We start from the raw sequence: 559,825 nt of genomic DNA, 5'->3' as shown, positions 1-559,825 counted from the left end.
TAGAGGGTAGTCTATAGTCATAATATAATCATAGTGCCTGCCCCAGAATACCTGAGGAGCCTGCTTGCACTACAAATCCCTGGGCCCACCCAAGCTCTGGAGAGTTCACGCCTCCAGGGTGGATCTGCATTTTTTTTTTTTTTTTTTTTTTTGAGACGGAGTCTCGCTTTGTCACCCAGGCTGGAGTGCAGTGGCGTGATCTCAGCTCACTGCAAGCTCCGCCTCCCGGGTTCACACCATTCTCCTGCCTCAGCCTCCCGAGTAGCTGGGACTACAGGCGCCTGCCACCACGCCCAGCTAATTGTTTTGTATTGCTTCAGTAGAGACGGGGTTTCACTGTGTTAGCCAGGATGGTCTCTATCTCCTGACCTCATGATCCGCCCACCTCGGCCTCCCAAAGTGCTGGGATTACAGGTGTGAGCCAACACGTCCGGCCCATTTTTAATAGACTCCTGCACGATGCACTATCTACATCCACACCAGTATTCCAAACACTCCTAAACGAGACAGACAGGCCACCCTGGAGCCTGGAGGTGGGGAGCCTGGCAGCATTCAAGGAAGGCTTCCTGTGGTTGCCATGCCCCCATGGCACCCTGGAACATCAAAGATGGTAAGTTAGGCAAAGAGAACTAAAGAAAAGGCCTTTGGGGTTGAGGGACAGGCGTGTCTCTCAGTCCAAACCCATGGAAGACCTTAGCTCCCTCAGGGTGCAGTACCAAGTAGTTGCATTTAGTCACAGAATGTTGCTGCTGGGTCTGGGGTTAGAGTTTTGACAACACACCAAGCTGGAGGGGTAAGAAGGGACTTATTTGTCAGATTTATATTTAACTATTTATACTTATTTGTCAAGCATAGGCTTATTCATATATGGTGATGAGAGCACCCAGATATGTCTATTATGGGGCCTACCAGCACAGTTCCCCTCAGCTAGCACTGCTCTGTCTAGAGGTTCCCCACAACCCTGGTTTTCCTTGATTCCTAAGTACCAATTAAATTGGTCAGGGATGACACTTGGCCCAGAGATTTCCATTCTGTAGGTAGGTTGGCCAGTGGGCGGAAGGATGACCCAACCAATCAGAAGCCTGCACCTGGGATTCTGAACCTGAAGTACTGGTGGGATCTGCACAATGGAGACCAGGTGAGGAACAGCGAGTTGGGCTCAGCATAAGGATGGTGTAAAGTACAAAGACCCAAACAGATGCCGTCGTGCCTCCTGTCTCTCTGGGTCCAGGCTGGTATAGCTATTGTTTTGAACGTCCATAGAATTCCATTTTCCGTCATCGTTTATTTGTTTTGGTTTGGTTTTGGTGGGGGGTTGGAAGGGGTAGGGACAGGGTCTGGCTCTGTCCCCTAGGCCAGACTGCAGTGGCGCAATCTCAGCTCACTGCAACCTCCACCTCCCAGGTTCAAGCAGTTCTCGTATCTCAGCCTCCCGAGTAGCTGGGATTATAGGCATGCGCCACTATGCCCAGCTAATTTTTTATATTTGTAGTACAGACAGGGTTTCACCATGTTGGTCAGGCTGGTCTTGAACTACCAACCTCAGGTGATCCACCTGCCTCGGCCTCCCAAAGTGCTGAGATTACAGGTGTGAGCCACCGCACCTGGCCCCATTTTCCTTATATTGTCTTAATATCAACTCTCCTTTTCTGAAGTTGCTTGGATCAAAATGTCTTTACAACCAGAACAGAGGCTCACAGAAGGATGTTTATTCAGGCTGATTACTTAGGTATAATTTGCTGACCAGAAAATTTATCATTTTTTAATGTACATTTTGTGGAGTTTGGAAAGGTATATAGTTATGGAACCAGTAAAGACATTAATACAAATAGTTTTCACCCTAAAAAGTTTTCTCATGCTCCTTGTCAGTCCCTCTCCCTACTCCAGGCAACTGATCCTCTTCCAGTTCTTAGGTTTTGCTTTTCTTTTCTTTTCTTTTTCTTTTTTTTTTTTTTTTTGGAAAGATGGGGATCCCCCTGTGTTACCAGGCTGGTCTTGAACTCTTGGCCTCAAAGCAATCCTCCCTCCTCAGCCTCCCAAAGTGCTGGGATTACAGGTGTGAGTCACCACGCCCAGCCATGTTGCTCTCAAGATTGTCGTCTGAATGGAATCACGCAGTAGGTAACTTGGCATAATGTCCTCGTGAATCATCCATGTTTAGTGACTGGATAGCATGATACTTTAATTAGGGTAGGTGTACATCCACTTGTTCAGCATTCTCTGGCTGGTGAAAATTTAGGCTAGTACCAGTTTTGGGCAATTATGAATAAAACTGCTATGAGTATTTGGGTAAAGGTTTTTCCGGAAATGTAAGTTTTCATTTCTCTTGGGTAAATAACCAAAAGAGAGACTGCTAGGTCATATCTCAGTATATGTTTACCAGGAACTGCCAAACTATTTTCAAAGTAAGTATATTATTTGTGTCTGCACCAAAAATGTGTAAGAGTTCCAATTGCTCTACATCTTGCCCAATACTTGCTGTTGTTTGTCTTTTTCATTTCTGCCATCCTGATATTGTGGGGGCAGCTTCTAATGTTGTGTAGTGGTATCTCATTCTGCTTTTAATTTGCATTTCCTTCATGGCTAATAATGTTGAGCACTTCTTCATGTGCTTATTTGCTGTGCATATACAGTGTTTTGTATAGTATCTATTCAAATCATGTGCCCGTCTTTTTGGTTTTTTTTCTTATCATTGAGTGCTGAGAGTTATTTATATTATCAATCCTTTAGTAGAGATGTGTTTTGCAAGTATTTTCTCCCATTCTTTTCATTTTTTAAATAGTACCTTTCAAACAGCAGAAGTTTTTTTATTTTGTAATTTTTTTCGAGACAGAGTCTCGCACTGTTGCCTAGGCTGGAGTGGCGCTATCTCGGCTCACTGCAAGCTCCGCCTCCCAGGTTCACACCATTCTCCTGCTTCAGCCTCCTGAGTAGCTGGGACTACAGGTGCCCGCCACCACACCTGGCTAGTTTTTTGTATTTTTAGTAGAGACGGGGTTTCACCGTGTTAGCCGGGATAGTCTCAATCTCCTGACCTCGTGATCCACCTGCCTTGGCCTCAGAAAGTGCTGCGATTACAGGCATGAGCCACCGCGCCCGGCCAGCAGAAGTTTTTTGTTTTGTAAGTTAAATTATCAATTTGTCCTTTCCTGGATTGTTTTTTGTATCCTATCGAAGAAATTCTTTCCTAGACCAATACTGCAGTGATTTTTTTTTATGTTTTCTTCCAGAAGTTGTATAGTTTTGGCTCTTACATTTAGAGATATAATTCAATTGTAACTGATTTTTGTAGACCGTGTGAAACAAGGGTGAAGTTTCTTTTTTGTGGCATATGGTTGTCTGCTTGTCCCACTGGGTGATTTGAAGTCATTAGGTGATCCCAGTTTTGTTTTAGAATGCTCGATCCAGCTACAGTGGAGCCAACAGACCAGTTGGGAGACTGGTAGGTGAGGATGATGTTGGGCTGTGACAGAGGGGAGGGACAATAATGAACAGATTGGGGTGAGTATAGGACATATGTATCACAACAAGTCTCTGCCCTTCTGGTGGCCCTGGGCTTAGATGAGACTGTGGCAGTGAGCACAGTGCCCGGCACAGAGGGAGGGAGGCACAGTGCAGGGAGAGCGCGTGGCCATGTTGCTGCCGGAAGATTCCATCATGGAGCAAGCTCAGCATCCTCCCCCAGGCACTCTTGCTGAGACGTCTCCCTCTTAGTTGAAACAACACTGCACCCATTAGGATGCTTTGGGCTGCAGGGAACAGAGCAGAGCTTACCAGCCTTGTCCAGGATTTCTGTCCTCGTCATCCTCAGGGCCGTGGCTTTGCCTAATGCTTGCCCCGGTAGTGTCAAGATCACAATGCAGATGCAGTTCCAGGCATCAGTTCCCCTGATAACTGTGTCCAAGGGCACAAAGGGGACATTCTCCTCCCTTGCCTCTTGCCAGAATCCACTAGGAGATTTCTTCTCACATTTCAGGATCTAGAACATTGTCTCAGGCCCGTGCCCTAGCGGGAAGGAAGGTGAGAATGTGCGCATCACGTATCTTTAACTTCTGTATTGTGGGGGCAGCTTCTACCAGCAAGAAAGAAGGATCAGGGATGGGAGTGGCTGGTAAATGGACCACCAAAAGGACATGGCCAATAGCAGATGACCTTTTTGGCAATGAAGAGCTGAGAGCCCCTCTAGTTTAGAAGGAGCTTCCTAAATAAATGCAGCCTGGGAATTAGGATCCTAGGGATGACATGCAATTCGAAATCCCTAGGCATCCAAACCTAGTTATATCTCTAAAACATGAGCTCCTTTCCAGCCACTTAAAAAAAAATCATTTCAGCACCTTAACCCCATTAGAAGTTAATTAACCATGAATGTAGCACAAACTTTACTTAATAAAATATATCTCCATCCCAATACACTTCATGATTTTAATAACCAAAGTTCCAGAGCTAGTAGGAGAATCCAAAATAAGAACAAAAATGTTTAATTGGTAAAAATTATTTAGAGCTACTGGGGATTTAGTATTAGCATAACCTGCACGGTGTGTGAGGGCAAGTGAATGTATGTTTTTGAGACAGCACCTTAAAGTTAATGTTTAAGATGTTAAAGCCAGAAGCTGCTTCAGTTAGTCAGCATACATTCTTTAAGAGGATTAATCTGCCTGCATGAGGTACGAGACTACACAGAAAATAGAACAGCTAATCCTGGAGATGAACCTGATAGATATCCCACAATGGGTACTTACAGCAGTGAGGAACCCTGTCCAGGTGGAGGGCGATCACGTGAGTGTTTGCATTCACTTTGGGCTTGCACTTCTGTTAGCCAAGCCTGGATGTTCAATTGCATAGGAGAGAATTATATTTTACAATAATTTGCAGAGAGTCCTTTTCATTCATTTATATGTAAGTGTAGCCCAGGGTCATTATTTTTTAGGACTCATCAGATTTAAAGATTGAGTGACTGTATGTGACAGATTTTTCCAGGAGAAACAGTATTTTTTCTTCTTCTTCCCTTAGTTATTATCTTCTCCTCCTCTTTCTTCTCCTCCCTCTTCATTCTCAAAACAAGCACCATCCTTAAGTGCCTGCTTCAGCATAAACAGGTGATACATGTTTAATGTGTACCTTACATTAGACACTGTACCAGGCACTTTATATACATATTTCAGTTAATCCTCATAATAAATTTGAGGCAAATATTGTTTTCTTAGTTTTATAGTCAAGGAAGCAGACTCAGGGAAGCTACATGGCTTCTCAAGGTCACTTAGCAAATCATTGGCAGGGCTGGCATTTGAAGCCCCCTTTGTCTGACTCTCACTCCCTTCTACCTTTTTCCCACTATTCCTGGCTGTCTGTACTGTCATTTCTTGTCATTTGATTATTTTCCATGTAACCAGTTATTTAAATGTATGACCTAATGGGATGTCTTTTGTGCAAAAATCTGCAATTAGATTTCAGTATCATAAAGTTCTCCCTCTTTAGGAAAGGTGTTCTCGTTTATTTTTGGATCCTAAAATGTGATCTCATTTCTATTTAAGCATGTGTCCCTGAATCCAAGGTGGAGGAAGGGGAGGGTCATGGGAGGAAGATATTAAAGTCTTTTATTTATTCAAGTTAGGGATTTTAATCTCACACTTACCCACCCTCCTTACCCTCCTACTGATAGGGAGTTTGACTTACTTGGCTCTGATGCTAGCTTGGGAGTTCTGACCTCCTGGAGACCAGAGACACCCACAGAGTGGGGATGGCACCATGACAGGCGGCTCCAGAAATGGGCGGTGGGAAGAGCCAACCCTAGAGTGGGTGGAGCTGGGTCAGTGACGACGCAGCCAGACAATATATCCAAAAAGTGCAAAAGAGGTAGATGTTCTGCAGATGAGTGACCCTCATGGTGATGAGACACCTGGTGGATAGAAGGAGCTAGCAAGGTCTGCTCACAGATGGAAGTCCAATGGCAGATATTCAGTCCCTGGGAAAGAACAAGATAGGGCTTCCATCCAGCAGGAAGTCAGTTAGGAGATCAAGATTGTTCACAGTAAAAGTTGGCGCCCCACTACAAAAACTAGGAAACAAGTCTGTAGAGGACCTGAGTCCCCAAGCACCCCTGTGACACTCCTTCAGTATTCCCTTAGGAGAGGAATGCCAGTGTCTGCAGGGAATCTTTGAGGGAGGAGAGGAGGAATAAGGGGGAAGGAATTAATGCAACTCAGAATGCTTGTACTAGGCCAGGTGCTGTGGCTCACGCCTGTAATCCCGGCATTTGAGGAGGCTGAGGTGGGTGGATCATTTGAGGTCAGGAGTTGCACACCACCAGGCCAACATGGCGAAACCCCATCTCTTCTAAAAATACAAAAATTAGCTGAGCATGGTGGCAAGCGCCTGTAATCCCAGCTACTCGGGAGGCTGAGACACAAGAATTGCTTGAACCCAGGAGGCAGAGGCTGCAGTGAGCCGAGATCGCACCACTGCACTCCAGCCTGGGCAACAGAGTGAGAGTCCCTGAAAAAGAAAAGGAAGAGGAGGGGAGGAGAGGGGAGGAGAGGGGAGGAGAGGGGAGGAGAGGGGAGGAGAGGGGAGGGGGGAAGGGAGGGGAGGGAAAGGGAAAGGGAAGGGGAAAGGGCAAGGGAAAGGGAAAGGGAAAGGGAAAGGGTAAGGGAAAGGGAAAGGGAAAGGGAAGGAAGGGAAAGGAAGGGAAGTCCTAAAGACCATCAGTGATAACTCATTCAGTTAACAGACACTGATTAAATGCTGACTACCTGCAGCATTGCAGGTAGGTGCAAAGCAGTCCAGAGGCAGTCAAGATGTTGGCATTGATGGCCTTACAAAGGCTTCTGCAACAGGACTCTGAGAAGCTGGGACAGACTCTTTGGGGGCCTGCACGATGACGAGAGCAGATGTATACCAGAAAGACTCTTCCCAGGGAGGGATGCACAGACTTTCCAAACTGCCCAGGGGCCCTAAGTGTCTGAGTCGACAAGAGTCCGGGGTTCCAGCTGGGGCTCTGAGAGACCAGTCGGTGAGGGCAGCAGTTAGCAGCTGCTCTGTCTCTCAGAGCCTCCATGTCTGCATGTCTGAAAAACTCCATGAGAACTTTTTGTATAGAGGCCATCACCCGTGGAGGAAGTTTGTCACAATGCCCTGGTAGAGCATTCGGTTGCGGGCTCCATATTCATTCAGTTCTAGTTAAGGACATATGTTTTGGAACCAGGAATTTGACCCGGGTTCAAATTCTAACTTTGCTTCTTTTTTTTTTTTTTTTTTTATTATACTTTAGGGTTTTAGGGTACATGCGCACAATGTGCAGGTTTGTTACATATGTATCCATGTGCCATGTTGATTTCCTGCACCCATTAACTCGTCATTTAGCATTAGGTGTATCTCCTAATGCTGTCCCTCCCCCCTCCCCCCACCCCACAACAGTCCCAGGAGCGTGATGTTCCCCTTCCTGTGTCCATGAGTTCTCATTGTTCAATTCCCACCTATGAGTGAGAACATGCGGTGTTTGGTTTTTTGTCCTTGCGATAGTTTACTGAGAATGATGTTTTCCAGTTTCATCCATGTCCCTACAAAGGACACGAACTCATCATTTTTTATGGCTGCATAGTATTCCATGGTGTATATGTGCCACATTTTCTTAATCCAGTCTATCGTTGTTGGACATTTGGGTTGGTTCCAACTCTTTGCTATTGTGAATAGTGCCGCAATAAACATACGTGTGCATGTGTCTTTATAGCAGCATGATTTATAGTCCTTTGGATATATACCCAGTAATGGGATGGCTCGGTCAAATGGTATTTCTAGTTCTAGATCCCTGAGGAATCGCCACACTGACTTCCACAATGGTTGAACTAATTTACAGTCCCACCAACAGTGTAAAAGTGTTCCTATTTCTCCACATCCTCTCCAGCACCTGTTGTTTCCTGATTTTTTAATGATGGCCATTCTAACTGGTGTGAGATGGTATCTCACTGTGGTTTTGATTTGCATTTCTCTGATGGCCAGTGATGAGGAGCATTTCTTCATGTGTTTTTTGGCTGCATAAATGTCTTCTTTTGAGAAGTGTCTGTTCATGTCCTCTGCCCACTTTTTGATGGGGTTGTTTGTTTTTTTCTTTGCTTCTTATTAGTTATGGGACTGTGGATAAATTACACAGACTCCCTAACTCAACTTCCTCAGCCGTGGAGTCAGGATGATAATTCTTACCTAATAGTGTTGTTTTAGTGGATTTTTATATCTTACTTTTGTCTGTAATGAGTTAAAATATAATGCAGCATAATAAACCACCCCAATAGAGTGGCATAAAACAAACATCATTTTATTTTGTTTGCCCAACTATGAGTCAGTAAGTCAGGCGTGGCACAGTGAGGACAGCCAGCTTGCCTCTTCTCTACCATGGCTGGCAATCAGAGTCATCCATCCCTGTGTCCCAGAGATATAGTGGTTGGCTTAGGAATGGGCCTGGGAATCAATCAGGCCAAAGAAGAGTGAGGGGGAGGAAGTTTACTGGGGGTGTCTAGAACAGGAGTTTCCGTTCCTTTCTTACATAGGACACGAGCTATGAATGAGAAAGTGTGGAACCTCAGGTGCACTGGCAGCCTCCCTGGCTCTAAGGATAGTCCACTGAGGAGGAAGCTGACCCTGTGGGCTTCAACGTAGGGGAGCAGAGGAAACATGGGCATCTGAGGTCATCACAGACCATCCCACCCTGGACTTCACATTCCGAGAGTCAATAAACATCCTTACTGTTTTTTGTTTTTTGTTTTGAGACAGGGTCTTGCTGTGTTGCCCCAGCTGTTCTTGAACTCCTAGGATCAAGCAATCCTCCTACCTCAGCCACCTGAATAACTGAGACTACAGACACATGCCCTGACACCTGGCTCATGGACTACTATTTTTACTTGCGGCTTAAAGCATCATGACTAATATGATTGTTCACTATGATAACATGGGGTAACCGCTGTATAAAGAGGAGCAGTATCATGGAGTTGCCTTTCTGCACAGAAGCCTCTGTTCCTTCTGCCATCACAGCATCAGGTATACCAATATTCATGAAAAAGGCAGGGCTGCTTGACTATTTAACCTACTCTTTTCTAGGGAGGAGGTGTCCCCAGCCAGGGAAGGTGCATCAGGAAGCCACAAACTCTGAGTGGGGGCTGGAAAAGGGTGCAAATCCTCCACTGAGACTGTGGACCATTCACCCTACCCTATAGTTCCCACCATTGACTCTGGCCTGAAACAGCATGGGTGTTTTGGAAGATACACTTACCATTCTGCTCTGCTCTATTTGTGTTGTTTTGGAAAAAAAAATCTCTACATAGTTAACACTTTGCTTTCTGAAGCATTTTAGGGACAGGGTCATCCTCATTCATTCCTAGCATCTTAATCAATTGTCTAAAGTCTTAAGCAGAACTCTCCAACACTTGATGCCAAAATGCCTTCATAGCCCCAAAAGAGACACTACTCAGGGACCCCCCACAACCCCGGAGTCAGAGCTATAACTGAATGTTCAAGTTAGGGTCTTTCGGGAATATGTCATGAAGCACAAACATCCTTCCAGAAGGGCTACTGAGAAATCCTATCACAGTAAAGAGGACAGATTTGGGGGTCAATACAGCCACACCCCTTACTTGCCATGGGTCATAGGCTGGCCACCCAATGACTGCAAGCTTCAGTATTCTCAGGTATCATGCAGGGATCATATACTATGGGCAAAATCAACTAGACCATGGGTCTGAAGCGCCTAGCAAGATAGAGGCTCATGGTAAGACTCAGTCAGCAGGGATTATACTTCCTCCATCACCTGGAGGAACTTAGTAATATCTGGAGTAGGTTCAGTTCCTGCTCGACCACTGGTGAGACCCCTATTCTGCCTCCTTTTCTCATCTGTAAGATGGGGAAATAACAGCACCTACTCCATAGGGTGGCTTCTTAGGAGTAAATTTGTATGTATGTAATGGAATGATCTGTGGTGCCACCAGCAATAAACTCTGGGGACCATCCCTCCAGGGAGCCATAAATACATGCTTGGGATCCTCCTGACTCCCAGGCCCATGGTTCGTCAGGCTCATCCTGCCAGGAGAATGGCCTGACTGGGGATGGCCCTCAGTTACTTTCTTCTCTGGGGAAGAAGAGACTCAGAATGACAGCCCGGTCAGTCGATGGCAGTGTCCAAGGAATGGACCACCTAGGTAGGTACTCTGTGCATGGGACAGGACATCCTGTGCCTGTTCCCACCCTGATGTGTTGACAGGTCCTTTGAAGGGCTGGGCAGGGCTGCCTGCAAGGTGAATTTTGAGCTGGGCACCCTAATCTCAGTTGACAGGGACTCACCACACACATCCTCTGGTCCACCATTCAGCCCTCGTGGCATCATCCAGCTAGAGCCACATGGGGGAACTCGACTTTGGTGGATGTACACCAAAGAAAGAGAAAGAGGAAGCAAGGCTGCCTGGCACTGAGCATCTCATTTTATAGCCATCTGTGAAAGAAGAGCTATCATTTAATTTAAATTTCCCTTATATTCACAACTTTACAGGAAGAGTTAAAAATACATGAAATGTCAACTATTTGGATAACCTTTTGCCACTTCCCAATAAATAATGATGTACATGTTTCCATCTCAACAGCCAGAAGTGAGTTTCGCATTCTGTTTTGGTTTCAGCTGCCTCCAGGCACCCCTTTCTATGAATCGACACCCTCCACATGCATGTCTGTGGGGCACTTGGCCCCTTTCCAGTTTTTCCGCTACTATGAATAGCACCACAAGAAATGCCCCTGGGCAAGCCATTTTTTTTTTTTTTTTTTTCAAATCCTTTACATATCTCACTAGAACATTGCTGTTTCCTTTTCTTCTTTTATTAGAGTGGAGGAAGAAAGGATTTATTCCAGCTACCTGAACAGAAAGGGCTCATTAAGGGGAATCTTTCTGGGAGGACGGGCAGCAGCTGTTCTAGGGGGGTCATTGTTGCTGGTGAGTGCAGGGAGGTCGCTGTTGCTGGTGGGTGCCACTACTCCTTGCCCCCTTCTTTCCTCCTGCATCCAGGTCTGCTGGCCGGCACCTGCTCCCTGTGGTCTGCCGCTCATCACTGGCTTTCATGAGGACGCTGTGGTTCCTGCGGCACTAACTGGCCGATTTCCTTGCAGTGTTGATTTCCACCTTCAGCAAGCTCAGTCTGTCAGATTCCATAGTCCATATTCTTCAACTGGCTGTCTCCTTAGTCTAAGTCTGATTTCACACAAGGCCAGGGCACAGGTAGGGCCTATGATGGGGCAGGAGGGCTATGTCATGAAAGGAACCAAATTTAGTTGACAGTCGACCCTTTGGCCACATGGGTTTGAACTGCGTGGGTCCACTTAGGCATGGGTTTTCATTCCCCTCTGCCACTCCTGAGGCCCCAAGAACAACCCCTCCTCTTCCTCCTCCTTAGCCTCAAGGTGAAGACGAAGCTGAAGACCTTTACGATGATCCACTTCCACTTATCGAAGAGTAAATACATTTTCTCTTGCTTATAAGTTTTATAATATTTTCTTTTCTCTAACTTTATTTTTTAATTTTTTAAAATTTTTATTCATTTACTTTTTTTGAGATGGAGTCTCGCTCTGTTGCCCAGGCTGGAGTGCAATAGCGTGATCTTGGTTCACTATAACCTCTGCCTCCCGGGTTCAAGCAATTTTCCCGTCTCAGTCTCTCAAGTAGCTGGGATGACAGGCGAGCGACACCATGCCCGGCTCATTTTTGTATTTTTAGTAGAGACAGTGTTTTGCCAAGTTGGCCAGGCTGGTCTCGAACTCCTGACCTCAGGTGATCCACCCAGCTCGGCCTCCCAAAGTGCTGGGAGTACAGGCATGAGCCACTGTGCCTGGCCTTTTTAATGTTATTCTTTTTCTCTCTAGCTTACTTTAGTGTTAGAATACAGAATATGACACATATAATGAAATATGTGTGAATCAACTGCTTATGTGGTCGGTAAGTCTTCTGGCCAACAGCTATTCGTAGTTAAGTTGGTGGGGAGTCAAAAGTTATATGTGAATTTTTGACTGCACAAGGGTCAGTGCTCCTAGCCCCAGTGTTCAAGGGTCAACTGAAACTTGACCTCCAAATGGGATTTTACAAACCACGCCCAAAACTTAGTGACTGAAAACCACCACCATCTAATTTGTTCACAATTTTCTAGACCAGTGATTTAGACTGGGCCTAACAGCGCGGTGCTTCTGCTGGCCTCCCCTGGGATCCTTCCTGCCCTGGGGCTGGGGCTGGGGCCGCCTGCCCAGGTGTGCAGGCCGGGGGTCCTGAGCCAGAACAGCCGCTGTGTTCCTCCGAGGGATTTCGTCCTGCACTTGCAGGACATTGTCTCAGGGAGGTGGAGAGGGCAAGTCCTGGTGGCCAGGGGCTCTCCGTGCTCCTGCTGCGTCTTATTTGCTAGGGTTATGTTGGCCAGTTTGGGAGAGTGATACCTGTGGGTGCAGACGTGTGACTTACTGTGCTTTGGGAGCTGTTGCCTTAACACCTTACAACACACGTGCATGAAACTTCATACGAAACCTGGAAAGTTTGAAAGAAGATACATGCTGCTTTACACTAAACATACTACTTTAAACAGACTACTTTAAACCAGGTCTCATTTCTGTATGTGGTCACTGTGAATGCATATCTTTTATTAAACCTTATAATTATCTCATGCATAGCAAGATCATGTTACATTTGTCTACTTTTTAAAGTTTTAACATATTTAATATAAACATTGAAAATGTACCACAAATTTTGTAATCCCGATATAGCGCTTTTTTTTTTTTTCATTTTTCTATACCAGGTGCCTGTAAAAATAGAAGTGAAATGGGCCTCTACTGGCCCCCCAAACCTCTGGTTATAAGTCTGGTTATAGGGTCGGCCCATAGATGGGCTGCTGTGAGGTGAGAGAAGCCAACTTAGAGGTGGAGATCAGTGCACAGGACAGTCACTGGAGGGTGTTTTGGGATCACCTGTGGGAGGGAGGGAACAAAGTAAGAGTTGAAGATGGTGTTGAATGGCAACACTGTCACAGAAGTCTCAGCTGACCCTGTGGGCAGCTCTGTGCTGGCATCTTCTAAATTGGGGCAAAGAGGTGGGGTTCTCATGATGACCACTCCCCTGTCAGTCAGCCATTCTATGCGGCTGCCCCCCAGCAAGGGCACCTGAGCGTAGGCACGCCTTGCAGAGGGACTCCACTGGGCACGGCTGGCCACCCACACTGGCAGCAGCTGGAAGAGTGAGCCCATTCGTCAAAGAAGGGGGGTTGGGCTGGGTGGCCTGGCATCCGCATGCCACCCCGGTCACATCGCCTTCCTTGCACCCTTGCAGTAGGGGTGAGACCATGAAAGAGCCACGCAACCACAGGGAAGCACAGCTGCCCGAGCAGCAGGTCTGTGGGCACGGCAGCTTCCCCTGGAAGGAGCGCGGCCCTGGCAGGCCTGCTGAGGCTTGTCCAGTCCAGTACTGCGAATGCTGGTGAGAACTAATCCACAGATGTCTGGGTACCCCGCCTCTATGACATATATATTGGGGTTTTCTGTCACAGGCATTTCTCTGCGAGCTTAACTGCTACACCCTGGATCAGCTGCAGTCTCATCAATGGGCAGCCTCCCCTAACAGCCTGAATTTAGGGGAGACCAATCACATTGACAGGTCATAAACCACCCTCTTTCTGGTCTAAGACTTCCTGTCATGGATCTTGCAGCAGTGACAAGAGCCTCAAGGCTTGCTCTCGAGCGGTGATCCCCACACGGCACCACCTACAAATGTGGTCTTCACTGACCCACCTGGAGTCTCTCCCATGCAGCGTCTTAGCCAGCTCAGGCTCCCATAAGAACATATCCTAGACTGAGGGACTTAAACAATGGACACTTATTTTCTCATGCTTCTGGAAGCCAAAGTCCGAGAAAAAAGCCTGCCCAAGGTGTGGGCAGGACTAGTTTCTCCCAAGCCCATGCACCTGTGTTCTCACAGGGTCTGCCCACTGAGTGTCCGTGTCCCAATCTCCTCTTATAAGGATACTAGTTAGGTTGGATTAGGACCTACTCATATGACCTCCTTTCACCTTAATTACCACCTTCTAGACCCTATCTTCAAATACAGTCACATTGGGGTTTGGGCTTCAACTTATGGATTTTAAGGGATACAGTTCAGTCCACAGCATCCCCAGCTCACTGCTCCATGCATGTCCTCTTGCAGTGGTGGCTTCCAACCCTGGCCACAGGTCACCTTTTGCTTTTTTTAGCTGCTTTTCAGAATTTCCTAGGCTTGAAGAGTAATGGGATTATTTACTTCCCCTCCACCTAAACCAAGACCTGTGGTCTAGTGTATATTGGCCTCCAGTGGTCATCCTTGATCAAAAGAGCCTTGAAGCATCCTCCTGGAAGAGGCCTCAGATTGAGTTCTTCAGCCACGTCAGAAGCTGGCCTCTTCCCTCTGCAGAAACAGGACTTGCATTCTGTCCAGCTGCATCCTCTGTCCCTCCTCCTCTTCCTCCCTGTTTCTCTAGGTTCTACCACTTACCTGCCCCCAGGTCCCCTCGTTCCATCCCAGCATTTTTACTGCCCAGGAACCAAGGCTGAGGAATTCTAGGCAGGGTGCCAGGGCTGGCCTGGAACCTCCAGGAGGGACACCTGCAGGGCCAGACCAGGCCACGAACTGAGGCAAGACTTACAAAAAGAACTTTCAGGAAGCAGGTGCCTGACAGGTCCCCACGATCTGGGTCCTGTCAGTGCTCCAGGGAATGCCATGAATGCGGAGTGCTGAAGACAAATGGCCAGGGTGTGTGTAGGGGAGGGAGGGGTTGACGATGAGAATGAGTCCTCCTTGTCGAACCCTGTAACTCTTCCTGAGTCATGCCAATTTCTTTCCACTGATGCACTGATGGCTGCAATTCAGCCTACTCCCTGAGCTCCAGACTCGCGTTTGCAACCACCTTCCAGACATTTTCCCCCCGGGCCCCCTGCACACACTTCAAGCATGGAATGTCCCACATGGAGCTTGTCATCCTGGACTCCTTTCTTCTTGCAGTCAGTGGTGCCACAACTGACTGCACCTGCACGCCTGAGCAGGAGGCAGAATAACCTGCCCCAGGCTACGCTGAGTAGAGCTGTTCCTCAGAGTGTTGTCCTCTGCCCAGCAGCATCCACGCCTTTTGCAAACTTAGTAGAAATGTGAATTCCTGGGCCCTACCCAGACCTGCAAAATCAGATCTTTGTGGGGGCGCTCCAGGGATCTGTGTCCTAACCAGTTCTGGCACGCTGGCCTTTGAGAACAACTGGTGTAGAAAGACCAAGACCCAGAAGTCATCCCAGACATAGCTGGGCTGTTTCATGTCCGTCTTCCCCATCTAACAGGGCTCTGGGGGCCCAGATTCAATCCCACTCTCCTTTTACACCAGCAATGACACCTGTCTGGCTTTAAGGAGGGGCTCAAATGCTTCAAAATGAACCGTAGTCATGATATTGGTTCAAAACGGTTACCTTCGTGCCAGAGATGTCCTGATGTGTGAAAAATTTGACCACTTCCCCAGGCCCGTGACTTTGTTGGGTTCTGTAGTTGCTTGTGAGGACAGGAGACAACAGTTGACACACATCTGCGACTTTCCAGGACAGCATCTCCCTGCAGCATTGCTGCCTCCTCAGTGCTCCAGGTAGATTTCCTGGTCCAGATTCCATTGATTAAGACTGCATTTGATATTTGCATAAACTACGTTTTCACTCCTAGACAAATAGTAGGTGTGCCGTGCAATTTTTCCCAGTCCCTGAGGAAATGGGTTTGTGTGACTGCAGCTATGGAGGACAGCTATGACCTTGGTCCCTTGTTCTGGACCTCGGGAGAGTCCCTGGCAGCCTTCCCCACACTGAGCTCTGCAGAAATAGCACAAAGCATGGTTGCATCCAGCAAATGGCTTAGTGGAAATAAGTATGCCTTCACTGTAATAGGGTATATGTGATATCTCAAAACATTTTTATTTCAAAGTCGAAATAATTCATTTAATGAGCAAACTTATTGCACTCTGCTGTGATTTACACAATGAGACCACCATAGCTAATTAGGCCATTGATAGTCACCAGAGCCAAGGTAGCCAATTCAGAGGCCAGTGAATGACCAGCGAGATGGCCAAGATTGGAAGAATCCCCCAATCTCTCTAATTCTTGCCTTAGAGCATCTATTTGGGAAATAGGGTGAGACTGACCTAGTTTACAGTGAGGGTATCAGACAACGCAATGTCATGAGATCACATGATAAGCGGTGGAAACCCAAAGAATAGAAGAAAATGGAGATTTGCCAAGGTACCACAAGGAAGAGCCTACAATGAGAGAGAGAGAGAATTGGTTGATGAAGCTCATTTGCTTTCTGCAACTTCTGAGATTTAGTCTGCATGTTTCTTGCTTTACCCAAGGTAAATTTGAGAGAGCCTCTGTTTTTTGAAACTAAAAGAAACTGTTCTTTAAAACTACAGGCCGCTGGACTGTGCCAGGATCTGGTATTTAAGCTTAATTATCACCAGTACTTTTGGAGTAGCAAGTATTTTTTTGTCATTTGTAATAAAGGCAACACCAGGGTATGAAGGTGGTCATGGACCTAGGAGCCAGACTTCCGGGGTTCAAATTGTTCTTATTTCCAACTGGTCAATCTCAGGCAAATTATCTAACTTCTCCAAACCAGTGTTTCCCCAGCGCCTGGAACAAAGCAGTGCTCAGTAAACATTAGCTATTCAAAACTCTCACCCTTCCCTCTATCTTATAGTATTCCCAGAATTGTTCACAACACTCCTGAAATCCAGTCCATTTTAACTTAATACTTTTTTAGTTACCTGGATTCAATGAGACAGTGTAACAGAATAGCAGGTTAGTTGCTTACCGCATGCAGAGTCTGGTATAAAGAAAGTGATTTATTTTGAAACTAGCTTAGGGAAGAGGCACAGGCATCCTGCCTTTAAATGTGCCACTTCACTTTTGGAGCAGAAAGCGACCACTTTTAAAAGGCAGGGGAGGAAGTGAACAAGGGCAGAGAGCTCTGCATGCCAGCTCCAGTGCCACCAGTGACTGCTGGCGCATTCGTGGGCAGGCTGTTATCCCTCAAGGCAACCTCCTGTAGGGTGAGAGCTCCCTAGTGGGGATACTTTGTTTTGTAAATCAACTGTTAACTCTCAGGAGTTCCACCTTGAAGCCCATAGTTAGATGAACTTGCCGCCTTAGGGAGAGTCTGGTGATGGAGGCGGGGAGCGGGGGTAAGAGCTATAGATTTGCATTTCGGAAAGGTGAGGAAGTGGGGAACCAGAAACAAGAAAAGAAGAAAAATATAATTAAATAATCTCTTAGAAAAACGGGGGTACTCAGTCACAGTAGAATGCATGAAAGGGCTTTATAAACTGTTAATCACTTCCTAGATCAGTTGTTTTCAAAGTGAGATTTTCCAACCAGCAGGATCAAGATTACTTGGGAACTCCTTGGAAAAGCAATTTCTCAGTGCAAGCCCCAGACCCAGACTACTGAATCAGAAACTCAAGCAGGCCATTTACCTGGGGCAATAGTTATAAGTAGATTTTTTATCCCTACCCTAAACTGTGGAATTTTCCCTACCTCCCCCACCCCTCCAGAGGCAAGGGAATCATAGCCAGGGTCCTGAGAAGATAACCCAAATGAAAATCCAGTCCCAAAGGGCCAACTTCCAGCAAGCTTACCAGACCCAGGTTGCCTGTCCATGCATCATGTAGCATGCAGTAATGGGAACTCCAAGGCCCGGACCCTGCCTACATTCCAGGAAACTCCCAGCCTTGGCCGGGAACCAAGATGACATCGGGTCCTGAGGCCTATACTGTTAGGTGACCAGAGGCCACTTGTTCATCCTCCAAAATGAGAAAAGAAGCAGCAACCTCCTGGAGCACAGGGTTCCCCTCCTGTCTTATGCTACAAAAAGAAATAGGCAGCCTTACATATCAACTGTAGCCTTGTAGAATTCACAAAGCCCGTGAAGTGAACTCAGCATCCTGCACAGAGAAGCCACTGCTGTCTCTGAGCTCAGGAGCTGCAGGGAGCTTCTGCTCTGCTCCCTCCAGGTGTAGGAAGGCCCTGCTCTGGCCATAGCCAAGGAATCTTCTCTTCCCCATGGTTAACACTACTTGTACTCCACCCTCCCTAATCCACAGCAGTTTCAAACTAAAGTAACTCACACTTAAGAATAAAACCAACAAAGAGTGCAGTTATTCTTATTATCAGCCAACTTGAGGAAACAAGGATGTAGTTGATTGAATCCTCATTTTATTAATGACTTTTATATCTGAAAGGCAAAACATTGGTAAATATTTCTGTTCCTTTAAAAAATTGGAGCAAAACAGACACCTTTTTTTTTTTTTTTTTTTTGAGTCACAGTTTCACTCTGTCGCCCAGGCTGGAGTGCAATGGCACGATCTCGGCTCACTGCAATCTCTGCCTCCCAAATTGAAGCCATTCTCCTGCCTCAGTCTCCAGAGTAGGTGGGATTACAGGCACCCACCACCATGCCTGTTTACATTTTTTGTGTGTTTTTAGCAGAGACAGGGTTTCACCATGATGGCCAGGCTGGTCTTGAACTCCTGACCTCATGTGATCCACCCACCTCGGCCTCCCAAAGTTCTGGGATTACAGTTGTGAGCCACCACGCCTGGCCCCCAGACTTTCTTAATAGCAATGAACATATTAATCCTGAGGCTTTATAATTTTCATTTTAAAACTGCCTATTATCTCAAGCTGAAAATAAAGTGAAAAATTCTTGCATATACAATCACAATGATAAATGAGAAATGCCCAGTTTCTATTTTCTTGGTTATTACAAAACATATTAATACAGTGTTTAGTTTTAAAAAGTGCCTGTTTATATACTGTGTCAACTGAGTCTTATTGCATTGATTCTCAATCTTTATGGTACTGTGAAAGGAAAGTAAATCTTGGGACCTCAAACTCACTCAGCAAAAGGGAAAAGTCAAGCTGGGAACTGGGTCATGCATACCTGCCTCCCATTTTGGTTCCCGAATAAGATGACTACAAAGAGGAAAGGCTACATACCTCCCTCACATTTTGCCACGAGGAAATTCCCTGCCGGCCCCAAGAGCTTTACCCTAAAGCGTATCTGTTAGAGTTCACCATGGCAACGTAAACTGTTAGCTTATCTTCACAGGTGCAGAGACATAGGACAGAACTCAAAGACATCCCTCTGCCCACCTGAGACAAATGCATATCTGATTGTTTCCTCTGCCCTATTGTTTCCATTATCTTATGTAAAAATGCAGATTCACTGAGCCAGACAAAGGCATGAATGACTATTTTCCCCTACTGACTTCTCACATGAAAATTGTGTATTTCTCAATATCCCAACCTTTCCCATTTAAATATTGGAGCTCTCAAAGCCATCTTTAGAGAAAGGCATAGACATGTCTTCCAGCACATCCTTAACTTTGACAAATAAACCTCCTAAAATGATTGAGACTTTCTTGGTCATTTTCCTTGATTGACAGTACCTATGAGTCATGTGGGAAACCTGTTAAAATGAAAATTCTGATTCAGTAGATTTGAGGTAGGGCCTGAGATGGAAATGTTTTATTTTATTTATTTATTTGAGACGGAGTTTCGCTCTTGTTGCCCAGGCCAGAGTGCAATGGCGTGATCTCGGCTCACTGCAACCTCCGCCTGCTGGGTTCAAATGATTCTCCTGCCTCAGCCTCCTGAGTAGCTGGGATTACGGGCATGTGCCACCACGCCTGGCTAATTTTTTTGTATTTTTAGTAGAGATGGAGTTTCTCCATGTTGGTCAGGCTGGTCTCGAACTCCCGACCTCAGGTGATCCGCCTGCCTCGGCCTCCCAAAGTGTTGGGATTACAGGCATAAGCCACCGCGCCAGGCCAATGGAAATGTTTTAAATGCTTCATGGACTATACATTAAGTATGATATGATTTGACTGTGTCCCCACTGAAATCGCATCTTGAACTGTAGCTCCCACAATTACTATATGTCATAGGGGGACCTAGTGGGAGGCAATTGAATCATAGGGGTGGGTCTTTCCCATGCTGTTCTTGTGATAGTGAATAAGTCTCACAGAATCTGATGATTTATAAAGTGGAGTTCCCCTGCACAAGCCCTCTCTTGCCTGCTGCCATGTAAGACCTCCCTTGCTCTTCCACCATGATTATGAGGCCTCCCCAGCCATGTGGAACTGTGAGTCTCAGGTATGTCTTTATTAGCAGCATGAGAACAGACTAATACAGAGTAGCCACGTCAAAAATTATTTTTATAGAAATTTAAAAAAATCCTGAAATTCATATGGAACTACAAAAAACCCCAAATACCAAGGCAATCATGAGCAAAAAGAACAAAGCTGAAGGTATCACACTACCTGATCTCAAGCTATACTACAAAGCTATAGTAATTAACACAGCATGGTACTGGCAAAAAATATATACATTGACCAGTGGAACAGAATAGCAAGTCCAGAAATGAACTCGTGCATATGTAGTCAATAGACTTTTGAAAAACTTTCCATGAAAATATGCAATAGGAAAAGGACAGCCTCTTTAATAAGTGGTGATGTTGTGAAAACTGGAATTCCACATGCAGAAGAACTCATTCATTCCATGAAAACTGGAATTCCACATGCAGAAGAATTCTCATTTTATTCAGATTTTTATATCTGAAAGTTATAACATTGGTAGAGATTTCTGTTGCTTTAAAAATTGGAGCAAAAGAGCCTTTTTTTTTTGAGACAGAGTCTCAAATTATTCTTCTGCATGTGGAATTCCAGTTTTCACGGAATCTCACCCCGTATACAAAAACCAGCTCAAAATGGACTAAAGACTTAAACATAAGACCAGAGACTAAAACTACTAGAAGACATAGGGGAAAAACTGTACAACACTGGTCTTTGAAATGAGTGTTTGGAGTTAACTCCCAAAGTATGGGCAACGTAAGCATAAATAAACAAATGGGTTTAGATCACACTAAAAAGCTTCTACACAGCAAAGGAAACAACAGTATACAGAGACAACCTACTGATTGGGAGAAAATATTTGCAAGCCATACTTCTGATAAGGAGTTAATATCCAATATATATATGGAGCTCAAGCAACTCAATAACAAGAAAATTAAAAAAAAAAGGCAAGGGACCTAAATAGACATTTCTCAAAAGAAGACATACAAATGGCCAACAGATAATGAAAAAATGCTCAACATGGCCAATCATTAGGGAAATGCATATTAAAACCACAATAAGATACAATCTCACACCTGTCAGAATGTCAAAAAGGTGAAAGATAATAATAAGTGTTGACAAGGACGTGGAGGAATGGACCCCTCCTACACTGTTGGTGGGAATGTAAATTAGTACAGCCATTATGGGAAACAGTATGGAGGTCCCTCAAATAACTAAAAATAGAATTGCTATATGATTTGGCAATCTCGCTTCTGGGTATTTACCTAAAAGATTTGAAGTCAGTTTGTGGAACAGATGTCTGCACCCCCATGTTTGCTACAGCACTGTTTGCAATAGACAAGTTATGGAATCAATCTAAGTGGCCATTAACAGATGAATAGATAAAGAAAATGTGGTACATATACACACAGTGGAATACTATTTAGCTTTAAAAAAGGGGTAAATTCTGTCATTTGTGACAATATAGATGGAATTGGAAAACATTGTGCTAAATGAAATAAGTCAGCCACAGAAAGACAAACATCACATGTTCTCACTTATATGTGGAATCTAAAACAACTGAACTTAAAGAAGCAGAGACTAGGATGGTGGTTATGGGGACTGGGGTGGGGAGAATGGGGAAAGATAATGATCAATGGGTACAAAATCTCAGATAAACAGGAAGAATATTTTTTCTCCTTTTTTGAGTTCTATTGCAGAGCATGGTGAATATATTAATAATAGAGTTTTGTACATTTCCAAATTACTGAAAGTAAATTTCAAATGTTCTTAGCACAAAAAAATGTTCAGTATTTGAGGTGATGGATATGTTAACTAGCTTTTTTTTTTTCTTCTTTTTTGTTTTGAGACTGAGTCTTGTTCTGTCACCCAGGCTGGAGTGCAGTGGTGTGATCTTGGCTTACTGCAATCTCCATCTCTGGGGTTCAAGCGATTCTCCTGCCTCAGCCTCCCGAGTAGCTGAGATTACAGGTGCCGGCCACCACGCCTGCCTACTTTGTTTGTATTTTTAGTAGAGACTGGGTTTCACCATGTTGGCCAGGCTGATCTCAAACTCCCGACCTCAGGTATCTGCCCGCTTTGGCATCCCAAAGTGCTGGGATTACAGGAGTGAGCCACCGCACCCAGCCACTAGCTTGATTTAATTATTCCACATTGTATTCATACATTATAACATCACTCTTTACCCCATCATTATATAGAATTATAAATTGTCAATTTACAATTTTAAAAAAGAAAAAAGCTGAGGCTCAGAGGATTTACCTGATTTTCCCACAGTCTCTCCACATTCCACAGGCAACCATGATTTCAGATGTTTCCTCAACTCCAAGTCCAGCATCTTTGCACAGTGTGGAGACACGTGACGTGATGTAATACTACACTGCTTCACACAGATGATCCAAACCTTACAGCATGGATGTTCTTCCTCTTGGCCTCTGGGCTGTAGTTGTCATACCTTTTACTCCATATTGTAGACCTCGTAAAACGTTTTTATTTGTTTTGGTTTAAATAGTCAATTATGTTTTAAAAATATTTTTTTAAATCATGAAAAAGTTATTTTATATTTGCCTACCTATCATTCCTGATGCTCTTTATTCCTTTGTATAAATACAGATTTCCATCTTTACTGTGATTCTGCTGGTGATGAATGGTTTGGAAGCTTTTTAGTGCCTGAAAATGTTTTTATTTGCCTTTATTTCTGAAAATAAATTATTAGATATGGACTTCTATGAAGAGTTTTTTTCTTTTTTAAAGATGTTGTTTCAATGTTTCTGGTTTGCATACTTCCGACAAGAAGTCTGCTGTTGTTCCATGGATCTTGTCTAGTTTTTAAACTGTTTCATATGGGAGGGTAAATCTGGTTCCTGTTATTCTATCTTGGCCAGAAGCTGAAATCCTTTTCCTCAATTTTGAGTCCTTATTAGTAGTGACCTTTATCGTGACCTCAGGCCTCTGTCGTTACAATAATACTTTTAGCATTTGAATATTATGTTACTCGGGTACCCGGGAACTTTTGAGTCACTTGTATGCACTACATAGATCACAGGTAGCCGAGAAAAATGCCATGAGCTCAGCTGTCTATACACCTTCTGCTGTTGTCTTTGTGGTGGCCGCATGCCAGGTTTCCTCCAAAGATTTGCAGCCTCTTGTGGCATACTTCCCCACTAGTCCATTCACTCACGCACACCAGTAGGACCAAAGATTGAATTATATTTGGTGGAGGATTCAGTCTCCATCGTACTCTCCTCCCAGCCATGATGCTGACATCTGGACTGAATTATGAAGCAGATAATTCACATCTTGAGTGTGTTAGGCTTAGAGAAGGTGATGGGTACCAAGGCACTTAGAAATCATAACATTCATTGAAATAGAATAAAATATTTTGTACTTAAATTTTATTTGGGTGTGTCTAATGGCCATAGGTTATACTTTAGAACACACAAATAAAACTCTTTATTGGATTTATGGGGAGCTAGAGATGCCTGGAATTTCTGCTCATGGACCCTTATCCAGTTCAGGGATTGGCACATCCCTTATACAATTACACCTCTACACCTTACACTCCTTAAACATCTCTTTCTCTACCCAATTCAGTAAACTATCTCAAATAATCTCTGTCTCAGACCTTGGCCAGAGAAGTAAAAAAAAAAAAAAAAAAAATACTGAAGTACACATCAGGGGACAAAAGCTGTGGCCCTTGGAAAAGAATATTGTCCCCAGGTGTGTACTGTTTGACTTACACTTTGCTTAACAAATGCCCACACAGTCTTTAGGCAGAGCTGTGTTCTTTAGTGATGGTCAACTGCTCCCTTGTCCTTTACATGTTTATCTACCTGACTTCTGAAGACATCTGACCCTGACTATTTAAGCAGAAGCCACTTTGTTGAGGGAAAGGGAATCTGTTTGTACTTAGGCAGGAGAGGAGTTTTTCCAAGAGCTGGTGTTTTCATGTTGTCAGTTAGCAGTTTGGAGTTTATTGCCTTCTCTCAGGCAATAGGTACAGTCCTTAAGCACTGCCTTTGATTGGAATACTCATCTTTCCAAGCTTACTCGCTCATTACTGTCCCACTCGGCCACTCTGGATTAGGACTTCCCCTGCCCTCCACCAGGCTCCCAATGCTTTTTTAAGCATCTCTCCTTGTTTCAGTCTTACATATGTTTTGCATCCTTATTTGATCTTTCACAGGTGAGAGAAATGAAGTCTCATACCTGATGTGTTTCTGTTTGTTCTCATAATGCGCCTATGGTAGTTACTTCATGGATTTTGATGCTGTTATTTTTTATTTTTATTTATTTATTTTTTTGAGATGGAGTCTCGCTCTGTTGCCCAGGCTGGAGTCCAGTGGCGCGATCTCGGCTCACTGCAAGCTCCACTTCCCAGGTTCAAGCCATTCTCCTGCCTCAGCCTCCAGAGTAGCTGGGACTACAGGCGCCCGCCACTACTCCTGGCTAATTTTTTTTTGTATTTTTAGTAGAGACGGGGTTTCACCATGTTAGCCAGGATGGTCTCAATCTCCTGACCTTGTGATCCACCCGCCTTGGCCTCCCAAAGTGCTGGGGTTACAGGCGTGAGCCACCACGCCCAGCCTGATGCTGTTATTAAGTGTGTACATATTTATCACAGTTAGATCTTAGTGCATGTTGTACCCTTTATCATTGAAACATGACCTTCTTGGTCTCATTTAATATTTCTTTGCAACTTTTCCGTATGTTTGAAACCTCTTGTTATAAAAGTAATTGTTGAAACTAGTTGAAGTTTATTTAGATATTCATTGTTCTATTCTTTCAATTTCTCCATAGGCTTGACGATTTTCTAATTGAAAAGCTGGAATGTGGGAGGATAACAACATGGAAGCTACTCAGAGTACATGTTCAACAACTGTGAATCCTCGTGGTTTTGGGAATATGTGGAAAGTGCATAACTTTGGCTCAAAAGACCTGCGTTCAAATCCTGGGTCTACTACTCACATAGGTACCTTCATTCCCTGAGCCCCAGTTCTTTGCCTGAAAAGAGAAGCAAGCAAACCCAGAGGGGTTGTTGCATTCCTTGAAGCAACATTTGTGAAATTGGTAGATACATAATAAGTACTCAGTAAAAGAGACTTTTAAATCTTATCGGGGCCATGCTATAATGAACATGCAATCAGTTTTTAGGCTCAAAAGGCCCAAATTCCAATCCCAGCTCTTACCACCTGCTCTGTCACCTCAGACAAACCATCTGACCTCTCGAATCTGGTTCTTCATCTTCAAAATGATATGCCTTGGAGAATGGTTATAAGGATTAGATGTAATAAAGTGCATGAAGTGGCTGCATGAGAGTAGGTATTTAATAAATAAAAGTCATTACTGTTGGCAAGATGTCACTGTAGGTATTTATCAAACACTTAATATAGCACTTACTAGGTGCCAGGCACTATTCTATATAATTTTAAAATATTAACTAAATTAGTTATCAATTAATGCATAGTCCTACAATGATCCCAGTTTTACTCATGAGGAAACAAGCACAAAGAGACAGTAACTTTGCCCAAAGTCACACAGCTGGTAAGTGGGAGAGACTGGATCCACATATAGGCAGTCTGGCTCTAGAATCTTTGCTTTTATTTGCTACTCTCCCTCAACATCAACATTAGAAAAGAAACATCCTCATATCTGGGGAATATCTCTCCATGATCAATGATTGATTAGTTGGTTGAGATCATTTTGATATAATCTAAGTGTGTGTTTTAGATTTTCCAGAAAAGTTCATCAGTAACCCTAGCTTCTCTAGCAATTCTGGCAAAACAAACAAATAAATAAAATCAAATAAATCTGGCTCCAAGCAAAATGAAACACAGAAACAAAAAAACAACAAAGCCTTCTGATGGACGAAAGTGTGGATGTAGGACAGCTGAAAAATATTCTTCCTAAAATTATCATTAGATGGAAAATCTCAGGTGGTAAGGTGCAGAGCTACTGGCTATTAAAGCCTATCTTTATCTGCAGATTCATCTGGCAACACATTAGAATGGGCCTCTTCGAAGCAGGAGAAGACACAGTGGGTGGGCCATGAGGAGAGTCACCCCAAGGAATCTTCTCTGTGAATCAGCTCCTTTGGGCTTCAGTAAACTGGTAAGGTCCAAAAATCACGTGGAAAGTGGTCACTCCTATGCGTGTGCTCCCTGAAGGAGAAGGAAGGAGACAACATACTGCCAGCCGTGTTGTTATGTGCATGCTGACAAACTGTGGTACGTGCTCCACGTGGAGAATGTGGAGGAGAGGAGATTGCCTGGAACGTCATCGTAGGGAAAGGTCCTTTCCGGCTGCAGAAGCTGAGTCATCTGGGGACAGAACCATCGTCTCACTTTCAGCCAGATGAGAACAACTCTCTTTGGTTGCTCACAGGGCACACTGTAGCTTTAGACAGTGACAAACTATTTGACCGGCCAACACCAAAAAAGTATTTTGAGCTTATGGAAAGTTAGTATGAGATCATGCACTGCTAAAATATAAAAGGGGAGCTCAGATAATGCCTGCAGTGACAGGCACACAAATGGCCGGTGTCATATATCGCCTTTATTTGCAGACAGGCTTTTCCTTCAGCCTGATCAGGCTGGTGTCTGATGTTAGCACTTGGGATCAGCTTTAGAAAAAGCTGGACTGGGGAGGAGATTCATTGGTCATAACTATTGAAAAGAAGACAAAAAGATTCAGAGTCTGTAATTTTCCCACCCACATTAAGTTATTTGGATAAAAGTCCGCCGTCATAACCAGACTGAATTCACTAAAAATAACGTACGTCTGGGAATATTTCCACAGGTTTGACCACTGGTTCCCTAAGAAAAAGAGCAGAGAATACAGTCCAGTACCAGAAAGTTTAGGATTTAGTTGAAATTTATTGCAGGAGATTTATCGACTCATGAGATAAATATTGACCAAGGCAAAGTCAAGGTTATTACTTATCTTCAAGAATAATAAATCTTGGTATTCTCGGTGACACAAAGTCAATATGTACGTTGCTACATAAATTCCAACGAAGAGTTTCATTGAAACATCTGTAAATCTCTCCATCATGACCACGAGAGTAGCTTTTAAAAATTTGCTATTAAAGGGAAATGGATACCAAGACCTGATGGGAACATCTACTGTTCACCCCTGTGAAACTAACCAGGTGGCCTTAATTTTCATTGCGATGGAATCCCTGATTAGTTCATTAAAACATAGTCCAGTCATTGTTAGTTGGTCTTTATCGTCACTGATTCCAAGTAAAAGAGTCAAAATTTTCTCATCCCAAGTAAGAGGCAGAATGAGCCCATATATTCTTGACAACCACTCTATTTCAGGATAAAATATAGTTACTTTTTAAATATGTGCAATAGATGAATTCTAGCAAGGTTGAAGGAGAACATGAAAGAGAAGGAAAATGGAGTCTTGGTGGCACGTGTAAGAGATCTGCTTCTAGGACTCGGTCCTCCACCTTTTCTCTTCAACCCATCCAGAAGCACTCAGCAGGCCTTTACTGGAGTATGCATGAGTGGGCAAGTATGCACGAGAGTAACTAGTGACTAAGTAGACTATGCACTTAACCCTCTGTAAAAATCGGTGGAGACGCAAAACAATGGAAAACCATGGCATCTGCCCCGAAGAAACTCTTCTCCCGGGAGCTTTGCGTATGTCAGGGCCAGTATTTGCAATTTCCTGCCTTAATCTGGGTTCTATAATTTTTGGTCCTCAAGAATGTAGGTGGATGCATCCGTGTGTGACTGCATCGTGCCTGGCAGCCTTTACAGAATTTTGGCTGTGCCATGGGAGCCCAGCTCCTGACAAGGGTTGCTGCCACTTCTGACCTGTGAGTTGACCCTGACCATCACCCCCTTCACCGCCTCTTTGATTCCATTCTCAGCACGACAGCCACAACACCTGTTATGGTTTGAGATCATGCCATTCTGTAAAGCCCTCTGGTGGCTTCCCATCTGTGTTAGTTTCTTAGGGCTCCCATTATGAGGTGCCACAAACTGAGAAGCTTAAAAAAACAGAACTTTATTCTCTCACGGTTTCAGAGGCTGGAAGTCCAAAATCAAGGTATCAGAAGGGCCATGCTCCCTCCAAAGGCTCCCGGGGAGAATCTACCCTGCCCTTCCATCCACTGTGCTCCTTGGCCTGTAGCTGCATCATTCAATCTCTGTCTCTGTCATTCTCCCTGTGTGTATCTGGTGTGTCCCCTCCTCTTCTTTTTTCTTTTGAGACAGAGTCTCGCTCTATCACCCAAACTGGGGTGCCATGGTGCAATATCAGCTCACTGCAACCTCCACCTCCTGGGTTCAAGCAATTCTCCTGCCTCAGCCTCCCAAGCAGCTGGGACTACAGGTGTGCACCACCACACCTGGCTAATTTTTGTATTTTTAGTAGAGACAGGGGTTTCACCATATTGGCCAGGCTGGTCTCGAACTCCTGACTTCGTGATCCACCTGCCTCGGCCTCCCAGTCCTCCCTCTTCTTATAAGAACACCCATTATTGGATTTAAGGCCCCTCTGTTTCCAGTATGACCTCATTTTATCTTGATTACATTCACAAAGACCCTATCTTCAAATAAGGTCACATTCACAGGCACCAGAGGTTAGGGCTTGAACCTATCTTTGGGGGACACAGTTCAACCCACCACACCATCTTACCCAGAATGAAAACTGACCTCTTTGTTCTTGCTTCCGAGGCCCACTTGTATGGCTTCTCCCTCGCTTCCCAACACCCTCTCAGGCACCCTCCCCATTGATACTACTCCATGTGTACTTCCTATTTCTTGAGTAGGCCTTACTCTTTCTCCCCTTGAGCCTTTCTCTTGCCTTCTCCCTCTGTCTGTAATGATCCTACCCTGGTCTCCAAACAGCTGACATCTTCTTCTTTAGGGCTGTGCCCAGACAGCCTTCCTGGGCCACTCAGCCTAAGTGCACCTGACACCTCATCTTTGTCCTATCACTCTGCTCACTTGCTTCATGGAGTCATTCCTGCCTGAAATGATGTCTTAAATTTTGTTTTCTTATTTATTCCCTTTCTCCTCCTCTAGAATGTAAGTTTCAGAAGAGCAGGGACCTTGCCTGTCTCAGTCTTGCCTTATGAGCAGCTGCTAGAACAGAGCAGACCCTTACCTAATATTTGTTGAATGAATGAGCAGTCAGTTTCCTCCACCATGGCCTTGAGGAGGGGACCTCCCGAATCCAGGAAACCTCTACTATCAAGACACTGGTCTGTAATTCATGGGCACATTTTGCTCGCTTTTCCAAGCCTTCTTTCATGCCTCTTACACACCTTGTCCTTGGGATACCACATGGAATATAAGTTCAGTCCTGGAGCATTAAGAATTCGAGGTCTTAAGGAAGTTTTGGCTATTCATGTGCATTTAGTTTGGCATTAAATTTGTGTTTTAACTATTGGAGGGAAAATATATTGAGACTTATTTGGTTGCTTTTCACTTATTTAAAAGAATTTAAGTTTTACTTCACTTTACAATTCTATCAGTTTATTGCCTTTCTGGAGTTTTTATTCTCCCAGTCATATTCCAAAATGACCCAGGATCTGGAAAAATTCAAACTGAGTGACTGTCCTCAACCTCATGTCTTGGGATGAGTCCTATTTACTCAGTGGGCGGGCTTTGCCAAGCTGTCTGGGTTTGAAGGATGCCTCACCACTTGCGGCCCCTGAAGATCAAAGCAGTCCGTGCTCACTGTAGAGTAACCCTCAGCACAGAAGGATACGATGCAAACGCCCAGCCTTCTCACCCACACCTCCTTCCCTGCCCGCCCCGTAATGAGCACCTATGCCCCAGGGCTCATCCAGACAACAGTTTCTTTTGCATCCTTATAGATGAGTTTTTTCAATTTCTCCAGGCCACAGTTTCTTTATCTATACCAGGTCTCAACTAATGTTTTCTGCAAGGGGCTAGATAGTAAATATTTCAGGCTTTGCAAGCCATATGGTCACACTCTCAGGTGTGAAAGCAGTCGTAGACAATATGTAAATAAATGGGCAAGGCTGTGTTTATAAAACTTCAGTTACAAACACTGAAGTTTGAATTCGGTCTAATTTTCATGTGCCACACAATAGTCTTCATAAATGTATTTTTCAACCATTTAGTCACATAACAACTGTTCTTAGCTCATGGGCCCTATGAAATCAGGTGGTGAATATGTTTGGGCTGAGACCCCTGCTCTACGGGGCCATAAAACGCACAATATTGTGAGAATTCAGGAGCACGAGCTTTAACTAACAGCACAAGGCATGTCACGTGAGAGCCATTCAGTGGCTGGTATTCACTGATCTCGATCAGAGCAGAAAACAGGTGCTTTTCGTGAGCGAAAGCAGGAGGCTGAAGGCCCACTGTACTTTTCTCGTGGGTGATTTGGGGTCTGTAACCGACACCTAAGGCGGCAAGCCATTTCTTCTCAATCCTTGAGTTACTCTGGTGAGGGAATCAAGTTTGCACTGCTTTTCATACTTTCCCCTACTAAATTTTATTTCCCTTTTGTTGGTTCTTTCTCTCTCAATTCTCTTTTCTAAGCTGCTTGCATTTCTTTTCTGGAAATTGCCAGTATTGTGGGGCCTGGGTATTAGGGATTAGGAACACTTGCAATCTGAAAGCCTGACGCTTAGAAAGGTGTATGCAAAGGCAATAAGTGGCGGGGAACTCCCTGTGAGCTGTGCAGACCAGAAGAGGTTTTTCTCCTAAGGTAAGGGTGTTCAGGAGGAAAAACAATGTGCAGATATTAACTCTTCCTTGGAAGTTTGTTATGTAGAGTTAAAGATTGCAGATTACAGGCTTTAGAACCAAACTGCCTAGGTGCTAATCACACACTCAGAACCACGTGACTACAGATAGTCGCTAAACCTCTCAGATTTGGTAGCCTCATCCATAAAATTAGCATGGTAATCATAATAGCAGATACCTCAATGTTATTGTTAAGATTTTTAAAAGTTAATATATGCATAGCCCTTAAATCAGTGCCTAGTATGGAATGGGTAATCACTGTTAATTTCTCAAGCTTTTTATTTTGGAATAATTTTAGATTTAGAGAAAAGCTGTAAAGATAATACAGGGAGTTTCCCTATACTCTCCATCCAGTTTCCTGTAATTGTTAACATCTTACATATCTGCGGCATGTTTGTCACAACTATGAAATTAACACTGGCACAATGCTACTAACTAAACTCCAGACTTTTTTTGTATTTCACCAGTTTTTTTCACTCATGCCTCTTTTCTGTTCCAAGATTCCACCCGGGATCCCACAGTACATTTAGGCTGTCTCCTTAATCTCCTCCCATCTATGCCTGTTTCTGGGACTTTATTTCTTTTTCAAGACCATCACCCTTTGGAGGAGTGCTGATCAGGCATTCTGGATGATGTGCATCGCTTTGAGTTCGGCTGATGTTTTCTGTGATCGATTGGGGTTATGTTTTGGGGGTGAGTGCCATGGGGTGAAGTGCCCTTCTCATTGCCTCGCCTCAGGGGCACATGACCTCACCGTGACTCATCTCTGGTGATGTTAACCTTGAGCTCTTGGTTGTGGTGGCATCTGCCAGATTACTCCATCGCGAAGTTGCTATTTTTCGCTTTCCATACCCTTCTAGAGGAAGTGAGTCACCAGGTCCAGTCCACACTCACTAGGAGAGCAATGAAGCCCCACCTCCTGGAGAAGTGGCTGCATCAGTGCTCCCCTGTATCACTTGTGGTGCTTCTGTGAGAAAGATTTGTCTCTTCTTCCCTATGTATTTGCTTATTCACACGTTTACTTATATTGGCACAGACTCATGGATTGTTCCAGCTTTGGCCATTGGGTGCTGTTTCAGGATGACTCCTATGTCCTTTTGATGTGTTGCTATTTTTTAAAGCATGTCCTCTGATGCTACAGGATGCTTCGGGCTGATCTGGAATTTCCCTTAATTCAGTTATTAATTCAGCCATAGGATTGTATGAGGATGCATGACACGGGGGACTTTCATTGTTTGGTCTGCCCAGGATCCCCCTTCCCTGGAAGAACTCATCTCCCCATTCCTTGTGGTCCTAGGATGTCCATCAGCACACCACCCCCAGTTGGCCACAGGAGGAAGGACTGATGCGAAGGGTGTGTCTTTCCACAGGTCCAGGAGGGCCTCCCTTGAGGTGGCTATGTGTACGTTGGGAAGGAGAGTTTCACTTTCCCTGTACTGCTAAACTGGGAAGCTGGTGGTGGCCATCTTTCCCACTTCATGGGAGAACTTGCCTTCAGAAGAAGCCAATACAACAGGAGGCAGAGCTGATCTTGAGAGAGAGCCCTGCCTGTATGACAGCACCTCCCATCCAGCTCTGCCTGACACTCTTCAATGTTCCACCTACCTGGACCAAGACACTCCAATTGCTTTTCAAGCTCATTGTGCATATGACTATATGAAGTACCTAGCATGAGGACCACATCTTTCTGCCAGTCCGGCCCTTCCTAGAATTTACACCCCACCTACTTCGATGGACACCAAAATATAATTCTCACACTTGACCTAGACACACCCATTACGCTGATTGAAACAAATCACACTTTAAAAGCACTTAGAAGACTACTTTTTAGAGTCTAGTAATCACCCTTGATTTATGCTTTATGCAAAATTACACAGATTTTTAATGAATTTTTGCACAAATCTAAGTATCAATACAGATGCTCCTCAACTTACAATGGAGCTACTTCCCAATAAACCCATGATAAGTTGAAAATATAGTGAGTTGAAAATGCATTTAATACACCTAACCTACTGAGCATCGTAGCTGAGACTAAAACATTCTCAGAACACTTACATTAGCCTATACCTGGGCAAAACCATCTAATCCAAAGCCTATTACAAAAAGTGGAGAATATCTTATGTGATTTATTGAGTACCGTACTGAAAGAGAAATTAAGAATGGCTATATAAGTACTCAAAGTACAGTTTCTACTACATGTGTATTACCTTTGCACCATTATAAAATTGAAAAACCTTAAGTTGAACCATCATAAGTTGGGGATTATCTGTATATCACTTTAATAAGGTGAAAACAATACTACAACCTAATGATCATAAAGATATAGTGGAATAGGTACATTTATATATTGCAAGTAATAGAGTAAAAGGTTATACAAATCAACATCCATAAAATTGTAGGATTTTTGATCTAATAATCTCACTTGTGGATGTAACCTAGGGAATTAAAAAAAGTTTTTTTAAAGACAGTTTCATAAGTTTTTTTGCAGTCTGATTATTTAATAGAGAAATATGGGAAACAATCTATGTGTTCCACAATGGGGTCTTTTTTTTTTTAAGTGAAACCTTAACTCTTTGAAATGTTATATGATTTTTAAAAATTATAAACATGAAGAAACTAAAGCAAGATAACGATGTTTATTATGGAGGCTGCATTACTCCGGACAGGTTATTATGCCTTAGAAGAAGGGCCCCCAGGAGTGTGTGGACAGAGGAAAGGGATGTGAGGACATAGTGAGAAGGCAGCCATCTATAAGCCAGGAAGACGGCCCTCACCAGAAATGACACTACCTGCATCTTGTTGATCTTGGACTTCCAGCCTCCAGAACTGTGAGGAAATACATTTCTGTTGTTTAAGGCACACACAGTCTGTGGTATTCTATTCTGGAAGCCAGAGCTGACTAATACAGGGGCAGAGAGGTACAAGCCTAGCATACCCCCGGAAGTGAAAAATACTGGAAATAATTGATGAACAGCAGTGACGTCTACTAAAGAGGATAAAATAAAAACAACAAAGAAACAGAATAACAGAATACATCCTTGATGATTTAATAGCTGTATAATACACTTTCATTTCTCCCTGGCCTTTAATACTGTATCTTGTAAGTGTTTTACTGAGATACAATTCACATACTATAAAATTCACCCTTATTGAGTGTACAATGCAGTTAATTTTTTAGTGTATTCACAAAGTTATGCAACCCTAACCACTGTCTAGGTCCACAACATTTTTATTACTCCAAAAAGAAATGCCATTAACAGTCGCTCCTCACTTGCCTCTCCTCCCAGCCCGTGGAACTAGTTGTCTATTTTCAGGCTCCATGGGTCTGCCTCTTCTGGACAGCTCACGTAAATGAAACCATACAACCTCTCCGCTCTGTCTCATCAAATTATGGAGTCTTCAGGCACGTGGGTTCCTCCCTCTGCACTGTTACCTGGAAGCTCTTTCAAGAGAGGGGCAATGTCAAGGCTTGCATGCTTTGCTTCCTGCCTCATGGTGATCACTGTCCTGCATCAGGTGGTGTCTAGTATCTTGAAAGCTGATGGTGTTTTTAACTTGTTTTATTATTGTTGTTATTATTTTCATCAAGAGGATAAATGTGATACCTTTTACTCTATGTTGGCCCAAAGTGGAACCCTACAGTGCATTTATATATTTTACATATTGTGCTTTCACATAAGACTCTGTTTGAATAGTGTGTTCTTCAGGTCGGCTACAAAGTTTGAACACTTTTTTTTTTTTTTGAGATGGAGTTTCACTCTTGTTGCCCAGGCTGGAGTGCAATGGCATCATCTTGGCTCACTGCAACCTCTGCCTCCCACGTTCAAGCAATTCTCCTGCCTCAGCCTTCTGAATAGCAAGGATTACAGGCATGTGCCACCTCACCCGGCTAACTGTATTTTTAGTAGAGACAGGGTTTCACCATGTTGGTCAGGCTGGTCTCAAACTTCTGACCTCAGGAGATCTGCCTTCCTTGGCTTCCCTAAGTGCTGGGATTACAGGCGTGAGCCACTGCACCTGGCCCAAAGTTTGAACACTTCTGATGTAGAGCTGTGATCACAGTAAAGAAAATAGAGGAGGAAAGAAATGGAGGAGGAAAGAAGAGACCTGGATTTTATTTTTATTTATTTATTTATTTTTGAGATAAAGTCTCGCTCTGTCGCCCAGGCTGGAATGCAGTGGCACGATCTCGGCTCACTGCAACCTCTACCTCCCAGGTTCAAGCAATTCTCTGCCTCAGGCTCTCGAGTAGCTGGGATTACAGGCGCCCACCACCACACCTGGCTAATTTTTGTAGTTTTAGTAGATATGGGGTTTCACCATCTTGGCCAGGATGGTCTTGAACTCCTGACCTCGTGATTCACCCGCCTCAGCCTCCCAAAGTGCTGGGATTACAGGCGTGAGCCACAGCACCTGGAAAGACCCGAATTTTATTGTATACAGGCCATACACAAAACTCGAGTGCAACTTAACAAACTCCAATTCATCTTCCAAACTTTCTCTTTCAGAAACACTTCCTATATGAGGTCTTCCTGCAAATGTCTGCACTGCCCTCAAACTAATCATTCCACCTTTGTATCATTTTGTCCAATTTCAATATCTTGTGCATATTTGTTATTGCTTGTATTATAATTATCTTTGGCCTCATTTTTCTCTTATTTGACTGCAAGTTCCACGAGGCTAGCAGAATGTGTTATATGTGTTTGGTCTGCAGACTTACCATGATGCCTGGCTCATGGTAATTGTTCTATAAATATTTTTTGCACTAAATTGTATACATATCTTTTATTTCACAAACTACATCCATTATGTAAGCAAGCTAGTTTTCCTTCTCTTTTAGTAGGAAGAGGGAAAAAAAGTGAAAACTATCAAATGTTTTGCCTAAGATGAATGATCAGGAAATGGGAGACAAGGATGGAAACCCAGCCAGGGCTCTAGGTCTTCCACATCATTTTCTTCTCATGAGCAGTACTGTCCAGCAGAAACTTCTGTGAAGATATAAATCTTCTATATCTGTGCTGTCCAGTATGGTAGCCACTAGTCACATGTGGCTACTGAGCACTTATCAGTGTGACTGGGGACTTCCATACTTAAATAAACTAATTTAAACCTAAACCTAAATAGCCACATGTGACCATTGGCTACCATATTGGAGAGCCCAGCTCCATAGTGTTAAAGACAGAGCTCTTCTTTTTTTCAACCCCTGAATTGCACATGCTCAACAGAAAAGAAGTTCTGAACCTGAGGGTTTTTTTTGTTGATTTCTGAACAAAGAAGAAATTCAACAAAAGTGTCCAACCAATAGTTTTGCCAAACAGAAAGAAAACTGTCTAAAATTAAAAAAAACCAAGATGAAATTTAGGAAAAGTAGATTAAAAGATCAACAATAAAAATTATCAAGCAAATAAGTATTCTTAAAAACAGCCATGAATTTCAAGCCTTGGCAAAGAGTAGTTTGACCTTGAGGTTCTCTGTTCCTAAGTGACTTCCATGGTATGCGTGGGTATGATCACACACACACACACACACACACACGAAATTGGAGAGGAGGAGGAGGAGGAGGAGGAGGATTGGAACCCAGCCAGGGCTCTAGAGCCCTCGTCTCATGACTTTCACATCATTTGCTTCTCATGAGCATTATTGTACAGCAGAACCTTCTGTGATGATGAAAATGTTCTGTATCTGTGCTGTCCAATATGGTAGCCACTAGTCACATTGGCTAATGAGCACTGTATAAATACAGATATAGGTATAGACATATGTACTCTTAAAATCTCTTCAATTGAATTGCCTCATACTCCACTTAAGGGGCCATCCATGTTAAAGGTAAGTCATGGCCTCAGCAATGATGGCCAAGCCATTCTGATCTCCTTCAATGTTGGGGAGATCTCCTTTGCTCCGCCCAGCTTGTCTGTCTCCTCTTTTTGAAGGGCAGCACGCTGCTCTTCAAACGGGGCTGCCATAACAAGCCATGTGGCTCAAACAAGAGAAATGTATTGTCTCGCAGTTCTGGAGGTGAGAAGTCGAAGATCCAGGTGTCAGGTTGGCAGGGTTGGTTCCTTCTACGGGTGCTGAGGGAGGTTTGTTCACATGGTGTGTGGAAAGGAAAGGATAGCAGGGGGTTGCCATCAGCGTTGAGGGTGTCTGTGAAGCCTACACTTTTTCCCATTGTGGGAATGGGCTCTGCGCATATGACATTTGCCTATCTTCTGTCCAACGTGGATTCCTGGGAGAAATTCTGGAACACATTTGCACTGGAAATTCAGAAACAGGGTGGAGAGAATCTGGTCAGTCTGAACGGAGGACTATGAACTGGAGGCTTCAGGGATGGTTGTATTTAACCAACGAGGGTGTGGAGAGACTGCAGGAAGCAAAAGCCAGCCCGACTTGCATTTCCTGCTCCCTGTTTCTGAATTTCACTTCTATCTGAAGTCTGCACGTGTGTCCTTTCTTTGGGTTTGTGGAGATCACCCAATATCCTGCCCAAAATTCCATTTTTCTCGCCCAAAGTCATGTCAGGTGGAATAGTCTTTTGCAACTGCAAGTCTTGGCTGAAACTCAGAGGGAGACAGGGCATGAAGCACAGGAATTGGGGGGTGGAGTATCCCGGCCAGTGAGCACCTGCTCAGAGCAGAGATTAAGTTTGAGAGGACTGCTCCTTTCCTCTCCACACCCCCAAGCAAGCAGTAGGTGCCTTCCCAAAGAACAGGTATTGCTCCGTGGTTTCCAGACCAGCTCCAGTGAGTAAGACGAAGCTCTGTTTATCATCACTTCTCCACCCAAACCACACTCAAATAAGCAGTAAAAACCTCTAGACCTTAGTCATCAGTTGAGGTAAATTATAAACTTCTAAGAGTGTGGCTTCTCAGAGATACCACATTTTCCTCATATAATGAGCCTGCAGTTTGTGGCAAAGAATGACTTAAGAACAAGTGAACTCACTGTCTAAAAGGAGAATTTTTATCACTATCAATTGCTCTATGACTGACAGGGCTGTTATTTCTTTTGGTAGGAGAAAGGGCTAAAGTACAGAGAGAAACCCTAGAAATAAACACGGCCTGCATAATGGCAAGGTTTTGTGTTGCCAAAGTCAAAAGAACACGTTCCTGGGTAAGAATTCTCACCCATCTTGCCCCATTCACAGTGATTCTGTAGCATCCAAGTCAGTTACAAAAGCAGCCATGGCTGTGTTGGGCTGGGAGGAAACAGTGGTTGAAATACTGTCCTTGTGATAAAGGAGCTCAGAGTGGAAGAAGAAGACACTGGTAAACAGAGCATGAGGATTCCCTGTGAGAAGTCCTCCAGATGGAGGAAGTCACGAATCACTTCGTGGACACGAGGACCAATGGATTCTTTCTGCACAGGTCACAGAAGGCTTCCCAGAGGAGCGGACATTTGAGGCAGATGTTACAGGATGCATAGGAATTGCCATGCACAGGGCGGGGAAAATGCTGTAGTCAGAGACTGCGTGGAGGCTGGAGAGGGCATGGTAGGCCCAGTTAGTCACTGGCAATGTGGGCTGGCTGGAAGGTGGGGTATGAGAGGGGGCTGGTGGGAGGGAAAGCCGAAGGACAGAATGGGACTGGGTCACAGTGTGTTCTGGCTGGCATGGCGGGACCACAGAGGCATCACCACATTTCTAAGTAGTGGTTGATATTCCAGATCTCAGATTTAGAAAATCATTCTGGCAGAAACATTAAAGATATATTTGGAGGGTGCTGGCTGCCAGGAGATCCAGTAGGGGGTTGCTGCAGAAACCCAGGCGAGGTATCCCAACATGACTTTGAGAGGTGTTCTGTACTTCTATCTGGTTTTGTAGAGCAAGGAGGAAGTTCAACAAGTTTCCATTTTTAAGTGTTTGCCCTGCTGTTAATTTTGTATTGTTACTAGTAAAATTCTTAGAGGCAGCAGCAGAAGGCACACTGCAGATGGCAGAGATATTTTTTCACAGCTTTTATGGTGGATAACAATATATGTGACATTTTCCTCATTAATGTGAGCTTTGCTGTATGATTAAACATGCTAGGCATCTGTGATCTAAAATTACAAATGTGAAGAGCAACAGCTCAAATGTTTCAGTCAATAAATATACAGGAGACAGTCAACATGAAACAACTCCCCCCTATGCTCTCTTCCAGGAGGAGCTGCACTGACGGTGACAGCATTTTTGGCAATGGCTTGGCCTTCATCCTAAGGAAAGCAAGGGAACTGAAGTCCCAGACTGTTAATTACACCCTGAGATTCCAACAGAAGAGAGTGGTTTCCATTAGGAAATCTCAATGCTAAGTGCCGACAGAGCTGGAGAAGGAATGGAGGCTTTACTGAGGAAATTAGGGAATTACTGAAGGCAGCCATGGAGGAGAAGAATTTCACTCAACCATCCAGACACAATGGAGAAGTGTGTAAGGTGAGTGGACACATCCAGTGACCAGTAGACAGGACGCCTACATCTTTTTGCTGAGGGAAGTCTCCCCATTGCATGTGAGTGTGTGAGTGTGCGCATGCACTTGTGTGTATGTGTTCTGCGCTCCCAGCTAAAGTAGAAGAAGATTCTTGAGTGCTTGCCCTCTTCCCACATACTGATCACAGAAGGTGAGAAGTTTTCCCTTTTCTTAACTATTCTAAGCTGTTGGCAGAGGCTGCCTCGAGTCACCATCGAGAACGATTTTCATGCCTGAATCAGCTTAATGGCTGGGGATGCCAGGTTGCTCAGTGATGTCTGGCATGGGTACAGAATCAGGAGTGGATCAGGGCTTCCATTCTGACCATATGGACACAGTCAGAAAACAGGGAAGTGCAGATTCCAATAGAGTAAAGAGGATTCAAATCAGTAATGATAGAGAGTGGAAAAAGAAGACCAGATAAAGATATTCTGCCAAAGCCATGGAATAAAAATGAGGCTTTTTCTTATGCTGGGTACATCTCCACATTCTGGAAAAAACATGGCATGGTTTGTGTAACGTCCAGTGATGGGGGACTGAGAGAACAATCTGGAGTTGCAGTGCTGGAGAGGACAGGAGTGTGACATGGTGGTTGAGAGGAGAAAACCAGGGCTGATAGGATTAAGCAGTAGAATCAAGACCATAGGAACAAAATTGGAGCAAAGATATTCACAACTCCATTCACTCACAAATACAACCCTATAGCTGAGTCATGTTGATATGAGATTTTATCTCTTTTGGGGCATTAGAGCCAGGCTGCTGCTCAGAAATCCAAATTCTCCAGCATTGGCATCAAGGTGCCTGGGTTTGTTTGCTCTGGTCACATAACAAAGCACCACAGCTGGGGGACTTCAACCACAGAAATGTATTGTCCTGTAGTCCTGGAGGCTGGAAATCCAAGATCAAGGTGCAGGCAGGATTGATTTCTCCTGAGGCCTCTCTCCTTGGCTTGCCTTCTCTCTGTGTCCTTGTATGGTCTTCCCTCTGAATGTGTCTGTGTCCCAACCTTTCTCTTTATGAGGACACCAGTCAGATTGGATTAAGGCCCACCCTAATGGCCTCATGCTACCATAATTCAATCACATTCTGAGGTCTTGGGGATTAGGACTCCAACATATGAATTTTGGGGGACACAATTTAGCCTTTAACAGTGACCTCAAGACCCTGTGGGTGAACTGATGCCCCACCTCCCAGTGCTTATTCAGAATGCTCACACTGTCATGATCCATGATCATTCTTCCCTGCGAGGGAGATCAGAGCCTAGAACTGAGATCTCTGATAACGTCTCTCCATTGCTGGAAGAGTTCATCGGGCTGTGACTGACCCTCCAGACCTCTAGGAATCAGCCAGCAGGTGACACATATTGTCCTGACCTTCAGTGAATGCTGCCTGAAGGATGGGGGGTAGGAACAATAGAAATCTCCCTTTCTCCCTCCACATACACTCAAAAATTGAGCATCTCAAAGAGAAGGGCCAGGCTATCCTAGACTGGATGGGAGTTTAAGCCATCACAGCCATGTTCCTCCAACCTGACCTCGCTCTCTCCCACTTCACCCCAAATAATCCAGCAAGAGGTGAATCTAGCTGCTTCTCCTTGTATCTGCTCATGCCTCCTAAGTAAGAGAAGAATGACAATGACATGCTGCCATGCTTTCGGGCACATTTTTAATGGGTTCAAGTTTCCACTCATCAGTGGCTCCATCTTTATCCTGTGGTCAGCTCCCTGAGGTAAGGCTTAGCTTAGCCTGTGACCAAATGGGTCATCTTGAGTCTATCAGCTCCTGAGGTCTAAGCTGAAAACTTATATGTGAAGTCCCATTGGCTTTCAAGGGAGGCCAAACTTCTACAATCAAGTTAATCATTCACTATGCCTTGTTTCAGACCAGTGAGACCCCAAGAGGACAAGACAGTCAAGAGGTGGAATTTGCATACCAAAATCCACCCTGAATCACCAACTGTTCTGTAGTGATTATTTTATAGGTTTTTGTGAAGATTAAATCAGATGGCATATGTCAGATGCCTGGAATGTGCTGAAGCTGGCATAAGGTACATGTTCAAATTCCCTCCATCCCATCTAAGGACATGTACCTGTGGTGCACCATAGACCCTGGTCACAGCTTTGTTTAGGGACAGGTCTGCCCAGCACCAGGACGTTCAAGATCAGAGAAAGAGAAGGGAGTTGCCCTAGAAATCCCAGCAGTGAGAGATTGACAGGAGAGACCCCCTGGTGGGTGGGACTCCATCACAGGTGCCAGTTTCCAGGTGTCTGTGGCAGAAGGCACAGAAGGAACCCACAGATGGGGTAAGAGTGCTGGCTCCCTCCCACCCTGGTTCATGTCTAGGCTGTTCTCTGCACAGCAACCTGAGTGGGCCTGTTACGTTGTAGCATGTCCCTTGTCCACTAAAAACTCTCTGATGATTTCCCTTTATCCTGAGTGGAAACCAAAGTCTTTACAATGACTCATAAGTCTCTCCTCGATCTTACACCCCTTGACCCCTCTGACTCCATCTCCTATCCCTCTCCGCATTGCTTTGCCTGCATATGCCAGGTAGGTGCCCACAACTTGGCCTCTAAATGTACTCTTTCCTCATCCTCTAACTTCCCACATGGATGATGGCATGGTCACCCCCTTCCTGCCCTGGTCTCCACTCAGATGCCACCTTCTCAGTAGCCCTCCCTCGCCATTTTCTGCTCTATTATTTTTTTTATCATGGCACTTATCCTCAGCTAACCCGGAATCATCAACTGTATAGAGCTAACACACTCTATATATTATTCATATATCTCTTGCTCATTTTGTTTTTGTGATTTCTTCTGCCTTGAAAACAAACTCCATGAGGGTAGGAATATTTGAACTTTTGTCTACTTTTAGTGCTGTATCCCCAGTAGTCCTGGCACATAGTCAGCAAACAAAAATCGAATGAATGAAATAAATGAATGTTCTGAGAAGAGAAAGGCTACCATCCCCGACCTGCCCTATTAGCCCGTCCAACCGCAGATGGAAAGACCTCAAGCCTAACTGCAGCCAAGCTCATTGCAACCAAGTAGGTGAAGGTTATACAAGCCCCATACCTGTGCTGAATGGTCTGTATGACAGCAGGAAGCAGATCCCAGGCAAAAGTAACAGGAGCTATTTACTGGAAAACTGTAAAAGTAATCATCATATGAATGAGGTATCAGGAAACTAACAATTCAATGTGCGCTCATGGACCAGGGTTGGGAATAAATGAAAGAAATAGAAGGCCTGCCAGAGATCCCTGAGCACACATTTAAAAGAAAGAAACTGCAAAATTGAATGTGGCGATATCATAGAAGTAAGACCATAAAAGACAATAAAAACATAATCTCACTGTGGGTTATAAGATTCTTGGACATCATTAAAAAGAACTATGAAAATGGAGCTACTTGGTAGGGATCCAGTTGGAATAAGAACTAAAGTGGTCTCCCTCTGCCTCGATGTCTGTGACCAGAGGCGGTCTCTCTGAATGGAGTGTGTGCAGCGGATGTGAGTGAGTGTGTGTGAAGGAAATTTCCTAACAGCTTGTTCAGTGCACGGGGAAGACAGCTTCATGAAGGCAAGGCCTGAGTGTCTCTTTTGACTGCTTTGTTCCCATTGTCGGCTCAAAGCCGGACGTGTCACTGACGCTTAGTCAATGTTTATAGATTGAGTTCATACTGAAAATCAGACTTCATTGCCATCGGTGCCTTCTTTCCTGAGCTGTTTCTCAAGGGCTCCAATATGGAGAATTCTTCCTGGCTCCTTTGACATTCTAAGAAGTACATGTGTGTGCCTGTGTGTCTGCACATGCAAGAGTCTGGAGTTCATTTTAGGGCCAAGAGCCTGGTGTCCAAGTATCTAGGTTGGTCTCTTGGCTGGTTGGTTGTATTTTGCCTCCACAGCCAGCTTTTGTCAGTGAGAGAAAAATGGCACAGGAGCCAAGAGTTAGGTTCAAATTTCAGTTCAGCAGGGTCCTCTCCGTGTGACCTCAGACAAGTTACTGCATTTCTCTGGGACTCCATTTCCTTACCCATAATGGAGAAGTGAGGGTTCTTCTCTCGTAGGGCTGAGCTTGGGATTGAGTGAGGCAATCCAGGTAAAGTACTTAGGCATGTGCTTGGCACTTGAGAAGTGCTCGCTAAGGGGTTCATTCTTATGTTCCCTGTGAAGAAGGCAAAGGAGAGGTTATATAAGATGAGTCCACCAGCTCCTCTGTGCAGGCAGAGCAGAGAAGGAAGAGATGAGGCTTGTCTTACAGGTGGAACTTGGAGTGGGTCAGGATTTGATGTCTTCTGGGAACAGGAAGACCGTATGAAGTTACTTCCAAACACATCAGACACTAAAGGAATGAGCCAAGACCAAGTCTATCACAGACAGCCCACTTTCAAATAGGGAAGGATGGATAAGTTGAAGGGGCCAGACATACACGCCAGGGTCTAGGTGATAAGAGTTCAGAATTCAGGTGGAAATAGAGACAAGAAGCAGCCAGTTTTAGAATGGAAGGGAGGTGGGTGGAGGGGCTGGGCCTGAGCTGTTGCCTCGAATGCCGTCACCTACTGGCTCCTGGCGGGCTTGTGCTTGAGTCAGAATCACTTAAAAGGTCAGGGACAGGGCACACAATAAAAGAAAACAGCAAGGCAGCCCAAGGAACTCTCTGGTAAGCTCAGATTTAAATAGCACATGAATAAAACGGAGAGAAATGGCATCCTATTCTCCGGGGAATAGGAGAGACATGTGAGTTTATGACAATAGCACTAGGAAGACTAAGGCCTGATGTGTACTGGGGTTACAGAAACTCCTAAGGCAACAAAAAGAGCTAGGAGAGAAGAACAAGAATGAAGCAGGCCTGTGGCTTGTGGCCTGTAGGGCAATCAGGACAGATGGCGAAAATGACACACACAAAAAAACCAGATGACAATAACAAAAAATAAGACAACTCTTTGGCCCTAAGTCAAGCAGGACATTCCAGCACCATGGTGTGGGGAAGATGAATCCCATGGAAGCACAAGCAGGTCGGGGAGAACCTTCCTCCAAAGCGGCTGCTCTCAGGATGCATCCCTGTGATGAGTTTTGTGGGACCTGCATGGAATTGCAAGTTTAAACTGGAAACCAAATATTTTAAAATCCACGTTTCTTCTTTCAGAACAAAACCAAAAAACCTTGGCATTTCTGGTGTTTCTTGCAAAGTTAGGCAATTTGGCAACGTTGGACACTTCTTCCTGGATGGCAAAATTGGATGGGTGCCACTAACTTTCAATGGGTGTCACCAGTTCCTCACTGTCTCCCTCCCACCCACCACCCCTGCTTGGCTCCTGTAGACATCTGAATTTGGGGTCCCTGATATAAGTGCTCTAAATCCATCCAAGTCTCCTGACATAATCCCCAGGGACTAAGAGACCTTGAAACTGACAACATCGAAATTCTGTGGGTGATCCGGAAGGAATCCTAGAGAACATAAGTGGTGCTATGAAACCGAAAATGAACAGTATCATTGCAATTCTCAAAAACAACAAAGAGAGAGAGATTCTATGGAGAAGTTGGAGAGATGCTCTGAGCAGAAATACGATCCGGTAGATTTTTAGGTTTCAGAACCAAAGGATAATCCTGGAATGAAGTTTCTAGGACTATGGCAAGGGCTATATCCCCAAATCTGACCTTCTTTTCACCTTTTCCCCCAATGATTTGGAGAAAGATAAGGAAGTTACAAATATCAAAAAACGTATGTAACACAAATCTGAAAAGAATCATTCAAAGTGAACAACTGTTATTGGGCTACAGGCCCCACCCCACTGTCCTTGTACAGGCTGGCGTGGGTGGGATTACAGAACAGAACATGAGCATAAAAATAGAGTTAGGGTTTAGATCACAGTAGGCAAGCAAGATTTAATCATGTGGTTGCCAAAATGGCCAATCTGATCCTCAGCTGCTTGATTAAAATTGTAATACCTAGAATGATGAAAAAATTTCCAGTCCACTGGGGACATATGTCAACCACAGCACAGGTGTTCATTTCAAACAGTTCCTTTCTGCTTTTTATCCCAACTTTTTATTATAACAAATTTCAAACATATCGAAAAGTTGAAATTATACTACAATGAACACTTGTATATTTACCACACAGAAACAACAATTTTTAACAATTTGCCATATTTTCTTTATTCATTCATATGTGTGTATATTAGAATATATGTATATATCTGTATATATTTGTGTATGTGTGCATGTGTGTAAGAATATGCAGGGTATATATATGTGTGTATATGTATATGTGTACTTTTTTTTCAGAGCAATTCAAAAGTAAATTGTAGATATCAAGGTACTCTATCCTTGAACACTTTAGCCTACATCTTCCAGGAAAAAGGGCACTTCCTATATTCACTATCCTACCACGATGAGAAAGAAGATTGACAATAATTCCTAAATATAATCGAACATTCGGTTCATATGAAAATTTTCCCAGTTGTCTCTAAAATGTCTTTTATAGCTATTTGAATCTGTTATTCAATAAGTGAACTAAATCTGCTTTCTGTTTTTTTTTTTCTTTCTTACTACTCACTCTGGCAATGAATTGAGTAAATCATGGTACAATTCACTGAGAATGGCAGTGTAGGATGAAGAGCAAGTTTTGAGAAGGAAAACAAGTTCTATCCTATGAATTTTGAACGTAGGTCTGGAGCTCAGCTGAGAAGTCAGGACTAATGGTACATATTTGGGAGCTGTCAGACCAGAGGCAGTAGCTACAATGTTAGGAGTGGGTGGGGTGTAGTGGCTCATGCCTGTAATCTCGGCACTTTGGGAGGCTGAGGTGGGTGGATCACCTGAAGTCAGGAGTTCAAGACCAGCCTGGCCAACATGGTGAAACCCCGTCTCTACTAAAAATACAAAAATTAGGTGGGCGTGGTGGCGTATGCCTGTAATCCCAGCTACTCCGGAGGCTGAGGCAGGAGAATCACTTTAATTCAGGAGGCAGAGGTTGCAGTGAACCGAGATGGCACCACTGCACTCCAGCCTGGATCACAGAGTGAGACTTTGTCTCAAAAATAAACAAAATAAAATAAAATGTCAGGAGTGCAGGAGATCGTCTAGGGACACTGTTGTCACCATCATCATCATTATCATCTATTGACTTCACAACCTTCCTGGCATTGTACTAAGCACTTATTATCACTAGTTCATTTTCTTACCACAATCTTCTGTGATGGGTATGATTACCTTCATTTTTGTGGGAAGGACGCAGTCTCAGAGTGGCTTCGTAACTTGCCCAAGTGATCATGGCTACTGCATCTGGGAGCTGATTCGCCCCTCTGTCTGGTTGCACAGTCCCTGCGTGTGCCACTGTCCAGCCTAGAAAGGAGACCCAGAGATGCTTGAGCGTGGGGAGGAGGGATTTACCACAGGATCCTGGGAAGAAAAGGCCAGAGAAAACCAGAAATAAAGGATATTGGGGAAACTGAGAGAAGAAGTCTCGAGAAAGAGGCTGTGGAGCATATTCACTCATTCCTGGATTCACTCAACAGATATTTTGGGATAGTTTCAGGCACTGTGACTGGCCCAGGAGTAGGGTGGTGAGTAAGACAGGCAGTCTTGCTGTGGAGAGGAGGGGCACGTGAGCTGTCCCCGAAAGGCCGGCGTGGGAATCCCAGGAGGACAATTCCTGTGGGGATGTGTGGAGGCTGCTGATGGCTCCTGACCAGCAGTTCCAGAGAAACAGTGGGCAGAGGAAAGGATAGGAGGCAAAGCCAGACCCTAAAGATGGGAACTTCTGGAGGTGTGGCTGAGAAGGGAAGGAGAGATACAGTTGGTAGATGGGGAATTGGGAATTAAAGGGTTGTTTTGTTTGTTTTCCAAAGAATGGGAGAGACTTCAGAGGGTTTCTCATTATAAAAAGGGAAGAGAGTAGGCAGGAAAATGTTAAATATAAAGACAAACCAAGGAAGAACAGAAGGACTGGGGGAGAGATGTATTGGGAAGGCAGGGCTGCAGGTGCCAACGGACAGGGCAGCGCACCTGTTTCTCTGAAACTGATGGGGAAGGGACAGAGGGAAGGGCCTGCATTAGACTGTGAAAACAGGGGCCAGGAGAAGGTCAGTGCCTTTGTTTTCTTGGTAAGCAGAATGCGCTTAGCGAAGTGGAATGAAGATAATCAAGTTGTGGTGAGAACAACTGTGATGGTTATCATCAGATTAACAATAATAGGCTGAACTCTTTGAACTTGCTGGGGTCTGAGTATGTGAGACCTATAAGAATGGTTTCTGGGGAGAAAGTTTGGAGGAGGCTAAGTGGCTGTCACAAACTCCTCCCGTCTCATCCTTCCCACCAGCAATGCCTTGGGAATCCCTTAGATATGGCCTCAAAGTACTGACCAGAGAGCCACCTAAGGCACTGCCTCTAACCCCTCTCCTGAGCCCACACACCCTGCCCTGCTCCTCATGTGACAGTCCCCATCTTCCCCAGGTCCTGCAGATATGCATACTTTTTTTTTTGATGAAAGTTCTCACAAATTTATTAATGAACCCATCTGACTAGTGCAGAACATATAAACAAAGAAAAAATATATTCCCAGTAAAACATGTCCAAGCGTCCAGATAGTGGTGACATTTTCAGCTTGACATGGTGATGATGACCTTGATGCAGCATAAATATGTGTGCGATCTCATGTGCAATTCCTTACAGACCCAGCTTGTCTGCTCTTGGAGTTGCACCTGACTTATCACCAGTTTTCATCTGAATCCATTGGGAAATGGGACAATTTTGCTTTTGTTTCTTGGCCAGGAATCGCTTGACCTTGAAAGTCTTGTGAGAAGAAATGGCTAGAAATGGAGTCACCCACCCATACCACGATGGTGGAGAAAGCCAGATCATGCATTTTTAAGACTCTCTGGGGCCTGACTCTGAACTCCAGTTAGCTGGGCATCCAGACAGCTTTGTGGAAAGGAGAATGTTCTCACTGGGCCTGCAGGGCTTTTCCCAGGTAGGACGCTGCAGTGTGAGGAACGATGTGAGCATGGTCAGGAGCAAGAAGGCAAGTGAAATCTGTTTGGGTGGTGAAAGCTAAGCAGTCTCCAATGACCTCGAATTTCAACAAAGAGGTGGAGGCTTTTTTCTGTGGGTACAGGATGCCTGGAAACTTTGGAGAACTTGAGAAACAGTGTGGGCTCATGAGAGCAGATCTCTCTAAGCCAGGGTGTCCGGGGAGGCTGGGGGAAATGCGGAAAGGAAGAGAAGACAGCCCTGGTTGTGAGTGCTTGGTAGAAGGGGGACAAAGTTCCCTGTTTTTCTTATCTGCTGCTTAATGGAATTCCAGAATTCTCTCTGCCCATTTGCTCTGGGGGAGCTCATGGCTCCCCTCCCCAGCCTGGGAGACAAGGTATCACTCACCCCATTGCTGAATTCTCACTGGACTTCTTCCCTCCAAACCAGCAGTGGCTTCTGCCAGGGCACATCTCGGAGGAAGGAAAGGACAGCTTTGCCTCCTCTCTGTCCCCACCTTTGGCCAAGCTTCTCTAGGACAATGGTCCTTCATATTTTTTACCCTCAAAATGAATTTTGAAAAACTATATATCTTTTGTGTGTGTTTTTAAGTCAACATCTAAAATTTTTGGTAAGTTTAAGCAGTGGCAAAGGGTGCCCTTTATGCTAATATGTGAACATGGACATTTTAAATAAAAATAATTATATTTCTCCTTTAAAATGTAACAGTGGTGATATGGTTTGGATATTTGTCTCAGCCAAATCTCATGTTGAGATGTAATCCTCAGTGTTGGAGATGGGGCCTGGTGGGAGGTGATTGGATCATGATGGTGGATTTCTCACAAATAGTATAGCGCCATCCCCTTGGTGCTCACCTCGTGATACTGATTTCTCACACGATTTGGTTGTTTAAAAGTGTGTGGCATCTTCCCCATCGTTCTCCCTTGCTCCCGCTCCTGCCATGTGAGATGCCTGCTCCCCCTTTACCTTCTGGCATGATTGGAAGCTTTCTGAAGCCTTCCCAGAAGCTGGGCAGATGCCCGTGCCATGCTTCCTGTATAGCCTGCAAAACCAGGAGCCAAATAAACCTTTTTTCTTTACAAATTACCCAACCTCTGGTATTTCTTTATAGCGATTCAAGAACAGCCTACAATGGCTGGGCACGGTGGCTCATGCCTGTAATCCCAGCCCTTGGGAGGCTGAGGCGGGCAGATCACCTGAGATCAGGTGTTGCGGGAAGTCAGGGACCCCAAACAGAGGGACCGACTGAAGCCATGGCAGAAGAACATGGATTGTGAAGATTTCATGGACATTTATTAGTTCCCCAAATTAATACTTGTATAATTTCTTATGCCTGTCTTTACTGCAATCTCTAAACATAAATTGTGAAGATTTCATGGACATTTATCACTTCCCCAATCAATACCCTTGTGCTTTCCCATGCCTGTCTTTACTTTAATCTCTTAATCCTGTCATCTCATAAGCCGAGGAGGATGTATATCGCCTCAGGACCCTGTGATAATTGCGTTAACTGCACAAATTGTAGAGCAAGTGTGTTTAAACAATATGAAATCTAGGCACCTTGGAAAAAGAACAGGATAACAGTAATGTTTAAGGAACAAGAGAGATAACCTTAAACTCTGACCGCTGGTGAGCCAGGTGGAACAGAACCATATTTCTCTTCTTTCAAAAGCAAATGGGAGAAATATCACTGAATTCTTTTTCTCAGCAAGGAACATCCCTGGGAAAGAGAATACGCGCCTGGGGGTGGGTCTATAGACATCCCCCTTGGGTGTGGTCGTCTTCTATGGTCGAGACTGTAGGGGTGAAATAAACCCTAGTCTCCCATAGTGCTCCCAGGCTTATTAGGAAGAGGAAATTCCTGCCTAATAAATTTTTGTCAGACTGGTTGCTCTCAAAACCCTGTCTCCTGATAAGATGTTATCAGTGACAGTGGTGCCTGAAACTTCATTAGCAATTTTAATTTTGCCCCGGTCCTGTGGTCCTGTGATCTCGCCCTGCCTCCACTTGCCTTGTGATATTCTATTACCTTGTGAAATACGTGATCTTTGTGACCCACACCCTATTCGTACACTCCCTCCCCTTTTGAAAATCCCTAATAAAAACTTGCTGGTTTTGCAGCTTGTGGGGCATCACGGAACCTGCCGACATGTGATGTCTCCCCTGGATGCCCAGCTTTAAAATTTCTCTCTTCTGTACTCTGTCCCTTTATTTCTCAAACCAGCCAACGCTTAGGGAAAATAGAAAAGAACCTACATGACTATCGGGGCAGGTTCCCTGACAGTCAGGAGTTCGGGACTAGCCTGACCGACATGGAGAAACCCTGTCTCTACTAAAAAAAATACAAAATTAGCTGCACGTGGTAGTGCGTAACTGTAATCCCAGCTACTTGGGAGGCTGAGGCAGGAGAATTGATTGAACCCAGTGGGTGGAGGTTGCAGTGAGCCGAGATCATGCCATTGCACTCCAGCCTGGGCAACAAGAGTGAAACTCTGTCTCAAAAAAAAAAAAAAAAAAAAGCCTACACACAAATGGAATACAAATACCCAAATAATTTGATACCCACCATTATCTATTACAAAAACAAACAAACATAGCAAGTTCATCTTTAATGTTGGGAATGTGTATAATAGAAATTTAAAAAAATTTTGGTGACCATAAATGTTTAAAAAATTTTTCTTTTGAATTGAGTTATCCATACAGTTAGTATTAGTACACAACTGGTCAAATCAATGGACATTTTAAATGTTGATCAATAGTTATTAGATACAAGGTTAACTTTTATCTCAAAGATAGCCCTTGTTTTGGGTGGATTCAAGGACTTTTGGTGTCTTGATCAAAGCAGGATTTCTGCCACCAGAATTCTGGATTGCCTCTTACTTGGTGTTCTGGGGGATTTGACACCTTGGGGTATGCAATTCTCAATTTTTAAGGTGGGAGAATGTCACTGTGAGAGGATGTGGGCAATGGATGTGGGCCAAGGGCTTTGACTTTAGACTCATTCTCAGGAAGATCGGTGTCAGGAAGGCTTCAGAATTTGTAGTCAATGCCCTTCAGTTGGTTGCCTAAGGGTCTTTGGAGAGTATTCCGTAGCCTCAGGTGCACTTAGCCAAAGAGAAGGGGAAGATGGACTGTGGGTGACAACAAAAACGATGATTATTTTGGGATTAATAAAAACAGGCTGACAAAGTTCAGTTAATGGATACAAAGTTACAGCTAGATAGGAGAAATCAGTTCTAGTGTTGTATAGCACTGCAGGATGACTGTGACTAACAGCAATTTATTGAATATTTCTAAGTAGCTAAAAGAGCAGATTTTCTGTTTTCAACACAAGGAAATGATAAGTGCTTGAGGTGTTGGATATTTTAGTTACCCTCATTTGATCATTATGCATTGTATACATGTGTCAAAATATCACACTGTAGAATGCAAATATGTACAATTATAATATGCTGATTACAAATAATAATAAAAGCAAAAAAAGAATTATGGATAGTGGAGTAGTGGTTTTGAAAGAGCCTGGGTCTCTGATGATATCAAAGAGCTGCTGAAAGAAAAGTTAAACTCTTTCTTCTTGTTGAAAAAAAAAATGGGCTGAGCTATTTGAACTCTCTGATGTTTGACATTAAATGTATAAAAATGATGACTTCATGTAGTCCAATCTAAAACCTCAGCAAGTTGTTACAGCAGTCTTATTATGGGCCAAGTAACAGTCTAAGAACTCAACAAAATGTCTTATCAAAAAGCACCTCAAAATGATCTCAAAGAAGTAGGTTTTTTTTCCATTTTCTAATGAGGAGACTGGGGCTTAGAGAAGTTAAATAATTTGTTCAAAGTGACCTACCTAGGAAGGTACAGAGCTCTAAATGAGTCTAAATGGATTGTAAATATGGTTACATTCATCTGGATGCATTTGTGGCACTGTTTCTAGAGAAAGCTCATCCAAATCAGAATATTCAGCCCTCATTCTATGAACTTGTGTTACAGGTTAAAAAAAAAGCAAACAACTTTTCCTGCTCTCCTTCCTCAAATGACTTTTATAGTAAACATAAGATAAACCAATATGCTGAAATTCAACTTGACATCAATTGAGATAATGTAAGAAAACGGAGCCATAAAGTAGGAGCTAAAACACTAACCATAAAAGAGACCACATTCTTTGGCCCAGCAATCATGCTGTGGAAAATAGACCTCAAAAATAACCCAAAATCTATTTGCACAGGAATCTTTATAATATAGTATTTACAAGCTGGAAATGACTCAAACACCCAACCATGAATAATAAACATATGCATAGCATTTTATGGTTTACAAAGAACATTCACACGTCTTTGTCAATTTGGGCTGCCATAACAAAAGGCCATAGACTGGGTGGCTTAAACAAGAAATGTATTTACTATAGTTTTGGAGGCTGGGAAATCCAAGATCAAGCTGCTGGTAGATCCAGTGTTTGGTGAGGGCTCTCATTGTAGATGGCCACCTTCTTGCTAGGTGCTTATATGGTGGGAGGAAAGAGTGAGAAAGAGAGAGAGAGAGAAAAAAAGTGTGCTTTGGACTCTTCTGCCTCTTATAAGGGTGCTGATCTCATCATAGGGGCTACACTCTCATGACCTCATCCAAAGACCCCATCTCTACATACCATCACATTGGGGTTAGGGCATCAGCATATTTTAGGGGGTGGAGGACAGAAACATTCAGTCCATAGCAACACATAATTATCTCCTTTAAGTCTCATCAGCCCTGCCAGGCGCAGGCCAAGAATGCATAAGTTCCCCATTGGGGCTTAGATGCGACGTGACTCTACAGGGAAGAAAATGGTGAAAGAGAAACTGGATGTGTGAGTTGTTCATCTTGTTCTCAACCCTGTTTTGGAACTCCCTGGGCCTTATATTATTAGGTGACCACTTCTCACCTTGGCATCCCAGATGCATCACTCGCCTCTCCACACATGAGCTGGTGAGGTCAAACTGATCGTCGAGTGGCATTTCAGGAATTTGGGTTTTTGCAGGCATTCTTCCCTTTGCCTGCAACCCTCTTCACCTGGTTAACACCTTCTGATACATTGAAGATACAGCACAGACAACGCCTCATCCCGAAAGCCTTCATCCTCCCCTCGAGGCTTGGGCTCCTGCAGAGACACTCCACTGCACAGCTCACCCCCTGGCTATTGTGACCCACCTGTGCTGGTAGAGAGCAGAACCTGGTGGTGCCAGAAGCATCTCATTGCCTGGGAGAACAGCACTCTGTGAAAGGATGGGGCCCTGCAGGAAAGAATGGCCCCATGCCATCTGGACTTAATATTTCCCTCTTTCCCTGAAGACATAATCAGGACCGATCCTCCAGCATCCCCATCCCTGTCTTCCTCAGCCACCTGCAGAAACACAAGCCCTGCAGGGTGTCCAACATCCTCCAGCCCTGCTCCCCATGCATGTCCTTGGCCTCCCACTGTACCCCTGGAATTCCAGGTCCAGCAGTGATGCCCCTCTGTCTTCAACCTGTTCTCTGCATATCCCCTCCCTGTCCTAACAGAAACTTCTCTGTCCCCCAAGGTCTCTGCTTTCTCTGAAGCCCACATGAGCAACGCCTTTTCTTTTCTCATACTCAACATAGCCTGCGCCTAGTGGTAGGGGCTGTGTCCTCCTTGCTCTACTTTCTGTCTCTCAACCACTTCTCCCCCTTTTCTCTAAAACCCCTAGCCCCTCATGCCTCCATGCTCCTTCTTGTTACCCACCCTCCTTCTTCCTCATCCTGAGGACTTCAGGGCCAGCTCCCTGTCTTCCTCTCGTCCTCTACCCCTGTCCCAGGCCTTGGTGATCACAGCCTCCATGTGGATAACCCACCCAGCGCCCTTCTCACTTCTTCATGTTCTGATTTTACTTGACCTCAGCCTCACATTCCCACAGTTGGTAGGTTTCAGTCTGGAGGCCCTCTCTCCTGTGTGGTTGCTGACTGTTGAAGTGACCCAGGATCCATGGAGCCCATTGCTCTTCTCTGGCCAACACAGCCTGCCCAGGAGACCTTCCGAGTTGCATGGCCATAGATGCCATCTCTGTGTCAAGGGGCCCTGTCTCCCCTCAGGCCATGACTGCTCCCAGTCCTTCCACATTCTCCTCCTCTCCTTCCCCTGCCAACTCCTACTCACCCTTCAAAGCCCAGGTCACAGTCTGTGGCAACTTCTGGAACTCCCCTGGGGAGATGTAGTTCCTCCCTTTCTGTGCTCCAGGGACACTTGTACCTCAACTAAGTTGGTCCACAGCACGCCATGTCTTTCTCTCACAAGCCCCTCAAAGCCTGGAACCATGGATTACTGATCTTTATACCAACAAGTATAGTGGAACATTGTAAAAGGACAAGTGGATATGAAGAAGATGAGTAAGAAGAGGTTATGGGGTGATGTAACCCACTGGGGATTTGGTTTTGAGGGGCTCTTGGTTGAGGTGGTCCCTTTCCCACAATAGTGTTTTGGTGAAGGGTATTGTATGGTAAATTTGCGAAGCAACTGACCCTTCAATATTGATGTGGGTAACACTTGTTAAAAATTGCAATACAACTTATTACATTTTTACCCAAAGTTGAAAAAAATATGGTAGGCAAGAAGGAAAAGAATAAGTGAAAAAATTAACACTGTTACATTCTTCCCAAGAAGAATTTAAATTACCAGGCATCTTCCTTGGTCATTTTGCTTCATGAATGGCTTCTCTATTTATAGTCAATGTCCCTGAGACCTGAAAGACAGCAAAACCCAAGAATATGTCACTTGAGAGTTCTGTTCCTGTGCCAGGCATTGTGGCTTATGCCTGTAATTCCAGCACTTTGGGAGGCCAAGAGGGGAGGATTGCTTGAGCCCAAGACATTAAGGCTGCTGTAAGCAATGATTGCATCTCTAGCCTGGGCGACAGAATGAAACTATGTCTCAAAAAATGAAAAAAGAATTTTGTTTCTAGAAATTATTTCAAAAAATTCTCATTTGTTCTGTTAAGCAAGTTAAGTCCAATTCTGTAGCAAAGAGAAGGTCACTGCTGGGCATCCTATACTGTGCAAGCATATAATTTTGTCTGAAAGTCTTTGAAACCGCCATGGGATGTAGAGAATGAAAGGAACTGTGCTCTCCCTGGCCATCCTGAGAAAAGTTATTTAACATCCCTGGGCCTTGGCTTCCTCAACTGTGGCCATTTATAAGGTTATTAAAATTAACTTACATAACATTTGCTAAAATTCCTAAGGTCTGGTCTGTTGTAAGCTAAAAAAATGTTCATTCCCTATTCTATTTTGATTTAACCAGAGGTTACTCTTAAAATCTGGCATTGCCTCTTTCAGGCTCTAAACTAGAGCCTCTGTTCATAGAGGAGGCATTTTCGTTACGAAGCTAGGAAATTTCATAGTGGAGTTTTTCCTGCCAACTCCTACGCACCCTTCAATGAGTAAGAGTTGTCTGGTGACGAAACACAGACACTCCTTATGGAAAACCGAAGGGAGGCTTCCCTTTCGGGCAGGGGGTGGGAAGCAGAGCAGAAGCAGGTTTCAATCAAGTGCTTGCCGCTTGCCACTTTCTGCTCTATATGTGTGGTTCCATCTGCCTCCACCCCAGCTTCCCACCCCAGAGAGCAGGTGGGGTGGAAAGTCTGGTCATGCGGGAGGCTTCCAGCCATGAACATCTCACCATGACTCCTTCCCAGGGCGTAACTTTCACCAACAACTCCAGCTATTAATAATTGACTGACATTAAAATCAACTGATTAAAATGTACAGGACTATGGAAGAAGCATCACCTGAAAAGTACCCACTTATCTATGTTTACCGAATGACGTACTATGTCTCTCTTGGGTGAGATGAATACAGTGAATTTTTCCTTCAGAGAGTGGTGGCCAAAGGTGGGTGGAAGAGTTTCATGAAGGCTGAGATTATGTGTTGTGATCTAATGGCGGTGCATCTGAAGTGTGTCCGTGCTGGCAGGGAGCCACTGACTGCTCTGCTAGCTGTGGCTGAGGGGAGTCTTGTGCAGGAGCTAATATTCCAGCTGGGTGTGGTAGGGAACTAGACCTTCTCCAGGTGGAAAGCAGGGCAAAGGAGGTTCTTGGGTGGGATTCCTGAAGTTGGGAAACAGGAGGACAAGGGAGACAGGCACTGGAGCCAGGAGGCCGGGGCTGAGGATTTCCAAGATCAGGGGCCAGGGAGGCAGCAGAGGCGTGCATGTGAGTGTGTTGGCCTGTGTGTCTGTGTGAGTGTGTGCATCCATGTGTGTCTGTATGTGTCTGTGTGTATGTGTCTATGTGTGTCTGTGTGTGTATGTGTCTGTGTCTGTGTGTGTAACTGTGTCTGTGTTCGTGTATATGTGTGTATGTCTGAGTCTGTATATCTGTGTGTGTGAGTGTGTGTATGGCTATGGGTGTGTGTGTCTTTAGTGTGTCTGTGAGTCTGTGTGTGTTTGTGTGTGTGTGTGTCTGTGTGCTGATTTGTATGTGTGAGTGTAAGTCTGTGTTACTTATGTATGTATCTCTGTGTGTCTGTGTATGTGTGTATGTGTTTATCTGTGTGTCTTTATGTATGAGTGTGTTTCTGTATGTCTGTGTGAGAGTCTGAGTGTATGTTTTTGTGTGTATGTGTGTCTCTTTATGTGTGTCTGTGTGTATATAAATGTGTGTGTTTATCTGTGTGTTTCTGTGTATGTCTTTATGTGTGACTGTGTGTGTCTCTGTTTGTGTCTGTGTGCATGTCTTTGCCTGTGTATATGTGAGTATATGTATGTCTGTGTGTGCATGTGTTTATGTGTGTCTCTGTGTTTGTGTCTGTGTGTGTGTCTCTGCCTGTGTATATGTGAGTATATGTATGTCTGTGTGTGTATGTATTTATGTGTGTCTCTGTGTGAGTGTGTCTCTATATTTGTGTCTGTGTGCATGTGTGTGTGGGTGCATGTGTGTGGCTCACTTAACTTCCACCCCTTAGGACCACCAGGCAGGAATTTCCGAAAGGAAAGTGGGTCCTCACTGGAGTCAGGCTCAGAGCTTCAGGCTGACTCATTTGTCTTCCCAATCCAATTCTCCTGCCAGTCCTTGCACCCTTGCAAACCCATCAGTGGGAGTGCTGGATGGGCCCTGGACACTTGGCCAGGCTGCAACAATGTTTCCTAGAATCTCTTGCCCTAGTAGGATAGTTTTGGGTAAGGGTGAACAAAAGAGGAACTTGTGAGATATTTGAGAGGCAGGAGTGAAGTGGCTGCCATGACTCTGAGAAGGCCATCTTGCTCAGACGTGGCGACAGACAGATGCAGGATGCTCCGTGTCTCCCACCCGCACACTATGCTCTGCACCCAGCTCTTCTTCCTGCCTTCAGCCACTGCTGGCCAAGAGTGCCCCAGGCTAACAACCAGATACCTATTCAGACCCAGAGGGGCAGCTGCCACCAGAGGCATCAGCTCCTCAGAAGCTTCTCCCTGAGCTCCCTGCTGCCGTCACTTTGCTGGCTGGACATGCTATTGGCCTCCTGGCTTTCCTGACGTGTTCCCATGTGGCTACTCACACCATGTCTAAGGCAGGCTGGTTGGTGGCTCCCCTTCCAGATCTTTACTCCCCAGCATGTGGGTAAGGCTTAACTCCAATAAGGCAAGCTGCATTTCCACCATGCTCACGGTGGTGGTGGCTCCACTCCCCAGGGCCCCTGGACTGATACCGTGGCTGTCCAGCCTGGGTTTGCATTTTACTCTCTGGGTTGAAGGACTGCTTCTCCTTCGGCCCACAGAGCCTGGTTCCATTGCAATCTCTAGTCCAGTCCTTCTACCCTATGGTAAGTCCTTCCGGTATTTGTAAAGCTGCCACACACTCCGAAGTTTTCAGAGGTATTGAAGCAGAGGGTCTGGGTAGGGCCAAGGAATCTGAATTTCTTTAACCAGGCTTCCTCCCCACCAGGAGATTCTTCTGTAATACACAGGTTGTGTTCTAGATTAGCCCAAGGCAGCCATGAACACTATACCACATCTCCTGGCTCTTTTGTCTATACTGTACTTTGTCTATTTCTTGTCAGTTTCATCTTCTGATTTTAGATCATGGCAGTTCATCTCCATATCCTCAGAGGACAGTTGCTGCTATATTACCTGTTGCTAAATAAATGTTTGAGAGAAGAAAAGGAAGATGGAGAGGTGGAAACAGTGAAGATGAAACAAAGGGCCAGTCCTGGGCAGAGGTCAGGCTCAGCGCGAGCCCTAGAGGTAGGGGATAGACAGGAAGAAAGGGCACCTGCAGGGCTGGGACATTTGTCTGCCCCCCAGCATAGGTCCAGGCAGGGCACACCTGCCTTCTCTGTCCACGGTCCAAGAGGCTTGACTTCAGGCAGGTGGGAAGCAGAGGCTTTCGAAGGTTGCCCCTGCTCTGACTGGCCCCAGGAGCTTGCAAGACAGCTAAGTGAGGACTGGGTGCACTCCACTGGCAGATAGAGGCAGTGTGGCCCAGGAGGACAGACACAGGCTCTGGGGCAGACAGACATGGGTTCATATCCTGGCTGCCTCTCGTTTTAGAGGATCTTCAGAACTGGGGTTCCTGTAGTACCTACGTCATCAGGGTATGGTGAGGATTTGCAGGAATGACAGAGTGCCAAGCACAATTCCTGCACACAGCAGGTTGCCAGCAGATGCCACGTCCCTCCATGTCACACACACTCCTCTCAGTCCCCTTCAGTCATGACAAAATACACCCCTCAGCTGCCTGGCACTGAGGCCAGGCATCTCCTTCTATCCCTATGGCTGTTTTCACCCCGGGAACTTAGCTAGTTTGCCACTTTGCATTTTGGGGTGTCTGGGTGCTCTTTTGTTTTCCCATACTGAGCAAAGAACTGGGAAATGGTGAGCCGTGGCTCAAGGATGATTCCAGGCCTGAAGGACTGATTGTTGGGTTATGGGGAAAACCTGTTCTGCCAGGTTTCCTTATATTTAGCAAACATCCTGGGGGTGATTTAGGAAAGGTTGCTGATATCCCGAGCCCAGCTATTTCTCTGAAGATTGTCGTCACCAGGTAAATGGCAGGGCCCAGAGAATAATGCTGTATCGTCTCGGCAGACAACCACCACCTCAGGTCCTCCTGTCTGTGATCCAGCCTCCTACAATGAGCAAATAAGGTTTGCACATTCTTGGGACACATCAGGAAGCCCAGCCTAGAAGTTTCTGAGTGTTCTGACACATGGCTGTCTGAGGGAGACAGTGATGGTCACAAGAAACAGAAGCCCCTCAAGCTCAATAAGGTGAGTATCTGATGAAGCCCAGGTGGGGGTCTCCAGGCCTTTCCCAGTGGCAGGAACTGGGAGTGGAAACCCATCAGGAGCCAGGAGCAGTGGTTTTCGCAGCTCTTGCACTGTCCTCAGGGCTACTTCCTCTAGTCTCTCTGCTCTGCGTGCTCGCTCTGTGATAGCCTCCAGCCTCACTCTGCAGCAGAGCTCTCCTCTTCCTCATCAGTGCACACAGCCCCAAAGGACTGAGAGCTTCCAGCTACTGCTAGCATCAAAAGCTGTCCTGAGCCCCCTTATACCTTAGTTCAAATTTTTCATAGAGAAAGAATCTGATTTGCCTACTGAGCATGCTCCTTTACCTCCCCCATCCTCAGCCTTTGAGGCAGGCTGGACAGCAGAATGGAGTCTTCTCCAGAGGCCGGGGCAGCTCATGATAGCACATAGAGCTGCGAACCACTGCAGGTCTGAGGCTGCCGCTCAGACGACAGGTGCAGCCCAAACTCGCTGAGTGGGTTTGCCAGAGGTAGGACTCCTCACAGCAAGCCTTTGAAAATGCTGGGCTCCAACTTACATTTAGGCATCCTTGTCTGTGCTGGGTGGTATCATGGCATGATGGGCTAGTGCATAGGCACAAGACTGCTCCGTTGCAGAGCTGAGTCCATAGCCTGACCTTCCACATAGAGGTCCAGTGTTCCACTCATGCAGCCGTGACCCACAGGACCAGGTTTGACCAGGCCATGAATGCAAATGCAGCCTGATAAGCCAGTGACTTTAGGTCCCCTTTCCAATATGGCAAGTTAGGTCCTTTACAAACCCTCTCCTTTCATTTTTGTATCTCTGGGGTGCTTAGAAAATGAATTCTAGTTAAACGATCCTGGCCAGGGCTGGAATGGAGCCAGGACTAAGCAGCCTTGGAGATCCTGTAGATCTGCGGAGGTACCTGTCTGAATTAGAACTTGGCTCCCATCTCTCTTTTTTGCCACCCCCTTTGTCTCCAGTGACAAAGCTGACAAAGTTGGCTGCCCTGGGAGCTGGTTCCTATGGACTCCTGCAGGCTCTGAGCAGGTCAGCCTGCATCTTCCAGGCAGTGCTAGCTTCTCCCAGGTGAGAGGCGCGACAGTCCTCCTCCATGGCACCCTCGAGCCCCAGAGCTCCAGTTGCCTTTTGCAGGCCATGCCATTGATGACACCTGCTGCCACCGCAGGTATCTTGAACACAGGGATGAGTTCCCAGTTCAGGCACCTCACACTCTGACTTCATCTTGACCACCTACAAGCACCCCAGGGATATCAGAAACAACTGGAGCTGGAGAGGGGCTTCTACAAGACCTGACTTGTTGCTGCAGAGAGAGGGGACCTTGGTCCTCTCTGGGGACCTCTGCTCCCTAGAGTGCCCTTCTCTGGCCATTCCCACTCAGGATCAGGATGCCACACTCCGAGAATCTGAGACACACAAAGGGGCCACAGGTAGGTGCTCTGGTCTCAGAGGATCGCCCCCTGCCCACCCGAACCTCAGCCATTCCAGCACAGGCTGTGGACAGTGAGTGAGGAAGCCACCTGGAAAGGAGCCCACAATTGCTCCATGCAAACCACCCCAAAGTCAGTGGCATAAGATAGTCACTTCCTTATGCTCAGGAATCCATGGGTCGGGAATCAGGGCCTGGGAAGGCCTTTCTCTGCTCCCTGGTGACTGGGGCTAGCTGGGAAGACCGGAATGCCTGGGACGAGGCAGACAGCCAGGGCTGCGGGCCCCTTTCCAGGTGGCTTCCTCACTCACTGTCCACAGCCTGTGCCAGAATGGCTGAGGTGGGGGGTGGGGGGCACTCCTCTGAGACCAGAGCACCTACCTGTGGCCCCTTTGTGTGGCTCAGATTCTCAGAGTGTGGTATTCTGGTCCTGAGTGGGAATGGGCAGAGAAGGGCAGTCCAGGGAGCAGGGGTCCCCAGAGAGCTGCACGAACTTCTCTGACCAAGCCTTGAAGGTCAGCTCATCACTTCTGTCTCATGCTATTGGTGGACACAGCAACAAGCATCCTCAGATGCAAGGGGCGGAGACACAGATGCACCCTCACTGCAAGGAGTGCCCAAGTCACTCACACAATAAGACAGCATTGAGGTGACAAATATTGTTACAGCCATCTTTGGGAAAGAAAGCCTACTGTGCCCCAAGCTAACAATTCTTTCTGAGCCTTATTTATGCTTTAGTGTTCAATACCCAGGGTGGCTCCAGCCAAGGGCAAACTGGTGGGGCAGTGTCTCCCCCGACTACTGGAGAGACAGGACACAGACACACAGCTGTCTCCACCAGCACGGAGGATAGCCTAACCAAGTCCCCATCTCTCCATTCCAATTTCTCCCTGACTGTAAGGAACCTGCTATGTCACCTTCCTGTGTAGGGAGACAGAAAGAGACTGAGCTTCAAAGGGTAGGTTTTTTTTGTTTGTTTTTTTGTTTTTCTTTTTTTGGAGATGGGATGATTTGTTGTTTCAAATTTTCAAAGATTTTGGAATAATTTTACTTAGGATTCAGGTCAAAGTCCCTCATGTCTCAATTCCCCCAGTTTGGCCAGCAGGTATGGGGGGTTGCTGAGGAATGGGAGCTCCGAGGTGAGATGCCGCACAGGCAGCACCTTCCATCTGCAGCAGCTGACAGCAATCCCCAGAGAGGTCAGATTCGTGCCCCCTTGGGTGCCTGCCAAGCTCAATGTGCCTTCCAGGAAGAGACTCTGGGAGCCATTACCAGCTGTCAAAGGGACCCTCTGTGAGTTTGGACACCTCAGCTTCTGGAAGGGAACAGGATGCATTGTGTTTAGGTCACAGTTGGATGTCCTCCTTAAGGAAATGTCAGTTTCAGGAGTGGCAGGAGTGTTTACTGTTTGAGCTAGATTTGTTTCTTTTATTGATACATAATGTTTTACATATTTATGGAGTATATGCGAGTGTTTTTTATACTCATAGAGTGTTCCATTTGCCCCCAAGATACACTCAGCTCTGTTTGTCCACTGCTCTGTGCTCCAGGAGGCTGGACAGTATGGGCCACATTAATAGACTATCCTTCCCCCGGAAATACACTTTGGTTCACACCTGCTAGAGATCAGAGGAGGAAGGAGCAGAAGTCGGTGATTTATTTCTTGGCTTCATCTCTGTGGCATTTTCCTAAACTGGCCAAGGTTGAAGGCAGGCTGGTGCCATGTGCTGCTGGTAGGTGAAATGGGTGACTGCCGCATTGCAGCCCTGACAGGGATGAAGGAAAGTCCTCCAGGTAGGCAGAACTCATTATTTGCTTCATACAGTAAGACAGAAGGCCTAAGGTACAGATATGCGTGGACTCCTGGGTCTTGGAAAAGAAATGAGTTGGACAGGACTGGGAAGGGATAAGACTGGAAGACTGGGGACAAGGAAAGCTGGGCAGGGGCTGTGTGATACAACTGTGGATCTGAACACACAGCATGCACATCTTTGTGCTGTGTGTTGATGCCACCAGAAGAGCTGCTGAACCACAGCTGGACAGGACTGTTCCTACTGCCATGCCAGCCAGTATCTCTCCTGGGCATGCTTGCTGCCCTATGGCTTCCCATGATGCGGATGCCATGATAGCAACGTGAGTTGCTTTGTGTGAGCTCAAAGGCATGAACTCTTCATCATAAAGTCTCAACCAGCTGCAGCTACAGCAGAACACCCAACTTGTCAGCAGCAAGGGCCAATGCGGGGCCTTCAATGGCACCATGCCTTGAGGAGACCAACTAGTCACTTGGCGAAAGGTCGATGGCATTGGACACCTTCCACCATGGAGGAGCACCCATCTATGTTCACCATACCCACTGTGGGTGTGAATCTGCCTTTCTAGTCCCTACTGTCTCTGCCAGCATCACCAGCTCAAGGTTGACTGAGTAATCCTTTACATGATCTTCCTTCCAGACCAAGTGTTTCAGGTTGAATTGTGCCCTCCCAAAAGACATGTTGAAGGCCTAACCCCTGGTATCTGTGAATGCGACCTTACTTGGAAATAGAACCTTCCTAAATATAATCAAGTAAAGGTGAGGTCATACTGGATGAGGGTGGGCCAGCTTAACTAGAACCCTCATAAGACAAGGGGAAGATGCACAGACACACACAGAGGGACACGACCATGGGAGGACAATGGCAGACTGGAGGGATGGGATTGCATGCCAAGAAATACCAGGCATTGCTGAAACCACCAGGGAGGAGACAGGCTTGGAACAATCTCCCTCGAAACCTACAAGGGGAACCAACTCCATGAAGAGGTGGATTTCAGGTTTTTAGCCCCAGGTTTGGGAAAAAATCCATTTTGGTTGTTACAAACCGTCCAATTTGTGAAACTTTGTTTGGGAAGGCCCAGGAAACGAATATACCAAGTGCTGCAGACTGAATCCCTGGGTTTCTCTGAAAATTTGCACATTGAAACCCTCATCCTAAGGTGATGTGGAGACAGGGAATTGGAGAGGTCATTAGGTCATGAGGGTAGAGCCTTCATAAATGGACTCAGTGGCCTTAGAAAGGAGACCCCAGAGAGCTCCCTTGTCCCTTCCATCATGTGGACACAGCAGGAAGACAGGCTGTGAACCAGGAAGCAGAGTCTCACCTGACAATGAAACTACCGGTGCCTTGGCCTTGAATATCCCAGCCACCAGACCTATGAGAAATAAATTTCCATTGTTTATAAGCCACCTAGTCAATGGTGTTTTGTTATAGCAACCCAAAGAGACGAAGACACCAATGAATCAATTTAATAGCAAAATACATGCAACAATAGGCACGTGACCGCAGGATCCACTGCTCTGACATGTACTTCATGTACTTTCCACACAGAAGCAACTGGCCTATGAGAACAGTGAATGGCCTGTGGAAAACTGAGCCAAGATCAGTCAATGGCCAACATATGGTGCCACATTCCCAACAGCTAGAGTAAGTGCGTCTGAGGAGTCAGGGGTGGAAGTGGGATTGATTCTTCTCCCCATCACTTCCAGGAACCCCTTTTGGAGTCTGTGCTTTCTGTCCCTGTCAACACAGGCTCTGCTTGGTTAAAAAGCCTGGTTCCAGGACAAAGTAAGGGCTCTGTGGAAATGAAAAGGTCAGCTCCCACCCGGCTCAAGTGAACTCACAAGGAAGGCAAGGACTTACTGCCCTTATGGATTACTGCTGCGAACTCGGGGTGCTGCCACACCACACACACAGGTGGAATGTGTCTGAAATATTAACTGCCACGTTAGGAACTTTGACTACCGGGGCTGGGAGTTGGCAGGTTAAATTCTTCTCTCTTCCTCTCTCCTGTCTACCCGCACTGACTCTCCTGAGACCAAGTGGTGCTTGGCCACTCTGAGGGCGGCCTGTGAGACTTAAAGGACGGCCCTTGATACTGAGTAGTGGCCAATGTGGGGATGCATCTCCTGTTTGTCCTCCCCCAATCGAACTTCCCTCCTATTCTCCCCAACTCCTGCCAGCCTGGGCTTGTCCTCCCTGATCAAGTGTCCCGTGTGCACATTGGCTTCAGCCTTTGCTTTCCCAGAAACCCAGGTCAAGCCAGCATAACATGGCGAGTAGGGCATGCAATCCTGCAGACAGAAGCCGTGTAAGCGTTCAGTGTTCTGCAGATGAGGACTTCAGCAGTTTATGCTAATGTAAAATCTTGCTTTCTTCCTACCCACAATGAACTCATATTTTAGGAGTGACATTTTGAAGGGATATTATGTTATCGGTGTGTTCATGTATCTTCCTCTAGATCTTGGCCACTCCTCATTCCCCTGTCCCCACCCAGGCTTCCAGGACACTGTTTCCAGCACAAACTTTGATGACAGCAAGTCCTCACTTACCTGGAAGTTGACATAATCTTCCTTCAATGAGAGGTGACCGAGGGATGCTGTATTGGAAATTGGGGAGGAAGGAGCTGTGGTGTCATACTGACAATGCCAGTCAGAGCCAAGGCAGCCCACTAACACCTCTCTGGGACCCACAGGGCAGCTGCAAACCAAAATTCAAAAAGGACAAGTTAGGCCATCAAGCCCCGGACAGCCAGGTATACCTCAAGCTAAAGCTTATGATCTTGTCTGTGGAAAGAATGTGGCTTTCTAGGTTAGAATTCCAACCCTTTTAGGTTAGAATCCAGCATCTGACCTTTATGAGCTGTGTGACCCTAGGCAAGCTCCTCAACCATTCTTATTTAGGCAACCTTTCTCACAGAGGTGATTTGAACTTTAATGAGATGATATATGGAAAGCACCCGGCACACACGAATAACTTAATAAATATAAATGCCCTCTTCAAACAGGAGTGGGGTTGAAACATCAAGGAGTATCATGGATTGTATCCAGAAACCAGAAATAAGGATGAGTTCTTAGATATTAGACCAGACGATCTCCGCCTCCCGCTGCTATCATGCAAACGAGCATATTATTCACAGAGCCCATTGCCTGACACTTGATAAGTAGATGCTCATTGCTATTATCCAATGGTGAATTCTCTCATAGTCCTGCATAAAAGTACACAATGAACAGGGAGCCCTGTGGCTTCCTGAGCTGGTGCAGATCAATAGGACAGGTTCGCGTCCTCCTCTTCCACTATGGCCATGATGCATTATAAAGAACCATTGGAAAAAGACTTGGAGGAAATTGTGTCAGCTCGAGCACACCCTTATCAAATCAGAACAGCGGAACAGACCCTGTGAAGTAGGAAGGTAGAGTCAGACCCTCTGGGACCAATCCTGGAGCCTCAGGTTTCTAGCTTTGTAAACTTGGGTAATTACTTAACCTTCCCCTTCAATTTCCTCATCTGTAAAATACACATGACTTCCACCTCATGGGTGGTTGTGAGGATTAAATACCAGAAACAGACATGAAGTTGCCGGAAGAGTGGAGGGTCCATGGCAGCCTTTTAGGAGGCAGATAGTGCAACTCTGTTAACGGAGAGAAGAATGAAGTTTTGTGGAATCTACTGGAAGGAAATGAAGATCCTTCCCAAATCCCCTAAAAATTTTCAAAATTGATGGTTGTGAGCTTCAGACATCCAAGTTTCCTCTCTGGTTCCTTAGCTGAAAGTTGTCTGAAATAATATGATCTCATAGCTCCTGAATGTAGTTGATGGGATCTGTTTTTCATGACACTGTGTACAGTTGCATCCTCCAAGATGTGAAAAAGCTTTTGGGAATATTCTCCCCTGCCAGTTTCCTGAAATGTAGATAGGCTCTGCCAGCAGGGGTGTGACGGACAGTAAGCCACACCAAGGACACTGGCCATCTGTATTAATCAGGCCCTTTTCTTTCTGAGATTTTTGATACTTTGATATCTGGGGTCTTGGTGACTCTGGAGGGACTGCCCTTCCCAGGGCTAGATGGAATGACTTCCTCCCTTGCATATGCAAACCAACCAGCCCAGAACCCTTATCTTCTTTATGGAGGCCTCCTTTATTGAGCTCTTACACTCTGGTCCACTATGTACCTGTCCTCATCCCCCAGGTCAGGTACCAGGCAATTAAGGGCAATTAAAAGTCTATGCCTCGGGGTGGATCACTTGAGGTCAGGAGTTCGAGACCAGCCTGGGCAACATGGTGAAACCTCATCTCTACTAAAAATACAAAACTTAGCCAGGTGTGGTGGCACATGCCTGTAGTCTCAGCTACTCAGGAGGCTGAGGCACGAGAATCACTTGAACCCAGGAGGCGGAGGCTGCAGTGAGCCGAGATTGCACCACTGCACTCCAGTTTGGGTGACAGAGCGAGACTCCATCTCAAAAAAAAAAAAAAAAAGATTCTATGCCTCAGAATCTGTTGAAAAATTTCAAAGTAGCCAATCCTAAGCCACTTGTTTTTCCACTTCCTTCCTGTGGAAACCACACCAAAGGCCCCTGCCCATACTTCCCCAGCTCCTTTGGCCTCCTGGCAGACCCTGGTTCTTCCCTGTGTGACCTGCACAGCGTGTCGTGCTTCCAGCTTCTAGGAAACTCTGAGTATCAATATCTTCCTTCATGACAGTCATTTCAATGTCTATGTGTCTTACCTGATTTACCCTTGTGACACATTAATTAGCTTCTCTGCCCTTTAGGGACAGAAGGGCACATATATAATTAAAGTGAAACTAAGAAAACCATACTTTGTGGAACAGCCAGACATTTCAATTACGTTCTGCTTCCAAGTGCCAAACATCACAGCTGAGACTCAGGTCTACAGAGACCCCTGCCTCTTTATCACCTTTCAATATCTTGTCTACACTGGCATGTGTTGACGGCTCCCTAAGCTGGCTCTCCCACTGGCTGCAAGCTTCTTGAGGATAAAGTTCCTAGTTTTATTTAATTTCTGTCTTCCTTATGTTGTAGAGAGCCCAATACTCAATATGCCCAGAATGCATGGTTATGAAATGAATGATTGGAAGACTATGGTTCCATTGCTCTAGTGTCAAGCCCACCCTAAGCCCTGATGGGTGTGTCACCATCATTACAGATAAGTCTATTAGTCTGCTCCGGCTGTGGGGTATAATCAAAAGTGTGTTTGGTCTCTGTCCCAGGTTCCTGTCCCAGAGCTCCTTGAACTCTGGGAATTGCCTGAGTGATGAGTGTCTCTTGTTATTCATAATGAGCCCCTTTGGCTAACACTCAGGTGTTAGCCAAAGGCATAATGCTCAGGCGGTGATTTGGGGTGGGGTCCCTATTTAGCCTCAGGCTGGGACCAGTCACTCAAAAGACCAAGTGATCAGAAAAATAAAGGGTTGGAACTTTTAGCCCCATCGACCAACTTCCAGAAAGTGGGGGGAGCTGGAGATTAAGGTCAATAAAAACTCTTGAACAATGATGTTTGAGGAGCTTCTGGATTAGAGAACGCATCCCTGTGCCGAGAGGATAGTGGACTCCAACTCCACGAGGACAAATGTTTCTGCACTCAGGACCCTTCCAGACCTTGCCCCATGTACCTCTTTATTCCAGCGGTTATCTTTATCCTTTATAATAAATCAGTAAACATGTTAAGTGTCTCTCTGAGTTCTGTGAGCCATCCTCCTAAATTATTGAAACCATGAGGGCAGTCATGGGAACCCTAATTTGTAGCATGTTGGTCAGAAGCACAAGTCACAGCCTGGGCCTTGTGATTGGCATCTGAAGCCGGGTTGGGGCGGGGGGGCAGCCTTGTGGGACTGAGTCCTTCTCCCATGGGATCTGATGCTGTCTCCAGGTAGATAGAATGGAATTGAATTGTAGGACATCCATTTGGTGTCCACTGGATAATTGCTTGGTGTGTAGGAGAAAACTCCACACACCTGGTCACAGAAGTGTTCTGTGTTGTGAGAGGATAGGAGCAAACAGTGCGTGTTCCTCAGAGGCTGCTGCAACAAAGTCCCCCTAAGTGGGCACACTTAAACAACAGACACTTACCTTCTCACAGTTCTGGAGGCTTAGAAGCCCACTGTCAAGGTGACAGAAAATTCTGTTTCTGGTGGGGCTCCTTTCCTTGTCTGTGATGCCCCCTTCTCACCACTGTGGCCTCCCACGGCCTTTCCTCTGAGTTCCTGCAGTGAGAGAGAGTGCTCTGTGTCTCTTCCTTTCTCACAAGGACTGCAGCGCTATTGAATTAGGGTCCCCCCTTGATGACCTCATTAACCTTAATTGCCTCCCTAAAGACCCTACTGCCAAATACACAGTATCCTCAGGGATTAGGGCTTCAACAGATGGATAGGGTTGGAGTGCAATTCAGTCCACAGCAATAAGGAATCAAGAAACAGTTTGCAATCCCAGAGCTGTAACATGCTGGTGGGTCGTGCTCATTTGTTAAGCGTGGCAAAGTTTGATGCTAGTAAAGCACCAAAGTTTGTGGATGATTTACTAACAAACAACTAGAATAGCCCCTCCATCACATCCCATCATTAACCTGCATCCCGTGATATACTCCTGAGTTACAGAAGCTGAATCTGGAATTGTGTATAACTTCATAAAACTTCATATTGCCCAAGGCAGGGGGTCCTGTAAGGAAGCGTCGTCACATGTCGTGGCGGATACAATATTGAGATCTCCAGGCTTAGGGGACCACGAGTGCTGCTTGCTTCGCGGTGGAAACAGGTGTGAACCTGAGATGGCAGTGATCACATGAGTGGGGGCCTGTTGATGCAAACGTTGAGTCAGCTACTTGGACACTGTTCGTTTTCAGCAGGGTATTCCTCACAGCATGCTAATTGTCATTATTATTCTTGTCAATGTTTTTTTTGGCTAAGGCAATAACAAGGAAGCAGATTCTGAAACTGGACACAGGATTGGTAAAAGTCTTGTGAACATTGGCAGATACAGCAATGGGACTTTCCAAATGCTCTTTCTACACATATTCTCTTGCCAGTTCAGCACTTTGAATAGGAAGTATCCTGAGGGAGTGTTTCCCAGATCCACAGGGAGTGGCCCTGGTACGTTCTAGTATATGGAGCTAGAGTGCTCCCTTTAAAACAATTGTTTTGAATTAGAAATAGCCTAACGTGCTAATGTGATACTAATACCTTTGATATCTCTGTTTCTTTTACTATTTTATTTCCAAAAACATAATTCAAACCTTTTACTTGTTTAGTTTTCCACTGCAATTTACTGATAAAGTATGCTGGCCAAATTACTTATGGTTTATGTTTTACAGTGACTAACTTTCTAGCTCCTAAAAGCTTTGGTCTTATTGCAGAAAAACCTATAGCACAAAGGGCCTGAGCTTCCATTGGGAATCTTGGGGTAGGTATCTTAACCTCTCAAGATTATGCTGACCTCATATGTATTGGATAAACAATTATTCATTTTCTCACTCAACTCACATATTTATTTATTAATGCAAGGAGTTTCTATTGTGTCTATCGATAACCCACTGTCATCTACTACCTTTGCCTTCATTCATTTTTATAAGGAAAACAGCCACAAGGGTTCTCAAATTCTTTGTAGTGAAAGATGAGTTTGATTTTTATTTTTGATTCATTGCAGATTAATCCTTTTATAAAGTAAAATAGAAATAAATTACTAAAAAAGATGCAAATGATAAATCTCAGCTTCTAATTATTAGGTTCAACATACATTCAATAGGCATAATTACCACAACTATGCCACAATTGCTCTGAAAGTTTCTGAACATTGTCAATATTCATCTCAATTGCAGCTTGGTAACTGATGGTTTGGATGTTCTTCCCTCTAAAACTCACATTGAGATGTAATCCCCTGTGTTGGAGCTGGGGCGTGGTGGGCGGTATTGGATCATGCAAGTGGACCCCTCACGAATGGCTTAGCACCATCCCCTTGGTGATGAGTGAGTTCACGTGAGAGCTGGTTGTTTAAAAGTGTGTCGCACCTCCTCTCTCTATCTCTTGCTCCCTTTTTTGCCATGGGATGTGCCTGCTTCCCCTTCACCTTCTGCCACGATTGTAAATTCCCTGAGACCCACACCAGAAACAGATACCAGCACCATGCTTCCTGTACAGCCTGCAGAACTGTGGGCCAATTAAACCTCTTTTTTAAATAAGTTACCCTGCTTCAGGTATTTCTTTACAGCAACCCAAGAAGGTGTAATACAGTAGCAAAGAGTTCCTGGACCAGCGTCCATTCTGCAGACCACACTCTGAGTAGCCCTGGAGAAGAGAGATCCTTCTATAGACTTCTCATCACAGCAAACAGCAATACTGAGCTCCAGCCAAAACCCATGGTGCCGTCCTGGGCAAATTTGGCTTTCTCAGGTTGGTCCTAAGTTGGACCTGGGGGCAAAAATTAAGGAGGCTGTCAGTTATTAATGAGGTCTCACTGTTTGGGACTGACTGTTGCACTGGCTATTATTCGGCTTTTTTGGCTTGTTGCTAGAGCCCTGGGGCTGGCTTCCCGGGCAGGTTGCTGGGGGATGTGGGTCAGATTCTATTTTTATAATGGTCTGGCCATTGTCATTTGTATATTCAGTCTCTCAGCAGGGATGAGGGTGGGGGCAGAGTCTACTATATGCTCTCCCCGACCCCAAGGTTTTGTCGTCCTTTAAGTTGTATCACACATGCCTGCATCAGCTGCATTACATAATGACAAAAGAAATAACATTATACAGCAGTCAGTGCTTCCAGATATGATAGCATAAGCCTCAAACTATTCATATATGTTTTAGTTTGTTTGGACTGTTATGAAAAATCTCTGTTGTTTACAAACAACAGAAACTTTTTTTTTTTGCCCTTCTGGAGGTTGCAAAGTCTGGGATTCGGTCAGGTGTCCGCTGAGGGCTGCTTCCAAGGGGCGCCTGTTGCTGCCCTTCCCTGGGGTGAGCCCCGTGTCCTCCATCCTGCGGCGGAAAGCAAAGGGGGCAAACTCTGTGTAGCCTCTTTTATAAGGGCTATGATCCCATTCAGGAGGGACTGTGAATCCCACCCATGACCTAGTCACCTCGTAGAGGCCCGTAAAGCTCATATAAAAGGCAGCACGGGTGCAGGAACACAGCTTCCAGGGGTGCAGGGGATGGCCTGGCTTCTATGAACTGACCGGCGAGATAAGGCTTTTTGGAAGAAAGATTCTAAGAAGATGTGCCTCTTTCTAAGAGCACGGTTGAGACTGAGATGCACAATACCTGAGTGGCTAAGTATGGCAGTGGGCTGGGGTGGCAGTTGTCGTCGGGCTTTAGGTCTTGACACGATGGGGAACCGCGGCAGCAGATGCAGTAAAGGCAGTGAGGCCAACCGAGTCTGTGGATCTGCAGCCGGGAACCTCGTGCCTTCTGGGGCGGCAGGTCTGTCTCCTTGGTGCTCGGAGCCTCCTCTATGAGATGGGGCTCCATAATGTGGCTCTACATTCCCTTTCTCCTCCAGTGTGGAAAAGAAAAATCCCTGTGCGACACACATTTTTTTTCCTTATTGGAAGAGAAAGGGAATGCAGACCCACACTGCCTGTGTGCCGCACACCATTTGCAAATTAATAATAACTGTGATATGCACCCATTTACTGAGGGTGCTTTGGACGTCTCTCCCACTCCCCATGAGTGGATGCTACGTTTTTCCAGAATCTAGTGGATCTGCCATTTCCGAGGGACTTGGCTTTTTCCCACGAAACAGAGTTGAGGCAATGGAAAAGCCAGCCCAGGTAGAAGAGGCAACAAAGGCAAGGGGTGGGGATCAGCATCATGATTTCAGGGAACAGCAAACGTTCTATGGGACTGGAGCCCTGAGTCTGTGAGGAGAAATGAACAAGTCTACCACAGCCGTCCAGAATGAGAGGTAAAATTATGTCACAAAAGGTGTGGGTGGGAAAATTGGGCCCAGCCGCAGATTATTCCAGGAAGGGATTGTGCCTTTGTATGTCTCTGCAATGCCAACCTCAATGCCAGTTCCTCAGAGTGTTACAGACATTTGCCATGCATCTCTTACTCAAGTGCCCTGCTCAGAGAGGGCCAGTCTTAAGCTCCCAGGAGCATCCTGTTGTGAATCGGTTCACACTTCTTTGAGATGGGCAAGAGGGAAATGTGATGTACGGGGAGAAGAGGGGTGGAGGAGAGTTTCATTCCCCCAGAGAAGCTGATGGAGACAACCCAAGCTTTAAATAAATCAACTCTGGTCCTTTAAACAAGAAAAGGGGATGTCATTACTATGTTGGTCAGCTGGAGACAGCCCTGGGGCAGAATATGTAACCTATTAAAGAAACAAAAGCTCTCGTAAATGCCCTTAAAGCCAACACAGTTCTGTTTAATTCAAATAAATTCTCTTTATCTCTCTAAAAGAGCTTTCTGAAAACTTTAATCTTATACTTTAATAAAGTCGAATCATTTATATGTAGAGAAATGCAACATTTCATTGCTATAGTACTTTCTCTACCTCAGCCTTTTCTTTAATTCAGCCTTTTAACGCAGACTTGCTGAATTCGAATCAACAGCAGAGAGCAGGAACTTTGGAGTCTTATTTACCTGGGGTTCCTCCCCATCTCTCATCTTGATGGCTGGTCAAGTTAGCCAGCCTCTTGAAGCCTGTAGTTTCCCCTTCTGTACACTGAGGACAATAGTAGGACTCATCCCAATGGGCTTGCGTGAGGGTCACATGAGGTGATGTGTATTATGCACTCAATGTGCCCAAGACATTCGTGCATGTATTATTATTAAGAACAAACCACAAAGTGGGGTTTACTTTTTGACGGCTTCTTAGTTCTGAGGTAAGTTTTTTATTTCCTTGCTAATATTCCTTTTATTACATATAAAAGAGGTGTGTCTAAATCTCACTGCATCATTATGAAAACATGGCTCACAGTCAAGTCATGTGGGTGGTAGCCAGACACTGTGTCTTTGTTTGGTCATTTAGTGATGAAATCCTTGAAAAATCCTCTCTCTGATAATTCTGTTGGGAACAGTTTCCAAGCCATTAAAATGTTATTCTTCCAAATCCTCCTGCATCGGCAACAGGGGAATAAAGACAAAATGCAGCGTCATTTGGGCTTTGCCTAAAATGAATTGAATCCTCCTCAGCAACAGATAGAGTGTGAAATTGATCATGAATTTTCTGAAGTCAGAGTCGTGACTTGCTGCTGATATGTGTCACGAATGCAGGTAGAGGGATATCTCCTTAGCATAATTTTCATGGGTTTGGAACTGGAGGTAATTTCTACAGGTGACTGGAGCAGGAATTTACACCTGCGGGTACCAAGGGAAAAGATTTTTTCAGCAAATGAGTGACTATTGATACTTCAGAAAAAACATTTACCTGAGAGAGTTAAGCATTTTGCAGATATTCATTTACATAGAGGTAGCTGGAAATTAATTACAAATAATCCTTATCTATTTTTAAAGCAGTTCTACTAGGGAGAAAACTTGAAAGTCTTGTACAAGGTTATTCTATGCACAGGATAGAACTTTGGAACCAGAAGAACAAATTAATCCATGCTCCTAATTTTGCAGATGGGAGAAGGCAGGAAATAGGAACCCTGCCTTGGATCATAGAAGTGGTGGTGACCAATGAGGGCCTAGAACAGGGACAGCAAACAGGCTTCTTCTCTGGCCCTGGCTTAGTGGATTGGAAGGGGTTTCATGGACCCCTGTTAGAAGGATATGCACCATGGACATGACAGCATAAGGGCAACCATGGGGGGCCATTTCTGGACCGCCGTCTAAATTACCTATGTTAACCAACCAGCATTTATTATACACCAACTGTATGCTTTATCTAATTTTTTTCAACCATGCATAGTCCCCCTATAGGTATGAATTCATAGTCCAGTATAATCATGGCATATCTTCCCAGAGCTTCAATTTTACTCAGTGGGTAGATAATTTACAATGAAAATTTTCTATGAAAGCAAATGGACTAGAAAGCCAAATTCATGTGAACAATAAAACATGCGAGTTAGGGACATGTTATGGTTGTAGTTTTAGACTCTGCTCCTGGGTTTCCCTGTGTAATCCACTCAGAGATATTTTGGCAGAAAAATTTGAGAAGTGGATCCAGATAAAATAGTGGAAGTTTATTCCTGGAGTCACACATCCTGGAAGGGGTGGCATGGAGGTCTGTGTAACTGAAGAACTGTTGTACTTCCTGTTACAGAGTCCAGAGTGAAGGGAGGAAGCCTTGAGTTTAAAATCAAGGGCACTGGAACCAGATCAGAGGGGAAGGCAATGTTATGCTCTGCCTACTGTGAGGCAGCCACAGCAGAGACTTGAGTATAAATTCAACACAACCACTTTCAACACATCTCTGAACATGGAGCCCCCTTAAGGTCACATGGCCTGCCCACCTTTATAAAGCCTACAAAACCCTGGATCTCCTAAGAATATAGGGTTTGTTTTGCTGGAGAACAGAAAAGACAGAAGTAGGGGGTGATGTTCAAGCATAGTTTTAAAAACATCATGGGAGACATCAAATGCCTGGCAGAGCCCAAGATATTCTAAGCAGTTCTTCAAATGTTTCTGTCTCCCCTTTTTGGCTGGCTTGGACATGCCAGGTTTCACTATATTTGGAGACAGCTAGTTGAGTTCTTCCAGGGTCCCTATGATAACTGGGTGGACAGCCACAGAACTCCAGATTCCTCTGTTGTAATGGAGGTACGGGAGGGCATCTCTCACTGTGAAATGCTAGGGCAAGAATTCCACAAAGAGAATTTGTCTATTATTGACGCTTTGTATGTCTCCATAGAGAGGTGTGTTGCTCGGGGAATGTGTCAGCCAAGAACCTAAGGTCACTCGGATAAGCAGCCAAAGAAATCAGAAGGATGTGGGTAGAAGAGAATAGTTAGTACCACCTGCGAACCCAGAATATCTGAGAGAAGTCTCAATCAACTTAGAAAGTTTATTTTGCCAAGGTTAAGGACATGCCCATGACACAGTCCCAGGAGTTTCTGACGACATGTGCCCAGGGTGTCTGGGGTACAGCTTGCTTGAATACATTTTAGAGAAACATGAAACATCAATCAATATGCGTAATATGTACATTGGTTCCATCTGGAAAGGTGGGACAGGGCCAGCTTAGTGCCAGGTCACATTCTTTTGAGTCCTTGATCAGCCTTTCACCGAATACACAGTTTAGTCTGGCTCGGTGAATCTGTATTTTTACATAAACAAAAGAGCAGAGGAAGCAATCAGATATGCATTTGTCTCAGGTGAGCAGAGGGATGACTTTCTGTCCTGCATCTGTGAAGATAAGCTATCAGTTTACATCGCCAGGGTGAAATTCAACAGGACTATTTTAGGGGTGAAGGTCTTGAGACCCACAAGACTTTGTGGGCAAATTGTGAGGGAGGTATGTAGATTTTTTTTTTTTTTAAATCTTTGTAGCTATCTTATTTAGGAATAAAATGGGAGGCATTTTATTGCCTGATGTAGTTTCCAGCTTGAGTTTCCTTTTGGTTTAGTGATTTTGGGGTCTAAGATTTATTTTCCTTTCACACAACTGTAAATGTTTGATTTAGAAAAGTGGTTCTTGAGCATAGGGGCTAAGATGGCCTACTAGAAACAGCTGCAGTCAGAGGCTCTCACTAAGAAGAATGGAAACAGGGAATGAATCCTGAACCAGCAACTGAGGCATACTGGTACTGACTATGCTGTTGGTGCAACCCATGGAGAGCGAGGAAAAGCGGGGTGGAGCCATGCCAACCTGGTAGTCATATGGGGCAAGGGGAGCCCCCACCCTCAGCCAAGGGAGGCATTGGGTGATTGTGCTACCCCGCCTGGGAAACCACTCTTTTTCCATGAATCTGTGCAACCCACAGATCAGGAAGTCCCCCTCATGAGCCCATGCCACCAGAGCCTTGGGTGCCAAGCACAGAGCTGTGCAAATTCTCTACAGCCACTAGGCTGGAGACTGCTTAAGACTACCAAATTCCTGGGGGAAGGAGTGGTGGCCATCACTACAGCTACAGTCTGCCATTATTCCCCTACTTCTTCTGGGGAGACTGAGCGGTTTGGACCCAGGGGGAATTCCCCACAGCACAGCACAGTGGCTGTGGCAGATCATGGCCAGACTGCCTCTTTAGGCTGGACTGTGACCCAGCCCTCCTCACTGGGCAGGGCCTCCCTGCAGGAATTTCAGCTACTCCAGCCAGGGGTTTACAGACAGAATTCTGATCTCCCCGGGATGGAGCTCCTGTGGGGAGGGTGCCACACTCTCGGCAGATCAGCAGACTGTCTTTCCCCCTGCTGGCTCTGAAGAATCTGGGGAGTCCAGACAAGTGGGACTCCCCCCAGTGCAGCACACCCCCTCTGCTAAGGAGCAGCCAGAGTGCTTTGTTAAGTGAGTCCTGGATTTTGTGCCTCCTGACTGGGTGAAATTTCACAACAGGGGTTGCCAGGCACTTTATACAGGAGCTTTCTCACTGGGATCAGTTTGGTGCCCCTCTGGAACAGAGCTCCCTGAGGAAAAAGGAGGCAGCCATCTTTGCTGTTCTGCAGCCTCCACTGGTGACATCTCTAGGTGTGGGAGGGACCCAGGTGAATAGGGTCTGGAGTCGATTTCCAGCAAACTGCAGCAGCCCTACAGAAGAGAGGCCTGACTGTTAAAAGAAAAACAAATAAACAGAAAGCAACAACAACAACAGCAACAACAAAAAAGTCTCCACAAAACCCCATCCAAAGGGCAGCAGCCTCAAAGATCGAAGCTAGATAAATTCATGAAGATGAGAAGGAATCAGTGAAAACCACTGAAAACTCAAAAAGCCAGAGTGCCTCTTCTCCTCCAAATGATCACAACACCTCTCCAGCAAGGGCACAGTACTGGGTGGAGGCTGAGATGAATGAATTGACAGAAGTAGGCTTCGGAAAATGGGTAATAACGAACTTTGCTGAGCTAAAGGAGCATGTTCTAACCCAATGCAAATAAGCTAAGAACCATGATAAAATATTACAGTAGCTGTGAACCAGAATAACCAGTTTAGAGAGAGGAACATAAATTACCTGATGGAGCTGAAAACCACAACACAAAACTTCACAAAGCAACCACAAGTATCAATAGCCAAATAGACCAAGTGGAGGAAAGAATTTCAGAGCTTGAAGACTATCTTCCTGAAATAAGATAGCCAGACAAGATTAGAGAAAAAAGAATGAAAAGGAATGAACAAAATATCTGAGAACTACAGGATTATGTAAAGACTGAATCTACGACTGATTGGGGTACCTGAAAGAGACAAAAAACATGGAACCAAGTTGGAAAACATACTTCAGGATATCATCCAGGATAACTTCCCCAACCTTCCAAGACAAGTCAACATTCAAATTCAGGAAATCTATAGAACCCCAGTAAGATACTCCATGAGAATATCAACCGCAAGACACGCAATCATCAGATTCTCCAAGGTTGAAATGAAGGAAAAATGTTAAGGGCAGCCAGAGAAAAAGGCCAGGTCACCTAAAAAGAGAAGCCCATCAGACTAAAAGCAGACCTCTCAGCAGAAACCCTATAAGCCAGAAGAGATGGGGTGCCAATATTCAACATTCTTAAAGAAAAGAATTTCCAAATCAGAATTTCATATCTGGCCAAACTAAGCTTCACAAGTGAAGGAGAAATAAAATCTTCTTCAAGCAGGCAAATGCTGAGGGAATTCATCACCACCAGGCCTACCTTGCGAGAGCTTCTGAAGGAAGCACTAAATATGAAAAAAAAACCATCACCAGCCACTACAAAACACTGAAGTACAAAGACCAATGACACTATGATGAAACTACCTCAACGAGTCTGCAAAATAACCAGCTAGCATCACGATGACAGGATCAAATTCACACATAACAATACTAACCTTAAATATAAATGGGCTAAATGCCCCAATTAAAAGACAGAATTGCAAGCTGGATGAAGAACCAAGATGCATCATATGCTGTATTGAAGAGACCTATCTCATGGGCAAAGACACACATACAGTCAAAATAAAGGGATGGAGGAAAATTTACCAAGAAAATGGAAAGTAGAAAAGAGCAGGGGTTGCAATCCTAGTTTCTGACGAAATAGACTTTAAAACAACAAAGATCAAAAAAGACAAAGAAGAGCAATACGTGATGGTAAAGGGTTCAATTCAACAAGAAGAGCTAACTATTCTAAATATTAATGGACCTAATACAGGAGCACCTAGATTCATAAAACAAGTTTTTAGAGACCTACAAAGAGACTTTGACTCCCACGCAATAATAGTGGGAGAGTTTAACACCCCACCATCAATATTAGGAAGATCATCAAGACTAAAGATTAACAAGGATATTCAGGACTTGAACTTAGCTCTGGATCAAGTGAAACTGATAGATAAATACAGAACTCTCCACCCTAAAACAACAGAATGTACATTTTTCTTGGTGCCACATGGCACTTACTCTAAAATTGATCACATATTTGGAAGTAAAATACTCCTCAGCAAATGCGAAAGAACTGAAATCATAACAAACAGCCTCTTAGACCACAGCACAATCAAATTAGAACTCAAGATTAAGAAACTCACCCAAAACCACACAAATACATGGAAATTGAACAACCTGCTCCTGAATGACTCCTGGGTAAATAACGAAATTAAGGGACAAATCAAGAAGTTCTTCGAAACCAATGAGAACAAAGAGACAACATACCAGAATCTCTGGGATACAGTTAAATCAATGTTAAGAGGGAAATTTATAGCACTAAATGCTCATATCAAAAGGCTAGAAAGATCTCAAATTGACACCCTAACATCACAACTAAAAGAGCTGGAGAATCAAGAGCAAACAAACCCCACAGCTAGCAGAAGACAAGAAATAAACAAGATCAGAGTGGAACTGAAGGAGATAGAGAAAAACCCATCAAAAAAATTAGTGAATTCAGGAGCTGGTTTTTTTTTTTTGAAAAAATAAATAAAATAGACTTCCAGCTAGATTAATAAAGAAGAAAAGAGAGAAGAACCAAATAGACACAATAAAAAATGATAAAGGGGATATCACCACTGACCTCACAGAAATACAAACAACCATCAGAGAATACTATAAATACCTGTATGCAAATACACTAGAAAATATAAAAAAAAAGGATACATTCTTGGACGCATACACGCTCCCAAGACTGAACCAGAAATAAGTCGAATCCCTGAATAGACCATTAACAAGTTCTGAAATTGAGACATTAATAAATAGCCCAACAACAAGAACAGCAACAAGCCCAGGACTAGACAAATTCTACCAGAATATAGCTGAATTTTTCCAGAGGTACAAAGAGGAACTGGTACTATTTCTTCTGAAACTACTCCAAACAATTAAAAAGGAGGGACTCCTCCCTAACTCATTTTATGGGGCCAGCATCATCCTGATACTAAAACCTGGCAGAGACACAACAAAAAAGGAAAACTTCCAGCCAATATGCTTGATGAACCTCAATGCAAAAATCCTCAATAAAATGCTGACAAATTGAATCCAGCAGCACATCAAAAGTTTATCCACCACAATCAGGTCGGCTTCATACATGGGATGCAAGGCTTGTTCAACAATCACAAATCAGTAAATGTAATTCATCACATAAACAGAACTAAAGACAAAAACGACATGATTATCTCAATAGATGCAGAAAGGCCTTCAATAAAATTCAACATCCCTTTATGTTAAAAACTCTTAATAAACTAGGTATTGATGGAATCTACCTCAAAATAATAAGAAGCATTTATGACAAACGCAGAGCCAATATCATACTGATCGGGCAAAAGCTGGAAGCATTCCCCTTGAAAACTGGCATAAGACAAGGATGCCCTCTCTCACCATTCCTATTCAACGTAGTATTGGAAGTTCTGGCCAGGGCGATTAGGCAAGATAAAGAAATAAAGTGTATTCAAATAGGAAGAGGGGAAGTCAAAGTGTCTCTGTTTGTGGATGACATGATCCTATATCTAGAAAACCCTATCATCTCAGCCCAAAAGCTTCTTTTTTTTTTTTTTTTTTTTTTTGAGACGGAGTCTCGCTCTGTCGCCCAGGCTGGAGTGCAGTGGCACAGTCTTGGCTCACTGCAAGCTCCGCCTCCCAGGTTCACGCCATTCTCCTGCCTCAGCCTCTCCGAGTAGCTGGGACTACAGGCGCCCGCCACCACGCCCGGCTAATTTTTTGTATTTTTAGTAGAGACGGGGTTTCACTGTGGTCTCGATCTCCTGACCTCGTGATCCGCCCACCTCGGCCTCCCAAAGTGCTGGGATTACAAGCGTGAGCCACCGCACCCGGCCCCAAAAGCTTCTTAAGCTGATAAGCAACTTCAGCAAACTCTCAGGACATAAAGTCAAGGGGCAAAAATCACAAGCATTCCTATACACCAACAATAGACAAGCAGAGAGCCAAGTCACAAATGAACTCCCATTCACAATTGCCACAAAGAGAATAAAATACCTAGGAATACAGCTAACAAGGGAAGTGAAGGACCTCTACAAGGAGAACTACAAACCACTGCTCAAAGAAATCAGAGAGGACACAAACAAATGGAAAAACATTCCATGCTCATGGATAGGAAGAATCAATATCTTGAAAATGGCCGTGACACCCAAGGCAATTCATAGATTCAACGCTATTCTCATTAAACTACCGTTGACATTCTTCACAGTAGTAGAAAAAACCATTTTGAAATTCATATGGAACAAAAAAGGAGCCTGTATAGTCAAGACAATCCTAAGCAAAAAGAGCAAAGCTGGAGGCATCACACTACCGGACTTCAAACTATACTACAAGGCTACAGTAACCAAAACAGCATAGTACTGATATAAGAACAGATGCATAGACCAATGAAACAGAATGGAAATCTCAGAAATAAGACTGCACATCTACAGCCATCTGGTCTTCAACAAACCTGACAAAAACAAGCAATGGGGAAAGGATTCTCGATTAAATAAATGGTGCTGGGATAACTGGCTGGCCATATGCAGAACATTGAAACTGGACTCCTTCTTTCACCTTATACAAAAATTAACTCAGCATGGATTAAAGACTTAAATGTAAAACCCAAAACTATAAAAACCCTAGAAGAAAATCTAGGCAATACCCCCTTCAGGCCATAGGCACAGGAAAAGATTTCATGATGAAAACATCAAAAGCAATTGCAACAAAAGAAAACATTGACAAATGGGATCTAATTAAACTAAAGAGCTTCTGCACAGCAAAAGAAACAAGCATCAGAGTGAACAGACAACCTACATAATAGAAGAAAATGTTTGCAATCTATCCATCTGACAAAGGTCTAATATCTAGAATCTACAAGGAACTTAAACAAATTTACAAGAAAAAAAAACCCCATGAAAAAGTGGGCAAAGGACGTGAACAGACACTTCTCAAAAGAAGTCATTTATGTGGCCAACAAACATATGAAAAAAAGCTCAACATCACTGATCATTACAGAAATGCAAATCAAAACCACAATGAGATACCATCTCATGCCAGTCAGAATGGCAATTATTAAAAAGTCAAGAAACAACAGATGTTGGTGAGGCTGTGGAGAAACAGGAATGCTTTTACACTGTTGGTGGAAATCTAAATTAGTTCAACCATTGTGGAAGATGGTGTAGTGATTCCTCAAAGACCTGGAACAAGAAATACCATTTGACCCAGCAATCCCATTACTGGGTGTATATGCAAAGGAATATAAATCATTCTATTATAAAGATACATGCACAGTCACATTCATTGCAGCACTATTCACAATAACAAATACATGAAATCAACCCAAATGCCCATCAATGATAGACTGGATAAAGAAAATGTGGTACATATATACCATGGAATATTATGCAGCCATAAAAAGCCTTTTCAGGGATGTGGCTGGAGCTCAAAGCTATTATCCTCAGCAAACTAATGCAGGAACAGAAAACCAAACACCGCATATTCTCACTTGTAAGTGAGAGCTGAACAATGAGAACACATGGACATAGGGAGGGCAACAACACACACTGGGGCCTGTCAGGGTGGAGTGAGGGTTTGGGGGAGGGCAAGCATCAGGAAAAATAGCTAATGCATGCGGGGCTTAATACCTAGGTGATGGGTTGATAGGTGTGCAAACCACCATGGCACATGTTTACCTATGTAACAAACCTGCACATGTATCCTGGAACTTAAAATTAAATTAAATTAAATTTAAAAAAAGAAAGAAAAGAAAAGTGTTTATATTAGCAACCATTAAAATTGCTCAGGTAGCTTTGAAAGATCTCCTGTGCTGGGACCCCATCCCCAGAAATTCTGATTGGATTGATCCTGAGGGAGGCTCCTGTCATCAGCACTTTAGAAAAGATTTAGAGGTGATTTGAATGTGCTGGAGGGGCTGAAAACCACAGGTTTAGGGGCTTTCCTTCTAACTAAAAGCAGAAAGAAGCTACTGAAATGCCAACCCTCTCTTCCCAAGGCAAGGAGGCAGTAACTTCAGGAAATGCTAGAAATCCTGGGAGACAGACAAGAGAGAGATGCACAACAGTGGGGCACACTGGACGCTGGACGTGGGCAGTGGTGCAAGCCTGTCTGCACAGCTGTGACAGCCCTGGTGAGCTATCTGGCAGGAGGAGTAGGCTGCAAGTGAGGGCTGCTGGTGAGGGCTGTGGGGGAAAGTGGGGAGTGATGGGTTATGGGGGGCTATGGGCTGAAGGTGGTTCTGAGCAACAAGGATAGGGGGAGCAGTATGGAGTCCCACATCCCAGGAGCTCTGCGTCCTTCCCCAGAGAGTCTTATAACACAGAGAAGCTCATTCTTTTCCAGGCAGAGCAGTGGGTGTGGGAAGGGGCTTCACTTACAATCACGCAGAGAACCACCAGTGATCTGGGGAGGGGAGCAACATGGTGTTTCCTTGGTAAAAGAGAAGGACTGAGAATTTGTCCAGAATAACTTGACCTGGTGTGTCAGTTAAGGTTCCACCAGGGAAAGAGAACCAGCAGAATGGATGATAGAGATAGATAGAGACATAGATAGGTGATAGATAATAGATACAGATAGGTATTGCTAGATGATAGAGATAGTTAGATGACAGATACAGATAGGTGATAGGTAGATGATAGATAAATAGATATAGATAGATGATAGATAATAGAGGATAGATATAGATAGATAAGAGAAGATATAGATAGACAATAAAAGATAGATGATATATAATAGATGATAGATAAAGATAGGTGATAGAGATAGTTGATAGAGAATAGAAGATATAGATAATTATAGATAATAGGTAGATGATAGATAATAGAAGACATAGATGATAGATATAGATAAATGATAAATATATATAAATAAAGATAGTTGATAGGAAGATTAGATAGATGGATATATAGAGAGATTATTGTGTGGCTTATGGGATTATACAAGACTGAAATCTACAGGGCAGGTCTTCAACAAGGATAGGCAATAGCTCTCAGAAGGAACTGAAGCCACAGTCCACACATGGTATTTTTCTCTGCCTCAGGGAAACCTCAGTTCTGCTCTTAAAGCCTTTCAGTTGATTGGACGTAGCCCAACCAGATTGTGTAGGGTAACCCTTACCTAAAGTCAATAAACTGTAGCTGACAATTACAATCACATTAACACCTAGATTAGTGTTTGATTTTGTAACTGGGTACTAGCGCCTAGGCAAGTTGACACAGAAAACTGAGCCTCACACCTGGGTTAGCAGGAAGGTTCATCAAATCCTGTAAAATAACATTCCTACCCCCAAACTTCCCATTTACATCAGTGGCACCACCAGAATCCCAGTTTCTTGGAGTCTTTTCTTCTGGTTCCTCAGCAATATAATTTTCAAGCCATGAACAATCTCTGCAGATTTTCTGGGAATTGCCATTCACACTGAAGCTTTCTCCAAACCTACACTCACCAGCCTCTCACAGACTCGTAAACCTTTACACTGAGAATCTCTGCTCTAGTCTCATTAACTTTGTACCAAAACATAATGAGACACTTTTTTCTTGTATTTCTTCCTGTGTTAAAACAAAGTCTATCCAACCTAAATTCCTTGTCCCAGCATCTTAGTTCTTTCATCACTCCTTATTGAACAATTCTGCCTCTTATTCCCCAGCAACTCCTCTCCAGCAGCACCTACTTTTGGTTAGATCTTGGCACAAGTCTCACTTTTGACTCTTCATCCACATTCCTGGTGGTCCTTACAATTACTTCTGTCAATCTTGGAGCTGGTATTTATTGAGCACTTTGCTTCTGGTTTCATGCTGGGTGCTGAGGAGTTGCCAGCAGAGTGAATGTCTCCCAGTGAAGTCAATCAAATGTGCTTACATCCCAGCCAGGGATGTCTATTGGGAAGTGAAGACAGAATGGTGGAATTTTACGTTAGGCTGAACCTTATGAAGCTGTTGATTTTTGGAGTCAAAAACAGTTGAATATAAGCGATTTCATATGGCTTGGGTGAGTTTAGAGTCAGTGGTGAGTGAGGAGAGGGGGCTGAGGGAAGGGTGCTGTCCCATTGGTTTACTCTCCTGTGGCTGGAGCAGAGGTGGCCTCGTGAATAGTGGTTTGAACATGGTGGCTGTTGGAAGAATGGCTGACAGCTGGCAAGTGGAAATCTCTAAGCAGGGGCGCTGGTGCTGCTGCAGGGACAGATGGGAATGTATCACCTGGATCCTTGGGGGGAACAGAATTGGCAATGTGTAGAAAAAAAGTACAATATGCATGGCTATTTACTTTCCTTTGGGGGGCTTTAGATTATTCTGTCTACTTGCTTACTTATTTGTTGCTGTCGATACCAATATGTCATAAACATCCTATTAGCTAATTCTTTGTTAGTGTTCACGATTATTTCTTTAAGATGAAAGCCTAGCAATGGAATTACTTGGTCCAGCCCTATGAAGCATGGCTTAGCTGTTTGACGTGTGCTGCCACTTACCCACCAGAGCGGCCTGGGATATTTGCCCACCCACTAGCCACGTGTGAGAAGGCTTGTTTCTCCACCTGTTTTCAACAATGTTAGCATTTCATTAATGTGATAAACAAATCATAGTTTACTACTTTTTAAGTAAATTTTGAAATTACTAACATTGCTGAACACTTATTTTGGACTTCTGTATTTTCTTTCTAATCCTACTTTTTTCACAATAAAGGTAGTTTATTTAATACAAAAATGGAACTCTATTTGTAAATTTTTGAAATTTAGTTTGATTTCAAGTGACTTGTTAAGTTCTATATATTTCCCGTCTCTTTTCATTGTTGTTTTCATTATGTAGAAAGTTTATCAGGAAGTGAGGATACCCTTCCTATTGCCTTCTCTGTGTCCATGTATTCTCATTGTTCAGTTCCCACTTACAAATGTAAGGTAAGGTCTGAAAATTGCTTTACAAACCTTATGAAAGTCCACACATTTACGAAACGTTATAACATTTAGCTGATGTTAAAACTACATTAAAATATGCAGAGGGAGAGAAAATTAAAGAGGTAGAGAAAGAAAGGGGGGATCAGAAGGGAGGGTGAGGGAGAGAGAACATGAGAGATCATGATATGGACAGAGACAGAAAGACAGAGATTGAGATCCTGAGAAACAGAGCATTTCCTTACACATGGAAAAGCAAATGGAATGAAGGGGCTATTTGACAGGTGATGCTTGCATAACAGTATCATGACTGCATAGATTCCTGGTTTGGTTTTCGAGGATGAATATTCATTATCCTATGAATTCTATCCATCTGCACTGGCTTTTAAAGTACATCAAATGGGTCTGTAATGGCCCAGATATGAAAGCAAAAGTACAATAGAGACAATTGAGCACACTTAGAGTGTTTTTCCCCCTCTAGGGATTTGGTCACCTGAATTCCAACTTTCAAAAAGAATATTCTGTCTATTGATCCAAAGTTGCAAACAGAGAACTCTGGCTGCAACCTGCAGGAAACAATGAATAGAGTTGACAGAATCTGGGTGAATCCTCTGCCAAATTATAAAAATATTTGCATAAAATCATCTGAATTCTACACTTTTCTCCAAAGAAATAATGGATCTAGTGTAATGTTAGGCAAGAATAGATTATGAAAAGCTTTCAGGACCACCTGCTTATACTTCAGAACCCACAGTGAGAAAGATTTTATCATTTTGAAAGTCAAAGAAATGCTTGTTTCATTTCATTGAAATGTGACACTTGCCTAACTAGAAATGATGAATGATTTTATTGGTCTAGTTAAGAACTGACTTCTTAATGCCAAAAGAGGAACTTCTGAGGATGGTGGCTCTTACAAGAAACAAAATCACATGGATGGGTGAAGTAAAAGTAAGGATATTACAATGTCTCCTCCCATCTTCCTGAGAATTAGGAGAATCCCCAAGACAAGTGAATTAAGAGCGGTGGCATAGTTCAGTCTATGAATATGGGTCCCTGAGAAATTGGATTCATTTCTTATCTGGTCTGGAGGAGAATAGTCATTGTATTGATGATCTCAAGGGGTATGGAATTTTGCCTCAGGGTAATATAGAGAAATGGATTATCAGACCCCAACTCTCTACTAGAGTAGCTGAGCATCCAGGGACCAGGGACCATAGTCAGCCATCTTTTATTGTTTTACAGCTAGAACATCTGGAAAAGCCAAGGTCCAGGTGGTCCACACGACCTCCAAAAACAATAGAAATCAATAAGAAAGGCAAATAAAATTGTGTTTCACACCTTGAAAGACAAAAATGTCACACCTTGCATACTTTCTCAACATAATAGGAAAACAATGCACTATAACTTCATACCTCCTAAATACTAAACATTAGCATCATTTTCTAGTGGGGCTGTTTTCTTAAGTTTGTACCCCCAGACTTTGCAGAGAACAAGGTAAGGTCTTTAAAAAGCCACATAGAATACAGAAGAGGAAAAACAAGACTGAATTAAAGCCATTTTAAAAATCCATTTTAAATATTTTTTAAAAAACAAGTTTTAAAAAGCTGAAAAGGAACGCTGATATTTTAGACCACTAAAACTTAATAAATGGGACTCATATAACTGACTGATTAAAAAGCTGACAAACTAGACAGTAAAATTTCAAGTGCGAAGGTACAAATAATGTTATTAAATAATAAAAATATTTTTTAAAGCATAAGGAAAACGTATCACATCAAAAAGAGAAAATATCATACACGGTACAGTTATAACAAAATTAATATGACACAGTTGAGACCAAATATAGCAGTCATCCTAAATGTGAATGGGCTTAAGTGACTTATTAAAAATATTTTAAACTTGGCTCACAAAACAAGAAACTCATCTTACCTCAAAACAATTAGTGGCTCAGAAAGACTAAAAATAAAGAGATAGGCAAAATTCTGCCAGAAAAAATGCAGGGGTTGCAATCATGATGTCAGCAAAGTATAATTCAAGCCAAAAAACATTATACCTGATTAAAAATGACACTTTTTAATGCTAAAAGCCAGAATTCACAAAGAATATATAATAGTTATAAACATCTATGCACCAAGTAATACAACAACCACCTTTATAAAGCAGAAACTACAGGAGATGCAATGAGACATAGGAATGTGCTAAGAGTGGAGAACACAATAGGCATTCTTAGTACAAGGCAGATTAAACAAAAAATAAATAAGGCCATAGGAGACCTACATGACACAATCAATAAAGTAGATCTTCTATTTATATATGAACATTTATATTCTTATAAAAGAGAAAACAGCTTTTCTTAAACATATATGCAACACCAACCAAAGTTGAAGACATATTAGGTTATAAAGAAAAGTTCAGGATGTTTGTATTGTATAAATATTATAACACTCTCTGATCACAAGGTGATAAAATTAGAAATTAATCAGCAAATAAAGGGTCTTTTCCCTGACCCTCTGGAAATTTGAAAAAAAAAAAAAAAAAAATCTCCTATGAAACAACTATTGGGCAAAAGGGAAAATATAAACAGAAATCAAATAACTTCTAAAAATTAATGATACTAAAAACACTATATATTAGAATCTACAGTATACATTTAAGATCGTTAGAGGAAAATCTGTTGCCTTAAATATAACAATAAATATAAAAGAATAACAACAAATTAAAATTTCAACTCCAAAATTAGAAAAGAACAACAAAGTAAACTACATGAGAGCAAACTAAGAAAAAAGTAAAAATAAAAGCATAAATTAAATGAAGTAGAGAATAGAAAACAGTATATCTAGTTAATCAAAATTTTGATTTTTTTAAAAATGAACAAAATAGATGAAGCATTAGCTAGTTTAAACAAGAACAAGGCAGGGAGAAAGGAAAAATGTATAAAATATGAAATGATGGGGGAAATAATATTGAAACAGAAGTTTTTAAGAATACAAAAGATTATTTTGCAGCTCTCTATGAAAAGAATCTGAAAATAGAGATGAATTTGATAAATTCCCAAATGCAAAACTGTTTATTTACAGAAGATCATGAGGAATGGGGTAGAAAAGATGATGTGTGTGGTGAGGTGGGGGGTGAACAGTGGGAGTTACACTTTCTGAGTCTTCCTTTTTATGTAATTCAGATGTTTGGAACTATATTAATGTTTTGCATACACAATAAATAAAATAAAAAAGATGTGAAAAGAAACCCTGAAAAGTACACAAAGTGAAACAAACAGACTTATCTGTATGTAAGAACCACATTGAAGGAGAAAGATAAATTAACTCAAGTAATTTTTGAATACAATATTTTGACTATATCTTCAGACTAAAGACAAAAATTACAAAGAAAGATTGAACTTTAGGGTAGGAAGTTTTGCATGGGTTAGCATTTCCATAATTACTTTCTGTGCATTCTAGTGTATCCTAGGATGAAGCAATAAGTAAATAGATGAGGACAATGGGAACCAGGTTTCTCACTGTTGGAAAAGGCAATTATAAATATGGATATAGGAAAATGTGGAATGAATCCTATGTTATTTAAGTGTAATTAGATGTTGGAATTGAAAGAATCAGTAAAAAACTCATGATACATATTATCAGTCTGTTTATCTTTATGTATTTACTTTTTAGCTCTGTCCACTACAGGCTAAAGCAATGACACCCCAGCAACAACAAGCACACCTAGTGCCAAGATCTTCATTTCTAAATATACTATTCATCAAAAAGAAACAGAGCTCCTTTGATAAATAAGCTCATTCCAAGACTGGAACTGGGAAAGTACAACACAAGTCCAGAACATCTTACTCTTCAAGAAAGTTAAAAATAGCTCAAAGATTCATGGAGACATTTCAAAAAGATACACAGCCAGTTTTAAGGGACTTCATTGGCAAAGCCAGGAACAATTTGAACAACCAAATCAATAATGTTAGCAATGGATCATCGTCTGTTGAAGAAGATGATTCTATAAGCTCATACTAATAGAAATTAATGAATAAAAAAGGAATAAATCAGAGAATGAAAATATATTTATTACTGTAAAATATCAATCAATAAATGATGATGACATTAGAAAATCACCACTTGGTTTTCTGCATTTCCAACTGAGGTACCTGGTTCATCTCATTGGGACTGGTTGGACAGTGGGTGCAGCCCACGGAGGGTGAGCTGAAGCAGGGCAGGGAGTTGCCTCACCAGGGAAGCACAAGGGGTCAAGGGATTTCCCTTTCCTGGCCAAGGGAAGCCATGGCAGACTACCTGGAAAAACAGGACACTCCCCACCCAAATACTGTGCTTTCCCCAAGGTCTTAGCAACTGGCAGACAAGGTGACTCTCTCCCATGCCTGGCTTGGCAGGTCCCACACCCATGGAACTTTGCTCACTGCTAGTGCAGCAGTCTGAGATCGATCTATGAGGCGGCAGCCTGGCTGGGGGAGGGGCGTCTGCCATTGCTGAGGCTTGAGCAGGTAAACAAAGTGGCCAGGAAGCTCGAACTGGACAGAGCCCACCGCAGCTCAACAAGGCCTACTGCCTCTAGACTCCACCTCTGTGGGCAGGGCATAACTGAACAAAAGGCAGCAGACAACTTCTGCAGACTTAAATGTCCCTGTCTGACAGCTCTGAAGAGAGCAGTTGTTCTCCCAGCATGGCGTTTGAGCTCTGAGAATGGACAGACTGCCTCCTCAAGTGGGTCCCTGACCCCTGTGTAGCCTAACTGGGAGACATCTCCCAGTAGGGGCTGATAGACACCTCATATAGGTGGCAGCCCATCTGAGATGAAGCTTCCAGAGGAAGGATCAGGCAGCAATATTTTGCTGTTCTGCAATATTTGCTGTTCTGCAGCTTCTGCTGGTTATACCCAGGCAAACAGCGTCTGGAGTGGAACTCGAGCAAACTCCAACAGACCTGCAGCTAAGGGACCTGACTATTAGAAGGAAAACTAACAATCAGAAAGGAATAGCATCAACATCAACAAAAAGATCATCTACACCAAAACCCCATCTGTAGATCACCAAAATCAAAGACCAAAGGTAGATAAAACCACAAAGATGGGGAGAAACCAGAGCAGAAAAGCTGAAAATTCTAAAAATCAGAGCACCTCTTCTCCTCCAAAGGATTGCAGCTCCTCACAAGCAATGGAACAAAGCTGGATGGAGAATGACTTTGATGAGTTGATAGAAGTAGGCTTCAGATGGTTGCTAATAACAAACTTCTCCGAGCTAAAGGAGGATGTTTGAGCCCATTGCAAAGAATCTAGTAGCCTTGAAAAAGATTAGATGAATGGCTAACTAGAATAAACAGTGTAGAGAAGACCTTAAATGACCTGATGGAGCAGAAAACCATGGCATGAGAACTTCGTGACACATGCACAAGCTTCAATAGCCGATTCAATCAAGTGGAAGAAAGGATATCAGTGATTGAAGATCAAATTAATGAAATAAAGCAAGAAGACAAGGTTAGACAAAAAAGAGTAAAAAGAAATGAACAAAGCCTCCAAGAAATATGGGACTATGTGAAAAGACCAAATCTACGTTTGATTTGTGTACCTGAAAGTGATGGGGAGAATGGAACCAAGCTGGAAAACACTCCTCAGGATATTATCCAGGAGAACTTCCCCAACCTAGCAAGGCAGGCCAACATTCAAATTCAGGAAACACAGAGAACACCACAAAGATACTCCTTGAGAAGAGCAACCCCAAGACACCTAATTGTCAGATTCACCAAGGTTGAAATGAGGGAAAAAGTGTTAAGGGCAGCCAGAGAGAAAGGTTGAGTTACCCACAAAGGGAAGCCAATCAGACTAACAGCAGATCTCTCAGCAGAAACCCTAAAAGACAGAAGAGAGCGGGGTCCAATATTCAACATTCTTAAAGAAAACAATTTTCAATCCAGAATTTCATATCCAGCCAAACTAAGCTTCATAAGTGAAGGAGAAATAAAATCCTTTACAGATAAGCAAATGCTGAGAGGTTTTGTCACCACGAGGCCTGCCTTACAAGAGCTCCTGAAGGAAGTGTGAAACATGGAAAGAAACAACTGGTACCAGCCACTGCAAAAACATGACAAATTGTAAAGACCACTGATGCTATGAAGAAACTGCATCAATTAATGGGCAAGGTAATCAGCGAGCATCATAATGACAGGATCAAATTCACACATAACAATATTAACCTTAAAAGTAAATGGGCTAAATGCCCCCAATTAAAAGACACAGACTGGCAAATTGGATAAAGAGTCAAGACCTATCAGTGTGCTGTATTCAGGAAACCCATCTCTCGTGCAAAGGTGCACATAGGCTCAAAATAAAGGGATGGAGGAAGATCTACCAAGCAAACAGAAAGCAAAAAAAAAAAAAAAGCAGGCATTGCAATCCTAGTCTCTGATAAAACAGACTTTAAACCAACAAAGATCAAAAGAGACAAAGAAGGCCATTACACAATGGTAAAGGGATCAATGTAACAAGAAGAGCTAACTATCCTAAATATATATGCACCCAATACAGGAGCACCCAGATTCATAAAGCAAGTCCTTAGAGAACTACAAAGAGACTTAGACTCCCACACAATAATAATGGGAGACCTTAACACCTCACTGTCAATATTAGATAGATCAATGAGACAGAAGGTTAACAAGGATATCCAGGAATTGAACTCAGCTCTGCACCAAGCAGACCTAATAGACATCTACAGAACTCTCCACCCCAAATCAACAGAATATATATTCTTCTCAGCACCACATCGTACTTATTCTAAAATTGACCACATAATTGGAAGTAAAGCACTCCTCAGCCAATGTAAAAGAACAGAAATCACAATAAACTCTCTCAGACCACAGTGCAATCAAATTAGAACTCAGGATTAAGAAACTCACTCAAAACCGCACAACCACATGGAAACTGAACAACTTGCTCCTGAATGACTACTGGGTAAATAATGAAATGAAGACAGAAATAAAGATGTTCTTTGAAACCAATGAAAAAAAAAGACACAACATACCAGAATCTCTGGGATACATTTAAAGTAGTGTGTAGAGGGAAATTTATAGCACTAAATGCCCACAAGAGAAAGCAGGAAAGATCCAAAATTGACACCCTAACATCACAATGAAAAGAACTAGAGAAGCAAGAGCAAACAAATTGAAAAGCTAGCAGAAGGCAAGAAATAACGAAGATCAGAGCAGAACTGAAAGAGATAAGACACAACAAATCCTTCAAAAAATCAATGAATGCAGGAACTGGCTTTTTTGAAAAGATCAACAAAATTGATAGACTGCTAGCAAGATTAATAAAGAAGAAAAGAGAGAAGAATCAAATAGACACAATAAAAAATGATAAAGGGGATATCACCACTGATCCCACAGAAATACAAACTACCATCAGAGAATACTATAAACACCTCTACACAAATAAACTAGAAAATCTAGAAGAAATGGATAAATTCCTGGACACATACACTCTCCCAATACTAAACCAGGAAGCAGTTGAATCTCTGAATAGACCAATGACAGGCTCTGAAATTGAGGCAATAATTAATAGCCTACCGACCAAAAATGTCCAGGACCAGATGGATTCACAGCCAAATTCTACCAGAGGTACAAAGAGGAGCTGGTACCATTCCTTCTGGAACTATTCCAATCAATAGAAAAAGAGGGAATCCTCCCTAACTCATTTTATGAGGCCTACATCATCCTGATACCAAAGCCTGGTGGAGACACAACAAAAAAAGAGAATTTTAGACCAATATCCCTGATGAACATTGATGTGAAAATCGTCAATAAAATACTGGCAAACCGAATCCACCAGCACATCAAAAAGCTTATCCACCACAATCAAGTCAGCTTCATCCCTGGGATGCAAGGCTGGTTCAGCATACACAAATCAATAAACATAATCCATCACATAAAGAGAATCAATGACAAAAACCACATGATTATCTCAATAGATGCAGAAAAGGCCTCTAGGAAAATTCAACAGCCCTTCATGCTAAAAACTCTCAATAAACTAGGTATTGATGGAATGTATCTCAAAATAATAAGAGCTATTTATGACAAACCCACAGCCAGTATCATACTGAATGGGCAAAAACTAGAAGCATTCTCTTTGAAAACCAGCACAAGACAAGGATGCCCTCTCTCACCACTCCTATTCAACATAGTGTGGGGCGTTCTGGCCAGGGCAATCAGGCAAGAGAAAGAAATAAAGGGTATTCAGTTAGGAAATGAAGAAGTCAAATTATCCCTGTTTGCAGATGACATGACTGTATATTTAGAAAACCCTATCGCTCAGCCCAAAATCTCCTTAAGCTGATAAGCAACTTCAGCAAAGTCTCAGGATACAAAATCAATGTGCAAAAAAACACAAGCATTCCTATACACCATTAACAGACAAAGAGCCAAATCATGAGTGAACTCCCATTCACAACTGATACAAAGAGAATAAAATACCTAGGAATCCAACTTACAAGGGATGTGAAGGACCTCTTGAAGAAGAACTACAAACCACTGCTCAATGAAATAAAAGAGGACACAAACAAATGGAAGAATATTCCATGCTCATGGATGAGAAGAATCAATATCGTGAAAATGTCCATACTGCCCAAATTAATTTATAGATTCAATGCCATCCCCATCAAGCTATCAATGACTTTCTTCACAGAATTGGAGAAAACTACTTTAAAGTTCATATGGAACCAAAAAAGAGCCCACATTGCCAAGACAATCCTAAGCAAAAAGAACAAAGCTGGAGGCATCACGCTACCTGACTTCAAACTATACTACAAGGCTACAGTAACCAAAACAGCATGGTACTGGTACCAAAACAGAGATACAGACCAACGGAACAGAACAGAGGCTTCAGAAATAATGCCACACATCTACAACCATCTGATCTTTGACAAATCTGATAAAAACAAGAAATGGGGAAAGGATTCCCTATTTAATAAATGGTGCTGGGAAAACTGGCTAGCCATATGTAGAAAGCTGAAACTGGATCTCTTCCTTACACCTTAAACAAAAATTAATTCAAGATGGATTAAAGACTTAAATGTTAGACCTAAAACCATAAAAACCCTAGAAGAAAACCTAGACAATACCATTCAGGACATAGGCATGGGCAAGGACTTCATGACTAAAACAACAAAAGCAATGGCAACAAAAGCCAAAATACACAAATGGGATCTAATTAAACTAAAGAGCTTCTGCACAGCAAAAAGAAGCTTCCATCAGAGTGAACAGGCAACCTACAGAATGGGAGAAAATTTTTGTGATCTACCCATCTGACAAAGGGCTAATATTCAGAATCTACCAAGAACTCACACAAATTTACAAGAAAAAAACAAACAACCCCATCAAAAAGTGGGCAAAGGATATGAACAGACACTTCTCAAAAGAAGACATCTATGCAGCCAACAGACACATGAAAAATGCTCATCATCACTGGTCATCAGAGAAATGCAAATCAAAACCACAATGAGCATCTCACACCAGTTAGAATGGTGATCATTAAAAAGTCAGGAAACAACAAATGCTGGAGAGGATGTGAAGAAATAGGAATGCCTTTGCAGTGTTGGTGGGAGTGTAAATTGGTTCAACCATTGTAGAAGACAGTGTGGCGATTCCTCAAGGATCTAGAACTAGAATTACCATTTGACCCAGAAATCCCATTACTTGGTATATACCCAAAGTATTCTAAATCATGCTACTATAAAGACACATATACAGGTATGTTTATTGCAGCACTATTCACAATAGCAAAGACTTGGAACGAACTCAAATGTCCATAAATGATAGACTGGATTAAGAAAATGTGGCACATATACAGCATGGAACACTATGCATCCATAAAAAATGATGAGTTCATGTCCTTTGCGGGGACATGGATTAAGCTGGAAACCATCATTCTCAGCAAACTATCACAGGGACAGAAAACCAAACACCATATGTTCTCACTGATGGGTGGGAATTAAACAATGAGATCACTTGGACGCAGGGCGGGGAACATCACACACTGAGGTCTGTCGGGGGGTTGGGGGCTGAGGGAGAAATACCTAATGTAAATGATGAGTTGATGGATGCAGCAAACCAACATGGCACCTGTATACCTATGTATCAAACCTGCATGTTGTGCACATGTACCCTGGAACTTAAAGTATAATAATAAAAAAAAAAGAAAATCACCACTTGGCAAAAATTGTAGTAATAATTGATTCAGGCAAGAATCATCAGTGGCTAAAATGAATGGGTCACCAATATTGTGACAAACTGATATTTTGTGCCTTTGATACTATATACTGAGAAGAATATACTATCACTTCTTTATTACCTCTGCTAGAAACGGATTATTGAGTTAAATTATAAGAAAACATTAGATAAATCCACTTGAGGGACATTCTACGAAATAACTGATTTGATTTCTTTAAAAAATATCAATGTGATGAAACATAAAGCATGAGAAACCAGGATTAAGGGAGTTTAAAGAGGCATGGTGTATTAATCTGTTCTCATGCTGCTATAAAGAGCTGCCAGAGACTGGGTAATTTGTAAAAGAGAGAGGTTTAATTGACTCACAGTTCCACACGGCTGAGGAGGCCTCAGGAAACTTACAATCATGGTGGAAAGGGAAGCAAACATGTCCTTCTTCTCATGGTGGCAGGAAGGGGAAGTATGAGAACTGAGCTGGGGAAAACTCCTTATAAAACCATCGGATCTCATACTTACGATCATGAGAATAGCATGAGGGTAACCACCCCCGTGATTAAATTACCTCCCACCAGATCCCTCCCACAACACATGGGGATTATGGGAGCTACAATTCAAGATGAGATTTGGGTGGGGACACAGCCAAACCATATCATTCTGCCTCTGTCCCCTCACAGATCTCATGTCCTCACATTTCATGTCCTCGTGAACTGAATGAAGGGGGTCCCTTGTAAAACCATCAGATCTCATGAGAGCTTACTACCACAAGAATAGCATAAGGGTAACCACTCCCATGATTAAATTACCTCCCACTGGGTCCCCCCATGACAGGTGGGAATTATGGGAACTACAATTCAAGATAAAATTTGAGTGGGGACACAGCCAAACCATGTCATATGGTAACTAAACATAAAGTATGATAATTCTGAGTTAGATCCAGGATCAGAAACATCTTTTCGTATTGCTATAAAGAACATTATTATGACAATTGGTGAAATTTGAATAGGACCTGTAGATTAGATAATAGTACAGCACCCATGTAAATTTCCTTATTTTTACAGTTGTACTATGGTTACATAAGAGATTATCCTTGGTTTTCAGAAAATACACACAAGTACTTAGAGGTTAACTAACTATATACTCAAGTGGTTCAGAAAAGATGGAAAATAGTAGAGCAAATACGGTAAAATATCAACACTTGGAGAATCTAGATATAGGGCATATGAGAATTCTTTGTGCTATTGCAACTTGGCTGTAAATGTGAAATTATTGCAAATGAAAACATTTTTTAAAAGTCCAAAATGATTGAAAGATAGCATAACACAGAGTGGAAGAAGAGATTTACAATGTGTATAACTGACAAAGGGGTTTATATCTAGAGTGTATAAAGAAATCTTTCACATCAATAAGAAAAACAAAAATAATGTATTAGAAAAATGGGCAAGAGACTTTGAGGCACTTCATAAAAGAGGATGCTCAAGTGACCAATACATATATGAAGAAGAACACAATCTTATTAGTAATGCAAGAAATGCAAATTAAAAGCCCATGAGAAGTCACTTTACATCCACTAACATGGCCCAAATTTAAAATCCTGGCAATCCCAAGTCTTGGTGACAGAGGAGCAACAGGAACTCTTAGACATTGTTGTTGGGAGTGACTATTGGTAAAGCTGGTATTACCTACTAAAGCTGAACTACATGTACTTGAAAACTCCCAAATCCCACTTCTAATCAAATACCCTATGGAAATGCATTAACATATTTAGCAAAAAATGTATAATTTTTCAACAGAAGATTGGATATTTTATGCGATAGGCACTCCATCTAGTACTAGACAGCAATAAAAACAAACACATGGCAATATGGACAAATCTCACAAAAATGTGAAGTGAACAAAGCCAGACATAGAGTATATAGTATAAAACTGCATACACACACACACACACACACCATGTAACAGGCAAAATTAAACTACAGCAATAAGAGTAAGTATTTGCAAGCTTTTGGGAGGAAGGAGGAGCCACAAGAGGGTTTCTTGAGTTCTGGTGATGTTCTATTTCTTGACCCGGGTGGTGTTTACATAATTAGGTTCACTTTGTGATAACTGAATTGAAAATTTTATTATCTGTCCCCTCTTCTACATGTGTGATATGTCATAAAAAATTAAGAAACTGAAAAACTAAAGAGACATAACAACAACAACAAAAATAGCAAAAACAATTTTTAAAGTAATTCTGCCAGAGTTAGGCGAGTGGGTAGCTAAAAGGCAGGCACACTTATAGCTCTAATGTAACAACATCAACACCTAAATTCAAACTGCAGATATACTATAAATGAATCTCAACATCCAGGTTTATAGCTAAATTTCAAAGGCTTCAATTAGTTTAGGAGGTAATTTGGGAACCAGGGAAAAATATCGTGTTAAAAATGACATTTTCCTGGGGTAGATGGAGTTAAGTATGTGGAGTATACAGATCCCTTACTGAGATGGAGATATAGCACCAAAATCTCATCTATTTATATGGCTTGGTCATTTTTGATTTTTCACTTGATAAAATTTGTTTTAATGATCACCATTATATTTGGTGTCACGTTTCAGTATAAATTTTTCCAGCAGAATCTAACATTATTCTGAGTGCTAGTTTTATCTTCCTGTAGAACGGGAGAGGTTCCCACCCTCATTTCTTATGGTAACTTTTATTTTAATATTTTGAACCACAAAGCAGTAATTTTTCACAATCAATGGCTAATTAAATGTAATGATCTGTTTCTGTGCTCATCAGTGTTTCCTCATCTCAGTCTTTTCCTCTGGGTTTCATTTTGCTGCTGAAGAGAAGAGTGTTCTTGATTTGTTCTTTTGGTAAGCTGTAGGTGGTAAACTCTTTTAGTCTTTGAAATCAGACAATGTCTTTAGTTTGCACTCATTTGAAGAATGATCATGTTCAAAGTTAGAAGTTGACAATACTTTTCCTTGGCAATTTGAAGATAATATTCCATTATTGCTGATTAGAAGTCTGCTACTAATCTGTTATTCTTTTGTGTTAATCTTTTTTATGTGTTAGCTGGAAGATGTTCTCTTTATTGTTGACGTTTTGCCATTTCATAGCCATATGCGGCTGAGGTTTTATTTTTATTTACCCTTATTTAAATTCAGTGTAAATTGTCTGAGCAATCAGGTATTTCTACAATTCTAAAACATTCTCAGTGATTATCTTATGAAATATTTAGTTCCTGTTATTCTCTTTACTTGCTTTTAGTGAAATTCCTAAAAAATATATTGTTCCCTTTAAATCTATCCTTTTTATCTCTTAACTGTTCCTTAAGTAAAATAAAATCTTTATTTCCCTAGTCCAAGTTCTGGGTAAACTTTTCATTCTAGCTTCCAGCTCTCTAACTCTCTTTTGGCCTCCACTTTGGAATTTATTCTATTTTTTTATTTATTGAATTTTTAATGTCTATATTCTTTGTTTCTAAGAATCTTGAATATTTAAATATCTACCTTTTTTTTTCACTGCTTGCTTTTCCCCAGTTTACTTAGGCATAATTTGTATCACTCATTTTAAGTGTATAGTTTGATAAAATTTTGCCAATTGCAAACAGTTTTATAACCATGGCGACAATCAAGATATTGAGCATTTCTAATACCTGAGAAAATTTCCTTATGTCCCTTTGTAGTCAATTCCTTTCCAGACTCTTAGCTTCAGGAAACAACTAATCTGTTTTCTGTTAACTAAAGTTTTGCCTTTCCAAGTGCATTAAAAACAAAAAACCAAGACTCAACCATCTTCTGTCTTCAAGAATCCAATCTCATACAATACAAATAGGCTCAAAGTAAGGAGATGCAGAAAGATCTATCATACAAATGGTAAACAAAAAAGAGCAGGGTCGCTATTATATCTGATAGAACAGACTTTAAACCAACATCAGGACAAAGGAGGGCATTACATAATGATAAATGGTTCAATTAAACAAGAAAACGATTGTAAACATTTGTGCACCCAACATCAGTGCACCTAGATTCCTAAAACAAGTACTTCTAGACCTGCAAAAAAGACTTAGCCATACAATAATATTGGGAGACTTCAACACTCCACAGACTGAGTTAGATCAACAGGACAGAAAACTAACAAAGATATTCTGGACTTAAGTTTGACACATTACCAATTGGACCTAATAGACACCTACAGAATACTCCACCCAACAACCACAGGATACACATTCTTTTCATTTGCACATGGAACATACTCTAAGATAGACCAAATGCCTGGCCATAAAGCAAGTCTCAATAAATTCAAAACAATCAAAATGCCAAACATACTCACAGACCGCAGTGAAATAAAAATAGAAATCAATACAAAGAAAGTGTCTGGAAACCACACAATTACAGTCCTAAATGACTTTTGGGTAAACAATGAAATTAAGGCAGAACTTAAAAAAATATTTGAAATAAATGAAAACAGAGACATAATGTACCAAAATCTCTGGGACGCAGCAAAAGCAGCGTTAAAAGGAAAGTTTGTAGCTCTAAGCGCCTATGTCAGCAAGTTTGAAAGATCTCAAATTAACAATCTAACATCACATCCTAGAGGAAGTCAGAGCAAGATTGAACAAAATTGAGACCCACAAATCCACACAAAGGGTCAAGGAAATCAAAATTGCATAATTTGAAAGGATAAACAAGATCTATAGACTACTAGCTAGGTTAACAGAAAAAAGGAGAAGATCCGAATAAGCACTATCAGAAATGACAAAGGTAACATTACGACTGTTTCTACAGAAATACAAAAGATCCCCAGAGGTGATTATGAACATCTTTGTGCACATAAACTAGAAAATCTAGAGGAAATAGATAAATTCCTGGAAACACACAACCTCCCAAGACTGAATCAGGAAGATATGAAACCGTAAACAGACTAATATTGAGTTCTGAAATTGAATCAATAATAAAAAAAACTTACCAACAACAGCAACAAAAAGCCCCAGACCGATGAATTCACAACTTAATTCTACCAGATGTACAACGAAGAGTTGATACCAAGCCTACTGAAACTATTCAAAAAAATTGAGGAGGAAGGACTCCTCTCTAACTCATTCTATGAAGCCAGCATCACCCAGATAACAAAACCTGGCAAAGACACAGTGAAAAAAGAAAACTACAGGCCAGTATATGATGAACATAGACACAAAAATCCTCTCTAAAATACTAGCAAACTGAATCCAGCAGGACATAAAAAAGGTTAATTCACCTACAATCAAGTAGGCTTCATTCCTGGGATGCAAGGGTTGGTTCAACATACAAAATCAATAAATGTGATTTGCCACATAAACAGAATTAAAAACAAAAACCACCTGATTTTCTCAATAGACACAGAAAATACTTTTCATAAAATCATAAACACCCTCAACAAACTAGGCACTGAAGGAACATACTTCAAAATAATAAGAGCCATCATCATACTGAATGGGCAAAGGATGGAAACATTCTCCTTAAGAACTGGAACAAGACGAGGATGCCCACTCTCATCACTCCTATTTAACATAATTCTGTAAGTCCTAGCCAGAGAAATCAGGCAACAGAAAGAAATAAAAGGAAAAGAAGTCAAATTGTCTCTCTTTGCTAATTATATGATCCTATGCCAAGAAAACCCAAAAGGCTCTGCCAGAAGGCTCTTGAAACTGATAAATAACTTCAGTAAAGTTCAGGATACAAAATCAATGTACAAAAATCAGTAACAATTTTTTTTTGAGACAGGGTCTCACTTTGTTACCCAGGCTAGAGTGTAGTGGTGTGATCATAGCTCACTTCAGCCTTGACCTCCTGGGCTCAAGCGATCCTCCCACCTCACCCTCCTGAGTAGCTGGGACTAAGGCATGCACCACTTTGCTTGGCTAATTTTTTTTAACGTCAGAAATTCCTGCTAATTGGCCAATTAAGAAAAATTTTTTTAGAGATGGGGTTTCACTATGTTGCCCAGGCTGATCTCAAACTCCTGGCCTCAAGCAATCCTCCCACATTGGCATCCCAAAGTATTGAGATTACAGGCATGAGCCACTGCACCTAGCCCTTCAGCAGCATTTCTACACACCAATAGCATTCGAACTGAGTGCCAAACAGGAATGCAATCCCATTTACAATAACCACAAAAAATAGCTAGGAATATTTCTTACCAAGGATGTGAAACATCTCTGCAAGAACTACAAAATGCTGCTGAAAGAAATCACAAATGAAAAAATGAAAAAATGTCCCATATGCATAGATTCAAAGAAGCAACATTGTTGAAGTGGTCATATTGCCCAAAGCAGTCTACAGATTTAATGCTATTTCTATAAAACTAGCCATGTTATTTTTCACAGAATTAGAAAAAGCTATTCTAAAATTCATATGGAACTAAAAAAAGAGCTCAAATAGCCAAGGCAATCCTAAGCAAAAAGGACAAAGCCAGAGGCATCACAATACCCAACTTCAAACTATGCTACAGAGCTACAGTAACCAGAAACAGCATGGTACTAGTACAAAAACAGACACATAGACCAGTGGAGCAGAATACAGAACCCAGAAATAAAGCTGCACATGTACATCCAAGAGATCTTTGAAAAAGTTGACAAAAATAAGCAATGGTGCTGGGATAACTGGCTATCCATATGCAGAAGAATGAAACTGAACACCTATCATCCTATACAAAAATTTATGGAAAATGAATTAAAGACTTCAATATAAGACCAAAAATTATAGAAATCTTAGATGAAAGCCTAGGAAATACCCTTCCAGATATTGGCCTTGGCAAGGAATTTATGATTAATCCTTAAAAGCAATTGCAATGAAAACAAAAATTGACAAGTGGGACCTAATTAAACTGAAGAGCTTCTGCACAGCAAAAGAAACTATCAACAGAGTAAGCAGAAAACCTACAGAATGGGAGAAAATATCTGCAAACTATGCATCTGACAAAGGTCTCACTTATATGTGGGAGCTAAACATTGGGTACTCATGGACATAACCATGGGAACAACAGATACTGGGGACTACTATGGGTGGGGGAGGGAGGAAAAGAGGGAGGCAAGGGTTGAAAAACTACCTATTGGGTACTTTGCTCACTACCTGGGTGATGGGTCCATCATACCTCAAACCTCAGCATCACACAATATACCTGGGTAACAAATGTGCAAATGTATCCCCTGAAACTAAAATAAAAGTTGAAATGAAAAATAAATAGCTTTGCTTTTTCTAGCAATCATATAGTAGGTAATCTATTGCCTTTAACTTCTTTCATGTAGCATCATGTTTTCAATGTTTTTGATTCATCCATGTTGTTGCATACATCAATAATTTGTTTTTATTGCTGAGTAGTAGTCTATATTCTATAGTCTGTGGGTATACATATATATATCCTTTCATTTAAAAAATAATACTTTATTGTGGTCAGAACACTTAAAATTAAATCTATCTTCTCTCTCTATATATATATATATTTATTATTATTTTGAGATAGAGTCTTACTCTGTCACCCAGGCTGGAGTGCAGTGGTGTGATCTTGGCTTACTGCAATCTCTGCCTCCCAGGCTCAACTGATCCTGCCGCCTCAGCCTCCTGAGTAGCTGGGACTACAGGTACATACCACCATGCCTTGCTAATTTTCGTATTTTTTTAGAGGCAATGTCTTGCTGTGTTTCTCAGGATGGTCTCAAACTCCTGGGCTCAAGTGATCTTCCTGTCTTGGCCTCTCAAAGTACTGGGATTACAAGCATGAGCCACTGCACCTGGCCAACAAATTTTTAAGTGTATAATACTTTATTGTTATACCTGGGAATACAGCTAACAAGGGAAGTGAAGGGCCTCTAAAATGAGAACTATAAACCACTGCTCAAAGAAATCAGAGATGACACAAACAAATGGAAAAATATTCCATGGTCATGGATAGGAAGAATCAATATCTTGAGAATGAGCATACTGCCCAAGGGCAATTTATAGATTCAATACTATTCTCATTAAACTATCATTGACATTCTTCACAGTCCTAGGAAAAACTATTTCAAAATTCATATGGAACCCCCCACCCAAAAAAAAAAAAACCCAAAAGCCCAAATAGCCAAAGCAAACCTAAGCAAAAAGGACAAAGCTGGAGGCATCATGCTACCCAGCTTCAAACTATACTACAGGACTACAGTAACCAAAACAGCATGGTATTGGTACAAGAACAGACACATAGACCAATGGAACAGAATAGAGAACACAGAAATAAGACCACACACTTACAACTATCTGATCTTTGGCAAACCTGACAAAAACAAGCTATGGAGAAAGGATTCCCTATTAAATAAATGGTGCTGGGATAACTGGCTAGCCATATGCAGAAAATTGAAACTGGACCCCTTTCTTACACCATACACAAAAAGCAACACAATATGGATTAAAGACTTAAATGTGAAACCCAAAACTATAAAAACCCTAGAAAAGGCTGGGCATGCTGGCTCATTCCTGTAATCCCAGCACTTTGGGAGGCTGAGGTCAGGAGATGGGCAGATCACGAGGTCAGGAGATGGAGACCATCCTGGCTAACACAGTGAAACCCTGTCTCTACTAAAAATACAAAAAAAATTAGACAGGCATGGTGGTGGGCACCTGTAGTCCCAGCTACTTGGGAGGCTGAGGCAGGAGAAAGGCATGAACCCGGGAGGCGGAGCTTGCAGTCAGCAAAGATTGCACCACTGCACTCCAGCCTGGGCGACAGAGGGAGACTCTGTGTCAAAAACAAACCAACCAACCCTAGAAGAAAACCTAGACAATACCATTCAGGACAGAGGCACGAGAAAAGATTTCATGATGAAGATGCCCAAAACAATTGCAGCAAAAGCAAAAATTGACAAATGGGAGCCAATTAAACTAAAGCTCTTCTGCACAGCAAAAGACACTATCATCAGAATGAAAATATAACCTACGGAATGGGAGAAAATTTTTGCAAACTATGCATCTAATAAAGTTCTAATATCCAGAGTCTACAAGGAACTTAAGCAAATTTACAAGAAAAACACAAAACCAATTAAAAAGTGGGCAAATGATATGAACAGACACTTCTCAAAAGAAGACAAACATGCGGCCAATGAGCATACGAAAAAAAGCTCAACATCACTGATCATTAGAGAAATGGAAGTCAAAACCACAATGAGATACCATCTCACACCAGTGAGAATGGCTATTAATAAAAAGTCAAAAAATAACAGAAGCTGGCAAGGTTGTGGGGGAAAAGGAATGCTTTTACACTTTTGGTGGGAGTGTAAAATAGTTCAACCATTGTAGAAGACAGTGTAGCGATTCCTCAAAGAGCTGAAAGCAGAAATACCATTTGATCCAGCAATCCCATTACTGGGTATATACCCAAAGGAGTATAATTCATTCTATTATAAAGACACATGCACGTGTATGCTCATTGCAGCAGTATCCACAATAGCAAAGATATGGAATCAACGTAAATGTCCATCAATACTAGACTGGACAAAGACAATGTGATATGTACACACCGTGGAATACTATGTAGCTATAAAAAGGAATGAGATCAAGTCCTTTGCAGGGACATGGGTGGAGCTGGAGGCAATTATCCTTAGCAAACTAACACAGGAACAGAAAACCAAACACCACATGTTCTCACTTATAAGTGGCAGCTAAACAATGAGAACACACTGACACATAGAGGAGGACAACACACACTGGGGCCTCTTGGAGGGTTGAGAGTGGGAGGTGGGAGAGCATCAGGGGAAACAATTCATGGGTGCTAGGCTTAATACCCGGTTGATGAAATAATTTGTACCAAAAAAAAAAAAACAAAAAACAAACCCATGACATACGTTTACCTATGTAACAAACCTGCATATCCTACGCATGCACCCCTGAACTTAAAAGTTAAAAAAAATTACTTTATTGTTGACTACAGGCAAAGTGTTGTACAGCAGTTCTCTAGAGCTTATTCTTCTTGCTTGACTAAAACTCTGTGTCCATTGATTAGTAACTCCCCATTTTCCCCCTTTTTCAGCCTCTGGTAACCACAGTTCCACTCTGATTCTACAAATTTCACTGTTTTAGTTACCTCATCTAAATGGAATCACACAGGGTTTGTCTTTCTGTCTCTGGTTTATTTCACTTAGCAGTGTGTCCTCCAGGTTCAACTGTGTTGTCACATATGGCAGAAGTCCCTTCTTTTTTAAGACTGAGTCATATTCCATTGCATGTAAACACCACATTCTCTTTATTCATCTGTCAATGGAAATTTAAGAGTGATAATATATCTTTGAGATTCTGACTTCAATTATTTTGAATAAATATTCAGAAGTGTGATTACTGGATCATATGGTGGTTCTATTTTTAAGTTTTAGAGAAAGCTCCATACTGTTTTTCACAATGGTTGCACAATTTTGCATTCCCACCAACAGTGTACAATGGTTCTTCTAGTTTCTTCATATCTTTGTTGTCTTTTTCTTTTAGTAATGGCCATACTAACGGATATGAGGTGACATCACATTGTGGTTCTGATTTGCATTTCCCTCAGGATGAGTGATGTCAAGCATTTTTTATATGTCTGTTGGCCATTTGTACATCTTCTTTGGATAAATGTCTGTTCAAATTCTTAGCCCATTTTTACATTTGGTTATTAGTTTTTTCTATTGAGTTGTAAGAGTTCCTTATATATTTGGGAGATTAACCTCTTATGTATATGGTTTGGAAATATTTTGTCCCATTCTGTACATTGCCTTTCCAGACTTTTTTCCTTTTCAATTTAGAACATTCTCAGTTTGTAGACAGCATCTGAAATAATAGAAAACTCTAAAGATTCCATTAAAAAACCTGTTAACAGCTCAACATCAATTTATCTATTGAACAAACTCAGTAAAGTTGCAGGATACAAAATCAACATGCAGAAATCACTCACATTTCTATACACTAACAATAAACAATCTACAAAGCAAGTTTACAAAGGTAACTTTATTTATAATAGCACCAAAAATACTTTAGGAATATACTTAACTAAGAAGTTGAAAGACTCGTATAGTGAAAAATACAAACTGTTGATAAAAGACACTAAAGAAGGCAAAATAAAATAAACACATCCTGTTTTCATGGGTTGGAAGACTTAATATTGTTAAAATGTTCATATTACCCAAAGCAGCCTCCAGAATCAGTGCAATCCTTATCAATATCCCAATGGTATTTTTTACAGAAATAGAAAAAACAAATCTACAACTCATATGAAACCTCAAAAGTTCAAGACTAGTCAAACCAATCTTGAGAAGGAAGAACAAAGCTAGAAGCATTCAATAGCTTGATTTCAAACTATATCAAAAGGCTACAATAATCAATACTGGCATAATGACAGACATATAGACCAATAGAACAGAATGGAGAGACTAGAAATAAATTCATGCATTTATGGTCAACTAGTCTTTGACAAGGCTGCCAAGAATAAACAATGGGGAAACGATAGTCTCTTTGACAGATGTTGTCAGAAAAACTGAATATCTACATGTAAAAGAATGAAATTGGACCCTTGTGTTGTACCATACATAGGAGTGAACTTAAAATAGATTAAAGACAAACACAAGACTTGACAATGTAAAACTGCTAGAACACATAGGGGAAGAGCTTAATGACATTGGTCTTGGTAATAATCTTATGGATACGACACCAGAAGCACAGGCAACAAAAACAAAAGTGAACAAGTATTCCATTGTGTGTGTGTGTGTGTGTGTGTGTGTGTGAGATATACTGTAATTTACTCATTCATTTATTGATGAACCCTTGGGATGTTCCCAGTTTATGATGATGCTATAAGCATTCATGTACAAATATTTGATATGGACATGTTTTCATTTCTCTCTTGGGTAAGTATCTAGGAATGGAATTGCTGGATGATGTGATAGGTATATGTTTAGGTTTATAAAACACTGTTAAACTGTTTTCCAAAGTTGTTGTGTCATTTCACGTTTTAAACAGAACGTATGAGATTTCCATTTGCTCCACATCCTCATCAACGCTTGATATTGCCAATCTTTTAAAATTTAGCCACTCTAATGGATGTGTAATAGTATCTCATTGTGGCTTTTTTATTTTCCTGATAACCAATGATCTTGTACATGTTTTAATGTATTTGTTGGCTTTATATATTCTGGATATAAATCCTTTATCAGATACATGCTCTTCAAATATTTTCTCTCATGCTGTGGCTTATCTTTTCATTTTCTTGCCTCCTTTTTTAAAGCAAAATTTTTAATTTTGATTGTTTATTTTATTAATATTTTGTTCTGTGGTTTGACTTTTTGTGTCCTGTTTAAATCATTATTGCCTAATGCAAGGTCACAATGATTTTTCTCCTCTGTATTCTTCTGGGAGTTTTATTTATTATTTATTATTTATTTTGAGATGAAGTCTTGCTCTGTTGCCCAGGCTGGAGTGCAGTGGCATGACCTCAGCTCACTGCAACCTCCACCTCCTGGTTCAAGCGATTCTCCTCCCTCAGCCTCCCGAGTAGCTGGGACTACAGGTGCGTGCCACCACACCCAGTTAAGTTTTTGTATTTTCAGTAGAGACAGGGTTTCACCATATTAGCCAGGATGGTCTCAATCACCTGACGTCGTGATCCGCCCGCCTTGGCCTCCCAAAGTGCTGGGATTACAGGCGTGAGCCACCATCCATGCCCAGGCTTCTTCTAGGAGTTTTATAACTTAGCTATTATATTTAGGTTTAAGGTCAGTATTTTTTTTTTAATGTGGTGGAGATAAATGTTGAGGTTAATTTATTTTCATACAGATATCCAATTGTTCCAGTAACATTTTGTGTAAAGATTATCCTTATGGTCAAAGCCCAATTGGCCGTATAAGCAAAGCTCTATTTCTCGGCACTCTCTATTTGGTTCCATTGGTCTATACATGTGTCAATACATCAATGCCACACTACCTTGAATCCTACAGTTAAGTCTTGAAATTTGATAAAAGAAGTCCTTCATGTTTTTCTCTTTTTAAAGATCAATAAGCATATGAAAAGATGCTTGACATCATATGTCATTAGGGAACTGTACATTAAAACAATAATGAGGCCAGGCATGGTGGCTCACACTTGTAATCCCAGCACTTTGGGAGGCGGAGGCAAACGGACCACCAGCCAAATGTTGTATGATTCCACCAAATGATACCCTGAAAAAGGCAAACTGTGGAGTCAGTAAAGGGATCAGGGATTGCCAGGAGTTGGGGGTGTAAAAGGATAGATAGGTAGAGCACCGAGGACTTTAGGGGAGTGGAATGATTCTGTATGATACTATAATGGTGGATACATGTCATTATACTTTGTCAAAATCATAGAATTTCCAACATCGAGAGTGAACCTCAATGTAAACTATGGACTCTGAGTGATAATGATGCATCAGTGTAGCTTCATCCATTGTTACAAATGTCCCATTCTCAAGGGGATGCTGACGACAGGGGAGGCTGTGTTTGGGTGGGGGAAGGAAGGTGTGAGAATTCTATTTCCTGCTCAATTTTGCTGTGAGTCTAAAACTGCTCTAAAAAATAAAGTCTCCATTTACAAAACACATATTTTTAAAAGAGTTGTGGAGTATAATTAAGCAAGGTAACATAATCCCATGAAAAATGCTAGTAATTCTGAAAACTAACTTTGTGCACTATTTAGAGCAGAAATAATCTACAATGTTCATATCAATGTGAAGGATGAAAAGTTGAAAAAAATTCACAGCTAAAGACATGGTCCTAGAGAATTCATGTTTATGTTTTTCAGTTATTCACCCTGGGAGTATGCATTTTCAACCCATTTTTAATCCATATAACTGACTCATTTCCCAAGCCATTCTTCCCAATCTTGCCTATAGAGATATGATATCCTTGTTCCAAAGTCTTGTTGGAATCCAAGTATACAGACTATTTACCAGTCTAGGAATTGTATCTAAAAGTCCTGAGGCTTCTCTGCGCATTCTTAGTGAAGCTATGTGGGGTTGCTAACGGTCACCACCTTGTTTTCTACGTTTAGGTTAGCTCAGCAAATGTTTGAGTGCTGTTATATGTAAGTCATTGTGGTCATCACCAGGAAGACAAAATAATCTCTATCTTCAAGGGATTTCGAGTCTATTGAGTACATAAATGATCCTTAGGAAATTAGTTTTGGAATCTTGATCAGATGAACTTTACAATCCCCAGCCCCTGTGTAGAAGTTCCTTCCCCTTTCTTTTTGTTAGTGTTGAGAATGTGTATTCCACAGCTTCTCATCCCACACATCACTTTGTACGCCTAGTTCCTCAGGCCGTACCAACAGGCTCAAGGATCTTTTAGAGGTGCCCTGCCCAGATGATTTGCTCACCTTCCCTTTATCTCTGGACTTGATTTGAATTTCCCCTTATTTTATTTATACCCAGTTTAAAAATCTGAGTCACTGACTGAGAAGTTGGGCAGGGAAGAGAGGCAGAACAGCTTCCTTCTCTATCATTTATTCACACCTTCAGGTTCAGCCCATCAACTTGCCCATCCTATTCCTTTTTCTTGTTTTAAACATAACTGAAACACATCCCACCCAACTATCCTAAATATATTTCTGAGCATCAGTTTCTTTTTGGCTTTAGAATTTCTGATAACATTTTTCTATGTCTTTGTCCTTTAGAGAAGAAAACATACCAGAATAGAGATGTGGATTCTGTTCTTGGCTATGCCATTTATTTGCTGTGTGAATTTGTAAAATTACTTAGTGTTTTTGACCCTCAGCTTCCTTCTCTGTAATGCAGGTATCATAATAACTATGCTGCCTATATGGTGGCATTAGCTTGAGGGTCAAAACCAGGGTTCACAGATGTTAAAATGTCCATTGAAAACAATGAGGTATTCCCAAAAGGTTATGTGTTATTTTGGTAGACTACTTACTATTATTTGAGTTTTAAAACTTAGAAATTGATATTCACCGCAGCGTGGCACATGAATAAACGAGTCTGAATCTAATTTAAAGGTAATGTTCCGCTATTCAGATTCTTCTGCCTCGCATATCAGGCAGGTTTCTCCACTGGCATTCTTGGCTCAACTTTGAGAGCTGTGTTTATGCTGTGCTTCACTGGGGACAATCTCAAAGACACAATATTATGGGAATTGAATTGAATCACTGGAAAATATGATGTTAGGAAAAACAGGCAAGCACAACTTTCCAGTTTTATTTGCTCCACTTTTGCCCCTTTGATGAAGTGAGTCAGAAATTAGTAAATATAAAGTTCACTGCTCTTTTATGTGGAAATAGCATACTGAGTAACATCACAGGTCTTTTATGCATAGCATTTAAAAGCATCTTCTCTCTCTCTGTCTTTCGAACTGAAGGCCAAGGGAAGGGTTTACTGTGTCATCTCTTCATCAGGTGTGGTGTTCCCAGATAAGACCAGGCCACACTCCCAAGCTGAACTGAGGCCTAAAACAACAAGCTCAGTGTTGCTGTGATTTTGTCTCATTCCCTTGGCAAGTTAAGTTCTCAACTATTTCAGGTAATTCCTTTTGTTGGTTGGTCTTCATTTTACCTGTAATAGCATATTTATCAGAATAATTCCACAGATCTCCTCCTAGTTTAATCTATCTAATAATTTCACCTACACAGCCCTCTTTCACTACATTTCTGGAGGTGTGGCTTCAGTTTATTTTGTCATGTGTGTACAATAGTCCATCACCAACAGCCCAACAGCAAAAGTAAGTTAGTCAAAAACCTGATAGGGAGAGAATTTGCAACTGACATGCTTAAACTCCAGAGAAAACAGACGAGGAGTCCTCATAAATATTAATTATGTGCACTAAAAAGTCAGAATGCTGAAAGGGATGACAAATGATACTTCCCATCTTAAATGGATAACAAGCAGTTCTGTAAAATTACTTTCTCACGATTCCTTACTCACCAGAGATGCTAGAAACACTGCCCCAGGAATTCCAATGAGATGGTTTGTCCACATTTTTGCTCTGATATGGGTAATATGCATAGTAAGAGGCATTTTCATCTATGTATGGGGCCCCTCATCAAAATATTCAATATTTTTCTGGTGTTATGAATCAGAATTTTTGCTTCCTGTTTCTTGGGTCCCATCTGAGGGCCTGGTACTTGGATATTTGATATGGGAACAGCCTTGAGTGTTTTCTAACAGCCTCAGCATTGGTGACCAGGTAGGCACTTCTCTGGTTCCATCTCCTGGAGGTGACAGTGTGGCATCCATGCTCAGACCATCTGAGTTCTAGTACTGAGAACTCCACCAATGTATACTTCCTTAGCCAAGTGACTAAGTGTCCTCTAGAAGGCTTAGTTTTCCTGTCAGTAAAATGGAGGCGATCGCAGCAAGCAATTCCTGTCCTTGTTTCGAGGGTTGATGGAGATGGAGAGTGTGAAATGCACAGCAGGGCCCTGCACAGAGCAAGGATGAACATACATCGTTATTCCTAACAAGAACCAGCATCTCCTCTTGGCTCTGTCAGACAACTTTGTGGCAAAGCGTGTGTTCTTGGCATCTTATGCACACATTTCAGTTTTGTATCCAAGAACTATGTCTCGTTGCACTTATTTGTACCAAGCTCTTCCAAGCTTTGTTTTAAAAGCCTCTTGCCATCACACCATTGCTCTTAGCTCCCAGCCCCAGTTCCCTTCTCCTGATTGTTCTCTGGACCTGTGAATCATTTCACACAAATTGGTCCCAAAATTCTGGCACTTATCAAAAAGTTATACAGAAATATGTCCCTGTGCACTGACATTTCTTAGATAGGAAGTTTTATATTTGTGTTTCTTTTTTCTGTCCCAAATAAGGTTAGATTCTTTCAGCTATGTGTAATAGAAAACTTCAACTCAACTTGTTTAAACAATAAGGAATTTATCTTATATGACAAGAGATCTGAAGATAAAAGGGCCTCAGAGTTAGCTAATTCAGAGACTTAATGACATAATCAAAGATCCTTGATTTTGAAACTTGCTTATGGGTACCCTTCAGCCCTGAACATTGCTACAATTCCACTCTTTCCCATGCACCACTAGGGACACACAAGCAGCTAAATGGTCTCACAATCTCCCAAGACAATTGTGATTCCATCCTCTGGGATGTCTTTGTTTTCATACCCTCCTTCCTGGGACCCTGTTCACAAGTCTATGCATCTGTAGCAATGTATCTGAATTATTAAATTGTTCATCTTGTTGGTTCTATAGTGATCCTTCTGAGGTCATAAGCCACGTCCTATTCGTAGGTAAAATCACTAGTCCCTTGTAAAATACAAAGTGCAGGCCAAGTGTTCCATACATTATTTTTCTTTTCTTTTCTTTTCTTTTTTTTTTTTTTTTGAGATGGCATCTCGCTCTGTCACCCAGGCTGGAGTGCAGTGGCGGGATCTCCGCTCACTGCAACCTCCACCTCCCAGGTTCAAGTGATTCTCCTGCCTCAGCCTCCCTAGTAGATGGGATTACAGGAGCCCGCCCCCACACCCAGCTAATTTTTGTGTCTGTAGTAGAGACGAGGTTTCACCATGTTGGCCAGGCTGGTCTCGAACTCCTGACCTCAAGTGTTCTGCCCGCCTTGGCCTCCCAAAGTGCTGGGATGACAGGTGTGAGCCTCCATGCCCAACCATAGATTATTTTTTATAAGGGAAAAGGAAGGCAAGCAGATGAGGGAATTTTTGGTGCACTATGCTCGATGTTTTAGATGGAGCCAGTGGTCCTTTGAGGAGTTAATATGAGTGAGATCCCACACAAACTGGAAATAGCTACAAGAGGGAATCTCTTTGACCAGTGCTTTAGTGTCTCACTCCCTGCACCCTGCCTGGGCTTCCTGGGTTAGCTCAATGGGTCTGGTCTCTTAGTCTAGATGTGGGTGTTGTGAGGCAGAAGGAAGGCAAGCGTGGTCCAGAATGCATTGCAGAGTGAATGCTGCCCCTCAGCAGAGAAATGTGGGCAGGGAACTCTCCGTGGAAAGGGCTGGGGGCTTAGTTCAGGAGACATCAGGGATGGATTTGGTCTCTGAGGGTCTCATTTCTGTAATAGCCATTATACAAAGTTATTCTTCTCTGAAGGCACCTAAAAATTCTTTAGATTTCTTTTTTGGTAACATTTTTATTCTTTGTCCTGGGTAGGTGGGGAGGAATGGGAGGATGGGATACAACTGCTCTGTGGAGGATCATGAGGAGGAAGGATCAGGGACCCCCAAACCAGGCATATATGGAGGGGACTCCCTGCTTGTATATAACTGGACACATTACATCATCTCTTTGAGCCTCAGTTTCCTTCTGTCACAGAGATGGCCACACTCACCTCTGTTATGTTGGGACACTAAGTCATGTCATCAGTGTAAGGTCCCTGGCACATATGGGCCCCCTGTGAACATCAGTTCTCCCCAATCTTTCCTAGCAAGGAGAGTGGGCTACTCAAGACTTACAAGCTGTAACTATTGACCACCTCCCTTGAACCCCAGAGCTCAGGGATCCGGTTCAAGTTTGTGTAGTTTACATGGAAGCAGGGTGAAATATAGACACTGAAACCTTAGTGAGCAGCAGACCCATCAAGGCTGGCCTTGAGGTTCTCATCATTTGCTGCTGCAGGGTGACTGATCCTAGGAGAAAAGAAGTCACCAGATCACCAACCCCTCTGAGTGATGAGGAATCACTTCCCAGAGCATTGGTCACCAATGCTGAGGGCATTAGAAAACACTCAAGGCTGTTCCCATATGAACGGCGCAGGAAGCACCCTTCTCTGCAGCCGCCAGGGAGCTTCAGAGCCCGTTCCTGGATGGAAGACGCGTTTCTGCAGCCCTGCTGCACAACACATCAACAAAGTGCTCCCTTGGCCAATGAGGAATCTAACACCGAGTTTGCACCAAAAAGCCATCAGAAAAGTTGTAGCAGCAGAAGCTAACTGGGGAGGCCCTGTGTCCAGTCTACACAGTCTAGGGCCTGTGCTGGCAAAGTGTGGCCAACCCCAGTTTCAGCAAGGCCAGCACGGCTCTGTGAGTCCCAGCCCTCCACGCAGGGGCAACACTCCAGATGGGGACGGCCCATCTGGAGCCAGGCGGGACTCAGCTCTGCCCTGCGTGTCAAGGCAGCCTCTAGAGGAGACAAATAGCTGATGACTGGGTCGTGTCTTCATTAGTGGAGCGTGGGCTCAATCACTTTCCAACAGTCAATTTTGTCTTTTTCAGAGTTAAAAGAAGCCCGTGAGATGTGGCTGAGGAGCAGCGCCTGTCCCAGAGATGCTGAAGGACATTTGGATGGACTCTCCTGGGACCTTGTGGGATAAGAAAAGGCCTGCACACACTGCTGGACAGCACCCTCCCAGAACCCTTTCCTGTGGGTGACATCCTCACACAGGCCGATGTTGTCCACAATCTGCACAAGCCGATGGCCCCTCCAGCACCCAGCTTTGGGGACAGTTGCAAGGGACTCCCATTCACAAAGGAGGCAACCTATTGCTCATCTGTACACTAGTACTGCCCAGAGTCCGGGTAACTTCCGAAGCCCCCAGACTCCCTGAGGCAGTGGAGGTGGCTTCTGAGCACTTATATTTGCTAGGCACTGTGTTTGAGCACTTTGCACAATTACATCATGTAATTTTTATGAGACCATGACGAGATATTTGCTACGGTCATCCCATTTTGTGGTTGAGAAAACTGAGGCTATGGGTGGTCCCATGGATGGTCAGACCAGCAAATCTCATCCTCCACTTCAGCAGTTCTTAACCCTGGCTGAACATTCAAGTTGCTTGAGAGATTTTTTTAGATACCTGTGCCTGAGTTCCCCCAAAGTCTTGGAACCTTGATCTTGTTGGGGCTAGGGGAAGCAAAAGCGATCGAGCTTCTGCTGTGTGGTCTGGAGTGGGAAGCCTTGGCCTCCTAGAGTGCATTTCCTTCTCAGGACGGGGTATTCTTGCCTGTTACATGTCCCCTGGGCTCTGGCCATGGTCAATGCCAAAGCCCCAGGGGAGAGTCAGCCCCTTATGCTGCCTTTTTCTTTAGAGAGCACAGTGATATCGAGGCTGAAGGAAGTCAGCTAGAGGGAAATGCAAACCCTCGGTGGGAGAAAGACACGCACTGTTTTTCTCAATCAGTTTTCATGACCATTGCAAATGCAGTTCTGTTTGCTTCAGAAATTTCCTTTCTTCCCATATTTTACCCAGTCATTGACTATCTAATCCAAGTGCACCCTTCATCCTACCGTCAGGGTTAATCTATTCAGGACTTGGCTTACTGTTTCATAAAACAAAACATGTCTACTTTTCCATTAAATATTAATATCAGCATAATTGAACTAAACCATCACAGTGTTTAATCATCTCACTTTTGATCCTTAAATCCCGTTTTGGTTCTTAGATGATGTCAATAAGATGAAATATAAAAGGTACATTGCTGAGGTTCTAGTGTCACAAGAAAATGACATTCTGCTCTGATTTCACCTTGCAATTTTCCTATGTTTACTCATGACATAGACAAGTGGATCTGAGTACAGATTTTTAGACAAAATGCCATCATTGGAAAGTATGTGAATCCATCCTTGCAGCCTATAGCTGATGAAAAAAGGGCTGTGGGCTCTTGCTGACTGTTGGAAGCTGGTGGTCACATATGCACCTCGACCCTGGGGAGTCTTCCCTTATTAGTAGTACAGGAGTTGGGAAATCCTGCAGTTTTCACAGTAAGTTTGTGATGAACAACAAAAAAGAGAGAATAAGAAGAATCATTCTGTGGTAAAGAGTGAAAAGACCTGAACATGGTCTCTGAAAAACCATGTGGCTTGATCTATGAGAAGCTTGTCTGGCAATTTTAATGGTAACGATAGTCTCAACCTATTCTTGGATGTGGTTTTTGCCTCACATAACAAGATGCCAGGTTTATTCAGGTGCCACTCATGTTCTAGAAAGACCTTTGCATTTTCAGAGGTCAAAACAGAATGACCGGATTGTTACTGAAAGCTTTTTACAGCAAGTAAACCACAACTCAAAGGTCTTACTAACAAATGTTCTCAAACTCCAGCTGCCCAGACAACCTGCCAGCCTGACCTGGGAAGCTCACAGGGAAGCTGCAGCATCTGTGATGCACAGGGTGAGACTTTGGGATGATAAGGAATGTTGAAATATTATAACTGATGAGATTTGCATGACAGGCGCTCTCACTGCTTCCAGATTGTTTCTGTGAATAACACAATGCTTCCAGCTCCTTCAAAACCAAACTGCCTCTCTTGCGGTTAACAAGGGTGGGATGAGGGAAAAGAGAACGTAGCAACTGAATGACAAATTGATGCCAGATTTTAGACTTGATAAAATTCACCTGTCAAGGGAAAAGGAGGAAGAAGGGAAAAATGGAGAGAAGACTTTTTGAGGTAAATCACTATGGATTTGCTATTCATTCTGTAAATAGATGCCAACTTTTTAACAGCCTTCCTTCCTTTCCGCACTCTCCTCCCTTCCCCCCACATCCCCCCACTTCACCTCTTTTGCCCCAATGCTTCCTTCTCCCTTCCCCTCCCTGCCTCCCCTCCGCTTCCCCTTCCAGACACATTCATTGAGTGCCAAGTATGTTGGGGGCTCCATACAAGATCTTGAGGGTAAAGTGTTAAGAAAATTAGACAGACATAGTGCCTGTCTCATGTCACTCATATTGGAGAGGTGGAGATAGAGCAAAACCAAGATTTAGGGGACCTGAGTTTTATTTGTACGTGTGTCACTATACAAGTGAATGTTTGATTTGAGCCGAGATCCCTAACCAACTGGGACTTAGTTTAAAATTTGCTATGAAAAAATAAGAATAAAGAGTTCCCGATCTCTTGTAGGGGGCCATTGCTGCGAGGCATGAAGTGACTTGAAGCGCTATAAGCTAGGATAATTATCTGCAGGGGTAACCTGCTTTGCCAAGATTTGCTTACCTCCCGTGAGTCATGTGGGGTGGATGGGGAGCATGAGAGTGGAATGGAGAGCCAGCCTCTACAGAGATCAATTGAACTCCAAGGTTGCAGGAGGGGAGATATGCAATGTACCTGTACAGTATCTTTTTTACTTGTACCTGTGGTGCTTGGTTGTGGTTTTACATGAAACTGCCTGATTGAAATGTGTGAAAGGTATAAGCAGCCCTGCCTTTTAGTGTAGAGAAAGGAATTAGCTTTTGGGCTCATTATCCCCTTGAGCAGAACTTTTAGTGACAAATCTAAAAGAAGGTCCCATCCAGATGGCAGTAAGATCGCACAGATATTCTGTGTTTCAGGCTCCAAGTGTCAATCACTAGGCTTAGAGGCCCTGCGATTATTTCCACTCAAACAGTGTTTTCCAAAATTAGGTGCTGGTTCAACTGGGCATGAAGTGATAAGCATGAAAAAATGGTTTTATTTTGATGACTGTATACATTAGGAAAAGAGTACCTTGCACATTAACCCCAAGAAATGAATGCTATTAAGTAGGACAGATCTAGGTAAAAGTGAGCGTACTCAAAGAAAAACAGCACGTGATTTATGGCACGTGGAAATATCACTTAGGATGCTTGCCACAAGTCACCAAAAATCCATTTGAAACTGGCTTATTTTATACAATTTTGTAGCTTATGAAACTGAAAATCCAGGAACAGCAGAGGCCGCAGCCACGAGCTGATCGAGAGGCAGCGTGTTCATCAAAGAGGCAGCTTTGTCTTGGAGGTTTGCTCAGCCCTGCCTTCCTTGGGCCCTGACCTCTCCACAGATGATTCCCTCCTGGAAGCAGGATGGCTCCCAGGGCTCTGAGGGCCACAGCTTCCGCAGCCTCATCCAGAACTTCCCCCAAATAGAAAACAAAGTCTCTTCTCCTCCAACCCTTCTGACTGGATACTTACAGTATGCAATGCATCTGTTGGCTTACGCCTGTGTTTCCAACACTTCTCTAACTTGTGTCTAGGATGATGGCATCACACTCAGGAGCGAATTCCCTGTGGCCACCCTGGAGTTGAGGGTGGGACCAAGATGGCCAACATTGCCCAGCTGAGAATTGCAGGATCATGTAAAGCAAGAGGAATGGAGATGGGATGCTGTGGAGAAATCAGCATGTCCACCACAGTGGATCCGGAAAATCTGTGAGGTTCTGTCTTGAATGACTCAAGTTTGCAAAATATTTCATGAAAACATGCCCCCACCCCTTCTAAATCTAGACCTAGGCTGTTCTAACTTTCAGCGTTCTCGTAGAGATGGCTGGCAGTGTGCTACCTGCTATTGCAATTTTGTTGCTCCGTGCTTGTTGTTGTGTTTTGTTTCTAAGAAATGGGGGTTTGCTTGGACCAGAGGCTTTGTGTGCTCTTCGTCACACAGTGGATCTGGGCCAGCCTGGGCTTCTAGAGCATCTCCTGGGCTGGGCTCCTTGTTGGCATCCTACATGTGGCTACCTGGATCTCATCTGGACTCCAAAGCATGGGGTGCCAGGCAACCCTCAGTGCTGGCGAGTGAGCTGAGGCCCCCAGCATGGCATAGAGCCATTCTGGTGAGGGACATTGGATCCTGTGTCTCCATCTCTACCTCCAGCCTTTAGCAAATCTCCTACAACGTTACAGCCCAGGCTAGGTCGTGCTCAGAGAATTAGGAAGGCTTTTCTTCCACCTCCACCTCTAAGCCCAGGGAAGAGCAGAGTCCACTTCTTGGGCGCAGAGTAGGAAGTTTTCGTGCAGTAGGACAGCTGTGTTGGAGGCTCCACTGCCTTATAAATGGTCTTTGACAACAGAGCAGCAAAGACGTGGCTTCTGCGGTGGAGCACACGAGCCCCTGCTTGGTTAAGCGTTCACCCTTAAGATGGGGGAGCTCTTCCTTTTCTGTGTGTTCTCTTTCCACTGGCCACACCCATCCCCTATGAATGTAATTCAGTGAGAGTAGCCCCCTCTTCATCTTACTCACTGCCGAATCCACAGTGCCTAGAATCGTGTGTGCATAATATTCATTGAATAAATGAATAGCAAATACAGAGGGGAGAGAGGAAGAAATGATCCATTTCTGTATTAATTCGAAATGGGAATATCTCAGAAATAAAAGTGTGATGCCCTATCTCATAATTTGAATACAAAAATGAAAGGCATAACTTTTTTTCTGTAGTCACAGGTGTTTCTACAGAAAGACGTGAGGGTTAGACATAGGGGTTAGATCTATTTGCAACACAAGGGTTAGATCTATTGAAGCACAAATATCATGGTAATAGAATGGGGCGTAACTCCGAGTTTTTAAGATAAAACTTCAAAGAAATTTTAAGCTGTGTCAACCCATGTTGAGTTTGATTTCAGATGATTTCATATCCTGGGGCTACCCATCCAATTTCTACTTTTTGTGTGGTTTTTATTACTATCAATATTATACATGCATGTGGTTTAATCTCGTTTAGAAAAAAAAAGTGCAGCTCACTGCCAGCACTCATTTAATCTTACATAAACACACTCTTTGAGGCTGAAGCAAATATGACTGATTTTCAATGTGAAAGTAAAATATAAAAATTGTTCTTGGAGTTATTTCTAAACAGAACTAACATCAGAATCGTTTGAATCATCAGAATCATCTATTTTGGAAAAATCAGATTCATCAAATGAATGAATCTTTGGCCAACAATTGTTTGAGAATGATCTTAACATCATGCATAGGAATGCTACGTTTTCTAGGATTTGACATTTTCAGCGATCAAGAATTACTATATTTTGTAAATGGAAATACTCACTAAAAACAGAATGCTATAAATAGGGTGATGTCTTTTGTTTCCAAAGTCGATATGCTAGAGTGATGTGAAATAATAATAAAAGCGAGATATTTTGTGGCAAAGTTATTTTGGGGTCAATGCTGCAGCCATAAGCTGCATGAGAATTCTCTGGGCAAATAGAAAAAGGGATAAAGGGTAAGATATTCATAAGGTCTGCAAGGCTTACTATAAAAAACTGTCATAATCTTACTCTCTCTACTGCTACCATGTCCTCATCCACCAGAGGAAATAACTTTTAACTTCTTTACTAGTTCTTTGTATTCTTTTTTTTTCTTCTTTTTTGAGATGGAGTCTTGCTCTGTTGCCTAGGCTGGAGTGCAGTGGCATGATCTCGGTTCACTGCAACCTCCACCTCTCAGGCTCAAGCGATTCTCCTACCTCAGCCACCCGAGTAGCTAGGATTACAGGCGTGCAGCACCATGCCTGGCTAATTTTTGTATTTTTAGTAGAGACGGGGTTTCACCATGTTGGCCAGCCTGGTCTCAAACTAAACTCCTGACCTCAAGTGATCCTCCTGCCTTGGCTTTCCAAAGTGCTAGGATTATGGGCAAGAGCTACCGCGCCCATCCTCCAATTCTTTTGATATTTGCATCCACATCTATAAATAACAGGCATGTATTGCTACTAATGACTTTTCAGTTTTAGGTGTTACCTATTAACTTCCCAAAACAAAAGATGAGGATTTAGTCTCACTCTGGCCTCTGCGTACGTGCATAATTCCTACGTCACTATCTACCCAACAGTTCCACCATAATTTTGGTTGGATAAACATTTAGTGCTCCCATTATTATGACTTTATAAATATTATGGATGATTGAGCTATGTAGTATACCATAATTTTCTATTCCTTCAAAGTCTTGTTTTCCTCTAGTTAGTAATTTTCCTGTCCTGTTTGCCTTTGGTTTGCTCCAATATGGATTTGTTGATGGCCAGATTTTTTTTTTTTGAGACAGTGTCTTGCTCTGTTGCCCAGGCTGGAGTGCAGTGGCACAGTTATGGCACACTCCAGCCTCAAACTACTAAGCTCAAGTGATTCTCCTGCCTCAGCCTCCCGAGTAGCTGGGACTACAGGCACACACCACCAAGCCCGGCTAATTTTTTTTTTCTTTTTTTTGTAGAGATGGGGTGGCTACATGGCTCAGGCTGGTCTCAAATCCCTGGCTTCAGGTGATCCTCCCACCTCAGCCTCCCCAAAGTGTTGGAATTACAGGCATGAGCTACTATGCCTGGCTGGCTAGATGTTTCACATAGATTCTATCTTGGGATTTTTCTTTTTCATTATTCTAAGTATTTTCATTCCTCCTCCCCTCCCTGTCCCTCCTGCCTGCTTCTTTCCTGGTTTAACCCAAAGGTCAGAATACTGTGGCCCCCTATCTGTTTTTGAAAATAAAGTTGTATTGGGGCACCACCACACCCATTTACTTGTGTGTTGTCTGTGGATGCTTTCAGTCCACAGTGGTGGAGCTGAATCACTGAGACAGAGGCAGTCCAGCCAAAAGCCTAACATATTCACCATCTGGTTATTAATGGAAAAATTTTGCCAGATCCTGACTTACTCTATCATTTTGTCAAGCACATCCTTCCAGTTTTCTAGAAAGGTTACAGAGAAAAATATATAGATTTTTAAGGACATTTTAAACATTTTTAGACATTTAGACTTTTTTAAAAAGCCTACATTGTTTTTTGTATTTTCACCCATAATTGCCAGTTTGGGTGGATAGAGATTTCTAGGTTGAAAAATAGTTTCTCTCAGAAACTTTGAATACATATTTTATTGAAGCATTTATAGTAAAGTACACTGTAGTAAAGTGTAGAACTCGATTTTCCAAACATTCACGCTTGTGTAGCCACGGCCCAAATCAAGATCTAGAACAGTACCAGGACCTCAGAAACCACCCTACCACCCCCTCAAGCCATTACCCTCCCCTTAACCATTGCCTTTATTCTATGTTGCTATAATTCAGTTTCAACTAATATACATTTTTATTAATGAAATCATGTAATACATAATTCTTTGTGTCTATCTTCATTCTCTCAATGAAATATTAGTCATATTTCTCTTAGTTCATTTGGCCTGCTATAACAAATACCTTAGGCTGGGTAATTTATGAACAACCGAAATGTATTGCTCACAGTTCTGAAGGCTGAGGAGTCCAAGATCAAAGTGCCAGCAGATTCAGTGTCTGGTGAGGGCTTGCTTTCTGCTTCAAAGTTTGTTCCTTCTTGCTATATACTCACATGGCAGGAGGGGAAAACACATCCCCCAGGCTTTTTTTTTTTTTTTTTTTTTTAATCAGGGCACTGATCCCATTCATGAAGGCTCCACCTCTTAATACTACCACATTAGGAATTAGCTTTCAATTTTTGAATTCGGTGGGGGGACACATTCAAACCACAGCAATATTCATGCATGGTGTTTTGTTGTATTTATTCTTTTCTGTGCTATACATTTCATTGCTTAAATATACCAAACTGTATTTATCCATTCTATTTTTGATGGACATTTGGGTTGTTTCCAATTTGGAGCTACCATAAACAGTGCTGTTATGCGCATTCTTGTACATGTCTTTTAGTGAATTTTGGGGCATTTTTATTAGGTATAGAACTAACAGAGGAATTTCTGAGTGATAAGATTGTACTTTTACAGCTTTAATAGATGCTGCCAAATGGTTTTCTGAGCTGATTTTTTTCAATTTATATTTCCATCAGCAATTTATGACAGTTCTAATTGACCTACATTCTTCCAACACTAGATATTGTCCCAGTTTAAAAAATTTTACTTATTCTGATGGCTGTATTTTGTATCTCACCATTGTATTTTGCGTTTTCCTGCCAATAAATAATGTCCAGGTCCTTGGCCCAGCTGGCTAGATTTTTTACACAGATTCCGTCTTGGGATTTTCCACGGTAGTGATCATTTGGATCCTCTTTTGTGAAGGATCTAGACAAATCTTTTACCCATTTTGATTAGGTTATGTATCTTTTTTGTCGACTTTGGTGGATTGCAATGATGTATGCGTTGTAAATTGGATGGCCATTTATGTGTGGATCAGTTTCTGAACTGGTACAGTTTTCTATCTGTGCATTAATATCACAATGTTGTAATTAAGGTAGCTCTGGAAAAGTCTTGTGATCCGGTGGTGTCAATGCTCCAGCTTTATTGTTTTTCATCCAGGTTGTCTTTGCTTTTTCTAGTCAACTGCATTCCCACCTGAATTTTGGAATCTTATCAATTTCCTTGAAAAAGTGTACTAGGATACCAACTGAGATTTCATTGAACATACAGATTGATTCGCAGATAATCAAATCAAATGATTTGATGTTCATTTAGTCTTTCAGTCCTCGAAGGTAGAGTTGATCCTAATTATGAATTCTGTATTTCTGAATTCACCTACTTGCTAAAATTTATTTGTGTAACCTCAAAATCAATACTTGTGGCACTTTTGTGGTAACTGTGAACACACATAGTTGTGAAGAATGTATGTTCCCTGACAGGCATGTTCCCAGCTGAGGAAGAACAGGGCCACACCCTGCCTTCTTGTTCCAGCTCTGATATTAGCAGTAAACAAATGTCCTTTTTCATGGTTTGTTCTTTTTTCATGGTTTGTTCTTTTTTCATTTTTGTGTTTTTTAACGATAATTTTTCTGTTTAAAATGGCCTCCAAGTGTAGTGCTGAGGTGATGTTTAGAATTTCTAAGCGTAAGAAGGCTGTAACAATTCCTAAGTATAAGAAGGCTGTGTTTCTCCATCTGCCTTATGAAGAAAAGACCTGTCAGATAAGCTCCATTCAGGCACAAGTTATACTGCCACTGGCTCTGCGTTCAATATAAACTGGATTAATGAAATAGATTAAATACTGTGTCTTTACACAGAAGCACAAGTGAAACAAGGTTATATATTGACCAGTTGACAAATATGCTGTGACCAGAGGCTCACAAGAACCTAACACTCTCATTTCTCCTAGTAGCGATGGTCATTATTTGCTAATTCAGCGTTAGTGGTGACTTTATAGAATAACTACTGTGAATAATAAGAATTGATTGTATTTGCCTCTAAATTTGGGTCTTTAGTTCCTTTTAGTAATCTTTGGTCTTTTTCTGTGTAGAGGTTTGCACGTTTTATTAGATTTATTCCTAGGTGGCTGATTTTTTTTATACTACTAAAATTTTACTTTCTGTTTGTTTATTGCTAGAATATAGAAAAACCACTTATTTTGTATATTGGTACTATATCCAATGACTTTAATAAATTTATGGATTAATTCTAATAGTTTGTGAATTATTTTGGATTATTCCCATATATCATTACATCATTTGTGAATAATTGCAGTTTAACTTCTTTTCTTCCAGTTCACTTATCTTTTTCTTTTCTTTGCCTTGATCACACTGGCTAGGACCTCTTGTAAAATATCAAAGGTAAGTGAGGATAGTGGCTGTGATTGTTAATTTTATGTGTCAACTTGGCTAGTTCACTGTGTACCTTATTTTTTTTTACACAGCACTCTAGATATTGCTGAGAAGGTTTTGTTTTGTTTTGTTTTGTTTTGTTTTTTTGAGACAGTCTCACTCTGTCACCCAGGCTGGAGTACAGTGGCGTGATCTCGGTTCGCTGCAACCTACACCTCCCGGGTTCAAGCAATTCTCCTGCCTTAGCTTCCCAGTGAATTTTTATATTTTTAATAGGGATGGGGTTTCACCATGTTGGCCAGGCTGGTCTTGAACTCCTGACCTCAGGTGATCCACCCACTTCAGCCTTCCAAAGTGCTGGGATTACAGGCATGAGCCACTGCGTCCGGCCAGTATTTTTTAGATGTGATTAACATGTAAATCAGTGGACTTTAAGTAAAGCAGTTTGCCCTCCCTAAAAATGGGTGGGCCTCACAGCTGAAGATCTTAATAGAGAAAAGACTGAGATCCCCCTAGACAGAGGGAGCCCTGCCACTGGACGGCCTTTGGACTTGAGCTGTAACGTCAGCGCTTCCCTGGTCTCCAGCCTGCCGGCCTGCTCTGCAGATTTCAGACTTCCCAGCCTCCACAGTCATGTGGGCTCATTCCTTACAATCTCTGTCTCTCCCTGTGTATTTATGTGTGTGTGTGTGCACATGCACATGTGTTTGTGTGTGTGTATAGAGATATATGTGTGTGTATATACATTTTATTGGTTCTGTTTCCCTAGAGAACCATAACACAGTAGATATTCTTGTCTCATTCCTTATGCAATGGAGAAAGCTTTCAGTATTTCATGATTAAATATGTTGTTTACTGTAGGTTTTTTCTCTCCTTTTTCTGGTAGGTAGGTACTTGTTACCAGATTTACAAAGCTCTTTTTATCCTAGTTTGCTGATTTTTTAAAGCTAATTATTAATAGGTCTTGAATATTAGCCAATGCTTTTGTATATTATCAATTGTGGTGTTTATATATTTTTTATATGCTCTGTTAATGCGGTAAGTTATGATTGATTTTTAAATGTGAAACCAAGTTTTTATTCCTGGAAACTTACTCATGATATATTAGTCTTTTAAATATGTTGGCAGCTTTGATATTTGCTACTTTGTTTACAAAGGGGACTGGCCATTTTTGTAATGCTCTGGTCTGGATTTGTTATCAAGATTACCCTGGAGTCAGAAAAGGAGTTATTAATTATTCACTCCTATTCTAGGCTCTGGAAGAAATTATAAATACATTGTTCATATTCTTATTTAAAACCTGCAGAATCTTAATTCTGGTATACCGTTTACATAGAGATATTAATAACTTGTTTTTTCTTGATCAGTGTTGCTAGGAGGTTATGAATTTTATTAGTCTTTTTGGCAAATATTTTGACTTTCTTGATTTTCTCTGTTACATGTATTTTCCCCCCTATTCTCTTAGTACCTGCTTTTATTGATACTGGCTCCTTCTACTTTGAGTTTAATTTGCTTTTCTTTTTCAAGCATCTTGAGATAAATGTTAGATCACTGATTATCAATCTGACTTATTTTTAACAACTTGTTCTTTTTATAGCATTTAAGATGATCAATGTCCCTTTAAATCTATGTTAGCAGTATCCCACCGGTTTTGATATATCATATTTTTGTTATTATTTAGTTCAATATATTTTCTAATTTTTCATTTTGATTTCTTCTTTGATCCACGGGTTATAAAGAAGTATTGCTTTCTTGCAAAATGTTTGGGTATTTTCCTGGTTATCTTTCTACTTTTTACTTCTAGCTTAATTCTAATGCAGTCAGAGAATCTACACTGTATGACTTTAATCTTCTAAGACCTGGTGTATGGTTATTTTAGTTAATGTTCTGTGTGCCCTTGAAAAGAATGTGTATTTTGCAATTTGGAGCTATAGTGCTCCATATATGTCAAATAGATCAAGTTTCTCAAATAGATCAAGTGTTAAGAGCTTTTGTGCCCTTATTGATTTTTGTGTTTGTTCGTTCTATCCAGTCACAGAGAAGATTTGTAAAAATCTTTAATTGTGATTGTGAATTTGCTGATTTGTTCTTTTAGTTATGGCAATTTTTCAAAATATATTTTGAGGCTATTAAATGCGTGCAAATTTAGAATTTTTCTACAGTTTTAGTGTCCTCTTTAATTTCTTAATGTGTATTAACTGAAAGCCTGCCTTGTATGAACTTGGTATAGGGTTTGTACAATATACCTTTTTTATCATTTTACTTCGAATTTTCTGTGTCCTTATTGTTTTAAGGTATGTCTCCGAGTACCATTATAAGATATTTAAAAATCCAGTCTGACAATCTTATTATTTAATGAGCAGCATTTTTTCCATTTATACTCCATGTAATTACTAATATCTTTAGATTTAATCTACCATCTTCCTATTTTTTGTCTTATCTGTACTTTCTACCTTCTATTTTTCTCTCTTTCTTTTGTATTAATCATGTACATTTTATTTATTTTTTCCTCTCTTATCTTGAATACTCTTATGAATACTATTAGTCTTCTTTTAGTTGTTTTCATAGATTACAACATGCATATTTGATTCTACCTTAAGTTAGTGCTTTTAGCAATTCTGGCAAAAATACAAGAAACTTATAACATTTCAATCCAATGCTTCTTTTACCTTTTTTGATATTTATCAGATATTTTAATTTTACTTAGTATATTACTAGTCTTACTAAAATCTTTAATATTCATTTGTACTTACCAGCATAGTTACCATCTCTGACGGTGGTGTTTTCTTCCTGTGTCACTGTGCTTCCATGGAGATCATTTTCCATCTGCATGAACGTCTCCTTTTAGTATTTCCTGGAGTGTACGTGGTTTCACTAGGTTTAGAATTGTTGGTAGGATTATTTTATTTTCTCAACATTTGTAAAGATTTTATTTTCTGGTTTCCATAGTTTCTGTTAAAAATTCAGCTATCAGGTTTTTTGGGTCATTTTTTTTTTGAAAGTAAGATGTTTTATTTTTCTCCAGCTGAATAGAAGATTTGTTTTTCTTTCTTTCTTTCTTTTTTTTCTTTTTTTCTTTTTTTTGAGACAGGGTTTCACTCTCTTGTCCAGGCTGATCTTGAACTCCTGAGCTCAAGCAATTCTTTTGCCGTGGCTTCCCAACGTGCTGGGATTATAGGTGTGGAGCCACCATGCCCAGCCTGCTTTTTCTTTTTAAGAATATTTTTCCTTTGCAAGATTCTCTCTTTAACTATAATGTAGGTGTGTGTGTGTGTGTGTGTGCACATGTGTGCTTTGTATTTATCCTGCTTTGAGCTTTTCAAAATTCTTAATTCTGTGTTTTGATGTCCTTTGTCAACTTTGGAAAATTTTTGACCAATTGTTCTTTAAACAAGTCTTCTAACCCTATCTTTCCCACCTGTCCTTATGGGATTTCAATTATACATCCGTTGGACCTATTCATCTTGTGCTACACATCTTGGGTGTAATTTCTATCCTGGGGTTTTCTTCTGCGTGAAGCTTCAGTAGACGTCTGAAAACTTCTATTAATCTAACTTATATTTCAATAATGTTCTCTTTTGTGTCTAGTATGATATTTAAACCTATCTACTGAATTGTTTATTTCATTTTTTGTACTTTTTTATTTTAGAATTTTCATTTGATTTTGGTAATTTTTCTGCTAAAATCAGTTTCATCTATTTTTATAATCATAATTATTGTTATTTTTAATTGCATGAATGACATGTAATTTAAAATAATTACATCTCAGGTCTGTTTCTGGTAATTTTTGATTGAATATTGGACATTGTGTATAAAGAATTGCTGAGGCTCTGGAAGCTGTTATCCTTTTCTAAGGACAATTTAATTTCTTCTGGTTGGCAGATAATATATGAGCAGATCCCTGTGAAACAGGCTGGTCTGTCTCCATATTGCCCTTACTTCTAAAGTGTAGCTCTTCTTGGATTTCGTTGAAATCCTAGAGTGTCTACCAGTGTTCTTCCTTCTTAGCAGGCCCTGAAATCTGATTTTTTTTTCTCCCCAGCACTATGAGACCTCCAACTTCTCTGCACAGATTTAGAAGCCATTATTCTGGTTTGATCTATCTTACCCCTAGAATATACAGCTTAGGAGTTGGCAAATGCCTTTAGAGGAGATTTCATACAGAGTATCTTAGCTCATTTTAAAAAATAAAAATATATATTTTTTCTAGTAACTTGTTCCCTAAAATCTGGGCTTTTTATTAGCCTTCAACTCCGATTTTTTTCTTCCCTGTTCAGTGGGTCTGCAGCAAGCTCTAGGACACAGTTTTGGGTTCAACTTCTTTGCCCTGAGCTGCAAGGGGAAAACTGTAGCAAATAAGGCTTACCTCAATCTTTTTCTCTCCTTACAAGATCTTGATTTTTCAAATGCTGATTCCTTTTGTTTTTCTCTAGTGCTTTCCATAGTTGACTTTTTAAAACAATTTTTTTATTTTAGTAGTTTTGGGGTGCAGCTGGTTTCTGGTTACATGCATAATTTCTTTAGTGGTGATTTTTGAGATTTTGGTGTACCCATCACCTGAGCAATGTACACTGTACCCAATATGTAGTCTTTTATCCCTTGCATCACCCCAACCTTCCCCTTCCAAATCCCCCAAGTCCATTATGTCATTCTTATGCCTTTGCATCCTCATAGCTTAGCTCCCACTTATAAATGAGAACAATGAGAACATATAATATTTGGTTTTCCATTCTTGAGTTACTTCACTTAGAATAATGGCCTCCAGCTTCATCCAAGTTGCTGCAAAAGACATTATTTCATCCCATTTTATGGCTGAGTAGTATTCCTTGGCATATACATACCACATTTTCTTTATCCACTCATCGGTTGATGGACACTTAGGTTGGTTTCATGTCTTTGCAATTGTGAATTGAGCTGCTATAAAGATGCATGTGCATATATCTTTTTCAAATAATGACTTCTTTTTCTGTGGATAGATACCCTGTAGTAGGATTGCTGGATTGAATGGTAGTTCTACTTTTAAGTTCTTTAAGGAATCTCCGTATCCACAATTGAATTTGTATTTGATAGTTATTCTTGGTGAGATAGTTTTAATCCAAGTATTACTCATTGTAAATAGGAGGGTAATTCTAGTGAATTTTGAGAAATTTGATCTTTTAGTCCTTGGTGTTGCTGTTAAGGAGTCAGTGTAATTTTTACTCTTTACCCTTTGTAAGAAATGTATTTATTTTATAGTGCTTTCCATGTTTCTGTATCTTACTGGTATTCTGTCGACTGGTTCTTGAGAGTAGAATGATAAAATCTCCAACATGACTGGATTTGACTGTTTTTCCCATCAGTTCTGTTATTATTTTGCTTCATGTATTTTGAAACTCTATTATTAGGTGCATGTATTTAAGAATTCAATGTCTTGATGAATTGACCCCTCATCATTATGTAATGTCCCTACTTGCCTCCTCATACTATGTCTAGTTTTAAAATCTATCTTGTGAATGTAAATATAGTTACTCTAGCTTTCTTATGGTTGGTGTTTGCATGGCATTTCCTTTACCACCGTTTTGCTTTTAATATACTGTATCTTTATATTTAAGTATGGTTTTTCTAGGTAACATAACTTACATCTTGATTTTTTCAGTCTTTTTAAAGACATAATTGATAAGTAAAATGTTATCTATTTATGGTGTACAATGTGATGTTTTTAAAATATATATACATTGTGAGATACTTAAGTCAAGATAATTAACATAACATCTGGATTTTTCATCAGATCTGATGATCTCTGACTTGTTGCAAACACAAATTATTGGGCTGTTCTCTAGACCTACTGAACTAGAAATGTCAAGTGATTTTAGTTTATACTAATGTTTGAGAACCACTGATTAAGGGTTGCATGTACTTAACTTATCACAGTCTACTTTTAAATAATATTATGCCACTGCATATATGATGTAAGAATTACGGCAGTATAATCTGTTTCCTTCTTTCTGTTCTTTATGTTGTTATACATTTTAGTTCTACTAGGTATAAATCCCAGGAGATATTGCTATAAGTTTTGCTTTAAATGGTTAATTAACTTTCAAAAAAATTTTTTAAAGAAAAAAAGTGAAATGAGAAAAAATTTCTAGCACCCTTTCCTTCTTTGTGTACTATATTTTCTTCTAGTATCATTTTTATTCAATCTGAGCATCTTCTTTTAAAAGCTGTTTATTTCTGTTGGTAAAGAAATTCAGGTTTTGTTTGTCTACAGACGATTTTGTTTAATTTCAATTTCGAAATGTATTTTCACAAGTATAGCTTTGGTAGATTGATAGGTTGGTAGATTTTTTTTCTTCTTTAAATGTTTTAATGGTAACATTTATTATCTTTTGACTTGCATTAGTTTCTGACAAGGAATCTGTAAATTTTTATTTTTTCTCTGTATATGTTTTTTTCCTGGGTGCTTTTAAGGTTTTTATATCAATGATTTCATCAATTTAATTATAGTTTACTTTGATTTTGTGTCTATGTGTGTTTTTTTTAAATCTAGCTTTGGGTTGATAGAACTTCTTGGATCTATGGTGAACAGTTTTCATCAAATTTGGTAATGTTTTGGCCATTATTTCTTTCACTAATTTTTATGTTCCTTTCTTTCTCTTCTCAGTTTCTAGAACTCCAACAATACAGCTGTTAGAACATTTGCTGTTGTTCCACAGGCCACAGAAGCTTTTCTTCTCCTCCTTCCCCTCCTCCTCCTCTATCTTCCATGTTTTTTCCTTTTTACTCTCTGCTTTAGTTTCAATCCTTTCTATTGCTATGACTTCAGGCTCATTGATCTTTATTTCCTCTTTTTTCTTTTTCGCTTATGTAACATAACCTGCAAAATAGTGGTGAACTATACTAAGGTGTATAGCCCACTGTTGAGTGTGGGCTTTTCATTATTTTCCAAAACAGCCCAAGTAGGTAAAGATTATTTTAAAAACTTCCACCCCACAAAAAGTAACTTTTGATAGGTCTTTGTTTCTTTAGGGTTTAATTTGCTTTTAATTTTTAAAATCTTTGTGATTTTTTTACTCCATATTTTGTATTTTTTCCTTTTAGATGTTCCATTTGGGTCCTTCTTATATCTTCTATTTCTTTCCTAATTATGTTCATGTTTTCCTTTAAATCTTTGAGTATATTTTTAAAGATTATAATAGCTGTTTTAGGGTTTTTGTTTGCTAATTTCATATTTTTTGGTTATTTCTGGTTCTGTTTCTAGTGACGGGTTCTAGTACATATACTTTTGCTACTTCATATGTCCAGTAATTTTTTAACTGAATTCTGGCACCACTTTTAAGTTAGGGACCTTTCAGAGTCACTCCTGAATGTCCATATATTCCTCAAGATCTGGCTACTCTGGCTGATGGGAAATGAGCACTGTATGAGTTCTGGAACTCTTCTGGCTTGTAGCTCCCTAGTTGTTTCCTCAGTTGTTCTTTGCCTGGCCTCTGGAAATTTCATTTATGTGTGCCTGAATTTTTATTGATACAACAAATTAGGGGGATGTTTGACCTCCACAAGACTGGACTCTGTCTGTTTAGCTCCCCTCTTCCTGGTACTTTGCTCTGAAAATTCTAGCTACTTTGACTTCCCTGAACTTTAATCTGTTTCTTCCATTCAGCAAGATCGCCAAGCTCCTCCCTGTGCCACAGTCTGAAAATACCCACCTTGCAGAAAAACCAAGGTTATTACAAGAATTTACCTTCTTTCTTCTCCTCCCAGCTATCATAGGTGCTGCTTATTGATCAATAGCCACAAAATTGTTTCATACATTTTGTCCAGTTTTCTAGTTGTTTATCATGGGAGGGTAAACAGGTGCTCCTCAGGTGATGGAGTGGAAATCATACTATGTTTGTGATTGTACTATTTCTTAACATGATTTCAATTTTGTAAAAATCTGCCATTAATGTGTTCCCAAGTGACTTAAGAAAGAAAATCTGCTCTAGGGTCATATCCTTCTAGGTTTAAATTTTCTGTCAGCGTTAGATTGCATCTTTAACTTGGGATTTAAGAAATAAGTTTCACTCTGACTGTGTAGGCTCAGGTCATGGACTTATCTCTAAAGCCATCACCGTGCTACAGGACCGCAATGCTTTGATTAACTTAGGGTTGGTCACATGCCACACTCCTGGTGTGGACTTTCTAGAATGTGGGGATGGAAGTGGAGCAGGAGAGGAACTCAAAACTAAAATAAAAATATTATGATTAGAAGGGGAAGACATTCTGGGGAGGCAAATGACCAGTATCCACTGCCAGTGTTGAAGGGCGATTCAGGCAGCTCTTAACCAGCTGACTGAGAATTACCATGGAGTTTCCCATATCTTATGGAAGCCGCAGTTTTCTCATCTGCAAAATAATGGGAACATTGTGCAGATTTCTAGGGTCTCAAACTCTTTCATGTTTCGTGGTTGGCATCCTTGTTCAGAACCCTCCTGTGGCTTTCTTCTTTGTTCTTGAGATTAAGACATGGCCCACAGGGTCCTGCATGTCGTGAACATTCCCACTTCTACAAAAAAGCAGTCTGAAATTTGTTCAAAGGGCCACCTTCTCCCTGTTCATTGCTCTTTAGTCATTACGGCTATCTCATGGAGCCTTCAGAGGCATTAAAGCCTCCCACTTCAGTGTCTCGCAAGTGCTTCTCCTGTGTCCAGAACACTCCTCCTATATTTCTCTATCTGCCTAACAAGGGTCAGGTTTCACCTTATGTGTCACTTGTTCAAGAAATCTTTTTCAAAAACTCCGTCCTGGCCATAAGATCCCCTTAAGGATCTATAATTGCCTTCTAAATTATTTATTCATTAACTTTTGCTGCTGCCAGGTTTAATGTTGCACATTTGCTAGACTGGAAGCTCCGTGAGGGAAAGAATGTGTGTGTTTTATTCACTAGCATAACCAGGGCCTTACAGAGTACATTGCACATACCGGATGCTCAGTGACTATTTCACCCCTGAAAAATTGCTGCAGCAGCAAACTTGTAGTACGGTGCCGTCACTAAGTGCACAGGCTGCTGGCTCAAATTCCAGCAGTGCTATTTAATAGCTGTGTAACTTGGGTAAATTACTTAATCCTTCTGTGCTTTGTTTCCTCATCTATAAAACGGGGATCATCAGAGTATCTATCTGTTTGTGTGCTGTGAGTATCAAGTAAGTGTCTAAGGGTTGAGAACAGTGCCTGCATCCCGTGTGCTGTCAGCTGGTATAGGCCATTGCAGGTAGTTGTTCAACATGAACAATGAGGCTGGAAGCAACCCATGCAACTTCCCGTATCTCACAGCTCCAGCTTTCCATTTCATATCAGTGAGGCCAACATCAGTGTTTCAGTGATGACTCGTGATAAGTCCCTGTACTCAACGGTCATCTAAGTGGGTCTAAAACCTCACATCCCAGACTTTCATCCAACCCTTATGCTCATCTTTTCACTTACCACGCGTCAACACTGAGCCCCATGACAAACTGGAATGAGCATGTCCTCACCTTCAGGTTGCAGTGGTGGACAGGGCAGGGACACAGGCCCTTCTTGTCCATCTACTTGTGGCTGAAGTGAGCAGATGAAGCCTAGGGTTTTCAGGGATACCTGGGGCCCGGGCTCAGTGGCCACCTTACTTTAGCTCTGGCAAAAAGCCTCCTCTACTATTGTTTAATGATTAAAAGTACTTGGGTTCAGAGGCTTTTCCAACGTGCTAGACAGCAAGGGTATAATTAGACATTTCCCAGCTACATGTAGCCGCTTTAATTTTGATGCTGTCTTCATCCTCTCACACATGCTCAGTAACCTGAAAAATTTAGGCGTTCTCATCTCCTTTTCTAATTATTAGGGAGCATTATCACGGTTTGACAGGAATATCTGATTTTATGCCTCTTGTCTCTAACAACTGCCAAAAGTTTCTAGTTCACATTCAATTGTAGGCTTCAAAGCCAGGTTTTGATAATACAGGCATTCCATCACATTTGCCTTAAGATTCACGGCACAGCTCAGGCCAGAGTTTGGTAGTGATTGTTAATATAAATCCACTTTGGAGATAGATGCAAGTACAAATTACAGAATGTCAGGGTGCAATTTGATTTTGAATGCTTTTTTTTTTTGCTATTATAAATAATGAAGGATGCTGAAGATGGTTCAGCATATTCTATTGGATATAATTAAAATCCCAAAGGTTGTGGTTTTTAAAAGCTGCATCTGCCTATTGCCTGCTGGGATTTAGAGGTGACTGGAAGGTTTCGGGGCTGGGCTTCGTTCTAGTCTCTCTCTTTACTGATTTGTATTTTTATCCTATTACGTATTTTAGAATAAAACACAAATTAGTTGTTTTAAAAGATAAGGTAAGTTTTAATTTTTATAAAATACTTCTTTGAGCTTCAATATTTATAAAAACAAGCCCTGTCTTTATCCCCTTTTATAGCAGTGCCCACCATAATTTGAAACTCTATTTCCAGCCATGGCCCCACCTCGGCAGTGCCCCTGCCCGACCGAGGTTGGCCGGGCACTGTCCCAGGGATGTGAGGGCGTGGTGTCATCTCATCTCTTGGAGTGCTCATTTGTTCATATCATAAGAATTAGGTGTTTTAAGGCATTAGTGCTATGTGCAATTGAAAATAGTTTCCCCAGCTGCCAGTCTGCTGAGTCCTGCAGACCAGCTGTTTTCCACGACCACAGAATTGAAATTCGACTCTGAGTGGGGACATGTCAGCTGGAGGCTAGCAGCTGTGGAGCAGCACTGAGCCACGTCTGACTCTGGATGTGGTCAAGGCCAAGGGGAGCCCTTGTTTAGCAGCTTTGGAGTGAGGTGGGCTGGCCCAGGAGCCTTCAGGGAAAAGAGCTGCCAACCTGTGCTCTCTAATGGAAACCCTGAGAGAGCAAAGGCAGAATTAAGAATGGGAGGAGGCCAGGCATGGTGGCTCACGCCTGTAATCCCAGCACTTTGGGAGGCCAAGGTGGGCAGATCATGAGGTCAAGAGATTGAGACCATCCTGGCCAACATGGTGAAACCCTGTCTCTACTAAAAATACAAAAATTAGTTGAGTGTGGTGGCATGTACCTGTAGTCCCAGCTACTCAGGAGGCTGAGGCAGGAGAATCACTTGAACCCGGGAGGTGGAGGTTGCAGTGAGCTGAGATCGCACCACTGCACTCCAACGTGGCGACAGAGCGAGTCTCCATCTGAAACAAAAAAAAAAAAAAAGAAAAGAAAAAGAAACAATGGGTGGAGTCCCAGGAGAGTCCAAGGAGGCTCTTGGCCCAAAAATGTCTCATAGATATTGTCTATTTTATAGACTATATTAGCAAAAAAAATTGCATGTAAATCATACCATTATTCAGGAATCTAATAATGCTTGGTAAACCTGTCGTTTTTTTTTTTGTTTTGTTTTTTTTGACACAAGTTCTCACTCTGTTGCCCAGGCTGGAGTGCAGTGGCACGATCTTGGCTCACTGCAAGCTCTGCCTCCTGGGTTCACTCCATTCTTCTGCCTCAGCCTCCTGAGTAGCTGGGACTTCAGGTGCCTGCCATCATGCCCAGCTAATTTTTTTTTTTTTTTTTTGTATTTTTAGTAGAGACAGGGTTTCACCGTGTTAGCCAGGATGGTCTCGATCTCCCGACCTTGTGATCTGCCCGCCTCAGCCTCCCAAAGTGCTGCGATTACAGGTGTGAGCCACCGCACCCGGCCAACGTGCCCCTTTTAAAGAACACATTTTAAAAAATCTCCCTGAATTTGCCCACCATCAATTTAGATTTGCTGCAGAATTTGGTCCCAGGGAATGGCATAGTAAGGATGGCTGAGTGGGAATTCCCAATCTCTCCATCTTTTGGTCCTGCCTCATTTCTATTTCTATATGTGAGGTTTGCAGAGAGAGCAATCGCATTTCTAGGCTCTCTGAGACCCGTCTCTCTTCCTGGTGGAAGTGTAAATTTGGTCAAGAGCAGGTGGGTGCACAGAGGAGGTCCATGGGCAGACAGGTGGGGGTTAGGAGCAGCAGCTGGCAAGAGAGGCCTCATTAGGCACCCTGGATGCTGAAGGGTGCTTTCATGGGGGTGCGAGAGTCGGAGGGGGTTGGAGCTCCTGTGCTCCCAGCAGGCTTCAGTGGGGCTCTATGTTGAGGAATTTTGTCTCTGGGAAACCTGCAGATTCCTGCCAATCGCCACCCCTCCTTATTTCAGGATTCTTTGGCCTCTCTCCTCTTGTTGTTTTATGGACAGCATGCCTCCAGATTAGTAACTAGTTCAGGGATGCCTGCTTCCTCTCCTGACAAAGAGAAGCCTTCAAGGCATTTGTGGCCTTTGAAATAGCAAAGACACAAAGCGTTCGGCTGTTATTTTATCTTTGGAGTCAAGAATGTGGGCACGTGTTTTGCAGCTGTGAACTCTGGCACATGCAAGGGGAAAGTTTGAATTATGGGGACTGCAGCTCCCTGCCTTCAAGTAGGGGACAGAAAGAGGGGGGCACGTGGCTGTGCCTTCTGGATCTGCTGCACCTAGAGTCTGGGCCGTTTTGCTTTGACTTTAGTTATGGGCCCGCCACTTTCTTCTTTCTGGACTTACTGTGAAGCCTAGCAGTGTCAGGCCTCAGAAAGATGTGCTGACCACGATGCCAGGGACCCTCCACCTCCCCGCCGTTTACTCTCTTCATCCACAGATATGGAAGCATGGTTCTGGGTCCTGGTGCCTCCACCGGGAAAGCAGAGAGATGATGTTCAAGCCTCCTCTGCACAGGAGATGGCTGGTGCGATAGAGGAGAGGCTGAGCCTCGGGGGCTGTTCCACACAGCCGGCTTCCATAAGGTGCAGCCTCCCCTTCTGCAGAGCAAGGATGTCGATGGTCTTTAAATGGGCCACAGGTGGGTCTAGATGCTTGGCCAGGTGACTTGCAGGTGAGGGCACTGATTAGCTATTGGCTCGCCTGCTCTGATTTATTCGGCAGCTACCATTGTGTGCTTATTCTGGGTCAGGCACCAGGAAGACAGCAATGAGCAAGAGAGTCTCCTGTTCCTCACGGAGAAAGAGAGATGATAAAAAAACAGATCCGTGAGGCAATTCAGGGGTGATGAGTTCTACAAAGAACACAGCACAGGGGGATGGGATAAGAGTGGCTGGGCTGGGGTGTGGGCCACCCGGGTGATCTTGGGGAGGGCAGTGGGACCTCCCCTTCTCAGTGGGACTGGAGAAGAGGTCCCATCTACACTCACATCTTCCCCATCATCTAATGCAGGAAAAATCCTAGAATGCCAGCCAGGGTGTGGTCACTTGACAGGAGAGTGGCCAGTCAGGTTCTCCTGATGAGGATTTGACTGTGGAAGGAACAGCAGTTAGGAAATTATGTTTGGAAGTGAGGGGAACCTCAAACCTTATTCTCCAGCTTTCCCGAATGCAATGGGAGCCCCCCGGAAGCTTAGGCTCAGGCTAGCCAGAGCGGTATGGATCTGTATTTGGCAACACATGACGCTCACTGATGAAAAATTATTAAGAAATTTTTCTTAGGTGGAAAAAGGCATAATGTAGAAAAATGTGAACACTAAAATTGTAGACAATTTCAGCAATACTCCCAAGCCACGTGGGGTGGGAAAAGGGAAAAGTGTGATAAGATTCTTATGTTTCTTGGAGAGTAGAGGAAATAATCAACTATGATCAATTCTCAATGTGGAACAAAAAGTGTGGTCTTAGATTTGGGAAAATATTAGAAGTAAACATAAAACAAAGGGAGACACAAGTGTGGTTTGAAAACAGTCTGATGATGTGCTCTTTATAAGACAAATATCAAAATTAAATTACACAGAAAGGTTAAAAATGGGGATGGGCAAAGACATAAAAGCAAATGTTTTAGAAAATGAAGCTTAAAGTTGTATGACCATAAAAGTAGAATCTAGGCAAAAAACATTACATGGATCAAAGAGGTATATTTTCTATTGATGAAAGTGATATTCCTCCAAATATATAAAACTTTAATCACCCAACACAATGACATTGAAATCTAGTAACTCAAAAGCTGTTAGACAAAAATAAGTAAAAATACAGAATTTTAAATTTTATATCTACAATCTGAACTATCTAATCAGGAAAAAAGGATAAAAATTTTATATTTTTATCACATGTATTTTTAGAACATAATACAACAGAGAAAGAGTATACCCATGGGATATTTATAGAAACTTACCATGTCACAAAGAAAAGCTCAATATACACTTCAAAGGGCAGAAATCAAAATTGTAAAAGAATGAAGACAAGTTAGCTAATGGTTTAACTAAAGAAGCTATGAAAATTAACAACAAAATAAAACAAAGCCAAAAGTACATGTGAAATGAAATGGAACAGTAAAATCATGGTAGGCTTGATCAAGAAAGCCATAATTAGGTTCTTTGAAAAGATCAATAAAATAGAAAAATCCTTGACAAGTCCAATAATAAAATTGAAGGAAGGAGGGAGAGAAAGTGAAACAGAGGGCGAGAGAAAGAAAAAGAGAGACACACAGATAGAACCACAAATGGTGAATATCAGGTATAAGAGAGGAGTTTTAGGTCAGGGGGCAGCAAAAATTTTTTGTAAAGAACCAGAGTAGAGCAATAGGAGCCAAGATGGCCGAATAGGAACAGCTCCGGTCTCCAGCTCCCAGCCCCAGCGACACAGAAGACGGGTGATTTCTGCATTTCTGCTTGAGGTACCGGTTTCATCTCACTAGGGAGTGCCTAACAGTGGGTTCAGGACAGTCGGTGAAGCGCACTGTGCGCGAGCCGAAGCAGGGCGAGGCATTGCCTCACTCGGGAAGCGCAAGGGGTCAGGGAGTTCCCTTTCCTATTCAAAGAAAGGGGAAACAGACGGCACCTGGAATATCGGGTCAGTCCCATCCTAATACTGCGCTTTTCCAACGGGCCTGGAAAACGGCACACTAGGAGATTGTTTCCCGCACCTGGCTCGGAGGGTCCTATGCCCACGGAGTCTCGCTGATTGCTAGCACAGCAGTCTGAGATCAAGCTGCAAGGTGGCAGCGAGGCTGGGGGAGGGGCGCCCGCCATTGCCCAGGCTTGCTTAGGTAAACAAAGCAGCCAGGAAGCTCGAACTGGGTGGAGCCCACCACAGCTCAAGGAGGCCTGCCTGCCTCTGTAGGCTCCACCTCTGGGGGCAGGGCACAGACAAACAAAAACTCAGCAAGAACCTCCACAGCCTTAAATGTCCCTGTCTGACTGACAGCTTTGAAGAGAGTAGTGGTTCTCCCAGCACGCAGCTGGAGATCTGAGAACGGACAGACTGCCTCCTAAAGTGGGTCCCTCACCCCTGAGCAGCCTAACTGGGAGGCACCCCCCCAGTAGGGACAGACTGACACCTCATTCAACCGGGTACTCCTCTGAGACAAAACTTTCAGAGGAACTATCAGACAGCTGAATTTGTGGTCTCACGAAAATCCGCTGTTCTGCAGCCACCGCTGCTGACACCCAGCCAAACAGGGTCTGGAGTGGACCTCTAGTAAACTCCAACAGACCTGCAGCTGAGGGTCCTGTCTGGTAGAAGGAAAACTAACAAACAGAAAGGACATCCACACTAAAAACCCATCTGTACATCACCATCATCAAAGACAAAAAGTAGATAAAACCACAAAGATGGGGAAAAAACAGACCAAAAAAACTGGAAATTCTAAAAAACAGAGCACCTCTCCTCCTCCAAAGGAACGTAGTTCCTCACCAGCAACGGAACAAAGCTGGATGGAGGATGACTTTGATGAGTTGAGAGAAGAAGGCTTCAGATGATCAAACTACTCTGAGCTACGAGAGGAAATTCAAAACAACAGCAAAGAAGTTAAAAACTTTGAAAAAAAATTAGAAGAATGGATAACTAGAATAACCAATGGAGAGAAGGGCTTAAAGGAGCTGATGGAGCTGAAAGCCAAGTTTCGAGAACTACGAGAAGATTGCAGAAGCCTCAGTAGCAGATGTGATCAACTGGAAGAAAGGGTATTGCTGATGGAAGATGAAATGAATGAAATGAAGAGAGAAGGGAAGTTTAGAGAAAAAAGAATAAAAAGAAATGAACAAAGCCTCCAAGAAATTTGGGACTATGTGAAAAGACCAAACCTACGTCTGATTGGTGTACCTGAAAATGATGGGGAGAATGGAACCAAGTTGGAAAACACTCTGCAAGATATTATCCAGGAGAACTTCCCCAATCTAGCAAGGCAGGCCAGCATTCAGATTCAGGAAATACAGAGAACGCCACAAAGATACTCCTCGAGAAGGGCAACTCCAAGACACATAATTGTCAGATTCACCAAAGTTGAAATGAAGGAAAAAATGTTAAGGGCAGCCAGAGAGAAAGGTCGGGTTGCCCACAAAGGGAAGCCCATCAGACTAACAGCTGATCTCTCAGCAGAAACTCTACAAGCCAGAAGAGAGTGGGGGCCGATATTCAACATTCTTAAAAAAAAGAATTTTCAACCCAGAATTTCCTATCCCGCCAAACTAAGCTTCATAAGTGAAGGAGAAATAAAATACTTTACAGACAAGCAAACGCTGAGTGATTTTGTCACCACCAGGCCTGCCCTAAAAGAGCTCCTGAAGGAAGCACTAAACATGGAAAGGAACAACCGGTACCAGCCACTGCAAAAACATGCCAAATTGTAAAGACCATCGAGGCTAGGAAGAAACTATAGCAATTAACGAGCAAAATAACCAACTAACGTCATAATGACAGGATCAGATTCACATATAACAATATTAACGTTAAATGTAAATGGGCTAAATGCTCCAATCAAAAGACACAGACTGGCAAACTGGACAAGGAGTCAGGATCCATCAGTGTGCTGTATTCAGGAAACCCATCTCACGTGCAGAGACACACATAGACTCAAAATAAAGGGATGGAGGAAGATCTATCAAGCAACTGGAAAACAAAAAAGGCAGGGGTTGCAATCCTAGTCTCTGATAAAATAGACTTTAAACCAACAAAGATCAAAAGAGACAAAGAAGGCCATTACATAATGGTAAAGGGATCAATTCAACAAGAAGAGCTAACTATCCTAAATATATATGCACCCAACACAGGAGCACCCAGATTCATAAAGCAAGTGCTCAGTGAACTACAAAGGGACTTAAACTCCCACACAATAATAATGGGAGATTTTAACACCCCACTGTCAGCATTAGACAGATCAATGAGACAGTTAACAAGGATATCCAGGAATTGAACTCAGCTCTACATAAAGTGGACCTAATAGACATCTACAGAACTCTCCACCCCAAGTCAACAGAATATACATTTTTTTCAGCACCACACCACACCTATTCCAAAATTGACCACATAGTTGGAAGTAAAGCTCTCCTCAGCAAATGTAAAAGAACAGAAATTATAACAAACTGTCTCTCAGACCACAGTGCAATCAAACTAGAACTCAGGATTAAGAAATTCACTCAAAACCGCTCAACTACATGGAAACTGAACAACCTGCTCCTGAATGACTATTGGGTACATAATGAAATGAAGGCAGAAATAAAGATGTTCTTTGAAACCAACGAGAACAAAGACACAACATACCAGAATCTCTGGGACACATTCAAAGCAGTGTGTAGAGGGAAATTTATAGCACTAAATGCCCACAAGAGAAAGCAGGAAAGATCCAAAATTGACACCCTAACATCACAATTAAAAGAACTAGAAAAGCAAGAGCAAACACATTCAAAAGCTAGCAGAAGGCTAGAAATAACTAAAATCAGAGCAGAACTGAAGGAAATAGAGACACAAAAAACCCTTCAAAAAATTAATGAATCCAGGAGCTGGTTTTTTGAAAAGATCAACAAAATTGATGGACCGCTAGCAAGACTAATAAAGAAGAAAAGAGAGAAGAATCAAATAGATGCAATAAAAAACGAAAAAGGGGATATCACCGCCGATCCCACAGAAATACAATCTACCATCAGAGAATACTACAAATAAACTAGAAAATAAACTAGAAAATCTAGAAGAAATGGATAAATTCCTCGACAAATACACCCTCCCAAGACTAAACCAGGAAGAAGTTGAATCTCTGAATAGACCAATAACAGGTTCTGAAATTGTGGCAATAATCAATAGCTTACCAACCAAAAAGAGTCCAGGACCTGATGGATTCACAGCTGAATTCTACCAGAGGTACAAGGAGGAACTGGTACCATTCCTTCTGAAACTATTCCAATCGATAGAAAAAGAGGGAATCCTCCCTAACACATTTTATGAAGCCAGCATCGTCCTGATACCAAAACCTGGCAGAGACATAACCAAAAAAGAGAATTTCAGACCAATATCCTTCATGAACATCGATGCAAAAATCCTCAATAAAATACTGGCAAACCGAATCCAGCAGCACATCAAAAAGCTTATCCACCATGATAAAGTGGGCTTCATCCCTGGGATGCAAGGCATCCAGCATATAAACAGAACCAAAGACAAAAACCACATGATTATCTCAATAGATGCAGAAAAGGCCTTTGACAAAATTCAACAACGCTTCATGCTAAGAACTCTCAATAAATTAGGTATTGATGGGACGTATCTCAAAATAATAAGAGCTATCTATGACAAACCCACAGCCAATATCATACTGAATGGGCAAAAACTGGAAGCATTCCCTCTGAAAACTGGCACAAGACAGGGATGCCCTCTCTCACTGCTCCTATTCAACATAGTGCTGGAAGTTCTGGCCAGAGCAATCAGGCAGGAGAAGGAAATAAAGGGTATTCAATTAGGAAAAGAGGAAGTCAAATTGTCCCTGTTTGCAGATGACATGACTGTATATCTAGAAAACCCCATTGTCTCAGCCCAAAATCTCCTTAAGCTGATTAGCAACTTCAGCAAAGTCTCAGGATACAAAATTAATGTACAAAAATCACAAGCATTCTTGTACACCAATAACAGACAAACAGAGAGCCAAATCATGAGTGAACTCCCATTCACAATTGCTTCAAAGAGAATAAAATACCTAGGAATCCAACTTACAAGGGATGTGAAGGACCTCTTCAAGGAGAACTACAAACCACTGCTCAATGAAATAAAAGAGGATACAAACAAATGGAAGAACATTCCATGCTCATGGGTTGGAAGAATCAATATCGTGAAAATGGCCATACTGCCCAAGGTAATTTATAGATTCAATGCCATCCCCATCAAGCTACCAATGACTTTCTTCACAGAATTGGAAAAAACTACTTTAAAGTTCATATGGAACCAAAAAAGAGCCCGCATCGCCAAGTCAATCCTAAGCCAAAAGAACAAAGCTGGAGGCATCACGCTACCTGACTTTAAACTATACTACAAGGCTACAGTAACCAAAACAGCATGGTACTGGTACCACAACAGAGACATAGATCAATGGAACAGAACAGAGCCCTCAGAAATGATGCCGCATAGCTACAACTATCTGATCTTTGACAAACCTGACAAAAACAAGAAATGGGGAAAGGATTCCCTATTTAATAAATGGTGCTGGGAAAACTGGCTAGCCATATGTAGAAAGCTTCAACTGGATCCCTCCCTTACACCTTATACAAAAATTAATTCAACATGGATTAAAGACTTATATGTTAGACCTAAAACCATTAAAATCCTACAAGAAAACCTAGGCAATACCATTCAGGACATAGGTGTGGGCAAGGACTTCATGTCTAAAACACCAAAAGCAATGGCAACAAAAGCCAAAATCGACAAATGGGATCTCATTAAACTAAAGAGCTTCTGCACAGCAAAAGAAACTATCATCAGAGTGAACAGGCAACCTACAGAATGGGAGAAAATTTTTGCAACCTACTCATCTGACAAAGGGCTAATATCCAGAATCTACAATGAACTCAAACAAATTTACAAGAAAAAAACAAACAACCCCATCAAAAAGTGGGCAGAGGACATGAACAGACACTTCTCAAAAGAAGACATTTATGCAGCCAAAAAACACATGAAGAAATGCTCCTCATCACTGGCCATCAGAGAAATGCAAATCAAAACCACAGTGAGATACCATCTCACACCAGTTAGAATGGCCATCATTAAAAAAATCAGGAAACAACAGGTGCTGGAGAGGATGTGGAGAAATAGGAACACTTTTACACTGTTGGTGGGACTGTAAACTAGTTCAACCATTGTGGAAGTCAGTGTGGCGATTCCTCAGGGATCTCGAACTAGAAATACCATTTGACCCAGCCATCCCATTACTGGGTATATACCCAAAGGACTATAAATCATGCTGCTATAAAGACACATGCACACGTATGTTTATTGCAGCACTATTCACAATAGCAAAGAGTTGGAACCAACCCAAATGTCCAACAACGATAGACTGGATTAAGAAAATGTGGCACATATACACCATGGAATACTATGCAGCCATAAAAAATGATGAGTTCGTGTCCTTTGTAGGGACATGGATGAAACTGGAAACCATCATTCTCAGTAAACTATCACAAGGACAAAAAACCAAACACCGCATGTTCTCACTCATAGGTGGGAATTGAACAATGAGAACTCATGGACACAGGAAGGGGAACATCACACTCCGGGGACTGTTGTGGGGTGGGGGAAGGGGGGTGGGACAGCATTAGGAGATACACCTAATGCTAAATGACGAGTTAATGGGTGCAGGAAATCAACATGGCACATGGATACATATGTAACAAACCTGCACATTGTGCACATGTACCCTAAAACCCTAAAGTATAATAAAAAAAGAAAAAAAGAAAAAAAAAAAAAAGAGAAAGGAGCAATAGATATGAACAGGCAGTTTACAGAAAAGGAAATCAAATGACCAACAGCATGAGAAAAGGTGGTCAAATTCACTAGACGTCAGAGAAATGCAAAATAACACAAAAAAGGATACTATTTCATACCCATCAATTTGACAAAAATTAAAATATTGGCAAATGTTTGTCAAAGTTTGAGAAATGGGAACTTTTAGCCATTGTTGGTAGAAAAACGCAAATTGGTATAAATACTTGGAAAGCCACTGGCAATAGTTAGTAGTGTTTAAGGTGTGCATGCCATAAAATTTAACGTTTCCAGTTCTAGCAACAAGCCTTAGAAAAATTCTTGCTCAGGTTGCCAAGGAAATATGTATACAAGTTTCATACAGCATTATTTATAATTGCAAATAATTGGAAGCAACCCAGATATTCATCAACAGGTGATAAATAGACAAATTTATATTCCTATAATGAAATCCTAAACAACAGTAAAAAAATGAACTAAAGCTTTATATCATGTATCAACATTAATGAACCCCACAAATATAATGTTGAATATATTTGTATGTATGATACACTACCATAGACAGAGTTTTTTAATGTGCAAGAAATTCTTTGTATAGCTTACAGATATATGTATATGCAGTAAAATTGTAAAGGTATCAATGAGGGTAAAAAATGATAAATTCTGGGAAACAGTATGCCTGAAGAAAAGTGACTGAAATGTAATTGGGGAACAGCACAAAGAGAAATTTGGCTATATCCCTAATGTTTCTCCTTAAACTTGGAGTTGTGGACATGCGTTGTCACTATATTAGTATTATATTTTAAACATTAGTATTACATTTTAAACCTTACTTTATGGAAAATTTTAAATATATACAAAAGTAGAAAAATAGTATAATACAGCACCATGTACTACACATTACCCAGCTTCAACTATTGTAATTTCATAGACTACCTTGTTCAAGACATAGTCACATCAAAAACCCCACACAAGCATTATAGCTAAAGAAACTGAAGGAATTATATTATTTCAGCCATTAATACCTCAGCATGAATAACACTCACTGGGGCCTTTCGGAGGATGGAGAGTTGGGAGGAGGAAGAGGATCCGAAAAAATAACTAATGGGTACTAGGCTTGATAGCTGGATGACGAAATAATCTCTACAACAAACCCCCATAACACAAGCTTACCTATGTAACAAACCTGCACTTGTACCTCTGAACTTAAAAGTAAAAATTTTTTTTAATTTAAAAAATAAAATAAAAATAAAAATAAAAAATCAGTATGTATATCCAAAAGATAAGAACATTTTCATATAATCACAATACCAAATTATGTCTTTAAAATTAGCAATAATACCTTAATATTATCAAATGTATGAATTGTCCCAATTTTTTATTTTTTAAAAAAATTGGCTCAAATCCAAATTTATAGCATGTGGTTGATACATGTCTTAAGTCTCTCTCAAACCATAGGTTTCCCTCCAGTTTTTTTCCTTTGTAGTTTATGTATCAAAAAAACTGACCATTTTTTCCTGTAGTGCTTCTCACAGTCTGAACTTTGCTGATCACATTCAATGTTAATTGTTCCTCTGCCCCTTGAATTTCCTGTAATTTAGTCATGAGGCCTAGAGTCATGATTAGATTCAGGTTTGATTCATGGTAAGAATATTTTTCAAGTGACATAATATGTTGCTATCAGGAAGTACGTAATTTCTGTTTTTCTCCATTTTTGTGATGATAGCAGCAACTGATGATCACTATCTAATCCTGTCAGTCTTTAGTAATTAGAAAATTGTAATTTTCTGATGCTGTCATGTCTTCTTCATTTATTAGCTGCAATTCTCCTTTAAATAAAAACTTCCCTCATCAAAAAAAAAAAAAAAAAAAAAAAAAAAGAACCAGAGTAAACATATCTGGCTTTGTGGGCCACATACAGTCAAATGTTTCAACTACTGAACTCTGCCAGTGTAGCTCAAGAACTGCCATAATCATTAGTAAATGCACGGGCGTGGCTATATTCCAATAAAACTTTATTTACAAAAGCAGATGATCTACTAGATTTGGTGTGAGGGCCATAGTTTGCTGATCCCTTTTTTGGGTTTGGGGCAGGGGAGCATCTGGTCAAGACGGCTCGGTAAAATATATGCTTTGCCACAACCCATTGTGTTCCAAATTTCTAGTAATGATAGATGAAATGTAAAAAGAGAAAACTAAAACATTCAAATTCAAAACAAGATAAATATTTTCATGAACCAGAAAAATAGACAAAACCCCAGACAGAGAATTGCAAAGCATGGCAATGCTGAGCAGGGCTGTGGTGGAGGGTGGATCGTTGGGTCTGAGAGTGGGCTGATGTGGCTGGAAATTCAGGAAATCCCTGCAGGGAGCTAGACTTGCTCCACCAGAGATGAGGTCTGAAGTGACCTCTCTTATTTAGGAGAAAATTATGAGACCTCTGCTACATGCTGGACTGTTGTTGCTTCTCAAAGAGGTTGACACATGCCAGGGCCTTCTTGAAAATTGGGGCTATTTTTGGTTGTCATGATTGGGGAAGCCCCTCTAGTCTTTAAGTAGAGGAGCAAGTAATGCTAGACCTTCTGCCACCCACTGATCTGCAAAATTGATCTGTTCTGAATGTCCCAATAGACTATATTTATTATACCTAGAAATTCATGATATTTTAGAATATGATAATACAAAAAATTTTTTATAAGATAAAATTTCCATCAATGTTGTAGAAGATTGTTAGGAAAAGAGAAGCTTATGTGGGAACAAAAAAGTATTGTCAATTTTTTGTGTTAAATGGCTTAAAACTACACAGTTATTTTCTCTTATTTTCCATGGGTCAAGAGTCCAGGTACCATGTGGCTGAGTCTTCTGCTCACAATCTAATTAGTCAGCAATCTAGGTGGTGGTTGGATTGCATTCCTTTCCAGAGCCTATGGTCCTCTTCCCAGCTCATATGGTCATTGGAAAAATTCGAATTCTATTTCTTGCTGTTGTAGGACTGAGGTCTCTGTTTTCTTGCTCATTGTTAGCCAGGGGCTGTGCTTGACTCGTAGAGGTTGGCTGCATCCTCGCTCACTCACAACATGACAGCTTAGTTCTTCAAGACCTGCAAAAGTATCTCTCCATCTATTCATTTCTTAAAAAATCAATGTGTTGTCTGTAATCCTGTCATCCCAGCTACTCTGGAGGCTGTATTTGCCTTCAGCTATGGAAGGAAAAGAGCATGTGTGCTCACCCTCCTTCCTGTGCCATGCCATCACTTGGGGAGTGACTTCCACACTTTCTCCTAACAAGGCCCAGCCCATTCGCGAGAATATCATGGTGCTCCTCTCTTTTTCACTTTGACTGTCCGTAGTTTGTCTTGACGTGTTCTCACAACTGTAATTAAAATCATTTCCTCCTTTTCTCCATCCATACAAACAAATGTGCTCTGTTATTACTTATCTTGTCAATTATTTTTAATATGTATCCATCCTATCTCCACTGTTTCCTTTTTTGTGCTTCTTGTGCAGAAATGGCTTATAATTTTTAAACTTTTTCTCAAACATTTTGTTCTGCCCATCCTTTCACTTCTTTTCTTCAAGACTCCAATTATATGCATATTATAACTTTTGATATTGTCCCAGAAGTCCCTAAGGCTGTGTTCATTTTCTTTTCAATCCTTTTTTCCTCTCTGATGTTCAGACTGAATAATTTCTATTAATCTATTTAAAAGTTACATGACTTTTTTTGGGTAATTTCTTATTCTGCTGTAAAGTTTATCCCATGTTTACTTTTATTTCAAATATTATATTTTTTCGTTTTAGAATTTATATTTTTACAATTAATTTCTATTTCTCTGCTGTGATTTCATATCAGTTAATTAATGACAATCATATTTTCATTTAGGTAATTGAGGAGAGTTATAATAACTACTACCTTCACCCACTTATTCCAGTATCTAGGTCATCCTGAGCTGCTCTCTGCTGATTGTCTTTTCTCTCTTATTCTTTAGATGTTGAGTAATTTTGTATCATAGCTTGGACATTGTGAATGTTATGTTGAATTGTATTACATATAAGACCCTGAATTTTATTATATCCCTTCAAAGACTTGACTTTTGTTTAGAAGGTAAATAACTTGGTTAAATTCAACCTGCAAACTATCTCTTGGGAAGCAACTCACATCTCAGGTCTGTTCTTTCAGACCTGGCTGAACTCCTTGAAGTCAGTCCTGAACATGTGCTTCAAGGGTCAGCCAGAGACTTGGCCAGAACAGGGTTTGTGGCTCCCTTTCTCTGGCTCTCTTCTTTCTGACATACCCTCTCACTTTCCAAAGGCCCTGGTTGCCCTGAATTTTACCCTCTGGTTCTTCCTTAGAAAGCTGGCATGGGCCAGGCATGGCGGCCGACGCCTTTATCCCAACACTTTGGGAGGCCAAGGAGGGCAGAACATGAGGTCAGGAGTTCAAGACCAGCCTGGCCAACATGTTGAAACCCAGTCTCTACTAAAGATAAAAAGTTAGCTGGGCGTGGTGGCACGTGCCTGTAATCCCAGCTACTCTGGAGGCTGAGGCAGGGGAATAGCTTGAATCCAGGAGTCAGAGGCTGCAGTGAGCCAAGATCGCACCATTGCACTCCAGCCTGGGCAACAGGGCGAGACTCCATCTCAAAAAAAACAAAAACAAAAAACAAAACAAAACAAAAAAACAAAGAAAGCTGGCATGAAGGCTTTCTACTGGAGTTTTAGCCATTCTGTGGCATGTAGACAGGGGCTGCCCTCAGGCTAGAAGTTGTGGAAATAAGACATTCAGATTATGAGAGCGAGATGGCAGACTGGAAAGCCCTACTGCTTGTCTTGTGCACAAAAACAACTAAAACAATGAATAAGCAATGACTTTTTGATGAAAATAATGGAAGGAGAGCACCAGAGTACATCAAAGGAGGGACAGAAACCCGGGTGAGCACAGAAACTCAGAATGGAGAATAGAAGGACACACCCAGCCTTCAGCACCCATGCCCCATCTGGGATCATCTGGGACCCAGAAGGAACTTCTCCCTGCAGGGAAAAGGTAAGCAAGAGGATCCCAGCAAACCCCGTCAACACCCTGAATGTTATATTAGTTCGTTCTTGCATTGCTATAAAGAAATACCTGAGACTGGGTCATTTATAAGAAAAGAGGTTTAATTAGCTCATGGCTCTGCAGGCTACATAAGCATGGTGCCAGCATCTGCTCAACTTCTGGGAAGACCTCAGGGAGCTTTTACTCATGGCCGAAGGTGAAGCTGGAGCTTGTATGTCACATGGCAAAAGAAGGAGCAAGAGAGAGGTGGGGGGAAGGTGCCATGCTTTTTAACAACCAGATCTTGTGAGAACTCACTATCATGAGGACAGCACCAAGCCATGAGGGATCTGTCCTGATGACTCAAACACCTCCCGCAAGGCCCCACCTCCAACATCAGGGCTTACATTTCCACATGAGATTTGGGCAGGGACAACATCCAAACTGTATCAGATATCTATACCTCTCACCACTACAGGCACTAAGCTCAGCTGAGGGAGCTGCCTGGAGTCCAAAAAGCTGCACTCCTCCCGGAGAAGGAGCCAACACTGCCCATCCCCTGTGTCCCATGCAGCTACTGTGCTACACCATCTTGGCAATGGAACTGCTGCTGGAGGATGTCTTGCTCCAGCTGTGAGTGATCATGGCACCCTTTCATCCCTGAGGCCAAGGTACCACTGAAGCACCTCTGTTGGTGGCCCAACATCCCCAAGCTGAGCTGCAAGCAGTGATTTCACCCTTCCCTGTGAGGCTGAGCAGTGGTAGAGCTGCTCCACCTCACCCTCCCAGTCATGAATGTACCCTAACCCCTCAGACTGGAGCTGAAGGTGCACACTCCCATTGCACCTGGGCACTGGAGCTAAAGCTGAACACTGCCTCCAAAGGAAACAGTGCCCTGGTGGAGCTGCTCCAAAAACCTCTCCAAGTTGCAGCTGTCCTGCCCCATGGGACTCTAGCTGAAACCCCCCAGGGTACCATTTGGTGATCCCCACATACCCCTAGCAGACACTGCTGTACCTTGCCCTCCCATGCTCGAGCTGAAGCGATACTTGGTGTCCTGGGGAAACGGTGCTGTGGCTGCCTATACCCCCCTGTGCCTGAGCCGAAGTGGTACCCTGCTACCAAGGAAAATAGCTTGGCCACCCAGAGCAGTCATGCCTCCTTGGAGCCTAGGTTGAAGCAGTGCTCTGCCTCCCAGGAAATGGTGTCTTGGCCACCCGAAGTGGTCATGCACCATAATACCAAAGCTGAATCGGTGCACCATATCCCAGGGAAATGGGCCTGGGCAGCCCAGAGCAGTCATGCCCCGCAGGCTTCAGCTGAAACAGTGCATTGCCCCATAGGGAATTGGTTTCCTTGGCTGAGCTAAGCAGCTACACATCCCAGGGCTGAGCTGATGGAGTGCCCTATGTCCCAGAGAAACAGAGCAGTGGCTCCACTGAGACCCTTGCCTTATAGCCAAACAACTCAAGTACACTACCTCCCTGGAGCTGGACTCACCTCCTAAAGTCTGAGCCACTGAGACACCCCTCTTCCTGGGGAGTAGTCATAGCTGCATTAGTCCCTTCTCTGCAGGGCCCAAACAACAGCTGTGCTCTCATTTTGGGGTCCTTGCTACTGCTGCACCTGGCCTCAAAGAGTCTGGGTCACTGCCAAGTCCCACCATCCCAGAGTCTACCATTGCCACTCCAGGAAGCCTCATTTCCTGTGACCCAAGTTGCCACTGATTTCTATGGGCTCAGGTTCCTAAATTGCAAGCATCCTCTGCTCTCTGGGCCTAAATCTCCAGGCACCTCTTCCTCCCCAGAGCCATGTCAGTACTGTGTCCTGCCCCCAGGGTCAGAATCCGAGCTACAACTGAGCTTCCTGGTCCTGAGCTGCTAGGGAGTGCCTCCACATCACAGATCCTATGATGTTCTAGGCAACCCACATTCAACTTTGCCATAGAGAGTAAACCTGCTCTGCAAGACTCAGGTGCCACAATAGATTCACAAAACCCACAGCATAGGATGCTGATGCCATAATCACTTCATGCACCTGCACCTGGAACTCAGAGCCACTACAGCTGCTTGTAGGACAAGTTAGATTTGATGCAAAGATGGATCTCCTTGGCTAAGTTCTCATTGTGGGAAAAATAAGAATAGGAGGACCACAAAAGCCATGACATTAAGAACCTTAACAACCTATGCCACCACCACTGCAGCCACAAACCTCTACATCCTAGGCCACTGAGGCACCCACAGTTATTGTTGACCTTGAGCACAGCCAACAAATCTGCACAAATACTATACTACTGCACCTACTTGAAAACAGAGTCACCCCAACCTTCTCAATTGGCACACTAAGACCTAATTGCAGGTGAAAGTGTTTCTCTATGAAAGCCACTCTAGAAATTTTAGAATTTCAGTTGTTTCACCAGGTGCACAGACATCAATGAAGGGACATAGAAACTTGAAAAGGCAAGGAAATATGACATCACTAAAGGAATATAATAACTCTCCAGTAACAAACCCCAATTAAAAGGAAATCAATGCATTTCCAGAAAAGAAATTCAAAATAATGATCTTAAGGAAACTCAATAAGATGCAAAACAATACAGACAAGTAACTCAATGATATCAGGAAAACAATTTATGATATGAGTGAGAAATTCAACAAATAGAAATCATAGAAAAGCACCAAATAGAAATCTTGCAGCTGAGTAATTCAATTAATGAAATTTAAAAAAATGCAATAGAGCACTCCAATAGCATACTTGATCAAACAGAAGAAATAATCTCTGAACTTGAAGATAGGTGGTTTGAAAGTGCCTAGTCAGGTAAAAGAAAAGCAAAACAGTGAAGAAAGCCTACAAGACTTATAAGATACCATTAAATAAACATTGAAAAAAACAAAATATGCTATGGGAGTTTCAGAAGGATAAAATAAGAAAAAAGACATAGAAAATCTATTTAATAAAGTAATAGCTAAAAGCTTTCCAAGTCTTGGGAGAGATGTGGTCTAGATCCAGAAAAAGGAAAAATCCTCGAGTAGATCAACCCAAAAATGTCATTCCTGAGGCATATTATGGTCAAATTGTCAAGTCAAAGACAACAAGAGAACTCTAAAAATAGCAAGAGAAAAGTGTCAAGTCACATACAAGGGAATAATTATTAGACTAACAGAAGAGTTATTTGCAGAAACCTTATAAGCCAGGAGAAAATGAGATAATCAAAGTGATGAAAGAAAAAAAAATTGTCAGCCAAGAATACTGCTATACTTGGCAAAGCTATGCTACAGAAATGAGGAAGAAATAGTTTTTCACAGACAAAAACTGAGGGAATTCATCACCACTAAACAGGACTTACAAGAAATTCTCAAGAGAATCCTACAACCAGAAGCAAAAAGATGATAATCATTATCATGAAAACATGTAGAAGTATAAAACTCATTGGTAGAGCAGTTACACAAAGAGAAAAAGAATCAAGCCATATATTACTACCATCAAGCCATATTACTCCTATAAAACCACCAAACCACAATGATGAACATTAAGAGAGAAGAAAGAAACAAAGCATTTACAAAACGAGCAGGAAATAATTAACAAAATGACAGTATTAAGTCCTCACCTATCAGTAATAACCTTGAATATAAATGGATAAATTCCTTACTTAAAAGATACAGACTGGATGAATGGATTTTTAAAAATTACCCAACTATATGCTGCCTAAAAGAAACATCAGCTGAAAAGACACATAGACTAAAAGTGAAGGGATGCAAAAGGATATTCCATGCAAACAGAAGCCAGTAGCAAGCAGGAGTAGCTATATGTACATCAAATAAAACACTTTAAAAACTATAAAAAGAGACAAAGATGGTCATTGCACTATGATCAAGATTCATTCAGCAAGAGGCTCAACAATTGTAAATATATATGCACCTAATAGCAGTGCACCCAGATATATAAAGCAAATATTACTAGATCTAAAGGCAGAGATACACTCCAATAAAATAAGAGCTGGAGACTTGAACACCCCACTCTCAGCATCAGACAGGTGACAGAAAGTCAACAAAGAAACGTTGGATTTAAACTGCATTGTAGGCGAAATGGACAAAAAAGACAATTACAAACATTTCATTCAACAACTGCAAAATGTGGTCTATCTTTCATCAGGATTGACCACATGGTAGGCCACAAAAGAAGTCTCAACACATTTAAGAGAATTGAAATCATATCGAGTGTCTTTTCTGACTACAATGGACTAAAACTAGAAATCAATGAGAAGTACTTTGGAAAATGTACAAATATATGGAATTTAAACAACATATTCCTGAACACCAAATGGGTCAATGAAGAAATTAAGAAAGAAATTTTTAAAAATTCTTATAAATGAAAACAGAAACACAATTTACCAAAACTTTGGAGATACAATAGAAGCAGTATTAAGAGAGAAGATTAGAATAATAAACTCCTACATCAACAAAAGTAGAATGATTTCAAATAAACAACATAATGATACATCTCAAGGAACTAGAGAAAACAAGAACAAACTAAACCTCAAATTAGTAGAAGGAAAGAAATAATACAGATCAGAGAAGAAATAAATGAAATTGAGACTAAAAGCAAAACAAAAGATCAATGACACAAAAAGTTGTGTTTTTTTGAAAAAATAAAACCAACAAATCATTAGCTAGAATAACCAAGAAAAAAGAGAAAATACCCAAATAAATAAAACTAGAAATGAAAAAGGAGAAATTACACCAGATACCACAGAAATATAAAGGATCATTAGAGACTGTTATGAACAATTATTTGCTAATGAATTTAAAAACCTAGAGGAAATGGATAAATGTCTGGTTACATACAACCTACCAAGCTTGAACCAAGAAGAAATAAAGAACTTAAGCAGACCAATTATGAGTAAACAGAGAGAATATATAATATAAAGTCTCACATTAAAAAAAGTCCAGGAGTGGGGGCATCACAATTCCTGACTTCAAACTATATTGAAAGACTGTAGTAACCAAAACAGCATGGTATTGGTACAAAAACAGACATATAAGCCAATGGAACAGAATAGAAAACTCAGAAATAAAGCTGCATGTACATTTTTTAAAATTATATTTATTTGTAAATTGCATTTCTGATGAATTATATTTTAGGACAGTAGAGTGGCAATTTAAAATAGTTATTTAACAATGGGGTGGTTTCTGTGATTGGTTTGAGAAAGTTGACTTATGAAGCTGTATGCCTATTAATAATGAAGAACACACACATAAAGCACACACATGGGAATAACCAAGAAACTTGTCGTCTAGCTCCTGAATCAGAGATTTCTCCATTATCAATACCAGCAGAAGTCTTGAACCATTAGTATGCTATGGGATCTTGGACTGGGACCATCAAGGGGCAAGAAAAGGACAGTGACAAATTTATTAAACAGGAAGAGGTGGGGAGGAGAGAGGGAAAGAGAGAGAAAATCTTTCCAACTCAAAATATATATGAAATAAAAATTTAGAAACTCCTGGGCAAATTTCACAATAGAAAATTCTGATAATCAACTCAACTTGGTAAAATTAGTTTTGGTTAAATAAAAAGAATAATCTGACAAAGAGTTCAACGTGAGTTTTTGGAATTGCTTAGAGTTGTAACTGTAGATATACATAATAATCCAAACTATGACTAAAACCAGATAGAAATTATAAATATACTTTTGTATGCAAAAAAGTACTAATTAGACACCCTTAATTGAAAAATATGGTCACAGGTATGCCTGTGCTGACAAGAGACACGAGTTCTGAAAACATTTTCTGACTTTTCTACAGCTTCTCACAATTTGCCAAGTTCCACCTGGTAAGGGCAGACAGAGATAAGGAGAGTAAGGGAGAACATCCTCCTCAAAGACTCCCCTGCCTAATTTTCCTAGAAAAATCTACTAAAAAGAGAATTGGCACAAAACCCTGCCCTTTACTATGAAATTATTCCTGGATGTGAATATTTAGAATTTCTACCATAGCAAACAATTTTCCCGAGTTAGAAATTGTTTCTAATGGCAAACAGTCCTTTTTTTTGCAAGTGAAAGGTTTTGTAACCCCTAAATAGTGTCCTTCACAATTAAAAACACAGGCTTTGGGGCTGGGTAGACCTGGGTTTGCTTCCAGCTTTGCCTTTTACTCAACCTGAGGTTGTGGGCAGTATTTGTGTGCTCTGTATTTCCTTATCTGTTAAGTGGGGACATTGACTACCACTTAGCTTGTAGACACACTGAGGACTAAAGAAGTAATACATGGGAAGTCTTCTTTTTACAAATTTGCTTTCAGTGCAGGTAGAAACTCTCTTACTCGGGGTCAAGCTGGAATGCCTTGGGCATTGCTACCTGCTTGAGCCTTTTGTGTGACAGGAACTGATGCCAGCATTGTTCATTTACCTCTTTTACTTGCTACTTAATCCAGGCCTGTCAAGGACTCCCCATGTAGATGCAGCCAAACCTGCCTGAGAAGATGCCAGCTGAATAAAGCCCTCACTATCCCCTTCACTGTTTCCTATTGTTTGTATTTTGATAATCCCACAAGCTCACTACAAACTTGCACTATTTAAAAAGTGCTCTGTTAAGCAATGAGAAGTCACATGCACGTTAGAAAGCTGATTTTTGAAACCGAGAGTTGGCTGTGGGTGCTGGCATTGGCAGTGTAGATGTGGAAGCAGGTACCTGCCCGGGGGGAGCAGGGCTGGTCCATGCACAGTTCTATGGGAAGGATTTGAGGACTTCTCTGTGAGAGGTGCCATCACATTTTAATTACCACCAAGCTTGCTGGGCAATGCATCCTTTCTTGGCAACATGTGAAAAACTAATTTTGCAAACTGGAAGGCAGACTGGTGGTTGAATTCTTCTTTGAAAAAGAGACTCTGTGGTGCCCAGAGGGAAATGACATTTTAAGCTTGCCACAGGGCTCCGTGTTGCACAGAGAAAGACATTTCTCCATGCTATTTTGTGCTCCGCAAAGCACTGGGAAATTCAAGGCACACATGAAAACAAAACTTTCGCAGTGGGGAGTAATTTGAGATTACATCCTTGGGCCTGAAGGAAAACCTTGAGATGACCATAGTTTGCACTGATTCCCTTTTCCTAGGCTTCTGTGCTGGTAACGGACAGGGGTTTGTCCTTCTCCACCTGCCTCTGCCAAGCACTTCTTGGCTGGACTCTGTCTCTCCACACCACCTGGGGCAGTCTGGACTCCCAGAGCGTGGGAGAGTTTTGTCACTTGCCTTACACAGATAACATAAATAAAATGTTTTCCAAAGCAGACAGACACTTGGGTAATTCTTTTGGAACACTTAGTTCATGACGTTCCAGTAAATTATTGCATCAGTGGAGAAGAATGGTGCAGGGCACGAGGGAAAACTTTAAAAGAAAAGTACAAGAGCGAGTTTAGGCAGATTAGCAAATGGCAGAACAGCCACGGCCAACCAATGGCCACGGGTCATTGCAACCTGTGGAGGGCTCCACTGTGGAGGGAGAGAAGTGCTCCATGCGTACGTCTCTGTCCTGCCATGCATGCTCCTAAGACACTTGGAGTGCTTTAGAGGCCAATAAACAGGGGGGACACCCCAGCTCCTTTAAGGGCTGGAGGAAAGAATTGAGTATTGAACTCAATGATCTTTTAAAAATCAGGAATAAACCTACATTATTGTCCTCCAGTCCCCTAATCGATGGCACAGATGTGGGAAAGAGCTTGGCTGAAAGTGCTATGAAGACTTCCTGAGTCTTTTCCTCAGCTTCCTTTGTGTGCTGCAAAGCTAGACTGAATGAGCACCCAGAGAGAGAGGGGTGACTCATGTAGGTCAGGAAGCTGGTTTCAGTGGCTTGTGGGACTGGTCTATGCCCCTGTTGTGAGTGAGACTGATGGAGCTACAGGACAGACCAAGGTCAGTCTAACCCCCTCAGGCCTTTCTCACTCACCAGGCTGGGTCAGGCAGTGAAATTAGGGCCCAGTCACTGTGCCTTATTTCACTTTTCCTGGCCCTGCAATGGAGACAGCAACTCCTGAATGATTAAGTAAATTCTTCCTTACACTTTTCTAGGGAGTTTTGTGTTGGGGCTAAAGGTGTATATCTGGGCCATTCCCTTTGAACAGTATCTTAGTGATTTTTACTTTGAGATTAGGTAGAAAACTGATTTTTTCCTTTCTTAATGGAAAGAAACAGGTGCAATAGAAAACACGTTTCAGTCTTAAAACGTCTGCAGCGCCTCCTGTGAGTACTGATGGTTGGTTCATACCCATCTGGTGAATGCCACAGGTGGCTTCAGGGGAGCAGGGAGGCTGTGTGGGAGCCATGCTTGAGCAGTAAAGACCCAGGCCTGGGAGGCAGGCACTTGGAGCTCCCCACGCACTGGCTGGGGCAACCTAGGGGATGTTGCCTGACCTTTCTGAGTCTCCCTTTCCTCATTTACAGAATGCAAACTGTACTAATAGTACCTATTGCACAGGGTTATTGGGAGAGTTAACAGTGATAGAGCTGAGTCTAATTTTTACCCTTAGCCCGTGCCTGGGTGTGAGTGAGCTCTACTATTAGTATTGGTGATCATACAAGTATTAGTATTTGCATGGCTGGAGGTATTCGATAGCAGCAAATCCCCAATTCTGAGAATAAGATGGCCCCAGAAGCTTCTCTGTGAGGATCTGTCCAATGGTCACAGGAGGAGGAAGTCTGGCCCAGGGGCAGGACAAGGATGCAGCAGGAAGACAAAATGGCCCCACTGGGACTCATGCCCAGCTCCGGGGGAAACAGGAACTTCCATGACTCTGCTTCTACCTATGTCACGAGTGCCTGAACGACTTGCTAAGAAGGCCAGGCAGATGAACCAGCTTGTTCCAGGCTCTCTCAGCACACCCGATGGGCAGAGGTCTGCATCAAGTCCAGGAAGAGCCCTGATCCCAGGTTCCTCTGCCCAGCCCTGTGAGGCCCACGCAAGAGGGCAGGGCTGAGGCTGGAACAGTGAGCGCTGCAAAGTGTTGCAGAAGAATGATTTTCTGTAGGAAAAAGGGAGCAGCAGGAAGATCTAACTAGTGGTGTTTGTATATAGTGTATATACCTCGATTATAGTTCACATAATCCCAGCACTTTGAGAGGCTGAGGCGGGCGGACAACCTGAGGTCAGGAGTTCGAGACCAACCTGGCCAACATGATGAAACCCCGTCTCTACTAAAAATACAAAAATTAGCTGGGCATGGTGGCGGGCATCTGTAATCCCAGCTACTCAGGAGGCTGAGGCAAGAGAATCGCTTGAACTGGGAGGCGAAGGTTGCAGTGAGCCAAGATCGCACCACTGCACTCCAGCCTGGGTGACAAGAGTGAAACTCCATCTCAAAAAAAAAAAAAAAAAAAAAAAAGAAAGAAATACCTGTGCCTAGGTAATTTATAAAGATAAGAGGCTTCATTGGCTGATGATTCTGCAGGCTGTACAGAAAGCACGGCAGGGACATCTGCTCAGCTTCTGGGGAGTCCTCAGGGAGATTTTACTCATGGCAGAAGGTGAAGGGGGAGCAGGCACCTCACATGGCAGAGCAGGAGCAAGAGAGAGAGAGAGTGGGGAGATGTCACACACTTAACCAGATCTCCTGAGGACTCACTACCATGAGGACAGCACCAAGCAATGGGGAGTCCATCCCTATGAGCCAAACACCTCTGGCCAGGCCCCATCTCTGACACTCGGGGTTACATTTCGATATGAGATTTGGTGGGGACATATATTCAAACTACATCAGCAGGCTAAAGAGTTTTTTCCCAGAAGGGTCCCTTTGTATGGCAACTGCCCCTCCAGTGGGGCCTCACTGCCAGGCGCCAGGTCTGACCTTGCAGAAGTGCCATCTTGGTGAGATTCCTGGTTGCAGGATGTAGTGACAAACCTCAGGGCAGAAAAGGAGCTGGTGTGAGGACATCCATGGGAGAGCCAGTCTCAGAGAAGGTGGGGATGGAAGCTGTCCTGCGGTCTGAGAGCAAGAGCAACCATCTATTTTTTACTACGGGACAGAAGGCAGAGGGAGGGGAAGGATGTGCTAGGGGCTGCAGGGGTGCTGGGGGCAGCAGCAGCAGGCAGGTCAGGGGTAAGAAGCGGCTCCCACAGCTGCAAGATGCCCCTCCTCCCGCTGTTCTGGCTTCGGAGCCCTGTGGAGTGGCAGGTTGGGAGGTGTCCATCCGGCTGAACTGAGGCAGGCATCCGTGTCCTGGAAGCAGGTGATGGAGAAGGCGGAAACACTCCTCTGCCCTGGCTTTCAATGTGTGAAACACTAATGTGTCCAATACCACAGGAGGTAGCAAACCTCCCTCTGGAGGAAGATCAGAGGAGATTAGACGCCAGAGAGAGAAAATATCAACAAAGGGTCACTATAGTCAAGGAGTCTAGAACCCATGAAAGAGTACACGCCCCGAGTTACATGCAGACAACACAAGGGCACAGGTGCACCTTGTGGGACTGTCTTAGTATTTTTAAACCTTGACCATGCACATTTCAGCCTTTCCTCTTGTTGAGCGAGAGGGAACAGCACCCCACGCTCCTCATCCCTACTGCACCTGGCAAAAGTAAAGTTGCGCAACAGTCATTCTAGGACTGATGGTAGGGCTTATAGCTTTAGGTAATGCGAGACCATTTTGCCCAACGCCGTACTTTACAAATAAGGAGACAAAGGACTTCCAATTTGTCCGAGGATTCACAGGTCAGAGCCACCCTCCTTTCTGCTCTCCCAACCTCAAAGCATTTTTTTCACCTCAAGCAGTGAAAAACTTGGTACATTCTATAATTGGGTATTTTCAATCATGCTTGACATGTCTGCAAAAACTTCACACTTCACTTGATGACTTCTGACCTCTTTCTCTTACGGTTTCTGAGACACTCTATCTTTGGCCTTGTGCAGTTGCACTGTGATTTGTCTAGGTGTGGACTTCCTTAATTTTCCTTCCAGGGATGCACTAGGCTTCTGAAACGGGTGGATTAATGTCTATGCTGGGTAGAAAGGTGTTCCCCCACCAAAATACGAGTCCGCCTGGAACTTCAGAGTTCATGACCTTATTTGAAAACAGGGTCTTTGCAGCTGTAATTAATTAAGATGAGATCATCTTTCGGTGAGCCCTCAACTTTTTATGGAAAGTAAAGCTTGTTGCTGATAACATGGACTGAGGAGATTTCCAAGCAAAGCGTTGAAGTCATGTCCTGGTTTCTCCTTGGTGCTTACAGTAAAATGTGGGAGGAAAGACTCAGATCTGAGAAGGAACCGAAAAGAAAAGGAATTGCCAGGAGCCATCAGAAGCTGGAAGAGACCCGGAAGCGTCCTTCCCTACAGCCTTCAGAGGAGTGCAGACCTGCTGGCCCCGTGAGTGTGGACTTCAGCCCCCAGAAATGTGAGATAAGACATTTCTGTTGTTTCAAGCCACCAAGCTTGTGATAATTTGTTATGGCAGCCCTACCGGGCTAAGACAATGCCTTTCAGTGGCTCAGGAAACGTCTCAGCCATTACCTCTTTAAATATTTGTTCAGCCTCATTTCCTCTCCTTTCCTGCTGGGACTCTGAGTAGATGTATGCGATTTCTTTTTACTCATCCCAGTCTCTCTCTCTCTCTCTCTTCCCCCCCCCCTCTGCCCCCCTCTCTCTCTCGTTTGTGTATGAAATGTATAGAGATCATGTCTATACAATCTCTTCCTCACCAGATCATAAATTCTGTCTTTAGCTGTGTCTAATCTTCTGTCACACCTATCCATGGAGTTTTAAATTTGGTTTTGCATTTTTTATTTTGAGAGAGAGCATATTTCCTGAAGGCCTGGCCCTCTTCTGGTTCACCCCCACCCTCAGAGCCAAGCCCTGAGGTCCTGGCTCATAGCGGGAAATCTGTTGGACTTTTTACCTGTTGTGAGCCTTGGACTTTGATATCTGTACCTATGTTCCATGAGACCTTCCAAAACAAATGTTCGAATCCCTATGCGGGAAATGCCTTCAGGCTGCTCTTCAGGTTTGGCAGTTCTTCCTATCAACTAGTTCTTCCTTGCTTCTAAGAGGATTCACACATATTTCACCAGGTTTTTTTATTGCTATGAGCAGTAGGGTTAGTATAAATAACTGGGGCTGCCACAATTAAGGCAGGAAAAAGTGATACATTCTGTAGAGCTTGCTGTTAAGAGCACAAGTTTTGGAATTAGATCTACATTGGAATCTTCCTTAAATCTTCCTCTCCTCATCTGTAAAATGGGAATTACTTGTACTCACATTTCAGGGAAAGTGTTTAGCAGAACTTCTGCCATATAGTACTTACTAATCTAAGCTTTTAGACTAAAAAAATCTTAAAAAGACACAATATTCAGCGAAGCTTAGGGGAAATAATTTTTTTTTCTCTGAAACTCAGAAAAAGAGTCCTAGGTCATAGGACACCCCTTTCTGCAAGGAAGTCTTCCAGACAGTGCTTCCTCTGTCAGCCGATACTAGCTTCTTGCAGACATAAACCTATCATATCAGAAACCATCCAGGTATATGCAATGTGGATTCACCCATTTGGAGCTTTAAAACATGTCTTTGAATAGAAGGTAGAATGTCTTTTCACTGGAACTCTATCCTATTGGGAACAGACATTGTTTCCTTTTGCCTCATTATACATAGGGCATCCAGAGTATAAATTGTTGTTCTGCAAATTCTGCTCATTCTTCAAGTGCACTTTTAGTGGGAAAAGTCTCACTTCACAAGAACTCAGAACACTTTGAATCTTATCTGACTTTTGCAGCTCATGTGTGAATTTATCTCCTAATAGCATTATCCTCCAAAATCTCCATCCACTCATCCATCCATCCATGCATCCATCAATGACCTGTCCATAAACGGTTCATCCAGGAGGCCATATTTAGCCAAGAAGATGTATTTTCAGGGGGTGGTCAGGTGTGGGATGAACAAGAGTATGTAGGCGATGCTTTAGCCATAGAAGTCTCTTACTAAGGGGAGAAATACTTTCTGTTACTCTCCCACAAATAGCAGTTGGCTGAGTTTTATGCCAGCCTATAGTCCAAATTTAATCCTCACCGATAGGACCATATTACTCCAAATTTAATCAAAACCAAAATCAACTGTAGTGGTTTATCATTTCATATTTTAAAATGACAAAATGCAGCCAGAAATACTAAAGATTACAGCAAAATAAAGCAGTCAGTAAGCAGCCTGGAGCCAAAAAGTTCATAGAAGTTAAAAAATCAGTAATTCACATATTCTCACTACATGTGTATTCTCACCTTGAATTCTCCAGAATGTGGAAGTGGGTGCCACAACAAGACATGAGCTAGTCTTGGGATAGCCACCTCTGCTGCCAGGCCAAAAGGAAACCTCTGACCCCAGAGGGACCCTGTGCCATCCATCATCCAGTCTGCTCCTGCCCCTGCTCTGTGCTTCTGGGGCCCACCTGTGGGAGTGAGACCCCAGCTCCTCACTGTGCTCCTCATCCTGCAGCTTGCTGGGTCAGGCAAGGTATTCAATGGATGAACCATGAGAGATTTGGAGAGACATCAACCTCTAGAAAGGAAAGGAATTTTCATATGTAATTTGGAAGTCATGATTTTCCTGTCAAGGTTTCATGGCTGAATCCCTTCTGCAAAAATGGAAGACTTGACAGTAAAGATATTTCCCCAGGCTCATCAACACTAAGCTCGTCCTTGCATGCAGAAGAGGCTCCCAGTCTCCATGGCCCTGGGACTCAGTGCTGCAAGTTGCGGGTCTGGCAGGTGGTCTGTATGCCCAAGGAGGGCCACACAGGTGCAGTGTGGATGCTGGCCCCTGTGCTGTGCAGCATGACAGCCAGGACTCGGTGGAGTCTGGAGTGGCTTTCAGAGGAAGGGCCACAGAACTTTTATTAAAGGAGTGGTTCCCTCCACAGTCCTCCTCTGATCCTCACTTGCTCAGACATTCAGAGGAACAAGAATTCATGGCATTTGGCTTTTCTTTCTGTGCTTCAATCATCATGATCATCATGGTAACAGCAACAGAACCATTTCCTATTATTAGAGAGTTGAGGTCACATAACTGAGGTCATGAGACTGGTCAGTGGCTGAGCCCAGATCTGGATCCTAGGAGTCCAGCTGCAGAGTTCATGTACCTGCCCTCGTAGGTTGGGTCCTTGAATGTGTGTGTGGCATCTGGGTGTCCAAGGCTAGAAGCCATTCAAAATGTACTCCCAGGCCTCCCTGACCTTTCCCATCTCTGTTATATCAAGAGGGAGATTTCCTTTCCATTCACCAACTATCGAGCACTTACTGTATATTGAAGGAACTATCTTTGGTGCTGGAAATTAAATGTTGAAGAAGAAATGAGAATCCTGCTTTTAAGGATCTCATGTCATAGGGTGCAGGATACACAGGGCAAACAAATAGCCACAAAGAAGCAAGAGAATTCATAGTGATAGACTGTCTGCTGGAGGGGACACAGGGCCATCACTGGAAAGCAGGGGAGGTGGGGGACTGAGCAGGGCTGTGGCAGGGCCACTGTCCTTAGACATCAGGGAGGGGCCCTTCAAGAGAACAACATCCCAGTGCAGGCCTCTCTGCAGAGAAGAAGCCTGCCGTAGCAGAGTGGAGGCAGCTGTGTCCAGCAGAGGCAAAGCTCCAGTGAAGATGCCCAGGCAGGACCCAGCTTGGCATGCTAGGGCGGAGCTTCCCAGACCCACCCCATCGTAGCCTGTTCAGGCCACTGCGACAAAGACACAGACTGGTGGGCTGAAACAACAGGAATGCATTCTCTCATGGTCCTGGAGGCTGGAAGTCCAAGATCAAGGTGTGGGCAAGGGGGTTTCTCCTGAGGCCTCTCTCCTTGGCTTGCAGACGGCCGTCTTCTCCCTGCGTCCTCACGTGGACTTCCCTCCGTGTGTGTCTGTGTCCTCCTCTCTTTAAAAAGACACCAGTGCTACCAGATTAGGACCCGCCCTAATGACATCATTTAACCTTAATTACCTATTTAAAGGCCTATCTCCAACACAGTCACAGTGGGCTTAGGGCTTCAATGTATTAATTTTGGGGGACACAATTGGGTCTACTTAACATTGTTAAATGCGCGTTGCCAAGCACATCCCCAGAACTTCTGAGGCAGTAGGTCTGGGATGAGATCCGAGAATTTGCATTTCTAGCAAGGTCCCAGGTGATGCTGCTGCTGCTCATCCAGGGATCCCAGATTGAGAAATATTTTAAAGTTTCCAGGAAGGCAACAAAGGCAGCAGCAGAAAGCGCCCTGGGAGATTGGGAAGGATATGGCTCGGGGCAGTAGGAGGAGGCAGACTCGGCAGGGTCTTGGGGCAAAGGTGAGAGTCTGGATGTTCCTCAGAGGGTGGAAACCACGAGAGGGGAGGACCGAGGAGCGCATTTCACAGAGCCACATGCCAATGCCCTATAAAGAAAGGCTCATAGGCAACAAGGGGGTCCAGGTGGGAAAGTGAGGCAAGGGGTCCCGGCTGCAAGGCTGGAGCCTGACCAGGTGGTGGAAAAGCCATGGGATAAGTGGATAGAGTTGGGGTATGTTTGGAAGACAGAGGCCCAACAGCCTGCTGGTTCCCTGGCTGGAGGAGGCAGGTGAAGAAAAAGTAGAAATTAAGGGTGTGTCCTAGGTTGGGGCTTGGGCATCTGAGTAAAGTTGACGCTGTTAACGGCAATGGGAAATACTGGCATAAAAACAGTTGTGGGGGAGAAAGTGGAGACTTCTGGCTTGGGCACATGAGGTCTGAGATACTATAAGAGGTCAGAGGCTGGGTGTGGCAGCTCACGCCTGTAATCCCAGCACTTTGGGAGGCTGAGGCAGGTGGATCACTTGAAGCCAGAAGTTCAAGACCAGCCTGGTCAATGTGGTGAAACCCCATCTCTACTAAAAATACAAAACATAAATAAATTAGCCAGGTGTGGTGGTGCACACCTGTAGTCCCAGCTACTCAGGAGACTGAGACAGGAGAATCTCTTGAACCTGGGAGGCAGAGGTTGCAGTGAGTTGAGATCATGCCACTGCAATCCAGCCTGCACAACAGAGTGGGACTCTCAAAAAAAAAAAGGTCTGAGATGTTACAAGATGTCCTGGCAGAGATTCCAATCTTGAGTCCAGGCTGAAGAGGGAGGCTGGGAGGCTGGGGGAGAGGGTCCATAGAGCTATGGGTCCAAGTAAGCCAGAACACCAAGGCAGGGAGTGAGGGCCAGGATGGAAGGAAGGCTGGGAGGGAGCCCTGGGCATCCAGCACCCAGTGGGTGAGGAGGGGAGGGGAGCCGCCAAAACGTGTGCCATTCAGGAGGAAACCTGGGCAGTGTGAGTCAACCAGCAAAGCCTTTCAAGAGGACGAGAGTGGCCAGATGAGTGCACAGCCCCTAAGGGATAGATTAGAATAAGGACTCGACCCATTGGGGGGCTGGACGCCTGACCACGTAGGCTGCAGAACATGTGAAGACCAACACCAGCAGTCTGACCAGTGGTCAAAAGCATGAGATTTGGTATAAAGGAGATTTTTGTGTAAGCAATAGTTTCTGTTCCTGTTAGCCACATGATTTGAGAAAATTATTTAAATGACCCAAGCCTCACCTTCAACATGAGGAACATCATATTCCCTTTGATAAAATGTTGCTGGTATAAGCGCTCCATAAATGACAGCTTTTATTGGCAGAAGCAGAGATAATCCAACTTCAGTCGGAGATTAAACAACGACTTCTGTTTAGAGCTTTAAAATGAGTGAGATGTGTCCACCGCTGGGGTTCTTCTCTTGGTGTCTGCATTGCCCTGCAGGAAGCCTGGTGGTGGTGCCTGGTGTGGTCTGCCAGCTCTCAGCTGGGTGGGAAAGTGGCGTTGAATGGCCCCACCTCTGCTCTGGGTTTTGCCCCACAGGTCACTGCAGGCCTGCCCCTGGGCTGTGCTGAGTCATCTCCCCAGGCAGGACCTCCCCAGGCAGGCACAAGGCACTGGGAGGTGCCACCCCTTGGGCCCAGGCCAGTGGAGTTTTAATTGCTGCTCCTCTATTGTTGGCTCTGGTTCCGCTTCTGGAAGGTTTCCAGCCTTTGCTCCTGGGCTTTGGTCTCTTCAGGGAGCCTCCAGCTGCCTCTTTGTCATCAGTGAAACCACTGAGCTCTCCTTTTGGCCCTCCCCTTCCTCCTCCTCCTCCTCATCTTTGCTGGATTACGAGGACTTCAGATCTTGTTTCTGAAGAGAGAGGCTGAGCTGACTTCTGAAGGGTGGAGGGCACCAAACAGGGAGAGGTTTCCAACTCTGGGGACACAGGACAACTGAGTCCCAAATTGTGAACACTTTATTTAAACCCTAAAGGACAGGTCTTTGAGGACTGACTACAGAGGCCACTCAAGGGGATGGAAAGAATATGGGCTTGGAAGGCACAGGCACCTGGGTGCAGACGCCTAACCAGTTCCATCAGGACCTGTGGCAGGTTGCCCACCTACACCAAGCTTCACTTTCCCCATCTGTGGAGTGGACTTATGTCCACACGCAGGCCATAGGAGAATTGCAGACAATGCATGAAAAGCATGGAGCCCGAGGGCTGGCTTTAGTGGGAGTCAAAACATGATCACTTTTTCTGTAAACTTTAATTTGGAGATAATGTCAGACAAGCTACAAAAATTACAAACAGAAAACTAGTACAAGGAACACCTGACTCCCTTATGCAAATCTCCCTTATTGCTGACATAAAAAATGGTAACGTGTTAAATTGATATTTTTAATGTTTAAGCTATTGTGTCGCAAAAACTTTACAGTGTGAACCCAGGCACGTCTCTCAATGTCTCTGAGCCTGCCTTTGCTCATCTGTGAAGTGGGAAGGATGTTGTAGCATTTACACCACAGTGAGGGCCGAGCAGGAAGTTCTGGCCTAGCCGCAATAACATAGCTGTCCTAACAAGGCTGGAAAATAGGGTCTGGAGGCAGAGAATACGAGGCCAATTTACACTTGAGCTATAACAGGAAATATCCACTCCATAGGGCATACACTATAAATGACTTTGTAACTTTATTTCATCCTCTCCATTTACATGGGGTATACGCCAAGTCACCAGTGTAATCCTCTAGTGGATATTTAAACTCAAAAAATCTCTGTAACAGGGCCTTGGATCCCCTATGCTCAGGCCCGCTCCCACATTGTGGAGTGTGCTTTCATTTTCAGTAAAACCCTTCCTTCCTTGCTTTGTTCGTGCATTTTGCCCAACTCTTTGTTGAGGACGTCAAGAGCCTGGACACCTTCCACCATTAACATATTTTGGCGAGCCAGCCAGAAGGAAGAGGTAAGCCCAAAGTTTGGGATTCATTTTTCTCCCTTTCCTTTCTGCTCCATACAGGGCTCTCTCTCTCTCCCTCTCTCTCCTTTCCTTTCCAACTTGGGACCCTTGGTGGACAGTGGGTAAACATGGAAGCAACTGCAGGTTTCTGGCTGTGGCCAGTGAAACTAAGGGGTTTCCATGTGGAGAAGGCTGACCGCCACCTCTTCGTTTGCTTAAGGAACCTTGGTCTTTTTCATTTCCACCTTCCCGCCCCCCACTGCCATCCCACTTTCTTTTTCAGTCTTTCAGCCTTTCAGCGGCTGTTTCCTACTAGCTCCTTGAAAATTGAGGGCAATCAGCTGGGGTCACTCCCCAGTACTGCCTGAAGGCCTAAGAATGAATGGGAATAATTGCCCTGACCCAAGTGGGAAGGAGTTGTTTTTTTATCTTTTCCAAGTGTGGTCCCTGATCCCTACATGCACTGCAGCTCAAGGCAAACTCACATGTGTTTTAGGGGACATAAACCTTCTTTTCTTATGCTAAATTCTTTACTTATCGTATTCAACTGGCTGAGGAACAAAAAGGCCCACCCGGCAGCCAGTTCTTCACATTACAGTTCATGGCTATTCCTATAAAGCTCATAGTAGGCTCTGGAGAGGAAAACCTGCATGTGGCACCCACCTGAGGCCAGAGACGTCTGGAACTCTAAGATTGGACCCCATAGGAGGATGCTGTGTGGGTTCTGTGGATCCCAGCCACTCCAAAGAGGACGCTCTCAGCAGAGGTTCTGAGGTCTAGTTTTAACCCTCCTTAGAATTTTCTCTCATAGTTGCAATGCTGTTTGGCCCTAACATTGTTTGGAATCTGGAGTTTACTGTTGAAAGGAAAGTGGAATGGCATTGCATGTATCCAGGCTTCTGTGCTGCAGTTCTAAGCAGGGGGCCTGGTTAACGTGTGACGCCCGCCTTTGGTGCGGTTTGGCCCAGTGCCCGCTGGAGTCTGGGGAGGTTTGGCCTTTAAAAATCAAACTGCCTTGGAGACTGCTTTACCCGAAATTTTGGTTAAGTCTAAGCAATTTTCAAGTTCACGTGACTTAAAGTATTACTTTACTAAACAAACTAGCTTTAAGATTATTGGTGGAATAAAAATAGAAATGCCTTCAGAATTGTCAGCATACGTTTTGTCTGAATTTTATGTTTGTCTTTGCTAGACATTTTAAAATGTCAGTGTTAATTCAAGCTGGGAGCTGCTTGGGGTGAGCCTGCCTCCCATTCTATTCAAAGTCTCACTGAGATAAATGCATATCTGGTCACTTCCTTTGGAAAGGCTCATCAGAAACTCCAAAGAATGCAACCGTTTATGATCTGAAAGCCCCAAGTCCCCTCCTCACTTTGAGTTGTCCCAGACAAAACCAATGCTCATTTTACATATGTTAGTTGATGTCTCATGTATCTTGTTAAAAGTAGAAATTAAGTACAATGAATGGGATAAATGTTTTAGGTAAATTTTTTTGTAAATTAAAATCTTAAAGTTATTTTTAACACTCATTTAATATCTAGGTCATTTACAATTAAGAAAGTGTTGTAATATGTAGAAATATGTTTCTGAAATTGTGGAATTGTTCTTATATATAAATGCTCATATCTAATAGTTCAGGATTTCTTGCGTTTTAGGGTTTCACCAAAGTTTTAGGTTACTAAGGATAAAATTCTAGTTAAGACGTAATTCTGTGGTTATTATTAAGATGTAATTTCTGTTATGTTAATAACATAACAGAAAGGGTTATGTTATTAGTGGGGAAAAAAAGTAATTTTGTTGAATTCAGAAGTTATCTAAAAGTTAGTTCAAATTGCAGATTTGGAAAGGTTATTTATGAAACAGGGTAGTAAGGAATCATTAAGTAGGGGAGAAAGATGTGGAAAAAGTTTAAATAATAAAATATTCTTTAAAACCTGATAAAGAACTGGAAACATTTTGCTAATTAACATTTTCATAGTTAAAGCTCTTAGTCTTGATTAAAATAAGAAGTATTGTAAAAATACATCAGTAGTTTGGTAATTGTTTTTTAATACAGTTAAGCATGAAGCCGGATTTAGTGTAAAGCCAAATTTTACATATATGCTTACATTGCTTCACACTATGTTGACTGTTTTGCATGGATAGTGCTGGAGTACTTACTGCTCATGTGCCTAAAGTGGATTTCTTGATTGCACAGGCTGTATGATGAACTTGGGGATGTTGAATTTTGTATCAGGAATAAAATATTCATTATGTGGGTTTTCTGGGGTCCTAGGTAATGCTGTAGACTCCAGGGTAAATTGAGTAGGAAAACTTAGGGTTGGTTTCCTGATTATTTATTTTTGCTTCTAGTTTTCATTCACTTGTTTATTTCTCCTCTGGCTTTGCTTGTGTATGCATATGTATAAAACTGTGATTTTTTTTTTTTAGTTCCTGGTGGAATGCTTTCATTTAGTTCTGTGTTCCTATGCATTTCTAGCAAGTCATGATTCATTCCATTTTTCTAGAATTCCTAAGCTACTTTTGTTGGGCCTGCAGGAATTAATGGGGCGCACCAGCTTTTTTTTCCTTAAACTAATTTTTTGGATTTTAGCCTCCCTGATACTTTGTGTTTAGTATACTCTCACAACTAGAATTTGAGTCATATTTCTCTCTCTGCCTAATTTCTCCAAAATTGGTAAACTATTTGTGAATGTTCTTAATTCATGGCAATGCGTTTATTTGCATACAGTCAAGCACGGCTGCCAGGGCCGCTCAGGGAGAGAGAACCCAGAAATCTGGCATGCTGGCAAAAGGGTAAGAATTTCTTACCAGTCAGTCTCTGGCCTCTTTCTCTCTGTGCAAACTGGTTAAATATAAAGAAAAAGTCACTGTTTATTCCCTCTGTAAAGCTTTAAATTAATTGGTTTAATAATAATAAGAGCTTAAATCAAATATTTTGTCAGAAATGTAGAAAGTATAATGCCTTTTAGTTCACATGACTTCAGCAATCTTTGACAAATAAAGACAGTTTTAAAGATTATTGGCAAAATACAATTGTCTTAAAAATGTAAACATGTGGTTTAAATTATGTTCAAATATTAGGTTTGCTATATGCTTTAAGGTCATAAGCTGCTTCTTTGGCTTTTGAAAATTGTTTAACTTGCCTACTTTCCAGCTAAGTAAGGCCTGGGGACAGGTGGATTTGGCCACACCCCTAGCTATGCTGGAAACAGTCAAACCTTATCAGAACATAACTTACCAGGTTTTATATTAAAATTGAAATTGTTAAGAGTCGCCATTGTAACATGCAATCAAGACTATTAGAAACAATTTTACATGCAAGGTGTGTAAAAACAGTAGAATGTGTTTTTTTTTCATTAAAGGTTATAGAAGGTTTTTGCTTCTTTAAAATTTGAGTCATCATTTTGGCAAAGTAAATAATTTATGGTAATCTGAAATTCCAAGATCAAACTTCAGTTTCAAAATTGTCTTTCCTAATGCCTGGGTTTCTGGATGGATCAGAGAGCCCCTGAAAACATCCAGAAAAGAGGTAAACAGGATTATTTAATTTGTTTAGGTATATGGGATTGCCAAAATGATGTTCAATCTTCTTTAGGTTATATTTTTGTGAATAATACTAATATATATTCCAAAATTGTAAGGGATTTCTCAAAATCTACTGTCTAAATATATGCTACCAATCACAGGTATAGTTATTATGCTAAGTTATTATAAACCACAGAAATAACCAAATTTCCTTGCATAAAGCTACTAACCCAAGTAAGACCAAAAAATTAATTAAATATCAAGAAAATACTTTCATGTTAAACCAGCTAATGCTGAAATTGTTTAAAATAGTTTATGGCCAATGCTTGATCCCATATTCCTGGGAAAACAAAGCTTCAGGTACATTTAATCACCTGGTTGGCCATTTAAACATTTTATGAAGGGATTTCATTCAATTGTTATTTTCTTTTTTTTTTTTTTTGAGACGGAGTCTTGCTCTGTCATCCAGGCTGCAGTGCAGTGGCGCGATCTTGGCTCACTGCCAGCTCCACCTCCCGGGTTCATGCCATTCTCCTGCCTCAACCTCCCAAGTAGCTGGGACTACAGGCGCCTGCCACCACGCCCGGCTAATTTTTTGTATTTTTAGTAGAGATGGGGTTTCACCATGTTCGCCAGGATGGTCTTGATCTCCTGACCTCGTGATCCGCCCCCCTCAGCCTCCCAGAGTGCTGGGATTACAGGTGTGAGCCACCGCGCCCAGAACAATTGTTATTTTCATTGCATGTTTTCTGGTTGTATAAAAGTTTTCCCATGCAAGAGGGCTGATGTTATAACAGTAGATAATTAAGCTACATTGTATTTTCAACAGGTGAAAAAGGTTTTTATGGTTTGGATCTTCTGAGAACATTGAAGAAAGACTGTCCTTGCCATCCACACTGCAACAAAACTTTGGGACTTTGCGCTTTGGGTTCATGGTCTCGCAACTAAGAAGGGTCTCTCCACACTTTTAGAACTGTGCACCCATTGGAACCTGGGGTAAAACTAACCAGGGAATTTTCTCCCAATAAGAGGATGGTATCCTGGAGATGAGAAATGTTTATCGGGTGGTCAGGGAAGAAAGTCCTTTGAGGAGATGACATTAAGGTGTTGGTCAGTTCTAGAACACACAGAGCTCTCCCCACCTCCAAACCTTCTTCTGCCTCCCCAGTCTTCTCATGGTTGTCTCCGCCTTAATGTCACCTCCTCAAAGGACTTTCTTCCCTGACCACCCGATGAACATTTTTCATCTCCCATCATGCCCTCACGTTTCATCCCAGGCACTTATTGAAATTTGCAGTCACTTGATTCACTTCCTATTTTCTGCTGTACTCATGGCCTCCCTATGCTTTCCTCCCTAGGGGGAACGGGGCCCTGAGATACCTTAGGACTGGCTAGTGAGGGAGCTGGGACAAGGAGATGGCAGGGTAGGGGAAAGTTTGGGGATGGGGCCAGGGAGAGTATTGTTTGGGGCCAAATGGGAAAAGGCTTCTTCTCCCAGGAGACTTGGGTCCTGCACAGGTGACTCCGTGGTTCCCCCTCTGGGTTCTGTCCTTGGAAGTGGGTACATGCTGGTGTGATCCTCTAAGCCTGGGCAGGGGCACAGGTGGCAGTGGTCAGGGCAGTGGCTTCCTGTGGGGAGGCAAGTTCAGGCTTCAGGAACAGGGGATTGGCTGATGTGGGGTGTCAGGTGGGCAGGGCAAGGCGCCAAGGAAGGAATTCTAGCTGGGCTTGCCACCTGCACTGGGGCCTGCTGCTCCAGGGAGCCTGACCAGGCAACGTTTAGCTGTCACCTGCTCCAAAGGAGCAGCTTGAGCTCATACCTCTTCTCCGCCTCGCTCCTCTGCTCTTGCTTCCTGCTCCTCTCTCCCACAAAACTCAAGATTCTCTCGCCAGCTCACGTGCACCACCTGTTCTTGAGCAGCTTCTTGGAAAGCCAAGTTCCAGTCTGCCTTTGGGAAGCCACCACCTTTCCAGGTTCTTAGCCGCACAGAGGACTGGGAAGGAATGCTGTGATTTAATTCAATGTGCCCTTAAGAAGCCACTGGAAACTTTAAATAGCAAGTATCATTTCCCCCCTCTCCTTCATGCATAGGAAAAAAAAGAGTTAAAGGAAAAAGCCCCAGATTTATAACAGATTATACCTAATCACAGGATCATGAGGGATTTTTTTTTTCTGTATACATTTTGTATTTTCTGCTTTCCCTAATGAGCATGTATATATTTTAATTATATAAAAATAAGGCCTGGCGCAGTAGATTACGCCTGTAATCCCGGCACTTTGGGAGGCCAAGGCGGGTGGATCATTTGAAGTCAGGAGTTTGAGACCAGCCTGGCCAACATGGTGAAACCCTGTCTCTACTAAAAATACAAAAATTAGCTGAGTGGTAGTGGCAGTCGCCTATAATCCCAACTACTCGGGAGGCTGAGGCAGTAGAATCGCTTGAGCCTGGGAGACGAAGGTTTCAGTGAGCTGAGATGATGCCACTGCACTCCAGTCTAGGCAAGAGAGTGAGGTCCTGTCTCAAAAACAAAATAAAATAAAATAAAAAATAAAGATTATTACTGTAGAAGGGGCTTGTAGTTGGCAGGAGCTGGTCTGGTATGAACAAAGTGTCTACTCCTAATTTAATGAAGGGATGTTGTTGATGGGAGAAACAAAGCTTTTCAAGAGGGTATTTGCAGCAGGAGCGAGGGGCATAAAGTCAAGGGCAAACAGACCCAAGGGGAAGCTGAGTTCATGGACAGGCGCAGGTGGCTGCTTCTCCATCCCCAGGCTGAGGGGACTGGCATGTGTCACCTCCATGGTAGGACTTGAGCAAACCCCAAAGGGTCGTCCACTGGACATGAAATCCTTGGAGATAAAATATCTTTGCCTCAAAACATCCCCATGAAGTGTAGATGTCTGGATGGAGTAATTCAATGAGTTTTCTTCAGCTATTCATGTCTTAGCATCAATGAAAGTATTGATTTGTTCTCTTGAACAAGGGTCAGCCAAGGTGAGCGTGGGTGGAAGGCCACAGATATTCTTCAGAATCGGGGTTTCCTCCCAGTCACACAAGCCCGGAGGGTGCCCTGGCTGGGGCCCTTCATGTGGGTGAGCAAAATGCTCTGTCTTCTATTTCTAATCACTCGCCATGACAATTGTGGGCAGTTTGTGTGATGCTGTGTGGCAGAAACTCTACCTCAATCGTCAAAGGGAAATGAGTTTAGCAAGACAAGAGAGGAAATAAAATACTTAAGAATTATAAAACATTTTCAAAAATAAAAGTAGCATAAAGAATACTTGGATATCTTTGCCTGGATTTCTACTCTGACATTTATAATACAAATGTAATATGCATGATGTAAATAATATCATATATAATGTTATAAATGTAAATAATCAATGTACCTGCTATTATATTTTTCTCTTTGCTTTATTGTCAACTCTCTCTCTGTTTATTTTGTAAGTTACACACATTGTGGTCCTAAATACTTCAGTGTGTGCTTCCTAGGAGCAGGGGTGCTCTCCTACCTGGCCACAGTGCCAACGTCAGTGTGTTTAAACTGAGACAAAACTGTTATCCACCGTTTCTATGCCACTTAACCCAGCAATGTCTGCTTGAATGTTTTCCTCTCCAGTAGAGTCTAAGGGCAAGGATTACATTTTTTCCTTGTCATGTCTGTTTAGCCTTGCTTAATCCGGAACTTTTCTAATCTTCCCTCCTCTTCTGTAATTTTGAAATTTTAAAATAATTTTTTTGAGACAGCGTCTTGCTCTATTGCCCAGGCTGGAGTGCAGTGGTGTACTCATGGCTCACTGCAACCTCAGTCTCTTGGGCTAAAATGATCCTCTCGCCTCAACCTCCCAAGTAGCTGGGATTAACTTTGACATGTTTTGAAGAACACAGATCCCAACACTTCCTTCCCTTTTTAATAGGATATTCCTGATTTTGGTTTCATCTGATGTTTCCTTGAGATAGATTGAAATTATGCATCTCTTAACCCTTACCTCTGGCCCTCAACAGTACTTAATCAATCTGTCTGTTATTGTATTCCTCTGCATTCTCATTTCCCCAATGTTTTATAATTCATTACTGCACCTGATTGTTTTCATAATCAAATCAGTGACCCAGGCGCTCATGCATCCTTGTGGCATGTTTCACCTAAGGAAGTGAGGAAGAGCAAGCACCTCCTTACTTTCCGGCATAACAAGCTGTTCCAGACCCAGCTGCTTTTCTCCAACCTGGAGGCTGCCATTTTCCCAAGTAACCCTGGCCCCCTAAGAGACTAAACTTGAGCCCTAAGTGTGCTCCATACTCTTGACCTTTATGTGGACAGAGCTAGAGCCTCTGATTCCACTCCATAGGCTGGGACCTTTCTTGCCTCTCCCCATTTCAAATTCGTGTGTTTCTTCTTGCACAGTGAGAACCTTGGCTCTTATCAATCCAACACGTTCATTCGTTTGCTCACTCCTAAAACACATCTAATATAGTTTCAGGCCTGCTTAACTCATACCACTGCTGCAGCTAACAAGAGTTCAAGATGAATTTGTAAGTCCTCATTCCCCTTCCCTCTTGTCTGTGCCCCCAGACCCCATCCAGACAGGGAGACATGTAACAACAAACTAAATAGTCACAGCAGGAAATAAGATAGAAGTGAAGTATGAGCATTGTTCCACAGTTATTTCTAGTTTGATACCAGTTTGCAGAGAAAGTAAGCAACCAAGCTGGACAATAGCAGGGGGCCATGGAGATTGGTTTAATAACAGGCCTGCTCCCTCATGGTGATGGCCAAGAGGCTTACACTGCAGCTAGGATAAGTGAGTGCCCTATGGAGAGGGCAGTCACATTTTTTTTTTACAGAAAAATAACTGGGCTTTGCTATGCAGTAAAAAACTTGGTGCTCAAGTGAACTATTTTAGTTGGATTTGTCCAGGAACACATACAAGTTACTAGTCTTGGCTCTACCAATCAAATTCACCATGGGAACAAGGTTGTGTGAAGACAATTGCTAAAGTCTACACTGTCAACACAGACCTTGTTTCCTTTTTATCACTACCTGTGCACAACTGTCAAGTTTATGAGACCACTTGAGGTTTGCTGTTGTCTCAATGTGTCCAGCATCACCCATCCCTCTGTGGCTCTATCAAACATTCAAAAACACTGCTAGATTCCGTTGGAACAGCACGGTCAAAAGTACTTTGGGAATCTCTCAGAGTTGTCAACTACGCAGTCATTTCCTACCGAGAACAAAGTTCGCATGCACACATTCATGAACCTGGTTTTTCTCAGCAGGCCAGTTTTCCATGGTGAGGCCCTGCATTTTAGTTGAGAGGTGGCCTCTTGTCCCTATGTAAGGAGTACAGTGGGTTGCAGTGGGATGCCTGAGAGATTTCTCTAGCAGAAAGCTTTGGGACCCACTGCCCAGCTCTTGCTCCCACCTGCAGCTGTCCACATATTCATTCGAGACACATCCAATTAGGGTCTGCAAGGACTGGGCCACCCGCCAGGTGCTGAGGGGCAGGGCTTGAGCGCTGAGGGTAGGAGACGGTGCGGTGGGAAGCACTGCCATCCACTGAGGCTGAGCCTGGGAGGGGAAGGCACTCTGGTTGGAGTCATGTGTAAACCATGTCAGCAGGATTACATGGAGGACACTCAGTCGAGGAGCAGGAAAGGTGCACCCCAGGGAGGGCAGCAATTGGAGGGCAGCCATGTAGGGCTATGGGGTGAGGTCCTGCAATCTGGAAGGAGAGGTATGAGACGAGGTGAGGGGCCAGGCGAGGTGCCTAGTGGGCAGAACCACAGCAAAGTGTTTCTGATGTATTCTTCCTTATCCTAGTGTCAAGGGGAAAGTGTTGAGAGATTATAAGCAGGGAACTGTGGTGATCTCTCGGTTGCTGCGTGGACAGCAGGTTGATATGGGTGGAGCATGGCAGGGAATGGAAACAGGAAGACTGGGTGGGGATCATGACAGTTCTCTGTGTTCTGATGATGGTTTGGACAAAAGTGTTGGCAGAGGAAGTGGGAGAAACCACTGAACTCTTTCCTCTGCAAATAGGGACACAATACTTATTTATACAATAGAGTGAAAATGTGAAGTGTGTCTAACAATTCATTGCAGCATCTCACATTAAGCTGATCTTGCTGTGAATACTGAGAAGTTAAAGAAATACAGAATTTTAGTCAGGAAAAAATAACCAAGATTTCCGTCTCTGGTAGTTAACCTCGGAACATTTTGGTGTATTATTTTTCAGATTTTATTGTGAAATGATGAACTACAGTGCATTTGTGCCATGTGAACAAGTGGATTCTACTGTGTTTACATTTTGCATAGTAGTTTTATCATAGAAAAATTTTCCACGTCTTCACTATGAGAATCGTTAATGGCTGCAGACTAAGCATTAAAGTGAGGTACTTCAGTTTCATAGTTGTTTCTTTGTTGTTGGATGGTTAGGTAATTTCTACAATTTTACATCTCTAAATCACACTGTAACGAACATCTCTGTCCATAAGGGTTTTTCTTGGAGCCTCTCGTGCTATTGCAGCCCAGTGTTGGCTGTGGATGCTGGCTTCCGAAGGCCTGACTGGCGGGGATGTCTGACATGGCTCACGGTTTTTGATCTGTTAGCTCAGAGGTCAGCAGGGACGGCTGTCCATGGCCCCTGCATGTTACCTCTTCAGTGGGATGCTGTTGCCATGGTTGAACTTCTCACGTGGTGGCTGACTTTCCTCAGAGAGAAGGTCCCCCAAAATTGGGTGGCAGCTTTAAAGTTCTTCATGACTTAGCCTCTGAAGTCACATGACACATCCACCCTATTCTATTTGATGGAACAACCACAAACCCACCGAGGTTCAAGGGGAGAGGATGTAGGTCTTACCTCTCTATATTGGAGGATCAAAGCCTTAAGCAGACATGTTTTCAAACTGCCTTCTGGCCCTCTGTGCCCTCTGACTAAAAATTATTTATACTCCAACCATATGAAAAATACACCTACCCTTCCCAAGAGCTCCTCAATGTCTTGTTCCATTACAGCATCAGGCCCAGCTTCAAGGTCCAAAAGCTCATCATCTAAGTTAGGTTCAGGTTTGTTGGAGGCACCTTGCATGAAATAACTTGAGTGCTGTCCTTTCTGGTCTGATGGCCCAGGAAATCTGAAGACACAAGTCATCTGCATCCCATTTAACCAACATGTAATTGTGGGACAGGTGTAGGAGAACTCCTTGTAGTGGGTCAAATGGTGACCGCCCCCCCAACACACTCTGCCAAAAAAAATATGTCCAAGTCCTAACCCAGGAATCTGTGATTACAATCTTATTTGGAAAAAAAGTCTTTGCGGATGTAAGTTAAAGATCTTTAGATGAGATCATCCTGGATTTAGGGATGTTCCTAAATCCAATTATAAGTATCCTTATAAGAGGAAGGAAGAGGAAGATTTGGGATCCAGAGACCCAGAGGAGAAGGCCATGTAATGACGGAGGTAGAGATTAACGTCATCCATCTCTAAGCTAAGGAACATTTGGTGCCATAAGAAGCTGGAAGAGACAAGGAAGGGTTCTCTTCTAGCACCTTCAGAGAGAGTCCATCCCTACCAACACATTGATTTTGTACTTCTGGTCTCCCAAACTGTGAGAAAATGAATTTCCATTGTTTTAAGCCAGTATGTTTGTGGTAATTTGTTACAGCAGCCTAGGAGTCTAATGGAATGCAATTAAGAGTCCTGTTCCACTGGCGGTTATGGGAGAGGAAAACACACACTGTCACTGGCCCACAGCAATTCTGAAATCCAGCCGGACACAGATTGCCAGTTCATTAAATACATCATGAAAGACTTTTTTTATTTTTAAAAATTATGGTAAAATAAACATAACATACAATTTACCATTTTAACTATAAGTGTATGGTGCAGTGGAATTAAATATATTCATCTTGTTATACAATTATTACCACCATCCATCTCCAGAACTTTTTTTATCTTCTCCTGTGGAAACTCCATTTCCATTAAAAACAACTCCTGGCCGGGCTTGGTGGCTCACACCTGTAATCCCAGCACTTTGAGAGGCCAAGGTGGGTGGATCTCTTGAGGTCAGGAGTTCAAGACCAGCCTCGCCAACATAATAAAACCCACCTCTACTAAAAATACGAAAATTAGCCAGGCGTGGTGTGTGCCTGTAGTCCCAGCTACTCAATAGGCTGAGGCAGGAGAATCGCTTGAACCTGGGAAGTGGAGGTTGCGGTGAGATGAGACGGCACCACTGCACTCCAGCCTGGGCAACAGAGCGAGACTCCCTCTCAAAACAACAACAACAAAACAAACAAACAAACAAACAAAACAACAACTCCTTAGTCTCCTGTCCCCGAGCCTCTGGAAACCACCATTATACTTTCTGTCTTTATTTTGTGAACCCTGAAAATCTGAGACAGGTCTCAGTTAATTTAGAAAGTTTAGTTTGCCAAGATTGAGGACACGCACCCATGACACAACCTCAGGAGGTCCTGACGACATGTGCCCAAGGTGGTCAAAGCACAGTTTGGTTTTGTACATTTTAGGGAGACATGAGACATCAGTCATCATATGTAAGATGAACATTGGTTCCGTCTGGAAAGGTGGGATAACTCAAAGCGGGGAGGGGGCTTCCGGGTCATAAGTAGATAAGAAACAAATAGTAGCATTCTTTTGAGTTTCTGATTAGCCTGTCCAAAGGAGGCAATTAGATATGCATTTATGTCAGTGAACAGAGGGGTGACTTTGAATAGAATGGGAAGCAGGTTTGCCCTAAGCAGTTCCCAGCTTGACGTTTTCATTTTCCTTAGTGATTATGGGGCCCCAAGATTTATTTTCCTTTCACAATGTATTTAATTACTATAGAATACCTCCCATGTGGGGAATCATTCAGTATTTGTGACTGGCTTCTTTCATTTAACAAAATGTCTTCAAGGTTTGTCCATGTTGTAGAATGTGGCAGAATTTCTTTTCTTTCTAAGGTTGAACAATATTACATTATATGTTTATACTACTTTTTTTAATCCACTCATTCACAGATGGACACTTGAATTGCTTCCACTTTTTGGCTATTGTGAATAATGTTGCTATGAACATGGGTGTACAAATATCTGTTCAAGTTTCTGTTTTCAGTTCCTTTGGAGATATACCCAGAAGTCAAATGGCTGGATCATATGGTAATTCTATTTTTAATTTTTAAAGGAACTATCATGCTGTTTTCCATAGGGGCTGTTTTCCATAGTGGCTGTGCCATTTTACATTCCCTCTAGCAGAGCAGAAGAATTCCGATTTATTCCCATGAAAGGCTTTTTTAAAAGTACAAACAGGCTGGGCACAGTGGCTCACACCTCTAACCCCAGTACTTTGAGAGGTGGAGGCAGGTGGATCACTTGAGTCCAAGAGATCAAGACCAGCCTGAACAACATGGAGAAACCCCATCTCTACAAAAAGATAAAAAAAATTAGCTGGACTCAGGAGGCTGAGGCAGGATTATAGCTTGAGCCTGGGAGACAGAGATCGCAGTGAACCATGATCATGCCACTGCCCTCCAGCCTGAGCAACAGCGTGTGAGACCCAGTCTCAAAAAAATAAAAATAAAAAAGTACAAATAATTATCTCCATATTTTTCCAAAAGATGATTTTCTTCTACTTTCTTTTTCAACACTAAGCCCATAAAATATATATTTCATTAAGATTTGTGCTGCTTTGCCATCCTAATATATCAATTTCCCTACTATATCCAGTAAAAAAAAAAATCAAATGATTCCTTTAGATCATGTTAACAAAAGTTGCAACAAAGTTGATAATGAAGACAAGTCATGCTGTGATGTGTGTACCTGCTGGATATTCTAGCTCACTCATCTATAAGCTGTTCTATCAGAAATACATGAGATGTCATGTGTGATAGTCTCCAACACACTGTGCCTGACCACAGAAAACTCTCTAAATGTTACTCCTTCCCTCTCAGAACCCTGAACCAAAGTTAAACGATTAGTGACACATGTCATGTATCATCTTGTCATTGATTTTCAAAACTTTTATGAGCTAAGCAATATCATTTTAAAAAAATTGAAGATTGAAAATGGATATCAATACATAAACAGAGGAAAGAGAGGATGCTCTGATTCCCCAAGGGTAAAGTAAGTTGGAGTGGGAGATACCACCCCCAATTCCTTCTTTTACTTGAGGAATCTCCTCAGAACATAGTTTTAAAAGTAATACCCTCAAACCAGGGGTGGCAAACTGCGGCCTGTGAGCCAAACCCAGTCCACTGCCTGCATTTGTCAATAAAGTTTTTTGGAACTCAGCTGTGCCCATATGTTTACATATTGTCTGTGGCTTTCTTTGTACAATGGCAGCATTGAGTCATCACAACAGACCATATGGCCCACAAAACTAAAATATTTACTATGTGGCGCTTTACAGAAAAAGCTTGCCAACTTTTTTTCTAATTATTGAGCTCAATGAACAGAGAAACTTATGAGTAACCATGATAATCAGGGTTCAACTGCAGCCTGTCCAGGGATGTGGTTCACTAAGTGACCAGCTGGGGCACTTGAAGGCTTCTGGGGTGAGAGCATAGAGCAAGATAGAGGATAAAGCAGGGTATTAGCAGTCTGACCAGGACCATTTGAAGTAGGAGGCTTGTGGTTTCCTAAAGGAAAAAAGAGTGCTGTTACCAGAAAGAGGAAAAGATATAGGGCAAGGAAGAACAAAAGAACATTGCAATATCTGTTTTTAAAACAATAGAAAACTAAATGAAAGAATAATCAAACAAAAATGGGATACAAGTATATTCTTTTTTTTCAGCTTTTATTTTAGATTCAGAGGGTGCATGCACAGGTTTGTTACGAGGGCATATTGAGTGATGTTGAGGTTTGTGGTGTGATAGAACCCGTCACCCAGGTAGTCAGCATAGTACCCGATAGGTAGTTTTTCAACCCTTGCCCCCTTCTCTACCTCCCTGCTCTAATAGTCCCCAGTGTTTGTTGTTTCCATCTTAATGTCTATGAGTACCCAATATTTAGCTCCCACTCGTGAGAACATGTGGTATCTGTTTCTGCATTAATTTGCTTAGGATAGTGGGCTCCAGTTGTATCTATGTTGCTGCAAAGGACAGGACTTTGTTTTTTTTTTATGGCTGCATGGTATTCCATGGTGTATATTCACCACGTTTTCTTTATCCAATCCACTGTTGACGGGCACCTAGGCTGATTCCATGTCTTTGATATTGTGAATAGTGCTGTGATGAACATACAAGTACATGTGTCTTTAATTCTTAATAGAAGCAATACAGCTAAGTCTTTAAATTGCAAGCAAATGGAATGGATTTGTGCCTTGACATTGGCAAACCCACAGAGAAGTTTTCAGTTTTCAATTGTCTGGGCTTTCAGACTTCATAGTTTTATCTATGATAAATACTATCGTCCCACGGCATTCCTTAAGCTACCTAAAAGCATGTGGAAAATCAAAGGGCTCCCATGCTTGTTCTTAGCACTCCAACAAGACACAGAAGAAAATACTACAATTTAAAAATAACATTAAAAATCTGAAACTTTGTCTTGAAATCAGTAACTTTGACCAGTATATGATAAATATTATTTGACTAAAATTTCTGCACACTTCCAGTTAAAAAATGAATAAATAACAAGGGTCTGTCCACCTCCACAACTGCTGTTTGTGTTCGCTGATGCTGATGAGGCTTTTTGAAGTCTTTTGGTTCAAAACCCTGCTGAGATCAAAGAGCTTTCAAAAGGAATCCAGGCACAACAGTGACACTTGCATACATACTCACCCTTGCTCTTTGCACATTATAATAATCCAGGCACTCTGTACTTTATTCCAGTGTCCCACAGAGTAATAAACCTGTTCTTTGGACAGAAACAGAAATTCAAAAAGCAGTGGATTGTGATATTACTCCCTGATTATGTTCATATTTTCTTCAGTACTATGTAATTAGTAGTCGCAAAGGCTGAGCCAAATAGGGATTAGAAGGGGACTTAAATGTTACGCAGCTGACAGAATGAATTACTCATTTCTCCTGCTGTACGTATGTTTAAATATTTATGGGATTTTACCTACAGGATTGTTTTGGTGGCCCATTGCCATAATGAAATACAGCATTCTGTTTAATTACAGTGTAGCCAGGTTTCAAGGCAAATTCAGCCAAGTTGGGTTCTTTTGAAATGGATTGCTTTCAGTGGGTTGACTGGTGACTAAAATCTCTTCTATGGCTGTGGTTGGTGCTGCTGAAATGTCCCATTCACATGGGTCCCTCATGAGCCCGGAGTTCTGATTTGGTGAATTGGCCCACACACAATTAGTGTCACCAGTGCCCCATGTTCAACCCCCTCATTGTCAGATGTAATGTAAGGTAAAAGTCAAGGGCGGGAAAGACTTAGGAGTGTGGCTGAGTCTGTGTCCAGAATCAAATCCTATGTCGCCTCCTGGAATTTGGAGGGGCACGACCACAGACCTCTCCTCACATTGACTTTTCCATGACCAAGAAAGTGCTCCTGGCATCACGCACACATTCTGCCAGGCTGTGTGTTGTCAACGGATGTCACTATTCTGTTGAAGACCTAAAACTGTAGCAGATGTGATTGCCATTTTTAGCTATTGTTAATTGGTTCAAACAAATTTACTGGGGAAAACATTTTTCTCAGATAGATAAAATTGTAAAATAATATATGAGGTTTCCTAATTTTTCCTTTTCACTTAATATTTTTAAATACCTTTCCATTTAAATAATCATTTCAACAACAACATTTTCAATGGCTACACAGTTCTCTTTTATATAACTAAACCATAATTTATTATACCAATTCCCTATGATTGAACATTTCTTTGTATGTACATCTTCATGCTCTTTTCTCTTCACTTGTGCTAAATTTTGAAAATAAACACTAAATCAAAGATACGCCCTTTTTAAGACTGAACTATATTTTCAAATTGTGTGACAGAAGCATTGTAATAATTTATATTTTCACTAGTAGCTACATGAGATAGTACTCATCTCCCAATACCCTCAACAATATAATTTTTTGCCTCAAGTAACTTTGAAAGTGATTCTATTCCCTCACGTTGTTTTTCACTATTTTTCACTATTAAAACCTGCAGTTGTAGGCCATATAAGATTTTCTCAACAGCTTACGAGGTTGTGTCGGCTTTGATCTGCTTTCCCTAATTGTCCTGCGTCCTCTTGGTGTGCAACTTCAATGTTCAGGCACCTTCAGCTATGCCCGCATTCCTGACCCAACTCTGAGACTTGAGCATGGTGTTGACTTCATGGTGGGGATCTATACTGGGGCCAGGCTTTCAGGTTTGTGTTTGCTCCGGCTTTCCCCTTCTCTGTCCTCTGCATCTCCCCACACGCCTTCTCCCTGTCTGCTGCCCTACCCAGGAGAGCGTCCCCACGAGGGCACCATCACCCTTGGCTTCACAGCTGTGGAGTCCAAACACTCACTGTAAAGTGTCTCCATCCTTTGCCTGTTCGACAGTATGACTTTAAGATCCAACCAATAGCCCCATTGTTCTGCAGATTTTCTATGAACTTAAATCTTAAAGTTGCTGAATTCTGAAAGTGACATTCCCCTGTTCCATCCCAGGCATTTGAACTCGGCCCAGACCTCTCTTCTAGTGATTCTTGGGACTTTTCGGTGTTCAGCTTCAATAAGAGAGGATACGATTTGGGGTGGGGTAGATGCAAATGTATGCTCTGTCTTCACCATTTACTTTCCCCCCGCCTCAGTTTCCTCATCTGTAAAAGACAGGCAGGTAAGTATGCTCGCCACTCTGCGTTTTTGTGGGCATGAAATGCTGGCAGTTCATGACTGCATCCCGTGGAGTGTGTAATGTTGTCAGCAACAGTAGCAGGGGATCAGAGAGGTCACCTGCTGGTCCACCACCTTCTTTGTCTCCTGTTTTCATAGCAAATTGTTGTCTGAACAGTCCTGGAATCTATTTCCTCCCCAGCAGTAGAGGATGGACTGAATTTCTGAATGTATTGTTCCTGCTCCCTTTCCTCTTCCCCAAAGCTGTTACCTGAACCAGGAACTCCTGCAGGGGTCACAGCCTCTGGAGGTGCCAGAGCAACACCCTGGGGACATAGTGCATCTGCCTCACAGAGCGTGAGGTGTGGTGGGAAGGGTGTGCCTCCCCAAGCCCAGCTCACAGGACGCGGCCTGTGGTGAGGACGGGACTTCCACTCCCATGGCAAAATGCCTGTCCCCTCCAAAGGCATCCTGCTGTGTCCCAGCCTGCCATCCACAAGCAGTAGGTACTAATGCAGAGACCAGAAAATAGGGAGCCTGCCCTTGCTTCTGCTGCCCCCAGTGTGGAGATGCTGAATAACAAAGACCCCGTGTAGGGACTGTGCTGGTAGATGGTAGCTGTCAAGTTGACTGAGTCACAAGGTGCCCAGATGTTTGCTGAAACATTATTTCTGGGCATCCCTGTGAGGGCAGTTCTGGATTAACGACTGAATTGGCCAACTGAGTAAAGCTGATGGCCTCCCCAGCGTGTGGGGGCTCATCCTGTCCATTTAGGGCCTGAATCGAATAAACAGCACCTGTAGTCCCAGCTCCTTGGGAGGCTGAGGTGGGAGAACTGCTTGAACCTGGGAGGTGGAGGTTGCAGTGAGCCAAGATTGCACCACTGCAATCCAGCCTGGGTGACAAAGGGAGACTCTGTCTCAAAAAAAAAAAAAAAAAAAAGAATAAACAGCCGAGTGGACAGAACCTTCCTCTCTGCCTGACTGTCCTCACTGGGGCATCAATCTTCTCCTGCCTTCAGACTAAAACCTGACCTGGAATGGTACCATTGGCTCTTCTGGGTCTGTACTTCTTATTTCCACAATAACATGAACATATTCCTTATAATAAACCTCTTTATGTTGATATCCATATATACACACACACACACACACACACATACACATACACACACACATACACATACATGCCCTACTGGCTCTGTTTTTCTGCAGAACCCTGACTAATATTAACACTTTTCTCCTTAGTAATGGAAGATCTAGGTGACTGTGTGAAAGTCATTTGTCCTCTCTAGTTTCCTCTTTTGTACAACAGGCGTAATAATATTGATCTCACATGTAAAAGTATTAAAGGATTAAGGGGCCACTTAGCACTTTGTGTTGGGTTCATGGTAAGAGTTCAATAGACCGTAGCTTTGGGGAGGAGGTGTACAAGGCACATTAAAATGTGTATTGCATTCCCAAAGACATTTTGATTCTTACTCCAGGAAATCTTCTGGATCCCTCTTATAAACACTGACTGAACTGCATCGCTGAATCTCTAACACACAGATCTTTTCTGCCTTCAAATATTGTTTTTCTTTTTATTAGACCAGTGTTTCTCAAAGTTGTGTCCCCAAACAAATGCACTAGAATTACCTGTCAATTTACATGCAGAAGAAATATGCACATTCTTGAATCCCACCCAGACCCACTGAATCAGAATACCTTGGCAAAGAGCCAAGGAATTTGCATTTTTAACAAGCTCCCCGGGTGATTCTAATGCAATTAAAATTTGAGAGCCTCTGCCTTATGCCCTGCTGAGTCCCCTTACTCCACACAGACATAATTAAGCCTCTTAATTACACTTTTTGCCATGAATTAATAGAGTCTTAATTATCTGAGAACACTGATTGACAATAAGAGGCATGAGGTAGTTTGGTTTTTATTAAAAATGAAGGCAAGATTTGAACATCACTGATGGTAGCCATCTCCTGGTGTAACTGGAGGTTTCTTTTTGACAATACTGTGGCCATTCTGAACAACCCTCTCTATTCTATGGTGGCATTAGTGTTAGTGTAATCGGGTTCATGGTGATGATTCTGCATACCCCTAAGTGACTTCATAAGCAGATGCTTGTTAAATTCGCAGATTTTCCCAAACGAAAAGGGTCAACTTATCCCTGAAATGGTATCCATTTGGGTACCTACAGAGGTAACCCTAGAATCCTGTTGTCTTCTCACTTTCCTACCCATAGGCTAGTCTGACCACTAAATCTATAGGAACCATTCCCCCACCAGAGTAAGGCTAATGCTACCATCATTCATTTATAGCTCACAGTTGTGGGCAATTGTTATCATCTTCATTTTACTGGTGTGGAAATGGAGATGCAGAGGGGATGAGTTGACCTTTTGACAGTGTCAACATTGACATCCAGATTTTTAATTCCGACTGCAGGGCCAACTGGGCCTCTACTGTTCCTCCTTCATCTCCATTATTGTCAAGTGTCTGCTCATATTCACTCCAGTCTTTGAGGCCTGGCTGAGCAAGGGGCACGAAGGCAGAAAACTGGGCTCCTTGGGCCCTGCTCTGAAAAGTCCTGATGCAGGAGCTGGTCTTCTCCCGAAGAGAAATAACTAGTTGTTTATGCAGACTTGCCACCACCAGCCAGCCCCTACTTAACCATCCCATCATTATTGTTAGAGGTGTTTGAACCAGAGCAACTCCATCTTGAATAGGGGCTGGGTAAAATAAGACTGAGATCTGCTGGGCTGCATTCTCAGGAGGTTAGGCATTCTAAGTAACAGGATGAGATAGGAGGGTGGCACAAGATGCAGGTCACGAAGACCTTGCTGATAAAACATGATGCGTCAAAGAAGCTGGCCAAAACCCACCAAGACCAAGACGGTGAGGAAAGTGACTTCTGGTCGTCCTCACTGTTCATTATACGCTAATTATAATGCATTCTACATGCTGAAAGACACTCCCACCCATGCCATGACAGTTTACAGATGCCATGGAAACATCAGGAAGTTACCGTATATTGTCTAAAAAAGGGGAGAAACCCTCAGTTCTGGGAATTACCTACCCCTTTCTTGGAAAACTCATGAATAATCCACCCCTGTTTAGCATATGATCAAGAAACAACTATAAGTATACTCAGTCCAGCAGCCCATGCCACTGCTCTGCCTATGGAATAGCCATTCTTTGATTCCTTTACTTTCCTAATAAACTTGCTTTCACTTTACTCTATGGACTAGCCCTGAATTGTTTCTTGCACATGGTTCAAGAACCTTCTCTTGGGGTCTGAACTGGGACCCTTTTCCGGTAACATTATCATGCTGTTGTGAGCCGGGGGCTTTGGCCCTCAATAAGGCAGCAGAGTTTCCTGGAGGGCAGACCGTCATAAGCTATTGTGCTCCATGACTTGCTTTGCACGTTTCAGCTCATCATCTTCGTTAAATAAGTAAATCACCACACAAGCCTCTTTAAGAATGGGAAAGGGACACATTTACTTAGATTAGAGTTGGCAGGAGAGAGGAGAGCACTGGACTTTTCGTGACATGATTGTAGCTGCCCATAGGCTGGAGCCAGGGTGAAGTGGAACAGAAAGGGATCAGAAAGGAGGCAAAAGGAAAGATGAAATCTCGAGCTCTAAATCGAATCCTTCTTCTGACAGCTGCCTCCATTCTTCATGGTCCTCCTGATTCTCCTTCCCCAGGCTGTATAACCTAGCGGTCATTATGATGGCATTGAATTTGGGAACCTCTTACACTCGGATTGTTCAGGTTTCAAATTTTTAATTTTTCCCTTCAAATCCTTGGTTACCTTATTGTGGCTTTTTGTTAAAAATATTATCTGAGACTTGCATTTAATTTCAAGATGGAAAAACAGGAACTAGATTTACCTTCCTTTATAAAGCTACCAAACACAAGGCAAAATGTATGAAACATTGGTTTGCAAGACACTGGGCATTAAGCAGTGAAGGAGAGTGGCCCGTGAAAGATGGGAAACAAACCAAGTGAGCCCTACAATTTCCTAATCTTCCTGCCTCAACTGATCTCTCAAGGATGTTCAGAGAGAGGCCAGGATACCCTGAGATGAGGAGACAAAGAAGAGAGTAAGGGAAGGCCAAGAAGGAAAGCTGCAGAGAGAGAGCCTTCCTGAGATCTGCAGAGGGTTCCCCTTGAGCATTTAGCTGAATCCTGTGCATGAGGAAGGTCTCTGAGGCTAGGGAAAGAGCTACCCAGAAGGATTTGAGTAGCAATACCCAGCACTCACCCAGGTCAAGGAATAACATTGACCAGCCAGACTGGAAAACCTCTATGTCCATGTGGAACGAGGTAAAACGAGCAGAAAGGTCTTGACTAAGTAGGAAAAAAATTATTAGTGCTAGGCTGGGCACTCTCAGTTCCACCTAACCAGCTTTTTGTTTGTTTGTGTTGGAGTCCTGCTCTGTCACCTAGGCTGGAGTGCAGTGGCACTATCTCGGCTCATTGCAACCCTTGCCTGCCAGGTTCAAGCAATTGTCCTGCCTCAGCCTCCCAAGTAGCTGGGACTGCAGGTGCATGCCACCACGCCTGGCTAATTTTTGTATTTTTAGTAGAGAGGGGTTTCACTATGTTGGCCAGGGTGGTCTCGAACTCCTGACCGCAGGTGATCCACTTGCCTTGGCCTCCCAAAGTGCTGGGATTACAGGCATGAGCCACTGCTCCCAGCCCCTAACCAGTTTTAAGTAGCTTCTATATCTCATAACGATATAAATCCATCAGTGAAAAGTAACCCAGAACTGACACAGATGCTTGGATTAGCAGGCAAGAATGTTAAGACAGGATGATAACTTTACATGTTTTTAAAAATTAAGTAGAAACATGGAAAGTATTAAAAAATGCCCAAATTAAAATTCTAGAGTTGAAAATTGGAATATGTGGGATGAAAAAATGCATTAGATAGAATTAATGGCAGAGTAGACATTGCAGAAGAACATTTTAATGAACTTGAAGGATAGAAACTATTCAAAATTAGATGCACAAAGAAATACAGAAAAGAAAAGGTAATAAATACATAATAAAATGAACATAGCCATCAGTGACTTGTGGTATAGTTTCAAGAAGCATAATATATGTACATATGTATATGTCTATATTATATGTTATTATATTATATTAGTATATTATATATAATATATTATATATATATTATGCCAGAGAAAAAAGACATTTGTATAGCAGAACAAAATATATGGATAACAAGCAGATGTCTCATCAGAAACTATGAACAAGAAGACAGTGTAGGGAAGTATGGAGAGGAAAAAAATCGAGTAACCTAGGCTTTTATATTCAGTGAAACTGTCTTCAAAAACCAAAGCACAAGGAAGTCTTTTTTCAAGCATACCAAAGCTGAAAGAATGCATCCCCAGCAGACCTGTGCTATGAGAAATGTTAAAGGAAGTCCTTCAGTCAGAAGGAAGTTAATACTACAGGGAAATACAGATCCACACAAATGAGTGAAGAGCTCTGGAAATGGCATCTAAATAAATAAGATTTTTTCCTATTATTTAAGTTTCTTGGAAAGATAATTGATTGTTCAAATAAAAATAATAACAGTGTAATATAGGGTTTATAACATATGTAAAACTAAAATATATGACAAGAACAGAAGAAAAGAACGGGAGAGGAAAAATGGATGTGTACTAATATAACATTATATTATAGGTAAAGGTGGTAGTATCCATCAAAAGTAGATTGTGGTAAGTTAAACATATATATATATATATATTATAAACCCTAAAGGAACCACTAAAATAACAAAACAAAGTGTTATAGTTAATAAGTAAAAAAAAAGTAACACAGATATTCATGAAAATATTAATTAATATTAGCTATTAATCCAAAAGGAAGCAGAAGAAAAAGCAGAGATTGCAGATCACATAGAAAAGCAAGACCAACTCTATGTTGCCGTGGTATAATAGGAAATATATATAGTCATTCCTCAGTATTCCCAGGGGATTGGTTCCGGGACTCCTTATGGATACCAAATATAGATTACTTATAATACCTAATAAAATGTCAATGCTGTGTAAATAATCGTTATACTGTATTGTTTAGGGAGTCATGACAAGAAAATCAGTCTGTACATGTTCAGCACAGACACAACCATCCTTTCTTCTCCCCCTGAATATTTTTGATCCACGGTTGATTGAACCCATGGATTTGAAACCCATAGATGCGGAGGGCTGACTCTATTTGGTCTTTGTCCTCAGTCTCTGGCAGAGAGCTCCTAAAACCCTTGGAATTTCCTGAGTGAAGGGGTTGATAGGCACTTTTGTTATTCATAATGAGCCCCTTTCCACCATGCCTGGCATTATGCTAATGAGGACTATTGGAGAGCCCCTAGGTAGCTTCAGGATGGGGGCTGGTCACCAAAAAGGCCAAACCTTGATTAGATGGCTAGAAATTCTAGCCCCACCTCCAATCTCCATGGAGGAGGGAGGAATCGGTGGTGGTTGCTTGGGTGGGGGTGGTTAAGTTCAATCACCAATGGCCAGTGATTTGATCAATCACGCCTATATAATGAAACCTCCATAGAAACCCTAAAAGGCAGGGTCCCAGGAGCTTCCAACAAATTTGTGTGCTGGGAGGGTGGCTCACAACTTCACCAGGACAGAGGCTCCCACCTCTGACCTTGCTCTGTGAGCCTCCTCACCTAGTTGTTCATATGTATCATTTATAATGAACTGTAATAGCAAGTACAGAATTTTCCTGAGTTCTTTGACTCTAGTAAATCATAAAACCTGGCAAGGAGTGCAGGGGAGGAGATTGTGAGGGCTCCCAAACTTTTAGCCAAGTCAGACAGAAGTGCCGGTAACCTGGAAATCAAGTGCTTGTGGTTGGCATCGGAAGTGAGGGAAGTCTCCCTTAAACCTGTGGAGCCTGATGCCAACTCTAGGTGGCCAGTGTCAGCATAGGACTGAATTGTACGACACCCAGTTTGTGTTGGGGATCAGCAAGCTGGAGAATTAGTGTTGGAAAAGATACCACCTATTTGGTGTCAGAAAGAACTTGAGAGTTGCCTATAAGAAATTCACATCAAATATAAATACACAGGTGGGTCAAAAGTAAAAAGATGGAAAAAGTTATATAATGTTAATACTAAAAGCAGAAGGAAACAAAACAAACCTGCAATGGTTGTATTGATATTGGACAAAGTGGATTTCGGAGCAAAGAATATTTATAGGGACAAAGAAAGTCATTTCATAACAATAAAAGTGTAAGTTTGTCAAGAGGACATAGAAATCTTAAACATTTATAGACCTAATAAGAGAGCTTCAAAATACCTGAAGCAAAAACTGGCATAACTAATAACTCCATGGAGAGATAGACAAGTCCACAAGTATAAAATAAATTTTAATATCCCTTTCTCAAAAATTGATAGAAAAAATGGTAAAAAAAAAAAAAAAAAGAGTAAAGAATACAGAATATTTAACAGCACTATAAACTAAATTGACCTAACTGACACTTACAGAACATGCCACATAACAATAGAATACACCTTCCCCTCAAGTGCCTGTGGAACATTTACCAAGATAGACAATATTCTGAGTTAGAAAACAAGCCTTAATATGTTTGAAAAGATTCAAGTCATACAACTTATATTTTCTGACCATAACGGAATTAACTTGGAAATGATTAAAGATAAATCTCCAAATGTTTTTAAATGACACAACACACTTATTTATTTATTTATTTATTTATTTATTTATTCATTTATTATACTTTAAGTTCTAGGGTACATGTGCACAATGTACAGGTTTGATGCATAGGTATATATGTGCCATATTGGTTTGCTGCACCCATCAACTCGTCATTTACATTAGATATTTCTCCTAGTGCTATCTCTCCCTCAGCGCCCCCAGCCCCCAACAGGCCTCAGTTTGTGATGTTCCCTGGCCTGTGTCCAAGTGATCTCATTGTTCAATTCCCACCTATGAGTGAGAACGTGCAGTGTTTGGTTTTCTGTCCTTGTGATAGTTTGCTAAGAATGATGGTTTCCAGCTTCATCCATGTCCCTGTAAAGGACATGAACTCATCCTTTTTATGGCTGCATAGTATTCCATTGTGTATATGGCAACACACTTCTGAATAAAACGTGGGGCAAGACGAAATCAAAAGTGAAACTAGGAAGTATTTTGAACTGAATGAAAATGAAAACAACATAAAATTTGTGAGATGCTTCAAAAGGAAAATTTATAACACTAAACTACATTAAAAAGAAGAAAGCTTTCAAATCATTGACCTCAGCTTCCACCTTAGAGAAATAAGCCCAAAGTAAAAAGAAGAAAGGAAATAATAAATGTGAGTGAAAAAAAAAATGAAAGAAAAAAACAACAGAGGAAATCAATGAATCCAAAGCTGGTTTTTGAAAAGGCCAATAAAATTGATAAGCTTTTAGTCAGGTCGATCAAGAAAGAGAGAGGAAACACCGATTACAAATATCAGAAATGAGCGTGGTGGCATCACTATACATTCTACAGATACGAAAAGAATAGTAAGAGAATTTCATGGACAACTTTATGCCAATACATTTGACAATGTAGATGAAATTGACCAACACCTTGAAACACACACAAAGTGTCAAAGTTTACACAAGAGAAAAATACCTGATCTACATAGTCCTTTATATATTAAAGAAATTAAATTTAAAAATAAAAACTTTCCCTCAAAGAAAACTACAGGCCTCGATGGCTTCACTGGTGAAATCTATCAGTCTTTCAGGGACGAAATAATAACAATTCTACATCAACTCTTCAAGAAATTTAAAGAAGGTATACTTTCCAACTGATCCCATGAAGTCAGTGTTACCCTGAGACGAAAACCAGACAGAGACATTATAAGAAAAGATAACTACAAACTCATATCACTCATGAATTTGGACATAAAATTCTAAAACCAGTTTTCAGAAATTGAATCTAGCAATACATTAAAAAGTATCATACACCATAACCAAGTGGGTTTTATCTCCAGAATGCAAGATTGTTTTAATATTTGACAAGTAATCAATATAATCCATCAGCTTAAGTTAAAAAAGAAAAACCATATAGTCATCTTAGTAGATATAGATATCCATTCTTGATAACATCTCTCAGCAATGTCGTAATAGAAGAAAATTCCTCAACTTGATTAAAAAGCATCTATTAAAAGCCTACAGATAACATTATACTTATTGTTAAAGATTGTATGCTTTTCCCCTAAGATAAGGAATAAGAATGTCCACTGCTACGATTCAACACTGAACTCAGTGAATAGCCTGTACGGTAAGGAAAAATAAGTAAATAAAAGGCAACTAGATTGGAAAGAGAGAAATAAAAAATGTGTTTATTCATGGATGACAGGATTATCTATGTAGAAAGTCAGATAGAATCAACAAAAAAGCTACCAGAGCTGGTAACTGAATTTAGAAATGTTTCAGGACAAAATAGCAATATACAACAATCAATTGTCTTTCTATAAGTAGCAATGAAGAATCAGAAATGGAAATATTATTTATAATAGTACCTAAAATATGTCATACTTATGAACAAGCCTGACAGGAGAAGTAAAGACACACACTTTGAAATCTACAAAAAATTGTTGAGACAATTAAAGAATACTTAAATAAATGGAAAAATATACCATGCTTATAGTTTGGAACACTTGATATTGTTAAGATTGATGAATAATTTCAAAACAATGCCAATCATAATCTTAGCAGACAGATTTTGTAAAAGTTGACCAAGCTCACTCTAAAGTTTATGTGGCAGATCAAAGAAAAAGAGGCAACTTCAAGCCATACCTTGAACCATAGACAGCATTTAATACAAAGTGGATCATAAATCTAAATGTAAAATCTAAAAGTATAAAAGTTCTAGAGAAAAAATAGAAAAAAACTTTTGTGACTTGGGTTAAGTAAGGATATCTTAGCTATGGCACCAGAAACATGACCTAAAAGATAGAAAATTGATAAATTGAACTTTATCAAAATTAAAAATGTATGCCTTTCAGAAGGGAATGAAAACACAAGACATAGACTGTGCCAGCCACCTGTATGGTAAAAGACTTATATCCAGAATATAGAAATAATTCTCAAGTTCACTAATAAGAAAATCCAGTTAAAAGTGGGCAAAACATTTGAAAATAAACTTCTTCAAAGAAGATATGCAAGTGGTAAATGAGCATTTGAAAAAATACTCCACATTATTAGTTATGAAAGTGCAAATTAAAACAAAAATGAGATAAACACCTATTATAGTGGCTAAAATTTTAAAAGTGTAACTATGATGATTAATTTTATATGTCAACTCATCTGGGCCATAGTGCCCAGTTATGTGGTAAAATATTCTGCATGCTTCTCTGAGGGTGTTTTTGGATGAGATTAACATTACACTGGTAGACACTGAGTCAAGAAGATTGTCTTCTATAAAGTGGGTTGGCTTCATTCAACCAGCTGAGGGCCCGAGCTCTTCCCAGCCAGCCAGAATCCCACAGCAGGCTGTCTTTATACATGCACTGAGCATTGGCTCCTCCTGGGTCTTCAGCCTGTTGGCCCACCCTGCAAATTTCAGAGTTGGCAGCCTCCATAATCACATGAGCCAATTCTTAAAATAAATCTTTTTACATTTATGTACATGTCCTGTTGGTTCTGTTTCTCTGGAGAACCCTGATTAATAGTTAGCTATACCATGTGTTTGCAAGAATGTGGAACAAGTGAAACTCTCACACACTACTGATGAAAATGTAACTGGTGCAAGAATTTTGGCAAACAGTTTGTAAGTTTCTTAAAAAGATAAACCTACATCTATCGTATGATCTTTCTACTCCTAGGTACTTATTCAAGAGTAAAGCAAGCATACAGTCATTCAAAGACTTGTACGCAGTGTTTATAGCCATGTTATTTGTAAACTCCCAAAAAATGTAATCTCTCGAAACAACCTAAATGTCCATCAACAGGTGAATGCATAAACAAACTGTAGTACTATATCCACACAATGAATTATATAGCAAGAAAGGAATGCACTATTGATTATTCAAAATGGATAAATTTCAACTTAATTGTGATGAGTGAAAGAAGACAGACAAAAGATACTGTATGATTAATTTATCTAATATTCTAGAAATTGCAAGCTTATGTAGAGCAATGACTTGAAATGTGGGTGGGGTTGAGGAGGGAAAAGGAGAGATTATGAAGAAACATGAGGAAGCACTGGGGTTGATAGATACGTTTGCTGTCTTGATTCTGGTGATCATTTCGTGGATACATACATAGGTCAAAAACTCATCTAATTCTACATTTTAAGTCCAATTTATCACATGTTAATTACATCTAAATAAAGTATTAGAAATACAACAATACATCCTTCCATTTTTTATTTTTATTTATTTTATTCTTTCGAAATGTTGTCTCGCTCCGTTGCCCAGGCTGGAGTGCAGTGGCATGATCTCAGCTCACTGCAACCTCCACCTCCCAGGTTCAAGTGATCCTCCTGCCTCAGCCTCCTGAGTAGTTGGCATTACAGGTGCACACCACCATGCCCAGCTAATTTTTATATTTTTAGTAGAGACGGGGCTTCACCATGTTGGCCAGGCTGGTCTCAAGCTAGCCTCAGGTGATCTACCCGTCTCGGCCTCCCAAAGTGCTGGGATAACAGGCATGAACCACCGCACCCGGCCTCTTATCTCTCCTGATAAGACTTTTTCAGTATATGTTTTATTTTATTTGTACGAATTTAAGGGGTACAAGTGCAATTTTGTTACATGGATGTATTGCATAATGGTGAGGTCTGGGCTTTTGGGGTATCCATCACTCAAATTAATGTACATTGAACCCATTAAGTAATTTCTCATCATCTACTCCACTCCTGCCTACTTCCCCCTTTTGACTCTCATTCCACACTCTGTGTCCATGTATACATGTTATTTAGCTCTCACTTATAAGTGAGAACATGTGACATTTGTCTTTCTGAGTGGTTTTACTTAAGATAATGGCCTTCAGTGCCACCCATGTTGCTGTGAAGTCATGCTTTCATTCTTTCTTAGGGCTGAACAGTATTCAGCCCTAAGAATATATAACAGTATATATATATAAATAAAATATACCACATTTTATTTATCCGATAGTCTGCTGATAGATACTTAGGTTGATTCCATATCTCTGCTATTGTGAATAGCTCTGTGATAAACATGTGGATGCAAGTATCTTAATTTTTTTAATTTTTAATGTTTTTCAACTTTTATTGTCCATTCAGGGTAGTGCAGGTGTGTTACCTGGGCATATGATGTGATGCTGAGGTTTGGCATATAAATGGCCCCATCCCCCAGGTACCTAACACAGTACCCAACAGTTTTTCAAGCCTTGCTCCCCTCCCTCCCAGTAGTCCCCAGTGTCTATTGTTGCATCTGTACATCTATGGGTACCCAATGTTTAGCTCCCACTTACAACTAAATACCATTTCACCACAGTCAGAATGGCAATTATTAAAAAGTCAAAAAACAACAGATGTTGGCAAAGACTATGGAGAAAGGGGAACATTATACACTGTTGATAGGAATGTAAATTAGTTCAGCCACTGTGGAAAGCAGTTTGGAGATTTCTCAAAGAACTTAAAACAGAGCTACCATTCGACCCAGCAATCCCATTACTGGGTATATATCCAAAAGAAAAACAAATCATTCTATCAAAAAGACACACACACACTTGTACTTGTTCATTGCAACACTATTCACAATAACAAAGATGTGGAATCAACCCAGAAGCCCATCAAAGTTGGACTGGATAAAGAAAATGTGCTACATATACACCATGGAATACTATGCAGCCATTAAAAACAATGAAATTATGTCCTTTGCAGCAACACAGATGCAGCTGGAGGCCATTATCCTAAGCAAATTTATGCAGGAACAGAAAACCTGATACGATTTTTGTAAGATTTTTTTCCACCAGCTTTTGATAAAACAAAGTTATTTTACTATCTTATTTTATTTTTTTCAAAGGCTGTTTATTTATACTGCTCAGTAGATAATGGGCAGAGAGTGATCTTTGCTACAACAAGGTCCATGCCCTGACTAAAGCAACATTCTTACCTCTCAAAGACAGGACACGGATTTCATCTGCTAAAAGTCTCCTCTTGGTTTTCAGCAGCTGCTATCCAACAGTGTTTGCTTTGGAATGCTGCAAAGCAAAGAAAAAAAAATTGCAAAAAAGAAAAAAATTCAATCATTTTCTTCTAAGGGCAAAGATGGAATGATGCTATGACAATATTTGAATCAGATCTTAATAAGCAATTATATTTCCATTTTAATCATTCTATTGATGCTCTTTCTCAGGTGGACAGTATATGTCCCCTGTGAGTGAATTCTTGATGGCAGTCAACTGAAATGATATTTTTATATAGGTAACATTTAGGTAATAAATATGGCTTATTGTATATATCCAAAAAATGACAACGTAAAAATCTAACCACTTTATTACTTTCCATCATGTATCAGTTCGTTAATTTTCACATTCAGGACAAATTAAATTATCTGCCATTGTTAGTCTCATAATTCAATTGTTTTTAGCTGGGGCAAAAGTATTCATAAGTCTATTTAAAAAGGAAGAATTTTTCTTATATTCTTTTATTTGAAAGCCAAAGAAGTCATTACAGGATTCAAATTAAATATTTGGGCCAGGCGCAGTGGCTCACACCTGTAATCCCAGCACTTTGGGAGGCCGAGGCGGGCGGATCACGAGGTCAGGAGATCGAGACCATCCTGGCTAACACAGTGAAACCCCGTCTCTACTAAAAATACAAAAAATTAGCCGGGCGAGGTGGCGGGTGCCTGTAGTCCCAGCTACTAGGAGAGGCTGAGGCAGGAGAATGGCATGAACCCCGGGGGCAGAGCCTGCAGTGAGCCGAGATCACACCATTGCACTCCAGCCTGGGCGACAGCGAGACTCTGTCTCAAAAAAAAAAAAAAAAAATATTTGAAATTATTATAAAACATAATAGTTGCCGACCTAAGACCAAGTGCAAAAGGGTCCAGGTGGAATGAACATTTTCTGATACTTGTGGGCACAGGGGTGTCTTATTTTGGTGGAGAATCTGATGTTGCACATGCTTCCATGAGAATTCAGACATATGTCCTCACCTATTGTCCTTCTAATCAAATTATAGAGTTTATCAAGTTTATCAATTATAGTTTATGAGCCTTGAAGCATCACTAACACCTAATCAATATAATTCCTAATACATGAGCAAGAATGCGTGCACGTGTGTGTGTGTGTGCATGTGTGTGTGTTGGGGTGGGAGATGCTAAATGGAATCCTTGCTTTCAGGAAAAGTATAGTCTAACGGGAGATAAAATGCACATCTATGAAAGATTGGAAAGCTGTTTCAGAGGGCATATGTGAAGGCGAGACAGCCCTTGATCAAACCACAGTCTCGCGGGGGCCAGGGAAGAAATGTCTGAATCTTGTTATGTTTTCACTCTTGAATCTCTTGCTGGTGACTTCCCTTGGTTGGACCTAACTTAAGTCAAAGGACAATGGGACGAGGGGACACTGTCCATTGAGGTCAGCATCCCACATTATAAAGCAGGGCAAAGAGGGCTGTGGAAGGACAAGTGGAAGGTGTCTGAAACCCTAGCCAAACTTCCCTTCGATTTTAAATTCACTAGAAAAACAACTATGAGCATTCAAGAACTCAGGACATATTGCTCTTCCCATAAGTTATTCCTGAGGAATCAACTTGTTGAGCTTCAGATGGCCAAGAGATCACTGAAGCATCAACGTAGGTTCTGGTGGTAGGCATTGGTTTACTGGACTAAAGATTAAGTAACTGTGATACAGGTGACAGAATAGAATTTATGTATTGCGTGTTCTGATTCAATGAATGTGTTACAGCCAACAAAGATACATCAAGAATGGGAAAATTTATAGAACAAGCTTGCTGACTGCTTCGTAGGGATAAATTGGGAATAAAAGCTTATCACATTCAATTAGATACTGAGAGAGAGTAAACGGGGGAAATACGTAGGTCAATTTAATTTTATTATTGTGACTATTCGGAATAAATAGTGTCAAAAATGGGGAACATAGGTGTATTATATAAAAGCATTAGTATAAAATGATCATTAAAGTGAAAAACTTTCTCAAATACTAAAAATACATTTTAGAAGTATTAGTAAACATACCTATGAAAGTGACTAAAATTAAAAAGATGACAATACCAAATATTGATGAGGATTTGGCAGAATTGGAACTCTCAGACACTGCTGGTGGGAATATAAAATGATATAACCACTTAGGAAGACAGTCTGATAGTGTCTTCAAAAGTTAAATGTGACCGGGTGCAGTAGCTCATGCCTGTAATCCCAGCACTTTGGGACACCGATGCAGGTGGATCACTTTGAGCTCAGGAATTTGAGACCAGCCTGGGCAACATAGCGAAACCATGTCTCTACAAAAAAAACATACAAAAATTAGCCAGGAATGGTGGCTTGTGCCTGTGGTCCCAGGTACTCAGGAGGCTGAGGCTGGAGGATTGATTGAACCTGGGAAGTGGAGGTTGCAGTAAGCCCAGATGGTGCCACTGCTCTCCAGCCTGGGCTACAGAGACCCTGTCTCAAAAAAAAAAAAATTAGAAAAAAAGTTAAATTTATGCCTACTATATGTTCCAGCCATTCCACTCCTGGAATTTTTCCCAGGAGAAATGAAAGTATATGTCCATGCAAGGACTTGTACACAAAAGTCCACAGCAGCTCTGACTGCAATAACCAGCAAGTGGAAGCAACCCAATGGCCATCAACAGATGACAGGATAAACCACCAATTTGTCTATATAGTGGAATACTATTTAGTAATAAAAAACAATGAACTATTTGTATATGTGATATCAAAGATGAATATTAAAGTCATTATGCTGAACGTTTCCATAAAAATCTTACATTTAGGTTGGTGATCCATTTTGAGTTAACGCTTCACTATAGCTTAGTTTGTAACTTTCAGATTAATCGTTCCACACAACTGAGGCAAGACCCTTTTGCATACTCTACCCAATGTCCCATGAGACCTAAGATTTTCCAGCCTAGCTCATGAAGACAGGATACTGTTCTCAGCCTTGGATGAGGGTCCAGTTCTGTTCTCTCGAATCCTTGGGAATGGTTCTTGCTCTGGCCTCAGGTAATTTCCTCATGTGCATTCATTGATTATGACTCAGCTGAGTATTCAAGAGGGGCCCTCTACAGAGCTCTGGTTTTCACCTTGTGCAGCTCTCCTTCCCTTCTGTTCTCCTTGGACTCTCAGCTCCATCTCCTCTATTCAAGGATTCCACCAGGCTTTGCTTGCATCTCGTCCTGGAAACTCTCCCAAAGCAAGAAGCTAGGAAGTTGCAGGGCTCATCTATTTGTTTTCTTTCTGTCAGAGATCACTTAATTGCCAGGCATTCAATCTCTAAAATAAAACTGTCTCATGTATTTTGTCTGTTTTTTCGTTGTTTCATCTAGGAGGTAAAATCTATTTCCTGTAATTCCATTTTGATTAGAAGTGGAAGTTTATAAGACATCATATTTAAATATAAAATACATATTGAAATATAACAAACAGTATTAAAGGTCAAACATATTGGCCGGATTAATAAGTATAAAATTGGCTTAACTTACATAATAATAGGAAAAGATGACTGGATGGACCAAAAAAGCAAAATTCAGCTCTCCGCTGTTTATAAGATACAGCTAAAATAAAGAGATTCAGAAGGTTCAATATAAAAGTGATAGACAATGATATACTAGGTAAACATAAATAGTAGGAAAGCAGAATTTATGTTCTTGGTAGCTACAGCAGACATGTCAGGGCCCTGCTCGTATCTCTATTCTTTCTACTGTGCTGTGCATCAGCTCCAAATTCCACTTTCCAGCTCCTCATTCTTTGCATGGTGACTTTCTCTGGCATCCAGATTCTTCTTCGTTCCCCATGGGCTGATTAGAGGTGCTGGAGAATCAGGATCCTCTGAGAGCAGTTCCCAATCAATCAGTGATGGTTATTTGGCATATAAATACCCCAGCTCCCTCTCCTTTGGGTTGAATAGCTCTGAGGCATGTGTATTACACTGACACCTGGAGTTGCCAAGTGGAATAAAGCTCCAGCTGTGTATTAGGATTCTCTAGAGGGACAGGACTAATAGGACAGAAGTATATATAAAGAGGACTTTTTAAAGGAGTATTAACTCACGGGATCACAAGATGAGGTCCCACAACAGGCCTTCTGCAAGCTGAAGAGCAAGGAAGCCAGTCTGAGTCCCAATGCTGAAGAACTTGGAGTTCCATGTTCAAGGGCAGGAAGCATTCACCATGGGAGAAAGATGTAGGCCAGAAGACTAAACCAGTCTAGTCTTTCCATGTTCTTCGGCCTGCTCTTATTCTGGCTGCACTGGCATTGGATTAGATTGTGCCCACCCAGATTGAGGGTGGGTCTGCCATTCCCAGTCCACTGACTCAAATGTTTATCTCCTTTGGCAACACCATCACAGACACACCCAGGAACAATGCTTTGCCTTCTTCAATCCAGTCAAGTTGACACTCAGTATTAACCATCACAAGCTGTCCACAGTAGTAAATGGCTTTAGAATGCATCATTTACCTTCCCACCCTTTCCTGACTCACTTTCCCCTTTGCTTATCAATGTTTTCTCCACTTCCCAAATAAATCACTTGCACTGGAATCCTTGTCTCAGGATCTGCTTAAAAGGAACCCAAACCAAAAAGACAATAGAAAAGGCAAAATTCAGCCCCCACAAAACAAACCAAAACACAGCAAACACAAACATCAATAATGCTAAAGATTAAAATTTGTAAGGAAGTTATAAATATCTATGTATTCAAATATCAGATCAATCACTTTTATGAAGCAAGAAACTAGAGAAGATGTAAATAAAAGTAGACTAAAACATATTCATAGTAGGAAACTTCTTCTCAATCTCAGACAGATCAAGTAGACAAAACATTTAACAAGGATATAAAATACCTAGTTAACAAGTTCAGTAGGTTAACTTTTATAGATATACATGGTACTCTGAAACCAGGCTATTGAGAATATACTTCTTTTCAAGTACAGATGGAGCTTCCTTGAAAGTTGACCCTGTTTTAGAACACCTCCCAGAAACCTTGAGTAGCTCTAAAAAGTAAAATAACACAAACAGCATTTATGACCATAATACAGTAAAATAAAAATTGTATACTAACAACTTTTAAAGGCCCTCCAACAATTTGAAAACAAGCTCAAAGCAGTAAAACTTTCTCTAAACAGTAGGCCAGGGCAGTTGTAGAGGTCACGTTACTTTCCTTTCTGTCAGGGATCATTTCGTTAAGCAATGGTTGGCTGTTCAACAATCCTGGCTCAATGGGGAAATATAAAACTAAATTTTAGAACTTCTAGAAAATAGCAAAAATGAAAACACAATACATCAAAATCTAAAATTCATAGCAGTAAATACTTATTACAGTAAAAATGAAAATAAATCTCTCAGGCGAAAAGCTAGAAAAAAAAGCAACAAAGTAAACTGATAGAAAAAAGAAAAAAAATCAATGACAATAAAAGCAGATTAAAATTTAGGGAAAAAATCCACAGCAGGGTTAATAAGAAAATATAAATCTTGTTCTTAGGAAACAACAGCAACAAAGCTGACAAACTGTTACCCAGATTAATACAATAAATGAAGTACAAGTACACAAAGTAAGAGATGATACAAAGTAACTATCAAAAGAGAGGAGATAAAATGAGGTTATATATCTAGCAGAATGTTCTGCAAATAAATTTGACAACTTAAATAAAATGGGTTACTTTCTGTAAAACATAATTTATCAAAGCTGGCCCCAGTACAGATGGAAAGTTTAATCAGGACCAATTCCCATGCAAGAAATGGAAAAAGTTGTAAAAATGTTTCTTTACAAGTAAGCACTATGACCAGACAATTTAATAAAAAAATTCTACCAAATCATGAAAAATCAGAAAATTGCAGCGCTACCCAAAATATTCCAGAGCTTCTTTTTTTTTGAGATGGAGTCTTGCTCTGTTGCCCAGGCTGGAATGCAATGGCATGATCTCAGCTCATGGCAATCTCTGCCTCCCGGGTTCAAGTGATTCTCAGGCCTCAGCCACCCAAGTAGTTGGGACCACAGGTGTGCGCCATCACACCTAGCTAATTTTTGTGCTTTTAGTAGAGACGAGGTTTCACCATGTTGGCCAGGCTGGTCTCGAACTTCTGACCTCAGATGATCCACCCACATCGGCCTCCCAAAGCGCTGGGATTGCAAGTGTGAGCCACTGTGCCCAGCAGAAAATATTCCAAAGCTTTAAAAAGGAGTGACATGATGTGAGTATGACACGGATATCAAAACTTAACAAATGTAATACGAAAAGGTAATTACAGGCCAATCTTGAATATTAATATCAGTGCAAAAATATTAAATGAAATAATGGTAAGTAGAATCCAACATCTCATTTAAATATGAATTCATTCTGACCACATGATGCTTATGCTAGAAACAAAAAATGATTCAATACTGACAATCTATTAATATCATTCAGTATATTAAAAGTCTGAGAAAAATTCTATCATCATCTCAATAGATGTCAAAAGAGCATTTAATAAAATTCAACGCTCATTCGTAATTTTTTTTTAAAAACTTAATGAAAGAATATGGATCGATTCTTTCTTAAAAAAAAATTACATAATTCCTATCAAAAGCCAGCTTCTTATAATGGGGGAAACTTAGAGGTAGTTCCAGAAAAAAATAAAAGAAGAAAGGATGTCTACAATCTGCACTACTATTTAACAGCATATTGGTGGCATTAAAGCAATGCAATTAGACACAACAATTGGAAAGAAAAAGATAAAACCATCTCTGTAAGTGATAGCATTGTTTACCTGCAATTATAGAAAACACTACTGCAAACAATAGAATGAATAAGGTAATATCAGTAATCTTTATATATAAAAACAAAACTCTGAGGAGATATATGGAATAGCAAATATGTATAATTACAACAGCAAAATTTAATAAAATAAAATAAGAATAAAGCTAGCAAAATAATGTGCAGAACCTTTATGAAGAAATCTATAAAACAAAAATGGACATGGACAAATGTATATCCATGTACATTGAATCTACTTGTATGGATAGCATGTCTATTTTCTTAAATTCAATTTATAATTTATTACTATCTCAACAAAAATACCATTTTTTTCCCTGAAGTTAAGCAAGTTGATTTAAACATTGATTTGGAAGACTAAATGATCTAGCATAGCCAGAAAATCCTGAAAACGAAGCACTTTTGTGGAGATTAGCCCTTTGATACATGAAAACATAATAATAGCAAGTCTCTATGAATGACACTATGTTATTTATGCATAGGCAGACAGACAATGAAACAGAAGAGGAATCTCAGAAGTAAATAAATACAATTGCATATGGACAAGTAGAGAGTTGGCAGTTGAGGAGGAGAAAAATGGACAGGATGAAGTTACTCTTGGTTTTTATGAAACAAAATGGAGCATTTTGTTGATGGATTGGCTGTGGGGATGAGAGAGAGGGAGGTGTTGAGAGTGTTTCTTGGGTTTCTGGCTAATGCAGTGGGGTGAGGTGGCAAAAGGTACTACCTAGTGCCCATTCTTAGTTACCTTTGGAATACTGGGAGGGCAAGAGAAGCTCCCTTGTAGTTGCAAAAAAAAATGTAATAAACGAAAACACAATGTCATCTATAATGATGTTAATTGTGTTGATTTCATATGGACAATCACTTGTGCTGATTTCACATGTGCTGGCTTCGTGATGGGAAATCTTGTGGCTTCTCAGTTTATTATATGTTATCCATACTTTATTCCACCTTATCTATGGTCACTGGTGCTTGATTTCTGTTTTAGTCTTGTATGGGATATCTCAAAGAGCTTGTGTCTGTTTTCAGCTTCTGGCACTTTCCAGGACTCGACTGCATGAGCGCGATCTTGTAGGTAGCCAGGAAAACCCTCTTTCCTTCGCCCCAGACAAACTACAGTTCTTACCTCTCTCCTCACTTGCTTGAGTTGCTAGCCATCACTTTATGGTTGCTTTCCTTCCTCTACCCTTCTTCCTGTCTGCTCCATCAAGCATTCTGCAGTCAGAGCGATGTTTCTAAATTAATTTTGTTATGCCCTCCTCAAAGACTTCAGTGACTCCTCATGCCTTCAGGATAAAATCCAAGCTGTGGCTTAGAAGGCTCCAAAGTATTCTGTCATCTTCTCTGAAGGTCATTTTCTGAAACTTTGTACCTTGCCCATGGTGCCCTGGCTCTGCTGAACACTATCTCTCTGTCTAGAATGACTAGCTAACCCTTCTCATTTTTTGGCTCTCCACTCAGGTGTCTCCTTCTCCAGCAGCTTTCTTGACACCCTAGCTGGGATTTGGGACCTCTATTCCCGGTGTCACTAGCATTCTGTGCACCTATCATAACATCTTTGCCACTCGTCTTGCCTCCCCTGCGAGGCTGAGCTCCTTCTGAGAAGGGCGGTGGCTCTGACACTCCTGTTCCCCAGCATGAGGCCCAGGGCCTGGCACAGAAGGGCCCTCAGCAGTTGTTGAATTTAAGGAGGAGGAAGAGTACAGTCCTATTTAGGCCCCATTCATTTCTATCTTTGCTCAAAACTTGTCCTCTCCTCCCTTCATTCTCAAAATCTCCTAAGCGTTCCCAAGCTGATTTATTTGTCACATGGCCATAAAATTACTAATTGGAAATGCTGGTGCCCAATTCATCCTGCTGGCATCTTCCCCGTTTGTCCCATTTCGGTCCCTGGAAATTCCACATTACTAGTGAACCACCACCCTTTGCAATAAATCTGCAATTCATCAATATGATCTAATTTTTTAAACATTTCTTTTTTTCCTTGGTGTTGGGTCACTTCAGGCCATTATGAGAGAGAAATAAAGTGGCTTGTTGAAACATAATGATTAAAATATGAGACTGTCTTTTTATCTTCACACTCAGACAAGCTTGCTAATTGCAAGGTAAGATTGGACCAGCTTTAAACTTCTTGGCCGCACGCAATATTTAGGAAGGAAAATGAATGAATGATTAACTTTTGGTAAATAAGAGAAGTGGAGGCACATTTCCACTGTTGCAATATTGTGAGAGGAAAAAGAAAACTGCAAACCTCTAGTTGGTATAAAGAGAGATGAAACTCTGTTTTACTTGGAAGAATTACAAACTCAAATTGAATTCAGATATTCACTTGTGTTGTTAATTCAAAGTCATCTTTTGCACCTTAATACACCTCTATTCTGATGATGTGTTGAGGTTTGGTTTGCTTTGCCTCTCCCTCCTTAGGCGTGCAGAAGACCCTCCATTGGCCCTCCCAGAATGTCTTTCTCCCTCTCCCTACCCTGCTCTCTGCCCCGAGAAGCTGCCCAGTATGGACTGCCTCAACAAATTCCCTTGCTTCGTGAATTCTGGTTGGTCTGGACAACAGGAAACACTGGACGAGATGGGAGGCAGGAGAAGAGAGAGGATGAGGTGTTTATTGTCACAGCCAGCCCAAGGTGATGGCTGTGTTTCTCCCTCAAAGGCCATGTCCTGTCTAGCAGCCCCCTCCTATGGACAGAATGGTGGCCAGGCTGTGGAACTGCGCCTCACCTTGCCCTTTCAGACTGAAGAGTGATAAAGAACCTCCCAGTTGCCAGCCTTTGTTGGTTTTCTTGAACCCTGTTCTCACCTTGGTATATAATCCCAGCATTCTTCCCCCAAAATCACCCATTTCAGAGGGCCATTTGTTTCCTGGGACTCTGGCCGACATTCACATCAAAAAATTCAATTCCAGAACACCAAGTATTTAGAGGTCACTTCCTCCAAGTTCCTCACTTTGCAAAGGAAGAGACTGAAGTTCACAGAGAAAGGATGGCTTGCCACCTGCCATGTAGCCGTTGACAGCATAGCCAAGACTGGAACCCACAGCTCCTGTATTTTCAGACTAGCATTCCTACTTTGGTGGCAAATGGCATGAATCAAATAATTGAGCTTGCTTATTAATAGCAACTATTACCACTAGTATATTAGTTAGCTTTTACTGAGGGCTTCCTAGGTGGTGGGCATGTGCTAAGTGTGTTTGTTTATCATCTTCAGCTCTCCCAACCATATGATGAAGTTCCTGCATGTTTGCCGATGTTGTCGATTGGGAAAGTCAAGCTAAATTATGATACCCCAGTCACACAGCTTGGGGTAATGTGTGACAGCCCAGGATTCCCACCTGGATCTTTCTGACAAGAAAGTCATGTTTAGACCACCCTGTAAGGTACCTTTGGCCAAGACCCATGATGTGGGCTGAATCTGAAACCAAATAATGTCTAAGAGGCCAGAATAAATGTCAAATGATATTTAAGCCAAGAGAGCTGCCATGAGCATGGAAAGGTTGTGGGGCCGTGTGGTCAGCTGGCAAGTGTGGAGTTGGTTCCTACGCTTCTCTCACCATTTAGTGGCTCATCCCAGTGAAAATGGCAGTTCCAATGGGATGGACCATGCCAGAAAGTTTACCCTCGTCAGGCAGAAGCCCCTGAGAAAATGGGGGCTGACAGAAGCCCCTGGGAGATGCTCAGGGAGTGGCCCAAGGTTGGGAGCCAAGCTGGAGTCCAGAGTCAGAACCGGGAAACTGTCCCAGTCATGGGAACCAGGGATCTGGGAAGCACTTGGACATGATTCCACCAAAAGCTGTCTCTTTCACTCAAGGAATCTTAAAGAATTACACACAGCCACTGTCCATAGCTATTTTCCACATGATTAAATCAGTATTTGCTTAATAAAGAAAATCTGGTAGAAATGAGGAAGTGGAGAAAAGAAAATAAACTTTTTCAGCTCAGGAATGTCACCATGTTTGCCACAAGAGTCCGTGGTTTGGGACATTCGTGTCTGGTGGGGAAAGGGGGATACCCAGATGCGGGGTGTGGCAGAGAAGCTACGAGGGAGTGCACTGCCTAGTCCCTTCTGGGCCCCACACCTGGGCCTGCTGCCCTGTGGCTCCCCAAGGACTCCAGAAGCAGCAGGGAATGGGACACTCAGGATCTGTGCCAGCAGTGCCACCTTGAGCAAGCCATGCCCCTTTTCAGAGCTTCAGTTTCTGTATCTGTAAGAGGAGCATGGTCAGCTCTGCCTGTGCAGGTCTCGCCATCTCACAGCGCCCTGTCCTCCATCTGTATTTTTGCTGGAAAGCATGGCCCAGCTAGGGAATCCCGCTCCCCTCTCACTGCTCACCAGGGCTCCCCTCATCTCATCTTTACCCAATTCCCCTGGCCAGGACCTCCCACCCACCATGGGAAGCTGCAGCCCTGGTAGGACCCATGGATCCTGGGTTTCCTGGTGGTCACCTTCCTAAGTCAGATTCCGCTGCTGTCTTCTTCGTGAGACTTCTTGTGTGGATTCTCTTAGCGTCAATTCGTGGTGCCAGGGGATGTTTAGATTAGGTCATGCGCCTACTCCCAGGAAGCTGCATGTGTCCTCACTGGTTCACTAAAAACATATTTCTTAGAAGTGAGGCCTTGCTGCTCAGCTGCCCTAAAAACACAAGCAGGATGAGATCACCCACAGGACCCCAGTCCTGGCTGAATGCTGATGTAGTCCCTGCTTGGGGACAGGGGTGCAGCTGTGATCCTCAAGCGAAGACCTCAAGCTTCTGTGAGGTCCCTGGTTCTAGAATGTCAGTAGTAGAGACCCTGCTTCCCCCAGCCAGACACACCTTCGATACACAGGCCCACTTCGAGCCCATAAGACAATGCTCGGGACAGGAGCCCTTCCCGACCCTAGATCCGGTGAATGAAAAAGAGGTGGGCATTTCCTTTCCACTACTTTAAAAATGCTTCGTGGGCTGGGCACGATTACACACCTGTAATCCCAGCATTTCGGGAGGCCGAAGTGGGTGGATCACTTGAGCTCAGGAGTTCCAGACCAACCTGGGAAATGTAGTGGGACCTTGTCTTTACAAAAAATATAAAAATTAGCTGGGCATGGTGGCATGTGCCTGTGGTCCTAGCTACTTGGGAGGTTGAAGTGGGAAGATCTCTTGAGCTTGGAAGGTGGAGGTTGAAGTGAACCAAGACTGCGCCACTGCACTCCAGCCTGGGCTACAGGGCAAGACGCTGTCTCAAAAAAACAAAAACAAAAACCAAAAAATGCCTCGTGCCTCTGTCTCCTGAGACAGAAACACTTCCTGGGGTACCACAAGGGGAGAGTGAGATCTGGGGCCACACCAGCGTGAGGGGGAACACAGCTGTGTGACCACGGACAAGTCACTACATGTCTTGGGGCCTCTTGCTCAGCTATAAAATGGGGAAAGCAGATGTTAGGAGACCACGTATGTGAGCGTGTGGACCAGTGTCTTGGCATTGTCCCAGGAATGGCTTGTGAACTCTACTTGGCTGAATCATCTGAACTTTTAGGAATCACAGTTGTCTGGCCTGTTGAGGTTAACTACTCATGTGGTTCTGATTTATATAAGGGAAGATGAAAATGGCAGCTACTAGGGAGGCTGAGGCAGGAGAATCGCTTGATCCTGGGAGGTGGAGGTTGCAGTGAGCTGAGATTGCGCCACTGCACTCCAGCCTGGGTGACACAGCAAGGCTCTGTCTCCAGAAAAAAAAAAAAAAAAAAAAAGGCAAAGCAAACTCAGAAGAGGTGAAGGAGAAGAAGAGGTGGCTCCTGCTACCTGCCCTCTTGCAGGTATGCTTGTATGGACAAGGATGCCACACGGGCAGGTAGACCCTCAGGGCAGGAAGGAGCTGTAAAATTCCACTGCTCTCAGCACTTGGAAAACAAGCCTTCAGTGAGCAGCCACTCTGCCTTTGGCCTTGCTTTGCTCTGACATCCAGGATCTAGCCAGCCACAGGGCGATCTGGGGTGGTGAATGTCCTGCCTACATCACAGCTTGGGGACAGGAGTTCTTCATGGCAGGCTCGTTTGCTGCAGGACATGCACTATTCGGGATGAAAACTCTGATTGGATTTCCAGGCCAGAGCCTTTCTGGCGCGCCCGTGATTCTGTGGGTGTCCTGGAGGTCCGGCGGCCTCACTGCTCACAGGTCCTTCCGAGCTGCTTGTCTGCTCCCTCACTCCGAGCACCCACCTCATGGCTCCCAATGCTCTCCTTGCTTTCAGCCTCCCTGCCCAGGCCTGGAGTTTGGCCTGCTGTGCCCTTTGACTGGACACCAGCCAATGACTCCACTCTCCCGCCCTGGCCGCCCCCTTTCACTGCAATTTGGAGTCTGTCCAGGTCCTCTGAGATACCTCACAGGAGGGCTCTGTTTCTCCCCACAATCCGGCATGTGCTCATTAGTCATGGGATGAGAGGGTCATTTTGGAGCTTTCTACCTGAGGCAGGGGCTGTGGGGTTGATCCGTTTCACTGCCTCAAGGCTTGGCAAGGCACGGGGAAGGCCACTACTGAGCAGACCCACCTGGGCTTTGGTCAAGAGGGTGAGCGGCAGCCTGGGCATGCAGCTTCTCCCGCAGTCCCCCATAGAGGCATGGGAGCAGCTGCGTGATGACAACCTGTGCCAGGAATCTCCTTTTCAAGCTGACTTCTTAGGAATGAGGTGCTGCTCTAGAAATCCACAACAGAGACCAAACTGCCACTGCCCTGGCCACGGGGTCCAGCTGCGGATTAGGAAACGGGCATAGTGCAGGAAGATAGAAAAGTCAGTCCCCACCTTCCTTAGGAATGACGCTGTGAGATGGGAGGAAGGAGCCTTGACTTCCTGAGCCCATCAGAGGCTCTGGGACAGGACTAGGGTGGGGATGCTCGACTTGGAGCCCTTCTTGTACATCCTCTTTGAACCCTTCTCAGCCTCCTGGAACGCTGGCAGTTGGTCCGTGGCACTTTGGTCCTTCTGCTGAGTTCTGACAGCCCAAGGCCATCTTCTCTCTGCCCCTTCCCTGTTCTGGTGCCGTGCATCCGCCCTCCCCTCCACTCACATCGTGCCAGGCCCCTTGGTCTGGAACCATCTGCCCTCTGCTCCATCAGAATCTGCCTCAGATCATGTTGTAGCCTGCTCAGTTCCCTTCATAAAACACATATAGTGTTAGCACTGTGTTCCTAGGCCTAAAGGCCCCACGTGAGTGAGACCTGGTCCCAGAGTGCCAAGTCACAGAAGCCCGTGGATTCTAGTGTGCAGTGGCCACAGCAACCTGAGGTGCCACCTTCCACAGGGCAGCGACATGAGGATGCTAGGTCTCCCATGGGAGGTGGCTGGGCTTTGGAGGGTGAATAGGAGTTCTAGTGCAAAGCATGGAAGAGTCCACATGGTGTGTCTGGGGAAACACACATAGCTCAGTGTTTTCCAAGTTGAGTGGGGGGGCACCAACTGGAGCCACAGTCTTGCCACCAACTCACCGCATGCCTTGCTGGCCCTTTGCTTTCCTGGGCGGGTCTCTCCATCAGGGCTGACCCACCACACAGTCTGCAGTGTGGGGCACCCAGATGCCAGAGGAGGAAGCAGGGGGTCTGTGTGTGAGGGTGGGGCTTGGGCAGAAGCCACCGACCCTGTCCTCGGGAGACCCAGAGAGCCGCTGCTAAGGACATGGGTGGGACAGCAATGCATGGACAGCAACAGACTGAGATTTTCACCCTTCTACCTCACTTATGCTCCTCAAGGTCTCTGCATCTATATGAAGGGTCTGGAAATTGAGTCCAACCACTGTAACATGTGGCTTTTTCCATTAGGAATGAGAGTGGGCTCCAGTCAGCTCTGCAGGAGCTACTTCCCCCTGTTCTTACTGAACTGGAGCCCCGGTTGGGCGCTTGGCCTAATCACTGATGAGCAGGAGCCAAGTTCATCACTTCTTGACTCTTCAGCTTTGAACACCTTTGCATCTTCAGTGAAACTTCTGGATTTACAGGTGACAGTCTCCATCCTGGGCCTGTCTCAGTGGTGGAAATAACATGGCACGGAATCACCCTGCGTTCCCCCAGGAGCACACCCTTTCGAGGCCCTCGTGTGTGTTCCCAGCCTCTGGACATTTTCAGGTATTGCTCCTCTGCCTGGCTGGCTGCGGCTGCTCTTTCACCTTACTGAGAATGACTGGACTCTTCCACGCTCGTCAGCTCACAGCTTCTGCCCAGCCTCTCCTCTGGAAGAATTCCCTGCCTCTCCCCTGTGTCTCCCCTCTCTTGGGACACCAGGCTCACTCACCGTGATTGGCCAATGCCACGTGGCCCCTCTACTAGTGGGCTTATTGGAAGGCAGGGACTAAATTAATTTGTAATTTCCCCCTAGCACTCATCACCGGGTCTGGCTTAGAGAAGCTCTCTTAGTGTTGGTTGGAAGAAAAGAAAAAAGGAAGGAGGGAAGGAAGGGAGGAGGAACAGAAGGGAAGAAGGGAAGGTGGAAAGAAAGGAAAGAGAGGAAGCAAAGGAGGGAGAAGAACGAAGACAGAGAAAGGAAGGAAGGAAAGGAAGGAAACCTTTGGTGACAACGGAAAGGCAAGGTTGCTTCAGTCCCTGAAGCACTTTACCCAAAGGCTGCAGGTGGCCCTCCCACTGGGACATCCCCAACAGGTCCACATCTCTTATTTGGATCCTGCTGGCTGCTGGCATCCCCATCAGGCCAGGGCCCAGTGCCTGCCTCCTGGCACTGGACTACAGAGAAGGGGGTGGTGACGTTGGCCCTGGCTCCCATTTGTAGGACCTGGTGCCATAGATGTCCCATGGAGAGCTCCATGGCACCTGTTAGGAGATGGGTGGCAGAGGGAGGCTTTGCTATGCTTGATGTTCAGCCCCTTGGGAGATGCCTCTGGGAGCTGAGGAGGATCTGCCTGACAATAGCACACCAAAGACAACTGCAGCCCCAGCCTCCATGCCTTGTCAGGGCCAGCGGTGCAGCCTGGTGCCTCAGACTGCTGGAAACCTCCCATTGGCCCCGTCCCCTTCCTTCCCAATCAATCAAGTAGACACCACACCCTGCCACACTCAGACAGGGCTCAGCCTCCCCTCATTTCCTAGATAGCCACTGTCCAAATCCGGCATGCTGTCCCCTGCCTGGATCTTCCCAGCCCTCCCTCCTGCCTCCCAGAAGCCAGTCCAGTCCCCTCCCTGGTGACAGTACGGTTCTTTGTGATAGGAAAAAATAAAATTCTTAAGAGTAAGAAAAGCATCCATAGATCTCTACTCCAATAAAGCCCCTTAGTCTGGGGCAAAAGCTGGGATCAGTCAGTAGCTCTGAATCCGAGTCCACAGGAGCAGGCACACCTGTGCCCAGATGCCACATCCCCACACAGTGCATCAAACCAGGAGTAACCATGGCTGCAACCCAATCCGCGGAGGTGTTTGGGCCCTGGAAAGCTCCCTTACACAGCACAGGAGTCAGGACGATGTGGGGAGTGAAGCAGGGAAGGGCAGCCTTCTTGGATGCCCCTCTTCCCTCCCTGTCCTTGCTCTCCCTGCGCCTCCATCCCGGAGGAAGCTTCCCGATTGGTTAGATTTCAGAACTGCACTCTGGTAATGTCGCTGTGTGTCAAAAGGCTCCTGAAACGAGTGAGTGGGAGCTGCTGTGGGACCTGCCCAGAGCCGACTCGGTGTCATGCACTCAGTCTGCCTCCTCCCCTCATCCCCTACAGGGTTGAGATAAGAAGGGGTGAACACAGCCGTGGACTTGTGGGCTGGGAGGACAGTCCTGCTGGGCTTTGGGTTCGGTGGTCGTATTGGTCTTTCTCTTTGCCCCTTTTCTTTTCTTTCTCCCTGGTTAACCAATGTGATGACGCTTTTGTTCCTTTTAAGTTCCAAACCAGTTGAGAAATCTGATGCTGAAGTCAGGATGATAAAGGTCAGCTTGCCCCATGGCTCAGCGCTGGGTTCCCTATCGCTCCCCCACTCCTCACCTGAGCACAGTGAGCTGCCCTCAGCGAGCTCGGGTCTGGGAAGGCTCCAGCGCTTGGTTAGCTCTGAGGTCAGTGTAAGGAAGAGGGGAACAGGTCAGAGGCCACACTGTTAGGACGGTGACCAGAGAGGCCATGGAGTGGAAGCAGCAGACGCCTGATGGCTGCGGGAGATGCCTGCGGAGATGGGGGAGCTGCTTCCTCCTTCCTCCTGCCTGAATGGCGGTCGAGGAAGGCCGTCCTTGCTGGTGTGGGCAGTGGGGCAGGGTGCGACTGCTGCTCAGGTGAGGCACTGCGAGTTGGCCAGGCATGCGAGGGAGAGATGTTGTAGGTAACTACAATTTGAGATCAGGAGCTTGGGTGAAAGGCTGCCCAGGGCTAAGTGTGGGGACTGTCAGCACAGAAAGGATAGTCTGAGGCTACGCAGAGATGCCTAGAGCAGGACATTACAGCACCAGTGTCCAAGAGGAAGTGTGGGATTCTCAGGCAGACTGCACATGAGCCCACCCAGTCTAGACCAGGGCAGGAGGCATGATCCAGGTCCTGCCTCAGGACAATCAGCAGGTTTCGGAAGCTAGACCCATTGGGGAGGTTCTCCACAGCCTGGTGGGAGGCCTGGAAGGACCCACGTGGGCTGCCTTCTGGGTGTAATGTGTAATATACAGGCAGGGAGAAAATGTGAAATCCGGACCAGGCCAGATTCCCCCTGCTGCTTCCCCTCGGATACTCACCCTTTCATTGAACATTTACTGAATACCTCACCTGAGCCAGACAATAAAAATACCATAGGATTTATGACCTAAACTGGGACATTTTGGGAAGGAGAGAGAATGCCAGTAATAATATGCTGGGATAAGCGATGTGACCAGGCCTTTTCCTGGGAACTTGGCCTGGAAAGTTCAGAGCTGCATGTTGCCCCGGCTCCTGGCTATAATCAGAAAGGCAGGTGTGAGCCCCACAGGGGGTGACGTGGGGGTCAGGCAGAGGGAACAGAGGTAGACGTGGGCGCGGAGGAAGCAGCGAGGAGGGCTTGACCTTGACTGTGGCAGAGACACACAGAGGTCTGCGTCTCGAGGACAGGGTTGGCACTTCTGGTCTATGCGAGTGGGCAGTGGTGCTGCTGGCATCTCTGGCAGGTTAATGTGAGGGGGGTACACAGGAGCTCCCGGTGCATTCAGGAACTTGTTGGTGGCTCGATGTTGATACAGGACATGGGGGCGGACATTGAGGCCGGGGACGTGGGATGTGGGTAGTGTCTGTGTGCGTGGGCAGTGTGGATCTAGGCACTAAGAGTCCTGTAGGTGAGTGGTTTAGACTTAACTCTGTAGGCAATCCAGAGTCACAGAAGCATGTTTCAACACTAAGAACGTCACTGAGGTACTTAATCGTCTGGACCTTCAGTGTGCTCATCTTGAAGATGTTGCCTTCATACCACCTGGGCTCACAGTGAAGACGAACCAAGAATAATCATGAAACACTCTGCAAAAAGACCAAAGTAAGGCCAGAGGCTGTCATTATTCCACATTCCACACTTCAAAACCCAGGCTGCTGCACAGCTTGAGATACAGGCAACACAATTTCAAAAGTAGATTTAGCCTAAAGTGGGTCCCCCTCCCCTCACGAGGAAAATGAACTAGGGAGGTGGGCACCCTCTTGTCCTTCCCGAGGCCCACCTCTGGACACTTTCTGTCTGCTACCCCCTTGGTCTGGCCAGGGAACAGGGCTGCTGTGAGAAGGGGAACACCATGCAGTATGTGAAGACCAGGGGCAGAGGCCAGCAATGTTGTATCTGCTCGACCTCCCATTCCTGACAATGGCCTCCTTGTGCCCCTAACACCCAGGCAGCGTCCTGCCCCAGGGCCTTTGCACTCGCTCTTCTTGCTGCCAGTCATGCATCCATCTGGAGTTTGCTCCCTCACTTCCTTCAGGTTTTTACTCAATGGTCACCTTCTCACTGGGCCTTTCTTCATCCCCCCATCTCCTTCATCCCCCTTTCCTGATGGTTTTTCTTCTTTATACTTATCAGCGTCTACATGTACTCAACATTTTGCTAACTTATATCACATCTATGGTCTGTCTCCTCCATAGTAACATAACATGAATTTCACAAGTATGGGGATTTTTGCCTGTTTGTCAGCTGCATGTAACCCAGAGAATGGAAGAGTGCAGGAAGGAGCCAGAAACGTGTGTTGGTTGAATAACTGAATCCGTCCTTTCCATTTTGGAAGAGGGGTATCCAAACCAACTGTAGTATGAAATTCACACAACAGCTAAGATTTAATTTTCTTTTATTTGTGGCACTAAAAGACAAATAGATAGCTGTGATGAAGAGCAATTGGCTGGTAGCTCGTGCCTCACCAAGAGTTTAGCAACGTTAATCAGTGAATGCAGAACAGCTTCCATCCTACCTGAGGCCTAGATCTGAGATCGCTGTGAAACATTAAAGTGACCTCACCATACTTGTTTTCTCACTCAGATACACATTTTATTTCATCAACACATCTTGATTTCTATTATTTTTCAATATAACAAAATGTTTTAGAGATATATATGAAAAACTACTGCTGTAGTTAAACCTCATTATAAATATTGGTGACTGGGCATCATGTGAGAAGACCACGATATCATACAAAGGGAGCCAACAAGCTGTTGGGCAAACGCGTCAAGGCTGAACCAAAATTGTGACGCTCTCAGCGCAACTTTGATCTGAACTCTGTGACAGGTGGGCATCCAACATCCCTGCTCCTTGACCCTCTGCACGATTCCAGAAAGCTCCTAGAGAAGTCACCAGGCTCCGTACACAGGCACCGTGGGGGAGGCCTATGTCACTTCATAGCCTGGGGAACGGCTGCCCCTGTGGGGCACTGCCCATCCACTCCAGTGGTGGTGTGACCCCAGCCACCCGCCACCCTTGGAGGACTCGGGCATGCCCTGGCCACATGATCACGTAGGATTGTTTTCTGGGTGGTAATAGGTGATTTTTAAAAGCTTAGTTGGTCAGATCATGGACTGTGACCCTCTGTGAAGTGTTAGCCCCAAATATTTGAGGAAGAAGAATCCAGTAGTTTTACTACCTAACAAAGCCACCTTTGAAAAGCCTCCCAATGTTTTTTTTTTCTTACTACCAAAACACACAGCATCATGGAGCATATCACGTTCAGATTGTTCCATCTGATTCATATATTTTTTCCAAAATTCAAAAGATCTTAAATCAGTAAGTGGTTTCATCCATCTGTATGTGGTAAAAGTCTCAAAGGTCCAAAATCAGTCTAAGGCATGATTCTTTTCACTTTGTCCATAAACATAATTAAGTGTGAGTGCTGGGCTCCAGCATTTATAGTCCCATTAACCTGCCAACAAGAATCGTTTATTAGCAACTTAAGATATTCAGAGGCAAAACACATTTCCTTGGCACACGAGCTGCACAGCAATGCAGCATCTTCTCCTTTCCTTTCACGCCGTTATACAGGAATACACCAAAAATCAACTGTGCACATTTTGGCCTGTAGACAAGAAAGTAACACCAAAACTTGATGTTCCTGGCTATGCAGACTCCTTGAGTGACGCCTGTGGGCGTATTACAGGTGGGTTTCTGCAATTCTCTGGCCTCTGTTCATTCACACGAGCAAGGGCACCTGCAGGGAAGAGAGATTCAGTTATTTGGTGTCTGTCAATAAGCGCAGGATGCAGATCTTCCAGTGCTAGAGAGCTCTGTGCACAGCCACTCTTGCAACAGTACTCCTGGAACCCCCTTCCCAGTTCCTTTGACCTTCAGAAAGGAGGCTGTGATCAGGGCTGTCCTCACAGACCTTTTCACGCTCCAGTTTCCTCGTAAAGGCTGCCAGGGAAGGACGACTAGCAGGATGCAGAAGCCCCAGGTCAAGGAAACTGGGAGGTGGGCCCTGGGGTCCTGGTCCAGACAGAGGACACTGCCTCTTGGGCTGTGTGGGTATGCATCTGAGGCCTTGCCCTCTGCTCAGGTGGGCCTGAGAAGATTGTGACTGATTAACATTTGATGTGGTACGAGTTACCCTCTCTAACTTCAGTTTCTTCATCTTTATATTGGAGACATACCCATAATAATGACAATAAACTGCTTGTTTGGTTAAGCTGATGTTTTAATGAGTGGACTTATGTCACGCTTTAAATGGTGTCTGGCACATGGTAAGCACACAGCAAGTATTCTAGGTACTTTCCATGTGGTGATGGTGGTTAATTGTGGTGGTGGTGGCAGTGGTAACGGTGGTGATGGTAATCGTGGTGATGGTGGTGGTAATTGTGGTGGTGATGACGGTGGTGGTGATGGTGATGGTGACGGTGGTGGTGATGCAGACCCTGCCCTGTGCACGCTCTCTTATGCATCCCTCGTATCAATCTTACAGATGAGGAAGTGAAGCCCCAAGGCCCAGAAGAACTGGGAGGATCGACACCACCCGGGTCTGTCTGACACTGGGCGCACCTGCCCTTTTCCCAGTGCTCCTCCATATCCCTCTCTTCTCTAAGTTCCCTAGGGCCCTCTTCCTGAACTCCCATGGTAGGGATTTAACATCTACTTCAAGCCCGTCCAACCCATGGCCTGGGACCACTTTAAATGTATCCCAATACAAATTCGTCAACTTTCTTAAAACATTATGAGGGTGGGCATAGTGGCTCACACCTGGAATCCCAGCACTTTGGGAGGCCGAGGCGGGCAGATCACCTGAGGTCGGGAGTTCAAAACCAGCCTGACCAACATGGAGAAATCCCATCTCTACTAAAAATAAAAAATTAGCTGGGCGTGATGGCACATGCCTGTAATGCCAGCTACTCAGAAGGCCGAGGCAAGAGAATAGCTTGAACCCGGGAGGTGGAGGTTGCGTGAGCCGAGATCGCACCACTGCACTCCAGCCTGGACAACAAGAGAGAAACTCCATGTCAAAAAAAAAAAATTTATATATATATATATATATATATATATATATATATATATATATGATTTTTTTGCAATTTTTTTTAAGCTCACCAGCTATCGTTAGTGTTTTTTATATGTGGTACAACACAATTTGTCTTCCAGTGTGGCCTAGGGAAGCCAAAAGATCAGACACCTCTGATCTACTTGTACAAACACAGTGCTCCACTTAGCCAGATGTTTCCTGAGGGCCCCACTTATCAATAGGGGGAGTGCTACAGTCTGAATGCTTGTGTGCTCCCAAATTCACATGCTAAAATCCCAATCTCCAAGATGGTGGTACTAGGAGGTGGGACTCTGGAATTTGATGAGGTCGTGGGGGTTGAACCTCATGAAGGGATTGGTGTCCCTATCAAGGAGGCACCAGGGAGCGTGTCTACCCTTCCATCACATGATATGATGGGCAAGACTCATGGAACTCGTGATGTGGAAGGGGAGGCAAGCATGCAACAAAACCCACACCAATTGCTAGAGAAATTAGAGCTGTAGTTTGCATTATGAAGGAAAAATTATGTGACGCTGTATTGGGAACCTAATCTAGACTGAGGGAGGCCTTCTGAAGACGTGAGGTTAATAAAAGAACAAAGGGATGAGTCAGGAATGAGCTGGTCAAATGTGGGGAACAGCTCTGGAGGAGTGGAGAACAGCATTTGCTGGCCCTGAGGGTGGGTCACTGCAGTAGCTGTGCTTCTCCCAACAGGCTCCTCCCCGTTCTACCTGCACAAGAGGCAGCTGACTCAGTAGAGCTGCAATAAGCACAACAGTCACACACAAAGAGTCTGCAAAGACAGAACTGACCCCTGTGCCTCAGAACAATTTCACATTAACCAAAGCACACCACAGGTTTACATTACGAGCAACCAAACCCAGGGGTGATGCAATTGTATCGTGGGTCACATTCACGTCCTGATAGAAATTGCTATTCCCTAGTCACAGCAACTTGGAGTTCTCTAATGCACATGTGAGGACCTGGGGCTTAGACGAAAGGAGAGTTGCTGTGTTTTTTCTCTTTCTTGGTTTGGGGCCTCCTGTTACTGTCACATGTCTAATCATTTCTCACAAGATCTGTGGTCAAGGCCAAGTGTCATGACGCGTGTGGCCCGCATCAATTAATTCCTGCCGTGGGAAAACAGGCACCTGAGGGCCCAGACAAGAGACTGGAACTCAGTTCAATGGGACGTTTCCCAAAGCGGCTAGGAGCTGATAAGGCGTCTGGACCCAGCAGCAGCAGGACCTACGGAAGGGCTGGGAGAAGTCACTTATGATGTCTATGCCCCATTTTCGCACCTATCAAAGGGGAGCTACGACCTTGACTTCCAGGAAGGTGTCAGGGTAGATGCTTGCCCTGCTGCCCTCCTGGGAGGAAAGATCCACAAGTCATCGGGATTAGCCTGTCCCAGCTTCTTTTGAAAAGTTCCTAAGGTCAACAGCAGACTCCTCGCCCCCACCCCCTTCCTCTGGCTGAGAGCTCCTGAGGGCACAGATGAAGCTTCTTTCGTCTATCACAAGCAGCTCCGACAGTGCCTGGACCCTGGTAGGTTCTCCGGAAATGCTTGTGGAATGAAGCACTAGACGTGAATGTTTTAAATATACACATGGATTAGGAGGGTACTTGTTGTACATTCCAGGCCTTCTGAAATAATGCATTTAAAACAGATCGACAAAGACACTCAGACGCATACAGCTTTGCTTTTAATATGAACACAGGGCTGAGCGGAAGCAAGCACTGAGCGTGGGGTGGGGGCAGATCTGAACACTGCCTTCAGGAGGAGTGGGTGTTCCACTGAGGAAGTGGGTGCACATGCAGCCGAGCTGCAAATGCTCTTATTTGGAGCTGGAGGAGAAACACAGCTGGAAGTTTCTCTGGCAGCCACAAATACAGAGGCAGAGACATCACTGGATTCACACCGTGAAGGCAAATGTAATTTCAATTGCCTTGAAAAATGGCAAAGTCACTGTTAAGGTAATTATTCCTCCTACATCAAATTTATCCTTTTGCATTTGATCATGGGCAGCTTACTGCCAATGTGAAACTTGTGTATTACAGGTTGGGTGACCAATCACCCAATTTGCCTGTGACTGTCCCAGAAAACCTTCCCAGCATAGCTGGGCACCCTCATTGAAAGGAGGAGGCTGCACTGCTAAGGGGAGGAGGAGAGCCTGCAGATTCATGCACTGCCTTGCTGGGAAAGCCAGGGACACTCCTCCATTCCAGGATGTGCTCCCACCAGTGCTGTTCTGGAGCCGTCGCTGAACACCCAAAAGAAGACCCAGGAAACTCTACATCTACTGAGAACCTATGGAGAACCAATCAACACTGCACACACCGGGAGCCCCTGAATTTATTGTATTTTCCTCAAGGTTAGCATAGCTTTTAACATTTTACTTTTTAAAAAAAATTTCATTTATTATTTTTTAAAAAGAAAGGATCTTGCTTTGTCACCCAGGCTGATGCAAGCTCAGTAGTATGATCACAGCTCACGGCAGCCTTGAACTCCTGAGCTCAAACAATCCTCCTACCTTCCCCTCCCAAAGAGCTGGGACTACAGGCCCGTGCCACCACACCTGGCTCATTTCTGTATTTTGTAGAGATGGGAGTCTTGTTATGTTGCCCAGACTGGTCTCAAACTCCTGGCCTCAAGCAATCCTCTTGCCTCAGCCTCCCAAAGTGCTGGGATTACAGGTGTGAGCCACTATACCCAGCCAGCATAGCTTTAAAAGTCCAAAAGGTGAAATAAAACTAAATCATAAGAGGCAAAGTCCATCTAATTTGATGTTCGCATGCCATAATATACATCAAAGTGTATTTGCTACGAAGACAATATAACCTCCAGGATCCATGCATAGCAGAAAAGTGCCATGTAACCAGGCTTATTAGAAAAATTGTAATTCATTTCCCGAATCGCAAATGTTTCCTGTGACCACAGGTCTACTCTCAACACAAATGAGTAGACAGGGCAAACTTCTAGGAAATGCAGTTGGTCAATGTCTTCAAGAGAATGAATCATTGGTCCAGGTGAGGCCACCTTGGCCCCCTGCAGCTGAGTCTCTCTGATGAATGCTGAACAGAGGCCAGGAGGGCAGGTCGATCACCCAATTCCTGCCCTCCTAGGGCAGGCTTTCTTCAGCAGATTTTTTGTGGTTCTGTGATAAAGCATCAAGTGTAGGAAGGCTCTGGGATCACCGGGAATGATAGTGATAATGAGACTAAGGGGAACGTGGTTTCCAACGTGGGACTCAGCCAAGGAACTCAGGGCCCAGCTTTCAGCCCAGGAGCATCTTGTAAACGGCTTGGGGCATCAAAACCTCAGAAATGCCACATAAATATTAATTGCCTAGAACTTTCCAGGGTGGATAAGGCAGGCCACACGACTCAGACTAATCCAAGAAACAATCAAAACCTGGACTTTTGAATGCCCTTTGAAGCAGCTGACAGATGGCTGAGACTGTGCGAGAAACACAAGCCCGGCTCCCGCCCTGGCCAGCACTTTACAGCCGCGGTGACCTTTCCTCCAAGCATGCCTGGGCCTCGCACGGCACCAACGCCCACAGCTTCATCCAGGCCCGGCCTCTCTCTCTCCATGGCCTGTGCATTTCTCCCCGCTTTCTTTCTCACAGCACAACTTCCTCTGTTCTTTTGGGCTAGTCCAAAACTTTTTTTTTTTTTTCTCCTTTCTGTAAGGCAGAGGAATGCATTCTCAGAAGTCGAAAGTCCTAGTGTTATCTCCTCCGCTTGCTGGTTGTGGACCTTGGGCCAGCTTTCAGCATCTCTGGGCCCCAGGCCCTTCATGACTCTGCACAAGATGGAGAGGGTAAAAGAAAAAGATGCAGAAACAAGTCACGGAGATGACTTTTATAAAGCAGTGAGTACAGAGTGTGGTCATGGCCTTCACAGGATCCCAGTCGGTGCAATTCAAAATGCATGAAAGGCTCAAATGAGATAGACAATTGTCTCCAACCTTAATGTAAAGTCACTTGGAAAGCAATGGAAAATTGCAGATTCGTAGGCTGAAAAATATGATTCAAGATGCAGATGTCCTATGGACCTACATTGAGAAACAGCTTTAGAAGCTCAGAAACGTACCCTGGGATCAGTAGAGTGACAGAGCTGATCCCAATCGCACTGCTTCAGACTCCTCCAGAGAGCCTTCCGATGATCAGCCCTTGAAATCGGTGGCTGTCATGTGTGTGGGGCAGATAGGATGCCTCGGAGCTGCACTTCAAGAGCCATCTTCAACAGAATTTGTACTCATTTTTATGACCCCTATTTAGCCATTCACCCCAATTTCTTCACTTTTCCCTCATTTTACATAAGTACATACATTCATCAACACATAAATTCCACAGGAATAAAAAAGCATAAAGAAAACCAAAGAGCCTTAAGTAATTTTTAATTGCCCCCTATCCTGAGGAGATGGCATAAAACTTGCCACATCCCTTGCCATCTGGGTAAGGAGATTTTTCTCCCCAGCATCCATGGGTGGGCTGTGCATTCAATGATGACTGGCTAGCATCTTTGCTGGCTGATGTCTCAGGGCCACATCACACAGCTATGAATGCCTCACCCTCACACTGGGACAAACTCTGGGGAGCTGACCCAACAGCCATCACAAATGGCCCCTGGGGAGCTCAGAGAGCCACCGAATCAGTGGGTGCTCAGGCTGTTCTTGCACAGGGAAACAAAGTTGTGACCTCTGGGTGTCCACAGGGACCCATCCCTCAAGGCAGTGCCTTTCACAGCAAGGCTGCCTGCGGGGTGTGGGGCCTCCTCCATTCTCAGTGCCCCGAGGCTTCTGAGTGGGAGATCTGGAGAGCTGTCTCCCTTCTCCACTGTGCCAGCAGTCCTACGTGAGAGTGGCTTACTCAGCGACTCCTGGGTTACCTGCTCTCTATGGAGCACACAGCTTGTGACCTGGGGATGAGCACTTCTTGTGCCCAAACTGATCCGTGTCTAAGTCCAGGCCCTGTGTGACCAAGCCAAGGGACTCACTCCTCTGAGCCTGGCCCACTTTATATAGAAAGTGAGGATAATCTTTAGCACCGAACACTTGGGTACAAGTGAAAACATAAGCTTAGGATCTGGAAGTAATCACTCAGAAAATAAAATCTTTGCCGGGCGCGGTGGCTCACGCCTGTAATCCCAGCACTTTTGGAGGCCGAGGCGGATGGATCATGAGGTCAGGAGATCGAGACCATCCTGGCTAACACAGTGAAACCCCATCTCTACTAAAACCACAAAAAATTAGCCGGGCGTGGTGGCAGGCGCCTGTAGTCCCAGCTACTCGGGAGGCTGAGGCAGGAGAATGGCGTGAACCCGGGAGGCGGAGCTTGCAGTGAGCCGAGATTGCGCCACTGCACTCCAACCTGGGCGACAAAGCGAGACTCCGTCTCAAATAAATAAATAAATTAATAAAATAAAATCTTTTTACAACCTCCCAATTATTAGCATAACTCCCCACACCCACTAGGAATGGGCAGGGACAGAGGGTCAATCCATTTACTGAATCATGTCAGAATTGAAACAGGTCTCAGAAGCCATCTGGCCCAAGCAGCCCTTTAATCTGGGAATTCCATTGCAGGGGCCAGCTGGGCAGTAATGTGCAGACCAGTACAAGACCAAACTGTGAGAAGCTGGGGAGATCCAGAAAGTGCATGCTCTGCCCAAGGGACTTCAGATTCCATAACTGTCCAACATTAGGCTGGAATGCAAGCATGTATGAGTGAATGAATGAATGAATGAATGAACGAATAAGGCTGGCGGCTTCCGTGCCAGCTGAGGGCCATGAGTTTGTGATGTGTGCTCTGTGGGGCCCCAAATGGATGATCTTCCATCCTCTCCATGGACCAGTAGAAACTGTGGGTTAGGGTGGGACTGAGCTTGGGTTACAGTTGGGTTTAGATTCCACCTGTCACCGTCACCAAGGAGCTGAGGACTGGAGCCGGCACCTACCATGCAGGAGGCTGACTTTCTTACCTGCGGACTGGAGCCTTCATCTGCCACTCTGGTCAGTACATGTGAGTGACACAGTGATGCCGGCTCTCTCCCACCCCACTCCCACGTGACCGCCTCGCAGCTCCCGCCCAAGGCAAGTGTGTTCCTGGATCTGCGCTGCACCTCCATCCCTCTGGCCCCATAGAAATGCACACACACAGTCGCTGTCACCTTTCTCAGTCTCGCAGCCCCTGTGCCGGAGCGGATGGCGTCCATCAAGGCTTGCCTTGCGTCTGCGGTGTTGCTGAGGGTGCCCGTGTTGAACCTGGAGGCCGTCCTTGGTGCAGAGAGAGCCTGGGAGGGTGGAGGGGGTGGTGGGGGAACGGCTGGTGGGGGCGGAAGGCCAAGGTCTTCTAGCAGAGGACTTTCCGAGCCCTGTGCAGAGAGTGCGGCATCTCGGAAGCTCTGGAGCTCCTCAGAGGCAGAAGATGCCACCTGGCAATGAGATGATTAAATGACTGCTGTAGAGTGAATATCTCCCAAAATTCAGCTGTGAAATCCCAACGCCCAAGGTAGTGGTGTGAGGAGATGAGGATTGGGGGTGACTAGGTCATGAGGTGGAGCCCTCATGAATGGGATTAGCGCTCTTACACAAAAAAGGCTCTAGGGAGCTCTCTCACCCCTGCTACTATATGAGGACGCAGAGAGAAGGCACTGTCTATGAACCAGAATGTGGGCCCTCACAAGATACTGAATCTGCTGGTGCCTTGATCTTAGACTTTGAGTATCCAAAACTGTGAGCAATAAAATTCAGTCATTTATAAGCCACCCAGTCTGTTGGATTCTGGTATAGCAGCCCAAACAGACTAAGGGAGTGACACTGTCCCCAAAGGTTCTGAGAGAGCAGCACACAGCTGATTATCTTACCCTTGGACCTGAGACAGTTCTTTTGCAATAGGCCCAGGAAGTTTGTCCACTCCATGGCCGAGACATCTGCCCCCATGCTCTGTTGGCAGCCAAGCAACTGATCCCAGAGACCAAAAGTTGGCAGTCCTGCCTTACTGAGAACTCTCTGACCTCATGACTTTTCTTGGCATATAAGAATAGACATAGAGGCTGGACACATATATCGAACCCATTATTGGGGGCAAGACATGCACTCAGAACCTAATGAGTAATGTACAAGTCACACTGTTCCTCAATTTCTGTGCATGGAAACTAAGATGAGACCATTCTGCCCTAAAATCAAGTCAATACTGGCTCCCAAGGATGTGCAAAAACCAGCGCTATATTCATGCAACAACTTTTTTCCAGGTGTGCAGTGGCTTCAGTCCTGGTTGTCCAGTTAGTGAAGCCTGGAAACCACGCCAGGTGTCCAAGTGAATTTGGAAAAGTGCTCAGTTCTAGGCACAGGAAGGAATTGTGCTTCAGCAAAGGCTAAGAGAGTGTCTGGAAGCTCTTGCTGCCCCTTGCCATGGCTGCCCCAGGCTCTTGGAGCAGGGTGTCCACCCCAGTGTCTCACGCAGGCTGGGATGGCCACTCTAAAAACAGATGGTTCACCATCCAATCGGAAGAACAGAAGCTTCTGCAGCCACCACCCAGGTGCCTGGGAAGAAGGGGTGAGTGGGTTTGAGCTCCTGGCGCCATGGAAGGCCCTTCACCTCTTACCTTCCTCAGGCTGCAGGTGCCGCTGTGCCCGCGGATAGCTGCCAGCAGTGCAGATCGCTCGCCCTCTGCCTCCGCGCAGGACAGTTTCGCTGGCCTGCCCTCCCCGGTGTGTTCTGCCATCTAGAATATTAACAGTGTCACATCTTTCACTGAGAACATGGAGAAATGCGAACTGTAAGGCAGCTCATGAGAAAACCCACTCATGGGCCAGGCACGGTGGCTCATGCCTGTAATCCCATCTACTCGGGAGGCTGAGGCAGGAGAATTGTTTGAACCCGGGAGGCAGAGGTTGCAGTGAGCCAAGATGGTGGCCTGGGCCACAGAGTGAGACTCCGTCTCAGGAAAAAAAAAAAAAAAAAAAAGAAAGAAAGAAAATCCACTCATGTCAGCTGAGGCCTACAGAGTCAGTTTTACACCCCTGTCTATGAGAAGGCACACAAGAATCAAAGGCTGCGTATCTGGGGTAGTTTCAAACAACTGCCTCTTAATGGCAGACCATTCCTGCTATTCATCCTAGTGTTCCAGAGCTGATGTGTGTGTTTACATCTTGCAGACCCAGAAGAGAATCCATGGCCCCCACTAGCTAGTGCCTGACCTTGGACTAGGCACCTTGGCCTCACTGTGCTTCAGTTTCCTCATCTGCAAAATGGAAGAAATATCTCCTCATTATCAGCATTGGTGTAGCATGCAAATGAGATAATACTTGTGGTGTGTTAAGTGCCTAGACAATGGACAAGGCGTGTCCTAAAATTACTCCTGTGTTACTGAAGAATGACAGTTCGCTGCTGCTACAAATGCATATGGGAAAGAAGTGGCCCTGCCTGAATTTTCTCCCCCGTTCCATTGTTCAAGGATGACCATATGGATGGTCCTGCCCCTGGCCTCTCCATTCCTCCGGCCCTGTGGATGGACATCACTGGCTGTTACCTTTCCCACAGGGCAGCCAGGGGCCTGAAGTCAGTGTGGACTAGCCTCACACCCATCCATTTTGTCCCTTTAGTAGTTCAGTACAAATATCTGGAGGCAGTATGATGGGAATTCTAGTTAAAATGAAACCTGTGTGGTAAGCACCACTGTTATCCTAACCCCGTCTCTCTCTCTCTCCCCTCCGCTTTATTCTGAGACTCTGAGACCAGTGTACTGAAGTGGGCAGGTGTGGAAGGCCTGCCCAGGACCTCTCTGCAGCCTGCCCCGGAAGCCGCCATCCTCACCTTGCGTAGCCTGTCCTTCCCTCCCGCAGAGTGGATGGCTTCCATCAGGGCAGAGTGCAGGGATGTGTCTTTTGGGACTGGTCTCTGGACAACGGGTTTGAATTTTTTCTTCGGCCCAAAAATGCTGGGTGGCCAAATACTGTCTGTTTCATTTCCATCTGTAGAGAACACATCGGGCTTTTCCTCTCTTTCTAAGAGAGTGTGGCTTTCTGTGCCAGACCCTCCTGGAGGGTGGGAAGGCTCACTGCAGCCCGGGGTGCGCAAAGAGCCACTGACCAGCTCCCTGCTGCAGGCCTGAGTGTCAGATGTGTGTGGAGGGGGTGGGTCTGTACCATCAGGTGTGCGTCTGGGCTCAGATGCTGAGCTGGCCTCCTGGCTACTTGTGCTTTGCTTTCCACTGAAACCACAGCTCTGTCCCACAGAAACACGATCCCTCTGGGAAGACTGAACCAGTGAGAAACAGGAGCTTCTGTGGATAGCAGCAGGTCCGTCCTGAGTAGACAACTTCCTGTGTGGGCCAATGACCTCCCCCCTAGGAGGGGATCCCACTGCCAAATCTTCCCCGTGGTTGTTGGGAGGGGTGACACAGGGCCGCTGAGCAACATCCTTCCATCCTTGTGTCTCTGAGTGTGGGCTGGATGTCCTGTCATCTTTGACAGTGACAGGTGGTGCAGCCAGCACTGGCGCCCTGCCTGCATAACCCTTCTCGGCATGACCGTGTGCCCTCACCACGTCAGCATGGACTTTTGGGGCTCCTATGCGCTTGGCAATGGCAGAGGCCACATACTGGCTGGACGTTCTTCTCTGAGGCTTGAGAAATGTGACTTCAGTGGTGTGAGCTGCTGGCACCTTCACGTGACCCATGCCCATGGTGGGGGGCTGGCTTCTCCCCTCCTCTAGGGGGTTCCGGCCCTCATGGTGGGCAGACTGCTGCTGGGGCGATATTGGCTTGGGGTCTTCTTGGAGTCTGCTCTCTGGATGCTGCATCTGGGTGGGCACACGGGTGGAGGGGGGTCCCCTGGCAGAGCTCTCTGAGGGCCGGCCCAGGTGTTTTTCCACAGAGTTGCACCTCCAAAACTCTTTGACTTTCCCAATGGGCTGAGATTCTGCTTCAGGCACAGATGAAGACAGGGAAATGATCCTGATGCCGGTGGCATGAGGACTCACCAAGTTCCCCAGCTCATCAATCTTAATGGCTCCGGTGGAGAGGGACACGTCTCTGTCGTAACATCGCATCTCTGACTTTGGAGGAATGATTTTATATGTTGTGAGGCCATGCTTAAGTCTGTAGCTTTTCCCTGGGTTTTGGCCTCGTTGGTGCCATGATGTTGGTGCCAAGGCAGTGTTTCTGTCATTGCTCTCCTTTTCATTCACCGGTTGGGAATTCACTCTCTCTGTGGCCTGAGTCCTCTCCCCGTCAGCACAGCCATGCACTTTGTCTTTCACTTTTGCATTTAGGTTGTCTGTGTGAAGATTCGAAGCAAAAGAAGTCACCCTGGGCGCCGTTTCCATTAGATTCCCATCTTTAGAGATGTTGGATAAGGCCACACGGATTCCTTTTCCGATGTCACGGGAAGCGGGGTGCAGGGCAGGTACTTCCTCCCTTGTCTTTTCATGGGGTTGGCTGTGCTCAGCCTGAAGTGGCGCCAGGGAGGCTCTCCTGCTGGCTACACCCTCCGAGTCGAAAGACCCAGCATTGTTGTTTCTATTGGAAAACAACCCCAAATCCACAGGATCATCTGAAACTTCCCCTATGAATGTTACTGGGATTGCATCTGTGTCGCCGTGAGGGATCATGGCATCCTGTGGGCAGTGGTTGGATGCACCATGGATGGAGCTGGTGAGGGAGCTGGTGTCTGTTTCATAGCTGTCTTCCATTTCTGCAAAGAGGGACAAACACAAATCACAGATGTTTCCCACACCAATTACTTAGTGTAATTGCAGCCATGACTTTGATTTCCCTGAGGTTACTTTTGAATACATTATTTACATACATTTTAAAATGTTATTTGGGTTTGTAATCTACATAATATGCCTGGGGCCAGAATCTCAACTTTCTGTTACTCAACACAGCTGTTTGCAGACCCATGCTGTTTCAAGGCAAGGTATTCAGTTACAACGTGCTGCCAACATCCTTCACTTAAAAAATTGATTTCTAGATCCAAGCCTCTGGAAAAACTGTCTCAACACAGAAACAGGAAAGTGAGTTTTGGGTTTTGACCTCCATGTTTCTCATGTCCACTAGAAGCACAACAAAATCCAGAGGACCACCGGCTCTAGCTTTAACTTCTTAAGGAAGCAGATGACTAAATCCTGAGTATCTCAGAATTACCGTGGCTCTTCCAAGCACCAAATGATGCAATGGTCATGGGGTCAGAACCTGCGGGACACACTATGGCTGATTGAAATTTTTAGGTCTGTCAACTATACATTCTCAGGACAGGAAACTGAAAAGTGAGTCAGACAAAAACTACTCGTCAGTTTTGCAGTCTGTTATCTTCTCTCTCCCTTTTTAAGGCATGATAAATATCTAATTTTTAGTTTATTTTCAACATGTGCAGTGGAGAAAATAACATAGCTGCTTTGTTTGAAAGATTCCCTAGCTGTTTACAGCAATTATTTGCCATCTGCTTTGGCCTTCCAGTATTATTTCCTCAAAATATATCAGTATAATAGCAGTGCCATGAGATGCTCCATTATAAGGCTTCATTGTGGTCAAAAGGCTGAGTATTTCTCATTAAGAGATATGCCATATATTAACAAATTAAGAGAAGTCTTAATGAGGAAATCTGTTTATTTTCTGCGCCACCCTTTTTATTCTTTAACATGTGTGGCATACTTTTTAATGCACCGAATTAGTATTATTCAGAGCACACTGTAAGCAGCTGTCTGGATGTTTCCAGGTACTGCTTGGCAGCCCAGATAAAAAGCAGTCTACCGGAAAACTGTGTGTGCCTCACATCCAGGCTTTCACCAAACTGACCTGGAATTCCTTCTGAAGGCCGTTTCCTCACACAGATACATCAAAGTATGCTCAGAGGAAGTTGCCGTTGGCACCTACTTTCATGCAGCATAATATCAGAATAGCAGATCAGGTGGTTCTTACCTTCCAGGTCTTCGTCAAGTTCTGCAAGGGTTTTATGGAACTCTCCAGCAATTAATAGGTCTTCTTCATCATTTGAGGCTGTGGCAGCTTTTTCAGTTCTAGGGAAGACCAAAGAGAAAGCAGCACTCATTTCTCTTACTATTGATTTAATGTACTCCTTTCCAGGAATATCTGAGGATAGAACAGCTCATACTCGAATTCAAGCAGTTGCATCCTCACTGTACTGCTGTTATCCTCAGAACTCCAGAGACGCAGATTGCTCATGGGTGTGTGTGTCCCGTGTGTGCACAAAGGTGTGTGTGGGATGCATGTAGCGTGTGTGCATGTGTGGAGTACATGTCTTGTATGTGGTGGACATGTGATATATGGTGTGTGTGGGGCCCCAAAGTGTTACAGTAACCAAACTACACACAGCTTTCATTCACTCTGCAGACTGAAGTCAAAGTTTTAATTCCACTGCATAAAAGATGGTTCACGTGATCCAGGATTTGCTTGCATCTCTGCCTTGCACTACAGCAGTCCCCTGAACCTGGCACCTGGCAAGAAGGAGTGAAGCCATCTGGAGGCCAAGCATGTGCACGTGGCTGGGGGCTGGTCCACCTCACCTCAACCCTGCACAGCCTGGCTGTTCCTTGGCACTTGGGGATTTGAGTGCAGTGCCGTTCGAGGTCTCAGTGATAAAGCCTACATACCTCTGGTGCAGGATCTGCCTGCTGTTAGGAGGCCCGTGGAGAGGGTTGTGCAGGGCTGCATGGGAGAGTGTTCCCAGAAGTCCCACCAACTTCATAAGCTCAGCCTCCATCTGTGTCCACCCTAGCAGTGGCCCACCCTGCCAGACTCAGAAAATGAGAAATTTCACTCCTCTACTATAAATGACTTTTACAGACTCTGTGTTTACTTTGGCTTAATTCCTACCCTTGGTGGGTGACAGGGAGCCTGATAATGCCACTGGCAGGGGCAGGGCTTGAGGGCCTGATAACGCCACTTGAAGAGCTGTACTCCCTAGGATCTTGAACTGGGACATAAAGACAATGAGGATGGCCAAAAAAACCTCACAGAAACAGTAACAGGAATAACTGCTCCACCCTTGACTCCGCAAGCCCTTCCCAAGGGCCTCCTCTCAGACTTAACAGGAGGAAGTTCCTAGAAGTGTGAGGCCTGTCTGCACGCCTTTGTGCCAGCCCCCGAACAGAGCTCTTTTGCGTAAATTATCTTATTATAACCCTCACAGTTTTTCAGGCAGGTAGTGTTGTTGTCACTGTTGTACAGAGATGAAACTATGCACAGAGAGACTACAGAGCTGCCCAGGTCACACTGGCATCCAGAACCAGGCCTGCCCGCCCCCAAAGCCCACGAAGGACCAGCTGCATCTGGGGCCACAACACATAATAATGTGGCCCCTGTGGCACGGGGCAGCCAGGAAGATGTCAACCCGTCTGCTCAGAGAGCAGGATCTGGGTTTATTTGCGTCACAGGGACAATGGCATCTGTGAGACAACTGCTGCCAAAACAATTTAAAAACTGTCTTTGCAAGGGCTCTTGCCTCTATTTTCCTATTGTGCAGAAAACACAGAGACATGTCTATGGCAATTGTCTATCTTCAGTGAAAGCTGAAGGTTTGTTTTCCGCTGATGGTTAAAAATTGAGGACCAATTTCCATCATTGCTAATCAGGCCCAGATAATGATGCATGAAATAAGCTTTGCACAATCCTCACGTAGCAAAGTTTTTATTCTGATAAATGAGTCTTTCTTATTTGGTGACTATGTCCATTTGGGAGCCAGGAAGTGGCTTCCAGATTAGTCTCAGCTAATGTCCTCTGACAAGCTACACAAAGGGGGCTGGTTGGAGATGTGTGTGCATGTGGACCCATTAATAAGGACCACAAGAGGTGCATGACTGTCTTCCCTATTGCTTTTGCCATGGACTTTAATTATTTGAATGCACTTTACTAAAGTTGTGCTTTTCTCTTTCATGGAATGAGATGGTTTAAATACATTTAAATTTTTAATAAAATATATGGCAGAGAAAAATGGAAATTGCCATATAAAAGAGCAATCTGAAATGGAAAACAGATTTAAATACTTGGAAAGATGAAAACTTTTTAAATGCTTGCTCTTAGTTTAGGATGCTTAAAGCCCAGCCAAACAAAATTACAGACATACTTTTACTTCAAAGTATTTGCCTTTATTTTAAAGTATGCTTGATCACGTCACTATGAGACATGGAACATAATGATATCAATAAGAATTAAAAAAAAACATAAGATAAAAACTCCACTGATTCTACCATTTTGCAAAATAGCAAAACAAAACAAAACAAAACAAAAACCCACCCCAAGCTGATGAAGATATGATGAATCTGAGAGACCCATACTTGTTGCTACAGGTTTTAACTGGAAAGCAATGTGGAAATACATATAAAAAACACACAAACAAAAATCACTTTATCTTTGTAAGAACTTTGGCCCATTAATCTCTTTTTTAATAATCTGCTTTAAGGAAACCCAACAGAAGGAAAAATATAAATACAACAATGTTCATGCAAGAATTCTAGAATGTCCAGCACTAGGCAGTTACCTAAATTACTACATACATCTTTCAAAGGGCATTAAAATCAGTTAATATGATGATCATTAAGTGTATGTAGAAACACAGATCCATGCTTATGTTAGCATGTTATGTGAAGAAATTAGCACACACATATATAGAAACACTGTGATGATTTAAAAATAGCAAATACCTTTGGACAAGGCAGAGACAGAAATCTAACAAGAAACCAACCAGCATGACTTAAGGAAAAGGATGAATTAGGATGAATATTTTACCCTTTTTCTTTAGAACTGTGCTTGGTTGAGTTCAAAGCAGCTTGAGTGACAGAGCAAATTTTTAGCCAGCAAAATTTAAAAGGATAATTTTGTCCTTTAGTGATTCTTTCCTGCAAAGGAATTTGCATTCTTCTTACACTGCACACTGTAAGCACTTTATTTTGTTACTGAGTGCCTAGCAATCCTAGTGTGTGGCTGTCAGCCTGAAACTGTAAGAGAGAGGCTGTACAAGGTCTGAAGAGTCTCAGCCCTTCAACACCTTCCTCCTCCCAGGCTCCAGGCTCCCTGCCCTCTAGAAACAGCAGGAGCCCAGCTCCAGGCGCTTGGGGCTGCTTCTGAGCTGGATTCTCCCCTATCCACCAGTTACAGCTGCCTTTCTGGAGTCTGGGGATCCTGTGCTCAGCCCTAGTCCTTCATCCCTGTGTTCTTTCCTGTCCAGCTCCCTCCCACCACTGGCCTCACTTGACACTCTAGAGGTTGCCCCGGATGCTGCTGCTTGGTTCCAGGCAATGCTGGTACCTCTGCATCCCACCTCTGCCCCAGCTTTGCTCCCCGACACTTCAGTGTGGGGCTGGCTCCTTGGGGCTCTGCTTGCCCTGAAAGAAAGAGTGGGCATGAGCTAGGAGCTCCCAGCCTGTGTGCACCGTGGAGTGAGGGAAGGTCTGGCCACCAAGCAGCCCAGGACCTTGTTTGGTGTTTCTCCTGAAGCTGCCAAGCTCCTGGCGTCTCTGAGAGAGGAAAGAGGAGCAGCCTGCTCTTCTCTTGATGCAAAACAGGGCAGCTGTGCTCTGAGCATGTATGAATGGATTATCTAGCAAAAGCCAGAGCCAATGACAATGCAGTGATTTTACTTTCCAGTGTAAGAAAGCAGGAGGGAGAGACAGCAGTATTTTCCTTCCTTACTAACTCCCATCTACTTCTCTCCAAAGGGTTACTAATGGATTACAAACATTCCTCTCTCTTTGCAAAACCACCAGATTTATGCCCTTAGTCACTGGGCTTGGAGGCCAGCTCCCTGTGGGCTTAGCAGGGGAGCCCTAGGTATGTGCCCCTGAAGAGTTAGCAGTCAGCAAGAAACATCAGCCTCTGTTAGCTTAAAGTAAACCTGCCCAGATGTTTTTCTCCCGGGCTTCCTTCCCCCCCCATCAACACATACCCCAATCTTTAGACATGATCCTTATTGACAGTTTGTTCTGGCTTAAGACCAAGAAAATAAAATGCAAACAAACACAGGGAAGACATTTTGATATCAGGCTGCATGTGTTGAATAAGTATTGCAGAGTTATTTTCTCACATGGAGTTGGGGACTCTGCAGGGAATGTGAATGTTTAGGCTACTGGGGCATGCAATATGAGGGACACAGCTTAGCACTGGCAAGTTTCAAACCAGAGTCTGCCCAGGAAGTGGACCTGCGTCCTTGGGCCCAGCCTCTTGGGGTGGTCGGAGGGTGGCAGGCTGACTGATCCACCCAGCCGCGTGTGTGCAGGGCTTGCTGAGCCTCTGCATTCACACTCCAGCCTCCAGCAAAAACGAGAACTAGAGGCAGTCACATTCAGTTAGTGCCAGGAGCCAAAAGCGCTTTTTGATTTGTTGTTTTCATTTGCTATGAGGGAGAACAGGCTGAATCTGACCAATCTGAAATGTACAAGATGGGTTCATAGCACATGAGGTCACTTTTTCTTTTTGATGAGGCTAGTACAGTGGCAGAATTAATGGAAAAAAAAAAGTGTGCGAGGAGAAACACGTTGCTTTTAGGTAGCAATTCAATTTGCTAATGACAACCAAACCAACTCTTGTGATTTCAAAGTGATTACTTGATTAACTAAAGGCAAGAAGCCTGGGAAAATACGCAGTTGATGATAGTCATATGTTCTTAACCTCCCCCTTCCATTTGTAAATGTTCCTGTATTAGCAAAGCTTCAGAGTCCTAGAACAATGGTGCCCAATATAACGTGAGCCACATGTATAATTTAAAATCTTTTTATAATAACATTGAAAATGTATAAAGAAATAGGTAGAATTTTAATAAAATAATTTAGTGATTTCTGCCAATAATTAATATAAAATTATTTCTTTCTGTACCAGATTTGATGTATATTTTACACTTACAGCACATGTCAATTTGGACCAGACACTTGGCAAGCGCTCAGCAGCCACACACATACTGGACGGTGTAGCTCTCCAAGGTCTCACATGTGTTTTAAACACTCCTTTGTAAATGCAGTCACAAAGTTTCAGAGGTCTGGAATGTAGAAAATGTTTCTAAATGATTCCGTAGTCACAAAGTTCTTAGGCAATCCTCTCTCTGTATCTGAGGAAAGGGGGATTGGTTCTAGGATCCCCCATAGATACCAAATTCTGCGGATGCTCAACTCCTTTGTATAAAATGGCATAGTAGCTGGGTGTGGTGGCTCACGCCTGTAATCCTAGCACTTTGGGAGGCCAAGGCAGGCAGATCACTTGAGGTTAGGAGTTTGAGATCAGCCTGGCCAACAGGGAGAAACCCTGTCTCTACTAAAAATACAAAAATTAGCATGGTGGCACGTGCTTGTAATCCCAGCTACTCAGGAGGCTGAGGCAGGAGAATCGCCTGAACCCAGGAGGGGAAGGATGCAGTGAGCTGAGATCGCACCACTGCACTACAGCCTGGGTGACAGAGTGAGACTCTGTCTTAAAAAAAAAAAAAAAAAAAAAAAAGCATAGTATTTGCACATAATCTACGCACTCTTATATACAGTCATGAGCTGCATACTCACCTTTCAGTCAACAATGAAGTTTCAAGGTTCTAGGTGGTGCCAAATGTTTCTAAATGCTCCTGTGTCACAAAGTTTCTGTAGTCACCAGGTTTTAGAGGTTGGCTGGTGTGATCTGGGTCCCTCTGCACCTCTCACTACAGGCCCTCAGTCCCACAAGGCTCCTCATAGCCACAAGCCTGCAGGTAATGGCACAGCTCCTCACAAAGTGCTTCTGAAGCCATCATCCCCAGCATGCACCAACAAGTGGGGCTGAGAAGGAATGTACAGGCTGCCAGGCTGAAATGGGACATCGGGCACTCCAGGGAGGCTCCCTTCAACTGGAGAAGCTACACTCTCTACCTTTGGTGGCTCTGCATATGATTCCAGTTTGGCCTTACTGTTAAAAAAGAAAAAGCCTGACACCCACTTATTCAATCTCTCTTTTACTCCTCACAGCATTCCTGTGGAATTGATGTTCCCAAAAGGAACCCTAGAACTCAGATTTTCACAATAATTATACACAGTTAGATACTGCCTGATTATAGCAAGGTTGCTTTCAGAATTCAAGAGTTTATAATCAGTGCTAGTTCTACTGTTCCTTCCCTGCAGGTAGGAGGAGATAACAGTCTCCTCTACTTCCCCATCCATCTCTCTCTCTCTGTCTTTCTCTCTCTCATATATATACACACATATATATACACATACATGCACATATATGCATGCACACATATATATGTGTCTATTTTTTTCAAACACGTTATAAAGAGGAAGATGATCAGAGCTAGATACAAGTTACAAAGATTACCTAACAAATCAAATTTCTCCCCTTCCTCAGTCAGTTGTACCTAACAATACCAGCAACAATAACACCAGAGGAGGAGCCTTGTGGGACTGAGGGCCTGCAGTGAGAGGTGCAGAGGGACCCAGATCACACCAGCCAACCTCTGAAACCTGGTGACTGCAGAAACTTTGTGACACACGAGCATTTAGAAACATTTGGCACCACCAAGAACCTTGAAGCTTCATTGTTGACTGAAAGGTGAGTATGCAGCTCATGACTGTATAAGAGTGCATAGATTATGTGCAAATACTATGCTTTTTTTTTTTTTTTTTTTTAGACAGAGTCTCACTCTGTCACCCAGGCTGCAGTGCAGTGGTGCGATCTTGGCTCACTGCATCCTTCCCTTCCTGGGTTCAGGCGATTCTCCTGCCTCAGCCTCCTGAGTAGCTGGGATTACAAGCACATGCCACCATGCTAATTTTTGTATTTTTAGTAGAGAAGGGGTTTCGCCCTGTTGGCCAGGCTAGTCTCAATAATGGTAGTCTTCAATAATGCCAATTGTTGAAGGCTAGCAATGTATCAGGCACTATTGTAAGGGGGAGGTAGTGCACATCTCAATTTTACTGACCAGGAAATTGAACCAAGAAATGAAGTCACTGGGCACACCACCACCAGCTATGGGCAGTTCCCTCCCTAAGCAGTCTAAATGCAGACTCTTCAATCTTCACATTAAGTGACTCTTTAAGTATTAGGAGCATTGGCTGGGGTCATATGTAAGGGACAGATGCCTGTAGGAAGAGTCTGTGAGTCCATGTAGTCCAGGGCAGAGCTGTGTGTGAGGCACACAAGACCTTCCCTGAGGGCCACGCCCAGGTGTCCCCAGAATGAAATGCAACCACCACATGCACATTTCTATTATTCCTGTTCGGCTCTTGGGCTGAGCTCTTCCTTAGAAGTTTCTTCACTGGCTGTACTGTTGAGAGGACGACTCTGGGAGTCTGATGTTCCCTTTACAAGGTCAAATTTCTTTTTTTTTTTTTTTTTATTATACTTTAGGGTTTTAGGGTACATGTGCACAATGTGCAGGTTTGTTACATATGTATCCATGTGCCATGTTGATTTCCTGCACCCATTAATTCGTCATTTAGCATTAGGTGTATCTCCTAATGCTGTCCCTCCCCCCTCCCCCCACCCCACAACAGTCCCCGGAGCGTGATGTTCCCCTTCCTGTGTCCATGAGTTCTCATTGTTCAATTCCCACCTATGAGTGAGAACATGCGGTGTTTGGTTTTTTGTCCTTGCGATAGTTTACTGAGAATGATGTTTTCCAGTTTCATCCATGTCCCTACAAAGGACACGAACTCATCATTTTTTATAGATGCATAGTATTCCATGGTGTATATGTGCCACATTTTCTTAATCCAGTCTATCGTTGTTGGACCTTTGGGTTGGTTCCAACTCTTTGCTATTGTGAATAGTGCCGCAATAAACATACGTGTGCATGTGTCTTTATAGCAGCATGATTTATAGTCCTTTGGGTATATACCCAGTAATGGGATGGCTGGGTCAAATGGTATTTCTAGTTCTAGATCCCTGAGGAATCGCCACACTGACTTCCACAATGGTTGAACTAGTTTACAGTCCCACCAACAGTGTAAAAGTGTTCCTATTTCTCCACATCCTCTCCAGCACCTGTTGTTTCCTGATTTTTTAATGATGGCCATTCTAACTGGTGTGAGATGGTATCTCACTGTGGTTTTGATTTGCATTTCTCTGATGGTACAAGGTCAAATTTCAACTGAGATTTATTTTGCAGTGAAAAATTATAACCGGATACAATCAAATGACTTGATGAAAAACATATCCTTTTCAAATTGCAGCAGCACATACAACATATTCCAATAATAATTATTATTTTTTGAGATGGAGTTTTGCTCTTGTCACCCAGGCTGGAGTGCAGTGGTGTGATCTCGGCTCACTGCAACCTCTGCCTCCTGGGTTCAAGTTATTCTCCTGCCTCAGCCTCCCTAGTAGCTGGGATTACAGGCGCCCGCCAGCACGCCTGGCTATATTTTGTAATTTTAGTAGAGATGGGGTTTCACCACATTGGCCAGGCTGGTCTTGAACTCCTGACCTTAGGTGATCCACCTGCCTCGGCCTCTCAAGGTGCTGGGAGTACAGGCGTGAGCCCAACGTGCAACATATTCCAATTATTACCAAGCATTCACACTTGCTCATCTTAGAAGCATGGTATTCTTGAGACTCTTCAATTTAATGCCTTGGCTCCAAGGACACTGAATGTAGCCCACCAATGCTGCCATGTATGAAGCAGGTGCTGCAGCAGCAGTGAGGCCAGTCGAGCCTCTACATACAACTGCACACAACCCAGGCAGTGAAGATGACACTGGGCCAGGACAGTTTTTAGCTGCGGCCAGCCCAACATGGCTCTCTCCTTGGACAGGTGGCAGAGCTCTTGAGGAAATGGTGTTTGCCTCCAGTTTGTCAATGTGTGAACCCAGGCATCCCTAGCCAAAGGAGTCTAGATGACTGACTTTCATAGGGTGCAGAGAAAGGAGAAATAGCTAAGAAAACTAGAACATAGCGATGTGGACCTTACACACTTGGGTCTTTCCAGATGATGAAGGGTCTTAAGGCTGTTCCCAAACCATGTTTAGTGAATACCCAAGTAACAGAGGGGTAGCAACAGAAGACACCACCTTGGCCAAGTTGATAAACCATGAGCAATCCTCATTTTCCTGATGACTGGGACTACTGCAGAGACTTTCTGCAAGCTGAAGATGTCTGGGACTATCAGGGGCAGCTTCACAACCTATCCAACTCCACTCTCAGCCTAGAGGCCGGGCCTTGCCAGCCAGACAGAGGGTGACTTCTGCTTTGCCTGAGCCCCTAAGGCCTGGCATTCAGAGGGGATGGAGAGCGCTCATGTCACAGCCAGGTCCTACATCTTTGTCGTTTGCCATGTAAGACGAACACGGGTTCTGGGAGCACAAATGGGCAGCTCAGGATGAGTTGTGGAAACCATGTATGGGGGGTCATCCAGGGTAGGGCCAGGAGGCTGGGCTCAGGGACCAGGCACAGGGCACCAGGAACGGTGGTCACGCCCTCTCTGGACAGCCTCCTCTTGATCGAGGTGGTGTTGGGTATGTGTTTCAGGGGCACAATGAAAGAGGAGCTTGAGGTGCCAACTAGGGGCGCTCTGCCAGGCTTTTGCTCACACTGCCTGCCAGAAAACCTCCTCTTTGCTATTGTTTCTCCCGACCGCCAGAGTCTGAACATGGATGCTGCTGTTTATTGTTCTCATAGGGTTCTTCTGTGCAGGTGGCCAAGGTTAGGGCCACATCCCTATGAACAGTAGTGGGTTCTGAGCTCTCACGAGTTCACCTTGAGTCTGGGTTGTCAGCCCCCAGGCATGGGTCCTCACTGCAGAGATCGTGACCACCCGACCATCCTGCTCCATCGGGCCACACCTGAGTTCTGCTGCCTGGGCAGCTCCCCGCCAGCCCTGCCTTTACCACCCCTGTTCTGCCTAGGCTTTTGACACGGTTCACTCCAGATGTGAATGCCAAGCCTGTCCCTGGAACACACTATTTTCTTCAAAAGAGGCAGATTCTCTCTACATTCCCAACTTTATGTGTGAATCAATATTTTTCAAGCAATATAGCACAGGGAATACCTGAGTAGCTGCAACTGTATTCCAAAGTTGGCAAATAGGCAAGCAAGGTAATCTTGTTTCTCCCAAAGAGAAGTGGAACAATCGATGCAGCCTTCAGTCCTCAGGAGGGTGTAAGTCTGGGAACAGGCCACATCCAGCTTGCATATGTGTTCCGTTTCCCCGAGTGCCGGAATTGGTTGCCAACATTTACAATTTGGGAGACATTACATAAAAATCTAGATTTCTGGCTTCTCTTCAAAAACTGGCCACTCTAGTTCTGTAACCCACAGGGTGACAGTTGGACAGAGGGAGCAGGGCTGCTCTCTTTAGAGAAAGCATGTGTTTTCCACACTGCCTGTGATCTCTCACTGCTGAGCCTCCCTCAACCTTGCCTAACCCCTGCCTTGCCCCTAAAGCATCCATATTTGCAACCCCTGCATTGCATGGGAGGCACTGCTTTAAAGTAATCCTGAAATTTATAAAAATCATATATTTGGGAAAAATATGATATACCATGCTGAAATCTCTGAATATGTCTAATTTGTCAGTTGAGATAATTCCTGCAAAAAAAAAAAAACCTCAAAATGGTGCCCAAAAAACTAGATTCATTCTATGAAATCCCCTCTCCCCTCAAACACACACACACACACACACACACACACACACACACACACACACACACAAAACTATAGTAATTCCACGCAAGGACAGAGTCAATCCCAACTCTTTGGCAAATAACTCAGCATCACAGACAGGGCTGAGGGGCTCAAAGAGCATCTTCATCCTCATCTGACTGATGAGCTGATCACATCCCAGTGAAGGAAAGTGATTGTCCAGGGCAATTCATGGTGCCCCCATTTCCTAAACTAAGGGCAGTAGTTCTGACAATGGGTACTACTTGTTATATATGCAACATGCATGGTATCATCTGTGCTGGGCTTTTCCCAGGCTCATGACAACTCTGATAGATAGGTGGCATATCTGCACTGTGTATGATCAAAAGGTAATGTTTGGCAAAATTAAGTGGACGCTTAAAGGCCAAACAGCTAGTTAGTGGTGGTGAGATTCCATTTTAGGTCTATCAGGTTCCCAAACTCCCTCCCTTCCCACCACAGTACTCTCAAATTCAGTGGCACCCCAGAGATGAGGGCAGGAAAACATGCCATGTTCCCTGTTTGCATAAAGCATCAGGTTCCAAAGACTCAATGATTATTCTGGCTGTGGCCATAGTCCATATTAACCCTCATTATTTGGATAGAAATCAGCAAGATTTTACATCAATGGTCAGCACCAGCAAAGCAAACAATGAGTCCTATGCGCAGCATCCCTCAGGGTGCAGAGTAACGCATGTCTGATTAGTTTCAGATGTGGAATGCAACCCTGTGCAATCTCCATGCAAACTGCAGAACAGACGTGGAGATTACAGTAGAAAGTGATTTCTCTTTATGTTAAATGACTAAAAGGAAAAATGCCATAATTTTCCTCTGTTCTCACAGACGTAAACAACACAGGCCAACCTCATCAAAATGCATCTTGTGTGGGGTAGGCAGGAAGGAACCAATTGCTGCCTTCGAATTTCCTTTCTGATGAAATATAAACTTGGTCTTGGAGTCATCCTTAGAATTGAAGAGCTATACTTTAACGTTATTAGGAAGTGTTTATAACAACATGGGGAAGTGCTCATGACAAACTGTTAGGTACAAAGAAATATAAAGTATTATTGATAAGACAATTACACTAACCAGATACAGATTTGTGTGTTCATATGAATAGGGTTGGAACAAAACCTGAAAAATATATTATAAAAGCATTCATTCATTTTGGTGACTGTCTTATGAACTATTTCTTTAAATCATTTTACCTTATTTCTTTCTTTCTTTTTTTTTTTTTTTTTTTTTTTGAAACAGAGTCTCACTCTATCACCCAGGCAGGAGTGCAATGGCGCGATCTCAGCTTATTGCAACCTCTGCCTCCAGGGTTCAAGTGATTCTCTTGCCTCAGTCTCCCAAGTAGCTGGGACTACAGGCAAGCGCCACCACACCCAGCCAATTTTTGTATTTTAAGTAGAGATGAGGTTTCACCATGTTGGCCAGGCAGGTCTTGAACTCCTGACCTCAGGTGATCCACCTGAGCCTCCCAAGGTGCTGGGATTATAGGCTTGAGCCACTGCACCCAGCCCATTTTACGTTATTTCTGTTAACATTTCCATAATATTTATTTGATGAGTTCTTACACTTATCTAAAAGATGAAAAACATTGGCGGGCTGAAGAGAATCAACATGCCTTTCTATATAATAAAGAAAGGAATCCTGACAGTGTGGTGTTGGTACAGAGATGGACAAATACACCAGTGCTACAAAAAGAGCGTTGGAACAGAACAATGTGCACATGGACACTTGATGTCTGACCATAGTGGGACAGGAATCAGTGGGAAAAAACAGATCCTTCTTCATATCACACCCAAAAATAAACCCCAGGTACAAGAGGGCTCAAATGTGAGAAAGCAGTTTTACAAGAAATTCAGACTATCTTTAGTCTCTTAGGGTACGGGAAGGATCTCTTAAATAGGCAAAGATTATATACATCTGAGAGAAACAGGAAAAATTAAATAATATTAAAAAGTAAAGACAATCATTGTACAAGAAAAGAAAACATAATTAAATTCAAGCCACAGGCTTAGAAATGTTCCATGTGTAAATAACTGACAAAGGAGAAATTAATAATCAAAAAAAGTAAGCATAACAATGTTTAATTTAATTCAATTTTTTTTGAGACAGAGTCTTGTCCTATTGCCCAGGCTGGAGTGTAGTGGTACAATCTCAACTCACTGCAACCTTCACCTCCTGGGCTCAAGTGATCCTCCCATCTCAGCTTCCAGAGTAGCTGGGACTACAGGCACATGCTACCACGCTCAGCTAATTTTTAAATTTTTTTGTAGAGAAAAGGTCTCACTATATTGACCATGCTGGTCTTGAACTCCTGGGCTCAAGCAATCCTCCTGTTTCAGCTTCTCAAAATGTTGGGATTACGGGCATGAGCCACCATGCCAGGCCAAACATAGCATGTTTTTTAAAAGGGCAAAGGCTATGAAAAGGCAATTAATACAATATAAGACCCAAATTGCTAATTAATATATGAAAAGATGCTCATCCTTTCTAATCAGAGAACTGTAAATGAAAGCTACATGAGATGCCATCTGACGCCTACACGCTGGCAAAGCTCAAGATGTCTACTGATCTTAATTATGGGCATTGGTGTGCAACAAGGGGACCCTGCAGACACTGGGGGGCCCGCCAACTGCATAAGCATTTCAGGTATCCCGTAAAGCTGAAGATGAGTCTCTTTCCTGTCACTTTCCTCTTCTAGAAAAGTCTCTACATGTAAATAGAGACATATGTTTTTTGTTCATTGTTTCTAGCCCTGAAAAACTAGAACAATCTAAGTGTTTGTTATCAGGAAAATGGGTAAATAAATGAATGAACAACACAGATATCATCATGGATAAATCTTACAAACATAATATTGAGTAGAAAAATATACTTAAGGGTATGGTGCCAAAGCAAACAAGCCACTCTTACACAGTCTTTGTAAGTTACTGCAGATGTACAGACAGCACAGAGACACGCCTGAGAGCAGCTGCTGTGAATCAGGGTCGGGGCCCCTGGTGCAGAGCAGGTTGTGATAGCACGTGTTGGATCCCGTGACAAAAGACCCTCTTTAGAGACACAGATGTGGCTGTGACTTCCGTACCCACCCATCCTTCCCATGACTCACCTCAGATGTGAGTTCTCAGAGCCATTCTTCTCCCACAAGGGGCTCTTCTGGGGACCCAGGTCTGGGGTTCCAGCGAGGTCCTGGTCACTGCAGTCTTCCTGGTCTGTGGCCCACTTGTCTTTGTATTTCATGCTGTCCTGCTGCGAGTCCAGAGAGACGATGTCTGAGGGGGAACTCATCACTCCTGAGTCCTCGGTCGTGTCCTCCGATGCAAAACAGCTGCCAACTGACACAGTCTCCTCCGCCTCTGAGAGCACCTGCAGGGCTCCATCCGGGCTGCAGTGGCTGCCAGACCCCAGGGGCAGGCTTACTGGACAAGACAAGGCAAGGACAGGTCAGCCCAAACCACTCCGGCGTCCATACTGCCTAACAAGTGTGACATCAGTCTGTCGGCCCCACTCTAAAATTTGGGATTCAGGGTGCTCAAAATAAAGGAAGACCCTCAATCAAATACTGCTGAATACTCCTGAAACATTTTAACTCACAAGGAGTCATCTGTGTAAGACTGAGAGCAAAACTGTCCCTCAAAAATCAGTATTTGATTAATTAGCCTTTTACATTGGTCTCCTCTCTATGGCTATGGGCAAGCACATTTAAAAATTCAAACTAATGACATGTTGAATGCAATTGTTTCTAGTCCGACCTTTGGTTTAATGGAACTTGTTTAATGTGAGATCTTTAGAAAAACATTAAGAACAATTACAGTTTTTGGAAATATAAATAAACAGACATAAATATCAGTCTGGAAACATCTGATGTGTATTTCATATTTGAAATCTGGCCTGGAAGAGTCACGGCCCTACTCCCCAGCTTTTGGCTCTCCCTTAATTTTTACATGTGAGGCCAGTTTCTGTGGTTGAGGTTACCTGGCTCCTATGCACTAAATGTGATTTGCTGCAGCAGTTTGGTGAGATGCACAGAGTGGTAAATTGCTCTCCAAGCCAAGTTCTGTCAGCATTAATACTAATGATTGGTAGCACTATGGCTATTCTGCACAACTATCTAGCTATTTGTAGATAGCAATACATTAAGTGTAAGTAATGGGAGGTCATTATTTTTCTCTTACTGAGCTTCTAAATTCTCTAAAATCACAGAAGGCTCTATGCGTAGAGATGAAATTTGAAGGACAAAAACACACAACTCTAGCCCAGATGTATATTAGAGTTGTTATTGTTTTTTAAGAAAAATAGATTTTAAACTTCAAGACACTTCAAGACATATGATCTAAGCACTATTTATAACAGTCCAGGAAACAAGGACTGTGTTTTGTTGCAGTCCCAGTGTATTTTGTTGTAAAGTCATTCTTCCCCTAAATAGTCACTGGATGCCCAAAGTGAATTATGACTCCTCTAGGAGTGCTCACTCCACAAAATCATGCACTGAGAGTGAAGTGACATCACAATTGCACTCAACATCACCAACATTTTAACTGGACAGGAGACTAACAACTTATCATCAACAAAATCAAAAGAAAATCCCATCAGGTGATGGTTTATTTGAGATTCCAAACAATAAAACAAACGAAAGAACAACAGTTTAAAGAATATACATTTCACTAAAGAGCTCCAAGGTAAGGAATAGAACGAAAAAAAGGAATAGTTTAGAGCAGCATAAACGCACGAGGAGATATGCTGAATGCAGTGATGCTGGTCTGCTGCGACCTCGCTCTTCTAGTTTTCTCCCAGCTTTTGTGGCCAGACTCTTAATTCAGACAAATATTGAGAAGAAATGTTGCAGTAGCTCCCTGTTTCCCATCACCCCTCTCTTGCCTTTCCTTTTGCCGCCATCACTGAACAATAAAACCAGCGTTTTTTCTGTCTATGTTGTATATAAAAAGTGTGACAAGAGCAAAACTCTCAGGTCACAGAGACCTGGATTCACACCCTGGCAGAGTAAGGTAATGCTGCTGCCCACAGGGTCCCTGTTGCTAAGTGGGTGCCTGAATGTGAATGGCCCTGTCACAGGGCCTGGGGACACATATTTCCAATCCAAACATGTGGGCTCTCTGGCACTCACAGCTTCTGAAGGGACAGACACGTACACAAAGAATGACAATGCTGTATGGTCACACCAACTCTTGGTGTGCTACCATAGGCAGAGTGTGGCAGGCTGGACTGAGCGAGGTGGTGGCACACAGTAGGGGCCACACAAATGCTGGTTTAGCCTGGCTTACCCTCTTCCCTCTCCAGGGATTATCGCTCAGGCGTGAAGTGACTTTAACAAATGTGCCCCCACTGGCCGTCTGCTGCCAGGCCCCTTGGAGGGGGCCCTCAGAGCACCTGGTACATGCCCTCTGGAGGCACAGAACACATCATAGGGCAGAGGGACTCTAACCCACCTCCACCCCTTCTCTAGCCAGTTATAAGATCAGGAATGCTTGTTGGGTTATACATATATATTCCTCAGAAGTTCTGAGGCAACAAAAAAAAGTTGAGAGCCTGTGGTCTAAATTAAGCCACCTGCAAAGCCTTAAATCAACATGGAGTGAGAGGTCACATATTTGGTGCACACACGTGTTAAACCATTTACAAAATGACTAATGTGAGTGCTATTACCAGAGCTCCCCTTTTGCCCAGGCCATCCCTCCTGCTCTCCATGTGGATAATCTTCCCATGGCCCGTGTGGCCTGGCCACAGCCCTGCGACACCATTCGTGCCATTGGTGCAGAAGCAGGTGGGGGGGCCCTGCTCTCAGGAGGTTTATCTGCGTCTAGGGAGAAGAGTGGCACAGGAATTGAAAAGGCAACTGTCTAAATGCTGGGAGGAGAGGGAACATGGATGCAAGGCCTTCTGCCAAAGGGGTGGGACCCGACCAGGAAAGACTGGGCAGATCTCCCCACAGTGATGCCGGCACCTGCTCAGAGTATAGGGTGGGGCAGGCTGTGGCCAAGGGGGAGCACCTGCAAAGGCTTTGAGGAGGGTGATGGAAGCTGAGTGGGGAACTTTCTGGAGAAGCTTCCTGGTGAGCTGTCAGAGACAGCACAGATCTGAAGAGAAGGGCAGATATTCCTGTGAAGCCCCAACCTGTATTGGTGTGAGTTTTCAGGCAATTTCTGATCCCTCCTTTCCGAGGTCTGCTCTGTCCTGGGCATCTTTTGTTTGGAATCAGACATGCCCATCTCACTCATCCTGCCCCCACCCCACATCTCTTTTATTCCTTCAGCTGGTTCCGATTATTAACCCCATGAACTGTAACATGTTTTGACAATTTCTGAATGAGATAATGGTGCAGGAGACTTTTTTTTCTTCATCAATGCTAAATGGAAACTCAGAACATAAAAGGAAAACGTGGAGCTGCTTGGGCTGCATCGAGGTTGGGGGCCCAGGTCCTGTCCTCCAGATCCTGTGTGTGTCCCATTTCCCACCCTCTGTCCAGCCCCTGAGGGGCTTCCCTAGAGCCAGCGATCCAGGGATCCCAGCCTGAAACCCAGGGGCAGCAGGAGGAGGGCTGAATTAAAAGCCCAAATTGCACTCTGAACAATCCCCTTTCCCCTTTCTGTAAAATAAGCAGTTGGTTCTGATGGACTCTAAAACCCGTTCTAGAGTAGAACTGTTAACAGTCTTTGAAATGCCAAATCAAAATATAGTATGCAAACACTCATTTTTACAACTGACCAGTGACTAATTAGGAATCTTTAAAAGGAATACAACATTGGCTTTGTCCTTTCTGCTATATTCTGTCTTCCCTGAGAGTGTAAGTCATTATTTTTGAGTTAATTAATGCACTGGCAACTTTGCTATTCTCTTAAGGCATGAACAATCTTTTTGAACTAAAAAGTTATTACCGCAGGATTTTTGCAAATGTGAAAAAACACACTAACTTTGTCTTTAGCAGAAGCCTAATATAAGTTCATGATTTAATTCTCTTCTAAATGAATAGCCACAGAGCCTGAGTAAGGAATATTAACCCTTCTATTGTCCTCCACCTAAATTATATAATCCCATGGTTCAGAGGCCATTATGTATCCTGAATGAGCTTTGGTAAATTCTTCAGCTCAAGTATAAAGAAGAAAATGCTAACTTAGGGCTACTAGTTCCTCAAGTTGAACACAATTATTCTCAGTTTGGTACTAGTTTTTCTTTTACAGAGTCAGCAAAGATAATTCCATCACTAAATATAAGTATCTTCCAAGTAATTTTGGAATGGATTCATTTTATTGTTTTATTAAACGCAAATTAAAGATCTTGTGTCCTATGATATTGCTTTTTTGTGGTTCATTAAGAAAGAGGATTTCTCAAAAGCCAGTTTCACCAAATTTATATGGCCCAGAGAAAATGTTTCAATGAAAGAAAAGCTACCTCGCCACCTCACACTGCTGCCTGCGGGTTCCACAGGCCACTCACAACCAACAAGCAATGCTGCACTTCACCTTAACCTGCGTTGACTTTGTTCTCTATGTTCCAGGCGCTTGGAAGAAAGGGAAAAATTACAAAGTAAAGTGCTTCTGAACTAGTGATACAAACTGATATAAAGCATTTCAATAATTTTGGGGGATGAGGTGCAGTGGCTCACACCTGTAATCCCAGCACTTTGGGAGGCTGAGGTGGGTGGATCACTTGAGGCCAGGAGTTCGAGACCAGCCTGGCCAACATGGCAAAACCTTGTCTCTATTAAAAATATAAAAATTAGCCAGGTGTGGTGGTGCACACCTGTAATCCCAGCTACTCGGGAAGCTGAGGCAGAGAATCGCTTGAACCTGAGAGGCGGAGGCTGCAGTGAGCTGAGATCGCACCACTGCACTCCAGCCTGGGCGACAGAGCAAGACTCAAAAATAAATAAATAAATAAATAAATTCATTTTTATATTGTTATCCTTGTGCTAATAGAAAACAGCCAATCAAAATTACATAAATGTTCTTAGAAACTTTGACATTTCTTAAGCAAAAAGGTAAACTATCATTTGGAAATGCATTTCATAAGTGAGTGAGGTTTTTTCAATTAATTCCTTAAAAATGACTGGATTACTTATTGCTAGCATGAGGCAGGGTTTGGCATAAATTCAAGTCTATTTTTCATCTTATAGATATAAGCACTAGGCAAAGCTTGTCACATACGAAGGTAAATTAAGGGACTTTTGTTATGGTTACATCATTCCATTAGGTTTTTAAAACTTTTCCTCTAATATATATCAAAAATCACTTAATTAATCTGTCAGAAAAATTATGCTTAATGATCTATAATCTGACAACTCATTTAGATCCTTTGTCAATTTGGTTGGAAAGAAAAATTGGGAAACCACCTGATGTTCAAAAAGATTCGCCACCAACTCATTAAAGTTATTTATCTGCTTGATCTTATACCAATATTTCCATTTGTTCTTTTGTTTGAGATCAGGAATAAGGTTTGTCCATCTCAGGAAAGTGTGCCCCAGTGAGATTCCTGATGGGTGAGGGGTATGTCTGTCTTTTATGAAGGAGAAGGAGGGCATCTATAAAACTGGCATTGGGGAAAAAGACTTGGAATGATGCTGGTCATGGGTGAGTTCTCAGGCACATGAATTCCAGGAACGAATACATGTGGAGGTATAACATTTGGAAGTGGATTCCCTTGGAAAGTCCTGGTTCTCCCAGAAGAACGTGTACCCAGTTTAAACCCACCAATGTACACAATGCATTTCAGTCAATTTAAGAGTTGCGATGGTGGGGTTCATGGACAATACCACAGGAATACAGAAGTGGGGTCACTCATTCTAATTAGAGGACACAGGAAAGCGACCATTGGACTGCGTCTGAACACAAGCATGATTTTGGCAGGTAGAGGACAGTTGGGTCAAAAGATGGGAAAAAGCAGAGAAACGCCAGGCTGCATGGGAAACATCAAATACTGTTGAGTGGCTGGAATCTCTAGTGTCTGTGTGCACACACAGGTGTGCAAATGTTCAGGAGGCACGGTTTGGAGAGGCTGGGTTTAGGATTCACCTTTGAGAGACCCTCTGCCACCAGCATTATATAGATTCTGCTCTGAGTAGGCACCTCAAACTTTGTTCCCCTCTTTTTCTCTAATTGATTCCCTAGGCACAGTTTCCTCCAAGTGAAGTTTGCCTGTTCATTCCTTGTCAAAATCACAGCCTCTTTAGTTTGATGGCCACTATTTAATAACATTCTATATTAATGTTCTTGTCAAAAATCCCATAGACCTGGGCTCCTCAAAGACACTGCATGATGAAGGTAATCAGTTGAGTCCAGAGCACTACTATATACACATACACATTTTTATCTTTTCAAGAAGGCAAGATAATGAAGGTTTGAAAAACATTTATGGATCTAAAATTAGACCTGGATTCTCTTAAGAGTCAATTGATGTATTCTTGGTATCAGTCAGCTCCTATTTCTTCACTATCTGAACCAAACTCTAGTCCTAGAATCTTAACGTGCCTATTAGAGTCCCTGGGCAGAGAAAATTCCAAGTTATTCCGCTGTAACACATAGCTGTGTTCCAACTGCTGTTCTTTTAAAAACATGTAATAAACAGCTGCTGTTTTTCTCTGCCCACCACTCTCACTCTGTGTTAAAAGAATCTGTCCTCTTGCAGGTAACCAATTTATCATATCTGGGTGAGACTATCTGCCCCTAACTATTCCCCTAGGATAATGCTATGTCCAAAGATGAGTATGTGTTCCATGCTGGACCTATCAAAGTCCTTTTCAGCACCTTTCCACTAGAGGTGTTCAGGAAGATGGTCCAATTGGGCTGGAATAAATGGATTGGGTATAAGTTTTGGATAAATGGCTGCCATTTTAACCAGCACAGGGAAGAACTTATCCACGGACTGGAGAGGAACATAGTTCTAAGACAATGTTTCAGCTCCTGGACCCAACCATGCCCATAATAAAGATTAGTCTCTTGGAAGTGCCAGTTATGTGAGCTAAAAATAACCACAAAACCCAATTATGCATAACTGGTCAAGACATATTTCTGTTTCTGAGAACTGAGGAGTCTTGTCTAATAAATGTCTAAATTTCCTTTATTTTGCACATATATCTATGTAACATCATGGTATTTCTATTATAGGAACCCTTATTTTATATTAAGTTACATATTAAATTGGACAGCTACATATATGTCTTTCCCTTTCCTAGATTTATTTCCCGTTATTTGGATTATACACTTGAGTATAATCTAACTTAGGAGGGTATACTCTCGAAGCTCTCTTGTGTCTGAAGCCTGGCTCCATTTACTTCTTATCCTTGACTACTAGTATATGGCTAAACCAAAGGAAGATTCAGATGAAAATCCTTCTTCTTTAAGACTGTCTTCTCAGCTCCTCTGTTTTCTAGCATCTTGTGTCATAGATGAGAAGGCATATGTTCGCATGATTTGTTTATAGCTATATATAATCCCTCTCTAGAAGCTAGTAAAATTTTATCTGTGGATTTTTAAAATTTTTACCTGAATGTGTCTAAATGTGCACATTTCTAAAGATGTGTATTTAATTTCCAAGAATGTTTTGATGCTTATTTGTTTTTCAATAATAGCCTGCTCTTGTTTTATGTGATGAGCTACTGAAATTTTCTGAGGCAATGACTAAAAGTATTTATTTTAAAGTTCTGTTCTATTTCCTAACTTAACTCCACTTCCTTTGGAGTAAATTTCTCTGACCACTTTGTTGTCCTTCTTTCATGCATTAAAAACAAAATTGTCTACCAACTCTTGGCTGTCTTTCTTGTGTTTAAATGGGGGCATCAGCAATGGTATGGAGTGAATTTCTTTGCCGCATGTCAATATTGCTATTTCCTTACTATGGATCAGAAAGCCTATCAACAGCAGTCATGGGTGTAGTGCATGAACCAGGACTGGACTAAGTGAAGTTCCACAGGGACAGAGATGGACGCTTGCATTTCGGGGCAAGGATTCCATTTGGATACGGTGGCCAGTTTTTCTCTGTAGCCACAATGCTGGCTTTGGCTGATGATGCTTAGAATCAGTTCAGCTACCCTGAAACTGAAGTTTCACTTTATTTTTTTTTTTTTTTGAGACAGAGTCTCGCTCTGTCGCCCGGGTTGGAGTGCAGTGGCGCAATCTCGGCTCACTGCAAGCTCCGCCTCCCGGGTTCACGCCATTCTCCTGCCTCAGCCTCCGAGTAGCTGGGACTACAGGCGCCCGCCACCGCGCCCGGCTAATTTTTTGTATTTTTTAGTAGAGACGGGGTTTCACCGTGGTCTCGATCTCCTGACCTCGTGATCCGCCCGCCTCGGCCTCCCAAAGTGCTGGAATTACAAGCGTGAGCCACCGCGCCCGGCAGTTTCATTTTATTTTAATGTGCTTTTTTTTGTTGTTTTTAAGCAAATAGTTAAACAGGATTCCTTCTCTATGCCACTGTCATGGGCTTTAAGAGTAGTCTAAAATATTACATTATTGGCTAATTTACTATCAGATGGTACAGCTCAACATTGATATCTGCAAACCACATAACGGTAATTGGGTTTTGACATTCTGCAGGGTTCAAATGGATAATATTTACCTACCTACTTATTTAATCCACATGCTCCCTGCAGAGTGAATATTATTATTCCTACTTTGCAAATTATAAAAGAAGCCCCAACCAACAAATTATGTCACCTATCCCTGAGGGTGTGTGTTGCAGAAACACTCTGCTCAGCTTATAAAAGGGGCAAGTTCATTCAAACAGCACAAAAAACCCACATGGTATGCAGGAGTCAAATTAAGGTTCTTTAACCAACGTGTTACATGAATCCTACTGAGTATATCTGCATTTAGACTTTTCTAAGCCAAAAGATTTTCTTCCACGTCCTATGGAACAAATCTTGGATCCATTTATCTGGGAATCTCAACATATTTGAAACCACTTCTTGAGGAAAAAACCTTCGGTCCTTTTTTACATATTTCTGGGGCCTCACCTTTGAGGGAAGTGTGGGGCAGTGGATGGCCATCCCCGCTGGCAAGAACAAAGCCGGTGTCTTAGTTTTCATTGTCAAAATAGAAACTCTGTCTCCAGGTTGTCTATCTATTAAAACACATAAATTTTATTTAATCGATGCCTCAGAAAGAGAGGTTCAGGGACCTGCCAAGGTGCCAAGGGACTCAATCTCAAATCGACTATGCTTTGGGTCTATTATGAAGCAAAGGTGAGGCAGCCACCACCTGAGATGGGTAACCTAAGAAAAATGCCATCCCTCCTTCTGCTGCTTTCTTCCAACTTCTATCCTTTTATCATCAGAACTCTAGAGAATAAAGTATGTGGCCTACTTTTACTTAGCTTTCCATAACACACTGTTCATCCATCACTCTGGATGTAAATTTGATATAAAAATGACCAAATTATTAAATAAATGAGTGCTGTTTGACGCAGCATCCTCTCTGATCCCTTTGGCCTTGTGTCCCAAGAAGGCAGGACTGAGCTGTGCCTTTGTGGCTGCCTTTAACTGCCTCCTCCCTCTCCCTTCCCAGCACATATATTTCTGAGCTCTCCTAGTGTTTACTTCTAACCACTTAAGGAAAACGTAGATTTCAAAAATAGCATTAATTAACATATTTTTATTTCCAATCATTTAAAATAAAAATTATTCCTTTTTCTAGACTTTTCTAATTTGAATAATACTGACACAAAAAGCTGCCTCCAATCCCCTTTGAAATTCACTGTGATTTAAATAAGAAATAAAATAGATCTCTACGGATGATAAGAGAGGAAAGGAGTTAGACCATCCTCTTGCCTGACAGACAGATGGCGTCTTCTGGGCAAGCTGTGTGCCCTGCCCTGTGCTGCCCTCAGGGACCCAGGCTGACCCCATTCAAACGGGCACTTGGAATTCAGGGCATCTCACCCAGTCAGGGAGGCCTCCTCAAGCTGGCACACTGTGCAATGTAAATTCTCGATAATATAATCAATGTTTAGTGTGCAGTAACAGAAAAGAGCATTCTTTGATAAAAGCTAAGAATCCAGATATCTGAGCCTCGCCTCTTGCATGCTGAAGAACAGACAATATTACAGGTCACTTTCTGTAACTCAGAGAAGATGTCCGGGTGCGCTGTAATGCCACCCTGTAATGTCAGTCATCCCAAGCGCCCATCCCTGTGCCTCGCCTGCCCCCGAGAGGTGCCTCTCCACCTGGCACAGGGCCCCTCGGCCGGGCCCGGCCAATCTTAGCTTCTCGTCTTTGTGTCTCTGCTCCTCCTTCCCTTGTACCTAAAAGTGGAGGTTGGTGGTGACAGACAAAATTGTCACTGTTCCTCCGCAATGCAACATTTTATTAGCTGTTTTAAAGAAAAATTACAACATAAAAAGGGCTGGGCGCAGTGGCTTATGCCTGTAATCCCAGCACTTTGGGAGGCCCAGGTGGGTGGATGACTTGAGGTCAGGATTTCAAGACCAGCCTGGCCAACATGGCAAAACCCTGTCTCTACTAAAAATATAAAAATTAGCTGGAAATGGTGGTGTGTGCCCGTAATCCCAGCTACTTGGGAGGCTGAGGCAGAAGAATCGCTTGAACCCAGGAGACAGAGGTTGCAGTCAGCCGGGATTGTGCTGCAACTGCACTCCAGCCTAGGCGACAGAGTGAGACTGTCTCAATCAAACAAACAAAGAAAGAAAGAACACATAAAAAGGAAACTTTTCGCTTTTTTTTTCTTTTCACATAAATTACAAACTTCTTTCTTGGTCAGTTCTTTTATTTCCTTATGGATGCCTTCTTAAATTTTGCCATCTATAAAATCTACTGAGTTTGTGAGATTTCCACCGGGTTGGCCCCACAGTTCCCGTCTTGCTGTTCAGGCCTCTTCACGCTCCTTGAGGGTGAAGGACTCTTCACGGGCCTTCCTCGTATGGGTGCTGGGCTTGTTGGGAGATGGCCACGTTTCAGGTGAATTGAAGCTACTGTAACTTTTTTTCCTTTCTGACTGCCTGGCCTGGAGAGGAGTGACTTTCTGATGTTTTTTTCTCCATGGCATCTCCCTGCACTGGCAACTGCTGTGGGCCCCGTTCCTCTCTGCCGCTTGGCCAGGGGCCCTCGGAACCCCTAAGGTAGGCCCCAGATGACTAAGACTAGCCCCAGCCTCCTCAGAAGCCCCCAGCATCTCAGCTCTCCCTCACGCTTCTGTTTTATGATTTCCTTCTCATTTTCTGTGCAACACAAAGCTCGGCTACGCATTTACAATGATGTCCACGACAGAAAACCCAGCCTTTCAAGATGCTTGTTAGCAGAAGGGGTTTTCGGGGCACATCACCCACGATATGGCTGGAAATATAAGAAAATGGAACTTGCTTTCAATGTAAAACACCCGTTTCCTTTCCACAGCCTTCCTCGTTTCAGCAGAGAAGGTTGTCCGCTATCCAGGATCCAAACCTTTCTTCCCTGGAGCAGCCTGGAGAGTTGAGGGGACAGACAGGGAGCCAGGAGAGAGGGGTACCTTTTAGGAGCCAAGGGAGTAGGTTCAGAGAGAAGAGGACTTGCAGATATGACCCCCAGGGTTGGCAACTGCAGGCATCTCCAGGTGTGTTCTCAGAACATGTCCTTCTCTTCCTTTTTTTTTTTTTTTTTTGAGACGGAGTCTCGCTCTGTCGCCCAGGCTGGAGTGCAGTGGCGCAATCTCGGCTCACTGCAAGCTCCGCCTCCCGGGTTCACGCCATTCTCCTGCCTCAGCCTCCGAGTAGCTGGGACTACAGGCGCCCACCACCACGCCCGGCCAATTTTTCCGTATTTTTAGTAGAGACGGGGTTTCACCGTGGTCTCCATCTCCTGACCTCGTGATCCGCCTGCCTCGGCCTCCCAAAGTGCTGGGATTACAAGCGTGAGCCACCGGGCCTGGCCTCTCTTCCTCTTGAAAGTCCTTATCTTCCTGCAAGGACGGCTCAGGCCCTCCCTCCTTCATGAGGTTGGTGTCTCCAGGGGCCCCAGCGCGCATCCTTCCTGGACTCGCAAAGCCCACGCCACTGCCACTCTTTTCTGTTGCACTAATAGCATGTCCTTCCAGCTCGGCGCTCAGCCCCTCAAGGGCTGTGGGAAACTCAGATTCATCTCTTAACGTCCTCATCCACAAGGCCGAATTCCTCTCTTTAAGGACTTAGTGAAGATTAAACGAGACAGCACTTATGAAGGAGCTAGCAGGGCACAGGGTCAATGCTCAGTAATGGTAGCTAAAATTATCACAGGCGCTGGGCCTAGCTGCCTGGCTGTCCATAAACATCCTAAGTTCTCTGAGAAGACGATGGTCTTGCACTTGGCCCACGTCAGAATCCCCTGGAGGGCTTGTTAAAATAGAGATTGTCCAGACCCCATACCCCCATGAGTTTCTGAGTCAGTGGGGCTGGGGTGGGCCCAGGGTCGCATGTTCCCAGGTGCTGCTGCTGCCGGCTGGCCTGGGCCACATGTGGGAGGGCTTCCTTCGTACCTCCCCCAGGGTTCCTGGACAGCCGGCTTTCTCCCCTCACTGGGCTGCAGGTGAGAACCACCTACATTTAAGCTTTGTATCCCCACATAGCTGTCGTCATCTTACTGAAACCTATTCCCTGCAATAGTTCAAAGACAGCTGTCTCCAACAACAGGCGCTGGAGTTAACGGACGACCAGTTTTAAAAAGTCACATTCAGTCCCTGCTCTCAAAAGGCAGGAGTATTTGCCTTTTTCTAAAATTAGCAGATTCCATTTCCTATCCCAGTGCTCTTCACATGTCTCTTGTTTCATGGAACTTGTCCCAAAATGCCCTCAACAAAGTTACAAGTGTCATTTTTCTTCAGACAGAAGTAGAGCTGAAATAATTACTTGCGGAAACTATAATAGAATAGTTTCAGAACGACAGAATGAGGAAATTACTTACAAAAATAAAACACATTCCAAATGTTTGTAAACTACGTCAAAAACAAAGAGCAAAGAAGAAATATGGGGGGGTGCATGAGGAAGGGCAGGGGGAGGAGAGCTGAGCAGGGTAGGGGTGGCACAGCCTGAGTGCGAGCAAATGGGACCCCAAGATGCTGGAGAAAACAGAGGAGAGGCAGCAAAGAGCCTCCACATCCTAGGTGTCAAAAGGGCTGTCAAAAGGCTAGTGAGAGGTGCCTGTATCGTCACCAGGGGAAATAAGCCCTCATCAATGGCAGCACTGAAGCCTGAGTCTCCAAGGATCACCTGTCTGGTGTCTCTGCATCAGTGCCTCCATCTGCAACCTCAGGGCAACAGTTTCCTGGCCAGTTGGGTTATTTTTGCCTTATTAGTTATTTGTATCAATTGCCTGAAGTTTGGGTCAGATTAAATAGCAAAGACTGTGAAGATGACTAATTTAAACTGTTACCTGGTTCTGGACTAAGGAATAAACCATATCTTTTAATATTGAAAAGATACTCTAATCGGGGCTTATTCCAAGATGAGTTCTCTTCTGAGTATTTTTAGAAATCACACAGTGCTAACACACCATTAAAAGTGAGTGGAGAAAAGCAAAATGACTAATAACTATGCTTGTATACAGTGCACTCCCAACACACACACACACACACATACACACACACACACACGGCAAAAACCATCATAGTAGTCCCTCCTTTTTGGAGGTTTTGCTTTCTGCAGTTTGTTACCTGTGATCAACCAAGATATTAAATGAACAATTCCAGAAATAAACACTTGGTCAGTTTTGAATTCTGTGTCCTTCTGAGTAGCCTGGTGAAATCTGCCATCCTGCCCTGTCCCACCACGGATGGGAATCCTCCTTTTGTCCAGTGGATCCACACTGTCTCCTCTGCCTGTGAGTCACTTGGCAGTGGTCTTGGTTCTCAGATGGACTGTCTCAGTGTTGCAGAGATTGTGTTCAGGGGCCCTTACTGTACTTAATAATGGCCCCAAAGCACAAGGGTACTGATGTTGGCATATTGTTATAATTGTCCTATTTCATTGCTAGTCATTGTTGCTCACTGTGCCTAATGTAGAAATTAGACTTTATCACAGGTATGTATGCATAGGAAAAAAACAGTATACACACACACACACACACACAGACACACACATATATTCAGTGCTGAGGTTTCAGGCATCCACGGAGGGTCCTGAAACATATACCCCTGTGAATAAGCAGGGGACTACTATACTTAAAAGGTACTCAAATACAGTAGAGTAGTCAGCATAAAAGCAATGAATAGTAACACGATTTTTCCCTAGAGCTCCCCTCCTGTAGTCCAGCCTGCCTTGGCACTGTGCGTCTGCTTGTAACAGTGATAAGATCAGCATCAGGGCCCATCATTTTGTGAAACTTGTATAGAATTGTTTCTAGCCTGATCCAAAGTCAACAGACTACACAGCCAGCAAATTAAATGTTTCACACACAAACCACCTGTCTAACTCACAATTATGGTGGCCCAAAATAACTCGGCTTTATTGGCCAGAAAACACTCACCTCAGCAAAACCCACCAACACTCAAAATAACCTACATGAGATGCTGGGGCTCTAGCCTTAGAGTTTCAGGGTCTGTCCCAGGGTCTTCTCCCAGGAGAAGTTGGATGCTGTCTCCTTGCGAGGCAGGGACCCCATTTTCCCCTCCATGTCCTGAAAGGATAGATGGCCACACCCCACCTCTTCCATTCCTCTTATTACAGATACCCTCCTACAACCACATTCTACCAGAGTTTTTAAATTAGGATTATTTTAGTTTTTAAAATGAAGTTTTCTTTTTCTTCCATATAGAAAGTAAAGAAAACACAAACATTTGGAAAGAAAATAATCACTTATCCCCAAGATAAGCATGGTTTACATTAGGTTGCTTTTTTTGGTAGTCTTTTTTTTTAGAAGCTTTTTGGATAAATGTAACAAAATTTCTTAAATGTTTGAAGAAAATCAGATACATTGCCCTTCTATGTTTATGTATGCACTTTGTACTCAACAGATTTTTAAAGACACATTTTTCTCCATCTTTTGTGTCAATTTAAACAATTATGAGTACTGTGACTTGCATCTGTAATCCCAGCACTTTGGGAGGCCGAGGTGGGAGGATCACTTGAGCCCAGGAATTTGAGACCAGCCTCAGCAACAAAGTGAGACCCTGTCTGTCTCTACAAAAAACTTTAAAAATTATCCAGGCATGGTAGAGTGTTCTTGTAGTCCTAGCTACTTGGGAGGCTGAGGCAGGAGGACTGCTTGAGCCTGGGAAATCGAGGCTGCAGTGAACTACGATTGCACTAACACACTCCAGCCTGGGTGACAGAGCGAGACCTTGTCTCAAAACAAATAAACAGCAACAACAACAACACAACCCCCCAAAACAATTACGTAACACTGTGCGGATTCAACCGTGGCCTCCAGCAAATCAGTGCTTACAGGCTATGGCTTCTCATCTGTAAAACGGGGATAAGAATAACAGTATTCATTCACTCAGGAGCTTCATGGAGAGGCGTGTCAGAAAGCCTGACAGAGCCTGGACAGCCGGAGCCTCTGAGTGTGGGCTGTTAGAGCGAGACTGATTGCTGTGATTCCCATCTGTTTTCAGCCTACAGGCTGATAATGGCAGGTCCTCCAACGACTTTCATTCAACGTCATCTTAACATCCCAGGCCGCGGCTGCTGTCTGTGCAGATTGCACCTTCTCAGCAGGTCTGCGTGTGTTTTCTCTGGCTGCGCTCATGTCCTCCCATGTCCCCAGACTGTGCATGTTAGGGTCACTGGGGTGTCCGAACTGTCCCCATGTGGGTGAGCATAAGTGTACCTGCAATGGGATGGGGGCCAGTCCAGGGCTGGCTTCTACCTTGTCCCCTGTGCTGCCATGGTAGGCTGCGGCCACCTGTGACCCTGAACTGGAAAAACTGGGTAAATCATCACATTACTTGCTTTTATTAATATTTCTTAAATGTATGTATAGCTCGTATTTATTTCAATGTTTAATATTAGTAGTGTTTCGTCTTTATTTAGAAGTGTTTTGGTCTTTATTTCGAAGTTTTGTGACGTTTTGGTGACCAGAAATATATGCTAGGAACTTAACTCTATTTTTATCAGTTGGCCTATGGTAAAATTGGTTTAGTTATCTGTTGTTCTGCATAAAGCTGCGGTTTCCAAAAACCTAACCTGTTGATGATGTTAAGTGAGGACTTACTGTATAATCATTCATTAGTGGTCATGATCTTTTGAAAGACTGGAAATTAAAGAACAAATGTGATTATGTGGGGGCTGCAGAAATTGCAATCTTAAGGCTTTGGGGAACCTTCCCAGGAATGGGAGAGAACAGGGAGGGTGGGGAGCCTGAAACACATGGGTTTCTAGGAGGGAGTCCCAGGAAGCCTTGGGGTTGTTTGTAGATCAAACAAGCCTGGTCAGGTGGGGGTGGGTGGGAGGGAGAGGGCTGGCCCTGTTAGCATAAACGAGTCCAAGCCAGGCAGGGAGGAGTTGGTGAGGGCACTGTCTCCCAGCTACCCCGCCACCATTCCCTCATCCTGCTGTTTGCACTAACTCCACCCAGAAACACAGCCAAGATGATTGCCTTCTATGTGCTATTCGCTAGTCCCAGTGGGATCTGAAGTTTTTCTATTTCTTAGCATTATCCATTGTGGCCTGTTTTTTGCTAACTGTTCAATCCTCATGTCACCCCTCACAGGGAGCATGTGGTCCTCCATGCCTGTGTAGGATGGAAATGGAGACATCTGCTCCGGATTTGTCTTGAATAAACCCTGCACAGGCCCTCCCTTCATCATAAGTCCTGCCGTAAGCTCTGCCGGATGCCTCCATGAGTCGATCTAATCTTGTCTTCAGTGCACACACTTCGCTCTGGCTGTCTGACAGCAGTGCCTCCTCCAGGTGTTTTCCAACACTCCACAGGTCCCTGGGCACATGAACACCAGCCCAGATCTCACAATGAAAGGTCTTAACAGGTTGCATTTTCTTCATGGTTATCAAAGCAACCTCTGCAGGAAACTACTTCTTGGGAAGAAAAGGTTCCCACTTGCTTCTCCATCAGTAGCCTACAGAATGTAAGTTCTCCCAAAACTACTATCAGTAGCTTGACTTACAGAAGGCCTTATCCACTGTCATGGTATTCCACACAGCATTGCTTCTGATCAAGGAACTCGCTTCCCAGCCAAAGGAGTGCAGCAATGAGCCCGTGCATGGAACTCACTGGTCTTACCAAGTTCCCCACTACCTTGAAGCAGCTGGTTTGACAGAACAGTAGAGCGGCCTTTTGAAAACTCAGTTACAGGGCCAGAGAGGTAGCAATACTTCATAGGGCTGGGGCGATGTTCTCCAGAAGGCTGTGTATGCTCTGAATGACATCCAATATATGGTGCTGTTTCTCCCATAGGGTCCAGGAATCAAGAGGTTAAAAGGGGAGTGGCGCCATCATTATCCCTAGTGACCCACTAGCAAAACGTTTTCCTCATGACTTTTATGTTCTACTGGCCAATGGGTCTTAGGTCCAGAGAAACAAATGATTCCATCAGGAGGCACAACAATGATTCCACTGAACTGGAAGTCAAGATGCCACATGGTCAGTCTGGGCTCCTCAGGCTTTTGAGTCAACAGGCAAGGATGGGATTTACGGTGTTGGCTGGGTGACTGACCCAGACTACCCAAGGGAAAATAGACTACTGCTCTAGAATGGAGGTAAGGAACGGTATGGGATGCAGGAGATCCCTTAGGACTTCCCTTAGTAAGCCCTGCGATGAAGGTCAATGGAAACTACCCTGACCCAATCCAGGTAGTACCACTAATGGCCCAGACCCTTCAGGAATGATGGTTTGCATCACACCACCAGGTAAAGAACCACAACCAGCTGAGGTGCTTGCTGAAGGCAAGGGGAATACAAAATGGGTAGAAGACATTAAAAATACCAGCTGTGATGTGACCAGTTTCAGAAATGAAAACAGTAATTGTCAATGAGTATTTCCTTCTCATTTTGTTAAGAATATGTTTGTGTGTGTGTGTATATATAGATATGTATATGTATATGTGTATGTATATATATATATTTTTATATATATATAAATAACTATCTTTGTTTTCTTTCCTCTTATTCCCTTAACATGGGACATAAGTGACTTCTATAGCAGTGTCTAATTGTTGATAATTTTACATCATAGTATTTTAAGTTACAGGATATCAGGAAAGAGTAAACATCAACTCAAGGACTTTACCTTCTCTTCTGGAAGGGATGAGTGCATTTTCGGTTGTATACAGGACAGCAGTGTCATGCCAGTTGGAATTGCGACCTTGTTTTGTCTTTCTCTGGAGAAAAAGACATGCATATAGGGGGCGAGTTGGCAAGGGGTGAACTTGCAATGGCTAAGCAAGGGGTGTTCAGGTATCTGGTGAAACATTATTTCTGGGTGTGTCTGTGAGGCTGTTTACCAGAGAGAGCAGCATCTGAATTGACAGACAGTAAGGAAGATGTGCCCTCACTACTGTGGGCAGGCATCCTATCTGCTGAGGGTCTGAACAGAACAAAAAGGCAGGTAATGGTGAATGTGTTCTCTGTGTTTGAGCTGGGACACCCATCTTCTCCCTGTGCTTGAGCATCAGAGCTCCTGGTTCTGGGGCCTTGAGACCTGGATAGAATCTCATCACCAGCTTTCCGGGGTCTCCAGCTTACAGATGGCAAATGATCAAACTTCGTGGTTTCTATAATTACACAAGGCCATCCCTATAAAAAAATCTCTCCCCACCATAGATACACACACATACACACACACACACTCATAAATATATCCTATTGGTCTGTATCTGGAGAAGCCTGACGAATAGAGATTTTGGCATAAATATTCCATTAGGGCTGAACAGTAGCGAGGGTTAAAATAGGCCTAATTTTAAGAAAATCTTCATTATCTTTCTAATGCTTTGAATTTGTTCAGAAAATAAAACATACATTTAGCAATGGTCTAATTATTCATTACTTTAAGTCTACAAAATTAGCTTTCCCAGGATGCAACCCTGACAGCAGATCCAGTGTGGATATTTGCTGCAGTAACAACAGTTCATGTCTCTCTCTCTCTCTCTCTTTCTCTCTCTTTAATTTGTATCTGTGAGAGGTGGCAGGAGATACATCCAAGGAAACTTGCTTGAAGGTGCAGCTGCTTCTCCAAAGCCTCCATAATCCCGGGCTCTGGGTCAGCCCCTGAGTCACATCATGACTGCAGGGCAAAGGCTTAAGTCAGAGCCATGGTGTCCCAGTGCTCGGCTGGCCTGCTGAGACTTGGAGAGAGGCTTCCAATTAACACTGCTGGTTTCTCTGAAGTGGCCAACGCGTGGCCACTCCAAATGTCTCAACTAAACTAGACCAGTTTAAGACCAGCCACACTGGCTGAAGCATTCCCAGACGACATCACGGCTTATTTACTTGTGTGTTTCATCATCACATGGAGACGTGGGCACTTGCTGATCTGCAGGGGCTGGAGGAGAAAATGATCTTTCCCTTGTCAGCCAGGGGCATGGCTCAACGTGTCATCTAAGGCAGCTCTCAGCCTGCCATTCCAGGAGTCGTGCCTGCCAGCACCAGGGACTGCGTCTGCAAGGGGTAGCATGAGCAAGGCTGCTGGCCCCGGCTCAGCTGTCCTGGAAGAGGCCCTGAGACAGCCATGGAGAGCGCTGGGGCACACACAGGAGCAACCACGGTGAAGTCCTGCGTCCTTGACATGCATTTGCTCAGGACTCCAACCCAGCAGCCCCCAAAACAGTGAGAGACGCTCTGCACTGCAGGGCAGGCACTTCATTTTTATAAGCTGTAGAGGGCACACTTCAGCACTCTGTCAAAGGCAATATGCAGAGTTACTAAATTTCCTAAGAAAAAGGAAGAAGACAGAAATTGCTCTGCATCACTTGTGTGACTGTATGAAGTTGAAAATTCAACATTTTCTCTCTCTCTTTTTTTTTTTTTTAGATGCAGTCTCACTCTGTTACCTAGGCTGGAGTGCAACGGCGTGATCTTGGCACACTGCAACCTCCATCTCCCGGGTTCAAACAATTCTCTTGCCTCAGCCTCCTGAGTAGCTGGGATTACAGGCACCCACCACCGCGCCTGGCTAATTTTTGTATTTTTAGTAGAGAAGGGGTTTTGCCATGTTGGCCAGGCTGGCTTCGAACTCCTGACCTCAGGTGATCCGCCCGCCTCGGCCTCCCAAAGTGCTGGGATTACAGGCATGAGCCACTGCACCTGGCCTAACATTTTCTTTAAGGGTTGTGTAGTATTTGACAACATAATCTTTGTATTTCTCACTTTTTAAAACTGAGGGTTTGAGTGACTTCATTTCTCCAGTTTGACTGAATCAGGGAACCTGCACCGATCCATCTACAGAGGTCTGCAGACAGCAGCAGGAGGCAGGCTGAGGGCCAGGTGTGGCCCCACGAGGACCCTGAGGAAACCTGGCACCCACGTGTCTGCAAGCAGCAGCTAATATGCATCCCACACTTCCTTTCATGCAGTAAAACTGGTGTTGCCTTATCTCTAACTTTTTTTACAAAGAAGAAATCACGATTTTAATGCACAATCTTCTGCATTTTAAACTGTGGCTATTTTCATAATAATTAGGATCTGTTGACTCCAACCCAGCAGCCCCCGAAAAATTTCTAAATGTTCTACATGTATCTGCATGTGTAATTCTAAAAAGCACTTTTTCTTTCAATATGAAGAAACTCAGGCACAGAGAAGTTAAGCAAGTTGCCTGAAATCACCCAGTAACAGACCCAAGCCCTGAGTCCATGCAGCCTGGCTCTAGCCCCATGCTATGTACTTCTCTGGACAGTGAAGGACCCTCAGCACCCTTTCTGCCCCGTCCCCTTTGTGGAGCAACCTGGTTGTCTGATTATCCAATCAAACATGGTATTCCTGTTCTCCCTGAAAATTAATCAGCGCATTCTGGCCTAAGCCAACAGGTGTGTGGCACTCCCTTGGCTACTATGATTGGTTCAGGAACTCACATGTGGCTGATGTGGGGTAAGGGAGCTGACCCAACCCCTATAGGTGCAGTATAGGATCCCATATATATCCTTGTGCATTAACTCAGCTTGAGTGGCTTTTTTTTTTTTTTTTTTCAGGCAAAGATATGCTGATTCACCAGCAATCCCACTTCTAGGTATATATCCCCAAGAAATGAAAGCACAGTTTCAGATATTTGCATACCTGTGTTCACTGCAGCATCATTCACAATAACCATGAGGTAGAAACAACTTAAATGTCCACTGACAATGGATGGATAAAGAAAATGTGGTCTATACATATACTTGAAAGATATTTAGCCTCAAAACGGAAGGGAATTCTGTTATATGCTACAATATGGATGAACTTCGAGGAAGTTGTGCTACGTGAAATAAGCCAGGCGCAAAAAGACAGGCAGGCAAAGGGGAGTTGCTGTTCAGTGAGTAGAGAGTATCAGATCTGCAGGATGATGAGGTCCTGGAGATCTGTTTCACAGCATTGTGAACACACTTACATCCACTGAAGTATGCATTTGAAAATGGAAGGAATGGGACATTTTATATTATTTTTTTAAAATCACAATTTAAAAAAGCATACTGATGCAGCAGCTTATTCAAACAATTTTAAAAGTCTTGCCTGGGTTGAGCAAAACAAGCCTAAGCGAAACACAGAGGCTGCCAGGCCTGAGCGGAGTCTCCTGGGCCCTGCTGCCTGGAAAGGATGCAGTGCGGTCTGTGGTGACGGGTTCATATTCAGGCTCATTTTCCTCATTTTTCTCTCTATTAGCTGGAAGAAACCAGGGACAATATGGCAAGCTTTCAGACAGATAGAATTCATTACATTAGAACTGTGTGAATAACACTGATTTCAAGAGGAACACTTAGAAGTCGGTCCATAGAAAACACCTTCACAGTATTCTAACAAGCACACAGAGGATAGAAAAAAACAAGTGTTAGCTGATTATGGATTGTCTCCCAAGTGCCAATATTTCAGAGGTAGGTAAGACACAAGATGGGTTTTGTGTGTGTGTGTGTGTGTGTGTGTGTCTAAGTGTGCACATGCATTCACAAATGCTTGAAAGACCTAAGAGAAGGCTGAGCAGTGCCTGGGGAAATGGGGAGGAGGAAGAGAAACAGGAACACTTGATTTCAGGATTGTGTAGAGAATTGCTGCCCTCACTCATCCAAAGCGTTCTTGGCTTTGCTGTGCCTGGGGCTGTGGTATTCAGAAGCAAGCTCAGAAGTCTTATCAGAGCTTCAGCTGCTCCATAAACTGTGGGGGCAAGGAGGAAATTCAAAGTCAGGGCAGAGGCTGAATGCACGCAGCAATGGTGGTTCACATACAGTGTTGGGCCAGGGTGGGCTGCGGCCAGCTTTGGGCAAAATCAGCACAGCTGGCCAGAAAGGTGGCAGGGCTCAGGCCTCCAACAGGGCCAAGACCTGGAGTCAGAGTCCGGGTCTCCCCTGTGCATCCGCTTGGGTACAACGGAAGCTCTCCAGCCTCTGTCGTCATCAGCACACAGGCTAATGCACACCAGGTGCTATGGGCTGAACTGTGTTCCCTAACAATTCATATGTTGAAGTCGGAACTTCCAGTACTTCAGAATGTAACCTTATTAGGATAAGGTCTTTTAAATGATGTTTAAGTTAAAATGAAGTCATTAGGGTGGAGGCCTCATCCAATAGGACTGGTGTCCTTATAAGAGAATGTTAGGACACAGACGCACAACAAGGGAAGACCCAGGGATAAGGCGGCCATCTGTAAGCCAAGGAGAGAGACCTCAGGAGAAACCAACCCTGTCGACACTTCGATCTCGGACTTCCAGCCTCCAGGACAGTGAGAGAATAAATTTCCACCCAGCCTGTGGTATGATATCAGGGCAGCCCTAGCAGACTAACACACCAGTGCACTGTGTTGCTGTGATGAAAATACTAAAGTAATTGAAGTCCAGGACAGTGTCTGTGGCCTGAGAGGCCCACAAGTGGTGACTGTCTCAGTCTCTGTGGGGTCCTCTGATCTCCCTTTCTCTGGAGTCATGCCCCTCCTTCCTGGTACTTTTGTGCAGCCCCATACTTGCTGTTGGCTGTGGGCTCAGGCGGGCTTGCACGAGAGATCCTCCCACAAAGCTCAAACAGCACGCGCGACCTCCTCCACTTTCTCCTTCCTCTGTGGACACAGGGAACGGCTTCCTGGGGAGATCTGAGCAGGGTTAGAGCCTTCTAGCCCTCCCCACAGACTAACAGGACACAGAGTAGGGAGGAGGGATATGGAAGTTAAGCAGGTGCTTGGGACCAGACTGGCAAGGTTCAAGTCCTGGCTTAAATATTAACTTGCTTTTGGTTGCAAACAAGTTTCTTATCGTCTATGTGCTGCCGTTTTCTTATTTGTAAAATGAGGATGATAACAATAGCAGTGACCTCATAGGGCTGTGGTATAGATTAAAGGGTTACTCCAGGAAAAGTGCATGGGAAGGGGGTGCCACTTTAGCCATCATCACTTCCTGCCCCCACCCCGCTGGCAGCGAATCTATGAAGACTAAGACCCCCCCGCCTCCATAGGCTGAACCTTCCTGTAGTCCCACTATGCAGCCTGCACTCAAACAGAGGCCGCCTCCTTCATGGCAAGGTGCCTCCTGGCTAATAAATAGCCAGGTGGAGGCAGACATAAGTGCAAGGGCAGAGATGAAAGATGAGGTTTGAGTTTACTAACATGGTTGATTTGGATTTCTGCCCTATCTAACTATGGAAGACTATTCATTTAAACAATTAACTGGCCATATTCTCTTTAATCTTTAAATCTTATCCAAGTCATAAATTAGGCACCAAAGAAGAGTCCTGATAATAATTTCTGGGAGGGCAAAGTGCACAAGTTCAGAATCCTTGCAAAGCCTGCCAGTGACCGAAGCACCAGGTTCAGAGATATGTTGTGTGTGGGGTGGGGAAGCATACTGGCAGCAACAAGCTAACATAGCCGCATACTGTCCCTGGCCTCATATCTTCACACACGTGCAGGCAAACACACACAGTATATACACATGGATTTATGAGTGCACGCATGTGTTATGTATGTGTATTTCCACACACATTACAAATGTATATAGATGTGCATGTATGCATGAATATATACATACATGAATATGTACACCATGTGTAGACATATATGTACGCACGTGTATATATACACACATATTTTGTACACATTTGTGTATGTATGCATAGATATTTAAGATACACAATGTGTGCACATGTATTGTGTGGGCATGCATACTGTATATACATCTATGCACACGTACATGAGTCTAGATATGCATGCACCATGGGTGCACATGCATGTATGCACATGTATGTGTGCATGTATACACATACACACACATCCCTTTTTAGACCCACTAGTCACACTGTAACAATGGATGGGGAGCCAGCCATCTGAGCACAGACCTTTCTTAGCTGCGTGATCTCAGGCAACTTACTAGACTCTTCTTGACTCACTTTCCCCTCTTTGTAAATGAGAGGACTCAATCCTATAATTACAGTCACTAAATTGTTGTGTGACTAGCTGCAACATAATATTGGCATAAATGCAGCAAAGCCCCAATGTTAACTTCTTGTATGTTTCTTTGCATTCGCTTCAACTCTGTCCATCAATGGGATAATCAGGGTTCCCCCTGGTGGCTGAAATGTGTGGGTAAAGTCATCCAAGAAGCTCTTGTCTCTTAAATAAGCAGCCCCTTCAACTGCTTGCTAACCTGGCAAAGGCAAAGAGGGAGTGAGGGTCAGTGGGCAGCTGGCCACTGCAGTGGAGCCCATGACAGATGCTGCCCTGGTGCCTGCCACTGCCTAGCCCCAGCCTGGCAGCTGGGCTCCTGACTAGAGCCAGCAATCCTGGTCAGCGGTTCTCAAGCCAGGCTGGAGCGGCAGAGGAGGTGGGCTGACCTCCTCTCAGCTACTTTTGGTAAACATGGTTTAAAGAACACACTCATGCTTCTTTGGCAGAAGAAAATTAGTGGAGAAATTACCTTTGTTTCCTCTTGAAAACTTGGATAGGGGAGAAGTAGTTCCAAAGGTTGTATGTGCACTCACATCCCCATGTTTTCACTTCACTAAGGATGCATTCAGATGACTATTAAAATGCTGCGACCAGCTTTCTTTCTCCTCAGATCAAATACTCAGCTTTATCATTAGGGTCATCAATTTTAACACTTAATGTTCTCCATTTAAACAATTTCCCGATTAGCTAGAATGAAGTTTTACTTCTCAATTAATTTAGGATTTGTTATTAAAACCTATATTTTGCTAACTTTCCCATTCGATGTACAGTACTGCCAGAAAGTAATATATATAGTTGTGTGCATGTCTTATGTATATATACACATATACATATACATACTCACACAGATTAAAAATGATGACTAAGGGATGCAAGGAAACTTGAGGGTGATGGATGTGTTTATTACTCGATGGTGAGTGATGGTTTCATGGTGTATAGAAGTGTCAAAACTGATTCTATTATATACTTTCTTTGTACATATGCAGTTTTTTGTGTGTCAGTTATACTCCTATAAAGCTGTGAAACATAAAAAATAGCATAAAACCCAGAAATCCCCATCAATGTTCTTCCTACACTTCACCTTGCAATATTAAATGGAGACTTGTAATTTTCCTACTAGAAGCTAAACGTCTCAATTTATAACCATTTACTATTATTTTATATTTATTGAACTTAAGTAACTCACTCTTCACATCTAAGGTTTCTGCTATGGAGCCTGAAGACTCCAAATGTAGGCCACTTGTGCAGTGACAGTTCCAGCTCATCAAAACGTCGCCCTTGGCCTGATCGCACCCAATCCTCAATAATATGACAATGACAATGTAAAGGGGCAGCATGGAGCCAGCAGACATGAAAGGGAATCTGCCTTCCAGGGCATTCCCTGCACAGCTCTGCCAATACACCACTGTGGGTGCAGATTCAGAGTTTGCCCATACGAGAGGCCAGGTGGGAGAGAGAAACGATTGAGAGAGAAGGGCCAAGCGAAGAGTGCAGGGATGAAGCAGAAACAGGCCAGAGATACAAATGTGCTTACTTCCACCACCAACTACACTTCTCTTGTTGGAACGGCAACTCTGTAAGTTTGTGCTGCATCTGCCTCTCTGGTCCTCTCATGCTCCTGACTATAGGACATAATCACTTTCCCTTTAAATTTCTTGTTGGAAAAACACGAGCCTGAAAATACTGGATTCTTAGCCTGGGTGTCAGCTGTGGGATTGGTGGGCTCCGCGGTGCATGGCAAGTGCCGGCCTGTGCTCAGGGAGCACCTGCTGCCAAGCTATGCTCATGGCTTACTTGAAGGATGTGAGCCCTTTGGGAAGGCTCTTTACACATGCCAGGAAGAACCAGAATTTCAAGCCAAATCTGACTTTTAATATTGGCAACTTTACCTGGCAGAGAGGATGCGTGTGTGGGCTAGACATGGCAATCTGCCATCCACTTCCATCCTGTGGTTGATGATTTGTGTGATTCAGGATGTCTTTATATTCCTCCCTACCACTTCTTATTCACACAAAACATACAAGGAAAGGATGCATCCGCTCTTTAAATCTTGTCCCTTATGGGCCAAAGAAGAAAGTATGATAGATATTGACTATTCCATTTGCGTTCGGGTTTTATGTTTTGGTTATTTTTTCTCCTCACTTCCTGCCCTGAAACCCTGTAGCAGATTTATCAACCAGGAAACAGTGTGTCCAGTCTAAATAATCTCAATAGATCTAATCTCTTTTGGGGGGTTTTTTTCCCTTTACTGAAAAATATACTCAGATAGAGCCTTATTTTATGCAGCTTTGTTCACATAATAAAAATTTGTTATTTTCTCAATAAGAAGGAAAAAGAAGGGTTATAATATAAAGCCTTTAAGGGTAAAATCAACACAGAAGTAACAGCAAAATTAAATCACAAAACTTCCAGCAAAGGGAGTTATTCGGCAAAAGGGTTACCAATTATGCGTTGCTATTGGTGACAAATAAAGCAAAGAAACCAAAAATATACCGATAACTCCTGAGCCTCATTTTATTTAATACTTGAACCTCTGTCTTCACTGAAGTGTTTGAAGTTTGCTTGTTGTCATTTTACCATGGTGACTAATAAGGTGCAAAAGCTATTTTGGGTTTTTCTCCTGCTCCACATTCCTTGGGTATGAAGGATGAAACAGTTAAAACACACACACACACACACACACACACACAAAATTCAGAGAAGCCAGAGGAAGCAAGTGTTCTGTATGTGGATTAATTTCTGGGTCTGGATAATCTGTAATTGGTTATGATGACTCAAGACATCTTGAATACTTGTTTGAAAGGCCCTCACTTTCTCCTGTAATTTTTTGGAAAATGTACTCTTATCCCTATGGTAGAAAAGTTTGTTTTGTTATGGGAAATGTTAGTCTGCACGTGGAAACGTTTTGAATTACATTACATGAGCTATGGAAGTTGTGAACAAACTGTGTCATATTATGGATCCAAATTAGCATGAAAACTGTGAAAATTAGCAGTTGATAAGCATCACAAACACAGATGCGATGTGTGATTGATTATAATGGATGCTAAAATAAAATGTCAGTAAGTAAACAGTTAAGATTTTTCCAAATTGTTTCATCTATAGAACTAGGAATATTTATTTACAAGTAAGTGATTTTAGAATCATATGAAAAGGTCAAAAGTACTGGTGAAGTGAGACGGCAAACATTGTCATATAAACTAGCTTGCATTTTAGAAATCACAGCATGCTCAATTGTCCACTGGCAACACGGTCTCCAGGGTGAAACTAAGAATTTAAGCCAACTATAGTTGAAAAATAATGCATAGTTTTTCTTTCAGCTTAGCATTTGCTACAGAATTGGTATTCCCAAGGGATTCTTCATGCTATCAACTTGACTGCATGTCTCTAGTTAGAAAACGTGAGCTACCATCTTTTGTGGATAGGGTGTATGACATGATGGAAAAAAGAAACAGACATGGCTTATAAGGAGGAGAAATGACCTGCAACAAGGGATGGGTTCTAAGCTGAGTCAGAAATGAGAAACTTTCTGAAATGCAAGTGCTTTGGGAGAAAATGTTTCACCTAATTAATTTGTCTGATTCTTAGAAGGCTCTAATGCCAGCATAGTGCCAAGTCACATGTAAATCTACAAAACTTGCTCATCAAATGGCCCTTGATTCTATCCAACATCTATCAGGCCATCTCTCATGGAGATCACTAGAGTATTGTCAAAGATCGACCACTCATGTCGTTGGCTAACTTTATGATCAAGTAAATTGGGGGTGCCATGTTCAAATTCAGTTCACTCCATGTAAGCTGACTTAGCCCTATTGCATTTGTTTTCCCCCACCACATACCTCTGTCCTCTATTTTTAATCAAGTTGGATATACTTACTGCATCATATTTTCTGCCTCTTGAACCAATAATTCTATGAGCAGTATCACTTTCCCCTGTTCCAAGGATTTGCCTAGAGATTTTCTGTGCCCATCTTTCTTCAGCATAATAGCTACTTCTTACACAAATGCTTATTGCTGTAATTATATACAATCTTCTACAATCTTTAAGTCTGGGCCATAAATCCTAATGCCTTCCCCAACATTCAGGTAAACATTACCTTTTCTTGTTTAGACTTTCCCCACTTAATGATTTGAGGTCAAATGACTGCTACTTATCAGACAAAAGTCCTTTATTTCAATGAAAAAAAAAAAGGCCCTTCTAACTTGTTCTATGTTTCATTGTGAGTAATTTCTGTAACTTTCTGGTTTTTTTTCACCAATACATAGCACTAAATTGGTTACATATAGCTTTGGCTTATATTTGTTTATTATTAATACCAATGTAAGCTGTGGTAATTCCTTCATTAGTCATAGCTAACACTTTCATTGTGATCAGCCAGGCAACAGTCTTACATGTCAGGAACACTTACTGATTCTTTTTTTTTTTTTCATTTTGAGCAATAACACTTAAAAACATCTTTTAGAGAGAAACATGACAAGCTTCTCCAGTTCAAATGCATCTGCATAATAAAAGTTAATCAAAGCAAGCAAGAACTAGTTGTCTTTTTATCTAAACCTTGAATTTTAACATATGACTATTTTTACCTACTCTGCCTGTCTTGGGACAATGCAGTTGAGGTGACTAGCTCTTCGTAACTGGGTGAGTTTGTGTGACTGCAGAGGGATCTCATACTCAAAGAGGAGCCGGCAGCACCTCTGCACAGACATGGTGGTCACACCCTCTGGCATCTTTATCACATGTACAACCCTTGGGACTAGTACTTATCAAATGGAACCAACTTTACTTCTTTTCATGTGCCTGGGGAACCACAGGTAGTAAAATCCAAGGCCAGAGGTCATGTGCTCGTTATTCACTCTTATAGCCCACAGAACTGGTGTAATACCTAGCATCAAGTAAGTACTGTGTCACTGTTTAGTGAATAAATGGGTGAAGAAATGAATAGAATAATGAATAGAATAGAATAACGAAGAGAATCATAATATAGAATAATGAATAGAACACCCTTCTTCTCCCGCTTTTTTCTTTTTAGTGAACTATGTAAAATGGCGAAGTACACAGTAATGGGAAAACCTCAAAAACACAAAGACATTGGGTCCTATGTATCATTGAATGGATAGTATATGTAAGTTGTGAGTTCCTACTAACTATATAGTTCATGTTTTTAGGCATCTAGTTTTACCAGGTAGACAGAAAGTTTCAGTTCTACCCAAATTGACTATACTGGTCAATTTATGGACACAATCTAGTTTTAAGAAAAATGGGCAATAAATTCTGGAATCGAATATCCAATAAGAAAAATATGAATTAATAATGAATTAAAATAAAGCAGAATTCTTCATAGGAACATTTCCAAGTATCAGTGAATTTCAGACAGGTGAATATTATTAACCTAAAATTTGCGTATAATTTACCTCCTTCAAAAAAAATATAAACCTCAGTCAAACAAATCTCTGTTATTAATGCATTTATATGTAAATCCCAAAGGAAGTGAACTGTGGGTGTACAATGAGCCCTTTTATCCTGAAAGGAGGAAGAACAACAGGAAAATCAGAGCCAGGGCAGAAGAGACACTGGGAAAGGTCCGAGGTCAGGAAGAGGCCCGTCCATCAGAAGCGCTTGGCCTGAGTAGGGAATGATGCACAGCAATAAACTGCGGGGGAAAATAAATGGCAAAATGTGAACGTACACTTGCGGTGAAATAAATATCTGCCATTATTATTCATCTTCCAGCCCCTGGAGATTTAACACTGCATAGCAAGCGTTCTATCAGCCAAAGCATATTGTTATTGTTTTCTTCCTTTCCATTTAGTCTTTTTGTACGCCAGCTGTGGAAAGCGCCTATTGATCTAACAGATATGATTCTGCCTCCTGTAAGAACCATATCATAAGCATCGCTTCCCTCATGGTTGGTCTTTCAGATTGCCACATAAAATTATTTGGATTTGATACGAAACCTAAGGTCCTTACAAGCAGAGACACAAAGCAGCTGGTAGGCAAATCATTTATTTCTTACCTCTTGAAAAAAAGTTTAAGTTACTTGTAGAACCCCAGAGGAAAATAGACAATATGGCTTTGTGATGCCCTCAATTTCAGTGTATCCCATCTTGATAAGGGTGACAATGGGCAGGCTCCACATATAAACTTAGAGAATACTGGTTGTTTTACTGAGTTGGAGATGGACATCAACTGCAAGTACCTGTGGAGCTAACTCCTCTCAAGTGCCACTGTTTTCTCTAACGGGAGACTGACCCGTGGTGCAAAGGGCTATTACATGAGAGTAGCTTTAAATCTCTGAAGGCCTTGGGGGAGAGGGATTAAAATAAAGAAGGGCCATGCCTGAGTGCACATCATCACCCAAAACCTCCTAAGACAGTTTAGAAGACTATTGTCATAAGAGAATGCCTGATTCATAATCTCTATTTACTTCTTAACTAGTAAAACAAGGTAATGATATTTAATAACAACTTCAAACCATTCTTGAAAAATCAAGATGTTTATGCCTTATTTCTGGGAAGGACTTAAATTTATATAAACCCAAAGAGAAGTTCTTCAACATGGTTTTTATGCTTAATCTGAGTTCATGCTACAAGTTAAAGCTCAAGAAAACAAGATACAGTTGTGATTATTTGCATCAGCTTAGGGCTTGAGCACTGACTCATGAAAATTAAAGAAATCTGTTCTCAGGTTTCTTAACTAAACAATATTACTTCTTTTCACCATTTCTATTCATATTTGTTACTACTCTGCAGTGGTATTTTGGTAAATGGTTAGTAACAAGCTCTTTGGAGGAAAAAGGTATAAATAGTTACACTCAGTTTTACTTATATGAAGGATAAGTAACACAAAATTTATAAATAATAAAATGCACAATACTATTTTTTGTAATTTCTGTATTACCAGTTGATTCTCATAGAATGCTTTCATTAATTTTTCCCAGATTCTTTAATCTGTAGCCAGTCAATTATTACCGTTAACAAACAAGTATAACTTCAACATGATGGCAGCAGACAGTAAGATGAAACTAAAACCAGAAAGATATGTGTTGGAATTTTACTCATTTGTCAATCCCATGAATGACTTGGCTGAAAAGATCATGGTTTTTGGAAAATGGAGGTACAATTCAATTTTTTCTGCTATTCACAATGTATTGGCTACAGATATGACATACTTTTCTATTTAATCTGCATTATTACATTTCCCAATCACTGTCTTATAGACAATTAACAAGACCAATCAGTACCTGATTTGTAACATTTGCTAATTCCTATGCTATAAATAGTTTCTTGATGGTTGATTTCCTGCTATTGACATCAGTCACTGAATGCGGTGCTGTGAAGAGATGTGCAGTAGCACATTGTGATATATTTTTACTATTCTATAGCACTGAATCCTACAGAGCCGATACATGTAAACAACCTCAAGAACATAGAAATAGTAATGAAATGTACTAAAATAATTAGGAAGTGATGAATTTTTAGTATTTGTTACCTCTGTTTTTAATATTATTTATTTAATTGTATGTCTATATAATTTACTTTTTAATAGTGGGTCTGTTCAGCCATTGGTTTGCAAAATTCCTGAAATTTTAACGATCTGCTTTCATGAGCTGGCAAAGTGCTGTTCTGTTCCGTTGAGTTGTCACTAAGTTCTTTAATTCTCTCTCAAGTTAGGGACATTGTACCTTGTAAATAAAAGACTAAGAAGTAATTAGCAAAAAGAAGTAGGCTCATAAGGTTTTTTTTGGAAAAGCTATATATAGATGTATTTTGATTCTCACTACTTCACTTCTAAGCTGCATCCAATCTTTAGTCTATGTTGGGTTGATTTAATGGTTTTCAAGGTACAATAATAACAGGCTAAAAGTTCAGTTGCGTTTTTTTCTAATGTACTTTTGAGTACGGACAGATTCTAGTCCCACAGTTGACGATTTCCTTCCATTTTATGAAAAGGCCCATTTGCTCAGGACCCACTTCCTGTTTTCCTGGATGCCATGCCTGCCCCGTGGCAGCAGGAACAGCTGTGTGGCTGGCTCTCCTGCCAGGGAAGGAAAGTGGCAAATAAACACCAGCCAAGGGCAAGAATGCTTCCCAGGGCTTGCTCTGAGCTCCACACCTGTAGTGTTTCATGGGTGTTTCCCACGACAAACAGGACTCACAGGACTGTTTGTGTCACAAGCTTTAGAACTAACTGCTTTGTTTTGAAATAGGAAAAGTACTTAGTTTGGACTCAAATTTGAGAATAAGGCATTAGGAGACTCTAATGAGGACTGGTCCCAACCTAAGGGGCATCAGCCAAATTCCTGTCCTACCTTCTCCAGTTCCATGCCCTCTGCTCAAGCAGCACATGGCTCTTCACTGAGCCAGCAGCCCTTAGTGAGCATCTGGTCCCCAGTGTAGAGATAGGATTATAGCCACCAAATATTTCAAGCTGGATTGAAGTATTTCTAGATTCGCAGTTCCTCTGCTGGATCACTTGCTTAAAATGTAAATCATTCTTCTTATTATTTCTGCATTGATTAAACTCAAGATACTCTCTTCTAATTCAAAATAGACAGTTCATTCCTCTCATTTTATCTCCCTGTTTTAGAATTTCCTTAAAGTTCTTTAGAATTGGATACTTGGTCACAAATCTAAAATCGATTAGCCAGAAATAGTATCCCTTGTTGGGGGGGGTGTTGCTTAGCAGGAGACAATGACCTATCTTCCCTTAATGCCTTTTGATCTTTTGTCAATTACCTTGTAAATGTATGCCCAAGGAAGGATTTATTTGCTCAAGACTGGTGTAGAAAAATGTGTAAGAAAATGACAGTCACTGAATATTTTCATTTTTAAAATGTAAAGTAAATTGAGGATCTGTAATTTGAGCTCCATACGCATTGATCTTTAAATCTCCAAGGTCTGCTAATTAAAATAGATAATTCATAACTTGTTAATAGCCTAATTATAATCAGCACTGCAAATCTTGTAAATAAACAATTCAATGCACTAAGGGAGTAGGCTCCATTATGGTGAATCACAATGGTGATTTCAACTGAAATCAAATGAAAGCAAGCTGATTAGAAAGTTATGAGGAAAAATCCGTATGCACAAAACTGTATTGGTTTAGACATGCACATAAAGCATCTGTGTACATGATTAGATATCTAAAGTTTAATGCAAAATCTTACTAATAAAAAAAAAACATGATTAAAGACCACAGACCAGGGAGCCATTCTTCCATTGTTCTTAAAACCATGCTGGGAAACATCAAACACACACCAAAACCCTACTAGTGATGCCCTTTGTAATATGCAGCTTTGAGAGGTTACATAGCTTAATAGCCCTTCTCCTATACGTGTGATATTTATCAACTCAGACTCTGCAAGTTGTCCTGACCATGATAGCCAGAAAGACATGGACAGCCTGGATCAGGCAACAGAAATCTCAGCTCTATACAAGGTGACAGCAGGGAGCATGAGTTTGTTCTTTGGCCACACACACCTTCACACTTGCCCTATGTTGCCTTTAAAAAGGCTGCACTTTTTCCACTGTAAACTAACTCTGGAAGAGACAAGATTATGCTTTCCACAGCAGGAAGTAATTTTAAGTGAGATCTGGTATTCTTCAGATTCGTGTGATGAACACATCTCTTACTACAAAGATTATCAAGAAAACAGATGCTTCAGTTCCTGGACACTAAATAGGCATATTCTACTGCTAGGAGCATTTCTAATAGTTCCTCTGCTCTAGAAAAGCAGAAAATGAGAAGTGTAGGTGGAGGCTAGATTTGAAGTGGCCAGTTCTGCACTGAAATCGTCCCTCAAGGAGGATGGTTCCTTGGTGACTTTTGACTTTCAGATGCTTGGCCTTACTGTTTTTGAGCCAAATCACCCACTTGCTCTTCAACAGTGACACACCATCCCCTCTGTACCTACTCATCACACATCCTACATGCTCCAGACTAAAATCAAACTGAATGAAGGCTGCAACCCATATGCAGTGCGCACTGCTGGCTGTTCATATAGCATACATCACCCATACTTCCAAGTTAACAGAACTCCAGCATTGACCAGTGACTTCCACGTACCTCAGAGAAAGCTGACCCCATCCCCATCTGCCAGATGGGCCTGGCTCATCTAAGGTCATTCCATTCTTGCCAAAGAATTGGGTCAGTGTATTACTCAACTGTAGTCAACGAAACACGAGACGAACTCTTTAGTGGGGGGTTTCTGGGAAAGGTTTCCTTTCTCCTACAAAACTATTAAAAGAGATAGTCTCTCTTCCTCTTATGAAAATTCTAGTGTCTGGATATGATACATGGAACAGCCACAGACCCGTTGCTCCCAGCCTTAGGGGGAAGCTGACCCCAAAGATGATATAGAGAAGAATTGGGAAGAACCAAGATCCTTGATGACAACTTGGGCTTCAGATTCAACTAACACTGAATGCTACTCCACTCTGGGATTCCTGTTCCATGAGATAAGACATTCCCTAACTGTTGAAGTAGGTTTGAGATGTGTTTTGCTTACTTGAAACTTGTTTTAGTTATCTATTGCTGTAGAACAAATTATCCCAATATGTAGAGGCTTAAAACAATAAGCATCAACTATTCCATAGTTTCTGTGAGTCTAGAATCTGAGCATGGCTTTGCTGGGTGCCTCTGACTCATGGCCTCTCACCAGGCTACAATCCAGGTGTCAATCAGGGCTATGGTCTCATCTGTTGGCCCTATTGGGGAAGGATCTGCCCCCAACTTCACTCAAGTGGCTGTTGGCAGGTTTCTAGGCTCCTGATCAGTGGACAAAGGGCCTCAGTTCCTCACTGGCTGTTGGCTGAAGTCTCCCTCAGCTCCTTGCCATGTGGGTCTCGGTAGAGCAGCTCAAGTATGGCAGCTGGCTTTCCTCAGAGTGAGCAAGTGAGCGAGGGTGTCCAAGATAGAGACCACAGTCCTTTTCAACCCTCATCTTGGATGTAAGAAGAGTGACATCCCACTACCTTTGCCATATTCTATTCCTTAGATAGGAGTCACTAAGTACAGTCCACATTCATGGCAAGAGGCTACAAGAGGCTAGCGGGTGAGCACAGGAGGTGGGGATCACTGAGAGCCACTTCAGAGAGGCCAACACACAACTGAAGGCATCCCAGCAGCAAGGCCAGACCAAGAAACCACTCGAGAAGGTGCCAAGGCTGGATGCTCAAATCCACGGAGATTTTCATATCTTTCTCAAGTATAATTGCAACAGGTCTTTGATGCACTGTTGACTCTTGAGGGGTGTCCTACAGACAGACCTAAAATGCTGGGTACTAGATGCTCTTTAGCCTGGAAAACATGTTTAATGAAGCTGAATAGAATAGCATATTCCACTGTAATTTGATACTTACAATTCACATGGTGAGATAAATTCTGGTATGTTTCTTTATTAAATTTATGCTATGTGTCAGGCACCAACCTGAAGGACAGATATAAATATGAATAAAACAGTTAAGCCTCCAAGTATTAATAGCTTGAACTAGTAGAGGAGGCACATAACAGGTGTGTGTAATATGGTATGGTGAGTACAGTAAAGGATAAATGCCTAGAGGGTAGTGGGAGGAATTCCCACTGGAGGGAGTGAGAGGCTTGCCAGAGACGGGCGCCTGAGGTGGCCACAGGGTGTGCCCAGAGAACTTGCCCTGTGCAGCTATGGCTTGAGCAGACAGGGAGCTCAGAGCAATCTGCACATGGGCTGGGTGAGCTGCAGAGCCGGCTGCGGAGAGGTGGCCTCTCAGAGCCACATACGAGAGGTGGTTGTTCCACCTCTTCTGAACTCTTGATACAAACCATGTATTTGTTTAAAAGAGTTCAGAAGCCCCACACATACGTGCCACTGAACATCTGAGCATACGGTCTTCTCCATCTGGCCTTTGTTCCAGGTAAACGTGGGTTTCATAACCAAGTATCAAGTACTAATAACAGTTTCAGCATCAAAATGGGAGTGAGGGCTTTGTGCTTGGGCTGAGTTCCAGGCCGGCTGGCAGGAGGCTGGCTGTGGAAGGGAGGCTGGCAGTAGGCCTACTGGGACCCCAGCAAAGCCATCAGGCCTATGAGTGGGTCAAGACCTTACAGAGGTCAGGGAGGAGACAGAGGAATGGCTGGAACAGAATGGCTCAGAGTTGAAGAGATAAAGGGTGAAGTTGTATAGGACCTATTTATGTCTTCTCCTCACCCTCTTGAATCTGCGCACAAATCCATTATCCACTAGCTTTTTGAATCTTTTTATCTTATGGAGGTTAGTGGACACTGGTTTTCAAAAAAGTGTATTTCTCCTTTTTAACAACCTAAGTGGAGTATACCATCCGCTGTAGAAATCACAATGAATGTGAAAGCCACGGTGTCCCCTGGGAGTCTCTGCAGTGGCAGGAGAGAAGTGCAGGGCGATGGATGAAGCAAAGATTGAGAGTCTGAGATCCCATAAAGAGAAAACCCTCTGTACCACTTATGGTGGTAAGGCCTCCTGCCTCAGTTTCCCCATGGTGTCTGTGCATACCCTACGAAGCAGTGAGAGAGCTTCTGTGAGATGCCTGGTGGACCCGCTGGGCCACATAGGTACTCAGGGTAAGTCCCCTATAAACACAGCATTTGTTATGTGAGGAGCACAGTTTTAAAACTGAACTCAAGAGGAGACAGCCAAGTGCTTGCAGCTGACATTAAAATGTCTCCACTGAGCTTCCACACAGCCAAAAACAGCCGGAAGTTTGCTCAGGAGCCTAGAGGTGAACGTGGGCCACAGGGACGCACATTCACACCCAGCACTCAGGCGCCAACAGCCTGTGCCTCACTGGGGATGGGTGGAAGGAGCACCCAGATTTCAACATTATGTAAAAAGATACAACAAATGGAAAGAAAAGATTCATTTTCCTTAACTTTTTTAAGTCCTGAAGGCAAGTTGCATTCTGCCTGCTTGGGTGGGGAATCCTAGTTTGTAAAGGCAGAAACAATGGGCAGGCTGGTTCTGCTGATTAGCAACATAAAAGCTCCGAGATGCTTGAACGTGTGGTGCGCTGGCAGCCAGGAGAGCGGGAGCGGGGCAGGAGAGGGAGGGGAGACTCTGAGTCCCAAGAAGGGCAAGGCGCTTGGCTGGTCTGAAGGGGAGGGGGAGTTGAAATCAGTGCACTCCATCTAACGCCTCCTGGGGCCTCCCCATCCCAACCTCCTCTTTCCCCAACTCCATTGCTGTGGGCGTGAGAGGGGAAGAGAGGGAGAAGGTGAATTATGACGCTGAGGGCAAAGGAAGTCCCAGGTGCGTGTACCTGGGGGAATCAACTGGTATGGAGTTGGCAGAGGGCACAAGGAGGAAATGGAGCCACAAGGCAAGACGAAGGTGAGTCTGGTCTTCTCTGCCACTTCGCTCTCCTTCTGGCTCAGACCTGTCCGAAGGTCTAAGGGCAGCAGGTAGGGAGGTTCCACAGCTCTGCAGAGATGCAGGAAGAAGCCTGATGCCGCCTTGGTAAGTACCCCTCCCACATCTTGTCTGCCCGTTGCCCCAGCAGATGCTGCACCTGAACAGTGAGTGCCCCCAACACACAGGAGGAAGTGAGGGTCTGCAAGTTTGCACCCAGCTCTCCCATCCTGTGTAGGCTGCCACAGAGCCGCTGGTGCTGGGCCCATTCTGTGCTTGCCAATGGGCTGTACTTGGCTTTATAGCTTTCATCCAGCTATTTTTCCCTCACTTTTTCCTGCAGGGAGGATATTCTGTTGGTGAGGGCAGCGGCCGCAGGAGAGAGCACCGACTCTCATGGCCTTGGTGTGTGGGGCTTAAAACCCACTGTCTTCAGAGATGAAATGGGTCTGGAGCTATCCACGCCACGGCTGCTGTCTTTCTGATGGATAAGCCTAACCCTTCCTTTTTGAATGCCCTAAAAAATTCATTTGCATTCGGAAGCATGTCTAATGTCAAGATGATCAAACGTATTTTAAGGGTGGAAAAGAAGTACTTGTGAAGAAAGATAAAATGAATCAGGATTATTTTGCCTAGAGAAAGTCGATAAGTAATCCAACAATTATCTTCTTTACCCAGAAGCTGGCAGGCAGCTAGTCATCATTTCCAAAGAAGACAGAAAAAGATAAAGCGGTCCAATGGCAGAAAAGTATGAACTTCCTAACCAGAGGGCTGTGCACACTCATGTGGGCACCAGCAGGGCTCCTGGCCACATGCACAGTGACATTGCGCTGCTCCGTGTACACAGCCCAGGATGGCGCTTGTTTTATCAGAAGTGTTGCTGCACAGCTGAGACATACTGAAGTGGTCCAAGCGCAGGCCCAACATGCCCATAATGCCATGGAGTGTACAGAGTAAGTGTATAAAACTATGCCTGTCCAGAGGTGGGAATGCTATCTCTACTTACTAAAGTCCAAAAGAACCCCAGGAAACAATAAGGAGAGCCCCATCTCAAACAGGGTGTGCCGGGAAACAGAAGCAAACCAGGGCTTTAATTCTGGCTATTAGTACACTCAAAGTGAGCTGCTTCCCCTTCTTGTACCTCAGTTTCCTTTTCCATAGAGAAGCAGTACTCATGCTTGGCCGCTGGCCACAGAGTTCCACAGCTAACTTACAAAGGACGTCCTCCCAGCTCTTGAGTGCGACCTCTGCAGGTGTGCCCACAGCCTGCCTGAGTCAGCCCACCATCCAGATCACACGACGGCTGTGCCGGACAGCTGTCTCTCTCTAAGACACTCTGAGGTTCATTCTAATATGAGAACACTGGCTCCTAGCTGATGTCTCTACAACCACAAGGTGTGTGTTTAGCTGAAGTCTGACCACAGATAGGCATGATTACCTGGTTAAATTCTCCAGAGTGCATTCTCTGTGAAATCAGACACACTGCATTCAGCATTGGGAAACAAGAGCTGAGAAGGAAAGGCACACACATCCAAAGACAAGAATGGAAAATCTGGAAACCCAGCCCTGACATCGCAGTGCCCAGAGAGATGAACAGTCAACACAGTCGGAATGAAGCAAGAGGAACATACGTTTGGGTCTCGGGTCTGAGGCCTCGGAACCAGCGCCTTCCCCGGGAAAGCTGAGAGGCTCCACCACATCTGTGTCGGGAGGAGGGTAGGGCGGGGGTGGGGGAAGCACTAACTGGGGTGGACCCCGAGCAGTGCCTCTGGGAGGCTTTTGTGGCACCTGCCGTCCACCACCTATATGGAATCAACAGGGAGTTACTTCAGCAGGTTAAACTAAGTCGTCACTCACTAGGCACCAAATCCAATCTCACTGGGCACCAGATCCAGCCACACTCAACACCAGATCCAGCCACACCTAACACCAGATCCAGTCTTATCCAGCACCTAATCCACTCTCATCTGGCACCAACCACATCCAACTACACTCACACTTTAACATTTTACATACGTAGTGTTCTATCATTGGAGCAGTTTGGAAAGATGTGCCAGGTTGCAGTTTCTTTTTAACAGACACAACCACATAAATTCTGGGCTTGAAAACTATTCTTCAACACCCCCTACAGAGCTTTGTCAAGTTTAAAGGAACTCCTTTTATTAATGTTAGTCTTTTTCAGGTTCATAGATCTGTTTTTAGCCTACTCTTGTTGCTTTTCTACAGCCACTGACCTATTCTGGCTAGATTAAGCATTCATTTAGCTTATCTCCTGAGTCCATTTATACTTTTCAACCCCTTTGGTTGTTTAGAGTAATAGTTCTCCAAGTTTGTTTTGAAGAATGTCCTGAGTTGTAGAGAGGGTGGAGATGTTGTGTCCCAAGCACATGGGACACAAGGACTCAGGCCTCCAGGGCGGAATCAGGGGGGTCCTGCCCTGGGTTGAAGTGACTGGCCTAGGGATTGGCATGACCCAACCACATACAGCCATTTACAGTGGATGCCACTTAAAATTTAAACCAGGGGCTTTTGTCCCTTTACAAAAAATGGGGAGAGAGCTTGGAAGGGAGAACAGGGGGCTCTTCACGAAATAGGAGAAAACCAGGTTTATTTTAGTGATCCGCTGATGATATTTTCTTTCAGTCCTTTGGGAAAGAGGATGAGCTGACATGCAATACAGGTTATTGCTTCTTAAGGTAACTGACTCCCAGGCTGAAATGCTGACACATTAAAAGTGAGGAACTGATTAACGGGAAAGACGCTGACAAACTGCCACGGAGCTCTCACTAAAGGTCCAGAAACTGTCAAGGCAGCCACTTATCTTGGGAGGACTTTCCCTCCTGCAGCTGCAGACCTTAAGGCAAAGGCAAAACGTGGGGCTGCCTGGGTGGGTTAAAGGGCATGGTGAGTGGCCTATGAGTGCTGGTGGCTTTGTCGTGAGCGCTGACACATGCCATTCTCGGGGCTCTCAGCTCAGGAGGGTGTGACTCCTAGGCTGCCATTTTCCAACCACTCTCTGGAAGAGCCATTTCTGTTCCAACATAAGTGAAATAACAAATGCTGAATGATTTAAAAATAAAATGAACACTTGACTCCCCGGGACCTGGAGAGTGCCATCATTCAGCTTCTCTCCACCTCACCTGTAGCACAAGGGGTGGGCTATGATGATCTAATAGGTCTCTTTCTGCTCACAGATAGTATAATTCCATCTTATTTCCTCTGGGCTCTCTTTTCCTCAAAGAAAATCAGGGTCTTTGCTAAATGTGTACCAGGTAATATAAGTGGAGATTAATTTCAAACAGGATGGTCCAAAAATTACTGAGCTAATGTCAACTTGTCTATACATCACCTGTGGCCTAAGATCTCTTTGAAATGCCAAATGTCCTTCAAAGCAGTTTCCACAATGTCACCCTAGGAACTTCTCCTTTTGCCATCAGAGACACACATCGCACACTCACACTCACAGGCTTCCCATTTTCACCCTCTCCCCGCTCCTGCAGCCGTTTCTCCCCTTCCACCGTCCCCCACCTCCTAAATGCTCACATAATGTCCACCAAATACTGCTAGTAACATATGAAGTGAACTTGCTATTATTTCTTTCCAGCCCTTCTTTCTTTAGCATTAATATTTTTGGGGTTAATGTCATTATGGATGAGGCCACTGCAGGAGTTCACATCAGAGCTGACATTCCAGGACAGAGCGAGCATCCCCGCATGCAGATGGCAAGCCGAGCCTCACTCACCCATCGTGCTCTTCCTGTTCTCCTCCTTATCCTCAGTGCGATTGGGGATCAGGGGACTCGGTGGTGGTGGCTGTGGTGGAGGGGGAGCTGGCGCTCGCCGCTTCTTCTTCTGTAAATCAATCTGTGACCCTAGAGATACCTATGAAGTACAAAGAAGGAAAGACAGGCAGTGTCAGGGTGATTGTGCTGGGGCAGGGACCTACACGCAGAAGGTGGTGCTCCAAGAGGGTTGTTAGATGGCCAGTTCCCTTTCCAGGTCCTCCCACACAGGCAGGGGAGGCCATGAGGCGAGAGACCAGCGGATGTCCAAGGAGAGGCCTGGAGGTAGCACAGTGTTGCTCATAGACACTCCAAAGACCCCTATGAGCAGGGTGCTCATATTTTCTAGGGACTCCAGGCAAAGTCTGGAGAGTCGGTAAACTTCCCTGTCACACAAGAGAATGAGACCCATAGTCCTTCATTAAATGTAAGGAGAACAATTCCTTCTGGAATAGGATGGGCTGCCGTGAATCGTGATCACACAAAGGAAGAGCTGATGGGGACAGCTCAGACCTCACCCTGCCCTGACTTAGGTTTGCTTCCCTGACTGCATGTTCACATTCCAGGGCAGCCGCAGCCAAGACTATCTAATGGTCCACAGGTGGACACATCTTGATCCAGAATCGCAATGAAGTTTCTTAGTATATGGGATATTAGATCAGTGTATGGGACATTAGCTCCCCAACCACAGCAGAAATCCAGCTCCCGCTCACAGCCTTCAACAGTGAAAGGCACACAGCTTCTAAAGGCAGCTCATGAATACTGGGCAGGTCTAACTGCTGAATGTGAAATCTGTTTTGTCTGTAAAATCGAATTCATTGATTCCATTTCTTTGTTTCTGAAGGACTACATAATCCTACTCTCCTCTCCTCTTCATTAGGGCAAAAGTTTTTATTCGTTCACTCTCATTGATTAAAATTCATTTAAAGAACACTGTGTATAGAGCAGTGCAGAATATGTGCAAAGAATGGGCCAGGCATGGTGGTGGACACTTGTAGTCTCAGCTACTTAGGAGGCTGAGGCAGGAGAGTTGCTTGAACCCAAGAGACGGAGGTTGCAGTGAGCCGAGATCACACCACTGCACTCCAGCCTGGGTGATGGAGCGAGACTGTGTCTCAGAAAAAAAAAAAAAGAGAATGAACATGATGACTACCACATGATGAGAGCTGTCCTGCTCTCTAGTAGCTCAGAGCCAAGTCTGTACCTCCAGTCCAAGTACTTCCTGGCCTTCCAAGGGCTCATCATAGGAATGGTGCCTGCAACACCCCGCCTCTGCCACTTCAACTCTGACCTTGGTGCTCTCTGGTTTATTAACTCATGCTTGCACCATGTGTACCACATATATGGGAGAGAGAAAGGGGGAGAGAGACAGTGAGAGGGAGAGAGAGAGAGAGAGAGTGTGTGTAAAAAGTCTCCCTTTTTTTTTTATCAGTAGTACACATTTATTACAAAAAAGTTAAAAAATATATGTGAAAGGAAGAACATAATCACTTTATTAATAATCAAACTACTAACAATTGGCATGTTTTTCTAGACTATTTTTTATTCTAAAAATAATTTTTCTTTCCTTCTGTTATAGTATATTATAACCACCTCCTATACTTACTCTAAAATTCTGTAATATATTTTACATAAAACATGGACATAACAGAGAGTAAATAACCCCACAAAGCTGAGTCAAAACCAGCAATTTCTTGTCCACCACCCCCTCTCCGCAGTAAGCACTTCACACCTTTTTTTTTTTGGCATTTATTCTGTTTTTCTAAATAAGAAGCTTATTGTACTGTTTCTTGATTTTTCCATGTTAGGTATTGGCGTCTACTCCAGAAGATGAGGATTTGGTTCTTTGAGACACACACATACACACACACACACACACACACACACACACACACAGACTCATATTTTTCCTCTCCATTTTCCAAAAAATTATAGCAAAAGATTTAAATTAATATTTACTAGTTATACATAGTTATAGTAGATATCAAAACTATGAAAAATAGAAGTTTTCTTCAGCAGGAATTTTCTCCTGCTGAGGTGTATAATGTATATCATAATTACGATTTCTAAATTACCTTTTTGTTTTCCCTGAACTTGATAACTGATTTGTTTTCTAGCTTTTTTTCTTAACTGCATTTCCTGGAAATTCCCTTTCCATCTATTCAGTTCTGATCCTTATGGATATTCCACCTGTTTTGTGTGGGGGTTTTTTGGTTGTTGTTGTTGTTTGTTTTTTTTGAGACACAGTCTCACTCTGTCGCCCAGGCTTAAGTGCAGTGGCGCAATCTCGGGTTCCAGTGATTCTCCTGCCTCAGCCTCCTGAGTAGCTAGGACTACAGGCACTGCCACCACGCCGGGCTAATTTTTGTATTTTTAGTGGAGATGGGGTTTTGCCATGTTGGCCAGACGGGTCTTGAACTCCTGGGCTCCAGTGATCCACCCGCCTCGGCCTCCTGAATTGCTGGGATTACAGGTGTGAGCCACTGTGCCTGGCCCCACCTGTTTTTTTTTGTTTTTTGGGTTTTTTTTTTTTTTTAATTCACTGCATCTTAGTGATGCCCAGTTTCCAGCAACTTTCTGACACAAGATGTGTATGAGGAAGATTTTTGAGGCCTTCAAAATGTAAGAATGTTTTCATTCTACTGTACTGGACAGTCAGTATAGATGCCTGCAGGAACCTAGGATGAAAAGAATTGTCCCTCAAAATGCTAAGCCATTACTCCACTGTCTCCTAGTTTGGAACTGTTCAGCTGAGACACCCGGATCCAGAGTAGGGCTCAATCTTCTGCATGGTATCTGCTTTTCCTCTGCAGGCTCAGGGAATTCTTTCTTAGTCCTTCCTGCTGGGAAGTTTCATGATGGCAAGTGCTGGGTAGGGCTCTTTTCATTCATTGTCTAGGGCATTCACTGACCCCTGCAATCTGAATATCCTTAATTCTGCAGAATTTTTTAGTGTTATTCTTTTCAACTTTTTCTTTCCTGTTTCCTTCTCTCTGGGATTTCAATTAATTGAACACTGAGGATTCCAATTCAATTGTCTATTTTTTTCTTGAGTACTCTTGCCTAAATTTTTCTGACTTCCCCCTCTTTCTTGGAAATTTTCTCCATTGTAAGACTCATGAATTTTTAAATTTGTTACTGTTTTTTTTTGTTTTTTGTTTAATTTCCAAGAGCCCCTTCTTGTTATGGATTTTAAAAATAGCATCATGGTCTTGTTTCCTGGATACCATAGCTTCTCTTTCCTCTCAGAAGCTATGCTTTATGCTTTATATCTTTTTCAAGAACACATTTTAATTTCCATTTTCTTCAGCCATATGCATTGCACTTTCCTCCAGCGTCCTTTCTGCTCTCTGTCTTGGCCTCTGTTTATCATATTTTGACTCTTCTTCAAATTCGTGGCTGATTGTTTATAATATATGTGTTTCTGTGTCTAGGGTCTGTTCACACAGTAATGGGATTCCCAGTGGGGATCTGGGCAGAAATGCAGTAGCTGAGAGATCCTCAGATATTCATATCTGCAGGATTGTCTGCTAGCTCGGCCGTTCTTCTGCACAGGGGAAGCCCAGCTCCTGCCTGAGGGAAACTAGGCCTTCCCAAGTACTCTGGTGAGAAGGCCTTGAAGCTCTCCTGTGGCATGTGGGTTTTTGCTTATCCCTCTGTCGGTGAAGACTTGGTTGTGCCTGATGTCCTGAAGTCAGAGTCTCTTAGTTCTGCCACTGCAGGGGGTGGCAGTGCAGACATCTGGTTGTGGTGGGAAGGCAGGGGTATGGAGATCTTACTATTTCACATGCAGGCATTCAGCTATTCCTTCATCATCAGCTCATTCCATGGTCATGTGCAAAGAAACATGTGCCCCAAATTCCTGAGTGTCCTAGGATCTGGTGTCTTCTGCTGGGCCTCTTTCACCCAGCAGTCAAGTTTCAGCTTCTTCTGCTTTGCTAGGTATTTACCACAATCTAAATACACTGCAGGCTGGGCACAGTGACTCATGCCTGTAATCCCAGCACTTTGGGAGGCTGAGGTGGGTGGATTACTTGAGGTGAGGAGTTTGAGACCAGCCTGGTCAACATGGCAAAACCTTGTCTCTAGTGAATATATAAAAATTAGCCAGGCATGGTGGCGGGCACCTATAAGCCCAGCTACTCGGGAGGCTGAGGCGGGAGGATCATTTGAACCCGGGAGATGGAGGTTGCAGTGAGCCGAGATCATGCCAATGCACTCCAGCCTGGGCAACAGAGCGAGACTCCGTCTTAAAAAAACAAAAAAACAAAACACTGTAGTCCTCAAAGTGTCTACTGAAAACTGTCATCAGCTGCCAATGCTTCTCTCATCTTTGTCACAGTGAAGTAATACTTATTTTTAGTGGAGTTTCAGAGGGAGAGACATAGATTTGTTTAGTTAGCCATATATTTTCCCGTAATTTTTCAGCTTTACTGAGGAACAAACAAGTAAACATTGTGTGTGTGTATGGTATACAATGATGATCTGATATACATATCTATAGTGAAATAATCACAATCAAGCTAATTAACATATCTATCAGTTCACATAATTACCATTTTCTTTTTTTTCCCTTTGTGGTAAAAACACTTAAAATCAACCCTCTTAGCAGAATTTCAACTATTTTTAAATGGCTGCCTAGTACTCCACAGAATTGATGAGCCATAATTAACTAAATTAGCCCCTGTTGCCTTTAGCTAAATATTAAAATTATTTGGTTTTGGCAATAACAAATTAAACTTCTTAAAACACTCCGTAATTTTATCTTTTCCCCACATTTCTTTTTCTCTCTTTGAGTTTTCAATAAATCCATTTACTAAAACTCCTCAGGTACACAGCACATAAAATTCAGTGAAGAGACAAGATCCTAAAATTGCTATCTCAATTTTAACACTCCTTGTCATGAAGAAGTGATGTTGACTAGATAGCAGAAAAGGAAGCCCCGCACCTCAGTTTCCCCACAAAGACATCAACTTAACAGCAATTTATAATCCAGAAGCTTTTATGAGAACTCCAGAAACCAGTTAAGAAGGCACAGGACCACAGGCAAGCTTAATGCCAAGAATGGCCACGCTGAAATGGGTAAGAAAAGCCATTTCACCTCAACTGTGACAGCCCTTCCCCTAAGCCAGTATCGCTCAGTGTGTGCAGGAGAAAAAGCCCAATTCATGGCTTTTCCCTTGGGAAGAAAAGAGAAGAATGGAATGTACATCTAACATTCCAGCTTTTCAGGGGGGCTGCCTGAGGGACTAGTTTATGTCTCAACTGACTGGGAACACTGATGGGAAACTGGCACACTTTGAATGCCTGGGAGCCACTGAGAAAAAAGGAGCTCAGAGGCTGGTTGCAAGAGCAGAGATCTGCCAGTGCCACAGGCAGAGGCCAGCATAGCTCAGTGCAATCAAGAGAAAGCACCCAGCTCGCTGCTTATCCCTCGGGAGGAAATGAGTGAAAAGTACATGCAATGTTCTGGATTTGTGGGGAGGATTACTCAAGGGACTGGTTTCTGTCTCAGTTGACTAAGAATACAGACAAAACTGAAATACTATGGATGACTGAAGGCTTTAGAAAACAAGAGAGCTCAGAAGCTGGCCGCAGTGCCAGAAAATCTGCAGTACCATAGACAGATGCAAGAGAGAGCAAGAGATTACAAGCTCATAAAGAAGAAATCAGCAAACCTTCTAATTAGAAAATACACCAACAAGCGCAGGGAAGATGGATATCCAGAAAAGGGTTGAGAGGCCCCAAGAATCTCTAGCTGAGCTGACTGAGGTGGTACTACACTGTAAGAAGCCAGTCCGTAAAGGCTGGAAGAGGTGGCTATCTTTTCAAATGCACAAATTACAATAAAAAATAATAAGGTACATGAAGAAACAGGGAAATATGGCCCAATTAAGGAACAAAATAAACATCTAGAGGGAAATAACAAACAAATGGAAATCTATGGCCAGAAAAGACTTAAAAAAATTAAAGTTCAGTGCACTACAAGAGAATACTCAGAAAGACAGCTAAACAAAATCAGCAAAACCATGCATGAATAGAATCATATCAATAAAGAGACAGAAACTATAAAAAACAGAAGTTCTGAAGCTGAAAAATAAAATAACCGAACTAAAAAGTTCACTGGAGGAGTTCAATAGCAGGCTGTATTAAGAAGAAGAAGAAATAATCAGTGAACTAAAAGACAGGTCAGTTGAAACTATTGAGTAAAGGAATAAAAAAAATTCAAAAATTGAACAGAGCCTTAAGGACTTTATGGGACAATGCAAAGGTGATGAAAATATGCATTATGGGGATCAGAGAAGGAGAAGAGAGAAAGGGGCAGAGAGCTGATCTGGAGAAATAATGTCTGACAATTCTCCAAATTGGAGGAAGGAAATAGACATACAAAATTTTAAAGGCTCAAAGGACTCCAACTAGAATAAACCCAAAGAGGACCATACCACAATTCATTAAAATCAAGTTATCAGTAGTCAAAGACAAAGAAAGAAACTTGAAAACGGCAAGAGAAATTGATTCATCACATGCAAGGGAGTCTTATAATATTACCAGTAGGTTTCTCAGTAAAAACTTTGCAAGCCAGAAGAGAGTGAAATGACATATTCAAAGTGCTAAAAATGGAGAAAAAAAACCCACCTGCCCATCAAGGATACTTCAAAACTTCCAACCAAGAACAGTTTATCTCAGGGGTTCCCAAACCCTGGGCCACAGACCAGTATCAATCCGTGGTTTGTTAGGAACCAAGCTGCACAGCAAGAGGTGAGTGGTAATTGAACAAGCATTACTGCCCGAGCTCTGTCTCGCATCACATGAGCGGCCATGTTAGATTATCTTAGGAGAGCAAACCCTATTGTGACCTGTGCATGCATGGGATCTAGACTGTGCACTCCTTATGGGAATTTAATGTCTGATGATCTGAGGTGGAACAGTTTTATCCCGAAACCATCCCTGCCCCACTGGTCTGTGGAAAAACTGTCTTCCACAAAACTGGTCCCTGGTGCCAAAAAGGGTGAGGACTACTGCTTCATCTGGCAAAACTATATTTCAAAAGTGAAGTCGACTCATTCAAGAAATCAATACCCAGGCCAATGTCATAGGGCTTCCCTCTATGTTTTCTTCTAGTAGCTTTATAGTTGCAGGCCTTACATTTAACTTTTTTTTAAAACCATTTCAAGTAGATTTTTGTATATGGCGTGAGATAAGGCCCCCATTTCATTCTTCCATACGTGGATACCAAACTTTTCCAACATCATTTACTGAAGAGACTGTTCTTTCCCCATTGTGCGTTCTTGATACCTTTGTCAAAAATCAATTGACTACATCAACACTTGGGTTTATTTCTGGGCTTTCTGTACTGTTCCATTGGTTGATATGTCTGTTTTTTAGCCAGTATCATGCTGTAGTCAAAGCTATTGACTACAATAACTTTATATTTCGAAATCAGGGAGTGTGACACCTCCACCTTTGTTCTTTTTGCTCAAGATTTGGAGTCTTTTCTGGTTTCACAGTAATTTAAGAATTGTTTTTTCTATTTCTCTGAAAAAAGACATTGGAATTTTGATAAAAATTGCATTAAATGTATAGGATCACTTTGGGTAGTATGGACATTTTAACAATATTAATTATTTTAATCCATGAACATGAAACATCTTTCCATTTTTATGTGCCCTTTCCAATTTTTCAGCAATGCTGTATAGTTTTCAGTGTACAGATCTTTCACCTCCTTGTTTAAATTAACACATACAAAAATTCATAAATAGGAATGCATTAAACTAAATAGCTCCTGCACAGCAAAGAAAACAATGAACAGAGTGAAGAGACAATCCATGGATTTGTTAGAAAATATTTGCAAACCATATAGCTGATAAAAGGCTAATATCCAAAATATGTAAGAAACTGAAACTCAATAGCAAAAAACTAAATAACTGAATTAAAAAGTGGGCAAACAATGTGAACAGACATTTTGCAAAAAAAAAAAGAGATACAAATGACCAACATACATATGAAAAAATGCTCAATATCTCTAATCATATGAGAAATGCAAAGTAAAATCTACAGTGAGGTATCACCTCACACTTGTTAGAATGGCTATGATAAAAAAAGATGAATGAACCCTCGTGTATTGTTGGTGAAAATGTAAATTAGTACAGCCATTTTGGAAAATACGTTGAAGGTTCCCCAAAAAACTAAAAATAGAACTACCACGGGATCCAACCATCCCCACTTCTGAGTACCATCCAAAAAAATTGAAATCAGTACATCAAAAGACATCTGCACTTCTATGTTCATTTCAACATTATTACGAGTAGCCACAGCACGGCGTATGAGCCAACTATCCCCACTGCAGGGCACAGTGGCTCACACCTGTAATCCCAGCACTTTGGGAGGTTGAGCAGGGAGATGTCTTGAAGCCAGGAGTTTGAGACCAGACTGGGCAACACTGCAAGACCCTGTCACTGCAAAAAATGTTTTAAAGTTTAACCAGGTATGGTGGCATGTGCCTGAAATTTCAGCTACTCAGGAGGCTGAGTCAGGAGGATTGCCTGAGCCCAGGGATTGAAGGCTGCAGGAGGCCATGATGACATCACTGCATTCCAGCCTGGGCGATGGTGCAAGGCCCTATCACCAAAGAAAATAAAAGTATAGTCAAGATATAGAATTACCCTAAGTGGCAATCAACAGATAAATGGATAAAGAAATTGTTTTATATATATATAAAATATATATTTATATTACATATATATGTAATACTACACAGCCTTTAAAAAGAAGAAAATTCTGTGATTTGTGACATCATGGGTGGAACTGGAGGACATTATGCTAAGTAAAATAAGACAGCACAAAGAGACAAATACTGTATGTTCTCACTTATATGTGGAATCTAAAACAGTTGATCTCATAGAAACATAATAGCAAGGTGGTAACCAGAAGCTGAGGAGTAGAGGGAGAGATAGGAAAAGAGGAGACATTGGTTAAAGGGTGCCAAGTTTCAGTTAAACTGGAGGAATAAGTTTCAGTGCCCTACATGGTGAACATAGTTAATAACAGTGTGTTGTATATCCCATAATTGCTTAAAGAATATAATTTTAATAATCTCACCACAAAAAATAAGTTAGTGAGGTAATATATATACATTAATTAGCTTGATTGAATATTTTGACAATGCATACATAGATTAAAAATCACATTGTACCCCATAAATATAAATAATTATTAATCAATTAAAAGTAAATAAATTTTTAAAATAAAGGAGAAATAAAGACCATGCAAGATAAATAAAAGCTGATGAAGTTGATCATCTCTAGACCTGTATTACAAGAATTGTTAAAGGAAGTCCGTCAAGTTGAAAGGAAAGGACACTAGTTAGCAACATGAAAGCATATGAATATATAAAGTTACTCTCTGATGGAGTAACTATATAGACAAATACATAATCCTGGAATATAATATGTTTACAATAGTATGTGAATAATTTTTAATTCTGGTAGAGAATTTTAAAAATAAAAGCATAAAAATATAATTATAAAACTGCGAATAAATACAAAGTATGAAAATGTGTACTTTGTGACATCAAAATATGATGTGTATAGCCTGAAATGCAAAGGAAAACAGCTTTTGTATGTTACTGAAGTTAAATTGTTATCAATTTAAAATAGATTGTTATAAGATTTTTATGTAATCCTCATGGTAAGCACAAATAAAATACCTACAAAAGATGCACAGGAGAAATGAAAAGGAATCAAAGTATGTGTATTAGTCTGTTCTCATGCTGCTAATTAATAAAGGCATACCAAAGAATGGGCAATTTATAAAGGAAGGAGGTTTAATTAACTCACAGTTCCACATGGGTGGGGAGGCCTCACAATCGTGGTGGAAGGTGAATGAGGAGCAAAATCATGTCTTACATGGCGGCAGGCAAAGACAGCATATGCAGGGGAACTCCCCTTTATAAAACCATCAGATCTCATGGGACTTATTCACTACCATGAGAACAGCAAGGGAAAGATCCACCACCATGATTCAATGACCTACCATTGGGTCCCTCTCACGACATGTGGGAATTATGGGAGCTAAAATTGAAGATGAGATTTGAGTGGGGGACACAGCCAAACCATATTACTATGTAACTACAAACGTCAACAAAATACAAAGGAGAGTGCCAACAGAATAAAAGAGCAACAAAACTACAAGATATACGGAAACCAATTAACAAAATAGTAACAAGTCCTTCTCTATTAGTAAATACTTAAATGTAAATGGATTAAACTCCCCAATCAAAATATATAATCCAAAATATATAATCAAAATACTTAATCCATTCATGGCTGAATGGATTAAAAAACAAGATCCAACTATACACTGTCTACAAAAGATTCACTTTGGATATAAGGACATAAATAAGCTGGAAGTCAAAGGAGGGAAAAAGATATTCCATGCAAATAGTAACTAAAAGTGTGAATATGGCTATAATTACATCAGGTAAGATAGACTTCAAGTCAAAAACTGTCATAAAACAAAGAAGGATCTTATATAATGATAAACGATCTACTCACTAGGAAGGTATAAAAACTATAAATATATGTGCATCTACCAGCAGTGTATTCAAATATATAAAGCAAACATTACATAATTGAAAGTAGAAATAGACAGAAACACAATTAAAGTAGGATATTTCAATGCTCCACTTTCAATAATGAATAGATTAACCAGAGAGAAGATCCATAAGTAATAGAGGACTTGAAAAACAATACAGACCAATGGGATCTAACAGATACCTATCTCTGTCTCTTTCTCTATCTCTGTGTTATATAGAACATTCTCTAAGATAGATCACATTTAAAGCCACAAAAGAAGTCTTAACAAGATTAAAAAGATTAAAATCACATCAAATATCTTTTCTGACTATAAATAATGGAATGAAGCTAGAAATCAATAGTAAAAGGAAAAGTGAAAAAGTCACAAATATGTGGAAACTGAATAACACAACCTTGAACAACCAATGGTTCAAAGAAGAAATCACAAGGGTAGTCAGAAAACATATTGAGACAAATGAAAATAAAACCATAATATACCAAAACTCATGGGATTCAGGCAAAGCAATTCTAAGAGGAAAGCTTGTAAAAATAAACACCTATATGAAAAACAACAAAAGAGCTCATCAGCAATATGACTTTGTACCTCAGGAAACTAAAACAACAAATTAAACCAACATTTAATAGAAAGATTAAAGCAGAAATAAATGAAATAGAAAATAGAAAAAGAAAAAAAAACAGAACTTTGGTTAAAATATTAACAGAATTTCAGTTTTTTTAAAAGATCAACAAAATTGACTACCCTTAGCTACAGTAAGTAAAAAATGAGAGAAGACTCATATATTAAAAATTAGAAAGAGAAGAGACATTACAAGTGATGCCACAGAAACAAAAAAGATCATAGGAGGCTATTGTGAATAATTACACACCAACCAATTAGATAACCTAGAAGAAATGGATAGATTTCTACAAACATATATCCTACTAAGACTGAGTTATAAAGAAATAAAAATTCTGGACATGACCTATAAGTAGTAAGGAAATTGAATCAGTAACCAAAAACCTTCCAACAAGGAAAAGCCCACAACCAGATGGCTTCAATGGAGAATTCTACCAAATACTTAAAGAACAAATAAAAATTCTTTTCAAAATCTTTCCAAATATTGATGAGGAGGAAGACTTCCAGACTCATTTTATGATGCCAGCAGGACCCTGACACCAAAAGTAAGACAAAGGAGTACAAGAAAATTACAGACCAGTATCCCTGATGAAACATTGGTATAAAAATTCTCAACCAAGTACTAGCAAACAGAATTCAACATCACAATAAAAGGACTATACACTACAACCACACAGGATGTATTCCTGGAAGGTAAGAATGCTTCAATATAAAAACACCAATCAATGTAATATGCCACAGTGAAAGACAAAAACCATACAAAACTCAACACCCTTTTATGATTAAAAAAAACCCTCAACAACTAGGAATCAAATGAAATTACCTAAACTTAACAAAGTCTACACATAAAAATCCCACAGCTGACATCACCCTCAATTGTGAAAAACTGAAAGATTTCTCTTTAAGACAAGGAAGAAAGAAAGGATACCCTCTCTTCCCATTTCTATTGAAAACAGAGGATGGGGTGGAGCCAAGATGGCCGAATAGGAACAGCTCCAGTCTATAGCTCCCAGCGTGAGTGACACAGAAGACAGGTGATTTCTGCATTTCCAACTTAGGTACTAGGTTCATCTCACTGGGGAGTGCCAGACAGTGGGTGCAGGACAGTGGGTGCAGTGCACTGTGCGTGAGCTGAAGCAGGACAAGGCATCACCTCACACGGGAAATGCAAGGGGTCAGGGAATTCCCTTTCATAGTCAAAGAAAGGGGTGGCAGACAGCACCTGGAAAATTGGGTCACTCCCAACCTAATATTGCGCTCTTCCAACGGGCTTAACAAAAGGCACACCAGGAGATTATATCCTGCACCTGGCTCAGAGGGTCCTACACCCACAGAACCTCGCTCATTGCTAGCACAGCAGTCTGAGATCAAACTGCAAGGCAGCAGCAAGGCTGGGGGAGGAGCGCCCGCCATTGCCCAGGCTTGAGCAGGTAAACAAAGCGGCCAGGAAGCTCTAACTAGGTGGAGCCCACCACAGCTCAAGGAGGCCTGACTGCCTCTGTAGGCTCCACCTCTAGGGGCAGGGCACAGACAAACAAAAGATAGCAATAACCTCTGCAGACTTAAATGTCCCTGTCTGACAGCTTTGAGGAGAGTAGTGGTTCTCCCAGCATGCAGCTTGAGATCTGAGAACGGGCAGATTGCCCCCTCAAGTGGGTCCCTATCCCCCGAGTAGCCTAACTGGGAGGCACCCCCGTGTAGGGGCTGAGTGACACCTCACATGGCCGGGTACTCCTCTGAGACAAAACTTCCAGAGGAACGATCAGGCAGCAGCATTTGCGGTTCACCAATATCCGCTGTTCTGCAGCCACCGCTGCTGATACCCAGGCAAACAGGGTCTGGAGTGGACCTCCAGTAAACTCCAACAGACTTGCAGCTGAGGGTCCTGACTGTTAGAAGGAAAACTAACAAACAGAAAGGACATCCACACCAAAAACCCATCTGTACATCACCATCATCAAAGACCAAAGGTAGATAAAACCACAAAGATGGGGAAAAAACAGAGCAGAAAAACCGGAAACCCTAAAAATCAGAGCGCCTCTCCTCCTCCAAAGGAACGCAGCTCCTCACCAGCAACGGAACAAAGCTGGATGGAGAATGACTTTGACAAGCTGAGAGAAGAAGGCTTCAGAAGATCAAACTACTTCGAGCTAAAGGAGGAAGTTCGAACCAAAGGCAAAGAAGTTAAAAACTTTGAAAAAAAATTAGATGAATGGATAACTAGAATAATCAATGCAGAGAAGTCCTTAAAGGACCTGATGGAGTTGAAAACTATGGCACGAGAACTACGTGATGAATGCGCAAGCCTCAGTAATCGATGCGATCAACTGGAAGAAAGGGTATCACTGATGGAAGATGAAATGAATGAAATGAAGCGTGAAGAGAAGTTTAGAGAAAAAAGAATAAAAAGAAACGAACAAAGCCTCCAAGAAATATGGGACTATGTGAAAAGACCAAATCTACGTCTGATTGGTGTACCTGAAAGTGACGGGGAGAATGGAACCAAGTTGGAAAACACTCTGCAGGATATTATCCAGAACTTCCCCAATCTAGAAAGGCAGGCCAACATTCAGATTCAGGAAATACACAGAACACCACAAAGATACTCCTCAAGAAGAGCAACTCCAAGACACATAATTGTCAGATTCACCAAAGTTGAAATGAAGGAAAAAATGTTAAGGGCAGCCAGAGAAAGGTCGGGTTACCCACAAAGGGAAGCCCATCAGACTAACAGCTGATCTCTCGGCAGAAACACTACAGGCCAGAAGAGAGTGGGGGCCAATATTCAACATTCTTAAAGAAAAGAATTTTCAACCCAGAATTTCACATCCAGCCAAACTAAGCTTCATAAGTGAAGGAGAAGTAAAATACTTTACAGACAAGCAAATGCTGAGAGATATTGTCACCACCAGGCCTGCCCTAAAAGAGCTCCTGAAGGAAGCACTAAACATGGAAAGGAACAACTGGTACCAGCCACTGCAAAAACATGACAAATTGTAAAGACCATCAAGGCTAGGAAGAAACTGCATCAACTAACGAGCAAAATAACCAGCTAACATCATAATGACAGGATCAAATTCACACATGACAATACTAACCTTAAATGTAAATGGTCTAAATGCTCCAATTAAAAGGCACAGACTGGCAAATTGGATAAAGAGTCAAGACCCATCACTGTGCTGTATTCGGGAAACCCATCTCACGTGCAGAGACACACATAGGCTCAAAATAAAGGGATGGAGGAAGATCTACCAAGCAAATGGAAAACAAAAAAAGGCAAGGGTTGCAATCCTAACCTCAGATAACACAGACTTTAAACCAACAAAGATCAAAAGAGACAAAGAAGGCCATTACATAATGGTAAAGGGATCAATTCAACAAGAAGAACTAACTATCCTAAATATATATGCACCCAATACAGGAGCACCCAGATTCATAAAGCAAGTCCTTAGTGACCTACAAAGAGACTTAGACTCCCACTCAATAATAATGGGAGACTTTAACACCCCACTGTCAACGTTAGACAGATCAACGAGACAGAAAATTAACAAGGATATCCAGGAATTGAACTCAGCTCTGCACCAAGTGGACCTAATAGACATCTACAGAACTCTCCACCCCAAATCAACAGAATATACATTCTTTTCAGCGCCACACCACACCTATTCCAAAATTGACCACATAGTTGGAAGTAAAGCTCTCCTCAGCAATTGTAAAAGAACAGAAATTATAACAAACTGTCTCTCAGACCACAGTGCAATCAAACTAGAACTCAGGATTAAGAAACTCACTCAAAACTGCACAACTACATGGAAACTGAACAACCTGCTCCTGAATGACTACTGGGTACATAATGAAATGAAGGCAGAAATAAAGATGTTCTTTGAAACCAATGAGAACGAAGGCACAACATACCAGAATCTCTGGCACACATTCAAAGTAGTGTGTAGAGGGAAATTTATAGCACCAAATGCCCACAAGAGAAAGCTGGAAAATCTAAAATTGACACCCTAACATCACAATTAAAAGAAGTAGAGAAGCAAGAGCAAACACATTCAAAAGCTAGCAGAAGGCAAGAAATAACTAAGATCAGAGCAGAACTGAAGGACATAGAGATACAAAAAACGCTTCAAAAAATCAAAGAATACAGGAGCTGGTTTTCTGAAAAGATCAACAAAATTGATAGACCAGTAGCAAAACTAATAAAGAAGAAAGAGGAATCAAATAGACGCAATAAAAAATCACAAAGGGGATATCACCACCGATCCTACAGAAATACAAACTACCATCAGAGAATACTATAAACACCTCTATGCAAATAAACCAGAAAATCTAGAAGAAATGGATAAATTCCTGGACACATACACTCTCCCAAGACTAAACCAGGAAGAAGTTGAATCTCTGAATAGATCAATAACAGGCTCTGAAATTGAGGCAATAATCAATAGCTTACCAACCAAAAAAAGTCCAGGACCAGATGGATTCACAGCCGAATTCTAACAGAGGTACAAGGAGGAACTGGTACCATTCCTTCTGAAACTATTCCAATCAATAGAAAAAGAGGGAATCCTCCCTAACTCATTTTATGAGGCCAGCATCATCCTGATACCAAAGCCTGGCAGAGACACAACAAAAAAAGAGAATTTTAGACCAATATCCTTAATGAACATCGATGCAAAAATCCTCAATAAAATACTGGCAAACCGAATCCAGCAACACATCAAAAAGCTTATACACCATAATCAAGTGGGCTTCATCCCTGGGATGCAAGGCTGGTTCAACATACGCAAATCAACAAACGTAATCCAGCATATAAACAGAACCAAAGACAAAAACCACAAGATTATCTCAATAGATGTAGAAAAGGCCTTTGACAAAATTCAACAACCCTTCATGCTAAAAACTCTCAATAAATTAGGTACTGATGGGATGTATCTCAAAATAATAAGAGCTATCTATGAGAAATCCACAGCCAATATCATACTGAATGGACAAAAACTGGAAGCACTCCCTTTGAAAACTGGCACAAGACAGGGATGCCCTCTCTCACCACTCCTATTCAACATAGTGTTGAAAGTTCTGGCCAGGGCAATCAGGCAGGAGAAGGAAATAAAGGACATTCAATTAGGAAAAGAGGAAGTCAAACTGTCCCTGTTTGCAGATGACATGATTGTATATCTAGAAAACCCCATCCTCTCAGCCCAAAATCTCCTTAAGCTGATAAGCAACTTCAGCAAAGTCTCAGGATACAAAATCAATGTACAAAAATCACAAGCATTCTTATACACCAATAACAGACTAACAGAGAGCCAAATCATGAGTGAAATCCCATTCACAATTGCTTCAAAGAGAATAAAATACCTAGGAATCCAGCTTACAAGGGATGCGAAGGACCTCTTTAAGGAGAACTACAAACCACTGCTCAATGAAATAAAAGAGGATACAAACAAATGGAAGAACATTCCATGCTCATGGGTAGGAAGAATCAATATTGTGAAAATGGCCATACTGCCCAAGGTAATTTATAGATTCAATGCCATCCCCATCAAGCTACCAATGACTTTCTTCACGCAATTGGAAAAAACTACTTTAAAGTTCATATGGAACCAAAAAAGAGCCCGCATTGCCAAGTCGATCCTAAGCCAAAAGAACAAAGCTGGAGGCATCACGCTACCTGACTTCAAACTATACTACAAGGCTACAGTAACCAAAACAGCATGGTACTGGTACCACAACAGAGATATAGACCAATGGAACAGAACAGAGCCCTCAGAAATAATGCCGCATATCTACAACTATCTGATCTTTGACAAACCTGACAAAAACAAGAAATGGAGAAAGGATTCCCTCCCTATTTAATAAATGGTGCTGGGAAAACTGGCTAGCCATATGTAGAAAGCTGAAACTGGATCCCTTCCTTACACCTTATACAAAAATTAACTCAAGATGGATTAAAGACTTAAATGTTAGACCTAAAACCATAAAAACCCTAGAAGAAAACCTAGGCAATACCATTCAGGACATAGGCATGGGCAAGGACTTCATGTCTAAAACACCAAAAGCAATGGCAACAAAAGCCAAAATTGACAAATGGGATCTCATTAAACTAAAGAGCTTCTGCACAGCAAAAGAAACCACCATCAGAGTGAACAGGCAACCTACGGAATGGGAGAAAAATTTTGCAATCTACTCATCTGACAAAGGGCTAATATCCAGAATCTACAATGAACACAAACAAATTTACAAGAAAAAAACAAACAACCCCATCAAAAAGTGGGTGAAGGATATGAACAGACACTTCTCAAAAGAAGACATTTATGCAGCCAAAAGACACATGAAAAAATGCTCATCGTCACTGGCCATCAGAGAAATGCAAATCAAAACCACAGTGAGATACCATCTCACACCAGTTAGAATGGCCATCATTAAAAAGTCAGGAAACAACAGGTGCTGGAGAGGATGTGGAGAAATAGGAACACTTTTACACTGTTGGTGGGACTGTAAACTAGTTCAACCATTGTGGAAGTCAGTGTGGCAATTCCTCAGGGATCTAGAACTAGAAATACCATTTGACCCAGCCATCCCATTACTGGGTATATACCCAAAGGACTATAAATCATGCTGCTATAAAGACACATGCACATGTATGTTTATTGCGGCACTATTCACCATAGCAAAGACTTGGAACCAACCCAAATGTCCAACAACGACAGACTGGATTAAGAAAATGTGGCCCCTATACACCATGGAATACTATGCAGCCATAAAAAATGATGAGTTCATGTCCTTTGTAGGACATGGATGAAGCTGGAAACTATCATTCTCAGCAAACTATCACAAGAACAAAAAACCAAAGACTGCATGTTCTCACTCATAGGTGGGAACTGAACAATGAGAACACATGGACACAGGAAGGGGATCACACACCAGGGACTGTTGTAGGGTGAGGGGAGTGGGGAGGGATAGCATTAGTAGATACACCTAAGGCTAAATGATGAGTTAATGGGTGCAGCACACCAACATGGCACATGTATACATAGGTAACAAACCTGCACATTGTGCACATGTACCCTAAAACTTAAGGTATAATAATAATTTTAAAAAAATAAATAAATAAAATAAATAAAATTTCGGTATCACAAAAAAAAAAAGAAAAGAAAATAGTGCTGGGAGTCCTAGCCATAACAATTAGGCAAGAAAAAGAAATATAAGGCATCTAAATTGAAAAAGGAAGAAGTGAAATTACTCCTTTTGCGTATACATGATTTTATATGTAGAAAATCTTACAGATTTGACAAAAATGCTGTTAGAACTAATACATACGTTCAGCAAAGTTGCAGGATACAAAATCAATTCCAAAATATCAGTTTTGTTTTTATACACTAACAACAAACAATCTAAAAAGGAAATTAAGAATCTAATCTAATCTGCAGTTGCATTAAAAATAATAAAATACTTAGAAATAAGCTGAATCAGGCCGGGTGCAGTGGCTCACGCCTGTAATCCCAGCACTTTGGGAGGCCAAGGCGGGCAGATCACAAGGTCAGGAGATGGAGACCATCCTAGCTAACACAGTGAAACCCTGTCTCTAGTAAAAATACAAAAAAATTATCCAGGTATGGTGGCGGGCGCCTGTAGTCCCAGCTACTCAGGAGGCTGAGGCAGGGGAATGGCGTGAACCCAGGAGGTGGAGATTGCAGTGAGCCGACATTGCGCCACTGCACTCCAGCCTGGTCAACAGAGCAAGACTCCGTCTTACAAAAAAAAAAAAAAAAAAAAAAAGCAATAAGCTTAATCAAGGAGATAAAAAAGACTTGCACACTGAAAACTACAAAACATTGCTGAAATTAGAGAAGACACAAGAAATATTTTCATGAAAGATTTAATAATGTTAAAATGTCCATGCTACCCAAAACAATCTACAGATTCAAAGAAATCACTATCAAAATCCCAATAGCTGTTTCTTTTCTTTTCTTTCTTTCTTTTTTTTTTTTTTTTTTTTTTTGGAGAAATAGGAAAAACAAATCCTAAAGGTCATGATGGAATCTCAAAGTACTCCAAATAACCAAAGCAATCTTGAGGAGAAGAAAAAATTAAAACATAGCTGGAAGCCTCACACTTTCTGGTTTTGAAACATATTACAAAGCTACTATCATGAAAACAGTATAGTACTGACATAGAGAACGACGTATAAATCAATGAAACAGAATAAGGAGCTCAAAAATAAACTTTCATGTGTAGAATCAAATGATCTTTGATAAAGGTGTTAACACAATGTGGAAGATAGTTTCTTCAACAAGTAGTGTTTGGAAAATGCAAAATATTCAAATACAAAAGAATGAAATTGGGCCCTTACCATTAACCATATAAAAAAATTAAAATGGATTAAACATTCAAATGTAAGACCTGAAATTATAAAGTTCCTAGAAGAAAGCAAAGAGGGAAATCTTTATGACATTCTATTTGGCAATGGTTTCTTAGATATGGCACCGAAAGTACAGACAACAAAAGCAAAAATAGACAAATGTGACTATATCATACTTAAAAGTTATTGTGCAACAAAGGAAACAATCAACAGAGTGAAGAGGGAACCTATAGAATGTGAAAAAGTATCTATAAACCATATGTCTGAAAAGGGGTTAATATATAGAATATATAAGGAACATCAACTCAACAATGACAACAAGCAAACAATCTGATTTACAAACAGGCAAAGAATTTGAAGAGACATTTCTCCACGGAAGATATACAAATGGCCACAAAGCATATGAAAAGATGCTGAACATCACTAATCATCTGGCAAATGCAAATCAAAATCACAATAAGATATCACCTCACTTCCATTAGGATGGCCACTATCAAAAAAAAAAAAAAAAGAGAGAGAGAAAACAAGTGTTGGTGAGGATGCGGAGAATTTAGAATTCTTACGCATTGTTAGTAGCAATGTGGAATGACAGAAGTACTACAGAATAAGTATAAAGTTCCTCAAAAAATTAAAAATAGAATTACCACATAATCTAGCAATCCCACTTCTGGGTATACATCCAAAAGAACAGCAAACAGAATTTCAAAGAGATACGTTCTTGTTCACTGCAGCACAGTTCACAATAACCAAGAGGTGGAAGCAACATAAATATCTACTGATGGATGAATGAATAAAGAAAATGTGGTCTATACACAGAGTGGAACATTATCAAGGAAATTCTGACACATGCTGTAACTTAGAGAAACTTCGTAAAGGTTATGCTACGTGAAATAAGCCAGTCACAAAAAGACAACGCATAATTCCATTTACATGAGCTATATAAAGTAGTCAAACTTTAGAAAGTAGAATGGTGGTTGCCAGGAGCTTGAGGGAGGGGGAAAAGATGAATTATTTTTCAATGGGTATAAAATTTCAGTTATACAATATGAAAAAGTTCTAGCGATCTAGAGGTGCCTATATTAAACATTACACTTAAAAATGATTAAGATTATACATTTCATGCTATGTGGTTTTTTTAACCACAATTTTTTAACCACCATTATTATTAATAATAAAGAGTCCTTGTCATCTGGTTAGTTCACATTCAGTTTGTGATAATATCACCAGAATTCTTTCAAATAAATGGATATGAAACCTTTCCATTTTTTCTGTTAATACCTACTTATCACTTTAGTCCATTGTTCTAACTTGTAAGACTTTTCTAGGCCTAGACGCTGGTGTGATGTGGTGTTCTAGTCTTTTAGAAGCCCTGGCTTGACCTTATACCTGAGTATTCAAGTGTTCTTAGGAAGAGATGAGATGCCTGGCCTTGCCACCACCTCCACTGTGATAATCCTGCCTATTATTTCCATCCTATTTGTTGGTAACACTGAAAGCCATAACACCTTGGCTTTGGTTACTAGACTTCTTCCTTCAGAGTTGACATCAATCTATTAACTAATGGTGATTGTTCAAATGTTATAAGTTTGCCCACGTATTATTTTCTAGTCTCTATTTCTCATTCTCTCCTTAAAATATTGAGACACTTTGTTAAATGCCATGATTTCACTCACTCCTTCAATTAACTAGCAAGGAGCTGCTGAGTCCTTACTCTGTGATAGGAACTGTAGTGGATTCAAAGATGTAAAACGTTCCTGACCTCAAGCTGTTCAAAGTCTAATGGAGGAGAGATAATTCTATAGCATTCACACAATCTACCAGGTTGGAAACACTACCAAAAACTACCATTTGTATCCTACTCGGGGACTTGCTTTGTTCTATGAATCCACATTGGTTAGCTGAAGCCCTCTAAGCTCTCACTGATGGCTGTATAATAACGACATATTCCAGAATTCTCTTAAGGGTACACATTAAGCTGAAGGTAATTAATTAGAAAAGGAGGGCATAGAAGCAGCTCTTTAGGCTGAGTGCAGTGGCTCACGCCAGTAATCCCAGCACTTCGGGAGGCTGAGGCAGGCAGATCACTTGAGGTCAGGAGTTTGAGACCAGCCTGACCAACATGGTGAAACCCCATCTCTACTAAAAATACAAAAAAAATTATCAGGGCATGGTGGCCCACACCTGTAGTCCCAGCTACTCAAGAGGCTGAGGCACAAGAATCACTTGAACCCGGGCAGCAGAGGTTGCAGTGAGCTGAGATCCTGCCACTGCACTCCAGCCTGGGTGACACAGCAAGACTCTGTCTTCAATAAGAAAAAAAAAAAAAAAAAGCAGCAGCAGCTCTTTTTCAAATTGTTTACTCAACTTGAAAAAGCAATTTTACCTGTTGAAAGACGGTTCTGGCTCACTCATTGTTACACGATTTGGAGAAGCATTAAACTCCTTGAGGCTTTGCCAAAATTGCCTAGCTTTGCCTCTGGAAGTTCTTCTCCCAAAGTTAGTAACATCTATTCAACAAACAATTATTGAATACCATGTATTTCCCAGTCATGGCGCTACTCCTGGTAAATTAAGATAACATGCTTGAAAAATGTCTGGCAAAGTCAGAGACCCTTCAATAAAGACAAGGTTTAATGGGAGTTTGTGTTAGTTTAAGGTGCTTAAACAAAAGGATTCTGGCAGATGTATTTAGAGACTTCAAGCAAATATTAACATTGTCAGCCATAAATATTTATTAAACATTTACTCAGGGTATTAATTGTGTCTCATATGACTCAAATCCCCCCATAGGGAGGTAATTTTACTATATCTATTTTATAAAGGAAGAAACTGAAGATTACAAAAGATAACTTGTCCAGGATCATACAAGCAATAAGTGAGCAGAGTGAGGATTTAGCTTTGGTTTGACTCTAAGCCCATCCTCTTTAACCACTGTCCTTACCTTGCCTTCCCAGCCTCAGGCTGATAGGTCAGGAAGAAATAACTGCTGCAGTTTTGAATGGAGATGTTTATTTTTATGATACCATAGTGACTAAAGCCCATGGATTTCTCACCTAGTAAAGCACCCACCTACTGGGCATATTAGAAACCAGTTTGCACTTCAAAATGTTGCTTTAGAAAATACTTTAAAAGTCTATCTTTAGCACATTCTACGAGGAACACTTAATATCTAGTCCTGCCTGATTTCCAGAGCATGCAGCTAGCCCTTTTCCTTCCCGCAACCAGGAAATCTAGTGCCTTCTTGTTATGGACTGAATGTGTGTGTTCCCCCAAAATTCAGGTGTGGAAATCCTAACCTCCAAGGTGATATTAGAAGGTGGAGCCTTTGGGAAGTGGTAAGTCGGTGAAGCCTTCATGAATGGCATTAGAGCCCTTATAAGGGACCACAAAAAGCTCTCTAGCTCTCTTTCTGCCATATGAGGACACAGCAAAAAGACAGTTGTCAGAAAACCAGGAAGGGATCACTCATCAGTCACCGAGTCTTCTGGCGCCATGATCTTGGACTTTCCAGCCTCCAAAACTGTGAGAAATAATGGTTGTTAACCCATCCAGTTTATATTTTCTACAGCAGCGTGAGCTAAGACACCTCTTTTGCTCGGTCAGGACTGATTTTTAAATGCCTCCCATCTGGCATATGGTAGGAAGGAAACTTTCCCCAATAGCAGAAACAGTGATGGATTTCTGGGTCATTTTTGGAAGCATTTGCTCCACTTTGGTTTCTTTGGTCTTATAATCTCATTGTGCCAATTATGTACATCATCCTCGAGGTCAGAAGTGTTTAAGGGGGAGGGAAGTTCTAATTTAAAGAGGACAGATAAGAACTCTCACCACCAGACACAGCCTCATGCTCCCACTCCCGACCTTGGTTCTACACCTCACTCTGGGAGTGGCACTTCATAGGAACTTAGTAAAAGGTGAATGCTGGTGTGTTTATCTTCCATGTCCCTTTATGCCTTTCATCTGTACACATACATTAGGTTCACGTTATTCTTAGGGGAAGTGAAGACACTCCTTAAGGTCTCGCTTGTTTACCTAAAGAAGACAGACATCCAGAGCCTCGGTCTGTATAATAAGAAAATGAGCAGGATTCAGCACCTTGCATCCATTTACATATTCATTTGTTCACTTGTTTGTTGATTTGTTCATTCATTCACACGTGGGTCTCCTCAGTGCCAAGGCCCATGGGCAAATAATACACACAAGCGAAGGAAAACCAGGTGGATTTCTTCCAATACAGTCAAATCACAGAACCAAAGAGTGGAAAGGTGGTTGCCAGGCGATGAGGGGAGGGGGAAATGGGAGTCACTGTTGAAGGGGTACAAAGTTCCATTGATGCAGGATGAATAAGAGATCTGCTGAGATCTGCTGCACAGGCTGTGCTCAGAGTGACAACACTCTTGTGCATTTCACACTTTGTTCAGAGGGAAGATCTCATGTTCAGTGTTCCTACCACAAAAAAATAACATTCTTAAAAACTGTGATTCATGTTGTAAACAGGCTTTCAGAAAGGCTATTAGTTTAAGTCATCAGCAGCCCCTATCCCCCATTCAACAACAGAGAGTATCAATGACCATGCTTGTTTTTTTATCAAAGTGCAAGTGTTCTGAATACTTTAAAAATCTACATTTTTTCACATATTATGATTAGCAATGTATAATGGTTATTATTTATTTATGTGTTTGTGTGTGAGAAAGAGAGAGAAAGAGAGAGAGAATTGGTTGTTCACATCAATTTTTTTTTCCTACTGTGGTGCCCATGTGCTCTTAGCGATATCCTCTAAATAACATATATATGTAAATATTTTCCCTAGTTTGTCATGGCCTTGAATTTTCTAAATTTTACTTTTCAGAAGGTAAAATTTTATCTGATTCAATCTGTCAGGGTTCTCTCCGCCCTTTTTAGGTTTCTCACCATGTGGCATATTAAGAAAGGGACTCGATGCAAAGTTTTTAAAATTTGTACTATTTTAAAGTGGCTTTATGGTTTAGTTTTTTCACCATTTTACTTTAAATAAACCTGGATTTAATTTTGCTATGTGCTCTACATTTCCTCCAAATGATTGGCTTACAATGAAGATGTTTATTTTATAAACCTGCAGATACCTGTACAACAATAAAACACATTACAATAACATTACAACTTCTGACATTTCCTTCACTAACTGAAGTATGAAGTGGCATCTCATCCATGCAGAATCTGGCTTGCTGGAAATCTTACCTATTCAGAACACAGACTCAAACCATGCAGAGCTGGAATATCTAACTGAAGTCAGAGGGGTGCCCTTCCCGACATGCCTGCCCGCGCCTGGCCTCGGCCCCAGCCTCAACCCAGGCCTTGGCGGCCACTTTGCAGTGCCTGCCTAACTTTGTCACCAAAGTTATCTGATTCCCTTTCCACTAATCAATAAGCCCAAAGTTTCCTGAAAGAGTCAGGGTCAAGTCTGAGAATTCAGAAAAGTTTGTGATTCATTCTAGAAAGATTTCCCTCTAAAGTGCTGAAGTAATTTCTTAAAAAAGAGATTTGTATGTAACAGGATAAATCCTCAATACCTAATGTAGTTACTTCTTTATCATATCCTCATTTTCCAGAGACACCAGGAGGCTAACATTTTAGTATAATGAGGCTACTCTGAATTAAATTTTTAAACCTACATTTTAACCTATTAATCTTTTACATGATGATTATATGTAATTTCCTCTAAATATACTTGTATTTTTAAGATGATGACCAAAAAGATTATGAGCCAGAACAGCCTAGAAAAGCAGAGCAAGAGATGAGAGCACAGCGTGGTGGCCCCACTCACACCCTGGAGCCAGATTGCAGGGCTTAGAGTTTGGTGTCCACCATTAGCTGTGTGATAGTGGATAAGCTGCTTAACCTCTCTGTGCCTCAATTTCTCCATCTGTAAAACATGGACAAAAATACTACCTGCCTCTCTTGTTTACTGTTAGGATTAAGTGAGTAATAACATAAAAAGTACAAAAACCAGTGCCCTCACCGGTGGGTAGGTTATTCTGAAGTTTTCTTCTCCCCATCATCCTGATCACTCCCCTAACCAACAGTCGGCAGTCTAAGGGGAGCCTGGAGACCCTGACATCACCCCCAGAACCAGATCTGAACTACCTAGATCTTGGTCTCACTCCTGTAGGGCACACCAGGGTCCTGAGAGAATTCAGTCATCCTCTGTCACCTGGTTAGGTTTCTTGAGGCTAAATGCGTTGACATGTAAGAAAACATTTTAAATGATCCATTTTCAAGGCATGATAAATCTAAGTACGGGCAGCCAGTCTGAGAATGTAACAAACCGCACGGTTCATGCATCTAGAAAGTCACGATAAGAGAACACAATGTAGAGTAAGGGTCAGCCCATAAAAGGGAATAAAATTTTGTTATTAGGAAATCGAAACTTAAGCAGGGAAGGGGACGGGGTACAACCTTAAAGGGAGACAATGAAACTTAGGTGACATCGGGGAAGATTGTAACCCCATATTACTCGATCACTGAGAAACTGGGCAGGGACTTCGTGGTAGGAGATAAATTACCTGATGTACTTGCCCCGGGTGTGCCTGCCTACCAGACGCCCGATCTTGCAAGACCACCATTAAAAGTCTCGCTTCTGCTGTTTTTCGTGTCTCCGAGCCCATTCTTTGGGTTTGGACAGGTGAATGCGTGTTTCTCACAGTCAGTACCACTCTGCAGAAAGACAAGGACTCACAGGCTCTGCAGCAGCCTGCCTGCCCTGCTACCTACCACCTGCTGCGTGAACTTGCTCAAATACCAAACCTCTCTGTGCCTTGGTTCCCTCATTTTAAATGGGATAATGATAGCATGCCTACTGCAGGGTTGGTGTAAGAATTAAATGAGTTGGCTGGGTGTGGTGGCTCACACCTGTAACCCCAGCACTTTGGGAGGCTGAGGCAAGCAAATCACTTGAGCCCAGGAGTTTGAGACCAGCCTGGGCAACAAAGCAAAACCCCATCTCTACTAAAAATACAAACAAATTAGCTGGGTGTGGTGGCATGCACCTGTGATCCCAGCTACACAGGAGGCTGAGGTGGGAGGACTGACTGAGCCCAGGAGTTTGAGGCTGCAGTGAGCTGTGATCGTTCCACTGCACTTCACTCCAGCCTGGGCAACAGAACAAGACCCCATCTCAGATCCACGCTCTGTGCTCCTGGGTTCCCTCCTAGGCTGAGAGAGACCTGGGGAAGCCAGGCTCAAGTACTAATACAAAAGAATGACTTTAATTCCGGGGAATTTCAGGAGGAGTTGAAGGGAATGGTGACATCCTGATCTTACAGGAATAATTTGGGAGCACCTGGCACCTTGCAAGGTTTGCCAAATCACACCAGAAAGAATACATCCACCCCATTGCCTGAGGTCAGGAGTTCGAGACCAGTCTGGCCAACATGGTGAAACCCTGTCTCTACTAACAATACAAAAAAAAATACACAAAAAAAGAAAATAGCCGGGGGTGGTGGTGTGCACCTATAATACCAGCTACTCAGGAGGCTGAGGCAGGGGAATTGCTTGAACCAGGGTGGTGGAGGTTGCAGTGGGCTGAGATCGTGCCATTGCACTCCAGCCTGGGTGACAGAGAGAGACTGTCTCAAAAAACAAACAAACAAACAACAACAACAACAACAACAACAAATACATCCACCCCAGTCATCCGTGAAGTATGAAACCTGGGGATTCTGAACCTTAGATGTTCCTGTATAGTCTTAATTTCAAAAGTGAATCTTCCTGTCGAGAACAAGCTATGCTTTTATTTGGTCACTGTAATAAAGCAATGCCGACCCGTTTGTAAGGGGCATGTTTGCTGGAAATAGTATCCCGGCTGGTGTCATCCTGGCAGATGGAGGAGGAAAATTCTAATTTAAGTGACATGTTGCCATTTCAATCTCAAATCTGAAACAAGAAAAAAGAGTTCTCCCAGGTACTGCACAAACCACACATCATAGGCCTGTACCCAAGGTATAGGAAGTTTTTACTAGTCATTGGCTGTTAGATAAATATAAAATCACTATATTTGCTGCCATAGATTCTGCTTTATTCTTGAGGCTCCTAAGCAAGGTTGAAAAGACTCCCATCAAATGCTGATGCCTTAGGTCAACCAAATGATTCCCTGAGGTTGTTGATGTTCCACTTGGTAAAATTAAAGGCCTCTTCACAGGTGGGCACAGGCATGCCGGCAGGGAAAACTGTTTCTATCATCATCATTCTTGTTAATTACAGAAAGAAAAACACTGGGCATGGTTCATGGAAAGTTACGAGGAGTAACAAAAGTTGCTGTTTAAGTCCTTTTTTTTCTACCTGACTGAGAACAAAATGCTCTGAAACAGAATACTAATGTGCTCCTAGTTTATTTTCATTATAAATTGACAGCTTATAATCATATAAATTTATGAGATACAAAGTGATGTTATAATCTGTAAATATAATGTAGAATAATTAAATCAAGCAAGCTTACATATCCTTCACCTCAAATACTTAACACTTTTTTTGTGATCCTAGTTTTGTTTTTTGTTTTTTTGTTTTTATTTTGAGACAGAATCTCACTCTGTCGCCCAGGCTGGAGTATAGTGGTGTGATCTTGGCTCACTGCAACCTCCACCTCCCAGGTTCAAGCGATTCTCCTGCCTCAGCCTCCCAAGTAGCTGGGACTACAAGCACACACCACCATGCCTAGCTAATATTTGTATTTTTAGTAGAGACGGGGTTTCACTATATTGGTCAGGCTGGTCTGGAACTTCTGACCTCGTGATTTGCCTGCCTCCCAAAGTGCTGGGATTACAGGTGTGAGCCACTGCACCCAGCCCTAGTATTTTTAAATAGAGGTTTTAACATGGAGATCTCTTCATATTTTCCAATATGTATATCCCAGTTCAGTAAATATTACACGACTACATGGTTTCATATTCCCGTTCAGTAAATATCAAGATTTGTTAAAGATTAATTTTTCTGCTAAAATTGTTTTAGCTAGAAATATGTGCAGAGGTTTACAATTTTTTACTTTTTTAAAATAATGCGGGAAGATACTGCTTCTTTTAAAATTGTACACTGGTGCATGTATACAAGTTGCCAATCACCAGTACCGACACACCGTGGGCAAACCTCTCACCTCTCCATACCCGGGCTGCACTCAGGACCCAGAGGGAGCAGAGCCCAAAGAGGCCCTTAGAGGCACAGGACAGGATCCACCTCACAGTCCCCTGGGGAATACAAGATGCCAAAGGCAGCAGGGAATCTCCTTAATAAACAGGAAGGATGATATGTAAATCAAGCCAAGAGATTTAATAGCATCTGCCACTTGCAGCAAAATATCCCCCAGTCCAAGAGAATGGGTGTCCTGCTAGCAGCCACCACTTCCCACTGATCCTTCCTGAAGCCCACCCTCTCCTTCAGCAGAAACCCGGAGTATGCCTTCAGAGGAAAAGAGAATATTCCACTGCCTACGTGTTTCCATCCTGCCTGGTGCCTCTAAGTCAGATCCAGGGCTCACCCAGAGCCCACGCTTCCAGCCTCCGGCACTCCTAACTCTGTTCCTATTCCCTGCCACTGTGGCCAAGCCCACCGAGGATCCTTGGGCCAACATTCTGATTCCCCACCCTCTCCTGACAGCAGCCACTCTCCTGGTGGCATGAGTGGAGGCTGGCTTTGCCTGTTTTGGGGCTTCGTATCATGATATCTGGCTTCTTTTGCTCTGAGGCTCATCTGCTGCTGCGCGTAGCTCGCTGCTGTGCAGTGGCACTCGGTGTGAATACACCACACTTTATGTGCTCGACTATGGAAAGGGATTCGGTTGGGGTGAGCCTGGGGATGCTGTCAACAGTGCTGCTGTGAATACTCATGTGCATGGCTTGGTGCACCTGTTGGAGGTGCACACAGTTGGAGGTGCTTGGGTCATGGGGTGTGTGTCCAGCTGTTGAAGTTGCTGGCAAACAGTTTTGCAAAGTGATTGTTTAGAAATCCTTATTCTCATTCCTTCTGTTTGCTTTTCCCACCTGCAAATTCCAAACATGTATTCCCATCCTGTGGCCTCCTGGGTTACTCCACCTTCGTTCCCTTCCCTGTTAGCAGATGATCTTACCCCATAACTCAGAAAAAGTGGAGGTCCCAGGCAAGAGCCAGCTCTCAGACACTGGGCCCCACTCTCCAAAGGAAAGCTGCTTCCCCCAAACTCAGCCCTCCCTGGAGCACTGGAGCCAGCCTTGGGGAGGTCACCCTGAGCTCTTGTATAGATCTCCAGCACCTCCTTATCAAAGACACCTGCCTACCTCTCCCATCATGGAGTCACACAAAGATACACACACTGACACATAGATACACACACACACACACACACCCTGCCCCATCAAGTTTACTGAAAGAACTGGTTCCACTTCAACTTCCTTTTCCTTAGTCTCAGTCACCCCACCTTCCTTGCCACTGGCCTCCTGCCTAGTGTGGCACCTGTGTGAATGGCCCAGTGTTCTGATGGTCACATACAAAGGTCCCGTGAGTTCCCATCAGGCAGCCTCTTCCCTCCTTGCGCTATGTGAGTTTCTGCACACTCTCGGGCTGCTCCCCATCCTGGGCATGGTGCTCCGCAGGGCTGCCTCTTCTCTTCATCTCTGGTTTTCATCCATTCCTATTTCTCCAACTACTACCTGCTGGTGGTCATTTTCAAACCATCTGTGTGACTGCACCACCCTGTGAGCTCCAGACAACTGCCAGTGCGGTTCCTGTAGACACTTCAGCTCCAACTGGTTCTGCGTCGTCATCTGCATTTGCGGACCCTTCTGGATATTCTTTAAAGGTTGGATTCTTTGCCACTTCCATCTCACTCGCCGCCTTCACTGCACTGCTCCTGAAGCACCTCAGTTCTTGCTGTGACAGTCCTAAAATCGCATCTCCCTTTTTGCCCCCCACCCCTAACTACCCCTGCTTTTATTCAGGCCCTTTGCATTTCCTGCCTGAGTTATCTTAAATGCTTCTTCCCTCTCTGTCGTGCTGTCTCTCCAGGCTCGATCACTCATTTATTTGTCAAAAATTTTACTAAAAAAACTGACTACATGCCAGGCTCTGTTCTCCACAAAGGAAGGGGAGCCTCAAAAAAGACAGCAAACTCCTTCCCTGCACTCACAGAATGTATGTCTCAGTGAGGGGAAGACAGAAAGAAACCACTGCATCATGTTAGTACTGCCACCTTCCACAGAAACGAAAGGCAGCTACGTGTTTCCGTGGCTGAGGACGCAGTGCTGAGGCAGTGAAAGAAACAGGCCACCTGTGCAAAGGTACAAGGAAGAATGACACAGGCGAGAGCAAGGGAATGGAAAATGCTTGGCCTCTTCTTTTTTCTTTAAAAAAATTGATATATAATAATTGTACATATTTACGGGGTACATGTGGTATTTTGATACAAACTTACAATGTGTAATAATCAAATCAGGGTAATTGAGGTATCTTTAACCTCAAACATTTAGCATTTCTTTGTATTGTAAACATTTAAAATCTTTTCTATTTCAAACTATACAATAGTTATTGTTAACAATAGTCACCCTACTATGCTACCAAACACTAGAACTTATTCCTTCGACCTAACTGAACTTTTATATCCATTAAGCATTCCCTCTTCCTCCCTCTCCCCTCCACCCTGTCCAGCCTCTGGTAACCACCAATCTACTCTCTACCTCCACGAGCTCCACTTTTTTAGCTCCCACGTAAGAGTGAGAACCTGCATTATTCCTCCTTCTGTGCCTGGTTTATTTCACTTAACATAATGGCCTCCAGTTCCATCCATGTCGCTGTAAATGACAGGATTTCATTTTTTCCTTTATAGCCAAATAGTACTCCATCGTGTATATATACCACATTTTCTCTATCCATTCATCCGCTGATGGACACTTAGGTTGATTCCATATCTTTATTTTTCAGTAAGTTATTGGGGTACAGGTGGTATTTGGTTACATAAGTTCTTTAGTTGTGATTTGTGAGATTTCGGTGCACCCATCACCCAAGCAGTATATACTGCACCATATTTGTTGTCTTTTATCCCTTAACCCCCTCCCACTCTTCCCCACAAGTCTCCAAAGTCCACTGTATCATTCTTATGCCTTTGTGTCCTCATAGCTTAGCTCCCACATATCAGTGAGAACACACGATGTTTGGTTTTCCATTCCTGAGTTACTTCACTTACAATCATAGTCTCCAGTCTCATCCAGGTCACTGCAAATGCTGTTAATTTATTCCTTTTTATGACTGCATAGTATTCCATCATATGTATATAGCACAGTTTCTTTATCCACTCATTGATTGATGGGCATTTGGGTTGGTTCCACGATTTTGCAATTGTGAATTGTGCTGCTATAAACATGTGTGTGCAAGTATCTTTTTTGAATAATGACTTCTTTTCCTCCGGGTAGATCCCCAGTAGTGGGATTGCTGGATCAAATGGTAGTTCTATTTTTAGTTATTTAAGGTGATACCATATCTTGACTATTGTGAATAATGTTGCAATAAACATGGGGGTGCAGACATCTCTTCAACATACTAATTTCATTTCCTTTGGATAAATACCTAGCGGTGGGATTGCTGCATCATTTAGGTTTTTGAGGAATCCCCATACTATTTTCCATAATGGCTATACTAATTTTCATCCCCACCAAGAGTGCATAAGCATCCCCTTTCTTCACATCCTTGCCAGCATTTGCTTTTTGTCTCTTTGATAATAAGCCCTTCTAACTTGGCCTTTTACATACCACAAGAGGAATAGATGGGGAGGCCAGTATGGCATTATTGGCATTGGAAAGAAGCTTGGTTTGTATTCACTGTCACTAGCTGCATAATTGTAAGCAGGATCCTACTCAAATGGTGTGTGCAGTGTGGCATCCTGCTCTTCCAGTGGCCCTGATTCTCCCCGCCGGCCCCACTTCAGCCTCAGCACGGAGTGTCCTCTCTCGCTGAACTGTCCTCTCCTCACGACTCATCCATCCTTCAAGGCCCATTTCAATACTACATCTCACAGAAAAGAAACGGCTGCCTCTCCCCCGTGCCTGGGCCCCTGCATGCTCCTTGGCTTCATAGTAACATCTGTGTATCTTCTTAGACGGGGCCTCCTCAGTACCAGGAGGAGTTGTATCCATCTGTGCTGCTCAGCACTGCGCAGTGCCAGCCAGGGCATGTGATGGGCCCCAGCAAGTGTTCACAGCTGGGAGATTAAATGAGTGCATTTCTGAATGGCAAGACTGGGCAGAAGGGGCCTGTGTACATAATGCGATTTATTTATTTTACTCTCTTAACACTTCACAGGGACATATGGTAAAGTGTGTTCCTAGGAAGAGGTGAAGATTAGGTAATATCCTCATCAATATCATCAAAGAAATCCAGTTCACTTGCATGGCACAGGGACCACTAAGAACAGGTCCAGGCAATTTTCAGGTGGATATCTATTTCTATTTTTACTAAAGACTCCCACACACATAACAGTCAACTGTACAAGGCTTGGAAACAATTTAATGGTTGCAAAAGCATTAAGAGAGGAGAAACTAGAATGCCATGAAGTGGGATTACAAGGGAGATTCTGTACACAGAGTAAGTATCTTTGCTATGCATCAACATTTCTATTCCAATTCATCACTGATGGAAATTGTGTTGCTCTCCTCAGTGTTCTGTGGATTATTTTTATTTTTTGCTCTAAAGAAACGCTGGGAGCAAAGGACCACAGAGAACTTCTAAGATATGGACCATTTAAAAATATATAGTTTATGATTAATATGTAACTTAAAAACTACTCAACACAATGTTATCTCCAGAAGCAAGCAGTGCTTCATGATCAATGAGCACTGTTTCCTTTCTAAGCTCCCATTCATGTTGGGGTCTCCCTGCAGATGCATAGGTTACAATATTCATTTCTGCACACAGATCTTTCAGGGAGTTTCTACAGATCTCTTTCCTGAGCACCAGTGTTTGACTAATGGCTGAAATCCTCTTCTCATTTAGGCCTTGCATGGGGTCGGCTGTCCTTTGCACCTTTGGGTCTCATCAGAAGTAAAACTAATCTGGCCTTGCTTTGCAGTCCACAGAGGAGGGGCCCTTGGGGTCCTTGCATAAGAATGCTGGTGCCTAGGGCTTAGGTCAACACTGCAGGCAGGAAGGCACAATCAGGTTTCTCATTAGCTTCAGCTGCCCTATCTAGATCTGTTTTGAACATAATAATTGTGCTCTTGATGCCAACAGCTTCAGACAAGCATACTTCTTAGACAAGCATACTCAAGCATCATCTTCTTCCCATATGTGGCAACCACAAACAAAATATAAAAACTCCTCCAACTGAAAATGAATTTATTAATGGTGATGTGCTCCCATGAGACGTGGAAGCTGCAGACATCTTAACCTTCTGGAAATGATAAAAATCCTTTGGCACAGGTCTAGGGTGTGAAATGCATTCCCTCTGCACAGTAACATCTCTTGGAGAGGTACTGGTCCCACACATCCAGGGAATAGACTTCCACCCAGGATGACAGCTCATTTGGAGCGTCTATGCTTCATCACAAGTTTCTAGCAGGATTCTGGCAATATTCTTAAGAGAACGGCAAAAGCAGATGTGTCAAGTACAAAGTACTATTCTGAATATATGAAGGAAATAAAATACAAACCACATAAATAAGGAAGACTTACCAGGCTTACTGTTCTATCAACTATTAGAACTGTATAATAAAAAGTAAAAGCTTTTATGAGCTACCATGGCTATTGTTTATAAAGTGTCCATTAAGAAATCAGACTCTCCATTTTGTCTAATCTCTCTCCAATAATATTCTATCCTCTCTTAAAAAACATTGTTAAGAACGTTTTTAATCACTGGAAGCTTTTACTGTCACTCAATTCCATGGCTTAAAATTACTAAAGTGGTTCCTTAACATTTGTTCTTTGGCAAATGTAGAATGCTAAATAGAAAAACACAAAAAATATTGTGCTTCTTTTATTATAATTATTTCTACCAAAACAATAAATTTTGGAAAAAAAAATTATATGTTTGAATGAGTACTTTTTAAATAAATCAGTCCTTTTCAATATTATTTGGAACAAATTTCTCTTCCATATCAGAAATGTGTTATTTGTTGTTCTCAGCACAATGGTTTAGTTTATGAGAAATATGAAACAAACTTAAATTTGATGGAATTAAGTGTGGTTCTCTTCACATAACCTAAGGTTGTCTGTTTTATGTTCATTGTCTAAAAATAATCAAGGCCTGTGATTGGGCTGAAAGATTTCCAACTGACCTCAATCTATAGACACAAATCACTCTTTGCCCTCTATAGTTACAGGCCAAACGGTGGCCTTGGGAAATGTGTGTGTTTTCTAGGTTATTCCGTGTGATCCTCTCGGTACTGACAAGTAGATATTTTAAAATGTGGCCAACACTCTGAACTGCTGTGAAAGATCCAAAACCTAGACTTTGGGTCTACATAAGCAATCTCCACCTTTATATGTGCAGGGAGCCTGCTGGGGAGGTCTAACACAAGCCTACGCTTGCCACAAGGCTGGAAGCAGGAGCGGCCCCTCCAACACAGTCAGGAGGGGGTGACTCCTAACACAACAGCAGAACCCCCAGGGATGACTTTTTTCTCAGCTCCACCCACCAAAGGCAAATCAGTGTGAGGAGGCCCCTGTCTCCCTACTGTGCTGTCCCTTCCTCACTGGTATACACAGTCAAATTCTGAGGGCTGGTTCTTATGTACTCCAGAAAAAAAAAAAAAATCCAGAGATAATAAGTGTTTCAAATTGGGTATTTAACATAAGAAACATTTACCAAAACAAAAATCTCACACTTAGAATAAAACTTTAAAAAAGGAAAGAAATCACAGTTAGCCAGAACCTCACCCTAATACTGTTTCTATAAGACAGTAAATCTGGAGAGAGACCAGAGAAAAGACTAACCTGGAAGTTTTCTTACAGAAATGATGTATCTGCCATTCTCTGTCCTTGATCAGAAGTTTGTCCTGACCTCAGGCCTTTGCAATAGGGGTCCCTTGCTTGGGATTTTCTTCCCCCAGATTGTCACAAGGCCAGTTCCTCCTAAGCATTTATTCCTTAGCATAGAGTGGAGTTCCTCAAGTCGGAATTGAAACTAACTACCCTGTTACATCACTCTTAATCATGTCCCCAACGTATTCCTTATGATAACTTACTGATATCTGAAATATTGTATGGATTTGTTTACTGTTTATTTTCTACATCCCAACACTAGCTCCAATTTTAGCTATCTCCTGTAGCACAAAGCAGGCACTTAAATTATTCAGCTGAATGGATGAATGCATACACTAATGATAAATATTCACTGCAATTACCATCACCACCTCAATAAATGTGTGATTCATTTTTTTGTTTCAGCTTGTGTCAAATGGTAAGTTGCATTTTTCAAGGAATTTCTCCATTTCTTAAATGTTTTCAAAATTAATTAAATGTTTTCAAAATTAATTAAATGTTTTCAAAATTAAGAAAACATTTCTTAAGTGTTTTCAAAACTTAAATGTTTTCAAAATTTTTGGTAAAAAGTTCACATTTCCTCATTATCTAAATGTCTATAGAATCATATTAATAAGCCATCTTTTTAAATTGATATTAATTTATGTTCTTTTTTCCCTGGATCAATCTAGATATAAGTTGATCATGTGGTTGATCATGTGAAAGACAGAAAGAGCTTTGATTTTATGCATTTTCTCTACTATCCTTCTGCTTTCGATTTCACTGATCTCTGCTTTTATTTTTATTATATCTCTCTTTCTTGGATTTACTTTGTTCTACCTTTTTGTTAGCATCTTAAGATGGAATCTTAAGTCTTTGATTCTTAACCTTTAGTTTTTTCTAATATGACATTTAAAGTTATAAATTTTCCTCTAAGGACTGCTGTAGCTACATCCCACAAATTTTAATATATTGTATATTTTTTCCTTCAGTTCAAAATAGTTTCTAATTTCCTTTGTGATTTCTGACTTAGATTACTTAAAAGTATGTTGTTTACCAAATATTTGAGGGTTGTCCTAGACATGTTGTTATTGTTGATTTCTAATGTAATACTCCACATGATAGAAATCCTTTTAAGTATATTGAAATGTGTTGGTAAACATACCACATTGTACTAGAAAACAATGTGTACTTTGTAGTGGTCAGATATAGTGTTCTATAAATATCACTTATATGGGTAGTTGGTAGCGTTGGTCAGATCCTCTATCTCTTTACTGATTTTTCTGTCTAGTTGTTCTATCTGAGAGATTGTTCTCAGTCATGCTGTTCTCCAATATGATGGTGGATGTGTCTATTTCTCCTGATTTTGTCAAATCTTCGTGTATTTTGAAGTTCTGTTATTAGGTACATACACATATATATGAGTATGAAATCTTCCTGATGTATTGATTCTTTAATCATTATGAAATGGCCATCTTAAACTCTAGTAATACTTAAGGCTATTTTACCTGCTACCCATATAGTCACTCCAGTTTTCTCATGCTTACTGTTTAAATGGTATCCTCTTCTACCCATTCACTTTTAATCAGTACCTGTCTTTTTATTTAAAATAGGTTCTTATAGACAACATTCTTATCCATTCTGGCAATCTCTACCTTTTAACTGGAGTGTTTAGTCTGTTAACATTTAATGTAATTATTGATATGGCTGAATTTAGATAAACCAGTTTGTTTCCTGTTGTTGCTTCTGTTTATTGTTTCTCTGTTCTTACTTTACTTTTGGGTTTTAAAAATTTAACCACTGGATTAGCTGTACCTCTTTGCATTATTTGGTTTAATGGCTGTTCCAACAATTATAATATGTGTGCTTAACTTTTACAGTCAAATTAGATTAAGTATTATAACCCTTCACATCAAATGTGGATACCTTACAATCACATAGGTCCATTTACCCAGCCCTTCCATGCTTTATGCTATAGTTGTCTTATGTATTACGCTTATAGAGATTATAAACCCGAAAGACAATATTATAATTTTTAAGCAATCTCATATATTGGAAAGAAATTAAGAGAAAAAATAGTTTTTTATGTTTATCTAGATATGTACCAATTCTGACACTCTTTATGTCTTTCTAAGAGTCCAAGTTTCCATCTGGTATCATTTATCTTAAGCCTGAAGAATTTCTGTTAGTGTTTCTTTTGTGGAGGTCTAATGGCAATTCTTTATATTTTATTTGAAAATGTCTTTATTTTGCCTTATCCTTGAAGGATATTTTTGCTGGGTAGGTAATTCTGAATTAACAGTTGTTTTGTCTCTTTTAGCACTTTAAAGATGTTCCATTGTTACCCAGATTCTGATGATAAAGTGATTCACTTTCTTTTATATATATATATATATATATATATATGTTTTTTTATTATTATACTTTAAGTTCTAGGGTACATGTGCACAACATGCAGGTTTGTTACATATGTATACATGTGCCATGTTGGTGTGCTGCACCCATTAACTCGTCATTTACACTAGATATATCTCCTAATGCTATCCCTACCCCCTCCCCCTGCACAAACTATGGCATTTTTCTCTACTTGTGCATAAGATTTTCTCCTTAAGTCTATTTTTAATTTCATTATAAAGTACCTATGTAGCTATGCATAGTTTTCTTCTTATTTATTTTGATTTAGATTCATCAAACCTTTTTAATTTGTAAATTTTGTCTCACAAAATGTGAAAAACTTTTGGCCCTTTTTTTTTAAATACTTTTTTCTCTTCTTATTCTGGAGTCAACAGAGTCCCAGAATAAAAAGAAAAAATAAATAAATAGAAAAAATAAATCTTTGGGGATCTACTTTTTTTTCCAAAATTTTTCTCTTCTTCTTGAAACTGGATATTTCAAATTGATTTAGTTTCAACTTCACTGCCTTTTTCTTTTGTTACCTTCATTCCGTTGTTGGGCCCATCAGTGAAGTTTTTATATTGGCTATTGTGTTCTTCCATTTTAGAATTTCTACTTGGTTCTTATTTATAGTTCTTATTAACCATATGAGATTTTTTCATTTCTTCATTCATTATGAGCATATTTCCCATTATGTTGTTACCATAGTTACAAGCAGTGGTAAAATTCTTATCTGCTAATTCCAACATCTTAGTCATCCACAGATTGGTTTCTATTGACTATCTTTTCACATTTTCGAACAGGTCGCATTTTCCTGGTTCTTCATATGTTAAATAATTTTGGCCTGCATCCTGGACATTGTGAGTGTTATGCTTAGGAGGTTCTAGATTCCCTCATATTCCTCAGGAGACTGTAAATTACTTTGTCTTCACAGGCAATAAGCTGACTGGATTCACTTTAAGTCCTGTTTCTTGAGCAGCAATCAAATCTTAGTTCAGCTCTTTAGTTCTTAGCCAGGCTGCTTGGTATCTGTCCTTTTCATGCATGGTTCAAGGCTGAGCCAGAGATTTAGCCAGAATTTATCCACAGAATTTATGGCTGTCCCTCTCTGGCTTTCTCCTTTCTAGTATTCTTTCCTCACTTTCCAGAGGGTGGTGGCTGTCCTGAATTCTGGCCACATGGTTCTGAATTAGGCTAGAACAAATGGGGACCACAAGTTACCTTCCTGAGTTTACATATAATCTATTGAGTACTGTATTTTCTGTTGCTGCATATCACATTACCATTAACTTTGTAGTTTGAACACAAACACACACATTTGTTATCTCACAGTTTCCATCGGTTGGGAGTCCAAGCATGGCTTAGCTGGGTCCTCTGCTCAGGGTCTCACAAGGCTGCAATCAAGGTGTCAGCAGGCTGTGTTTCTATCTAGAGGTTTGACTGGGAAGGCTCAGTGGGGTTGTTGAAAATTGCTTCTTTGGCGGGTTCACGACTGAGAGACTTGGCCTTTTACTGACTGTTGAGCAGAGACAATCCTCGCATCCTAGGGGCCACCTACATTTCAATCTTTTATAATCTTTTATACATACATTATAAAAGATTACACATACACATTATAAAAGATTACAATCTTTTATAATCACAGGGAGTGACATCCCATCATCTTTGCCATATCTTGTAAGTTAGAAGCAAGTTCCAAATTCCAATTCACTCAAGGAGAAGGGCTCATACAAGGATGTGAATCACTGGGGGGGAGGGGGGGAGGGGTGTCACATTAGGGTGTGTTGGTCACGAAGACCAAAAGTATGTTTTACGCTTTTATAATCTGGGGCCCTTGGAGGTTCAATAACTTCCCCAAGGTTGTATAGGTCAGTGTTGGTGGAGTCTGGGATGGATTCAAATCCAGGCAAAGCCTATGTCCTCCTAATATCCCTCCTACACTCGACAAGCAAACTATGCTCTACACTGCTGGAGCAGGCTGGACCCAGCCACAGAGAGGAATCCACAACCGGAGCACAGTATCTGCAAATCAATGCTGTCCAGCTTTCCTGCAGCCACGTGGGATGTCAGACCCATGTCTGCAGCTCAAAATACCCAAATATAAAATTAGTTTCCTCAGTCCCAGAGTCACTTGAAAACATCTTATTTTCTAATATATAATTAAAGTCACCAGAGATTACATCACATAGGAAAGTTTTACAAATGACACAGTTTAATTTAGACACATAAAAAGGTTAAAACATACCTACCAAAGTTACAGGGACATTATCTGACAAATACAGAGATTCTGTCAGTTTGGTTATAAACTAAGTTTCCCTGGTGATATTATTACCTCTTCTAAGGTACCATAGTATTTAGGCTACCTAATCTAGGCTCTCATTACCATATATATCCTAGTGATATATATGGTGACACACTTTCTAATAGTTTAAATAAAGAGGTAGCTCAACACTAAGGGAAACATTGGTTTTGTAAGTAACAGCTATAAAACCATCATCCTCTAAGAACCAAGAGAACCAAATTATTTTTGACAAACAAACTCACAGGTGGCTTGTGAGGGAAGTCCATTTACCTTGGGCCTGTGTTTGTAAAGTAAAAGGAGGAGGGAGCTAAGCTGTGTTCATGATCCAAGGCCCTTTTCCTCTAAAATTAGACACTGTACCACGAGCTTCTCTAATATGGAAACTGGATAGTAAGTAAAGTTTTTAAGAGGAAAAACAAGATTTTTGTATCACAAATACAGGTCAAATGTCTGTTGAATTCACGTCTTTATAGTAAGCCTATGTGGTCCTCCACATCAACGGGTCAAATATTATTTAGATGTTTACCAAATTATTCCCATGACAAAACCATTCACTTAAAAATATTCATCTATATAGGACTTAAAATATTTGAAAATCCTTACTATTTCTGTAAGTACTATTACAAATTCTATTAATACATTAACTCTTCAAAACCTTAGTTAAGTAGATAGGTAAGGATATTATTTGACTTCTAAGGAAACAGAACTCAGAAAAGTTGATTGGCAAGTCCTTTTGCGTGAGTTGCCCAAAGTTGTACAAAAGTTGTGAATGGATGAGAAAGACCACACAGCCTCTAAACCAGTAGATCTCATTAAATACAAAATGTCTGTTCTTAATTGTTGGCTCCCTCAGCAAAGACATGCTACATGCTTTCAGATTTTTGGCTGCAGTCCTGTTTGGCAATCTTAATATATTGAAATAAGTAAATATAATAAATATGGTAGTACAGAAAAAATAGAAAACAACAGGATCCTTTATAACTCTAGCTTGCAAGCATCAAACAAGGGGGTCAAAACAGTGCTGTCAAATGGTATGACATACAAAGGAGAAAGAAAATACATGGAGAGGGAGGGTAAATGGCCTAAAATATAAGTTATTTCACTGTCAAATAAATTTATCCACTAAAAATGTTTCAGGCATCAGTGAGCCGTCTCAGGTTCGCTGAAAAGATTTTACTCAAAAATATAATACAAGTAGGGCATTTGGAGAAACTATATTTACCATATTTAAGTAAAAAGATCTTACTTAAGGTTATACCTTTTAAAGGAAGTGGTTAAATAATTTTTTAAATTTTATTATTAATTGTGGTAAATACACATACTATAAAATTTACCATCTTAACCACTTTTAATTGTACAGTTCAGTAGTGTTAAGTACATTCACATTGTTGTGCCACCAGTCTCCAAAACTCTTCTCATCTTACAAAACTGAAACTCTGTACCCATACCACAATAACTCCCCAATTCCCACCCCCCAAGCCCTGGCAACCATCATCCTACTTTTTGTCTCTATGAATCTGACTACTGTAGGTGCCTCATGTAAGTGGAATCACATGGCATTTGTGTATTTATCTTTTTGTGACAGGCTTGTTTCACTTAGCATGATGTCTTCAAGGTACATCCATGATGATGCAGGCATCAAAATTTCCTTCCTTTTAAATGTTTAAATATTTATTTTTGTATTATTACAGAATATTTCATTGTAAACAAATAAACCACAGTTTATCTATCCATCCATCGATGGACACCTGTGCTACCTCCATGTTTCAGCTATTATGAATCATGCTGCAATGAACATGGGTGTACAGGTATCTGTCTGAGGCCCTGCTTTCAATTATTTTGGATATATATCCAGAAATGAAATTGCTAGATCCTATGGGAATTCTATTTTGGATTTTCTGAGGACCTATCATACTGTTTTCCATAGCGGCTGCATCATTTTACACTCCCACCAACAATGCACAAGGGTTCCAATTTCTCTACATCCCCGCCAACGCATCTTTTCTTTTGTGTTTTTTCTCATAGCAGCCATCCTAATGGGTATGAGATGGTATCTCATTATGGTTTTGATTTGCATTTCTCTTATTAGTGATGCTGAGCATCTTTTCATGTGCTTGCTGACTTGTATACTTTCTTTGGAGAAATGTCTACTTAAGCCCTTTGCTCATTTTTTAATTGAGTTGTTTTTGGTTGTTGAGTTGAAGGAGTTCTCCATACATTCCGGATATAAATCCCTTATCACATATATAATTTGCAAATATCTTCTCCCATTCTGTGGGTTGCCTTTTTAATCTGTTGACTGTGTCCTTCGGTGCACAAAAGTAGAAGCTTTGCAGATACTAAAATTTTGTGAGTTTGGTTGAGGGGTAAATCAATGTCTCTGAAGATGAAGGTTAGTTAACCACAATGAACCCAGAGCAGTCAAGGCTGAGTTCGGAATGGAAGTTCAAGACGAGATGGTGCCTAGGAGGCTCTGCACCAAGCTTCAGTTTCCAAATCCTGAACAGTGCCTCAAAGACAGGAATTAGGATCTTTTACACTGCTGCAAATTTAAAATCCTGATTTATATTTGAAAACCCACTTTTCTGGTTGTGGATTATCAAGGTGACTGGACAGAATCATGAATATAAAGTTGCAAAACGTAAAGGTGAGAGAAATAATGAACTCACTCTTTCAGCAGTTTCCCTTCATAGTGAAAAACATACTGACTGTTGACATGACTGACAGGCAAAACCAAAGTGACAAAGTATGACGAAGTACAAGGATAAAAACGGCATACTTAAATGATGGATATTTGAACAGCATAACTCTCTAACACAAAGCCAGCTTCCCACTTCCTCCATGTTGCTAAAATGTCAACATGCAGGAGAGTGGCGAGCTCACCTTTCATTTTGATTTTATCACAGAGAGCCCCCATACAATGTCACACTCTAGTGAGTGCTAAAAATACTTAAGACTCTAATCTCCTTCAAACAACACTTGCTTCTTTAGCCACAAGTGTCAGAGAGGAAACGATCCACAAACAAAAGGTAGACGTTAAGCAACTAAAATAGCTCCAGCTTCCTTTCTCTGCACACTGGCTTTAGCTGCCCGGCTATTTCCACCAAGGAGGATCCTTGCAGCCTGGCTGTTTTCACAGGCTCTGCAGTGGGAGACGCCACAGGTTCCCAGGGATGTTTGTGTCGGATAGGAACTCAGCTTCCTTCGTGCCTCTGAACACAATGCTGTCCTCATCTTCACCATCTCCAGGATGGGAGGAAGCGGCTCGGATGCCAGAGATGATCTCTGCAGCACTTCTATTTCCCCAGCATTTTTAGAAAGGTTGTTTTGTACCATCATAAGTGTTGTATTTTTGTCTCCACACTGTAGAATATAAATACAACCTATACTTGGCTGTTTATTACAAAATGCATTAGTATAAATTCAGTTATTTAGCTCTTTGCTAGTTTTGTTAATTTACTAAAATGGCAGATATGCTTTACATCTGGCACATTTAAAATTTAAATGTCAGGCCAGGCCAGGCGCGGTGGCTCACACCTGTAATCCCAGCTCTTTGGGAAGCTGAGGTGGGTGGATCACCTGAGGTCAGGAGTTTGAGACCAGCCTGGCCAACATGGCAAAATCCTGTCTCTACTACAAACACAAAAATTAGCAGGGCGTGGTGGCACATGGCTATAATCCCAGCGACTCAGGAGGCTGAGGCAGGAGAATCGCTTGAACCCAGGAGGAGGAGGCTGCAGTAAGCTGAGATCGCACCACTGACTGCACTCCAGCCTGGCGACAGAGCAAGACTCCGTCTCAAAAAAAAAAAAAAAATTGAATGACAAAATTATTTTTGTAAAATGTAGACTCAAAGACAGTTTAGTTAGGCCTGAAAGAATCCTACTTGTTTTGTTGTCCCTATCAAGACTTTTAAAGTCTCATAAATACTATAAGAGCAGACAGACAGATTTTTGGAAGTTGGGTAAAGCCAAAACAAAAGGAAGCATCTCAAAAAATAGGCAGATATCCATATTTGAGCAAAACTGATAAATATATTTACAAATGTATTTGGTTATGCCTACAGTAATGGCTTGGCAGTTCATGCCTTTTAACATGAGTTTGACATGGGTTCCAGACTTCTTGAGTTTATATATATTTGGAGCTGGCTAGCCTCATGAAGTTAACCCCATTTACTAAGTAGTTCCATCAAGAGAACAGAGTTCTACAGAACAAGAGCCTTGTATCTCTTGTCGCTACCTTGCCAGTTTTGCTTAATTTTTTTGACAAGAGGCCATGTGTGGAGGTGAACCAATTCTATCATTTTCTGCCAGGATGTTTCAACTGCAGTAGGACTTTCTGCACAAGCAGAACAGGCTGCTGAGAAACAGCGCCATGAACACAGTGCTAAGAAAGCACTCCAGTGAAAAATTCAAGGAGGCTGCGAATGATGGAGCAGGGGCACATTCTTCCTTCAAGAAGATGCATACAACTGTTTTTAAATCTTTGAGTTTTGATTCTCAACCAGCAAATGTATGACTTCCCTGTCAATGACGAGTAAATGAGTCAAACATTTTCTCCATTTCAGAATCTCTATGTCTAACAAGATCATGTTGAAGTGACTCATTGCAGTGGTACGCCATGTGACAGCACCATGCCACCTCCTCACCCACATCACCCCAGGCAAAGGCTGCAGAGCCACAGTCACCCTGCACCCCCTCTGCCAAGTGTTACACAACTCTCTTTGATTGAATCAGCATCAATGCATGATGACTCCATGCAGAAAAGATATCAGACAGGCCCATATTCTGTTGCTTACTGGCAGTAGTAGCAGCCCTGGGACCTCACTTTCCCTTTGTAAACCTCAGTGTCCTTATTGGTAAAATGAAGATAACAGAACCTGCCTTATAAGGATATTGTAAAGATGAAGTTATATGACATGATATGCATAAAAGTCATAGCAGAGTGCCTGGGATCCAAGAAGAATTGAACTGCTGCTGGGTCTCTCTAATTGCTATTGTGCTTAACTTGGGACCTGCATTATGGGACCAGTTGGCTGAGGACTGGATGACGGTGACTTTGCTGTCTTCCTGCTGGCCAGTGTATTTCCACATGCAATTTGTCTGGCACAATGGCCTTTCATTGATTAGCAATCTCCAATTGATTTAGCAATTAAAATATGACCAGCAGAGATGAATAACCTCTGTCTGCTTGGACTTCTTCCATGAGTTGCATGCCACTTACCAAGAAAGAATTTGGAAGTGACAACTTCACCCAGTGTATCTCTGGCTCCCAACTGGAATGAGATGGCCTTTCCAACACTGATGGCTTCTCTGGGATGGGAATTAGACTGGAACCATACAAACTAATGTTGCAAGTGGGAACTTCCCATGGGGATGGCTGCTGCCACTGTCCTGGACTTCTATGTCGTAATCTACCCAAAAGACAAGAGTTCTCTGTATTTTGGGGACATAAACTGCTCCAATTCAGTGATGAGTGCCTTTAAAGGGCTGAGTCTTACACACCCTTCAGTTCCTCATGGAAACTATTCTGCCTGTAGACAGGAACCCCATTTTCCTTTGTTATGATCTGAATTTGTTTCCAATTTTTTTTCTTTTCTTTTTTTTTTTTTTTTTGATACAGTCTCACTCTATTGCCTAGGCTAGAGTGCGGTGGCGTAACCTCAGCTCATTGCAACCTCTGCCTCCCAGGTTCAGGCGATTCTTGTGTCTCAGCTTCCTGAGTAGCTGGGATTACAGGTATATGCCACCACATCCAGCTAATTTCTTCGTATTTTTAGTAGAGACAAGGTTTTGCCATTTGGCCAGGCTGGTCTTGAACTCCTGACCTTAAGTGATCTATCAGCCTCAGCCTCCCAAAGTGCTGGGATTACAGGCGTGAGCCACCGTGCCTGGCCTCTCCCACCAAAATTTGTGTGTTGAAGCCCTAATCCCCAGTGTGACTATATTTGGAGATGGGGCCTCTAAAGAAGTAACTAAATTAAAATGAGGTCATTAAGGTAGGCTCTAATCCAATATGACTGTACTTATAAGAAGAGGAAGGGACACCTGGGATGCACAGGTACCACAAAGGCCCTGCAATGCAACGGCAGCAAGACAGCTGTCTGCAAGCCAAGGAGGAGCCTCAGGAGGAACCAACCTTGCTGACACCTTGGTCTTGACTTCCGGCCTCCGGGACTGTGAGAAATAAGTTTCTGTTGTTGAAACCACCCAGTTGGTGGCATTCAGGTTTTGGCAGCCCTAGAAAACTTACACACCCTTTCACTTAAGTGTTAAGGCAGTAATTATGCTTGTAAAAATTCAAACTATGATCTACTCCTCCAGACTATGTTTTAGACTTGGCCTTCTGTTTTACAAACTGTCATGGTGCCGGGCAATCACTCAGCCTCTCTGTGCCTGATCACCTATAAAACGGAGATGACAGTCCCTATCTTGTGGGGATTTGGGAAGGATTAAATAAGATAATATAGGAAAACACTAAATATAACTGCCATGTGGCACTTTCCCCACACATTCATAGCTCTCTTGCCCCAATATGGCCTGCCAGAAGTTTTTTTTCTACAGTCAACTAAAACAAATGTTTTCAGAACATCCGCGTACTCATTCAAGTCCTGTCTTCTGGGGCATTGAGACGTCACCCCACTGTCTTGGGATAGAAATTAAACATCTGGATGTAGCGATTGTTTCCCAGTGAATCTTTCCATTTTTCAGCTAAAATTTTCTAATTTCTGTATCGTTTAAGTAGGGGATGGTAACTTCTAGACGCTTCAATTCCAAGAATGTTCTCCTCTGAATGCCTTTTAGTTTTTTTCTCTTAAAATATGGTGTTCAGGCTGAGTGCGGTGGCTCACACTGTAATCCCAGCACTTTGGGAGGCCGAGGTGAACAGATTACTTGAGGTCAGGAGTTCAAGACCAGCTTTGCCAACATGGTGAAACCCCATCTCTACTAGAAATATAAAAATTAGCCAGCCATGGTAGCGTGCGCCTGCAATCCCAGCTGTATGGGAGGCTGAGGCAGGAGCAGGAGAATCGCTTGAACCTGGGAGGTGGAGCATGCAGTGAGCCAGGATAGTGCCACTGCACTCCAGCCTGGGCAACAGAGCGAGACTCTGTCTCAAAAAAAAAAAAAAAAAAAAAGTGTTCAGAGGCCTACTCACTGAAGGAACAGATGCTGCCAGCACCGAATAGAGCGGCACCACCCCACCCTGATGCTGATCATCATGCTTCTGTTAGGACAGGCTGGGCCACTGTACCCCTTTCACAGCCTTCACTGGCTCCTAGACCCACCAAACTGCCTGAATGGTCTTCTTGGGCGTGCCATTTATCAGGGCACCCTCATTCTTACACTTGAAATCGAAGGGCTTCTGGGGTCAGCCTTGGACTGAGGTACATGGAGGAGCCTAGGTTGGACCTGGACGTGGGACTCCTCTCGTTCACAGTCCATGGCATGTGTAGCAAGGAAGTGACTGACCTGGACGTCATCAGAGACCCTGAGAGTCTGAGTCACTCACCCCTCCCAAATGTCATCTCCCGGAGGATCTGCCTGGCTTAGGGAACCACTCTGGACCCTAATGCTGCCCTATTTGCCCTCCATTCACCAAACCCTGCAGCTGCAGCAGAACATCATCCAAGTCACTGGTTAATTCAAGGTGCTCCCCCACTTCAGTGTCACCAGAGACCTCCCTCCAGAAAGACAATGGCCCATTCATCTCGCATGAGCCTCCTTAGCTGTCTGACATCGAGGCCATGTTCACCCACTCATCAATGTCTACTGAGGGTCCACCACACACCAGGCATATGCTTATGACTGGGGACACCACGGGGAACAAGTCATGGTCCCAAGCTGGGGAGTCAGCCAAGTGGATGGCAAATACAAGCTGTGTGCCCAAGGCAGTGGGACGTGAAGGGCCCTGGATCTGTCTCAACCTCGTCACTTGTGGTCCTACCTCATATCCGTCTATCACTACCCTTGCCAAGGAGTACTACAAGGTAAGTGACAACATGGGTGGCTGCTACAAAGACACAGAACTGGAAAGTCACAAACGTGAGCTACACCCAGAGTCCGGTTTCTTGAAAGAGCTCATCATGCCAGCAGGGGGGATGGGGCCACTAATGTGACAGACACCCAAGTCCCCAGCTTGTTAGGCTGCTGCCCACAACTAAACAGTGGAGCATGACTTATGACTTTGGAAAGAATTCTGGAACCCAGAGGAACAGGGAGCAAACCAAGAGTATTTTTCACTCTGCTACAGGGACAGACGCAACTGGGGAGGGTGCAGGTTCCTGTCCAGGAAGTCACTGGCTGCATTTGCTTTGGAGAAAAAAGTATGAGGTTGGGGAGAGGATGTTGTTGTGGGAACAGAGTATATGGTGGCCTTGTGTTCAAGGCAGACTTTTGACTTTCTGAAAGAGTAAAGCATTCACAATAGGCCCCAAAAGACACAGGAACAAACACACAAAAGAAGCTGAAAGGTCTGGGGGGTGTGGCTATAAAGGAAACCTCCCTTCTGGCCTAAAGGCTGGGTGTGTGAAGGCTGGGGGTGTTTTACTTAAGAGCAGCCCCAGAGAGCAAAGGGGTGATCTGAACTCCCTCAGCTCTTTTGGGGGACAGAACAATGTGCTGTTGAGTTACCAACCGCTGGCAAAACACAAAATGGTAACACCACTCATTGTTCTTGACCTTCACTGGAGGATGGACACTATAACATGAAAGGGAAACAAAGCGCTCCCACGGTATTCCAGAATATGAAGCTGGGTTATTCAGTTCACAGTGGAGGAAGTGGGAAAACTTCTGCCATATCTGAAAGAAAGTCTTGGCAGCTGGTTTGTGTATATGATCTGAAGTATGTTAAACTCTGATGGGTCCCTGGGTACACAGAAACTCCACCTTGATGGCAACACCTTCTTCCTCCCTAAGGTTTTTATTCATCTCATACAAAGTTGTAGAGGGAAAGTGTCCCTGCTCTAAACCCAGATTTACTTCTTTGCTCTTCTTTTGCAGGCATCTCTGACATGCAGCTCAGCCTGGTCTGAGACTCAGTTTCCACAACTCAGATGACAATAGACATCATAATTAGCAAGGACACCAGGATGGCTATGAGGGTTAGATCTAACAAGTCATGGGGAGACATTTTATGCACAGCAAAGTAAGTGGGATATGTGTGCGTGTATGTGTGTGTGTGTATTTTAAAGAAACATGGTTAAGAGACATTGGAAGACCAAACTGAGTGAAGAGAATTTAAAAAGACAGCCAGATAGCTAAGAGAAAAAAAATCTCAGATGCAGAAAAGCACCAAACACAGAGCGGGGAGGGGAGAGAAATGGGGGTGGGGGAGCAGGTGCTGAAGAATCCTCCCATCTTATCTTCATATTGTGTGTGGCCATTGCACCCATTTACAGAAAGCAGAAGCTCGGCCACTCACTGTGTGATAAGCAGCAATGTCAGCCTCCAGCCCACACAGCTGCTCCTGCGGCCTCCCCTCTGCTGCCAGGGCCCTGCGCCCCTCAAGCCCCTCATGGAGGCTCCATAAGACAGTGCTGTGCCGTGCACCCCCGTGTGCTCTGGCCGTCCTAAGGGTGGGTGGGCAGGCGCCTCCCTGGCCATTCCAGCAGCAGCAGCAGCTCTGGTCTGTGAGGTGACATGCAAACTGCAAATGGGCCTGCCTGTGCCCTTACTCTTACCTGTGCCCAGACAGACTGTCCCTGCCCCACCTCGCACTGAGGGAAATAAGGTCGTTCTCTAGCTCTGGCACTTGCACTTTTCGTGGCCCATTTACAACTCTTTTTCTTAGTGAGAAGTAAATACTCCAAGTCCTGGTCAAAGTTGCCATGACTTATTCCTTAAACGCAAGTCAGCTCTTTGAGGAAAGCAATTCCTTCGCTATTTGCGCACATTTTGAAATCAGGTTTTTTTCACTGAGAAACTGTGTTAGTCCCTTCAGGCTGCCATAACAAAATACCATAGATTGGGAGGCTTATAAACAACAGACACTGATTTCTCACAGTTCTGGAGGCTGAAGTGCAAGATCATGGTGTGGACAGACTTGTGTCTGGAGGGCCGGCTTCCTGGTACAGACGGCGCCTTCTTGCTTTGCGCTCACATGGTGGAAGGGGCGGGGGAGCTCTCTGGGCTCTCTTTTATAAGGACACTAATCCCATCATGAGGTTCAACCCTCATGACCTCATCACTCCCCAAACATTATCATGTTTGGAGTTAGGATTCTGACATCTGAGTTTTGGAGGACATCAACATTTACAGCACAACAGAGATGATCCACACGTTTGGTAAATAAATCATGTACACATAAAGTAAGTTCATATAAATATTTACTGGTTTAATAAGCACAGTGTTAGACACTGGAGATGTGTCAGGGAACACAGAATTCCTGGCTTCCTGAGCTTAGTCTGGCAGGGGCTGAAAGAAACCTGACACCGCGGAAGGGGGCAGTTACCAGAGGGTGGAGGTGGCCAGCGAGACTTGGTGGATGCAGTGACTGCCAAGCAAGGTCTGGTGCAGTGAGGAGGTGAACGGGACGCTAGGGAGAGGCAGGTGAAAGGCTCTGCTGGGTGTGGGGAGAAGCAGGAGAGATGCAGCTGGCACAGTCAACTGTGACGTGAGGCCAGCAGAGGCTTTAAGGCAATGACATGACCCTGTTTCTGTTTAGATACCTGTTGCTCTAGCAAAGGTGTAAAGAAGATTCTCCAGGGGAGAGGAGCATGAGCAGAAGCAAGGTCTAGTTAGGAAGCCAGTGCACCAGGAAACATCTCAGTGGGGCATGGGAGTGCTTGAGCCCGGGAGTGCTTGAGCCCAGGAGTGCAGGTGGGAGAAGAGGGAAGTGGCTGGATTCTGGATACACTTCAAAGGAAAACAGGCAGGATTCCCTGACAGGTCGATGTGATTGATGTGTACAAGAAGACACACCATCAAGGTGGGTCTAAACATTCTGTCCTCATCATCTCATACTCGGGGTGGGCCCAGATGGTCCCCCCCTCCTGAGCTCATGGTAAGCTGAAGGACTCTCTCTACTTTGCTGAGCCTCGGCCGACCTCAGAGTCCTTCCTTCCGAACAAAGCACTCCAGGAGGCCAACTGGCTGAGAAGTGGCCATGAGATACACCCGGCAAAGATCAGAGCCCTCTAATTAGTGTGAAAAGTAATTTTTCAATGTCTCCGGGCATCATCTACTTTATCAGTAACCAATTCACCACCACCACAAGGCACGTGATAAGAAACAGAAGGCAGACTTCACTCCAGGAGAAGGACAGCAGGAAGAAGTCTGCAAAGATGAGTATTGCAATGACCTCAACACCGCAGCTCAGAGAGTTGGGAAATATGAACACTCATTTTAATAAGCAAAAAATATCAGCCTAAATGGAGAGAGGACACTTGAGTCTGGCATCCGTTGGCCAAGTGGTCTGCAGCCCAGCTCTCAGGGCCTTCCCAGTACAGGGGCTGCCAGGACCTGCCTCCCTCTGGGTGTCCTCTCTGCGGAACAGGATCAAGAACACACCAGAGTGACTGATGATGATCAAATGGACACTTCAGTTCTTGATGAAACATGTCTTTGGGAGTCTGGTCAGCATAGTTTTATCACTTCCTCTAATATTCTAGTTACCAGATCCAGGAAATGGAACTTCAAGTAATAATGCTTTCCATTAAATGTCTAACATACACAGATCGTCCTCAGTCTTCACACAGTGTGAAATACTATCTTTTTATGTATACATTGTGCTGAGATATTAGAGTAATAAATACCAATTCATGCTTTCAAGTGCAAGGCCTTGTGCACAGCAGTTACTCAACAAATATTCATTGAATACACAAGCAAATTTTTCATAGAAAAGTCTATTTTGGGTTATACTAATAACTGATCATAACACAGCCTCCATCATCACTTATTTTAATGGCCAACATCATTAGCAATTTCAGTCCCAATGCAATAATCTTGAGATCATGGAGAAACAGACTTGTCAAGTTGGAATTTTAGAGTGTTGAACATAATAAATGCAATAATTCAAATAATAGCGAAAAAAGAAAGCTGGAATAACTTTAAAATATTTTTGAATTACTTGTCAATTACAATAAAAATGGATTTATAGTTGTATCTGCACAAAAGTAAGCATATAACTGTATATTGACTGAATAAATGAATAACTGTATTATATATTTGTGGATAATGAAAATTAAAATTAGATAACACAGATTAGTAAACTTCCACAAGTTACTTATTTTTAATCACTTAAATGAAATGCCAAAAAAAGTTTTAAAAACCTTCTCTGTAACATGCCAAGTATTATACAAAGAAAGATGCCAGCAAGAATAATTTAGAGTATTGTGTCAATCTTTAATAGGTAAACTGAGTCCCCTACACAAGGGTGTCTTGACTGTAATTGATTCTTCTTCTTCCTTTTTTTTTTCTGAGATGGAGTTTCACTCTTTCGCTCAGGCTGGAGTGCAGCGGCACGATCTCGGTTCACTGCAACCTCCACCTTCTGGTTTCAAGTGATTCTCCTGCCTCAGCCTCCCAAGTAGCTGGCATTACAGGCATCCACCATGTGCCACACCCAGCTATCTTTTGTATTTTTAGTAGGGATGGGGTTTCACCATGTTGGCTGGGCTTATCTCAAACTCCTGACCTTGTGATCTGCCCACTTTGGCCTCCCAAAGTGCTGGGATTACAGGCATGAGCCACCATGCCCGGTGATTTTTCTTCTTCTTAAACAGATGCTATCAGGACTGAAAGGGATGAGCAACTCTCTTCTCTAGAATCCTCAGAAGGTATGGAATAGTGAGTAGGGTGTTTGTGGTTTGTGGCTGAGAAGGGAAAATACCACCAAGAGAGGAGAGGATGCTGGTATTGGTTAACAGAATGAACCTGCTGCAGCGCCTTGGTGATTTTTTAATTGTACATTTGGTATTTGCAGCAATAACAAATTCAATTTTTAAATATAATCTGCTACTCGGTTAATACAGAACCCCGGCTGGGGCCATGGACCCTTCACCCCCTCTGCCCTGCCCTCCCTGCTTTAGGCATGCTGGCTACTTCTGTCCCCCACTGCACTGTGGCCAGCTCTCATCTCCCACCTTTATGCAGAGCACACACCTAAGGACACAAGGCACAGAGAAGGGTGATCTCATCCAAGCTCCCATTTCTACTGCTGGCCAAGCTGGGATCAGAACCCAGGCAAGTGCCATGAGATCTATGTCTGACCACTACTGCAATCACTGGCTAGTGCTGTTCTTACTGTTCCCATTTTACAGAGGAAACTCAGGACTGGAGATAAGCAGAGGGATGCCCACCCAGGCATCTGTGTTGACAGCCCCTACTCATAATCCTGGCCCAAGAGCAGAACAAGTGAGGAAACCATGAGCAAATAAGAGGAAAACAAACTCTCCTTCAGGATGGGTTGCTAAAGACCTGGTGTGTTAGTCAGTCTGTGTTACTCTAAAGAAACACCTGAGACTGGGTAATTTACAAACAAAAAGGGTTTAATTGGCTCATGATTCCATAGACTGTACAGGAAGCATGATGCCAGCATCTGCTCAGCTTCTGGTGAGGCCTCAGGAAGCTTTTACTCATGGTGAAAGGCAAAGGCAGATCAGGCATGTCACATGGTGAGAGAGGGAGCAAGGTTGGCGGGGCTGCCACACACTTTTAAACAATCAGATCTCAGGTAAACTACCAGAGAGAGAACTCACTCATCCCTATGGGGATGGCACCAAGCCATTCATGAGAGATCCATCTCCATGACCCAAACACCTCCCACCAGGCCCCACCTCCAACTGGGATCACATTTCAACATGAGATTTGGAGGGGACAAACATCCAAACCGTATCACTCAGTATAGGAAGGGGGCTCTAACCCAAATGCAAGAGCAGCAAGCAAGAATTCCAGCAGCTGCCTAGGGTCCAGGACAAAGGGAGAGTTCACCCTCTGTACACGGCACGATGGTGAGAGGACAGTGTGGGCCCTAGGAGATGAAGCAGGAAGAAAATCCTGTGCAGAACAGACAATTCCTCTCTCCTCCCGGATGAGGGTTCCCTGGGTCCCAGTGAGAAGGAGTGGATGCTACTGATGTGTTTTAACACACAACTTTAGGCCTAAGCAAACTTTATGGAAAACTGCATATAATTATTATTCTACAGCATAGATGGATTCATTTTCAGGTAACTTTCCTACTGAAGAATCTCTTAGCAGATCTGTTGCCTTTGAGTAGTCAAAATTCAGAGCGAGCAGCTGAGGGAGGTAGTTTGCTATGGAGGGGTGGTTCTCAAAGTGGGGTTCACCAGAGCGGCAGCACTTAAGATGCAAATGTTCAGGCCCCATCCAGACCTACTGAATTAGCGCTCAGGTGGGGCCCAGAAAAATGTGTTTTAACAAGCCCTTTGGGTGATCTGATGCCTGCTCAAGTCTGAGAAATCCTGAGAGCATAAGGTGCCTTAATGTGTACAATCAATCATTCTGGTCTGAAGTTTCCACATAATAAAAGCTGCATTCACAGTACTGTGGGAAGAGCCATGGGGTCTGAGGAGAGCATTCGGTCACCTCCAGGCTCTAACACCTCTGGGAAAACCTCTTCAAAAAATACCTTTAGAAATAATAAACACACATGATCAAATTATGAATACATAATGAGGTGACAAATACTAACATAATGATTACAATTTTTAGAAAATTTTCAGATGAACTGGAGGATGGCTAAAATTATCCCACCATTAGAACTTGAAGAAGCAAATATTGAATTTTTTAAACTGGTTGATCCAAAATAATATTTTAAAATATACAAATGTAGGCATTCTCATTTTCTTACAACTAGTCATGTCCCTGAAAATGAACCTTTCCTCCTTGTTCAGGACACTGGTGTTAGTAACAGTTGCATATAAATAAGGCTTCCCAAACAAACATCTTATCTTTATATGGAAGGAAGTTCATGAAGAAGGAATTGACGTTCTTCCCCAACAACGACGACAATACATTTTTGGGTTCTTTTCCCAGAAATTAGTAAATAAAAAAATACCTTTCAGTTTAAAAAAGCATGTTCATAACAAATGCTTAAATCTAATCCATATGCCACTCATATGCTTAAAAAGGAAGACGGTTTCCATGAGCCAATTTCTCCACGCATTCTGTGCCAAATAAAACAGATTTCAGCAAAAAGCTTTTACTGCCTCAGAGGAAACTCTGTTCATTCTACAGGGTATAAAGTACTATTTATTTTTCATTCAGAATTCCCAATTCTCTACTTACTGCACATTTTCCCACTCAAGCAGGCTTTATCCACTGTGGGTAAGCACATTAAATGCACAAAAATACAACATCTTTTCTGGGTGGAAGAAATTTTTAAAATGCTGGTACAGTTCACCATCTACATTTTATCGCATTAAGAAAATACAATTCTTATTAAAAGAAAAAAGCTGACATAATATTGATCCTGGAAGTCATATTTTTTATTACTAACTAAAGAAATACCTATCCTAAGCCAAAGCAAAAAGACATTCCCAGGGGCACGTAGCTGGGAAAGGCCAATGCTATCAATATGGTCTGCATGCTATAAAAAAGTTCAGAATCTACATCCAAGTAAATTAATGAGACACACTGCAGATAATCAGAAGAAACAGCTTTGTTTTCCATTTGCATCATCTTATCATGGATGCATACGACAAAAAGGTACCATTTGTGCCTAAATTTCTTTTTATGAAAATACAGCTAATATATTATGAAGAACTCAAAATAAGTCAGTTTCATTAGAATGTATGTATATATTCTTTTTTTTTTTTTTTTTTTTTGAGACAGAGTTTCTCTCTTGTCACCCAGGCTAGAGTGCAGTGGCGTGATCTTGGCTCACTGCAACCTCTGCCTCCCGGGTTCAAGCAATTCTCCTGCCTCAGCCTTCTGAGTAGCGTGCACCACCATGCCCAGCTAATTTTGTATTTTTAGTAGAGACGGGATTTCACCATGTTGGCCATGGTTGGTCTTGAACTCCTGACTTCAGGTGCTCCTCCTGCCTTGGCCTACCAAAGTGCTGGGATTACAGGCATGAGCTACTACATCTGGCCTAGAAAATATTTAAGAGACGCAAAAATAAAAATATTTTCTTTGAAAATGTGTTGCACTACAGGCTTTTCAGATAGATTTTTAGGGATATGAAGGACTAAGGATGGGAGAAGGATGGTCTCTGAGACCCAGGGATAAAGAACACCCATGAAGGAACAGAGATGGATGTCCAGAGGACTGACTTGCAAAAATAGATGGACAGACGGACTACCTGGACAGACCGACAAGCAGGCTGATAAGGAAATTACATGACATGTCAGGATCCTGCCATTTGGTATCTGCTGCTATAACTTTTAATCAAGATCCAGGGGCCAAGCCTCACATTCAGGAGGCACAGACTTAGTTTTTAGGATATTTTGAGAGCAAATGAGCAAAAAGGGGCTTTGAACCTAAAGACTAGCAGGGGTGTGACACTCTCAAACTATGCAACTGGGCTAGGCCACATGACACAAGTGACAAGAGTTAGGAAATAAAGTCCTGCCACAGAATGAATGGATTCTGAATTTGCTTTCTGTAAATGTTGGCATTTGTGGCATGCTGCCTCCACAGGAAGCTGGGATGCAGTCAGTCAGAAACATCTCAGTCCAGGGAAGAAGACCACATCCTTATCTTTACAGCTGCACGGTGAATCTGACATATTAGGGTGTGTGGGGAGCAGGACTGGGCTGCTGGGTATATCCTGACTGCCCTGGGGAACTCAGCTTCTCAGAGTTAAAATCATGAGCCCTTCCTGGCATCTTGCCTTTACTTCTAAATAAAGCTTAAATATTTGCCCTCAACACTCCAGTCGCTACAGCCACAAACATGAAGGATTACTGTGTTCCCAGGGAGCTTTGGAAGAATCAACGGTGTCACTGAAAAGATGCTTTGGTTGTGAGAACAGCCCACTGCCCTACCTTTTCCAATGCCTTGTCTTGCACAGGTGGCCCTGAACCTGGAGGAGGAGGGGCTCGGCGCTTCTTCATCTCCGACTTCACGGACACCCCTGAGATGCTGCCCAGCGAGAGGGATGGACCCAGCGTAAGGGAACGTGAGTGCATGGATGGGGAGTTGGGTGTCGTTAAACAGCCCTGTTGGGGAAGAGACAAACAGAAAACCAAATCAGTATGAGATGACTTCTCCCCATATGAATGCTCACATGTGAAGACAAAGTTCCAATCCATCCACCTGAGCTTGAATGGCAGCTGTTTCTGCAGTCAGCTTGAATGGCCTGAGCAAGCCCTGCCTGTAGCTTTCCAGGGAAAGCTGGAGAAGATGCTGCAGGACAGACTCATGCTGTGAGGCTCCCTTTCTTAATCATGAAGGCGATGGCAGACTCTTTAAGCCACTAAGAGAACACTTAGCAGCTAGAATCATTTAAACCTCTTAACCAACCTGCACGTGTGAATTGGCCTCCTTAAAACTTTAACCCGTTGTCAGAATGAGCTCTTAGACACTGAAAAGAGGAAGGAACTTATCAAGAAATACATCTTCATGGGGAAGACACCAACAGTCTCGGTCATCTTGGGAAGTACTCCACTTGTTGCCAGGAGGGGGCTTATGCTTCTTCTAATTTTCAGAAGTTATGAAAACTGACAATGTGGTATAAGCAATATGCTGTGAAGACTGTCTAGGACCATCAGTACAGTACTTAGTGACAGATACCCAATAAGCTGAAAGAAATACAAACCAACACACTAACTAATTGCTCTCAAGGGGCAATTTCTACACCAGGGGGAGCAGGCTACAGGACACACAAACTTTTTTAATCTTTTTTCTCCCTAAGGTCTGCTTAATAGAATCATGTAAGTGCTAGTGCATAAAGAGCATTTGGGGAACCAGCAGAACCAGCACTCTAACTTCAAATTGAAAACAAGATGGTACCATGCTATGTCCTGGTGCCTCTTCTCTCCTAGCCCTGGCAGATCTTCCACAGCACCTGTTAGCATGGACACAGTCAACACTGACAGCCAATGCAGTAAAGGGGTTAAGCCCACAGATCTTGGAGACACTGCCTGGGTTTGATTCCTTCTTTTGACCTTAGACGAGGTATTTTTTGGTGTCAGGAGTAAGATACAAACCTTGGGCAATTTTTAAATTTCTCCCTACCCCAGTTTATCTCCTGTAAAACTGGGGTAAATAATAGTTCCTGCATTACAAAGCTATCATGTGAATCAAATGAATGACTGGATGCAAAAGAGCTTGAAAGAGTTCTTGGCACATTGGCTGGGTGTGGTGATGCACACCTTTAGTCCTAGCTACTTGGGAGGCTAAGGTGGGAGGATCTCTTGAGCCTGAGTTTGAGGCTGTAGTGAGCCATGCTGGAGTCACTGGAAGACAGAGTGAGATCCCACTTCTTAAAAAAAAAAAAAAAAGGAGTTCTTGGCACAAACTAAGTACCCAATATGTGTTAGCTATTATGATTATTTTATGATTATTATACTTGCTTGTTTGTATCTTTCTCTCCCATTAAGATGTGAATGCAATGAAGACAGTAATTATCACTCATTTTTACTGAAAACTGTATGTAATCCCAGCTCCAAACAGTTCCTGGTAGGTGGAGGGCCCTTCAGTCAACCTTCCTCAGACTGAATGAATAGACAGATGACCCTCTGGGTCACTATGCTTTCATATTTTACATAATAAGCTTGTCGGTAAGATTTCATTTGAACAACTAGTTCTCCATATTTAAAATGAAGATATAAAGGAAATCCATCGTATTAAACAATAGCCCAGTATTATTTGTGCTCAGACACAAATGCTGTTGCTCTGCCAGTTATACTATCATTTGTTTTCCTGAAAAAAAATTGAGTCACAGATTTTCTTGTGCTTAAATATTAAAGCCAAAGGACAAAGCACTCCATGAAGGCTGCTTTTTATGCCATTAGTGCTTCCCTGCAGACACTGAACATCAATGATGCCCGATGCTTTGGCCATCAGGTACAGAGTTCCCATAGGAAACAGGTGACGGTGATATAACAGAAAAGAAACTAACACCCAGAAAACTCGTCAATGCCTATTTAGGCTCCTACAGAAAAATGTAAATTGCTCCCTTGAGTCCTTGAGTTCTGCAGCCATCATAGTCATTACTAAGCAAATAAGCCACGCAAAATAAACTCTGCCTTGCATCCACCTCCATGGCAACAGTGAGGACTCAGGGAGACGCAACTCAGATTTATTTAACCCTGCAGGATCTAGAAGACTAAATGAAGCACAGGAAGCAAACCAGAGAAGGGATTTTGCTATTCACAGCTCTGGAGCTGGAAAGGTGTTTTGCTGGATGGCTGGTTTGTACAAATACCCCCAGATCCAGGGGGAATGCAAACCCCATCTTTCCTCATCAATAGTCACTTAGCATATGGCCAGAGCATGGACACTGGGACATTCCACATTGTTCTGTTTCCTCATCCATAACGTCTGCTGACAGTGACTGCACATGCACACAGTCATGCACATGTGCACACACTCACAGGCGTGCACTCACACATGTGAACACACATTTTGGAGGATGCTTAAAGCTGTGGTAGTCGAAGAACTACACACCTCTACCCATGCCACCTGCTATCTCTAAAGCACACATGCCCCATCTGACATCCCAGAAACACGATGTCCATGGCAGTGCATTCCACAACCACATATCTAATTGCTTGTCTTCACTCCACCCTGTCTAGACATGGAACTCCCAGTTCCTCTTGTCCTCGGTCCTCACCACAACTATGCCTGCCTGACTGATCACTCAACACTGCTGTGAATCCACCTCTGTCCCGTAAGTGCCCTGAGCACTTAAGGAAGGTCTGTGCAGAATAATCCCTTAAAAGAACTTTACAGCCCCCTTCCATTGCATATTGATTTCAGGTTTTAATTCATAATTTTTTTGCTGTCATAAGCATCCTGGACATTTTGCATTATCTACTTTTTAAGGTAACGAATGGGAATAGACCCCATATAGTAGGTACATCCCTATCTTTAAAATGGGGAAAATTCCATTGCCTTCAAAGTTGTTACAAGCATTAAATGAGGTAATTTAGATAAAGCACATTAGAAGTGTCTAATATATGTGGTTTTCTTCTTCTCTGATACCTATTTTGGGTGACAATGACCTCATGAGGGCCACAGTGAGATGACCTTGAATGGCAGAAAGTCAGAAGGCGAAAGTGCACCCCATCCCAAGTCCTCCTAGAAGTTCTGATATTGATTATCTTCAGACAATGGGCTCCTCATGAGGCCTTCATCTGTGACTCTGGAACTTAACTGAATTTCAATAGAACAGATGATTTTTCTCCCCTAATTTGTTCTACACAATTAACAAATATCTCTTCCCACCTCCCACAATGCTCCCAAGGAGGTGGATTGCAGGGTCCAGTGGTCCTGAGCCACCAGGCCCTCTCCTCAGTTCTGCTACTCAACAGTGTTTCTCAACCTTCAACCCATGGGAAGCCGAAAACTTTTTGCTGTCCAGAGAATACTTGTGTTTCATTTCTGTCTTCCTGCTTTCCCTACTTTTGGAATTTGTGTGCAGAATTTAGAAAGCAATCCACAGAATAATGTGGGAGGAAAACATTGTGAAGTATTGAGTCCTTTAAAGTCCTGACTCATATCAATACGAAGTCAAAGGGAAAACCAAGAGCTTAACGCATGCAGTCTGGAGTCAAAACGGCTTGGCCCCCCCCTATTATCCCAGTTTCCGTGGTTGTCTCCTGCTACAAAGTGGCAAAGTTCATGAGGGACAGGCCACTGCTTGCCTGCAAGAGAGGTTTGGTTTCCTGTCCAAGCTTGTCAATATATACATGTTTTTAATATCAAGTTCTTTTTTTGTAGGGAAGTGAGTCATAGCTCTCACCAAAGGTTGGCACCAAAATCCACAGATGTTGGCAGTCATGATCTTATCAAATTTTCTCAGGAGTTGCAAGTGCAACCAGATAAATCATTAAGAAAAAGCAATGAATAACAGAAAAGAAAACTAAGCAAACAAAACCTTCTGTCTCAGGCTTCATGGGACTTTGGTTGGTGGGATTTAAACTTCCTCCAGGCCAGCTGCTGTCATTCAATGGATAGTCGAATTCAATGGCGCCCACCAAAGACAATGCAAAACTCTCTGTGTCCATGTCACCACACCACTGATAGCCAATTAAATCATTACATTCAGTATAAAACATCAGTGATTTGACCCTCATATGCACATCTGGGGAGAGAAGACAGGAAGAAGAGGAAGCTAACCATTTCCAGATCTGAGTGTCGGCTCAAAATAAAACCAGTATCATCTGCCACAAGTGCTTTTGACATGGTTCCTAATTTTAAATTTACACACACACACAAACATTTATGTATGCATGGGTGTGTGTGTGTGTATATATATGTACATATTTGACTGCTTCTGTTTAAAATGTATTCATCTCAGCAAAGCTTATTTTTCTTTTATTTGACTTTTATTGTGACGACAAAACACTACTCCACTGACAGGGACAAGGAGCTATGCAGAGCTAGCACCAGGCAGCAGGGGCACGGCCCTGACAGCACAAGTGCCCCATAGAACCTGATAGGGCCCTGAGAGTGCAGGGTGTCCCTACAATACTTTTAAGGCTCACAGGTACCACAGAGAACACGTTGTCTCCCTCGCTCATTGACTTATAATTGATCAGAGATCAGTACCAGACAAGAAGCTGAGCATGTTCAAGGTAAACATCCCTATTTCGAGTCAGCACAGACTGCCATGTTTCATTTCCCTTTGCCAAAATTCTTGAAGAGATCCTCACAGAGCTGCCTCACAAGCACCCCCATCACACAGCCTAAGATGGATCAATCTGTTCATACAACAAAAAGGGGCTTGGTGGACTTCAGCCCCCCTACTGTACTGCACAATATACTTCCAGGGACAAACAGGAGATGCTGTACCTGAAATCTGTTTAAATTAATTTTTTTTTTAAAAGAGATGATCATTTTGTTTCCATTTCTCAAAGGTGTCCACCCTACAAATACAATTATATCTTGACTCATTTAATCAAGTCTACCAAAAGCCTGAGTAGAACTTTTGACATGGCTATTGAGGAATTCAGATGTTGATTTCTATTTCAAGGTTAAGGGACATGTTTTGGTTACAATAAGTATACTCTGAGCTGGCAATCAACAATCCTCTCAGCATAGGCTCTTCTAAATGGGATCAGATCCTCTTAGAATGGCATGATGTCTGCTGTTTTGATGGTGAGAAAAACTGAGGCCCAGACAGTGCTACTCAGGATGGCTCTGTGCCCTAGTGATAGAATAAACTAGAAAAACTGAGGCCCAGACTGAGCTACTCAGGATGGCTCAGCTCCCTAGTGATAGAATAAACTAGAAAGATGAAACTAGAAATATGTTCCTGTTGCTGCCTGCAGCCTCCTCTCCTTAGACGATGCTGCCCCCTTTTGAAAGGCTTTACAACCTTTTTTTTTTTTTTTTCAAATGCTTTGTTAAAGAATCAAGTGGGAGGGAAGATTCCAGAACCTGTTATCCACACTGGCTTTTCTTCAGATCCAGGTGTCGACAGGACTCAAGGCAGAACAATGCAACACAAACCAGATGAGGCAAACGGGCATTCCCTGGGGTCTGTTGGGCAGAGCAGCTCAGGTCTGTCAAAGCTCCTGGTGAGGCGAGAATGGGGAGAATACTGCTTCTCATCTGTGGTGGCTGGCACAGTCTTGGGTAAGGGCAAGGCCAACTTTCCTTCCCAAGAGGGTGTTCTCTGTCTTTGCATTTCCTTATCCTCAGGGCACAGCCTTCCTGACAGACACTACTTAAGCTGAATCCCTGAACCAAATCCCGAGCTGTCTTTTGGCATCCTGGAAATCCTGCACTGATTCTGAGGAAGTGGCAAAGAAAGAACCATGAAGCATGCCAGCTTCGTGTGAACTGAACACCATGAATGGGCAGGACAATGGAACTTAGGAATCTCATTTCTACAGGGTGAGGCGAGTAGGAAACGATCACTCTTTTTTGGCCAAGTGCCCCCATGGAACGCCTGGGGGATGGCATTTTAAGTATTTAGAAGAAGAAAAGTGGCAGAGGCTATTTGGTCTGGATGCATATTTCAGCCAACAAAATACCGTGCCACATAAGCTCTCTGATGTTTTCTCGCCTGGCAAGACATTTTCTTAAAATGAGCAAACAAAGGTATCCAACTGGTATTTGATTTTTTTTTTTTTTTTTTTTTTTTTTTTTTTTTTTGAGACAGAATCTGTCACCCAGGCTGGAGTGCAATGGTGTGGTCTGGGCTCACTGCAACCTCTGCCTCCCTGGTTCAAGGGATTCTCCTGCCTCGGCCTCCTGAGTAACTGGGATTACAGGAGCGTGCCACCACGCCTGGCTCATTTTTGTATTTTTACTAGAGACAGGGTTTTGACATCTTGGAAAGGCTGGTCTTGAACTGCTGACCTCAAGTGATCCACCCGCCTCGGCCTCCCAAAGTGCTGAGATTGCAGGCATGAGCTACCGTGCCCGACCTGGTATTTTATTTTCCCTTAACAAAACTGGAAGACAGGATTGAAGGTGAGCTATCAGACAGTATTTCAGTCTTATGAAGCAGGACCATCTGCGAGGCATTTGAATGTTTAGAATGCTTAACAATGACAATTTCAGAAAGGCAGAAGTTTCTGAAAAGCTTGTAAATTAAAAGGAAATGAGTCCCGGGGTGCTTCAAAGATGGATGACATGCGATGTGTGTCCTCAGGCAGGCAGGATCCTGTGACAGTGGCCACAGCAGACCGCAGAAGCTCATCTCCAGCCAAGCTAGGGGAAGGGAGAGATGCAGTGCATGGTGCAAACTTCATCAGGGCAGGTGGAGGAGGAAAAGTAAGAAGAAGGGCATCAAAGGGGAAGGATAAGGCAAGAGAAGGTTATGAAAGGTTAAGTCATAATGTGCAGAGTAGTGACTGACCAGAATTAAAAAGCAAGGAGTGGGGGCTTGGCAGCAGCAGAGAAGAGCATCACAGAAAGCATGTTCACAGGGCATGCCTCAGTCTGCATGCGTGTGTGTGTCTGTGTGTGTGTCACTGCTTCTGGTCAGATGTGAGATTTCAGCTGAGGCAAACTCAATTAGATACAGTTTCAGGGAAAAATGAGGTTCCAATTTATATAAATAATACAATCCTAATGAAAATGGGAAGGTTTTTCCCTCTCAAATGCGCATGTAAAATTTCCCATAATTTATGTGGTGACACATTTTGAATAACTGACTTACAAGTTCAGTTTTCTATACTTCATCAAGAGTGATATTTTATGTGTAGCCCTCCTCCAGATAAATGGATTTCTCCAAACGAAACCAAGTATTTCGTGTTAAGTGGGCATTCTGTTAATGAGCATTTTAATAATACCATGGACTACACCAGGAAAGGAATGAGAAACTCGGCTGTAGATGTGCATGGGGCAGGTCTGGGTGCCGACTGAAAGGGCACCACTACAGGACACAGAAACAAAACAAAAAACGGAACAATTCCTATGCAATAAATATGATTGTTTCTAAAACGTGTACCAAATCAGGAAGGCTTCCCTGTAACTCCAGGTAACTGAGTCATGAATGGAGGAAATAAGCTGATCAGATTTCTTCCTTGGCAGAATTTCTTTTCAAGAAAAGTAGGATTTATTTTTTAAGAAGCAGGAAAAGTAGCCGTGTGGTTCAAGAGCCTCTCCTCTGGGGAAGCAGACTAATTCTCTGATGCACTGTTTATAATGTTGCCCTCTCTAATCTGCTAAAGGGACTTACCATTCATCACTACCTATATGTAGCATGCTATAGAAGAGGGTTAAGAGGGTGGCCACATAATTTATTATCCAAAATAGAACTATTTTTCAAGTGACCTAAAGGAAGCCTAATGGGAAAGAATGCAGTGACATCAGCATTGTTGGGACTGTCCCAGGCTAGCAGAAGTGTGGTCTCTCCACCTGGGCGGCATGTGAGCTGACACCTGCCAGGTGCAAAGAGAACAACTAAGCCGGTTAGGGAGGAAATCTAAACTCCAGACTCAGAAAATGGTGATAGATTCGTGTGCAGACATGTATTTTACATGTATTAAACCACTTGACCCTCATACCAGCTCTATGAGGAAGGTAATTACATGGTCCTCATTTCACAGCTAAGGAAACTCAGGTACAGAGAGTTACTGGTTGCCCAAGGTCACACACTAGGAAGTGGTGGGGCCAGACAGGCTGGCTCTGGGGCAGAGGTTCGCAAACAGCTGCACAGAACTCCCTGGAGCTTTAATGATGTGCACACCCAGGCTGCACACCAATCCAAGCATATCCGAAACCCCGGAGCCGGACCAGGCATTGGCTGTTTTCCTTTTTTAAATTATGATAACAAAATGTGTGTAATAACATAAAATTAACCGTGTTAGCCATTTTAAAGCATACAATCCGTGGTGTTAAGTACACTGACACTATCATCCAGACATCACCACTATCTAGTTTCAGAATGTTTTCATCATCCCAAAAGGAGACCTTGTACCCATTAAGCAGACACTCCCCAATCCCCTTTCCCCACCCCAGTCCCGGACAAACCCCAATTTGCTTTTGGACTCTATGGATTTACCTGTTCCATATGTTTCATATAAATGAAATCAAACAATATATGATCTTTGTGTTTGGCTTCTTTCACTTAGCATAATGTTTTCAAGGTTTGCTCACATTGCGGCATGCATCAGTATTTCATTCCTTGTTAAGGCTGAATGTTTGATGTATATACCACATTCTTACCCACTCACCTATTCATGGCCATTAGCATTGTTTCTACTTTTTGGCTACTGGGAACAGAGCTGCTGTAAGCATTTGTGTACTGTTTCACTTGTTTTTAATTCTTTTTTTCTAGACAGAGTCTCACTCTTGTCGCCCAGGCTGGAGTGCAGTGGTGCGATCTCAGCTTACTGCAACCTCTGCCTCCCAGGTTCAAGTGATTCTCCTGCCTCAGCCTCCTGAGTAGCTGGGATTACAGGTGCCCGCCATCATGCCCAACTAATTTTTTGTATTTTTAGTAGAGACAGGGTTTCACCATGTTGGCCAGGCTGGTCTTGAACTCTTGACCTCAAGTGATCAGCCCACCGCAGCCTCCCAAAGTGCTGGGATCATAGGTGTGAGCCACCGTGCCCGGCCTGTTTTTAATTCTTTTGGGTATATTCCTAGGAGAATTGTGGCTCATATGTTATTTTCTTTTTTTTTTTTTTTTGAGATGGAGTGTCGCTCTTGTTGCCCAGGCTGGAGTGCAGTGGCACGAATTCAGTTCACTGCAACTCTACCTCCCGGGTTCAAGCTTCTCCTGCCTCCATCTCCTGAGTAGCTGGGATTACAGGCGCCCGCCACCATGCCCAGCTAATTTTTGTGCTTTTAGTAGAGACGGGGTTTTGCCATGTTGGCTAGGCTGGTCTCGAACTCCTGACCTCAGGTGATCCGCCCGCCTCGGCCTCCCAAAGTGCTAGGATAACAGGAGTGAGCCACCGCACCTGGCCTGTTATTCCTATGTTTAACTTACTGAGGAACAGCGAAAATGCTTTCCACAGTGGCTGTACCATTTTACACTCTCACCAGCAATGAACAAGGGTTCCAGTTTATCCACGTCCTGGCCAACATTTTTTTCCTTTTGTTTGAACAGTCGTCTTTCTGTGTATGAAGCGGTGTCTCACTACGGTTTTGAACTGCACTTCCCCCACTACTAATGAGGTGGAGGCATCTTTCCGTGTGTTTGCTCCCACTAGGCATCTGTGTTTGGGAATCAAGAGTGGGCCCCACCGCTCTGACCTTTGCTCCTGACCATCACAGCACATTGCCCAGGCTGGAGGTGGCTCATTTTTATTCTCTCTTAAGGAACAGTGCCTTAGATCATCAGCCATCAATATTTTTACTGGCCCCAAGCCCCATGATTTCATATGCATGGGTTTCACGCACAAGGTGCCAGCCTCTGAGCAGCATCTGTGCAAGAGCTGCAACTCCATCCTTCTGTCTTCTTCAAAAAGTGTATCAGAGAGGGAATAATCACGTTTTCCAGGTGAAACTCAATGGCTTTTGCCTGTGTAAGTAAATCACTCACAAATTTGGGTACTCTATTGTTAATTAACAAATAATTAATCAGTCCCTCCTTGGGGCTCCCCGCCACCTCCTTTTAGAATTGCTGCAAAGCATAACGGCTGGTCAAGTGCACATCCCCATGACTGAAGGGAGGGGCTGCCAGGCATACGCATCTCAAGGTCACCCATGAAGTTCACCTTCAAAGAAATCAGCAGTTTCCTTGAGGTTCTCCTGGCAATCTTGTTATTTAGCCCCAGTCCTTTCCTATTTTCTGGCATGACCTGTGGGACTCAGATTCTGTAGCTCTTCTGCCATGCCCCATTCCGTTCTCCCATTAAGATATTATCTCTTGTTGGAAATAAAAACAGGGGACAGAGGAAGGTGACCGCCGTGGAGCTGCTAGTGCAGGAATGCAGGGGTGGGGGAGGGGGGGCAATAGCCCAGATTTCTGGGAAGCAGGGAGAGTTAGAAAGAAGGCCTGATGAAGAGCTGTGCATTTTCTCATGTAAAGGCAGGTGGTGCAGAGGGGGAGTCGCAAGGAATACGGGATATTCCCTCGCTTCTTTCCAACTCAAGATGAGCAGGTCAGAGCAGTCAGGAGGAAAACCCAAGACCTACAAAAGTTACTTAATAGGAGGGCTGTGATCCATTGGGAAGCTGGAGAGCAGATACGGCTGCTGATCCCCTGGCAGCCCCAGGAAGGGTGTGACATTCTCAGCTCCCCACCTTGGGCATGGTGATGCGGAGCCAGCAGGGGGCTGCTCATTAACCTGCAGGAAGTGTTCTGCAGGCCAGGGTCCCTGCACAGGGACAGCAGAAGGCACTGCAGAGGGGAGGGGAACGGCTTGCCTCTCAGAGTCCAGTCAGGACTCTGCAGCCCTGGGGCGGCTGTGTCAGCCCTGGACTTGCATGTGGCTGGGTGTGGCCTTCCCTCTCTAGAGAACAGCTGAGAGCCAGCACACTGAGAACCCGCCCATGGCCATCCACTAAGCCCTTCCTTGTCCTGGCTCACAAAAAGGTCCCTCAGCCTTATATGGGTCACATTTGTTAGAAATGCTTGTTACTTGGTGCTGTAAAGAAACAGCATTTGAACATAAATTTAATTTTCTCAGCAAGGTCATTTTTACTTTCTGCAGAAAGGGTACACTCGCCAGCAGTTTTGCCAGGAGAGTACACCAAACAAAGAAGACAGGGTCATTTATAACCTGACGCGTTCACCTTACTGCTGTATCTGGTTTCCACTGGCCAGAACGGGACCTCGCATTCTGTATTTGTCCTGATTGGCTAGCAACTTAGAACTTTTTAAAAGAGGCAAAGGTAGAGGAGAACAAAGGAAGAAGTAACTTGTGGAATGCTGAGAAAGGTAAAAACACCCCCAAATAAGGAAGAGGAACAGGCTATGACCTAACGCCATCTTGGACTAATATAAGCATGCCAGGGCAAATATTTAGGCGAAATTGTGGGAGCTAAGAACATAAAGTACATTGATTTTTCTTTTTTTTTTGAGACAGAGTCTCGCTCTGTCATCCAGGCTGGAGTGCAGTGGCGCAATCTCGGCTCACTGCAAGCTCCGCCTCCCGAGTTCACACTATTCTCCTGCCTCAGCCTCCCAAGCAGCTAGGACTACAGGCACCCGCCACCATGCCCAGCTAAGTTTTTTGCATTTTTATCTTATTTTTAGTAGAAATGGGGTTTTACCGTGTTAGCCAGGATGGTCTCGATCTCCTGACCTCGTGATCCACCCGCCTTGGCCTCCCAAAGTGCTGGGATTAGAGGCGTGAGCCACCGCACCCAGCCACATTGATTTCTTTATTACGGCTAGCAGATATGTAAGAATGTTAGCACAGGTCTTTGAATAAATTATTGCTTCTAAGAGAAGTTACTATTTATTCCTAATTAGACGGAGAGGAGAGTATCTTTGAAGAGGAACCTCTATTTTACTGTTTACACATTTGTGCACAGGGCAGGTGGGAGGCAGCCAGAGTGACTAGGGGGTGGGCTACAAAGGGAAGGGGACCCATTTCCCCTCACCTTCCCTTGCTTCATCTTTCTCTCATAGCTCATGCTCCACCTCAGCTCCTGTTAGATTCTCTTTTGGTTGGTTTCTAAGGTACAACTCTACTGGCTTTTAAGCAAAACTATAGGTGCTATTCAATGTCTCCGTCTCCCCAAGTTGCAGGTACCCCTCAGTGGCCCACTGGGTCCTGCTGCCCTCCATCTTCTCTCTGACACAGCACCTTCCAAGGCCCTTGGTCCATGGATGCTGTCCACGTCGCTAAGGTCTTGTCCTGGCCCCTCTCCTGCCTAGCTGCCATAAACGCCCTTGACTTACTCCCAAATTTTCTTCACTTTCCATGGCTCACTCCTGAATTTCCTTAACTCCCTTTCCTGGCAATCCTGCCAACTGGAAATGCATATCCCTCCATGACCATGGCTCTTGGCATTCTGGCCTCACCTGTCTGAGATCCACTCCCCTGAATACCCCTTCAGAGCCAGGCCAAGGTGTGGGAAGGGAGGTGGGGTGCTGGCAGCGGGGGCTGTAGCAGAGGCAGGCCAGGGCTGGCTGTTTAGACACCCCCCCTGGAGGACCACTGCTCCAGGCGTCCCCAACCCCCTTATCATTTACTCTGTGTATGTGTAAACATGCATACACATATATAACTTCACCCTACCACAAAAAAAATCTCTTATCTTTGTAAACACTCGAGCCCACAATTCCAATTTTAATACAGGGAGCACACCTCCCTATTTCTGGGTGGTGTGGTTTTCCAAGTTCCCGAGACATCCTCTATATCAAGGTTTGCTATAAACCCCAAGCCTGAAGGGGCATTTATCTTCCCCATATGGCCCCACAGCTACACTGTTCTGCTGCTTGGCTTGATTTTGTTTCCATTTCTGTGAGGCAATGTGAAGTGCAAGTGTCTGTCACTTCTCATGAACAGAGTCATCTCCTGATGATTGCTGGAGGGCTGCAGACACCCATTTTCTGAATACCACAGGGGCACATCACTTCTCCTGAAAGGACAGGAACTGGCGTCTGTGGTGCCTTCCCCACCTGTGGTCAAAGACAGGTCTGTCCAGGCTCCAGGCTTTCTCCCCAGTCACACTTTCTTCAAGGGACATGTGTTCCTGAACCTATCTTCACACCACAAGCAAAACACCATCCCCACTTTGTCTACAATTTTATCTCCCACTTTCTGAGCAACTTTTAAACTGGCTGGTACAGTTGCAAAAATAAGCAAATAAACTGATTTTCTCGTTGCTTTTAGAGTGTTTGGTGAACTTACTCTTACATGGATTTAACCCAATTCCAAATTTATTATTTCACTATTTGTCTCAGAATGTCTTTTTGTTTTGTATTTTGTTTTTGAGACAGAGTCTCACTGTGTCGCCCAGGCTGGAGTGCAGTGGCGCAACCTCACCTCACTGCTACCTCCTCCTCCCAAGTTCAAGAGATTCTCCTGTCTCAGCCTCTGAGTACTGGGATTACAGGTGCCCACCACCACGCCCGGCTAATTATTGTATTTTTCGTAGAGCCGCAGTTTCAGCATCTTTGTAAACAGCACCTTTGTTGGCCAGGCTGGTCTCGAACTCCTGACCTCAGGTGATCCGCCCGCTTCAGCCTCCCAAAGTACTGGGATTACAGGCATGAGCCACTGCAACCAGCCCAGAATGTCTAAAATAAGAATACAAAAGTGATCACTTCCTTTGGAACTTCTCATGTTTTCTTTATTTCCATTAAAACCCTGGCAGTTGGCATTCTCCAGGGAGATACTTCCAGGCATGCATGCACACACTCTCACACAGAAAACAAGGTATGTGTCCCTTCCACAAAAAAACACTGTAAGGGGAAGGGACAGGAGCCGAGCCCCTCTGAGCTGCAGAATGATGTGTATACCTTGGGCTCACTCATCAGCTAAGTGACCTGTGTATCCCAGGAGTGCCTTAGCAGAGTAGCCCAACCTTCTGGTCCACCACAGTCTCTGATAGTCCAGTGTCTACTGCTCTTACTCAGAAGGCCTGCAGCCTAGACAGCTTCCTACATTTCTGATAGCGCTCATGATTGAACGTAGGTGTTAGGAAAGGAAGAGAAGTCACTCGGCATGCCTCTCATACTCATCCCACACCAAGAGAGACATCACTAGTCAACCCCAGCAATCTTCTCCATTCAGTGTTTCAGGAAGCTCCCCCAATACACAGAGCTGCTGTGGATCATCATCATTATTATTAAATGGCTATACTCCTCTTCTCACATTTTGATTGTCCTCAACATAAATGTTAACATTTCTCTTGGTTTCCTGGAGAAACTGTGGGAGTCAGGCAATTCTCCAATACTCCAGGAGAAAACAGAAACTATAACTGATCTTCTTTCAGCCTAAACAATGAAACCAGGTTGACACAACTACTTGGCCACTTTCAGTAGATGATTCTGGTTGAGTTCATTGTCCAGATGAAGACCACCTATGGCTGTTCGAGGTTGGGCAGAGACCACAGGCTGCACAACTCAAAGGGAAGTGTCTGCTTCTGGCCAAGAGGTACTAGATCTTGGGGAAAGTGCTTTATTTTTCTTAGCACAAAATTATAGCTGGGATGTCATGTTCTTACCCAGATATGAGCCCACGCTTAAACTCTTTTCAGATGCTCAGTTGGTTCTTTCTGGTCGCAGAGAGCCCCTTCCTCAGGAGCAAGAGTCACCTGCTCCCCTCCCCACCCCAAATCAGCACTGACAACTCCTCCCAATATTGATCTGACCTCTGACCATGGTCAGGGAAAGAAAATGAGTCAGTCAGCACCCTGTGCTTGCATGAAGCAGACAAAAACACAGCTCTTTCAGATGTGGATCTTTCTGCCACTGAAAATCCTCGGCTCTTTCCCATACTATTGTCAAATCCCATCTCAGTTCAGCTGCTGTACATTGGCAAACATTTTCAGCCTTGATGCACTGATTTATGTTCAAGTCCTCTGGCCTTGCATCACAGGCAACTAAGATCTGTATAAATGCTGTATGTCAGCTCAGCAGCTATCCCACCCAGTTCTGCTTTATCTACAACCTGAGGCCTGGAAGTATGTTGAGTTCCCATGCCCTGGGATGCAGGTGGACATCACTCCTCTAGGCTTTCACAGATCAGGAGGAAATGCCCACTGGAAGAAATCTGCCCCCCACTCTGGCATCACACCTGCCCTTCCAGAGTCTCCCCATAAGATATTAACAAGTGACTGGTGTGGCTAAGAATGCAGAAGAAGGTGAAAAACTAAACGTTCTGATTTTTAAAAAAAGATATTTGAACCTTGTTAACCATTCAGAGTATATCCTTCATGACCTGGTAGCTTCATAAAAGCATACAAAGAGAGGCGGAATAAACATTTAGGGTAATTACAGTTGGCCTGCAGCAAAGTCCAGTAAGCCCTGTAATTTCCTAGTCAAGAGGAAGCTCAGGCTTTAGGACAAAGTGAAAAACAATCATACCAGCAGATACTAAAAGGATTATTTCCCAGCTTCCTTGGTTAGGACAGAGCTTTGAATCATTTCTTCAAGAGCAGAAAGGGCTCTGTGTGCCTGGCTCAGGCTGGACACACAGCCTCCTCCTGGGAGATGCCACAGACAAGCCAGGGTCGCCCACCAGCTGTTCACCAATGGCCAGCACCCTCAGTGGCCTGTGGCCATTCTTTAACTCAGTGTATTAGCAAAACGTCTCTTTAATGATCTGATTTTGGCTTAATAGCCATTTCCTGCTCACAAATCATATGATCTCAGGACAAACTCTACTCTTATTCAAAAAGTCACACTTTGTGATGCACACATTCCATAACGATGCCTTAAAGGTTTAGGGACTATGGCATTACAGGAAAGTGCCAAGATAGACTAATACTCCAAGACCAGAAAAGGAACACTCTGACCAGGCACAAGGGACAGGCCCAAGACAAATGAGCAGAGATGACAAGTGCTCCAGAGACAGCTGTTGAATTCTGATTTAAGGTAAGACAAAATTTAGGAAGAGGGGACCATTTAACCATAAGTCAAATAAAAATCAATTACTTTGCAATACTAGGAAAGTTCTCACATCTGTAGCTTGTTTCTTAGCTACCCTGACTCCCACGCCAGTCAAATTTAGTTGGTACCATGGTTCACTTTTGTCCCATCCTCCTAAGCCTCATGAACCCCCCAGGCTGCCAACTCCCACATTTACATTTATAGGGCTGATTGCATTTTTATAGAAACCGTCTCTGTCCAGCCCCTTCTGTTAGCACATTTGCCAGACCTAAAGCAAGAGAAAAAAATGGCAATAAGCTATTAATTAATATTTTCAAGGTTTCCCAAGTATTCTTCTCCTTCAGTTAAATCCACTGCTGTGAGATTTCTCTGTTGCTTCCTACAACCCTACCTATGTTTTCTGTTGCTAAGAGTTGGCAAAGGCAGAAAATAATTCCAAAACTAAAAGTGGTTTCATATACAAGTTAATTGACAATATAAACAGGCTTGAAAGCAGCATCTTTTCTCATCCTTGTTGTATGATTTATCTGGTGGACTCAGGGCCCTGTCGGGGAAGAGGCTGGCGATGGTCTTGGGGACATTTCTGTTTCTCATGCCTGAATGGGAATGCTCCAACTGTTCAGCCCAGGCATTCTCTAACTTAGATCTGCCATCCATGGCCCCCAGATCAAGAATCCTCAGAAAGGGCAAGCAATGAACTGAACCAAACCACAATCCTTTGTTATGAAGATTTTCATTTTTACATATGGCTAAGAGCTACTTATCACTAGCCTACTACTGTATATCATAACATTAACTGAATTTACTCAGGATTCTAATTTTGTCCTCTTCTGTGGGTCCCACCTGTCATGGGGGATTGTAAAGATCTTATTAAATGCATGCCCACTCCGGTGAGACGCTCATAGCACAAAGAAAAGATACTTTTTTATTAGCACATCACTGGCATCATACAAAAGTTGGTCTTAGGCTTTAAAATGCTATGACTCTTGCTTCTCAATAATACAGTACTGTTAATTTTGCTTTATTGCTACCAATTAATTATTACTGATAATTAAAAATATCTAGCTAATAATTAAGGTGGTTAGCAAATAATTTTAAAATAACTAGAATAAAGTAAAAACAAGAAGTCATCCCTATTCTATGCTAAAAAGCAACCATAAATGTAATCATTCCTAATGCATTTGTATATTAATGTTTCATTACTGAGAAGCTGCCTGCAAGTATGTGTTATTTAAATAACATTGCGGAAGATTTCATCGTGACTGCTGTTTGCTGTTAACAGCATGCTCCGTGACCTACAATCTCATAGATAGGCTTCTCTTCTCTTCTCTTCTCTTACACAGTAGATGGGCAATATGATTGCTGACAGCCAGTGAACTCACATGACTTCTTTACATCCTTCCCTTCCTTGTCATCAAGGAAATGGGGACAAAAGACCACGGAAGCTGCTGTGGTAAGGAGGCCACAGGGTCTCTGGCCCTGCTTGGTGGGTAACATCAGGACAGCCAGCTGAGTAGCACCTCTGTTCTCCCTTTCAGTGATTCCAATATCAGTACTGTCACACGGCGGCCAGCTAACGTTTTTATTTCCCACACTCCTTTGCAGCAATATAGAGCCATGTCCTTAAGTTCTCGCCAATAAAATGAGAGTGGATGGGAGGTGCATGTAACTTCCAGACTGGCCTGTAGAGACCTCACAGATGTGTCCTTCCACGGTGTCCCCTCCAACTGACGGAGAAGCAGATGGCCGTGTTCATCGTGGAGGTCCGTGTTACTGAAAGATGAGTGCCTCCAACCTTGGCAGATGCTGGAGGATGCAACCTTCCAAGTCCCCTGAGAGTCACCAGGAGCCTCTGAATTCAAGCTTCTGAATTCTGGGGATTTCCTTTGTGACAGCAGCTTAGCCCAGCCTTACTAACATGTTGGCCACAGTCAAGGGATATTCTCAGTCCATGCATATTCTCCACACATAGAAGGAAGCCAGAGGAGAAACCATGAGGGTGGTTTTAAGCTACAGCCCTAAGGCTGGCTGCTGGACCTCATAAGAACAGGCACAGACCAATGTGCTATGAGCGCAAACTGAAGCAGAGAACATGGGCAAGGCACGGAGGGCCAAGGCACAAAGGGGCTTTGAGAGGCTTAGAGGAAGGGTGCCACAGAGCTGACATCACTCACAGTTCCAGAGGAGCGAATAGGATTCTAATGGAGGCAGCAAATCCTGATCCGGGGCATGACTGTACTTCAATAAAACAATAGATGTCATTATATCCCAGCAAAAGCATTAAAATGAGGCTTCTCTTTCATCACCCTCTGTACGAATAACTCCCGGTGGGATGTGGGCACCTCCCCTCCTCTCTGAGAATCCGTGGCTGGTCCATGGGTATCATTAGGGTCTACATCACTGGCACACATCCCAATCCCAACCTATAGGCGCGGAGCCAGCAGGTAAGAGGAGAGGAATGGGCATGGGCAATTTTCACAAAACACTCGAGAAAATTCAGTATATCCTCTTCCATTTCCACTAGGGAAAATATCATTCAAAATCTCTGCATCAAAATTGAGAGTTCTGGGCAACCAGGCCATCTGCTTCAGCATTCACCATTTTCCTTTTTCTGTGTGTAACTTTTGCTTACACTACTGGAGACTGTCTCTGACAGGGGATATAAAGTATTAACAAACTGTGACAGAGATCAGTTATTGGCTACACTTCTGACCAAGGCAGGCATGCGTTCAATGAACACATCTAAGTTCCTACTCTTGTTTCCAGGCACTGCATTAGTTGAACAATCAGAAATAATAGCAATAATAATAATAAATGGCTCTGTCCTCATAGAGCTTAAATTCACTTCACCTGTTTTCTCCCAATTAACTCCAACGTTTTAACAAAATTCAGCTATAAATGGTTGTTGAGGTCACAAGATAACCTCTGGAAGAAGGGGCAGAGATGGTTTTGGACACAGCCAAACCAATTATCAATAGATGGCTGCAAAGACAGGGTCAGAAGCCACTCTGCCTGGGTCATAAAATATGCAATATTTAGGACAATAAAGAGTTTTACTTGGTAATAGAAAGACTGTACAGTTCCAGCCAGGAGGAGTGGCTCACGCCTTTAATCCCAGCACTTTGGGAGGCTGAGGCGTGTGAATGAGGTCAGGGATTTGAGACCAGCCTGGCCAACATGGTGAAACCCCGTCTCTACTAAAAATACAAAAAAATTAGCTGGGCGTGGTGGCACACACCTGTAATCCCAGCTACTCAGGAGGCTGAGGCAGGAGAATCACTTGAACCTGGGAGGTGGAGGTTGCAGTGAGCTGAGATCATGCCACTGCACTCCAGCCTAGGTGACACAGCAAGACTCCGTCTCAAAAAAAAAAAAAAAAAAAAAAGACTGCACAGTTCCTATATACCCTTGGTTTCATTTCTACAGATTTCAACTCCCCTAACCATAAATGAAGGAACACTCGGAAGCTCTACACCTATGGGGTAGTGTGTGTTAAACAGAGTGGTATCCAAGTCAGTAAACCTAAACAGAGAAACATTATCTGCTCAGGACTATTTAAGCCCTACTGTGTGAATTGCTTAGAACCGACCTGAAGCATCTACTATAGGTCCCATTGTGATGGTTCTTATGGAAGGGAGCCTGCATCGTCAGTAATGAAAATATCAATATTCACTTCTGCCAATCTCCACGCAACCAAGCAAAACACAGAGAGATCAAGGAAATTCAAATGCAACTGGGAATCATAGTTTCTCTGTAAACCGCCGTATTTTCAAAGAAATAAGCTTCATAAACACCCGTATTTATAATTTGCTTAGTTTTTGCTATAAAGCTAGAAAATCATCCAGACGACATAGAACAGAAATTCACTGTGCTAAAAGAAAACAAATATCAAAGACAATCCACTTAGGATATATCACTAAACGTCGATTTTTGTAGTTTAACCAAAATACTCTGCACACACAGACACACACACACACAAAATTTACAAGCCAAGAAGGCAAATTAATTCCTTTCTTACCCTTTTATTTTTCTTGTTGTTGTTTTTTTCCCTTTTTTATCTGCCCAGGATGTCCAGACAGTAGTTATTCTTGCCCAAGTTTATCAAATTATCTCAGTATGAAGCTCAGGGCCAATACTTCCGAAATGTCCCTTTCTGAAAGCTCACCTGAGTGTCTCCTCTGAAGGAGACATCAGGTTCCCCAGGAATCACCCAGCAGGAAGCATCACCCAGAATTATTCAGCTTTATTGGAGGCTGTCGTTCGAAGGAGCTACGCTCACCATATAATTACAGATCCAGAATACTGGGACGGCAAACATTCTCAGCCAAGCAAATAAAAGAATTATCTGATCCTTCTCACCCCAGATGCAGGGTCAAATATTGAGAAAAAGCTAGTCATTTGTTCAGTCTATTTTTAAACACACATTTCCAATGTACAGTAAAAAAACAAAAACCACCCTTACACACACACACACACACACACACAAAATGAACTGTAGTTAAGGTGCACTTTCAAATCACTAAATGGAACTGCTGAAGAATGGGAACTTTCATTTCTTTCTTTTTTTTTTTTTTTTCTTGAGACGGAGTCTTGCTCTGTCACCCAGGCTGGAGTGCAGTGGCGCAATCTCGGCTCACTGCAAGCTCCGCCTCCCGGGTTCACGCCATTCTCCTGCCTCAGCCTCTCCAAGTAGCTGGGACTACAGGTGCCCGCCACCATGCCCGGCTAATTTTTTGTATTTTTAGTAGAGACGGGGTTTCACCATGGTCTCGATCTCCTGACCTCGTGATCCACCCGCCTCGGCCCCCCAAAGTGCTGGGATTACAAGCGTGAGCCACCACGCCCGGCCGGGAACTTTCATTTCTTAACCCTTCTCCCTCCTCTCCCCCTTAGACTATTCTGTACTTAAAATAGAAACACAGGTGCCCCTAAGCTGGATTCCCCTCTCAGAGAGGGAGCCACACAGCAGCATTGGCAGCTTAGCTGAGGCTTTGCCGTCTCTGTACAGATCTTCCTTCGCCCTTCTCACAAGGAGAACCGAGCCCTCTGACTCTACCTCCTTGCCAGGGCCTCAGGCTTGGTTCTCCTATTGCCTCATCTGCCCCGATACCTCAAATCAGAGTTTTAACAAGGCCCGGGCTGGCCAGACACGGTGGCTCACGCCTGTAATCCTAGCACTTTGAAAGGCCGAGACAGGCGGATCACTTAAGATCGGGAGTTCAAAACCAGCCTGGCCAACATGGTGAAACCCCGTCTCTACTGAAAATACAAAAAAATTAGCCGGGCGTGGTGATGTGGGCCTGTAATCCCAGCTACCTGGGAGGCTGAGGCAGGAGAATTGCTCGAACCCAGGAGGCAGAGGTTGCAGTGAGCCAAGATCACGCCACTGCACTCCAGCCTGGGCAACACAGCAAGACTCCGCCTCAAAAAAAATAAACAAGGCCCCTGGCAATGCCAGAGCATTTGGAGTTTGCGTAGCACCGGCAAGGGGTTCCTTGGTGTCTTCTGAGGGCAGGAGGTTGGCCTGGCTCCTCTGTGTGTCCCCAGTGCCCCCTGGTCTCCTGATGGGACAGACTCAAAGTGTGTCCAGGGCAAGTGGTTGGGGAGGCAAGTGTCTATGTGGGGAGGGATTTTAGTGGAGGCACTCTGCTCTCTTCTCTCTTTTCTTTTCTCCTTCTTTCTTTCCTTATTTTTTCCCCTCAACATTCATTGTTCTTATTCTCTAAGTCAAAATTCAGACTTTGGAAAATAAATAATCACTTCAGGAAGTCTATTTATTATACAGTATGGTGACTATAATTAATAAGAATGTATTATATACTTAAAAATTACTAAAACAGTAGACTTTAAATGTTATCACCACAAAAATATAAGTATGTGAGGTCGTGGATACGGTAATCAGCTTGATTTAGCTGTTGCACAATGCACTGATATCTAATTTTTGTCAATTGAAATAAACAAAATACAATCATCACACACATTGTTAAAACATACAAAATATGCTCTGCGTTGTTTATGGACAGATACTCTTTCACTATATTTCTTAAAATATAAAACTTTTAAAAGGGTTGCTGCCCCTGGGGAAGGAAGAAGAGAGCCAGTTCTGTTGTGTTAGAGAGGCAGTGTCATCTGTGTCTGCTGTGTTTCTTAGTCGTTAACAAAAAGATAATGCAGCAAATGTAGCTAAACACACATTAACATTTGTTAATGGTGGATGATTGGTATGGGACTGTTTATTTATTATTCTATTTATTTTACTATTTCTATTTATTTTACTATTTCTGTTTATTCTATTTATTTTACTCTGCAGTCTACTATGAATTAGTACTATGCAAAATTTCAAAAAGGAGAAGAGACCCTCAAGGTGCAGTTTATGTTGAAAGAATGGAGAAGAATGGACCCAAACCTACAGGATGGCGGAAGGGCAGGGTGGGGGAGGAGATACAGCCCAGCAGCCTCGTCACTCACACGCGTCCACAGCCTGTAACCATTGCTCAACAGGAAGAAAAGGGAAGGACTATAGGTCCGCCTGGGACATATTTAAGATGCAGAAATCAAGAAAATGTGACCAGCACCTAGCATTCTTACGAGGAAGAGGAAGAGGAAGCAAAGGTGGCGCTAGCTGAGGAGACAATCAGGGAGCAGTGGGGATTTAAGAAGATCCCAGTCTCCAGGGTAGAGGACGCATCCCTAGGGGCCCAGACCCTGGGGCAGGTGCCACTGGGAACAGAGCAGGGTGAGAGGCTGGGAAAGTGTCCGCCCCTGCCCTTTTCCAGGGAGGAGCTGGAAAAGAATGCAGGCAAAAGTCGGGGAGGAAACACTCATTCCTAATGAAATGAAATCCGTAACATCAGATAAAAACAGGAGATGAGCGCGATGCTGGGACAAGCACACTGGCCTGTGCGCCCCCTGCCGTTTCAAGCCAGGGGTGTCCATAGGGTGGGGGACAGGGAAAGTGAGGCACGGGGTGGGAGACAGGGAAGGCGTGGGGCACAGGGAAGGCACAGCGCCGGGGACAGGGAAGGCGCAGCGCGGGGATGCAGGGGCTGTGTGGACAGGGAGGCGAGCTGAGAAACAGCGGCCCCAAGGGCAGACCTTGCGGACTGCCAGTGTGCGGGACGCCCTGTCTATAGTCCACTTCCTTTTTTTAAGAACCTGGATCAAGACACAAGAAGAGGTGGCCAGGAGCTTGGAGGAGGGCAGCGGGGGCGGCGTTGCCGGCTCTCTGCAGCCCACGTGGCGGCCGCGCGCACCTGGCGGCCGCGCTCTGGATGCCCCATGAAACCGCAGGGTGCAAAGCAGGGAGGTGGGGAAGAGGCTTTGGAGACCACAGGTGCTGGGAAGTGGAGCCGCCAGGAGGCGTGAGCCAGGTGACAAGGGCAGGCTGTGCGAAGTGGTGAGATTCTGGATGTATCCTGAAGGCGGCAGACGCTATGAGGGTTGCAGGTGGAGTGGGAGAGCAAAGGCGGAAAAGAGGACCCCAAGGTTCTGGCCCGAGGCACTGTGATGGTGGAGATGTCATCTCCTAGACAGGAAAGGATACCGAGGGGTAGAGAGCTCTGCTTCTCACCTTCTCTGGTCTCTGAAGCAACTTAAATCCATGTGCAGGCAAGTGAGATTCTAGTTTTATACTTGTCTGACAAAAAGCAGGGGAAGGCCAGATAGGAAAACATAGACAGTGGAAATAATACTCATGTTTTAGGGGAACATAAGGAAAACCAGTATTTGAAAGGGACATTTTCTACCTCAGTATCCTTACAAACATCACATTTTCAGCCAAGTGGTGAAAAATCTATTTATTTTTTTCCCTCCGAGAACTGGTACTGGCATTAGGCCCTGTTTATCAACTCTTCAGGATCTATGTGTAAACTACTCCCATTGTAAGAATCGAAGGCTCTGGGAAAAAAAATTCATCAAAGCTTTAAAACCAAAACCCTCCTCTGATAGTTTCCGGGTTTGCATTAGAGATCATATGATAAGAATATTTTTAAAACTATTTTTTGTTGTTGTTTTGAGACAGAGTTTCACTCTTGTTGCCCAGGCTGGAATGCAATGGCACGATCTCAGCTCACTACAACCTCCACCTCCCGAGTTCAAGTGATTCTCCTGCCTCAGCCTCCTGAGTAGCTGGGACTACAGACACCCGCCACCACGTCCAGCTAATTTTGTATTTTTAGTAGAGGTGGGGTTTTGCCATATTGGTCAGGCTGGTCTCAAACTCCTGACCTCAGGTGATCCACCCACCTCAGCCTCGCAAAGTGCTGGGATTACAGGCACGAGCCACCATGTCTGGCCTATTTTTAATGGTCAAATAGGTATGGAAAGAACCTTATAATGATTTTTCTAGATTACACATTAAGGTCTATTTACTTTCCAATAGTTTATAGGAGTTTTATATACACAAGGCTCTGAATCAGGAGTTGAGTGGCCATAATAATGTACTGTTATTTGTTGTTGATGACACAGTCATCGAGGAAAACAATGCAGTAATGCCATAAAGTTGTCATATCCTTTGATTCACGAATACATTTGCAGGTCTCTTTCATAAACAAAACCTCCCAAATGAAAAAAGGCTTTTGGGATAAAGTGACTTTCACATTATTTATACCAGAATAAAAGAAGCAATGAGCAACGGGGCCGAGCCAACCTTCATTGAGTGCTAGCTGTGAGCTCCTTCCTGTGCTTGGCACTCATTTAATCCTCATAAGAATGTTAGGTGCTGGCGATTATGAGCTCACGGTACACACGGGAAGACAAGGCTCTAAGAGGTCACAGAACTGTATGTGAATAAGTCAGAATCCAAATTCAAGCAAACAAAAACAAAAGCCACGCTTTTCCCTTCACACAGAAGATCATACAGCCTTTAAAAGAACTATGCAGATACTGTGAAAGGCTCAGGAGAACAAGCAACAAGAAACTCTGTTAGACTTGTAGGCACTGGACATGATTCTCCTACTCTACTCTTAAAACCTGCCATATGCAATTTATTTTATTTTGAATATAAAGCTTTTTTTTTTTTTTGAGATGGAGTCTCGCTCTGTTGCCCAGGCTGGAGTGCAGTGGCGCGATCTAGGCTCACTGCAACCTCTGCCTTATAAAGCATTTTCTAAAGGTACAAGCTAAATTTTAAAAATATCTCTACACAACTGATGTATAACAAAAATTAGTTCTACCTCATAAACACGTGGCTCAGCCCTCGGAACACATTTTCCTGTTCTCAACTGGTGAACACTCCAAAAACAGAACAGATTTGAGCTTTTCCAGGCCCAGAAAAGCTCGCGTGGGGATTTGCTGTGCGTGTGACAACACTGCCACCCTGTGGCAGCACAGCTCCACACATGCTTTGGGCCGCATTTGCAAGTTCTCTGTAATCCCCCTGGAGACCCGGATCAGCAGGGTGGAAATGCAGGCTCTCTGTAAGCATAGGACTCAGGGCAGCTGAAATTATGGAGTTTCCTTTAAAATGCAGCTTTTGATAACTTTTTCTGAAAATTTTATTTTACTGGTGGGCTTCCCTGTAAATGCCTGCCTCCAATACTGCAGAGGCTTCCATCAGAACCAACGCCACTCAACACGAATTCTGGAAAGTTTTTTAGGGCTTTTGCTATGGGAATCACTTCAAACGCAGGCTCCTTCCATCTGTGAAACACTATAATGACACACTATTTCTGTCACTGCCTGAACAGGGCAAATGGACAAAATGTCTCCAGACAGGTTTATTTTGTTGTTTGCTTGTTTGTTTTATAAGGCAGTGATTTTGAACTCTTTTACCAGAAGAACTTTAACTTTATGGTATCAAGAAATGCAGAGATATCTGATGAAGCATGTACCTTTAGATTGGTCAAATTTATAGAATTTGGATTTTTAAAAAAACCAAGAAACCAAGAAGCAGGGCCCATAAAAGGACAGTTACTTTCAAAAGTTCATTCTTCAGAGAAAGGCCTGCTATGACTGGTCTGTTATCCTGGTGAATAACAGAACCAGGATTAGAACCCACGTCACTTTACTCCTATATCAGAACATTTGCACTTTATCAGACTGATATAATAATTTCCTTTGCATTTTTGTGTGCTGAATTGCAAATTAACTCAGGTACCTTGTCTCATCCATTAGCACAGTTTATCACTGCTGTTTGTGTGACTTAGGAAACAGAGACCCGAGAGCTAACTCACACCTTATCATTAATCGGCATCCACGACCGGCTATGTGACCTCCGCGTGTCTTGGAGTCCAGATGTGTGGGATAACGTTAACTGCAGTGTAATCTGTTCCATGCTTTCACAGTGACACAGGATGAGTTTGAGGAAAATCAATACTGACCATGCCCCCACTAAACCAGAGTCCCCCGCAGGTGTCTAGTGCAGCCCAGTTTACAGCCTGAGGCACACTTTCTTTCACAGATACAGAAAGGAGTGTTTTCTGGAAAATGTAAAATTCCAGGAAAACTACTTAAAGTTAGTTGAAAGATGAGAATATTTGCTGTGATTCAAGCGCCCTTTGATTAAGACAGTGAAGATATATCTTGGAATAGAGTAAACTTCAGTTTCTAAGAAATTCACTAACTTTTCCAGAGAAGATCAAATTTCTTTGACCATCTACATTTGGATATTTTTTAATGCAAATCTATTCTCATAGAGTCTTCAAGTTATAGACATAATAAACCACTTACATTTTCTCAAGAAAAAATAATACATAATAGTATCTGCAAACTTTCTGGAGGGCTCCAGCCAGGTTTACTCACCATTTCAGAACATTTCCTATGAGTGTCAGATGAGCTATATAATTTCTAATCGCTACAATGAACCTACAAAGTGGATACTGTTTAACGGATGAGGAAAGTGAAGATAGGTTCTGCATGCTGGGCCAGAATTGAAAGCTTGGCTTTAGCACCCCAATGATGTAGGCTTACCCTCAGCCTCCACCAGGCTAAGCCTCTGTGCTCATCAGGGATTCACTATTACTTGAAGCTGAAGCAGTTACCGTGTTTGCACAAAGAAATAGAAACAGCCAGCAGGGGGAGCACCAATAAAGCCAATACTCAATGCAATGTTTCTTGTAAAGCAAGATGTGCTAAGCTAAGCGCTAAGCTAAGGAAGGAAGGAATTCACAAGGAGATGGATCAGTGTTACATTTTATCACCGGATATACACAAAAGGAGTGCCTCTCACAGCCCAGACAGTGAACTAAGGGAAGGAAGAGCTGCAAAATCCCTTAAAATAGAGGACATTCAAAGCAGCGAAAGGATGATGTGACTCATGCCTCCCCCCTTTGATCCCCTCTTCTGGTAAGATTAAGCAAGCACTGGCAACAAAATGTGCAGACTAGCATCAATGGCTTGGAAGAAATATGTAAAAACAACGGCAGAGTGCTCTTAAGAAATATTACGTCACTAACATCCTTAATTGAAGACAGCATCATAGCCAACATAAATAAGTAGATATCAATAAATCTGATCAACCAATTCACCTCTGGCATTTGGACATTTTCTGTGTCTATATAAGGAAGATCAAATAAGCCCACACAACTAAGCACAGCGCCTAGAACAGAAAGGACTGAAGCAGGAGGCATGGTCGTCACTGGGAGCCATTATTATTTTAAGTGCTGTACTATCCTAGGGCTTGAAACCCAGTATATTCTTATTTATGAGTTAATATTAATCTATCATATTGAAGCCTTATTATTTTGATTCATAGGAAAAGTCACCCTTGATTTTTAAAAGTGGAAAAAATATATCCAAGAAAACATCTCATATCAATAATATAATGAACTTCCTTCTTTCACAGATTCCTAGTATTCAATCATGTAGATATACCACATCTTCATGCACCATAGCTTCATCTACCAATCCCCTCCTGATGGGCATGAACATTGCTTTCATCTCCTGTTGTTACAAATAATGCCACAATAAACAGCCTTACACATGAGTCACTTTAGATTTTGCCAGTGACTCTTCAGGGTAGATTTCTAAAAGTAGGATTTCTGTGTCAAAAACTAAATGTACGTGTAATTTGGCTAGCTACTGCCAAATTCACCACCATAAAGCTAGCACTTTGCATTTTGCTCAGCAATGCATTAAGGGCCCCACAGTTTAATGAAAAAGGTGTAGTAACAAACTTTTAGGCTTTTGCCAATCCCCTAGGTGATGAACAGTGTTCACTGTAGTTCATTTACATTTCTCATTATAAGTAAGAGTTTTATCTCTTTCCTTTATTTATTTTCATTTTCTCTTTTATGTCATTCAAGAGGGTTTTTTGTTTTCCCTAAAATCAAATTTATTAATATTTTCTCTGAGGTCGAATTTATCAATGTATTGAAAAGGATAAGGCCGGGCGCGGTGGCTCACGCTTGTAATCCCAGCACTTTGGGAGGCCGAGGCGGGCGGATCACGAGGTCAGGAGATCGAGACCACGGTGAAACCCCGTCTCTACTAAAAATAGAAAAAAATTAGCCGGGCGTGGTGGCGGGCGCCTGTAGTCCCAGCTACTCGGAGAGGCTGAGGCAGGAGAATGGCGTGAACCCGGGAGGCGGAGCTTGCAGTGAGCCGAGATTGCGCCACTGCACTCCAGCCTGGGCGACAGAGTGAGACTCCATCTCAAAAAAAAAAAGAAAAGGATAATAACAGAGAACATCTTAAACCTAGAGAAAGTTACCAATACCCAAAGAAGGTAATAGAATACCAAGTAGATTTAACCCAGATACTACCATAAGGCAGTTACTAATGAAACTCCCGAAAGTCAAGGATAAAGAAAGGATCCTAAAAGCAGGAAGAGAAAAGGAACAAATAATACACAATGAAACTCCAATATGTCTGGCAGCAGACTTTTCAAGGGAAAACCTTACAGGCCGGGACAGAGTGACATAACATATTTAAAGTGCTGAATGAAAAAATACTTTTACCCTAGAATAGTATATTCAGCGAAAATATCCTTCAGACATAAAGGAGAAATAAAGACTTCCCTCAAACAAAAGCTGGGGAAATTCTCAAATCTGACCTACAAGAAATGCTAAAGGGAATACTTTAATCAGAAAAAAACAGACATTAATGAGCAATAAGTAATTACTTGAAGGTACAAAACTCACAGGTAATAGTAAGAACACAGAAAAACACAGAGTATGATAACACTGTAACTATGGTGTATAAACTACTTTTATCCTAAGTAGAAAGACTAAACAATGAATCAATCAAAAATGATAACTACAGCAACTTTTAAAGACAGAGACAGTATAATAAGATATAAATAGAAACAACAAAAAGTTAAAAAGTGGGGAGATGAAGTTAAAGCATAATTTTTATTCATTTTCTTTTTGCTTATTTGTTTATGCAGCGTTACGTTCTAAAATAGTATTTGCAAGCCTCATGGTAACTTCCAACCAAATAACATACAGTGGTTACACAAAAACAAAAAGGAAGAAATTGAATCATACCACCAGAGAAAAACACCATCACTAAAGGAAGACAGGAAGGGAGGGAGAGAGGGAGGACCAGAAAACAGATAACAAAGTAACAGGATTGAGTCCTTACTTAATCAATAACATTGAATATAAATATACTAAACTCTCAAAAAACATAGACTGGCTGTATGAATGAAAAAACAAGACCCACTGATCTGTTGCCTACAAGAAACACACTTCACCTATAAAAATACACCTCAACTGAAAATAAAGGGATGGAAAAAGATATTCCATGCCAATGGAAACCAAAAAAAGATCAGGAGTAGCTATACTTAGACAAAATAGATTTCAAGACCAAAACGGTAAGAAGAGATGAAGAAAGTCATTATGTAATGATAAAGGGGTTAATTCAGCAAGAGCATATGACAATTTTAAATATACATGCACCAAACACTGAAGCATCCAGATATATGAAGCAAATATTATTAGAGCTAAAGAGAGAGATAGGACCCAATAAAATAATATCTGGAGATTTCAACACCCCAATTTCAGCACTGGACAGATCTTCCAAATGAAAAGCAACAAAGAAACATCAGACTTAATCTACAGTATAGATCAAATGGATCTAATAGATATGTACAGAATATTTCATCTAATGGCTGCAGAATACACATTCTTTTCCTCAGTACATGGATCATTCTCAAAGACAGACCAAATGTGAGGTCACAAAACAAGTCTTAAAACATTTTTAAAAACTGAAATAATATCAAGCATCTTCTCTGACCACAATGGAATAAAACTACACAACAGTAATAAGAGGAATTTTTGAAACTATACAAATAATGAGAATTAAACAATATGCTCCTGAATTACCACTGGGTCAAGGAAGAAATTAAGAAGGAAATTAAAAACCTTCTTGAAACAAGTAATAATGAAAACACAACATACCAAAACCTATGGGATACAGCAAAAGGAGTACTAAGAGGGAAGTTTATAGTCATATGTGCCTATGTCAAAAAAGAGGAAAAACTTCAAACAAACAATCTAACTATGCATCTTAAAGAACTAGAAAAGCAAGAGCAAACCAAACCCAAAATTAGTAGGAAAAAGAAATAATAATCAGAGCAGAAACAAATGAAATTAAAATGAAGGCAATAATACAAAAGATCAATGAAACAAAACATTGAGTTTTTAAAAGTTAAACAAAATTGACAAACCTTTAGCCAGATGAAGAAAAAAAGAGAAAAGAGACATTACAACTAATACCACAGAAATTCAAAGGATCATTGGTGGCTACTATGAGCAACAATATGCCAATAAATTGAAAAATCTAGAAGAAATGGACAAATTCCTAGACACATACAGTGTACCAAGGTTGAACCAGGGAGAAATCTAAAACTAAAACAAATTAATAACAAGTAACAATATTGAAGCCATAATAAAAAGTCTCTCAGTAAAGAAAAGCCTGAGGCCTGATGTCTTCACTGCTAAATTCTACCAAACATTTAAACAAGAACTAACACCAACCCTACTCAAACTATTCCAAAAAACAGGGGAGGAGGGAATACTTCCAAACTCATTCTATGAGGCCAGTATTACCCTGATACCAAAACCAGACAATGACACATCAACAAAAGAAAACTACAGGCCAATATCTCTGCTGAATATAAAATCCTCAACAAAATACTAGCAAACTGAATTCAACAATACATTAGAAAGATCATTCATTGTGGACAAGAGACATTTATCCCTGGGGATGCAAGGATAGTTCAACATACGCAAATCAATCAGTGTGATACATCACATCAACAGAATGAAGGATAAAAACCATATGATCATTTCAATCGATATTGAAAAGCATTTGGTAACATTCAACATCCCTTCATGATAAAAATTCTCAAAAAACTGGGGATAGAAGGAACATATCTTAACATAATAAAAGCCATATACAATAGACCCACAGCTAGCATCTTACTGAATGGAGAAAAACTAAAAGCCTTTCCCCTAAGATCTGGAACATTTGACAAGGATGCCCACTTTCACCACTATGTAATTCAACATAGTACTGGAAGTCCTGGCTAGACAACCAGACAAGAGAAAGATATAAAAGGCATTCAAATTGGAAAGGAAGAAGTCAAATTATCCTTGTTTGCAGATGATAGGATCTTACATTTGGAAAAACCTAAAGTTTCACAAAAAACCTATTAGAACTAATAAATTCAGCAATGTTGCTGGATACGAAATCAACCTACAAAAATCAGTAGCATTTCTATATGCCAACAGTGAACAATTTGAAAAAGAAATTAAAAAGTAATCCCATTTACAGTAGTCACAAATAATATTAAATACTTAGGAATTAACTAAAGAAGTGAAAGATCTCTATAATTTAAACTATAAAATACTGATGAAAGAAATTAAAGATACCAAAAAAATTGAAAAATATTCCATGCTTATGTACTGCTAAAATTTCCATACTACCGTAAGCATTCTACAAATTCAATGCAATGTCTATCGAAATACCAATGACATTCTTCACGGAAATAGAAAAAAAAAATCCTAAAATTTATATGGAACTATAGAAGAGCCAGAATAGTCAAAGCTATCCTAAGCAAAGATAACAAAACTGAAGGAATCACATTACCTGACTTCAAATTATACTACAGAATTATTATAACCAAAACAGCATGGGACTGGCATAAAAACAGGCACACACACCAACAGAATAGAGAACTCAGAAACAAATCCACATACTTACAGTGAAGTCATTTTCAACAAAGGTGCCAAGAACATACACTGGGGATAACAGTGTCTCTTTAATAAATAGTGCTAGGAAAACTGGATATTCATATGCAGAAGAATAAAACTAGACTCCTACCTCTTGCCATATACGAAAATCAAATCAAAATTGATTTAAGACTTAAATATAAGACCTGAAGCTATGAAACTACAACAAAAAAATTGGGGAAAATCTCCAGGATATTGGTCTGGGCAAAAATTTCTTGAGCAGTATCCCACAAGTATAGGCAACCAAAGCAAATATGAACAAGTGGGATCACAACAAGTTTAAAAGCTTCTACACAGCAAAGGAAACAACCCACAAAATGAGGAGACAACCCAGATAATCGGAGAAAACACTTGCAAACTACTCATCTGACAAGGGATTAATAACCAGAATGTACAAGGAGCTCAAACAACTCCATACGAAAAAGTCTAATAATCCTATCAAAAAATGGGCAAAAGGCCGGGCGCGGTGGCTTATGCCTGTAATCCCAGCACTTTGGGCGTGCTGGTACATGCCGGTAGTCTCAGCTACTTGAGAGGCTGAGGCAGGAGAATCGCTTGAATCCGGAAGGTGGAGGCTGCAGTGAGCCGAGATCGCACCACTGCACTCCAGCCTGGTGACAGAGCGAGACTCCGTTTCAAAAAAAAAAAAAATGGGCAAAAGATTTAAATGGACATTTCTCAAAAGAAGACATACAAATGGCAAACAGGCATATGAAAAGATGGTCAACATCACTGATCATCAGAGAAATGCAAATCAAAATTACAATGAGATATCCTTTCACCTCAGTTAAAACGGCTTATATCCGAAAGACAGGCAAAAACAAATGCTGGTGAGGATGTGGAGAAAAGGGAATGCTCATACACTGTTGGTGAGAATGTAAATTGGCATAAGTATTATGGAGAACAGTTTGGTGGTTCCTCAAAAACCTAAAATAGAGCTAGCATATGATCCAGCAATCCCACTACTGGGTACATACCCAAAAAGAAAGGAAATCAGTATATTGAAGCGATATCTGCACTCCCATGTTTGTTGCAGCACTGTTCGCAATAGCTAAGACCTAAGTGACCATCAGCAGATGAATGGATAAAGAAAATGTGGTACATATTGTAAACCAAAAATGAAATTCTAAGGCTCCCTAACCATCTGAATGGATCCCTCTTCTCAGCCAAGGGGATTCCAGAGTTAACTTAAAAATCTAGTTCAGGCCATGACAGAAGAGGGGGTTGGACGTGCCTCATTACACCCTCCAGCATTAACATCAACTCAGACCTTAAGTCTGTTAGGAAACATTTACAATGTATTCTCTCTGAAGCCTGCTACCTGGAGGCTTCATCTGCATAAAACCTTGGTCTCCACAACCCCTTATTTTAATCCAGACATTCCTTTCTACTGATAATAATGCTTTCAACAGATTGCCAATCAGAATATTTTTAAATCTACCTATGACCTGGAAGTCCCCCAACACCCTGGTTCGAGTTGTTCTGCCCTTCAAGATTGAACCAATGTGAATCTTGTGTGTACTGATTGATGTATTATGTCCCCCCAAAATGTATAAAAGCAAGCTGTACCCCAACCCCCTCAGGCACATGTCGTCAGGACCTCCTGAGGCTGTGTCATGAGTGCATCCTTAACCTTAGCAAAATAAACTTTCTAAATTGACTGAGACTTGTTTCAGTTACTTTTGGGTTTACAATATACACAATGGAGTGCTAGTCAACTACGAAAAAGAATGAGATCTTGTCATTTGCAACAACAGGAGTGGAACTAGAGATCATCTTGTTAAGTGAAATAAGGCAGACACAGAAAGACAAATACCACATGTTCTCACTTACTTGTGAGACCTGAAAGTCAAAGTGACTGAACTCATGGACAGACAGTAGAAGGATGGCATAGGTAGTGGGGAACTCACTGGGGGGGTGGGGATGGTTAATGGGTACAAAAATGTATATAAGAATGAATAAGGCCTACTATTTAATAGCACGACAGGGTGTCTATAGTCAATAATTACTTACTTGTACATTTTTAAATAACTGAGAGTGTAATTGAATTGTTTGTAACACAAAATATAAATGCTTGAGGGGATGGATACTCCATTGTCCATGATGTGATTATTTCACATGGCACGGAGGCATCAAAGTATCCCATGTACCCCATAAATATATATACCTACTCTATACCCACAATTAAAAATGGATTAAAAAAACAAATTTATCAATGTTTTCCATTATCACATTTGGATTTTTAGTCATAATTAGAAAAACATTACCTACTCTCATTGTATAGATGAATTCACTTACATCTTCTGCTAGTATTTATATGGTTTCCATTTGCACACTTAGATTTCTGATTCATTCGATTTTTTTTCCTACTGTATACAATGAAAACATGTACAATTTTCTTTTTTCCTTACGGCTATTCGATGATCACAACTCTACTTATCAGTTTATTTCCCCCCACGAATTTGATGTGTTGACCCTATTGTATACCATGCTTCGATATACAATTGGCTCTACATGTTCTATTCTGCTTCATTGAGCTAGTGTAATTGTAATTATAATTACTGTAATTATAAAGGTGCTAAAACCTATTTTTAAAACTGGTAAGGCTTACCCATCCCTCATGCTTTTCGGGGGGTTTTCCTTATTCTTGCTTATTTTTCCAAGAAAACTTTATAATTAACTTAGCTCTGAAACAAAACCTGACACTGTGATATATATATATATATATATATATATATATATATATATCACATACATATATATATCACACATATAATATAATGAAATATTATTTAGCCTTAAAAAAGAAAACAATCCTGTCATTTGTGTCAACGTGGATGAAACTGGAGGACATTATGTTAAGTGAAATTATCCAGACATAGAAAGAAAAATATTCCATGCTTCCATATGTGGAATCTAAAAAGTTGATCTCACAGAAGTAGAGAGAAGCTGGAGAGCGGAGAAGAAGGACGGGGAGAGGTTGGTCAACAGGTACAATGTTACAGTTAGACAAGAGGAATACTCTCTGGTGTTCTATCATACAGTTGTGTGACTACAGTTAATAATAATGTATTACACATTTCAAAACAGCTAGAAGAAAGGGTTCTGAATGTTCTTACCACAAGGAAATAATTAATGTTTGAGGTAATGGATTTGCTACTTATCCTGATGATGACTACACAATGTGAACACGTATCAAAACCATCATACTTTACCCCATAAATATGTACAATGATTATGAATCAAAAATAAAATCAAATTTAAGAAAACTTTTTAAAGAGCCATTGCCACACTCTCTTTCCTCTAAAAGAGTGCCTATGAGCAAAAGAGCATTAAGTATAATTGTCATTTGATGAGTCTTAATAAGGCATTTTTTTCTTATACCTGCCAGAAGTCAATATCCAGTGTGAATGAATAACAAATCACTTTGCAAGTCAGATGGCTTCCAAATTTTAGCTATTGACAAATTTGAAAGATAATCTAATTAGGTATCATTCAAGGATCATTCAAGATAATTTTTGAGGACAGGTCTCTATGTGGTTTTTGGCATGTTAGATCCTGAGAACTTCAGGAATTAAAAGGCACTGCTATAAGAGAACTTTTCATCCTTATATACTATCTATGTAAAGTGTTTCCTGGGGGCTTACTTCAATAAAAATGAAGAGTCACATAATTAATGTTGAACCTTTGCTTATCAGAAAATCATGTTCAAACACAATGGATACATGAAATTTTTTTAATTGTCTTTCATCTTATTACTGTCTTTTCAAGAAAAATTTACTTTCCATGTTTAACAATTATATGTCAATAGTTGTAATATATTTATACTGTTTTATTTTGTAATTTTTATGAGGACTCATCCCAGAAAAATATTTTTCTATTTACAGTTTCATGATCACATCAAATAAAAAATATAACTTAGATATTTTAATTTTATAACATATTTTACTTAAAGTCCTTATTAAAGACTTTCAAGCATAACATATGAATTGAATAGAATAAAATTTTACATGGGGACCGACCTGGAAATGTGAAATCAAGAAAATATAAACTTTCTTACTGATACAGAAGAGTCTTTCCATGTAATTTTTAATAGGTGATAGTAAACATCCAACTTCTACTAGATACATTTAAAACGTCAATATTTATAAGATGTCATGAATTACATTCTCTTGAGTATTTAAAACTATGAAGAAAGTTTATGGATGCCAACTGTGCAATGTGAGGGCAAAGGTAATTTTCAGAAATCCGTTCAAAGGCTCCGTGAACAGAGCGTAGGCTCAAAGTTTAGCAGCTGAGAGATATCGGGTTGGAAAACAGGACTGAGTAGCTCCAAAACCACCAGGCTACTCCTTATGATGCATGATGGTAGTTTCGGGAAGCATGAATTCAATTACCCTAATGAAGGCTTCTCCTGATTATGCTGACTGGCAAATAGAAAAGTAGAAACTAAAATATTCCACGTATTCCAAAAGTAGCATGGGCAACTAAAAAAGAATCAATAGGCAGCTTTTGACTCTATCTAGACTACAAAAAACAAACCACCAAACTAAACCAGTCTGTGATTTCACTATCTGGAAGGTCGTGCAAAGCAAGAAGTTCCAAGCAATTAGCGGAAGCACCTGCTGGGGCATTAGTACTCACGTTCAAACCCCTTCCTGGGGCAGCCCTGGAGGTGTCCTCATCGCTGTCTGCACCTGACAGCACGAGCTGCTCAGCCTGGAACACAAGCACCAGGCCACGTCATCTCCAGGTGAAAGTTCAGACAGAAAACATAGTCCTTAGCGATCATTAAGGCAAAAATGCCAGTGTGGCCACAGGCAGTAAACCCTTCACTTAATAGGTGTAATCTTTGCCACTTCTGCCAGTTTATTAACAGACCTGAACCTAAGTGCTCCCTGATTTGGAAATCACAATTTTGAAATCCACACTCATAGGAATGAGTTTTCTTTCTTTCCTTTTTTTTTTTTTTTTTTTTTTTTTTTTTGACAGTGTCTCACTGTGTCACCCAGGCTGGAATGCAGTGGCATGATCTCAGTTCACTGCAACCTCCATCTCCCAGGTTTGAGTGATTCTCCTGCCTCAGCCTCCCACGTAGCTGGGATTACAAGCGTGTATCACCACACCCAGCTAATTTTTGTATTTTTAGTAGAGACAGGGTTTCACCATGTTGGCCAGGCTAGTCTCAAACTCCTGACCTCGGGTGATCTGCCCACCCTGGCCTCCGAAAATGCTGGGATTACAGGCGTGAGCCACCTCACCCAGCAAAAATACGCAATTTTAAAACAGTAGTGGGCCTGAAGTGATGGAGTTAGGTCAGCAAGCAAATTAATTAGGTTTTGAGGACTTCAAAGTTTTTTGTTTTTTGGTTTTTTTGAGCAGAGTCTCACTCTGTTGCCCAGGTTGGAGTGCAGTGGTGCTATCTTGGCTCACTGCAACCTCCACCTCCCAGGTTCAAGCAATTCTCCTGCCTCAGCCTCCCAAGTAGCTGGGACTACAGGCGCACGCCACCATGCCAGGATAATTTTTTTGTATTTTAGTAGAGGCAGGGTTTCACCTTGTTGCCCAGGCTGTTTCAAACCCCTGAGCTCAGGCAATCTGCCCACCTCGGCCTCCCAAAGTGCTAGGATTACAGGTGTGGGCCACCGCTCCTGGCCCGAGGACTTCAAAGTTTTAATCACTGCCCAGCTAATTCATTGGGTGTAGACAGAAAAATTTCAGCAAATATCTCACTCCATATGATCCAGAAAAGAAAAATGGTAATATTTCTTTCTATTGCACCAAAATCATCTGGTGCAACTGGAAAATTCAATTTCTAGACCCCAACCTGGCCTCCCAAATGAGAATATTTGGGTACATGACCCAAGAATCCAATGTTTAAATTAGGTCTCAAGGTGAGTCTTAGGTACTTTTGAGAACTGCTGTGTTAGGAGAATAAATAATGTCAAGATCATATAAAACTATAATGCTTTTAAAACTTTAAAACACAAAAGGTATTTGCTATCATTTATTTTAGCCAGTATCATATCCCTTTAAGTATATTTCCTATTGATATTTTATACACACATTCACACACATACAACACATACACATATACACACATACCTATAATTTTTCCTTCAAGTTGATATAGTAAAGAGTCACCTTAAGTTTTAAATGCCTCAATAATTCTCCATTCTTAGCATCTGTTCACTAAGACCTCTGCAGACTGTCTGACATCACAGGATTTTACAAATTATTTTAAAAAATTATTTGTTTCCAATCCTTTTTCTTGATAAAGAAACTGATACCACACTATACAATGTAAACCAGTGATTAACAGCAAGGACTTTGGAAAGACAGGCTTGGGTTTGAATTCTGGTGTTTATGAATTCTGGCATTTACCCGCACTATGCTCGGCTTGGAGTTGCTCAGCCTAAGTTTCTTCCCTGTAAAATGGAGCTGATAATGCCTCCCTCACCAGGTTTCTAGACAAACTAAATGAGGTTGCATTTAGCACAGTACTTCAAACAATAAAAATCAAGAGAAACAAGAAGCTAAAATTTAACACAAAACAGTAACAAATTATCCAATAAAGATAAGACTGAAGAAGGGATGTCTAGAGCAAAATACAGTAAAATAAATGAGAAGGAAAGTGATAAATGAAAGATAAGGTATAGAGAAATGAAAAATATTTCTAGCAAGTTCAGGACAGCAAGAAAGAAAACAGGCTTTGTATCTGAGGAATACGAGCCCCTTTAATGATCAGAATCAGAGAGGCAGTGAAATGCACAGCAGTCATGTCTCACTCCACCCTTGAACCAAATGGTGACTTCTTGAGGCCACCTGCTATGTGGGCTCCAGTCTAACTGACGCCTTGGAGCCATAAAATGCCACATACTGGACACCATAATTCCTATCCTATAGCTCAACAAGGGATAGCCAATCACTAACGAATGTCATCTCTGTAAAACAGTGACAATTCCTGTGGAACAACTTTGTATCAGCCCACTCCTTGTCCCCCTTTGCCTTTAAAAACCTTCTTATAACCAGGGCTGAATCTCTCCAAGACAACCTGAAAGTGTGTCCCAGACAGTCAGGCTCACCTTTTGCCCAATAAACTCTCTATATTAATCTTGCCTCAGTTTCTTTTTTTAGGCAGACATATCTGGTCTAAGTCGGCAGGATTCAGAGTGATCCTCACACCAGCACCCAGCGTTTTCTCTCAGACCCAGCTCTTGGTACCAGCAACATATTGGGTCCCCAGCTCCAGAGGATCCCCGGGTGTAAAGGGTGAGACCTCCTGAATCCGGACCGCCCTATGATTTTCACCTGGGCTGCCCTTTCCACTGCTTTCTTTCTGGAATGGAGGCTCTATCTTTGCCTTGCAGGCAAGTGATTCAGGCATCAGTGATTAAAGAGGAAAACTACCTTTTCCACCTTGGAGCAGGTAGGTCCAGGTATTGGCAGTTTGGCACTGGTGATATCACTTTACATAGCATGCTTTTAAAACTGCAGCTGCTTTCTACTGTTTATAATTTGGACTTTAAAAAATTTGTGACCAATTCCTATTAGTTTTATACCAAAAGGTGCATGAAGGTGAGTTCTCTCACCCCCAAATTAAGAGATTTGAGATTTTTTTTAGAGACCGCTCCTTAAACCCCCAGAAAAACTCTTTAAATGCCTAAACTGCCTGTAGACCTTTCTCAGTCCCTTGGAGATGTAAATCTTACCATCTCTTGGAAATGTTAACATGCACTGTATTAGCTAAGCAGCATTCCAGCTGAGAACAGGTTTGATACATAGTGAATGTTCTTGGGACATACCACAACATTTATTTCCTCAGTGGATATCTTTTGCTCAGGAAAGAAACATTTATAAGAAATTAATTTGAATTATTTGTCTTGGATACTCATTTATAATCCTATCTACTGAAGGAAACCAAAATATTCCTCTCCTAAGTACGGGGGATTGGTAGCTGAAGAAGGTTAACATCCAGGGAGACACTGCCCCTTCCCCTTGCTTGCCTGATGGCAGAACGGCAATTTAGAAAGACAAAGGTTTTCCTGCCTGCCATTCTCACCTAAAGATAGGCTCCATTATAAGACTTGCTTATGGGCTCAGAGACAGCAGTGCCAGGGAATCTAGGTGCAGTCTTTATTCATCCCATAAATTTATCTTCCCACGTTTTCCTGCCTTTTGGCACTACCCCCACAGGCAGTTTTTGTTTTCCTGTCTTTCCCACTGTCTCTTTAAATCCTCAGTTTGGACCTTGTATATAGACGGTCAGCTGAGAAGCTGAGACCCTAGGGAATATGCTAGACAGGACAGATGGGGCTTGTACCCCATTTGCAGCTAGCAAAACCTTCCTTCTTTTGAAGTTTTTCTGGTGGCTCTGGGTCTTGTGAGGACTGTGTTGCACCTCTTTGGAGATACTTGGCAAGTCTGTGGTTAAATCATAACCTTGGTTAAGGCGTGTTAGTTTTGGTGAGTCACTTGGAAAGGTACCTTTGGTTTAAAAGAGGAAAAAATTAAAAAATACAAAAGCAGGGATATTGGCTGATTTGCCCTAGCTAAAGTCTGATAAGAGACTGAAAAGATTTAGGAGCTCTCTAGTCAAAAGGTAACTTAATGAATAACTGATAATTGGGATATATATGTATACACACACAGACACACACACACACACACACACACACACATATATATATATATGCATGCATATTTTTTGAGTCCTCTGTTCTCTCTATAAAACTTTCTCAGTTGATTGAATCTCTTTCTTCTTAAACCCCTGCTAATCAAATATACTCCCTTGGTCTGCTTCCTTTTTGAGGACATGATTTTTGCCAAAGATAAAGTAAAATTCATTGGTATTTACAAAAGCTTAAATTCTCTTTCTGCTTTGAAATGTAAATTTGCTACCTTGTTAAATTTTGTGAGGGCTTTAGGCATATGAGACAGATTAACTTGTTCCATTTACAAAGGCATAGTTTGAATCCAAATGTCCTTTTGAACTAGTGAATTTCACCTGACTCATGGCTAAAATCTTAAAATGAAAGCTATGAAATCTTTATTTTTGTCTATGTTTGTATGTATACATGTGTACACGTCTGTGTTTGTATATTGTCTACATGGTACCAAACTGACTTATAAGTAAATCAGTTCTCATAAATTTAGTAAATAAGCCCAAATGCTTTTCAAGTTCATGTGACTTTACTAATCTTTGGTAAATGAGGCTAGTTTTAAAATTGTTGGTAAAATAAAATAGAAATATTTTCAGAATTTAATTTAGAGATTTTTGCCTGGGTCCACTAGTCAAATAGGTTTAGGCTATTTCTGGTAGGTGTTTGAGGTCATAAAACTGTTGCTTCTGTGATATTGTTGATACCTGTTTGATTCTGGGGTATAGACAAGTGGCCACGGGAAGGCCTGGGGACACGTGGATGTCTGCAGCACCTAGGCCAAGAGCTGTGGGGCAGAGCTACGCTACATGTCTTCCCTGGCTCACCTGTGCCTCCTGAAAATGCTGAGAGGGGTTGGTTCTCCAGGCATTGCTTTCATAACTCTGTCCTTTTTTCTGGGCTCTGTATCAAGGTACATAATTAAAAATGCTTACTTCTTAAGACTTTTCACAAATATTTGGGATACTAAGAGTTAACACTGAAATTAATATATGTAATTAAATCTACTAGATAAGAGAGAAACAATTTGTATCCAAAGAGCACAAGAAAAGTAAAATGCATTTTTGGTTTTAAAAAAGGATATAGACAGGTGCAGTGTCTCACGCCTGTAATCCCAGCACTCTGGGAGGCTGAGGCGGGCAGATCACCTGAGGTCAGGAGCTCGAGACCAGCCTGGCTGACATGTGAAACCCCATCTCTACTAAAAATACAAAAATTAGCCAGGCATGGTAGCAGGCGCCTGTGATCCCAGCTACTTGAGAGGCTGAGGCAGGAGAATCACTTGAACCCAGGAGGCAGAGGTTGCAGTGAGCTGAGATCATGCTACTGCACTCCAGTCTGGGTGACAGAGAGGACTCTGTCTCAAAAAAAAAAATAAAAATAAATAAAAATTTAAAAGGTTATAAGAAAGACATAAAAATACGGTTTTTGTTGGCTGGGCACGGTGGCTCATGCCTGTAATCCCAGCACTTTGAGAGGCCGAAGTGGGTGGATCACATGAGAGTCAGGAGTTTGAGACCAGCCTGGCCAAGATGGTGAAACCCGGTCTCTACTAAAAATACAAAAACTAGCCGGGCATGGTGGTTCGTGCCTGTAATCTCAGCTACTGGGGAGGCTGGGGCAGGAGAATCACTTGAACCTGGGAGGTGGAGGTTGCAGTGAGCCGAGGATCACGCCATTGCATTCCAGGCTGGGCAACAAGAGCAAAACACACTCTCTCACTCTCTCTCTCTCTCTCTCTCTCTCTATATATATATATATATATGTGTGTGTGTGTGTGTGTGTGGTTATATGTGGTTTTTGTTAAAGGAACAACAATTTTGCATGGCTTAAAGGTTATTTAAAAGCTGTTTTAAATTAATGAAATACAAAAATGATAGATAAAACTAAATGGGTATAGGAAGTTAGAAAAAAATGAAAAATATTGTAAAAGGTTATAAAAGATTTATAGAAACTTATCTGTGCGGTCAAAGCTGAATGAGGTTGGATGGATTTGTTTATAAGGTTTTATTAAAATTAGGTTTATTAGTAATAATAAAGGTAAAACTTGGTTTTCTCTTTTGAACAGGGTTTTCATATAGTATTGATAAGAAATAATAAAAGGTTTTATTTACCTTTTGAGTAAGCTGCAATAAAAAAAGAAGAGAGAGGAAGACACACTCGCCGTGTCTTCATTAGGTCTGAAAACTGAGTCTCTTTTTTTTTTTTTTTTTTTTTTTTTTTTGAGACAGTCTCGCTCTGTTGCCCAGGCTGGATATGATCTTGGCTCACTGCAACCTCCACCTCCTGGGTTCAAGCTAGTCTCCTGCCTCAGTTTCCCGAGTAGCTGGGATTATAGGTGCCTGCCACCATGCCCGGCTAATTTTTGTATTCTTAGTAGAGACGGGGTTTCTCCATGCTGGTCAGGCTGGTCTCCAACTCCCGACCTCAGGCGATCCACCCACCTCGGCCTCCCAAAGTGCTGGGATTACAGGCGTGATCTACTGTGCCCGGCCAAGTCTCCTCTTAATCAGAGTAAATGTTTTTGCTTTTTGAAATCTTTGAAAAAAATCACTTTGACTAAATGAATATTATTTTACTATGATCTCATTTGAAATCAAGTGTTTCAAGCCTTTGACATTTGACAAACTTCCTAAAATGAAACTTCAAATTCTAATTGAGTCTTTCTCACATTGAACTAACTTTTGGAGATTAGGGCTCCTGGAAATCGAAACAGGGACCCTGGAACTCCAAGAGAGGCATATTAGGCATATTTGGTATGTGAAAATCATACTGGAAGCATTGTTAAATAAGAGATGGTGTGGTGTTTAACTTTCTTGTTTGTTTGGATGGTTTTTTTGGAGACAGAGTCTTGCTCTTTCACCCAGGCTGGAGTGCAGTGGCACAATCTTGGCTTGCTGCCACCTTCGCCTCCCAGGTTCAAGCAATTTTTGTATTTTAGTAGAGATGGGGTTTCACCATGTTGGCCAGGCTGGTCTCAAACTCCTGACCTCAGGTGATCCACCTGCCTCGGCCTCCCAAAGTGCTGGGAATACAGGTGTGAGCCACCACGCCCAGCCAAGAGATGGTGCTTAACTTTCTTCAGGTTATTTTTATATGAATATGCTATTAATATGCATTCTATAATTGTAAAGATACCGAAAAATTTGATGTGTCTTGACATAAACAGTAAATTGCTTTATTCTGATGCTTTTTCCTAAAAGTTCTTTGTAAATGCCAAAGCATTGTATCTTCAAGGAACCTTATGGAGAAGATCACAACAAGCACTCTGAATACAAGTTTCTGATAATTTTGGAGATCATGCCACTGAACAAGGCAAAAAGAAAAAACCCAGTTAATCTAATTTAAAACCTGATGAGTTCATAAAGATCGCTAAACCAACTTCAAGCAGAATAAAAGTTAAGTACAAGCCACTGAAGTGACAGAGCACTGAAATAATTTTTGTGACTTCTTTTTGTTTGAAACACAGTAGGTTCTTTTCATGTTTTGTTTTCTAGCATCAAGAAAACTTTTCTTTTTGAGCTATTTATAGCTTACAGCAACTGAGTAAAGTATACTATGGTGGGCAAACTGAGACATTTATCTTTCATTCTACCTGATTTCTCCAAAATTCAGAAACTATTTGTATTTTCATTTTATGGCAATATACTTACTTGCGTAAGTTCAACAAGGATCTGTTTTCTTTTGTAACAGGACACATTGAAAGCACTGGTTATTTTACCAAGGCTTATACTGGAATGACAGATTTTCAGATATGACCAGACTGGTTTGAAGGGCTGAGGTTGACTTTATAGCCAGTGGACTTAGAAAATGGCTGGCCTGGTTCCTTGTCAACATGGTTCCCTTACAAGGTTGCTGACCTTGTGGTAAGTAAAAGCATGTCACTTTCTGACAGGCCCAGTAATCTCAAGATATTTTGAGATCTCAAGAAGAAAGAAATTCACTGAATTCATACAGGTATTACTGGCACAGTTAGATGGTAAATCCTTAACTTGGCTTCCTAGACACAAGAGGCTTTTAAAAATCTAATCTGAGATTCCTTATCAAAAAGTTCCAGCAAAGCCAACTAAAATGAGTCAGTATGGCCACTCTTCTTGCTGCATCTTATGCAGATAATCATGCCAAGTATAATAAGTGTAAAACTAATTTTACAAATAAACTGGTTCTACTATGATTTATCTTTGGTAAAACTGGAGGAACTGGAAAAATTATTTTTCAATACCCCATCTGTTATTCAGTTCTAGCAGACTATTGTTTTTGTGATATTATTATTTGCCTACAATTTGGACTGAATCCTGAATTACCTCCTGGCTACATGTCTCTAAAAAAGAAGCAGGATTTAATGTTCTGCCTGATGTTTTTAATTGTTCCCTAATGGAATTCAGGTTTGTTTGATCTAGCATATAAATTATCTTTCTGACTATAATCCAATTCTGTGTGCATTACGCTTCTACTGTTCAGATTATTAATGCTATATATCTCTTGTGTTTTATTTCTTCTGAGAAAACTAAAATGGTATTCCAAAGACTAGTGATGATTCAACAAGCAACAGCAGCTAATACATTTCTGACGTGACTGAGGTTTCATTCTTGCCACTCTGTAATGCCATCCTAATTTGGCTTTGGGGTTCCCTTAAAATTCCTCACTAAAACATCTTTTCTTTCCTCCCTAACATGGGACAGGGCTATCTGAGAATCACTCTTCCCAGTGACAAGGGACCCCTTGACACTCAGCCTTTAATCATCAATGCTTTCATGAAGAAATATTTTGTATCAAAAGAGGGAAATGAAGAAATAAATACTTTTTATCCACAGAATGTGAGCCCCTTTTAATTATCAGGCCCAGGGAGGCATTGAAATGCAGCAGTGGTCATCTCCCAAACCCGCTTGAGCTAAATAATTAGCTCTTAAAGCCAATTGCTACTTGAGCGCTAACACTGAGTGAATTTTTTGCCAAGTAGCTACAAAATGCCATACACTGGACGCCATAACTCATCTGCCGCAGTTCAGGAGTGTACAGTCAATCACCAATCAGCGTTATTTCTGTAAACTAGTGAGAATCCTTGTCAAACAACTTTGTGTCAGCCACACCTTCTTCCTTTTTGCCCTAAAAAACCTTCTTGTAACTACGGCTGAATGGAGCATTCCCCAAGGCAAACGAAGTGTGTCCCAGGCTACAGTCCTTAACCTTGGCCCAGACAAACTATCTATATTAATTTTTAGTCAGTTTCTTTCTTTAGGCTGACAATGGTGAAAAACGGAAAGCTCCTTGCAATCCACAGACAGGACTGGATCACTGACTGCGCCTTCACTGCTGTGTCGACAATGGTGAAAAACAGAAAGTCCCTTGCAATCCACACAGGGGACTGGATCACTGACTGTGCCTTCACTGCTGTGTCGACAATAGTGAAAAACAGAAAGTCCCTTGCAATCCACACAGGGGACTGGATCACTGACTGCGCCTTCACTGCTGTGTCGACAATGGTGAAAAACAGAAAGTCCCTTGCAATCCACACAGGGGACTGGATCACTGACTGTGCCTTCACTGCTGTGTCGACAATAGTGAAAAACAGAAAGTCCCTTGCAATCCACACAGGGGACTGGATCACTGACTGCGCCTTCACTGCTGTGTCGACAATGGTGAAAAACAGAAAGTCCCTTGCAATCCACACAGGGGACTGGATCACTGACTGCGCCTTCACTGCTGTCGACAATGGTGAAAAACAGAAAGTCCCCTGCAATCCACACAGGGGACTGGATCACTGACTGCGCCTTCACTGCTGTGTCGACAATGATGAAAAACAGAAAGTCCCTTGCAATCCACAGACGGGACTGGATCACTGACTGCGCCTTCACTGCTGTGTCGACAATGGTGAAAAACAGAAAGTCCCTTGCAATCCACACAGGGGACTGGATCACTGACTGCGCCTTCACTGCTGTGTCGACAATGGTGAAAAACAGAAAGTCCCTTGCAATCCACACAGGGGACTGGATCACTGACTGCGCCTTCACTGCTGTGTTGCCAGATGTGGTGTCTCCCCACACCCTGAACTATCAGAAGCTGAGTCAGTCTCCACATCTCCAGCTTTTTAGGTGACCTTATTTTGCTAAAAACTAAAGTCTTTCTAGATTTTTTACTTGGTTTTTCTAGCCATTTCATCTTTTACAAGGAAGAAGACACAAAGAGAACAACTACTTGAGGTCTAAGGGTGAGGAATGAGGAATGGTGGGTGGATTTTACTGTGAACTGGTGTCCTCAGGATCAAGGAGGACAAGGGTGAACACAGTCCCAGCCAACTTATCTCAAAAATGTCAGCAAAAAAAACCAACAAAACAACATTCATAGAGTGAGCAAAAATTCAAATACAAAATTCTGATTCTCTCTTTTTTTTTTGAGATGGAGTCTCACTCTGTCGCCTAGGCTGGAGTGCGCTGGCATGTTCTCATCTCACTGCAACCTCTGCCTCCCGGATTCAAGCGATTCTCCTGCCTCAGCCTCTCAAGTAGCTCCGGTTACAGGTACCTGCCACCACGCCTGGCTACTTTTTGTATTTTTAGCAGAGACGGGGTTTCACTGCATTTGGCCAGGCTGGTCTCGAACTCCTGACCTCAGGTGACCTGCCCGCCTCAGCCTCCCAAAGTGATGGGATTACAGTTGTGAGCCACCGTGCCCGGCCACAAATTTCTAATTCTGTAATTTCAAGTAATTCTGACAGGAAAGGGAGCTAGGAGAGGAGGAGGGAGAGTAGGGGAGAAGAGAGGGGGAAAGGAAGGGATAGTTGGAGAGTGGGAGGGGATAGAAAATGTCAGGGAGCCAAAGGTCTTACACAGACATGCATGGAGTACAGATTTTTCAAAGGACATGCAGAAACATGGGGAAAAGCACAACAATCTCTTAAGTATAAGAGAATCACAAAACCATTACCGAAGCTTCAGCAGAGGTGAAGAAAAAATAATCTGAGGTTTGTGAAAAACTCTTAAAGACAGGAAGTCTCTGCCAGTTCGGCTGAGCTCCACTGGACCTTCTGTTCTCATCTGGCTCTTACTCTCCTCCTCCCTTCTCAAACACCACAGGGCTACAGGGACATGCTGGCTCTGCACACAGACACATCTGTGTCTAAGCCTGGACACTAAGAAGGTTACTTTATTTCTCTGAGCTCTGGTATCCATATCAGCAAACCTGGGTGAACCACAATTCTAACAGCAGAGGCTGCACCACAGGCCACTGACGGGCAGGAAATCAGGTGTCCAGCCTTGGGCTACATGCACCTATCTGCACCATGGCACTGAGAAGGTCTGCACACAAACTTGAGTCCCCAGTCTTCACATCTCTTGTGGAAATATACAGATGGAGCACACTTCCAAACTGAGCTAGTGGAATTAAAACCTAACATTCACTGGAACAGTTTTGTCTTTTTTAGTCTTATTTATTAGTAAGGATAAAATACTGGATATTAGTAAAATATACTTGTGAAGCAAATATAAATACAGATAATGAGCATTTTCTTTTCTTGGTAGTCAGAAGGCATTTATGGGTTTGACAATCTTATAATTAATTATAAAAATCTTCATTTTTATTCTGGGTACTATGACTAAATTACTCTAGAATATTGTATCCAAAATATGACTTTGAGATGTGTTTCATAAATACCAACAAAATCAATAAAATTAACTTATCACATAGTATATTCCCAGATCATATCAGGAGGACCAAAGAACATCTAAAAATTACTAGCAAGAAGACAAGTTCAATGACTGATACTCTTCTCTGCCACGAGGCATAAGCTACAGTTCACTGATAGCAATATTGGCTATTTACACTTAACTATAATATCCATTCACTCATTCATTAATCTAAACAAGATTTACTGAGTTTCAGCCACAGGCAGAGTTCTGTGGATGTACCGGAACACCCACAGGCAGAAGGGCTCATGGCCCTGGTCATCAGGAGCCCACGGGCTTCCTGTCCCCCTAGTGAATAAACCACCATCACCCAAGATTACTCCTTTTGGAATCAAGTGTGGAAGCACAGCCCGTCATTCCAGTGCCTACTAATAAGCTCTCTTTTACCTGAAGGAATTAGTATTCTTAAACAGAATTATTTAGAAAAGTTCCAGGACAGGTTGAATGCATGTATTTCAAGAGACTATTTTTTTACATGATACAAAATCATGTGTATTTAATCCATTACCTTACTATTGCTTCTTTTATTAACTTTGAAAAATCCCAGAAATTTTTTCTTCTCTTTATCTGTCTCATCATTGCCAAGTGATGATTTCCTAAAGGTTTCTGGAAAAAAAAAAGCACTAAGTTATTTTTCAGCATCTGAAACAAGAGATTAAATACTTCACTTAAAAAAATCTTAATAAATGAATCCTCTACTCTTAAACTTTTAGTTCTTGTAAGACAGGGAAAACCATCAACTATTTCTTTCAAAGCTGTCCGAGCCACCTCAAGGCCTCAGGCCCATTTGGGAAATCACTACAGGTTCTTACACAGTCTTTTAGGGATGATGGAGCATTTTCTCTGGGTGTGTTTGTGCCCTTTTGGAGAATGACAAAATAAATAAAGTTCTAGGGCAGAGCTGTCCAACAGAAAGCTAAACCAGACCACACATATAATTTTACATTTTCTAGTAGCTACATTAAAAAGAACCAAGTAAAATTAATTGTAATAATTTCATTTAATCCAATACTTCTAAAATATTATCATTCTATCATGCAGTCCATATAAAAAGTATTGATGAGGTATTTTACATTGGTTTTGGTGCTAAGTCTTCAAAATCCAGCAGGCCCTTAGGCTTACAGCACATCTCAGTGTGGACTGGGCACATGCAAGAGCCACATGAGGCCTGTGGCTGCCAAATTAGCACAGCTCTAAGATTGTGACATCAGTGCAATATACCTGCTTTAAGAATTATGAGTGAGGTACAAACTTTAACTAAACGAAATAAATCAGCAGCTTGCCTGCTCATTTCCAGAAAATGGAGTAACAGCTATGGGCTCCCCAGGTGGTATTTGAAACAACTGCATCAAATCTCCCAGGAACCACCTTTCCAGATTTTCCTTCCTCTACTGCATCCAGAATGTTTTCCTTTCAAATTACATTCTCTAGGGGGGCAACTGTTTTCTTCTTTCTTTTTCCTGAAGCTCTAAATCCTCAACCCCTCTTGAATTTTTCTTTATCAGGATTCTAGAGCCAGGTTGGACCCTTCCAAATTCCAGACAAGCAAACTGAAGCCCAGATGTGTCTGTCAGCTGACAAGACAGCCATGGGACGTGGTTCCCAAAGCAAGATGGAACCTCCACCATCAGCATCACTGGGAACTTATGAGAGATAGGAATGATTGGGCCCATTCCAGAACCCCAGAATAAGAAACGCTGGGTGCAGGGCCCAGCACTACACAGTCAAACTAGCCCCTAAGGAGGCTTAAGCTGAGGGTCTGGAGAACACGCTTGGGGAGTGGTGCTGAGAGATTAAGAGCGCCCATGTGTGAGGCACACTTCAGAAAACCACTTAGCTTCTCCCAGCCTCAGCAGCTTCAACTGCAGGTTGAGGGTGAGTGCGCTAAGCACGCAGGACAGCACTCACACAGCTCAGTACACTGCTCACTAGTGTCATGATTTGCTCAGGAAAGGCCTTTGTCATTACTTCATTCCATTCTTCTCTGCCAGGGCATACAGATATGACAAGAGGAAGGAAAGTGGAGGTGTTCCTGGAGAATAGAAAAATGATTTTTCCCATATCACTGCCAACTGATAGCAAGAGCTCTAGACCATTGGTGGCAGAATCATGGACTGGGATTTTACAAATTCTGCCAGCAGACTATTAATGCAAACAAGGTAACCCTTAGTTAACTTCTTGATCTGCTAATATATGATTTCACATTTGAGTTAGAGAACACACACAGCAGTCAGTGCATTAATAACACAGGCATGATCACTGATAGTGTCCACACAGCAAAGCAAAAACCCAGCACACACGCTCCTGATATCACTCTGTAGGAGCAAAGGTGCACATCCTAGCCACCAGGGCAGGGCCAGGACACTCGGTTACACGCAGGAGGCTCCAGCGGAGGCACCGAGCAGGCTCCACATCGTACAATACCCAAACCAGAGGGCCCGCTGCAACATGGTGCAGCAGCACCAATGCATGTGTGCAAACATGCTGCAAAGTTAGTTGCAGCAAGCCCTCTATTAGGTACAGAACTATAAAGAGGAAAACAGAGCACACAGTTAAGACTGCATCTAAACTATTATATGCTTTAATATGTATGTTTATAACCAAGGATGTTTCTAGAATTGAGTGGTAAGTGACATGGACCAACGGATGCTCACGAACTGACGATTGGGTTACACTTTCAGTTCACAATGGCTTTATCCAGACGTGACCCCATCGTAAGTCCAGGAGCATACTGAATGCATAGCACTTTCACACCATGGTAAAGTTGAAAAACTGTAAGTTGAGAAATTGTCTATGTTGAAACAGATGGCATCACAGTATCCTACTGATAATCGAGAAGTAGAGCATGTTCCTGGTACACAAGCTATATTACAATGATCACAGAAAGGACAGACTGCATTAGAAAACTGCAATGAAATCTAGCCTGTTGTTTCTCTTCTTGAATGAGGGCAGTGGCTGATCATCACCTCTAAGGACTGAGGTCGGCTCCCTGACGAAGGGTCCAGGACAGCTCCAGCACCAGAACTGCCCCTCAATAGTGGGAAAGACACTTTCTCATGCAGCTACAGCCTGCAGCTGTCTGGAGGCACCAGGGGCCTGTGACTCACAGTGCTGAGCTGCGCCTAACACTGATGGTCTATTTTTAGAGGTGAGGCTTTGGTCTCAGTCACTGACTGATAGGGGCCTCGTATGAGGCCTCTGAGCCTTGGCAGACACTGAAGAAGAATTGGTTTGGGAGCAAAGTAGGAGAACTCAGTGTTCCCATCAGCCAAAATTTCCAGAGGCTGCCCAGCTATAAAGCAGAGCAACAATGAACAACTGATGTGTAGCCAGCCCTCGAACACACGCAAGTGAGCTCTAGAACCCATGGTGCCTATGGTATGATAAGCTGAGGGTGGCATTTATTTTGTCTGAATTTACTCTAATTTACACATAATTAAATATTAAGAAAAGTCTAGGAACTCACACTTAATCTGCAAGAAAGTTTTACTTTCTGAAGCATTACAATGATTTGAAAAATGTTAAAGATGAATTGCAGAGTGGCAGAGAAGGATGAAGGACCCTTGAAGACCAACGAGTCCAAACCACTCACTTGTCTAGAAGAGGAGACTCAGTGACCAGAACAAGGCCAGTAAGCATTAAATGGAAGGGGGGGACCAGGTCAACATCTGTAAATGTACAATGGGCATTCTACATATGTATGTACATATATGTATATGTTTAAGTATATATATATATATATACACATATGTATCTCTATATCTGTCTATATATACATATAAACATCTCTGTATAGAAATATCTCTTTCTGTACAGAAATATCTCTATGAGAGAAACTTAAATAGATGTCGGAATAAATGCAAAATCTGGACTAATCATTTGCATACTTGTCTATGACAGAAAAGGTTAAATTTGAAAATCCATACTGTCCCAAATTCTGTAGCATGCAGGATGGCCTTCAGGGGCAGGTAAGCATGGGCAGGCACAGGTGAAAAGGAAAGGGTGCCTTTCCTGCGCACACCACTTCTGCTCTGCCCTGAATTATTGGGCAACAGAATTTGTTTTCTGTAACAGCCTCCCTCATTTCTCATCAATTAGAGCCACACAGCAAATTCTCCTAAGAAGCATTCTTATCTGAACCAACTAGGGCATCAAGAAACCAAAATCTCATGTTAGCCTGGCATGCACCTTCAGAAGGGCCCCAAGCCAAACTTCCATTCCTTGGAGTCTGGCACAAAAACATCACCTCCGTGCAGCTCTGACCCCAGAGCCATGCATAGTGCGGCCTCACAGGGGGAGTGGGAATCCCCAGGTTCACTGTACCTTGACAGCTCAGGGAAGGCTCGGACTGAGTTTTGCTCAGACGAACTGGAAAAGGCAGGCAATGAGAGAGTGAGGTCCAGCTTTGAGATGTGTGGCAGTCCCTGACCCAGGCCTTGGCCCTCACAAGCCTCAGAGGGGGCCTGTCCTGCTGCAGCAGTGAGGTCTCTTGCTGGGTCAGCTTGCCTCTCTGGGCCGCAGCTGCATAGCCTGCTAAGCACCGCAGAGGACGCAGGTGGCAGCAGAGCCCTTGGTTTTATCAAGATGTCCCCACCGGGGATTCCAGGGGAGGGCAGGCCTCTGCCTAGCAATGCCTCACCTCCTGCCAGCTGCCCTTCTGTTCTCCAGCAGTGGTAGGGCTCAGGAGTGGATGTCTGTCCCCTCCAAGTGCATACCAAGAGGAGTGAAAGCAAGGGCTCCTCCAGCAGCACCCAGCAGGCCTGCCCAGGGCGGTTGTAGGGGAGAAACGGAGCCTCGGGGATGGCCTCTGGACAAGTTTCTTTTCAAGTATTAGACAGTGAGCAGGAGGCAGGCATTTGGCAGGGATGGCAATCAAATGTCACAGCTGGCATGGCACAGGCATGGTCCAGACGAAACGGGTGCTGGCCACAAGGCTGGAGCAGAGCTCCCATGGTGGGGAAGCTCATGGTGCCTTGGGGGTGGGGTGGAAAGGGCCAAAATGTCCAAAGGAGTAGAGAGGGGGACTTGCAGGTTTGGGAGCAGCTAGTTCCAACCAAGGGCAGAAGTGCTTCCAAATCTGAACAGCCAAGCTGACCGCACCAGCATGTTCTGCTCTGTCCCAAATGAGGATCAGAAGAGATGCTCTGGGCCCCTGACCACATGAACACTTCAGCTCCTACATTCCCAATGACCATGGGCTATCCTGGGTCCTCTCCTTCACAGACAGGCAGGTTTTATATCACTTCTCCCAAGTGCCAGGTTCAACATCTACCTTTCAAGATACATCCAAGTGGTGGCATGTAACAGAAACACTTGTAAGCCTTTTTATTTCAGATACCTGAATGTGAAACAGTTTTCCTTTTTCTTTTTATCTTAACAAATGGAAGCTGTTTCCAAAGAGTCATGTAAACCAAATTTAAATAGCGCTGATATACTCAGTGCCACCAGGCCTTTGCAGCGATGCTGAGAGTATTTCTGTCTGTGTTTTAAAAAAGACACTGGATAAAACACAAGATGCATTATTCTCAAATGTCAGAGTACTTTTTTTGAAGAAATAAATAGTCCATGTATCCTATACTCAATTGAGCCAAAACCCTCTCTTGAATGTCAAATCAGATCTAGATGCCAGATACCCAGGAAGAAAAGGGCAGACTTGGCGGGGAGAGGAAGGCTGGACAGAGATTCCACTATGATCATGGATTTCACAATAAACTTGGTATTAAGAAAAAATATGGCCAGGCGCAGTGGCTCAGGCCTGTAATCCCAGCATTTTGGGAGGCCAATGCAGGCGGATCACCTGAGGTCAGGAGTTTGAGACCAGCCTGGCCAATGTGGTGAAACTCCGTCTCTACTAAAAATACAAAAATTAGCCGGGCATGGTGGGAGGTGCCTGTAATCTCAGCTACTCAGGAGGCTGAGGCAGGAGAATCACTTGAACCTGGGAGGTGGAGGTTGCAGCGAGCCAATATCGCACCATTGCACTACAGCCTGGGCTATAAGAGTGAAACTCCATCTCAAAAAAAAAAAAAAAAAGAAAAAGAAAAAGAAAAAGAAAAAATACATTTTTGTTGGAAAAAATTAGAAAAAGTCATAGAAAAACAGGAAAAACTTGAATATGTATATATTTTTTAAACTCAACCTATTCAATATTTGTGGAATAATGAAACAGAGACAACAGACATCAAATGATGCTCATTAGAAGAGAAACTTTTACGAAGTCCATTTTGATCATTCTAAGGTCAAGGAATATAACATTTCCTTTGGCCTGACAGTAGCAGTTAGCACTCTATATCAATCAGAAACATGTGCTTACACAACATAACAGTCTCTGCACCAGCAAGGCCTCTGGGCTGCCACTCTCACCAGTGGCTCTAACTGTGGCCTCATACTAAGAGCCAGATTTACACGATGAGCAGAATGACACTGGCAACATGGTGAGGAGGCCTAAGGTGGCCCTAAAGTTACCTTCAGGAATGGATCTCACCCACTGTAATTGTTCAGTTTTAGAGAACAGCTAAATGCATTTCTGCCACTGGTTTTAGACATGAGCAATGTTTGAAACCTGGGAACAGCAGCTAATGGCAACTGAAAAAGAAAATCAAGATAATTTTTTTTTTTTTTTTTAAAGAGACAGGGTCTCACTCTGTCACCTAGGCTGAGGGCAATGGTGCGATCATAGCTCAGTGCAGCTTCAACCTCCTGGGTTCAACCAATCCTCCAGCCTCAGCCTCTCCAGTAGATGGGACTATAGGAATGGGGACGCACCACCACGTCTGGCTAATTTTTAAATTTTTTTGTAGAGATAGGGTCTCACTATTTTGTCCAGGCTGGTCTTGAACTCCTGAGCTCAAGCCATCCTCCTGCCTCAGACTCTCAAAGTGCCAGGATTACAAGTGTGAGCCACCAACCCACAAGAAAGTATTATAGATGGTTTGTAGTAGTTACTTCAGAGCATAAGCTCTAATCTTGCCTCACTTTTTCCCCTTTTACTTATGTCATAGAAGTTTGCAGAGAGACAAAAGATAAAGGACATGTTCAGGGCTGGCAGAAAGGAGGCACAGCTCAATCCAGAGGAATGAAAACAGGCCAAATTTCTTTTTTGCCTACTTCAACTTGACTTGCCTGGAACTTCATGTACCCATCTCTCCCTGGCACTACCGAGAGTGCTGAGGAGAGCCAACAGGGGACATGTGCACGCCGTGCATCCGTGTGATTACGGGCAGGTGCGTGAGATGCAGCGGGGCCTCACCTCTTCTGTTGTCCCACGCATAGAGCTCCTTTATCCCAAGCTCATTCAGGGACTTGGACAGCTCCAGCTCCTCTCCGGCAATGTTGTCCCTGAGGAGAACCACGTGCTCTGGGCTGACCTCACACTTTGCACAAATGACTGGGAGAATATTCTGGAGAGGAACCTCAGGGCTCACACGCACAACAGCTTTTTGTGTCCGCAGGTAATTCACGACCAAACGCACAGATTTCTGGAAGAACACACAGGCAAAAAGAATTCAGTAAGATATCCTCCCACAAGCCTTCAACTCTTGTGTCAATTCGACAGCTGGGTGTGGCAGGATTGTGTGTAGCCTGAATCCTTCTTCCACAAATTGAGTGAGTCATGGGGGAAAACAGCATAATGAATATTGAAAAACAAATGTCTAGAATAATAAATTTGGCTTAGAATCTCTTGCTAGTGAACAAACTGCTAACAACACAGCGAAATAAACATCAGGGAAGACTCTACATTTAAAATCCAACACGTATACTTTACTGTCTTCCAAGGGTTCTGGCCAGATGTGAACACGTGGCACTTATATGCATTTTTCTAAAGAAAATAGATTGGAAGTAGTATGAATAATTTAAACAAAAACCCTCCAAAAACATGACATCAAAGTTTTAAGGGGTCAAAATCTCCACATAAATATAGGAATAGCTATATATGTACACATATAAATACATATATACTGTATATATGTACTATATACACACATATATGAAACATATACAGTGTGTACACAGACTTACATGTATTTATATATACACACTACACACACGTATTTAAGCTAGAAATGTATTTTAAAAAATACCAGGCATATAATAATCAGGAAGAAAAACACTCGGTTGACTAATGCTAATTCTAAATGACTGCAGATAAAGTGGTAGTCATTTTTCTCCCACTTTTACTGATCATTTTTCTTCCACTTTTACTGATCACCCTAATTGTGCTAAGACACTGCAGAGCTGGACACAGTAAATATAGATTGAACAAAAGAGCAGCAAAGGAAGGCCTCACGCTCTCTTCCAGCCTGTGTACCAGGGCCCAGTGGCTGGGATAACAATGTATTTTGGGAGAAAAGATGGAACCTACTGCTCCTTTACTGGTCCTCTCCTGCCCTAACAAGTGGAATCATGCAGATGCCTAGGCTCACCTGCCCTGAGAAGCAGGAAGTAAAGGGAAGACAGTATATACAGAGATGCTCTGCCTCAAACACTATTTACTTGAGGAGTAAGGGGAAATCTCTTGTCAGAGTGTTCTAGAGTAACAATGAGAATGCACTAACCAATCAATCCTAGGAATTAATAGGAGATTAATGTTGGCTGCATTGCCATTTTTAAAAGCAGGAAAATTTAGAAGATCTGCTAAGAATCTGAAAGTAACATTGCTTTTAATTTGGGCTAAAAGATTAATATCAAAGCCTTATTTAAAAGTACAATAAAGCTGGGTATGGTGGCTCAGGCCTGTAATCCCAGCACTTTGGGAGGCTGAGGCGGGTGGATCACCTGAGGTCAGGAGTTCAAGACCAGACTGGCCAACATGGTGAAACCTTGTCTCTACTAAATACACAAATTAGCCACGTGTGGTGGCATGCACCTGTAGTCCCAGCTATTCAGGAGGCTGAGGCAGAAGAACTGCTTGAACCTGGGAGGCAGAGGTAGCAGTGAGCCAAGATCACACCACTGCACTCCAGCCTGGGCAACAAGAGTGAAGCTCCATCTCAAAACAACAACGAAAACAATAAAAGTATATAATAAGCTCCTAGAATTAATTTTAATTAATAAACAAAAGCCTGGAATACAGCTATGTATGTAAGATATTCTCCAAATGCAATGAATAAATATTTCTGACATCAGTTTTTCAAAACAATTTTTTTCCCTTTTTTTTCTCTTCCTCTGGGAAGATGTTTAAGTCCTCTATGGATACCAGCTGCTGCCTGAGTCAGGAAGAATTCTAGAACTACACTGTCCAATCAGGTAGCCATTAGCTAGTGGCAATTTAAATTTAAAGTTAAAATTAAATTAAAAATTCAGTTTCTCAATCACACCGGCCACATTTCAAGTGTTCAAAAGCTGTACGTGTCAATTAAAATGAAAAAAGAAAAATCTACATGAATATTTTAGATATTTAAGTTATAATAAACATATCAATTTTTTAAAAAAAAGCTGCATGTAGCCAGTGGCTATCATATTAGAAAGTACAGAATTAAAGACCATGTCCCTCTTTGAATGAAGGTCTAATGGACAGCTCCACTGTAGATCAATTCCTCTTCTATAATATATAAAGAAGCAATGCTACAACAATGAACATTATTCAATCCTGTACATTTTGTCTCCTAAAACAAACTCTGTTTAGTGCCTAGCTTTGCCTGGCATGAACGTAGCAGCCTCAGCCACAGCTCTCTGCACTGTACTTCAATAAGAAGAGCCACACCGGCCCCTACTCAGGACCTGCCACACATTCAGACACAGGTATCTCCATGTAGGTACCTACTAACCTCAGGCACCTTAGGGGGACCAGGCTTAACCTTCTCTTCAGGAACTTTTTCTTTCAGAAACACAGTATGCACATTCAGGGTCCCAATCAAAGTATTTGGCTTAAAACTCAAAGGCTGTTGGGTTTCTGAAGACCGAATTTCAAGGGCGTGGTGGGATGGATTCAGGTGGTTCTGAAGGCAAAGTTCAACCAGTAGGTCCATCATTGCATGGCTGAAAAAAGGAAAACAAATCATGATTATTAGGAATGACTGCACTCTCTCTTTTGCCTGGCTAAATAAGGGTAGAACAAATGAACAAGTGGATGAATGAGCAAATTAGATATGCTTATGAAAAAAGACAACAGAAGCTCATTAATTCCTTCTGCATGGTTGTAGAGCAATATGTTAACATTTTCAGCACTAACAACACTATTGAAAGAGAAAAATCATAATTAATAGCTTGGAAAATAGTTATATTTTTAGTTAAATCCACGGGTATGTTGAGTTGAATCATCTAAGGTCTGTTAGCACAAATATTTTTCATGCATACAAGACACTAAATTTTCAGTTATTCATAAATATAATGTACCTTTTTGATTTAACTTTTAAGTTCAGGGGTACATGTGCAGGTTTGTTACACAGCTCAACTTGTGTCATGGGGGTTTGTTGTACAGATTATTTTATCAACCAGGTATTAATCCTAGTACCCATTAGTTATTTTTTCTGATCCTTTCCCTCCTCCCACCCTCCATCCTGTGAGAGACCCGTGTTTGTTGTTGTTCCCCTCTGTGTGTCCATGTGTTGACATCATTTAGCTCCCACCTATAAGTGAGAACATGCAGTATTTGGTTCTCTGTTGCTGCATTAGTCTGCTAAGGATAATGATCTCTAGCTCCATCCATGTTTTTACAAAGGACATGATCTTGTTCTTTTTTCTAATGGATGCATAGTAGTCCATGGTCTATCTGTACTACATTTTCTTTAGCCAATACACTATTGATGGGCCTTTAGGTTGATTCCATGTCTTTGCTATTGTGAACAGTGCTGCAATGAACATACACATGCATGTGTCTTTATGACAGAATGATTTATATTCCTTTGGGTATATACCCAGTAATGGGATTGCTGGGTTGAATGGTAGTTCTGTTTTTAGGTCTTGGAGGAATTGCCACACTGTCTTCCACAATGGTTGAACTAATTTACAATTCCATCAACACTGTATAAGTGTTTCTTTTTCTCTGCAACCTTACCAGCATCTGTTGTTTTTTGACTTTTTCATGATAGCCCTTCTGACTAGTGTAAGATGGTATCTCATTGCGATTTTGATTTGCATTTCTCTAATGATCAGTGATGTTGAGCTTTTTTTCATGTTTGTTGGCCTCATGTATGTCTTCTTTTGAAAAGTGTCTGTTCATGTCCTTTGCCCACTTTTTCTCTTTTTTATTATTATACTTTAAGTTTTAGGGTACATGTGCACAATGTGCAGGTTTTTAATGGGTTTTGTTTATTTTTCTTGTAAATTTATTTAAGTTCCTTTTAGATGCTGGATATTAGACCTTTGTCAGATGAATAGTTGGAAAACATTTTCTCCTATTTTGTAGGTTATCTGTTTACTCTGTTGATAGTTTCTTTTGCTGCACAGAAGCTCTGTAGTTTAGATTCCATTTGTCAAGTTTTGCTTTTGTTGCAATTGGTTTTGGAGTCTTCGTCATAAAATTTTGACTGTTCCTATGTCCAAAACGGTATTGCCTAGGTTGTCTTCCAAGGTTTTTATAGTTTAGGTTTTAAATTTAAGTCTTTAATCCATCTTGAATTATCTTCTGTACATGGTATGTGGAAGGGGTCTAGTTTCAATCTTCTGCATATGACTAGCCAGTTCTCCTAGCACCATTTATTGAATAGGGAGTTCTTTCCCCATTGCTTGTTTTTGTCAGCTTCATCAAAGATCAGACAGTTGTAGGTGCGTGATCTTATTTTTGTGTTCTCCATTCTGTTCCATTGCCCTATGTGTCTGTTTTTGTACAAGTAGCATACTGTTTTGGTTACTGTAGCCCTATAGTATAGTTTTAAGTCAAGTAGCATGATGCCTCCAGCTTTGTTCTTTTGCTTAGGATTGCCTTGGCTATTTGGGTTTGTTTTTTGGTTCTTTGTGAATTTTAAAATAGTTTTTTCTAGTTCTGTGAAGAATGTCATTGATAGTTTAATAGGCATAGCATTAAATCTATAAATTGCTTCGGGCAATATGGCCATTTTAAACAATATTGATCCTTCCTTTCCATTTGTTTGTATCATCTCTGATTTCTTTGAGCAGTGTTTTGTAGTTCTCCTTGTAGAAATCTTTCACCTCGCTGGTTAGCTTCACTCCTAGGTATTTTATAATATTTTTGTGGCAATTGTGAATGAGACTGCATTCCTGATTTAGCTCTCAGTTTAACTGTTATTGGTGTGTAGGAATGCTAGGGGTTTTTGTACATTGATTTTGTATTCTGAGACTTTGCTGAAATTGTTTATCAGCTTAAGAAGCTTTAGGGCCAAGACTATAGGGTGTTCTAGATATAGGATCATATCGTCTGCAGAGATAGTTTGATTTCCTCTCTTCCTATTTGGATGCCCTTTATTTCTTTTTCTTGCCTGACTGCCCTGGTCAAAATGTCCAGTACTATGTTGAATAGGAGTGGTGAGAGGGGGCATCCTTGTCTTATGCTGGTTTTCAAGGGAAATGCTTCCAGCTTTTGCCCATTGAGTATGATCTTGGCTGTGGGTTTGTCATATATGGCTCTTATTATTTTGAGGTATATTCCTTCAGTACCTAGTTTATTCAGAGTTTTTAACATGAAGGGATGTTGAATTTTATCAAAAGCCTCTTCTGCATCTTTCGAAATAATCATGTGGTGTTTGTCTTTTGTTCTGTTTATGTGATGAAATACATTTATTGATTTGCATATGTTGAACCAACCTTGCATCCCAAGGATAAAGACTACTTGATCGTGGTGGATAAGATTTTTGATGTGCTGCTGGATTCAGTTTGCCAGTATTTTGCCGAGGATTTCTGTGCCGATGTTCACCAAGGATAGTGCCCTGAAGTTTTCTTTTTGTGTGTGGTGTCCCTGTCAGTTTTTGGCATCAGGATGATGTTGGCCTCATAGAATGAGTTAGAGAGGAGTCCTTCTTCCTTCCTTATTTATTTATTTATTTGGAACAGTTTCCGCAGTAATAGTACCAGTTCTTCTTTGTATATCTGGTAGAATTCAGCTGTGAATCCGTTTGCTCCTGGGCTTTTTCTTTTCTTTTCTTTTTGGTTGGTAGGCTATTTATTACTGATTCTATTTCCGATCTTGTTACTGGTCTGTTCCGAGATTCAATTTCTTCCTGGTTCAGTCTTGGGAGAGTGTGTGTGTGTCCAGGAATTTATCCATTTCTTCTAGATTTTCTAGTTGACGTGCATAGAAGTGTTCATAATATTTTGATGATTATTTGTATTTCTATGGGGTCAGTGGTGACACCTCACTTGCCATTTCTGATTGTGTTTATATACATCTCCTCTCTTTTCTTCTTTATTAGCCTAGCTAGCAGTCTATTTTATTAATTTTTTCCAAAAAAAAAAAAAAAAAAACAGCTCCAGGATTCACTGATCCTTTGAATAGTTTTTTGTGTCTCAATCTCCTTCAGTTCAGCTCTGATTTTGGTTATTTCTTGTCTTCTGCTAGCTTTAGGGTTGGTTTTCTCTTGGTTCTCTAGCTCTTTTAATTGTAGTGTTAGGTTGTTAAACTGAGATCTAACTTTCTGATGCAGGCATTTGCTGCTATAAATTTCTCTCTTAAAACTGCCTTAGCTGTGTCCCAGAGATTCTGGTATGTTGTATCTTTGTTCTCATTAGTTTAAAAGAACTTCTTGATTTCCCCCTTCCTTTCATTATTTAACTGAAAGTAATTCAGGAGCAGATTATTCAATTTCCATGTAATTGTATGGTTTTGATGAATTTATTAGTCTTGATTTCTAATTTGATTGCTCTGTGGTCTGAGAGATTGGTTGTTATTATTTAAGTTCTGCATTTGCTGAAGAGTCTTTTATTTCTGATTATGTGATTGATTTTAGGGTACATGCCACATGGCAATGAAAAAATGTATATTCTGTTGTTTTAGGATGAAAAGTTCTGTAGCTGTCTATCAGGTCCATCTGATCTAGTGCTGAGTTCAGGTCCTGAATATCTGTAATTTTTTGTCTTTATGGTCTAATATTGTCAGTGGGGTGTTAAAGTCTCCCACTATTAATGTGTGGGAGTTTAAGTTTCTTTGAAGGTCATTAAGAAACTGCTTTATGAGTCAGAGTGCTCCTTTGTTATGTGCATATATATTTAAAACAGTTTTGTCTTCTTGTTGAATTTAACCCTTTACCATTATGTAATGCCTTTCTTTGTCTTTTTTTATCTTTGTTGATTTAAAATCTGTTGTGTCTGAAATTAGTATTGCACCTCCTGCTTTCTTCTATTTTCCATTTGCTTGGTAGATTTTTCTCAGCCCCTTTTGTTTTGAGCTTATGTGTGTCACTGCATGTAAGACAGGTTTCTTGAAGATAGCATACCAGTGGATCTTGGTTCTTTATCCAGCTTACTACTCTGTGCCTTTTAATTGGGGCATTTAGCTCATTTACATTCAAGGTTAGTATTGATATATGTGGATTTGATCCTGTTATCATGATGTTAGCTGGTTATTTTGCAGACTTGTTTCGTGGTTGCTTTATAGTGTCAGTAGTCTGTGTACTTTAGTGTTAGTAGCTGGTAATGGTGTTTCCTTTCCATATTTAGTGCTTGCTTCAGGAGCTCTTGTAAGGTAGGTCTGGAGGTAAGGAATTCCTTCAGCATTTGCTTATTTGAAACGGATCTTATTTCTCCTTTGCTTATGAAGCTTAGTTTGTCCAGATATGAAATTCTGGGTTGGAATTTCTTTTCTTTAAGGATGTTGAATATTGGCCCCCAATCTCTTTCAGCTTGTAGGGTTTCTGCTAAGAGGTCCATTTTTAGTCTCATGGGCTTCCCTTTACAGATGACCTGACTTTTCTCTCTAGCTGCCTTTAACATTTTTTCTTTCATTTTGACCTTGGAGAATCTGATGATTATGTATCTTAGGAGGGATCCTCTTGCGAAGTGTCTTATTGAGATTCTCTGCATTTATGTCTTTTACATTTTCCTAGCAGAATATTTTTATTTATTTAAAGCTAAACTCTCTTTTTCTATGAATTTCTCAAGAAGTTGGGCACAGGTTTTCTTCCTCTGATCTATTCCTTAGTAAGTAACTTGCATAATTCTGGCAGGACATAATTATGGTTTCCAGATGTTACCAAATAAATTGAAGATTGGGAACTCACAGGGCACTGGTAAACACACAGGTGCGAGAGACATCAGTAAGACAGTAGAACCGGAAGCCTCTGGCTCATGTACCCCAACAGAAAAAATGATTTGGCAGCCTGTCATACACAGAAGTTCCTTTGTAAGAGCTTTGGGATCCAGATAGAAGGTTGTGAAACCCTGGTAGAACCCCAGACTGAGGAGGGATATACTGAGAAATCAGGCCCACAGCCTGCTGGCGGGCTCATAGGCTTTGGTACCAGCTATGGACTGAAAGCATCCCTGTCCTCCTATGAATTCAGCTCCAACCACAAAGAGCTGTGGTGCTTCCAAAAGTCCCATCTTCCATTTCCTGAGAGGGGCCATACCCAACCTATCCCCCTAGTAACATGCTCGCTGACCTCAGACCCAACTGCAGATACTGAAGTAGTCATGTGACCTGGCTTCAGCGCCTCTCCACTGTGGCCTGGTGGGAGACGTATCTATTCATACCCTTAGTGACAGGTTCCCCAAGCTCAGTCCCAACTGCAGACCCTGAAACAGCCAACTTACCTAACTCCAAACTCAGCTTGACTGAGATACCAGAGGCAATAACATCAGTCTGGTGAGCTAGGAGTAGATCCTTACTTGCCAAAACCAGTCTGTAAAGACTGGAGATGTCTGCTCCTTCAAATGCACAGACACACACACGTTTACATGGATCACAAAGCATAAGGTAAACATAACACCATCAAAGTTAACTAACAAAACCCCAGTAACTAACTCCAGAAAAGTGGAGATCCATAAATCACCTGAAAAGGAATCCAAAATAGCCATCTTAAAGAAGCTCAATGAGCTTCAGGAGAATACAGATTTTAAAACTAAATGAAATTAGGAAATCAATACATGAATAAAATGAGAAATTTAACAATGAAACAGAAGCATTAAGAAGAAACCAAACAGAAATCTTAGAGCTGAAGAATACAATGATTGAACTGAAAAACCCAATAGACAGCTTCAGCTGAAAACTTGATCGTGTAGGAAGAAGAATCAGTAAATCTGAAGCCTGCCCATTTGAAATTAACCAGTTAGAAGAAAAAAAAAAGAAAAAGTGAAGAAAGCCTATGAAACTTACAGAACACCATCAAAGTGGTGGAAAGCCTATTTAAAGAAATAATGGCAAAAATCTTTCCAACTCTACAGAGGGAAATTGACATAAAGTCCTAAGATCTTCAAATATATTAAACAAAAAGAGCACTACTCTGAAGCACATTATAGTTTGTCTCAAATATTAAGAGTTTTTCAGAAATAAAAGACAAAGAGACAATTTTGAAAGCAGCAAGAGAAAGGTACCTTGTCACACACAAGGGAAACATTGTAAGATTTATCAGCAGAAACCTTGCAGGCCAGGAGACAATGGGATGATATAGCAAAGCACTAGAAGAAAAAAATGTCAACCAAGAATACTTTATCCAGAAAAACTGTAGTTTAAGGATGAAGGAGAGACATGTCTTTCCCTGTCAAAACTAGGAAGTTTGTCACCACTAGACCTGCTAAAGTTAGTTTTTCAAGCTGAAATGAAAAGATGATAAATAGCATCATGAAAGCATATGAAAATATGAATCTCACTGGTAAAGGTAAACACAGAATACTGTAATACTGAAATGATACACACAAATCTCTTTAAACACTAGTATACAAATTAGAAGGCAAGTTGTCAGAATAAATATAGCCACATAAATTTGCTAATGGAAATACAATACAGAAAAATAAAATGTGACATCAGTTACATAAAGTGTCTGTGGGAGGGGGAAGTAAAGTGTAGAGTGCCTGTATATGATTGAAGTGAAGTGGATATCAGCTTCAAACAGACTGCTATAAATATAAATTATTCAGTGTAAACTCTATGGTAACCACACACAAATACACACACATGATGTACAGTAGATGCAAAAAAGATTAAGAGAGAAGAATCAAAGTACACTGCTACAATAATCAAACCACAAAGGAAGACACCAAGAGGATTAAGAGAACTATAATAAAGGTAGAAAACAAATGACAAAATGGCAAGAGTAAGTCCTTACCTATTAATAATTATTTGAAATTCAAATGTACTAAACTCTCCAATCAAAAGAAATACTGTAGATGAACAAATAAAATAATAATAATAAACTATATGCTGTCTACAAGAGACTCATTTTAGATTTAAGGACACATAGAGGTTGAAAATAAAGAATGAAGAATGATATTTCATTAAAAAGGTTAAAGAAAGGAGCCAGGCATGGTGGCTCACGCCAGCAATCCCAACACTTTGGGAGGCCGAGGCAGGCAGATCACGATGTCAGGAGTTCGAGACCAGCCTGGCCAACATGGTGAAACCCCATCTCTACTAAAAATACCAAAAATTAGCTGGGCGTGGTGGTGGGCGCCTTTAATCCCTGCTACTTGGGAGGTTGAGGCAGAAGAATTGCTTGAACCCAGGAGACAGAGATTGCAGTAAGCCGAGATGGTGCCACTGCACTCCAGCCTGGGTGACAGAGTAAGACTCTGTCTCAAAAAAAAAAAAAAAAGAAAGAAAGAAAGAGCAGGGGTAGCTATATTGTCATTAAATAGGGTTTATTAAGTCAAAACTGTCACGTGACAAATGTCATCATATAATGACATAAGGGACAATTCAACAGAAAGATCCAATAGTTATAAATATTAATACTTATACCACCAACATGAAAGCACCTAAATATGTAAAGTAAACACTCATAAATCTGAAGGGAGAAAGAGACAGCAATACCATAATAATACAATAATATGAAGAGACTTCAAAACTTTACTCTCTATAATGGATAGATCATTCTGGTAGAAAAATCAATCAATAAGAAAATAGAATAACTGAACAACACTATAGACCAAATTGACCTAAGATATGTAATGTCCATCTAATATCAGAAGAATACAGATTCTTCTCAAGAGCATATGGAGCATTCTTCAGGGTATATAACAAGTTATGTGTCAAAAGAGGTCTGAAAATTTTAGTGAGATCAAAATCTTCCAAGTGCCTTTTCCAGCCATAATGGAATGACATTAGCAATCAATAACAGTATTTTTAAGAATGAAAAATATACAAACATGGAATTCACCTTCTGTAATATTTTACTCACAGTCTGAAGATATTAAATGGAAAATTTCATAAATGAACAACTCACAAATTTAATCAGTGTGATGAAATCTTGCACCACCCTGCCTCATCCTGCCTGGGACATCAAACATCCCTTTGTCCAATGTATTCACACTATATACTCTACCCACCTACTAGTCACTTCATAGCCATCTCCGTTATCAGATCGCTTGTCATAGTATTGCAGTGCTTGTGTTTCAGTCACCCTTACTTTACTTAATAATGGCCTCAAACCTCAAGAGTAATGATGCCAAAGAAAAGCCATAAACTGCATCCATTAAGTGCAAAGGTAAAAGTTCTTGACTTAATAAGGAAAGAAAAAAAGTACTCTGAGGTTGCTAAGATCTATGGTAAAAATGAATCTTCTATCCCTAAAATTGTGAAGAAGAAAAAAGATTTTCATGCTAGTTTTGCAGTTGTGCCTCAATCTGCAAAAGTTATAGCCACAGTGTATGATAACTATTATAATGATATGGTTACAATTGTTATATTTTATTTTTAAATTGATTCATTGTCAATCTCTTACTATATCCAATTTATAATTAAATTTTATTATAGATGTGTATGTATAGGAAAAAACATGGTATATATAAACTTTAGTACGATCTGTGGTTTCAAGCATCCACCAGAGGTTTTAGAACAAATCCCCCACAGAGAGGGAGGACTACGGTACATGGAAACTACACAACACAATCTTGAGCAGCCACTGAGTCAAAGGAGAAATCAAAAGGGAATTTAGAAAATATCTTGAGACAAATGAACATGGAAACAAAAGTTGTCAAAACTTATGGGATGGAACAAAACTAATACTAATAGGGAAGTTTATAGCAGTAAGATTCTACATTTAAAAAGAAGGAAGGGCCGGGCACAGTGGCTCACACCTGTAATCCCAGCACTTTGGGAGGCCGAGGCAGGTGGATCACTTGAGGTCAGGAGTTCGAGACCAGCCTGGCCAACACAGTAAAACCCCGTCTCTACTAAAAATATAAAAATTAGCCGAGCGTGGGATTACGGGCCTGTAATCCCAGCTACTTGGGAGGCTGAGGCAGCAGAATTGCTTGAACCTAGAGGGCAGAGCTCGCAGTGATCCGAGATCGCACCACTGCACTCCAGCCTGGGTGAGAGAGCGAGACGCCGTCTGGAAAAATAATAACAACAATAATAATAATGAGGAGGAGGAGGAGGAAGATCTCTAACTTTACACTTCAGGGAACAAGAATAAAAACAAACTGAGCCCAAAGTTAGCATAAGGAAGTTAATAATAAAGATTACAGCAAAGATAATTGAAATAGAGAACACAAAAATTAAAAAAAAACTCTTGGCTGTATTAAAAAAAGAGAGAAGACTTAAAAACTGAAAGAGGAGCTATTATAACAAATATCTTAGAAATATGAATCCTAAGCCAAAAGAACAAAGCTGGAGGCATCACGCTACCTGACTTCAAACTATACTACAAGGCTACAGTAACCAAAACAGCATGGTACTGGTACCACAACAGAGACATGGATCAATGGAACAGAACAGAGCCCTCAGAAATAATGCCGCATATCTACAACTATCTGATCTTTGACAAACCTGACAAAAACAAGAAATGGGGAAAGGATTCCCTATTTAATAAATGGTGCTGGGAAAACTGGCTAGCCATATGTAGAAAGCTGAAACTGGATCCCTTCCTTACACCTTACACAAAAATTAATTCAAGTTGGATTAAAGACTTAAATGTTAGACCTAAAACCATTAAAACCCTACAAGAAAACCTAGGCAATACCATTCAGGACATAGGCATGGGCAAGGACTTCATGTCTAAAACACCAAAAGCAATGGCAACAAAAGCCAAAATTGACACATGGGATCTAATTAAACTAAAGAGCTTCTGCACAGCAAAAGAAACTACCATCAGAGTGAACAGGCAACCTATAGAATGGGAGAAAATTTTTGCAACCTACTCATCTGACAAAGGGCTAATATCCAGAATCTACAATGAACTCAAACAAATTTACAAGAAAAAAACAAACAACCCCATCAAAAAGTGGGTGAAGGACATGAACAGACACTTCTCAAAAGAAGACATTTATGCAGCCAAAAAACACATGAAAAAATGCTCATCATCACTGGCCATCAGAGGAATGCAAATCAAAACCACAATGAGATACCATCTCACACCAGTTAGAATGGCCATCATTAAAAAGTCAGGAAACAACAGGTGCTGGAGAGGATGTGGAGAAATAGGAACACTTTTACACTGTTGGTGGGACTGTAAACTAGTTCAACCATTGTGGAAGTCAGTGTGGCGACTCCTCAGGGATCTAGAACTAGAAATACCATTTGACCCAGCCATCCCATTACTGGGTATATACCCAAAGGACTATAAATCATGCTGCTATAAAGACACATGCATACGTATGTTTATTGCGGCACTATTCACAATAGCAAAGACTTGGAACCAACCCGAATGTCCAACAACGATAGACTGGATTAAGAAAATGTGGCACATATACACCATGGAATACTATGCAGCCATAAAAGATGATGAGTTCATGTCCTTTGTAGGGACATGGATGAAACTGGAAAACATCATTCCTTTGTAGGGACATGGATGAAACTGGAAAACATCATTCTCAGTAAACTATCGCAAGGACAAAAAACCAAACACCGCATGTTCTCACTCATAGGTGGGAACTGAACAATGAGAACTCACGGACACAGGAAGGGGAACATCACACTCTGGGGACTGTTGTGGGGTGGGGGGAGTGGGGAGGGACAGCATTAGGAGATATACCTAATGCTAAATGACGAGTTAATGGGTGCAGCAAAACAACATGGCACATGGATACATATGTAACAAACCTGCACATTATGCACATGTACCCTAAAACCTAAAGTACAATAATAAAAAACTTATATATTAAATATACATATATTTACATATTAAAAAAAGAAATATGAATAAAAAAGATCACTACGCAGTATTACAAAAATACACTAACAAATCGCATAATCCCTAAAAAAAAGAAAAAAGTGGATAAATTCCTCGACATGTACCAAAATTGAGTCAAGGAAAAGCAGAAATGCTGAAGAGACCAATAACAAATAAAGAGACTATATTAGCAATTAAATCTCATCACAAACAGAAAAGTCCAGGACTAAATCGATTCAATGAAGAACACTATCAAACAGTCAAGGAATAATTGATACTAGTCCTTTTTAAACTCTTCCAAAAAAAAAATAGAAAAAGAGGGCATATTTCCAAACAAATTTTATGAGGCTAGAATCATGCTGACACCAAAGTCAGACAAAGATCCCAAAATAAAAGAATATTATAGGCTAATATCTCTGATGAACATGGATGCAGAAATCCTCAATAAAATACTAGCATACAAAATTCGACAGCACATTTAAAGGATTATACTCCACAACTAAGTAGGATTTCTCCCTGAGATGCAAGGATGGTTCAACATTTGCAAATTAATCAATGTGATACAACACATCAACACAAGGAAACATAGGAACTACATAATCATCTCAATGGACACAGAAAAAGCATTTGACAAAACTCAATATCCATGCATGCTAAAACTCTCACCAAAAAAGATAGAGAAGGAATTTACTTCAACATTATAAAAACCATATACAAAATGCTCACAGCTAACATTATAATCAATGGAGAAAAACTGAAAGCTTTCAAGGTCCATACAAAGCAAGGATGTATGCTCTCACAACTTCTATTCAATACAGTACTGGCAGTCCTAGCCAGAGGCATTGGACAAGAAAAATAAATAAAAGGCACATACATCAAAAAATAACTGAAATTATCCCTGGTTACAAGTGATATGATCATACACATAGACAGCTCTGAAAACTCAACAAGAAAAAACTGTTAAAAGTAATAAACAATTTAAGTAAAGTTGCTTAATATAAAATCAATACAAAAAAATCAGTGGCTTTTTTTTTTTTTTTTTTTTTTTTAAGACGGAGTCTCACTCTGTCGCCAGGCTGGAGTGCATGGTGCTATCTCGGCTCACTGCAACCTCCGCCTCCCGGGTTCAAGTGATTCTGCTGCCTCAGCCTCCCAAGTTGCTGGGACTATAGGCACGCACCACCACACCCAGCTAATTTTTGTATTTTTAGTAGAGACAGGGATTCACCATGTTGGCCAGGATGGTCTCGATCTCTTGACCTTGTGATCCATCCGCCTTGGCCTCCCAATGTGCTGGGATTACAGGCGTGAGGCACCACACCCAGCCAAAAAAATCTGTGGCATTTCTATACATAAACCATTTAAAAAGGAAATTAAGAAAGTAGGAAAATTGCAATAATAAATAATAAAATACTTAGGAATAAACTTAACCAAACAGGTGAAAGATTGGTACACTGAATATTATAATACATTGATGAAAGAAATCAAAGGAGACACAGATAAATGTAAAGATGTCCTGTGTTCATGGATTAGAAGAATTAATATTGTTAAAATTTCCATATCTCACAAAAAGACCTACAGATTCAATGCAATCCCTATCAAAATCCCATTGGCATTCTTCACAGAAATGGAAAAGAAACAATCCAAAAATTCATATAGAACAACAAAAGATCTTGAATACTCAAAGATATCTTAAGAAGAACAAACCTGGAGGTATCAAACATCCTGATTTCAAAATATCTTATATAGCTATAGTGCACAGAATAGTATGGTACTTTCAGAAAATCAAACATGTAGACTAATGGAACAAAATAGAAAGCCCAAAAATAAATCCATGCATTAAGAGTCAGCAGATCTTTGCCAAGGATGCCAAGAAGTCACAATGGGGAAAGGACCATCTCTTCAATAAATAGTGCCAGGAAAACTGAATATCCACATGCAGAAAAATGAAATCTGACCCTTATCTCACTCTATATTAAAAAAAACTCAAAATGGATTATAAACACTTAAATATAAGACTTGAAGCCATAAAACTATGAGAAGAAAACACAGGAAAAAGCTTCATGACATTGGTCTGGGCAGTTTTTTGTTTTTGTTTTTTGGGTTTTTTTGTTTTTTTTTTTTTGGCAGATATGACACTAAAAGCATAGAGAGCAAAAGCAAAAATAGACAAATAGGACTGCATCAAGCTATAAGGCTTCTGTCCAGCAAAGGAACAGTCAACAGAGAGAAGTGCAATCTATGGTATGGGAGAAAATACTTGACAGCCACATATCCAATTAACGGATTAATATCCAAAATAGATAAAGAACTCAAACAACTCAATAGCAAATAACCCCCTTAAAATGGGCCAAGGATCTGAATAGATATTTCTCAAAATAAGACATATAAATGGTCAACAGGTATACTGAACATCGTCATCAGGAAAGTGCAATTCAAAACCACAATATCACCTCACACCTGTTAGAATGGCAATTTTACCAAAAAGACAAAAAATAGCAAGTGTTGGTGAGAATGTGGAGAAAAAGAAAACCTTGAACATTGCTGGCAGGAATGTAAATTGGTACAGCCATTATGGAAAACAGTCTGGTGGTTCTTCAAAAAATTAAAAATAGAATTACCATGTAACCCACCAATCCCAGTTCTGGGCACATATTTCTAAAGAAAATGGGCCAGGCACGGCGGTTCACGCCTGTAATCCTAGCACTTTGGGAGGCCAAGGTGGGCGGATCACCTGAGGTCAAGAGTTCAAGACCAGCCTGGCTAACAACGCGAAACCCCATCTCCACTAAAAATACAAAAATTAGCCAGGCATGGTGGCACATGCCTGTACTCCCAGGTACTCGGAAGGCTGAGGCAGGAGAATTGCTTGAACCCAGGAGGCAAAGATTGCACTGAGCCGAGATCGCGCCACTGTATTCCAGCCTGGTTGACAGAGCGAGACTGTCTCAAAAAAAAAAAAAAGAAAGAAAGAAAATGAAATCAGAATTTTTAAGAGATATCTGCACTCCCGTATCTATTGCAGCGCTATTCACAGTATCTATTGCAGCAGTATTCACAATAGCCAAGAAGTGGAAGTAACCTAAATGACTGTCAATGGATGAATGGATAAAGAAAATGTGGCACATATATACAATGAAGTACTACATAGTCTTAAAAGAGAAGGAAATCCTGCCACATGTGACAACATGGATGAAGCTGGAGGACACTACACTAAGTAAAAGCCAGACAGAAAGACAAACAGGACCTGATTCACTTATATGTGAAATCTAAAATAGCTGAACTCCTAGAAGCAGAGAATAGAACAGTAGTTGCAGGGACCGGGCAATAGGGAGGTGGTCAAAGACACACAGTTTCTGTTACGAAGGACAAGTAAGCTCTGGAGATCTGGTGTCTAATGTCCACCATGAGGACTGCAGCTGACAATACTGCACTGTATACTTGAAATGTGCTAAGAGAGTCGACCTTCAGTGTTCTCACTACACACACACACACACACACATACACACACAAGTCTGTAAAGTGACAGATGTGTTAACTACTTTGTGGCGATTTCACAAATATATATGTATATCAACATCAAGTTATACACCTTTAATATATACCATTTCTATCTGTCAATTACACTCCCAATAAAGCTGAAAATAAAACACAAGAAAAAAAAAGAAAATCACTTTTCCCAATAGGTACTTGGTACAGTGGACATTTTTTTTGGTTAAGGAATGGAAGGAAACTGGAATAAAAGTACACATTTAATTTAACAAGCGATTACAGATCACCTAGTGGGTGCAATGTGTTACTAAGTCAATTGGAAGACTCTAAAATAAATAAAATTTTGTCTCTGAACTCAAACAAAACATTTGCAAAGCCCTAGGTGCCTCATCAGCCAGAGACACTCGTTCATTCCTCCGTGACCCTGAGCATGAGCTGCAGGGCCCTAACACTGAACCATAAACCCACAGGCAAACCCAATCCTACAAGAATCCCTAAAGTGCCCTCTTTCTCATGCCAATGCTACAAGAAAAGAGCATCAATAATGTTCTCATTGATACAAACAATGCTCAAAGCTATCTCCATGACAATATTTACCCTCATCCACTCTCCAGGAAGTGATTAAGGAACAGGAGGTGCCAGTGAGGAAGATACTAGACACCCCTGGGAAGTGGGTGCTGGTGGCGGTGGGAGCACCTGGTGCGGCCTGGGCAGCCCCAACCCTCCAGAACCCCACAGCAGGACATGCAGGCTAATAACTACCATGAGTTCTGATTCTTTCAGATCCTGAGTAAAAACCTTCATCTCAATGAAGAGCTCCAGGAAACAAAACAGGGAGAACATCACCATGCACCTGCAGACACGACAGTCCACAGAGAACCCTCAGCATAGCGAACACTTCTTAAAAATGCGAACACCACAGGCTCCTGACCACATCCTGTGTATCTGTGATGAGCCTGTGGCCACATCGTGCACCGCCCATGGTGTCCTCCAGTCCTCCTGCGGTCTGAGGATGGGGAGTGGGTCCCTGGGTTTCCACGAGGCAAGGGAGCTGGGGTCCACTCTTGTCTGACCTGACTTGCTTTCCCTCTAATCCCCACCAAGAGGCTGTCTCTACCCAGTAAACAGATACAAATCAGTTATCAAACACAAAAATTACACAAATGCTACTACTGTGATCCTTTGTTCTTTTAGTCCAACAACTGGTGACAGGTTTGGAGCATCTATAGAGGTGAAAGGGAGTGGACAGCCCAGGGCTCCACAGCTTTTCCCCAGCGCAGAGAATGATCCCACCTGGCCACGGCAGAAGCCAGTATGCAGTGTGCTCACAGAGGAGTGTATTAATTGCAGCCAAATAAATAATTGAGTGCCCAAATCTCCACCTTGTGTGCCAAATGGATCTCCACAATACAGTCTGCTGGTCAATCCTCCACAATGTGGGCCTTTACACCCCTGCCCCACCCCGTGAAGGCAGCTCTGCCCAGCGAGTGCTCCTCATGTGAAAGCTGCCATGATATCTTCAGCAGTCGAGGGTGGGAGTAGATCATCAACAACCCACCTGCCCAAATTTAAATTGGGGGGAGGCAAAACTCCACCCCCAAACCCTGTAGGGACATGATAATAAAACCCAGTCCCCACAGACATGAGTTATCAGACATGCTTAAGTTACTCGCAGGGCACAGTTACCCTCTCAACATGGAGGAGACCTCAGACACCATCCCTTTCCAGGGCTGGAACCCACACCCAGGACAGCGGGGCTTCCACATGAAAGTGGGAGGTTTGGGGGCTGCCAGGAGCTCCAGCTTTGGCTGCTGCTTTGCTCTCTCTGGGGCTGCCTCTATTTGTGTCAGGTAAACATAGCTTTCTAAGGAAGACCTGACTTGGTGGCATTAAAGAACCTGGACACACACAAGCTCAACCCTGTGAGGACATGGGTCCAAAAGCAGGAACTCCTCTTATGACATTTCCTGCAGGGTTTGAGACTCTGTGTGACCCTTCTCAGTCTCATGTAAAATTCAGCTTGATTGACTACTTTTCCACTACACACTTTTCTGGAGCACGTCTTTGCACAGCAAGGTGTGAGGGAATGCCGTTTCTGCTACTTTGCACCACGCCCTTTAAGTTGCTACTGGCTGACATTTTCAAATGCCAGACTCCAAACAGCCAGTTCTTTCTAGCCTCCTTTGATGCTACTGTAGAATTCACCCAGAGAGGCCACCCTTGGGACAATGGCAGTGCCCAAAAATGGACAGAGAGTCAGAGCTGCTGCCTACTCCCTGTGCGTTTTCCTTACACGCTCATCAGACCCCAACCTGCCTCTCATCTCCTGAGGACAAAGGATTAATGATTCTCTAATTGGGTGTTACAAGTGCATCCCTCCACAAGATCTCAGTAGGTCACTGTGCCATTGGGCCACGGGTTAAGTGGAAGAGGCTGCCTGTCCACTCACACATTCTCGCCAACTCCGGGGTCTGACCTCCCCTCCTCACCACCTCTGATGGAGCAGCCCCATCCTGATCTGCAGCTTTGCCCATTAATTAGGGATTAGGCGTGATTTCTCACATCAGCACTGGGTGCAGTGACGGCACTCAGAACAGCCTGCCTGGGATGGAATCCTGGTACCAGTGCTCACTGCCTCTCTGACCTGGGTGGGGCCAACTGCATCCTCTGTGCCTCAGCTTTATTACTGGTGAGAGCAGAACGACAGTGCCCACCTCACAGGGTGGAGAGAGTTTTATGTGATGTAACATTTTTAAGGCACTGAGCACAGTGCCAGGCATGTGGTAGGCACAAGGTCAGTACTTGCTAAATAAATGAGTTAATTTGTTCCCACCTTTTCTATTTTGGATTCTACATAGTAAGGCATTCGCCTAGCTCAGGGCAGAGGATCACCTGTCTGTATGTTGCCAAACACCATCCTGCTCTCAGCAAATACCAAGATATTAGACCCTTTCAAAGCAACATCTTTGAAGCAATGCAGAGTAGAGTTTCTCCAGTTGTACAAAGAATAAAACTAAGACAATTAGACCCTCTCAGAATGTCAAAGAGTCAGGTATGTTAGGAAAGTGACTAGGGCTAGGGCTCTCCCTGGCCTCAGGGATGATCCCATAGGATCGCCATTTTCATTGACTACACAGACATCAAGAAAAATCTCATCTCTCTCCTTCTCTCTCTGCCTCTCCTTTTCTCTCTCTCATCATCTATCTATATTCAGGTTAAATCTCAGGTTCAATGGAAGGATAAAAGACAGTAACAAAATGGAATGATTACCTTAAAATCAAGAGAGCAGGGGTGGAGGGGGTTATGAGAGCAGGCCTTTCAGGTTTCTCTCCCCTTCCTCCGCAACACCGTTTTTACCTCTAACTTCTTTACCTCTGTTCCCCCAAATGCCTTTTAAGTGCTCATAAGGTAGAGGTAAATGTTATTTTTTTTTTCGTATTTGTTGTGGTCTCTGATTTTAAACTTAACAGTAGAATTATTATACTTCTTTAAAAATAATATTTTCCAAATGTGTACAGACTTCAAAAAAATTTTTTGTTTGAGTCAGTGACTTCAATTAGAAAAAAAACTGGTTTTCTTTTGTAGGTGGCTCTTTTTGAAATCTTAGCAGAGCCCTAGACAAACGGACAGCCTGTGCCAATACCCGTCCTAGTGCAGAGGGGCCACTGCCCCTCAGAAAGCAGGCAACAGCGAAAGATTGCTTGAGGAACACACAGTGTCAGAGAGGCCAAGTCCTACTTCCATTTCCATCAGACCCTGGCCGATTAATGAATTACCCTTCTCTCATTGAGGGGACTTAAATCTACATTACAAGCCAGCTGTCCTACCAGATCCTCAGACCCCACTCAGTGTGGAAATGGACTGAAAAATACTCTGTGATGAGGCTACCAAGGGCTGTTCTTGAGCCGCTGACACGAATCATTTCTACAGTCCCCCTGTTCATGCCACCCCACCAGTGAGACCTTGGGCTCATTCTTAGGACCATGTACTCATCGAGTATCCCTGACATCTAGCAGAGCTAGTGACATGCACCATAGCAAGGGATCGCAAACTTTAACACGCAATCTGAACCTTCAGGGCTTGCTGAAACACAGGTTGCTATGCTCCTCCCCAGCATTTCTACTCAGGTCTGGGGAAGGGCTGGGAATTTGCATTTCTAACAAGTTCTCAAGTGAGGCCATTGTTGCTGGTCTGGAACCCCACTTTGAGAATTGCTAGACTCTAAGTACCCAGGACGTGCACACTTAGTACGTATGTGTTAAATAGGTAACTCAGTGCCAAGTTTACAAATCACTTTAAAGTAGCTGTAGCTACTTCCCAACACAATGTTAAAACAAATTTAATTTGTATGAACTGTCAAATCTTAAACTGGTCCAGAGTGGCCTAGTTTCTTGTGTGGGACCAAGGCAACTGTGTGGCCCTAAGCTCTGCACGAGGCAGACTCTGGTATAACAGAGTCAAGCCCTGGGAGAGAGTCCAGTCTGACAGCTTAATATGGGTCCTCTACAGCAGCGGTCCCCAACCCCCCTGCTACAGACAAGGACCAGTCAATGGTGTGTTAGAAGCCAGGTCGCACAGCAGGTGAGCAGTGAACAAGCAAGCATTTCCCCCTGAGTTCCATCTCCTGTCCGACCGCAGTGGCATTCGATTCTCATAGGAGCATCAATCCTATTGTGAACTGTGTATGCGCTCCTTATGAGAACCTAATGATACACATAATGTGCTTGAATCATCCCGAAGCCATCCCCAGCCTGGTCTGTGGAAAAACTGTCTTCCACAAAACCAGTCCCTGGTGCCAAAAAGCTTGTGGCCCACTGCACTACAGGCAGTTCATGCTGACAAGGCCCTACACAAAGGGACACATCAGCAGAACACAAAAATGGTCAATGTGGAGACAGGTGACCTGAGGAAGCCCAGAACCAGGGAAGTCTAGGTGTGAGGCTGAGTTCTCTGTAAGGATGCAGTTTCTGAGAGGCCTGGGTCCCAGGCCTGTCAACTGAGGTGGGCAAGGGCCTAACTCGCAGATGCAAATCAGAAGCCACATCGCCGGAAACGGAACCCATGACTAACAACAGAGTGAGGAGGATGGTGTCAGACCTCAGAGAGTTGGCCAAGCCCTCACAAACCCACACACCTCCCGGGGCCAAGCAGCTGCTACCAGTCTGTGAGGGCTCTCACGATGTGAATTTAGGGAGAGACAGGGGTTGCTGCTAACTGGAAAGGGAATGCCTTCTATAAAGGCATCCACATTTCAAAACTGTTAAAAGACAATGCTGGCTGGGCACGGTGGCTCACGCCTGTAATCCCAGCACTTTGGGAGGCCAAGGCAGGCAGATCACTTGAGGTCAGGAGTTTCAGACCAGCCTGGCCAACATGGTGAAACCCTGTCTCTACTAAAAATGCAAATATTAGCTGGAAGTGGTGGCACGCACCTGCAATCCCAGCTGCTCGGGAGGCTGAGGCAAGAGAATCACTTGAACCTCGGAGGCACAGGTTGCAGTGAGCCGAGACTGTGCCACCACTGCACTCTAGCCTGGGAGACAGAGCAAGACTCCATGTACTTTAAAAAAAAAAAAAAAAAAAAAAAGACAATGCTGGTTGTGTTCTTTGACATGGAAAGAGGTGATGTGCAGAGTCTGGGAACCTGGGAAAACCGCCAGTTACCCTGTCCAGATGGGATGTGTTACCTGGACAGGTGTGAACAGGTGATCTCAGACATGGAGTGCATTCTGATTGGCTTCAGCCTTGAAGGAATCCTTTTGCTGACCACAGTAACTGTGACCTTTCTTAATTCTGGTCTCCTCATTTTTTGGCCTACATCTTGGAGGTCACCTTACTTCATAATCTAGAGCCTTCTGTGTCCAGATTATAAGCAAGTTAGTTTTTTTTTTTTTTTTTTTTTTGAGACGGAGTCTCGCTCTGTCGCCCAGGCTGGAGTGCAGTGGCGCAATGTCGGCTCACTGGAAGCTCCGCCTCCCGGGTTCACGCCATTCTCCTGCCTCAGCCTCTCCAAGTAGCTGGGACTACAGGCGCCCGCTACCACGCCCGGCTAATTTTTTTGTATTTTTAGTAGAGACAGGGTTTCATCGTAGTCTCGATCTCCGGACCTCGTGATCCGCCCGCCTCGGCCTCCCAAAGTGCTGGGATTACAAGCGTGAGCCACCGCGCCCGGCGCAATTTAGTTGTTTTCTATGTGATTCTCACTCAGCAGATCAATCACCATGTACCCTGGGGGCCCCTGACATAGCCCAGTTACCCTTAAAATCACCTGTTAGTGCTGGGCTTAAAAATGCATGTCAATTTTGTATGCTACTTTTCATATAAAACTATTTTTTCTGTGTTTGAAGAAAATTAATACTGCGATGCACCAGCTTCCTCATTGCTTGCCTAGCGCTGCCTAGTGCAGTTCCCAGTGGCATACGCAGTCTTGTTTGAGATTGGTGGGCCTACAGGATACTCTTCAGTACAGGCCATACCAGTGTCCAGGCCAACATAACTCCTGCTTCTCAGCCTAGCTTCAAGCAATATTGAATGCCCTGCTTCTTACATAAACCGGCATTTTGCAAATGCTATTTTTTTTTCTCTATTTGCTGAGGAGTCTTCTTCACAGTGCCTCACAAAAGTTAGCAACAAACTCAGTATATATTTTGACCAATGAATAAATAAGCATGATCACATGCTTTAATCCATCAAGATCTCACACCATGAGACCTCCCTTATGTATAACTGGTATAACACCAATGTCAAAAACACCAACAGCACCTTCTGTGAATGTTTAGGAAGAATGTGTCCACCTTTTGTGAGGATAAGCAGTTCATAGTTTATAGGCAGCTCCTTAACCTTGTCACTTCCCCACAAAAAAAATTTTCATAAAGAAAACATATTAGAAATCGGACATTGATCACATTCTGCAAATCACAGTGGGCTTTTTGGCATGTTTTTGTTTTTTTTCAGCTTCGTTCGGATTAAGCCCACACAAACAAAGCCTTAACGAGGCAGAAACATCATAGGGAGGTTGGGAAGGCGGGCATTAGAAGTGATGAGTGAGGATCCAGATGATCATACCCACTGAACATGCCAAGACTCACTGGCCATCAGAGAAATGCAAATCAAAACCACAGTGAGATACCATCTCACACCAGTTAGAATGGCCATCATTAAAAAGTCAGGAAACAACAGGTGCTGGAGAGGATGTGGAGAAATAGGAACACTTTTACACTGTTGGTGGGACTGTAAACTAGTTCAACCATTGTGGAAGTCAGTGTGGCGATTCCTCAGGGATCTAGAACTAGAAATACCATTTGACCCAGCCATCCCATTACTGGGTATATACCCAAAGGACTATAAATCATGCTGCTATAAAGACACATGCACACGTATGTTTATTGCGGCACTATTCACAATAGCAAAGACTTGGAACCAACCCAAATGTCCAACAACGATAGACTGGATTAAGAAAATGTGGCACATATACACCATGAAATACTATGCAGCCATAAAAGATGATGAGTTCATGTCCTTTGTAGGGACATGGATGAAACTGGAAAACATCATTCTCAGTAAACTATCGCAAGGACAAAAAACCAAACACCGCATGTTCTCACTCATAGGTGGGAACTGAACAATGAGAACTCATGGACACAGGAAGGGGAACATCGCACTCTGGGGACTGTTGTGGGGTGGGGGGAGGGGGGAGGGACAGCATTAGGAGATATACCTAATGCTAAATGACGAGTTAATGGGTACAGCAAAACAACATGGCACATGGATACATATGTAATAAACCTGCACATTGTGCACATGTACCCTAAAACCTAAAGTACAATAATAAAAAATAAAAAAATAAAAAAATAAAAATAAAAAATAAAAAAAAGACTCACTTCTAGCTCAGGTTACCAAAGTGGGCGCTCCCAGGAATTTACTCTATTGTAAAGGGTAGTCTTCCAATAGAATCATAATCATACCAAGGTGCACCTGACTTTTAACCTTGTGACTTTTGGAACAGCCTTCTTGGGGCCTACTCAACAGTGCATGGCAGCAAAGCTGTCCTCTCGAAAGTTACTTCCTTCAGCCTCCGGGGCCTGGACCTCACATCCAAGAGTGCAAGGCCAAGGCCACGGCCTTTCAGAGGCTGCACATGTGCTCCATCAATACCTTCACAGGACAGAGAGGGATAAGGGTCCCTCCCAGCCTCCCTTCCCTTGCATGTGAGAACAGGTGAGCCCTCTACAGAAGGAACATGGAGACCCAACACCTGCTGCTGCAAGACTCCTGTGCTGTTTCACACAGACAGGGACCTAAAACTCCCTGCACAGGTCTAAGCTTGTCTGTTGTAAAGGGGGTGCAATGGCCTGTAGAGGCAGTATCACAGTACTGAATATGAGGCAGATTTCCTCTCTTCTGCAAAAGGAAGGCTTGCCTTCTTCTGCCCCAGCCCTTGGCCTTGAACACCAGCTTGGATGCAAGGCACTGACCACATCACAATGACACAGCCTAGCATACTAAATACCTGACACTCTTTTGTAAAGGGCTCTTTGAAGATCTTTTCTTTTTTTAGACGGAGTCTCACTCTGTTGCCCAGGCCAGAGTGCACAGGCACAATCTCAGCTCATTGTAACCTCTGCCTCCCAGGTTCAAGTGATTCTCCTGCCTTAACTTTCTGAGTAGCTGGGATTACAGGCAAGCACCACCACACCCAGCTAATTTTCTTTACTTTTAGTAGAGACAGGTTGGCCAGGCTGGTCTCAAACTCCTGACCTCAGGTGATCCACCCACCTTAGCCTCCCAAAGTGCTGGGATTACAGGCATGAGCCACTGCACCTGACCGAAAGATCTTTTCTTTTCTTCTGCCTCAATTAAAGTGATGGGATTGTGGCCTCTGTCCAGCCACTGTGTGGGGTGCTTGGTAATACCATCCCTAAGGTAGGCCAGAACATTTCCCCTATGAATGGCTCAGGGCACCAATTCTCATATCTTAATCTGTAAGAACAGACTTCAACTTTTATTTATGTTTCTAAATTCAAGGGAAGCTAAAAAAAAAAAATTCACTGATTTTCCAAATGGGATTATCAGCCTCCAATTACTAATGTGTTTCCTTTGTGGAATCTTTCATGTCAGGAAATAACACAGTTAAGGGGCTGACTATAAATTACAAACTCCTTGCTTACCCTATGAAAAGGTGGCATGTTCTTTACTAAACCCACTTTTTAAGACAGAAGAGAAACCACAATGAGAAAAAATAAGTAGATCTATTTTAAGCAAGGATCAGGAACTTAACTGCAGCCCACTCTTATATTAATAAAGAGCATAATGTAAAACCAATTCCCAAAGCAAGGAGCTACTGCATCCGCAATAGTTATCCCACCAAAGACCCACTGGCGACAGCTCACAGCTGCTGCTATAACTCACTGATGCTTCAGGAAACCATGAGAGGGGATAATAATTCACTACTTAAGAAAGATAACATTATTTAAATACTCCATCTCTAAGGCTGCACCTATTCTCAGTCACTACATTACAAAACTACATGGTGGCAACCTCTACTTTATAAGGGAAATAAAAGAAATGAAAGCATTATTTTAAAATAATATTTTTACTTTTAGAATGGGCATTCTATTCTTTCCTCGTGCATTCGTAAAACTGGATCCATGGACTGCAGAATTAAGACATGATCCACAACGCCATTTTCTTTTCTTTTCTTTATTTTATTTTATTTTATTTTTTTTTTGAGATGGAGTTTCTCTCTTGTTGCCCAGGCTGTAATGCAATGGCGTGATCTCGGCTCACCACAATCTCCATCTCCCGGGTTCAAGCGATTCTCCTGCCTCAGCCTCCCGAGTAGCTGGGATTACAGGCATGCGCCACCACGCCTGGCTAATTTTTTTGTATTTTTATTAGAGACGGGGTTTCACCATGTTGGCCAGGCTGGTCTCAAACTCCTGATATCAGGTGATCTGCCCACCTCAGCCTCCCAAAGTGCTGGGATTACAGGCGTGAGCCACCACGCCTGGCCCACAATGCCATTTTCTAAACAAAATATGTACCTCGGAATTGGGCTAAAATATAAGAATGGCAAGTAAACCCTAATATACCCACTGAGAAAATTTCATGCATACACTAAAGTGTTTTTTAAACCTATAATAATGTGACTAATTTCTTATGTTACAAAGTTATATAGGAAAAGTGTACTTTGGCCTATGACTACTTTATAAAACAAAGAAACTCACAGAAACTCCTGTCACTCCACTGTGCATGAACCCTGGGGGGAAAGCCTATAGAACTGCCGCAAGAGATAGTGGCTTCCAGTGGACCAGGCTTTGAGCCCAGGCACCTCCCACCTTGATCCACTGTAGATAGCTAATTGTGCCTGAGCCCTCCTGCTATGACCACAGCCACAGGACCCCCACTGAGAAGCAACCTCCTGTTCTAGCCCAGTGGCCCACACTGGAGAGCAGGCTGGCCTCACCTGGTACAGCTGAAATACTGTATCCCACGACTCAACAGTTCCAATCCTAGGTATATTCCGAGGCCTCGAGCAATGCTCCCCAAATTTTTATTCACTTATCTCATAAAATACTTTTGAAAAACATATGCACTCCTTTGCCAATTAGACTGTCACCTGGAATTTTGATTATAAACTGGTTAATTTGATAAAGTAACAAAATAGTTGCAAAGGATTAGGTAATTTCAACTATAATCTAAATACTGGTATTTTAAAATAAAATGCTTACATCACTTTTTAAAAGGCATCTGTGAGAATAAAATCACCCAGAGTGATTTAATTTTCACCATTATCCATTAAAATTACTTGAGCAAACTGCTTCATAAGAATAAAACATTTTATATCCTTTCTTTTTTTCTGGAGATGAAGTTTCGCTCTTGTTGCCCAGGCTGGAGTGCAATGGCACAATCTCGGTTCACTGCAACCTCTGTCTCCTGGGTTCAAGCAATTATCCTGCCTCAGCCTCCCGAGTAGCTGGGACTACAGGCATGCACCTCTATGCCTGGCTAATTATTTTGCATTTTTAGTAGAGATGGGGTTTCACCATTTTGGCCAGGCTGGTCTCATACTTCTGACCTCAAGTGATTCGCCTGCCTCAGCCTCCCAAAGTGATGAGACTACAGGCCACCGTGCCCAGCCCATTTTATATCATTTCTTACTCTCCTTGTTTTCTTATAAATACTGCTTCAATTCAATGCTGCATCAGAATTATACAAATATGTATGAATGCTTGAAAGTTTTTGTAATTAATCATTCTATCATACTTCTCTACAGTAAAAACATGCATAAATTATAGTTAACTTTTTTCTGTGACTTTGTTAGATTTTTTTATTATACATTGGGTTATCACTTAAAGTATCAGTAAGAATAGCACAAAACTATTTAAACAATAAAATTATCATTATTTTGATCACTGTCAAACATAAAATGTGCAAATCTATTGGTCATAAATTCAAAATGCTATGATGAAGGAGGCTTTGACAATGTTTCAGCCGCACCTTTTGTGAGTGAAGTGGAGTGGGACACTCAGCCATGGGCAGATCAGTCCTGAGAAGAGTGCATGTGGGAACTGAGGGTCTCAAATTCAAGCCCTTAAATTGGAAATCCATGATTGGGTTGGTTTATTCCTTCATCTAAACCTGAAATATTTTCACTTTAGAAAGTTGATTGCCAGTTGTACACACACCTCCACATGTTGCTGCAAGTAGGTGTGGGAATGGTTAATTCAGGAGGCTGCCCTCCTGGCTGGGTCCCTTCAGAGCTGAGGATGCCTGAGGCACACTGTGGCTGCTGTCCCACCCAGGGGTGTAGGTCACCGCTACACCTGCCCTCCTTTCTAAGCCTGCCTCCTCATAGGAGGGAGCCCTGGAGCCCCAGCTCTCCTAAGCATCTGGTGAGCCATCATGGCTGGATCAGTTAGCATAAGCTCACCCCAGGTACGACAGACAGTTCAGGCCGCTCTAAGTAGTCACTAGGCCCAATTTATATCCATGAGTTCCCTGCGGTCAGACCTGATGAGGAGGAAAATGCAATACATCAACATCCGCCTTTCCATTCTCCCCGCTACACTCGCAAAGTGAGTACAGCGACTCCTCCCGCAGCACCGGCTCTCACCTCCCACTGAGCACGCTCCTCTTCTCCAGCCCGCTGGGCAGGACCACGGTGACATCCACGGTGCTGGCCCTCAGCGCCTCCTTCATGCGAACCAAGTTCTGCTGCGACCCGAGGTCCCCGTCATGGGGGGACTTCTGGTCACTGTGCACGTGCAGAGTGGCAGCCTTTCCAGGAGGTGGGGGAGCACGAGCCTTCATCTTCCTCCTTAAAAACCACAACACAGAGGCACAGAGTGAGTGGCAATGTTCCTACCAGCCTCCGAATAATTCATTCTTACACATACTCAGGTCTGTCTTCAGGAGCACCTTCCGAGTGCCATGGCCTTTTTAAAATCAATGTCCGCCAAACAAGTAAAAACTAATAAAGTAAACAAAATAGAGAAAGGGTTATTGAAAGGAAGCATTCCCGGAAAGAAACACCTTAAAAACGTGCTTGCTGTCAGGGAGGTACACAAGCCTGTTTTCACAGGATCTGGTCAAGGGGAGGGTGGGTGCAGTGGGGTTTGGCCCGACCCTACAGGGATGACATATCACACGAATTAATGATCATAATGAATCAGGTGGGCTCGCTGACACATGCAACACTCTATTAAATCTTGCCCCAGCTCCAAATCTATGGCCAGTTCTGAGGATCTGGAGTCCATGGATCCATGATCTCGAGGATGTGTTGTGCTAAATTAGCCAGAAAGTCGATCACACCGCCACCTGTCCACACAGCCACCGTGGACGGATGCAGCTGTTTGGCAGGGAAAGGATGCGGGTGATGGTAAAGGGGTAACTAACGCATAACCCCCTTCGCCTTTGTTTTCACCTTATTTCAGACTGTGCTTCAAATGCTCAATTCACCTTGTGGGGGATTTCTAAACACCTATGAGTCACGCACACTGAGGAACATTTTCTTTTAACATTTATTTTAGGTTCAGGGGTCCATGTGCAGGTAAATTGCGTGTCACCAGGGTTAGGTGTACAGATTATTCCATCACCCAGGTAGTGAGCACAGTACCCAACAGGTGGTTTTTCAATCCTCACCCTCCTCCCACCTTCCACCCTCAAGTAGGCCCTGGTTCTGATGAACATTTTTAGAAATTCTTGTTTCCTCCAGATTAGCCAGGGAAAGCAACTGGCCTTGTTTTATACAGGTACCTTATTTTATATATAGAATACATGTATGTGTGTATATATATGTATGTACATATTTTGATATAAGAACATTACTTTATATAGACCCTGGTATTTTATTGTCGTGGTAGCAGGTCGAGTACTTACTTGATACTTAACATTCACTAGGACCTATGCTAATAATAACCTTACCAAGTTTACCTTATTGAGAGATCTGTGGCTCACCCAAAGGCATACAATTATCTGGTGCCTGCACAGACATGGAACTCAGACCTGGCTGACTCCAGAGGGTTTGCTCCCGCTGCCTCCCTCCCGCTCTGGCCATACCCTAGTTAGAGGGTCCGCAGAGAGGCAGTGAGAGCCTTAGCACACTTTCACCTCTGCTCAGAGTGGTCTTCTGAAGGCATCTGGCATGAAGCATCAGAGACACAGGAATTCCTTTCCTAGAAATTTACTCTAAACAATCCCACAAGACAGCGTTGTGAGAGGCTCAAAGATGGTCATCATGACATAAATTCTAACGGCAAACAAATAACCCAACCATACATTAATAAATTAACACATAAATAATCTAATCATGTGTCAATCACAACAAATAAATAATCTAATCATGCATCAATAAAAGACAATGTCAATAAATTATGTTATACCAGAACTAGGCAAATACACCTTAAAAGTATATTGTTCTATGTGCAAAAATGCTCAATACAGGCTTTTTTAAATAACAAGGCTCAGAATATTATTTGTTTAGGAAAATTCTATTTTTAAAGGGAGGTCTACATTAATTATAGCAATGGATCATAAAGCAGTTTAGAAAGATAAAGAATTGGCAAAAATGACCTTGGGTGATGGGTAGTATGACATACGTTTTGCTATTTTTATTTGTACACATTTCCTAATTGTTCTATAGCATCATTTGTAAAAGTATTACTTATAAAATGAAAGCCATCATTTAAAATGACAGCAAAAATGATTAGATGAGGCTGTAAACTTACTGACATTCACGTCACTGGTTAATGTAAAGTTACTCACATTCACGTCATTAAAATAATATTTGGGGGCCAGGTGTGGTGGCTCATGCCTGTAGTCCCAGCACTTATGCGAGGCCAAGGCGGCCAGACTGCCTGACTCAGGAGCTCAAGACCAGCCTGGCCAACATGGTGAAATTCTGTCTCTACTAAAAACACAAAAAATTAGCCAGGCGTGGTGGCAAATGCCTGTAATCCCAGCCAGTTGGGAGCCTGAGGCAGGAGAATCACTTGAACCCGGGAAGCAGAGGTTGCAGTGAGCCGAGATCGCACCACTGCACCCCAGCCTGGGCAACAAGAGTGAAACTCTGTCTCAATAATAAAAATAAAATAACATTCAGATCTCATTCTCTGCTATAAGTAGGTAAAAATTCTCTTTTTCTTATTAAAAGGCTTACACTTACAATATTTATAATTTTTGTTATATCCTTATCCATTATATACTTCTTTCAATTTATAGAAATAAAAATAAAATAGTCAACATATATGGCACCATTGTAAGGACTAAATATTTATTCAATTCCTCAGTATACCACTTTAAGGAGGTATTATTGATACTCCTATTTTATAGCTGAAAGTGTGAGCACACCTTCCCAAAGTCACAGAGAGGTAAAACTGACAAACTGAAGACAATTTGGTTTCAAAGCCTGAAATTTAACCACTATGTTATTCAGTCATTATTACAAAGAAGAGATTCCATACCATTTCAGAGATGGAAAAAATCAAGACAGAGAGAAACAGCTTATGGATTCTTTCATTAACCACCCTTTGGTCTAGGGCTAGAAGCCCAGGCTCTGAGCCATTAGCATTACCTCCCAAAGGTGCTTTCAGGGAAAAAAAAAAAAGTGTTTTTCATTTTTAGGAAAAGAGTATCTTTTCCAATTTAGCTAGCTTGGACTCCTTTAGAACTCACCAGTTCAAACAGGAAGCAGCATTTATTCATTTATTCATTTAGCCGGCACCACAATGGGAGTGAGAGGCTGGAGAGAGGTGAGAGAGGTTTCGACTGCCCCACACTTATCCCCAACAAATAATCTGTCCCCAACTACCCAGAGGCACCCTTGTAATAGAATTTCATCCACCCTCCCTCCCCACGTCCAGTGTCAACACCCTGGTCCAAGCCCTCATCTCTACAGCACACACAAAGGTGGAGTCACGTGAATCACATACGGTACACACTCCACCCTTCCCTCCACAGTGTGACTAGGAGCAGCCTGCAAGGACTGTTGTCTTCTCAGGTCTGACTTTGCTCGGGGCACACACTGCTTACACGCCTGGCAGGGCCCACTGGCTGTCGCCTAAGCTGCAACCAGCAGGCTGCAAGGGCCCCAGGGAGGTTTGTTTGCCCAGCAGAGTGCTGTGTGCATTAGTGTGTACATGTATGTGTATGTGCCTGCGTGTGCACGTGTACACATTAAAGTTAGCCAACATTTAAAAAATTGGAATATGTCACACTAACAAAATGAATTTTGGGCTGCTTTTGGGAAAAAAAAATTTGATGAAGCCTGGACATCTTCACGTAAAAAATGGCTGTGTGTTTCCATCTGGACCTATTGACCGCTGGACCTGTTGGCTCAGTGACGTCACACATCTGTGCCCTGTAGGGCTGTAAACTCACATCCAAACTTCCAGAGTCTGAAGATCTCCACCAACCCTAGACCTGAACCATTCTTCAATATCCTCCACTCTTCTGGCAACTGGCCTACAGCTCCAGTTTCCAGGATACCAACCAGTCCCCCAACCACCTTGGCCTCACTGTACTCTCTGCCTCACTTGTTCTTCTCTCAAAGACATGGCTCAAAATGTTGTCAGAGAACTCATTTCTGGGTGCTCCAGGCCTGGGCACACACAGCTGAGATCAGTGATATCTACGTTGGCTGCACTGTGGCTGGAGGCACTTGGGGAGCTTAAAATATGCCCAGTTTTAAGGCATTCATTAAATACCAATTCAATTATTATTTAACAATTCTAGAAGGCAGCAAGGACATTTGTATTCTCAATACGTAGCATAAGGTAGTTCATATTTGTGGGTGCAGTCATCTACCACATAACAATGCTTCAGTCACTGACGGACCACATATATACAGTCCCATAAGACTGTAATACCTTTTCTATGGTTAGATATGTTGAGACATACAAATGCTTACTATTGTGTTACACTTGCCTACAGTGTTCAGCACAGTAACATGCTGCACAGGTTTGCAGCCCAGGAACAATAGGCTATAGCATACAGCTAGGTGTGTAGTAGGCTGTACCATGTAGGTATGTGTTGGGTACATTCTGTGATGTTCACCCAAGGATGAAATCCCTTAAGAATACATTTCTCAGAGTGTGCCCCTATCATTAAGCTACGTATGACCGTACTTAAAAATGCTTATTGATGATGATGATATTGACACCGCTGAAAATTATACATAGTTCCTGCCTACAAGAAACACCGCGGACTTCTAAAAGCCTGAGATAGGAATGAAAAAGAGATTGCAGAACAAGAAATGTTTCAAATGAGCCAAGCTTTCTGAGGGAGAAAAAACCTGCGTAGACCTCATTAGTGGGGTGTCCACCCTAACACCATAGCCAAGGAGGCCTTGAACAGTCTTAAAGATGAGCACAAATTTCAGAAATGAGAAAAAGAGACAAAGCCTGGGGCAGGAGGAGAAGTCCTCAAAGGGAAAAAGGAAAAAAAAAAATGCTGTACTGCACATTACAGGAGAAGATGCTAAAACAGCATGCCCGGGCTAGGGACACCTGACAGACAGCACACCTGGTGTCTGGGTTTTTTATTATTATTTTTTCTTTTTTTGAGATGGAGTCTCACTCTATTGCCCAGGTTGGGCTGCAGTGGCGCAATCTTGGCTCACTGTAACCTCTGCCTCCCAGGTTCAAGTGATTCTCCTGCCTCAGCCTCCCAAGTAGCTGGGATTACAGGCATGTGCCACCACACCTGGCTAATTTGGTATTTTTAGTAGAGATGGGGTTTCACCATGTTGGTCAGGCTACCCCTGACCTCATGTGATTCGCCTGCACGTGGATGGCCTGTGTGTGGGGGTGACCTGTGCGTGTGGGCAGCCCGTGCGTGCGGGGGCGGCCCATGCATGTGGGCAGGCTGTGAGTGCGGGTGGACTGTGTGTGTGGATGGCCTGTGCATGTGGATGGCCTGCACAGGCTTAGACCAGGCTTGTTCCCCATTGTCTGTTTCGTGCCTTTCAGTGTGGCTTCTGTTGAACGCAAGCACCATCCTGCAGCTAACATAGTCACAGCACAAAACAGAAAATGCCTGGCTTCCTCTGCCTGTGAGTGGCTCAGCCTGGGAAAGAATGGCTGCTATTTACGTGGGGACTCCACATCTGTACTCAGATGTGAAAAGTCATTAGCTTACCAAGCAGGGGATGCCTTTCTCAAACATCTGTGCAGATGTCATGCGGTTGAGTCTGAGACTCAGGTGTATGTGGCAGTTTAAAAAGAGCAGGCCTTCTGCACAAGTCTAAAGAGGTCATCAGAGCTGGGACCTTGCCCGGCTCCTGCTGGGCACACCCATGGCAGGTGCTCCCGGCTGGCAGTGCATGCAGGCTGGGTAATCCAGCTTTCCTTCCTCTCACCCCCTCCAGTAGGAGGCAGGGCAAGTCCTTAGGACTCGGCAGGGAATGAATCACAGCACACACAACTCAAGTTTCCTTTGATCCCTCCAGGTTGAAAAACCTGGGTGTGCCCTGGCAGGAACTGTTTATAAAATGAAAAAATATATACATGAAAACATTTCTGCCATTTCCAAGGTCATCAACAATAGCTCCAAATGATTTTAGCTTAAAACCATCACACATTTACTAAGTTTCAGGATGACGCTTGTTAATTCCCACATCAGCTGGAAGCTCCCAGCTGGGTTTTTATTCTGAGAGCTCTTCAACATGCAGCAGAAGGCTTGAAATCCACTCACTGAAAGTCAGAGGATCTTAGGTGACATGGTGCAGTGAATGTGAATCGCAGGTGTGGGGCCCAGGTAGCTGAATTAAAACCTAACTCTAAAGGTGACAGCCACTGCCCAGCCAGGCTGGTCAGGCTGAGGTAGACAGGGACCACATGCTGAAAAGGGAAAATTCATGCGTCTCTGTACTTTCCCAGACCCTGAGTTCGAAAGCACTATGCTTTACGTTTCTTCCATCTTTCCAGTTGGAAATGTCATCTGTGGACGTGAAGGTATAATAATTTCTTAACTGTCCAAGAAAAGTGGACTGGGAAATCCACAGTGATGCTGAGGCCAGCTGACCTGAATGGCATGTCTACACCATGGGTGCCTGTTTACCATGTTGGCTACTCCGGCTGGCTGCTGGCAAACCGCATGTGCTTAAAGGGAATTTCAGAGAGAAACCAGGCACACCCGGCTCTCCTGGCTAAGAGAGTCTGTTTATGTTGCAGGCAGAAGGGAGTTGCCATTCTCTCTCCATGAGATTCTTCAGCAATAGGATGTTTGCCTCATCCTGTTTACAAGCGGTACATAAGCTGTGCCTGGTTTGTGTCTGGCTATTTATTTGCAGCCACAGTTGTAGACTTCCCTCTACCAAGGGAAGAGGAACCATGACTTTCTTGTTCATCGCTGGTAAGTGAAGTGCTGGGCTCAGGGAAGGAATTCGGTCACCACTGTGTGAGTGAGTGAGTGAGTGAGTGAGTGAGTGAGTGAGTATTCAGCTGCCGAGTCAGTGGCCAGTTTTCTTAGCAATAATAAAAAGTCAGAAAGATGCCCAGAAGATAGCTGAGTGCTACCGCAGCCTGCAGAACTGGTTACCAAAGAGGGGAATGAAGAATCCTCGCATCCTGTATCAGCTCCCACATCCCTGAGTCCAACACTAATCTGATTTAAGCCCTCATTTTCTAAACATGCCATGATCCAGCCACCATGCCACACTGTGTATGTTCAATACCCCCGGCAACTTCATATGCAAGTGTATTCTCCCCATTTTACAGATGGGGTGGCTGAGGATCCAACCAGTTAAGTAACCTCACAATCACACAGCTGGAAAAGACTGGAATTCTAGCCCAGGTCTTTCTGAGCCTAGGACACCACCTACACATTTTGCACCACTGCCTCCATCCTTAATTACTTCTTGAAAACAAGCACCAGGGTTCCTGGCAGACTGATGTTAGGATGTCTGAACTCGTTGACACATACTAGAACGCCGGTGCCCTGCAGTGCCGGCTGATGAGGGGTCAGGTTAGAGAATACTCTTCAGTGAAGGTTTCCAGCACATAGTTGTAGAGACGACCCCTTTACTCTGATGTGGGGTCTGGACAAGCCTTATTTGCAAACTGAGTTGGGCCTCCAAGAACTTCCTTCAGTGCTTAAGGTTCCACGAGGCTCAGATGGACACATGGGGACTGTGTTCAACTGCCTCAGGAGACAGAGGAAGAGCTGGAGTCACAGGGAGATGGAAGGACATGCCCAGGCATGACACGAGGTAGATGGCAGAGCTGGAACAGGCCCCAGGTTAGTTTCAAGCACCCCTGAATATCTTTAGGGTCAGGTACTTCTTTGAGTATCTGATGAAGGCCATGGACCTTCTTCTAGGCAAGATGCACTCCAGCCTGCATGCCACCAGCCAGGAGCACCTGCTATGGGTGTGCCTAGGAGGAGCTGGGCAAGGTCCCAGCTCTGATGACTTCCTTAGACTTGTGCAGAGACCCTGCTCTTTTTAAACTGCCACATGCCCCTGAGTCTCAGACTCCTAAGCCTCTTCCTTGTACATTATTTCTGCAAACCACCCTGATGACCAGGGACTCCAGATTAAGAATCCATGTAGTACCTTCTCTTGGAGCTCGGCACCTCCCAAGCTCAGGGCAATGTTCCTGTGAAGACAAGAATTCCTTCTAATAGAGGAGAAGAGCTATCAGAGGAAAATCCCATCAAAGCTTTCCCTACTGTCTTGGCCCCTGCAAACAAAACGGAAAGCCAGAAAAACAGTCAATAGAAGATCCAGATAAGTAAGGGCTGAAATATGTGTCTATGAAACAATCACACTACAGCCTGCAGAATTGTGGCATAAAAACAATAAATATCACACTGGTGCAATAAGCCAGGGAGAAACAACTTTACCCATCAAAACGCCACATTTCAGGGCACACAAAGGCACTGTCTGTTGAAAGTCTGCCCTAGGACACTCCACAGCTGCACACCATCCACCGCATTCTGGTTACATGCTCTAGAGCTGGAAAAACATCAGGTCAAATCCAGCCACGACGTGGCCAGGCTGTGCATCTCCCCCAGATAAGCTCCTGTAATCTGTAGGCCTCAGTTTCCCCAAGAGCTGAACAGAGAGAGATTTCAGCTTTTATCAGCTGAGTAAATGAGAGGATTAAATGAGATGACTCCTGTAAAGTTTCTGGTATGGCACCGAGACACGGGTAGCACTCAATGACTGGTGGTAATTACAAATTTTTTTACTATTATTATTAGCACACTTATTCTTTCAGATTAAAAAAAAAAGGAAGCAAGCCTCTTGTCTCTGCGAAGGTAGAGTAGAAGCTGGCTCCCAAAATGCCTAATAAAAGCTCATTTATGCAGCAAATGCATTCATAACTGCCTAAGAAATCCTACACAATAGAATTTCACAGTTTTGACCTGGGGGTGGGGGAAGCTTTCAGCAATTCAACATAAAAAGATTAGCTTTCTAGATAGGATTCTCTAAGACATAATAACAAAACATATCCATAACACTCATCGAACTAAACTCCAGGGCCTGTAGATATGGGAACGCTGATATCTCACAACACATCAAGCAAATATTCAAAGAGGAACATTTGAGAGTCCAGTCCCACAGCTATTACTCAACTCCCAGCAAGTGAAGAAAGAGCCTGTCGGTGAGGATCACTTAACTATCGGCAAATACTCCACGCTCATGCTGAGCAGAGCAACCCCTGCTCCAAGTTTCAGATAAAACCCTGAGTTGCTACATTGTTCAATATTATAGAAAAAGGATATCTCCTTCAAAAAAAAAACAAAAAAACAAAAAAGCAGTGCTAGTTTACTGAAGTTTGAACATTCTTAACAAATGAAATGGAATAAATCAGAGAAAACTTACTGATTCCCAAACCACCATGCAACGTTTGCATACATCCCAAGCTGTCCCCTGCCTTTGCCTGGACTGGGTTTGCTTTGCCCCCTAAAAGGAGCACAAAGCACTTTCTACCGCACAGCCAATGCCGTTCCAGGAGCTAACGGACAGAAACCGCTCCTTGGGCTTCCCTGGACGAGGAGTGCAGAGTGAAGCAGTGCCCTGAGAAATAGCAGAGGCATCTGATCCAATCTAACTAGTGACTTATTCATAAATGTGCCACCTGATGCAGCTTTTCCCCAAACAAGCCTGTGGTGCCGGCGCCTGTACTCCCAGCAACGGAAATCTCAAGTCATTTTGCAGAAAGACAGTGAGTGAATTGTCTTGGTTCACTTGTTCACAAACCCTCCAGGCCTGGAAAATGAGAATGAGACTGCGAGAGTTGTGAGGGAGGAAGGGCAGAGCTCGCCTTTCATCGGGATGCCTGGCAGCAACCTTACTTCCTTTTCCCAAGGTGCATTCGTCCACCACCTTCTTGGAGCTTTCCAGGGCAGGCAGCCCAGGTGATCCCTTCAGGAGAAAGCCTAATTATTCCTGGAGAGACAAGTCAGCTCTGTACCTTAGCTGACCAACCTCAGCATTTGCTGAATTTGTATAAAGCAATTCTTGCCACCTCTCAGGCATGATTTAGTACGTTCTTTTCCTAAAGGAGTTTTGATTTTTTTCTTCTCTTATCCCCCAAAACTATGCAACCAGAAGCTCATTGCTTTCTTGCAGCCAGTCCTTATGTGGCAGTGTGGATTTTCAAGCTTGAAAGCCGTATTTGGTTTCTACCAACCATTGTCACAGGACTACAAAGACACAGCCAAACTGCTCAACATGTGCAGATGGATACGCCGTGAGCTTGACGGGCTCTCAGCTCCTGTCCAAGCAAGGGCCCAAAGGTCCCAGCAAGGGCACATAGGTTTGGGGATGGAGGGATCTGGCCATGCCTACAGATCACACCCCCACCTTTAGCCCCCGCAGCCTTATCTGTGCAGGCTGCAGTATCACCTGAATTTAACCGTGTCCCTGACTGGCAGCCCCCAGAGCTCTGGTTGACCTACCTCCCCAACCAGGGAGGAGGCATGGCCAGGCCAGCACAGCCCTGAGAAGCAAGGAGTGTGCCCCCAGCTGCCCGCATCAGACACACACCTCCTCCAAGCTTCTCTCCTACGTGGACACCTGCAGCACACTGCCACCTCGCTGCCACAACCTGAGGAGACTGTACCAGTCTGCTGGTTTCTAGGCCTAACGACACCCAATGAAGAGCTCTCCGGGGCACCACTGCCTCTCCTGCCTCTCCGTTTCAGTCATGGTTTCATTATGTGCCAAGGTTTCTACCTCATTGTCATCTCCATCTCTTCTTCCTCCTGAGGCCAAAGACTGCCAAGTGATTCCAGCTCTGCCAAGGCTCAAACCCAGCCCCTCCTTTTCCCCATTCCTGCTCCACTGTTGCTCCTTTCCCCGCACATGGGATTCTATCTGACTTCCTGCTGGCCCCTTCCCACCACCCCTGCTCCACTACTGCTCAGGGCGTTGTCTTCTCTCCCCCAGACTCTTACAGTGGACTCTGAAGGAATCTCCTGCATCGCCTGCCTCCCCTTCTTGAGTCGCATTTCCACACACTGAAGATGAATATTCTTTAGGGATGGCTCCATCTGGCCATTCTTCCTAATGCAAACACGTTAGTGGTCCCACTGCCCACTGGATGAAGCCCAAACTCTTCTGTCTGATCTGCCTCGAACTTCAAGGCTGTTTCCGCCGCACCCCTCATCGCCCACATCGTGGTTACTTGAACCCTGGTGTTTCTGCACGTGGGGCAGATCCCCTGTCATCCTTTCTCCATCAACCCTCACCAGCCTTCAGTGAGTGAATGAATGGAGTAAAGTCACAAAAGAGGAAGTCACACAAGACTTGACTCTAAAAGTGTCCCATAATGGCGGTGGAGATCAAAGGGGTACTATGGGAGAGAGGACCTTAGGGAAGTGACTGGGAGAGGGGTTAACACTGCCTGGGTTCAAATCTTAGCACCACCACTAACTAGTGAGTGAACTAACACAATGTATTTAACTTCCTTTGGGTTGTATTTGGGATAACTACACCTTCTCCATAAGATTAGGCAAAAATTAAGTGATTTCGTTCTTGTAAAACCCATACCACGGTGGCTGGGATCTAAGCCTTCAGTTAGTGTAAGTATTGTAACCCAGTGTGGAATCAAACCCTTCTTTTCTTACCTATTTGCTCTAGTGCAGAGGAAACCCTAGTGTGCTTCCCTTCCCCCTCTAACATGCTAAAGAGAAGATGAAAGATCAGCAAAAAGAAGAAGTGTCTCCATGGCCAGCAGGTCTGTCTAGTAAGGACATCACAGTGGCCTCCTCCCCTCACCTGGTGCCTCTCCATCCTCTACCAAACCAAGCAGGGGTTCCTGGGGAGCCATATGCAGGGCTGGGTCAAGGGCCACAGACATGGTGCTGCAGAACCGCAGATCTGAAGCTTCCCGGGAGCACTGTGATGTGAGTCTCTGGATCGAGGAAGTGCAGAAGCTTGAAATAAATGCCTGTGTCCTAAGGAGAGCCAGAGGGTGGCTGGCCAGGGCTGTCCACAGCAGCATGCGACAGAGAGGTCAGAAGGTGGTGCCTGGAAGCAGGTGGCTGCTGCAGGGCTCAGGTGACCCAAGAGGACTTAGAAGGAGCCTGAACCAGAGGGCTGGGTGCAGGGTGGGCCGAGCCAGGAGGGGCTGTGGGCTCACAGGGCAGAAGCTAAGGGTGGGACCCCCACACACCCACAGATAAACCCCACAAGAGCCCGTGGCACCAGACCTGTAGCACCAGAAGGTATGCTGACCACCAGCAAAGAAGAGACCCTGCCCCTCATCCCCACCCAGCCATGGAAGGAGCACCCCAGGGGGACGGGACCGAAGTCTGACCACAGGCACCCAGGCCTGAGCTCCTGCCATGTTCGGACCTGAGTGCAGTGGAGGGTGGGAAGGGGAGAGCTTCAGCTGGATGTGGGATTGACGCTGTCATTCAAAAGAGGCTGAACTTCCTAACCTCTGAGAAACAGGATCGTTCTGGTAGACGATGCAGAGCTGAGTGCTATGGGCTGCCGAGATACCATCCCAGATAGAGAATCAGGAGAGAATGACTACAATCTGTTGAGTCTAATCCATTCCACAAACCACTACACATGGTCACCTTCTTCATCATCATTATTTTCTTAGTCAAAAATGGAACTCTCCCCTCATCCCCCCAAAAAAGGAAGAAGAAAATAATAAAAAAGGAAAAGCACAGAATCACCATACAATATCAGTTTCTTCCTTTTGCCTTTTCTGGGGGACCATGAGGGGAGGGCAGAGTTGAGAGTTCCCACGACCCATCTGGCTGTGGGCTCTGGAAGGGGTGAAAATGGAGCCACACTGATGACCTAGAAAGCAGAGCCATGGACAGGCCCCCATCAGTGCATCTCTACATTAAGATTCGGCCAGCAGGGGGATTCTTATTTTCTTAAGAAATAACAATCAGGGCCAGGCATGGTGGCTCACACCTGTAATCCCAGTACTTTGGGAGGCCAAGGTGGGCGGATCACAAGATCAGGAGATCAAGACCATCCTGGCTAACACAGTGAAACCCTGCCTCTACTAAAAATACAAAAAATTAGCCAGGCGTGGTGGCAGGCATCTGTAGTCCCAGATACTTGGGAGGCTGAGGCAGAAGAATTGCTTGAACCTGGGAGACGGAGGTTGCAGTGAGCCAAGATCGCGCCACTACACTCCAGCCTGGATGTGAGACCCCATCACAAAAAAAAAAAAAAAAAAGAAAAGAAAGAAAGAGCAATCAGATATTTTTATGACTTTCTCCTGAACATTTATTCAATTTCTTCCTGGGCCGTTTGGCCATGAACATCCACATCGCATGAAAAGTACCAGAGACGCGGTGTGTGAGTTTAACGATTAAGGCATTAAATCATAGATAACTATGCAAGTGACCAGGAGTAAATTTGACCACACATAACCATGGAAATGACAAATAGTCCACAAGAGGTATAAGAGAAAATAAATACAAACAGCCATTAAGCACTTGAATATGTCAGAATGAATTTTTACAAATATTAATTTTAAAAATTATTTAATGGCTTCATCATGTATTTGGGGCATAACAGGCATCTAATTATGCATAGTGACAGAAAACACCTTGGTTTTCCATGAGCATCTGCAGAGACAGGCTGGCCAAATCAGCGCTGCCTTCCGCTCAGAAGACCCATGGCAAAACCGACAGTTTTCTTCTGGATTCAACTCACAGAACCGGCAAGGGGCAAGAAATGTTAACAGAACAGAAATGCCAGACCTAGAAAGCAAGAACATATTAAGGATGGTGATTTGCCTTCACCAAGGCAAAATGTTTGTTTTTTCCTTCAGTGGGGGGAAAAAAAAGGAGCAGAGCTGTACTGAGTTCCTTCCAGCAAAGTGTAGCAAAGAGAACCAAACCGAGTGGAAATCCTAAGACAAAAACTGCAGAGCAAGACGTGAGACAGGAGGCCGTGTGCTCTGAAAGGCATCTCTGCCACCTGCTGATAAGCCTCGTCCTTTTCTATGTACTTTTGTCAATAACTGAAAAGCAGTGAAATCTGACTAGCCTGCTCTCCACACAGCGCATAACTGATTGGAACTCAACAGAGCGGTGAGAATTTCTCAGGAAAATGAACCCAACTCCCTTCACTTGGGGCCACAGACTCACATGACACCACAGTTCAGGGAAACAGACGTTTTCAGGATGTGCACATGCCAGTGTCTAATGGAGAGAGCCTGATTTCCAGGCCTTGTTTTTGACTACTTCGTTGCAATCCCACTAACAAACTTGGGCATATTTGCTACAAAAACAACCAGACTGTGTTATTACCTCAAATGTAATCACCTTACAATCTTATTTCTGCCTCTGTTAATAAGTAGAAGTTTCACTGCTTAAAATAAATGGCAAAAGTATTTTATTTAGGATGAATTATTCTATACTGAAAGATACTTTCCAGTAAGAAAAGCAGAAAAGAAGGGGATGTGAAAATATGCAGAAATAGAGGCCCAGAGCCAGCCTGTTTTGATACTGGTGTTTTCTGAGCTAAGAGCTAAGTGTTGGGTACCTTTAATTCTCCGTTGAAAATATGACACTTGATCACCTCATCGTGAACTGTTTCTCAAAATAGAGACTGGGCCTCCCAGAGGATCCCTGGGCTGGCGAAACCTGAGCTGAGTGGCTCTGACAGGCACTGCTGAGCAACCATGTGGCCTCCGGGCACTTCTTGTCCACTGTTAGACCTGTGGCCACCCACCCTTGGGCACAGCCCTGCCCGGCAAGGCCAGACCTGGCATCGGGCTCGCCCACTTCCCAAATAACACCAGCATCAAGAGTTCCAAAAAGGCCCAGCGCAGTGACTCACGCCTGTAATCCCAGCACTCTGGGAGGCCTAGGCAGGCAAATCACTTGAGCTTAGGAGTTCGAGACCAGCCTGGGCAACACAGCAAAACCCCCTCTCTACGAAAAATACAAAAAGCTGGGCGTTTTGGTGTGTGCCTGTAGCCCCAACTATTCTGGTGGCTGAGGTGGAAGAACTGCTTGGGCCCAGGAGGTGGAGGATGAAGTGAGCAGAGATGGCACCACTCCACTCTAGCCTGGGTGACAGATCAACGCCCTGTTTCAAAAAAGAAAAAGAAAGAAAAAGAAAAGAAAGTTCAGAACACAGAACCCTGACTGAAGGGCCAGGGCTGGACAGCAGGCTGGACTCGACCAGGGCACATGCTGTGGAACACGTTGCTTGGGTTTACTGATTGGTCTGGGGCCACCTGAACCTCAGTTACCTTTGGAAAGAGAGAGACAGAGAGAAAGAGCACTAGAGGAGCTGAGGGAGGGAGAGAGAAGAGAGGGAGAAAAGGATGGAGGGAGAAAGAGAAGACTTTATCTCTGAGGCTATTCCACTCCAAAAGTTCTGTTCCCTCCACAGCCTGTCTCTGGGGGTCCTGAGGGACAGTCTGCAGACCTCACATGCCTGTTCCTATGGATGTCTCCAGCCTCAGCCTGGCATTTCCTCCTCCACTAATCTGCACTTCCAATCTCCACCATGCTCTGAAGTCAAGCAGCCCAACCTGTGGACAGCCCACGAAGAAACACACTGTCTTCGTATGCGCCCTAACACCACAATTCTCCAAGTTAACCCCTCTCAGTTTTATATCGTGGCCCCCAGATTTGGAGGACGGGCGATTCTTTGATGTACCCAGTGTTTCTTGATTGGATTGAGGGAATCCAGTGTTAGGTCTGCTGCGCTGTGACAGGTGACAGGGCAGGGATCTGAACGGACTGTGTGATGTGGCTAAGCAAGTGCAGCCACCCTGCATCTCTTCCTAAGTCCAAGAACCTCTTGGGCCCTTCCTTTAACCCTCAGTCGCCTTGAACAACCAGGTACAAAACTGTGGTGGGAGTTTTTATTGCAGAACTTTTATATCCAGAACTTTTGCTGCAAGTGCGTGATTTCCAGAGAGCAATTATATCACCTCAGCCTGAAACCAAGCACCGGAAACAGATGCGGACACCCCTGACCTTGAGAAGGCTTCCCTTTGCCCACCACCCACGGCTTTCCACTGGCTGGACAAAACCCTGCACCACGGGGCAGGTGCTGGTTTGGAGGGGCCTGAAGTTAACAGTCTGAGAGGCCTTTTTAAGATAAAGAACACAAAAGCACAACAAACACTGTAAGTCAGGCGGTGAGCTTGGCCCATCATGGGAGGCCCTGACTGTCTAGCCTCAGCAAAAACACAGGCCACTTTTCCAGCTGACTACCCAACCCTCCTGCACTCTTCCTGGGCCGAGAGGGCCCCCACCATTCACACAGTCCACCTTCTACTCCCCGCCAAGGCAGAACACTTCAGCTTGGCTAAACAAACGAGAAAAACTTAACAGAAACCCCGACATCCCCTTGAAAAAAAAAATTATGTTTTCAAATAAACCCTTCCCCTTTTACATAAGCAGGGGCCTGGGCTCACTCAGTGTGTCCTCCAGTGGAAGGAAACTAACGCTGACCAACACTCAAATGTACCAACATACCAGGCCTTTGACGGCAATCTAGCCAGGAACGGTCATCCCACTTAACAGACAGAAAACTGAGGCCCAGAGCCCTCACAAGGAGTGCTGGGAAGATCTAAGAAATGGGAAAACCCAGTTCCTGTTTGCAAATGACTTAAAACATAGAGGGGGATTCAGAGGTGGAGGTTACAGTGCAACAGGCACTGGGCAGAAATGAGAAATCTTATGAGCCATGCAGAGGAAGAGATAATTTTTCCAGGGGAGATGCAGGAAGGCCTCACAGAGAGGACAGGGCAGGGCTCTGGGCCATGAGGAAGAGGCTTGGGGCTCAGCAGGAGGGTGCACCCATTCACTCCTGGTGAAGGAGACTTTAAGAAAACTTAGGGATCCGTCCCCTTCTGAATGAAACAGCTCATGACTGGCAACTTACAGTTTTTATTGCTTGGTGTTCTCACCAGCCAGAACCAAACTCAAAGTCCCTGGCTTGAGATGAAATTTAGGGTAGTGCCTTGGGAAAGAGCCTGGGCGCTAACGGGGAGGGGCTTGGGTTGAAATCCTGGGTCTGCTACTTCCCAGCTGTCCCTCTGCAGCTCACATTCCTCACCTGTAAAGGGGAATGGGAATACCTACTTCCCAGGTGCAATGCGTAGTATATAAAATAATGTGGTCAAGGCATCTGGTACACGATGCACTCGAAAAACAAGGCATGTCTGCGATGAATGCAGCAGGGTCAGTGTCCTAAACCCACCTCTGCCCTGTCTCCATCCTCCACTGCCCTCCCTCTCTAGCAGGGACTCAGGGGGTCAACGGTCTTGCCTCTTCACAGCTGAGCTTGACAGGGCTGTGTGGGAAAGAAATCACCTCATTTGGTTCTGTATGCCCTGCTTCCGGTCTGCATTGGACTGGCCTGAGGAAAACCCAGGGAGTATTTCCTTCCTTGCAGTTTCTCCCTGACTGCCTCTTTCAAATCAAAACAGAAATGATGAAGCGAAATGCCCAGCTCTGGGCCCGGCCCAAGGAAGTCCTCAATGTGCATGAGTTCAATGGTGCCCCTCCCCAGACTCCAGATCTGCCACCCTGTCCCTCATTTGCTTTGACTTAGCACTCACAAAGTAAACTAATTATTTAATAACTCTCAAGAGCTAAAAGTTAATTTTTTTCATCTTAATTCTAGTCTATTAGAAAAAAAAAACAAAGATTTTAAGCAAATAAAGGAGTTTACTTCTCTGCATCCTCATAATAATTTGTCCATAGACAACACTTTTGCTTCCTATGTTGAAAATAATACTACATTGTAACTGTACTAAATTTTAAAACACAAACGACAATAATATTGAAAAATAAGTTCACTAAGATGTAACAGCTGAATTTACTTTTAGGGTTTGCTGATCTCAATATACATAAACTATGAGTCCCTTAATCCTTTTTTTTCTTTAAAAAAAAAAAAAACTTCCAAAATAGGAGAGGGTGTAGTAATACATATGCCATATGTCTACACATTTTTGCCACTAGCTTTTGAAAGCTTAATGTAGTATTATTAAAAACATAGAATGCTTGTCATATTTTTCCCATGCTAGGGTGCCTTGGGCCATGTCATGGTCCGTTAAAAACAAAAAAATTCAAGGGCTGCCTCTATTTCAGAAACATGAACGTGTTTAGTAATGAAAACAAAACGTGTATTAGAATAGAGCAATATTTACATGGTGTTTTATACAGTGACCAGGTCCCCAAGAGGGTGTGACGGGATTTCTGTTCCTGAAGCTTTGTGGTTCTCTCTGAAGGCTGGGAGCTGTCTGCTTACACCTGGAAGTCCAGCCCAGGAAGTAACTGCTGATGTACAGGTGGCTCTGTTGACATCCTCACAACCTGCTAGGGCTACACCCTCCATGGCATGCCCCTCAGGTACCAAAGGGGAACAAAGAAGGCAAAGGAAGTTCCACCTGAGCCCGATCTGACCAAGGTGGCCCATGCCAGCCACCATGCTGACAGCCAGCAGTGACCAGAGAGGACGCTGGGACCAAGCGGCTTTGGGGGTCTCCCTTGGCCGCCTCCAGGCCTTCCACTGTACTGGTTTGGATTTGCCATGGTAGATTTGTTCGACTACCAGTTTTGTATCCTGAAGTAAGGAAGCCATATGACTTCCACACCTGAGTACCTTAGAGAACAATAGGAGTGCTGTTCTTTGGAGCAAGGATGGCTGGGCCACTCTGGGGTCCTTTCCCTGCAGTTCCCTCCACATACTGGGTCTCATGAGGAGGAGACCCCTGCCCTTCCCTGGGCTTTCTGTGTGAAGCCCTCAGTAAATGACAGTATCGGGGCAGAGCTCTCACTTCCCCTGTGAAAACCTTTCTTCAGTTGCAGCAACACTGGGTAGAGCAGTTGTAACTTATACTGAAGTTACTCTTTGTCCACCAGCCCTAACAAAATGTCAGAGGCCTCTGAACCAGAGCAACTCCATCTTGAATAGGGGATGGGCAAAATAAGGCTGTGTCTTTTCTTATGTTAAAGCAAAGAGGAAAAAATGTTGGTTTTGAATACACACTAGCCACAGTCTTTTTTGTGTTTTTACTCAAGGCTGCAGTGCAGGGTGTACCCAGCAGCCTCCCAGCCCCCATCACAATGCTCCTGGCTCCTGACCCTGTGCTCCTCTTTCCCCCTGTGACCCTGACTGCTCTCTCCTCTGCAGAGAAGTCTTACCTCTTATTTCCCTGGCAACCCTGCCTCATCCCTAAATATACCAGTCAGGAAATCCTTCTTCCTGGGAGTCCCAGGTGAAGGAGCCTCCCCTCCACCCAGCTACAGATGCCCTAAAACCAGCTCATAGGGCTGTTAAATTTTCTGGAATGCTGGTAGCGTACTCATTATTAAAAAGTAAATTATATAAACTTATGGTTAAACATATTAAAAATAAGGGCAATAAATATGCAGCCCTTATCACTTCCTACTGATTTCACTGTTATCTACACCTTTGAGGTTATTAAAATCCATTCTGTCTGGGGGTAGAAATACTGTCAGAGGCATTTGACTCAGAGCGATTCCATCTTGAATACGGGCTGGGTAAAATTAGGCTGAGACCTGCTGCGTGACATTCTTAGTCACAGGATGAGACAGGAGGTCCGCACAAAATACAAGTCATAAAGACCTTGCTGATTACAAGTTGCAGTAAAGAAGCTGGCTAAATCCCACCAAAGCCATGATGGCCACGAAAGTGACCTTTGTTCGTCCTCACTCCTACACTCCCACCAGTGCCATGACAGTTTACAAATGCCATGGCAATGTCCAGAAGTTACCCTATATGGTCTAAAAAGGGGGTGAACCCTCAGTTCCAGGAATTGCCCACCCCTTTCCAGGAAAACTCATTAATAATCCACACCTTGTTTAGCATATAATCAAGAAATAATCATAGAAATTGCCAACCAGGGCTCAGGCTACTGCTCTGCCTATGGAGTAGCCATTCTTTTGTTTCTTTACTTCTCTAATAAACTTGCTTTCACCTTAATCTATAAATTTGCCTCCAATTCTTTCTTGCATAAGATCCAAGAACCTTCTCTTGGGGTTTGGATCAGACCCCTTTCTGGTAAGAATACTACTCGATGGGAACTGCCACAGCCTCTGCCCAGCTCCACACTCATGTCTCACTTTAGTGGCTGGTTAACAGTCATGGTATTTTGCCATGGAAATGAGCAAATGTGACAAATCAAGGCACACGTTATTGTTTTATTGATTGTCTAGATTAGGGATCAGCAACATTTTCCATAAATAGCTACGCAGTAAACATTTTAGGCTTTGTGGGCCATATGATCTCTGTCACAGCTACTCGGCTTAGCCACTGTGGCAAAAAAGCAATATATAAATGAATGAACTTGGCTGTGTTCCAATACAATCTCACTTATGGACACAATTTTGAATCTCATATAATTTTTTTATATATTACAAAATATTATTTTCCTGTTTATTTTTTTTTAAATACCTTTAAACATGTAAGAACCACTCTTAGATTGCAGGCTGTACCAAAACAGGATCTGGCCTGTTGACCATAGCTTGCCAACCCTTGGTCCAAGACCTAGGATGGTGATGAGGAAATCTTGACAATGCAGATCACACTCACAAGTAGTCCTGCCTGTCGCTTCCACATTGTGAATCACATAATTACTTAAGGAAACACTGTTGAGTATTCATACACTTAATCCAGGTCAGCAAAGTCTCACATCACTGAAGGAAAGAGGACATTCCAACATTCGCTTTCTCACTTTGCTTTACTCATTGTAAGTGAAAATATCCATTAACATTCATGTCAGAACTGAGCTCTTTCATCAGTGCAGCCACAGCATGGCCATGGACTTGAGTGCGGCTCAAGTGAACAAAAGCATCTGTGATCAGCAGCTGGCTCTACAGAAATTGCATTAAAGAGTACTGAACATATTTTTATTTTATTTTTTTGAGACAGAGTTTGACTCTTGTTGACCAGGCTGGAGTGCAGTGGCGCGATCTCGGCTCACTACAACCTCCACTTCCTGGATTCAAGCGATTCTCCTGCCTCAGCCTCCTGAGTAGCTGGGATTACAGGCATACACCACCACTCCCGGCTAACTTTTTGTAGTTTAAGTAATATGGGGTTTCAGCATGTTGGCCAGGCTGGTCTTGAACTCCTGACCTCAGGTGATCTACCCACTTCGGCCTCCCAAAATGCTAAGATTACAGGCATGAACCACCGTGCCCAGCCTATTATTATTTTAAATTATGTACTACACATCCTTTTTATAAGTGAAATTTACATGACCACCCTTTCCTCGGAGAGCTGGCTGTTCAACAGTTCCTAGCCTAGCACAGCCTATCCCAGAGGTCCTGATGGTGACTGGTGAGCAGTGGGCCTTGCCACCCACCCACTTCCAGGCAGTGAGTGCCTTAAAGGCAGGGCTGTATCTGATCCAGCCTTTCCCTGCCCCAGAATAGGACCTGGTAACCCCGCTGGTGTTCAGGCTAAGTAAACGAACACGAGTGGGCACAGCACCTTGGTCCTGCACCATCTCTTGTTTTTTAAGGATTATTAGAGAGAGCAAATTCCAGTTTTGATCACAACGTGGAAAATGCTTCAATGAAGTCTCAACGTGTCCCTCCAATAACAAAAGATTACACGCAAACTTTTAAACATTCTTTTACTAACTGATACTTAGTATGTCTGTATTTGCAGCCCAATACACACTATTTTGCATGTTATTCATGACAACAATTGTGTCTAAACTCATTTTAGAACATAAATGAACCAAATGCCAGTGAGAACATGTCTCCCCACAGGCACTCAGTGCTGGGCAGAGCTGGTCCTCTCAGAAGGCCTGGGTGCTCCCCTGTGCAGATCCCATTAAGAAATCAATGCTCCTTGGCCATTCCCATGATCACCCATTAACATTTTAGTGATGTAGCTCCTGCTCCAGAGGAAGAGAAACAAGTTAATCTCATATTTAAAAAAAAAAATAAAAGTCATTGTCATTGGAAGAGCAGTTTGATGAAATGGAAGTCTGTACACGTGACAAACGAACACGTATGGCAAGCAGAAATGGAGGCTGACAACTCTGGCAGCCAAACACTGCTGTGTGTCAGTATTTCCTCACTTCACATGGTTTTAAAAAGGTAACAGAGCCTTTTCCAGACTCATGATCCTCATTCCTCAGCTGCTCACAAGGTCCATCCTGCAGAGAAGTGCTAGGGGTCCTTCAGGGAGGAGTCCTCTCACATGGGATAAGATAACACAGGTGAGGCAGGAGAGCAATGTCTGGAGACAGGGACCCTAAGGCCAATTCGCGCTGACTTCCTAGACCTAAATCAAAAGGAAAACCCTAACTTTGCACTCCCAAGTAACAAAAAGACCAGAGGCTACTCCCCTTTCCTGCATACAGATGAAAAACTGAAAGCACCTCTGATTGGTCCCCTCTCACAACCAGTCTGGTCTCAGGCCAAGTCTTCATGTGCATAAGAGTATAACTTTGTAACTTCACTTCAGCTTCTGATTGGTCACTTTCTGCAATCAATCAGAAGTTTGCATAGGGTGTAACTTTATAACTTCGCTTCAGCCTCTGATTGGTCCCCTCCCACAACCAATCAGACTGATTGTGGGCCACTACTTCATTTACATAGGGTGTACACCAAGTAACCAATGGGAAATCTTTAGAGGGTATTTAAACCCCAGAAAATTCTGTAACCAGGCTCTTGAGCTGCTTGCTCAGGTGCACTCCCACCCTGTGGAATGTACTTTGATTTTTGATAAATCTCTGCTTTCATTGCTTCATTCTTTCCTTGCTTTCTTTGTGCATTTTGTCCAATTCTTTGTTCAAGACACAGGAACCTGGACACCCTCTGCTGGTACCACGGGCTGTCCTGGCTGGACTCAGCTCCATGTTGTACAGTATAAAAAAGGTGCCAGAAAGTTCCAGAGTGTCATCAACCTGAGCTGTCCACCGACCCTGCTGTACTCCAATTCCTCACCCATAAATTGACTCTTTGATCTCTGAGGTCACCTACTTGATGTTGTTGAATGTTATGATCTTCAGGTTCATAAGATCCACAAACAGAAACTGCTAACTTAGGATTTGAACACAGCTAGATACCCACCATCTGCTCTGTTCTGAGAACTAGGCCCTGGAAGAGCTGGAGACAGAGCTGAACCCGACTCCTGGGTAGAAGAGGCCCACTCGCCCAGGGGCTTCCTCTCTGGGAGGCCCTGTCGAATGCCATCATTATCACCTCCACACAGCTGGTTCATCCAACAAGGTACCTGACACAGAGGAAAGCCCAGGGTAACCGCTACCAAGGGAAGTCCAGGCCCCAAAGAAGAAGGGCTGGGTGCTCCCTCGGGAAGCTGCCCAAGGTCACCAGGCACCCAGGAGGGGATGATCAGGTATGAAGGGACACGGAGCTGGGACCAGACCAATTTTCTGCGCCTGTTAAACTCGCCTTGGTGGCACTGCTTGGATGAGTGAGCCAGTCCCGTTGGTCCCACTAAGGATGGATGGGCAAAACATGGCATGAACTGATGTAAGAGAACGCGTTTAAGCCAATGTGCTGAGGTGGGGGCTATTCTGGACGCCATTCCATGAAGCTGAAAAGATGTTGTGGCCTCGTTGCACTGATGTGAAGGCAGCTGTGTGTGGGGAGCAGAAGTGCTGAGGCTGACGCTCGGGTGTGACTCCCTGTCCCCCTTATGTGCGAGTCACCTCACCCCTCTGTACCTCCGGTTCCAGTGGTGACACAGGGGTGACGGTGATGTCACTGCCCTCATGGGATACTGCAAAGCATTCAATACCAGCTGCTACTATGGGATCTATTGGAAATTTAAAATTATATACTCACCACACAATTAAAAATGAGCTAAGGTATAATCTTGTATATATCTATGAAAACATGGTGTGGGGATCATGGTGAACAGTTAAACTGGTGCACCCGTACCACGGGCTAGCCCTCAGCAGGAAAAAGGAGGCAGCACAGCAAGCTGGGTGGAGCCCAAGAATGTTACGTTGGGTGAAAAAAAGCAACGTCTTGGAAGGTCACATACAGTATGATCCTACTGATATAAAATCCTCAAAATGACAAAAATCATAGCAATGGAGAACAGGCTGGTGATTGCCGGAGTTGGGGACGGCAGGAGGAGGTGGCTGTGCCTCAAAGGGGATAGAGGGAGGTCTTGGGGTGAAGGAGCGGTGCCATGTCTGGCCTGCATGGACCTCCAGGTGTGAGGACGTGCACGTGGCGGGCACCCGCGCCAGTGTCCTCTTCTTGGTTTTGGTATTGTCCTATACTACACACGACACAACCATGGGGAAACTGGGGAGGGTACCAGGACCTGTGCCAGCTTTCCAACCTCCTGTGAATCTTCAAAATTAAAAATTAAAAAATATATCAGCTAAGGAAAGATAAACCGTCGTGTGAAAATGCTTTCCCCATGTTGGTCCCTGCAAGATGGCTCTGCCCACGCCCTCCTCTCCAGCACGGTTTTCTGCACACACATGTGTGCACAGCTCCCACCCTCAAGGCTCTGGGATAAAACCCAGTGCACAACCTGCCAATGAGAACTGAGGCTGCAAACAGTGTTCCAGTGCAAAATGGAAACACAAGAATAAGCCGCACTCCAAAGAGAATGTCTAAGTCCTCTACAGACGCCTGGACCAGCACGCCCCGGTGCCCCATGACTGTAGTAGGTATTTGCTGTCCTCCTTCCTATATACCTGCTGTCATCCACCAAGGCATAAACAGAAACACTGACTTTTCAAATACTTCATGGTTTCTTGAGTTGTTCAATCACACGGCCTTCTTTGCCAGGCTGCTGTAATAGCCACTCACATGTCCAAAACCTTCAATTAGGGAACTCTATATTCTGGCCACAGATAGAGAGTTGTGTGGATGCTGCTATTTGACAATACAGAGGTACTTCTCCATTTCACACCAAACCGACAGGGTCTCATGGGGCCCAGCCTCTCCTACGGCCACTCACTTTCACCCACAGCATGCTCCAGTTCCAATCCCTAAGTGCCTGAACTTTCCCCCAGGCTGCAAGACACTGCCAGAGGGAACGGGCCCTCCCCACAAAGTCACGTGTGGTGACCCCAACAAGGCCCTCAGGTAGATGTTCCTGCTCACTGCTCTCAGCCCCATTATATCATTGCTGCAGCCATTCCAAGTCCCAGAAGACCTTGCCCAACATGTTCCTGTCCTGGGCTCCACCTTCACCACGCCTCTGTCCACAGAGACCCCAGGGAGTTCCTGCAAGGAACCCGGTTCCAGGAAAGGGCTAAGCTCACATCTCTTCTAAGGCTTCACCCACTTTTTTCTCTGCTCTCCTATCTTTAGTCTCTCCCCGTCTTGGCTCGCTAGCTGAGACTGTTCTTTCCTTCCTCTTTCCACACCTCCTTCCATTCAAAAGAGGAAACCCTTCCAAAGAGTAGCCCTACACCCAATGTCCCAATTTCCTCATAGCTTCTGAAACCCGTGCTTTTACAGCCAGGCTTCCTCCACACTCTAACAGACGTGATCAGTTGCCTCTTCCCATGATGACCCTCCCTGCCTCCCACACGCCCTTCTCCTGCAAGTCCACAGCTCCCTGAAACTCCTGCTTTCACGTCTCCAGAGTCTTGTGGATGCTGTTCTTCTACCTGGAATGCCTTCAAAGTCCAACAAACACCAGCCCCTTCTAAAACCCAGCCCATACTCTTTCATCTTCACTTTCTCCTCATCCTTACTCATTCCTGCTGAAATTAGAAGTATTTTCTGCAAACCCTAAATTAAGATTCCAATTCTGTGGTACTAAACACTTTCTCTACAGCTCTACAACATTTGTACTGATTCCCTTCCTCCCTTGGATTGGACAATTCTGTCTCAACAACCACAGTAGCTAACAGCAGCTTGCTGAAGTGTGAGCTCAACAGGTATCTGTCCAATGAATGAATTACATCCAGAGAAGAAATGATATATAAAAAATATAAAATTAGAAATACAGTTTCATTCATTCTGCAAACATGTATCAGGATCTACCATTTACAGGGTATTTCCTAGGGAGTCTATAACATAAATGATAGTACAGTGTATGGTCTCAGATCTCAGGGAGGTTCTAGAGGGGCAATAAGATAGACACAACTGTTTAGCTAAAAGCAAGCCTGGGATTAAGTGATGTGAAATAAGCAAAAGGCACCTCGCAAACCATATGGCACTATTCAAACACTGGGGCACTTTTAAAGTTTTCTTATTGACATTATTAAATTATGCAAAACAAAGTTAGGTAAGGGACAAATCCTGCCTGCAGAGTAACTTGAAATTTTGTGAGGAAATGATTTTAGCAAAAATAATATATTATCCAAAGACTTCGTTTTCATTATGGCAAAGATCTCTGCAAATGCAAAGAAGATATCTATGAATTATACCATGTGGTATGCATGTGTCATTTATTTTTAAGCAGAAAGGCCTAAAAATATCTAGTAGCATTTAGAAAATATTTCACACTTCTTTTTATCACTCCATGAATTTAAAACTAAAAAAATAAATATCCCAGCCTTAATGCATAAAAGCAAGTATCTAAGTTTCCTACTTGAAATAAAAAGACAAAAGACTCTATGAAGAAGATGGCATTTTCCTGTATAATTTGGACCAGGGAGACAAATGGCCTGCAGCAAGTCTATCCAGGCAGGACCTCCATCTCCATCAGCAGGGGCCACCTCCTCTGTCCCTGACAGCTCAGAAGCCCATGGTAAATGCTGTTTGTTGTCAGCAGGACACATGCACCAAGCAATTCCCCTCCCCTGAGCCTCCTGCCCATCCTCTCATCCCACTTCCAATCATGGCTCACTCTCCAAAGCTCCAGGAGAAAATTCTCCCCTGGCACACAGCCCAGCCCTGACCTTGTCCCAGCCCCAACATCCCTGCTGGTCCGGCTGTCAGCCCCCATGGGGTGGAGAGAGAACCCTGCCTGCACACCGTACAGTGTAGCACAGCCATGCTATTAGATCTGGGCAATATAACTTCTACCTCATTCAAATAAAATGCAGAAAAGCTGATTGATGAAGCATTATAATGTTTATGAAGAAAGAGTTATTGTGGTTGCAATTCTATGATGTCCTTGATTTGTAGATTCTATCAGTTACACGATTGTCATACTTGCAGACTTCTTCCAAAGTTTGGCAAGAACAAATGGGCTTTTTTTGTGCAGATGACTCATTTACATTTTTAATTATTTTTAAACTACATGAAAAATAAATGACTACATTGAACGATTCAAATAAAAATTAGAGTGTGTTCCCAAAATAGCCCAGGGTGGACCCCTCTCCCTGCCAAGTCCTAAGCATTAGAGCCCAGCACGCCCCAATAAGTCACCATAGCCAACACAGATGCAGCCTCCCTGCAAACACCAAGCAGTGCGGGCCTGCAGGACTCAGTGCCTCACAAAACCAGCAGATACCCGTGGCCAGAATCTTGTGGTGACCGCGCACCCTTCCATGCCCAAGGCAGAAGCCTCAGCTCCTTTCTGCCTCCCATCTGCCACGTTAAGTCACAGGCCTTGCACCTTAAAGGCTGGAGGCCATCCACGGAGAAGACTCCCAAATGACTCCCAACTAGGATTGGCCCTAACAAACACCATGAGCTTGGAGTCTCTCTTCTTTCGGGGCCACTCTGCTTTCTCGGTGGTGCTGTCTCTTCATGTTACCCACAGCCAGTGGGATCATGTTCTCTGTTCCCTCTCAACTATCAGAACCAGTCTTTCGGACAGGATCTCCTGAGGTTCCTGCTGGCAAGGTATAAATAACAATTCCCTGGAAGGGTTGAAAATTGGAAAGGAAATAGGAATTTTTAAAATCTTACACTTCAAGACAACTGGTTGGATGAATCGGGGAGATGGTGGCTTTATTTTTCTTTTGAAGAACGTATACAAAGGTAGACACTGGACAGGTAGGGACACGGTGACTATGGAAGCATCTCATGGCTGAAGCTTGCTCCCATCTCCCATAACATAAAGGCATTCACGGCAGGGGGTGGGGAGTCTTTCTCCTCCACCTATTCAAAGTGATCTTTAGAAGGTCTGCATCACTCCAGCAAACAGTGGCCAGGTTGGTTCTTGCCATATTCAACCCTACTGAAATTATCCTAAGGCAGACCGATCAGCTGAGTTACTGCTGAAAGATACTGCTGAAAGAAGACCCCGAAGGGTTATTCTACCTAAGTTAAAAATAAACAAACAAACAAACACAAGGCCAGGCGCAATGGCTCATGTCTGTAATTCCAGCACTGTAATCCCCGCACTTTGGGAGGCCGAAGTGGTGGATCATTTGAGGTCAGGAGTTCAAGACCAGCCTGGCCAACATGGTGAAACCCCCGTCTCTACTAAAAATACAAAAGTTAGCTGGGCATGGTGGTGCATGCCTATAATTCCAGCTACTCGGGAGGCTGAGGTGGGAGAATCGTCTGAGTCAGGGAGGGGGAGGCTGCAGTGAGCCAAGATCACGCCACTACACTCAAGCCCAGGCAACAGAGCAAAACAGGCTTTGCACACAGAATTGTAACACAGAGTCTACCACTTTGAGGCACAAAATATATGAGTTTAATATAAAGAATTCTCCTCCTACTGTGCATCTGTGGTTATGAAATGATTCATGTCATAAAACTTACATATAAAATAATATTGCTCTATCCCGTTGCTTTAGAATATGAAATAAGATATATGATTTTATGGAGAAGACTACACTTAATTGGAAGGGAAGAGAAGAACAGCAAAATGTCGCAACCATGGGCTTTGCAGTTCCTCAAGGAGACACCAGCAAGACACTTCAGAAGACCTCAGGAACCACAGCCAGCCCCCTGAAAAAAACTGTCAGACGATCCATTGGTTCTTGTTATTCAACCTCACATTCAGTTTGATGGTACAAGACGGAGGGTAGGGGTCTAAAAATGTGTATTTTGAGTGCATGTACATTACACAAGTGGTAAATTACTCCCCATTTTACAAATAGGACACAAACGATTCTTTGGAGATTATTTTCTAATGGCACAAAATGTCTTTTGTTTATATCAGTTTTAACACTCCTCAATCTACCCAGTCTTTGTAAATATCTAAATACAAATCGTTTTAATTTAAAAGAACTAAGAAATGTATTTTAACAACAAAATTTAAAAAAATAAAAATGAAAGATGCCTCAGACAGAATAATGGGCATAGGCACAACGTTGCCTAGTGATTAAATTTTTAAGGAGAAAATTATTCAGTCATCCCCAAAGCTAAAGAAGTACCTCAGATACAAATTTATTCAGGGATAACTTTACAATCTTTATCATCTGAACAAAAATTTACTTTTTCTAAGCCCATTATGTAATTAAGATTTGGAAGAGATACTGAGATAAACCAGGTTAAGACCCATTCTGAACGTATCTTTTTCTAAAATAGACATAGTATAATTTATTTATCCAAGTCTGCATATATACCTATTAAATATGTTTAAATGATGGAACTTTTGAACCCATTTGTGAATCTCTTATCTCTCAGAACTCCTGTGTATCGGATCCAGATGAATGGTGTTCAAGGCAAGGCTATTTGTGACCTGTGGTGAGTGAGGGGGCCCCCATCCAGGGAACTATCCACTGGGTGACATGAGGACGTGCAACCCCAAAACAGAATCTTTGAAAGGGAAGGCAATGAGGTGAACGCAACAAACAGACACAGAAAATCTATTGCTTAACCCTAAGCATGAAACATTCCTGGAAATCTCTCATCATCCTTCCCACAGGACATGTGCCTGGAAAGGTGAGCATGAAACCATTCTCACAGGGAGAGTCATGTTTGAGATGAGGGCAGAGCATGGAATCCAGAAATGGACATGTCTTCTTAAATCCTTCAAAGATAGATTAGACAAGGAAAGATTCCAATGTCACTCCTTCTAATTAATTTTTATTAACATAATAAATTTTGTAACTTCTCTTCTCCAAGCAGAGAATACCCACATTTCTTTGTAATCACCTTTGTTCCTACTTGACACCTTCCTTTTACTTTTGCTCCTCAATAAAAGCTTTATTTCTCCACTTTCACCACCCTACAATTCTTTTGTTGATCAGAATAACAACTGGATTACCAGACAATGCTGCCAGGAGCTAAACTGGGGGCAGAGGCTCACATTCAAACCCTCTGCAGAGCTGGCTGTGAAAACTGCACCAGGAACTGGCTTGAAGAAGAACATTTTTCAAACACCTGTAATCCCAGCACTTTGAGAGGCTGAGGCGGGCAGATCGTTTGAGGCCAGGAGTTCGAGACCAGCCTAGCCAATGTGGGGAAACCCTGTCTCTACCAAAAATACAAAAATTAGCCGGGTGCGGTGGCACATGCTTGTAATCCCAGCTACTGAGGAGGCTGAGGCAGGAGAATTACTAGAACCCGGGAGGCAGAGGTTACAGTAAGCCAAAATCGCGCCACTGTGCTCCAGCCTGGGCAACACAGTGAGACTCCATTTCAAAAAAAAAGAAAAAGAAAATACAGAGTAGACATTCCCTTGACAAACCTCCACCAGCTGGCCAGCCTGGTAATCATGGCTCTGTCCTCTTTCTGATGGGCCTGTGTCCACCCCACACCAAACAGCCTTGCAGCCAGAAAGTGACTGGTACACACTCAGAGAACTCATCCTACAAGGTGGCCTTTACAATTCCCAAAGCACAGAAGTCTTGCTCACCAATTTATTACTGCCAGTTGCCTATGCTATTATAATTACAAAATGTAATTAAATATTATGTAAACTGATGAAATTAAAGTTTGAAAATAAAAATAGTTGATGGTTCCAAGAAAACTTTGTAAAATGCTGTGAACAAATTTTATAAAGGCTATCTTTATTTTTAAAAAATATTATTTAATTGAGTGTGGGCAAGAAAACTGAAAATGACAGAGTGGGAGGAATTATAAAAATACAGAGGCATTTACTTCTCAAATTTTGTGCAAGTATCTTTTATTGTCCAGGTACTTTTAAAAAACAAACTGAAATTTTTAGTTCATATATTACTAAAATGGTTTACAAAGTTGTCCTTGAACCTTAAACGTTGGACCCATATGGCTAAGCCATCATAAATAAAATAACTAAGGTATTATGTAAGCTGAATGTAAGCTGGAGAAAGCAGGCAGTCCTTCACACACAAAGCTATGGATGCACGGCTTGCTGCGTGGAGATGGGCTGGATTTCAGCCCCTCTTGCTCCCTTGACTGGGAACCCTTATGCTGGAAAGCCCAAAAGACTGATACAGCAGCTCTGCCCATACGCAAAAGAGGGGACTCGGCCACATCAAAGAACTGACCAATAAACATACCTCTAAGTTTCATTAAAATAAAATAACTAAGGTATTGTGTGCTATTTTCTTAGCTGTGATAAAGGTATTGAGCTTACGTGGAGACTGCTCTTACTCTTAGGAGACATGTGCTAAAGGACTTTAGAGTGCAGTACTGTTTTTTCAGCAACTTTCAAATAATTCAGAAAGCAAAAATGGTGTGTGTGTGTGTGTGTGTGTATACACATGCAAGTATGCATAGAAAGGGAAAATGGATCATGGAGTAGTGTGAGGGTAGTTCATTGTACCAATCTTTCAACATTTTTTTAGGCTTGAAAATTTCAGTTGCGTCTCATCATTGTGTGTTCAATCTGACAGATATTGGTTGAGTGTACACCATATGTCTGGTACTGCGATCTGGGTATGCAGTGGGGACAGTACAGTTAAAGATGATGTCCATGCCAGGCAGTAATCTATGAAGGATAGAGAATGCAATATAACTTGGAGATATGATCCCTACCTTCAAGGATCTTGATATAACTAGTGTTAGAATCTTGTTAAAATCTTGATATAACTAGTGTTAGAAATAAATTCTAAGTGAACCTAAACTTTCGTAAGCCAGGAGCAGCTTTGTGTGAGTCATTCGGCAGAGGTCATTTGAGAATGATCACACATGGGTGGTTTAAGTTGTCACACCTTTGTATAGCTGGCAGCGTCCTGAAACGAGGGCACAGAATCCTCTCTCACCAGCAGTTTCCCATAACACAAAATAGGATCCCACATATAATTCAAACACAAACTTCCTCAATGTCCTTATGTGATCTTTTACAGCTTTTTTTTTCAATCCAGGATACAATCAAGGTTCAAGTACTGCATTTCATTGTTAGATCTCTTTAGAACACTCTCCCCTGTGCTTTTGTTTTGTTTTTCATGACATTGGCTTTTTAAAAACAGCCTTATTGAGATATAATTCACACACCATATAATTTGCCCATTTACATTGTACAATTCAGTATATTGTACATGTTTTTCATATATTCACTGAGTTGCGGGACCATCACCACAATTTTAGACTCTTTTTATCAGCTCCAAAGGAAATCCCAAACCCATTAGCATTAGAAGTCACTCCCTTTTTTTCTTCCAATCTCCCCAGCCCTAGACAACCACTGATCCAGTATTAATACTTTGCATCTCTACGGATTTGCCTGTTCTGGACATTTCACATAAGTGAAATCATACAATACGTATGCTCTGTGACTGGCTTCTTTCACTTAGCCTAATGTTTTGAAGATTCATCCATGTGTCAGTACTTCATTGCTTTTATTGCTACCTAATAATTGTATGAATATATCACATTTTATTTATCCATTCAGCAGCTGATAGACATTTTAGTTATTTCCATTTTTTCATTATAAGCAATGCTACCATTAACATTTATGTACAAGTTTTTGTGCGGACATATGTTTTCGTATGATTCCACTGAGGAGTGAAATTCCTGTGTCATATGATAGAAGTCATGTTTAACATTTTGAGAAGCTGCCAAAATGTTCTTCAAAGTGAGTGCACCATTTCACCATTTCCATAAGCAATGGATGAGGGTTTCAATTTCTCCATATCCTTGCCAATGCTTGTTACCGTGTTTGATTACAGCCATCCTAGTGGGTTTGAAGTGGTACCTCAGTGTTTTTGACTTGGATTTACCTAATAACTAATGATATTAAACATCTTTTCATGAGCTTATTGGTCATTTGGATATCTTTTTTGGAGAAATGTCTGCAGAAATACTTTGACCATTTTCCAATTGGGTTATTTGTCTATTTAAAGTTGAGTTGTAAGAGTTCACAACTTCAGAACACATTCTGGATACAAGTCCTTAGGATACACATGATTTGCAAATATTTTGGATACAAGTCCTTAAGAGATACATGATTTGCACATATTTTGGATACAAGTCCTTAAGAGATACATGATTTGCAAATATTTTATCCCATTCTATAGGTGTCTTCACTTTCTTGATGGTGTTCTCTGAAGCACAAAAGTATCTTTAATTTTTATGAAGTCCAATTTATCTGAGTCTTCTTTTGTCCCATGTACTTTTGGTGTCATTTCTAAAAAGGCCTTGCCTAGCCCAACATCATAAAGATTACTGTGTTTTCTTCTAAGACTTTTATTGTTTTAGCTCTTATATTTTGATCTATAATCCATTTAAATTTTTGTATATAGTATAAATAAGGAGTCCAACTTTATTGTTCTGCATGTGAATGTCCAGTTGTCCTAGCACCATTTGTCAAAAAGGCTATTCTTTCCCCCACTGAATGAACTTGGCACTCTTGATGAAAATCATCAACTGACCATAAATGTAAGTTAAGGGTGTATTTCTGAACTCTGCATTCTGCTCCACTGTCCTAAGTCTATCCTTGTGCCTGTACCACACTTTCTTAATTACTGTAGCTTTGTAGTAAAGTTTTGAAATCATGAAGTATGAGTCCGCCAAGATTGTTTTAGCCCTTCTGGGTCTCTTGAATTTCCACATGACTTTTAGGATCATGACACTGAGTTCTGTGAGGAGACTTCACTGCAGCTGTTTTGAAGAATACTCTCAATTCATTCAATTGTTTCTTCATAATTCAGATTAAAAGCTTTTTGGGGCAAGAACACTACAGAGGAGTATAGGTGATTTCTCCTAGTATTACACAGGGTATAATATTGGCACATATTATCAGGTTGTCCGCAGCAGGAGGGGTTGAATTTAAGCAGTAGGTTAAGAAGCTGGCCTCTAGATTATTCCGTTGTAATGGATTTTTTTCCCTTTTATAAGTGGTAGGTAATCTGTGAGATAATACTTGAGAACGTATAAATATCTAATTCTCCAACAATCTTTCACCCAGTGATTTTAGCACTCCAACATGATTCTTGCCTAGGTCAAGGTTGCAAAATGATGATTTTTAAAATGCATAATTTTAGCCAGGCACAGTGGTTCATGCCTATAATCGCAGCACTTTGGGAGGCTGAGGCAGGCAGATCACCTGAGGTCAGGAGCTTGAGACCAGACTGCCCAACATGGTGAAACCCCGCCTCTACTAAAAAAATACAAAAATTACCCGGGTGTGGTGGCGGGCACCTGTGATCCCAGCTACTCGAGAGGCTGAGGCAGGAGAACTGCTTGAACCTGGGAGGCGGAGGTTGCAGTAAGCCGAGATGGGGCCACTGCACTCCGGTCTGGGCAACAGACTCCGTCTCAATAAATAAATAAATATATAAAATGCATTATTTCTTCTGAATTTATTAAGCTGACATTCTCTCTATTTGAGTAACACTTCAGACTCCTGAATCTTTTAATTTAATATATTATAATCTATTAATACGATTATTCTTGCCAGCAGGAGGCCCTGCAAGCCTACTCCTGGGTTTCTTTTTTTGACATACTCCACAGGCCTTTTAACACCTTCTTGCTTTCTAGCACAAGATGCCCCAGGCACAACCTTGTCAAGATCTGTAATCAGCCATTTCTCCAAGGATCCATGTGGGAAACTGTAGTTAGTGTAACTATTGGAAAGGTGTCATTGCTATTTATTTTGTATTTATATTTATAGAAAAAGTGAAAAGGAGAATGAGAGAATTCACACTGCTTGTAGCCCTTCTTCCACAATTAGAACTTCCATTCCCAGTAACATCAATATATTTTATTTTTTGTACCACCTACAATACCTACAAAATAATTTAAGAATTACAACACAGCACCATTACCAACTATAATTGTACCAGATAAATCTCAATAGTTCTTTGCCATTTCTTTTGTTCTTAAAATATGTTCCAATAAAGATATATGGTCAGAAATCTGTTCAAAATTATCAGAATTAAGTCTTTATTCTGGGCAGTTGTGTTATCAACTTTAGACAGATTCCTTTGTTTCTGTTTTTCAACTTTAAAATTTCCTTTTTTCAATTTTGATGCTATTCTGTTTCTGAATATATAAAAACTTGTGTAGTTCAAAATCAAAATTATATAACCAAGCCATATTCAAAGAAATCTAATTCCTATTTTTATGTTGGATACCTCATTCCCACACATCCTCATTCTTCCTTTTTGAGTTGTTTTTCTTTGTCAAAAGAAAGCAAATATGTGTTTATTCTTATTTTCTCTTCTTTCTTGCAAAAAGATATACTATAAACAATTTCCATGTGCCCTCTTCATTGACAATGATTACACAAATCACTCCATGACAGCTCATAATGATTTTTCCCTTTCACTTTAATGGCTGACATAAAGTAACGTTCATAGATGAGGTGAGACTGTGACCAACTGTTTTCGAAGAAAATGGAAGGATGAGAGGCGTATGACCTCCAATGATTATACTGTAGTCCTTCTGGTACAGAAGTATTATTTGTGCTAAATTGAGTCCTACATATAGACTTGTATATAAGGGAAAACACACTATTCACTTGCAACAAATAGACAAACAAAAACTACCTTCAACATCAAATCTAAAACTGAGCTAAACCAAACCAAAACAAATTGGCCAACATTCAAACAACATCCTCATAATATGCACATATACCCCGGTATCTGTCTTTCTTACTTCTCTTTCCATCCCCCATTTTTCCATCTTCTTTGAGGTACAGGTGGCCCCCCAATCCTCTCCACCACTCTTCTCAGATTCTAGAATGGTTGACTACCTAGAATTCTCTAGAAAGTGGCCTACTGAGTTCTTATGAGTCCAGCAGCCAAGATGCACTGATCTCTATGAACACGGGCTTTTTCATATGCTCCACAGCCACCATCTGACCTCATGAAGGGGACTGCACAAGGTGAAAAACACCAACCCTTGGGCAGCGGATTTCAATCTGTGTTACATTTTCTCGTGATCTTCCTCAGACCTTATCAAAGGGCTGAATAAATGTGGCTGATGTATTGGTTTCTCAGTTGCTGATTACTATTTAAAAGCTCTAACAGTACTTAAAAAGTTGCATCTTACACCATGCTTCAATCTCTATGTATCCTTCCCCACTTAATTAAAAAGTACATTGTGGATAGTTCAAGCTGCTACCCAAACATATATTTCTGAAAGCTAAGTCACACTAAACACGAAATCACAGGATCCATGTGAAGCCTTTATCACTCTGAATACTTTACACTATTTCTGACCCTGCTATGTAGAATATGCAAGCTTCCCTTGCGTATAAACAAACGTTTAAAATACATGATGTAATTAAGAGAAGAATAATCCTAGCGACCTCCTTCAGCCGTTGCGAGGATAAAATGAGGAACTGCTGCCCGAGACACTGCTGGGTAGTGTCATCAGTGTTACTGTCAGAGACAGTAACATCCAACCCATTGTGTGACTCTTAAGATTCATTCTCCGGGAAACTCATCAACAACCACAATGCAGCCCTTCCTATATCTCCTCTTTATAAAATTATCAGGGACCAAACTAGAGAAACAATGTGGAACAGTATCCTCCAGGGCCTCCTTCACTTGCAGTGAGACCAGTTGCCTTTCATTCCCGCATCGTGTCCATCCCATGAGGGAGGGTCTGCATATTTGAGAGGCTGGAGGAACATGCTCAGAAGTTTGGCCAGGCCTGGGTTCATCCATGGAAGAGAACAAAGAAGGGGACTGAGCATACTCTAGCAATGACCAGTGGCACGACTAGGAAAGTTCTCTGCCGAGATCACGTCCTCCTGGCAAAAACAAGGGCTCCACAGGGCTTAGGGTAGAGAGCAGAGACTCACAATGAATCATGGGCTGCGGTGAGCCAGACACTCAGTGGTGTCACCTCTGGAGGTTCCGATGACCTCACATCAAGGTGGTGTGCCAATGCAGGAGGAACGCAGGCCCTGAAGGCTGCCCCACCCGACATGGCCACTCAGCTGACCGATGAGACTCCAGCCCAGCCCCTGCTTTGCCCCTTAGACTGTGCAGAGTTTGAGAAGCCCAGCTCCTGCGGGCAAGGCCAGATCTCACAACCAGGGTCCTGGGGACCCGGGCCAGCACGTAGCCTTCTCTCCACCAAAAGCTTGGTCTCTATTTTTACTCCTTGTTCTAACACACCCATGGTTAAAGGATTTCTTAAATGTGTTCTGGAATGCCATGTGGCTCAGCTGAGACCCTGGATTCCATGTCACACTGTCATAGCAGCTGCACTATCAAGCCCAAGCACAAAGGAGGGAGTGTTTCCAGATGGCCCACCCAAGACAGCGGTCCTTTAAATTGACTCTTCGTCATATTGCCCTGGGTACTTTAGCTGGCAAAGAACAAATGAGCATTCTCAATCTATATATACTGTAGCACACTAAATAAAGGGCTGGAGCCGAGGCACAAAAGATCAGGCCATGAAATTCCCTGCAGGAGCCCGTGTCCCACCATTCCACTCTCAGGCTCTTTGGAAAGCTGACTCCTAGGGCCACAAGCAAGTCTTTGTGTGTCAGGAGGGCCCACTGCTGGGGCTTTCAGTGCACACAATAACTCACAGGCTGTGTCCAATTTCAGAACACAACGAAGAGGCAATGACCACACCCACATGGGCCTGGGCTTTCACTCAGGAGTTTGGATCTCATGGAAAAGCACCGTGGAAGATGCCCGGGGGCAGCACCGCTACCGGGATCCACATCCACCCAATAGCCCTAGTAGGGCCTCCAGGGCACTCCTGCAAGCGTCATGTGGTTTCACAGATCCCAAGCAGAAGCAGGGCCAGTGTTACTACCACCACCAGTGAGGAAATGAAAGCCCAGAGAAGCCGTGAGACTTGATGAAGGTCACCAACTGGCTAAATGATGACAGGTGCTCTAATGAGAAGTTTTATTACCTCACTATATTGTTTTACTAAAAAATATTTCCTGTCTGACAGCTGCTTCCCAGATTTACTGCTTAAAGTGAATAATTCCACTCTTCTTAGACATGGAATTTTACATATAGCACCAGAGCAGAGTCAAGGATTCCTTTACTAATTTTCCTTACTCATTTATTATATTATATAAAATATGCACAAGACTTGAACAGGGAATGAGGAAGCCCAGAAGAGCAGAAACTAAACCAGTCCAGTGGAAGTGTCACGTATGTTGTTGCATAGCCTGCATTCCAGAGTAGCAAGACGAGGCTCTGAGCTTCCTAGTGGTCATGGCAAAGATGAGATGCAAAGCCAGATTCAAAGCTCCCACATCTCAAGATAAAAGAAGACAGATCCAGAGAACCAGTGCCCCGCAGCCCTCATGCTGGAGACATGGTGTACAATAGTGAATTACGTCCCTAACAACATGCCGAAAAACAAAAAATGCAAAGATGGTTTTCCAACAGTTGCTTCTCCCCTCAATAAAACCTACATCACACCAAGGCTCCACTCAGTAGAAGTCATTAAATACAGAGACCAAACTGCAGTCAAATATGCCATTCTTCTGGTTTGGCTTGACTGAGGATAAACAATAGCGTATCTAAACAAAGTAGAGGAATAGAACACAGTGGACACATACACTGAACTGTAACGAGCACCACCACGATTTTATAAATCATGGAATTTGGTATATCCAGAATACCATTAAGCAATATGCAAAGGTTCATTCTGCATAAGAAAAGTAGGCTTATATACTTCAATGTTTAGGTTGAATATGCTTTCGTTTGAGACCAAGTTACTTATTCTGGGATTACATATATTTATAGATAAACCTATATATAAATTTATATAATTTTATAAGATGTATACATAAAATATATTTCAGTTAAAATTGTTTTCTAAAAATATTGCTAATATTTGGGATTAATCACACCAAATATGAAAGAATTTATACACTAGAGCCATTTTAATATTTAGTAAAATAATCTGATCTTTAGAAAAATAGACAGATTAACAAAACCACTAAAAGTTCACTCAGATTTTGATGAAATCTTCCCTGTCTATTCCTATAAGACCTGCAATTAGGTGTTGATAATCAATGAGGAAATGTTTTGATTAATGAAATTAAACTTTAAAGCTAAGCTTTAGGACACTGTATATTTGTTGTAACAAAGAAAATGTATTATTTATTTACCTGTAATATAATGTACTTGTTTGCTAATTTTTAAATTACTTTCCTGGAAATAAGATAGCTCTTTTCAAAATATACTTTTTTATAACTAGAAGCAACACTTAGTGAAGACAGTTATAACTGACTACCCTAAATAAATTAAAAGAACAAGCTATTATTTAAAAGTGTATAACTCTTCCATGAATGGTTAAAACCATATACTTTTTTTTAAGAGACAAGTGAACATTTATTTTTGTGCCATTCTTCCTATGTATATTTCAAGTCTTTTTCAAAACAAAGCCCCAGGAATCTCCAGATTCAATTATGTCCCTGGGCTTGGTTGATCGCTGCAGGAGTCTTAGGGAGCCTTGTACAAATGCTAGAGTTACTCATTTACCGACACTAAACCCTAGGACAGATGACACAACAAAGCAGGACTCCTTCCTCCATGGAATGTGCTGATTTCAGACGAGGCGGCCGCCAATGTAGAAAACACTGGAATTTTTCCTTGGAACTGGACTGTGATGACAGGTGCTTGCCATGAATGTAACCTACTGTCTTTGACTCTTCCTTTTCAGTTTTTGAAGATAAAGCAGGAAATAATCTTCTTTGAACATATGTGATAAAAATTCCCCAAAAAAGCAGAAACACATGCTTCTACTGCATTGATAAAAATTTACTGCAGTATGGCACCTAAGAGTAATAACAATAGCAATAAAAAGTAATTTCAAAAAGAGTTAAGATTTCTTCAGCAAAATAAATGATTCATATCTTCAAGACCTTTTTGAAATCAGTTATTAATATTATTCCTTCCCCATTTCCATCTAAATGACCACAGCAATACAGTTTTTAGTTACTCAACATCTTTAAGCTTATAACTCTTAGGCTATGCATAGCCTGATGTCCTAATCAGGCATTCATCGCTCCCGGCAGGTCTCCATCTACTGTCCTCCCAATCTCAAGGTTACCCTTAATAGTAACCCAATCTCGGCCAAGCGCGGTGGCTCATGCCTGTAATCCTAGCACTTTGGGAGGCCCAGGCAGGTGGATCACTTGAGGTCAGGAGTTCAAGACCAGCCTGACCAACATGGTGAAACCCTGTCTCTACTAAAAATACAAAATTAGCCAGGTGCAGTGGCGGTTGCCTGTAATCCCAGCTACTTGGGAGGCTGAGGCAGAAGAATCGCTTGCACCTGGGAGGTGGAGGTTGCAGGGAGCCGATATCACACAACTGCACTCCAGCCTGGGAGACAGAGTGAGACTCCAGCTCAAAAAAAAAAAAAGAGTAACCCAATCTCAAGGTTACTAGTAGGAATACTAGTAACTGCAAAAAGCACTTTTAAATGGCAAGGCATGGCCCATCAAAAGTCAGCCCAAGGGCAGTTTTCAGCCCTGCCTCACCTGGGTCTAGTTCAGCTGGTGGATGAGCTGATTGATGCGTTCACCCCGACAGCCAGGTGGGGCCCATCTCCTTGAGGAAACCTACTCTATTTGTGGTAGCATGATGGGCCACTGAGAGGTGGAAAGGGCGCAAAAACCATGAGATCTCCTGGAAATGCTTCCCCAGGAAGGCAATTTCATGAATGAGGTCTTCCAAGCAAATGACACCAAAACTCCCCCAGTGCTCCTCATCACTGTGTTGTCTGAGAGATGGTCTTATTCTTGACCTTGGCTCGTCCACATTTCAAAATGAGTTCCCAGGCAGACTTCAGATGTGGAAATCCCCAGGTCACATAAGTTTCCACTATACGCAGCATTTTTAGGTTCTGGGGGGTGACTTTTACAAAGACACCACTAAAAATTTTCTTTAGGCGAAGTCTTGCCATGGTTCTCTGCACCAGTAAACTCATGCCATTAATCCTTTCAATGCGTACAATAAAGGCCAGGGAATGTTACCTGGCAATTCCAAGGCATGAGGTTTCACTTCTAGTCGCCTGAGACGCATCTTGTCACGTTTCTGCCACCAGGAATCATATACGAATGATTCCAGTTGTTTAACCTGAGCTCTTTTCCTTTCCTCTGCTCCTTCTTCACCTAAAGTGCCTGCTTTGCCTAGGTGGCTTTGAGGACTTGATAAGCCTTCCTCTTTTCAGAAGATTTTCTGGAACCAAAGGGATTTTTCTTTGCTCTTGCTCCATCATCTTTCTAGAGTTGTAGCTACTGATCATGCACAACTCTACCACATGGGGAAGATGGCGCTCACTCTGTCAAGACCATATACTATTTTTAAAGATCTAAAATAAATTATGAAGTGGCTCTTGTCTATTTCATTTATAGAACAGGATAATATGTAAAGTTTGCATTGAAAATAAAAAAGGAGAAAGATCACATGATTTGTATTCATTCTTTCATTCACTCAAAAGACATTTACTATTTATCTTCCATGGGTCAGTATCTGGGATAGATTCTGAACATCCACAAATGAGGATGACAGGATCCCTCCCTGATGCAAGTCCATCACTGGTAGGAAACAGAGATAAACAAACACACAAGACACCAACGCTTGTGCCATGATAAAAGGCTCATATACAATGCTCATGGAGCAGAGGGCAGTGGCCTGAGGGGACGATTCTGAGGCACTGGTTGAGCTACGTGTTGCAGAATGGGATAAGGACATGTCTAGCAGAAGGAAGAGTCTCTACAGTAGAAGATGGGAAAGGTTGTGGCATGTGTGAAGAACTGGGATTGCAGGTAAGCTGCAGCGGGGGACTGACAGTGTGCAGTAGGGCAGCCATGGAAAGGGTGCAGGGACCAAGCAGCAGAGCCTGGATCTTATCCCAGAGGTGGCAGAAACCCACAGTGGATTCCAGGCAGGGCAATAACAGGGCACTTGCATTTAGCCATGACTTCTCTGGAGGGATAGGGAGGGTAGGCTCAGATCACATCCTGCCTTTCCCCAAAACCTTCTGAGGGCATCTCATGAACTTTATAAACCTCCACACCCCTTCTCCATTGCCTATCTCGCCTGCTTCAACTCCAGCCATTCTCCCCAGAGCCCCACTACTCCTGCCACATTGCCTGCCTTCCTGCTGCTCACACACGCCAAGCTCAGCCCCACCGCAGGAGATGTGCACATGCTGCTGTACACAGTAGATGGCTTACTCCTCTCTTCACTGAGAGGCGTACATGTACAGCAAAACCTCCTCAAAGAAGCTCTCCTGACAGCCCATCCAAAACGGCAGCCCTTGGCTGGGCATGGTGGTACATGCCTGTAAAAAAACTGCAGCCCCTGCAACTCTCTTCCAACTCAGTATCACTTCCTGAAATTATACTTTATTTACTGTCTATCTCCCCCACTACAACATAATGTATCAGAGTTGCAGGGAGACCTCACCTGTCATATTCATGGCTGTGTTCCCAGGGCATAAAATGCTGGTGAGTAGCAGGCTCACAGTAAACATCTGTGCAATGAATGAATGAAGGTGAGACTAGAGTCAAAAGCTACGGCAAAACACAAAACACCAATGGTGATTTCGTCTGAGCTAAGAACACAGCAGTGTGATGAGATGTTTGGTGGAGAGTTGACGCACCAGGGAATGGAGGAATCTGAGGTGATGCCTGACAGGGAGGATGGCTGGCCTATGCACCAAGCCCAGTTGTACAGGCCCTGGAGGTGTCGAAAGAAGGCAGCCTGAGGGGCCAGGTGCGGTGGCTCACGCCTGTAATCCCAGCACTTTCAGAGGCCGAGGTAGGTGGATCACCTGAGGTCAGGAGTTTGAAACCAGCCTTGACCAACATCGTGAAACCCCCTCTCTACAAAAATTAGCTGGGAGTTGTGGCATCTGCTTTACTAGGGAGGCTGAAGCAAGAGAATCACTTGAACCCAGGAGGTGGAGGTTGCAGTGGGCCAAGATCATGCCACTGCACTCCAACCTGGGCAACAAGAGTGAAACTCCGTCTCAAAAAAAAAAAAAAAAGGCAGCCTGAGAAACGCTAAGTTCCAGGTTCTGTGAGGCACCCGCTGGGCAGGCAAGTCCAAAGCTACTCGGGAGAGGGGCTGGGATGGAGCTGGAGAGGGGTGTGCCTGTGCTGATGGTGCAGGAAGAACGCGGCCAGTGGCAGCGCTCCTGCCAGGCTCACCGCACTCACCGCACAGCAGCCCTGGCTGGCTCCGGGCACAGAGCCAAAGTGGAGTCTGACAGTGGCCCAGCCCCAGGAGGCCACATCCTCGAGAACACAAGGCAGAAGAAGAGGTGCAGGAGAGGGGCACACCTGGGAACCCCAATGTCTCAGGCAGGGACAGAGGAGGGGCAGACTCTTCAAAGGAGCCCCAGGAGGTGACAGGAAAGTGAGGAGGGAGCCCCTGGCCAAGAAGGTCAGAAAAGGAAGTTTCCAGAAGAAACCATGTCAGAGTCAGAAGCTAAAGAGAGGAAGTCAGTAAGACTGGACTAACAGTTCCACGGCGAGGTAGCCATGGGAAAGGACTCCTGCGACTCAGGACTGGGTCTGAGACCCTCAGGGAAAATGGCCTGGTTAGGACAGCCGAGCAAGAGCGCACAGGAAGGCTGCACTGTAAAGTCACAACACGCCAAGTCGCCATGCCTGTGAACCAACAGGGCACTGGCAGCGACCTTCGCCATGTAGTCACCATCACATGGACATCTGGGGTAAACAATCAAAGTGATTTACATGACAGATGTGTGTGAAGACATGCCAGTATTAAAGCATGAACCAGGGGCCGGGGAGTTGGTCCCAGGGCAGTCTCAGTGGCTGTGGAGTGAGTGCTGGGATACAAGGATGAAGAGGGCAATAATGAAGAAGTTGTACTCCCCTCACTGCCCACGCCCTACCAGCAACCCCTGGTAGGAGGCAGGGCAGGGCCCCGGGGGCAGCGAGACCCACCTTGCCACGAGCCTGGGAACCGAAACCTGTGGCAGCCCTGGGCTGCATCCGGAAAAAGAAGTCAGTGTCCAGCAGGTAAGCTGGGCAAGGTGAGGCACGGATGAGATTCGTCTCCATGCCAGGATGGGTGGAACTGACATCAGTGGGGCCCTGACGCAGTGTTAGGAGACATGGAGGTGTCGCCAGCCACATTCTCATTACTACAAAGTGGTGGTATGTGGAGTTGGGGAGTTTCCCCCAGCTCACCAGAAGCCCCCCGCAAGCCGAGGGTGGCCCTGGGAGCAGGTCCTACCTCTCAACAGCACCTGTTATCTACACTGCACTGGGGAAAGGTGCAAGCGACACCGTCTAGCCCTAGGCTTCTGTGAGCGAGAGCACACAGGCCAGGAGGCCTGGGGAGGGCCCACGAGGTCTCACACTCACGCACTCCCACATGTGAGAAGGAGGGAGAGAATGGATTGTTTTAAGCAGTAAGATAAATGGTCAGTGGGATATGTTTCACAAATTGCTTTTGGCAGCTTTATGGGGGGTGGATAAGGAAAGCAGGAGGCTGGAGGAAGGAAATCAGAAGAACATTTCAGGAGTCCTGGCAAGTACTGGCAAGGGCCTGGGCTATGAACGAAGACAATAAAACAGAAAAAAAGTTCTTTTTTTTTTCTCACACAGTGGGTAGAGGTCCCCACTTTGGTGAGGAATTATGGAGCCCACACCTGAGTGCTTTTAGTTGAAGCTTTAGTACCTGGGAGGATGAAGAGTTCCCAGGCGTGGCTGTCCAGCTCACTGGTGTCAGCACCAGCAAGTCTGACTGTTAAGTTCAAGGGCTGCCCAGCAAGGCCTGGGAGAGAGAACCAGCCAGACTGGTTTTATTGGATTGTGCTGCCGATAATGACACAATTTTTATGTCATTGAACACTTTCTTGGCAACTACTAAATATTTTGACATGATTCCTATACAAAAACAGTTGACATAAGGAGTATGATCCCCATTTCAAATGAGGACAGGAGATAACTAAAGTTGATGGAATGCTAACCATGAGTTTGGCAGTGTGGTAGGTTCTTAGTGTCCCAACTAGTTTTCATGATAGCTCACAAGGGAGGTGCTGTTATTCCACTTTTACAGAAGATGAAACTGAAACCTAGATTATGTAGCTGTCAAAAGACAACAAAACTAGTGAGGAAGAGAGCCAGGACACCGGCCCAGGTCTATCTGAGCTTGGTCCCCATGAGATGCTTTCTGTGTTCCAATTGCAGTCCCCAAGCCTCAGAACTGCTGGATCAAAACTGCAGGCAAGGAAGGATGGGTGCAAAAGCCCACGTGTCGGGGATCTGTTCCTCACAATGGCAGGGCAGAAGGGGCTCAAACGTTCTTCCTTTAGGGGCCTGGCTGAATAAGCCAGGATGCAGCCACACAGGGCACAGAGAGTGAGGACACCTCTATGTAACAGTTGGATGTTTTACATAATTGCAAAACAAAATATAATTAAAAAGCAACCCCTGGCCAGGCATGGTGTCTCACACCTATAATCCTACCAATTTGGGAAGTCGACACAGGTGGATCATCTGAGGTCAGGAGTTCGAGACCAGCCTGGTCAACATGGCAAAACCCGGTCTCCACTAAAAATACAAAAATTAGCCGGGCTTGGTGGCTCAGGCCTGTAATCCCAGCTACTTGGGAGGCTGAGGAAGGAGAATCGCTTGAACCCGGGAGGTGGAGGTTGTAGTGAGCCAAGATCACGCCACTACACTCCAGCCTGGGTGACAGAGCAAGACTCCATCTCCAAAAAAAAAAAAAAAAAGCAACCCCTAACATTTGAAGAAAAATGAGCAAAATGCTTTTAAATGCACATTGATAACATCAAAACACACCAGCTGAGGTAGAGGGCAAGTGGGGTATACAATGAAACAAAATATACCATGTTGGAGTGTACACCAAATGTTCATTACATTGTTCTCTCTCATACATATGTGCATATGAAATTAGATTTCATATCCATAGGAAATATCCCATTAATGTATGCCATTTTAAACTGTGGGATGGAAGAGGCCTTAGATGTCAAGTGCAGCTTCCTGCTCATCCCAGAATGCCCAGAGGCCTCTGGCCCTCAGTAGGTCCGTCATGCTCATGTTTCCAATGTGAAGGCCTCCTGAAGGGGCATGCGACAGCAGCCCGATGCCCGACAACCAGTGGCAGCACTTCTGATGCCCCACTCAAGAAAGTCTACACAGCAGAACCTCAGGGCATTTCTGACCCCTTTCTGTGTGTGTTCCCAGTCCTTTAACAACCGCGTGCTCATCTGTTTCAGCCTCACTGCTGCTTCACAAGGGTAGTGCCGCATCTGCATCCACACCTGCTTTCAAAGACCTGGGAAAGCAGGTTGGGGTTGGGAGTTAAATAGCTGTGGAGAGGGGAGAACCAGAAGAACTGGGTTCCAGAGAAACCCAGAGCAGGGGCTGTTCCCCAGCCACTGACACCAGCACACCCGGCCACACCCACCAGGCAAACCGCCACCAGGCTTAGGACAGAAGGCTCCCCAGGCTGGATGGGGACGGGCTGCACCTCTACTCTAGCAAGGTCACAGGTCGAGGTGAGGCAGGTTGTTTGCAGCCCTAGGAACAGAACTTATCTCAGTCCAAAGACCCAAAGCACATGTGCACAGAGGACAGTGAAAAGGAGAGCATGCCCCTCAGCCAGGGCCACCTGCAGAACCCCAACCAGGAGAAAGCCCTGGACGACGTGACACCTGAGGTGCCCAGAGGGGAAGAAGGGGTGGGTAGGTGGGCTGGCTTCTCCGGACACCCGTCCCTGCCAGGGCAGCCTGTGCCTGTTCCTCTGCAACCCTCCCTCCCTGCCCCGGCTCTCAGCCTTCTATGACAGGCTCAAAGTCCATGTGGATCAACTGTCCACGTGGACTGGCAGGTGTTTTGCCACATAAAATGTACATCCACTCACATTCTAAAGAAACAGCCATATGCGATTTCCATTACACCTCTGAATTTATAACAAAAGTTACAGCCAGATGTAATCCAGCAAATCGATGTTTCCCTACCATTTTTTTTTCCAACTCACAATTTCTTTCACAGTAATACACAACCTTAAAAGCCCCTTGGGATTAACATAATATTTAATAATATTCATTACACAGAAAGGCAAATTTTGATGTTTTAAGTAATTAGTGACACATGCTGCTAAAACATTTTAATTTTGTAAGAAACAATCACATGTGGGCAAATTAATTACAAAACGATAAATTATCTCATCTTCTGTATGGACACTAAATATATGGTAAAATATAGACTGAAAACTAATTGTATTATAGGCAAAAGCTGCTGTCATTAACTTAATTTCTGACTTTTTAGTTTTGCTTTAAAGATCAACTGATTGCCAGGTGCAGTGGCTCAAGCCCATAATCCCAGCATTTTGGGAGGCCAAGGCAGGTGGATCACCTGAGGTTGGGAGTTTGAGACCATCCTGACCAACATGGAGAAAACCCCATCTCTACTAAAAATACAAAATTAGCTGGGCGTAGTGGCGCATTCCTGTAATCCCAGCTATTCAAGAGGCTGAGGCAGGAGAATCCCTTGAACCCGGGAGGCAGAGGTTGCGGTGAGCCAAGATCGCGCCATTGCACTCCAGCCTGGGCAAAAAGAGCGAGACTCCATCTCAAAACAAAACAAAACAAAAAAAAGATCAACTGATTGTTATTTTAAATGACAAAGTGAGAAATGGCTTTTCTGGATGCTGCTTGCAAGTATTTCTACACAAATAACATGGCATGTGCAAGGGCTGTCCCTGTTTCCCACAAATGGACGGAAGGAAAGGACTGTAGGACACAAGCACCCACACATAGTTTTTTCCACGTTTTTTGAGTGCTATGGACACCTAGACCAAGAAACCTAACATTTTTATTGAGATAACCCAATTCAGGGTTGGGAGGAGTTGCCCTTGGGAGGAGTCCCAAGGCAAATTTGCAAAATGAGTCTCATTTTTATATTCCCTATTAACTTACATTTCGACATCAATGCCCCTCTGCTTCTTAATAACATACGATTACAAATAAAAAGCATATAACATTGTATTATGGTCAGGATTTCCACAGGGCTTTGCGATAAACCCAAAAGGTATCAAAGATACCCCCTCAGTTTTCAGAAATCTCCACTCACCACCACTCTCCCACCTCATAAACACAGAGGCCACACAAAGGCCCATGTTGGAAGAAAAACCTCCAACAAAAATAAGTATCTCATTTACTTTGATTTTTCAGTAAATAAAAATCTGAAACCCTTGTTATTTCTATATTTTTAACAATGCCAAACCTGGTACCCTTTCCTAACCCCCTGCTGTAAAAAACTCTATGAAAGATTTTCCTCTATTCAGGCATGCACTCTGGCCTGAGGAGCGTCAGGCCCTCTGAGGCACACAGATGAGCCAGAACAAAACCAGCGCAGGGCCTGACTCATAGCCACCTGCACTGGTGAGCAGGGGCTCAAGAGAACCTCCACAGCACAGCCCCATCCGCAAAGACTTGAGGCCTCTACTTCCGTTTTCATACATTCATTTATTTGTATTTTATATATATATATATATATATTACTAGTATATTGAGAGTATATTATACACGTTACTAGTATATTGAGAACATTACAGAAATTACACAAAAAAAAGAACTTTTTGTTGTTGTTGTTCGTTTTTGAGAGAGGGTTGCGCTCTGTCACCTAGGCTGGAGTACAGTAGCGCAATCTCGGCTCACTGCAGCCTCCGCCTCCGAGTTTCAAGCAATTCTCGTGCCTCAGCTTCTGAGCAGCTGGGATTACAGGCACCTGCCACCATGCCCAGCTAAGTTTTATATTTTTAGTAGAGGCGGGGTTTCACCATGTTGCCCAGGCTGGTCTCAAATTCCTGACCACAAGTGATCCACCTGCCTCAGCCTCCCAAAGTGCTGGGATTACAGGTGTGAGCCACCACACCTGGCCAAAAAAAGAACTTTGGAAAGAATACAATAAACATTCTCTTCCCAAATTTATTCATTTCCTCCTTATCCCAAATGGATCACAAAGCACACACAGGGGCCTGTACCTCCACTTTGGAGACCACAGCTCCAATACCTTATCAAGTGGAAGATCCCTGCCCTGGTATCTGGTATTGGCGGTAGAGATGAGGACTGGACAGCCTTCCTCCCTCCTGCCCTGCAGGCGCTGTGTCCACTGTGGGTGTCCTCAGTTCCACGTGCTGTCTGGGGCACTGTTCTCGCCCACTCTCAATAAAGAAATCTCTTCCTCAGCACTCCAGGAAGGCAAATATGTAACAAGGAATTTTATTATGAATGAGTGTTACAACAGATCCAGGACTAGAAGAGAGCATGATCACTATTCCCAGTAATTTGTCTAAAAGGAAAATGCAATCAATGCACCCTGCACCATGGTAACCCTCCACCGAGGGAAAAAATCGCCTCTGCCAAAGCTCTGCCCTCTGGACCCTCAAGCTCCTTCACTAACAGCCTCACCATCCACCCACTGGACACTTCTACCCACTGGACACTTAATTCCTCCTCAAAAAGTCTTTCCTACAACCCTTCCTGTAACGCGGATGAATGCTGAGCAGAAGAGTTACTAAGCATTCACTCTGTGCGAGGCAGCGTTAGCTATGTTTAAGAGATGTGATTTTCACAGCCCTGCAAAGCAGGTGGATCATAGAGTAATTCCCTTTTGCAGATGTGGAAATAACACAGGTGTCTTAATCAGGCTCCCTAGCTGGGCGCGGTGGCTCATGCCTGTAACCCCAGCATTTTGGGAGGCCGAGGCAGGTGGATCACAAGGTCGGGAGTTCGAGACCAGCCTGGCCAATATGGTGAAACCTCCGCCTCTACTAAAAATATAAAAATTAGCCAGGCATGGTGGCAGGTTCCTGTAGTCCCAGCTACTCAGGAGGCTGAGGCAGGAGAATCGCTTGAACCCGGGAGGCGGAGGTTGCAGTGAGCCAAGATCGCATCACTGCACTCCAGCCTGGGTGACAGAGTGAGACTCCGTCTCAAAAAAAAAAAAAAAAAAAATTCAGGCTCCCCAGAAGACGCAGCTGGAGCTGGAGCAACTGTGCTAACCCTTCAGCAGGGAGTGCACCCCAGGGAAGTGCGGGTGACGGAGGGAGGCCAGCCAGAAGGTGCCAGCACCCAGCCACCCACTGCAGCAGGCTCTGTATAGCCGCTGTGTCCCCAAGCACTCCTGGGATGGGGAGTGCTTCTGTGTCCAAATTTCAGCCCCCCACCAAGCCTCAGAACTGCTGGATCAAAACTGCAGGGAAGGAAGGATGGGTACAAAAGCCCATGTGTTGGGGATCTTTTCCTCGCAATGGCAGGGCAGAAGTGGCTCAAACATTCTTCCTTTAGGGGCCTGGCTGAATAAGCCAGGATGCAGCCACACAGGGGACAGAAAACTGTACAGCAGTGGGGTCCTAAGTCACATCATGCATCAGTGACCCAGGTAAGAAGGAGATGGGAGGCCAGCACTTGTCACACCGTGCTGCTGGTAAGTGGCACAGGGCCTAGATGCAACTGCCACACAATGTGCCTCACCTCCAGAGTCGGGCACTAGGCAGGTCTGGGTGGCGCATCGGCAGGACGTGGGGGGCAGAGGTGTGCTCAGGAGCGTGGGCTCCATGTCACAACCCTGCCCCTGCTCCGGCCACTGCTCTCCTTGCCCGTGGCTGCTTCCAGGTAAACACACAAGACACACTCAGCTTAAACCAGAGGACAGCAAATGCCACAACCACTTGGTTTCGCCATAACGACCCTCTATTTTATGAAGGCCAGAGTGAGGAGAGGGAAACTGCTTTTTGAGAGGTTCTTTATAGACGCTTTCTATTAGTTTTCTCAGCCTCAATTAGAAAACTGATGTTCACAGTTACACCAATGCTCCCCATCCAAGAATCCCTGGTCAAGAGACAAGAGGTGCTCTGTGTCCCTGACTGAGGACGTGGCAGGAGAAAGCACCAAAGAAAATCCTGAGCCTGCTGGCGGCCATACTGACACAGGGAATAACACCCCCACCTGTGCACAGCTTCTCCTTCCCTCTAGCTGAACTTCATCAAGTCAGCAAGTTAAGAAAATACAGAGGCTCTGAAAAGCTCCCAACGGACATGTTTTCATCTGCAGTCTATTTATATGCCCTGAAATGGACTCAGGTTCTAAAGCACCTGTGTTGCTGCATGAGCATTTTTGCCAGGCATAACCTGTGACAGGACTTGAATCTGGACACCTGTCTGAGCACACAGGGCTTGGCTGGAGCAAAATAAAATGCACCCTTTTAAGAGGGGAATAGAAGATGTTTACTCTAGAAAGATTTCTTTATACGGCCCAAATACAGCAAAACTCAGAGCCAAGACTGGCTCTGAGGTGCTGAATAGTGGTAGTTCCGTTCAAGAAAGATTTCAAAACAAGATCTCCTCCAAAGATGCAAATTCTTGGTTAGAGTCCTGAATTTCCTCAATATGCTCATTCATTCACATATCTATGATGTGCCTACTACGTGCCAGGCACTGTTCTCAGGAGCCTCATGGGGAAGAGAGGGTAAGGGAACACAGGGTGAATTTTGGCAGAAGACAAAAACATCCGGCTTCCTTACACTTAAATAATTTTTAAAAGAGACAATGCTTTTCACTGGATAAACAGATAATGCAAATACAAATATTCCTGGGAGAGACAACATAAATTTAATCACCATCATCAGATGCTACGTTGAGATTGGAGTTTAAAGGCAGAATATTTCTAGAGAAAACAGAGGTGCTAAAAGGGGAAATAATAAATATGGAAACTAAAGTCATGCCAAAAGAATTCTGAAAGACCCAAAGGTCTTTTTTGTCAAAATTGACTTGATGGTAATTTGCTCAATAATTACTATGTGCCTAAAATACATTTAATTATTCGACTTAAAAAAAATCAAAACCAAAAAAAAACACAAGAAATCAGATTTTAGAAATTTGCAAGTATGTATGTTTGTTCCCAGCACATAGTACTGAAATGCTGACTTATTTTTGTTCAATTTAATTATTCCTACACAGACAGTAGGGGGCTCATGAGCTAAGGAGTGCAGACAAGCCAGTCTTCGTTCTCTGCGTCAACCTAAATCCTCTTCAACCTTTAGGGTCTGCACAGGCCCTGCTACTCCCAGGAATGCCTGGGACGGGCCGCCAGGCCTGGTGTATCTCCATGCTGGGGAGTCTGTGCATTGTTTCACCAGCCTCAGTGCGTGTCACCTGTCCATGGCTGCTTTCTCCATATAATGGCAGGGTTGAGTCGTCACCAGAAACACAGGGCCCACAAAGCTGAAAATATCTGCTGACTCCTGACCCACAGGATAAAGCAGGAAAGCTTGTAGAGCACACCATGCTTTCCTGAACCTGAACCTAGACTGGCTCCTGCTCAATGCACCACTTCATTCCATGCTTTCCTGATTGCTTTTTGTAAACCCACTGGCTGGTCCTTGGAGCTGGTGGGCTACTCCTTAGTAAGCCCCAACACTTCTGTTCTCACCAGTTTGGGGATATTCTCACTAGGAGGCAACTGCATTATCCCCAAACTGCTTATGTCAGTCACAGTTAACTGCTTTAATCCCTCTAGTTAATTTTACAGAAGGTAATGGGTGCACAGAGAAAGCGTAGCATGAGTCTCATGAAACCTACATTAAATATTTAAGAAAAACAAAGGTGAGTTGCTTTATAAAATGGGTAAATTGATAAGTTTACTTAGGTGTTGGAAAGGAAACTGAAAAAGACTGAGGAGGGAAAAAATTATCAGTTTCAGGATTCTGCACTCAGATTTTAATCACAATTATTTGCGTGCTCTTAGTTGGCCTTAAAGAAACTGAAACCGGTCGGACACAGCGGTTCACACCTGTAATCCCAACACTTTGGAAGACTGAGGCAGGAGGATCACTTGAGGTCAGGAGTTCCAAGACCAGCCTGGCCAACATGGTGAAACCCCATCTCCACGAAAAATACAAAAATTATGGGCATGGTGGCGTGTGCCTGAAATCCCAGCTACTCGGGAGGCTGAGGCAGGAAAACCGCTTGAAACCAGGAGGCAGAGGCTGCAGTGAGCCAAGATTGTATCACTGCACTCCAGTCTGGGTGACAGAGCAAGACTCTGTCTCAAAATAAATAAATAAATAAATAAACAAACTGAAACAATGAATTCTGGACATGGCCCTCTATCAAAAGATTGCTCAATACATGTAAATGCATACTTTTTAAACATTTAACATTTTAAACTCACTCATTTAACTAAGTGAGCAATCCTCAGTGCCAATCAGGGCACATGGTTTCTACTATTGCAAGCTTCAGTTCCCTCCGCTCCCTGTTGTTTCATGCAAGTACACCCCACTCAAGGTATGATTTTTTTCCAGTAGGCTAGATTTTATCCCCATTTTGCAGATTATAATATTGAGCTTGGGTTTTAATAACTTGGCAAGGTCTCACAACTCATAGTGTATGTTTCATCCCAGGCAGTCCGATTCCAAGAGGCAATCCTCATCAACTACTCTATTATTCTCACTCCAGGGAAGCCAGAACTATAAAACAGTTATAATTAGAAGAATCATCAATATTTATCTCCCTATTTAACACTCCATCATGGGCGATGCAAGAAAAAAATCATTTAAATTTGGAGCTTTAAAAAGGAAAATTCAGACGAGATCAAGGCACGTTCAGGGTGGTATGGCCGTAGACAAAAAGGAAAATTCAGAATATGGGGAACATGCACACTCAGGAAAGAGACTAATCCATGGCTCTTCAAGTTCCAATCTAGATCTGAAAATATCAGTGAAATTGTGCTTGGACCTCTAAAACACTCAAAGAGGCAAAGGATTGCAACAAATTGGACACACAGGGCCTGAGGCATTTCTTCAAATGATGTTTTTCTGGCATTTCCACACCAAAGCCTGTACTTTGGGAGTCTCCCCATGTCTAAATTAAAGCCCAAGACAAGCCAGTGGGCTAAGACATGTAATTCACGATTCTAGGGTCACAATTCTGCTCTTATCTGCAGGTAAAGACAACTTAATAGTACAGAGGTCCAGTCATTTCTTCCCCTCTCTATGTCTGAGTTTTCATCTATGGAACACAATACCAACAACAACAACAACAACAACAACAAAAACATCATTCTCTTCTTAAGGAATAAAAGTCAAATAATAGGGCACTGAAAAGTTACCTCAAAGCCAGGCGCAGTGGCTCACGCTTGTAATCCCAGCACTTTGGGAGGCCAAGGTGGGAGGATCACTTGAGGTCAGGAGTTCAGGATCAGCCTGGCCAACATGGTGAAACCCCATCTCTACGAAAAATACAAACATTAGCCGGGCATGGTGGCACATGCCTGTAATCCCAGCTACTTGGGAGGCTGAGGCTGGAGAATCGCTTGAACCTGGAGTCAGAGGTTGCAGTCAGCTGCGATCATGCAACTGCACTCCAGCCTGGGCAACAGAATAAGACTCCATCTCAAACAGAAAAAAAAAAAAAAAAAAAAAAGAAAAGAAAGTTATCTCAAAATACGAAGCTGCATACTTTGTGAATTTTTAATGTATATTCTAGCTTGTTACAAAGGTATGTGGGGTGAACAGCAGCTACCACTATCTAAAATTCTGCATTTACCAAAAAACAAAAACAAACCCATATCTGCAGTGACATTCCTAAGGAAATCATCATTGACATCAGGGAATGAAGGCTTGAAGCTGACTTACCTTGTGACACCTGCTTCTGCCGTCAGACTGAAAATTTGTCCTCAATAATCAGCTCTTGCCTGTCTGAGTGACTGGACAGCTACATCTGCAGCATATTTATAGCAGCTGGATCTATCTGGCATTTAGAACTCAAGATTCTAAAAATGAATGACAAGTTCTACCACAGAGACAAACTAATTTTACCTATTTGAAAATAGCTAACTTGCCTAAATTGTTCAATAATTAAATACAATTCCCAAAATACTTATACACTTCAGTGTTTTGGGAATGCTAACACCTCATAAAGCCTATTTTAGGTGTTTATATTTTGAAGTGTCATCGAACCGCCGCAGTCCATGTACTCAGTGCTGTTTTCTCTGGTGACACCAACTCCCCCTGTAGCAGTTGGGTCCCCCTCAGCCATCAAATGCGATCTTCCTCAGTCATCTGTTCTGGGCTCTCCTCCCTTCCCTGTAATGCTCTCCTTGGACCACAGGACATCATAGCTTCAAATACCAGCATGCTCACAGTTCCCCCCAGTCCATGCCTTGAGTGAGGCCCTTGCTCCCATTCCCCAGCACAGGACCTGCAGCTGCCAGCCGTGCATCGCATGGGCCACCTCCCGCTTCACTCCCCACAGTGTACACACACAGCACTTCAAACTCACACCCAGCCTTGCTGCAACACCTTCCCTCCCAAACACACCTTCCCTCCCAAACACACTGCACACGACCCTCCCTGCTCGCAGGAGAAGAGCACCCTGTCCCTTGTCCCCCAGTGCTGACTGTATCACTGCCAGAATCTTGAATGTGTCCTCCTGGGCATGGTCCTGCGGCAGCTCTAGGTGAGCTCCTCTTTGTTTGCCCCATCAACACAACAGGCTCCTGACCGCATTCCACTTCCTAGTCTTTGCTTTCAAAGAAACCAGCCAAGCTGACCATTCATTATCCATGAAAGAAGGAAAGAATTGTACCCCACAGAGTGGATGTCTGGTGCTGGGCAGAGAAGACCATTTTTTCATAGATGCAGTGACTTTACTATGGAAGGCTGAGCCTCAGGAGCTCAGCTGAAATACTCTAGCCCATCATTAAGCATACTTTTGTGCATAGGCTCAAAATGTCCTTTCCTATTTGTGCAGTGGAGGATTTTCATTCAACAAATGACTTTCATATGAAAACTCCAAGTTCAGGGATGCCACACCTTGTAAAACAGACGTATTCTAGAAAACACCAGTGTAAGTATTAATTTTTGTAAACCAGTCATGTTTTAAAATAAAAGATAGAAGATCAGCATTTGGGAATCTGAGATACTTTCAGGGATTTCTAAGATGCTTTCAGTAAAAAGAATTCTCTGATAACTATCATTTGATTTGATTTTTAGGTCTGCATTTGTACATACATGGCTTTGTCTGAAGTGGGAAACACCGATGTTAACAAATTAAAATACAAATCATCTGGCCGTGCATTTCAGCTCTTTGCTGCCTGAACCCCCATCTTCCAGGGAGACAGCGCAGTGAGAAGCAACAAAGACAGGGCTGAAGAGGATGGGAGAGGCTCAGGACAGGTGAGGGACGCACACGGAGCAGCTCCATGTTTGTTCTGCTCTGCACATGAGAGAGGGGTCTCCCCTGCAGGTTGGAGGGGAGAGGCCCAAGGGCTGGCTGTGGAGGGGCCAGTTGCACAGTGTCCAGGCTGCCCTCCTGCAAAGGACCCGAGGGAGAGGCAAGAACAAGGCTGAATTTGTATCCAAATTTTGAGGCACAAGTCCCCTCCATCCTCCTGGTTTTTTCCCTCTGCCAGTAATGCTGTGTGAAATTGAAGAAAGTTCTGTGTCAAGATTCAGCACTCCCTTTTTACAATCAGGATTTGTTTTTGATTGCTGGGGAACCACTGCCTCCAGTTCTATCTGACAGGGCCTGGCTGTTCTGAGGTCCCAGCTCCACAGCCACATGTGGTCACCGAAGCCCATGCAGAGCAGGTCTGGGGGGAATTCTCCCCCGGGTCTCCCTCAAGGCACCCTCAGCAACAGTGCACTCCAGCTCTACCTGCCGCCACCACCAGTCACTGGCATCAGCTGCCACCAGCCACCACCAGCTGCCACCAACCACCACCAGCTGCCACCAGCCACCACCAGTTGTGAGTGCTCTTGTGAGCTCCGCACGCAGCCCACCCAGGAGGCCTGTCCCAACGAAGGTGAAAACACAGAGCCCAGAAGGCTGGCGATTCCACCTTCCTCTCACGGTGGAAAATCAAGGCCCCTGTCTCCATGCTGATTGATGAGAATGTTTCCACAGCCTGACTAGGGGCTGTAGGCCTCTCTCTCCCCTGCTTGTTTTCTTTTCCTCTGACCTGCTCTGCCAGGGTTTTGTGAGGTTGTCTGTTTTAATAAAGAAGCCCTTATCTTCCTTATATTTACTCTTCAATGGAAATGAGCCCATTCTTTTTCCTACAAATGCCCTTTGGCTTTTCCAAATGATAAACATTGGGGGAAGAATTGTTTGAAGAAATAAATATCAAGCTCATAAATGAAAATGTGCACTGAGGCTCTGGGACCATGCAACTTCTTCTGTTTACAATAACACAGGAATTCTAAGGAACCCATTTTAATTGGCATTCACAGATCTGGGCTGGGTGACAGCACTCATGCACAGCACATTTTGAAGCTGTTCTCAGACATTCCTTAATCCACGAGTAACTGTTCCAGGGAGGCTGGGGACTGTCGTGGCAGTAAAAGGCAGCAGCACCAAGAGCTATGAACGTTGGTCCTGCCATGGCTTCCTGGGAGCCCTGTCCTGGGGTTCCTTCTGGGAAAGGCGAATGGGACTTGAGCTTCTACGAAAGGAGTCACCCTGTGGAAGCTCCTCGGGGCAGGGACGGGCCATACCCAGGGACCACACACAGGTGGCCTTGCCTGCCACAGGCCCTATCCACTGTGGACTTTCTTGCTTTTCAGGCTTTTCCTTCCCCTCTGGATAACGCCAGTCCTTGTCATTTATCATTCAAACCTTCCACAAGCTTTAAGGAACACCTCCCCAACCCGCCAGGGACTGCGCAAGGTGTGGGGGATGAAAGGAGACACAGACACAAGCCACTGCCCGCAGTAAACACTGCCAGGGCTGAGCTGGGGTGGCTGCAAGCTGCAGCTGTGTGGGGCAAAGGGGAGATGTGAGCAGGCCTTGCAGAGTGAGCAGGCAGGTAGGAAGGAAGACATCTCCAGGAGACGGGAGGAAAACCCAAGGGCATTCTGGAAAGCTGGACGCTGGTGTTGGCTGGCCCTTAAGGGTGCCTGGGGCCAGAAAGGGAAGGGTTCAAAGGTGGCTTTTACCATCCAAGGGAGAGGAATCAGCTGAGGCTCATAAGATTTGACCAGATAAGAGTTGTGAAATGTAGGAGAGGGCACCACAGAAAAGGAGATGCATCTGGGAGCAGCGAACACACAGATGTGAGGGCCAGGAGACAAAGACACAGCCCTCCTGTCCTCACACCAGCTCCACTGAGGCCCCATCATCAACCTCTGCCAAAGTAGCACCTGGAGGGCAGGATCACAGGCCAGCCATCCTTCCCAGAGCCAGGCCAGGGACGCTCACTGCCAAGGCACAGGACAAGGCCTTCCCTGTTTCCATGACGGCCACACATGCGCAGGGACCCAAGCCAATGATCGACTAAGTTAAAATGGGCTAGGTCTGCTCTCATGGAAGCCTGAGGGTGAGTTCATGAATATGTGTGCCTTGCTCTGAGAGAGAATGTATGCGTGTGCATCTGTGTGTGTGCGTGTGTGCGTGCACAAGTGTAAATACACACGTGCTTGTGAGGGAAGGAGAGAGAGGATAGAGCAAACACACCTGTTAACATCTGTGGCATCTAGATGAAGACGATGTGGGAATTCTTTCTGTTATTCCAAAATAAAAAGTTAAAAAATATATCCTTAAAAATTGAAGACAGGACTGTTGAGCACACAGTGGTAATTTCTCTCTGATACTTCAGCTCACATGCAGTAAGAGTCAGTGCCCTCATCCCACCCACCCGACTTTGGGCTAATTCATGGTGTGTATATTAAACACTAACAAATAGCAAGTTGGACGGGGGGCTAGAGGGAGGGATGGACGGGCTGCTAGAGAGATACAAGGGTGGAACACTCTGCCCATTACAGTTTCCACACTGCCAAATGGAGGTGGTAACAATGCCACCCCTACAGTGTTGCTACAGGGATCCAGCACGGCAGGGCATTGTGAGAGCAAGGGGAACAGAGCCAGGTAAGAACACTCAAGAGGCACAGCAGATGAGCAGACAAGTAATGTCACTTGTAGCCCAGACTCTAAATACTTTCTGAACACCCAGCAATATTCCCAAGCTGCCTCTGAGGAACTAGGAAGCAAGAGAGGACATATCTGTCAACATCATAGGGCAGATTCATTTCGTTATTTACTATCTCTTCTCTGCCTGCGTGAAGTACAGCAGAGACACATCAAATCAACAGCTGGCCCCTAGGGACGTCTCAACTACAATCATCTCTCTGAATCATATCTCTGAACTAAAAACATAGTGGCCAGCCTTGAGTGCCAACTCTGCAAATACTAGAACGCAATACCCGTATCAAATGATAAATAAATTTAGAAGCTCCACATTCACAGAGACTCCCACACACATGCACACCAAACAGGGTGAATCTGATCTGGAGATTAGCTGAATTGAGAAGCCGTCCCGAGGAAGAGCATGCTCAGTGAGAGCCCAGAGCCAGGTGGACAAGGCACCCTCATCTACGATCACGCAGGCCCCTCCTCCCAGCTGCCTGGAGAGACAAGCGTGCTATATTTAGACAGGATCTTCTTTTTTTTTTTTTTTTTTTGAGACAGAGTCTCACTCTGTCGACAGGCTGGAGTGCAATGGCGTGATCTCGGTTCACTGCAACCTCTGCCTCCCATGTTTTAAGTAATTCTCCTGCCTCATCCTCCCAAGTAACTGGGATTACAGGCATGTGCCACCACGCCCAGCTAATTTTGTATTTTTAGTAGAGATGGGATTTCACCATGTTGGCCAGGCTGGTCTCGAACTCCCGACCTCAGGTGATCCACCCACCTCAGCCCCCCAACGTGCTGGGATTACAGGCGTGAGCCACCGCGCCTGGCCTAGACAGGTTCTTGACTCAAGCCTCCAAATCCAGGCAGTGATAGACCAGCCCCTCCATGTGCCTTCTACCAAAAGCAAAAATAACAGCACACTTCTTAACAATATGAAAATGACACCGATCATCTAGAGAACAGGAAAATTAAAATCCCCCAACATGTGGCATCTGCTTTTCCAGACGATTTCAATTTGGAGATAACTGTCAATGACAGGAACAACAAAACTACAAAACACACCCAGCACGATGCACATTGTGACTAATCACAGCACCCACGCAGCAGGCGGCCGGGGAAATGCTTTTCCCCTAAGACACTTGTGGTCCTGCAAGGAGTGATACAGCTGTTGTCATACTCAAATTACCATCAGGGCCTGCCCTGTGTACTAGTCCTGCACTGACAGTGAATAATCCTATGGCTTGGCTTTCTAAAAACCCAGTGATATACAGAGGCTGCCTGACAAATGTATGGGAAAGGCGTGGCACACATTTTAAATTCATCATGAAGTTTCAGCATCTTTCAAAGTAGCTACTAAATCCCTGGTCATAAGGGATATAATCCCAAAAATGTATGGAAGAAGCTAATTAAGAGCCACGCCTAACTACTAAAGAGTAAAGGGAATGAGTGGCATTTACTCCATGTACTTCCAACATGCATTATACTTTCTTTGATAATTCTGTTTCCTCTTTGTTATTAAATAAATCACTTGAAATTTTCAACTATATTCACCAGGTTCTCCAATTATTTTAATATGAAATCACTGGCACATTTTTCTAAAATAGACTTTTTTCTTTTAGCAGTTTTAAGTTCACAGCAAAGTTGAGAGGGAGGTGCAGAGATTGCCCGTATTCCCTCTGACCTTACACATGCAGAGCCTCCCCCACGACCCACACCCCACCAGATTGGCACATCTGTTGCCACTGATGAACCTCTGTGGAAACATTATTATCACCCAGAGTCTGCAACCTACATTAAGGTTCACCCGTGGTGTCGCACATTCTGTGGGTTAGGACAAATGTACAATGACACGCATCCATCACCATAGTATCATACAGAGTATTTTCATTTCCCTAAAAATCCTCTGTTCCTGCCCTTTCCCCCTCCTGACCCCTGGCAACAGCAAACACTGATCTTATCTTGCCTTTTCCAGAATGTCACAGAGTTGGAATCATACAGCATGTAGCCTTTTCAGATTGGCTTCTTTCACTTGGTAATATGTATTTAAGGTTTTTCCATGTCTTTCTATGGCTTGATGGCTCATTTCTTTTTAGCATTAAATAATATTCCGTTGCCTGAATATAACAGGCACATGCACTTTATAAGAAAAATCATTTAGATGGAATAACATATTGTGCCCTCTCTCCCCCACATAGAGCAGCAAAAAAAATCTGGCCAGAATGCAAGGAACAGCTATTTGATGACTCTGAGAAGTTGGGACTAGAGACCAGAATTCAAAGTACCACGAAACCAGCGCTCAGTTTAACGTTTTTTTTCCCCAATCCTGGATTCAATGCAGCCTGAAACCTGGGCAGTGGGCAATGGCTTGGACAGAGAGAGCTACAAGAGAAACCCTCTAGTGTTGGGCTAAAGAGAAGGAAATGGGTCCCCTGATGTTTAATGAGGAGGGAGAATTCTCTATTATGCTCATCTCCCTGCTCCTATGAGCCCCAGTCCACAAGCAGTCCTGAGGTGGCAGAGTGGGTGACAGCAACAGTGGCAGCACAGGGACTCGCAAAGCTTCAAACACAAAAAGAGGAAAATTCTTCTCTCGGATCAGAGGAGCTGTGGTCCCAAGAGGATGGAGTAAACCCCACTGCTTTTTTCTGCTTTCTCTCTTCTGCTGCTGCTTTGCCCCATCTGTGGGTGCAGTCACAGGATATGTGCAGCAAAGCAGGGTAAATAAAGCCTAGTTTTCTGGCTGGAGCACAAAAAGGAAAGGTCTAGGGAAGTAGAAAACACTGAGACACTTTGGAGAGGGAGGAACAACATAAAGTCATTTGTGAACTCCTGGGTGCGTCCCCAAACTGAACATGTATGGATCTGATCCTGGGTGGCTTTAAGAACTGAACAGACCACCACCCAAGGTCCCAGACTGGCCACTGGTAGCACAAACATGAGAAGATCTGAATAGCACTGTACAGACTTTTCAAACTTAACTACTATTGAAACAACAAGCACAAAGGGCTCAGCAGAAATTTAAACACGAACCCAACTAGGTCAATTGCCAGATTTAAAAATTACATATGTCAATATTCTCCATAAGCTTTAAATAAGAGCCACAGTACCATAATGAAATAGTCAAAATGTCTAAGGAATAATACAGGCTTACAAAATGTCTAGGAAATAATACAGGTTATAAAAATGCTCTAAGTAAGGGCAAGAACTCTTGAATGAAAACTTAGTAAGTCTTGGCAAAGAAACAGAAGATATAACGAAGAAACAAAAGAAAATTTTAGATTTGAAAATACAATAACTAAAATGAAAAACTCAAGGAATGGGCTCAACAGCAGACTCACTGACTTTGCACACAGGTCAACAGAAATCATCTAATCTCAACAACATAAAGAGAAAGGACTGGAAAAATGAACAGGCATGACCTAGGGGGCAATACCAACAGGTCTAATTTTCATGTCAATGGGATCCTAGAAAGAAAGGAAAAATAATATGGTACACAAAACATATTTCACAAATTAACAGAAAACTTTTCAAATTTCACAAAACTTCCTGAAAGAAAACAGATTCAAGTAGTTCAGCAAACCCTATACAGGATGAGTACAAAAAAAGCCCACACTCTGGGACATCATTATCAAAGTGCTTAAAACTAAAAACAAGGAAAAAACCTTGAGAATCACCAAAACAAAGTGACATTTCTTCAATGGAAATAATCTGAATGACTATAGAAACTACAATGGCTAGAATGAAGTCGAAAAGACTTTTAAAGTACTGAGACAAAAATAACAAACTATAAACCATGTTACTATATCCAGTAAATATATCCTTCAAGTATGATGGTGAAACAAAGATAGTCTCAAATGAAGGCAAAGAGAATTCACTGCCAGCAGGACTGTTCTAGAATAATTGTTAAAGTAAGTTCTTCAGATAGAATAGAAATAGTTCGGAAAGAAAACTTGGAACATGAGGAGGAACAGATATGTTAAACATCTAGGCCAATACATGATTCTTCTTTTTTGAGTTCTTTAAAATGTAGATGTAACACATAACCATGGAGGATACCTATGTAATAGTAAGTTATACTCCACATAAATGGTAAAATACTGATTCTAAGGAGACTGTGAGAAGTTTGATTATTTTAATCCCTAGAAAACTCATGAAAATAAACAAAGAGATATACTAAAAATCCCAGTAGATACATTAAAATAAGATACTAAAACATCTCAAATAACTCAAAGATTGGAAAGAAGAAACAAGAATGCAAGTCAGGCAACAAAGAAAAAAATAAATAGTTAAATGGTTGATCTAAATCCAAAAATATCAGTAGAGACGACAGGCCATTATCCTTCATTTATGCAAATGATTTGATGTAATGTAATAGTTTAATATAATTATTTAATGTAAATGGTCTAAACAATCCAACTAAAAGATAGATATTATTTAACTACATGCTATCTTCAAAAAACTCACTTTAAATATGATTATGTGGGTGGTTAGGGGTAAACTGATGACAAACCACACCATACAAATATTACTCCAAAGAAAGCTGGCCTTCCTTCCTTCCTTCCTTCCTTCCTTCCCTCCCTCCCTCCTTTTCTCTCTCTCTCGCTCTCTCTCTCCCTCCCTCTCTCTCTTTCTTTCTTTCTTGAGACGGTCTCTCTGTTGCCCAGGCTGGAGTGCAGTGGCATAATCTCGGCTCACTGCAACCTCCCTGCCTCGGGCTCCCGGGATTCTCCTGCCTCAGCCTGCCGATTACCTGGGATCGCAGGCGCACACCACCATGCCTGGCTGGTTTTTGTATTTTTGGTGGAGACGGGGTTTCGCCATGTTGGCCAGGCTGCTCTCCAGCTCCTGACCTCCAGTGATCTGCCCGCCTCGGCCTCCCAAAGTGCTGGGATTACAGACGGAGTCTCACTCACTCAATGCTCAATGTTGCCCAGGCTAGAGTGCAATGGCGTGAGCTCGGCTCCCTACAACCTCCACCTCCCAGCCGCCTGCCTTGGCCTCCCAAAGTGCTAAGATTACAGCCTCTGCCCGGCCGCCACCCTGTCTAGGAAGTGAAGAGCGTCTCTGCCTGGCCGCCCATCGTCTGGGATGTGAGGAGCGCCTCTGCCCGGCCGCCCCATCTGGGAAGTGAGGAGCGCCTCTGCCCGGCCACCCATCGTCTGGGAAGTGAGGAGCGCCTCTGCCGGGCCGCCCATCGTCTGGGATGTGAGGAGCGCCTCTGCCCGGCCACCCATCGTCTGGGAAGTGAGGAGCGCCTCTGCCCGGCCGCCCCATCTGGGAAGTGAGGAGCGCCTCTGCCCGGCCGCCCATCGTCTGGGATGTGAGGAGCACCTCTGCCCGGCCTCCCATCATCTGGGAAGTGAGGAGCGTCTCTGCCTGGCCGCCCATCGTCTGGGATGTGAGGAGCACCTCTGCCCGGCCGCCCATCATCTGGGAAGTCAGGAGCGCCTCTGCCTGGCCGCCCAGTCTGGGAAGTGAGGAGCGCCTCTGCCCGGCCGCCCATCGTCTGGGAAGTGACGAGTGCCTCTGCTCGGCCGCCCTGTCTGGGACGTGAGGAGCGCCTCTGCCCGCCTGCCCCGTCTGGGAAGTGAGGAGCATCTTTGCCCGGCCGCCCTGTCTGGGAAGAGAGGAGCGCCTCTGCCTGGCTGCTGTGCAACCTTTCAAGTGTGAAGTGACAGCCTTCATTGTAGAATGAATGAAGACACTGGCACTGATTATATAACACCTTGGCAGCTATCTCAAGTCGTTGATGGTGGAGGTATTGGAATTATAGAAGAAAGCAAACACACAGATTTGACTAAAGGTGATTTTGTGACTTCTTTCTATTGGCCCTGGCAAACCAAGGTTATTCTGGATGGAAATAGCCTTGAAAAGGTGATACATATATGAATGTATCTGATTTTTTTTCCCCGTATAATTCTTACTTTGTGCATTTGATATTCAGTTGTGTTTGTAATCACGGAAAAATAAATGCATATATAAAAAAATTTTAAAAAAAAAGAAAAAGAAAAAAAAGAAAGCTGGGATGGTTATATTAATATCAAAGTACAGACATCAGACAAATCAAAGAAAATTACCAGGGATAAAGAGAGACATTACATAAAAGAGTCAATTCAACAGGAAGATATAATAATCCTAAAACTTCAATACACCTGACAATGAAGCTTTGAAATAGATAAAGAAGCAATGAAATAGATAAACCCACAATTAACTTTTGAGACAATACTCTCTTATAAATCAATACAACTCTTACACAGAAAATCAACAAGAATATAGAAGAACTCACAAATACAATCAACCAACTTGATTTAATTGACATTACTAGAATTCTTCCCAACTGTACCAGAAAATACATTGTTTTCTACAGCAAATAGAACACTAATCAAGATAGACAATCTCCTGGGACATAAAACAAACCTTACCAAATATAAAAAAAAAAAAAATTACAAGGCATACAAAAGTATGTTATCTAACCATACTGAAATTAGACCAGAAATCAGTAACAAAGATAATCATATAATCTATAAGCATAAGCACTTAGAAATGTAATAATACACAACTACAGAATGCATGGAGAAAGAGAACTCTGAGGAACTTGAGCATACAGCTTTTAAAAATCATCACTGGTGGGATGATGATAAAGAAGTGCTTAGAAGGAAATGTAGAGCATTAACTGCTTATATTAGAGAGGAAAATTCTCAAACTAATCATTTAAACCTCCATTTAAATCAAATTTGAAAAACTAGAGCAAAACAAACCCAAATCATATACAAGGAAATTGGTGAAACAGAAAAAAGGCAATAGAAAATAATGACCACAAAAGATTTTTTATAATAAATCTGAGAAAACTATAAAAAGAATGACAAAGAAGAGAGAAGACATTAATTACTAACATGAGGAAGGAAAAAGAAGACATCACTACAGAGACCACAGACAATACAAGAATAATAAGGGAATGCTATGAACATATCTACACAAATTCAGCAACTTCAAATGAAACAGATCAATTTCTCAAAAATCACTACCAACACACACTCATTAAAGATTAAATAGATAATTCAAGTGTACCCATTTAAAAATTTGAATCTGTAGTTTTTGTTTGTTTTTTTGTGAGATGGAGTTTCACTCTTGTTGCCCAGGCTGGAGTGCAGTGGCGCGATCTTGGCTCACTGCTGCCTGTGCCTCCTGGGTTCAAGCGATTCTCCTGCCTCAGCCTCCTGAGTAGCTGGGATTACAGGCGCGCACCACCATGCCCAGCTAATTTTTGTATTTTTAGTAGAGACAGGGTTTCACCATCTTGGCCAGGCTGGTCTTGAACTCCTGACCTCGTGATCCACCCGCCTCAGCCTCCTAAAGTGCTGGGATTAAAGGCATAAGCCACCGTGCCCAGCTATTCAACTTCTTACTGGAAATCTACACTGTACAATAAGAAAAGAAAAACAAAAGGCATCAAATTTGGACAGAGAGAAATAAACCACACCTTTTTTCTAGACATACATAGCAAATCCCAAAGAATCTGCGAAAAAAAAAAAAAAAAAAGCAAAAATCCTCACAGAATTCATAGAGCTTAAACAAGTTCATGGAATACAAAGTCAACACACAAAAATCAATTATATTTCTATACTAACAATCCATAATTAGGAATTAAAATTTTTAAATACCATTTACAAACATCTACCAAAAAAGTAAAGTATTTAGGTATAAGTCTAGTTGACATGGATAAGATTTGTATGCTGAGAACTACAAAACACTGGTTAATGAAATCAAAGAAAACCTAGAAAAATGGAGAGACATATATTCATTGGTCAGACGACTCAAACTGATTTACAGATTTAACAAAATTTCAAATTCTCAGCATGACTGTTTTTGTAGACATAGACAAACTGATCTGAAAATGTATATGGAAAGGCAAAGAAATGAGAAGAGCCAAACTAATTTTGAAAAATAACAATGTTGGAGGAATCACATTACATAGCCTTAAGACTTACTATAAAGCTACAGTATTCAAGATAGTGTAATATTGGTGAAGCAACAGTTATAAATCAATTAAACAAGACTGACAATCAAGAAATAGATCCACATAAATATATTCAAGTGATTTTTATGAAGGTGTAAAGGCAATTAAATAGACAAAAGACAGTCTTTTCAACAAATGGTATTATAACAACTGGATACCCTATGCCAAAGAAAAAGAAGAAAAGTAGCAGAAGAATTTTGACCTAAGTCACATGCCTTATACAACAATTAACTCAAAATGGACCACTGATCTAAATGGAAAAGTAAAGGTATAAAACCTTCAGAAGAAACATACAAGAAAATATTCATGGCCTGGGTTAGGCAAGAGTTCCTAGATATGGTGCCCAAATCGTATCTAGAGCATAAAGTTAAAAAAAAAAAAAAGTTGTACTTCTTTATAATTAAAATTTTCTACTCTTCTAAAGACACTGCTAAAGAACAAAAACCCAAGATACTGACTGAAAAAAAAAATCTGCAAATCACATATGACCTAGGAGCTGTATCCACATTATATAAAGAAACTTCACTAAAAAAAAAAAAAGCAAAAAATAATCTAATTTTAAAATGGGCAAAGGACATGAACAGACACTTCTTGAAACAAAATATCCAAACAGCCAAGAAACATATGAAAAAAATGTTCATCATCATTAATCATCAGAGAAATGCAAATCAAAACCACAATGAGATGCCATCTCAAACTAGTCAGGACGGTGATTGTCAAAAAGTCAAAAAATAACAGATGCTGGTGAGACTGTAGAGAAAGGGGAATACATACACTGTTGATGGGAATGCAAATTAGTTCAGCCACTGTGGAAGGTAGTTTAGAGATTTCTCCAAGAAGTTAAGCATAACTACCATTCAATGAAGCAATCCCATTACTGGATATATATCCAAAGGAAAAGAGACCATTGTGCCAAAAAGACACATGCCAGTCATATGTTCATTGCAACACTATTCACAATAGCAAAGACATGGAATCAACCTAAGTGCCCATCAATGGTGGACTGGATTAAAAAAATATGGTACATACACACCATGGAATACTACACAGCCATAAAAAAGAATTAAATCATGTCCTTTGCAGCAACATGGATGCAGCTGGATGCCACTATCCTAAGTGAATTAATGCAGGAACAGAAAACCAAATACTGCATGTTGTTACTTACAAGTGGGAGCTAAACATTGAGTACACATGGACATAAAGATGGGAACAACAGACACTGGGGATGTTGGAGGTAGGGAGGAAAGGAGAGGAGCATGGGTACCACACTCACTACCTGGGTGATGGGATTGGCCATTCCCCAAACCTCAGCATCCCGCAATATACCCATGTAACAAAACTGCATATGAACCCTCTTATTCCAAAATAAAAGTTGAAAAATCAAAAAATAAAAACAATCCCACAGAATAAGAAAACAAACAACCCTTTGAAAAATAGGCAAAACACTTAAAAGACAGGCAAGAGATTTCACCCAAAAAGACATATGGATGGTAAATAAACACATAAAGCTTCGCCATCATTAGCCTTTAGGTAAATGCAAGTTAAAACCATGATGTGATACTAATATATAAGAATAGCTAAAATAAAACAATCTTAAAAATATCAAGTGCTGGTGAGGATACAAAGCAATTGGAGCTCTCATGCATTGCTGGTGGGAATGCAAAATGGTACAGACACTCTGGGAAACCATTTGGCAGTTTCCTAAAATGTTAAACACTTTATGCATATAGTTATGACCCAGCACTCCCACTCCTAGGTATTTACCCTAAAGAAATGAAACTGTAGGTTCACACAAACACCTATACATGAATGTTTATAGCAGCTCTATTCACACTCACAAAACACTGGAGAAAACCCAGATGTCCCTCAATGGGTGGATGGGCAAACAAACAGTGGTGGACCCATATGACAGAAGATGACTCTGCATAAAAATTGGGCTACAAAGTGAGACTCTGTCTCAAAAAAAAAGAAAAAAAAATGAATGAACTACTGACAGTTGATTGAAAGGAGTTGAATCTCAAAGGCAGTGTGCTGTGCGAAAGAGATTAGGTTATACCCTACAATTCCATTTATAGGGCATTCTCAAAAAAGATTATAGTGATGGAGAACAAATCCGTGGTTGCCAGGAAGAGAACAAAAGAAAATGCTGGGGTGATGAAAGTGTTCTGTGTGCTAATTGTGGTATCTATGCACATGTTAAAATTCATGGAATTATGAAAGAAGTAAACTGGACTCCATTTTGGTTTAAAAAGTAAAATTTAAAAAATACAAATGGGGGCCGGGCATGATGGCTCACGCCTGTAATCCCAGCACTTTGGAAGGCCGAGGCGGGTGGATCACCTGAGGTCAGGAGTTCGAGACCAGCCTGACCAACAAGGTGAAACCCTGTCTCTACTAAAAATACAAAAATTAGCCAGGCATGGTGGCAGGCGCCTGTAGTCCCAGCTATTCAGGAGGCTGAAATAGGAGAATTGCTTGAACCCGGGAGGCGGAGGTTGTGGTGAACTGGGATCCCGCCACTGCACTCCAGCCTGGGCAACGGTCTCAAAAAAAAAAAAAAAAAAAAAAAAAGAAACAAAGAAAAAATAACAATAATGAAAATGGGGCTGGGCGTGATGATTCACACCTGTAATCCCAGCACTTTGGGAGGCCGAGGCAGGTGGATCACCTGAGGCCAGGAGTTCGAGACCAGCCTGGCCAACATGGTGAAACCCTGTCTCTACTAAAAATACAGTAATTAGCCGGGCATGGTGCGGGGGGGTGCCTGTAATCCCAGCTACTCGGGAGGCTGAGGCAGGAGAATCGCTTAAACCCAGGAGATGGAGGTTGCAGTGAGCCGAGATCACGCTATTGTACTCCAGCCAAGGCAACAAGAACAAAACTCAGTCTCAAAAAATAAAATAAATAAATAAATAATTTTAGAAAATACAAATGGGAAATAAAAACTGAATTCAAATACTAGTCTTCAAGATGGATATCTATGGAAATACTCTTCTACCTACTCAACTAATTGTATGCAACTAATTTACTCAACCTGTCCTTGTTAAAATATGAACAAGAACAATATAAGAGTCATCAGGGTTAAAACTGTAAAGAACAATATAAAATAGTCCTCAGGAGAGCAGGGCCAAAACATCTTCTTTCCACTTGTGCATAATGATAGCACAGAGACATAGCAGAACAGAGCCCTGCACAGTCTAAGGTTAGCAGCATCTCCTCCCAGCATGCCCGCCGCACCGGCGCTCAGGGTCCAGTGAGCAATGGACAGCAACTGATTGTTTCGTAACAGTTTCCTTTTTAAATTGTTATTCTGTCCCAAATAGTCTTTTCAACAAATGATGTTTTAACAATTGGGAACAAGCCTATCATTTGATTATTTTGCAAGTCGTTCTACCTACTTGTGTCCTTCCTTCTCCATGTTCTCATTGTCTGCTCTCCTAAGCCACCTCCCAAGTAACTCTAGGCTCCCAGAGCCACAGACCTCACTGCCCTCCTGCTGACACTTCCTCTCAGCCCTCCCTGGATCCCGCGTCACCGCACTCGGGTGTGGCCCTCCACAAAGCAGCCAGAGCTTGTTTTCTAAAACAGGAGCTGATGATCTTCCATGGCTCCTCCACTGCCTACAATGGAGCTCCGCCGGGCAGCAGGGCTCAGAGGACCTTCATGTGCTGATCCTGCCCATCTGTTCTCCTGCTTACCTCCCATCCTGGAGTGCCACCTCTCCTTATTCCAGAAATAAGACTCAGTCTCAAACACTTCTGTGCCTTGCACACAATAGGTGTGCTAACAATGTCTGCAAATTATATGTGAACACTCCCAGCAAGCCACAGAATGGAAGTGAACAGCAGTGATCAGAACAAACAACTACAAGTAATTACCTTTCAGTGCCAAAAACAATGACGCCTCCTTTGAGGAAATGCAACTTGTCCTACTTTCAATAATGAGAACTATGGAAATTATTGTTTCCCTGTTGCCCAGCTTGTCAGAAACATAAAGACCGAACTGATGTTCAATTGCAGGACACAGATTTGCTTTCATGGCTGATATCTCTCCCCTCTCTGCCTTTCTTTGGCCTGGCTTCCTGTTTCTATTTTTATTCATCCTCCTGCATGCCAGCCCCATATGAGGGCCTTGGGAAAACAAATGAGGTACAGAGAAAAATGGCAGTTCAGGAAAACAGAAATACCCCTAAGATGCTGCAAAGCAAAATGTTCCACGTGAGCAGCAGTAACCTTAGGGTGGTCATATTTGCAACCTGAATGAAAGGTGGTGAGTGCTCAAGATCAACACTTGGACTTGAGCAAACACAATCAAATGCATACACCAATCACAGAGACTCAATAGAATGGGCAAGTCACAATGCCAGTGGCATAAATTATGTGCTACTGGTTACCAGAGGACAATGTGTGCCATCAGCACATCTAATTTGCATTATTTTGAAATCTGACTGCTAATCTTTGGGGAATATGGGTTCTGAAGGAACAGGCAAACTAGAATGCCTGGCCGGGTGATCACCAGGGTCCTTTCCAGCAGAGATAATGTGAAACCTGAAATGTCACAACTCAGGTCGCTGGCTTGGAAAAAGCTTGTCTACATTGTAAAATGATTTGTGCTCAGGCTTCCTTTAAATATTGTCTTAATCAGAAGTTAGTTTACCCCTAAATAAACACAGATATCAGAACAAAGCGTGCGTGAAAGATGTGTGTTCTTTCTAAACTCAAATTTAGGCTCATCCCACCCTGCTTAAGACTTCTTGGGCTCCCTACTGCCTTTTCTCTCCAGCTTCCCGCACAACCTCAGCCTCGGCCCCTCTTTGTGAGTTTCAGGAAGATTACACTGCTCAAATAATAACCCTGAATAATAATATGCTAAATCCCACTTCCCCCGGACACCCAGGCCAGCACCCTTTCTGGCACCATGCATACTCCCCTCTCCATGTGAACACCTTGACCTCAGGTGGGAGCTCCAGTGCCACTCCCTGAAGCAGGGGGCCTCTCCAGGTGTGTGCCCTTCCCTCCCGGCTGGTGTCTGCCATAGCAACACCACACTGTACTGCATGGAATCTGCCTCTGCCCCTCACCCTCCTCCCCAAGAGCAAAGGCCATGTCTTCTTTAGGTCTCCAGCACCTTGCACAGTGCCCATTTCTGCCAGGGGCTCACAACCCTTGGGGTACGACTGAATGAACAGATGAATGGCTAGCTGCATGGAGCGCCACAGCAAGGAAAGCAGAAACCCCCATTAGAGCCAGCAAGCCATCACGAGGCAGCGAAGAAAGACTGAGGGGCACGGGGGGGAACAGCCATCTCGGGGACCACAAGCAAGGCTGAAGCACACAGACACAAAAGGGGTGTCTGAGTGACCAGAAGATACAGACACAAACTGTGAGGACACATTCACAGAGTCACCAGAAAGGAGGTCGCTGAGGCCAACCTCTGTGTCTTCCAAAGTCCTAGCCAGGAGTCCTAGCACAAGGATCATATACAACTGTAAAAAGTTACCTTGAACACAATCTGGCAAATTTAAGTATGGACAGGAAACCAGCTGTCATTAAGGCATTACTGTCAGGCAGGGTAATGAGGTGACAGTCATAAAAAAGCAAGCTTTATCTAGCCAAGCATGGTGGCTCATGCCTGTAATCCTAACACTTTGGGAGGCTGAGGCAGGCAGATCACCTGAGATCAGGAGTTCGAGACCAGCCTGGCCAACATGGTGAAACCCTGTCTCTGCTAAAAATACAAAAATTAGCCGGGTGTGGTGGCGGGGGCCTGTAATCCCAGCTACTCAGGTGGCTGAGGAAGGAGAATCACTTGAACCCAGGAAGTGGAAGTTGCAGTGAGCCGAGACCACGCCATTGCACTCCAGCCAGGGCAACAAAGCGAGACTCCATCTCAAAAAAAAAAAAAAAAAAAAAAAAAAGTAAGCTTTATCAGTGCACAATGAGCACGGAAGTATTTACAAATGAAAAGATAGAATGGGGAGCTTTTGCCTTAAAATGTTCAAGCCAAAAATAAAAATAAGAAGTGGGGCCAGGCACAGTGGCTCACACCTGTAATCCCAGCATTCTGGGAAGCTGAGACAGGTGGATTACCTGAGGTCAGGAGTTCTGGACCAGCCTGACCAACATGGTGAAACCCTGTCTCTACTGAAAACACAAAATTAGCTGGGCATGGTGGAGGGCGCTATTTGGGAAGCTGAGACAGGAGAATCTCTTGAACCCAGGAGGCAGAGGCTGTAGTGAGCCGAGATTGTGCCACTGCACTCCAGCCTGGGCAACAGAATGACACTTTGACTCAAAAAAAAAAAAGTGGGAGAAGTGGCAAAATGTTAAAAATTGCCAAAGCTCATTAATGGACCCATAGGATTTCTTTATTATGTTCTCTGCTTTTATTTACATTTGAAAGGTTCCATGTCCATTTTGTCATTTTAAGGTAGCCACTGAACGGAATTAAATGAATCTTCAAATCAATGACTGTTGATTATTGTATTTGAGGAAATCCCATAAAAAGTCATCCATTCCAAGAGCATTATGTTTTAAAGAATCTGATTAGAATGAGTACATTAAAAAACGTCCATCGAAAGCTGGAAAAACATAATTCAGCCAACCTAATCTAATCATATTCTTTAAATGGCCCCTTTATTTTCTGAAGCCAGGTATTAGAAAGTGACACATTCTATTTGCTGATGCAAAAGGCATTCTTGTGCATTTCTAGGTAGCTGTTCTCCTTCAGCCTCTTCAGCACACATCTGTGAGACCTGTTGCCAGCTCTGAGGGAGACCAGGCTGAGCACTCCCCTGTGTGGAGGGTCCCTCCTGTCTGGGATTTCGTTCTGTCCCCTCCTCCCTCCACACTCCAGAGCCTGGAAAGCAAAGCTCCTTCCAAGGCCCATGGCTTGCCCAAGCCCAACTCTTTGCAGCCCCTGCAGGCCCTGAGTAGCCCTGAGTAAAGAGGAGCAGGGCCCTCTAGGGATGCCCACGTATCCCAGGCCTGGGCACACAGGTTTCATGCACCCTGCAGCCAAGGCTGCTGCTACCCTGGGGCCAGGATTCCACTTTCCCTTGAGTAAGACAATAACAAAATTGAAGGAATAAGTTACTAAACACATGTGATGCCCCAAATCAAAAAGTTTAGATTTAAAACTTAATAAACTTCACACGCACTAGAATGGTGAAAATGAAAGACTGACGCAACAACTGTAATTCTCATCCACTGCCAGAAGCAGAAACAATCACTTTGGAAAACAGCCTGGCATTTTTGTAGTTGTTTGTTTGCTTTGTTTTGTTTTCACCAAATTACTTCTCGGCTAAGAGACCCTGGCAGTTTTGTAAAACATGAAACATAACATCTATAACGTGACTCAGCCATTCCACTCCTTGGTATTTACCTCAAAGAAAGGGAATATATGTCCATACAAAAACTATAAATGAATGTTCACAATAGCTTTATTTGTAATAGCTAAAACTCCAAAACAACCTAAATGTCAATCAACGGGAGAACAGACAAATTGTTGTAAATTAATGATGGTATACTGTTCATCAATAAAGAGGGATGAACAATAGAGACACCATGAAATCATCACGCCAAGTGAATGAATTTAACAGAAAGATGCCACCTACCTACATAAATAAAACAGATCAATGGTGGTCGAGGGGCACAGGAGAGGGAGGAATGGATTGCAAAGAAGCACAAGAAACCTTTGAGCAGCAACAGAAAAACTTCTGTATCTCAACTGTGGTAACAGTTTCAAGGGTGTCACACACATCAAAATTCATAAAGCTGTATGCCTTAATATGTATAGTTTATTGTACATAAATATACCTCAGTAAAGTAGCTCCAAAATACAGTACACCTTCTCAATCACAAAGAGGAAAAAGAAAAAATTCATCCATAAGTGAGAACCAACAGACACTGGTTACAAGGCAGGCTGTCCCATGCTCAGTAAGGGGTGCTGGATCATGCATAGTGTTCCCAGGTCATTCTATGCTTGGTAAGGGGTCCTGGGTCATGCACAGTGCTCTCAGGTCGTCCCATGCTCGGTAAGGGTGCTGGATCATGCACAGTGCTCCCAGGCACTCAGTCTGTAGCTATTTGCCTAAGTTTTTCAACAGTCAAGAACTAACTTAGGCTGGGCGAGGTGGCTCACGCCTATAATCTCAGCACTTTGGGAGGCCAAGGCAGGCGGATCACTTGAGGTCAGGAATTCGAGACCAGCCTGGCCCACATGGTGAAACCCCATCTCTACTAAAAATACAAAAATTAGCCAGGCATGGTGGCACATGCCTGTAGTCCCAGCTACTCAGGAGGCTGAGGCAGGAGAATTGCTTGAACCTGGGAGACAGAGGCTGCAGTGAGCGGAGATCATGCCACTGCACTCCAGCCTGGGCAACAGAGTGAGACGCCATCTCAAAAAACAAATAAAAATTAAATAAATAAATAAATAAAAGGCAGGGGCGCAGAGCTCATGCCTGTAATCCCAGCACTTTAGGAGGCCAAGGCAGGCGGATCACCTGAGGTCAGAAGTTAGAGACCAGCCTGGCCCACATGGTGAAACCCCATTTATACTAAAAATACAAAAAAAAAAAAAAAAATTAGCCTGGCGTGGAGGCACATGCCTATAATCCCAGCTACTCAGGAGGCTGAGGTGGGAGAATCACTTGTGCCTAGGAGGCGGAGGTTGCAGTGAGCTGAGATCGCACCATTGCACTCCAGCTTGGGCGACAAGAGTGAAACTCCATCTCAAAAAAAAAAAAAAAAACTATTTTGGTCTTAATTCTAAGTAAAGGCTTAATATTTTTCTGTACTTGATATTGCTAGCCTCTAACTAAACCATGTCATCCTTGGGGTCCAGCAATATAAGCATGTTTTTGTACCCCCTGTAGACCTAGCATTGTCCTTGTACATGGTCTATGCTCCATTTATATAGAACTTAAAGTTTTACTGGTATCACTTATTCAAAGTTATCAAAATTGTTTATTTTAAATAAATATTGCCCAATTAGGGAAAAGCACACACTGGGGCCTGTTGGGGGCTGGGGGCAAGGGGAGGGAGAGCATTAGGACAAATACCTAATGCATGAGGGGCTTAAAACCTAAATGACGGGCCGGGCACAATGGCTCTCAACCATAATCCCAGCACTTTGGGAGACCGAGGCGGGCAGATCACCTGAGGTCAGGAGTTCAAGACCAGCCTGGCCAACATGTTGAAACCCCGTCTCTACAAAAATACAAAAAGTAGCCAGGCATGATGGCAGGTGCTTGTAATCCCAGCTACTCAGGAGGCTGAGGAGGGAGAATCGCTTGAACCCGGGAGGCAGAGGTTGCAGTGAGCTGATATCGCATCACTGCACTCCAGCCTAGGAGCCTAGGTGACAGGGCAAGACTCTGGTTCAAAAAAAAAAAAAAAAAAAAACTACATGACAGGTTGGTAGGTGTAGCAAACCACCATGGCACGTGTATACCTATGTAAAAAACCTGCAAATTCTGCACATGTATCCCAGAAATTAGGGTAAAAAAAAACAATTAAAAATATATACATTAAAAAACATTTTTCAAAAAAAATACTGCCCAATTAACTGGGACCAATGAAATAATCTTGCAAATGTCTAGATATGTACAGAGTCACTGATACAGGCCTGTCCTTTCAGACTGTCACTGACAGCAACTACTTTGCAAGGACTGGGACATACCCAGCAAAGCAAACAGGACATCCTGGAGACAAGGATACGTAAAACACCCTCCCGGGGCCATCAGTTCACATTCTGTATTAACTGTTCTGTGCCTCTGGCCTTCTGTAGGTCCCTATAGATGATGTGTCCAACAACTGCCATCAAAGCCCAAGAACTTGTGGCCAACCTAATCTCAACTTTCTTGTTAACCTTTCTGAAAAATTTCAAATCCGGGCAGCCTCACAGAAGTCTGCACTTCTCCATACCTCTTTACCCTCCTAAGTGATCAATGAAAATTTTAAAAACCTCACTGAGTAATCCCTAAGCTACTATTTACATAAGCTAATCTTGGGGATATTCACAGCTTGTCTGGCCTGGCTGGGGCTTAGGTCTGGAAGGAGTGTTATATTTAAGAACTGCTTCAGCAAAATGATTTTCTGAGAAGGCCTTCCATAAAAATAAACCTGACTTATCTAAGCCCCACCCTACAAGTAGAACTAACTGCTCCACTCCCTCTTTTCCGGGTGTTCATGAAGCACTTTGCACATATCTCTATGATAACACTTGTTGTAATGGACTTTAGAGATCAGTCCTCTCTTCCTTATTGTGGGATCTGTCAGAGCAGGGACACCCATGATATCAGCACATAGGTGAATTTTAATTAATACTTAGTTTTTTAAAATCATGAGCCAATTAAATCCATTTTTAAATGATCCTACATCAGAAAAATGGATCATTTCATATTTAAACCTTCATAATATGTAGGGCAATATGACAACACAGAGACAATCATACACATATTATTTTAATGTAAAGTTTGTCCTAACATGGGAGATGTTTGATTAAATGAAGGCATGAAATTTTTTTTTTAATTAAGCTTGGCTTTACTTTCTTTTTCTATTCTTTTGTCTTTGGTTTTTTTTTTTTTTTTTTTTTTACCAAAGCATTATTTTACACAAGTTAAATATTTCATTTCTTTTTTGATCAACAACTTCAGATAACTCTTTTGGGGGGCAAATAATACTGCAGCAAATCAATTGGATAAATGACTCTGAAAGTATTTTACGGAATAGTTTTTGTTTCATGGTAGATGTTTGCTTGCGAGGATTTATGGGCGTTTTGATGTTGCTGACTACTCACAGGGAGGTGCTAAGTATAGCATGAGAGCTTGCTTTCAATCTAGGCTGGACCGCCTTTTTCCAAAGCAACTTGGTTAAACCATATGAAGTGCATTACAAACACATATTTCTTGAAGAGGAAATTCTTGTACTGGAAAACGACCACGCTGTATGTACTCAGGTCTTTTCAACTAAATAGAACTCCCAGGCTGGCTACCTTGGGAGCTGGAACAACATCTCAACTAATACACATTTAAGGAATTGATGGCTGGGTGTAATACTGAATGATGAATGAAAGGATCATCTTTAGCCAAGGCTGGACGTCTGAATCACCAGGGAGCGCCTTCAAACCATCTTTTGAGCCCCCTCTCTGCTGGCCCAGGCAGCATCCCCCTGCAAAGAGCTGAGGTATGTTTCTACTCCAAAGCTCCTCAGTGACTCAGATGCACATCCTTGGTTAACACCCACTGGGGAAGAATCCCGCCCTCATCTTTACGTAGGTAGACTCAGCATCAAGGCTGAGCAATCATAACATGTATAGTCCAGACAGGGCAATGTGGTAAGTGAAATGGGCATTATTAGGAATCACACCAGGTGCTAACTGGGACTGTCCCAACTGTGGCATGTGGTCACTTTTCAGTACCTGAGATTTTTTGTTGTTGTTTTTAACATGGTAAGCTAAGTTTCATCATTTTGAAAATCTTTTTTTTTTTGAGATGGAGTCTCACTCTGTCATGCAGGCTGGAGTGCAATGGTGCAATCTCAGCTCACTGCAACCTCCGTCTCTCGGGTTCAAGCAATTCTCCTGCCTCAGCCTCCCAAGTAGCTGGGATTACAGGCACCTGCCACCATGCCCAGCTAATTTTTTGTATTTTTAGTAGAGACGGGGTTTTGCCATGTTGGCCAGACTGGTCTCAAACTCCTGACCTCAGGTGATCTGCCCGCCTCAGCCTCCCAAAGTGCTAGGATTACAGGCTTGAGCCACCATGCCTGGCCTTGAAAATCTTTATATAAACAATAATACATACTTCTATAAAGAAAACTGCCACATGCAGCCCTTGATACATGAAAAAGCCAACCATCAGAAAGGTTTGTATCAGTGGGATTTGGTTATAAAAGTCTCTTCAGAGGCCACTCGATGTATGTTTTTAATGCGTCTTCACTAGGAGTTTAACCGAGTTGCTTTGGGAAAAGACAATCAAGACCATATTGCCCTATGGTAGGTCAAAGTATGACCACAAATGTTTCAAACTAATCTCTTCCAAAGATGGGGCCTAATTTCCCTCCCGAGTGTGGGCTGGACTTAGTTACTTGCTTCTGACAAAGTATGAAGCCAGTGACAGTGTATCACTTCTAAGGCTAGGTCATAAAAGGCCTTGCAAATTGCTCCTTGCACCCCCTCTTGAATCACATGCTCTACAGGAAGTCAGCTGCCATGCTGTGAGGACACTCAGGCATACGGAGAGGCCACATAGCAAAGAGCTGAGGCATCCTGACAAAAGTTGGCAAAAACTGAGCCACTGTCCAGCCACTGCATATGACTCTAAGCACAGTTACAACCTAAAATTCTCATCAGAACCATCCAGCAAATCCATTCCCACTGCTAAGCTGCTAAGATTAGGGAGATATGCTCTGTAGCAATAGGTAACTACTACACCTACAGGCTTCAACCCAGTCACCTTTGTTATCAGGCCATGCTTTAAGAGGTGGCCTGCTATTCAGGGCTAATTGTGCAGCTTGCTGCCTGTGCATGCTCCTGCAATGACATTCTCCATCATTTCTGAGCTCTGACCTCCTAACACATGGGCTGGGGCCACAGGGCATCCTCCACCCCAGCAACAAAGCAGATGTGAGCAAGGCAGGCCACTCCATTGCTCTTACTTAGCTCATGGCCCATTCACCATTTGAAAAGTAGGGAAAGAAATGCTTGCCCACCAGGCCCATGAGCGTGTCATGTCAAATGAATACACAGATGTTGGAACTCTGAAAGCTGCAAAATGGTGCAAATGTGTAAATTTTCACTGTTGACCCTGTCACTTCACATGCTGCACGAGTCTCATCCTACCTCAGGAGTTAATAACAACAACTGCACCACTAACATGATACTGTACCATCCAAAACCGTAAACAAGCCTACAGTGGCTTTGTTTGAGTACAGATGACATCGAAGTTCTGAGGTCAAATCCACTTGTCCCAGCACGTAAGCCCTTTCTCATATCTCAGCTCTCCTCTTCCTCCTCTACCCCAAGATACTCTCCACCCAGACTCTCCCCAGCACAATCAATCTTCGTGGAGTCAGGGAGGCAACATCTGAACAGCTTTCCTCACCCATGAATGGCATAGGCCAGGAAAGCCAAGGGGAGGTGTTGCTGGTGGGCACCTCATATCTTTCTGCCCTTACGCCAGACAGGCTGCACAGCACACCTCCCAAAGATGAGCCACACAACCTTCCAAGTCTATGAACACACATACACACACACACACACACACACACACTCCTCCAGGGCTGGACATCCTTAAGACACTAACGAATGCATGAGCCAGTGACAGTCACACACAGCAGTGTCCACTGCCTGTCTGCCCAGGAGGTGCAGCACTGACTGTTTAGAAAGTATTATATTCCAAAGAACTTGTGCAAATCCTTTGCTTCGATATTGCTAGAACAGAAAAGAAGGTAAATCAATGGAGACTACAGACATCCAGATTTTACCTATCTTCTCCTATCTGTCTCTCTTTCTTCCCTAAAGTCACAAGTTTCAAAGGGACTGAATGGTTAATAATCCCTAGCATATGAGTCCAGGCTCCAGGGGGACTGACCCATAGCATGCTGGCACTCCTCAAACCCAGTTGGCGCTCTCTAGGGAGGATGGGTGCTGCAGCCCTGGGCCCAGGAAGAGGCTGGCAGTCCTGCTCTGAGAACAACGAAACATGAAGAGCTGAAATGGTGCCAAGTGAGCGGCTGCTGTAAGGCTTCATGGCTATAGGGGTGGGCTGTCATCCTGAGCAAGCTGCTCATCCTCTCTGAGACTCAGCGTCCTCCTCTTCAAGAAAGTGACAGTAATGGCACTTATGTACAGGTCTACCAGGGGGATGAGGAACATAATACAGGAAAAGCTCTCCATGCCACAGGTGACCCATGACTCCACAAGACACCTACTTGTATCCTACTTGAGGCACCATCAATGACCATGCACTTAAATATCGCAACAACGTCAAGCTGCTATGAAAGTCTGCGGATGCTCACTCTTAGTGGCGCACTCGTCTTACTGCAGACCAGTCCACGGACCACTCCTGGACTAGCACTGGCCTCAAGGCCCTGCAAACAGGCCATGCATCTCTGACCCCCACGACCCAGTCTATTGCCGCTGTGCCTTCCTTACTTCCCTATTACATGTGCTCATGCTTGCCTTATATTTCAGAATCAAAACTGAGGTTTGCTTTTCTGTTTTGTTTTGTTTTTTTGAGACAGAGTCTCACTCTGTCTCGCCCAGGCTGGAGTGCAGAGGTGCGATCTCGGCTCACTGCAACCTCCGTCCCTGGGTTCAAGCAATTCTCCTGCCTCAGCCTCCCGAGTAGCTGGGATTACAGGCACCCACCACCATGCTCAGCTAATTTTTATATTTTTAGTAGAGATGGGGTTTCACCATGTTGGCCAGGCTGGTCTCAAACTCCTGACCTCAGGTGATCTGCCTGCCTTAGCCTCCCGAAGTGCTGGGATTACAGGCATGAGCCACCACGCCTGGCCAAAACAGAGGTTATTAAAGCGTGGAATGCTCTCATACCTGGCCTGGGTCTGGACCCTTCTTACCCAGAGTGTCACGTGTTGTGTTAGAAGAGCCACGTGGTGTGTTAGAAGGAGCCATGTGGTATGTTAGAAGGAGCTGCCTGCTCCTACAGGCCTGGGTCTGCATCCTGTCAACACTGCCCAAGTGATGCAGGAACACGGTCTGGGGCTCATTGTACTCGTGGGTAAACTGAGAGAATGCCTTCCCTAGGGAGCTCTGGAGAGGAAGTGATAACTGCCAGTCCACCTGCGAGGACCAAGGACAGAGCCTGCCACCGCACTCACTTCCTCTTGGGATACCCACACCCTCCCAAGAACCTGACTCGTTCCTGCCATTCACAGTTCCTGAAAAACCCTTCCCAACCCCTCCCCACTTCTAGCTCAGACTCACAACTGTCATCAGGGCCCCTGGGATCTTTTCCAGGGATATCTGAGGTGCATGTGACTGGGTTAGGAGTGTGCACTGGGCTGTGTGACCGGGGTCTAGATGTGGGGTTAACTGCTCCATCGGCTCCCTTGGTCACCATGTTGCTATCTCGTGTCTCACGTGCCTCACTGTTAAAATGGGAAGAGCACCCTCACCCCGCATGCTGAGATGAGGAGTGAGTGCAGTGGGATACATGCACCACCCACTGCGCAGGCTGCTGCTCTGAAGCGGGCCCTCCCCTGCTCCCTCCAGTGCTGCCCTGGGCTACCCTCCCCTCCTCTGGGGCTCCCTGGCAGATCTGTCTCCTCTCTGAGACTGGAGCCTCTGGAGGACGCTCACCCTTTATCCTCTTCTGGGCAGGCAGCACCCTCAGCACTAATACGCCAGAGAAAAGTAAGTGAGGGAACTTCAACTACCGCGCCCAGCACCTCCTTCCTATCTGGGCAGGAGCCTCACAGCCCGTGCTCTCAGCTCTGTGATGGGGAACTGCCTGGGCCCCCATCACCTGTACCTCAGCGTGGAGCTCACAACACAGCAGCACTGCCCCTTCCTTCACAGCTGTACTGTGGGTGGCAAGGCCAAGCCCTTGTCTCTCAGGCCTGGGCGGTGTCCTACCAGCCATCAATGCCGAGCCCCACCCTCTCTTCTTTCCTCCGGGGCTTCCCTCACACCTGGGTGTCGGTCTAATATTCGAAGAACCACCTTCATCTGCAAGCAAGCTGCTCCTCTGCTTAAGGCGTCCGACCAATCCCCTAGCTCTTCCAGAGAAAATCCAAACCCCCACATTGCCTGCCCACCGCTACGTGGTTCCAAGCCACAGATTCCGGCGCAGATCCAGGCGTCTAAGCCATCTGCCGTCTTCAGTGTCCCCTCCAGTGGACTGCAGTTTCCTCCACTCTGTGGGTCCCACTGTGCTGGGAACCCCTGTGCATTCCTTCATCCTTGGGCTTCCATTCCTGGCGGTCAGTACACGCCTGCCTCTCTGTCCAGCCACATTTTATCTAGTTTTCAACCTCCAGCTCAAAACCTGGTAGCTTTGCCTCTCCCAGCTTCAAAGAGGCACAGCTCCTTGAACAGTCAGAGCCAGGGGCCTCTCCCTTGGTTGGCTCTGACAGGTCTTCAGTGCCGTGGCCCTCCCCGAGGGCAGCCGCTGAGCTGCATGTCTCCGCAGCCTGGCCCCATCCTAGGAGGTGCTTACAAAATAGGTGAAGACTGCTGGGCTAACAAGGGCAAAAGCCTGGCCTCACTCCCAACATAATAAATTTGGAAGGGGTCACATAGATAAAGCAATGATACCATCATTTCCTAGCAGTTAAGTTTTATAAGAAATTCTACCGCTAAAGTAAATTGATAAAACCATTAATTTTTTTCCTAAAGATTCACAATTCTGGACTGGGCGCGGTTGCTCACACCTGTAATCCTAGCACTTTGGAAGGCCAAGGTAGGTGGATCACCTGAGGTCGGGAGTTCAAGACCAACCTAGCCAACATGGAGAAACCCTGTCTCTACTAAAAATACAAAATTAGCCAGGTGTGGTGGTGCATGCCTGTAATCCCAGCTACTCAGGAGGCTGAGGCAGGAGAATCACTTGAACCTGGGAGGCGGAGGTTGAGGTGAGCCAATATCGCGCCATTGCACTCCATCCTGGGCAACAAGAGCGAAACTCCATCTCAAAAAAAAAAAAAAAAAAAAAAGATTCACAATTCTGGGCTGGGTGTGGTCGCTCAGGCCTGTAATCCCAACACTTTGGGGAACCAAGACAGGGAGGATTGCTTGAGGCCAGGAGATCAAGACAGGCCTGATCAATGCAGCAAGACCCTGTTTCTAAGAAAAAAATAATAATTCACAATTCTGGTAATAATTGTGTTTTCAAAATACTGGAACTTAACTGAGATCAGTTTTACTCGTTGATAATAAATTACCATTTTAAAAGATGACGCTATACAAGGTTCCAAGTACTGTTATCAGAGAGTGTTACAGACGCCTCACCCCTCACCCCCAACTAAACGGCTGTGGTGACTCAGTTTTTGGCATGTGCTAAATCACCAGCTCAGTCTTCCCAACGTAATGCTGAAACTATGACAACAATACCCCACTCACAGGGCTGCCGGCTCAGAAACAAGCTACTGTTTTATCACTGCAATAGAAACCTGTACTTCACAAATTAGAATGTTTTAAAATACAATACATTGATGTTTCCCCAAGCCTCATGACAAAGTTAACACAATAGATCATAATTTCACATTTATGCTTTTACATTCGGATGCAGAGATAGACACAAATGCTTTATACCGTTTTATAAAATCTGGGGACACAAAACCTAATCGAATATGGACGGGAAAGCCCACCATCCAAAACCGGCAATCCCGGGCCGGGCGTGGTGGCTCACATCTGTAATCCCAGCCCTCTGGGAGGCCAAGGCGGCCAGATTGCCTGACTCAGGAGTTCAAAACCAGCAAAACCCATCTCTACAAACAAACAAAAATACGAAACCAGCAATCCCGTCTCTGTGCGCACCTGACTTGACCATGCATGCAGAGACGGCTCCATTGGAGGTGAGAGGTGACGGGGTGGCATCCCCAGCCCTCCCGGATGGAGGGAGCCACAGAAACAGAGGCATCACTTGTCATTACTTTCCCCTAGCAAAAAGATACTCATTCCACAAGGAAGTGTGTCAAAGCAACTGGTGTTCATGAGCACCTATTTATTTATATAAGTTAATGTGCCTGGGAGAGGGATTTTTACCAAGCTCTTAGATATTACATGTGACAAACACAGACATGTATCAAAATTCAGCTTATCTGCTGATCCAACTCCAAACAGGGAAGGTACAAATGTATTCTGATCTGTTCTGTATGGATCCTTTCCTTATACTTTTCCCAGTGGGTCTACAGACTGGCTGAGGATTTTATCTAATATCCAAACATCATTTCTAAAGGTGGTCAGACGATGTTGTTATTTTTCTCTGAATGGTCTGCAGAGCCACTGACAGAATATATGGGACAGGCTGCTGACTGCATGCACACCAACACTAAACTCAGACATTTATTTTTATATTATTTTTAATGGGTAAAGTCCACTATCATGGACTAATGCTGGCGGCACCCTGAAGTTTAGAGGGAAGTCCCCAGACACTAATGCTCCCCCAAAAACCACTCACTGGTCCAATAGTCAGGAGACCAGAATCCAGTCCCAGGTTGTCACCAGCACCAAGGTCAGCTTGTAAAGTGATGGTGTGAAAGAGGCAGCCACACCTGCAGGACGGAGGAATCGTGGTCTCGCCCTCACAACATCCAAGAACTGCTAGGAGAGCAAAACAAAGGGCAAAGCACAATGACCTCTATTTAGAAGTGGTGAGGCAGAGGTCACAGGCGGGTCCAGCCTTCTAACAAAGCTCTTCCAGTGGGACGGGAGTCACCATTCATTCTCCCCGCAGTTCCCAACCCACCCTGTCCAGCCCATGACTTCCTCATCGGTGTGACCCACCTGGTCCTGGTACAAACCTGTGTTTACAACATCTACTGAAAAACAATTTATGAATACAACCTATGATTTTTATTGTATTTGTAGTGTTATTTTTCTGTTCTAAACCAACAGATCCCTTCTGATCATTAGAATCATTAGTTTCCTATCAAGGTGGCATTGGCCGCATTTCTACCATAAGAAAACAGAATGGTAGCAGTAATATTTCCTGCTGGAAAGGCAGTGCAAGTCTTTGTAAAAACAGGTGTCAGGACAGAGTTTCACATCTATTATATGTTCTTGGTCCAGAATGATGGAATACTGGCAGAAAAATAATAATGGGAAAATAACAATATTTTATAATGAAAAAATAATTGAAAAAAAAAAAAAAAGGAACTGTCCCGTGACAGGCCCTCCACTGATGCTGTTACTACTGGTCTCTAATCATCTCATAAAACCCTGCAATCCAGTCATCTCCGCCTTGGTCATGAGGGATGAGGAGGCTAAACAGTCCCTCGGAGTGACACAGCTTTCAGGGGGAGGGCGGATGTGCAGGCCTTGTCCTTCCACTCACGTTCTGTAGGTTGACACCCTCATCAAGAAGTTATCAAGAGAGCTGCAAACCAGCCATGATCCCCAGAGCACAGCCCCCGCCCCTCCAAATGCCAGCACCACTAGGTAGTACAAGGGCTGGTCCCTACGTCACTGTGACACAACAAAGAGGGACATGAGCTGAGCCTTGTGGAAAATCGGTTTCAATTATATGTCACTTTCTTTGTTTAAAATAAATAACAACACCTTTTCATGACAATAAATATTTAGCATTATAAAAACACTGCCCTAAGTAAAAAATGTTACACAAATGAAGTGCATCCCCTTCCCAGACACATGGGTAAATCATGAAAGCCAGCCCAGTGTAAACACAAGCCATGCATTACCTCCCATCAGGCTCTGCGGCCAGTCTTATCCCTGACTGTAAGAATACTGTATAATTTTAAACTCGGAAAATAAAAAGTAAACATCAAGAAAACATTTCTAACATATAATTTTCCTCTGAGGTTGCCATCTAGATACTTCATCTAAAAAGCAGTATTTTCCACAGATCAATAGTTAAAATAAAGAGACAAAAGGTATAATCTTCCAACTTGGTGCATGTCATTTAGAACAATCAGTTCTAACAGAAGGAGGATTCTGCACAGGTAAGTGAAACACCATAAGAAGGATAAATTGCTTTTGTGAAAGTGACTAAAACTGAGTTAAAAAAAATAGACTGAGGGACATTCTGCTTGCATATGCCCCAGGAGAGCCAAGAACACACAGCTCATTCACAGCACTAAAAAGCCCCTAAACCAGGTACCACGTATGCACTTAAAACACCGTACTCGATCATGGCCGGGCACGATGGCTCATGCCTGTAATCCCAGCACTTTGGGAGGCCAAGGCAGGTGGATCACTTGAGGTCAGGAGTTCGAGACCAGCCCAGCCAACAGGGTGGAGCCCCGTCTCTACTAAAATACAAAAAAAACTAGCCAGCCATGGTGACACGTGCCTGTAATGCCAGCTACTCGGGAGGCTGAGGCAGAAGAATTGCTTGAACCCAGGAGATGGAGGTTGCAGTAAGCTGAGATCGCATCACCGCACTCCAGCAAGATTCTGTCTCCGGGCGGGGGTTGGGGGGAACATTGTACTTGATGAATGAAGATGGCCCTTGCTTCCCGAGTGTCTTGAGGTGTGAGCTCTAACGCCGATGAGTGGGGCCCCAGGAGCACAGTGACACTAGGCACCATGAACCTAGAGGCGGCTTAGAAGTGCCACACACCAGGGCTACTTTCTCCCCGTGCTCAGCTCATCCCTGCTGGACGGTGTTGGCCTCTCGAAGCCCCAATACTGCCTAGCACGCCCAGGCTAACAAGGCCCACTCACCTGCTGAGAAGAGGCCCTAAAAGCATCACCCAGCTCATTACTGAGGCTCTTGCAGCTTGGAGAAAGGGCTGTATAAAGTTACCCAAAGAAAATACAATTAGCGAATTTGTGGGTCTGGGTTCTGTGTAGCTTCTACTTTGAAGGAAGCTCATTTATTGAACAGAGCAGAGCTCTGTGTTTTCATTAAATTTATCAGCCTAAGACACTGAGCTGGGCCAACATCCAGTACAAAAGGGAAGGTTTTTCAATGTTTATTAATTCATCAGCTAGTATCAGGCAGAACATCTTGCTTTGAGGAGGGGGAGTCTGGATTCGACTCCTTACACTAATTCATAACTGCTCTGTGCTCAACAACAGCTGAGTTTGGTCCTCTCCTATCACACACTACATGTTTCTTTGAAAAAGTAAAATCCCACCTAGGAGTCTCAGGAGTCGCACATCCTAGAAAAGCATGAGTTCTGTCACAATCAAACAGGTAATCATGAGGCTCCTATACCAGGAATAAGTCATAAGGATGTCTGCAGGCAGACTGGCTTTTCATGGCAAAATGCTGCTGAGACACTCCAGGGCTTCAGAAATAGAGCAGAGCAACATCCTCCTTCACCCTGCAGGGAGCCAGGGCAGTAGCTTTCATAAAGCAGCTTTGGAAATGAGTTCCGTGCTTCAACGTGGCGTAGCAGAGTGGCAAAGGATGAGGATGTGAACACTGAAAAGAGACTTCAGAGTCACATGGCAATCTCACCTACAAAACCAAGAGGACAGGCCAGGTGCGGTGGCTCAGGCCCGTAATCCCAGTGCTTTGGGAGGCCAAGGCGGGTGGATCACTTGAAGTCAGGAGTTCAAGACCAGCCTGACCAATATGGTGAAACCCCGTTTCTACTAAAAATACAAAAAAAATTAGCCAGGCGTGATGGCACAGGCCTCTGATTCCAGCTACTCAGGAGGCTGAGGCAGGAGAATTGCTTGAACCTAAGAGGTAGAGGTTGCAGTGAGCCGAGATCACGCCACTGCACTCCAGCCTGGGTGCCCGAGCAAGACTCCATCTCAAAACAAAAACAAAAACAAAAAACGGAGAGGACAGCACTGTCCTACCAACATCAGAGGCCCTGATGGGAGAGCCAGACCTCCCATGCACAAGGAGCAGGCTCTGGCCATCTCCTATCTCTGTCAGCTAGACAATGGCAGCAGGCAAGTGGTTCTAATGACGAAATAAGGCAAGTCCTTATAAAGAACATTTTTGTGTGTCCTCCTTTAGAAAAATCTGTCATTCTAAAAATGTGAAACATGATGGTAAGTAAAAAGAAATGGACAAATAATGAGGAAATGTTCCAAACTGAAGTATTTTTCAGTTTAGTCTAGCTTCCAAACTAGTTTTCCTTACTTTTCTGTTAATTGTGAAATTCACAAATCAACTGCATTCAGAACACAGGCTTTGATTACGGCTTGTGCCGTTGAAACCAATCAAATATTTCTGAGAAGTGGTAAAGTATAGCGATTTAGAGGGTTGTCACAGGATGAGAAACATTCAGACTTCATCACCCCAATTCACACTTTTTAAATCCAATTGGGTGGCTTGGCTCTTGGGAGAGATCTGCAATTCACTGCTCCTACGTGTGATGTTGTTAGAGCGCAGATAACCATTATCATGTAATGTAGTAAGTGGTTCAGGCAGGAGTAGGAGGAAGAAAGTTTTCAGTTCCACCCAAAACCAATTCTACCTGGTAGCTATAGACAACAAGACAGATGGACAGGTGGGTGGACGGGAAAGCCTGGCAAGGACCTGCGCCGCATGGCAAATGTTTAGACTCTGGCTGCTGTCGATCAGTCTCCCTCCAGCCTAACGGTTTGTGCATTGAACACTAGTGGATTTTGCACTTAATTAAGAGGGTTCTAGCCAACCAAACTGTATTTAGAGACTAAAAAATTAGCCACATGAACAAAAGTATACACTTCGGCTGCATTAACACTCCTACCCAAGACTATTTTTAAATACAACTCCCAAGCCATTAAGTTTGAAAACTGCCAGAACTGATTTGGTAATCTGCTGCTTTGCCAAGTGCTGGAAGTTAGCTTTAACTTCACGCCCACTCTCACACAGACAGACACACACACACTCACACATACACTCACACACACAGCTGGTTTTCCCATTATGTTCCTTAGCCTTAGTTTGCTACTTAACTGCTCAAGCCATCCACATGTAATCACAAAGTTAATCCATTTGGTATTTCTCCTCTTCCAGCTCTATGAGTCCTTAAGCCACACAGAGCACTTATAAGACAACGCTTTGCCAATGCTCTTCATTCTAACGAGGACTCTCTCCAACTTGCCTACCTCCTCCAAACCAGCAGGAAGCTCTGACATTCCCAGGTGCAACCACCCTAATGGCTGGGGCTGGGGGATCCTCTTTCCCCCACTCCTCCAGGATGGTGCCCACTATGATTAAGTGGAAGCGGCTGGCTGTAGCATGGACAAGGAGAACAGAGACATCATAAAAAGCAAAGGATGTCAGCACCCTGATGTGTTGCAGATGCAAAGTCCTGTTTACCACCGGCCTTTAAGATTACAGTCTAAACGTCACTTCCTCCCCTTAGATGTCTGGAAAGCATGGGCTTTGTAGGTCAGAGCTCTACAGGACGTGGGTGTGTGTCACAGCAAACTAAGGACGTTTTTCAGAAAGACCAGAAACTGTCAGGGGCACCCCTTCCCAAGACCCCGGCCGGGGGAAGAGGAGCCACATAGCCATCTGCACACTTTAACACCTACATTCCCCCAGCCCTCACAGGAGTCATAAATGCAATCACGATGGCTAAGATCTCTGTTCCCCCTGCCTCCAAGCTGCCCTTTTAAGGACCATGTGATTATGGTTGGGCCAAGGGGACATGAGCAAAGGGACTTGTATGGCTGGCAGGTGGAGCACGAAAGGACGGGGTGCATCTCCCCCTCCTCAGGCCAGGCTGGAACAGATGGAGACTGCACACCAGCCACAGCCAAGCACCAAATAAAAATCAGCAGGTCTCTGGGAACACTGCACCCCAACACGAGCCCAGGACTCCCGAGGTGGACTTTTAGATAGGAGAGAGAATTATCTCCTCTTTAAGCCACTACCACTTTATGTTCCTCAAAATAAGACCTCTTAACACCTCCCAAATCTGCACCGAACTAGGCTGCATGGCTGGCAAGCTGAGTCCAAGCACATCAGTTCCAAATATGTTAGTGCCAGTTGATCGGTCTGTTCTCATACAGGCTGGCAAAAACAAGATTTAAGCAGCAATTTAAGAAACAGTTTTTTTGAACGAGGACTCTAGAATATTCTGGGAACACTGAATCATATGATTTTGGAGCTCACATGAGGCTTAAGATCATGTTATCTAACTCCCTCCACCAGCAAGAGGGAAGCAGGGGTTGTTCTGTGCATCACAAGCCACAAACTGATGACACAAAAGCTTACAAAGTAATAGTCCTGGCTCCAAGGAGCTGCTCAGAATTCAGTGGGTCAGAGGGGCAAGTAAAGGAACAATCATAATCCCATAGGAGGTTTTTGGACAGGGGAGGGCGTGGGGTGTGAGAGGGCTACTCTCAGAAGGCCCCCTGGGGGAGCCCCAGCTGCAGCTTAAACAATGAGCAGGGGACACTCTGAGAAAGGGGGCAAGAAGGCTCTCCAGGCCAAGGTAAGAAAGAAAGCCTGAGACCCCGGGTGAGGCCTGGGAAGCTGCGGTGGCAAACAAAGAGTGGCAAATTCAAAGGCTGGAGCCTCACTGTCCACTGGCACTAGCCGCACACAGCTATTTAAGTTTAAATGGATTACAATTTTAAAAGGTGAAAGACTCAGCTCCTAGTTGCAATAGTCACCAGTCAAGTGTTCAGAAGCACCTGTGTCTGGCAGCACTGGTGGAGAACACTGGCACCTGGCAGAAGCATCATCAGACAGCCCTGGGCTGAGCAAGTGTGGAGAGGCCCCATCAGGATGGACCTGCAGGCTGCGTGGAGAAGGAACAATTTCACCTTCGACAACTGGCACCAGGGTCCAAAGCTTCTTGTTCCTGAGACAATTTTATTTCCACTAATCCTCCTGCTGTCTGCCTTTGACAGAAGAAAGTCAATAGGATTAACAAATAAGCAGAGGGCATTCTGAATCAGGGAAGGATGCCCTGTCTGGCCCTCGCCAGCCTCTGTCTGGAGAGAGGTGGGAGCATCTCTAAGGCAATGGCTCCCCATGAGGATTCAGGTTCTTGGGCAGTGAATGCTAGAGGAGCATCTGGGAGACCAAGAGACGGGATCGACCAGCCAGGACGCCTGACTTACCTGGTTTATCTTTGGAGGGTTGTTTTTGTTTTGCTTGGTTTGGTTTATTTTTTTATTTTTTTATTTTTTTTTTGAGACAGAGCCTCTGTCATCAGATGGAGTGCAGTGGCACAATCTCGGCTCACTGTAACCTCTGCCTCCCGGGTTCAAGCGATTCTCCTGCCTCAGCCTCCCAAGTAGCTGCGATTACAGGAACGTGCCACCACGCTCAGCTAATTTTTGTATTTTTAGTAGAGATGGGGTTTCACCATCTTGGCCAGGATGGTCTCGATCTCTTGACCTCGTGATCCGCCTGCCTCGGCCTCCCAAAGTGCTGGGATTACAGGCGTAAGCCACCGAGCCCGGTCAGTTGTATTTTTTTTTTTTTTTTAAGGGATAAGGACTTTATTAGTTTCTCTAAATCAACTGATGCCCTTTTTACAGGTATCACTTGGTGTGGTGCAGGTGGGAACTGGATCTACAAAAGTATTTGTACAGAAGTATTTGTGGTCTGGGAATCTTGTCTAATCAAATGTATCCAAGAAAAATATACTCTGGTAGTTGCTTAAAAAGCTTTTTTTCTTTTTTAATAGAAATGTTTTTAGCTGGGGGATTACTGTAATTGGACTTGGCCTGCAGAAGACAAGGCCCTGGCAGGAAGCAGCTCGCCACCTGATGAGGAGAGCAGAGGGAAGTGTGCTAACACCCCAAGAGGCCACAGAGTTTCTCCCAGCTGGGGAAAGCCATCCTTCTCTGGAAGGCCTGGCTCAGAAGCACAGGGATGGCCCTGAGACAGGCATCAGGAAATACACACACTGTTGGAGATCCATTGTCTATTGTCACACCAGAGGAGACAGCAAACTCTAGTCTAGAATAAATAGCACTAGGTCTTGAAAGTATTGACCATCCTTACCTTTGCAAGAAGCAACTAAAATCATATAAAGTATACACGAGGCAAAAAAGTTTTAATTCTATTCCAGGAAGAGACAGATGAAAAATAAGGAATTATGGAACCCTGAAAGAAAAGTGACATAGGTTACCCATCAATTCAGGGGCAGAAAGCCAGGGAGTGGCCCTGAAAAATCCAGAAACACTCAAGTGACAAAGTGGCAGTGAGAAAGCAAAGTATAAAATGGGGGAGATGGAAACTAAAATTTACAACTCAAATAAATGAAAATCATAAAAGTATAAAAAGGCATATTATCAATACATCTCTATGTAGTAATATAAACCAATATCAAGTACAGTATTTTAAATAAAGTACAAAGATGAAGATATGTAAAAGCTTTCAGTGGGTCATGAAATATCAACTTTTTTTCAGCTATAGTATAAGGTAACTGAAAAAAAACACATAATTAAAATTAACTAACACATAAAACCTTCATAATTAAACGTGATGGAAAGAGAATGAAGGAATGTAAGAAAACACCATATAATAAATACAGGACCTCAGCCGGCTGCAGTGGCTTATACCTGTAATCCCAGCACTTTGGGAGACCGAGGCGGGCGGATCACGAGGTCAGGAGTTCAAGACCAGCCTGGCCAACATGGTGAAACCCCATCTCTATTAAAAAAAAAAAAAATACAAAAACTAGCTGGGTGTGGTGGCGCGTACCTGTAATCCCAGCTACTCCAGAGGCTGAGGCAGGAGAATCGCTTGAACCCAGGAGGCGGAGGCTGCAGTGAGCTGAGATCGCACCATTGCACTCTAGCCTGGGTGACATGATGAGATTATGTCCCCCCACCAAAAAAATAAATAAATACAGGAACTCTCTGTTAGTATATTTACAAAGTTCAAGTCTAAATCAGAACCAAGTGTTAGCATATTTCAGATTTGTAGGTCCTTGATCTAAATATTAATACTACTTTGGTATCAAATATTTATGCTCACTTTTCAAAACTGTAGATCAATTACAAAATCAAATTTAATCATAAATTTATAACAAAGCACAAAAGGCCTAGAAACCTAAACTACTTATTATGGTGTATAGATGCATCCTATAATCATTGTTTTCTTAATAATTACGGGAGCACTTGCGTGAACACAGATTATGACTTCATTCCCTGGATCCCAAATTAAGAAGTCCACAGAATCCAGGCCTGCATATACGTGGGGGCTGTCGCTCTGCCTGGGTCAAGGGCCCACCCAATAATAATCCACTCCACCTGTGCACTGGAGGTCACGAGAAAACACAGGAGGGTCTGCAGGCAAAAGTTCCTGGGGGCAGGAGAGACGCAACACTTAACAAATACCTTTGTAACAAATTTTAATCATACTTCAGTTCTATCCCCTTTATGGAACCACTGAGAAATAATAAAAATGCTCTGAGACTATGTGATATTGCAACACGGAAATGTCCAACTCTTCTAATTTATTAGTAAATATTTTAATTACAAAACATTAAAATTCCTAGGCCTACTCTCCACATTACATCAAGCAATCCTTAACTTTTACTTTCTTAAATGAATTGACAAAATAAAGAGTAGCTCAAAAGTAGTATCTTTTAAAAATATTGCTCAAATCTAACAGGAAAAGTTTTATGTAACAGTTCATTATACATGCTCTCATTGTAACATGTTAGCCAAAAGCCTAGAAACCTAAGCTTCCTATTATGGTGTAGAGTTAATATTTCCTTAATATCTGCATGCTTATGAGGGTTTAATACAAAATGTCACTGTGGCTGCCCCATGTCACTACCAAGAGTCACAGGCCTTCTACACTTAATACTATGTGTGGCACCGACAGGACTAGAGTAGCTCAAGTTACCCACTTCGATTAATTTTTTTAAATTTCTTCTGGTTCTAATAACTTGATTAAATAAATATAAATTTATGCAAAGAAATGAATAACAACTATGTTTACATGAGGTCCACATTTTGACGAAACTGATGAGCAAAACTTCCACTGATTTTTACATGAGCAAACTGCTTGAATACAGCTATTGATCAAACGCACCAGCTGTTTTGACATTTCACGTCATTGGAGATTATTGTATTCTACAGAAACATGTCTTTGCTCCATAGGAAAAAAAAATTAAGCATGGTCCTGCCAAACAGCAAGCCTTCTTCTGTCCTTTATTAATAGAGGGTCCAATGGGAAATTTAGCCCTGTGTTCTGTAACAGCCGACTACTGGGATGGCTCCCATAAATATTCAGACAAATGCAAAGTAAACAGATAAAGTATGGAGTTAAATGTACTTCAAAACCTCACCAAAAGGCAATTTGCCTTTATTTGTGTTCTGAGTATTGTCAATTCTTATACTTCAACTGAGCTCTAAAACTCCCTAAAAGCCACATCGTCTGACTTGTTAGTTTTTGCACACAGCCTCTTTCCTAAAAGAACACTTTCCCCAGGAGTCAAGGAAGTCATACATCACTGTTTTAATGAAATTCCTAGTAAAAAAACATACAATTTCAATCCAAGTGAAAACGTATATTTGTGTTTTTCACAAAGATAACTAATAACTACCTATTAATAATTTAGCCAGACATAGAGTCAGTGAGTTTACATTCACCAACATATCTCCCTTCAGTAATCCTCTAGAAGAGCGTTTGTAGGCCACAGGGTGAAATCTCGTTAATTCACTGCACCCAGTCTAGCTTGTTTCTAAACAACACAAGGAGGAGTGGTAGTTTCAGCAACAGCAACAGCTTCACCACATCCGTTTGTTATCATGTGGGAAGACAGTGGCTTACTAAAAGTTTGATTTTATAATAAACGGTTGCAGAATCAGATGGAAAACAAATTTCCCTCAAGCACACTGCAAACACTGCCTTCATCTCAGGGAACAGAGGAGTAATCTCAGTGAAGAGCCAACAGAATCTGCCTGCCACCAATAATGTACTAAAGCCAGAAATTTCACAGCAATATCTAACCTTTACAATCAGCAAGCATACACCTAAATTATATAAAATATTCAAAGACCTAACACCATTTATCTCCTCAGATTTGAACACAAAATTGCTTATTAAACACGTAATTCTTGTCTGAAAAAATATAAGAATATTAATATTTCCTTGATGTTTCTTCACTGAAAGTATTAACAAATGACAAAGTAATGGAGAACAATAGAAGTTAAAAATATGTCTACATTTCTTGGACAAAGATGTTCGGACAAGTAAATTAGACACTGGATATGAGAGAGGGAAAGAACTGAATGCATCAGGAATAATAATTTCATGTTTTCCATAGCAAAAATCCTTAGTTTTCCTTTGCCATTCAAATATGAAGGCCAATCAGAGCTCTGGGAAGCACTGAGAAGGCCAGCCCTCGCGTACCTCTTGCTACATCGTACCAGGCTGAAAAGGGTGCCACAATCTTAGGGTACGTCCTTTCACTTCTATCATTAGACTCTCTTCAAGGATCTTACAGATACTCTTTGGATACAGTTTTGCCGGCCTTTTAAATGTTCTCTCTGTCTTCATATTTATTTATAAGGTGATAGTGACAAAATAACTCAGTGTCCTTAAATAGGCTCATTTAATAGGATATGAAAGCCACAGATTTAAAGATACCTCTGTTTCACATTTTCCTGTTATTTTGGGATGCCTATTACCATGAAAAAGGATTTCCCATATTTATTTTCTTTCTGGGGAATTTGTTTGTTCAAAGAGAATTATATAACCACCAGTAAGTGCACTGCAAAAAAAAGAGAGAGAGAGAGAAAGAAAACTTCTTTTTAACATTCCTCAGCTTCAGGATTATTTGATTTGCTAACCTGGCTCACTTCTTCCTGGCATTAAAGGAAAACTTTAAAATTTTAAAAAGAGCCCGATTGAAAGTCTTTTACACACTTGGGCAACACGCCCGCCTATGGACACATGGGCAGGGTGAGTCAGTGGGACACAACTGTAACAGAAAAAAAGATTTGTTGTCCCCAAAGCTGCCTCCTTCAAGTCCAGTTGCCATAACAGAAAGTGGGCCCATTCGGTAAGCAGGTGCAGGGCTCACCCCAACCCTCATTCCATTTGCAAGACTCATACACATTTGCTCCAGGCGAGCGAGGGAGCGAGGTCGAAGGTCCCCAGCGCGCCGCGCTGAAAACTACAAAGTCCGCCGGGACTGCGCGCTACCCCGCGGCCCAGCCTGCGCCGCTGGCTGGGATGGGCACGGCGCACCTGGCTCGGGGTCTCAATAATGAGCAGGTCTACTCGTCCTGTATGAAGGAAATTACTCTTTCTGCGAATCAAATCCCGAATGTGACGTGTAATCCCTGCACGCAAGGTGTGGGGATGGTAAACAGAAACCGGGAGAGGTTTGGGCAGAAGCCGAATCGCGAAGACAGGGATGGGCCCCCAGACTCGCGGGTCCGCTACGGATGGCTGCGCCTCAGGCCTGGTCCCACCAGGACGCTCCTTCCACTGCCAGGGGAGACCCTGGAATAAAGGCAGGGAGAGAGAGCTGCTGCCATGAAACCCTCCGGGCAATCCGAACACCTCCAGAGAACGGGGGGCCCGGGCGGCTGCGAAGCCGAGGAGCCCTCCCCTCCACGCTGCCGGGAGAGCCGACTCTAGGGCTGCGGCTGCGGCCGGGAGAGGGAAGATTTGATGGGAACCGGCCAGGGGCAAGCCCGCAGGGACGAGGCCGGAGTCAAAGGCCGGGCGTCCTCTCGCTCCCCGCTCCACCCCTGCGGCAAACACTTGGGGAGCCTGAGGAAAGCGCGGAGCTGAGTGGGGGCTGTGCTGGCGGGGACCCCCATAAGGACGCTTGCAAACAAACCACCCGGCGCGAAAAGTGCGCTCCGGCCCCTGCCCGACACGGTTACCTGGGCAACGACCCGGGCGCCCAAAGTACACAGCACGCACCACCACCCAACACCAGCACCCAACACCAGCACCGCACCACCTGCTCCACCACTACCACCAGCACCCGCTGGGGCAGCAGAGGGGGAGCCCTGCCCAGGAGCGCGCGGTGCGGACGCGGGCGTCCGAGCCCAGGGAAGCCTCCGCTCCACCCCGCCCGACAGCGGGGCCGCTTACCCAGTCGGGGGCTTGGCCGCCGAGGCGCGTGGCGCGTCCATGGTGCCGGGGGCCGGGGTGCGGGCGGTGCTCGGGGCCCGCCGAGTCAGGCGCTGGCTGCCGCCCTCATTCACTTTTTCCGCGCTGACCCATCGTCCTCCCACGCGGGCCGGCGGAGGACAGCGGCGGAGCTGGGCGGACGGAAGGGGCTGGAACCGTCTCTGGCGGGCGGGGGCGCCGGGAGCGAGGGGAGGGGCTGGCGGCAGCGCGGGGCGGGGGCGCCGGCAGCAAGGTGCGCCGCGCCCCCGCCACGGCTGGCTCCGCCGCGCCCACTGGAGCACCGCCCCCGCCCCGCCCCGCCTGCTCAGAGCCCCAACTGGGCCGGCGGCGAGCGTCCGGGGAAGGAATCTTCCGGCACCTGGGCCCTGCACCTACACCCGTGGCTGCGGCAGAGGGCTTCTCCCCGTGCTCCTCCACCCCCGGGGGCAGCGCGCCCCTCTCTGGGCGGAGTGGGGATCCCGGGGCCGGCGCCTCCCTGGCGGAGCTTGGGGAGGGAAACCACCTGGAGCCTGGAGGCCGTGCGAGGGCGAGGTGGGCGGACCAGCGCGGGAGGACTGACGTTGGAGGGTGAGAAGTGAGTGTCCGGCGCCGCTCTCTGACCTTTATCCGTGCAGCAAATGTCTAGTGCGTAGGGTCGCAAAGTGGGAGTCCGTACTGGGAGCGTCAGCACCTGGGAACGTCAGCAACACCTGGGAACGTCAGCAACACCTGGGAACTTGTTAGAAATGCAGATTTGAGGGGCCCACCGGGTCCCACGGAATCAGAAACAGTGCGGGCTGGAGCGCGGCCTCGCTTTGCTAACAACTCACTCGCTCTAGGTGAATGCATGCTTAAGTTTGCCAACCTGATTCACTGGGCGCTACTGTGGCACAACCCTGCCACTCCAGTGCGGGCTGGCGGGCAGATATGCAGGTCCTACCGGCCACGCCGGGGCCCAGAGCAAGTCAGCCAGAGGTCCGTTATCTGCCGAACTTCACCTCCACTTTCTAAGATCTTGGTTGGTATGATGGGCTGACCTATGAAAGTGGCAGTTTCATATGGTTTCAATGACTCGAATAAAAGACCAACAAGAGGCCAGATCGAGCGAGCCTGATCAGCGTTGGGGGTGATACTCCCCTTGCGATCTTGTCATTGGATAAGGTATCCGGAGGCCTGCGGAACCTTCCTCCCTCTGATCCCCTGCTTTCTCATTAACTGAAGGCGGGGCAGACTAGTCTATATGCAAAATGTGAGTCCTTACCCGTGGCTGGCAGATCTTGGGTGCTCCCTAGCTCCCACCTAGAAAGTTTCCTAAGTCCCCAGGTGGCCCTGGGGCTCACTTCACTGCAGCCCAGCCTCCCATGAGTGGAGCGCTTTCCCGGCTCAGGGCCTCTGGCTGGGATGCTGCTCCACAGTGCTCTTCCTGCTCCTTCTCATCCCGTGGTCTCCCCAAGGAGCCTTTCCTGGCCTCTCTGTCTAAAAGCACCCTGCGGAGCACAGTGGCTTACACCTGTAACCCCAGCACTCAGGGAGGCCAAGGCAGGAGGAGCACTTGAGCCCAGGAGTTGGAGACCAGCCTGTGCAACATAGGAGAACTTTCTACAAAATAAAAAAATTAGCGGGGCATGGTGGCACACACCTGCAGTCCCAGCTACAGGGGGGCGGCGAGAGGGGGGCAGGCTGTACAATGGAGTGAGATCCTGTCTCAAAATACAAAATAAAAGCAGCTGTCACTCAAGCTCTTGACTGCTGCCTTGTCCTAATTTTCTTCTGAGCATTTGTCAGTGTGTGTGTGTGTGTGTGTGTGTGTGTATGTGTATATATATATGTGTGTGTGTGTTTATATTTAAATGTAAGTTTATAAAGAAATGTTTACATGTAATGTGTGTTATATTTATAAACATGTTGTTTATATGAATGCATAAAATTTGTATTTATGTAAACTTATAAATATATACATTATATGTAAATGGAATAGAAAAACATAAATACATATCCTGTTCCACATATATTTTGCTCATGTGTTTGCCATTGGTCTCCTCCCTAGAATGTAATCTTAGCAAGTGCTGGGCCTTTGTCTGATTTATCACCCTCAGCATCTAGGGCAGTGCCTAGCCAGGTGGAGTCAGTGCTCAGTAAACAAAGGGTGCACTGAATGAATGAATCTCTTCTTGGACCTTGGGTGTGGGTATTAGAGAGTCTCTCCCAAAATCTGGGGAGCCCCTCCTTACTCTGGACACCACCATGGGAAGGGCTGCCCAGGAGGGGCCAGAGTTGAAAACTAGACTAGGCACTGTGAGCCAGACCCCATTGAAATCCCCAAGGAGAAGTCCACCTCATAGGTGACACATACTCCAAGCACCTGGCAGAGGCAGCAAGAGGAAGTATGGTGGGGACATGGGGCAAAAGAAGCCCGGAGTGACCCAGTGTCTCAGATGCTGAGCACAGATGGCAACAGGAAGCTCGAAGCAGAGAGCTCCTCAACATCCAGGAAAACAATGAGAAGGAGGGGACATGCCACCTCCAGGCCGAGATGCAACTTTTGCTCTTCTAGGAAGAAGGCCCAGGTGACCCTAGGCCTGGACAACCTCAGATCCTTGGAAGGCCCCCAAACATCTACTCAGAAACCCAACAGGGACCAGTTTCCAGAAATGAGGTGGAGGGTTAAGCCTGGTTAGAGCTGTCACGATGAGACAGAGAGTAAGGGTCAGACTTGCTGCCAGAGGGAGGAGCTGCACACTGTGGCCCAGGGCCTGCAGTCTAAATGGGCCAGGACTGCCAATCACTTGTGTCAAGTGTGGGGAGGGGCACAGAGCCTGGGGGGCAGGCGGGGCCTGGGACCCAGAGTCTGTGCATATTGCCACCCATACTTCCCTGACTGATAAGGGCCTCAAGAGATGCAACTGCAGGGAGTTGTTTTCCAAAATTGTATAGTTAAACATATTTTTGAGCATCTACTGTATGCCGGCCTTTGTCTGTGGTGTGGATGTGGCCACCTCATAGGGAGGGCTAGGCAAGGAAATCAGTAACAGGCAGGGCTGAGCTCTTCCAGACAGACAGTGAGAAAAAGGAATAGGTGATGGGCTGAAAGCAAAGGGCTGAGCAGGGCCTTGCAGAGGATGGGTCACCAAGATCAGTCTACCACTTGTCACTGAGTAGAACGCACTCCTTCCTGTGCTTACCGACCTTCAGCAGAGCAAATGGCACAATCACATGCTAGGGAAACTCAAAGGGAAAGGTGTTCTTTATGGACTCTTTCCTGCACGTGCTTTTAAATGTCCTTATTAAAACTGTCACTTTTTTTTTTTTTTTTTTTTGAGAGGGAGTTGCTCTGTTGCCCAGGCTGGAGTGCGACGGCGCAATCTCGGCTCACTGCAACCTCTGCCTCTCATGTTCAAGTGATTCTCCTGCCTCAGCCTCTCAAGTAGCCAGGATTACAGGCGCCTGCCACCACGCCCGGCTAATTTTTTGTATTTTTATTAGAGACGGGGTTTCACCCTGTTGGCCAGGCTGATCTCAAACTCCTGACCTCAGGTGATCTGCCCACCTCGGCCTCCCAAAGTGCTGGGATTACAGGCATGAGCAACCACACCCAGCCACTTTTTCAGATGTTGACCATCACTAAATCATCTATATTTTATAGTGTGGCAAACACCCAGGGATGTGCTGATAAATGCTTAAAAATGGCATTTTTAAATTTTTTTAAAAAGGGCCCCTATTTGTAGTATTTGCCAGTTTTTGTAGTGTAAATGCACCTTGGCAGATTTCAAGCTATGGTGTTGCAAAGTCACTGAACAGGGAGTTACAGCAGATGCAGCAAGACCGCAGCTCTCCATGATTTGCCTTCCCACATGCATGAAAGCAGAACCTTTGCCCCTTCATCCACAGAGCATGGCTGAGTGCTGCTCTTTGTCCCAGGACACCATGCTTGTGTCCTGGTATGGGCTGTAACGGGTGCCCTTGGCTATAGCTCTGGATTACAGTGGCATCAGCTCTTGCCCCAAGCAGTAGGAGCTGCCCTGAGACCAGGGTGTAAGGCTACTTGAAGAACATTCTTTCCTTGGTCTAACCCTATCCTCCTTTGCTCCTACCTCTCCTCCCAGGCACACCTGGGGTTTCAACAGCCCCCATCGGCGTACACTCAGCTCTCCATGATGTGAGGTGGATGCCTGCAGTCACACCAGCTGCTCTTTCTGGAGGGAAAACGAAAGGAAGAAAGCACATCAAAGACATAGGTGGAAGCAGTCCAGTTTAAAGCAGGGCTTCGTAAACATGGATACTTCTTGGGATGTTATTAAGATTTAGTTCATGATGCAGCGAGTCCAGCTGGCACCTGAGAGTCTACATTTCTAACAAGCTCCCAGGGAAGTGGAGACTGCTGGCCCAGGGAGCACACTTTGAGTAGTGAGGGTTTAGGGTCAAACACACTGAGCATCTTCGGGCCTGATCCTCCACTCACTGGTGGTATTGCCGAGAGCAAATTACTTCTCTCTAGGCTTTAGTGTCCTCCTCTCTAAAATGAGAATATTCAGGGATGGATCCAGATTTCAAAGGGCCTGAATCTTACAAAATTGTAAGGACCTTTTAAATAAATAAAGCATACCATATGATTATTGCAAATTTAGATACCAAAAGGATCTTTATTTTGAATGTGTTATGAACCGAATTGTTTCCCCTCAAAATTCGTAGGTTGAATATAACTGTAATTAGAGTAGAAACTGTCACTGTAACCAGTGTAAGGGTAATTAGAGATAGAAACTTTAGAAAAGTGAGTAAGGTTAAGTGAGGTCATAAGGGTGGGGCCCTGATCCTATAGGGCTGGTGTCTTTATTGGGAGAGGAAAAGACAACAGAGCCCTCTCTCTTTCTTCACCAACCCCAGTGGCACCTTGATCATGGACTTCCAGCCTCTAGAACTGTGAGAAAATGAATTTTTGTTGTTTAAGCCACCCAGTCTGTGATATTTTGTTATGGCAGCCCATGCAGTCTAACACAGATTTAGAAACTAAACCATTATGGATGCAACATTTTTTTGTCTTTTTTTTTTTTTTTTTTTTTTTTTTTTTGAGATGGTGTCTCACTCTTTCGCCCAGGCTGGAGTGAAGTAGCATGATCTCGGCTCACTGCAACCTCCACCCCCCAGGTTCAAACAATTCTCCTGCCTCAGCCTCCCGAGTAGCTGGGACTACAGGCATCCACCACCGTGACCGGCTAATTTTTTTTTGTATTTTTAGTACAGACAAGGTTTTGCCATGTTGGCCAGGCTGGTCTCGAACTCCTGACCTCAGGTGATCCACCTGCCTCAGCCTCCCAAAGTGCTAGGATTACAGGCGTGAGCCACCGTGCCCGGCAGGTTGCAACTTTTCAAAGCGGACTTTACTGCAACAACTGAGCAAGTGATGGCATAACAGTAGTTCTGCCTTCCAGGGGTAAGATTAGTGCCTACTCACCAGGCCCATGGGGAGGATTACATAGGATAAAGTGTGCAAATTTCTTGCCGTGATACCTGACACTGGTAAGCAGTCAATCCACATAACTCTTACTATTCAGACTTGTTCACTTGCTTTTGGTGCATAGTTCCCTGCACAACCATGCAGCTAGAGTCCTGGCCCCTTGAAAAGAACTTAAAGCAGAAACAAGAGCCAAACACCCATCATTGCACTCTGGCAGGTGTACATGTCACCTGAGCTGGGCCAAGGTGGTGCCGGGGCAGGGGGCGGGGGATGGCGGCTGGGGATGCTGTTTTTGGGAATTGGAGAGTCATGCATCCAAAGCCCTCTTCTCCAGCCAGTGTGCTGCAATACTCGAGTCACCCTCAGCTCTAGAAACCCTTCCCTCTTGTTTCCTAAAACCCCCGGGGAAAATGTAAATTCTCCAGCAGAAGACACCGCTCGGCATTTTATGGAGCTGTGGCTGTGGACAAGCAAAAGAGCTTGGGTCTGCAGTGAGGAGCTGTTGAATTTAGGCCAAGGAGACCCTTGAGAAAAGGTTTGGGGCCCCACAAGTCCAGCCTTCCACTCTCCCCATTACATTCTCAAGTTTGCATTAAGGCGAGAATTGAATAACTTTCTTTTCAGAATGGCACATTATTAAACAGGACATATTTTACATGGAGTCATTAACTAATAATAGTAACTCAAAGAAATATTTATGTAGAGTGCTTTATTTTTTTCTTTTCTTTTCTCTTTTTTTTTTTTTTTTTGTTGAGACCAATTCTCACTCTTTAGCCAGGCTGGAGTGCAGTGGCGCAATCCCGACTCACTGCAACCTCTGCCTCCTGGGTTCAAGCGATTCTCCTGCCTCAGCCTCCCGACTGGCTGGGATTACAGGCGCCTGCCACTACGCCCAGCTAATTTTTTGTATTTTTAGTAGAGACGTGTTTTCACTATGTTGGCCAGGCTGGTCTCCAACTCCTGACCTCATAATTCGCCCACCTCGGCCTCCCAAAGTGCTGAGATTACAGGCGTGAGCCATCGCACCCAGCCTGAGTGCTTTCTTTTTATCAATATATATAATTCACATACCGTCAAATTCACCTCTCTTAATTCAGTGGTTTTTAGTACATAGAGTTGTGCAACCGTTACCAATATCTAATTTCAGAACATTCTCATCACCCTCAAAATAAACCCTGTGTCCGTTAGCATTCACTCCCCATCCTTCCACTCCCTGAAACCACGATTTACTTTACGTCTCTATGGATTCACCTACTATGGTCATTTCATATAAATGGAATCACACAATATGCGGCCTTTTATGACTGGCTGCCTTTCCTTTTTTCTTTTCTTTCTTTTTTTTTTTTTTTTAATTGAGACAGAGTCTCACTCTGTTGCCCAGACTGGAGTGCAGTGGCACAATCTCAGCTCCCTGCAACTTCTGCCACCTGGGCTCAAGTGATTCTCCTGCCTCAGCCTCCTGAGTAGTTGGCACTATAGACGCCCTCCACCGTGCCTGGCTAATTTTTGTATTTTTGGTAGAGATGGGGTTTTGCCATGTTGGCCAGGCTGGTCATGAACTCCTGACCTCAGGTGATCCACCCACCTTGGCCTCCCGAAATGCTGGGATTACAATCATGAGCCACTGTGCCAGGCCTATTAAAAGTTAATTTTTAAGGACCATTTCCTAGATGTGATGCACTATACTAAACTCATTAATAACTCTAATCATTCTGTGTATATACATACATATATATATACACACACACACACACACACACACACACTTTTTTTTTTTTGAGATGGGATCTCGCTCTGTCGCCAGACTGGAGTGCAGTGGCTCAATCTCAGCTCACTGCAGCCTCCGCCTGCCAGGTTCAAGCAATTCTCCCACTTCACCCTCCCGAGTAGGTGGGATTACAGGCGCACCACCGTGCCCAGCTAATTTTTGTATTTTTAGTAGAGACGGGGTTTCACCATATTTGGCCAAGCTAGTCCTGAACTCCTGACCTCAGGTCATCCACCCGCCTCGGCCTCCGAAAGTGCTGGGATTACAGGCATGAGCCACCATGCCTGGCCAATCATTTTATATTTTAAATGATCTGAAAGGTAGGTACTATTGTTGTCCCTTTTTAACAATTATATAAAAATTATATAATTTTATAATAAAATATAATATTTCTATTTATTTTATTTATATTTATTATATATATTATAATTATATAATAAAAGTCAGCCTTGTCCCCATTTTATAAGTGAAAACAAAAATAAAAAATTAGGGAACTTAAGTCACCCAATGTTACACAGGGCAAAGATTCATACCAGGCAACCTTACCTAAGACCCTGTATTCTTGGCCATTGTACAAATGCATCACTTTAATCTATGCCTGTCACCCAGCCCTCCCGTGAAGTATTCAATGCAGAAGCAGCCCCAGCACCTAGCGTTTGTCAGCACATGCGTGTTGCGCTCTCTGCCAAGTGGCAAACGAAGGAGAATGTGTAGGTTTGGCTATCCTGCCACTTTGTCATGAAGCTCTTATTTAAGCCACCAGCTGTCATAATTTTCCTCCTAGTGCAAGCACACTGAGAGCTGTGCTTCCCGTCCTGCACTGTGTAGGGAGGCATTTCTTCACCTCTTTGCAGAGATGTTCAGTCCATGATCTTACGTAACATTGCACCCACACCCTCAACCCACATAAGGATTATGCAATTGCATGTAGGATTCCTTGCGGTGTTTTCTGGAAATATGAGCCTCTTCAGAAAATGCATCCACGTAGTTTTGACGAAAGAGGATTTTCTGACCTGTGCCGATGAATGTTCTGTCTTTGTATATAATTTTGCCTTGGAGAACTTGTCTGGTTTGAAGTCAACTGAAAGTTAAGGGCATATTCATCTACAAATAAGATTATATCCTTCATACTTATTCAGTTTTATTCAATTCCGAAGTCATTCCAAAAATCAAAGATGGCTTTAGCAGTATTTTATATCCTCTTTTATACTGCACTATATATTACAATTCTCCATTATTTAACATGGTTCAAGAGTGGAGGGGTTGGCTGATGGAATATAACTACAATTCTAAATTTTTGATTTATGTTTTTGGATATGGTGGCTTTTGGTGCCAATCCATGGCCTCCTTCCCAGAATTATAATTTGATCTTTTTAGTGAGTTTATGGGCTACATTTATCAAGGAGAAGAAATAAAAGGAATGGTTCTCTATTCCTGGCTTCCCAAATATTTAGCATTTAGGAGGGCTCCCAGCTGACACCTCTCCTGTGTTACTTTCTGCATCAGGCTTGTCCAGGCATGCTGGATGGACAGAGAATGTAGGCTGCCAGGATTCACACCTCATGAGGAGTGTGGTGCCTCCTAGAAGGAGCTCATCCTGGGCATTGAGGGTGGATGCCTAGGAGAAGCTCTAGGATCAGCGGATCCCTCATTATTGTGGGTGGGGGATTCGTGGCCTCACACTGCATTGAGCATGTTGTGACCTCCTCTAGGCCTTTAGAGACTCTTGTGGTTCCGGCAGGTCCAAGAAGGAGCAGCACTGAGCCACATCACCCTGGGCTTTTCTTTTTTTTTTTTTTTTTTTTGAGACGTAGTCTCGCTCTGTTGCCCAGGCTGGAGTGCAGTGGCGCGATCTCGGCTCACTGCAAGCTCCGCCTCCTGGGTTCACGCCATTCTCCTGCCTCAGCCTCTCTGAGTAGCTGGGACTACAGGCGCCCGCCACCACGCCCGGCTAATTTTTTGTATTTTTAGTAGAGATGGGGTTTCACCGTGGTCTCGATCTCCTGACCTCGTGATCCGCCCGCCTCGGCCTCCCAAAGTGCTGGGATTACAAGCGTGAGCCACCGCGCCCGGCCCCACCCTGGGCTTTTCTTTTTTTGTGTTTTGTTTTTTTTTTGAGACGGAGTCTCGCTCTGTCACCCAGGCTGGAGTGCAGTGGCGCGACCTCGGCTCACTGCAAGCTCCGCCTCCCGGGTTCACGCCATTCTCCTGCCTCAGCCTCCCGAGTAGCTGGGACTACAGGCGCCCGCCACCACGCCCGGCTAATTTTTTGTATTTTTAGTAGAGACAGGGTTTCACTGTGTTAGCCAGGATGGTCTCGATCTCCTGACCTCGTGATCCGACACCCTGGGCTTTTCTTAGTTAAGGCTTCAGGGAGGAGTTCATTTACAATGGATTTTGAAGTTGTAAAGGATGGCCTTAGTCATAGGGGCAACTGTCAGCACCACCAGCCAGACATAGTATTGTAGTATCACTGGCAGCGACGAGGGACAGAGAGCTGAAGAAATGCGACCTAGGGATGCCACCAGGTGTGAAGGAAGCACTAATCTGTGCAGTCCAGGAAGAACTTCCTTAGGGGAGTCCCAGAGCCATTAGTGGCTTGGAGTTCCTTAAAGTAATGGGATAGAGGCAGGAGCATTCTCACTCACCACTATAGTTGGACATTATTTTTACTTACAGGCTACTGTAGTCTAGGAAACCTCAGTTATGTAACAAACATATTCTCCAGAAATATTTTCTGAGACCTTCAAGAATCTGCAGATTCACGATGATGGAAATTTGGGTACAGGCTTCTCAATTTCTCTAGAATAAATATTTCAGGAGAGAGGCTTCTGCAACCTTGCATGACAACATTCACAACAAAAGTTCACTGTCCCTTGCATTGGCAAATCATCACCCACAAACAACACACACTAATACAACTGTTTTTACTCCAAAGAGCATCTGCATCATGCTTACTGAGTCAGAAACACTGTTGCTGAGTGGAGATGGGGCTGCTGGAGGTGATGGTGTGTCCTCTCCAGCCAAAAGCTTCCCCTGGTGTGCATATCACCTGTGCTCAGTGGAATTACACCTTCCTTCTTGCTGCAGCCTTCTGGGCTATTTTTTAAATAAAAAAGCAGAACGAAATATCAGCTATGTGAATGCTGTAGGGCTACTGTATTCCATTTTCTAATATGATTATATGATTTCTTTCTTCTTTTTCTTTTTTTTTTTTTTTTTGAAACAGAATTTCACTCTGTTGGGCCCAGGCTGGAGTGCAGTGGCGCAATCTCAGCTCACTGCAACTTCCGCCTCCTGGGTTCAAGCCATTCTCCTACCTCAGTCTCCCAAGTAGCTTGGATTACAGGCACCCACCACCACATCCGGCTAATTTTTTATATTTTTAGTAGCGCCATTTTGGTCAGGCTGGTCTCAAACTCCTGACCTGAGGTGATCCGCCTGCCTCGGCCTCCCAAAATGCTGGGATTAGAGGCGTGAGCCACCGCGCAGGGCCTCTTTTGTTTTACTCATTGAAACAACAGCAAAGATGGGAATGAGAGTGTTAGGGAGGACATAGCAAAGTAAGGAGGAATGTTGAAACTATGGAGGAATAGCTCCTTCCCACACTCCAGATTAAACATTCACCCCAGGGAACAGATCTCTCAAATGCAGGCACCTCTGGAATGTTTCCTCCTCTGTAGGTATTACTTTTGTTTGTCAAATTAATCACTTGAGCATCACATGCCTTTTGGCAGAAGTCAACTCTGTCCATTTTGAGGACCCCACTGCTGTTCAATGATCCAAGAATCCCACGGGCTAAATGGGGTAGGAGGTCAGACCTTACTCAGCACCAATCTCAGAGGCAGCTGCGCCCATCAGTGCTGTGACTGATTGCTGCCGACTGTGGACAAGTCGGGGTGCTCCAGAGCCCAGGTGTGCCAGGTCCCCAGAGGCAGGACAATTCTAGCTGGCCAAGGGCTTCTCTGGGGGATGCCTGGGGAGGGTGCTTGCCTTTACACGTCCCAGGTAATAACTCTTTCTAGTAACCTTCAGAGCCCCTTCCCGGGCACATACCAGACCCCAGGGCATCAGGGGACATGCTTAGGGTACTGGGTAGATTCTTGGATTCTAAAGCAGAGAAGTCCAAGCCCACCTCTCATTCTACCCCCAGCTCTGCTCCCATCAAGGCGAGGCAATGGATTGAAGCTGCACAAAGCACAGCCAGTCTTGCTATGGTCACCCCTCTGGGGCCAAAGCCACCTGCTGCTTGTCTGACATTTGCATAACTAACAAAAGTACTTAAGTGATTCTGGGAAGAATGAGGTGAATCCAATTCTTAGTGGCTCTGTGCCTCTGCCTCAACCCAGGTGCAGCCGGCCCCCTCTCTAAAGAAAAGAAAATAGCAAACCTGCTTGCAGACAGAGGCTCATCCACACCAGAGGGGCAGTGCCCTCCCTCCATTGCTTAAGTATAAGGGTGGCAGCAGGACTTAACCTGGTATGAGGGGAGCAATGCGGTGCCAGGGTCTCAGGGCAGATGAACAGGGCCTGCGTAGCTGCAGGGTAAGCGATGAGAGGGAAGCCAGGCTGCCAGCTCCAAAAACTAAAAAGAAGAGGAGGTGATGGTGAGAACTTACTAACTTACTCTATCTGTACTCAACTGTGTGTGTGTGGTTTTTTTTTTTTTTTTTTTCGATGGAGTCTTGCTCCATTGCCCAGGCTAGAGTGCAGTGGCACAATCTCGGCTCACTGTAACCTCTGCCTCCTGGATTCAAGTGGTTCTCCTGCCTCAGCCTCTTGAGTATCTGGGACTACAGGTGCACGCCACCACACTCAGCTAATTTTGGTATTTTTAGTAGAGATGGGGGTTTCACCATGTTGGCCAGGCTGGCCTCGAACACCTGACCTCAAGTGATCCACCTGCCTCAGCCTTCCAAAGTGCTGGGATTACAGGCGTGAGCCACTGCACCCGGCCTGTACTCAACTGTTTTTATTTCACTTGTTGACACAAACACATTCTACCAACAGGTGAGGAAGGAAGGACTGGATGGAAAAGGAATAAGTTTGCCTTATTCTCCCCTTTCCTTCTATGTCATTATTTTCACTGTTAGGTGGCTAGCTAATACATAACTATCTTAGCAAATGTAAATCAGCAGATGTTTCAAAAAAAGGTGAAATTCATGGCTTCTACACTTGTCAGTGGGGGGATGGGTCTTCTGGGTCATCCTAGTTACTTTATTGCCAAGGGACTGTGTGTGTATGGGTGGGTATATGGTATGTGCACGTGTGTGTGTGTGTGTGTATGTGTGTGTGTGTTGCTCCCATCACAGCAAGTAGTTGGAGTAGCAGAAGTGGTTTGAGTGGATATTGGTCAAGGTCACTGGTAAAAAGAGCAAAGTGATACAAAGGTTCAGCATGGGCCTATTAGTATGGGAGGTGTCTAAATAATGTTTATTTCTACATGTAAATGATCAATCTATCTACTTTAGTCACACCTGGTAAGTGTGTGTGTGTGTGTGTGTGTGTGTGTGTGTGTGTGTGTGTATGTGTTGGACAAGAGCTTGAGGAGTTGATCTGAGAGGGCAGTGAGACATGGATTACCCTTCTACAAAATATAATCTCTGTATAGAGTTTGAAGAGATTATAGGGAAAGCTCACTAGGCCATGTTGTGAGTTCTAGAACCAGAAGGAATGGAAGCTCACCTCCCAGGTGGAGATGTGGCCTCTCCGCACTATAGGCAGTAAGTGTTACTATACACCTAGCTAGGGATGAAACAAAGTGTGTCCAGCACCCGCCCCCACCACCCCATGCTGACTGTAAGATGGCTTGGCTTGGCTCAGAACAGCAACTAATACACACAAAAATGAGTCTGTTCAAATATTTATCATCCCAAACTGCATGCAAATATGCTAAAGAAGTATACTGGGATATTTCACCGTGATTAGTTACTACATATAGAAAAGAGAATAAATAATCTAAAAATTCTGAATTCCCAACCAGTGAGGGATCCATTCTGGACACCTTTCACCTGGCAGCTCCAGTTGGTGAGAATAAACAGAAGGATGATGTTTTGAGACCCAAGGAAAAAACCCCGAGGCCATTCAAAGCCACTTAGTTTAACCTGCCTGACCTGCCTATTACCGAAGAGGCAACTGGAGCAATGAGCTTATGGCCATAGAAAAAAACAGTCTCTCGCATCCCCTAAGCCAGGCCAAAAAGTGACCCAGCAGTTTCACGACATTTAGACCAAATACTTCAGGCACTCATCATTTCTCATCTGGAGGATGGTGGCAGCCTCGCTGCCTCTTGTACTACCATTCAGTCTGCCTCAGGATGGGCCTGTTACTGGAAAGGGGTCCTGAACCAGACCCCAGGGAAGGTTTCTTGGATCTTGTGCAAGCAAGAATTCAGGGTGAGTCCGTAAAGTGAAAGCAAATTTATCAAGAAAGTAAACGAATAAAAGAATGGCTACTCCATAGGCAGAGCAGCCCCAAAGGCCCATTTTAGGGTTATTTCTTGATGATACACTAAACAAGGGGTGCGTTATTCATGCAGCCCCTTTTTAGACCATATAGGGTAACTTCCTAACATTGCCATGGCATTTATAGTGTAGCAGTGAGGATGACCAGAGGTCACCATCTTGGTTTTCGTGGGTTTTAGCCCACTTCTTTACTGCAAACTGTTTCATCAGCAAGGTCTTTATGACCTGTATCTCGTGGCGACTTCCTATCTCATCTTGTAACTAAGAATGCCTTAACCTCCTGGAAATGCAGCCCAGCAGGTCTTAGCCTTATTTTACCCAGCCCCTATTCAAGATGGAGTCTCTCTGGTTCACATGCCTATGACAGGCCTACTAAACACAAGTCTGACCTTTTGCTACCAGCCAGCATCACTATCCTCACATGACTTAGGATTCTTCAGTGGCTCCCACTGCCTGAAAAAGTCAAGTTTAAACATACATATATAACATTTTTGACCCTGAATAAATTTGGCTTTTCTTTTATCCTCCTGTATTTCAGAGAAAATGGATAGCCCAGACAAAGGTTTCAGCTAGCCTGGTCATTAAGTGCTAGGATTTATGTGGGTCTTAGGAGACAGAATTTTAGCAGGGAAGCCACTCCAATTTTTACCTGTTGAAATTATTTAAATATTTTAATGCTCTGTGTGAACAAAACCAAATTTATCTGCAGGGCAAATAAGCACACAGGCTGCCAGTTTTTAACTTCTAGAAGAGGAGCATGCTGACAACCAACATTTCCTGATTAAGAGTTTATTGTTCTTCTAAACACAAATCAAAGAGCACTCTATCCCAAGAATAGAAGAATATGTGTTTTTTTCAAGTGGACATAAAATATTTGTCAAGATATGGGCCATAAGAGAAGTCTCAAAAAACATAAACAGATTAAAGTCATACAAAGTATTACTCTGGCCACAATGGAATTAAATTACAAATCAATACAAAATCAGTATCTGGAAAATCCCAAATATTTGGAAACAAAATATCACACATGTAAAAAACCCAAGTGTTACAGGACACCTCAAGCACCATCTGATCTGCTGGGTCATGTGGCCCACATGGCACAGCAGCAAGGACTTGTTGCAGCGCCTTCTCTTGTTCTGGGCACCCCCCACCAAAAAAAAAAAAAACTAGCAGCTTTTCGGGTCACTCTGTAGATGGATCAGAGTAATACATCCAAATGAAGAATGTCTTGCCTCCAAAATCCAAGAAGCCCCTTTAGACATTGTGCCTAAAGAGCGCTCACTCCAACCTTCATCTCCCAGGCTCAAGCAATTTTTCCACCTCAGCCTCCAGAGTAGCTGGGACTACAGTTGCACACCACCTAGTCTGGCTAGTTTTTTTAAAAATTTTTTATTGTAGAGACGGGGACTCATTATGTTGCCCAAGCTGGGCGTTACTGCTTTTGATTTATTATATTCCTAGGTAGAAGCAGTTTTAATGGTTCACTTGGCCTCTCCCACCTAAAGAAAGTCTTGGTTGTAGGAGGGGCCAAATACAACAACATATCCTTCACTTTAGAAGAAATATCTTGGCATGTTCCACACCACTGGACCCATAGAAGGCCCCTAAAGTTTCTTTCTCTCTCTCTCTCTTTTTTAACCATAAGGCTTCCTTGTAAAATAAATATTCATCAGATTTGTTTCCCACCCTCTGACACATAATCAAGGTAATGAACCAGGTCATATCTTGGAGAAGGGAAAGGCTATCAAGATCCCTGCAAACTAAATTACAGCATAGGGCTGGGAGCTGAGCTAGAGCAGGGAACGTGTGTTTCTGCCTTGCCAGCTGTAAGCAAACTGCTTCTGGTGGTCTTTAATAACAGGTAATGAGAAAAATCTGTCAGATCAGTAGCTCCGTATCAGTACCAGGAGATGTGTTCATTTGCTTAAGCAGTGAAGCCACATCTGGTAAAGCAGCTGCAGTTGGAGTAACCACCTGGTTAAACTTATGATTAATCCACTGTCATTCTCCAAGGCCCATCTGTCTTCTGTATAAGCCACATAGGAGAGGTGAATGGGGATGAGGTGGGAATCACCACCTCTGCATCTTTCAGGATCTTGATGGTGGCACTAATTACTGCAGTCCTTGCAGGAATGTGTTATTGCTCTTAGAGAGAGATAGTGTGTCGCTGTGTCACCTAGGCTGGAGTGCAGTGGTGCAGTCATAGCTTACTGCAACTTCCATCTGAGCTGGGCTCAAGCAGCCTCCTGAGTAGCTGGGTCTACAGTTGTGTACCACCCACCCTGGCTTATTTATTTATTTATTTATTTATTTATTTATTTATTTATTTTAGATGGAGTCTTGCTCTGTCACCAGGCTGGAGAGCAGCGGCTCGATCTCGGCTCACTGCAAGCTCCACCTCCCGGGTTCGCGCCATTCTCCTGCCTCACCCTCCCGAGTAGCTGGGACTGCAGGCACCCGCCACCATGCCCAGCTAATTTTTTTACATTTTTAGTAGAGATGGGGTTTCACCGTGTTAGCCAGGATGGTCTCGATCTCCTGACCTCATGATCTGCCCGCCTTGGCCCTGCAAAGTGCTGGGATTACAGGCATGAGCCACCCCACCCAGCCGGCTAATGTATTTTTATTTTTACTGTAGAGATGGGGTCTCACTATGTTTCCCAAGCTGGGTGTTATTGCTTTTGATTTATTATTGTCCTAGGTAGAGGCGGTTTTAATGGCTTCACTTGGCCTCTCCCACCGTAATAGCCCTCACTCCAGAGGTCAGGAGACATATGCAGGGGTTTTGCCACCTGCTAAGTACATCTATTCCAATTCTCCATCTGGGACTGGGAAAGTAACCATAGGTTAGTTCCAGGGACCAAACTGGGTTCACTGTGAGATGGACCTGAGCTAAAACTCTACTAATCAGCTGACCTCCGTAAGTCTCTACACTGACAGGTCGGCCACAGGGGTACATTTTGGCTCTCTCAGCATTAATGTTAGTTCAGAGCCAGTGTCCAGTAGTCCCCGAATTCTCCGATTATTTCCTTTTCCCCATTGTATATTTATGCTAGTCTCTTTGGGTACTGAGAGAAAAATTAACAGTATAAATTTTCAGTAGTGAACTACGATCCTACCTCAAGTGCATGTGGCTTCCCCTACATTCAAGGAGTTCTAGGTCTGTAAACTGGATCAAGTCTAGGAATTGACTGAAGGACTCCAGATTTATCCTGTGAATGAAATTAAATGAAAATCAAAGATTGATTTAATATTCAAAATGCAGTCAATGCATTTCATCATATTAATAAAATGTTAAAAACCATAGGATCATCTCAATGCAGAAAAAATGTGCTAACATTCAAGCATCCATTGCTGATCAAACAAACACTCAGCAAATCAGAAATAGAAGTCTACTTACTCAAGTTCACAAAGGACATTGATGAAAAACCTACAGTTCACATCATACTCAATGGTGAATGAATACTTTCTCCCTAGAATTATGAACTAGGCAAGGATATTTGCTGTAACAACTTCTACTTAACAGTATGGTGGAGATTATAGCCACTCCAATAAGACAGTAGAAAGACATAAAAGGTTTCCGTATTGAAAAGTAACATATAAGACCGCCTTTATTCATACACAGGGTATACACAATTGTTTATGTAAAAAAATCTGACAAACTCTACAAGAAAAGCTACCAGTTGTAGCAAAATTGCAGAAAACAAGATTAATATCAAAATTTAATTTTATTTCTATAATATAGCAACAAACAAGAGAAACCTGAAATTCATAAGACAGTACTATTTAAAATAGCATAAGATATGATATATTCAGAGGTAGTAAATCTTACAAAAGATGTACACGACTTGAACACTGAAGGCTACAAAACATGTCTCAAGAGGAAATGAAGTAAGAGCCAAGTAAATGGAGACACACACCATGTTCAGGTCAGAAGACTAATATTACTAACATGTCAATTTCCCCTCAATTTATGTATAGTTTCTTTGGAATTTCAATAGGTTTTCTTGTAGAAATTATATCCGGCCAGGTACGGTGGCTCACACCTGTAATCCCAGCTACTCAGGAGGTTGAGGCAGGAGCATTGCTTGAACCTGGGAGGCAGAGGTTGCAGTGAGCTGAGATCACACCGTTGCACTTCAGCCTGGGCAACAAGAGTGAGACTCCCTCTCAAAAAAAATAAAAAAAGAAAGAAAGAAAAGAAAAAGAAGGCCGGGCATGGTGGCTCACACCTGTAATCCCAGCACTTTGGGAGGCCGAGGCAGGTGGATCACCTGAGGTCAGGAGTTCGAGACCAGCCTGATCAACATGGCAAAACCCCATGTCTACCAAAAATACAAAAGTAGCCAGGCATGGTGGCACATGACTGTGATCCTAGCTACTTGGGAGGCTGAGGCAGGAGAATCACTTGATCCTAGGAGGCAGAGGTTGCAGTGAGCCGAGACAGCACCATTGCACTCCAGTCTGGGCAACAAGAGCGAAACTCCGTCTCAAAAAAAAAGAAAGAAAGAAAAAGAAGAATAATGTTGGAGCTGACATTATCTGATCTCTAGACTTACCCTAAAGCTATAACTATCAAGAAATTTTGGTTAGCACACTGCACAAAGCATACAATATTAGCATAAAGCTAGACAAATATATCAATGTCACAAAATGAAGAATCCAGAAGTAATCCTACACTTATATAAAAAACTGATTTTCAACAAATGGTCAATTCAGTAGGGAAAGGATAGATTTTCAACAAATGGTGCTGGAACAAGTGAATATTCCAAATGAAAAAAAAATTGATTCTAATTTGTACAATATATAAAATTTAATTCAAAACAGATTATAGACCTAAAATTATAAAGCTTCTGGAAGAAAACATAGAAGAAAAGTTTTATCACCTTGGGTTAGACAAATATTTCTTAGATATGACACCAAAAATCCAATCCGTAAAAGAGTTTTAAATCAGACTTTATCAACATTTAAAAAATTCTGCTCATTGAAAGACCCTGCAGGATGAAAACACAAGCCACAGACTGGGATAAAATATTGGCAATTCACATATCTGATAAAGGACTTGCATTCAGAATATATATATATAAAATATATATACAACTACATATTATATATGTAATCTCAAAACTGTTTAATAAGCAGAAATGCAACCCAGTAAAAACACAGGTAAAAGATTTGAAGAGACATCTAACAAAAGAATATACTGATTGATAATAAGCAATGAAACGATGTTCAAAATCTTGTTAGTTGTTAGGGTAAAGTAAATTAAAGACAACAAATTGCTACCACACACCTATTAGAATAGCGAAAAATAGTGAGGCTGACCATATTAAGTGTTGGAGAAGATGTGGAGGGACTACAACTATCATTCACTACTTGTGAGAATGTAAAATGATGCTACTTGGAGGACAGGTTGGAAGTAACTTCAATATATTCAATATGTACTTACCATATGATCCAACATTCCACTGTTAGGTCTCTACCCATGAGAAAAGACAGTATGTGTCTATACACAGACTTATAGACCAATATTCCAAGTAGCCTTATTTGTAATGGCCCCAAACTAGAAACAACACAAGTGTACAGTGGGCAAATGGTAAAACTAATTATGGTATGCATATACGATGGACTACTACTTATCAATACACAAGAATTAGGCCAGGCACAGTGGCTCACACCTATAATCTCAGCACTTTGGGAGGCTGAGGTGAAAGGATCACTTGAGCCCAGGAGTTCAAGACCAGCCTGGGCAATATGGTGAGACCCTGTCTCCACAAAACAATAAAAAAATTAGCCAGGCATGCTAGTGCACCCCTGTAGGTCCAACTACTTGGGGCTGAGGTGGGAGGATCACTTGAGCCCAGGAGTTAGAGGCTGCAGTGAGCTGTGATCTTGCCACTGCAATCCAGTATGGGTGACAGAGTGAGATGCTGTCTCAGTAAAAATAAATAAACAAGAATTAACTCTTTATATATGCAGCAACATAGAAGACCCTCCAAATAGTTCTACTGAGTGAAGGTAACCAGATATGGAGAGTACATGCTGGATAATCCCATTTTATAAAACTCTAGAAAATGCAAATTAATCTCTAGTGGCAGAAAGCAGATGAGTGTTTGCCTGGGCACTGCAGGTTTGAGAGGGATTGTAGCAAAGGGTGGGGAGGGAGCAATTCAAAGGGTAATGGATTGGGCATGATCTTGATTGCAGTGATGGTTTCATGGGTGTGAATGTATATCAAAACTTACCAACATAGGCTGGGCGCAGTGCTTCAAATCTGTAATCCCAGCACTTTGGGAGGCCGAGGCGGGTGGATCACCTGAGGTCAGGAGTTCAAGACCGGCCTGACCAATATGGTAAAACCCCATATCTGCTAAAAATATAAAAATTAGCTAGGTGTGGTGGCATGTGCCTGTAGTCCCAGCTACTCGGGAGGCTGAGACAGGATAATTGCTTGAACTCGGGAGGCAGAGGTTGCAGTGAGCTGAGATTGCACCACTGCACTCCAGCCTGGGTGACAGAGTGAGATACTGTCTCAAAAATAAATAAATTTAAAAAAACAAAACAAAAAATAAAACAAAAAAACTTACCAATATGCACACTTGAAATATATGCAGTTCATTTTATGTCAATTATACTTAAGTAAAACTGTCTTAAAAACACTCTATGAACTAAACCATATGTATCTGCAGGCCAAATATATCCCAAGCCACCTGTTTTCAATATCTGGGAGAGCAGGGTGCTGGAGATAAAGATGCCCAGTTTAGAAGTTATTGTTCCTCTAACTATAAGTCAAATCGTGTAACCCCCAAATGAAAGAACATGCAGGAAGGCTGGCGCTAACCGAAGCATGCTCTTCCACTCCATCTGACCTCCCGTCATATTCCTGGACTCACCTGAACAATGATCCCTGGTACAGGGCTGATACCCTAGCTAAATACAAGCGTTAGGTTTAAACTACTTTTTAAAATATCTACTGTTTACTAAGGAAATCTACTGTTTACTCTTTATTAAGGTTGTTATCAAAGTCCGGACAGCCCTCTGTGGTCTACACACCTCCTGTGAGCTCAAGAGAGTTCCATTCCTTATCTCTTAGTTGGTATGAAGCTCACACTTCCTTTTGATTTTTCAGGTATGCTGTGCTTAGTATTTATCACTCTATTCTTTTCATGCTATTTACTAAGAACGAACAGATCTGGGATTAGATCCAGGTGAGCTTCTTAGTGTCCCTGAGCTCCAGCGTCCTCAGCGTAAGATGAGGACGACACTCCAGGTGCACACAAAAATGGAAGGTGCAAAGGGGAGAGTTTCAGGCAGCGAGTGTGCATTCTTTAGTGATCAGTTGGGCAAGTGGAATGCCTGGTGGTTTTCAAATCTTGTTATGTTTAAAAGTTTCATATGAGGCCAGGTGCAGTGGCTCAACACCTGCAATCCCAGCACTTTGGGAGCCTGAGGCAGGCGGATTCACCTGAGGCCAGGAGTTGGAAACCAGCCTGGCCAACATGATGAAACCCCCTCTCTACTAAAAATACAAAAATTAGCCGGGTGTGGTGGCAGACGCCTGTAGCCTGAGCTACTTGGGAGGCTCAGACAGAATAATTGCTTGAACCTGGGAGGTGGAGATTGCAGTGAGCTGAGATCGCGCCACTGCACTCCAGCCTGGGTGACAGAGCAAGGCTCTGCCTAACAGCAACAACAACAACAAAAATTCATATGAATTTAAGGCAAAATAAAAACCAAGTTCATGCACCTTAGATGATATGGAGGAAAACAACTCAGTGGTTTGGAATTAGCGAAGCCCCAAGGCGAGGCACATTCTAACTCCTGACCTATGTTTCTTACCTGTCTTGTCGGGCTCCACCTCATAGGGGGTCTGTCTGGAGAGTACAGTCTACCAGTGTCCCATACTCAGAATGCCTGTCAATGCGGGTAGACACCATCCACTCCACTGAGAGGCCGAATGAACAAAAAGGCAGAGGGAGGGCAAATTATCTCTCTCTCTGCTTAAGCTGGGACACCCATATTCTCTTTCCATTGGACATCAGAGATCCTGGTTCTGGGGGCTTTGGACTCAAACTGCCACTTAAACCATTGCCCCTCTTCTACCTTTTCTAAGGTTTTGGACTTGGACTGAAGCACACACCAGCTTTCCTGAGTCTGGCTTACAGACAGCACTTCTCAGCCTCCATAACCACAGGAGCCAGTATCTATAATAAATCAATCTCTCCTACACACATGCACACACACACACACACACACACACATCTTCTATCAGCTCTGTTTCTCTGGAGAACTCTAAAACAGCTGGTGACTTTGGCCATCACTGCATGAAGACACATGAGCAATCTGTAAACCCTTTTCTCATCTCTCCTTTAGCAGGTTCTTGCTCCTAAGGCCCATCTCTCCTCCCACCCAGGGCTTTGCTCCTCCAATTCTGCCCCAATATCCCCCCACCCGTCAACATATTTTCTCTTTGTACTGGATCACTCTCATCAGCAAACCAAGATGTTGGAATGGATTCCATCTTAATTACCCACTGGGGGCCCCCAGCCCCTCTGCATCTGCCAGAACCACCCTCCATCAAAGAGCTGCCTATGCCTGCTGCTTCCAGAGCCCACCTCCCCTTCTCTCCGGGGCCTTCTGCAGGCAGGCTCCCTGCCACAATCATCTGTGTCCTGCAGGTGGGCAAAGCAAATGCTGGTCAGTGCTTAGTCCTGTCCTTCCCTTCAGCCTTCTCTAAATGGCATGTGCTTAAAATGACACACATGTAACTCAGGCATTCAGGATAATATGAAGTAGTACATTACACTTTTAAGAACGCAAAGTTTTAAAAGAACTACATATAACTTTAAGATAGTTTTTACATTTAAAAAATAACATTTTGAAATGTTCTCAAATAATTTTAGGCTTATAGACAAATTGCAAAAAAAAAAAAAGCATAGAGAGTTCTTTTGCTGTCCTCCCCCAACATCCTCTCATGTTAATATCTTAAATAAACAATGACACCATTATCAAACCAGGAAATTGTCATTGGTACAACACTAGTAATTAAATGACAGATTTTTCTTTTTCAGACGGAGTGTCGCTCTTGTTGCCCAGGCTGGAGTGCAGTGGCACGATCTTGGCTCACTGCAACCTCCGCGCCCCCAGGTTCAAGCAATTCTCCTGCCTCGGACTCCCAAGTAGCTGGAATTACAGGCACCCGACACCATGCCCAGCTAATTTTTGTATTTTTAGTAGAGATGGGGTTTCACCATGTTGGCCAGGCTGGTCTCGAACCCCTGACCTCAGGTGATCCACCCACCTTGGCCTCCCAAAGTGCTGGGATTACAGGCGTGAGCCACTATGCCCAGCAAATGATGGAATTTACTGAAAAGCCAACAGTTTTCCCGCTGGTGTTCTTTCTGTGTTCCAGGATCCTAACTAGGGTCCCTCATGGACTTAGTTGTCCTGTCATCAGTATCTCCTCCAATTGGTGACAGCTCCTGTGGGCTTTTGGTTGTTTTTTTGCTGGTTTTTTTTTTTTTTTTTTTTTTTTTTTTTGAGATGGAGTCTCACTCTGTTACCCGGGCTGGAGTGCAGTGGCACTATCTCAGCTCACTGCAGCCTCCACCTCCCGGGTTCAAGTGATTCTTGTACCTCAGCCTCCCGAGTAGCTGGGATCACAAGCAGGAACCACCACATCTGGCTAATTTTTTTGTATTTTTAGTAGAGACAGGGTCTCGCCGTTTTTGCCAGGCAGGTCTCGAACTCCTGGCTTCAGGTGATCCACCCACCTTGGCCTCCCAAAATGCTGGTATTTATAGGCTTGAGCCACCATGCCCAGCCTTTTGCTGTTGTTTTTTATAGAATGTTCCCAGTTCAGGTTTGTCTGATGTTTTCACCCAATTAGATGAAAGCATTTTTGGCAAAAATATCATAGACTTGTAAAATTTTTAAAGCTGTTTACACTGCAACAAACAACATTCTAAGTGTTTTGAAAAACACATTGACTTACTTAAAATTCTCAATTATTTTCAAAGTAATTATTTCCTCCTCTATTTTACACATGAAGAAACTGGGAAGTTCAATAATTGTCGATGTTAAAGTGCACACAATTATTCCCAGGGTTGGGACTTCAGCCCCAGCACTCCACCTCAGCAGACCACATATTTTTTTCCAAGCAGTGACTGTGTGTCAGGCTGGGACAGACTGCTGGGACCTCAAGGATGCGGTTCTGGGTGAAGGAAGGAAGACCTCTGACAAAGCTCTTTAAAAAGAGGTCAAAGAGGCTGAGTGCGATGGCTCACACCTGTAATCCCAGCACTTTGGGAGGCCAAGGTGGGTGGATCACCTGAAGTCAGGGGTTCAAGACTAGCCTGGCCAACATGGTGAAATCCTGTCTCTACTAAAAATACAAAAATTAACTGGATGTGGTGGCAGGCGCCTGTAATCCAGGCTACTTGGGAGGCTGATGTAGGAGAATCGCTTGAACCCAGGAAGTGGAGGTTGCAGTGAGCCGAGATTGTGCCACTGCATTCCAGCCTGAGCGACAAGAGTGAAACTCTATCTCAAAAGAAATAAATAAATAAAATAAAATAAAATAAAAACTCTAGATGATAGCATTTAGGCTACACTAGTTCTCTTCATATAACCTTCAGTTCCATTTCTGTCTAGATTTATTTTAAGGTAGGAGTTATCACCTGAAAAAAGCCATTGAATAAAAAAATTTGAATTATAAGCAACTAAATGGAAAGCAATATTAAATAAGCAAAGCAGACATAGAGAAAAAAGAAAAAAGAGTCTGTTAGTGAATGCTATCCATTCCATACCATCCTTGGAAGTTAATCACAATCATAATGTTACAAATACCTTGTTAAGAAGTCTTGAAGCCTGTTAACAAGTGGAAAGTGAAGGTCGCGCTATCCAGCACTGTTCACTGGTGCAACAATTCCTTGCCTTGTTGTCTCTTACTGCAATACACACTAATGAATCCTCATAGTCTCATAGCACTTTTTTTAACATATGAAATGATTTAACATTTCATTAAATACTAGTCCACAATTATAATTTTGCTTATAATTTCCATTATGAAACACCTTTGAACAAGCAATTGTTTCTAGATAGACACAGTAAGTTTCAAGGGGGAGAAGGAATTGCGAGTATTAAGTGCGACTGGCCAGAGGTCTATACCAAGAGTAGCTATCAACAGATCTGAGATACCTAGCATAAAAGAGCAGGTGTTCGTCAGTGTTTGGACCTAGGCCCAGTATTGCTTAACAGCTTTATCAATGACCTGGGTGAGACGGAATGGAAAGCATGCTTCATACATTTGCAGCTGACGCAGAGCCAGATGGAGACAAATAGGGCTGCAGGAGAGATGTAATTCAAATCTACTTCAGCAAATATGGCTCCCACAATTCCGAAATATATATTGACTAGATTCATGGGTAGAGAACAGTTTAAGGGAAAGAGAGAATGATAACAAAATAAAAAGTTTTCTGTTCTTCAGCAGTTTGCCAACTGACTGAGAACAATGGGCAAGAACACAGGCAAAAGTGGTAGCCCAAGAAAGCAAGTGACGTCTGTGTGTGCAGAGCTGACACTGATTGTTAGCGGTGGCTTTACAGTGCTCAGAGATTCATGAAGTGACTGGGCTAATGGAGGGAGGTGGGGCAAGATGTGGCCAGCTCAACAATGGAAATGAGCATCTTAAGGTTAATCTGGGAGGAGTGAATGGCACAGAGGGATATTCAGCAAAAATGGCATATTTTTGTCAATACCATGGAAAATAGATGATAAAAGCAAGCAAAAATCAATCATTCAATTATTTAAGGTTACAGAAAGTCAATGCCAATACAGATAAAAAGTCAAATTATAAATATAGAAAATGTTGAGCTAAGTGTAAGTAAAGGAGAAAAAGCCATAGATAGGAGTTATAATGTGTAGGAGAACCCAAAATTTTGCATTAGGAAATGGAAGAGAGGTAAAAATTTTGTCACTGGTGTGAGACAATCTTTATATGATATGCATTGTATTTCCTTTGAAAGCTAAACAGGCAGGAAATGTGAATAAATACCTCATACTTATATCAATAAAGTATGTGTGTAGGGTGAGATCACCTTCTATACATTTAAAATAGAGATACAATTCACATATCATAAAAGTCACCCTTTTAAAGTCTTAGCCTATGTACAAGGTGGCAGAAAACCACTAAAATAATTAACAAACTGGATTTGTTTAGCTTGGAGAGTAGAGAAGCATTGATCCAGAATGATGGAGAGTGTATTTTCAGAGTAGAACAAAGTTTTCCTGACTGTAAAGGTTGTTAAAGGAGATAACGAAGGTTCCCCTTGAAAAGACTTTTGAAATTAAGATAAATTCTGATCTTTCTGGCAAGATGTAAATGTGGTCTTACACGACAGTAAGACTGTGCCTTTAGATCTTAAGGCTTCATGTATATGTTATTTCGTTCCGATGTTTCTCTGTTCTCCAATTGTGTTATGTTAAAAGTTGTAAACTCAGAGAGAGAGAAACAACCCACAAGTAGGAAAACAAATAATCATTCGTCATTTGGGCCAATGTAAAATATTTTCTCAGATTTTGACAAAATAGCCAAATAAACAGCTGAGTGTATCTTCTATTTTTTATCATTGAATGGGAATGCTCCACAATGGATTTTTAAATGAGCTGTCATCATTAAAGCAGATGGCATGAAATGGTGTAACACTAAACATCAACTCTCCTGCCAGCAGGGTGAGAAGTGAGCTGTTGTCAATCTCAAGTGAACCAGATGGATAAGAGAAATTTTCTTGTGATCTCCCACACCTCTGTCATGGGCTTGTGATCCTGGTGATCCTCGTGTCAAGCCTGACCATGGAGATGCTGCCCCCTTGCCTTGCAAAGAAAGCCCTGCTACTCAGTCATATGATAGCCAGCCGAGCTCTCCTTTTCTCCTACTTTCCATGGAGGGAGAAAAATAGAATATGGACAGCAGCTGTGAGGAGTATTTCACAGATGATGCCAACCCACCCACAAAAGCCCTTTGTTCTCAGGTAGTCTGCCATCTGACAAGTGTTAAAGGTCTGGTGGACCCATTGAGCTCTGTGCTGGTTGTCATCCTCTGTGAGGTTACAAGGAGATTGGTCTGTCTCAAGGGAGAAGACTGCTCATCTGAGGGGGGTGAGGCTCCAACCAGCAGGATGAACAACTCTTCAGGGTGACATCCACCGAAGGTGATCAGAGTGCATAGTTTACCTTTGTTTCCCATGTAAAGGTGATTCCCAACTTCTATCTATTTGGATAGATCATACAAAAAAGTGTCAAAATGCAGTAGGCTCACACATGAGCTTTGCAGAATTTGCATTTCTCTCATTACATTTGCAGTCATCAATCCTTAAGCCTCCTTCTTCCTATATTGCTCTGCGCACCTACTGATTTGAAAGAATGCCAGCATCCACCAAGCAAGAAACATACCAAATTCCCTGTCCAGACAGATTCCACAGAAATAAGCCAAAATTAATAAAAACGAAAGCAATGATGCCTCTACCCCCATAGGAAGGAGAGAACAATTGGAAAAGGGGTCAGGAGGCATTGTGTAAGATTTCGGCTGCACCCGCTTCTAAAACAAAGCTGTCTACAAAATATCTGCACTGAACATTGGAGCCTGGTGTAGATCTTTCATCTACAGCTAAGGAGTTGGTATTTTTAATTTGTTAATACTAGTAAATTATGCTTATTTGGAAATTCCAAAGAATATCGGGTTATTTCTTTCAACTTTAACATCTGCACTTTGATACAATCTTAATATCTAATATAACATCAAAACAACTTCTAACAAACAACTGCATATTGGAAATAGTTGTGTTATGTTATAGTTTTCACAGTAAATTCACATTAGAGAATTTGCATGTGCGATTAGGATTCAGGCTGAGATGATATGTTAGAATCAAAATATGATCACTGCCAGAGTATCTTGGCCATTCTTTTTTTTTTTTTGAGACAGTCTCACTCTGTCTTGCCCAGGCTGGAGTGCAGAGGTGCGATCTCGGCTCACTGCAGCCTCTGCCTCCTGGGTTCAAGTGATTCTACTGCCTCAGCCTCCTGAGTAGCTGGGACTGCAGGTGTGCACTGCCATACCCACTAATTTTTGTATTTTTAGTAGAGATAGGGTTTCACCATGTTGGCCAGGCTGGTCTTGAACTCCTGACTTCAGGTGATCCACCCCTCTCGGCTTCCCTACGTTCTGGGATTACAGGTGTGAGCCACTGCACCTGGCCCAAAGTATCTTGGCCATTTAATAAGGCTTTTTGCATCTGGAATTCTTTCACTGAATTCTTGAAATGATATTACATGCATTATGCCTCTTTTATAGCTTGGAAAGCATGATCCTATTTGTGTATACACGAGAGACTTAAAATAGTTCAACAATGTGTGGAGAGACTTAAAATAGTTCAACAACATGTTGAAAATGCTTATTTCTGATAGTGGGATTTGTGGTGATTTTAAACTTTTAAAATTTTTGTGTTGTTCGATATATATATAATGCATATGTATCTCTTTTACAAAATTAAAAAGTTATTTAAAAATTCGTTGAAAATATCAACTAAGATTCAGTTTTCTTCACTTCTCAGTGGTGAAACTAAGCTGGTGAATATATTACAGGGACATTTTTCAAGTGATCAAATTGAGGAAACAGGCATGGTTCATTCATTCATCCATCCTTCAGTTGTCTGGAAGTTTATTCATTCAGTCATCCATGTAGTATGCCTACTAAATGTTGGAAAATGTGATTATGGTTCAGCCAATAATACAGACTCCCCAAATTAATGATTTTCTTTTAAAATATTAATCTTAAAATGATTTTTTTTTGAGGTGGAGTCTCACTCTGTCACCAAGGCTGGAGTACACTGGCACGATGTCAGCTCACTGCAACCTCCACCTCCTGGGTTCAAGCAATTCTTCTGCCTCAGCCTCCCAAGTAGCTGGGATTATAGGCACCTGCCACCATGCCTGGCTAATTTTTGTATTTTTAGTAGAAACGGAGTTTCACCATGTTGGTAAGGCTGGTCTCGAACTCTTGACCTCAAATGATCCGCCCACCTCGGCCTCCCAAAGTGCTGGGATTACAGGCATGAACCACTGCGCCCAGCCTTAAAATGATTTTATAATTGGGTGTAACTTCCAGGGTGAAGCTATTACTCAGAGACCTAGGCCCTTAGTGCAGCCTGGGGGTGTGTGCTAAAGGCCCCCATTGGAGCCACAATTCCCATCTATAAAATAGGACAACAAAAATGTTGGCGTCATGGACCCATCCTAAGGATTGCATGAATTGTTCATATTGAAGGTTATGTTGGTATATGAAATAATCAGCAATTAAGGCTGGGCATGGTGGCTGATGCCTGTAATCACAGCACTTCGGGAGGCTGAGGCAGGTGGATCACTTGAGGCCAAGAGTTCAAGACCAGCGTGGCCAACATGGTGAAACCCCGTCTCTACTAAAAATACAAAAATTAGCCGAGCGTAGTGGTGGACACCTGTAATCCCAGCTACTTGGGAGGCTGAGGCATGACAATCGCTTGAACCCAGGAGGCAGAGGTTGCAGTGAGCTATCATGCCACTGCACTCCAGCCTGGGTGGCAGCGCAAGACTCAGTCAGAAAAGAAAAGCCACAAAAAATTTTAAAACCTTTGTTTTATGCTAAATATATCTGAGACAGATAGTTTGGCTTATTTCTTACAGCCTATGTTAAAGACTCTGAATGTCCAAGATAATTTGAAAATAAGATTATGATATATTGGTTATAATATTTGTTTTCTTTATACTCCTTTAGATAAATTATCTTTCACATGAATAAATATTCTCTGAGATATTAATAATTGAAAAATTAGATTTTTTACTTTGAAAGCAAAAGATTAAAAAAAATCATGCAAATGATTTTTGCTGGCCTCTACCTCCTTTCCACAGCTCTGTCCTCAGCTCCTCATAGTATAGGGGAAGGTTTTTTTGTTGTTTGTTTTGTTTTGTTTTTGAGATGGAGTCTTGCTCTGTTGCCCAGGCTAGAGTGCAGTGGCGCGATCTCAGCTCACTGCAAGCTCCGCCTCTTGGGTTCACACCATTCTGCATCAGCCTCTCAAGTAGCTGGGACTACAGGTGCCTGCCACCACGCACGGCTATTTTTTTTTTTTTTTGTATTTTTAGTAGAGACGGGGTTTCACCGTGTTAGCCAGGATGGTCTCGATTTCCTGACCTTGTGATCCGCCTGCCTCGGCCTCCCAAAGTGCTGGGATTACAGGCGTGAGCCACTGCGTTGGGCCCAGGGGAATGTTTTATGATCTCAGAGCTTGCTCATTCCCAGACCAATCCTGGTTTGGGCAACTATTGCCTGTTATGTAACAAGAAATTATATGCTAGGATTGTTACCAGTGGGGTACTTTCCCAATTCTTATCAAATGTAGAGAGTTAAGCAAATCTGGTATTCACATCACTGGTGGTCATATCACTATAAAAGACACTCCATTATGCATTTTCAAATTCCATTTTATTTTTCACTTGTATTTGTAAATGGGCACATGTTATAAATTCTTTCTCTCTTCCTTTCGGTGGAAGAAAATTTGAGAAGATAACAGGGCATAGGATGTCTGACTTCTTTCATTCAAGATATGGTAATTAAACTCCATTCCTCTTCCTCAGATGCAATTTAGGCACATTTCCAAAGAAAAGAGAAATAGATTTGATTGGATGGAGTAGTTATTAATGAACCAATCAGTTCACATTCATGAAATGTGAAGAAGAGGAAATATTTCCTATTGTGCTTCTTGATTCAGCTATAACTGCTGGGCAACACTTCCTGCTTGGCTTTTCTTTGACCCTAAGTATGTGCATTGAAACAACCAGTGGTCTCCAAGTTGGAGATTCTTAAGTTTAGCCTTACAGCATAATGAGCACATAAGCACTCCCAGTGTCTCTGGATCTGATGTTCCCATGACACACAATACTGTTTGTCCAGTAGCAGGGCTGCTCATATTTCAAGTATGAGCTGTGATAGCACCTTCCAAATAAGGAAAAGGATAGGCAGGCTGTGTGTTGTGAAGGCAGGTGTTGAGTTTCAATCCATAAGGAAGAACTTTTGGGATCCCTGGTGTCAAGTTTGCCTTGGCATCCTTCCCTTCCAGAAACTCCAG

General features: G+C 43.1%; 1 protein-coding gene, 1 non-coding gene and 1 pseudogene across 13 annotated transcripts; all 3 read right to left on the bottom strand.

Annotated features, from left to right (window-relative positions):
* Positions 1–132,394: 132,394 nt before the first annotated feature.
* On the bottom strand, positions 132,395–132,538 carry LOC129490891 (small nucleolar RNA SNORA4). Its single transcript, XR_008660364.1, has one exon. It is a non-coding gene; the product is annotated as a small nucleolar RNA SNORA4 (small nucleolar RNA).
* An 86,429-nt stretch (positions 132,539–218,967) lies between these two features.
* Positions 218,968–529,299, bottom strand: COBL (cordon-bleu WH2 repeat protein). Of its 12 annotated transcripts, none has more exons than XM_055293126.2 (15): positions 528,966–529,281; positions 431,409–431,612; positions 404,411–404,621; positions 401,893–402,121; positions 395,152–395,249; positions 382,946–383,020; positions 346,027–346,200; positions 288,817–288,955; positions 286,706–286,876; positions 247,351–247,660; positions 233,562–233,659; positions 230,456–232,335; positions 229,245–229,364; positions 227,808–228,071; positions 218,968–220,331 (listed from the first exon to the last, which is right to left on the bottom strand). In XM_055293126.2, exons 1-15 carry the CDS (start codon positions 529,004–529,006, stop codon positions 220,314–220,316), a joined length of 4,032 nt encoding a protein of 1,343 aa, XP_055149101.1. In that variant the 5' UTR covers positions 529,007–529,281; the 3' UTR covers positions 218,968–220,313. The 12 variants fall into 12 exon arrangements, with proteins under 12 accessions (XP_055149101.1, XP_063465593.1, XP_063465594.1 ...); XM_063609523.1 differs by lacking the exon at positions 528,966–529,281 and adding an exon at positions 449,401–449,474; XM_063609524.1 differs by lacking the exon at positions 229,245–229,364 and having other exon boundaries at positions 528,966–529,285.
* Positions 471,813–472,633, bottom strand: LOC129489922 (ribosomal protein uL30-like; annotated as a pseudogene).
* Positions 529,300–559,825: the final 30,526 nt, after the last annotated feature.

Source organism: Symphalangus syndactylus, chromosome 9, assembly GCF_028878055.3.
Source record: "Symphalangus syndactylus isolate Jambi chromosome 9, NHGRI_mSymSyn1-v2.1_pri, whole genome shotgun sequence".
NCBI classification, from domain to species: Eukaryota; Metazoa; Chordata; class Mammalia; order Primates; family Hylobatidae; genus Symphalangus; species Symphalangus syndactylus.
Note: the sequence above shows the minus strand (reverse complement) of the source record. Positions and strands in the feature narration are given on the sequence as shown.

Coding starts and splice junctions, on each gene's coding strand:
- COBL (XM_055293126.2), bottom strand. CDS start 529,006: ATGGACGCGCCACGCGCCTCGGCGGCCAAGCCCCCGACTGG. Junction 404,622..431,408: donor AGGAGCGTGCTCAGTGGGAG/GTGAGAGCCGGT, acceptor TCCTTTTTTCAG/CCATGCAATGATGGACCTAC. Junction 395,250..401,892: donor TGCGTGGGACAACAGAAGAG/GTGAGGCCCCGC, acceptor TTTTTTTTCCAG/AAACCTTTAGGAAATCATCA.